The following is a 514,029-nucleotide window of genomic DNA, read 5'->3' on the forward strand; positions in this document are numbered from 1 at the left end:
AGTGCCTAATGTCAAATGCACAATATTTTCATAGCCTTCCCCCAATAATCCTCAGTTGGACAAATAGAAAATAATTTTAAAAATTACTTACTTATTTTTATGTCCGTGTAGAGTATTTTGCCTGTCTGGTGATATATTGTGTCCCCTAAAATATTGTGTACCCTAATAAAGCTTATCTGAGGATCAGAGGAAAAAGCCAGCCACTACATTAAACATAGAAGTCAGGCAATGGTAGCACATGCCTTTAATCCTGGCATTCAGGAGGTAGAGATCCATCTGGACCTCTGTGAGTTCAAGGCCATACTAGGGAACAGAGCCAGGCATGGTGACATACATCTTTAATCCCAGCACTAACCAAAGAGGTCTGGAGGTCTGTACAGACAGACAGGAAGTGATGTAGCTGGGTGGAGAGGAAGTGAGATGCAGAACAGAAAGGCATATAGATGTGTAAATATAGGAAGTAGGTCTCTTTGGCTGAAGATTTCCAAGTGGCAAGAACGTGGCTGGCTTCTTTCTGCTTTTCTGGTCTCTCAGTTTTTACCCCAATATCTGGCTCCAGGTTTTTTTTTTTATTAATAAGACCGTTTAGCAATTTGTCTTACATGCCTGAATGTATATATATGTACCATGTGTGTACCTGGTGCCTATATATGTCAGAAGAGGAGTTGAATCACCTGGGACAGGCACTACAGTTGGATGTGAGCTGCCATGTGGGTGCTAGGAATAGAACCTGGGTCCTCTGCAAGAGAAAGAAGTGCTCTTAATCAACTCTCCAGTTCAATTATGAAATATTTTTGCCTATGTAATTGCCATCTTAGTGAGCTGGTATCATGGGAACCAGAAAAGAGATCTCACTTTTTAGTGGACTCTACTGGTTCCATGACCATATCTCTGGAACTCGACCATCTCAGACTGTGTTTTTCACCACACCCTATTTTTCCCACAAGATTAATTCCCAATGGCCTATTGTAGGCAGAATGCTCAATAATATATGACCTATTGTGTAGATGAATTTCTAAACAGTCTTATTAAATAAGAAACACAGAGCCAAATACAGAGGTGCAAGCCATAGAGATCAGAGCAATAGCCGCCAACTAAACTTAGCTTACCACCTTGCCATAGCTTCCTGAGAGAGCTTCTTCCTGTCTAACCTGCACCCTTTTTGCCTTGCTGTTCTGCCTTCTCATTGGCTCTTAACCCAGCCACCTCACTTCCTCACACTGCCTGTCTATACAGACCTCCATGTCTCTATGGTTGGTACTGGGATTAAAGGCATGTGTCACCATGTTTGGCTGTGTCCTTGAACACACAGAGACTCTGCCTGCCATGTGATCAGATTAAGGACGTGTGCTACCACCGCCCGGCTTCTATTTATGGCTGACTATGACCTCTGATCTCTAGGCAAACTTTATTTATTAACATATAAATAAAACAGGGGGTGTGGCGACGCTTTAATCCAGCACTCGGAGCAACCAGCGATCTCTGTGATTCGAGCACCTGTCTCAACAGTTCCAGAAAGCGCAAAGTACACAGAAACCTGTCTCGAAAAACCAAAAAAAAAAAAAAAAAACAAAAAAAAAAAACAAAAAAAAAACATATAAATAAAACATCACATTTCATCATAAATAAAGAATCACCACACTATTGGATGCTTTCCTTTTTCTGAATTGCATTTCCTCTTTCCTACTCTTCTTATTAGTGTAAGTCCCTTGAGGTGCAAGAGTGGCCAGTGCTTAACCCCCAGACTACTCTAATGGCCATAATGCCATTTCCAGCCCCACAAGATGCAGATAGCCAAGCTCCACCCTACAGAAAAGAAAACCCAAGATCAGGCCATAGAACCCCATCAATCCCTGAGCTCAAAATCCCATCAATCCCTGAGCTTGTCCCAGGATTAGGATACAAACTCCCACCAATCTCTGAGTTGCTGCAAGATCAAGCCACAAAGTACCACCAAGCCCAGGCTACCCTGGAAATCCCTGCCCTAAGAAACACTATGAAAGCGTCCTGCTCAGTGCCCTGCTGCTTCTCATCCAAGCAGAGGCAGCCACCCTCTGTGTCTCTTCCAGTAATCTCTTGTGTGAGGTTTGTTGCACAGTGTGACTTTGTGGTATTTCTTGGCTCCCAACTGCCAAGATACCTTTCCTTTCAGAGCTGCACACTTACTTCAGCATCTCCCGAATACTCTACTGTAGCCGTAAGTTTCTCTGGTTCCACCCAGCCCTGCAGTCCCACAGCTGCTTATAAAATCATCATCATTCAGGGGCTTAATATTAATTGCAAATTATATGGCCTATGGCTCAGGCTTATTATTAGCTAGCTCCTATAGCTTAACTCAACCCATAATTATTAATCTATGTATCTCACATGTTCTGTGGCTTTACCTGTGTTCCATTACGTGTTGCTCCTTGGACGGTGGTTTGGCATCGACCCCCCCACCCACCCACTTTCTGCTTTCACTCTCCTTCTTGGATTTTCCCACCAGGCTCCATCCTGCCCTGCCATAGGCCAGTGCAGCTTTATTTATCAACCAATCAGAGCAACACATATTCACAGCACACTACTTTTGGGGGAAACTCAGGCTATCTATCAAAAATTGAATAGGAACATTGGAGTAGTTTCAGTTAACTCACTGGCTGAAAGTGTAAAGAAGCGTGGAGAGATGATTGGGAGTCCCAGAGTCCCAGACAGAGGAGGGAGATTTTCACACATAACACACATAAATTTGGCATGAAAAAAATGCATTAATTTTGGTTTTTGTTTGTAGTTTTTCAAATGTTTGCTTGTACCTACATTATCTCTTGGTAGGTGAAATGAAGATGAGTTTTGTAATGAAAACAGCATATACACAAGAAAGATTTGGGTTTCCAGTCCAACTTTTCCATTTTGGGTGTAATTGGGCCAGCTTAAAAACTCTTTTGAGCGTGTGGTGGCGCAGCTTAATCCAGCACTCGAGCCAGGCGATCTCTGTGAGTCGAGCCAGCTGGTACAGTGATTCAGAGGCGCAACTACACAGAAACCTGTCTCAAAAAAAAAAAAAAAAAAAAAACTCTTTTGAAGCTCAGTTCATTTGTCTGTAAATTCTGGGCAAAATGCTGATTAGATCAGGTCATTCAATGAAAAAATTTTAAGCACTTATATGTACTGTTTATGTACTAGTCCTCTGGGAATAGAGTCCTGATTTGTTGTGTTTTCTCCCCTTTTGACAGTCACAGCAGAGATCTGGGATCTGGAATCAGACACCTACTTTCACTAAGTCTGTGACTGTACTAAATCTCATTGTTTTATTTTCACTGTAAGAGGGGGACCTTTATGTGAGAATTCATATCTATGATCAAGGTTAAGCACATAATAACACAGTTATAACTATACAGAAATGTTCAAGAGGCAGGTAAAATATAAGAAGATTACAGTGGTTAATACTGAGCACTTTATGACATGTCAGATGCTACTTAAAACATTTTAAGTGTATAAGCTTATTTAGGTCACCTAAGAAATCTTAGATGTAGTCACTTTGCTATTCTCCTCATCTTTATTTTATGAGTAAAGAGTACAGAAAGGCCAGATAACTTGACAAAGGTCGCAGGGTTGATATATGGAGCCAGGATTTGAACCTAGGTGGTATGAATGAAGAATCCATGGTCTTAACATTACGATTTGCCTTTTCAAGGCATGGTCCATGTTGGAGCTTGTTAGAAATGCAGAGGCTCTGGTAGGCCTACTCTAGACCTACTGAGTCAGAATCTGCATTTCAGTAAACTGTCTAAGGTAATCACTTTCACATTACAGTTAGAAATTTGAAGAGTAAGGGCTTCAATATAGCTATTTTCTAAGGACCCAGAAGGCCTAGATCAAAAAGAATTCAGTAAAATAACACACACACACACACACACACACACACACACACACACACACACACTCACACACACACACCAACTGTGATCAGGAACAGAGCTTGTATACTTGTGTAGGCTCTAGATGCCCCCCCCATCATAGCTACCCCAACAGACTGCATGGGCCTTAACTTGTTCTGCATTTGTCATTGGCCACTGGGTATTATTGCTGACAGCCATGCTCCTTCTCACCTTGCTAGCTCAGGAAGGAATTTGCATAGGCATAATTGTTTTGTTTTCTTCCTTTCTTTGTTGTCATGGTTACTCAATTCATTTGCATCTTCAAGCTCCTTTCATATTAACCTGAAAGCCATGCACAGCATCTCCTTCAAGGAGAAAAAAAAATCATGCATGAAGGGTGAGGGAGAATTCTAATTCCTGAGTGTCAGAGTGATGGTTTTTAGATGAAGGCCCCTCTAAAGTAGAAATGATTTTTAAGACTCAGCCTGAAGTCACAATTCATCAGGAGGCCTCCTCCTCAGATCCTGGGGTGGAGCTGTGCATCTTGAGTATGTGCATGTCTCAGTGGTAGCAAATGTGTTCTGAGGCAGAAAGCAAGTCATTATTGTAATGTGACTCAGTGCAGAGAGTGTAGGGAAAAAATACATTCCTCCAAGGCAATTCCATTCTTCCAACAGATCCTGGGGAAAAAGTTTACTCATTAAATCTTCGTCTCTGATGATGTAAGTCATAAAAGAAATGCAACCTCTTCACTCATTTTTCAATTACCTACCTCATTTGCATATGACTTTGTGCGTTCTTGTTCTAGTCATCTATAGTCATGAACCACTCAAGAACAGAAGGCTCCAAACGTCATTTTATTGGTCATGATTCACAATGGATGAATGAATTTAGCTGGATGATCCTCTTGTTTATGATGTCAGCTGGGGCAACAGTTACTTGCATGGCTGAGCACACTAGACTAAGCAAGATGACATGGCCACATGGCTAGTGATTGATGGTAGAAACCTTGAGTGAGAAGTTGACCAGAACTTTTGGATTCTCTATCCATGTGGTCCCTCTGCATGACTTTGCTCTCTCACAGCATGATGACTGAGTTTCAAAAGGGAACATTGCCAGCAAAGACAATGTATCAGTTAAAAGAAAGAAGTGATCCAAGTGAGAAAATACAGACTCGTCACCACTTGAGGAACCTACACAGAAATCAGAACCAATAGAATACATATGTGATGTTGAAGGGACTTACTCCCATGGGTTACCTACATTTAGATGAAATAGGGAAACCAGTATCTGCTCTAAGAAGCCGGAAGCCTCTGGAGAAAGTTGACCAATGTTGCAGCCCTAGTCCACATTAAAGGCCTGAAAGTTTTCTGGAGAGTCGTTGATGTGAGTGCAGGTTCAAAGGCTGAAGAAGCTGGGGCTTGAGATCCACGTTTGATGGCAGCAGAAAAATATGCACTTGCTCAAGGGGAATGAACTTGCCTTTTGCAGATGTTTTGTTCATTCCCACCCCCATTGTACTGGTCGGTCACTGCCCACTTTTAGGGTGGGTCTTTCCTCCACCTCCTAGTTCATTGATACAAATGCCAGTGTCTTTGGAAATACCCTCACAGACATGCCTGAAGATGTACTTTGCCATTTTTCAAGATGTTTCTCAGTATACTTAAGTCCACGACCAAGATTAATCCTAAGACCCCTTTGCTGGCCTTTTTTTTTTTGTCCACCTTTTCTCAAATCCTTTTCTACTTACACCATTTGAAATTTTTATTCAGCCATTAACAAAATTCTTTCTAGTCTAAATGTATTCTTGGAAGTGTTCCTTTTCATCTTATTTGGGTGTGCACGAACCCTGGTTTCTCCAGAGGACACAGCTTTGGCCGTTACTTTCTGAGGTGCTGGCTACTTTTGTTCCTTTGCTCCTCATGTCCCTTGACTGGTGAGAGGGTGCCTTTACTGCTATGCATCTCTAATTTCTAATCCCACTCTTTCTTTCGCCTATGAATACCACATGTCTGCCCAACCTTAAATCATGGCCCGTTAGACTCTGACACTCACCTCCACCTCTGCTAATGATGTCACTCTCCCGCCTTTCTCTAAGGTTGTAGGTCTCCTTCACAGTCACTGTAATACTGCTCCTGTCAGGATTCTTGGGGATTTCCATACAATGCCTCCAGTAGTTTTATCTACACCTCATCTGCCTCCTCCCACAGCCACACTCTGGAATTATTCCCAGACTCGTTACTTCTTTCAAAATCTCTGTTCATCTGAGACATCAAACCCAAGTTCTTGTTTTGGCTTTGTGAAAAGGAGAGCAGTGGGATGATGAACTTTCGGGGATACTTTTAATGCTTTCTGCATTAATAACAGGATGCTTTTAGCCAGTTCATTGAAGAGCTGCTTAAAAGGGACGGCAAGCTTCCTACCAGCTACTAAATGTACTGAGGTGTAGCATAGTGTGGTGCACAATACAGAGGAGTCATGCTGCCTTTAGAGCCCAAAGGGCTCACTTGGAGATTTCTTTATATGTTAGTCATTGTGGTTCATGGGGAAGTTCACATGGTTTCTTTGACCATTACTTTACTTGTATAAAACAAATGAAGCCGCTCAGCTGAGTCTGTCTCATTGGATTTATTTTCATTTTTGAATTTTATTTCATTTTTTATTGGGTTTGCATACCAAGCAACAGGATTCATGATAATATTTCCATACACATGTGTTGTTATTACAGGATTCTTTGAGAATTAAATGAGATAACACATGGGATGTTTATCTTCAAACTGTAAGATGCCAGATTTTGATCGGAACAGTGTCATAAGAAATACAATTTTAGCAAAACTTTGGCTAATTTTAGAAGAAATGCAGGTAGATTTGAAAGTTTGTCAGAAAGGACTGGCTGGCTGTAAGAGGCTGTTTCGTGCTGATGCATGTTCACGCCTGTTCCTAGTGTCCACTTCTGCTACTTTGGCTTCTATGACTAAAAGGATTTTCAGAGCTTTCAAAAGCTGTAATAGAAATACAAAGGGTTATCACATACCATAGTATGCTGAGGTGCTATTGGGGAAAATAAATACAGTTTTAACCTCGTGGTGATTTTAGCTGGTTTAGGCTAGTAGTCAATGCATGACTGTAAAAAGAGTTGAGAATAAGACATAGTCTGGGAGGGCCTGTACTAGGTAGCTTTGACTTGATTAGTCTATAGAGAAGACCAGCCTAAGGAGCTGGGAGCAGAAGGAAGGTGACCACCAATTGGATAGGGAAGAGAGATGTATACATTTCTCACTGCTGCTGTAACAATTATAACAATTTTAATTGCTTAAAATCACATGGGTTTATGATCTTATAGTCCTTAAGGTCAGAAATTCTCAATCATGGTGTTGACAGTGCTATATTCCTTTTGGAAGGTCTGTGGAAGAATCCACTTCTTTGATTTTTGCAGCTTCTGGAAACCATATTTTAGTCATAGTTCCTTTTTTCCCTTTCAGAATCAGCAACATACTATTTTGAAATCTCTCTGATCTCTCATCTCTGATGACATCATCATACATTTCTCTCTGACTCTGACTGTTCTGTCTCTATCTCTTATAAAGATGAATGTGATTATAGTAATTCTACTGGACAATCTAGAATATCCTCATCTCAATGTAATCAAATCCACCAACATTTCTTTTTGCCATATACAATAATGTATTATGGATGTAAGAGTGATCAGGCTGTGACATCTGTCACTGGTTGATCACCAGGGTTGATTTGGCTGATCTGGTGGGCTACACAGATGTCCCCTTCCTCCCTCACCATTCCATGAAGCTTTGTGTTCAGTTGAAGAGGACAAACTTTCCCAAATAGAGGAGGACCAGTCTTCAGTCGAGGGCACATGAGTAGATGTGCTTCTCTGCTAGGGCCTCCAAACAAGCTCTCAAAATAATGTATTATGGTGAATACCTTTGATGTGAGGCTGTTATTCTGTCTACCACAAAAATAAAGAACATTTTAGGTGACAGTACATGTGCTGGGACTGGAGAGATGACTCAGTTGTTAAGATGATTACTGTTGTGTCAGAGGACCCTAGTTTGGTTCCCAGCACCTACGCTGGGCAGCTCACACCTATCTGTAACTCCAGCTCCAGAGGATTTGACTTCTAGTCTCTGGTCTCCATGGGTACCTTGGGCAAACACAAGTCAAACCATTGTATAGACACACACATATATACTCATAAATAAAAATCAATATTTCTAAAAGACCAATATATGCTAAATCCATGGGATTCAATAGAACATCTCAAAATGAAAAGAGTCAAAGTAGGTCCGTGTGGTATGGGCCCAGAATTAGAGGATGGAACATAAATGGGCTGGCACTAGATCATAAGGATCTTTCAGGATGTGTCAAATAACTCTTCATTGGTTCCCGAAGCCATGGAAAAACATCTGTAGGGTTTAAAGAGGCAGTTTGCTATGTTCATACTTATACCCAAGGAGATAATTTTGTTATTGGGTGTGGAGAATGGACCAAAGTAACTAGGAATTGAGGTGAACAATTGTAGCATGAATCTTAAAAGTTCTTATTAATAAAAACAAACCTGAAGCCAGGTATTGGGGTGAATGCATGTATGCACTGGTGCAAATACCTGTATACACATGTGCATACATATGACACACACGTATACACAAAATTAAAAAACAAATAATTAAAATTAAAAGAGAGAGTAGTTGGTAACCACTCTAACAGACTTAACACTATTATCCTGGTGGGCATATCTTGTCTGGCTAGTGGATATTGTATGTAGGATACAGAGCTGAGTAAAACCATTAATGACAATTCTCCGCCAGACAATTCTCCTTATAGTCCAGACAGTAAGAGCTAGCCAGAAGGGAGAAAGCACCTAGCCAAATTCCAGCTTGATTTCTCTATGTCTTTTAAATAGAGTGTATGGTATATTTACTCCTTCAGCAATAGGGTATGTATTGGTTTTTTAAAATAGGGTTTCTCTGTGTAGCCATGGTTATCCTGGAACTCACTCTCTAGACCAGGCTGGTCTTGAACATGGAGATCCACCTGCCTCTGCTTCACAAGTGGTGGGATTAAAGGTATGTGCCACCACAGCCTGGCTGGATATTTATTTTTAAAATGATTTTTTAAGGGACTGGAAAGATGGCTCAGTGGTCATGAGTACTGGCTGCTCTTCCAGAGGACCTGGGTTCAATTCCCAGATCCCATATAGTGGCTCACAAGTGTCTGTGACTCCATTTTCAGGGACCTGAAACCCTCTTCTAGCCTCTGTGGGCACCAGGCTCCCATGTGATGCACAGACATACATGTAGTCAAAAATACTCATACACGTAAAATAAAAAATTTAAGATTTAAAAAAATTTCAAACTTAAAAAAATTCATTTTTAAATCTTGAATGGACAATGGGACATGGTCTGGAGATGTAGCTTAGTTGGTAGAATGCTCACTTAATATGCACAAGGCCCTGGTTTGATTTCTAGTATCTCAAACAAACAAAAATCCTAGCTAATTCATATATATAATATACATATATAATATAGAAATTTAAAGATATAAAAGAATAAACAGCAAAGGTTCCATTTCCCATTCAACTTTCCAGGTCTTTATTTCCTATCTCAGATGACAACTACTGCTATTCATATAGCCTTCTAGAGATTTTCCATATATACTCAACCAATGTATATACTTTTTTCATCAATAGTAAAATAATTTACATAGTGTTGGGTATCATAACTGCACAGAGTTATATGCACTCAGGCACTCAGGCATGCAAATATATCTTTATATACATGCAAAATATGTATGTACACATATAATAAGAAGAGTGTTCTGAGATCATATACATATATTTTTAATGGGGACATGTAATTATATTTCTTTCTGCATATATTTTAAGGCAGAATTGTATGCCCAGGCTAGCCCTGAACTTGTGATCCTCCAGTCTTAGCCTCCCAAGTGCTAGGATTACAGGCATGTCTAAGATCTGTTTTTTAATGATTGCCTAGCATTCCATAGTAGGATCATGGTGTAAGTTGGGAAGCTGTTCTAGAATGTAGATGGTTTCTACTCCATTGCTATTACAAACAAAGCTTCAATAAGCAGTCCTGTCCACATTTTCTCTTGCATGTTCAAGCATATCTATTCGTCCAATTTGAATTTCATTTCTTTTTGTCTCCTCTTTTATGTTGCACTGTCAATAATAAGATTGGTGTAACTTTGGGAGTAAGGTAAAGGAACAGAACATCAGAACAAAATTTCAAGTATACAATTAACCCAGAAGGAAAGTAGAAAGAATGGTCAAAGGTGGAAAGTTAAATATCACATCATTTGACTTATTAGATCCCAGATTCCTCATCTAAAATCTGCTACAATTAGATGGGATCTCAGGTGTTCTTTTGTGGATCCCCTCTCTGTGTTTTACATATGAGTGGATTAGAATCCTGAGATGCCTGTGAGAAGCAGAACTCAGATTGAACATATTTATCTGGGGGTTGAAGAGATGGATCAGCAATTAGGATAACTTACTGCTCTGGTAGGGGACCCTGGTTCAGGTCCCAGCACCCACATCAGGTGGCTTGCAATTAGCTATAACTCTAGTTCTAAGAAATCTGATACCCTCTTCTGGCCTCCACATGTGCACATGCATATATGTGGTACATGAACACCCATACAGACACAGATATACATGCACATAATAAAAACAATTTTTTCAAACAAAAAGAAAATCTTCATCTTTTAAGTTCCAATTCTATGCTTTTTCCAATACACACACACACACACACACACACACACACACACACACACACACACACACAATGTTTTTCCTAACCCTAATATTTTTAAGAAAATTTATTTAAAATCCAAACTGGTGGTACTTGGCTCTGCCTTCCAAATTGGTGGCATAATTCAGAGCAATAAAGAAACTGAATTTGTGTTCTATCTCTATTAGAGGGGTTGTGGAGTGAGGGAAAGGCAGAGGTGGACATTTCTAACGCTCAGCCAAGGGAGTATTTGGCCCATTCTTCAACAAAACATAGACTAATAATATGTGGGGGTGGCTGCTCTCTTAGGCAGAGATGCACATGGCTAAAAGACATTGTATAATATTGTGACAGGAATAGGATTTTCAGCAGAACTCTGAGACAACCAACTGAATAATCAGGATGCTTTAGAACAGCATAGTTAAAAACCACGGGGACAGATCGAGTGGTGTGCCTCAGCTGGCAGAGTGCTTGCTTAGCACACACGAGGCTCTGGTTCAATCCCCGAGCACTGTGCTAACTGGCTGTGGTGTACACATGTAACGTCACTACATGGGAGGCATAGGCAAGAAGATTAGAGGCAAGAAGATTTAAGGCCATTCCTGGTTACAGAGCACGTTTGAAGCCAACCTGAGGTACATGAGGGCCTGTCTCTAAAGACAAAAATGAAGGAGTGTACTGTGTATTTTATAAAGATAAAATGGCTGAGATTCACATTTAGGCCTTGCTGTGGCATAAATGCAAAGCTTAGGTGAAGTCAGCTTCATATACGCATATACAAATGTCTTCAGGGAATAGAGATTTTAGGCTTATGGAGAGAGAGAGAGCAGGAGTGAGGTGAATGAGCAAAAGGGCAAGAATGAGAGTGTGTTCGAGAGTAGAGCAGCTATTCAAGAACAACCATGGGAGAAAAGATAATATAAAAGATACTAACACTTGTGACACCAAAAGCTTGAAGTCAGAGTTGATCGGGATGAAAGGAGGACTTGCTGATACCACAGCTTACGAATTTGACTAGTCTAGCTAGCCAGTTTGTCCTGGTGATTCCTTGTATTTGCTTCCTGAGTGTCAGAATAAAAAAAAAACAAAAAACAAACAAACAAACAAACAAACAAAAAAAACGAAACAACAAGCTGCTATACCCATTCAGCTTTTATTCAAATATTAGGGATTTCAAAATCAGGTCCTCACGCTCAAGTACTTTACCCACGGAGCTCTCACTTTAGATCTTCTTCTTCTTCTTCTTCTTCTTCTTCTTCTTCTTCTTCTTCTTCTTCTTCTCCTTCTTCTTCTATCATCATCATCGTCATCGTCATCGTCATCATCAGGATTTAATGTAGTTCAGGCAGGCCTTAAACTTGCTATGTGATTGAGGCTGTCCTGGAATTCCTGATTTTCCCAATAAGTAGTGTGTGCTACCATGCCCAGACTGTTTGATATTTTGAGACAGTGTCTTATGCAGTCCAAGCTGGCCTAAAAGTTGCCTACGAACTTGGGCAATGTCTTTTTTATTATATAAAACAATTTTTAAATTTAAATATATTTTGATCATATTCTTCCCCTCCCCCAAGTCCTTCCAGACCCTCCTTACTCTCTACCGTACCCAACTTCAAATCCTTTCTCAAAAAAAAAAACAAACCAGAAACCCAATGCAACAACAAAAACCCCCAAAATCAAGAAAACAAAATAAAACACTCCCTCAAAAAGAATAAAATAAAACAAATAAAAGCACACATACAAAAATACCTATGGAATCCATTATATGTTGGTCAACTGTTCCTAAACATGAGGCCTTCCTTGGAGAGGTTGATATACCCAATGTTACTACAGTGGAGAAAACTGATTTTTCCCTCTTCCAGGAGGTATAAATGACAGTTCAATTGTTAACCTTTACCCTAGTGGCTAGATTTCCATTCATTCATTCATTCATTCATTCATTCATTCATTCATTTTAAAATATAAGAAAATAAAATAAAAACTATCACATTGAAGTTGGACAAGGTAAACCAACAAAAGGAAAAGAGCCGCAAGAGAAGTTACAAGAATCAGAGACCCACTCATTCAGACTTAGGAATTCCATACAAACACTAAATTGGAAGCCATGACCTGGTGCAGACCTGTGCAGGCCCTGTGCTTGCTGCTTCAGTCTCTGTGAGTTGATACGCCCTTGCTCATGTTGATTTAGAGGGCCTTGTTCTCCTGATGTCCTCCATCCCCCCTGGCTCTTACACCTTTTCCACCTCCTCTTCTTCAGGGTTCCCTGAGCAGTGAGGGGAGGGATTTAATGCAGACATCCCATTAGCTCAGAGTGTTCCAAGGTCTCTGATGCTTTGTACAATGTCTGGCTGTGGGTCTCTATATTTGTTCCCATCTGCTGCAGGAAGAAACTTCTCTGATGATAGCTGAACAAGGACTTGAATTAATGGTACTCTTCATGCCTCTGCCTCTTCAGTGCTGAGATTACAGGTCTATACCACCATGCCTGGATTACCTTAATTTAGTCTTAGGAACCTTGCCATGAAGTGGAAAGCTGCTGATCTTTTTAAAAATCCAATTAATTTTAAAAAGAAAATGTATAATGCAGTCTGTCCATATCTAAGATTTTCAAACTGCTTTCACAGATCAGAAAATATATCAAGTCAATAGTGAGGATAATTTTCTTTAAGACTCATGGAAAGCAAATGCATGCAGTTCATTTTGTTCATAGAATGCAATATCACAAAGAAAAATAGTACTGGTAGGGATAGTAAAGGAGAAGGCAAAGGGGTCATTTTTCAGAAGGCAAATTCTTTGGCTTACATTATTTGCAATTTTTTTCAGCTTGGGGGAGGAGGGATTTGTGGCTATTTTGTATTCTAACTATACTTAAATAGCCTAGAAATCACTTTCAGGGTAAGAAGAAAGATGGATATGAGAGTGCTTTGGAACAAGTGAAGTTGTATTCAGTGCATAAAGGCTAAAGGAATTCAAATGGTAACCTTCTACCCCCTCACTTGGCTCTATATGCGGAGCAGAACATTTGGGGCTCATTCAGACATGATATTCAATTCAGATTTGTTCCATATGACATGCTCTCACTAGTAAATGAATGTTGAGTGCATTTGGTGAAGCTGTTTTACTTCTTGCAGAATATTGTTTGTTGTGTTTGGGGAGTGAGAAAGACAATAGATTAGAAGAGGGAGTTCATTCATAGTTGATACAGCTTCTCCAGTGTATTTATGACAAAAAGTCACTAACTGAAGAGTTGTTACACGATGTATCTATGTACCCGGAAAGGGAGGACTGAGTGAACTTGATTGGTTTTTCATTAATTACGGTCACCCATTGAGAGTAGGCACATTGCCAACTGAGGTCAAATGAGTCTATTCTCGTAGAGAAGAGTGGGTGGTGGTGGTGGTGGTGGCTATTGTGCAGGCTACTACACATGTCTGCCATGAGGGATCTGTTCTCTTCCAAATTTCTTGGAAAAAATTCAAATATTTAACCAGGGGGGCATTAATAGGATGTACGTAATTTTACTCACAGAATTAATAAGTCATTGTGGTTCCTATAAATACTGTAGTGAAAGTAATTGATGGTTATCTGCTGATGCAAAAATTCTTCAGTATCTGAGAGACAGGCAACCCTCCACATCACAGAAAATGTAACAGTTGCATTGAAATTAAAGATACATTCACATAATTGTCCCCTTTAGTTATCCAAAGTGGCATGCTTCATTTTGCTCTCCAGCCTTGCAAAGACCATCTCTCAATGCCATCCATCATTAGTATGAGACAACTCTAGTCACTTTTTAGACAGTTCAACTTAGTACCTTTTCCCCTTGGACTTACTTACAATGGTACTGAGCTGTTGATTCATTGGTCCTTTGTCAGGCACTGATTGCATGTTAAGTACTTTACTTAGTTTTGTGGAAAAAAATACCTGAGTCAAACTAGAAAGGACATTTCCCTCAAGGAGCTCACAGTCTAACATGTAATAAGACATACCTAACAGTTCTGATACAATGTAGAATCTGTATCATGAAAATGGGACAGATGGCTATTTCAGGAAAATATGTAATACTATCTATAAAATGTCTGTTTCCTTTAAGCTAGCAACATAAGATACCTATTCTAAGGATCCTTGAGTCTCTAGAAAATCCACATATTGATTTTAGGTGAATTCCCTTAAAGTATATGCAAAACTGTGTTTATATTCAATTGCTTTATTCCTAGAAGAGCATCCTTAAATTTTTGTGATTCTTAAATAAAAACATTGTTTAATTCACTACAATACTCCCACTTCTGAAAATGTATCTTTTTTGGAAATCTATAAGAAAATGATCAGACATGTAGACACAGATTTATTAGGAATGTTTATTATAGCATTATGAGCAAAAGTATAAACTAGAAAGAACTCAAATATCAAACAACTGAGAATTAGTTAATTGTAGCACATCTACGCAATGGGATTTATACTCCTATTGAAATGAGACATCAAAAAGTTAATGACATGAAAATATGTTCATGATAAATGTGTAGTACAATTGTATCCATGGTTTGTACTCAATTATAACATCATTGAAAAGTCCAAGGGGATAGCACAAGAAAATGTTGACAATGATTATCTTGGTGTATTGTGGGATTCAGAATGATTTTATTTCTTTAATCTTTTCTATACTTCTCAACATTTCTTCAATGAGTATGGATCATTTCAAAATTGGGCAAATGTTAATGTTGTATGAGAACTAGTAGAAATAACAGGACAACATGCAGTGATATATTAATTTAAATTTTTATTTGATTTGATTTGATAGAGTTTCATATTTCTCAGGCTGGTTTAAAACTCCTTGTGTAGTTTATGATGACCTTGAACTTCTGGTCCTCCTGCTTCTCCCTTCTGAGTGCTGTCATAGCTGTCCACCACCATGCCTGGTTCATGCAGTACTGGAAATCAAGCCCAGGGCTTCATGCATGTTAGGTAAACACTCTTCCAACCTAGCTACATCCCTAGGTTCGTAAGGTTCATTTGAAAACAATTAGAATGGTCTCTTAGAGGAGGTGGCTTTTTAGCATAACTTCAAATCATAGCCAAAGCCTTGACCTGAAGGGGACTAAGAGAAGGTAATTGTTGAAGATGTTCAGAGTTCAAGGGGAATGTTTCATGTTGAAACTGCTGTGGGATTACTCTTCCCAGAAGTCTTGATACAGAGAGGTCTGGGCCTCTTTCAAGGAAACAGCAGTATAGCAGTGTAGGCCAACTCCCAAAGCCTCTTGGGAACTCGTGGGTTGTGGCCTGTGCTGTCCAGTGACCTTCTCTTTTCTGTGATAGGGAGTTCAACATGGGGTTACACTGGATAAATTATGCAAGGATGGAGTAATCAAAACTTAGACAGATGGACTTTCAGGGGAAGGGATTAGCCAAAAATTCAGAGAGCAGGATTATAAGACTTAAGAGAGAAGGATGAGAAAGCAATAAATAAATAAATAAGCCCATTATATATTGCTTTGTGACTTACGTTGTTTGGCAGCCAGATGTCTTAGTGTGAAACTGTAGCTCTTAATCCCTTACATATCTAGAGGAAAGCAAAAGCTAGTAACAGATTGATTAATGCCATATGGTGTAAGATTACACTGCATAATGTTTATTAGAACTTTTTACTATTCTGCATTAGCTTTAATGAGACAGTAATTTTTAAGGAACTAATTATGCATTTTGACCCATTAATTCATTTGGGAAATAATGCTTAAGAAATTCACTTAAAAAGAGAAAAAGTAGCTAGTTATACAAACTATTTTTATAACAGAAAAAATGGTGGAAATCAACTTGTATGAGAAGTGATATACTTAAATACATCAAAAGAAGTAGTATTACCATGAAAAGTGTTCATTTATAGACTTGATAGTTTACATGGATAAAACAATTTATGTTAGGAGAAAAAGCAAAAACTATTGATTTTTGTATTTCATTGAAGATTTATTTGTACAATACTGGGTCAGTCTAAAGAATAGTGGGTAGTATAACATTAAGAGAACTTGGGAGTGGGGGTATTTGAGCTGAGCAGTTTTATTTTGGAAACAAGTGTTCAACACCATTTCTTTATATGATGTCCTTACAACTGTAGGCTAGAAACCAAAGAGCTGTATTTCCCAGAAGCCCTTGCCAGTCAGCTTCCAGGACAGAGTATGCCAGTGAGAGGCTCCTCTTAAGACTTGGAAGGGAGAAGAGAAGCTGAAACCATTATAATAGCAATGAGAGGGGAGTTGACTTCCTCAGACAGTAGATGTGAAAATTTTCACCCCTCTATACTTAGCTACTTGCATGCCACCTATTTAAGTGCTGCAGACCATTAGTGGAAAGCTAGGCAGAGCTTCCCTTGACCTCCATTTCTTAGGCCTCTAATGGCATTGTAAGCATTTCATTCTCTGAATTAGAATATTTTTCTCTTTCTACCTAGAGTAATTTCTAAGTTTCTAGCCAAACTGTGAGTGTTATAATATCTTCACCATCACTATATTTGCTTTCCATTATAAACTGATTAAGCTGGTGAAACATAATTCAACTATTTTGTGTCCATGTAGGTTAAATATATTCAAAAACATATGTCATTACAGTACTCTTACCTAGAAAAATTATGCAATGCTTTACAAGCTGTCACCAATTGTCTTCACAATCTCTAGCATATACTCCTTACATAAAATGATTCCTGGAGTAGACATAGTTCTAAATACCAATTTAACTTGAAAATATGTGTTATAGGGGACTACAAGGGTCAGCTTACAAAAAGCATGAAAACACTCTATCACATGAGTAAGTCAAAACTGTAATTTTGTAAATTACATTGTTTTGGACAGAAAGAGCCAGACTCTGTACTAGCAGGCCTAGTTACTAAAAGAACATAGTATATATGTCCACATAATTTGTAAGTGCATATACTTATACTGAAGGCACATACATGTGTGGTTTTTGTTCCTGCATCAATATGGAAATGTAACTGAAAAGTATCATTCAAACAACTTGAATCACTTCATACCTCTGCTTTGTTTCCTCCAAATTGTTTCATTTTATTGGAGGAAAATCATGAGCTATGGGGTCCGATGGCAGTCAGGGTCTTTCCATGGGACCTTCGCTTACAAATACCTTTTCTCTATGCATAGCTCTTTGCAATGTCACTTTGCAACATTCCTCATCAAGTTATGGAATCTCTTTCATGACTTCTTTGAAACTGGGCTTGACCATGTGACTTGTTTTAACCAATGGAGTTTAAATAAAAACATGGGAGTGGAAATTTGAGAAGTGCTTTTTTTACTGGCCTCACTCCTTTTTAATGTTTTGGTAGCCTTGAAAAGCCTTCTACCTTAATAACCTTGAACCTACCTAAGGTGACATGTGATCCAATTACCCACATTTCCCCAAACACTGTCCAACGTCATGTGACAGCTAGCACCAAAGCATGTCATCAAAGGCAACCCAGACTAACTAAACTTTTCCATCGGGCTGTACTTATACATACAATTCTAGGCAAGACCACCAGAAGAGCCACCCAGCTCTTCCCAGACCATTCTGCTGACCCATACAATCATAGACTATTAAGTGGTTATTGTTGTAAGTCACTGAGCTTTACAGTGGTAAGAAATAGACTGGGTATAGAGCTATGAGCCTGGGCCAGAAATGGAGACTATGTTCTCTGCCTTTCAATTAAAAAAAAGAAACCCCGAAAATGATGGTGAAGGTAGTTAATTACAATATATAGTCTGTGACTCAGAGGAATGCAAACAAGAAAAGCAATGTTGAAGACTCCTTTTCTTTCCTTACTAATTAGAAAATTCTGTCAAATGAGTAGCTCATCACCCAATTACCATCAAAACTCAATGAAGTGAAAATGATTTTGATTTACTGAGAAATTTAAGAAAATTGGAATGGACTAGAGTCTGAATTCTCTCTTCCTCAAGACTGCCACAGCTTTGTCAACAGGTCTCGCCTTGGACTTCCAGAGCTTGTTGCTTGCTTCTAAACATTCTTCTCAAGGTTATCCATCAGGTTTTCTTCAAGTTTAGCCATTGTTGGCTTCATGTTCTGTTCATTAAACTGTGAGGGGATTTTGATTGTTTGTTTGTGTGTATGTGGCAGTGGCAAATTAAGCTACAGACAACATAGAAAAGAAATAAACTATGTGAGCATATCTACCTGCTACCAGCAATCTGCCCCTCATTTTCCTATGGCTTTTCTACTAGCTCATCATTTTTAAAAAGTATTTTTTTTAATTAATTTTTAGAGTTAGTATACAAAATGATGAATTTCATTATTCTTTTTGACCTGGACCTGATTCAGCCCTGCCTTTTCACGTGGTTATCAATGCAAGATCTACGGTCAAGGCTGATATTCACATTCCATTGTTTGTCTTTTTTTTTTCCCTACCCGTATATTTTCATGGTCTTCTAGAAGGCAGGAGATTAAGGTTTAGTCTAAGTTCTGTAGAGCTATTTAGTACTGGTTCAACCCTGAAGCAGTGGAGATACTTTTACACAGTGAGAGTTGGCCCAGAGACACGTTTCAAAGCAGACCACTCCTTCATTGTGACCTCTAAATAATTAGACTTCAAAATATTTTCCTTCTCACCTCCCACTCCATTGAGTACAGTTAACCTAAAATTAAATTTGTTCTTGGAGGGATGGGTTAAGGGAGGAGTTAAGTGGAGACAGGCACTGGGTGAATTTATTCCAAGGTACTCGTTTCTTTTAAGGATTACCCTTACAAAGAAAGTTAGCAATAAGGTAAAGGGCTAGAGACAATGTTGGGAGTGATATTGAACAGAGATAAAATGGGGACATTTTATATTGCTTTGTGACATTGCTCATAATATCTTGCTTGGAATTCTGACACAGGTCTTGTGTGAGTAATCAATTCTTACTATGCATATATTTTTTATTATGGAAGCTGTGGTTCCTTAAAATTAGGAAACCCAGATTTTTTTTTCTTTTTCTGAACCTTCCATATTGCTTACTACCACATAAATTAGACAGCAAGCTGTGTCATGACAAGTAATATACCATCTTTCTTACTGTAATCTCTCTAGTGCCTTGGAGAGTATCTGGCACATGGTAAGTACTCAATAAATAGTGAATGAATGAGTGAATAAATGGGGCATCAGATACCTTATAACAGCCGTTGAATGAAAGAGCGAGCTGATGAATAAATGCATGAGAGGAGATACAGTCTTGAAATCTGGTGCTAGTCTGCTTGGAGAGCCTATAGTTATACATGTGATTGGAGTGCAGTTCATAGGAAGAAAGGCTCCAGGAGGCATGCCTGTGTTTGCATCTTTCATTTATAAATGTAGAAGAATTTGGCTGCCTTGATTTTCACTGCTCACCGAGTCTTATTCACCTGGTTATTAAAAATCGCTTCATGTATTTTCAATTCATTTCAGTCATTTGTTCAACTTTTCTGCTTTTGGGTTTCATTTCCCAGTAATGGGGTTCACTGTCTCTCAGCTCAATGTGACACTACCCAGAAGACCTTGGAATGGTTTCCATGGTTACATCTTCTGGAATTCTCCCTTTGGAAATCTTGTGTTTTTTCCTTACCTTTAACTTCTATCTCAGATATTTAAATATATACCTTAGGGTTCTTGAGAGAGAGAGAGAGAGAGAGAGAGAGAGAGAGAGAGAGAGAGAGAGAGAGAGAGAGAGAATGCTTGTGTGTGAGCGTGCGCGTGTGCGCGCGCGCATGTGTGTGTGTGTGTGTGTGTGTGTGTGTGTGTGTGTGTGTGTTAGCATTCCCCAGAAACACTTCAAACCACAGAGAAGAGAAATCAAGGACTTCATATTCCTTTTCTTCTGATATGTGCAGAGTGGGAACAGATGATGTGATACTGAAACCCTCTGAGGGAGAATAAGATTCAGAGACACCCCCTCCTAACCCCACCAGCAGTCTCCCCAGATTGCCAAAGCTGCTTTCCCTACTCCAGGTATATTCATATCACAAAACTAGGCATTGAGACCAATATCAAAGCCTTTCCTTTATTCATATTTTATTTTTATTGAATTCTCATGCTAACCTTACTGATACATCTTGTCTAGAAGCCTCTTAAGTATGTGAGTAGCAGAGAAGGAAATCAGAAAAGCGTACAGCTAATGAACATTGGAAGGTGAAAATGGCATTGTTTTTAGAATAACTTCAAAACTGAACTGACCCTTGAGTTATATGACTTTCTGAGATCTTCCACTTGTTACTATTCTTACTTATTACCTAATGTCTACCAACACTGAGAAAATTCCCAAGAATTGAGAATTAACTCTCAGACTCATGTCAGGTACCTCTGGGGTACACCCAGAGCTCCCAATGAACTCAAAGTATATTTATAAGTCATGCACTCAGTAATAAAAAAATGTTCCTGGGGAGCATCTGTTCCTTTGTAACCCCACCCTACCTCTGTACCCAGGCTTTTCTCTGCATCTCATTTCTCTCCATGAACTCCCTGGTTCTTTCTCTAACAAGTTTTTAGCAAAGTCTTTTCCCAGCTTCTAAAAGTCTCAATAACAAAATTAAAAGAAAGCATGCTCAATTGGTTCCCCATGGAGTTCGGTGTACTGGGCTGTTCTTTAGATCCAGTCCACTAGAGGTGTGCTTGACTCCCCAAAATACTTGGACAGACCATGTCACTGGACTACATAAAATTGCAGAGATTCCCTTAAATCTTCTTTGTGGAGTTTCCTATTTTTAAAAATTGTGATCAGTCCTCATTTAAGGCCTGGCCTGATAGCATAAGCCCATTCCTAGACCACTTGTGAGCCCTCAGAGAGGCAGCAGCAGTGGTGGGGTTACCATCCAGCTCTATGTTGGTAATTACAGTGTAGTCCCTACAAGTGTAGAGGCTTTAGAACTCATGGGTCGTGTCCTTCCTTTTTCCTTCTTAGCTAAGTTTTCTTGGGCAAGGTACTTAGCCTCTCTTTATTTTTGTTTCATCTCCATAAGTTGAAGGTGATTGTAGTAATCATGCTGGGCTGTTATGAGTACAAAATTAATCATGAGAAATGCTTAGAATAGTGTGTGATAGGATCTCCAAATATTGACTAATATTACCAACATCAACGCTTCTTCTCTTACTGGGACAAGTACTAGTACAATTTTCGAGTAACCCACATATTACAGGCTCTCAGCTTATCCTTACCTTGTATACACACAACTAAAGTGGGACACCAGTGTCCGGGGTATTAAGAAAAGGAACATTGTGCATGTGGGAATCTGAAAATGAACAATGATATGTTTCCTTTTTGTTCTTTGTGTTCAAGTCTGTAATTATCACCTTGCTTTTGTTTTGCATTCTTTGATTCCCTTTTTCCTTTGGGACTCAACTCTTAGTGTTCTCTGAAATTCTTTTTTTTTTTTTTTTTAATTTTAAACTGTTTGGTCTATGGCTTCAGCTTCTTGCTAGCTAGCTCTTTCATCTCAGATTAACTCATTCCTATTAATCTATATGTTGCCACATGGCCATGGTGTTACCGGTCTGCTGGCATCTTATTGCTCCTTGGGCAGCGGGCTGGTGTATCTCTTGACTCCGCCCTTCTTCTCTCTGTATCTCTGCTTGGACCTCCCACCTGGCTGTAAGCTTTCTTGTCATAGGCCAAAACAGCTTTATTTATTAGCCAATGGGAACAGCACACATTCACAGCATACAGAAAGACATCCCATAGCACTTTCCCTTTTCTGTCTAAACAAAAAGGAAGGTTTTAACCTTAACATAGTAAAATTATATATAACAAAACACTTATCAAGCAAGAATTACAGTTACAGTGTCCAGTCTATTTGTATTTGGCAAGATTAGAAAACATTCTATTATTTATCCTATTTTTCTGAATCTAAAGTTTTTATCTAATTTATCTTTTATCATGAGTAGGGAAACTATAATTATAACTATCTAGTCTTCAACTCTATCAAAGACCCCAGAAGGTTATAATATTACCTAAGTAAACAGGAAGTGCATTGTAAGCAACTTGCAAAATTCTAGAATGACAGACATCTGGCTACCTGGACAGTCACCCAAAGTGCTGCTGCAACATTGGGGCATCCATCTTAAGCCTGCAGGCCTAGAGTCTCTGGCAGACTTTTTTGTGAAGCAGGAAATTTGAAGGATTGTCTCGCCCATTGGCAAAGTTTATCAGTCACTTTCCCTGTGTTCTGCCGAATGTCTAGCAGTCTCCTCTGTGAAGCAGAAATCTGAAGGACCATCTCACCTTGCAAATTTCAGTGGTCATCTTCCTATGGGTCCTAGCAATAGTGGAAAGGGTGCCTGAACTGGCTTACCCCAGTAATCAGGTCAGTGAATACCCTGACTGTCATCATAGAGCCTTCATCCAGTAACTGATGGAAGCAGATGCAGAGATCCAAAGCCAAGCACCAGGCCGAGCTCCAGGAGTCCAGTCGGAGAGAGAGAAGAGGGATTCTACGAGCAAGGGACATCAAGATCATGATGGGAAACCTACAGAGACAATCAAACCAAGCTAGTGGGAACTCATGAACTGTGGACCAACAGCTGTGGAGCCTCCATCGGACTGGACTAGGCCCTCTGCATAAATGAGACAGATGTGTAGCTTGATCTGCTTAAGGGGCCCCCTGGCAGTAGGATCAGGATCCATTCCTGGTGCATGAGCTGGCTTTTTGGAGCCCACTACCTATGGTGGGACACCTTGCACAGCCTTGAGGCAGGGGGAGGGGCTTGGACCTGCCTCAATTGTTCTCTTAAATTCTTAAAGCTCGGCTTTTTATCAAATTACACTAGGCATGGGAAAAAGTAAGGCTCTGAGTAACTCTTTAAACTTTCTTTAGCTTCTATTTCGCAGGCCCTCCCACCTTTGGAGGGATAGGTGATGGCTATAAGGAGGAATCTTGTACATTTTATCTTTGGGGGCCAACTAGAGCAGGGCCAGGGTAGCCTTAGTGTATGTATTCTTTTTCCATTTCCATTTTCCACTCTCATCCTCTTATCTTGGTTTGCTGATCTCCATCACAGGTTCCCACAGAGTTTCCCTATGGTCCAGAGCTATATGGCTAGGCTCCAGTATTATAGCTGCTCCGCTGTCCCAAGTACATTTAGCCATAGCTGACACTGGGTCTTGAGAACATCCATTCTCTTTCCCTCGGTTAATGTTCATTGCACAACAAAACATTCAAAAACCCAGTGGCTTAAAACACGCTACTTCCTTTGCTTTCAGTTTGGGATGGGCTCAGCTGGGTGGTTCTACATTGTTTCAGCTGCACCCATTCATGAGCCCATAGTCTGCTGCCACCTAGATGATGTAACTGCTGCCACAGATTGACTGGCCATAGGCTGCAATAGTGGAGGCAATTGGATGATTTGCTTCTTACCATTCACCAGGCTAACCAGGCATCTTCATGTGGGGGCAGTGGCAGGCACTTCAGGAGCGGTAATTATGAGGAAAGCCACAGATATATTTATGTCTTTATCTTGTTACAAGTATTATTTGTTCCTTTGATTAGAGCAAACTATACGACCATGTTCAGAGCCCATAGAGGAGGAGGAGGCAATGCAGGGATGTGTAAAGAGAGGCGTGAACAAAACAAATAAACTAAAAACACCTGAAGGCTGCTAAACATAGGACACCAGAAACGACCTCTGACATCCCCTTTATGTGTTTTTCCTCATAGAGCCAAAGGCATATCTGGTGTGACATTTCAGAATTCACAAACTAGATATGAACATTAGTTCCTCTAGAGCTTAATTCTGATATATCTGTCTATATATGTGCGCTAGGTCATGAAACTAGAAAGGGGACCGTGAGAAGGGATTTGAAGGTGGGAGAAGAGGATAATAGAATACACGTGACATGAAAGGACAAGGCGACTGTTAGGGAAGGGAGGAAGCAGACCAACTGGGAAGGTAGGAGGGATGATGGGGGAAGGGAGGGGCTGATGAACAAGAACAAACTTTGCATGAAGATGCCATAATGAAACCAATTACTTCATATGATAATTTTTTAAAAGCGTAAAAAAAGATATGTTAGCCTTCTGTAAGGTTGCTTTAAGAAAATTCAGGCTCTAAAAACAACTACGTTAGCGGTGTCTCTTCGTTTTCTTTTTACATTTTATTTGTTTACTTGGTGTATGTATGTGGGTGGGGGTGTGTGCCACGGCCTGTGTGTGGAAGTTGGGTCTCTCTTTCCACCATATGGGTCCCTGGGATCAAACTCGGGTCATTAGGCTTGGCTGCAGGTGCCTCCACCTATCCGGCCATCTCATCACCCTGAGTGGTGGCTCTTCACTTCAGTTTTGGAGATGTCCCAAATTCCTTCCAGAATCTAATGGGAAATTGAGAGACTTTTTGTCAGAGAAATTCACATTTGTACTCAGCTGCAGTATGTTGCTTAAACCTGCATGAGATTCACAGATTACTTAAAGACACTCAATAAGTGACACTTTCATCAGAGGTAGAATAGAAGCTTCTATAAAAGAATTCCTTTGAACCCAAATGTGGTTGCCATAGGCTTGCTCATTTAAAGGGAATCATGTTTGAAGTGACATATAAACTACCACTTCTTCAGCCTTATCCAAAACACGTCCAAAAACATATAGTTTGGCTTGCTTGCTCTTCAACATAGGAAAACTTGGGTGTCCACCCAGCTTTCCTGTATTTCATTAATCAGAGGCCAGATGGGCTCATTTAGGTGTGCCTCTGTATCTCTTTAGGCTGTTTGCTACAGAGTCATACACATCATGATGTGAACACCAGAAAATGTGGCCAAAGCCAGTGAAAATGTGAGTGATTAAGAACACTTGTGTGCAGCCTACCAGTGCAGTCAAAGCATTCTTTCAGCTGTTTAAACATACTCAGCTCCAAAGTCGACAGGCTTTGTTATATCATTTAAGGATGATTTTGGTTGTGAATCACAGAAGATCCTGTTAAAATGGGCTTTAAGTTGGGCCCATGGTGGTACATGAGGGTAATTCCAATGCTTAGGAAGCTGAGCAGGAGGATCACAAGATTAAGACCATCCTGTGCTATATAGCAAAACCATAAATATAAAATAAAATAAATATAAAAAAGGGACTAGAGAGATTGCTCGTTGGTTACGAGGGTCCCAGCAGCCACGTCAGGTGGCCCACTACCCCCTGTAACTTCAGCTCCAGGAGATTGAATATTTATGACCTCTGTGGACACCTGCATTCGTGTGCATATATATATATATATATACATATATATATATATATATAAAATTAAAAATAACAAAATAAAATTTTAAACATTTTAAAAGAAAGAAAAAGAAATATAAAATAAGAAGGCTGCTGAGGAAGTTATCACACGGGCCTGGTGACCTGAGTTTAACCCTGGGAGCCCACAGAGTGGAAGGAGAGACCCAGGGGTTGTCCTTTGCTCTCTACAGATATACCATGGTATGCTAATGCCCACAGGCACTCCATAAATGCACACACCAATAATCCTTTTAAAATAGGCACATAATAAAGTGATATTAAACAATTAGGTTGGATGGCTTGAGGATGGAGTGGCTCAGCACTATAGTGGGTGTCATTCTATAGTTCTCATTTTCTCCTGCGTTTCCTTCAAGCTTCTGATACAATTATCAGAGTTTGGAATGTTATTTGTAGACGACAATATCTAGCGGCAGAAAGAAAAAGCCCCTTTTTCATGAGATCTTCCCAGAGATCTCCACTGGACATGCATTTCTTAAATTCCATCGGCCGGAGTTGTCTAACCTGATGAGATGTAAACTCGGCCTCTGCATCCTCATTCAGTTTAAACACAAAGCACACTCCTCTTCATTCTGGAGAGAGATTGAGTCTCCTTAGAAGGGCCTGCCTTTTCCTCGAGGGGTTAAAAAAATTCAGTGTGGAGACAACTTCAGTGTGCATGTAGCCAAAAGGAGGGGAACTGGCCGGGCAATCCACAGTGTCTGTTGCAGAGTTCTTCAATCTTAGACTCATTTGGAGCGGTTAACTTGACCTTTGGTGAAGCAAAAGAGAAGCAAAGCTTTTGCAAACATAAGCCATGGGAGGATTGGCTTCTGAAGTATCACAAAGGCTGACTTCTCAACATCTGACAGTGGAGTTGATGGTCAACACAAATAGAAAAGTGAAGAACAATGGCTCAAAGGGGAGGGAGCTGAGCAAAAGACAGTGTGCCAGAGAGGAACAGTGTAGGCTGTGGGTGAAGGTGAACATGGTGTCAGAGGAGCAGGGCCAAGGCAAGAGAACTGATTAAGAACATGGATGTAGTGGGTAGCTGTTCCAGCTTTGACCTGGAAGTATTACCCCCATTGAGGCTTCTGGCAACTGTCATGCCTACAAGGCGGGGCCAAGAGACCAAGACTGGAGCCCTAAAGACCTGAGATCCAGATGTGCCAGCACTCTTGGTTCCTGGATCCCAGTTACATAGGAGAATGGTGAGTGCCTCACTCACTGTACTAAGCAACATGACAGAGAGAGACATTGAAGTGCTGTGATATGGGGAAGGCAAGAGAGTGGGTCCAACTTACTGAGCCACTCTGTGCACAGCACAGATCAGAAGTGTGCTGCCCTGATTGATGTCATGGTCCTTTTACAATAATTTGGTGTATATGCACCTGGAATTGTTGGTAACTTGTGTGCCTATGGACTCATTCCTGACACCTCCCACCTACATGGTGTGTAATGATAGAAGAATTAAGATCCTTCTGGGGTGGCCCTCAATTAAGGATGCTTAAGATATGGTACATACATACTCCAATTCTTGCTAGGTGTGGTAGTGCATGCCTATAATCCCAGCTCTCAGTAGGATCAGGCAGGAGGATCATGGGTTTGATACCAGCCTGGGCTACAGAGTAGGACTGCCTCAAAAATAAAACAAAAACAAGAAAACCCCAAAGCAAATAAAAACATTAGAAGTTTCAGTTCTTAACTTTTGTTTGGGCTAATTCCACATTAGGAGTTTAACTCTGTTCCCAGGGTTTTTCCTGCAGGATCAACGCAGTTACTCATCACAGTAGCCAACTGAACAACATCTGACCTTTGTTGTTTCCCACCAGTCTTCTCTGCAGCTCCTAAATAAACTAGCTGAACACAAAGCCTGTTCTCTTGGTGTGTTCTGTGCACATTATTTTATTCTACCACCTAGTATATTAGGGACCTAGTACAGGTAGGTCCCTAATATACTACGTATTGAGAGATTCAACTCATGGATAAAATAACAGAGTAGGCAAATTGCTATGGTTGTGCTATGTTGAGGGTGTCCTCCAATGGTTGATGTGGTAGAAGCTTGGCCTTCCTTGTGACAGTGTTGAGTGGTGGTGGAACCTTAAGTGACATGTAATGGGACATGGTTAGGTCATTGGGATTGCTACCCACTGCGATTAGCATAATTTTTGTGGTACCATAGTGACTCCTCATGGGAGTAGGTAGCTTTCAAAATACAACACTGGCTCTTTCCCAGTCTTTTGGTCTTGTCACATGATCTTATCGCACATGCACTCTAATTATGATGCCATCTACTATGACATAAGAAGTAGGGCCATGTTGTTTAGATTTTTTTCAACCTTCAAAACTATCAGTTAGATAAATCCATTTTAAAGTAAGTTACTTAGTTTCAGGTATTTTGTTAGAGCAATGTGTGGTGATATTGTGTTCCCCAAAATATTGTGTACCCTAATAAACTTACCTGGGGTGAGAGAACAGAACAGGGACTAGACAGACATAGAGGCCAGAAAATGGTGTCACTCACACCTTTAATCCTAGCCTTCTGGAGGCAGAGAACCATCCGGTCTTCTGTGAGTTTAAAGGCACAGTGGAAACATCCAGGCATGGTGACTCACGCCTTTAATCCCAGGAAGTGATGGCAGAAAGCAGAAAGCTATATAAGGTGTGAGCTAATAGAGCTGGTTAAGCTTTTAGGCTTCTGAGCAACAGTTCAGCTGAGATTCATTTGGATGAGGACTCAGAGGTTTCCAGTCTGAGGAAACAGGACCAGCTGAGGAATTGGTTAGGTTATGTGGCTGTGGCTTTTTCTACTTCTCTGATCTTCCAGCATTCACCCCAGTACCTAGCTCCAGGTTTGTTTTTGTTAATAAGACTCTTTAAGGTTTATGCTACAGCAATAGACAAAAGACTATAATTCATAGGTCAAGTGACCCTCTCAAGTTCATTCAACTGGTAAGTAGAAGAGCTCAAATCAAAATCTGGGTCTGTCTGGTAAAAGCCTATGCTGTCCCTCTAATAACACTTTGCATCTTGGTGATATTGAACAAGAACACTAATACAAGGACTGGAGGGCCTAAACAAAGCCAAGATCCAGACAACTGCTATAGCACCTGTCCACAACTTATCTGGAGCATCATCTGATTTACCACAGGTGGCCATCACTTTTGATTTACTTCATCTCACCATGCCCACAAGCAGATACATTGTACCAGTTTCTTGAGCTTTGGCAGATAATGGGTGGAAACTCTACAACAACCAGATGACTCTGAACTCAAATTCAATTTGAACCAGAACTGCTATGAGAACTAGAGTCTAGCCACTGTCTAGGATGCTCTCTATGTGGATGAACTTCTTGGGCAAGAACTGAGCAAGTGATCTCTTTTGTACATGGCTAAGCTACTGAGATAGCAGGATGGATGTCTTGGGAGATGGATTTTGGAGTTAAATATAGCAAGAGCAGAAACTTACTCTGGCACTGCATTTGATGTTGTCCTTCTCAGGACCTTTCTTTATCTACATGACTAGGAAAACAGGATCTCTGTTTCCCTACTGAGGGTATCTTCTCACACCACTGGAGCCTGCACAACATGACTGGATACAAATCCTTGTGTGAGTTAGCAGCCCCTGGGGAACCCTCTGCAATTCGGGAATGGGAATCCGTTGATTAAAGACTGCAGCGTCTCCATTCACCAAGAGAATGAATGCGAAGCCTATCACACATGGTATTCTCAAAGGATCCGGAGCCCAACTGGGCCTTGGTTGCCCAGAGATGTACAACACTGATTGACACACTCATTTACTGGCTATTGCCTCATCCTTATGTCATTATTACCTAGTTGCTTAATTTCCTTAAGACTTTGAAATTCAAATCATACCTTCAGCATACACTTGGCAGGAGGGTTAAAAGAACTCCTGTGTATAGAGTGGTCTGCAGCTAATGAGCCTTCACATGAGAATATGGTGGTTACTGCATCAAGCCTTTGTTTTTGGCCTTTAAACTTCATCCTGCAGTCCCAGTTCTTCCACTAGGTGGCAGAGTATCAACATTCATCATTCGTGGAAGGCATGTCTCCTAGAGGAAAGAAAAAAACGTAAGTTAGAGACCCTAAGGGACTATGGTCAGTGTGACACGAGAAGGGCAAGTCTATGATTAAAACCTAACCCAAATAAAGAAAGTGGTGCCCTGAAATTTCAGCCTCAGTCAGATCGGTGTCTGATTTGAGGCTTTGAAAGGTAGAGATTGTTGGATGAATTCCCAAAGCAACACAGGGACCTATATGGGAGAAGCAGGAGTCTGTCTGTTTGCAAGAAGTTAGCGGGCACCATTTTTCCCATGCTGGGGCTAATACTAAGTCATAGGAGACGACTAGAGGGCAGAGGAATGGCAAAGTGCCAGGGAAAATCTAAACAAACGTCTAAACAAAGTAGAATTTGATAAGAGCCAGTGCGATCTGGCAGGCAGCTTTGGACCAAAAAAGAAAAAAAAAAATCTTCCAGGATTGTTTAGTATTTCTTTTGCTAAGATGTTTGTGTCATTGGACAAACAATACCAGCTAAGTATTTATCAACTTCATGTTTAAAAGATGAGAATGATGGGGATATTTAGCCACCGCTTCTATCCTTAACTACTGGAGCATTTGCCTGGGGGCATTAACCCCATAACACATATGGAAGTGAGGGGCAGATGTCTCAGGTAGAAAGCTTTTGGCATGTTTGAGAAACTTTTGCACTTTTGCAGATGAGCTCAGGTAGGCAGATGGGGCCATTCACAATGGATGCTACAGCAGTGCTTCTGAAACTTTAGGCTATATACACAGCCCGTGGATCTGGTTAAAATGCAGATCCTCTTTGTTATCTAAGTCTCCAATGGAAATTGAGGTTGAGAATTTTGAATGAGTGCTTAGATGAGGTGACTGCTACTGATCCTTGGACCACTTTTTAAGAAGTAGGAGCCATGCTACTCTTTGTATCAGTTCTGCTATAGTTTCTGTCATCCCACACCATTATCAACCCTAAACAACACCAGAGGCACCGTGAGTCTCTGAACTTCAGTGTTCTCTTCTCTGGTCCTTGATGTTTTTATCTCCAAAATGAGGGGCTTGTGTTAGATTAGCTGCTACTATATGGAGAGAATGTAGGAGGGACCTTAAAAAAGATGTATTTTGTCTTTTATTATGTGTATGTGTGTGCACGCATGTGTGTGGAGGTACCCACAGAGGCCAGAAGAGCATGCCAGGTCCCTCAAAGCTGGAGTTACAGGTGGCTGTGAACCTCTTGATGTGGTTATGGGAACAGAGCAATGGTCCTCTAAAAGGGCAATACGTGCTCTTAACTGCTGAGCTATGTCTCCAGCCTCTGTGAACAGATTTTTTAAAAATGGTGTTTAATGTTTATAAAATACTGAGAGTTAAATAAATTTACCATACTATCAAGCTCTATCACTCCTTAACATATGCCCAAAGGACTTGCCATCCTTCTTCACAGATACTTGCTCAGCCATGTTCATTATTGCTCTGTTCATAAAAACTAGGAAATGGAAACAAACTACATGTCCTCCACTGGTGAATGGGTGGCGAAAATGTGGTACATTTACACTATGGAATACTATTCAGCTGTAAGGAAAAAGGAAATCAAAACTTTACAGACAAATGGATGGAACTAGGAATGATGATATTCAGTAGGATAACCCAGATCAGAGAGACAAATGTTGCATGTTCTCTCTTATTAGAGGTTCCTAGCTTCAAATCTTTAGATGTGAGTACACAACCTGTAGTAATACAGAAACTGGGGAAGTAAAATGGGGCCATTGCCAGGGTACTGGGGAGCAATTGAGAGGGAAATGGCAGGGTACAAGTAAAATTCTCAGGGAAATGGGAAAGGGGGGACTCCTTAGAGAGGGGGAAGAAGGTAAATACAGAAGAAGGGGAGAGGAGGGTAAAGGGGACTAGCAGGGTACCAGGCATCTGATAGAGGAAATGGGAAAGGGGGTGCTCCTTCAGGAAGGGAGAAGGGGGGAAATACAGGAGAAGGAGGGAAGTGAGTAAATAACAATAAGAATGTCTGGAAAAGCCACAAGGAATCATACTATTAACTATTTACATAAAAACACCACAGTCCATGTAATTCAGTGTATAAATATACATATATAATTTTAAAGAACTTTTTCCATAAGAGTTATTGGTGCTTCCTCCAAGAGCCAAAGACCATCTAAAATAATCCAATACCAGATATGATTTGTTGTTGCTCAGGGTTGTACAAAAGACTCTCCAAGCATACAGACTATTACTGTTGCCCTTGGTTACCTCCCCAGAGGCGGAAGGTAAATCTCTATCGCTAAAGACAGCATGCACTTCAGAAACAGGATCCAGAGAGCTCTGAGCTGGAACTGATTTGAATCCTTCATGCCAGAGGGCTAGTTCAAGCTTCCAAAGGATGGAGGCAACCAATCATTCTACCCAGCTATGATACTATGAACCATATCAATGACCAACAAGATAACTCTAAGATTGTCGGTAGTGGTATGCAATCCTTGGTGTTAACCAACAGTTGTTATTCCAACAAGAGGAATACCATGCCTCCTACTGGAAACCTAGCTAGCTTCTAGGTGCTAGTGAAACCAGGGGCATTGGTTGTTCAGTGCCAAAGGGTCAGCCCTGAAAACATGCATACAAGGTACATCATATGGACTCAACATTTAGGATAAATATACATGTGTATGAGTGTGTGAAAATACACATAAGTATACAGTAACAATAAGTAAAAAAAAAAAGAGGCTGTGAATTTTAAGGAGAGTGGGGAGGGCCATATGGGAGGGTGTGGAGAGAGAAAAAGAAAGGGAGAGATGTGGCAATTAAACTATAATCTCAAAAATAAATAAAAAGAAATAAAACCACAAAAATATAAAGTGTGAACAAATCTTCTGAGTTGGCCAAGATTCAAAGTAAGCTACTCTAAGTGCTAAAAGAGTCACATCTCCTAGGAGTGGGAGATAGTATTATAGTTTCCAGAGGGGTGGCCTAGATATGCCTGTGTGTGTGTGTGTGTGTGTGTGTGTGTGTGTGTGTGTGTGTGTGTATGTGTGTGTGTTACTTGAATGTATGTGGTGTGTGGGTGTGTATACACATGTACATGTATGCAGATGTTCTTCCTATGCCTGCATGTCTGGATGCCAGGGATTGAATTTGAGTATTTTTCTCTGTTGTCCTTTACCTTATTTATTCACTGAATTTGAAGCTCCTAGTTTTGACTACATTGGTTCTCCAGGGAGCCCCCAGGGTCTGCCTGTCTCTGTTCTTCAGCACTGGGATAAAATGCACATACCACTATTATTATAATTATTATATTATATTTATTATTATAATTGTTGTTTTGTGGATGTTGAAGGTCTGAACTCAGGTTCCCAGGCTTGCATTCCCTGGGGAACCATCTCCTAAGCCCCGTACCTGGCTTTTACATGGGTGCTGAAGGTCTGAACTCAGGTGCCCAGGCTTATACAGCAAGTACCTTACTCATTGAGCTATCTCCTCATCCCAAGATGGTCATTTTTATGTAGAGGAACATGCTGGTCCTAAAAGGAAAATGTGTGTGTTTGACGATTTGTAAGACCTTGTCCAGATCTGCTGTTTTCCCACTGCATTTTACATGGATCTATTATTATATTTCTATATCAGAATGTCCATATGCTTGTCTTTCCTCCTGATCTAAGAGCTTCTTTATAAAGGTAGGAATTCATCTTTGACTCTATTACTGCAGTACCTGACAAACAGTAGATGCTTAGTGACTCCTTGAATGTATAATAAGCTTGGGCATTTTTTTTTTTTGCAGCTTTAAAAATATTGTGACACCATGAGGTTGAGTTACATGCTAGCTGTTTTGTTTTATGTTTATTAATAATAACTATTCTAAACATGCTGGCTCTTTGGAAAGACTCTTTTAAGGTTTTATATTTCTTATATGGTACACGCATCTTGGACGTTTTATTGTAACATAATTCTAACCACATACAACTCTAAGTCCAGTATTTAATAAGAGATGCTCCTGAGCAGATACCATTTCCTCATGTTCCATCGACAGTTGTTTGGCAAAGGAAATGGTTGAAAGTGGTGCTTTTGTATAAGAAACATCTGCCTGGGTTTGCTATGGAAAGAGAGTCTGTGGAGTACACTTGGATGGGCTCTGCCTGATTGAGCTTGCCAGGGAGAGGCAGAGGCACCACTAATTACATGTCTCACATTATAGGTTGGAAATAGATACACAGAGAAAATGCTCTGGCCCACAAAGTCCCCAAATGTCATGAAAGCAATGTAGATGTAAGTTCATTTTCAAAACCCCAGTGTTGCTGTGCAGATCCAGCGATGCAATTGAATTGTCCCCCCTCTTTTTCTCCACATGGTACCTAAAACACAAAACCACACACAGATGGAGTATCTGTAAGTCTACTTGCAAATTCATAAAAAAAAGGCCAGTGGGAAAATATATAAAAATGATCATGTTAACACTTAGATTTTATTGGAAATATTAATTAGTAATCTCCTTGGGCTTGGGTTGCCTTGTAACAGGTCACCACCATTGCTTGACTATATACAAATTAGATTGCATTTAGTTAAAAAATATGCTTTTCCAGGTACATGTCACTCACAGAGACTTTCCTAAAAGACGAGGAAGAGGTAGACTCAGTGGGGATAGTGATAGGCCCAGATGTACAAGATCAAAGAGGAGCCTGCTCTGGGGTTCAGAAGATGAATTCTATAATTCATTATTCCGTATTACAGGAAGGGAAGGTCAGCTTAGCAGCACTCCATTAAGATGAAAAGCTAGGAGAATTCTGGCAGGCTCAAGAAATAGCAGCAGTGGGGATTCGGGTGTCCAACAGCTACACGGAGGTGACAGAAACACTTGGACTACGTTTTCAGCCTCCCTTGCAGCTTGGAATGGTCACATGACTGAGTTCTAGCTAACAGAATATGAACAGAAGTGAAATAATCTGTTTCTAGGTCTGGCCCCCAAGTGTCACCTATCCATGCATAGTTTTCCATATTTCCTCATATTCTAGACTGATACAAACACACAGCAAGAGTGGCCTTGGGAGCTGTGTGTTAAGGACAGCACAGCCAAGATGGAAGAAGACTGTGTCACTGACTGACATCACCGAGGAGAGCCCTTGGAAGATTAGGATTTCACATGACCAAGCATAAACCTTCATTGTTTAAAGGTAAGAAGATATCAGGGTTAATCTGTCATAGAGGCTTTCATTGGTTAACTATATGGTCATTGGCTGTGTTAATTGAGGGATTGTGGGAAGAAAAGGATTGTGTTCTTTTTCTGATTTGGGTACTAGCTTGTAGAAAGGGGTTGTCAAACTGGAACATGAACAAATATGCAAGGTAAGAGTGATAAAGCAGTGAGAAGCAATTCATGGGGAGAAGCTATAAGTTGAGGGAGCTTAGCCTACAGAGGGGAAAATCGGGGGTTGAAAGAAAAACATATAACTGTCTTGAAAACATGTATTTTAGTTTCTTTTCCTGCTTCTGTTTTAAAATACCTTGACAGAAGCAAATGAGAGGCTCACAGTTCTTAGTGGGGAAGTCAAGGCAGCAGGAGACTGAAACAGCTGGCTACATCACATCCAGAAGCAGGAAGCAGAGAACTATGAATGCATGCTGCTGCCCAGTTCCCATTCTCTGTTTGTGTAGTCCAGGATCTCAGCCAGGAAATAGTGCCGCCCACAGTAGACAAGTCTTCAAATCTCAGTGAATCAAGAAAATCCCTCACAGTTATGTCCACAGGATAATCTCTTGGTTATTTTAGACACTATCTAGTATCTATACAATACTATTCATCACAGTATGTTACAAGGAATAAAGTTTAGGTTTATGCTGTAGCACTCAAGAAAACAGACCTAGGCAGAAGATTTAGCCTTGAGATGAAGGAAAACTTGTTTTGTCTATCCCAAGATGGCCTTGAAATCACTATGTAGCTGAGGATGACTTCAAACTTCTGATCCTCCTGCTTCCTCTTCCCTAGTGCTGTGGTTACAGGTGTGTGCTACCACAGCAGCTTATGTGGTGCTGGAGAAGGCTTTGTGAATTCCGGGCAAGTGCTCTACTAACTTAGCTCCACCCCAGCCCAAGGAAACTTCCATAATAACTAGCACTTCCTAAAAATAGAAGGGGCCTTCTTAATATCTTCTCCATCTTCAGTGGATGCTGTTGAATGACCAGTCAGCATTCATTTTCCCTTCTCCTCTGACTATAGGATCTCAAATTAACTGATATTTCACCCTCATATGATTATGGGAAGGAAAAGCCCATGCTCAGCTCCAGAGTTGGGTACTGGTGACTCTGAACCCTTTAGCACATGGAATTGAAGGAGGTACAGCTAAGTTCATTTAACTTAAAACCCTGGCTTCATTATAAGTGTCTGGGAATACCTTTTGTAGTGAGCATATGCTAGCTTTTGGCTGGTACACAGTTGACCTGCTCCCATTTCTGTTTGTAAGAAGTCTCCCATAGCAGAGACAGCTTATTGTTCACTGAATATTCAGGTTCTTTCTTGCAGATTACAGGAGTATTGATGGAAGCAGCTGCCTTCTGGGAATTACATTTTCCTTCTTACAAATAGCAGGGTCTGTACAGGTTTGTTACTGTCCATGGCATGGGAACATTCACGCCATATGTCATGTCTGGATCAAGGAACTTACATAACATTCATCTTCTAGCTGGATGCAAAGGATTGCAATGCCCAAAGAAAGGGTGGAGCTACAACATGGGAGAAGTTTGGGATGCAAATTATGTTGAGGAAGGCTGGCCATCAACCAGGAATGCCTGGCCTGAACAGTTGTGTGACTGAAAAGCACACTTTTATTGTGTTTACTTCATTAAACCCTGGACTTGTTTGTTATTGCAGGTAGCACTGCACTAATACAAATCATTATGAATAATCTTGGGAGGAAGGCAATAGCCATCTTTGTTGCCTGGTAATAGTCTTCCAGAAGGGTCAAGATCCCTACTGCTATCTACTTCTGGGTACAGCCAAGATTTATTTTATTTTATGTTATTTACTTAGCACACTAAATAATAGGTTTATCATACCATCTTCAACATAATATATCATTATGTTTTGTTCATATTTGCTCCCACAACTGCCCTTCCCCTTGTTGGTCTCCTCCTTCCTCCCAAATAGAACCCGATTCTACTTTCATATCATGTATATCCCCTTATCATCTCTTGTCCACTGGAGACTTTCATCTCACAGCCTCCTTTCTGCTTTCATGTCTTACATAGATACACACATATCCACACATCTATACACGTTTATACATAGACTTCGCATCTGAAAGGTGGTACAGCCATGGTTAGGATAGCAGCCAGACGGCTATGGTGGGATGCTGGATCTTAAATGAGGGCTGCAAAGACAGGGAAAGTTCCAAATGAAGCGGAGAGTCGTGCTAACAGGAATGTGGGCAAATACGTGCTAAAGCCTGGCTGTGCTTTCTGTTGCTTCGTGAACACCTGGGTCCTGCTGATGTCCAAGTCTTGTTTGCCAGCTTCTGTTAAATTCTCTTAGCCTCTGATAGCTTGCTCATTCATTCTCCCTTTGCCTATGACAATCAGCACTATCCTCCTCTTACCTACAATCCTCTGGTGGCGTTTTAATGTTGTTCACAAAAGAGATTCTTCTCCAACTCATTTTGTTTAATAAGTAGACTTTCCCGTATGCACTTCTGTATTTATCTTTGATTCTGTCCTATTATCTTAGCTTTATGATATAACAGCATTTGAGGTGGGAACCACTCAATTTCCTCTTCTTATTGACTTCTTATCCAGATAATCAACAATCTATTTATCTATCTATCTATCTATCTATCTATCTATCTATCTATCTATCTATCTATTCCTTGTGTTGTTGGTTTGCACTCTCTCTCTCTTTCTTTCTCTCTTTCCTGGTTGTCAGCAGTTATTTTCATCTTGTTTTTTACTTACTAATTGTCCTGAGGCATGTATTTTGTGTCATTTACACTTGCTAACTGTTTCTATTATTTCTTTGTGCTATCTAATTGTCAATCTGTAACATTTTATGATTTGAGAAGAGCATGGGACCCATTGTCTCAGAGTCCAACTTTTGTTACAAAGATATGTAACCTTGGATTGATTATTTAATTTTCCTCAAGCATAGTTTTTGCAAAGTGATTAGAATAAAAAAAAAGACCATGAAAATCTGAGGGTCAATTCCAATGGGCAGCAGCTAACTAAAGAGCCACATGGCTGAGCACTCCCTGACACTTACTCTTACTCTCTGCACTTCGTCCCTTGTTGGTTTCTGCATCTATCACTGTTCACTGCACAAAGACGCTCTTCTGAAGAGGTCTTAGCGCTGTATTTATCAAAGGAGATATCTCTATCTCTATCTATCTATCTATCTATCTATCTATCTATCTATCTATCTATCTACATATATATAAATTTGAGGAGCAGTTTGGTATTTGATCCATTCAGCAGAATAGTAGTAGTAGGCTCAGCCCTGGGGCCTGTGAGCTCCCCAACCACAGATTCTTCACCATATTTACAGTGTCCCAGGTATGCGTTTCCTCTTGTGGAGTGGCCCTTAAAGACAATCAGAAAGTGTTTTTTTGCCCCCCAAACATCTGTGGCTCTAACGCACCCATGGACATAGCTTTTCATGCTGGTCATTATTGTAGTTCACAGGGTTCATAGCTGAGCAAAACTGTTGATAGCTGTTTTGCTCAGCAGCCGAAATAGTACCTTCTGGCACTATGGTAGCTGACCAACAGGTAGGAAGCTTCCTGATCAGTTCCAACTTGTTTTATCTACGTCCTGTGACCAAAGTGTGTGGTGTCTTCTTCATCAATAGGATGGTAATGGTGGGCAGCCAAGAGCAATGGCAAAAGTCTATATTGTTTTAGGATTTTTCTGGGATACCTCTGACCAATAACTCAAAGGCAGGTGTTCCACACCTGGTATTGAACTTTTTATTTGGCAACCTATAGCCTTTGAAAGGAACATTATCTCCTATATAGGGTAACTCCAATTAAACTCATCTATCTATTTATCATTTATAAAATAGCAGGTTTCCATATGGCATTTTCAAATATCCTTGGTGTCATTTATCTCTTTTTCCCACACCCCCTCTGCCCTATCCTCCCACCCTTTTCCTCACCTAAACCTCTCTTTCATTGGTCCCATTCATATCATCTGTATCGTTCTATCCCCCTCCCTTAAGATCTTTCTTCTTCCTGCCAATGGACCCTTTCTAGTCTCTTGGATTCTACAGCTATTCCAAGTTAAACATATACATCTATGTCACTACCCCACAAGGCCCGGGGAGCATTGCAGAAGAGGTTAGGGAGGTCCCTAAGAACCGTAGGTTAAGGATGACTGGAGTCAGTGTTTTCTGGATACAATAAGATGGTGGAAATCATGAACTCGCAAGAGCTGCACAAGACCCACACAAGATCAAGCTAATCAACATTCTAGCATAGAGTAGGGAGGGGCTTAGGAGCCCTCACTCCTGAGGAGCTACTGACAGTTGATGGCTTCTGGGGGAGGGGAGGTCAGTTTTCTTTCGTGGTGTGGCCCTTGGTAGGTCTACTATACTCTAGTGGATGGCCTTTAACCTGAGTTTATTGGAAGCACAAATCAGACTTGGTGCGTTATTTAATTTTTATTTTTAAAAAGAGTACATGAAGTTGGGAGGGAGTGGGGAGGAGGGGATGAATTTGGGGGAGTTGGTGTCAATAGGAGAAAAATACATCGCATGAAATTTCCAAATAAGTAATTAAAATTATGTATTAAAATGCATGGCATCTCCTGGAAATTGAGCTGGGAGAGCACAGTCTTCCATCAGCTAATGAGACTATACAGTTCTTTTCTCCTTTTCTCTCTGGCTTTATACCTACAACAACCACCAAAAAGACGCATTCTTACTATGTAGATCCCAGGCTGACCTTGAACCTGTGGCAATCTTCCTGCCTCTGCCTCCCAAGTGCCACCAGGTCCAGCCAAATGGCTTTATGCTTTCCGTTTATCTTTAGATACCACCCTTGAATGAATCCTAACAGAACAACGCACTGCTTCAGCGTCTTACTCAACTGTCACATACTGTGTACACAAGACATTGGAGATGCCACAGTGGCCTTTTACATGACTCAGCTTAATTTCGAGAGAAGAATTCTACACTGCCTCTTATTAGCGTTTGTATTTTGCTCTGCGCTGCTTTAGGAACTCAATTCCACCTCTCAAGGTCTGTCCTGGGGGCTAGATTTGACAGCCTCCAATACTGGGTCTCAGTTTTCTTGTCTGTAAAATGGGGTGTTGTGGTTGATATATTGTGCACCCCAATAATCTTACCTGGGGGTCAGAGAACAGAGCAGCCACTATATTAAACATAGAGGTCAGGCAGTGGTAGCACACACGCCTTTAATCCTCTCACTTGGGAGGCAGAGATCTGTCTGGATCTCTGTGAGTTCAAGGCCACACTAGGAACAGAGCCAGGTGTAGTGGCCCACACCTTTAATCCCAGCACTTGAAATCTCATGTCTTTGCTTGGGAAAGACACATACCTTTAATCCCAGGAAGTGATGGCAGGAAGCAGAAAGGTATATAAGGCCTGAGGACCAGGAACTAGAGACTTTTAGGCTTTTTTAAGCTTTTAGGCTTTTGAGCAGCAGTTCAGTTGAGATCCATTTGGATGAGGACTTGGCTTCCAGTTTGAGGAAACAAGATCAGCTGAGAAGTTAGCAAGTTGAGGTTGGATGTGGCTTGTTCTGTTTCTCTGATCATTCAGCATTTACCCCAATACCTGGCTCTGGGTTTGTTTTTATTAATAAGACCTTTTAAGATTCTTGCTACAAGGTGTCTCAACTGACTCCCCCAGAGTCCCCTTTCCAGTCCCAGCATGCCATAATGCCCCCAAATGACTTTGTGACTTTTGAGTGTCTGCTTAGAATCCTGATGGAGTTAGATTCATCTCCTCTGCCTTCTGTTTTAACTAATAAGTCCTCTATGGTGACTTTTGGTATATTGGGTAAATGGTTTAGACAACTTGGCCACACACAGGACCTCCTTCATGAGTTCCCAGGAGGCTAGGATTCTTTGTCATCACAGTCTAGACCATTTTTGTCTTCTCAAAGCTCTTTCTCTTCAGCTTCCTCGAGTATAGTTTTTGCCTTTTCCCTTTTCTTCCCCACCATAGAAGAACACGCCCATCTGGAGTTCTTTTGCAGAAAGCCTTCTCAGGCTCCCTCTGTCGGGGTGGAGCCTGTTGTCATAGTAACCTTCCATTAGAGGCTCGGAGGTCAGCACTGAAGCCAGCCAAATCCACTCACATGGGTGGCCACAGAAGGTCAGGACAGAGTATCTCTCTAAACCTGGCAATTTGTTATAATAGGAAACAAAATATTTTGTTGTTCTCATTTCTTGTCATAATGATCCCTTTTTGTCTTATGGGTCACTCTAAGGAGTAAAGAGAGAACTAAGGACAACTTAGTTCAATTTGCTAGTCTTTTCTAATATTTTTACAGATAGTTCCGTTTATCTTAGGCCATCTCTTGACTCTGAAAATATTATCTTCTCTTCTAAGACATGTTGTTTGAGTCCTTGAACTTGAGCCAAGAGGGAAATAAGGCAAGGAACACAAGCTTAAATAGATAATAATATTGAAATAACAATCATTGGATATTCTTTGATGACAATAAATAAATATTCAGAGCAGTATTCTCTCCCAGCATATATGGTGTGTGTGTACCTACACATCCTCTCCTTATCTGACTTTTTAAATAGTTAAATGAAAGTTGAAGAAAAATGGTAATGTTTTCTAAAGAATTTAGAAAATTCTAGACTAAGTTTGATTTTTTTATTACTCCACAGAAGTCCAAGGCCAAGTAGAGAAGCAGTAGGTTAAGGACAATGTGGTATCATGAGGAAGGAGGTCACTATTGAATGCCTGAGCTGGGCCAATTCTTTTCAAGTGGAGCCTACAATAATTGAAAATAAGAAGGCTTACAATGAGGGAATTCCAGGCCTTTAGGTACTACCAGGAAACATTAACAGCAGCTGCCCCTTCCTCATACAGGCAAACATTATCTGAGGCTTGGGAATAAAAGCTGTATTGCCAGCTGAGACAAAGAAAGAAGGATATACACACACAAGAAACAGTCTGGGCTGTCAGGCTGTATTTGTGTCTGCCTGAGCTGCTCTGAAAAGATCCTCTTCTCTTGAATCACTCCTACCCCAGACAATAATGGGATGGAGTGGCAGCACTCTCTGTTCTGAGCAACAGATCACAGATGTGGGACCAGAAACCTTCATCTTCATTGTTACTGATAGCTAGAGCGCCACCTCTGTGCCTTGTCTTGATGGCCTCAGCTTCCTTTGTTACTAGGTGATTATGATGAGGAGTCTGGCCATCCCTTGGTAGATGGAGATGGTCCAAGACAATAAGTCACTGCTGAAACCTCATCCCACATTCCTTTCATGCAAGATTTCTTTCTACTCTTTTTAAGGCTTGCCTACATCAAGGCCAAGGGCAGCTTTCCAAAACAAGTAAAATTATCTGTTATAGTCTCTTTCAAACCCTCTAATGATGTCCCAATATAACACAAGTCTTAAAAGGTCTTATTAATAAAAACAAGCCCAGATACAGGTATTGGGGGTGAATGCTGAATGATCAGAGAAACAGAACAAGCCACATCCAACCACTATCCCAATAATGTCATTATGATATACAGGTACTAAACCATCTGTCTCACATCCCTTTACTTCTTCAACTTCATCAATGATCACTTTTGCCCTCTTTACTTTCTTCTAGACATACTAGTTCCATTGCTTGAGCACATCATTTCTAGTCACATCTCAATGCTTCTGCACATGTTGATCCCTCTGCCTGGAATAATCATTTATTAGTTACCCATATTACCTCTTGCATTATGCTACCTCCTTCATATCTTTTTACAGATTCAATCTTCCTAATGAAAGCTTTCCTGACCAAGTTATTTCAAATTGCAACTAATTATTGTTGCCTGACATGGTAGACATACACCTGTAATCTCAACCTTCAGGAAGCTAAGACAGAGAGGTTGTGAATTTGAGAACTCCTTGGGCTACATTATGAGTTCCAGACTACTCTAGGCTATAGATAATGAGACTGTCCCCCAAAATCACTCACTCACTCACTCACTCACTCACTCACTCACTCACTCACTCATTCACTCATTCACTCCTCTGTGTTTGTTAGCTACAATAGAACCTGGGTGCATAACAACCCCCCCTAAAGTAACAAACAATACTCATTAATTTTTAGATGTATGAGTTTATTTGAGACTTTATTGACCTGTGGTGAGCTCAACTTGAGTTTAGCTGCTATTTAGGCTGGGATCTGGGGACAAGTCTGTTCAATGAGAGTTTGTATGGAGGCCCATGATGAAGGGCAGTAGTTATTGAGAGCATATTCTAGTGGGTATCATCAGCACACAAGAGAAAAGCCAAGGCATAGCTGCAATTTAAAGTCTTTACTACCATCACATTGTTTGTCAAAGGAAACTGTGGGGAGCAGAGGAAGCCTTAACTGAGTAAAGTCCTGAGCGAATGTGTGTTGTTGACATGGCAATGACCATGTCAAAGACACTATAACCTTAGACCCACAGGAAAATGGCAAAGCCGTCTCTCCTGGTCCAAGTCCAAATGTTGATAATATCTGCAGAAAATGTCCACTATAGCTTTCTTCTCTCACCCCTGATGTATTTATGGCCTGAAGACTGATCCCTTACAGAGACTCCTCTTATGAGGTGATGTTTTGTTTTTGCTCTAACAAATAAAGCTTGCCTGGAGAACAGAGTGCAGAGCCAGCCACTAGTTAGCCATAGAGGCCAGGCAGTGGTGGCACACACTTTTAATCCCAGCACTTGGAATCTCATGCCTTTGATCCTAGTACTTGGGAGGTACACACCTTTAATCCCAGCACTTGGGATGAGGAAACAGGAAATGATATAGCTGGGCTGAGAGAGGAATATAAGGTGTACAGCCCCTTTTTGGCTGAGAAGTTGATGAGGTAAGAGGTGGCTGTGGCTTTCTCCTTTGTCTCTCTGATCTTTCAGTATTTTCCCTGACATCTGGCTCTGGGTTTCATTATTAAGACCAATTAAGATTCATGCTACACTCTTACTAAGATTAGCTTAAACCTATATCCTTTTTTAGCTGTATAGTATAACTCCTGCCTCCTTGTTTAGCTATATGCAGTAACCTTGCCTCTCTGTTCAACTATATATAATAAAGACAGTGAGCTTCTGAGGTTTTTCCATCAGAGAGCGCTGTCCACCTAATCACAGCTTCTCTATGTCTGCATTTTTGTCTTTTTTTCATCCCCTTACTGCTCAGTCAGGTCCAATCCCTGGAACCATGTTGAATGTGGAAGTCAAATAATAATGAGGAGACTGGAGAGATGGTTCAGTCTGCAAAGTGTTTGCTGGGCACGTGTGAGGTCCTGAGCTTGATGTAAAATTTCTAGGTATGGAGGTGTGTACTTGTAATTGCAAGAATATGGAGTCAGAGACAGGTATGTTGCCTGTGTATGCTGGCCAACCATCCAGTTTAACCCACTTGACAAGTTCCAGATCAATGAAAGGCCTTGTCTCAAAGAAAAAAGGTAAATGGCTCGATTAATTACTTTTCTACTGTTTTGATAAGTCACCACAACTAAGGCAACACACAGAAGAAGGTTTATTTGGGCGTATGATTCCAGAGGGTTAGAATCCTTGAGGTAGAGAGAAAGCAGCATGTGGCTGGCATGGCAGATGGGACAGAGGCTGGGGGCTCACATCTTACTGTAAGTACAAAGGAGAGAGAGAGAGAGAGAGAGAGAGAGAGAGAGAGAGAGAGAGAGAGAGAGAGAGAGAGAATTCAAAATAGTGTGAGTCTTTAAACTCTCAAAGTTCATCTCCTCTAACAAAGCCACACTTCTTAAGCCTTCCAAAACAGTGAATGTCTCCAACTGGCAATCAAGTATTTAAATTCCGAAGAGTATGGGGGATATCTCATTCAAACTACCACAATGGCTTCTAAAGAATGATATCTGAGGTTGACCTCTGGCTTACACACACACACACACACACACACACACACACACACACACACACACACACACACACGAGACAGGGAATGAAATTTTGCCCATACTGGAAGGGGAGAGCCAAAATAGTTGCTGAACAGTCAACTAAACAATTACACATGCAGACATTGATGCACACATACATATCCTACCCATTTGCCTGTTTTCCTCCCATTTTTGCCTTTCTCCTGAGGGTTTATCACCACCCTAAACAGTGACATATTTTACTTGCTTATTTTACTTACTGTCTGTCTTATTAGTTAAAGTATAGTTTTGCTAAGAACATGGAGTTGAGCACTCATTGAAGGAAGTTCAGAAATAGGTTTTATGACTTGATGATAAGACCCTGTTGTTTTATATCTAGTATCCACTTATGAGTGAGTACATACCATGTTTGTCCTTCTGGGATACTAGATATAAAGCAAAGAACAATCAGACTGCAACCCACAGAACCAGGGAGGCTATATAGCAGGGGGGACCCTAGGATGACTGTGGCTTATAATAAGTTTTGGTTTTACTCAATTACTGGGCAAGTCTCAATGAAACATTTCACTATTAGGATAAGAATTTATACTGTATCATGCTGATAATAGAAAAATAAATAAATAAAAAAGAAAAAACATTTTTAACTGTTGATATAAAAACATGACTCTTGTTCCAAAGTGGAGAAAAAGACCCTATTGTTGAAGACCCTAAATACTTCACTTATAGGATATGGAGAAATGAATCTGATACCAACCTGGAAGCTTCATTTTTACTGGCTGGCTTTCACAGTACTGAGAGTAGCCATGCACTGTGCCGCAGGAGAAAAGTAATCATCAACCTTATCCACCTGAACTCTGCAAGCTATAATAATGACTGGCTTGCCAAGCTATACTCACTGGTATAACAATGGCATGAATGTTATAGGAGTTACCAACCACTTTCTGATTGGATTTAAAGCCTGGTACTGTTAGCTGGGCCCCAAAGTGAAGGCTATCTAGGTCATAAGTCCCAAGGAAGACTCTAATACTATTGTTTTTCTAAATGGATATAGTGATAAGCTGCCCCCTAGGTTCTTAAGTTTATACTCACAGGTTAGTGCATCTCTCAACCTTCATCAGAGAAGCTTTTTTTTGGTCAGTGGATGACTATTAATACAAAGACTCACAGCTGGTTAACATTTAGAGAATAAGAGACTGTGGAGTTCTCAACTCTAAATGGTATATCTATATCACAAACCACTCTTCCTTCCCTTTACGAGGCATGGGGCTAATCATAAAAGGCAGAAAGAAGATTTAAAAAGCCAGTGGTAATAGATGCCTAGAGTGAAACTGTTTTCTGGCCATTACTAGGCTGACGCCATAATGGCTGTGAATATGTGTACAAGACCTGCAGAAGATCAAACCAGACAAAAATCCAAGCATTGGTGGTGGTGGTGGTGGGGTAGTCATGAATTCCTACTCCTAGCTATGGAACTATTGGCAATTTATGGCTGCTGGGAGAGGGAGAATGAGTCTTCTTCAGAGATGTGGCTCCTAAGAGGCCACCTATTCTCCAATAGATGGGCCTAAATGCATTTACATGCTGGCAGCACTAAGTGGATCCAGTGAGTTTTAAAAAAAGAGCTCATGAAGATGGGAATGAAAAATAGTGGGGGTGGGATAGAAGAGAAATTTGAGGAGAGGGACTAGGAAGTGGATTTGTTCAAAATATGTTATATGCATGTGTCAGAATCTCAGACAATACAAAATGGGTTCTAGGATCTTGGAACATTATGAATAGGTGTATGATTTCTGATCTACAACATTACCACTGCTCCAACCATCATCAACATTGCTACCATATTATCATTTCCATCTCCACCACCACTACCATTTATCATCATCATTGTTGTCATCACCATCACCACTACCACTGTCACCATTATCAACATCAATACCACTACATTACCACCAGTATCACCCCAGTCACTACCTGCTGTGGATATTGCTCTATATAAATAAAACACTGATGGCCAGTGACCAGGCAGGAAGTAGGTTGCCAGGCAGGAAGTAGGTGGGACAAGGAGAGAGGAGAATTCTGGGAAGCGGAAGGCTGAGGGGAGAGACACTGCAGCCACCGCCAGGACAAGCAGCATGTAAAGACTCTGATAAGCCACCAGCCACGTGGCAAGGTATAGATTTATAAAAATGGGTTAATTTAAGATATAAGAACAGTTAGCAAGAAGCCTGCCACGGCCATACAGTTTATAAGTGATATAAGCATCTGAGTGATTATTTTATAAGTGGATTGTGGGACTGCGGGGCTTGGGGAACCTGGAGAGAAGCCCTCCAGCAACAACTACCATCACCATCTACACAATTATCGATATGTTTCTAGCATCACCAATACTACCAGTGCTATCTTTAAAATGTCCACCTCCACCATATCATCATTACCATGACCATTGCCACCCCATGTCTATCACGGTCACCCTCATCACTCCCACTTCCATTACCACAACCATCACTATTACTGCTGTCTCCACTAGATAGTCACACTTGACAGCAGAACCAATTCCATATAGCTCTCAACAAACTAATTGCACAGGAAGCAGAAGAAAGGAAACTTCTGTCTTAGTAGACTAACTGCAATGTAAAAACATCAGTCCAATATTTCACTTAAGCTCCCTAGAGCAAATCTACAACAATTATGTAAGCAACATGTACTATAGCTTCAGAAATTCAACCCACCCTTTTGGAGGTCTGCAGAGATTGTGAGACATCCAAATTCCACCTTCTCAGTGGCACTGGAATAGCCTCCTCCTCTTTTATTCTTTATCCTTTTGGAAGGAAAAGTAAAGTTGTTTACTTAGTCATTTCTTCACCACTGAAGGTCCATTTCTTGTTGAATAATAGCGGACCATGTTCTTGATCTTTTTCCATCTTGAAACAAAAGCTATTCCTGAATTGCTGCTGCTTCTCCAGTTCTTTGTAAACACTGGCTGACAAAAACATGTGGGTGCGCTTTCAAATAGCCACTCCACATCAATTCTTTGCATGTACAGAAAGGCAATATCGTCTTTCTTTTAGCTATACTTTGTGTGTGTGTGTGTGTGTGTGTGTGTGTGTGTGTGTGTGTGTGTGTGTGGAGAGGTAAGAATCTTTATTCTTTAAGGCCAAATTGCACCTTCATTTTGTCTGGCCTCTGACTCATTTCACATTTGATGAAGCTTTTACTTCACTTGCTTATTTTTTTCTGAAGGCATTAAATAAATTACTTTGAAGCATGTAAGTATTCCAAATATTCTACTAAAAGATCTTCCTCAAAATAGTATATCATAGGTCTAGGAAAGGTGTGTTGGGGATAGTGAAAAAAAATGGAGGTTTTATTTAATTCTTAAAAGCAAGTTTTCTTTGAAGGGAAGAAATTGCCACTGTTTGGCTTTGGTCCCAAACCTACTGTTATGATAACACATAGGGAGTGCAGTTTAGACTGTACACTCGATGACAACACATCTGATTTTGAGTCTATCAAACACAAAGAAAAACCTGTCTCACTGGGGAGGGGTGGTGGAAAGGAATGTTAGGGCTTCCTGAAAAGCTTTCTTTTTTGTGGGCATGAGAGAATGTCCCACAGGCAGATGGAGAAGGAGATGAAAAGGCCTATCCTGTAAGGAAGCTAATGATGCCCAGAAAATTATGTGACTGAAGTCTGGTGTCTACTCTGGACATCCTGACGCACAAAAGAACTACACAAAAATTGGAAAAATTATTATAATATTTTAAGGAAGTGTAAGATTTTGTTGTTGGGATCTGATCATATTTAGCCTGGGGTACATATGGCTGCTGGTCTGTGGGTTGGACACACTAGCATGCTTGTTCATCCCTGGTTAACTGGAAGACTCTAGTTGTACTCCACTGAAGGACAGCACAGGCCGCTTCAGAGGAGTGCAGAAGCCACCAGTGGCTGAAAGCAGCTTAGCATGCGAAGCTATTCTGTGAGGTTCTACAAGATCTCTGCTGAACCCAGGGGACGTCTGTCTAGGACAATTTCTCAGCAAGGAGATTTGAACTTGGAATGGATGCCATATGCTCAGTTGTTGAAAGGCTTTGGACATGGGCACTTCCTGTGGAGGGATTCAGTTTCAACAAAATGGTGTTCAGTTTACAGTTTCTTTGGACCCAAAGTGAGAATTTTTGTCAGCCTGAGTTGTAACAAGATCTGAATGGGGGTACATAGACATTTGGAGAGGTGTGGGAAGGAGGGAACACAACAATAGAAACGTCCTGTGAGTGAGACTGTGCCCCGCCCCCTTATCCTGTGACCTTCATTAGTGAGACATCAAATCTGCAATGGATCTGGGCTCTGGCAGATATTGATGTTTTATGGGTCAGGTCTGAGAAGGGCACAGATGAAATGAAGGTCAGAGAGTGCTGCCCACAAGGGTACCCACAAAGCAGACTCTGGTAGAGAAATTCTTGAGCAGAGACAATTAGGGGTGCTCTTAGGACCAACACCTGTGAAAGAAGATAAAGAAGTAGATTAGGTGGGGGAAGGATTTGAGCTTCAGTGCAGTGGCAACAAAGGCCTTTGTTGTTCCGATTGAGGGATTGAGGATTCTGGAGCAGCAAGCAGTCATTATTCCTGGATGCCTCAGGGAAAAAGCGTGGGCTTTGGGAGGCAGAGCTCTTCTGCTATCAGGAAGATGCTCAGCTGCCAACATTCTAGGCAGCTGAAGGAAGGAATGCTTCCGTCCTGATGGGAGGGGCAGAGTGCCATGTTACAGCATTCTTCCAGGGGTGTTCAGCTATTGATTTTAGGACATGATATTTTCATCTACAAATGCATTGGTCCACATCTATAGGTATCCTAGGATGCATTTGGCCTATGGATTGCAGGTTGAAAATGCCCTGTTGAGCCTGAAGGAAAGACAAGTAATTTTCTATAGAAGACAGCCATTGATGGATGACATACTGATATATTCCTTTGTAATATCAATTCTAGCCAATTCAAAAAAGTTGAATGCTTACTTAGTGTCTTGGCACTGGAGATACACAGATAAATAAGACAAGAGAAACCTATGGTCTTGTAGAAAGACAGATACTTCAGGAACCAACATGATTATAGGAGCAACAAACAGGTGAAATGGGATTTAGGAGGGCCTGCCAGCTAAATGTGTAATATTCCCAGTTTTATGCGACATTAATGTACTGATTGTCACAGAATAAATGCCTTATAAAATCCCATTTACTGAAATACCTCCCTTAAAGCCATTTATTATGGAGAAGAGATATTCTCTCTCATTTCAAAGGTTTTCTCTTGAGTGGCAATGTAATTGTTTATAATATCACATGATTAAATGTACTTCTGGGACTAAAGAGATGCCTCCGCAGTTAAGAACATTTGTTGTTCTTGCAAAGGCTTTGAGCTCAGTTCCCAGCACCCATATGGCAGCTCACAACCCTCTATAACTCCAGTTCCAGGAGATCCAGTGCCCCCTGGCTTCCACAGGCATTGCATGCGTGTGGTGCACATACATACATATATACAGGCAGGCAAAACATTCATGCATTATAAATTTTTAAAAGTATACTTAGATTTCCTTTTGCATAAATAGATATTGATTGCTATATGAAAAATGGGAGGAAAGAGGGGAGTTGGAAGATAATAGGGAAGGAATGAAATTGAAACCTATGATAGCCACTTCTATGGAGATGGGACTATGATTTACCTTTTTTGATGACTTATCCAGAGATTGTCACCCTAGTACTGATTATATCTCTTCCCCAACCCCACAGACCTCTGTACCAAACAGCTTTCCTTACTTTAACTGGCATTCTCTTACTAAAATACCTTCTCTGCAGCTGGTTCAATGAAGCTTCCTGATAACCATGGCTATGGTTGTTGTATGGTTTGAATATGTCTCCCAAAAGCTCATGTGCTGGAAATTTGGTCCCCAGTGTGACAATGTGCCAAGAGGTGAGAGGATGCTTATGAGGTAGAGTTTAGTCATTTGGGGCTGTTGCTTTTGGAAGGGATTAATATAGTTCTCTTGGAGCCCTAGTTAGTTAGCATCTCATTCACATACCACGATGCTATAAATGCTTGATTGTGGCTAAAGCTGCCCTGATTTTATTTATGCATGACCAATTTAGAAAGTAATTTGGGAGGAAACAAATTGTTTTCTAGACTCAAGTAATTTATCATTGTAAAGAATTTGAGAACTCAACCTCCAACAGCATCTTCTTCTTTTTCAATAAAGATAAAGCTAAACTTTCTCCCCTTAGTGGAAAAAGTTACTCATAACCCAAACCATGCCTACTTCTTCCTTGTCCTGTATGCCTCTATCTTGCCTCCTTCCTCCTCCAGCATTGTGCACTGCCTTCTGAGGAACTTACAGCCTCATCTCTTCCCCTCTATCCTGGTCCATGCCTCCAGGCCCTTACTTGTGCTATTGCATCTGCCCAGAATGCAATTCTCAGAATGCCATTCAAATTTTATACCATTTCCTCTAGGAAGCCTTGTCCCGTGTTTCTGTCCAAGTCAGAACATCTTTTGGGTTCTTGCAGTACCCAGGTGCACTATAATCATGGGCTCATTGTATCATGTTATAACCGTGGATATATTTGTTCATCTCATCTGCTCAATATGACTAGGCCAAGGAGTCTGTCTTCATCTGATTATTTGTCTCTGTAGGTACAAACAGAGCTTGGTAAGTACACAGAAGTCCATCGAGCCTTGGCTTAAATTCTTCAAATAGTCTTGACTGTCTTAAAGGCAGCCTATTTCATTTTCTCAGTTTTCAAATGTTCTTTCTTCTGGCGGGGCTGGTTTATGCCTTTGTATAATTTCTGCCCACTTGTCCTTGTTCTGTCCCCAGGAAAGAAGTCTATTAGAAGAGAGCAGCGGTCTGCTCGTGGAGTCAGCCTTCGACAAAGGATGCAGCTGTCACTGGTGGCTCATCTTGATACAATTCTGTGCTGTTTTTTTTGGAGCTGGGTATGGAATATTCTTTTCTCTAAATATTTGGAATAGGAACAGTGAGGTGGCGGCGAGAAAGCAAGAACAGCCGGAGCATCCCCTGAAGTGTCTCAGTCTGGTTGGCTGTTGTGTTCTGCTCCCGCAATCTGTTTACCTGAAAACATTCTGCTACCATGATGCAAGCAAGCTAGTCATAGTCAGCACATTTGTTATATGGTGATGCCAGTTAACCTTTTCACGCGTGCTCAGTGGGTTGAGCTGCATCCTCTGGTGTCTGTGCTGGGTGCTCCACAGGACTCACTTGCTGCTGTGGCACTATTCACCAACCCTAGCCATAGACTTGACTTCCATCTGCCCAGGAATTCCGGCACCATTTCTACAGAGTTCTCTGGGAGTGTTACTCTTTACTACAGACTGGAGTTTCTAAAAAAACAAAAAATGAGAATTTCCCAGAGAGTTAGTTGAAAACAACAACAACAACAACAACAACATAGTTTTGGACTTCTATACCTGATTGTCCAGATTAGAACCTTCGAGGATCAGGCCTCCAATCAATTTATTTAGTTTTGTTATGTTTTTTTAAAATGAGATGCTTTAAAATAGCAGGCACAGTAGTGGGTTTCCATATAACATTTTCATAAATTTGTGCCACTATTATTTGTTCTTATTCATCCTTCTCTCACTTCCTTCCTCTGTTTCCCTCCTCCTCTCGCTCTGCTCCCCTTCCATCCCTCAAATAGTCTACCTTCTGCCTTCAAACTACATGGTGTGCATTTCAAATGTCCTCTATGGATAATTCTTATAGAAGATAAAATGAAGGGGCCTAGTTTTTGGCAAGATATCACCAAATATACCATTATCAAGCTGTTCTGGATATTCGTTTGCATCGAAATACACACTAGCCTCTATCAATATCTATCTCTGCCCTTGGTTTTCACCCTTAGTTTTAAATGGGGCTAATTCGTCCAATTTCTTCGTGCTGGTTAAGGTAAAGCCAACTACCATGCCAGAGACATCATTAAATGTCAGTGACTTACCACAAGTGAAGTTTGCTATTAGGTTACAGAAAGCTCTAAGCGACTGCATTTGGTGAGTGGCTCTCTTCCATGTGATGATTCAGGAACTCAGGCCTTTCCACATTAGAGACATCTTTTCTAGATCCTCTACATCCAAGAAAGAGGAAGTGAGACAGAATATCAATACCGAACCCCTGTGGCATATAAGTGACACTTTCCACTCACATTTTGTTGGCTATTTACATGGCCTATCAAAATGCAAGAGCACATGTGTGTGACTCATTATATTATTTAAAGCCAACACAAAAGTGGGTGATTTCAAACAATTGCCATTTGTTTAGCTCATAGTTCTATGGGGCAGAATTTGGAGGCTAGGATCAGCTAGGCAGTTATATTACTCTAAGTCAGGTTTATCTGAACTCAGATGGCCTCATTCTTGCTATGTGGTCAACTGCCACATTGCTGTGAGTACAAGGTGTAAGATAGCCTGAGCTGAGAATACATGTCTTTTTCTTTTTAATCTGTGCCTTTCTCCTCAACAGATCAAGACAGGTTTGTTTGCATGGCAGCCAAGCAGGTTCCCAAGAGCAATAGAAGCACCAAATTCTGTTGAGACCTAGATCAAGAGTTCATAAAGTAGCTATGATCACATAGGTGACCAGTATACAGAAACAAGGATGAAGTAGAGTGAATAAATAGAAGATGCAAAGAGAGTCCAGTGGTGGTAGCATGTACCTTTAATCCTAGCGCTCGGGAGGCAGAGGCAGGAGGATCTCTGTGAGTTCAAGGTCAGTCTGGTCTACAGAGTGAGATCTAAGACCGTCAGAGCTGTTACATGGAGAAACCTGTCTCAAAAACCCAAAACAAAAAAGAAGACACAAAGAGTTATGACATTTTTACAAGCAACCTCAGAAAGGAAAATGCTCCCCCTCTCTCCCTTCCCCGTTTCTCTAGCTCCTTTATTCTCTTACTCTCTCCTTTTCCCTTTCTCTCCTTTCTCCTCCCCTCCTTTCCTTTCCTCTCCCCTGCCCCAGGGTCTTGTGTATGCTAAGCAAATACTCTATCATTAAGCCACATCCCTCCTGGCCTGTAACACTCTTAACAGACACTTAGTATCATAGCAAATCCCCAACAGATTTATCTGTTGTGATACATTATAATTTGTTGAATACTTGTTATGTAGCAGACTCTGTACTAGGCAATTTTACATATATCATCTTATTTAACCACCACAACTCACCTACTAGGCAGACAAAGGAAGCAGAGTCAAGGAGATGAGGAAAACTACTCAACACCATTTAACTAGTAAGCTATGGTGTCAAGGTAAGACGTTGGCTAAGGTGGAGCTGCCTAAGGAGAAAGGAAAACCCCAAATTGTTTCTAGGACTGTATTAAGCATTTGGGAAAGTCTGAGAAATGATTTGGAAAGTGATTCTAGCTTTCTGACCTGAAAGATGAGGGTGAAGCCTGGAACTAGTTTTGGTGGATGACCCTCAAGTTGGCACAGACCATCTCAAAGACAAAGCAATCATGACCACAGTAACCCAGCTGTTTGCTTCCCACCCACTTCACAGGGGATGGAGGAATTCCTGGTTTTGATCAAAGAGTCCTTGTCAGTGTTAGAGGATCTTGGGTAAGAGGAAGGAGGTAGAAGGGAAGTGAGCAGATGACAGAAACATCCAGCCTCGCAGTAGAAAATACCAGAGCAGAAAAGGCTTTTGAAATCTCCTAGCCAGATATTTCCAGCCTTTCTTAGGAATGAGGTCCCAGATAAGATAGCACTTTACCCAGCTAACAGATAAGGCTTGTCAAGCATGCAGCTCAACAAACATTTCCAGCAGTCGTACTGGCTCTTAGCAGTCTGTGGCCCCCAGGTTGGAAGCACTAGCCTAACACAGAAGAGGAGACAGATTTAATTTTGAAAGGGAACTCTATTAATTTAACAGCAGTGGACGTGCTGAAAGCCCTGTGCCGATATAGATTCTCAGGACGTGACTAGATGTTACAGCAAAGATAGCTGTGAGTGATGATTGACAGTGTCCACTGGTCCGGACAAACTTCTTTCTTTTTGAATTTTTTCGGGCCTCTGAGTTGAGTTTCTGCATACATGTATGCAGCTCCACCACCTATAACCCATGAAACTTGTGGTTCATACAAAACCTCTGTTCCAAGGGTCCAAGAGAAAGGGGGAAGAGAGAGAAAGGGGAGGCAAGAGTACATGGTAGTGAATATATTCACCATACAACATATATTTGTATGAAAATGTCCTTATGTAGCATAATGAATATACATGAGGAAAATTAAATAATAATATTTTAAATGTCATTATGTGAGTGTATGAAATTGTCAGAAGAATAAGATTCATTAATTGAGAGAAAAATGGTGTTCACTAGACTCAGTCTTCATTCCATCTATCTTCTGACGAGGTTAAGGTTAGACTTCCCAGAGCTTTAGAGCATGTTTGCTAAGTGCCTGCTAGCTCTGATCCAGTCACATGTTTTTAAGAGGTTGTGAAAGATGACATGCGTTTCTCCCAGCTCCACACTTAGTTAATGGCAGGAACGGGTCTCCATCCCTGAGCTCCCGATAATGCGTTTTCCATGACACTAACCCAGTTATGGAAATTTATTTTACCATTTAAACCCAGGCATGATACACGCTTCAGTTTTCTTTCCACATTTGCTCCTGCTTTTTTTTCTTCTTCTGAAAATCTGCTTCTGTGTTTGCCAGACACAGTTTGGTTTCCTTCTTTAAGACATCAAAATTAAACAAAGCTTATTTTTGGATTTTCCTGGCAAATTTAATTAGCTACTGAGATAAGCATCTCAATTTTGCTCTCTCTGTATGTCCACTCACCTATTATCATCGAACAACTGTGCCCAAGCATCAGACTTGGAAATTCACTGTTGAAGTAAAGCCTGGGGCAATTCAAAACCAGGTAAAAGCCTTCCTTTCTTATTTTTTCCTTCTTCAACCTCTAAGGCCACTCAGTCCTTTTTTGTTTTTTCCATTCATTTTATTTACATATATAGATTATACAAAATAGTAGGTTTCATTTTATATTTCATTCATGTATTTAATGTACATGGTCCTTTTCTATTTTAATGTTTTTCAGGAATCTGAGATTTATTAAGCATTGCTTACTCATATAAACAACCCAGACCTTCAATTCATGAACCTTGCGACTCCTATAAACACTGTTTACTGGAGTTGGAGTGGACTTGGGCTCCACCCGATTTGTCCTCTGAGGGGGGCTAAGGTTCAGAGGCAGAGTTAGAATATTTCAGGGTTTACAGAACTGGAAAGCAATTTTCCAGAATCCAATATGCAAAATGGTCAATTTGCTGAATGGCAACCGCACAGCACGATCTTGCTTTTGTGAATTCTTTTGTTCAGTTGATGGGTTTTCATTTTGCCTTCATTTTTAAGGAATATTGAATTTGCCTTTGCCCTAGTTTCTTGTCACTACAGTTGAATCTGGGGAGAATAAAGAACATGAAAAGATTATATAAATATGAATAACTTTTATTAACAATGTGTCTATTATAATATAACAAAATGATGTGTGTATATTCAGAACGTAGTTTTGAATAGGACTACATTAATGAAGGATACTAAGAAAGGGCATATGCTAAAACTCCATTCCTCTTATGAGTCAAGAGTATGAAAATATTTGGCTTACAACTCTCCATTTCTTTCACTTTCCTTCCAACCTAGCAGCAGTTCTTCTTTATCATATTTCAAATCCTTCAAACCATCAAAGCCTTTCCCATCTCATTTGCTCTTCTGTATGCCCTCCTGTCTCTACACTGGCCTTTCTGTAGTAGTTCCTCTGGTATTGCTGGCAGGAAGAACTCCAGAAAGGACAGACTTACTCTGTTTCACACCTCTAGAAGGTTTCAGTTCACAGCTGATGGGAAAACAGGCAGTGAAGCTCAGTCTGTGGTGGTGGGAGCATGCAGTAGAGGCTTTTTATGTGGTGGTGGACCAAGAAGCCAACAGTGAGGCTGAAAACAGGGGCCAAGCTAGAACTTCTAAAGGTCCATCCCTTGTGACCAATTTCTGCCAGCTAGGCCTTATGCCTGAAAGGTTCTAAAGCTTTCCAAAATGTCACTGCCCACTGAGGAACAAGTATTTAAAATGTGAGCTTCAAACATCCAAATCGTAGTAGTCTCCCTAGCATTTTTTAAATTTTATTTTTTTTGTAATTTTTTTCCATTCAACATATTGATCATATTCTTCCTCCTGCCCCCACTCCTCCAAGATTCTTCCCACCTCCATATCCACCCAAATTCATGTTATTTCTTCCTCTCTCTAAAAACAAAACAAAACAAAAATTGAAAACCAAAACAAATTATCTTAAAAAAGAAAATTCAACAAGACAAAAAATGCTAAAACAAAAAGTGCACTAAAACACCATGGAGTCCATTTTGTTGTATTGGTTAACTGCTCTTGGTCCTGGGGCCTTCTTCAGAGTGTGGTTGATATACCCAATGAGACTCTGTTGGAGAAAATGAAATTTCCCTTTCCTAGCAATTATCAGTTGCAAATAGCTTCTTGGCTAGGGGTGGAACTTTTGTCTACTTGTCAGTGTTCAGATTTTGTCTAACTTGAACCTGTGCAGGTCTTGTGTGTGCTGTCACAGTCTCTATGAGTTCATATGTTCGTCAGTTCTGTTGTGTCTGGAACATGCTGTTTCCTAGGAGATCTCTGTCACCTTTGGCTCCTACAACCTTTCTGCCTCCTTTTCTGCCGAGATCCCTGAGCACTGAGGGAAAGGGTTTGATAAAGATATCTCACTTAGGGATGAGTACTCCAGAGTCTCTCACTCTCTGTACATTGTCCAGTTGTGGGTCTCTCTGTTAATTACCAGCTACTACAAGAGGAAGCTTCTCTGATGAGGGCCGACTGATGTTCTGAACTATGAGTAGAGCAATATGTCTTCAGGAGTCACTTTATTGCTAAGTTTCTTTAGCAGAAAACAGTAGGTTCAGCCCCTAGGGCCCGTGACCTAGCTAGTCTCAGGTTTTGGGCCATTTTAGCAGTGTCAGGTATAGGTTCTGTCTCATGGAGTGAGTCTTAAATCCAATAAAAAATGGTTGGTTACTCCCTTAATATTATACCACTATTATACCAATATATCTTGCAGGTGGTCACTGTTGTATGTCTCATGGTTTGTAGCTGCATGATACTGATAATGACTTTTCTCCTACAGTAGAATGCATAGTCCCTTCCAGTACTGTAAATGCTAGTCAGTAGGGATAAAGCTTGTAGTTGAGCACCAGCTTGATTTCTCCATGTTTGGTGACCTGAGTATATGGTATCTCAAACAATAGGATTTTACTGTCATGCTGTGAAGGGTAATCAATGACATTGGTGATAGCCTATAATGTTTAGAGGGGGTGTCTAGAGGACTCTTTTCATGAACTATTCAAAAATATGTAACCCATTCCTGGTACTTGGAATTTTATTTGGTAGCATATGATTTCCGATTGGGGTATTGTCTCCTTCATGGTAACTCCATTTAAACTCCTTTTAAACACATATATATTTCAGGAAGCTTCTACACGAGTAGGTTTCCATATGGGTTTTCAAAAGGCCTTTAGTGTTAGTTTTCTCTCCCCATATTCCCTCCTCTATTTTGTTCTCCCATCTTCCAACCCTTTAATTCTCCTTTTCTAATTTCTCTTTTAGCCCTTTATAACATATTCTATATTCCCTTTCTTGGAAGATCCCCTCCTCATCCAATTCTTTACTAGCTACTTAACATCTGTGACTATTCTGAATGAAACATGCATATGGAAAGCTAACATCTACCTATAAGACAAAGTTTATCTTTCTGGGTCTGGGTTTCCTCATTTAGGATGATTGTTTCTATCTCCATCCATTTACCTGCAAATTACATAATTTCACTTTTCTTAGCAACTGAATAATATTCCAATATGTAGATACATTACATTTTCATTATCAATTCATCAGTTGATAGACTGTGGTGATATTTTGTGTATGTTCTAACAAAGCTTGCCTGAAGATCAGAGGGCAAAGCCAGCCACTAGTTAGCCACAGAGCCTGAGTAGTGGTGGCACAGACCTTTAACACCGGCACTTGGGAACTCATGTCTTTGCTCCTAGTACTTGGGAGGCACACACACCTTTAATCCCAGCACTGGGGAGGTTGAGACAGGAAGTGATATGACTGGGAGGAGAAAGGAATATAAGGAGGGAGGAGACAGGAGATTTGCCCCCCCCTTCAGGCTGAGGATTTTGTAGAAGTAAGAACTAGTGGTTGGTTGCTCTGTTTCTCTGATCTTTCAGCTTTCACTTTGATATCTGACTCTCAGTTTTTATTAATAAGATCAATTAGGATCATGCAACAATAGACATCTAGTCTCTTTCCAGTTTCTGGCTATTATAAATAAAATAGCAATGAAAAGAATGAGCAAGTATCTCTGTTGTAAGATTTAGAGTCTTTTGAGTACATGCTCAAGAGTGGTACAGATAGATCTTGTGGTTCATCAATATTAAGCTTTTTGAGACAATTCCTCACTATTTTCCATAGTGGCTACACCAGTTTGCACTCTCACTAGCAACGAATAAGTGTTCCCATTTTCCCAAACCCCCCCACCCCCAGCACCTGCTGTCATTTGTTTTATTACTCATATGTAGATGTAACCAACCGTCTTATTAAATAAGAAAAACAGAACCAATGTAAAGAAGAAAGCCAAGAGGTCAGAGCTCAGAGCTAAAACCTTACTCTTCCTCCTGCAGTGGTCCTACCTCTCCAAAAGAGAGCTACTTCCTGTGTGTTTGTCTTGATATAGTCTTTCTGTTCTGCCTTCTCATTGGTTGTAAACCCAAATACGTGACTGCTTTGTTACTGCCTGTAAGTACAGCCCTCCAGGTCATAAAGGCATGTGTCTCCAATGCTGGCTGTCTCCCTGAACACACAGAGACTTACCTAGCTCTGTCTACCAAGTGCTGGGATTAAAGGCGTGCGCCACCACTGCCACGCTCTTGCTATGGCTCTAATAGCTCTGACCCCAGGGCAACTTTATTTATTAACATACAATTAAAATCATATTTCAGTACAAATAAAATACCACCATACTCATAGGCACTCTGACTGATTTAAGATAAAATCTTATTAACACACAGAAATTAGTAACCTTCCTATATACAGGTAACAAACATATGAGAATGAAATCAGGGAAACAGTACCTTTCACGATAATCTAGAAAATACCATGGAGTAAATCTAATCAAGCAAGCAAAAATTTTGTATAATAAAAACTTTAAGACCTTGAAGAAAGAAAATTAAGAAAACACTAGAAGGTAGAAAGATCTCCCATGTTCATGGGTCAGTAGGATTAATATTGTGAAAATTCCCATCTCACCAAGAGCAATTTACAGATCCAGTGAAATCCCTATCAAAAATTACAACACAATTCTTCACAGACCTTGAAAGAACAACTTTCAACTTCATATGGAAACACACACACACACACACACACACACACACACACACACACACACACACACACACCAAAACAAAAATGAAAAATCTCAGGATGGCTAGGACAATCCTGAATAATAGAAGAACTGCTAGAGGTATCACTATCCCAGATTTCACATAGTACTACAGAGCTAGAGTAATAAAAACAGCACTGTATTGGCATAAAAACAGACACATTGATCAATGGAATCTAATTGAAGACTCAGACATAAGTCCATACACCCATGGACACCTGATTTTTGAGAAAGAAGCCAAAAATACAGACAACATCTTTAACGAATGGTGCTAGTCAAACTGGATGGCTGCTTGTAGAAGAATGCAAATAGTTCCATATTCACCACCTTGCACAAAACTCAAGTCTAAATGGATGAAGAATCTAAGCATAAGATCTGACAGCCTGAATCTGGTAGATGCGACAGCAAGGGATAGGCTTGAACTCTTTGGCACAGGAAAGGATTTTCTACACAGGATCCTAATAGCACAGATATTAAGAACAACAATTAATAAATAGGATCAAAAAGCTTTGTAAATCAAAGGACACCATCATTTGAGCAAAAAGACAGCCTATAGAATGGGGAAAAAAGCCTTTGCCAATTATACATCTGACAGAGGTTTAGTATCTGGAATATATAAAGAACCAAAAACAAAATAACAAAAATAAAAAACAAAAACAAAAAAATAAAAACCCTGAATATCAAGAACATAAGTAACTCAATTAAAATGGGGTACAGAACTAAGCAGGGACTTTTTTAACAATGAAATACAAATGGCTGAGAAACTCTTTTAAAATGTCCAACACCCTTAGCCATTAGAAAAACACAAATGAAAATTCTTGTCTCTCCCATCTGCTGCCTGAGGGAGCCACATAGCTCAGGAATGAGCCTAGACCTCTCATAGTCTGTGTCACAGGACATTCACATCTACAAATATGGCAGAAAAATGTTGATGGGGACAGAAGAAAGCCTTTGATGTAGTAATCAGGGATGAAATGAAGGACAAGAATGAGATGAAGGTGAGAGACAAGAGACAGGAATGAGACCTGGAGACATCTGCTCTCTGTACAAAGGAATGAGAGCATCAAGTTTAATGTGTTTATTTTTCTTACAATAGTAGTAGTAGTGGATTATTTCTTCAAATTATTGTATTTTACGTATGTATTTGTTGAAGATATAATTTACATGTGGTAAGATACAAAGGTCTTCAATGAACTCATTTATGGGATAAATTGTATACTCGTGTAACCATTTTGTAACCATCATACAAATCAAGATATGGAGAATATCAATCACCCCTAAAATAGTTCCTTGGAGACCCCTCTGAAGTCAACTCTCACCTTCTTTGAGGCAATCATTGGTATGGTTTCTTATCATAATATATCAGACTCAGATGTCCTAGAATTTCATGAAAATGAAAACATAAAACATGTACTCTTACTTCTTTACCCTCAGAATAGTTTTCTAGATAATCTATGTTGTTGAGTATGTCGGTAGTTCATTTCATTTTATTGTTGTATTGTGTTCCATTATATAACTATAGCATACTTTATAAGTTCTCATCAAGTTAGACGTTTGTGTCATTTCCTGCTTTTGTCTATTCTGGAGAAAGCCACTTTGAACGTTGACGTATATATCTTCCTCTGGGTGTTTGTTTTCATTTCTATCCAGTATGTACCTAGGAATGAAACTGTGGAGCTTCGACTCTGGCTTATTCAGTCACCCAGCCTTCTGCCTGACTGCCTTCCTGCTGGGTCTAGGGTATTGAGATCCAGAAGGAATTGTGTAGATGGTTCTCATGTATTTTCCTGAAAGTTTCAGAACAGGAAGTGGGAAGAGGTTCTGGAAAGAACATGGGACACCAAGCTGGGCATCCATGAGTGAAAGAACAGGGTGTTGTCTTGTTTTTCCTTTAATAATTCTGAAGCAGATAATTTTATGATTTTTTTCCCATTTGTTATTTTCCAAGATTCTTTTCAGATGTTCTGTGTCTGTCTTGTGGGTTCATAATAGACACATCTTAGAGTAAATTATCTACATTTCTCCTGGCTTCAAAAACATTAAAATAGTTGTTATTTCAGTTTTTCTGCCTCTTAATGAGCGTGCTAAGGATGTTTTGTTTTGGTGACCTGAATGGTAGATAGCGATAACATAAGAAGGAGGAGGAGATTGCAGGAATTGTGTGTGTGTGTGTGTGTGTGTGTGTGTGTGTGTGTGTGTGAGAGAGAGAGAGAGAGAGAGAGAGAGAGAGAGAGAGAGAGACAGACAGAAGAGACAGACAAACAGACATATAGACAGAGACAGATAGAGAGAGAAACAGAGAGACACACAGAGAGAAGAGAGACAAAAAGACAGAGAAGAGGAGAGAAGAGCAGAGGGGGAAGGAGGGAGGGTGAGGAGAGGAGAAAACAAGAAAAGTAATGTAAAATGAGGATGACAATTGCCACAGGGAGTAAACTTGGGAGAGAGCACAGATGCTTTGAAGCAGCATCACTGAGTCCTGTGTCATGTTAACAGTTCTGTTCCCTGTCACCAAGGAATTACAGGAAAAACACCCATCAGGCCACAGCAATTTCAGGGCTGAACATATAAACTATACTGATTTCAAAACCATAGGAGATTTTCCCAAAGCAACCCTGAAACATTTAGGTTGAATGGATGAATGAATTAATGAAAGCATTAGACAGGGTAAATAACAACAACAACAACAACAACAACAACAACAAGTTGCTGTAACAAAGACATCTAATGGTACAGTTCACTATGGAAGGAGGATATTTCTTTTTCAGGAATATGGCCCAGCTCTGCTCCATAATTAATCAGAAACCCAAGGTCCTTCTGTTGTGTGGCTCTGTCCTCCTCTAGGTGGGTTGCTGTGGGTTTTACATGGTATGAAGGAGAATGATGCTATGGATGAAGCATGCCTTAAATACTGGTTCTGGCAGTGGCCTAACCATATCCCTTTGCATTCCATTGGTTAGAATTCAACCATCTGACCAAGCCTCTTCGCGAAGAGGACTATGAAATGAAGTTTAGTTGTCTTCCCAGGAAGAAAGGGAGAGCAGATCACAATGAGTGAGTAGTTGTATTTGCCCTGATGAGGAAAGTTTCAAATCACCAGGGAGGCTGCTAGTGGACCAGTCTGTTCATATTTTGAGGGTCACACAATGTTCTTCAGATGTCCTGGGCTTTGCTTCCCCTTTGACTTGTCCTAGTTCTTGCCTGTATATGTATTCTCATACTGTGATTTGATTGGATTTGGGCACGAGGATTATTTACTACTCTTGAACTCTTGCCTGAAGTCATGAGAGGCAAGGGCTGAATTTGTTTCAGCAGCAGGGTACAGCAGGAGGGGAGTGAGTTGAGGGATGTTGTTTCTTCCCCCCATGTATTCACCTCCCAGTGGGGAGCTGACATTGAAGCCTCTAGTCTCTGTCCCTTCCTGCAAAATTCTCCCTAACCAGATGTGCCCTTTCCCACTCACCACTATTATCCAACATTTTCCCCTCCTCTCTTCCTTCACAGATCCCAGTAGTGTTGACTGGCTATGGCAGTATGTAATTGAATGCAGGGCTTTTCCCCTCCATTGTGATTAGTTAAACTTCATTCCATATGTAGTTGAATCATCTTTAAGAAGATGAAGCTAACGTCTCCAGGCTACAAATTCTTCCAGAGGTGCTGAACAGCATGTGCTTGGGTGTCCTTTCTCCACTCTGCATTTACTCTCCACTCTTTCATGAAGTTGACACTGCCATTTTCTTTACTTCAAGACTATCATCAGTCTGTGAGCTAAGTTTATGCTGTCCATAGGTCCCTTGAAATGGCATCCTGTATTTGGCTTGTAACCAGATTCTGGGACTATCTCCATGGTAATCATAGCCAATTAGGGCAAGAAAGAATTTTTTTCCCTTCAAGAGAAAGAGCTAGAGTTTAATGAATCTCAGGGCAAAATTATTCATCTCAAAATAAATGATATTCTCTAGATGCTAGAACAGCTGTTGAACAGAACATATTCTCTGGCAAGTGAGAGGAGAGTGACAACCTGCAGATCTCAAATAAGAAGCAAATTAAAATACAAAACCAAACAGGTGGGGCAGATTTTATGAATGACAGATCCCACACACTTATGCATCTAGTGACATAGCAGATGTTTCTCTATGCCTTGAGTCTAGGCTGGTCATGTGACCTGCTTTGGTCAAAGAGATATTAGTGATTATGAAGAAAGCAGAGGCTTTCTCTCTTGTGGCTCCTGGGTCCCTGAGACCTAAACTAGCCTTCTAGATGGTAGCACATGAATAACTGCTCTCATTAACTTAGCTAATAGCTTGACAACGCTAGATGCATGAGTGAGGCCTTCCTAGGTCTCCCAGCCTCTGGATAACTCATGAGCTGTCTGTAGACAAATGAGAAATAAACCACACTAAAAAAGCTACATGAAAAGACTTGAGGTTATGATCTAAGTATGAGGTAGTTTTGTTTTAAGTTGCTATGTTTTGAAGTGATTTGTTATGTGGCCCAAACTAAAAGAATTGAGCAGCTAGTGTGAGTGTGTGGTATAGTTTTCTTATGTAAATGTGCCTCTCACATCTTTTCTCATATCCATTAAAAAATGTTCCCAATATGCCCTGAAATCAGAGTTCTTAGGTGAGTTCTTTATGTGAATACACTGTAAGAACGCTATGTACCAATATAAACATAAGCACATAAAAACATAGAAAAGGTAAGTGACTCTGTCTCCTCTTCCCTATACTATTTTTCTCCTGCTCCAAGTCCATGAACTGTAATCCCAGCCAGTCAGAGATTTGGCTGACCTGAAGGAAGGTAGTACCTAGAACATTCCACAGCACACAATTCCTTGGGAACATTACCTCTCTTTGGCAGCTCCAGTATGAGGGATAAAGCATGCATGAGTCCCTTCCTCATTCCAAATGCAGGGAAAAGGATCAATACTGGTATTTTCTTACTTCTTATCATGACATTTACCTTTTCATAGTTATTTTATTTTTTCCCCAGAATGGAATTTATGTACTGGGCTAGTACAATCTTCTCCACTGAACTTCAATACCCTACAAGGACTGGCTGTTGATGGCTTTCTTAAGACAAGTTCCCTATGATATATCAGATGTGTCTATTGATTCATGAAGTCACAGAGGTGGCATTTCAGGGCAGGGATAGTGGGACTAGCAGGAGGGAGGTTCCTTTGGTCAGATAAAGCTCACATGGGAATCTGCCTTCAATATTAGTTCGCCGTATCTGATAGGTATATATGGCCTGACTATTTCTTGGCTGCTGTCAAATATGGAGACTTATGTTTTAGGAAAATAACAAATCTAGTTCTTTTGAATAAAAAAAAGGGGAGCCCAGCAACAGAAATCCTTCCTGTTCCCATTTTCTACATCCCACTTCCTTGTTCTCATTGTTATGTATTTTAGCTGTGAAAATCAGTCTATTATTTCTTTAAAACAGCTTTATAGAGACATTATTGGTACACTGCAATCTACATATGGCAAAAGTCACCTGTTGAATGTATATAATGCTACTCGGTAATTCTATAGAACTGTGCAAGCCTCACTACAAACTAGTTTTAGGGTATCCAATGATACCTGTTCCCCCTTTCAATCAGTCCTTATTCCAAGTATCAGTCCAGGGCAAGCACAAATCTATTTCTTTCCTCTATATATTTGGCTGTTCAAGACAGTTCATATAAATGGAATCATGCAATGTAAATTAAAGGTTGCAGCAAAGATCTTGGCTGGGGCTCCAATCATTGCAAGACTTTAACTGGCCTGAAGAACCTGCTTCCAGAATGATACACTAACTTGGCTGACAGTTCAGTGCTAGCCTGATGCCAGGGGACCTCAGTTCCTGACCACATAGCTCTATCCTAAGACCCCTTGAGTGTGCTTACAACATGGCAATAGAACGGGTGACCTCAAAGTGACCAAGGTAAAAGGAACACTACTCTTTCTGTTCGAGCCTTCAAAAAGTTACCCACTGCTATTTCTATCTTCTGCTGGTTGTGAAGGTTAGTCCTTTTCAAGATGGGAGAGAACTGTCCAAGGGTCAGAATATCAGGAGGCATGCATGACCAAATCAGCTTGGAACACATGGGTACCAAATCTTTCAGCTTTTATCCCTCGGTAGCTAAGGTGCCCTGTGTGGCTTGAGCGAGCTTCACGAGCAGCAGAAGAAAGCCTTAGGTGGAGGGATTTACCCTTGCTGGAGATGAGAATCAGCCAATCTCCTGGGAATTTACCATTGTAACTGTTGGTGAATCCTGAAGCAGGCCTCAGGACTTTGAGATGGAGCATCCCCAGCATTTGCCATGTGCTCCAAGGCTGTCATTAACGAGACAGCTTTTCAGGCTGTTCAGACAGGATGATAATGAAAAAGAAATAATCTGTGACAGCAGCATGCATACAGGTGGAACAAAATGATAGATTGCTGACCAAGTAGTTATGCTTTGGGAAAGCCTTCTGGTGACATCTGTACCAGGCTGAGGTTTAGGCTTTAGAAGGCCGTCATTCTTGAAGAAGGAGCACCCAGAACACCAAAGGTAGCCTGCTCCTCATATCGCTGGAGTATAGAATCACAAGTCAGCCTGGGCAGAGGTCCAGATACATTCCTGAAACATGGGAAGGGAGCTGGAATCAACGACAGGATTCAAGATTTAGAGCCTCAGTGTGGTAAGGCTCTCCTCAAGGTAACCCCGAAGAGGAGGAAATGATGACAGGTCAATGGTGGCAGCACTGCCTAGCACTGGATTTAAAGAACTGACTTCAATGGGCTCAATCACTCCTGTGACCTAGTTATGCTACCCTACAAAAGAGCAAAAACAGGAGAAGAAGGGTGGGCAAGAAGAACAGGGTGACTGAGGAGGAGAGGAAACAGGTCTTTGCTGAGGAGCTGAAACTGGAGGGCCCATACGTCCTGGATGGCCCATGGCAATAGTGATTTAACCTGTTGTTCTAGAATAGTTATTTTTTTAACTCTCAAAATTATCCAGATTTGGGTAGGAAACTATATGTTCATCCTTCCTACAGCATCCTGTACTGACCCCAGTCAACTTTTCCTTATAGCCAATTGCAAGTGTTTAATGTCAGTCTTGTCTGCTCAGCTGTAATTTGTGGGAGAACAGGAACCACATCTACCTTTACCCCACTCTATCTGAAGTACTGGCACTTGTGATGGGTTCCATACAGATTTTATTACTGAATGAATGGTGACTGAATTGATGAATAAATACACTCACTGTTTTAAAAAGGTGTGGCAGGATCTAAATGAATGGAATGGAAGGAAGAAGGAAGTCATTGGGGCTAAAATTCCAAGGGAGGGGGTCATTGGAAGCATGTTTTATTTATTTACTTTAGTGTTATTTTTAACATTTATTCTTCAACAGCTTCATACACACACACACACACACACACACACACACAGAGTGCATCATAGTCATATTACCCCATACTACTTCCTCTTATCCTGTTTTTCATTCTTCTGGCCCTCTTCTTCTTACAGATTCCAAGGAGGCAGGTTTTGAAGCCCCAGGTCAATCAATGCTCTATTCAAACCTGCTCCTTCATGGAGTACCAACTGGCTCTGGGGCCATATGGTACTTGCTCAGAAGCAGAGCTGCTGCTGGTGAAAAGTTCAAGGTTGTCAGATGAACAGTGAAGCTCCAAGTGTGAAGCAACAGGCATTGCATCTCTGCTCTCTGGGCATCTGCCCTGTCTGCCAGTGATTTCAGAAGGAAGCCAGAAAACTGTTGTTAGCAGTGGCATGGTGACCATTATTGTGCATTTTCTGTATTGTTTCCTTTTTAGTGAGAGAGAATCAAGCATTTTTTGCTGTCAAACGAGGGCTATTTATGATCCACTCACTCACATTTGCTGAGAGCCACTGGGGCTGCCACATGATTCTAAGCATAAACCGTAGCCCATCTTAATCTAGCCAAAAACATGGAGATCATATATGGAAAACCAAGGTGGGAAAGGCAAAAATAAAAGCTGCAGCCAAAGTTCTGCTGAAACTGCTAAAGAGTGGCTAGTTTAGGAGGGAACGCCAGCACCTCCAGCAGTTTGATTTATCATCCCTAACTTGTCCAAAGACACACACACACACACACACACACACACACACACACACACACACAAAACCGAAACAAACAAACAAACAAAAAACTGTCTCCACTTGGGTCTTAAATTCCCCAATAAAAGTCACTATTCTTAACTTTCTTGTGGCTTTTAGAACTGAGTGAGGCCACTTCCTAAGGAAAGAGACATTGCATCATAGTGCCTGGCTGCTCTTTCTTGTTTTGCCAGAAAGCTGTTGTTGTTCCTTTATTTGTTGTTATGCCTTTTTTTCATCTGAGATGGGATCACTGTTCTGCCGTTATTTTTCATCTGAGATGGGATCACTGTGATGCCCATATCAACATAAGATGAATGGCCTGCACACTGTTATGATAACATTTATTGTTTACATTCTCTTGTCCCAGACCTTTCCAAACATAACTCCAAAGCATATCCATCTAAAAAGTCTTCAGGAAAGTACGAAACTTCTCAGAAGACTGGCTGAGATTTACCTAACACCCATTAGACTATGTGCCATAGAGCAGACTGAGGCAATGGATGAGTAGTAGCATTATATTCGAAAGGTGGAGGATGAGTATACAGTATACTGTATACAGGAGTATATATTCACAGGAAGGTGGGGCAGAACACAGGTGAAGTGACAGACCAGGGGACTGTAAACTAGGGCACAAGGCCCCAATCAGCCTGGCATGACTCTGTAATAAATTTCATTGGTACGTAGTTATTAATGTTAACTCACCTATGTATTTTGTTTGTTTTGAGATGTGGTCTCACTCTGTATCTTAGGATGTCCTGGAACTCACTATATAACCCAGGCTGGCTTGGAACTCATGGTGATCCTCCTGTTTCAGCCTACCAAGTGCTGGGTTAATAGGTATGGACCTCTATGCCTGGCTTTCCTTTGTGTATTTTCTATGACTGTTTCCCTGTTACAACAGTACAGTGTCAGAGGTTTTATGATCCCCATGCTGGTTAGTTTTCCTGTCAACTGGACACAAACTAAGGCCACCTGGGAAGGGGGTACCTCATTGAGAAAATGCCTCCATAAAATTGGCCTATAGGCAAGTGTGTGGAAGTCTGTGAAACACTGTCTTGATTAATGGTTGATATGGAAGTGCCCAGCCTGCTGTGGGCAGTGCCACTCCTGGGCTAGTGGTCTTGGACTGTAGAAGAAAACAGGCTGAGCAAGCCATGAGGGGTGGGCAGGGAAGCCACGCCCTCCATTGTCTGCTTTCAGCTCCCAGCTCCAGGTTGCTGCCCTCCTGGACTTCCTGCCCTGACTTCCCTGCATGATCGTTTGTTTATAAGCTGTAATCTGAAATAAACCTTTTCCTCCCCTCAAGTTGTTTTTGGTCCTGGTGTCTTTATCACAGCAATAGAAAGCTAACAAAATCAGTCCCCAAACACTAAAATATTTACGAATACCTAAAAGGTTTGCCAAATCCTGCCATAGGCCATGGTAGAAGTGGGAATGATTTTTTTCTGTACTGCAATCAGTTTTTAGAGAGTGTGATTTTGAACAGAAGGTATGGGCCATTTGGTAGGAGAGAGGGAGCAAGCTCATGTGGAGAGAAAATAGCTTTTCTCACCTTGCAGCACACTCAGTTTCAGATCCAGAGGCTGAGGCTCTTCTGGATGGGAGCTGCTTGAATAGACTGGCTAGCTCTGCCTTTCTATCTGTATGCATACCCACTTACTTACAACTGAACTCACTTCTTCTCTCTTCCAGCCCTGCCTAACTTCCCAGATCAGACAAAATTGGGTGGGATGTTCAGGGAGGTATAGCTGTGGGTTCACCTCTTCTTACAAACCCCTGTTGGGACTTAAAACATGGCCTTTGTAAGAAATGCATTTTTTTTTTTTTTTTTTTTTTTCGAGACAGGTTTCTCTGTGTAGCTTTGCGCCTTTCTGGATTCGCTTGGAGACCAGCTGCTCGAACTCACAGAGATCCGCTGGCTCTGCCTCCCGAGTGCTGGGATTAAAGGCGTGCGCCACCACCGCCCGGCCAAGAAATGCATTTTTAAAGCACAAACTCCCTAAAATGAAGAAAATCACCCACAGCTGAATCAAGCTACACAACACCAGTGTGCGATTTCTTTTTCCTCGTCCTCGTCCTCCTCCTCCTCCTCCTCCTCTCCCCCCCCCCCCCTCTTTCCCGCACAGGAAAGGAAATTTTTTGGTGCCCGTCACATGACTGGCACTAAGGACACATAATAGTAGAAGCTTGAGCTCTACCTCAAAGATGGAGAGCAGTGGCTAAATCGTTACTTTGGGGGCTGAGAAGTGCAGTGGTAGTTGTCTACAGGGATACAGGGAAAGCACGGAAGAGGGGCAGGTCTTTTCCCCAGGTTTCTTATATTTCAAGGTGAGCCATAGTGAGTATCTGAGGGTCAGCCAGGTAAGAAGTGACATTATAGGCACAGGGGGGAAATACTGATGTTTCTCAGGTTCTAGTAAGGTGCTTGATAATTTTAGTAGCATTATCTTATGTAAACATTAAAGCACCTCTAGGAGGTGTGGAGGAGGAGGGGTGCCGGGGGCAAAGTCTGTGGGCATGAATGGCACCATTTTGACTTTATATGAAATTTGAAACTGATATAGACCCCTCCTCCTGGTTATAAGATTTATGTTTTTCCCCCCTCTTGGAGGATATGGACCAATCATGGTGTATTGGTTGCCCTTACTTAGATGACATCCCGTTATGAAGGTTGCCAATCATTCATTAAGTCAGTTACCACTTTGCCGGTGGGACTGGGTTATGTATATAGAGTGGCAAGGAAAGTGGTAATGCAGCATTTCTCCACAGTTGCCATTTTCAACTTTTAGTTGTGGGTAGTGGGTCCAGGTCTCATTCAATGACCAGCGAGTGCTACAGGCTTGCTAGGGCGGGTAACTCACCGTGGCCTGAAGGGACCAGGAGATGCTTTCTGGAACAGGGACATCTCCAATATCTCTAGTCATGGCTGGGTGTACAGAGAGCATGAACACCAGGAAAGGCTAGAGTCCTACTGAAAACAAAACAAAACAGAAGGTACTTTAGCCTCTAAATTCCACCGGGAGGAAGGAGTGTGTAAAACTTAAAGGGCGAGGATGCTTTTCACTTTCCCTTTCTCTAGAATGCATACAAAGCCACCCACCGAGTTAGTGAGCTGTACCATGAAATATGGTATGGCCATAAATGAAATCACAAAAGAATTGCTTCCCAAGGCTTCACCTTGAAACCTTACCTCCTACACGGTGAGCATGCTGTTTATTACCGTTGCTGCTGGGAAAGGGAGCTGCGGGTGTAATACAGAGAAGACAGCATCTAAGGAGTAGAAAATGATAAAATTTATGGTGGGAATAAAACCCAGCTAAATTGCCTCTTGTTAAATGTGGGTGTTGGGTCCATTGTTAGAAAAGTTCACTCCAGGAAAGCACAATGGTCTCTCTGGACAATTCATTCACTGCTTTGTACCTTCATTTCTGTCTTTGTAGGATGATAGCATGTTAAGTGGTCTGTTAAGAAAAAAATCAGTGAAAGGGACAAAGTTTCCTTCTTCCTTAGGTTCCTTGGTTTAGTTGTCCTTTTGCATGGTTATTCAGGAGTTCTTCACTTGGGCAACCTCCACGGTGGTAGTGATGATACTTAGGACTTCACCACAAGGGCGCTGTAACCCTCATTTGCTTCTGATGACTATCCAGTAGTACTCTGTGAGGGGCTTCTTGTGGCTGGAGGCATAGTGACAAAGAAGAGAGATCTGCTCTTTTCCTTGGAGAAGTCTATCTCAGCTTGACCTCTGGATCTTCGTACTGTGCTATGTTAATCACACCAAAACCTTGAGGCTCCTAAGATAACCTATGCTCTGTCTATTTGGGGTGGGGGAGAGTAAAGTTTAGGTTTTTACATAACCAGAAACTTTAAGATTCTCTCCTGACCTCTTGTCACCTACTTCTGCCACTGACGCAAGTAACAAAAAGAACTGGACCAGCATTGTCCTTTAGAACTATCTGTGACAATAGAGATGCTCTATACTTTCATTATCCAACATAGTCAATAGCCATAGAGGGCTATTGAGCACCTGAAATGTGTCCAGTTGAAACTGAGATATCTACAAGTAGAAAATATGCACTGAATTTCAAAGCTATAGCAATCTCCAAACAGTGTAAAATACCTGAGCAATAGCCTTTAGGTTGATTGCACATTAAAAGTGTAACAATTTAGACATCTTGACTTGCTAAATATACCTTTAGAATAAATGCCACTTGCTTTATTTTACTTTTTGTATATGCTATTTAAAAAGTTACAATAATACACACAGTATGCCTTATAGTTCCATTTGACAGTCCTGTTTTAAACCTGGTTTTTCTCAACTGGAAGATGAGGCCAAGAGGCAAGAGACTGGTAAAGACATACTCATTTAAAAATGCTACAGTTTCTCCCCATTGTGAGTTGATTATCCGGCAGTATAAACTCTAGACTCTAGGACTCTAGTTAGGGCTAATGTAGCAGGTGCTATCAGTACTTCCCATTGCCCTTCAGAATTTATCATTCTACGACACGCTGGAGGCATTCTACTTTAAGAGCCTATAGCACTTCCCTTTCCAGTTGGGCCAGTATTTAGGACTGGTGTGGCAGCAATCCCTCCAGGAGCAGCACTCAGCTATTTTGGGTAGGAGTTGGAGTGTAAATACCCTCATTCCTTTCTTCATGTTCTATACAGTTCCTCAGAATTCCCAAGCAGGGTCAAGCTTTTGCCACCAACAGTAGTCAAAGAATAGTACTGTTATTGGCTTTTTTTCTCTATTGTATCTCATCTCCCCATCCCCTCACAAGTGCTTTCTAAACAGACAAGCACACTCTTCTCTCAGTGTCTGCATCTGGATGTGTGTGGCCTCCTCTAGTGACTAGTATAAACTGACTATGTTTCAGAGAATTGTCCTAGGAATGTTTGAATGGCTTCTGTTCTCATCTGGAGCCTGCAATATTAACCATCATGTAGATGCTTGATAGTGTTGGACATGTACTGTCTCACAAAGCTGCACATTTAACCACTTGGCGCTCTCTCCTTGCCCTCCAAAACACACCATGTCACATGAATTGGCCCTCTCAGCTATATTTTGGTATGCATTAATGTTTCTATTTTAATACTAGTGTCCAATCTCAATTTCCATCCGGATGGACTTCTGGTTTCATTTTCTGCTAATTGCAAAAAGATGCCCTAAGACATTTCAGGCATGATGAGTCCTGGGTAGGTGTAAATTGTTTGCTGTTGTTGAAGACACTCTGGGAGGGAACTTTCTAGAGTCTGACAGGATATTGTTCCAGATGTCAGAAACCCAGCGCCAAAAAATAAAAATAAACTCCAGTTACTAAATTGACCATGGTCTGGAATTTCACATAAAGAGAAAAGCCTCAGGCAGAAGCAAATGTGTGAAATATTTGGAAGTAGCCCAGAGATTCAGCATATATATATATATATATATGATTTAGCAACATTCTATAAGGTAGAAGATGGATGTTGATAATTGACACAAGCATTTTCTAGTGTTATATGAGGGATGAGAGTTGTAGAGAGAAATGAAGGTTTTGAAGAATTCCTTTATCCACGCTCTATTTATTCTCTAAGTAAGAGTAAGAAAAATTGAAACCCATAGGGGTGAAATGAGGAGTCCACAGACACAAAGACAATGAGCTGAATGTAAAACCAACTACTCTTCAATCAGGTATACTTGTAAACTACTCATGCAACTAGCCACAATTTTTTCCCACAAGCATGAAGTATCACCCCTAGTATTTTCATTCATAAGGTCCATGTATCAACCTTCACTCTTAGGCCCATCACCAAAGAGAGTCAAGACAAACAAGGAAACTGTGTGCAGATACCCTCAGAGATGATTCTTTGCTTTGCTAGATGATGGGAACCCACATTTGGTAGCTACTGCAAGGGGCTTACCCGGGGATGAGCTCAAGGGCTGGCATGCAATATACAACACACTAAAAATTAAGTCAATGCGCTGAAGCAACATGAGAAACACAAGAGTGATTTTGGACTTTGTGCTAGATCCCAGAGGTATAAATCAGTTCCGGCCTTGGGCTCTGCCCCAAAGTTGTTTCTAACTGAAATAGTAGAGGTAGAGCAGACAATAGACTATTTCAAAGAATGTAAAAATGATTATCAACTTTCACCAAATATTTAGGAGAGACATAGCACATATTTTGCACCACACTACACCCTTAGAATTCTCTAATAATTCCATTAATGTGAATTGTATCTCATGTAACACCATACATTCTTCAGAGTTAGAGGCCGTATTTTCACTTATTCATTTATTCATATACTTATTCTGCACATTTACTGAATGTCTATCATGAGTCACTAGATACAGAAGGGGTGCTAAGTGAAATACAAGGTAAGATAAAAGCTGCTTCAAACTCTTTAGTGGATCCCATTCTCATTCACAGTAGAAGACGAGTCCTTATAACCATTAGAAAGAACTGTTATGATTGCAAAATCCTTCACTTCTATGTTCTAGTATAAGGCTGCTACATCAAATGACTAGTTTCATTCAGTTCATTTAAACTAGCTAGTTTCCTCATGTATTAATTCATTGAACAGACATTTTTGATTATTGCATTTCCATCAGGAGCTTTGCTGCCCACTGTAGTATAGGTAGAAAATGATGTTGACCGGTTGTCATGAACCATATTGTCTATAAGGAGATGTTCCAGCATTGTATAGGTTGGCATATATCTTAATAAAAACACATTGTGAAAAGTCCTCTGAAGAAAAAAATAATACATTGGGAAATGAAGAATAGGAAAATCTAATTTATATTGAGGGTGAGAGATGAGAGAAGACATCTGTACAGGAATTAAACTTTACATTGAGGCCTTAAAGAGGGAGGTTAGTTAACTAGAGGAGGAGAGGGAGGAGTCTTCAGGCAAATAGAACAGACCTACAGCAAGGTTCTGCAGCTGGTACCCTATCCTTGAGGTTTGGACGTAGCTTGAATCAGGCATACTTGTAAACTACTCATGCAAGCAGCCAAAGCAGTCATATGGAAAGGGGGGCTTAAAATATATGGAAGGTCTCTCAAGGTATAAAAAGGACCTCTGGAAGAAGTTATATAGAATAAGCACATGAAAGTGTTTTCCCTAGAGACAGACTGTCCCCAACACATCATTGTCACCACCATGAACACCACCATCACTATTCATCATCACCATCACTGCCATCTTCAACAAACATACAGACTCGATGGAAAAAAGCAGGTGAGACTGACTCTTGTTTCTATTGATGAAGAAATGTGAACATTTATTTTCTTTCTTGAGTTCTCTAGGATTTTGCCACAGAAATAGATGACCCCTGTTGTATATACACTAAACTTAGAGCTATAAGGCTTTCCTGCTTTTTGGCTGAAGCTGTGATTTTTCTCATTTATATGGCTATTCTCTAATTGCCTTGCTTTCTTTCCACAAGTTTTGTGCAAAAGTTCCACAAACTATGACACACCATAAAATATTTTAAAAATTTAAAGGTATATTTTTATTTTTTTTTAGATCAGGAAAGACCAACTATATTACCTAGGCATCCCTACTAGCTGACTTCAGATTGGACAGGAAGGCTTCAGAAGGTGATCAGCAGGTAGGAAGAGAAATACATGAGGCTGTTTCTTCACTGGTCCCTCCCTATTTTAGCACTCTATCTCTGGAAAGAGCTGGGTGATTCCATGATCATAGATTCTGATAGATGGCTCATCTTCCATTGCCAAACCTTTCTTTGGGATCCATTGGCACTATTCCCACCACCCCCATATCCTTCAGCACAGGGTTGCAATAGTTTCCAATCAGTCTCTTGGTGCCATAACATTCCTTGATGGTTCCCTTAATCTGTTCACAAAATCCTTTTAACTAGAGCCTCTTCATTTGAACCTTTTAGGCTAAGTTATATTTCTGTTAGACTATTGATTCATATGGGCAAACCAATAGCAACTGCAATAATGCAGCAACTTTTTTGAGTGTTCACAATGGGTCAATTACTATGCCAATCCCTTTCAGAGCTTTGATTTGATTAAAACATATTTTTCAATGAAGGTGCAAAATTACAACTTCCATACTACAAAGGTCAACATGAACGCATACATGTTGACAGACTCCTTCCTTGATCAAGCTTTAGACAGGTTTTGCTGAGCATGATTTTGGTGAGATCCTGTCTTCAACCCACTGAACCAAACTTTAGAAGACTCCTGTAAAGTCAGTTTAGTGAAGGCTTCCTCACCCCTTATACCTGATAAGATAATTCTCCATATCTGATCAGATTCCTTACCTTCCACACTGATAACGGATCATTCTGGCCTCCAGGTGGTAAAGTCCTGTTACCTCTCAGCATCTCTGAGTCATTTTCTAATCACTGTGCTCACTGACTATAAGTCATCAGCTATCCTCAGTATGTTTGAAATTGAGCCTGCTCTCTCTCACCGTGATTATAGTATTGTCACTTCTCACAACACTCCTGGCTAATATCTTCTTGGCATTTTAATGATTTTCAGAATCATTTTTCTTGTGCAATTATGTTCCCTGTAGTTTGGACAGGATTATATTCATCATTAGATCCCTTAGACATCACATCAGGACTCTTAAGTGAACACCTTAAGCCTTTTTCTTCACTCCTGACTGATTAGGATCCATTGGTAAATCTGACTCTTCAGCCAGTGCTCTGGGTGACAGTGTGTTAAAGCTTGGCAAGGACACATTTTGATTCTCAAGATTCTAAATATAAGGTCAAGGCTACCTCAGATTTCTTCATTTGAAAGGAACTTCTTAACTGGAAGTTTTCCCTGACTTTTTGTGTCTGGTGGAGATTCATTCCCTGATTCATGGACTGCAGGTTTCTCTTTCCAGATGTTTTTTCAAGTGGAGATGTGTTTCCTAATTCTTGATCTGGAAAATTTTTGTTGTGTATGGTGTGTGTGTGTGTGTGTGTGTGTGTGTGTGTGTGTGTGTGTGTCCCCTTTTGATCTCTTTGTTGAATCCTGTGTCTTCCACAGGAATTTCTCAATGGACTGCATTTCTTCTTCAAAGGTCACTACTGACTATGTGCTCCACCTCTGTGGGACTAACTCTGTACACTTGTTGACATATTACTAAAGATAATTTGGAGCTACAAGATTTCCCCAATCTAGCTCTTCTAAGGCCTCTCCCATTCTAGAACCTCTACTTCTCCTTCTTCCTTTTAAAACCTTTGACCTTTAATTCAGTTTCCTTGAGTCTTTTGATATGGCTCCCTTCCAGTGCTTATCTCTTCTATGCCTCTATTCAGCTCCTGTCAGACATTTCCTTTCCCATTCCAGCCCCTCAACTTCTTGTTATCATTGAGCTTTTCGCCTCTTGCCCCATAAGGAAATTGGTGCTCTCAAAGGACTCTGAGCCTCCCAATGGTAACTATTTGAGGCTAAAAAGGGAAACGAGCTAATTGAAGACAGAGTAGACACTTTATCCACCCAAAGTATGCTGAAACAGCTAGATAGCTGCTTGATATTTATAAAAGTTCCTTCAAAATTTAGACCACAACCTCTACAATATTACATATAAGGACAAAAGAAAATCTGAAAAATATCTTTGTGCAAATATTGGCTAAAAGTGTTAGGCTTCATATGCAGCAGATAGCCTAAACATTTTCCATCTGCCACAAACAAAATGCAGATAAAAGTATAAAGTGAAGTGGAGACAAGAGCCAACTATTTGATGCAAGCCAGAGAGTTTGAATTTGAACGTTTACCTGACACATGCAGTTTTTTGATGTACTTGAATAAAATTTAATAATAAAGATAAATGGAGACTATATACAAGAGAAAAAGAATAAAAAATTCCTAAGGTGGAAAGAGGAAAGTATAAGATGAAAACCAAATGGATAAAGAAAATGTTGTAGAAGGAGAATGATGTAAACCTGATGGAGAAATAGGAAGTCCTAGCATTTATTCCCTAACAGAAACATTGAATGAACAGTTATCTACAGAATAAGGTACTTTTATGAGATGTCCAGGATCAACAGTTTATAGATTTCAGTACCCTAGTGGAACACAAAATCAAGAATTGCCACAATGAAAGGGTAGATAATTTTATTTTACCTATAGAACCCCTCCTCCAAGATGGCCAAGAACAAAAAACCCAATTTTTGGCCTATGATTTTTTCCCCATAGAGCAAAGAGAATGAAATAAGCATCCGTCTTCCTCAGTCTATGAGGGTGATTACCAAATGGCCCATTTCTCTCTCTCTTTTTAATTCTAAAAGATTTTTATTTTTGTGCATTGGTGTTTTGCCATAGGTGTTGGATCCTCTGGAAGTAGAGTTATAGACAGTTGTGAGCTGCCTCATGGGTGTTGGGACTTGAACCTGGGTCCTCTGGAAGAACAGTCAGTGCTTTTAACTGCTGAGCCTTCTCTCCAGCTCTCTCTCTCTCTCTTTCTTCATATATACAAGTCAGGAATTTAATTGATTAGATTGCCTGGAGGCAAAATTAGAACAAAACGAAAGGTAAGATATTCATAACAACTGCCATGGGGATCTCAACAACCAATCTGCATACTTTACTGGCCAGCTCACGAGCTTGCAGATGAAGAAGAAGGGAAAGAAAAAGAAAGCAAAGGGAAGGCATAGGAAATGTATTTTTTTTAAAAAAATAATGGACAAAAGCTTTCCAAATCTGGAGACGTGGAACATCAGATTTATGAAACCCAAACAATCAACAATATTGAACTTTAAAACTTTTACACTATACACTACACATTCTGGTTAAATTGTTAAAGGACAAAGGCAAAGAGTGAGCTTTTAAACCAGTAAGAGGGAAAAAAAGGTCACTTTAGAAGTGATTCTCTATGTGGTGGTTTGAATGACAATGTCCCCCAGAGGCTCATAGATTTGAATGCTTGATCATCAGGATGTGACACAACTTGAGAGAGATTGGGAGGTGTGGCCTTGTTGGAGGAAATATGTCACTGGAGGTGGGCTTTGGGATTTCAAAAGCCTAAGCCAGGTCCAGTATCTCTCTCTTTCTGCTGCCTGCAGATCCAGATGTAGACTTCTCAGCTCCTTCTCCAGGCACCAGTCTGCCTGCATGCCGCCATGCTTCCCAACATAATGATGATAGACTAAACCTCTGAAACTGTGAACAAGCCCCAATTAAATGCCCCCCCTTTTTTTTTTATAAAAAAGAGTTGTCATGGCCATGGTGTCACTTCACTGCAATATAAAACTGACTAAGACACTCCATATGACTGTTGTCCTAGTTAGTTTTAACTGTTAACATGTCCTGGAGTCATCTAAGAGGAAATACTTGATTTATGAATTGTCTAGATCAGATTTGCCTATGGGCATGTCTGTGGGGAGCTGTCTTAGTTGTTAATTGATACAGGAGGGCCCAGTCTACTCTGAGCAGCATCATTCCTTGGGCAAGTGGCCCTGGGATGTTTAAGAAAGATAGCTAAAAATGAGCCAGAGTAAACCAGCCAGTAGAGTTTCTTTGTTTCTGTCTCAAGATTCTGCTTGAGTTACTGCCCTGACTTACCTCAGTGATGGACTATGACCTGGACATGTAAGTTAACCCTTTCCTCCTCTAAGTTACTTTTGGTCATGGTGTTTGTCATAGTGACAGAATGAAACTGTAACAACTATCATCAGAATTTTCAACAGAAACCTTTTAGACCAGCAGAAATGGACATTATATAATCAAAATGTCGAAAGTAGACAACTGATTATGGTACTCCAAGAAAAACTAGCCCACAAAAAAGAGATGAAGAGAAATGCTATCAAAAGTGATGAAAACTTGTCACTAATACATCTGTCTTACATTTTTTTTTTTTTTGGTTTTTTGAGACAGGGTTTCTCTGTGTAGCTTTGTGCCTTTCCTGGAACTCAATTGGTAGTCCAGGCTGGCCTCGAACTCACAAAGATCTGCCTGGCTCTGCCTCCCAAGTGCTGGAATTAAAGGCATGCGCCGCCGCCACCGCCACCACCACCCTGCCTGTCTTATTATAAGTAATCCATTTAAGTGTGTGTGTGTGTGTGTGTGTGTGTGTGTGTGTGAGAGAGAGAGAGAGAGAGACAGAGACAGAGAGAGACAGAGACAGAGACAGAGAGACAGAGAGAGACAGAGACAGAGAGACAGAGAGAGAGACAGAGAGAGACAGAGACAGAAACAGAGAGACAGAGAGAGAGGAGACTATGTTGAGTCTTATTTGGTTTATACTTAAGAGAAATATGAGTCATTTTGCTGTTTAAAACTTTAGGTTTTCCATAATCATGTTACTTTAAACAGTGATATTTGAATTCTTTAGTGTTGCTTATAGTAAACAGATATTATTTTGTTGTGACCTAGGATACTATTTAGTCAAGTAGTATAAATAACCTTATGGCATTTCTAACAATACTCTTCTTGCAAATAAAAGCAAGTGAAAGACCTGTATGATAAGAACTTTAAGTCGCTGAAGAAAGAAATTGAAGATCAGAAAATAGAAAGATCTCCCATGCTCATGGATAGGTAGGGTTAACATAGTAGAAATGGCAGTCTTACCAAAAGCAATCTACAGATTCAGTGCAATCCCCATCAAAATCCCAACACAATTCTTCACAGACTTGGAAAGAACAATATTCAACTTCATAGGAAAAACAAAAAAACCCAGGATAGCCAAAAGAAACCTGTACAATAAACAACCTCTGGAGGCATCACCATTCCTGACTTCAAGCTCTACTATAGAGCTATAGTAATAGCTATATTAACAGCTTGGTACTGGCATAAAAACCAACATGTGGATCAATGGAATCGAATTGAAGACCCTGACATTAATCTGCACATGTATGAACACCTGATTTTTGCCAAATAAATTACAAATAAAATTTCATGATCTCAAATTGAGTTTAAAATTTTCTATAATGCCATGTCAAATGATTTTTTTCTTAGATTTGTGAAAAACTTAAAATATAGTCATGGTTACTTGATATATTGAATTAAATGAAAATCATCAGTTAAGAAAATAATGCCCAATATTCCATAGATTGTATATAAACTTTGTAGAAATTTGTCACCATTTTGACCATCCCTGATCTGTCCTGGTATAATGTTATCAGTTGTGATTCTTGGGTGTTTTTTTTCTTTTTCATCTGTTTTCTTTTTGTCTTTTACTATACTTTCTACCCTAGTATTTTCAAAATTACTATAATTTGATTATTTTTCTTTGAAGCAGGATTCTTTGTATCCCAGGCTTGCCTTTAATTTAGAGTGTAGCAGAGGGTGACCTTGAACTCTTGATCCCTGTACCTGCACTGCTGAGATTACAGGAAAGTACCACCATGTCCAATTCATGAGGCACTGGAAATGTAATCCAGAGCTTTGTGCATGCCAGAGAAGCAGTATGCCAACTGAGCTATATACCCAACCCATGTAAGATCTTTTCATGTTTTTTTTTTTCAGTGTTAAGGTTAGAACCCAGGGCAAGTGCCCTGTCACTGAGTTAATTACACCTCAACCTGGTACTTACTTTTTAAATATATGCCACAGAATCAACTTTCCTTGGCAAATAAACTGCCAGGAAACCTTTAATCACTGATAGTTTAATTACTTTGTAATTCATAGGTTTTGTCTTATTCTTTTTCATCTCTAAAGCATCTGCAATCAGCTATAAGCTTTAGCTCTTCCTCTTTAACAAAAAGCAATTATTTTCAGAGACCTATGGAAATGACGTATGACAGGTATATTAGTGCACAGAGTTCTGGGGTCACTGTTTAAATGACTTTGAGACTATTCACTAGACTAAGGAGTTCCAGAACTCTACTAGAGAGGCTGCGTGGTTCATAAAACTAACCCCAGGTCAAGTAGAATAAGAATGAACTATATGAGACTAAATGAACTGACGAAGAGTGCTTATAATCTTTATGAACTCTGTTTAGAATCTTGCTGGTTTGCTAATGTCCTATTTTCTAAATGTAAGGAATGCCTATTTTTTTCTTAAGATACCTATAACCCATATTTTATTATAATATGGTTTTGTAAATTAAAATTAGACATTTCTGTTTTCTGCCTTGATGCTCCAGAATTTGGAAATTCTTATTAAGTATTCTCATCCCCAAGGCAATATAATTATCTTCATGAATGCAATAAGAAGTGTCCTTATAACAAAACACAATTCAAAAATTAGTTATACTCTCAAGGCTTTTAGTGGAATGTCATATTTGAGAATGTTGTATAAAATCAAATGTGAACAGTCAGCTTGAAGGAGCAAAGACTGACTTTATGGAACTAATACTTCCTATGTCTTTTAGAAAAAGCCAGCCAGGTACCTTGAGCACAGTTCCTGTACTTACATATAAGAAAGTCCACTTTCATCCTGGATGATGCGGGAACATTAATACGTTTTAGGTGCCATAGAAGCGAGGAATTGGCTCAAATTGATAGGCAATATCAGTGGAACATGAGGATAAATGCTCAGCTTGTCTTTCAGCCTCAATGGATGTTTGGAATATCACCAGAGATACTCTGAAAAATTTCAGAAAAGCAGCCTTTTAGAAGACCATGCATCCATTCTCATTCCTTCTGCTCTTATATAAACAAGAAGTCCAAATGTAAAGGACTCACTTGGAACAAAAGTAATCTTATTTGGTTATCAAAAAATATGGAGGCTAATGGCAGAAATTTTGTATCGAAGAGAAACTATAGCACACTGTGCCCACTTAGTCAAACTCTCAATTTTTCTAATTTCCTCTGATCATCTTGTTGCAATTCTCCAGTTTAATATTTCTATTTTTTCTTCCAGTGTCTCAAATGGCAGCACTAAGAATTAAAATCTTACTGTTTGCCTCCTTACTGGGACTCCAGATTGTCTGTAGCTGACCTCCCCCATCCCTACTCTGGGATCTAAAGAAACTGACCAAGGGGTGACCCACCTACCTGGAACTGATGCTGCGAGGGCTGTTGAGGATTCTTTGTGTTCAAACATGTAGACAACTTCTCAACTAGCTGCCCTGCTAACAAAGTTAACAGATGGGTCAACTGCTTAACAAAAGGCAAGCAAGTGAGAAATGGCCCCGGATGCTTCAACAGAAGAAGACAAAAATGTTTGTCCTGATCAAGCTTTAGACGTGCTCCTTTGAGCACTTTTTGACTAAGCCTCATTCTTGGGCCTTGTCAGCCTGCCTACCCCAATTTGAGCAAGGACCTTGCCAAGTTAGTTTACCTAGAATTCCCTCTTCCTTGACATCTGATCAGCCTGACTTGCCTTCAGGAGAAACAAACAAACAAACAAAAAACAAAACAAAACAAAACAACAACAAAACCCTGATAAGTATTTTTAGTGAGAATTGAGTAATTTTCCAGTCACTCTACTCACTGGTTATAAAGCCGTAGCTGTCTTGATTTGTTTGGAAGCAATGATATTCCTGAACTGTCTTTACCATTTTCTTAACATGGTTAAAAATTTAACTCATTCATGAAGGATGATATAACCAGTTGGAGTGAGAATCCAAAGAGCAGGCATATTTATAGCTCAGAACTGTTGAGATAAGTATGAAAACAGAAGCAAAAACAGCCTGCTTTTACAGGGTAGGAAAGGGAAGTCACTGGGCAGAATTTCCATGTCTTCATTATTAACCGTATTTATGTACAAATCCACTTGCAAAATAGTTCAATGGCAATGAAAAGCTGAAGCCATATAATCCAGAGACGTGTGCTCCCAATTGCAACTGAAGGGTAAAATGCTATTCATTGCCTGATTTTCTAAAGAAGGTTTTATTGGGACACATTCACTTATATATTGTCTGTGTCTATTTTCCTTGTGTTAAGTTGGACAACACTGAACATATAGGTCATGGAACACAAAAGTTTCCTGTCTGATCCTTCACACAAATGGTTTCCTAACCCTCATGCTCTAGGCAGTACATAGCTTTCTACTGAAGAACATGTTTTCCTGCTACTAATGAGGACTATACTGCTATTAGGCAGCCCCACTTTACAAGGAAAAGAACTACGATCAGTGAGTGGCGGAACCGAGACTCTACCACAGGTCAATCTGATCAGGATGCAGTTTAGTGAGTTCCTCCTAGCAACAACAACAACAACAACAACGAAGCAAAAACAAAATTCTGGGGCTACAGCACACACTGAGCATGGCAACTCAAAATGTTCTCATCTTTAAAGAAGACAGTGTCATAGTTCAGTAGATGACATGTGGGTTCATGCATGCAGGTTGGGGGTTAGGAAAGACAATTGCTCTGATAACTCAGGAGGCCAATTTTACTTGCATTGCTTGGTCTAAAACTACCTTTATAAAAGGAAATGAGTTAAATTATAGTACATTTGTACAAGACGGACATTAGTTGTACATCATCTGACAAGGAACCCAGGCAGAAACAGAAAATGATTCCAATTTTGTAGCACTTTTCTTTTGAATATTTGCTCTTTAGTACCTGTTCAGTAATTAAGTGCAAGCTAACTTCAGTTGCTGATTTCTTAAATAGTGAGCTCTTCCCTTCTCCACATTAATTACATTTTCTTTTATATTAAGGCAATTTAAAGACAAGTCTCTGAAAGGAATTATGTAAGCTAATAGGCACTAAAAAGCTCCTTCCTGCTGGGCGGTGGTGGCACACGCCTTTAATCCCAGCACTCCGGAGGCAGAGGCAGGCGGATCTATGTGAGTTCCAGGCCAGCCTGGTCTACAGAGCGAGATCCAGGACAAGCACCAAAACTACACAGAGAAACCCTGTCTCAAAAAAACCAATCCAATCAATCCAATCCAAACCAAACCAAACCAAACCAAACCAAACCAAACCAAACCAAACCAAACCAAGCAAGCAAGCAAGCAAACAAACAAACAAAAAACCCCAAACACCCCCTTTCTTCAGTCAGTATTTGAAATTTCTAAATAAAACCTCTTTCTTCCTCTTTCCTCATTTTTTAAAATGGAAAAGTGCAATGAAACACTCCAATGATAAGTGAATTTCTTCAATCAAGCCCAGGCCAGCCATTTAAGCAGCCAGATTTGGAAATCATATCTTTAGTATCAGGTTGCATGGGAAATCTGTCAAATCTTTTTTTGAACATGTTCATAAATAATAGCTCCCTGAGTATCACTAATAGTCACAAGGCACAGTGGGTGAATTTCAATGGCTGAACTGCTGCATAGAAAATGAATGGACCGTTAATAGACTCACTCTTGAATAATAGCTAAATTATTAAACTGTAGTGTGGGGGGTGTCACTTCCTTAGTGTGGCAAATTAGATTTGAAGGTGCCAGTGCGAATGTCTCAGGAATATTACATTGCACAGCCATTTGTAGGGATTTTAAACCTTTCTATAGCCTCCTCTCCTTTAAAAAGCTCATGTTTATGTCTGTTTTCACGGGCTTTCATTAGCAGAGGGTGTAGCAGAGGGTATCGGTTTTCTGTCATAGTCCCTCAGCATCCGCTTCTGTGCCAAAAAGCTCTTTAGTGCAAACACCTGCCATGCTTTGCTAGTGGAACTTCCATAACCCTAGGAGCACCTAGCCCTGTCTGTAATCAACCCCAGAGTGCTAAAATACTAATCCCCGCAGAAGCCACCCTCATTGAATAATGGATGTGAATTGGCAAATAAATATTCTGTTTCTCCTCTCTTTGATTGGGGTAGCTGTGAGTGGAGAAACTAGGCTATGGGCAAACAAAGAGCTCCAGGACTTCCCAGCAGGACTGGTCTCCAGTTGTCTTCAGTGTTTGATAATGTTTCAGGTGTTGGCTGCCTGCCCTTCCTGTCTCTGTCTCTCCTTCTCTATTGGTATTTCCTGGAATCATCTCCCCATTCCCATCCAAATCCTTCTCTTGGATTCTGCTTCTAGGTCAACTCACATCAAGACAGAAGGAGACTATAAGGACTTTTCACTAATCATTCAGCAAAGGAAACACTCTTTTTCATAGACTGACCTTGCTGCCTTGTTCAGTTTGGGATGCTGCAACAGAGTACTGTAACTGGAGATGTAAACAATGAATGTTTATTTCTCACAGTCTTGGAGCCTAGAAGGTCCAAGATTAAGGTCTGAGTAATGGGTGTGGGTACAGTTTAGTAGTAGGGTGCATGCTTAGCATGCATGAGGGTCTGCATTTAATCCCTGGCATTTTTTTTAAAGTGCTGGCATATTGGGTGGGGAGAAGGGTTTGTTTGTTTTTGGTTCATGAATATTCTACTTTCATGAGTTCTCACACGGTAAAAAAAGAATGAGGGAGTTATGTGGGGCACCCATCCACATCTGTCTATACATAACCTAATGTGTTATCCAGCTAACTTTCTTAATACTGTCATCCTGGAAGTTAACATTACAATATGAGTTTTAGGTGACACAAACATATTCTATATCTCTTGCTCCTATGTGAAGGATCCATGTTACATTGAGAAAGCCACAGATTTTTCAGGTTAAATTTAGGTTAAATCTTGTTTTTGTTATAGACTGACCTATAGTAAGGCCTTGTGGGGCCTTACTCAAGTTATATTGCCTCAGCAAGCCTCACTTTCTCCAATTACAGAATAGAGATATCATTTCCCCCTTCAGAATTGTTAGGATAAGAATTAACTGCATAATATATGTCAACAGTTTAATATGTAGTAATGACCCAATAAATAGCAGATCCTTGACCTCCAGGAAGTTATCCTTGGTCAGTACCAGTAGAGTGTAATGTTTTTGTCCTTCCAGCATTTCTCCTGGAAGAATGAAGCAGACAGATACCCAGGGCATCATCACATGGCTGCAAACACAACAGTAAAGACAACAGTGAAGAAAACCTTGTCTAGCTAAAAGATTTCCCAAGCACCTTTAACTTATTAAGAATAAGCTCGAACATTGCCGAGCTAAACTTAGTTGTATTGTTAGTCTACTTTTATGGTTCTATAACAAACAAAAAAAAATTCACAAGTCCAAACTCCCAAAATAAAACAGGGAGAAGTGTGGAGCTCAGCACTAACAGCTGAATGAAGGGAAGAATGAAAATAATTTGAAAATCACGAGTGGATGATAAAGTGTATAGAGACTGAAATTCACAGACTATTTAAAACCTGGAATTTCTGACTGTTTAGAACCTACAGATGGATCCAGGGTGGTGGACAGTCAAAAGGAATCCTGGATAATCTAATTTTTGTCATTGCTCCCCATGCTACTTGTCTCTGAGAAAAGCTTACCAGACACAGAGCCAAACTCAGGCCAACGGCAGATCCTAGCTAGGACTGTAGCCTGCCTCTCAGTAGTTCTTTTCACTGGGTTTGCAATTTTCTTCTGCACTCTGATATCTAGTGGACCTTGCTGATTTGGGCACCCTGCTGGCAAATTATGCAACCAATTAAAATGAGTGGAATGATGAGCTCACTGGTAGGCTTAAAGGATGCGTGCAAACCTGCTAATTAGCCTTTCATGTCTGGGGTCTGGGTGCGATGCCATGGGTCTAGGTGTCGCTATGTATTGACACATGGAGCAGTTTGGTCAACTGAGGCCATAGGATAGCATGATCTACTTGAATTGCATGAGACTTTCCAGGGAAGGGGTGGCTAATCTTGGTTGTCAAACTTGACACACTTGGGAAGATGAAAACTCAATTAAGGAATTGCTTCCATCAAACTGGTTTCTGAGCATAGCTGTAGGGTGCTTTCTTGATTGCTAATTGATGTAAGAGGGCCACCCCCTTTGTGGGCAGTGCCATCCCAGGTCAGGTGGGTTTGGGTGGCCTAAGAAAGGTAGCTGACTGTGAGTCTGGGAACAAGCCAGTAAGCAGCATTTCTCCTTGGTTTCTGCTTCAAGCTCCTGTCTTGATTTTCCTGCCTTGGTTTCCCTTGGTGATGAACTATAACCTGTAAGCTGAAATAAGCCCTTTCCTCCCCAAGTTTCTTTTAGTCATGGTGTTTATCACAGCAACAGAAAGCAAATTAAGACAGGATCCCTTCAGGTCATCGATGGGACACATGGATAAGGGTGTGAGAAAAAAGCTTGCAAAGTTGCTTCTTGTGTCTGTCTTGATCATTTTCAGTGATAACTGGAGAACTGAATAACCTTTGAGTTGGAAAACCTCCAGAATTTCCACAGGTCTACTTGACATTCTACATTTTATCTTGTGAAATGCCAACCCTGTGACAAATTTCCTGGAGTTGGATAGTCCCTGCTACTGTGCTGGAACCCTTCTGTGTTCCCATCACATTTCCTTGGGATTGCAGGCACAATTCCCAATAACAGAGTCACATTGACTAGCAGGGACCACCTGGTTGGGGGTGATCAGGGTCATCAGTGGTACTGATGTCAGTTTACTAATAATTACAGCAGGGTCATTCAAGATGAAATTAGTGGGTCTACCAAAGTGGTGATTCTCTCAGTACAATTACCTTCTGAGATACTGATACATGCACTACTCTTCTTGTAGCTTCTTTTTTCCCTTTTATTTTTCTCTCATATATTACATCCCAACTGCACTTTCCCCTGCCTCCCCTTCCCCAGCCTCCTCCTCACCTCCCCTCTCCCCCAGATCCACTCTCCAACTCCTCTCAGAAAAGAGTAGGCCTTCCAGGGACATCAACCAAACACAGCATAACAAGCTAAAATAAGACCAGGCACATACCATCACACCAAGGCTGGAAGAGGCAACCCAGTAAGAGGAAAAGGGTCCCAAGATCAGGCAAAAGAGTCAGAGACAGCACCCCCTCCACTCTCACTGTTAGGAGTCCCACAAGAACACCAAGCTACTCAGCCATAACATATATGCAGAGGACCTAGCTCAGACTCCTACAGTCTCCCTGATCTCTGTGAGTTCCCATGAGTCCCACTCAGTTGATTCTGTAGGCTGTGTTCTCTTGATGTCCCTGTCCTCTCTGGTTCCTCCGATTCTTCCTCTCCCTTCTCCACAGGACTCCTAATGTTTGGCTGTGGGAGTCTGCATTTGCTCCCATCAGTTGCTGGATGAAGCCTTCTTGGTCTCTTTGATTCTGCTAGGCTCTGGTCCCAGAACACTCTGCAAGCAGGACACACTGTAGATTGAAGGTTTTGTGGCTGGGTTGGTGTCACAATGCCTCCACTTGAGGCTTTGCCTGGTTACAGAAGATGGCCGGTTCAGGTTCCATGTCCCCTATTACTAGGAGTCTTTGCTAGGGTTACTCTTATAGCTTCCATTGCACTAGGTTTCCACCTCACCCCCCAAATGCCCCCAATTCCAGGCATTTTTCCTAGTATTTTATCCCTCCCTGCCCTGCAACCTGATCCCTTCAGTTCCCAACCCCACTTGACCCTAGTCCACCCTCGAAATCTATTTTATTACTCCTTCCCAGGGAGATTCTTGCATTCCCCCCTGAGCCCTCCTTGTTACCTAGCCTCTCTGAGTCTATGGATTGTAGCATGATTATCTTTTACTTAACAGCTAATATCCACATATAAGTGAGTATATACCATGTTGTCTTTCTGGGTCTGGGTTATCTCATTCAGGATGATGTTTTCTAGTTCCATCCATTTGCCTGCAAATTTCACAATGTCATTATTTTTTAACAGCTGAGTAATACTCCATTGTGTAAATGTACCATATTTCTTTATCTATTCTTTGGTTGAGGGGCATCTAGACTGTTTCCAGTATGAATTAATGTGGCTTCTTAACTGACTCCCCTTTCTGGTGACACTACCAACTTCCTTTCCACATATAGACACTGGATGGTAGCTGAGTCCCTCAACATCTCCCTGCTGGAATGTGGCATTCATCCCTGCTCTCACCTCCCACCTGTCCTCTTCCTACCCACTATTCCATGTCTCCTCGGTTGTTATGAGCTTTCGGTTTGGGTTGGGATCAGTGCTGGTGTCTAAAGACTTGACCACCCAAAGCCCAGCTTCCCAGAACACCACTGAACATGGTTGCCCAGGATACAGAATGAAAAGAATCAACTGATACATTTGATTACACTTGAAAGAGGAACCTGGGTTATTAAAATAGGGAGAAAAGAAAGCCATAGAGAGAAAGAAGACATTTCCAACAACTCTCACAACAAAGGGCATTTATGTAGAAAATATGAAAAACTCCTATAAATTAAGAAAAAATAAAAAGTCAGTAGAAAAATGAGCAAATGATTTGAATATGAATCATACATATAAGGGTACACAAATGACTGATAAATATACAATAATAAAACATGCTCAACATCATCACTAATAAAAAGTACAAGTTAAAGATCTATGATGTTCACTGAACATATTAACAAAAATTAAAAATCAGAGATTATCAATTATCACCAAGTACATGGATCAACTGAATCTCATACAATACTGATAGGAATATTATCTGGTCCTATTGTAGGGAAACAATCTGATATTATGGGTCAAAGGTACAGATACATCCAATGCTCCACAAGACACAGTATAAGATTCTATCTGTACATTTTTGTTTGTTTTTTAAAAGGGACAAAACCAGTATTACAATTTGAATATGAAATGTCACCTAGGCTCATTTTGTTAAATATCTGTTTCCCAGCTGGTGACACTGTTTTGAGAGGTCATGTGACTTTTAGGAGGTTGGGTCTTTCCAGAACATGGGTTACTGGGAGCAAGTATTGTGGGTATAGTGTGGCCTGGGTTCTAGTTGACTGTGCTCTGTTTCATGGTCAGCTAAGGTGTAAGTAAGCAGTTTTATGCTTCCATTAACACAGCCATAAGTCACTGTGAAATCTGTTGTGCCTTCCTCACCATAATGAACTGTACCCTCTTGAACAGTGAGCCAAAATAAAGCCTTCTTCCATTAAGTTGTTTCAAGTATTTTATCACAGTGATGATATAAATAACTAATACATCCCTAAATCTATAGCTTATGCATGTATTCTTACGTGAAAAAAACCCCACGAGTAATTATTTCAATAAAATCAAGGTCACAGTTAACTATAGGGAGGAGAGAGCCAATTGTGATGGATAATCATGTACAATCCTTCATGTTTGTACTTTGCTTTTCTGTGTGTGTGTGTGTGTGTGTGTGTGTGTGTGTGTGTGTGTGTGTGCAGGCTCGCATGCACTATATTGGACTATAATCAAGTTCAAAGATTTCGCAAAGTCTTTTCCTAGAAACACTTATTACTGAAATTTTACTATGCATTACTTGCAATAAAAGGATTCTATGGTCAAACACATTCTGGAATCAGTAGAATAAATGGAGGTAAAGTGTCTTAAATATGGCAGCAAGAGAAATATTGTGAAATTCCACGAGAGGACAAAAGTAGACAGTGATTTGTGTGACATCAAATAGAATATACCCTTAGGACAAGTAGATGGAAAATATCATAAAGCAAGTAGCATTTTCATGAGTTTGTTGATTTGGTCTAAACAAAGACTTCAGAATCTTTATGGAAAATGTAAAATGAAAAGTAGCAAATGAAGCTCTAAGTAATGTTGAGCTGGAGGCCCATACTATTCTTAAAAATTGTCATCATTTCAAGTGTCTATGCAATTGGCTCCAATAATTGAGGAGAGAGGAACCAGCCCCCCACCCATACTCATGGAGAATAAGGCCACATGTTAAGGTTGACCTTTCTGGCTAAGCTTTGCTCTAGCTTTTTTAAGGACCGTGGTGATAACATCATATGGATAGGTGGGTCCCATATTTACTCACTTTCTATTTGATATCAGCCCCATTGTTTATAAACAAAATTATCCTGATTGGATCCAAGATTTGCCTTGATGCTGCTGTTACAATATTTCCTTCATGGGGACACTATTTTGATTAGCTGTTGTGTAACAACTCACCTAAATCTAGTGGCTTAAAAGAAGCAGCATGATTCTGTGGTCTGGCAATCGAGGCTGCCAGATATTGGAGAAATTATTTTGGCCACTCCACGTAGTTAAAAGGATATTTATTTAATGGTGTAACTCACAAATTAAGTAATGGGTAGGTCGCAGGGTCTGGGGAAGGTGTAACTCAGTCCAGCGGTGTTCTCCGGAGCTCTGCACAGTCAATCTCCACCAGTCAGCGTCCCGGCACCAAGAGAGCGCCCAGAGAGAGCGCTAGCCCATCCAGCTCTCGGGTCCCAGGCGCCTCCCCTCGCCCCGCCTCGTAGGCGTGACAGTTGCCAGAGTCTCAATGGGGGTTGGAACTTCCAGAACCAAGCTGGAATGGCTACCCACTACAGGACTCAGCTAGATGAGTCTTGGTCTCTGCTGGGACCACTAGGATATTACCTGAAGCAGCCAGGAGAGTCCCTGCCCTGGATCTCTCTCATTATCCACCAGGCAGATCTAGATAAGCTTTTTCACGTGACAGCTTATATTGAAAGTCCCAAGCATAGCAGGATGGGGGTAGATTCAGTGTGCAAATATTTCCCAAAGTGTTACCTACACCACACTTGTTATTGCTCTATTGGCAAAATTAAATCATATGGCTAAGACTAGAGTTCATCTAGATGGACACTATGCAAATTCATCGATACAGGGAGACTTGAATAAAACTGGTGGCCATGACTCCTACAGTCTGCCAAAGGTGCTTCTGACATCATAACCATTCATTATTGAAACTTTCTCTAAAACTAAGCTGACTTATGGTGCCTGGGAGACCAGTCAAAGTCCCTGCCAAGTTGAATTAAAAAAAATCTGTTTGTCAGTCTTTTAAATGAATGGTATGAATAGGAATAGCTGATTGAAATAGAGGTCTAGTATGAGTTCAAAGACATAAGGAAATATAAACAATTTCTCTCAAAGAGAGTGCAGAAGATGGTTAGTCAAGGAGCTCTTTATTTATAATGTAAAAAAAAAAGCCAGAAGGATTCTCGTAGACACGGATTGTTAGATTTCATTTGTTTCGGAAATACAGATGTTATGACCTATCCCCTAGTTTCATTTCTTCCCTTAGCAAAAATCTGCTCCCTGTTTTGTTTGGTTTTGTTTTTTCAACATGACTCTGCCCTGTTTACAGTTTAACTTGCTGCAGACTTCAAATTATTACCCAGGACTGGACATATTAACTCTGTCTGTTGGGAGAGAAGCCTGTTATGCTGGGTAATTATGACCATGGGAGGTAGTCATGAAAAGGCAGAACAGGCCCAGGCCTGCTTTCTATTGTCCTCAGGCGTTGACAGTCAATGGCTGTGGCTATGCTGCCTTGGAAGGGAACTCAAGCGTATTCAGGGGTGATTTCTCTCAGGGAACTGTAAGGATCCTGCACTGACTCCTGACGCCATGGCCAGTCTTGAGTCTATTGACTCCCTAGGGCACTATCTTGTGCTAAGTTTTGCTGTAGCAGACACAAGAAAGGGTTTCCACCAACAATTTACCATGGCAAGTATTTTATTTCTTTCCTTTGTCATTGGCCATAGATAATTTAGAACTTGATGAGGTCACAGTTTCTAAACTTTTCAAAAAGGAAGATAGAGAGTAGCCATCCTCAGTAAGTTCTTGACAAGAGTAGTCTCATTTAATCTTTACACTAAAGCTGGGTGTTGTAGCACTTGAAAAGCTGGGGCAGGAGAATTGCTTTGATTTCGAGGCCAATCTGGGCTATATAGTGAGTCTCTATTTAAATCCGAACAAACAAAACCTTCCTAAGAAACTTCTTAATCTCTATTTGACACAGGACAAACGAGGGGCACCAGAAACTCTACTTACTCAAGGAGTCATGACTTATGAATGGTGATAGAAGGATTTCAATCAAGGTCTAATCTAATTCTAAAATTTTGATTTTACCTTCTGAACTCACATTATTTCTGTTGAGAGGTTTGGGGGTCTAACTAAACAACATCATCGTCATCACCAACTACACACTTTTGTTAGGCATGACTATAGTGTATACAGGATTGTGATGTAAACATGCTCTAAAAATGTCTCTTGCACAATAGAATGTGGGACAATGAATATTATAAATAGCCCTCTAGTTGGCGGTCTTGGTGGAGAGGGAAGGCATACATTATAAATCCCTTGTTAATTGACAAACCTGCTTTTAGTTAGATGATTAACACCTCCTAGTCTCTTTAACAAATGTTTGTAAGAAACAGGAAAAGAGACCACGGAAGTTCTATTTCACATGGGAGGGAGTTCTTCCCTATCACATCCATGCCAGTATTTTGTTGTGCAGGGCAATTGTGTGAAGTTGAGAGACTCAAGACAGACCAAAGAGCACCCTGGATATCCTAGAGTTGTAACTTTTAGGTACCAGATCATTGAGAAATGCTCTTTCACAGTTACATGTGGGAATCAACTGCAGATCTGCCTAGAACTAGATGTGTGACATTTCACAAGTAACTTTAAACTCTCCAGACTTCATTTTCCTCAAGCAGAAAAATTGAACTAACAGTACCAGTATTGTCTGCAGTTGACTCACCATAAGGACTGAGATAATGTGTAAAATTTGGAGTGCCTGGTGCTTGTAGATACTCCCTAAACCAAATACAAACAAAGGGATTGATTCTTCATTGTCTAGATTATAAGCGCCCACTTCCTGATTAATATAAGAGGAAGTGGGAGTTTGGTCTTGAGGATTAGAGATGCCCAACCAGTAAAATCTATGCAAATATTTAAAAAACCTGAAAACCCCTGAATCTGAAGCACTTCTGGTTCCAAATACTTTGGAGATCTAAAGTATTCTTACCATATAATGTCTCACTAGCCAAGTTGGTTACATGGCTAATCATCGGTAAAAAGGGGCCAAGACATTTCACCTTTGGAAGGGAGGACTATCAAGGTCAAATTTGGAAGATGTGGGCAATAGGAAAAACCTGAAGCCATTTTTTCCTACTCACTATAGGGGAATACTCTTAAAAACTACTTATATTTGTGTCCATTTATTTCATATGCAAATACATTAAAAACTTTACATTCTAACAAAAGAAATCACACAACTTTTTCCACTAAGAAAACTTTGGGAAACATTAGAATGAAAACAAAAGTCTAGGAACATTAGAACAATTCCATTGACAAATTTAACCAGTGTGTGGTACTAAGGATTGAATTTCAGGCCCTGCGAGTGCCAGGCAGGCACTCTGCCAGTGAGCTACATTCCCAGCCCTAACCAATGTCTCTTGTATGACTATCTCAGTTGTTGCCAATTTTGCAACATACTCCTCTATATGCCTCAATACATACAATTCTGTACATGTTCCTCATCAGTTCCCTGCTGTACAGATTTCAACCTCTGACATTTTTTCCAGTCTATCGAAAGATTATATTGCATAGACGATACTCAAAATATTTGTTCTGAGAACTGAGCAATTCCTCTCCAGTTGCAGGGTTGCAAAGAGGTTCAGGTCTCAGGGGAGGATGCTCTGCAGCTTGAATAGTAAGTAGTTGGAGATTAACAGTTATTTACCTTTACAACCACAAGTAATGTGCAGGAATATATTTCCCATTGGCTTCTCTATAAATATGGCTTAGCTTTCTTTTTTGTCTTTGTCAACATGGCCTGTAATGACACCATCCTTTTATTTTGCAGTTTCCTGATCCTCAGTGAGGCACTTTTCCATCTTTCATCACCATATTTTTTCTAGTACTTTCTAGTACTGGAGATTGACCCTAAGGCCTTTGGTATGCTAAGCAAAAGTTCTATTTGTTTGTACTTTCAAATTTTGAGTCAAGGTCTTGTTAAGTTGCCCAGGCTGGCCTTGAACTCAATTTGTAGATCAGACAGGCCTTGACCTTGCAATTTTCCTGCCTCAGTCTCTCGAGTAGCTGGGATTATAGGCCTGTGCTGGTATAGCTGACTCATCACCATTTATATTGGGTTGTTATTACCTTTAAGTATTTCCTGCTTCTACCTTCTATTTTTTCTGTGATTGTAATCTTTTAATTAAAAAGCTAATATCTATTAGTGTCTTACATTATGCCTAAGTCCTTATTTGCCATTTCCTACTATAATATTCTCTATGAGTATATAAAGTTATTATTATTTCCACTTTAGAGGTGACGGAAACAGGCACAGTGTTTGATAATATGTCCATCAAAATATTTCCCCTTTTAGCATATATTCATTTAATTATGTCATTTTCATGTATATATGTTATACACTTTGCTTATATTTGCTCCCAACCACCCTTTTCTTTTCCCTATCTCCCACTGTTCCCCTTCCTCTTTCAGGAGCACTCCTTCTACCTTCATGTCATATGTGTGATATATGACACATGACATATGAGAGTAACTATGTGGAACTTGTTTTTGTGAGACTCACATTTCACTTAGCATGATGGTTTCCAGTTCCACCCATTTTCCTGCAGATGACCCAATTTTGTTCTTGTTTATGACCGAATAAAATTCCATTCTGTGAGGCTGGAGAGATGGCTCAGAGCACTTGCTACACAATTAGAGAACCAACTTTGGGATCCCAGCACCCACGAACTGGTCATTGCACACACACCTGCATTTCCTAGCTCTATGGAGCCAGAGACAGGAGGATTGATGGGGCTTGCTGGAGCTTGCCGCATTCCAGCCTAACCAAGAAAGCACAAGCCCCAAGTTCATGTGCAGAGATGGTACCTCAAAGGAATAGACCAAGAGTGACAGAAAAGAACATCTGATGCTTGCTTCTGGATGGCACATATACATGACAAGCACCCCTGCACGCACACACTAACAAGTGAATCTTAAAAAGAAAACCCTCCATTGTGCATATACCAAACTTTATCCAGTCGTTTGCTGATTGGCATGTAGGCTGAGTCCATCACAGCTATTGTGAAGAATGCCACAATAAACATGGATATGCAGTTATCTCTGGAATATACCACCAGGAGCTTGTTTGTAAGTGCTGGGGCCAAGAGTCCAACTGGGTCAGTGAGGTTTGCTAGCTCATCATTCTATTCTCCTGCTTCTCAATACTTAGAATATTTTTGAAATGTAGATATTCATCCTTTTCCATACGTGTTATTCATTCTAGTTTTAACTTCCTCATGACCCTTCTTCCTTACAGGAACTTGAAATTTTTATAGATCTACTTTAAATGTGGATTTTAAGCTCAGTATATGAAATTTAGAAGACAATTTAACATAATCAAAAGCTTGAGCTTTTTCCTGAATGGATTCTGTCTTCAATCTTATTCTAAGATATTCCTTATATAAAGCATATAGGATAGTCACATATTTTCTTTGAAGATAGTGAATTTAAAAATTATCTGAAATAACAAAATACTTGGCTTTAGGTCTAACATATTCTGAATCAGAGTCTCTACAGTGAGGACTATATGGTATGTTTTTAAAAAGATTCTCAAACTCCCAAACTTGGGGGGCTGGTACATACACACATTTCACCTCTTATTGTTTCCAGGACACATGGCAGTGTATTGTAGAGTAATAAATTAAGAATATACTACAAAAAATCCAGATGGATTAAAAACTTAACTTTTAGAAGATTTCGAAAGAGAATATTTGTGTTAGTCGAGATTCTCTAGAAAAATAGAACTGGTTGTGGGGAGAAAGAGGAGGGGAGAAGAGAGAGAGAGAGAGAGAGAGAGAGAGAGAGAGAGAGAGAGAGAGAGAGAGAGAGAGAGAGGAGTTTATTTTAAGGAATTGGCAAAATGGCTCCTACAGTTGTGCGGGCTGGCAACTGTGAAATCCTCAGATCCTTGAGACAGACTGGAAATTCTGGCAAGAGCTGATATTGCAGTCTTGAGTAGGAAGGCCGTCTAGAGGCAAAACTGATTCCTTTTTGAGGAATCAGCCTTTTTCCTTTTAAAGCCTTTAACTGTTCGTATGTGACCTAGTCCCATTATGGAGAATAATCATCACTAATGCAGCTTTCCTAGCATACACAAAGTCCTGAATTGGAACCCCAGTCCTGAGAAAGTCTATGATATGAACATTAATCATAGCCCCGAAATACCTCTACAGCAACATCTAGAGCAGTGGTCCTCACCCTTCCTAATGCTGAGACCCTTTAATACAGTTCCTCATGCTGTGCTGACCCCCAACCATAAAACTGTTTTTGTTACTACTTCATAGCTGTAAGTTTGCTACTGCTATGAATCATATGTACATATCTGTGTTTTTGGTAGTTCAAGGTGACCCCTGTGAAAGGGTCATTTGATCTCCCAAAGGGTTGAGAACCGCTGATCTAGCCTCAGGTATGATCACACAACTGAAAGCCATAGGCCAGACAAGTTTACCCATGAAATTAACATCTGAAATATCCTTTGACCCTGGAAGGATTTGTTAAACAGGAACACACACGCACACACACACTAAAGAAGTTGGTACACAATCTGAGCAAGAAACAAGTGCATGTTTTCTTAACATGTATTGTTTTCCTTATCTGAATTGTTCCTGGGTACATCAGAATCCATATTGGACAGTATGTTCCATAGGAAGCATCAAATCTTATTTCCTTGCCAGAGACTTATCTTCTCTCTTTAATTTTGGTGATTCATGTTAAACACTAGGAAACATAGTACAAAACATAAAAGAGACAAATGTATTTTAATTTGGGTCTTCCTAAATCTAGATATTAGCTGTGGTACACCAATATCCTAAGCTAAAATGCCAAACAAGGATGGATTTATTGTTATACTAATTTATTTATTTATTTATTTTAATTTTATAATTTGAATTAATTTTACATATCGGCCACAGATTCCCCTGTCCTCCCTCCTCCTGTCCCCCCTCCCCCAGCCCACACCCCATTCCTATCTCCTCCAGGGCAAAGCCTCTCCCCGAGGACTGAGATCGACCTGGTAGATTCAGTCCAGGCAGGTCCAGTCCCCTCCTCCCAGGCTGAGCCAAGTGTCCCTGCATAAGCCCCAGGTTCCAAACAGCCAGCACATGCACTGAGGACAGGTCCCGGTCCCACTGCCTGGATGCCTCCCAAACAGATCAAGCCAATCAACTGTCTCACCTATCCAGAGGGCCTGATCCAGTTGGGGGATCAGAACTATGGTTCATAGTTCATGTGTTTCCATTCGTTTGGCTATTTGTCTCTGTGCTTTTTCCAACCTTTGGTCTCAACAATTTGCTCATACAAACCCTCCTCTTTCTCGCCAATTGGACTCCTGGAGCTCCACCCAGGGTTGTTGTACTAATTTAAAACAAGCCTGATTTAGTTTTAAAAGTGCAACCTCCAAACATAACTTGCCAGACATGATATGGGATGCATTATGCGTCTAACGAAAAAGCAAAACTCTACTCAGTATAGCAGACTTGAAAATGATCTTGCTATTGATAGCTCTTCCCAATGGCTTGATATCTTGGACTCGAATACCTTCAGGTTTTGGAGGTTGCTGAGGACTGAACACAAGGAGTTTCGTAGGTTTTTTTTTTTTTTTTTTTTTTTTTTTTTGGTTTTTCGAGACAGGGTTTCTCTGTGTAGCTTTGCGCCTTTCCTGGAACTCACTTGGTAGCCCAGGCTGGCCTCGAACTCACAGAGATCCGCCTGGCTCTGCCTCCCGAGTGCTGGGATTAAAGGCGTGCGCCACCACCGCCCGGCATCGTAGGTTTTTTATGTAATAAAGCAATGAGGTCATGAAATAGCCCTTTAATCAATGTGTGTGTCTGTGTACGTGAGTGCAATGTATGTGCACATGTGTGTGTGAGTACAATATATGCATGTGTGTCTGTGTATGTGTGTGCAATGCATGCTTGTGTGTGTGCTCACAAATGTGTGCGCCTGTGCACATGCGTAGAGGCCAGAGGACAATATAGGGTATCCTGCTCTATCATTTTTACTTTATTCCCTTGAGTTGTGGTCTCTCACTGGACCTGGAGCTAGGCTGGCTGTCGACAAGGCCCAGAAGTCTCCTGCCTCTTTCAGTGCCGGAGCTGCAGGCATGAGAGACCATGCCTGGCTTTTCTAGTGGTTGCTGGGGGTTTGAATTCAGATCCTTATGCTTGCATAACAAGCAGTTTTACCCACCGAGCCATCTCATCTCTGGTGAGTTGTTTTTTAAAGATTTTGAAGAGCCTAGTTCCATCTTCAGTGTTTTGTTTTAGTTTGCTGAGCCAGGGGCTCGTGTAGCCAAGCCTGTCCTTGCACTCTTCATCTTTCTGCAGAAGCTTCCAAGTGTTAGGATTACAGGCACGACCTGCCATGCCTGGCTCGGCCCCAGGGCCATCTTTAAAACGTCCCTGTAGTCAAGAATGTGATAAAGGAATCCTGTGATTAACAGAGTCCTTATCAGAAATTGTGCTAAATTGAGAACAACTTGGAGTTTGCTGTTACCTTTATTTCTTCATCTGGCACAAACCCCTCAAAACATAGGGCACATGCAGAAAATGTGTGCTGAATCTAAAAGCATCCCTTTCTATCCTTTCACATTTTGAATGCCTCATACTATACCAATGATTTAAATATTTGGGCAGAACCCATTAAGAACACACCCATTGGACAGATAAAACTATTTTTGTGAATTTAAGGTAAAATTGATCTGTTCTGTTAGTCTCAAAGTATTTTAAAATGTTTAATTGCAAAAACATTTCCACCCACTGGTTCCTTTAAAAACAAACATGAAAATGATATTAATCTCCTCTCTCCCAGTGTATTATAGGATTTATTTATTTTTATTTAAAGAAATGCTTGTTTCGAGTTAGATTTTCCCAGTAATGGACTCTGAGATAAGAATTAAAAACAAAAAGACCAGTAAAGGAATGAATGTGGAAACAAAAGAATTCCAGAATGGGGAGACTGTAAACAAAGTTCTGAACTGGGTAACCTGATCTGCATCATGCTTTGGGCGTAGTCAGGGTCCTTGTTAGTGGGAAAGGAGATGGACTATTGATAGATATCGCTCCACTCCTATGGTAATCAGTAGATAGAGACCTCTTGCACAGCAGGTTTCCAGGTGCTCTGGCTCTCCTTGTGCAGGCAAGGTATGCTCAACCAGCCCCAGGACTGTCCGCTAGTAAAGAGAGGCAGGTGTGTGCTGTGACCAGAGTAGTGGGAAAGAGATGTGGAGGAAGAAGGTAAAGGCCTCAGGCAATCTGTACAAATGGCAGCACCAGTGTATCTGCTCCACAATGGTTAAGTTGTCAAAGTCCTCTTCATAGAAAGGAGCAAGTTCAGATAGGAGGTACTATGGAGGTTATGTAAGACAACACAGCTGGCCACATTTTCTTTAATGTCCCTGTCCCTTGGTTGAGTTAATAGCAAAGGGGTCACAGAGGACTTTGGTTTGAGGTTGGGTAACCTTGTAATTCTTTGTTCATGAGGACAGTTATACTACTGATCCTCAATGGCTTGAATGTGGTGGATAAGGATCAGGTATGGAAAAAAACCATGGGAAATCAATCCTAGAGGGGTCCTAGGCCAATGGGCTCAAACCAGGATTTATTGAGACGGAGAAGAAATGAAAGAACAAAATCAGGAACTTCAATGGCCATTATTATAACGAAATTATAAAGTAATATTGGACAACATACCCACTGATACAGTGTGTGAATCATTTGAACGACTGTAGAACATATTCTGGGCACTGCCCACATCCCATGTATTCAGTAGTCACGTCAGGCTAATGACTGTCATATTCTGTAGGACAACACTACACATTACAGACGCTCTGGGAGCTCTGCTCAGTAGACCAAGGACTGAGATGCAATGGCCTTCACTTCTAATTCAAAACTCTTTTTTTCCTCTGTCTAGTCAACTTACAACAAGTTCCATTTTACCACTGGGATTTCCCTGAAACTCTCAGAGCACTGGTTAAAAGCACAAGAGTACATATTTTAAACTGTTAGCAGCTACTTTTCATAAATAACTTCTGACTCCTTCAACCTAACTGGAGTTTGGGGAAGTTAAATGTTAATTCAGAATTAGGAAACGTGGATCTTCAGATGTTCTATTATGGTAATCAGAGTCATCTTCACTTTTTTTCATTACTGTTTTTCATTAACTATTTTTGTCTACCATTTAATCTTTATAAAGAAACAGAACACAATATGATTTTAATAAGCAGGAAGCAAGATACTACATAGTAACAGAAAACAATGAACAACATCCAGCTTTCTTACCCTCTCCACCATGACCATTTTTACATAGCTGGCCACAGGATACTGTTGCTGGGACAAATTCTTACCAGACCGAGTAAAACCAAGTGGAATTTGGGTGTGGCACTCCCAACATCTTGAGATCTGCTGCTGCTTTAGTTGGCATGTAGCAACAATTTTAAATTGTGAAAGTTCACTATTGTGAGTTGAATTACAGATTATCATCATTTGGATATTCAAAGACCTTGAAACGTGGATTGAAGGGCAAATTGATGGATGATTTCAGGAAACATTGGCAGGGAGGGATGGAAAAGAAAGAGGAAAGGATATGCAGTCAATACAGAGTTGAGTAGCATGTTTGTAAGTGGGGACTCTGCATTCTTGTGACCCAAATTATCCTATGGAAAGGCAAGAGAGCTGGAGCACTTACCCATCATCTTCCCACAGTCATCATCTGAAGGATGCTGGAGATGGTTCAGAAGCCCCCTGGGCCTACTGAATCCATAAGCAGAGAAAGCACACAAAAGCATATTTAGACAATTAGGCCAGGATGGAGGGAAATGGCAAATGATGACATCGGTGGGGCTGTTATAGTCTGCTACATCCATTTATTTTTACTTCTAGGCAGTCAATTAGACATACGTCTCTTAAAGTGTGGCCCATCTATGTCCCAGTAGGACTGATCTACTGGCTCAGAGGAGATAGTGAGTCACTGCCAAATGGAAAAACAAAAAACCTCTTTAATAGGCAACTTGACCTCTGGTCAGAACATCCCAAATAGTTGAGAGTGGGGAAGGAACTTTTGGTATTAAATGCCTCTGTATTGAAAGGTTGGTGAAACAACATTCTGGCTTTGGCACAAAGAAGACATGGAACAATTTATTTTAAGCACTCATCAGAGGGTGCATGGGCTGCTTGCACATTCTGGAATTTTTTTTAATTGAGAATTACCAAATGCTTTCTGCTTAGACTGATGAAGCCAAGCTGGGGCATCTGTGGGTTTAGAATATACAGTTGCATATGTGCCACTGTTTATCTGTTTGCAAAACATGCCATATGTTGACAGACTGACATATGTTGAGTTATGCAGAAGATCACAGAGAAAGATGAGCTGGAGTATAAGAAAGGAAGACAGAAGGAAAGGGTTAGACAGAAAAGAAACTCTTGTGACTTTGGCTGGATGCTGAACTACTTGAGCATTCGGTCTATCTTACTCATCTTTAATCCCCAGTGCCTGGAGTTGCACTGGGCACATATAGATGTTTGGTATGTCCTGAGGTTGAAAAGAGCACACACAAGGTGCCTAGAATCTTGTCTCCTACACGCATGCATATGGTACTAGCAGACTGAATTCATGCTGAGGAGGGGGTGTTTAAAGCTAGGAAGACTCTCCGTGTTTTTTGGATTACTCTCTGTGACAGGTTGGGGCCAATTCTTGTCATTACATAGAAAGAAGCTAAGAGGAACTGAGGAGGAGGTCAGAATGCAGTCAGACCAGGTAGGATCACAGGCACAGATCTTGAGCTGCCTGAGGCTTCCAGAAGATGATCTGGCCTGTTCCACATGCATATTGAAGTCTACACGTTGAGTCTTACAAAACTAGCAAGCAAGAGATATTCTGACTTTTATTGAGGGTGAATAGAATCTGTAGGCTTGGGGGATGGGTATATTTGTAATGCTGTTTTCTAATTTTTGTTTTGTTGTCATTTACTTTTAAAAATATTTATTTTTATTTTTAAATTATGTGTAGATGTGTGTGTATGTGCAGGTATGCACATGCTTAAAAAGGTGCCTTTGGAGGCCAGAAGCATCAAATGCCCTGGAACTGGAGTCAAAAGTGATTATAAGCTATCTGATATGGTTACTGGGAACTGAATCCAGGCTTCTGGAAGATCAGCAAGTGCTCTCAATCACCGAGTCGTCTTTTTAGCACTGCTATTTACATTTTTTAGACAGGATCTCTCTATGTAGCTCAGGTTGACCTAGGGCTATCAATGCCCCAACTTCAGCCTCCCAAATTTCAGGATTATAATCACATGCAATCATGTTTTGCTTCTGACTCATCTGCCTTTATGTAAATCTTTGTGCTGGTCAAGTTTCCTTCCTTCCTTCCTTCCTTCCTTCCTTCCTTCCTTCCTTCCTTCCTTCCTTCCTTCCTTCCTTCCTTCCTTCCTTTCTTCCTTTCTTTTCCTTCCTTCTTTCCTTCCTTCCTTCCTTTCTTTCTTTTCCTTCCTTCCTTCCTTCCTTCCTTCCTTCCTTCCTTCCTTCCTTCCTTCCTTCCTTCCTTCCTTTCTTTCTTTCTTTTTTGTCAACATGGCACAAGCTGGAGTTATGTCAGACAAAGAAGCCTAAGTTGAATATTTGCCTCCATCTGGTTGGCCTGTGTGCAGAGTAAGAGGGCATTTTCTTAATTGATTTATGTCATAGGGCCCAGCCCACTGTGGGTGGGGCCATCCCTGGGCTGGTGGTCCTGGGTTGTAATAAGAAAGCAGGGTGAGCAAGCCATGGTGAGCAAGTCAGTAAGTAGCACTCCTCCATGGTCTATGCTTCAGTTCCTGCCTCCAGGTTCCTACTTGAAATTCCTTCCTGACTCCCCTCAATGATAGACTGGGACCTGGGGTGTGTAAGTCAAATAAGCCCTTTCTCCCATGTTGCTTTTGGTCATAGTGTTTCATCACAGCATTAGAGAGCTTCGTTAATTTCCTTAACACAGTTTTATAGATTTTCTAGTGGAGATCTTAGACATACTTTGTTATGAATTCCTGGGTAATTAGTATTTTCTGATACTATTACAAATTGTGTCATTAAAAACAATTTCATTATCTATTTGTTGTTAGTATATACAAACACAGTTGATTTTTCTTATTTTGTATTTTTCCTACTGGCAACATATTCTGAAAGTGGTCTGATGTAGCTCAGGTTGGCATCCAACTCCCTGTTAGCTGAGGTGGATCTTGACCTTTGGATTCCTCTGCCTCCACCTCCCAAGTGCTGGGATTACAGGCACTCTTTAGTATGCTGAACTTATTTTGGGATTTTATTTTTTTACATACAATAACATAATCTGTAAATAGTCTACTTTCCTCACAGTTTCCTCTCATTTAAAAGCTTTCTGCTCTTCTTGGATTACACATTAGTCAATATCTCCAGAACAACATTGAGCAGAAAATATTCTAACAAGCACATGACTTAGTCATTTTTTTTAAATTGTAACATCATTATTGTTATTATTATTGTTGTTATTATTTTGTGTGTGTGTGTGTGTGTGTGTGTGTGTGTGTGTGTGTGTGATATGTGTGTGAGATGATTTCAGGTTTGAAAGGCAAACACTTTTATCTGTCAACATATCTCCCCCACCCACATGTCTTCTTTGTTAATACTGGAGGGAATCTTTTCAAGGTGACAGGTATATGAGTACTCATTGGTGTAATTTCTATAGTTTGTGTATGCTTGAAAATTCCCATAATGGCAAAAAAAGTTAGGTTACAGTAAAGCTTTCAACACTTCATCATTACAGATGTTGTTTGGGGAGATACTTTTTATTGGATTAAGAAAGTTTTCATCTCCTTTTAATTTGCTAAAAGTCTCAAATTGTCGGTAGAAGCTGTACAAATAAAGCTCTTATCTCTATGTATTGAAATGCTAAAAATCTTAACTCATGACTGCTAATTGTGCAAATAAATTCCTCACCTGCATCGATGGAAATGAGCACATCGTTTTCCCCCTTTAATCTGTTATTTAGCAAATTAATCAATCTGTTTGCTAATAATAAACCAGCCTTGCGTTCCTAGGATAGACAATGTCAACTTTGCCATGCAGTGCCAGGGTTTGTTCAGTAACATTACATTAAGCCCCCCCCCTTTAATCCCTCCATCCTTTTTTCTTTCAGTTTTGTTGTCTAGAATCAGATCGCAAGTTGGACTTTGACTCCTTTTTTCTGTACTCTGGAAAAGTTCAAGAGTAAAAGCAATTTGTTTTGTAATTGTTTGATCATAGTAATTAGAGAATACATCCAAATGTAGGGTTCTTAAAATTTTATTTCAAACATTATTATAAAGAGATTGAAAATTTAAAAAAAAAAATCACATACTGAAATTAGCCAGACCCAAGGATTGTACCACTCAAAGAAGTTCTCTACTTTTTTATTGGATGGTTTTCACTCTCTATAGAGATTGTCTGTTTCACTTAAATTTTCTTTTTTAAGCAATGTAAAGGTATTTATAGTATCAGTTTTTTTTAAAAAAAATCTATTTCATGTCTACATTCTTTTTCAGTTTTGACTTAGAAAACAGACAAACAAATAACCGTATATTTATGCATGTGTGTCTCTATGTGGCTTTGTGCACTTGAGTGAAGGTGCCCATGGAGGCCAGAAGAGGCTGTCAAGTTCCCTGGATCTGATGTCATGGACAGTTGTGAGCTGCTATGTGTGGGTTGGGAAGCAAACTTGAGTTCTCTGCAAGCATAGCTTTGTGTACTCTTATCATACTTTCCTGCCCCTTAGTCCTGACTCAGGTAATTTGGGCTGTCTCTGATTTTTCAGAATTAGTTTAATGAAAATTTATCAGTTTTCTTCATCCTTTATTAGTTCTCTGGAATGTATATTTGTTTTCTATTTCAATATTTTTCTTTACTGGGTTTCTTCTATTTTCATTGAGTTTATCCCTCTTCTAACATATTACAAGGACTATTTCACTAATAACTACTAGGATTTTTAGGACCAAAAATATACACTAAATCCTGGCACGTGCCTATAATCTCAGCACTCAGGAGGCTGAGGCAGGCAGATCTCTCTGAGTTCAAGGCTAGCCTGGTCTACAAAACAAGTTCTAGGACAGCCAGGGCTACACAGAGAAACCTTGACTCAAAAAACAACAACAACAACAACAACAAACCAAAAAACAACAAAAAATTTACTCAGCGCTCTAAAACCCCTCTAAGCACTGTTTCCTGTATCCTTCATAATTTGATAAGCTGTATTTTCCCTATATAGTTAAAAAAGCTTCTGCCATTAGCTGAGAATACTTATGTCATCTCAAACTATAACACTATAGACTATTTACAAAATAAAAATTGAGAAAGAGACTCATTACCCTAGTGATGAAACATCATAACAATGGGTTAGATCGACCATGTGTCTCCTTGTGAGAGACAGTGAGAAGCTTACGATGTTCACTATGTAGTTTTCTCACAGAAAGGTTTAACCTAAATCCCACAATGAGGAAACAGTCAGACATGGGGTCCTTTACAAGAAAATTAGCCTGGATTCTCCAAAAAATCTTATGATTTTTTTTTTGAACTGATGAACTATTTAAAGAGCCTTTTAACTTTCAGTTATAAGATACTTTTAATAATCATGTTGCTATTGACTTTACATTATTTTTCCTTTAATTAGAAAACACAATTTTCAAGACTTGGATCTTCTCAAATTTGCTGAGTTGTTTTTGTAACCCAGTATATTAGCTTTTTTGGAATTATTTCTTTTAATTTTTTAGATTATAATTGCATAATTACCTGCATGTATAGTATCAGTTTTTGTACTGGCAAATAAAAGTGTATTGTGGGAGTGTTAGAAACAATAATGTCATATTTGTTAGCTGTTTTGGCAAATTCTTTTATATTGTTATTGATTTTTCTTGTCTAGTAGTTTTATCAATCATTAGGAGAGTGAAATAATCTCCCACTATGATAATTGAAATTATCAGTTTATTCTTGCAATGATGTTAATTTTTCTTAATGTAATGCTATTTGCACATCAGTTTAAAGTTGTTATGTCATCCTGGTGAATTTCAACATTACTATTATAGAGATATTTTCATTTGAGGTCTGATACAAACGCAGTGTCTATAGATTTTGCTTAGATTTGGGCAGCATATATCTTAATTTAATTTCAGTTGCCTGGTATTCTTATGTTTTCAGTGTGTTTCTTGTAAACAGACTTTATGTGGGTTTTGTTTTTTATTGGTGTATATTAATTTACAGTCTAGTGGATTTGTTATGATATTTTCACATATGAGTGTAAAGTTCTTTGGGTGTATTTATTTGTCTAATACCCACAAGTGCCATCTCTTCCCCTTCCTACTGGTCCATTTCTTCTTTACTCATACTCATTTTACTTTCATACCTGTTTTCTCCTAGGATATAAATACACTCATTAACTGTCTTTCTGAATCTTTCTTAGTTTGCTTAACATGATGATTTCATTTTCCTGCAGATGAAATTATTTCATTGTTCTTAGTGGCTGTATTGTACATATATGTCACATTTTCATACACATTTATCTATTGGTGGGTATACAGGCTGATTTTAAAACTTTAACTTTTTTGCATGACTTGGCTACTGTGAATAGCACTGTGATAAACACCATCATTTTGATTTATGTATATTTTAGGAAGGGTATAGATGAATCACATGACAGTTCTATTTTTTGTTTTTTAAAGGAACTTCTATACTGATTTTCATAGTGCATTTCCATGATGACTAAGTAAATTTAACAGTTATTTTCATGTATTTTTTTGGCCATCTGTGTTTCTTCATTCAAAAAATGTTAAGTTCATTTGTCTATGTATTGATCATCTCTCCTTAACTTATTCTGAATAATTTCTTGTAATCTTATTTCCCACCTACCAATTCTCTCTTCAACTGCTGATAAAACAATCAACTGCATGTTTAATATTGATTATTTAATTATTCAGTTCCAGAATTTTACTTTTTTTTCTGTTCAATTTGCCATATTCTACAGTTGTGTCTTGCTTTTACAACCTTCAGTACAACAAACAGTAATTTTACAATTTTCCCTAACAGTTCTACATCTATTGTCTATTTGTGACTTTTTCCTATTGCCTGCTGTGTAAGTATCCTTAGCTGTACTATCTTGCTTCCTCGTGTCCCTGGTTATATCTGATTGTATGCAATGACTATACTTAGGAAATGATTTGAATTCATTGTGTGTTACTGGGTATCGGGCTGCTTTCTTCTGGAGAAGGTTTGCTGTTGCATTTTCTGGGCTCCATAGATGAGTACACTCTAGGACCACTTTTATCCAAGGTCAATGCTTAGGATTTTCAGTGCTCTCAGATGATGAAGAAACCAAGTTGGAGACCTGCGAAGGGCTCCTTTACATCCTCCATAGCATTCCTAACAGCACAACCACCAAAAGCGTAGGGAAAAAGAGTGCTGCTTTATCTCTGGGCCCCCACATCTAGCCTTTTACTTCCTAGCCTCATGAATCTGCTAAAAGTGCATCTTGGGTGCATACTCCCAAATCAGGACTATTTGACAGGACAAAAGCTACTGTCAGAGTGCTTTGAGCTTTTTAAATTGCTTTGATAAACTTCTAAGGTGTCTGTTTTATTCTAGATCTCAACCTGACAACTACTGCCCAGTTTATAGCTCCTTGGTAATTTTTAAGACGTTTCATCTGTTTTGTGAAGGTTAGCAATCTATCTCTGCTCTAAAGCCCATATCTTATGAACTGAACTGTGTCTTCCTCAGCTTCATGTACTGAAGCTCTAACTCCCTCATGTGATTATATTCAGAGATAGGTCTGTAAAAATTAATTGAAATTAAATGAGGTCATAAGGGTGGGACCATAATTCAATGTAAGGGGAAGATGTACATGCACAGACAAAAAGCCATCCAAGGATACAGTAGAGAAACATCTAGCTACAAGTCAAAAGGAGGATCCTCATTAAGTCTTTAATTCTTTCATGTTTATTTATTTTGTATGTGTCTGTGTACACATGCGAGTGAGCACAGATGTGCCAAAGCACACCTGTGGAAATCAGAGAACAACTTGTGGCAATTAATTCTTTCCATACATCATGTAGGTTTGGTGGATGGAACTCGTGTTGTTGGGATTTAAGGCAAGTATTTTTATCCACTGGGCCATCTTACCAGGCCAAAAGAATCCAAAATTACTAACATTTTTGATCTTGGGCTTTAGTCTCCAGAACTGTTAAAAATATATTTATGTTTTTCAAGCTATCTATTCTGTGTTATGGCAGGTCTGATTCAGCAACCGTCTATACTAAATTCTCTGTTGCTGGGGCTGAGACTGTACCGACTTACTTCTATTTTTCAAGCTGTCTACCTGTGAGGGTCTACCAATAGGGACCACTAGAAGTGATTAGAAAACAGGAGAAGGAAGGATGCTCTCCTTTTGGTTCCTGGGAACATCATACCCACGGCTGCCCGCTGTGGCAGTTCTTTCCCATAGCTCTTGAAATCTGATTTTTAGACCAACTCCCCCCTACAGTCCCCATCCTCTTCCCAACCAAACACAGGCATCACTGATGCTGCTTCCTGAGAAGTTTGGACTCCAGCTCAATGGGACCCTTCTCTAAGCTCCTAAGTTTTAATTATTTCAGCCTGTTTTCTTTGTTCTCTAGCCCATTACCCTTTAGCAGGTGCTACTATCAATACATTAGAACTCTCTCTCTCTTTTTACCCTTTTAATTACCTTATTAACAATCTTATACCTAGTTAATAATTCTTCACATTAATTATCTTATCTAAGTTGACGACTTTTGTTTCCTGACTGGATTTCAACTGACTCACATTTCATTCCATTTTTTAAAAATCTGTCTTCTGTGTGAGTGTTGGTCTAAATTACTATTTTCCTGTTACCAAAATTGGAAGCTCCCCAAAATGTTTTTATTGTTATGCAAACAATGGATTTGAGAATCCATTGCATTAGGCTAAAGCTAAACTTGCAGTATTTGCTTTTGCTCCAAGATTAATCATGAGGAGGTCTTCTTTCTTTAATGTATCATAATCCTATTTCTTGAGTGGGGGATGGGATGTTTCCATTCTGTCAAGGGAAACATATACTTCTGGTTTCACAGGAGGGTGTGCCCCTTCCAAACTAGATGAGAAAAAAGGTAGGTTAGTCTGGAGTTGGAAGGTTCCTGAAGGATATCTAATATAATGGCTTAAGCCTAGACATCATTAGCACTGGCGTCTGACTCTGCTACCTAATTAGGGATTTTTACTGAGGTTATAGATGGCTCATGAAAATTCTGCCAACTCACAGTGAAATCTACAGAGAGGGTCTTGGTCATTGTCTAGTCCAATGTTCATTATTTCTAAGTGAAGAAAAATGAATTCTGGGGTCATGTGGCCTAATTAATAGAAACTAGGAGTAGGACACAGAGTCCCTGACCCGACTGCAGTTCTCCCTCCATCCCAGGTTTTCCTTTCTTACACAAGCAAGCATGTGTCCACCCACCTCAAGCCTGTTTTCTGCTTTGTCTCCGCATGTCAACCCTTCCAGTCCCTTGCTTCCTTCATCCTCAACATCTATTTTGTTCCAGCTAAGGGCCACCATCTACTCTTACCTGAGCACACTCACCCGGTTTCCCCTGGCCCTCTGTCTCCACTATTTCTTCTATCCTAGATTCTCCTCCCCCAAATTATCCAAATGCCCTTCATCCTCAGGATAAACTGGTGGCACTGTTGCCATGCCACCTTTCCCAGGACACAAACGTGGAAATTATCCCTCCAGCTTCTGTGGTTCTGTGGCGTTCTGTACTTCTATTAGAACACCCATCAGTTATACCTTATGGCATAGAGGTTCATGCTCGTCTAATATTATTCCATTTGCATTGAAGGATTAGTGTATTCTTCATCCTCCTCAGTGCATATTATAGAAATTTCAACACAACAATAATAATGATTAGAGACTATTGAGTGTTTACTGTATGTTCAACTCAATTTTAAAGTTTTACAGGGGTTGGCTCATTTATTTCTCTCAATAGCTTTATGAAGGACATATCACTATTATTACTGTTTTATATATGAGAAATCCAGTTTGTTGCTAAAGAGAGACATAAAGGTAATAGATTTAGATGGGAGGAGAGGTGGGGAGGATCTCAGAGAAGTTGGGAAGGGAAAACCATAATCAGAATTTATCACAAGAAAAAAACTATTTTCTATAAAAAAAATAAAAGAAGCTTGTCTAAGGTGATAGTTGAGGGACCATCCAAAAGGCTCTGATGTCCCTGTTGTCAAAGTTTCACTTCTTATCCATTACAGGACACTTCCTTCTAAGGACCATCCAGGGACTTGAACTTCTTACACGGTTGTTTAACATGAAAAGGCCAGTTTTTAGTTAAATAGCAGTTAAAGATTTGAATTTGTGAAACCAGCTGGTCTCTCAGAAAGGAAGCAAAAAGAGAAACACCAGATAAAAGGTTGAACACTCAGATATTTCTCAGTAAAAATTTAAATGAGCTTTATCGAATTATTAAACCTTTTGATCTCTCTTTTTAGAGAGTATACATTTTCTCCCCCAAAGATGCTTGTTTAATTTAACAATTATTAACAAATTAGCAAAGATGCTTGTTTAACTTTATAAATTTTCTCCTCCCAAAGTGACCTGTGGCATATGGGACTTTTGAAATCCACAGAAAGAAGAGAAAACCAGGAGTCATTATCAGTTGGCTGAAATATTGTGAGAACACTTGTAGGTTACTCAGGGCTGGGATCACCCAGGAGGCTGCCATTTTGGGTCAGTATGGACTTCTGATGCTTTGGAATTATTCCCACAAAGAGAAGAACATCGCTAGCCATGGGGATATTGATTCTGTAGGATCCTAAAGATTAAGATAGGGTGCCATTTCCATCCTGAATCCTCAAGACATTAGATACTTGGGGAGATTTTTGAGTGTAAGGCTACATAACAAATCACTCCTCAGAACAGCGCCTTCTGAAACATTTGGCCTGAAGAAAAGAAACCTGAGGAGTTAGGTCACAGTTGGCCAGAGGTACTATTGTATTTTACTTGGAGCAATGACAAATACGTGATGGATAGCAGCAAGGTCAGACATAGCTTCCCGTGTGCCCTATAGTACTGTGCCTAAGAAAGCTATGGCCTCAAACAGCCACCAGACAATCCATTCAGCCTACCTTTTACTAATGAGGTGACATTAGTTACATCACCTAGACTCTGTAAGTTATGTTTTCCTCCTGTGTCAACTGGGGATAATGACACTCTTCTGAAAAGATTATTATGATGGCTTAATAGCATACTACAGCTTCCCAAACTTGAGTCATTCACATTATCACCATAGCACTCAGGATAATTCTGAGGAAAGCTTAGAAAAGGGGTCTGTTGCACAAGTGTGGGCAGGGTTCAAGAAAGCCAGCTAAGGGAAATCACAGGACCCAGGTCTAGCAGCGTTCAGCAACTGCTATCATGTTATGCCTGAAGGAAGTAAGGGGAGGAAGCACGTACATAACCAGGGTACAGTTTAGCAAAGGATTTGAGTCTGTGGCCACCAGACAGCCTGCAAAGCACTGCTAGAGAAGATGCAGCAGACCGAAGAAGTGCCCCGGCACTACTCTTCTCCTACCCTCTGCTTCCTGTTGGGGCTCCTCAATGGCTGAGAAGATCCAGAAGCAAGGGGGTCTATGATGTGCTCCAAGTGGTCAGTGTCTTTCTCTACAGTGAGGAAGGATGAAGGGTTGAGTGGGTGTGTGAGGAGGAGCCAGCAAAACCTCTTGAACACACCACTGATTAGTGTTGGCCAACTTACCCCTTAAAACAAAACTTTTTTATTAGCCAAATAAATTTACTTTCAAAAGGAGACTTTGCTTATGAGTGAGAAGTAGGGAGGGTCTATGTATATTTGACTCTCTCCCTCCCTTCCTCTGTGTGTTTGTGTGTGTGTGTGTGTGTGTGTGTGTGTGTGTGTGTGTGTGTGTTTATAGGTCAGAAGTCAATCACAAGTGTCATTCCTCAAGAGATATCCATCTTTTTTAATTTTTGAAATTCTTTAAATATATATATATCTATATCTATATATATCTTATTATTTTTTATTATGTATGCCCACAGAGGCTAGAGAAATCAGATCCCCCTAGAGCTGGAGTTACAGGCTGTTGTGACGTTGTGAGTCATCTGACATGAGTGTTGAGAACTGAACTCAGGTCCTCTGCAAGAGCAGTACAACCTCTTAACCTCTGAGCTATTTCTTCAGTTCCATGGTTTTTTTTTTTTTTTTTTTTTTTTTTTTTTTTTTTTTTTTTTAGAAACAGGCTCTCTTACTGGCCTACAGCTCATTTATCAAGTATGCAAGCCTGGTTGGCCAGTGAGTCACAGAGATCTGTCTGTCTCTGATTCTTGAGCACTGGAATTTGAAGCTTATACAAATAATCATGCTCGGCTTTCTGTATGGTGGGTACTGGCTATTGAACTCAAAGTCCTCATGTTCAAGGACCAGCATGACAAGTACTTTACCAACTGGGACATCCCCTGAGCCCCTCAAAAAGGACTTCTTAAACCTCATCCTCAGTGGTGGCATCCATGAAATCAGATTGACTATGCTAGCATTTCCTTTATACTACATAGTAGAATTAATATGAATGTAGAACATATGCTCATAGTGAATACTCAATAAAAGGGTCTTTTCTGGTGTGGGAAGTTTCAGATGAATGTGCAGTGGAATATATTATGTACATCCAAGGGTAGATTTTAAATATATACGCCAATGTCATAAACATGATCTTTTCTTCATGTGTTTTTAAACTAGGCATTTCTAACTTATGAGAAAGATTATATAAACAAATACATTTTTTGTAACTGGTCCATTTTAATGAATCTGATTATTTGGCCCATTGATTTTTCATTAGATTCTTTTGGTTTCTCTGGGCACACAAGCAAATCATCTGGGAATGTTGATGAGGTTTTCTTCATGTTGCTGTTTCACATCTTAGAGTGGGAAGAACCTAAAGACCAATGATGAACAACAACAGTGACATTAGGAATCTTTCTGTCCTCTACTTTGTTTTAATGGAAGCACTTCTAGCTTTTTGTTGTTGTCATTTTATTTTGTAAAACAATGATTTACTGATTTTTTTAGTGTATGTGTGAGTGCCTGTGTTTATGTGATCAGAGGAGGGCAATGAGTTCCCTGGAACTGGAGTTACAGATAGTTGTGAGCTGCCATGTGGCTACAGGAATCAAGTCAAGATCTCTGCAAGAGCAGCCAGTGCACTTAACTGCTGAGCCATCTCTCCAGCCCTGGTTTACTTTAAAAAATATATCATTAAAAATTAAACACATTGTTGGTTGTTGGTTTATGGGAGATATTCTTTATCTTAGCAAAGAGTTATTATCAGAATGGGCATTAAGTCTTGTCAAATGCCTTTTAAGAATCTATTGAAGCCTCACATTCCTGAAATAAATATGGCTCAATTATGATGAATGATTCTTTCAGCATAGTTTTCTTTTAGAGGAGTGACATATTGGTTGAGGAAAAGGAGAAGGTGTATGACGGAAAGTCATGCTCAGGATTTTGAGGGACTAGAAAAGTACATAAAGTCAAAGTACATGTGGTTTAATCTGAAGAAAAGCAAACAAAAAAGAGCCTGTCAGTGGAAAAGTATGTTGTACATACAATTCTGTCTCAAGTACCTCTACTTACAGGTTCTTAATTAAAACAGAAACATCTTTCAAATGGTCTATAGACTGCTGTGCCTGTTTTTTGACCCCAGAGGAACAGAGGGACTCAAGGGTGGAACACTCTGCTCTTGCCTCCTCCTGTGTTCTTTGGGAACAGAATTCCAGGTAAGGATTAGTTCTGGCCTTGCGTATCTTTTCACTTTTCTGAGAGTTGGTCTAGCATCAGACTTATCATTTTTGTCTCCACTTGGAGCAGAGTAAGTTTAGCCTAGTATGAGCAAGAGCAGCTGACTAAGCAAGTGACAAAGCCAAAGATAACCCCAAAGATAGCATCAAAGAATTGTTTGTGGTCCTGAGAGCATGGAGAAGGCATACGCATGAATGGGATGTGCGCTGTGTCTGTGATCTCCATAAATCTGGGCCACTTTCTTGTCTACCTCGGCTCAGGCCACATTCATAAGAAACACCATCTCAGTCAATTGAAAAACTGTTCCATCAGTCTGGGAGGAGGGGACTGGACCTGCCTGGACTGAGTCTACCAGGTCTATCTCAGTCCTTGGGGGAGGCTTTGCCCTGGAGAAGGTGGGAATGGGGGGTGGCTGGGGGAAGGGAGGGGGCAGGAGGGGGGAGAACAAGGGAATCCGTGGTTGATATGTAGAACTGAATGGTATTGTAAAATAAAATAAAAGGAAAAAAAAGGAAAAACTGTTCAAATTTTCAGTGTACTTTCCACAACCTTTAAAGAAGGCATGCCATTCATATTGTCCAGACATCTTTCTCTTCATTTTTTCTCAACAGTTCTCCCTCTCTCCAATCAGTCTAGGTTGATCTTTGCCTCATTTCACCTTCTATATCCATTCTTTTCTCTTTCTTGATGCAGCTGGCTCACTATCCTTCCAACTGCAGAAGAATCAAGGGGTTTGTATTTCCCCCTCTCACACATTTCCCAGATCTACACAATGAGGCTCAAGAAAGATCAGGAAGAGGACAATATTGTTGGTAGCTAGATTTTTAATTTAATATTGTTTTGTTTGCCTATGACAAATGCAGAGAAAAAGAAAAAAAAAACCCAAACTTCTGTATGCATCCAGGACTTTAACTTCGTCTCTGGTACATGTTTCACCATGTTCCTCTCCACCTCCACTGGCCATTACAGAACAGCCAATAAACAACAAAAAGAGGTCAAAAGGAGAGAGACTCAGGTAGTCCAGGAGCTGGAAAAGAAATTCTGTATGTAATGGAGTGTTGGGCCTTTTGACAAAATTATGGTCACAAGAAGTGCCTTTTTTTTCTACTTGGCCTGGTTCCCTTGAAGATGGAGCTTCCCCTAAAAGTATTATTAAGGTCTCAAGGAAAAGGTACAGGAAGAATAAAGCATGTAAAGCTGTCTTTCTGCCTCTTAAATCTTGAGGGATTTCAAGGGCTGGGATACATCAAGGAGGAGGAGGAGAGTCCTGCCTGCCATGGGCAGTTACTGCCATGGCCCTTAACCTCTGCCCATACCCCCAGTCTCTGAAGCCCAGAAGCCCCCATCCAGTAAAGTGATGAGTTTATTTTTGAAGACCAGGCATGCTCCAAAGGAATAATGACTGCTCTTTTTCTCCACCCTGTGCCAATCAGTGACTCATCAACCATTTTCTAAATGACTATGTTTTTATTCCCCTGTTTCCTTCACAGTACAATATTAGAGAAGATTAAATGCGGTCCTCTGCTACCTCCCTCTGCTTGTCTGCATCTTGTTTTAGAGATGGTAATGACCTCAAAATAGAAGTGTTTCATTGAATACTGATTGTTTTGTGAGGGTGAAATGCACACACACACACACACACACACACACACACACACACACACACACACACACACCTCTGTGTTAGGGAAACATCTATAGGAATTTCAAGGGGAGGATGGATAAAAAGAAAAGAACATAGAACCTTGAACTAAGAAAAATATGGTACCTCAACTGGACCCCATCATCTCCCATCACCCCTGGAGTTTTAGGACTAAGACCCTTTATTAAAGACCCTCCTGATACTTTGCATAGTCACTTTCTAATGCATGCTGTTATTTTATTGCCAAATTACTCGATTTCCTTTATAAGTGCTTTTAGTTTTCCCCACTTCTATGCCTGGCACCTTTTCCTACCCACTCCTTACAATAGCATTCCTCATTCCCTGTGGTCCTCTTGGAAACCCCAAGGAAAAACTCTTTCTTTACGAGTTTCACTCTTCCAACTGCTCCTTGACATAGTTGTTTCCTGAATCAAGCTTGCCTTTTGCCTCAAGGACAAAGAGAGAGTTGGGATGGAGAACTCCTAGCCATTTCTAGGACAACAGTAACACTGCACCTATCCTGTGGCTATTGAGTCTATGTTCACAATAATTCCACCCAATACCAGTCTTCAGCTTGTTCCTATCAGACTGTTTCAGGGCCCCTCTGCTTGTCTGTCTCTATCTTTCTTTACCCTATCTTGTGACCTAGAAGCTCCATCTTTGTTGGTTATAGCACCAGGACTACCTATCCAGAAACTTCCAATTGGGCTTCAATCTTAGGAGGAGTTGGAGGGTGGAAAGTGAGGGCTGGGCGGACACTGAGGTCCAGGGGCTTACTTGCTCAACTCCCTTTCCAGTTTGATTCTGTCCTTCATCCCAAAGTCATGGGTTCTTTCCAGGAAGCCTGATTTCCTATCTATTTCCCCCAACACTCTCTTTTTTTTCCTTTGCATATGGGGTGGTGATACCTCTCTCCTGCATTTGCCCTGTCCTGCATTGTCTCCATTGTTAACACTGTGTAATCACTTTCTTTTAAACATCTATCTATCTATCTATCTATCTATCTATCTATCTATCTATCTATCTATCTATCCATCCATCATATCCATCCATCCATCCATCCACCCATCCATCTATTGTGTGTGTGTGTGTGTGTGTGTGTGTGTGTGTGTGTGTGTGTGTGTGTGTGTATGTAGATTAGAGGATAACTTTGCAAAAGTCTGTTTTTTTCCTTCCATTATGTATATTCTAGGGATTGAACTTGGGTCATTAGACTTGGCAGCAAGCACCCTTACCCATCTCCTGGGCCCTGAGAGTAATTATTCTCTTGATTAAAAAGAGACTCTTCAAATCATCCTTATTTAAATATGTCATCAGATTCCAGTTCAGATCCTAACTGGCCCCGTCTTCTCTATCTTACCCTCACCCACTGGCTCTACCTGTTTTTGTTTTTTTCCTCTTACCTTCTGCACATCTTCTGGCCCCTCAAGCCTGTAAGATGATGCACGATGAGCCTTCCAGAGCACCTGGTGAGCATTTGGGAATTAACAGCAAAGGGATCATCACAGTGGCATGAAATGAGCTTCAGACTTATGGCCTAAGTGTCATCCTTGAACTTCAGCTGAGTAGCACATACTTACTTGAGAGAAAGGATAAGGACTGATTTGGAGTTAGAGTAGTAACTGGCCCAGGCCCTCCACGTCCCATGTATAAGTCCTGAGCCTTCATGACTTCTTTGCAAACCATCCCCAGATCATCTAAGGCCACAGTCATCTCAACAGCAGCAGAATCTCAATAATCACAACAATCATAATTATAATCATCATAATGGCTATCAATTACTGAGTGCCAACTCTGAACCAGGCACTGCGCCTAGCGTTTTCCTTCATTAAACCAAATGGAAGTTTCCATCCCATTCTTAATAGTTGCCACTCCACAATAGTAGAGAAAGGACATATCAAATCCCAATTCATTCCCAAGTTGTCACCAACATGACTCCACTTCTGTGTCATGTGTTACTTCCCACTTCACAGAGAGAACCATGGCCTTCATTGTGTGTGGAGGTCTGGACCGCCTGGAAGGCCTTCTCATCAATAAATTGCTGTGCTCTCCTCAAGGATCTGTGTGAGACTGGGCAGTGATTTGGGGAAGTGATGCAGTGTCACAGCTGTCACTTTCAGCCACAACATATCCAGACAACATTGAAGGCTTGGGGTACATCAGAGGGAAAACAGAGACAAAAACAAAAACAACCTCACGTATTGAAGGGAAAGATATGAAACGTCTGGAAGACTTGAATTCAGCTGCTGTGGGCATTCTTAGTCTGTCCTGGTTGCTCTTATTTTTCAAGTTGGCTTCTCTCTATGGAAACCCTGCCTTGGTCAACTTTCTGTCCTCTCCCACCGCCACCACCCCCATCCCCGCTATGGGACCATCATTCACTTGGGGTTATTCTCAGTCCAGGAAATACCCTTCTTTCCCCTAGCAGAAGCAAGGATGATCTAGTGACTAGAGCAACTCTACACTTTCTCCTGGATGCGATTCTGTCAACTCTCCCTAAAGACCTACATTCTACAAGGGGGCAGATGCCTATCTCCAGCATGCCCAGTCATACTGGGGGAAACTCCCTCACTTCTCTCTCTCCCTATCTGTCTGTCTGTCTGTCTGTCTATCTCCTCCTAAGGATACAAAAAAAAAAGCCTATATCTAGAAGACAGACAATAGAGCCTTTCATCCCTAAGGGCTGTGATACTTTGCAAGACCTTGCTTCCTCAGTCCTGCTACACCTCATGGCATGATCACAGTATAGTTGTTTTTTTTGTTTTGTTTTGTTGTTTTGTTTTGTTTTTTCCCCTTCCAGGTTGCTTGGCCTAGGGCCTAGAGAAATATACTTTTTAGTGACCTATACAAAGCCATAGTTAGGTATAGAAGTGGCACTTAAAAGTGGCTTTGCCAGGGTTCTTTCTCTGTCCAATTTCTGCCTGGGAGGGATGGTTTTATTTCTTTTGTTCTATATACCTTAACTCCAGGCTTTCACTCTTTGTGGGGCTGAAATTCTTTCCCCACATTCTTCGCCCTACCAGACAAGCCATCAATCTTAATAAATGTGAGGGACTGACCCACAAATAACATTTGTTAGCATATCCTGGTGATGCTATCACCTTCTGTATTCCTAGGACCTGTTCCTTCCTTCTCTGCCACTTGCGCTATTGCCTCCATATTGGCTGTCAGTCCATTCCATCACCCTTCCTAGCCACTATCCACCATTGCTATTTACTCTTCCATTACTTCTAAGCGATCATGCTTCCTTCAACAACACTGCAAGCTTCAGGAAGGCAGGAATTTTGTCTGTCTGATTCACTGCTGTATCCCTTACACACAGCACACTGCTCAAAGGGTGGTGGGCTCTCAGTGAATATTTTCTGTAAGAATGATTCAATGGTTGAACCTAACTCACATATGTTGGAGGCTGGAGATAAGGTCTCTAATACTGTCTTGCATATGGCAAAGCTATCATGTCATACTACTTGCATAAATGAGTATTTCTTTTTTAAAATTTATTTTGCATACCAACCACAATTTCTCCTCCCTCCTCTCCTTCCCGTTTCCTGTCCCACCTCCCTTCTACCCCCCAAAACGAGTATTTCTTTTGCTCAAGGCCGTGCAGCTAATTAGTGTCCATATTTAAGTCTGCTTGCTTCAGTTGATTCTGTATCCTTTAAGTCCAGGCCGCATCCTAGACCAATTAAAGTAGAACTTGGTAAGTAGGAGTGAGAGAGGATAACAATGTTTTTTTAAGTTCTCTATGATTCTGATATGTAACCAAGATTGAGAACCACATTAAATCATAAAGTAGGGTCAAGGTAACAACACACTCCTCTCATACTACATCTAATGACAAAAAACATTTGACAAGAATTAAAGACATTTCTTAGAGAATGGAATATTAAGTCTTACATGTTTGGAAGCAGCAATGAGTGAAAAAGAACATGCCATGGGTCAGGACTACACTACTGTAAGAACTAGCATGTGTTAATCTCCAAAAGTGAACTCTCAAGTCAAAGAAATTGTTTTACAAGGTGACTGTAGGCATTACAATAAAATAAATAATGGAAATATATTTGAGGCTAGTTACTAAGAGGCTGTTGCCCAATAATCTGCTTAGACCTCAGGAAAGTGACTCCAGGGATTTAGGAAGGATTCTTTGCATCATTTAAAATAGGCAAAATTCTAGCTGTGTTTATGAAAGGAGATTTTTTGGGGGGACAATGAAGGATAAAAAGCCTTAGGAGTCCTTTTTCTCTTAAAAAAAACCTGGCATGGCAGAGAGCAGCTGTACTTGGTTGGTGGTTCATTTCATGATAGAATCACCAAGTTCTTTGGTCAGGGCCCGGTTTTGGAACTGCTGGTTGTAAAGCTGGGGAATATGAAAGAGAAGTAAGAAACTAAACAGTGGCTGGCTTGTCCAGGGGGTGCTTTAAGTAAGTGAAATCTCAGAAAGAAAATGCTAAAACGCTCTGCTTAGGGTTCCCAATCTTGAGTCTCAGGCCCCGCCCTTTGGATAGTACTCTAAACACAGGGTGCTAATTTCATGCAATTAGAACTTTTTACAGTGATAACTTCTTAAATACAATGTAGAGTTTCTTAGGCCATGAGGAAACACCAAAGTAAACTGCAACCTAGTACTCCAGAATTGGATTTTCTTTAGTCCATTTGCATGCTATACAATAGCTAGATTGTGGTATTACAATGTAAAATATTTAGGTGATATCAATGAATGCAGCACTTTACTGAGGTATTAATCTTTATGTGGTCATACTTCTGTTTACAAAGAAAGGTCCAGCTGGACTTTGCAGAGGTATGAAAATGTATGGGTTAATCTGCCAATCATGTCTAGGCTTTGATCTCTTGGTTGGTTAGCATATATGGAAGAAGACCAGGGAGGAAGAAGGTTTCTACTGGTTTCAGAGCTTCACTAAAATGGAATACTATGTTTTACAGGACAGGAACAAATCCAAGTTATTGTGAAGCTGCTGCAGTTGGTCCAAAAGAAGACAAATTAGGTAGCTTTTCTTAACATGCTGTTCTCTCTGGCTACCTTCATTTTATACATTGCTTTGCTCTTGTAGTGGAGACATAATCTGCAGTATGAACTTCATGCATTTTAACATTAAAAACAAAGGAAATTAGAAGGGTTTAGCTTGGATTAATATTCAATAGCATTAATTAGAAACAAATACTTCTGGAACTCAATGTTATTTAGGTTGATGCCTTCCTTCTACGGTTTTGAAAATTGAAATATTCAGGTGTTGAGTTTGGAGACAGATCATTGTACACAATTTTTGAATTAGAAAATCTAGAAATACAGCTTGGAGTTTTTATAGTCAAGAGACTTGTATGGTTTGTTTATTTCACACCTGCTTTAGATTTCTTTTCTACTACTGTAATGAAATATCTGAGGCTGGGTACTTTATAAAGAAAAGTTGTTTATTGACTTCTTTAGCAGTACTTGAGATTGAATCTAAGGCCTTGCTAGGAAAGTGCTCTGTCAGTGAACTTACACCTCAAGCCATATCTTACTTTTAAAAATTGTCAGACAGAGTGTCACTAAGTTCCTCAGCCTGACCTTGAACTCTCTTTGAAGTAAGATTGGATTGGCCTTGAAGTGATGATCCTTCTGTCTCAGCTTTCTGAGTAGCTTGAACTACAGGCCTGTAGCACTAGGCTTGGTGAGAAGAAAGTTCATTTAATGCACAGTTTTCAAGTCTGAAAGTCCATGATCAATGGTTGCATTGATTTAGCCTTTAGGAAGAGCTTATACCAGATGACATAGTGGTGGGAATACACACAAAAAGGAGACATGGTGTGGTGAGAGATAGGAAGCCAGAAAGTAAAGGGTTGCCAATAATGACCTCCCATTAGGACCCACCTCTTAAAGAGCCCACTCTCTTAATATTGCCACACCTAGCACCAAGCTTACATGAACATTTGAGGGGCATTCTCAAATCATACCCAAACCATAACAACCCTTTCTCATAGTTTCACTTGGTTATATCCAGTTCTTTTTGCTTAGAAAAAAATGAAGTGTAACAAGCCTTAGGAGAGAGGAACTGTGGGACACTAACACAGCCTTTGAAGAGAGGAGTGGGGAAGAGTGGGACAATGCTTGCTTTGAAATACTTAAGACCTGTTACCTAACTGCCTACTAATGTAATGAAAGATGATGTTCTTCAGGCATGCTACAAATTCAATGTTATAAAGATCCATGTATCTCAACATTTCCATTTTCTAGTCACTTGAACCTTTTGAACAGTAGTATGTGCCTTGAATGTAATACATATAATAATGTAATATATACTATATATGTAAACAGATATGTTATATGTGTTATATATATGTTATATGTATATATAAAGGTTATATATATATATATATATACTTTTGTATGGTGAATGATAAAAGACTCATTTTAAATGAATACCACTTAATTTTAGATTATCAAGTGATTAAAACTTACACTGTGAGTTACATCATAATGTAATTTTTACTATTATTCACCTTGAATAGTCAAATTTTTCTGCTTTTGTGTTGAACAAGTGATCAATTTATTTACTATAAGTTGTTTATGTAATAAAAAGTCAACTATGTTGTCCAATTCAATTTAAATTTATATGTTGCTTTCTATATAATTCTGTGACTGAACATACATCAAAATACTACAAAAAATTAAATATATGTTTAAAATCAGAGTAAATAAATACTGTTTTCATGACATGATCTTAATTTATTTTGTTTTAAAATACATAATATAATTTGGGGCTTTAAGAAATGATACACCCAGTGACACTCCATTGAAGAAAACTGATTTACCCTTTGGCAGCAGGTATCAGTTGCAAACAACTTCTTGGTTATGAGTGGGACCTGGTGTCCATTTCTCCCTCTCAGTGCTGGGACTTCATCTGACTGGAACCTATGTAGGCTCTATGCATGCTGCCACAGTCTCTGTGGGTTCATCAGTACTGCTTTCTTTTGCTTTGACATTTTTTTTGTCTTGCTGTGTTTTTGTTTGTTTTGAGTTTTGTTGTTTTGTTTTTATTTTTTGTTTTGTTTTTTGGAGAGAAAGAGAGAAAGGGAGAGAGAGATGGCATGATGTTGGGTGGGTAGAGAGGTGGGGAAGATCTGAAAGAATGAGTTGGAGGAGGGAAAATATGATTAAAATATACTGTATGAAAAATATTTTAAATAAAAACAAATGGCAATAGTAGAAGAAAAATTTGGTGCTATGTAGCTGGAGCAATCTCCAGTCCTGCCTAGGCCGGTAGCCACTCAGATTCAAATAAATACACAGACACTTATATTATTTAAACTGTTTTGGCCTAATGGCTCAGGATTCATGCTATCCACATCTTATATCTTAAATTAACCCATTTTTATAAATCTATACCTTGCGACGTGGCTCGTGGCTTACCGGCATCTTCACATGCTGCTTGTCATGGTGGTGGCTGGCAGTGTCTCCCCACCTCAGCCTTCTGCTTCCCAGACTTCTGTCTCTTTGTCCCGCCTATATTTCCTGTCTGGCTACTGGCCAATCAGCATTTTATTTATCAATCAATCAGAGCAACACATTCACAGCATCCCCAGCAGTGCTATTGTTTGTGAGTCTAATAAATCATAGCATGAATAGTCTTTGCTAGCAATAAATGCAAATACAAAATAGACAAAATCATGATGACACTTTCTAAATTTTACATTGTTCTTGAGGTACCAAAGGCATCCTGATATGTACCTATGATCCAGTGGAAATTATCATTATTATTCTTATTTTTGTGTTTTGCCTTAATTTTTAGTTCAATATTAAAAGTCTTTCCATATCTTTCCTTAACCAGTAGGTAATTTAGGATCAAGCAAAGTGCTTTAGGACTAGTAATTAGAACTATTAGGGCATTATAGTTGTCAGAAACAACATACCTGCTGTGATAGTTGGAATATAATTGACCCACATAAGCTCATAGGGAGTGGCACTATTAGGAGGTATGGCCTTGTTGAAGTAGATATGGCCTTATTGGGGGAAGTGTGTCACTGTAGGAGTGGGCTTTGAGGTCTTAGATGCTCAAGCTACACCTAGTTCAGTTCACTCCCTGTTGCCTGCAGATCAAGAAGTAGGACTCTCAGCTCCTTCTCCAGCACCATGTCTACCTGCATGTTGCCATGTCCCACCGTGATGATAAGGGGCTAAATATCTGAAACTGTAAGCTACCCCTATTAAATGTTTTCCTTTATAAGAGTTTCCATGTTCATGGTGTCTCTTCACAACAATAGAAACCCAAATTAAGACACCTGCATTTATTAATAGTTGAGTGCAATTTCTGTTAACCTGAGCAAGGAAGCTTTCTGATGGTTTGTTCAAATGAGGAAATGTAAGTTATTCTTTATTCAAAATGAAAAGTGGAGGTGGATACTGTCTTGGGTGAAGCTCTGGCTAGTAGAACCTGATGTGGGGAATTTGGGGGTGAGCTAGCAAAGATTTAGTGAGGGATTATTGCTCTCAAAGCAATCAATGAGATGGGAAAGAAGCAAGTGTGGAAGGTAAAGGAGCTGAGTAAAGGTATGGATTTGGGAGACAAGCCTCAGCTGAATGCCACAGGGTGCTGCTGAGTTTGTTCTGCATTGTGCCATGGAGTAGTGGGCCGTATGCTGCCTTTCTGTGGATATAATCTTCTGGTGGCTCCTGTGACATTTAGGAAATTCTTTGGAACAAGAAACAACTGTGAACAGTCAACATCCACAGCAGCAAGGCTGGGTGCTCTGGCCAGGTCAAGGAAACCTGGAAGGGAGGTCAGTGTCAATCTGCTCCAGACAAAATTCCACTTTATGACCTTGAGTATTAGAAACACATATGCATGTAAAACTATTTGTTACTGAACAAACAATTCTTTAACCATTGCTCCTTAACTGGAAGAGCAGCTTTACAAGGATAAATCATTGCTGAATTTAGTTCACAAATGATTCCTTCATTCCTAGAACAGTTGTGAACACATAGTAGAGAGGGTTTTTTTTTTTTTGGTTATTATTCTTATTTGTTTGGATTTATGGAACTGGGGTTTGAACCTGGGGCCTTGTGCATGCAAAGCAAGCAATCTACCACTGAACTACACTCCCAACTGTAGTAGGTATTTGTTAAATAACATCCGTGGAACAAATGAACTAGACAAAGCCAAAATCCTTGCCTCCCAAATTTCCCATCACTGCATTTTAGGAATCAATATTCCTATCACTCAGAGCCTCATCAGAATGCATGAATAGTCACTGACCTAAAGGGAAGGTTATATTTTTTTGCACCCAGGTGCACATACCCCACCCCCAAATCGAAAAGTAACTTTTAAAGATTTTTTTTTTTTTGAGACAGGGTTTCTCTGTGTAGCTTTGCGCCTTTCCTGGAACTCACTTGGTAGCCCAGGCTGGCCTCGAACTCACAGAGATCCGCCTGCCTCTGCCTCCCAAGTGCTGGGATTAAAGGCGTGCGCCACCACCGCCCGGCTAAAGAATTTTTTTAAAAGAGAGAAAGTTATTTTCTACACTATACAAGAAATCTAGAGAGAGAGGGAGCCCTGGAAACAGGCAGATAACTGCTTCACAATTTCTATCTCAGATGCCATCTCCTGGCTGTCACCCTCCTGTGTGGTCACAGACTGGCCTCTCCACCTCAGTCTGGAGTCTGTTCTCCAAGGTCAAAGAAGAGTGAAGCAATGGAAGGAACAATGCTTGTGTTTGGAAAGCAAAATTATGTCCAGAGGTCTCTAGCAAATTTTCATGCAGATCTCAGTGTCCAGAATTGTGTCATCTGCATGGAGAAGAGGGTGGCTGGTGCCACTGCCACCTGTAACAAACTTGGGATTCTACTGGGAAGAAATATGAAGGTGGTGTAGATAGGCATTTGTCACTGTTGAAAATGACATGAGACCCTATAGGTGTTGAACAATAAAATAAGTATTTCTTCTTTCAACAGTAAGGAAAAGTTAAGAGAAAAATTGAAAACTATTGTTTAAAACTCATCCATTTTTTTTTGCTTTCAGAGAGGTAGTATTCTCCCCAATGTCAACGGGAAGAAAATACTTTTCAGCACAGTTCAAACGAGATCAGGATGAGGTTGTAATGGAGGTACTTGCTCACCATTTCTTTCCTTTTTTCAATAGAATTTCTGGATGATTGTTTCTTTTCATCCTGGCTGGCTGGTATTTCATCTGTGTGCTGGAAAGGGCACCAGGTGGTCAGTTTTCACTTCTTTCCCTCTTCAGTACAAACTGCAGGCTCCTGCAATGTTTCTGTGGGCGCCACCATTACTACAGAAGACTCCTCGGTGCTGCCCTGCCTCATAGAGAGACTTGTGTTTCTTTATGGAGAAGTTTTCATTATTTCCAGATTCTTATTGAGCCCATCATGTGACCATTGAGACAGGAAGAGAAATAAAATGACTGCATTTTGTTCTGGGCTGTTATTCCTGGATCTTTACAGTTGAGGTGGAGAAAGAAAACACCTCAACAAAAATAATTTAAGAGGCATGGCTGATTGGTTGTCTCACATCTGATCCTAGGAGTCCTGTAGTTCCTGCATAAATATGAAAGGGGCCACATAAATTTCAGTGACATTTTTAGTTAAAAACCTCCTGCTGATAGAATCACCTTTCCCATCAAGAGTGATCTTGGTGTACAATTGAAAGCCTGGCCCTTATGGTAAAGTGCCTCTTTGCCAAGAGTTCTGCATTTCCATTTACAGCCTTCTTTCTCTGAGTGGTTGCTCATGCTGGCTTTGAAATGATGTGTTGACCTTTTTGTGGTTTTTTTTTGTCCTCCTTTCATCAAATTGGCTGTACATTTTGGTTCTATTCACACCAACTCAAATATCCTGACCCCAAAAAAGGTTTATCTAATACCAGTGATATCAGTTTTCAAGGACAAGACATCATTCTCTCTCTCTCTCTCTCTCTCTCTCTCTCTCTCTCTCTCTCTCTCTCTCTCTCTCTCTCTCTCTCTCTCTCCCCACCCCCCCCACAGGGAGTTGCCAGAAGATAACTTTCTAGAATAGATTCTCTGTTTCTACTATGTTGGTCCTGGAGAGGAAACTCAGATTGTCGGGCTTGGCAACCGGTACCTTTACCAGCTGGGCTATTTGGACACTGCAAGTAGATTTTTGAATCACATTAATGAACAGGGTTTCGTCCTTTCCCCCTAAGGACTGAGACTCCTTCATTGTTGCTGATTGACTAGATATTCTTTTGTTGTTGTTTTTTGGTTTATTAGAACCCATTGAATGGAATATCATATAATATACCAGAGACTTTCCCATGGTGATGTTAACTTGTTATACACCCACATAACATACTTTATCCTCTGGTTTTCTTATTAGATTTACTAACAGTCCATTGTTGTACCATTAACAGTTAATGGTCCAGGAAGAAGAACATGTTATTATACAACTCTTGGCAAAACCAGCCCTGGTGTAGAAAAGTCATTAAGCTTCAGGAAGTTTTAGCTTTCTTGCACCCTATATCTTATCCTTAATGCAAGCTTTCTATTCTTCTCAGACATCCTGATGTTTTAAAAGAAATAGAAGGAGTAAAAAAGGGGGGCAGGGGGATCAGAAAGACATACAAATCAAGCAGAGTCATTTCCAGTGCCTGCAGTTACATCAGTGATTAATCAAACTAATGGGGAGTTCTAATTCGGTGCTTTGCTACCCTGAAGCCCTGTAATTGCGGTGTCTCTGAATCCAAAGGAAACACGTTGTGCTTTGCGTGCCCAGGCACATAGCTTTTAAATCTTCATAACTCTGTAATTACTACAATGCTTTCCTTCAAATCTGGCTCAATTTCACTTCCTTAATGAGCACCACAATCTTGATAAAGTTTGAAGTTTGCTGCCTCTGCTGTTCACAAGAACTCCATCCCAGACTGATAGTGTGAGTGGCAGATTTTACTCTTTCAAGTTCCCCTCCAAAAGAGCTGATTGATTTCAGGACCACCATAGTCACAAGCACTTCTTCTGGGTTAAGGCCAGAGCTGACTGTTTTCATCAGAGAAGGGTGCTTGCAGAACAAGTTTTAAACAGTTAAAAGGGAGGGGCACAGGAGGCTTATGAACCCCTGGAGAATGGTTGTTTAGTTTTATTAGTGCCATGTGCCCTAGAGACTGTGGTTCATCTTACCCAATTGAAGACTTTCCTTATAGCAAACGTATTAAAAAAAACCTCCTACTTCCTCTTTATAAACTCAGCCCTCCAAAGACTCAAACTTACAAGCCAGCTTTCAAAATACAGCAACCGATTTTCCCACATTCTTTCTCTACTGCCTGGTTTTCAGTTTTTTTTTTTTTTTTTTTTTTTTTTTTTTTTTTTAAAGACATGTTGGAATGCCATTTAATAATTCTGTCAGAAGTGAATCTTCTCATGCAGCTGCTTGGAGGTTCCCATTTTGCCACGTGGTGATTCTTGGGCCCTGATTTGGTCTTCAGGTACCTAAGTTGTAAGAACCACACTGAAGTGCAGGCTGCTTTTAGAATCTCTGTTCCAGTCTGTATCCCAGACAATGCTAATTGCTCTGGGATTCTGGATACTACTTAATTTCTATCTCTATTATAGCTTGTCTGGCTTGGCCCTACAATTCTTTGTTTACATGTCTGCCTACACCACCAGACTGTACCTTTTCAAGCAATGTTTGTGCTTTCTTTCCTTTTATATCCCTAGCACCTCGCAGAGGTTCTCAACCACAATGAGTGTTTGCACCCAGTCAATGGAAGCAACCAGCAAATGTCTGTTAGACAAGCGGAAGACTGAATATGTGAATGAAACGCCATTGTTGCTCACTATCACCATCTGCTTTACCTCCGTCAGTCTGTCTGAATTATGTATTCACAGTTCTGACTCAATCCAGACTTGGCATGTTTAAAATTATATTCAGTTGTAAAATGTAAGGCTGAGGTTTTTGAAGAGAAGCGCTTCTAACACTGGAAACGATGAGTAATCAATGGCTCTCTACATAGGAAGAATGTTCGGATTGACAGTCTTCGGCATTTGGGGGAACCATTTAATGTCATTCACTTTTTCTTCTGGCAATGTTCTCCTGTTAGTAAAATGCTGACAGAAACTCCTATATTTCAAATTTGATAGACTAAACGAAGCTCTTTGAGGAAGAAAAGCACCAATTAAAACAAAGGAAACTTCCAATGGCAGTATATTGTCTTTATCTCCCTTTCAAATTATGCTCATGATTATATATATATATATATATATATATAATATACATATATATGTATGTAGGTTTACTTATCTTTATGGGGACTTAATATCTTGATGTATTAATGAATACATTTCTTCCTGGTGATTAATGATTAACAGTATAAAAAGTCAAATTCAAGGTTGTTGAATTAGAAAAAGAACTCTATGAAGGCTCTGGGCATAATGTTTATGCTATAAAGCACACACCTATGGAAGCATACAGGCTTCCTCAGTCAAGATGGCTTATAACTCGAGCTTTCTGGCTTTCTTCTACCACCCAGTAAAGCTAAGGGTGGTAAGGACTTAGTAAATCCCAGAATCAACAGCTGACATTTAATGTGGGAAAATCTCTTAGAGTGCCTGCCAGTGGTGCCCCCTGGTACAGGGAGGAGAGAAGTGAGGACCATCTTCCACATGCCTTATGCCCACTTCTGTGTATGAGCTCTTTCCATATGCTTAGAGACTCTTCTTCAGTTTTTATTTCCTCTTATGGTGTCTTTTGTACTGTAAGTTTATTTGTACTTGTAGTGTAAGTAGAGGTTAACTATGAACTCTGAGAACTTTGCTGCTTCAATGTGAGCCACATGACTCTCTAATAATTTTCCCAGAATGGGTTTTTCTCCTTCCCTAAACACTGCCAGCATCACATTTATGTACAAACCCTGTTCTTTTGCTTCCAAATTGTGATATACTTACATAAATGGAATATATATATATATATATATATCCTATACATGAAACAGTTTGGGTAACATAGCTTGGAATGGAATGCTTATAATTTTTCTCAATAAAGTTAATGGAATTTTAAAAAATTACACAGCTTTTTACTTAGTGGCATGGCTTTTAGGGGTGAGTTACAGTGATTACATTAGGGATAGGCACAGTTGGGTGGAGGAAGGGAGACTTCAGTCACTACAATTAAATGATTATGCTAACATGCTGCACACATGAAAGGAAATACTTTTCACCAATACTAATGCTGATGCATCATAGATGGTGGGTTATTGAATCGGGAAATTTTGGCGAAGGAGCTTTGGGGATCTCTGCTTTGGTGCTTGCTCTTGGTGCTTTGTAAAATCTGACTTCCCATTGGGCTGGAGAAGGCCAAGTGAAGCTGTGGGGCATGGTCACGCAGACAGGAGATTTCATTTCGTTTACAAAGGCACAGTGTTTCTATTGATCACACATTGGAGGAAATTGTGCTAGCTTTTGATCTATGTGACTGACAGCCTGGGATTGGGCATTTTAAAATGCTTTTTCCCCCTTTTCATTTTGGTGATAATGCCTAGGAAAGGGAATATGTGCACTTGGTGTGTGTGTGTGTGTGTGTGTGTGTGTGTGTGTGTGAGAGAGAGAGAGAGAGAGAGAGAGAGAGAGAGAGAGACAGAGAGAGAGAGACAGAGAGAGACAGAGAGAGACAGAGAGAGACAGAGAGAGAGAAATTGAGATCAGGCAAGAATATAACTAGGCATAACACTCTAAGTTCACATAGCAACCTTAACTTTGATATTTTTAAAAACAACTTTTAAACTTTATTTATTGTATTTATGTGTGCACTCACTATGGTGAGTGTGTAGAGGTCAGAGGACAACTCTGTAGAGTAAGTTCTTGCCTTTTATCATGTGGGAATCAAATTCATATCTTTAGGTTTGGTGGTATCTTTATTCAGGGAACCATTTTACCAGCCCCAGCAGCCTTGGTTGTTAGAGGAAACATTTTTGTGGGAAAGCTCAGAGTAAATGCAATCCAAGATCTGCATAATGTACAACCTGGGTGGAGGGTGTTGAAAACTCAGTCATTGACTATTCCCCATTGAGATTACATGTGGTGGCTACCTTTTACATTTTAAAAATATTTTTATTCCTTAAAACAGGAACCAGAAACCAAACACACACACACACACACACTCACACACTCACACACTCACACACTCTCACACTCTCTTGTTAATACCACCACCACCATTCTTGTTACCAAATCATTTGTGTGGACCTTACAGACATTATGACCCTTTATCTCCTTTACTCGTGTGTGTGTGTGTGTGTGTGTGTGTGTGTGTGTGTGTGTGTGTGTGTGTGTTGGGGGGCAGAGGCATGAACACAGGAAGGGCTTGAGGTGCAAAGGGAAAGGTTGGGACTAAGATGCTTTCTTGAAGTTGCCTTCTAGTAGATTACAGGATTTTTAGGTAGTGTTACTAAAGTCTAGAAATTGCACTGTTTTCTAAAGATGTGTTTATTCTCAACAGCTAATAGAGAAATGACAGTGCATCAATACGTAATATCAATGAGCAAGATCACTTGTATTGGTTTTATCTTTGGTGACATTGAAAAAAACTATCTTGGAAAAGTCATTGAGAATCAAGGAGATAAAAAAACAGCACCAAAGTCTTTTATTTTTCAGCTAAATGGCATTGTCAGCATGAGAAGGAGTCCAGGAGAGTAAAAAAACCTCTCCCCTTTTGTACAGTTGAATGGGGCTTTGATTCATTTCATGATCTTGAATCTGTGCTAGTCACTTTAGGTAGATACTCAGATAGCTAGCCCGTTGCTCAGCCTGGATACCCACTGCCATCTTCCTTCTCCTCTACCTTACCCCCACCCCCTTAAGGTCACCATGACTGGTCCATGAAAGGAACCCACCAATACTCTCAGCCCCCATTCAGGAGTGAAACTCACATAGTGCTCATTCACTGTACATGCAGGTGGGTGGCTCCACGGGCTCCCGTGGATGAGGTTAAGAGGATAGTTCTAGGTGTGGGGAACTACCTAATGGCACGGACAGACACCTGCCATCAGGCTTGGTAAGTGGATGCCTCATACACTCTTCTACTCTTCTTCATTCTTCAGCGTCAGGCTACATTCTAAATTGGCCAGCTCTCTGTATTTGTGATGTAAAAAACATATGCTGAAAAATAGCTCAAAAACCTCTCTTTTTTTTCTTTTTTCGAGACAGGGTTTCTCTGTGTAGCTTTGCACCTTTCCTGGATCTTGCTCTGTAGACCAGGCTGGCCTCGAACTCACAGAGATCTGCCTGGCTCTGCCTCCCAAGTGCTGGGATTAAAGGCGTGTGCCACCACCGCCCGGCCCTTCTCTTTCTTTTATTTTCTATCAGGAAACAAAAGCAAATTTAAAGTAAAGCTGTAAGAACGACACAGCAAACTGCAATCTGCCCTTTGCTTGGACTCACTGTTTTGGTCATTATTTCCCTCTTTGTTTATCATACTAATTCCATTATTGCTGACACCACCACCACCTCCATCTCCACCACCACCTTCATCTCCACCACCACCTCCATCTCCACCACCACCTCCATCTCCACCACCACCTCCATCTCCACCACCACCTCCATCTCCACCACCACCTCCATCTCCACCACCACCTTCATCTCCACCACCACCTCCATCTCCACCACCACCTCCACCACCATTCTTGTTACCAAATCATTTATGTGGACCTTACAGACATTATGACCCTTTACCTCCAAAACCCCAGCTTGGATCTTCTTTTATGAACAGGGATATTCCTCCACCAAAATTATTATTATTGTTGTTGTTATTATTGTTGTTGTTGTTGTTATTATTATTATTACTACTAGTAGTAGTAGTAATAGTAGTAGTAGTAGTAGTAACGGTAGTATAAGACAGTCTCTGTCAAAGCCTTTGTGACCAAAGCATAGGCTGATTCCAGGTGCTGAGTGTTATGCCCTGGAGGGACTCCCTGTCAAGGAATGGAGCACAGAGGCACAGCACAGCAGGCAGGTCTAGAGGACTTTAATGATGCATGAAACATATTTTTTTCCACGTTCTCTTTAGACACATGGAATGAGGACAGCATTCTCAAGATCTGGCTTGTGGCCTTAAATTTTATTTGTTTGTTTGTGTGTGTGTTTATTCCACAGTATACATTGTGGAGAGATGAAAGCTTGTATTTTTTTTTTAACAGTTCTCAAACTCTTTTTAGGTTTTCGGTTGCCACCATCTAGCCTGCACACTACTGCAATTGAAAATGTATGCCTTTTAAGAAATTATACCTTTTAGTTAACCGAAGGGAAAACTTTCTATTCTTCTGTGAATCATCATCTTTCCCATGAGGAACTTAAAAAACCCTGTGTTGGATTAACACAGTAGGGTGACAAAGAGGTAATCCGATTCATTTCACTTAATGTGCAATGAATTTTGCAAGAGACTTTCTTGGGGGGGGGTGCTCACTGATAATTTGGGTCTCATTCATGATGTTCCTGTAGAAGAAGGCTCCCAGAGCCGACCAAAACAGGATGCCAGAGAAATGGTATAAACAGCACTCTGGCCACTCTGGCCACGTGGGAATGCACCCATGCTGCGTCACCCTCCCCAGCTGCCTCTGTTAACACAGCGCCTGAGGCACTTTAAGGAGCAGCTCTGTTTTCCCCTCGAAGAACCAAAAGACTTGACAGAGCTGGAATTCTACGGAGCGACTTGCTCCAACACGAATCCCACAGCATCCCCAATACTTTCCTCCCTCTGAGCTGGCTACTAGCACCCCCACTCTTAACTTGAGGACTCCCCACCCCCACGGTTCTGAGAGTCTCAATTCTAACCTCTGAGACTTGTGTGAGAAAGTGTCTGGGCTCAGGAACGCACCAGGCGCGGTCCGGCCACCAGTGACTCCCAGCGGTCGCACAGGGCGCTGCGCCCCACTCCGCCCCGGCCTCCCCTGCCCGGCGTCCGCCCTGCCGCCCCCGCGCGGCCTCCTGAGCCAGGGCTGGAGGCGGATTCCTCTGTCCGGGTTTTCAGAGCGCCTTTCCGAAATCTCCTCCCCGCCCAGAAAGGGAGAGAGATCCCAGGCGCAATCGCTCCCCGGAGCGGCCGAGGGGCGCGCGGGGAGAGGCCTGCGCCGGGGTACTTTCAAACTGAGGCGCGCGCACACACTCACACCCACCCACCCATCCACACACGCGGACACACATACATACACACGCTCACACACACTCACAGACACACACACACATACACACATACACACGCCCATTTATATAGGCGGCAGCAGTGGCCAGGGCGGCGGCAACGGGCTCAGGAACGATGGAGCTGAGCCAGCTGACCCCGGTAGGAAGCAAGTGAGGAGGATCCAAGCACACCCCGAGATTTCTCTGCTCAGCGCTTGTCATCTTTCCTAGACAGCCGTGCACCGGGACCAGGACAGGTCGGACTAAGCTGTGAAGGAGAGGGTGGGGAAGAGGAGGAGGCCAGGTGAGCAGAGGAGCCCTCAGCGTATCTGGACGGCCCGGATCGCTCCTTGCCGGACTCCTGCCCTCTCCTTGCTCAGGTGGGCGCGTCAGGTCCCTAGCTCACAAGGGACGCTCGGAGGAGAACGGAAAGTCGCGGCTTGGCTGTGCGGGATGCCTTTCGCCAAGCGGATCGTGGAACCGCAGTGGCTTTGCCGGCAGCGGCGCCCGGCTCCTGGCCCAGATGAGGACACGAGTGGAGGCAGCGTGGAGCCGCCGCCCCTGCAGCCGCCTGGCCGGCGGGAAGAGGCCGAAGCACCGGGGCCAGAGGAGCCTCCCCGTGTGCCCCCTGCGCCTCTCCCACTACCACCACCTCTGCCGTCTTTGCCGGCGCCGGCCGAGCAGGTTCAGCAGCCACCGGGCGAGGCGCACGAGGCCGGGGAGGAGAGCGTGGCGGGGGTCCCGGAGGCGGAATCGGCCACCGGCGAGGCGTCCTCGGCTGCGGCCGAGGCTGTGCTGCTCATGTTAGATCTGTGCGCGGTCAGCAACGCTGCGCTGGCCAGAGTCCTCCGGCAGCTCTCAGACCTGGCCCGGCACGCGTGCAGCCTCTTCCAGGAGCTCGAGAGCGACATCCAGCTTACTCACCGCCGCGTCTGGGCACTTCAGGGCAAGCTCGGCAGCGTGCAGCGCGTCCTCAGCACGTTGGACCCCAAGCAGGAGGCAGTGCGTGAGTACCAGCACCATCTATCCTCCAGGGTACTAGGCTCCAACGCCGCACCCTCTTGCGGTCCCCACTCGCCGCAATCCCAGCCCCGAGGCACCGCGCCTGCTGCAACTTGCACCTCACTCTTGCTTTTCCTCCCCTCTGAGATCCACCCAAGTCCTCCCGGGTTGAGTAGCTAGGGTGGCCCTTGACCAATGCAGGGATGCAGGCATGGAGAGCAGAAAGTTAAATGGACGGCCTCTCAACTCATAGACATCCCTGGCGTTGAGAACCGGCAGGAAGGGAGCGTTTAGGGGGCAGACAAGAGGTAGAGAGGGTCTGTCATTTACCATTGGGACATATGCCTTTCATGTCCTTGGGAAGAGGGAGGGGTGCAACTCTCTTAGCTTCCAGGAGCCAGCCACCGGGTTACACCATTGGGGGCTTCAGAGTACTGGGTGTCCTTTTAAATGTCTATGGGAGACAAGGTGATTTGTCACACTTGGCTGTGACCTCAGTGCCCGGGACTCGTGCCTTTGGAAGGTGTGTGACCTAATCCAGCATCACTGGCTGCCTGCCTAGAATGAACTCCAAGGTGCTCTACTGAGAACCCTGGGATCAGCAAAGGCCTTAGTGAGGGACTGGAAGGGAAGAATGCCTGAGAGTGATAAAGGGATCTCCGAGCGTCTTTTCTGCCCTGGGTAACCTAGGGCCCTTAATGAATGCCTCTTTGGATTATCTGTCCTCTGAGCATCCCTCAGGCTCTTCTTCCTCTGCCTTAGTTCCTTGTCACACAAAGGTATGAACCGGTCCAGCCAGGCAGGCTACAATGAGGGTGAGGAAGGAGATCTAGAAGATGCCCTGGGCATCTTGACTGCACATTGACTTCACTCTTGAAACACCGTAGTCTCTGTTAACTATTCTTTTAAGGGGCATTCAGGCCTCCCCCACTGGTGCATGGTCTCCCAAATCTGGCAGCAACAGAATCATTTAGAAAACGAACCAGGCTGTGGACCAGAGTGCTGGACTGGCAAGCGGGTCCTTTACTTCCTAGTTCAGCTGAGATGCTCCAGGGGAAGGTGATGTCAGCGGTTCTGACTTACGTAAGAAGCCTTTTCTGTTGCTGCAGTGGCTGCTCCGGTGTGAGGTGGTCACTGAGTGCACCAGGCAGAGGAGCTTCAACAACATGCTTCCCAGGAGGACTTCGCTGCACCTCTGTTGGGCAGCCCAGCCCAGCCTCTTGGCTGGGTCTGCTGGCCTAGGCATTCCTTTTCCTCACCCCTTCCTCCCTGGAAGAACCCTTTGAACCCCGCCCCAGGAATTCACTGCTTTTCTGCAATAACAATAATAATAAGCGTAATGAATAAATGATGTGCCTGATCAGTTTTCGCAGCTATAAAAGACCTGGAGTTGGGTTAATGACTAGTTGTTTAAAAGGGCAATTCCGGGGATGAGTTCTGGAAAGAATTAGGATTGCCTTAGGCCAAGTCGTATTTTACTTTTGGGACTGGAAATGAGCGCTTTAATCCTGCCTCCTTTTTTACCCCAAACCACCCAGCAGGGACAGGCCCTTCACTTTCAACAGCACTGATATTTGGGTAGTGCGGTTGGGGTGGGGGGAGCGGTGACTTCACTTCAAAAGAACTGGAGGGAAGTTCTGCAGACAGTTGAATGGTGCATACGTTTTTCATGTGCACGTGCGACACCAACATACCTCTTCTTAAACAAAATCCACACTGCCAAAGTAGAATATATTATCCTCACTATCCTTTCTATTAGGGGCACCAGGTAGGCAGTTATGGGTCTAGAATCTCATAGCCCCTTCAAGTCATTTTCACTATCAGAGTGTAAACGAATGGAAAATGGAGTTAGGGGGATCATTCGTGTATTGATGCAGTTGAGGAATATAGAGTCGATTCATGTATATTTATATATGAATAAAGATGGGGCCCAGGGAAAGTCTTAAAATCGATCAAGTCAAATCCTTTCTTCTAAAATATTTTATTGATTGTTATTGCGTGTGTGTACATGATGTGGGGGGGTGGAGCGGGACATACGGAGGTCAGAGGGCTCCTTTGTGGACTTAGTTCTTTCCTTCCACTATGCACATTCCAGGGACAGAACGCTTGTCACCCAGGCTGGCTTGGTGATGCTTTTACCCGCTGAGCGTCTCACTGGCCTGCCTCTTCAATTTTTTTTTTTTCTAAAATGGTATCTCAACACTTGGTATCCTGATTTCTCTCTCCTCTCATCCATTTAAATGGAGGATGGCACTGTTCTATTCATAACCTCTCAGAGTAAAGGCACAGTATTTTGCATCTTAACTTGACTTTTCCAGACATCAGAGCCGGAGACGAGGATTTCCATTCAGGAAGTTTGAGAGGGAGTCCCAGGAAGCATGTGGAGGGAGTGGAGAAGTGAAACAGGGCCGGTAGAAGCTGAAACATGTCATGAGGAGGTTGTTACTGCAGAGGCTTTGGATTCAACCTGGCTGGGGACCCTAGGCTGCCATAGTGCTTCACTTGGGGGAGGGGAGGCTGAAGAGGCTCAAATGTTTCAGTACCGAGTCTCCCTGGGTAGGTGGAAAGTAGCACCTGAGCAAGAATTACCTGGCTTCTAGGGCCAGCCCCATGTCCGATTCCAGCATGTGCCTGGGGGGAGAGAGCTATGAAAAGCCTGTGGTGGACACATGCTTGTCTGCAGGGATTCTCTTGGGAGGGCAGAAGGGCTGATCAGAACACCAGTGATATCAACTACATTTGCATCCCCCTTTAAGGTTGCTCCAGCCTGGGGGTATTTCAAAGAGAAAAGAAGACTTCCTCCCCTTGGCTGTCTGTGCCTCTATACCCCCATTTCATTTTCCTCCCCAGATCGCTATGCCTCACACACTCTTCTTGCTGCTCTGTCCTCAGGGCTGCTTCCTGTTGCCCTGACTCATGGTAGGGAACTTTTTGGTGAATGGCCTGATCTGATATACACTTCCGTGGAGTCACTTTTGAGGCAAGTTTGGGCTGGTAAGGCAGTTATTATCTAGTCAACTAGTATGGGGGACTAGAATTAAGGGGGAAGTGGTCAGATTCTGAACTAACTCATTTTGGAAATACAGTTGATAGGATTTACAGAGTAGATTAGGAACAGGTTATGAGGAAAGTAATTGAGATGTCAGACTCATAGTTTCCTTTGCTTAAATAATTCATAGAAGGTGATGACATTTACAGAAATGCAGAAGGCGACTGGGAGCATGGACATTTTATTCTGAAGGAAATGCAGTCTGTAGTTTTCTATTTGAGCCCTGTTAAGTTTGAGGTGTCTGATGAGTGTTGAGAGTGATGAGTTAGATGTGGGAGTTGAAAGCATAAGAGAAAGCCCAAGCTGGAGATGAAGATGTGACACAGAAAGACGAAGAAGGCATGTGAAGCCCTGGAGCTAGGGACAACAGAGACAATAAAGGAGAGTGGTACTTGCAGAAGGGTACGATTGTTAGGCATGCTTGAACTTCATAGAAAGTAGGAAGCTGCTGCTGGAGCCCGGAGAAGCCCAACTTTGAGTTTCACAGGAGAAGAGAAAGAATGAAAAAGAACATTCAGAAGTCTAGGAGAGTTGGACGCAGTGGTTCACACCAGTGAATTGTAGCTCTTGGGAATCAAAGGCAGGGCATCTTGGGTTTAAGGCTATTTTGGACTACACACAGAGAGATCCTGCTCCATAAAACAAACAAAACATCACTAAATGCTACGTGTAAGTCAGTGGTAGAGCACATATTTAGCATGTACAAAGCCCTGGGTGTGACGACAGTACTAAGGGGTAAAAATCTAGAATGAAAATCGGGACAGTGTAATACAGTGGAAGCAGGAGGGAGGGAGGGGGTGGAGGCACAGATTATGTGCTTAGCATGTGTATAAGAGAGTGGGGTAGAGAAAGAACAGGATGGGTGGAAGAGGAAATGGATGTCTCTTGTGAAGAGTTTTCTTGGAAGGGAAGTAGAGAACTGGATCAGAGGTTGCATGAACATACAGTATGGAAGGAAAACTTCTTCAAAGGTATCAGCATGTTGCGCATGCTTGGCTTCTAAAAAGAGGAGGAAATTGGCACTGGGAAAAAGATCTGGACAATTACGGAGTCCTTGAGAAACAAGATGTGGGAAGATGAAAATACATTTGGAGGGAACGTGACAAATCTAGGCAGAAAGGCAGGTGAGCTGGGGGACTGACAGAGGTAGAGGTGGAGGTGGAGCCGGGTGTTTCCCCTTGCCATGAAAAAAAAATGACATCTATTTTCTCCATGAAGTAAGTGGTGAGATCATCAACTGAGAGGGTGTTGGCAACATGGGGAGAGAAGGCAAGGTGTGAATAAGCTGTCTCAGGGGGAGCATGGATGCAGTAAGGAAGTGTAGTGGGATTATCTGGCTGCATGGAGAGCCTTCTGAGATTTATGGTCATAAACTTGAAGCAAGGCCAGCTTTTCAGTCACTAACACCTGAGGCTTTGGAATTACTTCATGGGACTCAATGCCAAACTGTGCAGCCTTAGACGGTTCATGTTGTTGGCCTTTTGGATACCGCTAATTACATTTAGTTACTGAATTTTTAAGTAAAATTTGCATTAAGCCCAACATTCCTTTTTTTTTAAGCATGCAGATGCTATGTGTTCTTTTTGTGCATTTTCACAAAAACAGATAACTCAAGGAAAAGCTACTCAGACCAAGAGACCAAACACTGTTGTGCCCTCTGCCAGTTGCTATCCATCTCCCTAGGGGGAGGCACTCCCCTGACTTCCTCTTCCAGCAACTAGATTTATATGAAGCTCTTGGACTTTATGTAAGCGCCTGCTCCTTCTTAGTGCCATTCATTCAGCAGTACACTGGCAAGGGCCTTCCAAGTTGTGCATGCATAATAGATTGCTCATTGTCAGTGCTGGGTGAAATTGTGGTTATCGGCCATAATTTGCTGATCCATTCTCCTGATGAGAGACATTTGTTTCTATTTTAACATTACAGTCATGAATATTTTTTTGCTATATGCTTTTTGCATTTTTAGTTCTTGAAACAAGGGACCATATATCCTAGGCTGGCCTGGAACTCTGTATGTAGCTAAGGACCTGGAACTTCTGAACCTTCTCCTGCCCTACCTCTGGAGTGCTGGGATTAAAGCTACCATACCTGGCTTCATGCAGTGCTGATAACCTACCCCAGGGCTTTAGTTCATGCTAGGCAAGCACTCTACCAACTGAGCTATCTCCAACTCCCCTCTAGGTCTTTTGGTGAGCATATTTGTATCACACTAGCCTGTATGCATCTAAAAGAGGAATTACTGGTTCAAAGGGAATAGGTACGTTTGGCATAAATATAAGACACCTGACAGTTTTCTGGCTGGTTGTATTGTTTTATGCTCCCAGGAGTTCCAGTTGCTCTGCATCTTCACCAGGACTGGTATCTGTTAAGTAACAGCTACTCTGGCAATAAATGTAATAAAACCTCATAGTAGTTCTAAGCTGCATTTTGGATAGCGTTTGAAGTTAACCTTCATTTTGTGTTTGCAAATCCAATTTGGATATCCTTTTTTTTTTTTTCCTGAATGACCAGTTCAAGGCTTTTACTCCCCCCACCCTTTTCCCCCCTTTACTACCCTTTAAATAAAGTTTTTGGTCCATTTTTATTGTCTTTTCTGAGTATTTTTTTTTATTTTGAGACTGTGAGTCAGTTGCCATCTCTAGATACTGCAAAACATTATCTTCCAGTGGTTTGCATTTTGACGTCTTTAGTATTATAATTTGGTGAACAGACATTTATGTTTTTATGTTGTCCAGTTTATCAGTTTTTTCCTTTGTAATAAGCTTTTTGTTTCTCTTCTGTTTGTTTTTAAACAATTCTTCATCAGTCCTTGGACCATGAAGAGATCTCATTAGTTTTACAGTATATTTTGCCTTTGCCGTTTAGATCTGTTATTTATATGCTATGGATTTTTTGTTTGTTTGTTTGTTTTCTTTTTTTTTTTGAGATAGAGTCTTTCTTTGTAGGTAATCCTTGCTGTCCTGGAACTTACTATGTAGACTATGCTGGCTTTGAACTCACAGAGATCAGCCTGCTTCTACCTCCTGGGTGCTGGGATTGAAGTTATGGGCTACCACATCTGACTTGGCATGGATTTTTATAAATGGTGTGAGGTAGAAGATTATTTTCTCCACACGGGTGCACAGTTGTCCCACTGCCAGGTATTGCAAAGGTGTCGTCTCCCCGTTTTCCTGCAGTGATACCTCTGTCACTCCTCAAGTGGATGGGTTTTATTGTCACTGGTATTATTTTAAAGGTAACATTTCTTTGCATGTGTGCATGCGTGCCTTAGAGTACCTGTGGAGCTCAGAGGACAGCTTGCAGTCACCTTCTTTCCCCATGGGAGACCCTGGGGTGAAGCTCAGGCCATCATCAGGCATGGCAGCAAGCACCTTCCCCTTCTAGCCATCTCTAGCTCTCATGTCGTTTTTTAGCTGACACTTCTGACTTTCGTTACTGGTCAGCCTCTGCACTACTCTGCACTAAGTACACTGTATGCATTGTCTTATGTAACCTTCACACCTCTCCTGCTGAATATGTCTTACTGCACGGTCTGCCGGAGACTTTTGGTTTGGTTTGGCAAGTGGAACAGGTTCTTCCTTGCATATAGGGAAAGCCAGAGGTGCCACCGAGTTAATGGCCCTGAGGCAGCACTAAGAAGTGTAGCTCCCTTGCTCTTTGAAAGGGAGACGGCTCCAGCAGGTTCCATACTACTCACCAGTAGAACTGAGCAATAGTTGCCTGTGGTTATGATGCATCTGGTGACATAGCCTGTATTTGTTGTTCTTTTTCCCACTCTCACTTTACCTTCAATTGAAACTATTTGGACTTCGTCTGCCTCTCAGGAAGCCCGAACCAGGATGATCTGCTGGATCTTTTTTTCCTTTGTAATGCTAGAGGTTGAACTCGTGGCCTCACCCATGCCCAATATGTTGGATCTTTAAATGATGAGGACAAACTCTGGGACAAGTGATGCCTTTTGGCCTTTTTCTTGAAGGATTTTATACTGGATTATAGATTAGATACAACTGCCAGAATGTTCTGCAATGGGTCTGGAAGGAGCTTCTATTACCAGCGACTGTAGCCACAGTTGGAAGCTATTGGGATGGGAGTCCTGCAGTAGTGTGGCAGTGAAAAGGCACAGGGAAGAAACTCAAGTTTATGTTGACAAAGCACATCCCAAAGGTTCCTCAGTCAGTCAGCCTCTGAATGTGCTGGTTATTGCCCTGTGGGAGGGGCCTCTGACAGTTCTAGGAGATCTAGGCCCCCTACTTAAGAAGTATGGTTTCAGCTATAGAGTAGATATGGAAACTGCTAAATTATGAAAGAGCTGGGGAAGTTAATATATTTGGGGGATGAATCATTTGGGTTGGTATGGTAGCACTAATTATGCTTTTGGAAGATAATGTTTTTCTCCTCATTCTGTCTGTCCTACCTACTGCTCATAACAATTCTCTTTAGCCTGCCTAATGTGTCTTCTTGGATGTTTTCATTGCTGTGGTTAAGTTTCTTTTCTTCTGGCTTTGCCAAGTGAGTTTCTCTGAGGCAATATGAACTGCTCCATTCAAAGTTGCCTTTAAACCTGTCACAGAATGATCGAGAAGAAAGCAGTTTCTCAAAGGTTAATAATTCATGGCTATAATTTCCTAATAACCAACCAATAACAATACAACAGCACACTTTTTCCCAGATTTTTTCCAGTTGTACTGGGTTTGACATTCCTATGTTTGTTTTTGAGATAAGGTCTCACTATGTAGCTCTGGCTGTCCTGGAACTCAGTTTGTAGACCAGGCTGGGCTTGAATTCACAGAGATTTGCCTGCCTCTGCCTCCCAAGTGCTTGGATTAAAGGTGTACATCACCGTGTCTGGCTGACATTTTTTTTTTTTGAGATAGGGTTTTATGTAGCTTAGGCTGGTTTCAAACTCCCTATGAATCAGAGGAGAATAATCTTGAACTCTGAATCCTCTCAACTATGCCTCTGCAGTGCCAATGTGACAAGTATGTGTGACCATCAATCTGGACCCTGGGCTCAGCTTTTAAATCAAAGTTACTGAACTCCTTTGTTTAGGAAACATTTGGGATTCTACTGGGCTGATACTCAGGTGGAGAAAATGACAATGTTTTTGTCCCAGTGTGTGTGCAGGCCTTTTCTGCATGTGCCATTACAAAAGCGATACATTCACACAGGCTCTCTAAAATGTCTTCAACCTTAGAGCTTTTAATTTACCTTTAACCACTGGTGACATATGAAGTGTCTCCTATTGTCTCACATTATTCCATGAGCCTTGAGGACTGACCCTTAGAGTTAGTGAGAATTTTCAACAGAGTTAAAATTTTCTCTTGATACTTCTCCCTAATTTCCTTTTACTCTATGTTTTCATTAGGCTTTCTATTGCTGAGTTGAAATAGAAATGACCAAAAAGCAAGTTGGGGAGAAAAGAGTTTATTAGGCTTACACTTCAGCATTGCTGTTCATCACTGAAGGAAGACAGGACAGGAACTCAAACAGGGCAGGAACCTGGAGGCAGGAGCTGATGCAGAGGCCATGGAGGGGAACTACTTACTGGCTTGCTTCGCATGTCTTGCTCACCCTGCTTTCTTACAGAACCCAGGACCACCAGCCCAAGGATGCCACCACAAACCATGGACTGGGCCCTCTCCCCAAAATAACTAATTAGGAAAATGTCTTACAGCCAGATCTTATGGAGGCATTTTCTCAATTGAGGTTTGCTCCTTTCAGAGAACTCTAGTTTGTGTGTCAAGTTGAGATAAGACCAGCCAGCACATTCCATTAAAAAATCATGGGACAAGGATGGAAAGAGAGCTCAGTGGGTAGAGTGTTTATTATGCAAGCCTGAGTATTTGAAGTCAATCTCCAGAACCCATGTAAAAAGCTGGATGTGGTGGCACATGCTTATAAGCTTAGTGTTGGGAAGCAGAGACAGGAGAACCCCAAGGCTTTATGGCCAGCCGGCCTAGCTTACTACATGAGTTTCAGTCCTATGAGAAAAATTGTCTCAGAGGAACACAATAGGTGGATGGCTCTTAAGGAACCCTGTCAGAGCTTGACCTCTGACCTCCACACACATGCTTACACTTGTGCACACACACAAACACACACACATGCACAGTATAACAAGGATGTGACTGGCACAAAGCAACAATTACAAAATTTCTTGAATATGATTTTATATCTTAATAATAAACCAAAATGAAATTAATGAAGTTGACATGGGTTTTGAATGTAAGAACTTCATTCTAGATTTGAAATTTGTTGGAACAACATTTCAAATAGCACTCCAACTGGACTATAAACCCAGAGGGCAGAGACCCTGTGTAGCTCATCTTTATGAATGACTAAGACAGATATGGGCAATTTCTGTTTCTTGTGTAATGTCCACCTCTCAGCCATTAATGGGTATGAGAAGATTTAAGTTTGCTAAGAAAATTATCTGTGGATATAGGCATCCATATTCTGAAAACTTAATTTTTAAGTGTTTAAGGTCCTCAAAATGACATAAGCTAAGCATAAACATAACTTGCCAGATATGGTGTGGTACGTGCCTGTAACCCAGCCTTCAGGAAACCAAGCCCCCCCCTCTCATGCACACACATACAAAGTTAATGTTAATTTAATAAGAGTCATGGAATTTGGGGGTCTTAAATTTGGACAAAAATCTTAGTAACTCATAGAAATCCACTTCCCATCCAGAGATGTCCCAATGGTAGTCCCTGTGAGACCCCTGGCATTAGAGAGCAGCCAACCCTATCTTGATTTGACTGCTGGATGGTTCTCATGCTCATAAGGTCCTTATCTAGACTGGCATCACATCTTTTTGTAATCCTAGTCTTTTGTCCTACTTCTGGCACTGAAGCTGTGTAGCATCTACTTTGAATCTCTCTTCCAGTCTCTTGAAGTAGTTGTGGGTTGATTTCTATGGTTTCTCCTAAATCTGTCTTCTTCATTCCAGGCTAGATAATTTCAGTTTCTTAGATTCCCCCAGTGAAGTTTTTAGTTCCCCTTTCCCTGGTTGCCATCTGCCACAGGCATAGAATGTGACGAGACCTCTCTCTTCTGTTACTATGAGTAATTAGGACTAAGGTGGCCTTTGTTTTAACCATCACACCATGCTGTTGATTAACTATTGCCATTATGCTCCAGTAAATTCCCTTCTTTAAAGTGGTAGATTTTAAACTTAAGATTTCCTTGATTCTGTGTATAGTTGATATTTTGAACTTAAATTTTGTGCGACTCTTCCATTGTCTTTGTTAATTGAATCTTGCTTGCTTTGCTCTTTCATTTCCAATCAGTGGTGATGGTTTAATATCTTGATCCAATGTGTCAGCTACTGCCCCCAGCATTTTGTTCTTTGCAGACACTATAAACATGATATATAAACTATGACATCACTCACATCTCTGATAAAATTATTGTTCGGATGGACTCAAGAAAGACCAGAGCTCACTGGCAGACAATACTAGCAACATCCTTCTAAGTTGACATCTATTAATCAACATTCCTTGGGTGTCATTGTTGCCGAAGCCACAAATGTACCACCCCCACTTTCCATCCTAACCACATTTCTCCACCTTGCCCACAAGATCTATCATTATGAGCGACTGTCAAATGGTTTTCTGAAATCAAGATACCATATGTTTGTAGCATTCCTTTGATCTCCTGGTCTACTAGTCCTATTCCAAAGGGACATAAGGTTAATATGGCTCAAACTGGACCTATTAATAGCGATAATGGGAGCCATTTTTCTTTTTTGGTGTATAATAGGTAGAAAGTTTATGTTGACAAACCAGCTCTGTCATTCTGGCTATGGAATGACAGCATTGTAGGATTGCAAAGGGACTCTTTGGGACCTACAGCCCATTTCTCACACTCAAGAGTGCCTTGTTTGTGACAAGCAGGGAATTAAAGTTTTTGTCTCTTCCTTTCTTTTAGGGTACTCAATGATGACCTTATGTCCCTATTCTTTGTTCTCTAAGAAAATATTGAGAATTCAGGACCTTTGGAGCTTTCTTAATCTTGCTTTGAGGAAGGTTGGGGACTGTCTGCCAGGAATGTGGAAACATTTGTGGTGGGGAGTATGGATTCTGAAGTTGGACTGTGTGGGTTCCATTACCATCTCCACCCTTTCAACATTGTAGGACTTTTGGCAGCATGTTGCATATTTCCTTTTCTTCATTTGCTATGGAGTGGAAATAACAGTACTGACTGATCATGTTATTGACAGAAGTTAAGTGGGTATTGAGAACTGTGCCTGGCACATCAGCTCTTTTATTGACACTATACTGTATCAGATAGAATAGAAGGTATATATTGTTCTTTCCAAGTAGGTGAAAGCCTCTGCCTGAATCTGTGAAATTCAAGGTCAGAAGAAGGATGTGGCTAGCTGATCAAACAATTCTGATTCTCAGTGTGGCCAGACATCAATTAAGGTTGCTTTTCTTAATGGCCACTTTTTGTTACTTGTAAAAGCATACAAAAAAAGAGTGATTATCTTATCATACAGGTTCATTCATTTATTATATATCAGACATTATTGTAGACACTTATGTTTGATAAGCAAACAAAAAGCAACTATAAGCCTGTGTTCCAAAGGAGAGAGATAAACCCAAACAACAAACAGCATATAGAAGGGATTCCAAAGCCTTTTAGGGAGGGCAATCAACTGTGTGGGGCTAGGATGGTTATGTTTAGTTGGGTTATTCTGGTGGGCCTCACTGAAGAAGCTGCATCTGAGCAAATATTGGAAGGAGGTAAGGTTGTTAATTATGCACATCGGTGGAGGAAGATTCTGTTGGTAGAGAAAAACCATAGCTTGTACAAAGGCCCTGAGGTAAACACATGTCGTGCATAATTCAGTGATGACAAGGAGGCAAAGAGGTCATGGTGGTGTAATGAGGTAATTCCACGGAGTTTATCTGGTAATCAAAGGTTTTTTTTGGGTTAATTCACAACAAGCATAAGGGAGTTGGTCGCTGGGTCCAGGAGGGGTGAGGCATGGTCCAGTGCAGTTCTCTGGAGAACTCTGCCTTAATCCTCAACACCAGCATCCAGCATCCAAGACCATGAGGTAGCCAATAGAGTGAGCACGTATGCATCTCAGATCTTAAGGGGTTCCCCCTTGGCCACACCCTGGGGGGGCAGGTACCTAGCAGTTACTTGCTGCCTACTAGGGGCTGTGCTTCAGGAATAAAGCACAGACAACCACCTCTACAGTGGTGGGTGTAGAAGTTATATGTAGACAAATTTCTAAATGGTCTTATTAATAGAAAACACCGAGCCAGCTATAGGGGGTGAAAACCTGAGAGATCAGAAAAATAGGGAAAGCCACAACTAACTTCACCTCACCAACTCCACGGCTTCCAAAGACAAGATACTTCCTGTCTACCCATGCCTATATAATATGCCTTGCTGTTCTGCCATCTGATTTGCTCTCTCTGTCCAGTTATATCACTTCCTCTTCCTGCCCAGCTCTGTCACTTCCTGTCTGTCTGTACAGACCTCCATAGTTAACTAGTGTTGGAATTTAAGGCATGTGCCACTATGCCTGGCTCTGTTCCCAGTGTGGCCTTGAACTCACAGAGATCCAGACAGATCCCTGCCTGCCAAGTGATAGGATTAAAGGCGTGTGCTAACATTGCATGACTTTTGTGTTTACTTATAATGGCTGGCTTTTTCCTCTGATCTCCAGGCAAGCTTTATTTATTAAAGCACAAATAAAATATCACCACAGAGATGAGGAGGGGAGTGAGGGGAGAGGAGACCAGCATGGCAAGATGGAGATAGATAGTAGAGAGTCTGGCAGGCCATTGCCATGGCAGATAGAGTTTTGCTCTGAGTCTAGTGGCAATCCTTCAAGGATTTCCAGACAGGAGTAAGGTGACTAACTTAGAGTTGAAGGGAATCCTGTTGAAGGGTTATTGTGTGGAGAGACCTGTCAGGGACAGGGGGACCAGGAGCAGGGACAACAAATGGATGAGTGATGCAGCAAGTAAGAGCCGGGAGTGCTTTGGTAGAAGCATTGAGAAGTGATCGGATGCACCATCGAGCCGGCGACAGTTCGCCTTCATGAGTAGGGCTGGGCAATTCAACCCACACAGAAGGGCAAACCTAGACAAGGAAAGGAAGAGCCCCTTCTCCTCGTCCCCTTAAATGATGTTTTCAACATCAATAGAGTTCTGTTTCTCCTTTTCCTGCTCCTTTTTACCAGCTATTAATAAATCTACTCGTGTAATGTGCATCACCACTAGACATATACCATTCTCCTCACTCTAGATTGTTAATATTCCTTTGAAAATATTAAAATTGTGCTAGAAAAGCAGAGTTTGAACTTGGGTGGCCTAGTACATCCTTCTAACTGGGGCTGCCGTGGGAATATGACCACAAAAGAAAATGACTCCATAGAATCTTCTGCGAGCTCAAGAAGGTTCAGACTTCTGAGATAGACAGCAGCAGAGCCTTTCCTTCCTTTTGGTCGGAGACTATTTTATGATAGCTTGCTGCTGGCTTTTATGGAGAAGCGGGGGCCTGCTTAGACAAGGGTAAGAATCTGGCTTCAGGGGCCTGAGGAATAACTTAGAACCAGGATCTTTTTAAAGATAAAGCTAAAAACATTTCAGAAGACATTAAAAAGATATCTTGCCTTTGACACAATTTTCTAAGCTGCAAAAACTACTGGTTTGTAATTGCACTTTAAGCTTACTTATTCTAGTGCTCCAAGTTCTTACGGAGGGCGAGAAAAGGTGTTAGAATCAGATTTCCGATGACTCTGTCTAAGCACATTTGGATTTGTGAAACTAAATCCTAATTCTGGAGTTCAGCTACTCTTGTGTGGTTGTTCCTACCAGATATCTAAGAGAGAAGCACTACTAACTATGAGAGCAGATGACAACCACTGAGACATACTGTTCACGAGAATACAGTATCAATATTTACGTTTCTCTTCAGCCTGCATGTGAACTCCATTCCTCAAGCCTGTATTTATATTTTACTAAGGCAACTAAAGCTGTATTTCCCCTTTTAATTTGGCACCAGAATTCTGCCTCTTCAGCCCGCCCCTTTGCAAGATGGCACGTGTTTATTGAGCATTTGAGTCTGGAGATTAACTGAGAGGAGGAAGTACAGCGGGAATAAATGGTACAGAAAACCTCTGAGAAGTCAAGGGACTTTCTGTTTTACCAACATGAGAAAATAGGTCTTGAAGTTTGCAACAGTGGGTTTGTATGTTGAGGGAGGAAGGTGGCAGGCAAACTCGGAAGGGATTTGGGAAAAGGGAACTTGGAGTGTTTTCAAAGAGTACCATGTGAGGTACATACCTTTGGTGTGAGAGCAGAGAAATGCTGGAGCTCTATCAGGTTTCAGATGTCACCTGGTGCTCATCTGGCAAAATTTTAGCTTTTGATAATTAGAACTAATGAAGAAATAAATTGCATAAGTTTGCCTCTTGTATGGCTTTGATTTAAGCCTTTGTTTTATGTCCTGTAACAACTAGATCTTTAGCTGCTCAGTGTGGCAGGGGGTAAAGAGAAATAGGGTTCACTGACAGACATACTTTGGGAGAAACGATGAGAGAAGCAGGCTCTTCAGATTACTGATGTGTAAATGTAAGTTTGAAGCCCTGTAGGTTTTCTTAATCTAGTAAGGCAGTGCTTTTAATAGATGTTTAAGATGAATGGAAAATTGAAAACCAAACCAAAAATCTACACAAAGTACCTTTATCTCCTTTTCAACCTGGGCTTTTTTTCTTTTCAAGTTCTCCCCCCCCCCGTGTGTGTGTGTGTGTGTGTGTGTGTGTGTGTGTGTGTGTGTGTGTCCGTCCGTCCGTCCGTCCGTCCTGATAAGCCTCAGTGAATCAAGCATTACAACCTGTGAAGCGCAGGTTCAAGATTGGTTGGTTCTCAGGAGCTGGGCAGTTTGCTTGTTGCTCCAGCCAAGTATTCAGATTTGAAGCCCAGCACAATTGCCCATAGCTCCAGAGGATCTAACACCTTCTTTTGACTTCTATGGACTCTGCATGCACATGTTGTTCATGCATACATCCAGGAGCGAGTGTGTGCACACATGCACATACACATAAAATTCCATATCTATAGGTTCCCCAAGGGACTGGGATTTTTCTCAAGACTGCATGCTTTCCTATCCCGGGTTGTCTTTGATTCTTGTGATACCACCACTTACCAGCTGTATGATCTTGGACATAGTCTGTGTGTTTCAAGCTCCTAATTGGTAAAATAGGAACAGTTGTACTATTGATCTCCTAGTGTTGTGAAAATTTAGTGAATTGACCCAATGGTAGTGCTAGCAGTTGTGATATACAATGCTATACACACAAAGGGTTAATGTGTTTATGCTATTGGTGGCATGATTATTATGGCTTTATTATTATTATTATTATCCAGGGACTTGGGAAAAGGAAGTAGGCATAAAAATTGATAAAACCCAGCTCCTGTGTCTCCTCAGATAGTGTACCTATTCCAGTTCTGATCATCTGGATATGTGGAGAAAATGAGGACAGAGACTGTTATCCCATTTTCTGGCTTGACTAGTGTAACTCATGTCTTGCCTCGCTTGTGGCAGTTGCAAGAACAATTCATCTGGCTGCCATGATGCACTCATTTTCAGAGAGTGTGTTTCTGCTGATGGCCACAAGGAGGTCAGGTGTGGATGTGTAGCATCGTGGATACAGTAAAGGGTGCAGCTATCCAAACTTTCTGTCTGAATCTTCTCTTACAATGACCTGTCTTTTGTTCTTTGTAATTCAATTTCAGGCACAAGAGATTGTAGGGAGGGCAGAGTATAGATCTGGTATGTTAGGGAAAGGCTAAATGTTCATTTTTTTCTATTTTCTTCTTGGGTACACAATAGGTGTGGTCATGTAACAGATCCAATAAAATGTGAGAAACCCCACTGCTTCACCTCTGGAAGGATCACATAAAAGCCCATAAGCAATATCTTGACTTCCAACATTGCTTTGTCCTGTTCTAGAAGCATATGGTATGCTATTTTTCTATTTGAATTTCCCCCCTCATGATTATATTTGATAATCCATTTCTATTGTTGCACATTTATTATCTTCACTATATTTCATTATGTGAATATTACCCAACTTATTTGCCCATTCACAGGAGACTCAGCAGAGAATGCTGAGGCCTTAAGATATGCTGTGTCTAACACTTAGAAAAACCTTGGTCTCTGAACCACTTAGTGAAGAGCTGTCTGCAGTGATTAGATTTGGGGTGAGAGAGAAGTAAACTTTCATTGCAGGATTTAAGAGATATTTGCCACAATAGTTCCCTGACCCTGACTGACACCAAGATATTGTGGATCAGTTTCCCTGAAAAGGCACAGATGACAAAATTGTAGCAATGTATTTGGTGGTTTTCCCCCTTGAATAAAAGAAGCACTAAACTGTTCGGAATTTTTTTTTTCCTGACAGACATAAAGAGAGCTTACATGTGACAAGAAGCTATGTGACAGCTTTCCCTGAGCAAGCAAATGGAAATAAAAATCTTTATGCAGAGTTCCTGTTTCTAGAGAAATGTTGCTAGAGAATTCTTTCAGTTGCAAGCAAAACCAAGAAACGCTCCTTCTATTTTGCTCCCTGTCTCTTTCTCTTCCTTCTTCCCTCCCCCTCTCTCCCTCACTCTCCCTATATAAACAATAAACATACCTACAAAAATGTACACAAATTATGAGCGTAGGGTTCAGTGAGTTTTTGCAAACTGATTGTACCTCTGAAACTATCATCTCGAAGAAGAAAGGGCACATTTGCAGCTCTCTAGAAATCTTGCCAATTTTCCCTTTCAGTCGTGGGTAGCCATTATCCTGACTTGCAATGGAAATCATTGCTTTGACCTATTTTGGAATCATGTAGTGTGCTATTTTCACATCTGGATTTCCCCCTCATGATTATATTTGATGATCCATTTATATTGTTGTATGTAGTCACAGTCCATTTATTATCTTCACTATATTCCTTTATGTGACTATTATATGATTATTTGCTCATCTACCTCTTGGATATTTTCTATCTTGGACTATTTGAAATAAGGATGGTGTGACCATATTCTCATATTTTGATGAATGTACATGCACATTTTTTTGTTGGGTTAAAAACTTCCTGACATGAATTTTACAAAAATTTCTCCCTGTCTCAGATATTTCAAGGCTGTGATGATGACTGTGTCTCTCCACTTTTTGATCTAGGTCAAACAAAAACCTTCATCTGGTTTTCTGTAATAGAAAAGATTATCACTGATCTTTAGTGGCAAAATTTGGTTGTCTAAAATGGAGGAAACCTGGTTGACTTGAAAGGCCCTTCCCTTTCTTTCTAGACCCTTTGATTCACGAATAGGGGCTTCTAGCACACTGCCTACAGACTTCGACACTGGAATCTTTATGACACTGTTTAGCTCATCTGTGAGAAGGAGAATCTCCTGGATTTTCAGATTATTGCCCTTCCTTGGGGAGGGAGTGGAGGAAGCAGAGTGATGGGCTCTGTGATCATTGGGCTGGATTCGGATCAGAAACCGCCTTCTCTAAAGCCCTGAGGACCAAGTCCGTCAAGGTTTGATGTAAAATCCAGGAGAATAGTACATCTTCTCAGAAGGACACGAGGCAAAGTAGGATGGTTGTGGCGGTGGGATGTGGCTTGCATCCGCCAACAGAGTGTTTATTCCTTTGGCTCTGCCCTCAGGACCTCGGGTACCTTCTCCAAAGGTAGCAATACCAGCTAGCTGTGGTTTTGTGAGTCTCAAGGAATTACTAAAACTCTCCACAGGACATTTTTTCAGCCTCCCAATATAGGTTGAGCGCTCAGACGCCTTTCCTGAGGTTCTGGGCTCACTGAGTGATATAGCATTCCCACTCCCACAAACCCTGGTCCCACAGGCTCACTCACTGTTTGCTTTAAAATGACCTGGATTAAAACACTGAAGTGTGAGGTGTTCTAGTCTGCACTTTCCCCTTCAAGCATATCAGCAATATCTGAAACATTTGGGGGCCAAAGCACGCCCAAGGTTGCCTTGTATTTTGATTGACTGTTTAGTTCACTTTGGGTGGGAGAGGAGCCTTCACAGTTGAGTCTGAAAATAATGGTTGTGAGAAGCCCCCTGGGACCTTGTTGCTGAGTGACACATAGCCAGGCCTTTGCAAGTGGGCTTTTGTGATAAACTTGAACATGGTGTTAAACTTAACTGAGTGCTTCATTCCTTTGCCCAACTAAGGATAGGTGAGCTGTTTTTTCTGTGAGGGAACTGATTTGGACCATTAACCCAAAGTTTCTTCAAGTGTGGAGGTGTCTATGTAATTGGCTTTTGCCTTTTGGAAACTGCTGGGGCCTAGTGAGAGAAGCTGTGAAGTCAGACGCTAGACAGGGGTTGCTTTCTTCACTTGCCAGGTGTGAGATGCGGAAGAGCTTTGCGCAGAGTTGGAGACCTTTGGAAATCTAGATATACTCTGGGGACCTGGACAACTCTTTCTTAATCCCCTGCTTCTCTCAGGTTGTCTAAGCAAAACTGAGACTATGATTTGCACTTCATTCTTCAACCCCCCCCCCCCGCCCCCCGACTTTCCCCTATAGTCAATGCTATCTCCAGTTTTTTTGAAGATCACTAAATTTTTGCCTTGGATGGATGAGTGTTATCAAGGGAATTCTTCTAAACACATTCAGAAAGATAAATTCACACCCACACACCCGCACCCCCCCCCACGCACAGCCTAATAACAAATACTAGATGGCCGCTTTCTGCTAGTGCAAGCTCATATTATGTAACAAACCTCTCAAAAATCTGAGAAGCAAATACAATGTTATTTTAATAGATAAGGAAATGGAAGTTCTACTAAATGGCTTTCAAAACATGCTGTTGAAAAGTGCCCAATTCAAATGTGGCTCTGTGTCTTCCACTTGTGTACCCCACCTACTCACCCAGCCTCTGTACATCTCTGCAAAGCACTCTTCTTCCCATATGTCCAATGGATGGCCACTGAAAATGGCATTCCACTTCCTGAATTATGATAGGGGAAGCACTACCAAGCACAAACCAACAAAACCCCTAGCCTTCAATCAAACAAGAGGACAATATACAGGTTTGACTTTGCATGCTAGAATGTCTTTAAAAAAAAAAAAAAAAGACCCTTGAGTCATATGCAAGTGAGTATACAAGACTGTGTGATAGGTTAAGACACAGCTGGAGGAAGTGGTGACGGCTATGTGCTATGTGTCTGGCTGTCACTAGTGAGCTTTGTCGTTTCCCAAAAAATCCTAATTGTTTAATTGCTAAATGCTTAAAGTAAGTCATTTCCTATAGCAGGAATCGATCTATCTCTCCCGCTCCCTCATCAATCTATCTCAGGGTCTTTGCTGTCTAAACCCAAGAGATTCACCTCATGGATACACCGATTTCTTTTTAAGCTCTGTGTTCATCTTTCTGCATTTCACAATTTCGTTTGAAGGTTGGTATAAATGAACTTTGGGAGACCTCAATTCAGAAACAAATTACAACAAATTACTCTTTTAGAAAAAATTTCAGCTAGTCAAGATATAAAAAATTACATTGGTGAGGTTTATCGTGGGAATGATGATGGAGTTCCCATAGAGTAATCTTCATACATTACTCATGGACATACAAATTAGAAATTTTTTTTCTAGTAAATAGACTTCATAAAAATTATATGCCCAGGTTTTAACTTTAGAACTTAAACTAAGAAAATAATTAGAAAAGTAAAAGAAAAGAAATTATTGGTACCTCAGTGTTGCTTATAAGAAATATTAGAAATATACTTAATTACCAGCAAAAGAAAATTGAATGAACAAGCAATATTATTACAGACAACACTTATATACACTGACACAGTGAAATCATCTACCAGCACTAAAATGATGATATAAATAGATATACACAGCTATTCAGCAGCTTGGAATAATTTTATAATACATTCCAAATTAAAAAAAAAAAAGACTTGTTACAAGATTGGCATGATAGCTTGCACTTGTAATCAGCAGTCAGAAGGTTGAGGTGAGGCAGGAGGGTCATAAGTTCCAGACCAGCTTGGACTACAAAGGGAGATCCCATGGCAAAGAAACAAAACAAAACAAAAAGATTTGCCATGAAATCATCTACAAATTATTTTATGGCTATCAATAGATTCATCATAAAAGATTAACCCTAAAGGGAGGCCTTAGGACAACTGAATGGCACAGTGTTTACCAGATTTTATTTGTTAGTCCTTGGGGTGTGATCTGGCAGTGGAAGTAGGACCAGGAGTGAAAAGTGAGAGACAAGTTGAGCAGATGGTTCTAGTTTCCTTTAAAACTTCTGAAGATTTCTTTGTCATCTATTTCCTGTATTGAGATTCCTTATAAGTTATCATCCAAGGAAACAGTTTGACTACTTAATGAGATTTACAAAGTACTGGGCCAGTGTACCATCTTTTCTTGTTTTTCTTCTTTATGAGGTCCTAGAAGACAAAGTAACTAGCCCAAAGTTGTAAAATTGGTAGATAAACAACCTGGGAGTAAAATATGTTCTTACTTAAGTGGGCATCTCCTTCATGTCAGTTAGCTTTTGTTGTATTACAAATAACTACAAACCCCAGTGGCTTAAAACAACTAGCATTTATTTAGCCTATAACTCTATGAGTTGTAAGTTTGGGCTGGACTCAGATTGGCTCACTCATGTCTGTAAGTAGTTGCTGATGACTGGCAAGTTACCCTGGCACTGACCAATCTGAAGTGGTCTTACATATAAGCAGTGATTGGGTATTGACTAGGACAGTGGTTCTCAACCTTCCTAATGCTGTGACGCTTTAATACAGTTCCTCATGTTGTGGTGACCCCCCACCATAAAATTATTTTTGTTGCTACTTCATAACATGTAATGCTATGAATCATTATATAAATATCTGATATGCAGGATATCTGATATGTGACCCCTGAAAAAGGGTCATTTGACCTCCCCTAAAGAGGTTGTGACACACAGGTTGAGAACCACTGGGATAGGGTAAATGGATAACAGAATTTAGAATCTCTCTCCATTGCAATATTCCAATAGAACATGGAATCATGTAAAGCCTTGAGGCTCAAGCTTGGCACTGCTTATAGAAATCACATGACCAATTCACAGTCAGTGGATGAAGAAATAAGTGGCTTCTTGATTAGAAAATATCAGGATAAAGAAGGGAGAGTTGTCCTTTTTTTATCTACAAGAATATTGACTTATTAATGTAGCTTTTTTTTCTTAATTTTGTTACAGGAAAAATATATGTTTTAAACTGTTTCTTAATTCCAGAACCCTCTCCTCCTCAGGAGATGATTATCGTGATTTTTTTGTACACCATGAGGGCTCTTGCCTCCTTGAGGTTTCAACTTGTTTGTGTTTGAAATAGATGATACTTACGGTTTGTGGTAAAGGCCACTGCACCTTAAGAACATTTCAGGAGAGGGGGAGAGGATAATCAGGGGTGTGGATACGAGCAAAGGACATAATATGCATGTGTACCTATGTTGCACGAAAACCTATTATTTTGTATTCTAATTAAAAAGGGAATATTCTTGCTTTTACTTCCATAGGCGTTCCATTAACAGCTCTTTCCTGGAAAAAGTCCCTTCAGCTGTTAATCACCCTGATACAGCTTCCTACCTTTCAGGGATAAATTTATCCCCAACATTTCCATAAACACTTGTATGTATCAGGTATTTGTCTAGACAGTAAATATATAAATAAGTCTAAAATAGGCACCTATCTTTAGGCAAGTCATGGTCTGGAAGGGAAGGAAGAAAGGTATATATAGATTACTACAGTGAAATATGGTAGGAATGGTGACTGGAAACTGAACTTTTTTCAATGATAAGTACTTCTTTGGAATAAGGAGGTATGGATGCACGATTACCCAAATGGCTCAGAAAAAAAGTTAGACAAAAATCCATACTCTTTTATGACAAAAACACATAACAAGCCTGGTAATTGACATCAATAAGAAGCTCACAGATGGCATCCTACTTCAGAGAGAAAGCGTGAATCCTTTCTCTCTAAGATGAACAACAAGATAGACTGCCCATTCTTGTCATTTCTATTCAGGATTGTACTAGAGAGTTTAGCTAGAGCAATTAGGCAACAAAAAGAAATAATGACATCTAGATTGGAATCATAGAAGTAAATGTATTTTTATTCACATATGACATTTTTTTTATATTGAAAATCCAAAGGAAGCCACAATAAAATTGTTAAGCTAACAAATGATTCAGTTGAGCTTTTAGGAAACAAGATCAATATAAAGAGCACAAGTTATAATGCACAGGAACAATCAGGCAAAGAAATTAAGGAAACAATTTTACTCATAGTAGCTTCAAAAAGCATAAGATACCAATAAGTTTAACAAAAGAAATATAAAATTATACAAAATGTATAGATAACTGGAAAGAAATTCCTATGCCTGGTTTGGAAGACTATATTAGTAATAGGTAGTACCCCAATTAATACACAGAATTAATACAATTCATAACTATATCTGTTTTGCACCAACTGACAAAAATTGAAAAACTGATCTTAAAAATAACCAACACAGTCTTGCAAGAAAAAATGTTGGAAAACTTATAATTATCACTTTCAAAATGTATTATAAAGTTACACTAACCAAGACAGTATATGAGCCATACAGATCAATTGAACAGACCTGAGAGTCAAAAGGCAAATCCTTACATTTATGACCTAGTTTGTACAAGGGTTCCTAACCAGTTCAGTGGGGGGATCCACAACCCTTTGAGCACATGTGGTAAGGGAGTATCTATACACAAAAGAATGAAGTTGATTCTCCATTGCACCACACCAAAAATTAACTTTAAATTTGACATACATTAAAATTTAAGGCAATTATGAAAGTTGCAGGCTAGCCTGAGCTATAGTGTGAGACCTTAACTTAAAAACAAACAAACAATGCCTTTAATCCCAGTATTTAGGTGGCAGAGGAAGGTGGATCTCGGTGAGTTCAAGGCCAGTCTGGTCTACATAGTGAGTTCAGGTCCAGCCAGGGCTACACACAGTGAGACTGTCTCAAAACAAAAACAAAAACAAGAACAAACTCAAACTGCCACCCCCAAAAGCAAAACATTTCACACAAACAAAAATTCAAACTCTTATTAGAAAACAGGAATAAATCCTGTGATCTTATGATAGGCAATATTTTCTTAGGCATGACACTGAAAGCAGAATGGACAAAGGAAAATTAAATAGAACTGCATCAAAATTCATATCGTTGTCTTTCAAAGGACACTATCCAAAAAGTGGGGTGAGGGAGGTGGCCCAACATTTCTGAGAAGACTGCAGTTCTCAGCACTCAGTTTGATGCCTCAACCACCTGTAACTTCAGCTCCGGGGAATCTGGTGCCTTCTGGCTTCTGCAGGTACCCATGCAGACGCATATAGGGTGAGGGTGCATACGTATACACACATCAATAAAAACACAATATTAAGAAAATGAGAAGTGAGCCTACAAAGTAAAGGAGTTATGTTCAAGTAACCTATCAGTAGACACTTTGTATTAGTTTCCTGGAGCTAGCATGACCAGTTTCCATAGACTAAGTAGCTTAACATGCTAAAGATGCCAAAAGTTGATATTCTAACAGTTCAAGAATCTAGATGTCAACCAACAGAAGCCAGGGGAGAGATGGGGAAGCAGTTCTCGCTAGAACTTTCAGAGGGGCCATGGTCCTGTTAAAATCACATTTTGAACTTCTAGCTTCTTGAACTGTTAGAATATCAACTTTTAGCATCAACAAGGATTTCAAAAATGGGTATACTCTTCTACCTGAATTAAGGGAGAGTGAGAGACATGAGACCAATGTTGAAGATTTGGAATTCTCATTCAAAAGGATGGAAGAGAGAGCTATGTTAATCACGTTAGGTGAGTTGCTGTAACAAACAGACCCCTCCTCCTTTCCAGGGGCAGAACACAGTAAAAATGTATTTCCTTCATATAGTTACCTGATCTGGATCAACTCGTCCTCCTCACTGTGTTTCCTCCAAATGGTGACTCAAGGTCCCAGGTTCTTCTCATCTTTTAGGTCCTTGTATCTTCTTCATTCTGTTTCTGGACGGATGGGGAAAAGGAGTAGAAGACTGAGCTTGGAAGAGTGTCATTATACTGGCCTAGAGGTGACTCACTGTACTTTCAGTCACACTCTATTGGCCAGAACTCAGTCACACAACCACATCTAGCTTCAAGGGAAATCGGCACATGCAATTGGCTTCTATGTCTAGGAGGAAAGGAGAATCAAGCCCGATGAACCAGCTAGTCTGTTACAAGGGCTGACCAAGCACAAGGAGAAGAATTGCAGACTGCAAGCCCAGTTTAAGGGATTATGTATTTGTGGTCAATCTAAGAGCAGGACTGGGTTGTTTTCTTCCATTGTTCTTGGTGAAACATTCCCAGGTTGGAAGTACTGCAACGAGGCACATTCCTGCTGGTGAGTGTAGCCTAGTAACTCCTGTGGGATGGAAATAAAGATCAGGGCTAAGTGTAACACATTAGCTTCTTGCCTGCAGAATGATAAACACAGCCCTCCTGTCCACATTGGCATTCGAAGGGGAGCGAGTGGTGCATGTGGGAAATAAACTGCTATTTCTCTTTACTTGGACACGGATTGAATACAAATAAGTAACTGTTCCCCCTTTAAATAGAAATCTGCCCCAGGCCCTTTGTGATGTTTTGCGCCTTTGCTTACTCTCTCCAAGCATCCTTCACTCCTGGCCACATCTGTTCATCTGTGGCCAGGGGGACAAGTTCTGTTCAGGAACCAGATAGCCTGGTAGATCACTCAGAAAGAAGCTTCGCTTCTCTCCCTCACTTACCTTTTCTTAGGTTTTCAGGGCTGCCTTGACAGGTGTGGCTGCTTTGTGACATTTCTGTAGTGGTGTGCCTGCCCTTCCAGACAACGGCTGCTTGTCTTTCTGACAGTCTGTTGGTTTGTGTCTGACTGCTAATGTCATAGTAAAACTCACCTTGCTGGCTTGTTCTGATTTTTAGAGGCACTTGTCTCTTGCTATAATGCTGGATGTTTAATGAGCTTTGTTTATGGAGAGTGTGTGATGAATAGTGGAGCCTCTTCCTTTGTATCATAATTTCCCGCGGGCATGCCGACAGGCTCTTGTTGAGACCTCAAAGGATAGGCTGGAAAGGGGACAGAAAATATAAATGAAGAAGAAAGGAGCACTGGGGCCAGGGAGAACAAATTATGTTGAGAGTGAGAGTGAGCCTTCAGCAGAGACAGCCAGCAATCCAAGTAACAGTTCACCACGGCAGGAAAAGGTGGATCAGATCCGATTGGTGTTAGGAGCCTAGGATCTAAGGCATTACCTTGGTGTCTAGAAGTGATTCTCACTGGGCGATTCTGTTTGCCTCATCTTGCTATCCTCTAATCTACTCCTTTCACTCCAGTAGACTGAATCTTGGAAGGCCCAGTTTCTCATTTTTATTCTTCTGTGGAGTCCTATTACTCTCCTGATAACATCTAAACCAACTGGTTTTCAAGAGCCTGGTCCTAGCCTTTCTGGGACCTTCTGCCTAGACTCCCTGTGCTGGGCCCTGCTCTAAGAGTGCTCTGGTTCTGCTCCTATGCCAATCTTGTTAGTTCTTGCTCCAGCTTCCTCCACTTCTGTCCTTGATGCTCTCTTCTCTCAGTGTTCCTGATTCACCTCTTTATGATGCCCGTTGCCCACAGCTTGCTTTCTCTCTCTTCCTCCTTCTTCCTCTCCATAGCCATTACCTCACAGTACTGTTGGGACCATGTCTTAACCCCTATTGTGTGCCCAATTGCGGGATCAGGGTATGATTATTTCTATAATAAAGAACCACTAACATGTCAGTGGATCAATATAATAGACATTTTCTTTCTTTCCCACACGAGAATTCAGTGAATTATTCAGTGGAAAATCTTTCACATAGTTATTTTAGAATGTAGATCCTTTTCATTATGTGCTTTTCCCATCTACCAGACATGTTTTCTTTTTCCAGGGCTGCATTTGAAATGCATGTGGAGTAGGGGAGAAAGAAGACTCATATAGGCTAGTTTTGGATGAGCTATGCCTAGAAGTTGAGTAGTTAGTTTCCATTTGTAATCCATTGGCCTGAACTCAATTGTTTGACAACATATAATTACAGAGGATGCTGGGAAGTCTCATTCAGCAGCAAGCAGGCTTGATGGGCAAGTGGCTAATTTCTTTACACTAATACTTACCTGGCACAAGGTAGGACTGAGTAAACATTTGTTAAATAGGTGACCATTGCATTTTAGGCTCCATCTTGATTCTAAGATAAATCAGCTTAATCACAAGGGATATGTGATTACAGATCTTAGAGAAAAAGTTCGGCGCACTCCAAGAACCTGGGGACCATGTAACCATTACAGATAGTGGTTGAAGGAAGAGCAGGGAAGTCCTGCCTTCCAGGACTGTGATAGCCAGATGATGAGTGCTTCCTATCAGGGTCTCTGGGAAAAGAGAGTTATGCAGATACATATCCTTCTTTCCTGTGGATAGAGCAGATGTAACAGAGAAGAGGGGGTGGGAGTTACTGATCGGATTCTATAGAATGAGATGGTGTCAGCATTTCTTCACACATTGTTTCCAGGTTGTGCATGCACCTTGCTGCTTGTCACTCTCCTGCCCCAGAGGGAACAGGTGTGTGTAGTGCCCATGACATGGGCACTCCATTTCACAGTCAGAGCATCCTTGAGGTCATTGTGTCTCCATTTGAACTACCCCCACCCCCACCCCCACCCCCACCCCGTCAATCCCAAGCTTCTTCCTCAAGCCATTCCCTGTAGGTGGTAGAAAACTCTTTTACCACGTGGGTAGGCAGAAGCAAGAGAGCCACACAAGTGAGAGCTACCACTGACAAGCAATTTAGTTTGAATGTCTCCAAGGACTCGAGTTCTGGATGAGCCATGGCATAATAACACCTTACCTGTGGGTGGCTCTTTAGAGTTTTCAGAAGCACTTTCCCACACCTTATCTCAGTTCGTTCTCATAAGAAGATGGTGAGGTAAGAGAGCCAGGCTTATTATGTCAGCTTTACAGATGAGCAAACCAAGGCTCAAAGCAGCTCAGATGACGATCCTCCTCTTGCCAGTTTCACTCCTCGCCCCTGGAATCAGAAAATCGTTCCCAAAGCACTCCCTCTTAGTTTAGGATCGGTAAGACTGGAGACTATGTCTCTTGAGTGACCTTGTCTTTTAGTGCTGGCCATTTCTTTTCCCAGCTAAACAAGTGGGTCTGTAAGACGTTACCACAAAATCCTTCCCAGTGTTTATGTCTCTGCACACTGTGGTTCTGTGTCTTCCCAGTGTCCCTTCTGAGTGTTGGTGGAGAAAACTAAAGACAGCTAAAATGTTCCCCAAGTTGTAGTATGCTACATGCCAGTTAATTATAGTAGTGTCTAGGTGGGGTTATACCATAGGACTCTTTTTCATTAAAACCAAGCAAAACAAAAAAACCACAGGGCTAGGACTTGCTAACAGCCGTCTGCCTGTGCGCTCACTGTTGCTACTGAGCACTATTGTTGCCTTCTCAGGAATCCTGTACACTTTGTCCAGACCTCAGTCAGATAGAGAGCCAATGCTACCTTACCTCCCTACCTACTTGAAGAACAGCTATAGTTCCTCAGTCTATCGTGGTCTGATTGTGAGAAGCTAAACATTGACTGGGATATGATGGGAGGAGCATGCAGCAAGGGCCAAGGAGAGACAGGATTTCCAGCATCAAACTCTACCGAGACAAAGAAAGAAGCATTGTAGAGCAAAGATGCCTGATCCTTCCTCGCCATCTCCCTCTTAGCAGCTCAGCTATCCGAGGAAACCTGTATCTGCTGGCATCATCTCCCATCCATTGTTTCTGTAGCAGCAGAGCATGACAGACACCTAGTAGTATCTGTGTTTGTATCTGTCTCAGCAAATCCTTTTCTGTGTTAAAAGATTAATACAGAAAACCCAGAGGTATGGGGAGAATGTGCTATTTCCTCTTTGGGTGTCAGAGTGTTGTTTGGTTCACACTGGTTTTTGTTTTCCTTTTTTTTTTCTCTCTCTCTCTCCTCTTATCCCTATAAACTGCATTATAGGGCCTTTGTCTAACTTCACGCTTTCCCTAATCATTACAAAAGGCCCAGACAATTTGGATAGAATCTGTGCTAGTTAGTGTTTTAGAGAAGATAATCCAGTTTTTCTTCAACAGAGCTGTTGTGATCTTTTCTGCTTTGGCTTGAAGTTCTTTGAGTGAGGTTGACATGAAGAAACAATACTTGCCTATAAAATTATGGGAAAGGCTCTGAAAAGCATGCTCTTGGTGAAGCATATTGATGTTTCTCTTGGACAGACTATTTTCTCGATGCTCAGGTAAAAATTCAAAGCTGCTTCTGTTTCTATTCATGAGAGCTAAATAGAATATGAATTCCAGCAGTGTGCTAGGCAATGACCATTTGCTTTGAGCTGAATATTGAAATGTGATCCTATAACTTTTTATATAAACCAAAGACATTTATGTAGAGGAGCTGCAGGTATTGCACTTATTGGATTCTGTTTAAATGCACACTTGCTGCCTACAAATTTCCATATTTGTCAGACTCCTCTCAAGGCCTTCCAGGGTAAGTTAGCCAGACTGAGAGTAGCTTGGAGGAGTGGGGATGAGAAGATGACTACAATCTGAATCCAATAGTGCTGTCATGTGCCAGAGAGACATGGAATATTTATCACCCCCACCTAACTCTGGTTACTGATTCTGCCCATGATTGAGTAGCATATTCATCTCTATGAAGAAGGATCAGGGGATCAAGGAAAATGTAATGCCTAGTCCAACTCTCAGCACTCTGCTTAATGGCATGGTGGGTGCTCAGCAAATGTGGTGGTAGTGACACAGTGTGTTTGCTTAACATATTCTATGAAGGCATACATTTGTGGGCTCACAGGACCCGTACATCCCTTGGCTTTGTGTCCCCAACCTCATACTCTGTGCCTGTTATACAGTGCATATTCATTGAGCTCTCACAGAACAACTGCTCATGAGTCAAAGGTTATTCAAATCCCTTGCTCTAAGCCGTCCTCGCTTCTCCCTTAGTTTGAGTCCTTTTTTTTCTCTTAATGTCTTAGTTGTGAGAGAAGTTTCTTTAGAATAATCGTCACCCCACCTTCTTTTATGCTCCTCTGACTAACTCCAGCTGGCTAGGCAGTTTAGGCTACCATAATGAAATACCATGGATTGGGTGGCTTAAAGACCAGACATTGATTTCTCAGTGTTCTGGAGACTAGGAAGTGGTTTCCGGTCAAAGACGTTTGTTTGTTTTTTAGATGATTGTATTAATCATCCATCCTCACATGGAAGAGATACGGAGTAAGGTAGTATGCAGGAAGGTCTTCTGATATGTCTTCTTCTAAGCACAGTAATCCAATCTGATCAGGGTTCCACCTTCATGACCTCATTTCAACTTAATTGCTTTCTTAGGGGCTCCATCTCCAAATATAGCCACAGTGGGGGTGAAGGAGTCACCATTTGAAGTTTTGGGAAATGTTTATTCAGTTCCCAGAACAGTGTATCTGTTGCCTACCATACCATCTCCTGTTTCCCAAGCAAGGGAAAGGTAAGCACAGTACCACATGTGAGTGAAAAGTCGTCAAGGAGTCAGGGGATAAGTGAAAAATCGCAATGAAACAAAACTCAATGAAAAATTTGTGGTTGATCAAACTGTGACCTTGTCCTTTCCTTCCATTATTAGTTTTATTAAGATGATTATGTGATTATGTGGACATTCTCTTGAGTGTGTCTATTACAGAATAGTGCTCATGTTTTGAAGTAAGGGTAGAAACAATACCAGAAGGTGGAATAGGAAAGCAAGACTAATGTGGCTTTTGCTGTGGTAAAAATATTCCCACGATTCAGTGGTTTCATACTACAAATGTTCATTTCTCCCCTGTGCTGCATGTCTAAGGGCTGGTTGTATTTCTTCTGAAATACACACTGCTTGTAGCTCCATTTTGACATACGGGAAACCGTAAAGCAGAACGTGGTAAATAGCATGCTGGTTCTTGAAGCTTTTACCTGTCACATATCACTAGGGCCATGTAACATTTTTTCTGCTCATCCTTCATGGGCTAAAGCAATTCACATGGCCACACCTAGCTTCAAAGCGGTAGGTGATGTAATCCAACTCAACAGCACTGATTATTATTATAATGGGGTGATAATGAGATCTAGGCAAACATGGACAGGACTTGAGCAAAAGTTGTGGCACCAATGAGTTTTATTTACTTAATGCTTTTCAAAATGTTGCTTGCGAAACAGCTGGAACATCCAGGTTGTATTATGTAGTTGAACAATTCTGCTCCTAAAGTAAGCTTCAGAGCAAAGCCATTTTCAATTGAGCTTCTTGGGTTTGCTTTTCAGGTGTCCACACAGTACAAGTAACAATAGCCTCAATGAAACAATTAAAAGCTTTCCAAATGGCTTATCTCAGATCCTCCAAGAAATGAAACCCCCTAAACATGCCTCAACATTTTACAAATGGCTGTGTCTGAGGGTGGTCTCCCTGTAATGATAAAGGTTTCTCCCCATCCTTTCTGAAAGTGATACTAGTGTAATGTTAGCAACAGTATCACTGGCAGGGCTGAACGGCTGAATCTGGTGGGATTATATCTGAGCTACATAAACACAGATTGAATTAAGCATGGTGAGTTGATGATGGGGCACATAGAAGGAGTCAGGACCTTACGTTGAGATAATAACTACTTCATTATCTTCCCAGATAAAGGCCGTGAAGGCTTTTAGCAACATCATGGAAAGGAGACTAGCCTGACCTTTCTGCCAGCAGCTCTTGGCTCCCTTTTTAAAACAGATTCTGGAACAAAGTAAGCAAAGAAATATGTGGCCCTCTTGACATAGTTCCTTCCCTGCCCCAGCTTTCCTGACACATAGGCCATTACTTCCAGTGCTTTGGGAAAGGCGGCTTTCAGTTAAATTACTTGTGATGAAATTTTCCTGAGACTCACAAGTATAGATGTTAACAGCATGTCTCCCCCACTTTACACACTCTTCTACCTTTCTTGTTCTTAAATTTTGCTCTTGTGTAGAAAGGCAGAAATGCTGCCATTTAGTCAAAGGAAATTCCTGCTTCTTGGGCTGCATTTAAACTTTTCCCAGGACATGGTGATTTTAGCTAAGTACCACAAAACTGTTATCCCAAAGCCAAAGTTTCAAATGAGATTTCATGGGAATGTTTTTTCCCATATTCATTTTTTTTTTGTTCTCATTTAAATATGGCAACTAGTTCCCTCATGGTTTGGCAAAACTGGAGCAATGTATTTTCTTTCTACTACATTAAAAATCTTGTCAATAAAATGAAGAGTAGTTATGTGGATTTCTTATATGGCTATCATTTTTATTTGTGAGGAAATGCATTGGACACTAGATCATAATGAGGCCTCCCGGCTCCAATAAATTACATTTGCTCTAGGTTGACTAGCCAGGAATGAGGTCATGTACCCTTGATCCAAATCATGAATGTGACAGCCCACATCTACATACAATATAGGACAATCACTGCCACCCTACAGCATTTCATCATCATCTGTGTCGCCTGCAGGGCATGGGTTTTGGCAGAAAATGACGGTAATGATATGTATTATGTTCACTCCTTAGCCTCAAACAGTAAAAGGCCTTAGACTGGATTTTTTTTTTAAAAGAAAGCAATTTCATCTCACATAGGGATAATTAGCAAGTTCTGTATGAGAAATGAAATCAGAATCATTGAACTTAGAAATACAGCAGGAGGATGAAATGTTTCTTGAAATATATGCTGTAATATGGTAATATAGAAAACCCGATGACCGTATTCTATAACATTTACCTCTTCCTGGCGCCCTAACCCTGCATTTGGATTTGCCCTGAATGCTCTTTGAAGTGCAGTTTTCTTTCTCTACGTGAGAAATGAGACCAAGCAATTGTTTTGGAAACAGGAGAAGGTAATTTGTAACAGGTAAATGGTTGCTATACTTAGGACGGATGTTTTCCACGGTGGTATTGGGATTATAGACAGCTTCATACTTTTGGAATAGGAGAATTCAGTTAGATGTTCAGCTGCCCCTCATTGTTACTCATGTCCCTGTAGTTTACAGTGACACAGACCCTAAATGATAGGAAATGTAATTATAATGTGAAGTGTACCTGTTTATATAAAATAATGAGAAAAATATTGTGCATATATGAAACTTAAAATATGGGTAACATTGTGTGGCTCTATTTCTTTTTTATTTTATTTTTAAAATAGTTTTACTTTTATTTACATACCAACTACTGTTCCCTCTCCCTCCCCTTCTTTTGCTTCCCCTTCCTCACCCCATCCCACCCCCATCCCTCCTCATAGGGGGTAAGGCCTCCCTTGGGTATTCAACACAGGCTGATGTACTAAGTTGAGGCAGGATCAAGCCCCTTCCCCCCTCCATCAAAGCTGAGCAAGGCATCCCACCATAGGGAATGGGCCTAAAAAGCCAGTTCATGTACCCAGGATAAGTCCTGGTCATATTGCCAGGGGACCCACAAACAGATCAAGGTGTGGCATTTCAATGGCATTTTAATACGGAATTACTTGTTTTTATATGCATATATTAAAATAATATGTTATATTAAAAACAAAGTTCAAAAATGTTTTCAGAGAAACTATGATCCAAAACAAAGGTAGCAATTATACTGTCTCCAAGTTCCTTTTATCTGAATTCATCATGTTTATGATATTTAACAATAGTTTTCAATAGTTTAGGGAAAGTTTAGAACTCGTTGAGTCAAATCTCAAAAGTACATTTATATTGACTTATGTGTTAGTTAGATGATGTCCATTATCTCAATCAGAAAATGGCAACCTTTTTTTTTTTCTGTAAAGACCCAGATAGTAAAAGTTTTTAGGCTTTGCAAATTATGTATTCTCTGTCATCCCTATTCAGATCTGTCATTGCTTAGGAAAGCAGCCATGGACAATGCATAGATAAGTTAGTTTGGCCATGTCCTAGTACAATTTTATTTATACAAACAGGTAGTGAGCTAGTTTGTCTTATGAGATGAAGTTTGTCAACCTACAGCCTGATTAGAACCAAATTTACATATGACAGCTGCTTGAACCTCTATGCATAGAGAGATTTAGCACATGCACAGATGAACACATACGCTTGTATGCACATGCTCAAATGTAAGAACTGAGTGTTTATATGTCATTTTCAGATCATTCTGGAAAAATCCCTGCATATGTATATAATTTTGTCCTACAGCAATGAGTATGCTCTATTTTCTAAACAAATATTTTATGTTTCAGATTGCTGCTACCTTGCCCAACTAAAGTTTCTGCAGTGTTAGCATTGCTGTCTTTTCTCCTCTCAAGTTTATTGCATCATGATCATATATATACGGCTTACTTAATTAACACTCTTTCATGGTGATGATGCTCATCACATGGACCTTTTTTTTTAATGTGGGCTGTGCAAGTCGCTTTTGTTATGAATCATCCTCTCTTCATGTCACCTGACAATTTTAAACTAAGCATTAATTGAAATGAAACCACGGGCTTTGTCAGATTGATTGATCTTTTTTGACTCTATGCTTTCCTTTCTTCCCAGAAGAGAAACTGTCAGTGTTTGCCCAGAAATGGGAGAGACTCGTTGCTTTGAAAAGCGGATTTATGGGATGATAGATCTGGCATGTGCTATCTGTTCACCTGTTTGTCCTGAGGGGAGCTATCACCTGGTTAATCCCTTTACGCTGGAAAGGTGGACTAACAGACAGTTTCAAAACTTGGACCAACCAAAACTGATAAGCGCAGGGGAAAGTTTACACTTACATGTTGGGTGTATGATAAACTAGTGTCTTGAGGCACTTCCTTGTAAGAGAAAGGGATCAGACAAAAGTTATAGATTTTTATAGCTGGGCTCTGACTGACATTTGGGACACTGTCTTACTGTAGCTGTGCCTTGGGACTCTCAAAATCAGTAGAACTCAGGTTTCTATATTTTCAAAGAAGTAACAGATCAGAATTTGACTTAAAAGTTTAATAGTCAAATATCTAAATCACAGCAGGCCATATGAGTTTAGAAAGTCAAATGGAAAAAAATGAGGAAAATTGTTTACATTTCATTTTTAGAAAATGATTATTTTTAAAATGTTTTTTATTAGTGTACTTATTTCTTTGTATGCACCCTGTCTTAGTTAGGGTTTCTATTGCTGTGATGAAACATCATGACCAAAAAGCAAGTTCAGGAAGAAAGTGTTTATTTGGCTTACATTTCCACAGCACTGTTCATCATTGAAGGAAGTCAGGTCAGGAACACAAGCAGGGCAGGATCCTGGAGGCAGGAGCTGATGCAGAGATCATGGAGGGGTGCTGCTTATTGACTTGAGTTCCCTGGCTTACTCAGCCTGCTTTCTTATAAGAACCCAGGACTACCAGCCCAGGGATGGCACCAACCACCATGGGCGTAGCCCACCTTCATTGACCACTAATTGAGAAGATGCCTTACAGCTGGATCTCATGGAGGTATTTTGTTAACTGAGGCTCTTTCCTCTCAGATAACTCTAGCTTGTGTCAAGTTGACACAAAACCAGCCAGGACATGCCCCATATTCTAACCGCAGGCACAGAGAGAGACAGAGCTAATGACAACACACCTTGACCTGAGCTTCTGATTCTGTGCAGTTCACTGATGAGGATAAATGGCTTCAGGCAGTGTTGGGAAGAGAATTTCTCTCTTATTGCCTTCTGTGCAGTTGGTTAACACACAACCACCCCCATTCTCCTCTGTTTCTTTGTGAAATGATTGAATTCCCAGTGAGAGGCTGCATGGAGCAAAGGTATGCCCCATCTGAGAGGGGATAACACCAATGACTCTCCATGGCTCCAGGTCGGTTTTGTATTCATAAAGCCCTTTAGGTTATACCTTTGAGAATGGGAGCCTGATATTCCAATCCTCAACAGCTATAAACTTTCCTGTGAAATTTGCACTCAAAGTTTTTATTTCAGAATATTTTTTTCCTCTCAGGGAAATCACTAGGTGATGAGTTTTTCATAATGCTTCTTCTTAGCTGGGAGCTGTTTTCTCTATGAGACTACTAGCAGTTTGCTCATTGACAGTAGCAAAAAAAAAAGACACATCTAAGCAGCTTTCATGAACAGTCTCCCTCCATGGACTTCGAAGATAGGTCACCGGATGATGGGAACCTTCACAGTTCTAGAGAATTTAGGTTTTTTTTTTATTATATTTTTATGTATCTGCTCTGAAAGTGATGAGGACGGTGAATTCCTTTCAGGGAAAAGCAATGGGATCAGAGAGAGCCATTTACTCCAGTACACACACAGAGGCACGGGAGAGAGATTAGGGACCTTAATAGCAAGGGTCTCATCCATTAGTCTTTGGAGCTACCCTCCCTCACAACTCCAGGAATAGGGAACAAAAAGACAAGAGGCAAAATGGTGAACCATCAGCACCCTATTGCCCTTGGCAATGCTGTGGAGGTAGGGCATGATGAGATTGGATCTACTTTGCTTTGTCCTGCCCTGGGGAGATTATGAGACATCATATAGAGTTGGAGACCTCTTTGGAAATGACCAAACAAGATGTTGTTCACAGCACTGCACCCAAGAAAAAGTAAATATTCTCTGTTAAGGCACTAGGAGTCTACTGGCTTCCTCCAGAACCTTCTGAACATGTTGCCCGAGGCATGTTATAGCCCAGATAACATGGCTGCAGGTATTATCCTCTCAATACATCAATTCACCAGGGTCAAAATTAGCCAAAAATAAAACTGAGAAATGAATCAACCCCGGACTCCATTTTCCTTTGCTTTCTCAGCCTCCATGGTATCAGAGGGTCAGTTGCAGCCATTTGCTTCTGATTGAATGCCTTGATTTCGCTAGTCTCTTCTCTTCCCTCCCTAGATTCCTTACCCCTCTCTCCTCTGCCCTACTCTCCCCACAGCTTTGCTAAGAAAGAGCCAGCCTTGAATTCGAGCATAATTGCTCAGCAGGGGGGACTTCCTTGAAAAAAGAAGCCTCAAAGTTTGGGGCTGTAACAGTGGAAATCTGTTTGAACCCTTGAACTTCCTTTATTGTTGAAATGACCACCTACAGAAACATGCGAGTGAAAGTAGCAGAAACACAGTGGTCCCTTTTATAGGAAAAACAGTAGCTGGAATTATTTCACTTGTGCAGGAATTCTATAATAGGGAGGCATTTCTGAAGGGAGAGTAAGGAACAAACATTCCACAAGTTGGAGATGTTGGGGTGATGATCAGGATATTGTAATAATCAGTTTTTCTGGACTTAGGAACAGAGTCTTCATTCTTTTTTCTTTTTCCCACCACAAGCACAAAGGCTGATAAGTATAGCATTTCTGCCTTTTGTTGCCATTCTCATGAGCTTGCTCTCCGCACAAGAGGGTTCCAGGCACATAAGCAACGATAGAAAGAAGGATTTTTGCCTCTTATGAAGTAAAGTTGGCATGTAACAACTGTTCTGCATTTTCTAACCAAAAAATTCCTTGAACTTTTTCTTCAGTTCACTCAGGCACTGGGCTGTCTTCCATTTATGGATGTCTCTCAGGGTGCCAGGAGGTCTCATGCTTGGGTGTGCAGACATACTCTGATAAACTGGGAAGCTGTTTCTTTCAGTCTGCTTGTGTCCCGGTCACTCATCACCCTTTCCCTCACATTATCTTAAACCAGAAATTGGATTTCTGGTTTCTATATGCTGTTTCTATATTTAAGAAACACCCAACCACCATGTTTAAAAGCTAAAACCCAAACTCCTAGACTGGGTGCGAGCCTGGGCCACATAGTGAGTTCAAGGTCCACCTGAGATGTATAGCTAGACCTTGTCTCAACACACACACACACACACACACACACACACACACACACACACACACACACACACTCCTTAGCAAGGCACAGGTTTATAGGTAGCCTCATTTCTCTAGCTCATCTTTTCATACTTCTCCACTCCCCTCGACCTTAGCCCATGCATGAACACATCTCTGAACCTGATGTTTATTTTGCCCAATTTCGAATGTTGTTTCTGCAGCTTCCAATGACTTTTCTACTATTGTTTTTTACAAACAGCTTCTACACAGATATTAAAGCCCTAGCCCATTGTGACTCTTTCTGTGAAGCCTTCTCAGTCTGTCATCTGCCCACTCATATGTTTGCTACCAAAATATTTCATATTTACATTATTCCTCTTCTTGGTAGTTATAGCATAGGACTTTAATCAATTATTGCATGTCTGTTGCAATCCACTGCAAACCTATGAAGGAAAGGCCATGTATTTTTCTGTTTTGGATTCTCAGGGCACAGAACAGTGCCTGGCATCTAGTGGACAGTCAATATTTTCTGAATGGATGGGCCCATCCAAAAATGTAGAATATTGTGTGTATGTGTGTGTGTGTGTGTGTGTGTGTGTGTGTGTGAGAGAGAGAGAGAGAGAGAGAGAGAGAGAGAGAGAGACAGAGAGACAGAGACTCTTCAATAGAATGGCTCCAGTGATCTACATCTTTCAACTAGTTCCCACTTCCTAATGACCCATTTAGCTATGCAGTCACAGATGAAGTTAGAGGTCCCACAAACCAGTCATTTCTTAATAGTGACAAAGCTGGAGGTGAAGCCCTCAATATGTGATCACTTTTGGGGGGGACATTTCATATCCAAATCAAAACAGAGTCTACCTGAATTTAGGAACACAGAATACTCATACACAGAAACTCCAAGTATCAAAAACATGCAAATGAACATTTGAAATATGTATGAGCTATTACATCTAAGGAGTCAGCAAATGTTTTCTATAGACAGCCAGACTGTAAATATTTTAGGCTTTGAGGGACATGTAATTTAGGTTAAAACTACTCAAGAGTACCGTTATAGAGTCAACGCAATGATAGACAATAGGCAATTTATAAGAACATAAAACTTTCAAAACATGTTTATCGATAATAATGTCTTTGCCAGTTATGGTAGCGCACGCCTTTAATCCCAGCTCTTGGGAGGCAGAGGCAGGTGGATCTCTGTGAGTTCAAGGCCAGCCTGAGCTACAATAGTGAGTTACAAGCTAGCTACAGCTACATATTGAGATCCTGTCTCAAAAAAGAAAGAAAGAAAGAAAGAAAGAAAGAAAGAAAGAAAGAAAGAAGAAGTGTTTTCATACAATATACTTTGATCATGTTTTTCCCCTCTTCCAACTTCTCTCAGGTCTTCCCCACCTTCCTACCCAGCCAACACTATGTTCTTTGTTTCTCTCTCTTTAAAAAAAATAACCAAACCAACCAACCAAAACACGAAACATCCCCAAAAAAGAAAAATTAAAATAAACAAACAAAAGACTGATAAGAAAAGAAATGCCCAAATCAAGCAATATGAGACAAAAAATCTACAAAAATACCATTGAGTTCCTTTTGTGTTGGCCAATTACTCCTGGGTATGGGGCCTGCCCTGAAGTGTGGTTAATATACCCAGTGAGACTCCATTGGAGAAAACTGATTTTTTTCCTTTGCCAGCTGGTATCAATTACATACAGCTCCTCAGTTAGGGGAGGGAGCCCATGCCCACTTCCTCTTTACAGTGCTGGGATCCTGTGAGGCTTGAACCTGTATAGGCCCTGTGCTTGCTGCCACAGACTTTGTGAGTTCATACGTATGTCAGTCCTATTGTATCTAAAAGACACTGTTTCCTTGGAGTCATTGGTCACCTGTGGGAGAGCATAAAACTTTTAAATAGTGACATTCAACCATTTTAGTTCAAAATCTTTTTTTTTTTCCGTTTTGAAATTACATACACAAAGTGAAGAGATATGGGCACGACCACAGGAACAAATGCAATAAGATTGGGAAGTCATATTGGAAACATTTGCTTTCACATCAACCACAGATATTTATGTTGAAACTCTTTGAGCTGCCTAAGATGAAATAAAACTGCAAAACAAAAATCCACATTTTTAGCACTAAATTCACTAACTTATCATCTTCATGGTGCATTTTGTCAACTTCAGTGAATAAACTAATTAGACTAGAATTATTGTTCTTTTTTTGACATTCTGTTTATCAGACCAGTCATAATTGGGCATATTTGTAGAAGCTACAGTGTGGTCAAGCTATTTGCATATCCGACGACAGACTATTCTGTGAAACCATTCTAGTGATTTACATTGAGACGAGGAATAATAGACCGTGGATTTTGTGCATCAATCTCACACCTTTGGTTAATTTTGCAATTTTCCATTTTGTCAACAATAGCTTCTATTTGCAGCCATTTGCAAAGGTCTCATTTTAAGTCATGTAGGTCAGAGTTGTATTTGTCACTGGAAAGCATATTTATAAAATCACTTTGAAAAGTGCTAAATCCTACGAAAGCAACAGCTTTGCTTTTCTTGTTTGCTATAGAGCTGCTCACATCACCTCCTAAGCACAGTGTTTGGAATGTTGCATCCTGTCCTTGCCCATTAAAAACTCCTACTAACAAAAATAAACCACAGGCAATCAGTGCAAAAAGAAAACAGAAACAGTGAGCTGAATTTTAAATGTATGTGTGAATGCCTCAGTATTACCAGAGAGCATCATTTTCATGCCCTAAGAGAAGTCATGCATTCTCTGACTGATAGAGTCTTTTTGTTATTGCTCATTAAACAATTGAAAATGGTTTGCCATCTATATATGACTTCAGCATCTCATTTCTGGGCAGTTTCCTTCTTGTTCCTAGAAGAAAATTTACTGCCATGGTTTTTCCAATGAGGCCTTCCTGGATCCTGATCCTCAGAACTCTTAGGCTCAATCTGTTAAGATGGTGTGGCTTCCTTCTCTTTACTCTATGCTGCCTTCAGTCCAGGGGTAAGGAGACCATTCATTTCTTCAATTTCTCTCAGGTTCAGGCTGACACTAATCTCTACGTGGCATTGGAATCTACTAACTTTTCATGACAGTCTAGCCAAGCTTCTCTCTAGTGCATTTCCTCAAGGCATACTTCATGATGATGATCCTTCAGTCCATCTGACTTTGAAGAGAAGGAAAGAGGAGAAATGGAAACAGACATATATATCTTAGTATAAAGATTAAATAGGGAAAGCTAAGAATAAGAGAAGGGAAGATGAGGAGGAAGAAGATGAAGTAGAGGAGGAGGAATAGGGAAATGGAAGAGCAAATTGAGGAGACACTTGTCAGACTGAAGGCTGAGACCTCTTTTCTACAACCAAGGCTCTCAGAGCAGAGACATCTCCCAGTTCTTGTATATGTATTTGTAGATAAGACCAAAATTAAATGGGTTTATTCTGCTGTAACTATTTGCATAATTGCAGTTTTATTATAGCATCTTTATGGTTTGGTATTTATTATTTCCTTTGGTTAAATGTGTCTTGAACCAGCAAGCTTTGCAATAGACTTTGGTAAACAAATTTTCCCACTTCTTAGTGTGGTGTCTGGAAACCTAAAAGGTTCTTCTTGTGGACAGATCATTTCTTTAAAATCTTCAGTGGATTGTCATCAGAATCAGGGACTCTCAACTATTACTATCCTTGGCATTAGAATTCTTTATTGAAATTTGTTTTCAAACGCACCTTCTAAACTTAGTTATAAACTTTCATGATGTGGTATGTTTCTCAGAATACTAAAATGTAATGTTTGGGGGCAACTGTTATTGTTGGTTCAAAGCAAAAATGAAAATGTATGCAAATGCACACACGGAAAACATGAAAAAGAAAGTAACTGTTGTTTCTAATGGTGGGGAAAATGTGGGTGGTATTTTCTGTGGTATGCTTATATTTACATAATGTTTCAAGAAGCTTGTACATGAGAGAAAGGGATAGTATATCTAGATTTAGAATAAAAAAGGTCTGAAGTTCTAAGAAAGTGAGAAACTGTTACTTCTGCCCATAAACCACCCACCTCAGGATTCTGCTGCCAGCCAACTGTATCGTTCTACTCATAAATACTTTTGAATTAATTAATTTTATGACTCTTCCAAAATATTTGTAGATGTTGGGAGCAAATTCATTAAATTTGTGAGCCACCGTGCCTGGATTATATCTTTATTTTTAAAGTTAGCATTGGAAGTATTACAGTAAGTATTAACTATTTAGTGAAAATAATTTGAGAAAAATTACTTCCCCCAAACAATTCATTTGCTAGTACAATGCTCATTCTATATCCCCGTACTAATCCTTGAACTTAGGTACACATCCATTCATCCACTCATCTACTCAACTATCTACCTATCCATATCCATCCATTTGCTCAACTATCTACCTCTCTATATCCATCTACTCAACTATCTACCCATATCCATCCACACATCCACTCATTCACCTATTCATCTGTCCATCCATTCATGTATGAGATCACATATCCATTCATTCATCTGTAAACCTATCTATTCATCTGTCTGTCAATCAGTCCATTCATTCATTCATCATCCATACATCAATCCATTACTTAGGCATTCCTCTATGTTTCCATCCATTCATCTACTTAAACCACCTATTATTCACCAGACAGATGGTGAAGGCATATGATAGTCTTAGACTCATCTGAGTATTATGAAGCTGTGAAAATAGTTGATGTTTTCTTGAAGCTCAAGATCTAAGTAGAGAGACATAGACTACATAGAGTACATAGAATCTTTAAAACTATTTTAGACTTCCAGATAGAAACACATTCTTGACCCTCCTTAGTAGTGTAATCATAGTGAATATGTATTGGTATATTTAAATAGTTACTCTTAATGGCAATGCAAATTTCTCCTTTGGCAATAAAATATCCTCTTTCTGAATTCTTCTAAATTAAATTAGTTATATTATATGCTTTTAAAACAGAAGTAAGAAATATATAGGTAGGTTTTATATAAAGTTAAGGGGCTACTGGAATGTGGGAATTCAGTTGGGGCATATAGGTGAGAATTTACTGGTTTTTAGAAATACTTGCTATTTTGTTATCAGTAGCAGGAAACAAATGACTTTTGTTTCTTGAGAGAGAAAGGGCAGGTGGCAGGTGTGGTTTCTTAACTATGAAGTGCAATTATTTATATTTTTAAAATAGTATTAGTTCTGTTACAAGCTGCTGTAGACAGCTACATCAAAGTAACCTCTCTCTCTCTCTCTCTCCTCCCCCCCCCCCCCCCCCGTGTGTGTGTGTGTGTGTGTGTGTGTGTGTGTGTGTGTGTGTGTTTTTGCACGCGCATGCTTGTTTATGGGCTCGCCTGAATTGTAGAGTCAGACCTGATCTCCCAGGCCTAAATTTAATTTCATTGTATGAATGAGAAATAAGTTAGTGTGTTCTTTCTGGCTGAGTGAGTAATTTTTTCCCTTGCCTTGTTTACTAACTATCAAGTCTGTATTTGCATTTTAATTAAGAAAGAAGACAACTGTTAGAAATGAAATTTGTATGAAAGCTGTGACTATTTGCTGTTTGAAAGAGTGATATTAACGTAAGCCTACCTGCTGAAAATTATATTTTTAAACTTTTATACTGTGACTTGTTGTTTTCTTTCAAGTTTTTTAAAGAAGATATATTTATTTTTATTTTTATGTGGGGGAATGTTTGTCTGCATGTATGTCTGTGTACCATGTGCATGCCTGGTGCCTGTGGAGGCCAGAAGAAAGCATCAGCTCCTCTGGAACTGGAGTTACAAGCAGTTGTGAACTGCTGTGTAGGTGCTGGAAACCAAACCTGGGTCCTCTGTAAGAGCAGCAAGTACTTTTCACTGCTAAGCCATTTCTCCCAACCCTGTATGTATTTTTTTCTTGTTGAAAAATAATATATAACTAATACACATTAATATGAAAGTATTTAAGTGTAGTGCTTTATAAGCTCATATGTGTATACCCACCTGCCTAATTACTAATAAGCTCCAGATACAGAACACTGGCAATGTTTCAGAACGTTACTCACTCCCTTCCACAGTCAGCACGCATATGGTGCCTGTGCCTTCTGCAATAGTAACTACTGCTTTGCCCTCTGTTGTAGATTCCCTTGGCCTAATTTGGAAGGCCAGGTGAATGTAAATCACACTATATGTATTTTTTATCTTAAATTTCTTGCTTGTGTGATTCACCAATGTTTTCCTCTTTTTTAACTTACATATAAATTTATATTATGCATGTTAATTAAGTACTATGTAATGTTCAATACATGTATTCATCTACTCATATATTTACCATTTCTTTGTGGTGGAAGCTTTTGAAAGCCTTTCTTCTAGCATATAAGTGTTGCCTGCAGTCATAATAATGTATGATAATGGTTTATCTGACCATAACTCCGTGGTTCTTGCATATGACTCTAACTCAGCTCCCACTGATGAATCTTTTCCAGTACTTCTCTCTCACCCACCAAAATGGGACCTGTAGCATAACAACCACCACTTTACTTTCAACTTCTTAGATTAACTTTTTCTGATTCCATAAATGACATCAACATTACTGAGCATTTTAGAATGGTGGTGTGTTTTATGCAGTGACAGAGTTTGACTACTTTCCTGGGGTATTATCTTAACCACAATGAAAATTAACTAAGGAGTTCTATTTCTTTCCATTTGTGTCTAGTTGTTTGTCTCTGTCTCCCATGATTTAATGGGCATCCATGCTAATAAATCAAGTTAACAGCATTTTTTACTTCTATGTGCACAGCAACACTGGAGAAAAAAGATATATAAGACAGTCTCAACCAATAAATATCTAACAATTTACTTACAATAAATAAATCTTAGGCTCTTATTCATAATCTTGTCTGACAAAATTATCGGGGTTTTACTTAAATTCTAAGAAAATGAATAGCCTACCCCGGTTGCTCTTAGTGAAGTTTGTCTACTTCTTTGTTTTGTATTGGCAACAGGAATTGGTTGAGCCAGTTAATAACTCTATCCGTCAATGTAAAAATTTTCATTCAAAACCCATCGAATATGTTCAGCATGGGCCTCATCTCAATGGTTTTTTTCTAAGCCAGGGCTTCTCACTCTCAGCACTACTGATCTCCCAGACTGGATCATGACTTCCTTGTTGTGGGGGCTGTTGTGTGCACTGCGGGACATTTAGCAGCATCTCCTGATCCACTTGCGAGGTACCAATAGCAAACTCACGACCCTTCCCTCAGTTCTGACAAAAATGCCTCGAGGTGTCCTTTGAAGGGCCAAATAATCTCCAGCTAAGAATCATCGTTCTAAACACACTGCTGCTTCCTACATTACAGTTTACAAACCTTTGGCGGCAACTTCCTGTGCACACTTCGTAGAAGGACTCTACAGGATACTTTGAAGGAGTGAGGAAAATGTGATCCAAATTCTCATTTCTTCTATACTTGGATTCATAAAACACACAGACTTCACTTCTAGGGGTGGATAGTAGCATGAAGATAAAAACACTAAGGTAGAAATTGGTAAGGGCTGATGGTTGTTGCTGACAAAACAAACTGAGTCAAACTTAACAATTCTAGCCAGAGACACAGACCTTTGTCTTGGTTACTCGGAAGACTGAAGCAGGAGGACCCTTTGGATCCACCAGCCTTAGTAACATGGTGAGGCCTCATCTTAACAATAAAAATGAAAATAAAATGTCCAAGTTTTGAAGACTGTCTAGCTGTTTGAACCTTCAAGTGATTTTTCAATCTATTGAAAATTCAAGAACTGAGACCACCAGAGTTTGGAATTATGCCTTGAGTAACAGGCCTGGATACACATAAAATCCATATGCTGCATTTAATTATGAGATTTTCATCAGGACTCCAACTGGCATTTGCAGCTGGGGTTTGATTAGAGAAGATTCTGCCCCCAGAATATGAAAAAAACTTTCAGTAATGAAAGCACAGTGCTCATGGCTCTTCATTGATTTGTTTAGGATCTGCCTTGGTTCCATGAAAGATCGAAGGTGGATTCCCATCACATTATGTACTATCTTCAGCACTGATTTAAAATATCAGCCAGAGTGGAGATGTGGAGGGAGCCACAAGCAGAAGAGTGCTCTAAAGAACTCTTGAGAAGTCATGTCCTCTTCCTCCTCCACCTGTGCGTCCAAAAGAGCCTCCCCAGCCAGGCAGTCCAGTGAACTCATGAGTTAATTAAAGACTTGGAAGCGTTAGCATGAGAGCCTTGTCTGTCTTGCCTCTGGCCCCCTGTCTACTTGGCTGCCTCCTGGTTAGGAGCTCTTGGCAGATCCCAAGTTGGGGAGGAGATACCTTGGCAGGCTTGTGTGGGAATCGTAGACACAGAGAAGCATCCCATCCCAGTTTCTGGTAACTCTGTCTGTCACTGGGTTTAATGCTTGTGTTCAAAACAGTCCATTTCTCTGTCTGTAAAATGGAGATAATCCTTCCTCACCTTGTAGTGCTGTTGGGAGGATTAATTAGCTAATATTCCCAAGTGCTTTGAAGATGAAAAGGCTTGTGGACGTGCTAAATAGTATTAAGGAAGGCAGTGGGTGCCTGCTGAACGGGCTCTTATTTTCCTCTTCCTCTGCCAGCAGTGGTACCACTCTTCACTTGAAAGTGTGTGTCATGGAGCAAAGTGCCGGCCTGGTGGGCAGGACAACATCCTGATCAGTAGAAAACAAAGATAGTGCCGCTTCATTTTATGCCTTAGCAGTAATTTAGTTTATCAGTTGGCAGGACTTCTGAAGGTCTTTGGTTCACAGTGTTTTAATCACCAAGTTCTGGTGATTGTCTAAGGTGAGCTTCATCTACTTTGAGGGAAGGAAGTGGGGTTAGGAGCAATCAAGTCAGATGGTCTTCAATCGAAAATGGTGGTGGTGGTGGTTGGTGGTGGTGGTGGTGGTGTGTGTGGTGTGTGGTGTGTGTGGTGTGTGTGTGTGTGTGTGTGTGTGTGTGTGTGTGTGTGTGTGTGTTGTGAGAGAGAGAGAGAGAGAGAGAGAGAGAGAGAGAGAGAGAGAGAGAGAGAGAGAGAGAGAGAGAGAGAGATACCAGACAGATTATAAGCAGACCCAATTTAAAGAGATACTAAGCAAACAAACTTGGGTATTATTCCACTGGCCTGTCCACCTCTCTTTTTGAGACAGATTTTTCATTAGCCTGGAACTTACCAGCTAAGCTAGATTGGCTTGTTAGTGAGCCCCAGAGAACTGCCCGTCTCTCCCTCTACAATGCTAGGATTATAAGCAGACAACACCATATCTGGCTTTTTATTTTTTCTAATGTGGGTTCTGGGAATTGAACTCTAGTCCTTTCATTTTCAAGGGAGAGACTTTGACAATAGAGCTGTCCATGTTTTTCATGACAAGCTTTTTTTGCTTCTCAGATATTCAGTTCATCCTTTGCTGCCCCAACACTGTGTAGTAGGGTGGCGCTCTCAGTAAGAGGCTGGGCGCAGGGCTGGGTTGAGAAGTGTGTCTACCACTCTTGACCCACTGACATTTTAGGTAATCTTGTAATCTTCTTAGGTTCTTTTCAAGCATGTTGTTGTTTGTAAAAAAAAAAAAAAAAAAAAAAACTCCCTTGACCTTGAAGGAATAATAGTATCGGGTGTACTTAATAATTTGTTGGTAGGCTTGTAATTTTTGAAATTATTTCTAATTCTCTTGTCTAAACTTTTAATAAAAATTTAGTGGGAAATAGAGTTTTATTATGACATTTCGGTACATTATGTATCATTCTATGATTATGTTCAGGTTTAACCCCGCTCTTCTTCCCCATCCCTCCTTTCTCCCTCTGGATGGCTTCCTTCCTTCCTTGAGTCTCCCTTCTGTTTTAGTGTCACATGTATATGTATAGTTAAGTCTCCATTCCACATATGAGAGAAAATAAGTGCTAATGGTTTTCTGTGTCTGGCTTCTTTTACTTAACAAGATGCTCTCCCATTCCATCCATTTTGAGAAGTTTCTCTAGTGATTGATTTTCAAAATCTTGCACTAGAGAATGAATGTGCCAAACTATATTTTGCTAAATTAGGTCACTTTAGGGGGATCTTACTCAAACTTTCTATTTTTGAAAGTCTTAAAGTAAATCCTTATATAAAACAATGTATTTTCTATAATCTTATGGAAAGTTATGGCTGTTGATTTTATCAAGTGCATATGTGAGGTAGAGGTGAAGCTAAATCCAAATAGATGATACAGCAGGAACTTCCTTCAAGTGATCCTCTGGGAAAGGACTGCATTTGTAACATTTTTGTGGAGTTTATTAGAGGGACAGGAAACCATAGAGAAAGCTGAGAGACTAGTATTTGTAGGTCTTCCTCTTTAAATTGGGTCTGCTTTATGATCTGTCTGGGATTCATTCTTCTCAATTTCTGAAACACAGTTCTCTGGATTCCTTTTTCTCCAAAGGCCTCTTGGCAACTTTCCGAGGAATGGCAGAGTTCATTCTGATCGATGTCCAGTGAGTGTAGCTCAACTGTGATGGAGCGCAACCTGTCAAAATCACAGAGAAATGTCTGTTACATATTCCAGCTGTTCTTTAAACACGCTCCCCAAGAGCTAGCTCCATTTGTTAGCTGTCAGGACAATGCAGAAGAATTGCTCCAGACCCTTGGATGTCATCAGCCACCTTTGTTTATACACCAATTTTTTCTCCATCAGCCAATCAATGTTTAGTGAAAAGAAAGAGCAAGTTAAGAACCTTTCCTAGTGAGTTGTTGCCCCCATTTTGGGAGCTCGTTTCAGCTAAAGAAAATTGAGGAGTTTGGAGTGCATTGCTTGGTTGCCCTAAGCATTAATAGAAGGTGTGAATTCTACCTCTCAATATTCCTGCTTGTGATCAATTAGGAAGGACTCTGCTCTGAGATCCAGGGAAGATGGACATCAGACCAACTGATTGTTTCCAAATTTGGTTCTCTTTGGATCTCATGGACACAGAAACTGAGAATACGTATGATTTGGTGAGTGAAGATGTGTGCAGCTAGAATTTCCCTTACAAACTTGGATGGTTTATGAGTGAGGTGGGAAGCTAGTTTATCCTCCAATCTGAGAGATTTCAACTTCTCAGAAATTCTAGTGGTTTTCTTGAGCTAGTTTCCATCAGCTTATAGGAGCTGCTTGTGTATATCTCATTTCAATGCAAGTTCAGTGACATCAGGTTAGTAAGTTTGAAATCTGCCATCACAGTATTTACACCATGGAAATGGGCAAATGCTACAGTTGGGCTTCCAACCACCTGATCTGGTTGTTAAACACCTACCAGTTTGTATAGAGAACTCTTCTCTCCTGACACCACTATACTCACTTAGGGAGGCTATTTAACTTAAAGGAAAGAAAGCCGCTTCACATTGCTTGCATTGTGAGCTCGTGTAGTACACAGGCAGACTGCTTCTTGTTCTCCCTCCTACTGAACTCAGCCCAAGAGAGCATTGTGAGGTAGACTGGCTGGCAGGGTGATGATACTTCTCTGTTTGCTGCTCAGCTATATGACAGGTCATTTTACCTCTCCAGCAGTCAGCTTCCTCTTCACTATAATAAAAGTAATTTGGATCATTAGGTAATTGCTAAGTTTCCTTCTAGCTCTGACATTTCTGCAATTTGATGAGTGCTTAGCTGCAGGGAAATATCATGCATCTCAAAAACTTGGGACCCTTCAAAGTGTCCAAGCATATCCGTTACAGTGACCAGCTCAGCTCTCTCAATTTCCTTTCTAAATTTTGGGCTCTTAGTAATTCTGCCTCTCTCTGGGCTTGTACCTCCAACATAGATGAGTGGGGCATCTCCAAGTGGCAAGCATAATTAATTAGTTCCTTTCATCTGGAGGTGTCAACACACTTAAAAGGCAGCAATCAGTATACATCAGGGTTGTTCTCCAAGGAAGGCTACCTGAGTGAGCATGTTTTACAAGCAGCCTATCATAGTAATCGGCTGAGGATCCAGAAATATTGACTTAGGGATTTATCTCTTGACCAGAAAAAGAAACTACCTCTTGGTCTTAAAGGAGCTTCAGCTTTGAGACGAATCTGCTGTATTTTCTGAATCCCAGGTTGCTTGGCATGCTCTGCTTTGCTAACCCTACTGACATAGCTTTGTGTATTTTTCATCTGTTGGAAGTAGAAACTAACCTAAATACATTTTTGTTAGTTCCAAAGATCTAGTGATGTCTAAGTAAAGTTTTCTCTTTAAATTTCTGTGACAGGTGGATGGTGTGGTTTCTATAAAAGTGGAGAGTTTGTACTTAGGGTTTGGAGTAGACTCCATGGAATGTAGAAGGAACTAAACCCACCTTTATGAAGGGAAGAGGGTGCTGATAGGGAGTGGGACTAATTATAGAGGTGAGCAAATTTCCAGTGTTATTTACAGTCTTGCTAAGATACATAGGCCCATATTTTAGCACCTGCAGACATATGGGTCCATGGGACCCCCCACAGGCCAAACTGTGCACATTCACATGTGGCAACTCATGTAAATTGTTATTCTGATTGTGTTTATGAGGCCATTTAACTCTTGAATCAAGAGCCCAAGCACTTTACTTTTTTTTTTTTTCTTCAGGGTTGGTTACCCATCCCTGCCAGCCATCTGGGCTGTTTTCATTCAGTGGCTGCAGCTAAGAGGTTTGGGCTATTAATGTCTGCCACCAAAAGCCAAAAGCACAAGTTATGTGAATGACTAGAAAAGAAGTCAATTATTCTGAAATTCAGTTTCAACGTGAAAATATACTTCTGTCTTGCACAAACAACAGACATGGGCTGGAAACCTCTTGGCTTCAGACTGTTGATAGGGGCTTCCCTCACTTTTTTTTGGAATATTCATAAAAATACTTTTAAATTAAGTACTTCCTTAAGCCCTTTACATTTGATGTCTGCATTTTAAATATTTTTAAAATTGTATTTATTTTATTTTATGTGTGTCAGTGTTTTGTCTGTTTGTATGCATGTGTACCACATGCATGCATGCTTGGTGTCCACAGAGGCTAGAAGAGGGTAGATTCTCCTGGGAGCCTAGAAGAGGGTAGATTCTCCTGAGAGTGGGGTTATATGGTTGTGAGCTACCATGTTTGTGGGTGCTAGAAATTGAATCTTGTTCTTCTGGTAGAACAGCCAGTGCACTTAACTGCTGAGCCATCTCTACAGCCCCTTTATATCTGAATTTTTAAGCCACAAGTTTAATTCATTACAGACATTTATTTTTGAGCACACTGTATATTGTCCTTAGTCAAAGTATGACATATGGACCAGCAGCATCACCATACCCCCGGGAGCTTGTTAAAATTGCGGAGTCTTGGGTCCCTCTCAGTCCACACTAAATCAATCATAATCAGTATTTTAATAAGCCCCCAGGTGATTTATGTGTACCTTAAAGCCCAAGGAGCACTAATGTATATCATATATATGTGCTTTGTGTCTATTTCCATTAAACTCTATCAATTTATGAAACAATTACTAAGGAGCAGTATGGTATGTGACCTAAGTGAAGAAGCCGTTTCTTATTGTCTAGCTATCAACCAAAAGAGACTTGCATTTAGTCAGTATAAAGAGCCAACTTTCTTTGTTAATTCAAAGGAATGTGTTAATGTCTACACCTGGCCAATCTCCTTTCTGCTTCTTAGTCTAGGAGTGGTAGGTAGCTGGTCAAACAAATACATGGATGGGGCACAAAGCTGGACTATGAATTTGTTGCCTTAATGAAATATAACATGATAGACTCCAATATTATTTCTTCTTCTTCTTCTTCTTCTTCTTCTTCTTCTTCTTCTTCTTCTTCTTCTTCTTCTTCTTCTTCTTCTTCTTCTTCTTCTTTTTCTTCTTCTTCTTCTCCTCCTCCTCCTTCTTTTTCTTTTCTTCTTCTTTTTCTTCTTCCTCTTCCTCTATCTCTTCTTTCTCTTCCTCCTCCTCCTCCTCTTCTTCTTTTAGTTTTTTTTTTTTGAGACAGGGTTTCTCTGTGTAGCTTTGGTGCCTGTCCTGGAACTCACTTTGTAGACCAGGCTGGCCTCGAACTCACAGAGATCCACCTGGCTCTGCCTCCCGAGTACTGAGATTAAAGGCATGTGCCACCACTGCCCAGCCAACATTTCTTCTTGAAGTGTTCTTTGCTTTACCATTGAGATTCTTGGAACTGATGGTATCTCGAATGGTCCCAAAATTTTTGCTCATTAGGAAAGAACACATTGGTAAGAATAAGATTAGTTGAGTAATTTTCTTTTGTTTGTGAATGGAGAGTACAAAGAAGCGAACACGAAGCCAGCAGCTCATCTCCCCTCTTTCCAAGATGGAAGCAGTATAAATAGAAACTTAATCCTCTAAAGTGACTTATATGCCCACACAGTGCTAGAACGTCTTTGGGGACCCCAGTGATAGATGAGCCACAGTTTAAGAATGCTGAGAGAATAGTTAATGCCATTTGGGGACTTGGTTTAAGTCTTTTTTTTTTAATCTCCCTTGTGCCTTTAGAATGTGTGTGTGTGTGTGTGTGTGTGTGTGTGTGTGTGTATGTGTGATGTAAAAAAAGACTTTATCCCCCTCATTCATTATAACCAAAATTTCTGCATGTTTTCTTATCTACTCTTTAATTCTAACTTTAATTGAATTTATCAAATATTTATTTAACACCTACAATGCATCAGGTCCTGAACCAGACATTGGGTATATAGAGGTGACCATTGTAGACACAGGAGAGTAGATACTATTATTAAGATGCACCTGTTTGTAGACTGCTATAGAGATTTTCAAGAGAAAGTATGGCAGACAACTCCCAATGTTATCATTGTTATCTTCCCCATATTAGAAAGAAAGTTTCTATAGAAAAGCCAATGAAATCTGCTAAAGATGCATCTGCTTGTATGTATTCTCTCTCTCTCTCTCTCTCTCTCTCTCTCTCTCTCTCTCTCTGTGTGTGTGTGTGTGTGTGTGTGTGTGTACACATCTTACATATCAAACCATTGCAGACCTGTAGTGTTATCCAAGTGCTATAATGTTTATTTCCCTTTGATTGGGTTTGTGATAACATCAAGTATTTCTGCAGGAAACTCTAAGGCATGTGGAGATTTTTGCCAAGAATCAAACTCTAGCAAGACTTTCAGAAAGGTTGGATAAGGGGAAATTTACTGGTTTTGAAGCCATTCTTACAAATTCATTCTGGATCTCTCTCTCTCTCTCTCTCTCTCTCTCTCTCTCTCTCTCTCTCTCTCTCTCTCCCTCCCTCCCTCCCTCCTCCCCTTCCCTCCCTTCCTCTCACCCTCTCTTTCTTTCTTTCTTTTTGTTCAAGCCACATGAACATAGAATTTTTATTGCCCACTAATCATGTATCCTGACACAGAGGAGAGGAATAAGCAAAGACTTGATGGAAGAGAAATCAGAGCTATTGGAACTCCATAGCCATCCTGCACTGGGGAACAAGCCCAAAATACATGTTAGGAAAGGGCAAGAGCAATTCTGTTGTCCTCTTTGCACTGTGGCCCAGGCTTTTTTGATTGTTGATGCTGATCCTGAGGTTAGGCTATTGCCGAGTTACTACTACCCAAGTAAGTGTCTAGTGGGCTTTCCTGTTTCCTGCCTGAGGTGGTCTTTCAAGGGCTTGTTGTGAGAAATGTTCTTCAGGTGGCATTAGAGATCTCATCATTGCTGTTTGAAGGACCTTGGTGTCAGTTCCTCTCCATTCCCATCACTGCAGCTTGATTTCTATCACTTTTGTCTTCTCCTTCCCTCTCCCCTGATTTGCATAACTTGACTGAAGGAATTCAAGGCTATGAGGATGGGGATTTAGATACCGTCAGGTTCCTAGAGGACTTTGCTGTTCTTACTAAGTCCATCTATCTGTCTCTCTCACTCCACTTATTTTATTTTATTTTTTAAAATATAAGGTCACACTCTGTAGCCCAGGCTGGCCTGGAAATCACTATGTAACTTAGGTTGACCTTGAGCTTATAATGCTCCTCCTGCCTCACCCTCCCCAGTGCTAGTATTATAGGCATAAACCATTATGCTTAGCTAAATTTACTAATTTTTAATTGCGTTATCATTTCAAACTTCCAATAAAGTCCCAGGAATAATATAGTTCTTTCGCGGCACTGGCATTGCCCTTTATAACACTGGAAAATATTTTAGGGGTCAGGTCTCATTTTATATAATTCTCTTTCTTTTGAGTATGCATAATGCTTTCTCATGATTGTATATATATTATGTACATTTCCTTTTCCTTCTCTTCCACTTGTCTACTGAGTGTGAAACATTTATTGAGTTAAGAGTTTACCTCTTAACCGTTGAAATATGACAGCTCTATTGAGACACAGATCACCCACTTAAAGTGTACAGTTCAGTGGCTTTTAATGTATTCACAGAGGTGTGCAGCCATCAGTGTGATCAACTCTATAAAATTTTCAGTAGCCCCTCCCCAAAGAACTCTCATGCTCATTGCCAGTCATTCCTCATTTCTTCCTTTCTCCAAAGGCTCTGGCATGGAACCCACTGATAGTTTCAATCTACTTATCTAATCTGGACATTTTATATAAATGAGATCACATGAGGTGTGATTTTTTTTTTGTACCTGAATTATTTCCCTTCCTGTTATTTTACCGGTTCATCCATGTTATAACATGTATGAAGACATTATGAGAATAGTAGGCTAATACTCTTCTGCAGGAATAGGTTCTATTTCATTCACCCACTCAGACAACTGAGCATTTTGTATTTATTTTCTCTTTTGACTGTTTTGAATAACAGTGCCATGAATATTTTATGCAAATTTTGGAATTTATAGACCTCTAGTTTGCTGTTGTCCTTTGAATCCTGAAAGTAGAATGGGCAGGAGGGGTAAGTTCCAATGGGGGTGACGTTGGTGTAGCTCAGCAGTGTCATTTTTATAGATGCATTAAGTTCATCTTCTGTAGCTCCTGTGGCCTTGTTTCCCAGACTAGTGGCCCTCCTGGATCTGGCAGAACCAGAATTTTTAATCTTTGCCCTCTCTTAAGGGATTACTATGAAATATGACCTCCTAGAAGACTTGGGGGACTATCAGCTCTGTATCTGTGGGGAACACAAACCAGCTGTTCAGTTTGGTTAGCAGCTGGCTCATCTGGAACTCCTTCTTATAGGTTTTCCCTCTCCAAACAAAGGCCCAAGTTATAGCCTCATGGTTGCCAGCCCCCCCTTTAATTGGGTCCTTCATTTTATAGCCTGTTATTTGCCTGGTGTCTGGCTGTGATTGGAAAGCCATGTTTTTTTTTTTCCCCCAAAACTCAACAATTTAGTAAAATGTTTTATAGAATACAACAATTCATCTGTCCCATGAATAATAAGAAGTAAGTGTGTGTGTGTGTGTGTGTGTGTGTGTGTGTGTGTGTGTGTGTGTGTGTGTGATGTCATGGAAAGGCATGGCATGCTGAGAGGAGATTGCCTTTAAAATACAACTCTGAGTTGACCAGGCTGAGAAAAAAGTCTCTATTTTCCAAATGGAACCTCTTCTTTTCATGGCTTTTAAGTACAAAAAAGAACAAAGGCTCTTGAAGTATAACATTGTTAAATGGCCCTTTGATGGATTTCTGTGATACCAACAGTACCACCTGAGAACCTCATCACTTATGTTCTAGGGCACACAGAACAATTTTCTTCTGCTTTGTCATATCAACCTGAACTTGGCATGGAGAATGCCTGTCTTGACTTATAGCGTAAGCAATATTAGGCTGCTCCAAGTTTGGTTTCAGCATTTTTGTTCTGCCCCCCAGCCTCTTAGGAGGTCATCTTTAACATCATGGCAAAACCTGGGTTTGAAGTTCTTTCCCCCTTGAATTAAAGCCCATTTCTGATTTTAAGGTATCATGAATAAAGATCAGGGACAGAAGCTAGTCTACCCAGTTATAATTACGGCTCTGTGGGACCATGGATAAGTAACTTAACCTCTCAGAGTTAGCTTTCCCATCTGTAAAATGGGAATAAGAATAGTACCAGCTGTGTGTGTGTGTGTGTGTGTGTGTGTGTGATTGTTGGGAGGACTCAGTAGGTAGGCAGATGTAATACATTGCAAAGGCTCTTTGTCAGTGCCTTGCAGTTTTGTTATTACTATCCTACAATCCATTCACCCATGGCTACTGGTCCAACTCAGATACTACCTCCTCCAGGAAGTTGTGCTTGTCTGTCTGTCTTGCCCACTACTGTGTGCACAGTACTAAACATAGTACTGTGGATACTGAGGAAATATTTGTTGAATGAGTAAGCAAAGGAGTGTCTTTTCCCACTTAGGAGCAATCCACCATTCCTCTATGCTTTTACATCACTTCCTTCATGGCATTTCCCACATTTAACCTTCATTGGAATAAATTACTCTTTAAACACAATTCTCTTATCCAGATGGTCAGTCTTTGGAGGGTAGCACCTGGACCAATTGTTTTGTATTTCCTGTGAAACCTAGCAGGGAGGGTAATAAGTATTTGGTAAATAATTAATCCCCTTTGGAAACTATGGTCTTACACCATTAAATTACTGTTATTTTTGCCAGACATAAACACAGAGGCATATGCATGCTACATTGCTTACTTTCTTTCTCTTCCAAAGGAAGTGATAAAGGTAAACTTGAGGAAGTAGGCAACAGTGGGAGCCATAGTCTAGTAATAAATAAACATGTGAGTTCAGTTCAAAGAACAGGTTAATGTTAAAATTTTATTGGAGTTCAGCAATTTCTGAAAATATATAGACTTCATTCTGTTTAATACTCCTTCAAATATAGTTAATGCTTTATTAAATAAAAAAAATAAAAATACTCCCTCCCTCTTAGTGCTGTCTGGAAAGTCATGGGTTACTTGAATTGGGTTCTGGCCTTGTTTGTAAGCAGCCACTGATTCAGTCACTGGTTTGGCTAATGGGTGGGAATGCCATGCCTTGACAGTCTGGTGAGGAGCTGGGACTTGTCTTTTGTTGAGCATGGCTGGTCAGAGTGAATGGGGAGTCACTTAGGTTGTAGCCCAGCATTGAGAACAAGATTAGTCCAAAGTACAGGTTGAGCTCTTTGCTCAAAAGAAAGATGTCAGGTTAAAAGGAGATGGAGGCAAAGAGGTACCCAACAAGATCCCCTTACTTCTTCTACAATTAGGTAACACTTGACTTAGGTGGGAAGTAGAGATGTGAATGATATTGCAACTATTCATACATAGTCTGGGGGAAAAGCCACATGCCTCAAATTAGAACTACAGAGTATATCTGGGTGACTAAAGATCATTTTGCTTTTTGAATTTATGGATTACATTTGAATTTATGGATTACATATGATCTGAAGTTTTAGTAAATTGGTACAATTTATAAAATATAAATTCCAATGGTAAGCTAAATGATGTCACATCCACAGACATTAAATCCATGAATGTTTATTTCTCATTTACATCACTGTCCAATATAGACTGGCAAACTAGGGGTAGATTCTCTACTGTGAATGTTCATTCAAGGCTCCAGACTCCCTCTATCTTGTTGCTCTGCCCTCTCTCTGGGCCTTGGAGTCTTTACTAGACCTTGAATCTAGCCAGTAGTTAAAGAATGTGAGCAAGTTGAATGTAGAGAATGTGAAGGCAAGTTTTTGTGGGCCAGGATGGGAACTGGTATTCATTGCTTCTAAGTACATTCTACACTGCCAACCTCAGCACATAAGGCTGCTCAGTGTCATAAGGAGGCTGGGAAATGAATCTGTTAGTGTACCCAAAGGGTAGGCAGCTGGTTTGGTGGAAAAATAGTCAATCTCTGCCACATCAAAAACAAACTGGAAACTTTCCCACTAAGTTGCCATAAGGAAGAGTAGGGTATTTTACTATCATTTGAAAAATGCTTGCCTAACTACTATCAATATGGACCAGGAAATCACCAACACTGAAAATAAACCAATAGTTTTGTATTGAGCATCTACTCTAAGTCAGGTATGGGGTGGGAATGGAGATCACTATGACAAACACACATAGTCCCAGAGTAGTCCTTGCCTGTTTGGAACCAATATCTATGAGAAGTCAGGGAATTGAATGAACAAATTCCCTATGCTGCAAGGACCTTATGAAGGTAAGGTGCCATGAAAGCTTATAACAGAAGATTAGGCTAGTCTGGAAGCACAAGAAGCTTCTAGAATGATTTGGCATTTGTGCTGAGACTCCCAGAGGAAACTTATAGAGTTAAAGGGAAGCAGAGCAATGGGTGCCAGACACTAGGACTAGCTCAGTGGTTCTCAGCCTTGACTCTACTTTGGAGCAGCCTGGGGTCAACTTGGCCAGTTATAATCTGGGTGGGGTGGGGAACAGTAGAGCAGACCCAGGCATTGGTTTTGCCTTAATTTTCACAGAAGCATCCCTAGTGATTCTGATGTGCATCCAGGTCAAATGTCATTAGATTGGTAGATTCAAACCCAGACCAAGGGATGGAGAGTGTCTACCTGGGGTGCATGAAAGACTGAAGGCCTCATAAAAGGATTGGTACCCGGGGGGTCCCACAGAGAGATAGAGAGGGCAGAAGGTGGATATGTTTAGCTAGGCTTCCTAAACGTTATTGCTTCTGTGTGTGTAGAGAAGACTCATTTCTCTCTAGAGATCTTAGCCTGGTGGAGGTTCCCTAACAATGAGACTCCTCCCACAGGGCCTAATTGTCCTCTGTACCTATGTGTGATGATTTGGGGGAGACATAGATAAGAGCAAGGCTGGGGACCTGTAAAAACCAGTCTCTTCCTCTGACATTCTAAGCAGAGAAGGACCAAAGTTCAGGCCCTGCTTGAAGTCAACTAGATTCAAATTTACTACAAAGAGTGACCCCTCTTCCTGTGTACTCCATAGGTAGCAAACCTGAAAGGTCCAGTGTGGGAGTACAAGTAGAGATGGACTTCGAAGTCTAGGTGGAAGGACTTGTGTATCTGCACTTTTATAGCTAAATAGTTCTTCCAAACGCACACTTTATGAGATGCTACACAGAAAAACCCAAGAAAAATGGACCTCCGGGACAGATGGAAGCTAGAGATCAGGTAAGAAAAGCAAAGGCTTAAGATTCCCACCATCGTCACTCCTGCTGCATGCCTTTTAACCCCATGTAAACATTGTGGGGTTTCTTGACCTTCTAAATTGGCCTTTAAGCTTCAAAACAAAACAAAACAAAATTTAGAAGGAAATTCCTTGTCTTCCTGTCTGTTTCACCTCCGTTCCAGAGGGGTGGTCTGGAAGGAGGTAATAAATGGGAAACCCCTTTTTGGAATCCATTAATTACCAGTCTGAGGAGAGCTGTGTCTAAACTTTGCTTTCTAGCTGCTGTAAGCAGTTTCTCAGAGTTGGACAAAGATTTTCCAGGATCAAAGTCAATAGGGCCATCGCAGTTATTTGTTAAGAGAAGGCAGCAAATGTTTGGAGACCCCAAAGAACTATCCTGGCTAGACCACCTCTCAGGATGCTGGCTTAGTTCCGGTTCTGATCCCCAGTCCTTCTGAGGAGGCTAAGGCTTCATTTGCTCCCCTCCCAGACACTTTCAACTGTGAACTGTTTGCTGTCTGACTCATACCTTGTTCTCTTGGAAATGTGTATTCTCTCCCACTTGACATTACACAAGGAGCCTTGCAGATATAAAGAAGGCAGGCTTTGGAGGGTAGTGAGCGCCTAAACCAGTGGTTCTCAACCTGTGGGTCATGACCCCTTTGGTAAAATTCTATCTCCAAAAATATTTACATTACAATTCATAACAGTAGCAAAATGACAGTTATGATGTTTAGCTAGAGTTTTCCTGCCTTGCCCACAGTCAGGACAAATCTTTGTCACCCACCAGTCCCACAGCCGCTCAGGACCCAACCAAGTAAACACAGAGACTTATATTGCTTACAAACTGTATGGCCGTGGCAGGCTTCTTGCTATCTGTTCTTATAGCTTAAATTAATCCATTTCCACAAATCTATACCTTGCCATGTGGCTCGTGGCTTACTGGCATCTTTTCATGCTGCTTGTCCTGGCGGCGGCTGGCAGTGACTCCTTCTGCCTTCCTGTTCTTTCTTTTCTCCTTTCTGTTAGTCCAGTCTATACTTCCTGCCTAGCCACGGCCAATTAGGTTTTATTTATTGACCAATCAGAGCAACTTGACATACAGACCATCCCCCAGCACAGCCAAGTGCAGACCATCTCAGACACCTGCACTCAGGCCCGTGATCCTAATCATCCTCTATGCAGACCTGCTGGGTAAAGCCATGAGGGACCCAAGAACAGGTTCCCACAGGACATACAGAACATCCCACAGCAATGATGTAACAATGAAAATAATTTTATGTTTGGGGGTCACCACAACATGAGGAATTGTATTAAAGGGTCATAGCATTGGGAAGGTTGAAATCCACTGTCCTAAACCTTTGACCTGGTCCCTCCTCCGTGCTGGACCCTATGCTCAGTTCATACTACTTGTCATCTCAACTCATCCTTGCAAATGCTCTTTCGGCAGATGGGGGAACACGATTCAGAGAATTAGGCAACTTCTCCAGGTCAGCCATTCAGAAGGGCATAATTCCTCATCTTTGTGGAACACTTTCTGCATTCTAAGCATCGGACACAAAGATCTTCTCAAATCCTCATCACATCCTAATGACAGTAGGCACCCATTACCATCTCAGTCTAGCATATGGGGAAACTGAGACACAGGCAAGGTGGCGATGTTTCTCAAGTTATCGCTTAAGCAGTTACCTCACCTTTCAACACTTCATAGCTTTCCATCTCCTGAATGCCAGTGACCAGTGAGCTGGCTACTTTTTCTTGTGTCATGTATGCCCCTCCTTCCCTCCTTTCCATCTTTCTTTCCTTCCACCAGTAGTTATGGAAGATGGCACCATGAAAACTTGAGACAAGAATATGCGGCACTGGGAGAATAACATGGTCACAATGATAATGGCACAATTAGGTGCCAAAGTGAGTGGTACTAAGGTCAGTCAAGGAGGAAATGGATGAGGCTTGAAGAGAGTGCTATAGATTTCATCAATGACTTTCAGTTCACTGAATCCAGTGGGTCTCAAACTTGAAATATGTTTCATAACCACCCAGAGTTAGATGAACTCTTCTTGCCTAGCATGCTCCAAGATTGTCAGTTCAATTTCCAGCACTGAGATAAAACAAAAATCACCCAGAGAACTGTTTCCAGCACAGATTTCTTCACTCTGCACCCCAGACTTTCTGATCCAGTGGGTCTGAAATGAGATCTGAGACTCTATATTACTAATAAGCTCCCACTGGAGAGGTTTCAGGGGCCAAACCTCAACCATCACTGACCTAAGCAATAGATAAGATTTTTTTCTTTCTTTTTTCTATTTAAGAAAAAAATTTTTTTGAGAGACTTTGCTTCTGTTCTTTTTTTATTTTTTAAATTTATTTATTAAATTTAATTTTACATATCAGCCATGGATTCCCTTGTTCTCCCCCCTCCCACCTCCCCACCCCCCTACCCCCCACCCCGCCTTCCCCCCAGCCCACCCCCATTCCCATCTCCTCCAGGGCAAACAATCCCCGAGGATTGAGTTCAACAGCCGTTAAAGGCTAGGCTCACAACCAAAAATATAAGAAAAAAAATTTAATTCATTTTACATACCAACCACAGATCCACCTCTCATCCTGCTTCTCCCAAGCCTTCCTCCACCCGGGACCCATCCCCTATATCCTCCTCTGAAAGGGCAAGGCCTTTTGGGGAGTCAGCATAGTCTGGTACATTTAGTTGAGGCAAGATCAAGCCCCTCCCCCCCACAATCAGGGCTGAGCAAGGTGTCCCGCCATAGGTAATAGGTCCCAAAAAGCCAGCTCATTCGGGGGGGGGGGGAGTTAGATCCTGGTCCCACTGTCAGAGCTGTGGAGCCTGCATAGGCCCAGACTAGGCCCTCTGCATATGGGAGACAATAGATAAGATTTTTAAGAGTACAAAGAACAAAGGGAAACGAGTGTGATCTGTGTATTCATCAGGCCAGGTTAAGGGCACTTAACAGACAAACGCTAATGTTTTGGTGGCTCAGCACAATACATTTCTTCCCTGCTCACAATACAGTTCATTGTCAGTTGATAAGAGAGTGCTCTGCTTCCTACAGTCTAGTCCCTTCTAGAGCCTTGGGTCCTTCCACTTTGTAGCTCTTCCACTCCCTAGGACCTTACATTCCTCCACTGGGGACATATTAATCTGGCAGTAGATAAGGGACAAGAGTCTGTGCTGTTTTTATAACTTAGGTTTAATGGAGAAAGATAATTTCTGTACACTTACCATTGGTCAGAACCTTCTTATATAGATGTGTTTAGCTGCAAAGGAATCTGGGAAATGTGTTCCAGCCATATGCTTGCGGAGAAAAGGAAACCGAGTGAATTATGTCTCAGGCATTAACACAGCCCATTTGAAGATCCACCTGGAATATGGTTTGATTGAATAAGAATGTTCCTGTTGAGAGAATAAATGTTTCATGTGCTCCCAAGAAAATCTTCTGTATATTCTTCAGATCATCAATTAATGTCATTATAGCATAGCTGTAGCGTGGGGGGGGGGAAATCACCAGATTAAGGCTCAGACATTCTTTATTCAAAAGCAGAATGTTGGCTATAATGTTATAACTCCCCAGTACCTTTTTTTTTCTGTGTAAATATTGGGTAAAGTTACAGAAAAAAAATACTAGTCAAGTGATAAGCACATGACAATAGTCATTTCTGTGTTCTCTGCACACATATGGTCAGACAAAACCAAGCTGCTTTGGAAGAATGAGCCTCTGTATATAGATGGCAATGGGGTTCAGTTTTCAAAGGAAGAGAACACAACTTTTCTTTCAATGGTTCTGGGGTATCATTGCTTCAGACTAACCATAGGAAACTAGATCAAGCCAGCAAGGCTCTGTCCAGGAGGGACATGGGACTCAGACCACTAGATCCAGTAAGACTTTGGTTTGTGGCATCACACTGCCTTCAATCAACATACTTCCCCAGCTAGGCAACCTTCACATATGTGTTGTCTTGGTCTTCATATGTGTAAAATGAAGATAATCATATGATTTGTGTCACTGGGTATTATGACAATGGGATTAGAAAGTCAAGGGCAGTTTGCGAGATCTCTAGTCATATGTGGCATCCTCTTAGTGTTAAGATTTGATAACGCATGGATGGGAAAGTTTTAAGGATATGAAATTATTTTATTTGGTTTCAGGATGGCCACCCTGGGCCTGTGAGAACTCTGACCTCTCCCACAGTCCTATTGTCCATTATTGATTCTGGGGCCCCAAACTGTTGACAGGCAGGATAATAGACTGAGGGAGGAGATGGCAAAGAGTTCTCTGAATTCTCTTTCAAGGCCTTTCCTCCATGTTTGACTGGGGAGCCACCAATGAGTGAACCCAGCCGTAGAGGTGAAAGTCTCCCTAGCTCCATCATGTCAATAACAGTGTCCCAACCTATCCTTGTACAAATCCCCTTCGGTCTACCTTGTTGCTTGTTTGCCTCATATCTGGGCCCCTTAAAAGCCTTTCCTTCTCCCTCATTCGAATGACGTAATTGTGAGTGATTGAAACCACATTTTTATATGTGTCAAAATCAGTTCACCCCTTAGAAAGAAATCATAATATAAACTGGATCATATATCCTAAGAAGATGCCACCAGCTAATTCATTTGTTAGACTGTTCAGCTACGTAGGATTAAGTGAGTGTTTACGCTTAAGCAGTTACATGTGGGTCTCATTAATGCACATACTCTGGTATGGCTTGGGCCTAATATCTTGTCAAATAAGGGAGCTCATAGAAATCCCCTAAAAACCACCAAACTGCAGGGAGCCATTACTTCCCCAGTGAAATCAGCCTCTCTAGTGGTTAATGGGATGGGGTTGGAGAGCTGGCTGGTTTTCTATGACTTGACATTCCCAGAACTTGGTGTCATGTACTTCCATTGACATCTCTCTAAATCAGGGGAGGGAAAAAACAGGGCCTTCACACCTGCTTTAGTATAAAGGGGGCACAGATTCGGAATCCCATTGTGTCTAAGTGGGCATAAGGAGCTAGAAAAAAATCATATATTTTGTAAGATCTCTGCCCGTTACCAAAATGCACATTAAGTTTCTTGAAGCCTCAGGTTCTGGTCTAAGCAGGTCAAGGGTCAAGAGCACTAGCAGACCCCATCCTAGCCCTACTGTTTTTAAATCTATTTGTTTGTTTGTTTGTTTGTTTGTTTTTTTGAGACAGGGTTTCTCTGTGCAGCTTTGGAGTCTTTGCTGAAACTCACTCTGTAGCCCAGGCTGGCCTTGAACTCACAGATCCGCCTACCTCTGCCTCTCAAGTGCTAGGATTAAAGGCATGCACCACTACCGCCAGGCTGCAAATCTATTTTTATTTTTATGTGCAATTTATGCATGTTAAAGTTTATCAAATGGGCCAGGCAGTGGTGGTACATACCTTTAATCTCAGCACTTAGGAGGCAGAGGCAGGCTGATCTCTAAATTCTGGGCCACCCTGGTCTACAGAGCTAGTTCAAGGACAGCCAGGGCTACATAGTGAGATCCTGCTCTGAAAAAAAAAATGTTTATCAAGTGCTGGCCTAAACCATTTGTTCTCAACATTGGCAGCACATTGGATAAAGCTGCGAGTTTGGGTCTTGCTTTGTGTTTAGTGCTGGGGATTGAACTCGGGGCTTTTCACATGCTAAATTTATGCTCTACCCCTAAATTACACTTCTAGTCTCCAATATGAAGGGATTAAAAATGCTGTCTGCCCTCCCATTCCTAAATATTTAGAAAGAAATGGTATAAAGAATGCTTCGGTATCACGCCAGGCTTTTTAATAGCTCCCAAGTTGATTGTAATATGCAGCCAGTGTGGGGAAGCACTACTGTAGTTATTACCTCAGTTTCCCCAGTTTTAGTAAACATTGCAATGCTGTAAGTGATTGTGAGGATTTGAAGAAGCAGCTCTCAGAAACACCGGCATTCAGATGTTCCTCCTCATTGACCTTCCCTGTATTTCTTCCTGCTCTTCTTGACTTCCTAGTTTCCAATGCCCATTGGGGTGGGAATGGGGTCTGTGGTGCTGAGAAGGGTTTGGGGGTGCTTATGCACTGTTTGTGCAGAGAACTTCCTTGCTGGCTGTCCTCGTGTTTTTGTAACATTACAGCCAAGAGCATCATGTGGGCCCCATTTAATACTGTTAATTATTTTGAGGGGTACTGCCTGCCAGTAGGAGCCTATGTATGGGGAAGAATGAGTTCCTGGAAAATGCTTCCTTCCTGGGAAATGCTTCCTTTGTCTTGTGCTGACATTCAGGCTTGTTTTGTGTCTATGAAATTTCAGCTGTGTGTCATTGGCAGAGCCCCAAGGGCACATTAAAGGTTTCCCTTGGCCATGATGATTATCTTTTATAACGGGAAGTAAAGTGTTTTGAGACAGGACCCCTAGGCCAGACAGCCCACATGAGATGGCAGAGACTCATTTCTCACATTTCTTTCCCACTAAGTACAGTTAGAAACTCTGGAAATAGCACAGAAGGCAAAATAATGCTGAGTGTCTACTTACCCCCAAGACTGACTACAGCCAGATCTTCTGGCATCATAGTGTTATTTTGTCTTCTTTTATGTATGTATGTATGTATATATATATATATATATATATATATGTATATACACACACACGTATATATACACAAATACACACACACACACGTGTGTGTGTGTGTGTGTGTGTGTGTGTGTATACATGCTTGGATGCATTCTTGCCTTGGTGCCAGTGTGTAGGTCACAGAACAACTTGTGTATTCTCTCTTTATACCCCTTGTACTCTCAGGGATCCAACTCAGGTAGTTAGGCTTGGTGGCAAGTGCTGAGCCGTCTCACTGGCCCAAAGCGGGGGGAGTGATTTTTGTCATCAACTCACCTATAAGTGGCATTGCTTTCTCTTGTCTGCCAGCCAAAAGTCAAACCATATTGGCTAAGCATTGGGGCCAAAGGATTCTGAAAGCATATCTTTTACTTTTCTTAATTGGTTGAATTCTTTTTGTTGTTGTTGTTTTGCCAAAGGGGTTTGAATGGTATCCAAGTTCCTGATCCTAACCTTTGATTTTATTGTCTTCATAACAAAATGCTCTTAGAACTGGATCACTTGGCTCTGTCTTTGCTTAGCACTTCCCAGTTCATGTGCACATGTACATCACACACACACATGGTACTGGCCAGAACCTCAGAGGTCTTTTAAGTTCACCACTGTTTCATTCCTATGTCCATGCCACCACTGTTGAACTGAGTTTGAAGAACAGAGTTTGAATTACTTCCTTCTGAGCCTCTAGTGTAAAGAGCATTGCATTTCCATCCTATAGTAACCTCCTGGGTGAGGTGGTAGAGAAAAATAGGTCAGAGGATATTTTTAATCATACTAAGATCCACTTTAGTGGGAATATTTCCTACTCATAATCATAGCATCTTTGAACTTTTTCATTGTTGTCCAGAAAAATAATCTTTAGAGTTGTCAGACACATTTCTTTTAGAGGCAAGGATCCCTTGAAACTTCCCAATGCCATGTCTGCATTTGTCTCCAGTCTTATCTGACAGCAATGTCATGGAATTCCAGAGATGGACAGAATTTCTAAGCTGACATTCTGGATGACTTGATTTTATACCCGGTGTTTCCTCTCATGGGGTAGTGACTAACTGAATTCCCTTTCTTCTTTCATGAAGACTCACTATGGATTGGGGCACATGAGTCAAATCTTCCAGTAGTATTTTATGGCCATATTGTGAATTTCAGTTTGCACACTATCATCTCAGAATAAGTGAATCCAGAATGCACTTGTGTGTGTGTATGTGTGTGTGTGTGTGTGTGTGTGTGTGTGTGTGTGTGCATGACATTTGTGTTCTCCAGACTTATTTATGGCAAATGTGTTTCTTATGAATGAGGTTCCCCGGTTTACACTTCCTTTACTTTGATCTTTTCCACTGGTTTTTAACAAGCAGGAGCTTTCTAGGAGGTTTTAGAGAGTTGTTTCTACCTATATCCCAAGAAGAGGGGAGCCAAAGGCACATATGTGTTTGTATGCATATTTGTATAAAAGTACCCTTGTGTGTAGTATGAGTACATCTACATACAAGATGATATGCATGTATGTACATTTATGTTTGTATAGAGTTTGCATATGTACAGTGTGCATTGTTGGTCTATGTTGTATGCTTCAGATAATTCTGAAAGCCCTAAGGATGTTTTCTAGACAGTAGTAATGATAATGATAGTAGGAACAGTAACGATAAAAAGGCTAATTTTAAGAGGTAGTGTGTTTCAGATATTTTTCTAAGAATTAATCCTTATAATGCCTAATGAAGCAGGTATTTGGACTTCTTCTTGGTCCCTACAAGTGTGCCCTAAAGAAGTGTCAGTGCACTTTTCCTTAGAAAGGTCTTTTCTTATTACATACAAAGAGTTATTGGCCAGGGGCTGGGGAAATTTCTTAGTATGTGAAGTGCTTGCTGTATAAGCGTGAAGACCTGAGTTTGAGTGCCTAGCACTCATAGAAACACTGAGCACAGTGGTGTGCATCTATAACCCCCACTAGCCTCATTTTGCAAATGGAGATTCTGAGACAAAGAAATTGTCTAAAGTTACTGAACCACGGAGTGGCAGAGATGGCTGTCCATATCTCTTAACTTGCATTGAAAGGGCATAATCTACAAGAGATAAGACCCCATTTTGCATGAGATAAAGCTGACTCTTGATATGATGCAGGTCATTCCCCACTGGTGGTGGGCCGATAGAGTACTTCCAGAGGAGAACAACATGTGGATTTAGATAATTGGGAACCTTGGGCAATAGTGCTCATGCATTATATCAGAGGAGCCGTGTGGCATGATGGTATCTTTGGAGACCTATCATCTTCTCTAGGGCTTCTTTTCTGCTATCTATTGTTTTTGTATTAAGCTACACACACACACACACACACACACACACACACACACACACACAACACACACACACACACACACACACAGAGACGGTATGTGAAAGATCTAGTATCCTTTATCATTTCCCATCTCTTCTTTTTATTTCCTGTGTCTCTGTTATAACATGCTTAAAATCATGTCTGAGGATTCGAGAAAGAAAAAGAGGTGTATCTGTTACATGAAGTACAAAATCACCCAAACTCGTCTTTGGCCATACAGGTCAGAAAAATAGTTATCTTAACATAGGGTAGTCTTATGAGAGCTCCCAAGGAGTCTCTGGGATCACTAATCCCATAGTATATTACAGAGTTTGAGCTAATGGTATCACCCTGAATGTAGACATATGTGAAAATTCCTTTAGCTATATACTTCATATTTACACTTTATTGTGTGGAGATAACATCTCAATACAAAATAATAGAAAATGGAATCATCTAAATTGCCCTATAGCAATATTGTAGAAGCTGTCCCAGGGATACCAGGGGAGAGGAATAGAAACACTCAAGTTAGATTTAAAAGAAAACTCAATTGGGAATTTAGAGATCTAGATAGCTTTTAATCGCTAAGAATCAGATGTTACTTCTAGGAAGATATAATGGCTTATATTGGGTGAACATTAATTTTATCACTCTTAATTTCTTCTGTAGTTTCATGATTTGTATTTTGGCCTCTAATACCCCTGAGCATTTATGTGTTTGCTTTGCCTTCATTTGATTCTGGCTGTGTCTTTTAAAACTATTGCCGCTGCTGCTGCTGCTGCCTTTCCCAAGTTCAGAAAGATTTACAAATGTTTGAACTGAGAAACAAAGACAGAAAATGGGGGACATGGTCTGGTTTGTTGCAAACACTTTTTCCTGCCAAGCTGCGGGGAAGGTATTTGGGCCAGCTTTGCTTTCCTAATTGGAACCATAGCTCCTTGGATTGCCTTTGGATTGTGAACTTCAGGGTTTACCACCCTGCAAGAGCCATTTCACACGGGGACATGGTGTAGCAGGATTCGTACTTTCTCTAAGGAAGAATAGCAGAGCTCCATAATCAGTTTGGATAACATTGAAAGGGCGGTAGCAAACCTCTAATCTTCTATAACTTTCATGCTTTCTGCTACTCTCTGACCATCCCCTGCCAGCTGTGTCTGGCAGTGATTGACAGTTGACTGTGTATCTGATGCCGCTTGAAGCATTTTGCATGCATTAGTTCATTCAATCCTTACTAACTCTGAAAGCTGGCATTGCTATTGCCATCTATAGACAAATTATCTGGCACAGGGAGAGAGAAGTCAGTGGGCCAGCATCAAAAAGCTGATTCCAGAGTCTGAGCTCTTATCTTTCCACTATCTAAATAAAATTGATTTTTCCAGTGAGGTGATTGTCTAAAGTTCCTGATCCAATTCCTATTTTCTATCACCACTACCTTCACCTTGCTGGGAATGTACAATAAAAACATTCTTTTTGTTAGTTTTTGAGATGGGTTGTCTAATGTAGCCCAGGATGTTCTTAAATTCTATATAGCTAAGGCTAGTCTTGAACCTGCTATATAGCCTTGAACTTCTGATATTCTTGTTCCTGCCTTCTGAGTGCTAGGAAGGTAAGTGTGTTCCACAATGCATGATTTATGCAGTGCTGGGAACCAGTGCATACTTGGAGAAGAGTACATGCTAGGCAAATATACAGTCAACTGAGCTACACCCCCAGACCCTAAAACACTCTTGTATATGCGTAGCAAAAATCCATACCTTTAATGGATGTCTGTTATATAATCAGTTACAATGCTGGGTCCCTTCACACAGTTACTACATTCAATCTTTGGAATTCTCTGTGGAATTCATATTGTTACCCTCATTTTATAGACAGTAAAATTGAGGCCTGACTTAGCAACTTGTCTAGGTTTCTATAATCAATAAGAGATGGGGCTAGTATTTGGGTATAGGTCATCTAACTCTAGCTCTACAGCACACTTCACATGATCTGTCTCATATAACATGCATCTCATCCTTTGTTGTGTTTGAGTGTTCTGCTTCTCATGTTAGCTAAATCCTCAGGAGAAGACACTATGACCCATAGTAGTTCACAGTAAATATTCAATGAACTGAATGGCTTTTTAACCATTGTTGTATGAAAAGCTTTAATTTAATCATTTCCTATGAGGTTTTGTATCTGCTTCATTATTTTCCCTTTAACAGCTATGACTAGATCGTTAAACTGCATCATTAAATTGCTATTTTATGTCCCATGGCTTCTTGTAGAAATTTCACTCCTTGATTGATTCAACAAATATTTGTTAAGTATATATTATGGGACATTTACTATGACAAGCCCTCGGAAAAGAGAGCAGAGCAGGACAAAGCCTGCAGAGCAGAGGCCATGTGTTCAAGAAACTTACCGTTTAACTTGAGAGAAAGCCACACACACAGATGATTCCTGGGACTGTGGTTCCTGTGTTCTGAGAAATGGGTGAAAAGGATTGTGGCGGACACTTTCCCCGACTTTCCTCACTCTTACAGGAGAGTAAAAAAGCTTCCCCAAAGCAGAGGAAGGAAATGAGGAACTTCTAGTTCCAAATTAGTGAAAAGAATAATATGATCTCCTCCATAGCCTGAACTTCATTCACAAAATTTTCCTATGGTACCAGGTACTGGGAACTTCATAGAGAAGAAAAGTGGAGGCTCCATAGTGATGAGAACTGGAGACTTTGTGCAGACAGGAAGTCGAGGCTCCAAGAAGAAAAGAAGTGGAGGTATTTTGAGAATAAGAAGTAAAAGTTTTGTGAGGAAGAAATGCAGTCTTGAAAAAATTGGAGACTTTGTGGAGAGAAGTGTCAATCTGAGGGCATCCTAGGAACCCCATAATAGAGCCTATGGTCTTTAGTGCATTATTGGTGCTTTCTAGTCCAGCATTAGTTTTTTGCTCATATGAGCCTGAGTTAAAGTTTGGGTTTTCACCTGTATTTTCTTTCAGCTTTGATTTCTACCTGGAACTGCCTTCTTCTTGCAATGTACCCCATTTTGCATTCTCCAAGAAAGCATTATTGTCAAGCTGCACCATTGGCTGCTTACTTAGGCTACGTTTGAATCCAAAATTCATCCTTGCTACAATAAACTATCACACAACAAGAAACAGGAACATATGGTCCTAAAACCTGACTCCAAAACCTCACCCTCCTGCACCTACATCTTTCTGGGATGTAGTAGCTATTTTACCCAGGGATGTGGTATGGTAGGCCTGATCACTGGCTTAGAAAATTACTTGAATGTCTAGAGAAATAAAGTAAAGGATAATAATGTAATGGATAAAAGTGAGAAAATTGGGGAATTACATAAGTCTGTCTCTTCAAATGCCTCTGGATAGATCCCTACATACCTTGATTTGGGATTGTTTTGCTGTGTTTTGTCATGCTTATAGTGTCATGCTCTAGAACATCATCTTTCCCTCACTGTCAGCAGTTCAAAATATTGCTTCAGTATTTAGGAGTTATTTGTCTTCCCTCCCCAGCAAAAGTTGGCTGTTAGCAAATACTCTCATTGACATCAATAGCTAACCTCATCCCTCTTCAATCCACTCTGTGCTTGCTAGTTTTTATGGCCGCTCACCATAAGCTAGAGTTGGGTGGGAAGAGGGAACATCAATGGAGAAAATGCACCACCAGACTGACCTGTTGGCAAGCCCATAGTGCGTTTTCTTAAATTAGTGATTGATGTAGGTTGACCCAGCTCACAGTGAATGGTGCCACTCCTGGGTTGGTGGTCCTTGGTGCTATAAAAAAGCAAGATGAGCAAACCATTAGGAGCAAGCTGTAAGCAGCACCCCTCCATGGCCTCTGTATCAGCTCCTGCCTCCAGGTTCCTGTCGAGTTTGAGTTCCTACCCTGACTTCCTTGAATGATGGACTATAAGCTGTAAGATGAAATAAATCCTATTCTTTCCAAGCTGTTTTTTTTTTTTATCATGGTCTTTATCATAGCAATGAAAACCACAACTAAGACACACTTGTGTGACCCTCTCTGGTATAAGGGTTGATCTTAACCGAAAATGTACTAGCCACTCACTCAAAGAATCTGTGATCAGGATTCATGAAAATATAGTATCTTTAATTTCACCAAACTTGAACTGACATTTACTATTTCCTTCAATTGCAAATAAAGACACAAATTTGTATAATATTATAGTTCCTGGGAAATCTTAAAATATGCCCATTACTGCTTCAAAACTATGGTGGTATAAGACTCACTACTAGACCTTACTATGTAAAGTATTTATAAACAAGTATATTTATTACTCTATTAAAAATTTGCTCTTTAGTATTTGGATAACTGTATTTTGATATAATCAGTTTACTTTATAATCCTATATTTTTTATGCATTTCAAAGAATGATTCTTGGAAAGGATCCATAGGCTTCATACTTCTAAATGGATCACCACACAGAAAATGTCATTAATCCCCACTCAAAGACATTATCCTGATACACTGCTTATCATAGTGGCTGCTGTACACTCCAGGTTCACCAATTCATTGGCAATTCTACGCTGTACATTAGTCTAAAATAGGAAAGGCATGCAGCTGAAATTGTACAGTGCTCCTGGGGTGGGTAAATCAGGTGATTTGTAGTCAAAGGACAAAGCTAGCCAAGGAGTAGACGAGCAGCTTAAAGAAGGGGTTAGGAGGCCTTTAATTAAAGCCACCCTGTTCTGCACATCCCCTGGTCTGTGTAGGAATGTGCTCCACAGAGTACAGATCTTCTTGTCTGGTATTAGTGAGCCACATGTGTTTTACATTATGGAATAATATGAGACCTTAGTTTGATGACTCTCGCTCTCCTTGCTTAAAAGGAAGTAGAACGGGCAATTTTTATGTAGAAGCTAAAGTCTGAGTGAGTCCTGTTGATTTATAGGGCATTTGATATCACTGGAGTGTATTTATGCTGAGTTAGCCAGACTTTCCCCACTGGACATTCAAGTAAAGAACGCTTCTGGGTAGATGGGATGAAGGAATCAATTTAGGGCAAAAGTGGTCACAGAGGCTATGGACTGGAGTAATTTGAGAAGCCCTCATGGATATCATTTTGTTAGGGTCCCCAGCCCCTGCCAGTTCCAGATGGACATTCATGAGGCTCTCTCAGTACCTATAATCAGGACTACTGACTCCTCCCTATTATAATCACAAGTGACTCATCACCTAGTCTCCTGGTTTGGAGTTTACCAACAGTTTAGCAGATGAAAGTTGGCTTGAAGGCTGTTGAGTCAAGCACACACATTTGGAGTAAGGAGATTCTGGTTCTAACTTGTACTGTTCTAATGGCAGCTGGGTGATCTTGGATGGACCATATGGCTTCTAAGCACCTCACTTTCATCATCTCATATAAATCTGATGTTAGGTCTCCTGTTTAGAGTTCTCATGAACATGAACAAGTGTCGAAACACTTGGAGATGAGCAAAAGTTTATGAAGGCAATAAGAAAATGTCCTAAGGTACCCATGGGTTCCATCACTTGAGCTTCATGGTAATTTCAGCTTGGTATCTTTCGATTGGGTGCTCATAAAAGAGAAGAATTGGATGGGTTGAAGTTGTTTCCATGTCTGGAATAATGATAGTGATTATCTGCCAAGGTGCAAGGGAAAGACTTCAATTTTGTGTTTGCTTAGAAGAGGCTCCATGTCAGTTTACATCCACCCTAAGCTCCAGGCACAGAGATGAGGCTTCCTTTTATTCATGGGTCTAATTTATCCACCTCACTGTATCTTTTGGGCAATGGGAAGAACATTGATAAAAGGAAGAGCAAAACAGAATTCCCCTCTTTGAGTCATCTCTCTACTATTTCAGTCAGGGGCTGGCTTCCCCAGTGTATTAGCTATTTTTCTCTTTGGTGTGGCAAAAATACCTAACAAAGGCAACTGAGGGAAGAGATGGTTTATTTTGGCTCACAGTTTGAGGTTACAGTCCTTTGTGGTGGGGAAACCATTGTGGCAGGAGCATGAAGCAGCTGGTCACATTGTAGTCAGGAAGCAAAAAAAGATGAATGTGGTGCCACCCACATTCAGGGTAGGTATTCTCATCTCAGTCACACCCTGTTGAAAATGCCCTCATGTGCACACCCAGAGTTGTGCTCCTGTGATGATTCTAACACTAGTCAAGTTGACAATGAAGAGTAACCCTATCACGCAGCTACTGTGAGCTAGGATCCCAAAGCTTTAGAAGGCTGAACTCTAGTTTCTTAGGTAGAAAAGCCTTGGGATACTGAAGTTGGAAAAGGAATTTCTAAAGATTAGTTGCCAGAGCAATAGCTCTTCTTCTTCCCAAACCTACCATCACAATCACTTCCACTACATACTTCTTTCCCAGCTCATCCTGGATAAGAGAGTGTCAGTTAGACAACTGGCATTTAGATAATTCAAAATGGCTTGTCCTAAGGCACAGCTGCTCAAATGGTACAAGTGGCAATGGAGTAGGCCTGCTTGAGCCTAAAGCTCATTCCCACAGCCAGTATGCCATATGTGATAGCCTTACTATTTGACAAATGTGTGATAAGCGCATTAGCAAATGAGTAAATAAAAAAAAAAAGATGCCACGGTGTGACAGAACAGGATTAGAGGCTACAGTACTAGATTTTCTGAGGTATGATTTATTCTTCTATTGTCTTTCACTGCCCTTTCCAAATCACTGAAAGCACTGTTGCTGTGTTTTATTAGGTCTGGACTTGGAATCAGGCTGCTTCGCTTGCTGTGGCGTTGGAGCCCTTGCCTAAGTGCTGCCATGTTTCTACAAAGGGCTTCTTTGTTTGCTTACTTTTTGACCTTTTGAGACAGTCTGTCTATGTAACCCTGGTTGACCCAGATCTCTCCATGTAGAACAAGCTGACCTTGAACTCACAGTGATCTTTATGGTTCTGCCTCCCATGGGCGGGGATTATACACTTGTACCACAAACCCAGCATAATCCAAGGGTTCTTATATCACAGAATATGAAGTCATGTTCAGCTAGTAGGTAGGATAGATGAAACTGAGCTCTTCACAGAATTTCTGGGAGATGTTTAGCTGCAAATAGTGACGTACCTCCTGAGAGGTAAGAGTGTAGAGCTTACAGAGAGGACATGAGGTACATTTTGTTACCTCTCATCTCAGCCAGCCAAAGACTAGGACTTTTGTAGTTTTGAGTTGTGCAGGCTGAGGATGTCTCAGTTTGTATATAGAATGTGGGCTGTGACCTTGGGAAGATCTGTTAACATTAAAATGAAGTCCATGCGTGTACCCATGGGGGTTTGGACTATTGTTGTATAGAGATGTTCCCACACTGAGAAGTTTGGACCTGCGTAGATAAACAAAGATGGCAAATAACTCTTCAAACCTGGAATCTTAAATGAGACACGACACAAAGGAAGGAGAGCCGAGCTCCTTCGGTGCTCCTCGCCTCCATATTGAGGGTTTGTTGACTGAAACAAGAAGTGAATGCCCCAGAGAAGAGAAGCAGTTGCAGCTGGCAGAAGCAACCTGCTATTGAAACTGATAATGCCATTTTAATTAGGCTAAGGCATGAATGAGAGCTCCATTAAGACCTTCTTCTTGGCGCTCTGGGTCACTGGGCGAGAGAATGTGCTCCTTTCATGTGCTTTGCCAAAGCCCACCAGCTGCTACCTTGCAGGAGGGTTACATCTGAGTCACTGGTTTCCAAAAGGGTGACAAGTAGGCTGTGTGTGGCTGAATGAGAGAGGCCTGTCTTTCCTTGGTTTTGCCAGCTTTGGCCTGGACGACAGCCATCACAGCAATGGCCTTGATTTGTAAACGGGTTGAAAGTTTCAAGAAGTTATTATGGGAGCAGACTGGAGGAGAAAGGGAAAACCAAATAGTGTGAGGAAGAAAGCGAGATGACCAGGCTGGGCCTGTAGAGGCCCAAGAGGCCAGTTTTCCTGATCTCCTTTTCCAGCCTGATACTTTATAAGCTGATGTATCTCATGCCTGGAGTCAGTTGTTGATGAAGACAGCGGTGATGATGATAACGACATAAAAAGAATGAAAGCTTCTGATCCATTTTTTTTTTTTCAGAAAATGTGCTGGTGGAAGTGTATCACAGAGGTGAGTTCACTTAATTTTCTCTCTAATATGGGCCCTTCTAATATGGGCCCTTCTATTAGCCTCAGGTCAGAGGGGAAAAAAAGTAGCACAGAGGAGTACCTTATTCTAACACCTCTAACAAGTCAGTGAGCTAGAATTCAGAACTCAAAACTGGGGCATTCAAGACAATGAATCTCAGGCAAGTTACCCAGTGAGCTTTGAGAGACCATCCTGCATAGAGAAGCCTCAGACTCTCTTCTCTTTCTGAGGGCAGGAGCCACACACATCACATTCATTACAGGATCGGGCACAAATCCATTTCAGGCCTGCTATGATCTTTGTGTTCTTTTAGTATTTGTTGACTCATTGAGGAATTCTGTTGTCTTGAGACACAGTCTCGTGTAAACTAGGCTAGCCTTGAACTCACTACTTAGTCAAGGTTAGCTTTGAACTCATGATCCTTCTGCCTCTACCATTTGAGACCTGAGATCCTGGGATTATAGATGTGTGCCACCACACCCAGCTAGCTCACTGAGTTTTGAAGAGGCAATTAAATGTATGACCAAGGTGTGAACATTGTTGTGTATGATTTAATAAACAAATGCTTACACTTGTATTCATTCATTCATTCATTCATTCATTCAGTGAATGAGCACCTACTATATGAAGCACTGGCCTAGGTGTTAAAAAATTTTTTTTAATGAGTGTGATGTGGATTTTGCCCATTTAGAATACATACTTGATGAAACATGATTACAGAAATAAATGTGTACTCATATCCACACAGATCACTTGAGCATATCCTCCCAGTTCCTCTCCTTACTGTCTGGGTATCTTGTAAGGCTAGGACTTAACACATTTCACATGGTTTCATAGTGGTGTTCTGTGTGTTTGTGTAGGTCTAATAATTGATTATCAGCCACCTGAGGCTAGCTCCATCAGGAATTTGCATTTTAGTGTTTGTCCAGGTGACCCCCAGGCACGTTTAAATTTGAAAAGCACTGCTAAGATATAGAACCTAGGTTCTGTCATGTGTGAGTGCTCAACAAATAATCTTTGAATGATTGCATACATAAATTACTGACACTGAATGGGGGAAGTAGGCTGCTTTTACTAGGTCTGGGCAGGACTCCAGATTTTCATTTTGCCAAGTCTGAGGAGACTGTGAGGAGGTGGAGTCATGTTTCTTTCCCTCTCAAAAAAATAAAAAGATAATAAAAAAAAAAGAATGTAAAGAAAAAAGAAATTCGTTGGATGCATTTAAATGGCTGGAAAGATAGACTCCATCAGCATTAATGTGGGAAATGGTGAGCAACCAAGCACATGACCTGATGGGAACTGGATGAATGAGCCAGATCTTAATGAAGGCCAGGAGATAAAACAGGGCGGGGTGATGAGTTCACAGAAGGTCTGAGAACTCCTTGCAGATGGCTTGGGGCAAGATGTGAAAGCCACAAGTTTACAAGACTGTATGCTTGAGATGCTGGTTCCAGGGACATCTTGCAAATTAAATTCTCCCTCCCTCTTTCTGCAATCATAAGTGGTACAGCCTTGCTATCAATCTCTTTCAAACTAATTGTTTTTCTTTCCCATCTTCCTTTCCTTTCTCTTCCTTTAACTTTCTTCCTTCTCCAGTGTTTCCCTTCTTTCTTCCCTAAGAAGTATTGTCCAGACTTTGATGAGAGCTGGAGCTACCCTGTGGCAGGACATTTGTCAAGGGCAAGGGTGTGGGGGCCTTTATGAGTAATCAGCAGCTGTTTTGGAGTCGTGGTTTTAAGGAATCTCCCTCTCTCAATAGTGTGATCATCTCCTCCTCTGAACATCCCCTTCTCCTCCCTCCCCCCAAAAAAACTTGCACAAGAGCAGTTGGCTCCATATAATAAAATACAGATTGGCATCATGAGCTACATAAACAAGAGGCATTTAATAGACTGCGGAGAGTTCTGGCAGTGAGAGGAACAGTAGCAGCCAAGGAGACACATATGGCCGGCTTAGCAGCATCCTGGACTCATAGGAAGAGGATCCCTGCTTTTAATCCCTGGGTTAGGAGAGGAGATGGGGTGAAAGAGGGGTTAGAAATGAGGGTGGCTCAGCATCCCGAGAATGCTGCTATGCCCAGATTTTCCAAGTACAATGCTTAGATATTTTTAATGAGCATTTACATGGTACTGATTCTGGGCTAGACACCATTCTCTAAGCCCGTCACGTATTTCAAAAGTTTTATTAAGGTGCAGTAATTTGTGTACCATGATGTGTATCTGATGCAAGCAAACATTCAATGATTTTCAAAGTAAGTTTCCGAAGCTGTTCTACCATCATTGCACTGACTGGGAAATGTTTTTCACCTCACATCCACTTACAATTAATCTCCAGTCCTACTCCAACCCCAGGCAATCATCCATATCCTTTTTGTCTCTCGGAGTGTGCCCCTTTTGAATAGCTCATATGAGTGGCAAAGAATATGTGCGTGTTCTTTTATGAGTGGCTTCTTTCACTGAGCACACTGTTTCTGCTGTTTTTTCTTATTGCCAACTTGTGTTCCAATCCATGGGCCTAGGTGAGCTACATTTCTTGTACCAGTTCACACTCACAGCCCATGAGGAAGCTGCTCCCATGATTGTGAGCTATAGAAGAAGCTGAGACACAATTCATAGTTTGAGAGGTATTGATTTAAACCTAGGGAGTATGACCTGAGAGCCTGTGTTCTCAGAGCTCGTGCTCTGCTGCCTCCCCATGAGCATAAAATATGTATTCACTCCCACTTGGATTTCTTTCATGGAAGGGCCACTGCGTTTCTATAGAAGGTATGATGACTTAATTTGTGCAATCTGATAATGTTCTCTCTCTCTCTCTCTCTCTCTCTCTCTCTCTCTCTCTCTCTCTCTCTCTCTCTCTCTCTCTCTCTCTGTGTCTGTGTGTGTGTGTGTGTGTGTGTGTGTGTTTTCATGTGTGCAAATGAAGGCACATGTACCATGGCATTCGTGTGGAGGTCAGAAGACAGTCTTGGGTGTCAGTCCTTGACTTCTGCTTTGTTTGAGACAGTCTCATTGTTTGTTCCTGGATACACCAGACTTGATAGTCTGTGAACTTCCAGAGATTCTCCTTTTTTCTGACTCCCATCCTGATGCAGGCGTGCTGGGCTTATAGATATATACTACTGCATCTGGCTTTCTGTGGGTGTTGGAGAGCTGAACTCAGGCCATCATGCTTGCACCGTTACCCCAGCTCCGGATAGTGTTCCCATCAATGTTTACATGCTAAACACTTAGGTAGGCACTGAGAGCGATTGAGACAAGTTCTTACCTTCAAGGAATGTAGTGTTTTGTTTGGTAGAGAAGATTCATATGCATATGATACTGTGGATGTGTTAAGGCCACATAAGATCATAATAACCCAATACCTAAACACACAATACTGGTATCAAAACTCAAACGGATGATGTCAGTGAGAAAAGCTGAGGAGAACTTTTCACGGGAGGTAGCTCTGAGGTAGTTCTAGCCTCTTGTCCTAATCAACCCCAAATTCTGAGTGGAAGCTTGTAATTATTTCATGATTCCCTCTTTATTATTCTCTCCCCGCCCCCCGCGCCCCCGCACTCTGTCTGTTTCTCTCTTGACTGTCTGTGTGTGATCACATATGCACACACACAGTGGCGCATGTGTGGAGGTCAGAGGACAGCATTCCGAAGTTGATTCTCTCTTTCCACCATGGCTTCTGGGGAGTGCAGTCAGGGTATCAGGCTTGAGAGGCAACTGCTCTTACTCAGAGAGCCACCTTGATAGCTCTCTCTTCTGGAATGTCCCCTCCACCCACAGACTTGTCTCCGTAGTCTGTTCCAACTTTCAGATTCCATCTGTTTGTGTATAATTATACCAAGAAGCTTTGCCTGTGAAGCTGTTTTCAATACAAATTGCCTAAGGAAGGATTGCTCTCTTTGGAAACTTGTCCAGGGCAAGAGAGAGAGGGAGAGGGGGGAAGAGAAGAAAGGAAGAGAAGAGAAAGGTGAGAGGTGAGGTGAGGAGAGGTGAGGAGAAGAGAGGGGTTAATTTTAAATATCTCACAACATCCATCTCCTGGCCACATATGCCTGACAGATCTGTTCAGAAGTAAAAGTGGTACCAGGAACTACAAAGACTTCAGAAAACTTGTTTCAGTTAGTGTGTTCTATATAATAAGCTACCCCCAAACTCAGTGGCTTAAAACAATAACCAATGAGTTGAATCATAATTCTGTAAGTCATCTGGGCAGTTCTTCTTTGGATTGGTTCATTAGTTCAGCAACTTTCTGTTGGGCTCATATATCTGTGGTCAGCAGAGAATTTGGCTTGTGCCTGGATGGATCATGTACTGACTGTTGGTAAACATTTTTGTCAGGTTAGGGCTATTGGCTTATGTGTCGCAGTTTTCTTCCATAGGGCCTCTTAGCCTCTAACAGGATAGCTTGGGCACACCCACAAGGTAGACATGTTCCCAAGAACAGCAATACAAGACAATTCCAGTTTCTAAGCATTTTTCCATACCTTGGCCTTTGTCATGTTTACTGTTTATCCAACAAATTACATGACTAGTTCAGATTCAAGGAATGGAGAAATAGATTCTACCTCTTGATGGTAGATCTGTAATAATGTGTTCAAGGATGTGAATACAGGGAAAGAACAGATCTGTGGTCATTTAATCATCATCCACAAAGTCAGAACATACCATAATAAAAAGGTCAGCCAACATGTACCATATGCTTACAATGCTCATGTATGGCTCTAAGTTCTACATGTGTGTTCCCTATAATAACACTGAGACCTGAGTAATATTTTCCTTATTTTCAATGGAATGGCCTGAGTCTCTGAGAAATTCATCCAACTAGCAAAGTCATATAGCTAGTAGATGTGGAGTTGAGGGAGCTTGGGCTTCTCATCCAGGCAGTCTGGTTCCAGAGCCTGGGAGCTTCTGAGTACTGTGCTTTCCCATCCGTTATGAGCTTCATGAAACTTGCTCGATATGCTACTATGTGGATAACAGCTAATATGAACTAATGTCAACCGAAGACTTAGGAATTACCTGGCTGGCACGGCTCCAAACACTTGACTGTATTGTGGCATTTCATTTTCACCATAGTCCGTTCCATTAAAGACCTACTTTTTATCTCAGGTTTACAGATGAGGAATCAAGTTATATTGCAAGGTTTCACAGCTAGTACATGAGTAAGCACTTGTGTAACTCATAGCATCCTTTAATTTATTTAGACTTTGTTCCAGTCTCAATTTATAGGCGTGAGGGCAGGAACTCTTGGATCTTTCCAGAACATAAATAAAGAACATGAATAAACATAAATAAAGAAGAAAAAGTGCTAGGTGTGTTTGTTCATGCCAGAAGTCACGGCCTTTGGAAGGCTGAGGCAAGAGGATCACCATGAGGTAAGAACAACTTGGGCTGCTGCACTGTGCCGACTCCAGGGAGCATGAATCACATGGACTATCCAATACAAATAGCATACTGGAGTTTGCAATTCAGTAGCTTTACAATGCTCCTATGTTTGCCCCTTACTCATTTGGTTCTTAACATTATATAGAATATATAGATTGGTGTAACAAAAAAGACTGGTGGAGACAAAATGTTTGACAACAGCTTATAAAGCCATCATCACTGGATAATGAACATTTAGAACAACTGAGAGTAAGAGGATTGGGGGATGTTGGCCTAGGGACACGTAACCTGTAAAAAGCTCCAGAATTCCCAAGTAAGTTATTATTTTAATACTTGGTACAATGGTTGCTTTTTAATTACATTTATTTTTCATTTATTCATTTGTTGTGTGTGTAGATATGCATGCACACAGATGTGGAGGTCAGCTAACTTGTAGGAATTGTCTCTCTCCTTCCACCACGTGGATGCTGGGGATCGAACTCAGGGTATCAGACTTGGTAGCAAGTACCTTTACTCACTGAGCCATCTTATTTGCCCTCGATAGTTGTTTTTCAGAGAGGAAAGAAATTTGATAATGTAATTAGAAATATTACTATAGATGATGAGGTCACTGATATTTCTTAGGTGGCTCACACTAGAGAAATGTGTAATAGATGAAAGGCCAGATAAATAAGATGCTATTGAAACAGACACTCCAGGGTTGCAATGAACTTTTGAGGCCCCTGACTGTTCAGAGTTTTGCCTCTTGGTTTCCTGAAGAGATAATGTAGTTCCAAATAAAGAAAACTGAAGGCTCTCAAGACTCAAGGTGATGGCCAAGTGACCACATAAAACTTGTAAATGAGCAATTTTATAAAGCTGCCTTTTGACCTAAGAGAGTGGTTAGTACACAAAACGGGTGATTTATGCCTGACATTTAGGGTGGTTTAGGAGAGGAGCCTGTGTAGGCCATGAGAAGACACAGCCAGTAAGCCTGTGCTGGAATGATCTGCTCTAAGAAGAGTCCCATCTCCATAACCTTCCTTGCATGACTGAGTGAGGGTGAAGGCTCCCATTTCTGAAGCACTGCTGCACTCAGGTAAAAGAAGGAAAGGGAAGATGATGAGAAGAGATGATTCTGTTGACTTTAGGGTTGATGCCAGCAGCCGCATGCAAAGAATACCTAGGCAGATGCCAGTTAAGTAGGTCACTGGACAAGTTGTGCCCAGCTTGATGTGGTGCCCAGATGATGTTGAACCATCGTCTGGCCTGTCTCTTCCCATTGCCATTCTTTATGAGAAATCATGGAAAAACACTGGTGCACCATATCTCGGGCTCCCACGCAGGGCATGGTATGCTTTGAGATGAGAACAAGCCAGGTCATGGTAGCAGTGTTCTGTGGCAAGTGCTACAGATGGGGAGCGCCAGCAGCAAGGAAACGCCAAAGTCTCTGGCACTCCAGCTAGCAATACATGAACACTTGTATTATGTCTGCAAAATGCCTTAAATTCCTGGGAGAGAAGATGTAGAAAAGAAGATGAGAACTCTCAGGCAGACTGAGCTAGGAGGTCAGTGATGCATATTCCCTGCATTTTCCCTGGGGCACAGAGAGCTGTTGAGGGGTCAAAGGAGACCCCTGTTTCAGCTGAATGACTCCACTTTCATTGACTCCAATGTCAATGACGGCACAGGCGTTGAATGACTCCACTTGTGGACTGTAGTGCTCTGAGGTTGCCGAACTTGACTAGAACTTAGAAACCTTTGGATGGTTTGGGAGAGAGTATGGTTGGTACCGTGGGGTAAACAAATGATGTGTTCGGTTGCTTGGCTCTTAAAAGTCTTCGTAAATGCTCCCAAGCAACAAATATGGAAGGAATAAAAAGGCACACTTTGGAGGCCTCCATTGCAAATTTCATTTCTATGTGTCATATGTGGTCAAGACTGGAGCAGACTGCATAAAGGGAAAGGCCCCTCACTTTGTGCCCTAGGAGCAGGGCTCAGATGGGGGTGAGGTGTTTTTTTTTTTTAGCACTTGCAATGGTACTTGTGGAGAGGAAGAAAACATGAAGTTGCACTTGACTAATTTTTCAGATTGCTGGGGTAGTAGATGAAGGGGCAGGAGATTGCATGCACCTCAGCAGAAGCTGCTCTGCTGGGAAAAAAAAAAAACAAATTACCCATGCTCCAATGGAAGCCAGCGTCGAGGAGGGTGTTTTCTTTCTCTGGGAACAGACTGTTTTGTTTTTGTTTTCTATGTTTTTACGTTTTTATGTGCAGCAACTGCTGTTTGCCTTGTCTAATTTTTAAAGCATCAGATCCATCACTGTGTGAGTCTCCTCTATTGCGTGTAACACTCAACATGCCAGGGCTGCTTTGTATGGGTTTCCTGAGGGAGTTTCAACCTTGTGGTGTGCTTCCCTGGCAGCACTCTCCTGGCCCTCAGGAAATCGACATTCTGCAGGTCTGTTCTCTCCTCCATGGACTGCCCTCATTATCTGACTACATTTGAATGTCTAGCATATGGTGATTAGCTCCAACACTGGGTGTTTAAGCTTGCCCTGCAGAATGATGTACATCCACGTGCATGTGCCTCCCTCCAAATGCAAACAGAGCACAGATGTGGTTATTGTGCGGGTAATCATGTATTTGCTATGAAACTAAATAAAGTTTTACCCTCCTGTCCTAGCAGGCATCATATTCACCTCATTGACCTGGGGGAAAAGGAGAGAGAGACAAGAGAAAGAGGAGAGGGGAGAATGATGGGAGGGAGGGGAGACAGACAGAGATGGAGGGAGGGAGAGAGAGAAGAGGGGGGGCTAGCATGGGGTAGGCAGAAGGGAGAAACTAGGGAGAGGGAGATAGCGATGCCATATGGAAGTGGTTGGAAAACAGATGGGAGAAGTCTGGAAAAATCCAATTTGTTGTTCTCAGGTGTTTTAAGGAATGTCTCCATATGAGGGTGTTAGAAAGGATTTTGGTGCACAAAGTACTAATGAGATGATGATACAAGGCAACTTCCAAGGTAGCACTAGTCTATAAGTAAGCTTTGAATAATGAAATTACATTAGTATCTGATCAGTTGATGGAAAAGCTAGATCTCTGTGTATCAGGCAGAGCTTGAGTGGAAGGAGTTGGCCAGAGTTGGGGCAGTCAAGTACCTCTTAGTGGAAAGAAAAAGTCTGAAAATAATCTTACTGTAATCTTGTCAACAAGGAAATGGAGAAGAGTAACAGAAAGTTCCTTGCTCAAGGGTTGACAAGCCCAGTTGCATCATAGAGCAACAGGCATTGCCAGGAGATCATAACCTACTATCAGATCCCTAACTTCTCTCTTTTTTGTTGTTACCTCAAGATCTTGTGTATTTGTTTGATTTTTTTGTTTTGTTTTAATTTTTGAGACAGGGTTGCTGTGGGATAATGCTTTTGTACACTGGTTTAATAAAACACTGATTGGCCAGTAGCCAGGCAGGAAGTATAGGTGGGATAAGCACACAAGGAGAATTCTGGGAAGAGGAAGACAGAAAGAAACTGTTCTTGCCTGGATTGATTGACAAAATGTTGTATCGACTGGACATGCAAGACCCATGGGGAAATGACCACTAAATTTGCCAAAACAAGGCAAGATGGTCCTTCAGGTTCCTGCTTCACAGAGGAGACTGCAAATTATTCTAAAGGACACAGGAAAAAGCAACTAAAAATCTCTGGGCCTGTAGGCTGAACATCGATACCCCAACATTATGGAGGAACTTTGGATGACTGTCCATGCAGGCAGCTGTCTCTGTCATTCTAGATTTTTGGAAGTTGCTTACAATGCTCTTTCTGTTTACTTAGGTAATATTATATACTTCTGAGGTCTTTGATGTAGTTGAAAGACTAGATAGTTATAATTTTCCTTGGTTATGATAAAAGATAAATTAGATATGAAACTTTAGACTCACAAATATAGTATAGAGAGAATATTTTCTTTAATTTTACAAGATACAAATAGACTGGATATTGTAACTGTAATTCTTGCTTGATAACTGTTTTATTATATGTAATTTTACTATGTTAAAGTTAAAATTTTCCTTTTTATTTAAACAGAAAAGGGGAAATGCTATGGGATAATGCTTTTGTACACTGGTTTATAAAACTCTGATTGGCCAGTAGCCAGGCAGGAAGCATAGGTGGGATAAGCAGACAAGAATAATTCTGGGAAGATGAAGGCAGAGTCAGAAGATGCCAGCCTGCCATCCAGGGAGCAGTATGTAATGGCACACAGGTAAAGCGACATATAGATTAACAGAAATGGGCTGAGTTTAAATGTAAGAACTAGTCAGTGGTAGACCTGAGCTAATGGCCGAGCAGTTTAATTAATATAAACCTCTGTGTGTTTACCTGGGTCTGAGTGGCTGTGGAGTGGGTGGGACACGGGAAAACTTTCAGCTACACAGGGTCTCACACTGCTCTTTTGGCTAGCTTGAAATTCACTATGTAGACCAGGTTGGCCTCTGACTCAGAGATCTGCCTGCCTCTGTCTCCCAACTCCAGTGCTAGGATTAAAGGCATAGGCCACCACTCCCAGCTTCAAAGTGAGATCTTTCTACAGTACAGAAACAGACCTTCCTGCCCTGGCCAACACACACATCCAACTTTTATTTTATTGGCTCCATCTTCAGAGGTGACAGAACCTGTTTCATGTGTCTGATCTTATGATAAGAAAATCTGTATGTCATTTCCCCCAGATTCCTTTCATGGGTGTCTCTTGAAAATCAGCTCTGTGCTTAGGCATATGATCCAGATGTCCTTGTGAGGCTCCCGTTAATGTACTGTGGCCAGTGGTTCCCCCAAGGAGAAATGGATTTTTTTTCTGCCAACTGTAGTGTTCAGCTGCGTATCACAGAATATTAGCACTTAGAAGGCCCTTTGAGGGCTTCAAGTCCCTGGTTCTCAGATGCAGCAAGGAGAATGGTCCTGCATCTTCATCCGGACTCCTACTTCAATGCTTTCTGCTTACCATTTGTTTTCCTAATTTATCTTGTCTTCCATGTTACCTTTGTGTTCCTAAACAGTGAAGAGGACTGCACTGGAATGGCATTTTCTTTCCTTTAGATCACAAAAGAAGATAGGGAATGCAGTTTTTGCTGTGTGCTTCTCCAAACCGCTGCCGCTTCTTTTCACATCAAGGAACCAGCTTTTCTCTTGGTCTCCTTTCAAGCTAAACAACTTAACTTCCTGTGATTTCAGGGTTGCTGTGTTCCTTATTATCTTAGGACTTTTTATTGTGGATAGGGAGCCATGGCTGGGTGTCATCAGCCTTTATAGGGCTCAGAATTGGATTTTTAATAGCAGTTTAGTTTTCTATTCTTCCAAATTATAATCTCATCAGTTATAATTGAACATGTTTTAGAGCCTAAATTTTCTCACTTAAAGATATTTCCCTAGATATAAGTTTCTGAAACTAAATTAATTACCATTTCACTATTTTTTAAATCAGCCTCTACCCAATAATAGAATAGCCTAGGAAGAAAATAAAGGGAAGAATAAGTCAAATGAGTATTTTTTTTTTTCTTAGTCAGAAAGGATCAGAAATTCAGATTTGTGATATATAGGTGAAACTGGGGGAAAACACTGAAAAAAGGAAATATTTTATAATTGGTAAGAGCCAAAGTTGTGACTTGATTAATGTGCTATTTAAAAATGTAGTCAATTCAAAGCATGTACAATATACTTACTGACTCTTTGTGGAAAAGAACCAATTTGTGGATTTGAACACATTAATACATTAGTGTGTTGATTTAGATCCCTTCCCACACCCCCTGGCACCCTGGAAATTTGGAAATGGTCTATTTCTGCTTAAGTTAGGAACGCTTTGAAGTATGTATACTCAGTGATCTCCCGTAGTAGAGAAAGGAACCAAAGCCGTGGGCTCTGTAGGTACAATGTGGAGTTATACTCTTCTTGCCTGCCATACCCGCTGCTGGTTTTCTCCAAAAGGCTGTTTGCTAGTGTTTTCAAAAACAAGACAAGGTATGAGCTCCTCATATCTTTCAAAATAAAAATCCCCCTGCTGTCAGTAACAGCTGCTTTCAAGCCTTTCTTTTGCAGCTTCAGGTGTCTCTAGCAGGTTCAGCCAAAGATGTGGTGACCTGAAAGAAGGGAGTTCCCTCAGAAGGAAGGGTCTTCTCTTTCCACCCAGTCTCAGCTGGTACCTGGAATGAGGTGGAAAAGAGTAACATCGTCACTGTGTGGCACATGCTTTCAGAAACCTCTCAAATCAAGGATTACTACCCAAAGACCCTGTCACTGTCATAGCCCTGTCTTACCAAGAAGTCTTTTACAGTGCACTTTAAAAATACGAGCTTAATGGCTAGAGAGATGGCTCAGCCACTAAAGGCTCAACTCACAACCCAAAATGCATGCCTAACATCTATGCAAAAAGTGCACCAAAATGAGCAGGACAACTTGGTGAGTTTTGATAAGCTCGGGACAAAATAAGCAACAGCACATTGCCAGCAAGCTTCCCTGGATCCTTTCCTACCTCTGTTTACCTCCAGCATATCAAAAAGGTCATCCTCTTAACTTTTAAGCCTCTAGATTCATTTTCTTGAGTTTGAACCCATCACATGGCATCATAACAAGTGCCCTTTTGTATCCGGATACCTTTGTTCAAAATTCTGTTTGCGAAGGTCATTATTGTAGTCACCCACCCCATCATTTTCTTATGTTCCGCTGTGTCGCTAGGCCACAGTGTCTACTGTTCTTGGGTATTTGGAAATTTTCTAGTTTGGGGCGACTATAATATTAATAGTGCTTCCGTGGACATTAGTTTTCTAGGCAAACATTGTACCAAATGAGCTACACCTCCAGTCTTCTGTGGACTTTCTTGTGCATGGCTTTTGTAGAAGTATGGGTACTTGGCATTTCTCTTGGGGATATATGCACGTAACTCCGAGAGAGGGCGTTTTGGATCACTTGAGAGGGGCTGAGTGAAGATTTGTTAGTATTGGGATTTTAGGAGTGGAGATGTCACAGAATATACATCTGGCAGATGTTTTTCCACTTCTGTCTCTCCATGTTCTAGGCATTCTGGCATCTTCATTGAAGTGAGGGAGGAACTTGGGTGGAATCTCTTCTTTCAACCAGAAATGCAGCCCTTTCATCTAGTCTCTTGGCAGTGTTGGAATCACACCCAGGAGCTTGTATTAAGAATGAGTTCTGTGGGTTTTGAAAAAGAATTTGCAACCAGATGATCCGAAGTTTCATGTGTTCACTTGAGAGATGGAAAAGCAGGCTAGGGTGTAGCACTTGGGAGAGAGCTGATGAGCAGAAAAGGAACTGGCATTTTATGAGTGTTATTTCACTGAGTCCTCACATCAGCTCAAGAGATAGCATCTTCTTACTCCTGTGCTCCAGCTGGGGAAACTGAGAAGCAATGCAGTTAAGTGACATTCCTTAGGACACACGTCTAAAGATGCAGAGCAGAATCCAAGCAGTCTGCCTCAGGGCTTCCCATTCACTGTTTCCTCCTTAATTATCCAAGCCAGAACACCTGGATTCCACATACTGCTCATTTCACAATCTTTCTCAGATTGCCAAGGATCAAATAAGCTAATGTTGCGGCAGTGGTTTACCTTTTGGGGCCCAAGTTTTTGATTCTCTGGTAAAGTCCAAGAAGTCAAAATGTAATACAGAGACAGCCTCTCTTGTACTTTCATTTCAGAGCAGAATTTGGCTGTTCATAATTCCCCTTCCATGTGCACAATCTTATGTGATTGCTACTAGAAACCCGTAAGGTATGCACTGGGGTTGAGACTCAATGGTAGAGTGTATGTCTATCACTTACAAGGCTCTGGGTTCAATTCCCCAGTACTGCATGAACCTGGCAGGGTAGTGCATACCTGTAATCCAACACTCAGGGGGCAGAAGCACGAAGATCAGGAGCTTGAGGTTATTCTCAGATACATAGAGAATTTGAGGCTAGCTTTGGATAAATGAGACCCTATCACAAAATAAACAGGAAGAAGGAAAGAGAGGGGGAAGAGAGAGGAAGGAAAGAAAGACGTGCGAAATAAATTCTTATTTTGCCATTTTCCTTGATCAGATCCCTACCTTCCTAGGTACCCAGATACCACTGACGTCCTCAGTATGCCACAGGACCTTTGCACTTTCTGGCATATCCTTTCCTCTATGACTTGCCTTGATTCTATAACAGCTTCTAGTTATTCACTCTGGCTGGAATGCCCTCTCTCCCTCTCAAGGTTTACTTTCTCACTTCTGTCAGCACTCTGCTTAAAGTCAACTAATAAAAGAGACCTTTTTTGACATTTCAATATGAAACAATGTCTCCATCATGTTTCACTTCCTGACCTGATTCTCTTGGCTCCAGGGCCCTCCGGTTGCATGGTTAGTGATGTATTTATTTGCTGTGCTTGTTGCTTAGGAGTTGACAATTTCAGGTGGTCTGGGTCCGGGGTTGGATCATTGTACAGCCCCAACCCATCAGTTAGTGTTTAGTAATGAAAATAGTTCTTACAATTCAAGAAGTTAATACCCAAGGAGGATGCTGAAACCCAAATTGAATGGCTGAAACTGAGGCACTGTATCTCTTTACATTTTCAGTAGGGTTTAGTTTTGTTCTCTCTCTCTCTCTCTCTCTCTCTCTCTCTCTCTCTCTCTCTCTCTCTCTCCCTCTTCTGGGTTGAATTTTGGTTTGGTTGGTTGAGCATTTTCATTTCCTGCCTTTCTTCTTGTTCAGCTCTATTTATTTACTTTGGTTTGCATGTGTCTATTCGTTCTATGCATTGGAGACTGTGTGCAGAGACCATAGCCAACCACAGCTCTGATGAGGCCAGCCGACGAGGTTAGACCTTAGAGTCTCTATGTCTGGGAGTGGGGATGTCTGCGGATTGGACCTCTCTTCATCAAGCCATCTCATTTATTTTGGTTCTTTTTTGTGGTACTTGGAATTGAACCCAGGGCCACATGCATGCTTGTCAAGTGCTCTGCTACTGAACTATATCTTCAGCTAAGTTTTTCCCATTTTGAATAAGCCAATAGGCTAGAAAAGGGCAACAAACGCTCTTTTAATTAGCATTATCCTTAGTTAGCATACAAAGCAATGGGCTTCATTGTGAAAGCTCTATTTTCCTAATCCTGCATACTCATCATTGTCCTTTGTTCTCATTTGCTCCTCCCACTGCCCTCCTCATCTATCCCCTTCCCTTCTCTTGCTGGTCATTTTCCTTCCCCTAATTAGCTCCTCCTTCTACTTTCTTGTCACATACATTCCTTTACCTTCATTTGCTTTCCCTAGTCATCCCTTTAGACCTCTTCCTCTCTCTCATGGTCCCTCCTCCACTTCCTTGTCCTGCATAATCTAGAGTCTACATATGACAGAAGACATTCCATAATTGTCATTCTGGGCCTGGCTTATTTCGCTTGACATAATCTCTAGTTTCATCCATTTGCCTACGAAAGTCATAATTTCATTTTTTATGGCCGAAGAAAATTCCATAGTGTATATATGTACTATGTTTTCCTTTATCCATTCATTTCTTGGTGGCATTGTCTTTGATCCATATAAAATCAGTTTTGTGCAGAGTGAGGGGTATGTCGAAGAGACTTATTTTTTTCCAATATTTGTTTCTGAAACCTTTGTGGTATCAGATTGTGGCTATAGCTGTGTGGGCTTATTTCTGGGTCCTCTATTCTATTGGTCTCTGTGCCTATTGTTGTGCTGGTTGCATGATGTTTTTGTTACTATGGCTCTATAGTATAATTTGGGATCAAATATTTTGAATGCCTCCATTGCTTTCTTCTTAGGATTGCTTTGACTATTCAAGGTCACTCATGATTCCATAGGAATTTTGGGATTTTTTTTTCTAGCACTGTAAAGAGTGCCATTGGAATTTTGGTGGGGTTTCATTGAATCTGCAGATGGCTTTTTGTAGTATAGCCATTTCCACCATACTCATTCTACCAACCCAGGAGCATGGGAGACCTTTCTACCTTGTGGTGTCTTCTTCAGTTTCCTTGTTTAGAGAGCCTTGCACTCACCGAGGTTTATTACAGGGGCTTTTGCCCTTTTTCTTTTGAGATTGCGAGGGCTTAAATCCCTTGCCCTCCAGATTTCTCTTTTAGCAAGCTTATTATTAGTAAGCAGAAAAGCTATTGATTTTAGTATTATAGATTTGTATCCTGATAATTTGTTTAAGGTGTGTACTGGGTCTAAGAACATTCTGGTGTAGTCCTTGGGGGTCTTTTAAGTATAGGATCATGTCATCAGCAAATTAGGATAATTTGACTTCTTTTCACGTTTGTGTCCCTTTATTTCTTTTATGCTCTAGTTAAGACTTTGAATACTGTATTGAATAAAAACATAGAATGTGGATACCCTTAAGTTTTAAAAATAAGGATTTTTGCAATGCAATTATTTAAAACAAAGCTATTTTAAAATAATATTTCAACTGCTAAAGGTTGGTTTCTACCTTATGACTGTGATTGCCATTATTGTACCATTTGTTAATTCTCCCATAACAAATGTCATCTCTTGTTCATAATTTCACTTATATGATTTTTTGCTATAATTAAAGCCATGGGGAGATGAGGGTTACTACCATGAAGACATCCGATCACATTTTGTGGCTCTCAGTGAAACCTCTATTAACATTTAGACAGTGAGGCCAAGAGCATGGTTCAGTGCTTGAGTGCTTGCTTAGTATGTGTAAGAGCCTGGGTTTGATATTCAGAAACACACACACACACACACACACACACACACACACACACACACACACAGGACAGAAAACCCATCTCCATAATTAGGGAATTACTGGAATCAGAATCAAACTGTGAGAAGGTTCATTGCTGAGGGGTGCATATCACACAGTTGCATATCTAAAACAGTGTGAACTAAGTCTAACGTGAACAAGGAGAATCCCTGTGTGTGGACCTTAGGGATGGGTATGTATGTTTGGGGGCCCATAGGGAGGGCATTGCTGGGAGCTCAATATCTAGCTGAAGCATTTAACCTCTGGGGTGAAATCTTAGTTCAGAGAACACTGAGAGGTTTCACATCAAAATGTCATCTGATGAACCCTGCTGTATAAAATGGCAGACAAGTGGTCATAAATCTGTTTGGTGATTCTTGTGTCTCACTCTGGCTCTGGTTTGCAATATGATAGGCTTGATTTCCTAGGGAGTCTCCCAACACCATGTCCACTTGTATAAAGATGAAGAAGACATTTAGTTAGTATGTGAAATATGATCAGGGTAAACAGAAAGAATTTGGCATGCTGAGAGATCATCTCTGATCTTAGAGAAAGTTAAAGGCTGGACGTAAAGAGAAAGTAAAGGAGAGAAAGAGTTGGAGAGAAAGAAGATAGTGAAAGAGAGATGGAAACTTATATGAGTGACTTAGGATTATTTCAAACATGATCTATAGTGTCCTCTTAAATATGAAAATTTCACTCCAACCCAAATGTTTTAGGCTTCCACCTTTGAAGTCCATTTTGAGAAATGAACTGAATGTTCATATTCCTTTTAGCTTGATCTCCCTGTGATTGTAAATAACAGGTGCAAGACAGAGATGTTTCCCACGTACCTTGGTATGTCAAAGGTCAGGAGTTAGCCTCATGTGTTGTCATCCAACCCTGAGCACAGAAAGTGGTCCCTGTAGATTCTGTGTTCAGATGCGTTTCCCTCCATCATCTAGCTCATCATAGACCTGGGTAGAGTGCTTTGGAGTGAGTCTAGCAGGAATCAGTCTGGATCTCTGGACCGAAAAGACACTGATACACTGGAGTGTTATAGGCACCATGTGCAGGGAGGGCAGTTAGCACTGCTGATTGTTTCCATGTCTGATAGCAAAAGCATAGTTCCTTTCAGCCAGTGAAATTCCAACTCTAAACCACAGTGGCAGGAGGAAAAGGGTCCATCCTACTTTTTCCAAGATGCCAGAGCAACAGCAACCATGCATTTAAGCACAAGTTTGAGTTGGGTACATTATGTACAAGTTTGAATAAGGAAGAGTCACATTTTCCAATGATATGCAGAAAGTGAAAAAGTTTGAACATAAATACACATGATTTATTTACCACATAATATTAAGACTGTTGAGCCGAGCCAGGAAACATGGGTGTGCCAGTAAACTCTTGACAGATACCAGAAGAAAAATGAGAATCCAGCTTATTAAGTGGTGGGAAAGAATAAATGGTGGGATTATGGAATTCTTTCTAAAGACCCCATATAGAAATAAGCAGAGTGTTCTTGAGCTGTGGCCCATTTATAGTGCAGGTTTTTTTCTTTCACTTATATGAGCTTGCCAAATCTTCGAGAGCCAGGATGCTTCCTCCCATAGGAAGAACAAATGGGTTGTTTTGCCTCAACTGAATAACCAGTTTATGGTCAACTTATAATATTCAGTTGTCAAGAACTCTAAGGCTATGCTGTCCAATGTAGCAATCCCTAGCCACAATTCTATGTGGCTGTGATTGAGGATCTGCATTTAAAATTTTACTCTATCTTAATTAACTTCAAATTTAAACAGTAATGCTTGATTTGATTAGTAGAAAAAATTTTATATCTTTGGAACAATGTCAATATGTGAACCTAGTTTTGTTTTCAGTTGTCCATTTCTTAAGGTCTGAGTACAGATTGAGTATTTCTGATGGAAATTTCCTATCCACATTTGAGAGGAACTGAAACTGTAAGAACACATGTGATTTCAAATGCAAAGTAAAAAGGAGAATGTGAAACATCTCAATAGCAATTGTGTGCATTGATTACATATTTCTTTAATTTTATTTTATTTAATTAACATTTTTCTCATTTATTTTACATACTGACCACAGTTTCCCCTCCCTCCTGTTCCACTCCCATTTACCCCCCTCCCCATCCACTCCTCCTCTGTCTTCATTCAGAAAGGGGCAGGCCTACCATGGGCTTGAACAAAGCATGGCACATAAAGTTGAGGTTGGAAAAGGATATTTTAGACAAATCAAATACATCATTTCATTTCCCCTGTTTCCCCTTTTTCCTTTTAAAAACATGGCTACTGAAAAAAATAAGATCCAAACATGGTTTGCATTTTATTTCAGTAGAGGAGTAATTTGGCTCTGCATTTGGTAGCTAAGGCTCACTTTGCAAGTGAGGATTGAAACGAACGTGGATGTAAGAAACATGGTGAGACCCCCTAGTCTCACAAAGATGGAAAGCTCTTCCTGTTTTTCCCTGCTGGTCTAAGAATCCAGTCACCAGCAGATGCACATAATGCACATTTCTGAGTGCCCAGAAAGGTAGGGACCACTTTCTATTTCTGTTTAGTTTAGTTACAAGCTGTTGAAGCCTTAGGTCAATGAAAAATCTAGTTGGGAAATGAGTTCCCGACAGTGTGCTTTCCTGCATACCTGTCTGTCTTAGGTTGAGATCCAGGGATACAGTCTGATATGAGGATCTTTAGACAAGACAATTACTTGGAGAGTTCTTGTAGGAGCTACAGTTGCAAGGAAGAGGGTGGAAGCAGGGCTGCATATGCAGATGAGCTGAAGAACCATGCAGTTCAACAGAGACATCAGTTCTGGAATTGAGCTGGCCCCTTACAGTTGTTCCAAATTAAGGCAAGATTCTCTTGGCTTTTGTATCTTCCAATTGACTAGTCTATGGGTGTAGGTTGTCCCTAGATAATCTAGAAAGTAGAACCTTGAGTGAGATAACTTCCTTCCACACAAGGCAATTCCCAGAGCCAGAAACAGCTGTGAGCCCTTACAAGCCTACAGTCCCAGCAGCTGGAGGTGGGGGTACCTCATTACAGAATGGCATGGAAAATGTTATTGGTGACACACTACAGCATCTACCATGGCCGTGTGACAAACTTTTCCTGGGGTGATGCACTTCTACTTATCACAGATAGAGAACTCACGACAGACCTAAGTATAGACATCACCAAAATCCAATTTGGTGAACCAATGAGTTTTATTGGGGTTACTTACAGGAGCAGAAATGACTCAAAGACAGATGCATCACCAAAACCCACCCCAGTATGGGTGACAGTTCACAAAACTGGAAACCTGGAACACACGGCAAAGCCTGCAGGCAATTTAACAGGATGGAGAGTGTCCTTTCCAGGTGCCTCAGTTGGTCTAAACCTCTTCCAGGTAGCTCAGCTGGTTTCTTCTTCTTCCAGGCAGCTGGTCTGGTCTCAGAGTCATCTTTGCAGCTTTTCTCCTCTGAGAGTTTTCTTGGCAATTCAGCAAGTCAGAGGGGGATGCTCAGCTTTAATTGCTTACTCTGGTAGGGAGTGGCCTAGTGAATCTGCTCAGTTTCAGGAATTCCTGAAGCTATTTTGAGATTTTTACCTTCCTATTGAAAATGCTTCCCTGAAAGATGGAATGTTTTAATCTTGGAGGAAACTGTTATATAACCTGCCATATCAATCTTGCTATAATAACCATTTAGCTGAACCCAGAGATGTAAAACCTTCGGAGGATTTCATTCTAGATGTAGGGGACTAAGAAGACATCTGTGCCCACCAATGAGGAACAGGGTGCATATCTCCTTATGATCCTCAATTCATGCCCTAGAAATAGTCATAATTTCTAAAACAGAGAATAAGTAAGAGAATTGCGGGTGATGGTGGTAGATATGGACAGAGGGGGAATAAAAGGGGTAACTCAATAGGATCCAATCATTAATAAATTTCTCTGTGTCATATCAGAGAGCTATCTAATTTTTCTCTTCTCTTCTCTCTCTCTCTCTCTCTCTCTCTCTCTCTCTCTCTCTCTCTCTCTCTCTCTCTCCAAGGCTGTCTTCTTAGACTGACTTTTCATACATGCACACAACAAGTCAAAGAAGAGAGCAGGCCTTGGCCTCCAGTTTCTTCAAGGTTGATCTGCTACTAGCTGCTACAGAGCTTTGTAGCCACCAAGTCTCTGAAAACTTGATTGTAATTCTTCTCGGTGTGCCTTCCTGCCCATCCAGCTGGCTGTTTTATTTCCTATTTTCTATTTGCTCTTTTAAACAGTGTTCTTTTGGTATTATCTCTGCCCAAGAATCTCCCCTGCCTGCTTGCAAACAATGATTAAGAAGAGATGCACAATAACCTATGATCATTGGATAGGACCACATTCCCAGAAGCCTCTTCTACTTCTCCTGCCAGTTATCTGCAATTTAACAGCTGTGCCTATTGCCCATGTACGTGCTCATACAGGGATGCACACGCTCCATTACTCACACATCTCTAAAACTACATCAGTGCAAACAAGGTTAAAGCTGCCCCAGTCTACTTCATTTCCCTTCCTGCCCCCACCCTATAGTCCTTTCCTATCTCCAGCCACCTCACTCTTTGTGGCCTCTGAGAGAAAAACCTCATTATTTCTGATTTAGGGGCTCCTAATGCCCTCCCCTACTACATGTCATGCCCGTTGCCAGCTTGTTACAGCATCACAAGAGAATTTGGAGCTCTGATTTATCAGCCAGAGGGAATGGCTCTCTAGAGGAATGGGGGTTGGGGAAAATAGAGACCAAGAAAGGGAGTAAAAGGAGGGAGGGATTATCAAGAAAGGATTGTAGTTTTCAGAGCTGTGAGCCTCGGGATGCTCGGATTAGTTGGGTCTAGCCACATGATGAATACAGCGTATTTTTATCAGCTGTCTAAGAAAACGGCAGAGCCAAAAACATGCCACTGGAGCTTGGGGGTAGCTACAGAGGAAAGCTGCAGTGGGCTTGTTAAACCCACCCTCCTCCTTTCCTCCTGGAGTGTGGTAAACGGTCAGATCATGGTCAGGAAGCTTACAATTGAACAGCTTTCACAGATACATCTTTGTTGTATTCATCGGTCCAAGGGCAAGAATTAGGTACCCTGTGCTTCACTTAACATGTGGCTTTGGCAAATAGTAGGGGCTCAGACAATGCTTGCTAATGTGTGATGAAAACAACAGCGAGGTTTCACAGCTCTCTTGGATTTGGTTCTCGCAGAAACAGACCCTGACAAAACGATCAAACTGTAGATAGTTTATGGGAGGGGTTTATACAAGAGCCGCTAGTAGATGCTGAGGATGTGCTGTAGGGAAGAGGGGCAGACAGCTAAGGGGGGTTTCTAAACTTAATCTTACAGAAGGATAATCTCAGCTGGAGGCCAGGGACTGCGGGGTTTATACACAGCTTCCAAATAGACATTGGTAGGTTGTGCTCCTAGGAATGGTGGTGTTCTGGCATTTTCAGCTGACTTTATACATGGGCCACATTTGCCTTCCACAGTCCTAGTTAGGGCCAAATAACCCTCAGGCTCAGAGGCACAATCACCAGCCAATGACAGTCTACTGGAACTCACTTGCTAAGTTTGAGGGCAACACATGGGCTACTGAGAGGATCTCTTATTTTTATATTATTTATTTTTGTGTGTTTATAGTTTTTAATTATGTTTTTATTTGGGTGTGTGTGCATATGCTTGCAGGTGCCCAAGGAGGCCAGAAGGGGGTTCAGCACCCCATGTGGGTGCTGGGAACTGAGCTCCAGTCCTCCTGTACTCTTAACCATTGAGCCCTGATAGGGTTTCCTATGGTAATAAAATTTCTTGTACTCATTTATTTGTTGAACAGATAGTTTTCCATCTGCTTCTATGTTCCTGGGATTGTCCTAATGCAGCAATGAACAAAACCTGCCAATCTCTGCTCTCAGAGAACTTCCAGTCTAGTGGAAACCATTATGAAATAAGTATATCATACAGCTTGTCGGTAATACCATAATCAAACAAAGATGGAGGAGAAGGCTTGCTGAAGGATACTTATTGGTGTGACCAATCAAGGAAGGCCATGTTGACAAGTAGATATCTGTGTCAAAAGCTGAAAAGGAATGTGCTCACATAGATACCTGAAACAGAGATTTTTAATCAGAAGAAACGTTACACACACAAAGGCCCCATAGCCACACTATGTGCCACCATATTCAAGAAAGAGCAGAGACTGGTGTGAATAGAGCACACTGACTGAGGTATGAACTCTAGGAGGTGAGCTCAGAGAAATCCCAGGGTGGGAACAGCAGTGTAGGTCATACAGGACTGTGTGGGTGATTCACAGGCCTTTGCATTTTATTAATGAGATGAAAGGAGGGCTTTTACCAAAAAATGACCTGGGTCATCTTGCAATGTTGAGAACATTCTAAGGTCTGGCAGAGGTGAGTAAAAGCCTGCAGACCTGTTGAAGCATATCTTCCAGGTGTTTCCATTTTTACTCCATAATAAAAATAAATAAATATGAGCAGGACCAGATCTATACCAGGCCTATGTGTGGCATGCTTGTGACACTGGTTCTGCTGTATTCTGTTGGGCTGAAACAAATGGTACAGCAAGCACAGATTTGAGGGAAGGGGAAACATAGCCTTGATGGGATGAGCTCAGAAGTCACTTCGTTGAAGGGGTATGGATACGGAGAGAAAAATGAGTGCAGCCATTGTTGAGAAGTCTTCCATGACAAATGGCCTCATATTGAACTTCTAGCATCCTTATTCTTATGATATATGTGGGGCACCTTTTTCTATGGTGTACAGTGAAATAGAGTCCAAGAAGATGTACCATGCCCGCTTCAGACCACAACCACCTTCCGTACCAGTGAGTATGTGTGTGCAAATATTCCCAACTCACAGTAGACTCCTGTGCAGTTCAGATTTTCCCCTGAAGTGCTTCTGATGGCATAGGAAAGAAAAAGAATATTGTGATAGTTTCGGGGCACAACTTTTCAAGTACAGAATTATTTTGAAGTCTTAGCTTTAAAATGAAGGATAATTTTGCATGTTTTATACTATGTACATTGTACTACGGAATACAATGAACGGTCTGGAAATCCGAGCCCATGATCTCCTGAGCACATGGATGCTGTGCCAGCATGAATCCTTGGGGCCATGGGTGACAGGTGCAGATAGTGGAGTACTTTACCAGCAAGGTAGCTTGAAGATGAAACTTAACATTCTTCCTATTTTTAGTGCAGCCTGAGAATGAGAGCATCTCATCAAACACCTACTCAGTGATATGAACGACCTCTTGGACCCAGTGGGTCATAATCCTCTCACTGTACTACCAACCTATTTGTTTTGAAAGAAAATTCTCCCTGAGAAAGCTCTTCAAGTGCATCTAATGAATACAGCGGTGTCTGTAACGGACTGTGGCATTTGCTTTAATAAGCAGTGGGGGAGATTTAGTGATCAGGGCACTGACATTTGAGGAGGGAAAGACAAACTTTACTGCTCCTGACATGACTGTCATCTTCCCCTCTTGATTCTGGCCTTGCAGCCATGGAAACTTTGAGATATGCTGGATTCTCTTGGCTTTGGAAGTAATAAACTTTCTTTTTTCAGCACATAGGCCCAGATTACTTTTCTCCTTTAGAGATCTGATGTTGGAAACGTTTCTACTGAGATGTTTTTCATTGTATTTGATTTTTCTTTCTTGTGTGCATGGTGCTCATGTTGTTTACATGTTCGTGTGTGGACATGTGTGTTTATGTTTAAGTGTGGCACACATGCATAGCCTGTTCCTCACTGGAATTTGTTTCATCTTGTTTTGAGGAAAAATACATGGATAAACAAAAGATTTTAAAAGGTCAGTTTTTGAAAACTCACTCCATACATACATATATTCCTGCCGCTATATCTGGCTTCATATCTTAGCGTAACTTCCACCCACATCAAGATTAGGACATTGCCAAAACCATCATAGCAGACTGAATCTTGGCCCAGTGGCTTCAAAGTTTCTGTGCTCTAGGAATTGGAGACTGTTTCATCATCCACAAAATGAGAATGAAAATGCCCACCTTGAAGAATTATTTTTAGTAGCAGAGATGACATATTGTGCATTCAATGTAACTGAAGCTTCATATCATTCAGTGTGGTATATTGTCACAATATAATGTATATATCAACCCAAAATGATTGAATATACTGTATATGTCTCAAAATGTAAATGGGAATCTGATTTTTTTAGATTTATTTATTTATGTGTATGACTTTTTTGCCAACATGTATATGTGCCAGTTGTTTACCTGGTACTTTCAGAAGTCAGAAGAGGACACTGGGTCCCCTAGAACGGGAGTTAATGGATCGTTGTGAACCACTATGTGGATGCTGGGAATTGAACTCAGGTCCTCTGTAAGACCAACAAATATTCTAAACTGCTGAGTCATCTGTCTAGCCTGGGGATCTAATTTTGAACCTATAACAGTTCTCAAAAACAAAACAAAATAACTGGCCCCTTTACATCTTTCCAGAATACATGAGTGCCTCAGACAGTCCTTTCTTATACTTGCTTTGAATTCTTCTCAATTATTTCAGTTTTCCTGATCCTGCATTTTTCTCACTTCTATTCTTTCCCACTTAGAAGGAAAGAGACTATAATTTTTTTATGTCATTTATATTTTTACCTACTATCTGTCCTGTAAGGTGCCTATTGTGTGCACTACTAGCAAAACAATAAAAACTGTTGGTGGTCTACTTATCTAGGACTCTATTAAGAGTTCCATGAGAGGTGAGTATCAATCACTGAGATTGACTCTGGGAGCAGGGATATGTTAAAAGTTTTGAGATTTCTTTTGTTCACTGAATTTCAATTTATATGCATTTGTTAATTTATTGATACCCTTTGACTGTTTTGAAAGAATTGACAGGAAATTATACAAGTAGGATGAAGCAAACAAATAATAAACATAGTCAAAAGTGAATAAAACAAAGTCGAAAAAATACAGCCCCTAGGCTGATGTTCATCTCAAAGGTATTGGGACAACTGAATGAAACTGGCTGGCTTGTCATTTGGAGGACTAAAGCTTAAGAAGTATATGATAATGCTCATTCAGGAATGGAGTGCTCTAGAGATATGTAGTCAAATGAGCCTTGAGCCTTCCTGGTGAGGCTTTAGTGACTCTGGTGACTGATCTTTTTCTGCTCCATTTCTGCATCTGCTATTCTAGTAGCTGGCTGCAAACATCAGGAAGCTCAGCTCCCAAGATTTTGCTCCTCAGCTGGCTCCCAAATACCCTTACTGTCACATTACTCATCCTGGATGCCTAGAAAGGTTTTAAAATTTTGAGGACTACTGAAAGAAGAGGTCTTTTCATAGTGCATTTGGGTGGTGGGTTCAGGTCTGTGCTTTATTGAGTAGCTCATTTACAAGCGTTGGTTGTGAACATGTCTACCACTCATTGAAGATCAGTTGCACTCACTGATGATCAGTTTGTAGGTGATGTGAGACCACCGTTGATAGAAGTATTTTTACCACATAAATCAGCAAGCACAACAAGTTGGGGCCCTTTTTCCTCAATGGAATATCAGTGGCAAAACATCTACTAGCATACTACTGGTACTGAGTGTGTGAATGTGTCAAGCAAAAATAGATACCACCATTCAGTAGTGCTTATGGGCATAAATACAAGGCACACTGTGGAGACACACGTGTGTGTAAAACTGTAAAACTGCAGAAGAGTTCCATATATACATATATATGAATTTGGGAACCTCAGTGAGTCTGCCTGTACTTCAGGCTCGGAAATGCAAAGGTTGAGCATTGTGATGAATGCTCTTGGTTTGTTTGGAAAGCATACAAAGGAAAGAAGTTGCCTTTTTCTGTTAAAGACAGATGTAGAGAGCCTGATAATCACATGTAAGAACAGGTCTCTGCAGCATTCGCGGCAAGGCAGCTTAGAATATGGCTGAAATGACCATGATTTATCCATTCTTTGAGAGGCAGAGGTGATGACAAGGGACTAGAAGGGTTGTCTATGCAGTTGATGCTGGTATCATAGTACTTCAGTTGAGCATTCTTTGGTTCCTAATTGTCAAATCAACCATTTCTTTCATCTCTTCAGAGTCAATATACTTAGGCTGATACTATAGCTTGAATTTGTCCAGGCTCAAAAGTTGCCACTGCTCTCCAATACTGTCTTAACTATACCTAATCATTGAACAAGCCCCCTAGTTTTACAGCTTATTTATTTAGTGTTTATTTAGGTATTTTTTGAGACAAGGTTCTGTTATATGTCTCAGTCTGACTTCTTGACTCAGCCTTTCAAGTTCTACAACTACAGGTATGAGCCACAGTGTCAAGTGTTGGGCTGAACCCTGAACATCCATCATTCCTAGCCTTCACCACAGCCCATAGATATAGAGTCATTATCCCCAATTTTTAGATGGGAAGTCAATGGTTCGGACTTAATTAGTCCAACATCATAGCAGTGGAGTTCTGGATCTAAGCCAGAGCTTTGTGACACAGGACATTCGATTCTCTTTCCCACTGCATATTCTTGAACTGCATTTTCCCTTAAAGGATGCTGACTTGAAGGATGCTCAGGGACTTTTATGAACCTTAGCAACAATGCTGCTACCTGGACCTCCGATAATCTTCCAAAGCCAAGAGAAGGTTCCATTTTCTTCTGAAAGCCTGGTTTAGGAGAGTATCAAATAGTGTTTTTGTTTGCTTGCTTGTTTTTCAAGACAGAGTTTCTCTGTGTAGTTTTGGTGCCTGTCCTGGATCTTGCTCTGTAGCCCAGGCTGGCCTCGAAGTCACAGAGATCCGCCTGGCTCTGCCTCCTGAGTGCTGGATTAAAGGCATGTGCCACCATTGCCTGGCTTAAATAGCTTTAAAAATACAAGCTCTTGAGCTACATGTAGTGATGTACACCACTAGCATCAATACTCAGGAGGCCAAAGCAGGAAGATTAGTAGTTCAAAGTCACCCTCAGATTTATAATGAATTTGAGGCCACCCTGGGATAAGTGAGACCCTGCTTTAAAAAAAAGCTATTGAACTTCCAGGGTCACATTTTGGGAACTCCCTTGATTCTCTTGCAGATAGTAGGAGCCCTTATTCCTTTGGTGTGTCAGAGACAACACACACAGGCTTGTAAGAGCCGAATATGTGTATTTCTTTGCTTATTTATAGCTTGAAATCATCTATTGTAGGACATTTGACATCATGAAATCTCTAAACATTACTTAAATTTTGTCAATTTTATTTAAAGAGCCAATTGCTACACATTTACCCTAACACATGGTCCTTTGTCCCTCACACATGCCCAGTCTTCACTCCTGCAAAGGAAAGGATTTGAATAAGCACCTCACAGTTGGAACCAGGTTGCTTGGTAACCCAGCTTTGCCTTACGTGTTGACTGTCTCACTCCTGGGTACTAACGCTGTTGTAAAATATAGATATAAACTGCCTTATAGTTCAGATCTGGTGAGGCCAACAGATTAAGAGACAGTTTCATTGAAAAGGTATTTTGTTATTCAGAGATCCTAAGACGAGACAAGCAAGGCAAAAGCTATGAGGGAGCACCACAGAGAAGTACCAGGATGATGAAAAGGACAGGGGGAGATGGGGGATAAGAACTTTGATTGTGGTTTCCTGATGAGGTAGAGTGAGCAGCCTTAGACTGGCTTAGTGTCGAGGTTCTGCCTGATCTAGGGCATAGCATAGCAGACATCCTCAGTCTAGTATCTGGCTCTTGGTGGTAAGGGGTGTGGAGGTGAGAGTGGGCTGGAATGTAGAAGCTCCATAAAGGAGATACTTGCCGTATTTATTGATTCTGGACTGGTTCATAGCATATGGAAGGCATGCTGCTAGACCAGTTTGCTGTCTCTTGGAATTAACTAGTCCTGGGAAGGGTATAGAGGATTTCAAGATGTCAAAGCACTGGACACCATTAAGACAGAAGCTAATACTGTTATAAAGAGTGAGAAAGAGGAGGGGATTGGGAGGATTGGCCAGATGGCTTACTGGATAAAAGTGCTTACCACAAAAGCTTTAGGATCTGAGCTTGAATTGTGAGGAACCCACTGTAGAAGGAGAGACCTGACTCCCTAAAGTTGTCCTCTAATCCCCATACATGTAACACATATGCTTCATACATATCACATACACTAATAATAACAAATCAAATAGAAATTAAAAGGAAGGAGGAGGAGAAGGGGATGATGATCGGAGTGTTATGTATGAATGTTTCCCATGGAGACCTGAAAAAATGGCTACTTGTCCCAGTCAGGGTACCATCAACAGACCACAATAATAATTCCACCCAAGTCTAGCTTGATAAACCAATGCAATTATTGGAGTTGCCTTATAAAAGCATGAGTGGGGAGTTACTTAACAGGGGTAAGAGTGACTTCCAAACAGGCACATCACACAAATTTTTTACTGTAGCACAGACGATGACATTCCCCATAGTCATAGATGGGCCCCCATTTCAGATAACCTTCCACCCTCTCTAGACTAGTCTAGCTCCTCCTGAGACCATGAAGCTGGACAGAATTACACACAGCTGGAAGGAGATGCAGAAAGGAGTCTCTGAAACGTGAGTGGTGACCTGTCCCTTCTATGAGGAAATGGCCATAGGCCTGATCTTAAGGGTCTCTTGTTGGTGATCTCAGCTTTTCTGCTTAAGATGATAATGGCTGCTGTGTTTGGAGGACAGTGGTCCACAGCAGTACTTTCCTCATCAGTGATATGAGGTGCTCTCCCCATTCCCTGGCTGCATTGTAGCTGTAACTGTGTATCTCACATCACACATACAAGTAGCCACAGACTAAGAAGCACAGCAGAAAGTCAAAGTTGAGATTTAGGAACAACTCAAAGCTTGAGACAGCTCTGTGGTGATAGATCCATAGAGAGCCAGGTCACTGTGCAGCACCCGAGCCAACCCTATGTGCTTTCAATCAAACTTCAGGGGACACATATTTCATACTTTCAGAAACTAGCTGAACACTTAGAAGAAATAAACCCTCACCAGTATTTTTATGTCACCACTGTGTCATATAAAAGAAAAGAAATGTCTTCTAAGGACTTGGGCACATTTTCTACTTGAGGTCCATTATTTCAGATCTCACAGCGGAGACTAAATGAAATAATCTTCAGATTAAACCCTTTCGTTGTCTTTAGAGCTGAGGTTGAGGTCAGGGAGGGCAGTGGAGGTAAAACGGCTTCTGAGATTTCTGAGATGTGCTCCGATGCTAAAATATGCTGCCCCGGAGTTTTGCTGGTTGGCCAAGGTTAGATAATAGACTCTTATATGACCCACATAGAAGAGACGATAAAACAGATAAAATAGTAGCCTGGCCCTTGATCCCTGTTCCTGCCAACTTCTAAACAGCATCAATTACCAAAGAGGTTTCCAGATGGACTGCTTTTCAGTTTTCCAGGGCCCCAGAAAGGGAGTCTTCTGCTAAAGACCAGGACTGCTTTAGCCAGGAGGGGCTACCTACCTTTTCAGTCCTAAGTGAACGCTGAGTTGTAGCCAGGAAAAAGATGGCAGCACTTTGGATTCTGAACACAGTGGCAATGCAGAGGCTGTAGAGCCTTCTGTGGGCCTGAAAGGATCCTGGACACTGACAATGTTCCTGCTGCACAGACACATGCCTACTTAAAGACTTTGATTGATTCTGGTGGTGATAATGGCATGCAAGCCTTCCTTCCCTGGCCAGGATTAATGCATCACAGGCCATGACTCAACCTTTTAAGAATCAGCTCATTGGGCAGCAGAATAAGTTCACCGCAGGAATTGAATACAGATGCTTCAGAAAAACATGTTGTTCCCTGCACCTAGTGTGGTGTTTGCATCCAGTGGATGCCCAGTAAGTGAAGACTATGGAGTGGATGACCATGTGCTTGTAATGTCATGAAATGACAACTCATCTTCCTTGTTCCTTGGTTTAATAAAAAAAATTGTCTGAAACCATAATGAAGAATATTTTAAAATTAAACATCAGTCCCTGAAGTGTAAAAACTACAGCTTATTGATAGCAAATAACTGCCAGTTAGGCATGGCTTCATAACAAATACTCCCCAACTCAGTGGCATACATCCACTATTATGCTTTGAGTTTTGCGGGTCAGCACCTTGTCTCTGCTTTGAGCCATAGATGTTCTTGCCAGCTCATCTAGACTGGGCTTGGCTCCCATCTTTGGGGTTACATGTAGTCTGCTCTGTATGGGTCAGTGGCCTCTCTAGAATGTATTCTACTCCTTGCAATGGTAGAAGCCCAAGAAGACAAGCCTGGTAACAAGCACCTTCTAAGATTTGGCTCACATGAGACATTTGGCCCACCATCTCGCCAACTTCACAGTGCTCCGAAGCCATTCAGCATGTATCTTGCTATCTGAAGAATTGGAAGAGTGTTTTGGAGAAAAAGCAATGGGATCAGATGAGCTGAGTGGGAATTCTAGCTCTGAAGCCTCTTGAGTGTCCCTGTGCAAGCTCTGTGATTTTGTGCCTCAGTTTTCTTATCTGTAAAATGAAGCCCAGGCCTGGGAAGCAGCTCAGTAGAGAGAGTGCTTGGCTAGCATTCATGAGGTCCCGGGTTGGAGCCTCAGCATCACATCAAGCAGCTGTGCCATTTCATTTTCCTAGAAGCCTAGGTAGAATCAGCCCTGCATTCTCCACTTATTGTATGTGTAGATACTGAGGCTCAGAGAGGTTAAGAGAACTTCCAGAGTCACCCAGCTGAGAAGTGGTTGAACCAGTCTGAAGTCCTGGGCCTTGCTCCCAGTATTAATTAAAGGAGGAGATAACTCAGAAATTTCCAAGTTGGTTTCCCCCACTCTGCTTTCTTTACAATTCTGCCTCTAGGCTTTGAGAGGAAGGATTCTAATTTAGGGCTCCAGCCATCCAGGGCAGTTTTTACTTCACTTATTTGTTGTTTTCTGGCTAGACAGATCTATCTCTTGGTTCCTGGGTACTGGATTGATGCCATCATCAGAGAACTGCATTTGTGTTCTCACGATCTCTGAGTCCCTAGTTTCTCATGAAATGGCATGTCCCTGAGTGTCCCCTTCCCTCCCAACACACTGCCCGCCCAGGCTTTCTTTCTCTGCTGAGGGCTGGAACAATCTTGGCTGTCCCATGGTGTTTGGTTACAGGCTCAGAAGGGTGAGGCCAGCTCAGAAGCTGTAATTTTAGCCCTCGCTGAAAGGCAAGAGGAAGTGAATTGGGCACTTTAGGACATGTTAACAGGTGTCCCTCAGCCACAAGGCTGTCTCTTGAACCTTGGAAGAAAGCATGGCCTCAGGACGTTTGGACTGTAGACAGACATCAAAGCTTTACCTAGAAATCCTGATTATAGTAGTGCTTGGGCACAAGAAAGCCTCAAGAAGACCCCAAGCCACCAGTTTGGGGAGCTTCAGAAAACCGGAAGTTCTCAATTCCCCAATAATGTGCAAATCTACAGCTCTGACCTTAACCTTGTTCTTGCTTCCTGCTGCCTACCAAGTCGGGGCGGGAGGGGGGCAATAGAAACTGCTGTCCTTGCAACCTGTTTGAAAAAAATCTCCAAGCCAGCAAAAATTCAGCTCCTGTATGTCTCTCCTCACCTGTCTTCTGCCAGCACCCCACCTGCCAGCCTCCACCCTTCCCCAGTCCCAGCTCTCTGTCAGCATCTCCTGACCACACAACTGTCATTCAAGAGTTTCTGCTACAGGTAGAGATTCCTGTAGATAGAGCCCAAATGATCCAGAAAGGACAGACTGAACAGAATGTTACATTTTATTTGGTCTACATTTTATTTGGTCTAAGAAATTTCTTAACATTTCTTACCCATTTCACGACGTCTCTTTTACGCTAGAATCAGGGCTTAGCTCCAAGATTCTGCCAACTTCCAAATGATTGCCTCTTCTGCCCTCCACCAGTCTGAGGACTTCAATCAGAATGACACTTGGGCCTGAGGACTGAAAAGATGTACAGTTTTGAAGTGGAAAGGGACAGATGATTTTCTGTCACTTTAGGCAGGGAAGCCCCTGTCTCTCATGGAGTGCATGGGGTCATGGTGCCAGGTGAAAGAACTGTGCTATCAGTCTATGTCTTGAAACCCAGGTAAGAGTTTAGGAGTTAGAATTTACATTCCTAACCTTTTCCCTGCTCTGAGCCTTGCTGGGGCAGCCTGGTGAAATCTAACCTCTGTCCATGTAGGGCTGAAAACATACACAATGCAACATAGGCCATCGCAAAGGGCCTACACTTGGGAAAAGATGACTTGGGCACAGGGGAAAGTATGTGCTTCAAAATAACCCACTAATCACCACTAAGACCTAGTTGAAGAGTTAAAGTTGTGATATTTCCCCAAACCTGTGACAGCTTTGGGTAGGAGATGAAAATATCTGTGGTTATGTTGGTGACAGAGGAACAGGTTCTGCTAGTCATGACTGTGGTTTATTGCCAAGGTTCCTAATGGGAGGACATGCAACATTGTGTTTAAAGGCGAGCAGATATAAAATTTGAAGTTCCTTCCAAGTTCTCAGAGCACCTAAATTCCAGGTTAAGCATCCCTGATCTAGAAACGAGCCAAATGTCTTATATGTTCTTTGAAGGCAGGTGTTCTGTTCCACCCATTTCCATACTTGATGGTTTTTTTATTTTTTATATCATGTGTGTCTGTGTATGGGTATGAGTATATAAATGGAGGTGCCCGCAGAGGCCAGCAGAGGCTGGCAGAGCTCTTGGAGCTGAAGTTACAGGTGGTTGTGAGCCACCGGACGTGGATACTGGGACTCGAATTTTGATACTCTCCAAGAGCAGAACATCCTTTTAAACAGCTGAGCCATCTCTCCAGCCCCCAATAATTTTGTTTACCCTAAAAAAAGTCAAACAAGGAATAATGTGAGCAGGCAAGTTGATATACCTTCCCAAGTTGTTCACTAGCTAGCTTCAACTCTTAATGACTTGCAGCCCCTCTTGTTTTACCATATCCTCACTAACTTCCTCTCTTATAGCATTTTTAAAGATACATTTTTATTTTTTAATTATATGTATGTATGATACGTATAGGTGGACGTATATGAACATGAGTACAGGTACCCTCAGAGGCTAAGAGCTTTCCATCTTTCCAGAGCTGGAGATACAGGTAGTTGTTAGCCATCTGATGTGGGTGCTGGCAACCAAACTGGATTTAAATATTGAACCATCTTTACCATTTCCACCTGCAGTATTTGGGGGCAACTTTATACATAGCTGGTGGGTCATTCCACTTCATGAATTGCTGCTAACTTGCTTCAGACCTGCCGTTGGAAGTGCTCAGTTTCACTTGTGTGATAGGTCAGTGTTGTCGGGGAACAGATTATGATCAGAGTCCCCTCCCCATCCCGCCACTGTCTGTCCCATCCTTCCCAGCATGTGTGTGATTTTCCACCATTTATTCATTTCTGTACTTCTGTCTTTCCCCTGTGTTGTGAAGTTCCTTGTCCACCGCGGCATTTCCAGCCCAGAAGACACTTTGAAAACTCAGTGCATTTCAACTGAGGGAATGACTAGCCAGGGAGGCCTTTGGAGCAGAGCACTGGCATCTCCTGGAGGTTTGTTAGAAATACAATTTCAGGTTCCGCCCTGGACCTACTGCAGCAGAACATGCATTTAACAGAATTTTCAGGCAATTTTCTAGGTATATCAATCACAGTTTCGGGAGAACTGATTGGGTAACTTAACTTGGATAGGGGACAAATACTAAATTGCAAGAGCTTCCCAATGATCTCAAAGACCTCACCAATCAGGAGGGCAGGGCGTGTCAGAGAAGCACAGACACTGGTGAGCTGGGTGCCTTAGATTTGGAGTATGGTTTGCTCATTTATTGCTTATGTGAGTCTCTGCATCCTCATCGGAAAAATGAGGTGAATGAGAGCTCTGCGAGAGTCCCAGTGAGGCCAGGAACATGAGAGTGGGGCAGAACATGAGGACAGGAAAGCCTGGAAAACCTTCCAAAATTAGCATGTGAAAAAACCAAGTCAGCAGAGAGAAAGGTTGGAAACCCTTCTTCCCCCTACCCGCTACAGGCACAAGCCTAGGGCTGCTGTAGGTGCAGAGGTACTCCAGAGTATCTGAAGGTGGCCAATGGCTCAATAATGCCACAAGGTATAGCTCCAGAATGGTCACTTCAGCTGTTAATGATATGGCACTTAAAGTTATATGTAGAACTATATGTAATAGAGCATGCATGAAAAAGCCTGTGCTGTGCACCCCCAAACTCTAAGCTATGTGACACAACCTGTTTGTACAGCTTCACTGTTAGAGCTATTGGACTCTTTTTTCTCCAGTTTGCTTGCCCATCCTAGAAGTATATTCTCCCTCCGTGCGTGCGTGCGTGCGTGTGGTGACTATATGTATATGTGCCAGTACACATGCCTGTATGTACCCATGAGGGGGCCCAAGAATTATGACAGGTATATTATTCAATCATTTTCCATCTTACTCCCTTGAGACAAAGTCTGCTTCTGAACTAAACTTAGAGCTTGTCATTTTAGCTATGCTGGATAGCTAGTGAGTGAGGTTCTAGGATCTACCTGGCTCTGCTCCACTCAGCACTGTGGTCACAGATACACACATCCACACTGAGATTTCTATATGGGTACTGGGTATCTGAACTCAGATCCTTAAGTTTATGTTGCAACCGAGCCCATGTCTCAGGCCCCAGTACCTCTGCTCCTATCTTCTTGCTTCAGCATCCTTGCCTCTTGTCTAGAGTACCCCCTTTCTCACTAGGAACACAGATTCTGTCTGCTAAGATCTTTCCCCGAGTAACGCAACCAGTATTAGCAATCACAAAGCAGTTCATTTCCCAAGAAACTGGGATCCTTGCTTGTGAAATAAAAGATTTGCCCCTCATATAGGTGTCAGAAGCCTAATGAGGGAAAAGTTTACAATCAAACTTTTTGCATGAGCATGCCACTGAGGAAGTAGCATCACAGTCTCTGAAATCACTTACCTTTTTGGGCTCTGGGTCTTGGGTCCTGAAGATTATGTGTTGTATGATAAAGCTTGCCTTATTTGTCAGAACACAAACAATATATCATACAACAATTATGTCCATTTTTTGTTGTGGTTATGGATCAAGAAATTCAAGCCAGTTCAGCTCAATTCTTAATTCTTAGGTTACATTTTCTGTAGCACGAATCTTAAAAGTTCTTATTAATAAAATCAAACCTGGTGCCAGGTATTGGGGTAAATGCTGGAAGATCAGAGAAGCAGAACAAGCCACAGGTTCCTCACTTTGCCAGTTCCTCAGCTGATCCTGTTTCCTCAGACTGGAAGCCTGAGTCCTCATCCAGAATGAATCTCAGCTGAACTGTGCTGCTCAAAAGCCTAAAAGCTTAACCAGCCAAATGGTTCTAGTTCCTGGTCTTCACGCCTTATATACTTTTCTGCTATGTGCCATCACTCCCTGGGATTAAAGGCTCACTTCTTGGGATTAAAGGCGTGTGTCACCATACCTGGATGTTTCCAATGTGGCCTTGAACTCGCAGAGATCCAGAGGGATTTCTACCTCTAGAATGCTAGGATTAAAGGCGTGAGTGCCACCATTTTCTATCCTCTGTATCTAGTGGCTGTTCTGCTCTCTGACCCCAGATAAGTTTATTAGGGTGCATAATATTTTGGGGAACACAATACCACCACAATTTTCTTATTCAAAACGGATAGAATTCTACACAACTGATTGGGTCAGGAAAGTAGAACTTAAGATTCTCGAAAACAAACAAACAAACACAGGAAATATTGGTAGCCCTGGTGAATGTTCCTCATCCCTGACACTTCCAAGCATTTTGATCTTCCCTACACATCCATTACATGGCACTCTATGTTTACCTGGGGCTTGTTCCAACAGAATTTAGCAACTCTATCTTCATCTACCTGTGTATGTACATGGTAAACGTTATATAAAAGGAAGGGATATATTCACTTTAAAATATATCATAAAATGCCCTTTAGAGATAAGTGAATAGGAAGAGCAAACATTTTATATTTATAAAATGAATCATTTTATTTAAAAAGTTATCCATGGAGCCAAAACTTAATGATGATAATGGGGCTGATGGTACTGTAGCAGTTGCTGAGATTTATTCAGCGTTTTGTGAATTTGTGGGTACTTTCACATACATAAATTCATCAAAATTTCTCAGCAATCTGATAAAAATCAGTAATTCCATCTTAAAACTGAGAAAACGGAGGTTTAGAAAAGTTATGGAGGCAGTATTAGGAGAAAGATATGATCTAGGTCTTCTGACTCAAAACCAAATGTTTATTGTCATGCAGCAGCCAAAACTAATATATAAGCCATTTGTAAACCCAGTGGCACATGGTTGTCTCAAAGTATCTGTACAATTCAGCATCTAACTAAGAAAACGGAAACATCCAAGGTATCTCTCACAGAAAGGAGCTCAACCAGAGAATTATTTACACAGCGGATGCATGAGCTGAGAAGCCAGAGAATGATGTGGGGAAATAGTTTGGTGATGGTAAGAAACTGCTCCCACTTTTAAGCTGGAGGGATGGAGGAAAGGAAGAGTCTTACTGTAACCTGACAGCTAGAGATACTCGGCAAAGGATGTGATAGCGGTGAGCCAGCCTGGTGGGAAGTGGAACCCTGGAGGAAACATGGCCATAGGCTGAGAGAAGGGATGAGATAGCTAAAGTCTACTCCCCTCTTTCACCTCACTCTCCTCTTAGCGCCTTCTATCAGCTGATCCTAGTGGAAGCTAGTGAACATAAGATATGCAGCCTGCAGGTGGGAGAGAGGCAAAGCAAGGTAAGGAATGGATTTGGAAGCAATGACCCAGGACTGAGCAAGTATCCTTTACTTCTACATGGGACTACACTACTAGAACTAGGTTTCTATCCTCAAAAGTTTCTCTTTGAGGAATACCTAGTTATGACACCCCTGCCTCATTAAGCCCCCCCTCTCTCCCAAGCAAGTTGGTGACTAATCCAGTTTTAAGGGCAAAAAGGAGCAGCTTGAAAGTTTGCAAAAGTGAAGAAGCAACATTCAGATTTGCCCCGTTACACATTTGAGCCCCAAACAGAAACTTCAGTTGCTTGGGGAACAGAGAGACCAAAGTTCCAGTGACTCAACAAAAGACAGTGTCAATGAATATCTTGGCAAGCCGGTGTCAGAAAGTGCAGCCAAAGGCTTTGCCAGAACTGGTTGGGCAATAAGCTGATGGACCCGAAGGCCTGGCATACAGCACCTGTTCTTCTTCTGGATATTAGTTAATCAGCATCAATTCAAGCCAAAGTCCAGTCGGTAGCTTTGTGAACCCCTCTCCCTATTTGCAGGATTATTATCTTTTATTTCTTTTCAAGGATCGCATCTTCTATATATATTTCCCTCTTAAAGATAAATTTATTCGTATGACTTTTTTTTCTGTTTTTTCCCAGCCTTTGTGTAGATAATTGGGGCCATCTGATGTTCTCATACTAAAGTAAGGAAAGGCTGGCATACAAAAAATCATTTCTGTGCTTCATAGCACAGTTTTGCAGACTCGTACCAGTGTAAAAGGACACTCGTGGTCATTTGGGTTCATGATTTGGAAGAGATAAAAGGGAAACTCTACACCTCATTCAGGGCCGGGCACACAATGGGATGGCAAAGAAAGAGATGCTCACTGAGTGGATGGGAACATGAAAATTGTACAGTACCTTGTTCATTTCTCCTGACAGGTGCTTTTTTGTTTTAAACACACATGGCAGCGTTGGATAACAAACAGCCAATGCCTTGGAGTTTTTCTGGGAGCTTAATAAAGCCTAAACAGTAAAAAGGTCTTCGAGGTTGTGTTCGGTTTCTTTGAGTGCTTCCTACCTCCACTCTGTACTGAGCTAATGATGACTCAGGGCCTTATGCCCACACAGAGGCATTTTATCTGCTTGAGCACTTTAATGTTTTGTAGCTTTAAGTGTTTATTGTATAAGCCTTCTAACAGAAGACATCATAAAAGCCACATACCCACCATGCAATTCTGTCAAAGTTAACATTTCTCCAATGCTTGCTTTATGTCTGTTTAAAGAAATGAAATGTTACAGTTAGAATCAAAAGCCCCTATGTTTCCTATATAATCTGGTTATGCTCTGTTTCCCCAAGGTTAACTATCATTCTGTTTTTTGTATTTATCAGTCTTCACCTCAATATGTCTTAGTATCATTACTGCGTGTATTAAAAATTGATGTTGGCATGTTTTAAAACTTTGCATAAATCATATACTACTGTAACTCACTTTGTGTCTTAAAGATATTGATACACATGGCTCTACTGCATTCATCTTTAACTGCCCCGAGGAATGCTGTTAAAAGAACACAGTACAATTTATTTATGCACTCTCCGATTCATGGGTATTTAGGTTACTCTGGATCTTTTGCTCCTGCAAACAATGCTGCCACAAACAATTATGTCAAGTGCCTTTATGGCACATGGGGGAAAGGTCTCTAAGGCAGTAGATCTCAATCTCTTCTACACATCAGAATTGCCTTGAGGCCTTTCAAAGCTCTTACTGCTAGGCTGCCTCCAGCCCAATTAAATAGGCTTCAATGGGGGTTGGGACCCAGGCACTTGTATTTTTAATAGCTCCACGGATAATTTCAATGTGCAGTCATATTTGATAACCATTGTTTCAGGACATTAGAACTAGAAAGGAAGTTTCTGGGTTACAAGGCTTATGGCTCTTCGGCTTTGTAGGTCTTGTTGAATTATTGTCCAAAGTGCTGTTTCTTGTGGGCACTTAACCAGCGGGTATAAGATGTCCTGTTCCTGGGGCACCATCTTTTCATAGATCTTTATTGATTTTTTTTCCTAGAGGGACCACAAAGGAGGCAGAGAGATAGCCCTTTGATGGCCTCCCACGCATGCTTCCATCTGATTCATCCCCTGAGAAAATCTTGCTTCTCCCCAAGGTGGTAGAGTTGTAGGAACTGTTCTCACAAAGTGTAGTTCAAAGCTTGGGGCCACCCAATACCACACTATTTTGCAACTCAGTATTTTGCAGTCATGAGATCCTTGCCACACACTCTACTTAGTATCATCTAATGTGGCATGATTCAATGTTTATCTGTGAAGTGTAGCTTTGGAGGTACCAAAAGACAAAAGCCGTGTTGCTGTGATGTGGCTATACTTTTCTCTGAACCACAGGTCCAATGTGATGGTCTCCTGAGCAGCCAAAAAACAAGATGTTCAGCCAAAGCCAGACCTCCGTGATAGATCAGCATGACTGTGGAGAAACATCAGTGATCCCCGCCTTAACTTGCTCGAACTACCACTGTGTAGAAGCATCTTTTAGCTGTGATAGCCACTTTCTTTGGACATTCTGGGTGGTTAAGTGAGACTTACTAGCCTACTCTCACACTTCATGCTCATACTAGCATTCTTTCCCCATATTTGCATAGATTTAGAAGATTTTCTGGATTAAAAAATCGGTAAGGTAATAATTGTTGTCCACTTTGGATTTAACAACTTTATGTGGAACATAGTAAACCCCTTTCAAAGCATGTATGTAAAAAAATACCATGCCAGTAAGGTTAAAAAAAATTGGACAATATTTACACAGTTACTTGGCACAGAGCTCCTGGAAATGGTACTATCCAAATCTGTCCTAACACTGGCTACAGTTTCTTAAGGGAGTACCCTTCTGTGACTTAAATATTGATGAGATGGTTCCAGGTCCCATGGCTGACTATGACATTTCAGATATCTACTAATGAGTTGACACCTTTTAAATAGCTTATCTCGGCATACTGGACTAGGAGAATCCTGGGGACTCAGGGATCCATTTACCTCCTCCTTCCTGAATTGCTTGCTGATGCAGGCTTGCCTGCCATCTCCAAATTTAACATCAAGTTTAGAAGGAGCTGGGCTTCATGTGAATGGTGCATTCTAAGCATGATTAGAGTGCAGTGGAAGGACTGTGTTTAACACTGCATCGTTCTTTTGACTACAAGCTGACTATATTTAATCATGGAATTGAGTCTATAATTTCTACCATGTCTGGAAAGCACATTGACTTTATATTGAAATCATTCTTTAAAAATCATTATTATTTGTGTGTATGTGTGTGTGCTCATGCACATGTGTGCATGATGAATATTTATAGACACATGTCCCACAGCAAATATGTGGAGGTCAGAGGAAAACTTCGTGGAGTCAGTTTTCTCCCTTCTCCTTTATGTGGGTTCCAGGGACTGAACCTGTGCTGCCAAGCTTGCATGGAGAGTTCTTTTGCCCAGCAATGAGCCATTTCTCTGGCCTGATGTTGAGAAAAATTCTAAAGCCCTTCTGTGAACTGATAACCTGGAAAAGGGGCTCAGTGGAATTTATTTACTAGTAGGTGGGAAAGAGAGGCCAGCGCCTTTCCCAGTCTGGTCTTTCAGAGATGATTCACAAGCTGAGGCTCTGAGGCATGGAAAGCAAACAGCAGACATACGAACATTGGATGCAATTACTTCCTTTAAGCCACAATAAACCGGGGCACTCAGTTGACTGAACTGTATGTTTACTAGGTTGAGGTCAGGTTTTGTTTGGGAAGCATTCCTTGATTCTGATTGCATCTTATTATGTGTTTGACATCTAGAGCCTGCAGAGCAGGAGGAAAGAATTCATAAAACTGTCCCAACTCTGACACTGCTGTTGCTTGCTCTAGTGCCCTTCCACGTTTCCTCCTGAGGTGTCTGGTGAGAAAGTCCACATTGAAGATGCAGCAGCAGTAGTAATAAACACGACCGCAGTGCCTTTATGTGGCAAGAAAGGAGTCCTAAAGCTTTTCTCAGTGCCTCCTTGGGACTTTGTCTCGGCAAATATTGTAAACTCCTCCCTCAGCCTTCAGCAGGGAATCACAAAGGTTGGAGGCAGTGTACACGGGGATAGGCCTGTGGGGCTTGTGTATTTGGCAGACTGGGGCTTGAATGTTGGCTCTACCACTTAGCGGTTGGGAGAGCTTCTTTAGTGGGCACTGCTAATTGTATCTCTTAAAGTGGAGATACTATTACCTGCCCTGAAGGATTATTTGGAAAATTGCATGAAATAGCGAGATAAAATGGAATGTTGTGTTATAAATAACCATTACATGGAAGCCGTTGTCACTTTCAAAGAAGCTTTGGTTGCATGCCTGGCTCATGGAGATTCAGAAGTATACAAAAGCTAGTAGCCCTCCTTGGGAACAAGCAAAGTAAGGGAAAGGTGCCATTTGGTGGAGCTCATTTCCCCAGAACACAGCCAAGGGAGCAAAAGGGACATCCAGATGTGTGGACTGGGAAAAGCAGGTCTTGAATGTCCCAAGACAATTGTAATTTCAGATATCTCATCTTACTGAGCAACCAAATATACAGGTTTGGGGTTTGTAAAATGTAACCCCGGTCCTTATGAGAAACTGCAGCTCTGGAGTGACCTGCTTGGGAATATTGGGAGTCTTTGGCACACCTTCAAAGAAAGCAATTTCCCTGTGGAGCTGCTCCTGGTATTTACGACACCACTTTCAACTGTTTGGTGGTGAGTTCATTGAACTCGCTTCATTCTTTTGGGGTTTTTCTTAACTGTCGTGTTCAATATCACACACCAACCTTTTAAACACCTTTTAAAATTGAGTCATGTGTCAACTTGAAGGGGGAAGGAAGCCCATTCATAGCTTAGTGTCCCTTGTTCTTCTCCCTACACTAGTTAATGTTCTCCTCACCAAATATTTTAGCAGTTGGGTTGCACGGCTTGGAGGAGGCGAGTTCCTGAGGAAGGTGGAATGAATTTCATTGAGCCTGCATAGGTCTGCCCTTTGCCACTGGGGAGGGAGAGTGGAGAGCAGAGGACTGCTGACTGCCTGTCAACCTTCTCTCTGACTGCCCCTCCTTCCCTGTCCCTTCTCTGTCTGGAACCTTCTCTATGCTCCAGTTAGCAAATGTGCATTTTAGCAGTCAGACTGAAACTCACGTGCCAGCACTAGACTGATGACATCTGTGTCTAAGAAGTCAGAGCTTTCTACCTGTCCAATGTACCTGCTTGACAGCAAATTAAAAGGGGCCTCCCGTCCACTTCTATGTACCAACTTATCCACTGACCTTCCGGAAACACATCCCATTTACCTTTGTGCCCCAAGACACCTCATGGTTGACTCTTCCCTCTCTATTCCTATGGATTCTAAAGTCATAGCATCTGCCCCCCTGCAGCTTCTAACTGTGCTTGTGAACAACATCTTTTCAAAAACAAATGACCTAATCTTTCTAGAACCTTAATGATGTAAAGGGGGAAAAATCAATGTATTTCTTGCCTTCGTAGCTCATATATTTAAAAAATGGTCACAGCACTGCATGTGTTTCTGGAGGGGAAAGTGTCATTTAAATTCTTGGGATTTGCTCCCACAATGATAGGCCTATTAACCTCCCATTAATATTGGCTTTTTAAAGGTAGCCAAGCCATTAGGCCTTTGGTTTCATTTGTTAAATCACTGTTTTATTGGAGTGAAAATGTTGTATAAGAATGGTGATGTTGAGCCTGGCAGTGGGGGTGCATATCCTTAATTCCAGCACTTCAGAGGCAGAGGCAGGAGCAGGAGGATTTCTGTGAGTTCAAGGCCAGCCTGTTGTTCTACAGGGTGAGTTCCAGGACAACCAGGGCTACACAGAGAAACCCTGTCTTGAAAAACCAACATATAAGCAAAGAAACAAGCATGGTGATGTTGGAGGGAGGGTGTTGTAGTTTAGAACCTTGTTTGTAGTCACAGTGCCATTATTTTGCTTCAAGTGTTACATGGTAGGCACTATTCTGCATGTCTCATAGTCTCAGGAAGTAGAGACAGCTATTTTTAAAATTTACATTTACATATTTATTGACTATATATGGGAGTGGGGGTGAGTGTGTGTGTGTGTGACAGTACATATGTGCAGGTCAGAAGACAACTTGTAGAAATTGGCTCTCTTCTTCCATCTTGTCGGTTCCAGGGGTCAAACTAGGATTGTCAGGCTTAGTGGCAAACATCTTTACCTGCTGAGCCACTTAACAGCTTAGTAGAGATGAATGCCGTCTTCCTTTTACAGCTGAGGAAATAGAGACCTAGAAAGGTCTAGAGACTTGCCAAAGAGTGTGCAGAATGGTAAGATATAATCCCAGACATTCTGGCTCCAGAGTTCTAACATGGATCTCTGACTGTTCCCTCTCTCTTTAAAAATTATCTTAGACTCCACTTCCCTCTTTGTACAATGAAGGGCTTGAAATGTAAAATATTTCAATTCATTCCACTCTACACATGATGGGGAGCAGTGGTAATTTCAGGGTTGCCAATTTAGCTATAGCGCCAGAATTTGGTCATTTCCCCCAAAATCTCTGTGTTGAAGTAGTTCTCTCAGGTCCTCTGTTTTGTGGTGTGGTTTCTAATTCAATGCCCATTCTTTGGTCTCAACATAGAAAAATAGTGAATAAGCTGGCTTCCCAAAGCACATTCTGAGACCCATTAATCCAGCACCATGCTTTATTTTTTAAATTAACTTTTAAAATGAACTTAAAATGTCATTAGTTTCTTTATGGAATTTTCATATATGCCTTAGTTTTGTTGGTGCTACTGTCAGCCCCAGCACCCTGCCTACCTCCTGCTGCTCCCCTGCCTCCTCTCAATTGCTCCCTTTCTCCTTTCCTGTCATGTGTGTTCTATTACCCTCTTCTCCCCTTAAGATCTCATTTGCTTTCTCATGAGTCATTTTCTTATTGCATGACCTGCATTCACCCCCATATGTTTGCAAATACATAAAAATGAAAATCTAGGGGCTGGAGAGATGGCTCAGAGGTTAAGGGCACCAACTGCTCTTCCAGAGGTCCTGAGTTCAATTCCCAGCACCCACATGGTGGCTCACAACCATCTGTAATGAGATCTGGCGCCCTCTTCTGTATAGATAATAAATAAATAAACAAATAATTCTTTAAAAAAATGAAAATCTAGGATCTGCATATGAGAGAAAACACGAGATATTTGTCTTTTCAAGTCTAGATCACCTTGCTTAATATAATAACTTCCATTTCTCATCCATTCTTCTGTATGTGTCATGATTTTATTTTTCTTTGTGACTAAATAAAATTTCATTGTGTGTATGCACATTTTCTTTATCCACTCATCGGTTGAAGTATACCTAGGTTGGCTCCATTTCTATCCATCACTCTTTAAAGGCAGGGGTCTAAAAGCATGGGAGGCATGTACTTAATGCTGCATACTGAACATATTAAAGGGACCTAGATGCTCTACAGTTGGGAAAGCCACTCAGTGTTGGCATTCAAATGCCTGCAATCCTTGGGCTACCATGGAATCAACTCTTTAGGTAACGTTTTATTAACACCCCATAGAGTTTAGGGTCTAGAATTTAGGTTCTTAAAGACACAAGAGACAACTGGCTAACAACATTTTAATGGTATCTACAGCTTTGAATCTGCATAGATTTGAAAGTTTTGTTCTTTTGTGCTGGTCCCCATCCGTATGTATAGAGCTGTATAAATACTAGGAACAGGAGGGTTCATCTGTAAGAAATACTGTGTATCTACTACACTTTGAACTCTTTTGCAAAGAATGTTTGCATTTCCAAAAGCCATTTTTTATAAACATATTCAGTCCACTACAGACTGTACAGGAAGAGGGGTGACACTGACCTTTCATGGATCTCTTTCCTCACAGCCCAGTGGCAATGAAAGCATGTGGTTGTATTTTCCATTCTTCTAATACAGTTCTTACAGCATGATTTTGTCACCTTTATTCATGGGAGTTTCTGTATGTCTTTCCATTGCTTTCCCATTCCTATTTTCTGCTTTCTTCCTCTATTTTTCATGATCCCATAGAAAACAAGGTTGGGGGTGGTTATCAAGCCAACAGAACAATGTTTTGTTGGGCCAACTCATGTAGCATGGCAGTGTTTCCACTTGCTGATTTTACAAAGGGCTCCCTTACTCCATTTGCTAGTTGTTACTTTTTTATAGTGTATAATTCAACATAAATACATGTGCTTGGTTAAAAATAAAGCCTCCAGCTCAAAAGAAAGGACTACAATGAAGTGAAATGTGAAAGCCTCCCTTCTCTGATTTCCAGTCTTCTCTCCAAAGATAAACACTGATAACAAGTTCATCTTGTATAATTTCAGCACGGTTTGATTCAATTATCTCTGTGTGTTTGTGTGAATATTTCTCCCTCTGCCTCAGACTACACACAATGTTCATTTTCTTGCTATTTACTTGATTTGATAACAAGCTTCAAAAACATTTGCAGTTCCAAATGAGCTACCCTTTCTTTTTATCAGACACATAATGTTTAAAATGATACAATGTATTGAAGTCATTCATAACAGGCACACATTTTTCCATTTTCTGCTACCAACATTGTTACCTTGTATATTCTTTTACCCATAATTTGTTCCTATTTCCAAGGATATTTGTGGAGAAAAATGCCATCCAGTAGAGTTGCTAGTTCAAACAGCCCCCCTGTGTTTTCTAGATGGAAAGAAGCACACAGATTATCCTGTGGTTAGGCTGTCCCATTTGTGTCTCTATCCCATTTGGTTATGAGAGCCTTCTTTCTTCCAACTTGCAATGATGTCTAGACATTACCATACTTTTAAGTTTTGCTCCTCTGAAATATAGGTTACACAGGGCATAGCTACTGATAGCTACTGATTTGAAATGACAGCTATAATTTTCATCGTGATTTACTTTGCAGAGCATAGATTTCATTCTCTTGTTTAATCTGCATGACAAACAGTGGCATTAGAGAATCAGTGTTCTTTACATGAGGAAACTAAAACCCAGAGAGGGAGAATGACTTGCCTAAGCCAAGCTAAGGGGACAAAGAGTGACTACCAGAATTTCTGGCTCAAAATGTAATTGTTTTCTCTAAATTGTACAACTGAGAGTAAAGTGTGTGTGTGTGTGTGTGTGTGTGTGTGTGTGTGTGTGTGTGTGTGTGTTGCATAGGAATATGTTTGAATGTAGAATCCTTTTTCTTCCAAACAGTCTCCTATAATACTCCCCTCACTTGCAGGGGCACACATTCAAGTCTCAGGTACTTTCTTCTATGTTATTCATTTTAATTCTCACACCCAACATTATTATTCTTCATCTAACTCAGAGCAAAATCATTGTGTTGTGGATCCCACTGGAATACAACTGGAGAATATGTAAATAAGAGGTCAGTGTAAAACTTAAGTTGTATTCAAGTAAGAACTTTACCATCCTGTATGTCCAAACACTCAGGAGGAGGGCTTCCTCTCCCATCTCTTATTCTCACAAACATATTGACCAATGTCACACACATCACTTAAATTCAGATATGCTTTGGCTGGTAGCACAGGAGAAATCTGAAGGGCTTCTGAATCTTTACTGTTTTCTCCTTGTGATTGTCGGTAATTCCTTGGAAGTAAGAGTAAGTATAGAGCTTTCTGTATTTCTAGCTATTGACAAATGGTGGATTGGTACCCGACATCTACTCTTACTTTCTTCTAGCACACCTTTCTGTTCTCTAGAGGCTGGAAAGCTAGAAAAACTATATCTCCAAAGCAGCTAGACCCTAGTTGAAAATTAGAGTTTGTCAAATAAGCATAGCTGTGTTTTCTTGAATCTGCTGTTGGGAATTTTCAGATTCATTGATTTCTATTTCAAAGAGCATACCTTCCCGTGGTTATACTTAAGGTTGGGGAAAAATGCTTGTTGGATTAGATGAACAATTTTATGATGCTGGAGTATACTTTAAAGTGTCTACTTTTAAGATTTCTTGTGCTCTTTTATAATTGTTTTTCTCCAGCCTGTATATGTATTTTAAAAATCCCATTTGCCAATTTTATTAGTTTCTTTGCTAAAATAAACCCTAGAATAGCTAAGTTCCCACCCTTTCTATTGTCAAAAGGTGAGATCTTCAGGTGCCATATTTTCTGGGCTTTGTAAGTGGATACTTAGTTCATGGGTCATTTGTGAGTAAGTAAGAGACCATATTGCTGCTATTTTGACACGTGGAGTATTTATGTGATGAGGTCTTTCCTATTGTGACTTGTGTGCTCCTGTGAACTTATCTGTCATGATTTTTCAGCCATCACTTGTGCTAGATTTTTTTTTTTGAATTGGAAGGGTACAAATACCTAAAACCACACCTCACCAGAGTGACGAAGATCAAAGATTTTTAAAAAATGAGGAATGGCAATACATCCCAGGTGTGTTTTTAAATCACAGAAAATTTTGCCTCTGGGGATTCTCTATATCTCTTGTTAAAAAGGATTTTCCCTTTTAGACTATAAAACATAGTAACAGTTTTTTTTTTCTTTTTTAGTTATATATGGGCTTCTAGTAGAGCCCTGACCTGTTCTCACTATGGTTTTCACAGAGATTCTGCTCACTTTCATTATTGTCACATTACCCAAGATATAGAAAAACAACAACAACAAGAACTTAGAGATTTGGTGCAGTTTATTACATCATGGGAAACGATGTGTTCCTTTGTCTTAGAGTACAAGTTAGAGCAGCCCTTTTCGCTAGGAGTCAAGAAAGACATCCGGAATCAATCTACCTCATCTCTCCAAGTGTGAAGTTGGTGTTTCACACCCTTACTCTGAAAAACAGAGGCAAGAATGATAAAGTTTAGCATTTACTGAGTATTTACTCTGTGCAGTCTATAGTGCTGTTTTGTACATTTATCTTTTTTATACCTCGTAGTGAGTGTGGTGTTGGTATTGGTATCATTTTAAAATAGTATTTTAAACTTGCAAACCCAAATCGAACACTTTGTTGGCATATGTTCATTGCACATAGTACTGGGTTTCATGAGGACATCCCCTACACGTGCTGTGATCATGTTCTAGTCATGTCCATTACCCTTCCCTTTCTCCTTCCTCTTCCATTAGCTTCCTTAGTTCCCTCTAGAGTGAAAGAGTTTAAAATGAACAAATCAATGACATAGAGTACATTTACAATAGTGTTCAGCTAGCACCTCTAATTCCAGAACATTACACCCCCCCAAAAAAAAACCCTATACCCTTTAAATGGTCACTCATATTCCCAACTCATTTTGCAACACCAACTTGCTTTTTCTGTATGTATTTGCCTGTTTTAGATATGATACGGAAATTGAATCATACAATGTTAATCCCATTTGGTTTTATTCACCTAGCATATTTTTAAGGTTCATCCATATATGATAGTACTTTTGTCCCTTTTGACTAAGGGACTGGCTGGATAAGATTCCAATACAAGGCTGGAGAGAGACTCAGCAGTTAAGAGTACTTGCTACTCTTGCAGAAGACTGGAGTTTGCTTCTCAGCACTCATATGAGGTGGCTCACAACTGCCTGTAACTCTAGATTCAGGGAATTTGAATAAGCACCTGCACACACATGAACACACACACACACACACATAAAATAAAATATATCTTAAAAACAATTCCAGCGTATGGGTATACCATTTTCTCTTTAAATACTCACTGAAGTAACTTGGGGCTTCCTTTGACTGTTGTGAAGGGTATTACATTTAACTAACATGTATATATGTATCTGCCAGTTTCCATTTCTTCTGGACATATGTAAGAAAACTTCGTATGTGGAAACTTGCATGGCTGAGGTTAAGTCTAAGAGATGGGCATGGGATTTAAACTGAGTCTGTATGTAACTAATACATGATGTGGCTTCCTATATCCACACAACAATGCTTCTCTGGACTTCGTCTTGGGAAACTAGTTTATAACGAACTGTCTTTAGCTTGTGTCCCATGGCCACGACAGGATTCAGGTAGAATTCCTTTAATCATTTAACTACACTCTAGCAAATGGTGTCACCAGGATGCAGTCTTGCTTAATCCTTATTTTTAGGCTATAGTTAGAATTGATTTGATTCACTGTAGAATATTATTTTTACAAAAGATTTTTCTACAGTTTTCTGATTTTGGGGTTTTTTTGAGGTTATAATTACAACTTTTCTTCCCTTTCCTCTTTCAAAACCCTCCCATATATCCCTCTTCACTCTCCTTCAAATTCATATATATATATGTGTGTGTGTGTGTGTGTGTGTGTGTATACACATACATACATACATACATACATACATACATACATACATATATGTTTTCATACTTGCATGTATGTTTTTTGGGGATGGTTATTTGGCATTAGACAACCAATTGGCGAACTCTTCCCTTGGAAACACCTCTCCTGCTCCTAGATTTCCTCAGTTGCCTTAGTTCTTTTACACAAAGTTTTTGTTTGACCTTCTTCACAGCCATCTGAGGTTGGAGGGGTTAGCTTTAGAACTTGAATATCCAGAATTAAAGAAAAGTAGGACTCAGGTAAAGGAACTTTCTCAAGTCCCCCAGCTTAAAGATCCATGAACCCAGGTTGTCGATGATCTTTCCATGCTATCATGCTGTGTTTCCAATAAATAAAGAAAAGTACTTAGAAAACAGTTGCACACAAGCTGCCTCCTTTAAAGCAAAGGCCTGTGTAATATAGGAACGTGAGTTTAACACAACCTTTCCATAATTATAATTGTAGAAATAACAGTAACAGTAGTAGCTGACAATGTCAGTATTTCTGTATAATTCAGCACACAATGACATTTCATCAACATTTCTAAATCAGCAGACTTTAGTACCTAGATTAAGCATTATGAAAGTTCTCAAAAACTGTTGGATGGACTCCTTGACCTCTGAGCCTTCCTCAATGTTTGTCTCAGTGATTGTTCACCCTTGGTTACAGGTTCTTGACTATATTTAGGAACTGTTACTTCTTTCTCTTTTTAGATATGTCTCCCTAATTTCTCACCATCCTGAGTAATAGGAACCATCTATTGTTTTTAGTTGAGGATGCTGAAACTCAGAGGCACTAGACGTCATCAGCAGAAGCAGATTCAGAATTCTGAATGCCTTTCTAGAATTTACCAATCTCCTTTTCTTTCCCTTAGAGGGCAGATGCCACCACATTTCCCTCTGAGTATTGCCCAGCCTCCTGATCTGAGTCTCATTACTCAGCCCTGGTTTTCTGGTCTACAGATACCTGCCCCTTTCTTGGTGGAATATTTGTTCAGAGATGATTATTTGCTCATATGGAGGTGGTTTCAATATGAATTGCCATTGATGAACGATGGAAAAAACATCGCTTTCCCAGATGGCTGGGCCAAACCCCTGTTGAAGGTTAGCACTGTTTCTATAGCAGCAGCTGAGGTGGTACTTAAGTAGTGAGATTATAAATTGAGTGCTGAAGCTGTTTAGATTTTCCCAGAGGAGCCTGAATGGCTGGGCTCTCCATTTCCTTTTTTTGCCACGAGAGATGATTCTGTCTTCTGATTCAGATATTGCTGCATGTAAAAATCAACCCCAGCCTCATCTCCCTGACATTTTATTTTTGGACTTTTGATGCAGCCACAAGGCTTTAATGGCTCAATTAACTGAATATATGAGGTTTGTTTAGTTGTCGACTTTAAAGCAACATTCTCCACTAAGTTATTTCATTCTCTTTTGTAGATAAGAGGTTTATTTCATTGACTGGGCTTAGGAATAGGCCATTATTTGAGGTCGAGGAAAAATAAGAAATTGAGGCTACTGCACTTAAGAAAGCCAACCTGCTGTCAATAGGACGGCTGTCTGCAGAATTCCAGTTGTGGTTAGCCATGGGTAGTGAGGTGGGTTGCCTCGGTTTTAAACTCTAAAGATTAAGTGCACAGCAATTTCCTGAAGCTGAGTTATCTCTAGGGGAAGAGAAGCTATGCTGGGGCCTTAAGTAACCTGACTTATGGATGGGCTGTATGTGGCCTTGGATGAGAGGCCTTCATTCCTGGCTTCTTGATCTCTCCGTAAGCCACTTAGGTTGAAGATTAAGCAGCGACAAATGACCACAGCTTGGCCACTGCCTCTTCTTTTTCTGAGAGTGGGTACACTTGCAGGGTAGAGCTCAGGTAAGGCCTGAGCTTCTGCCACAGCGATTTCTAGTTATTCTGCTCCTGGGGATCAGTATAGGAACTTTCCCCAAGGCCAGTCAGAATCTTGCAGAACTGGCAGATTGTGCATTTGACAAAGCTTTCCAAGCTTGTGGGATGAGATGGTCTCCTGTGGAGGATGACAGTAGGGTGCATCCACAGAGTTCTTTCTCAGGCTCTTCCCCTGCTCAGTTTGAATCAGCAGATGTGGAATGTGTGCCAAGAATTTTTATTGAAGCAAACCTTGGTGATTCCTATTACTAGGCAAGCTTGGGAAGCGTTGGTTTACAGTAAGAGGCTTTGCAATGAGCATCCCTCCCACACTCTTCTCTTACTGCAATATTTTTCCCTTTTGCCTCCGTGGCAGATGCTTGTAGGGAGATGGCTCAGAGCTCCCAGACCTACCACTTTCGTATATTCCAGTAAGATTCCCAGCTATCAATAACTGTATCTCCTTGCTTTCCTGTAGATTTGTTGCTCAGAAATTAACACTCTCAGAAGCAGCCTGCAACTGGGGCCCAAGAGGCCCTGCTGTGTAGATACCCCAGATGTGCTGCCTCTCTGGAGGGATAAATCTCAGCCACGTCTTGCACTATTGTTCAGAACTTCTTGGTGATATTAAACACCCACCACCCACAACAAGGATACACTTGGCATTGTACTCCATGTTGGCTACTTTCCTTCACTGTCTCATTTCTTTATTTCCCTCCCATCTCACCAGCATTTCTTAACCTCTCAATGAACTACAGTCAGCTTTGCTATAGCATGACAAATGAGTTTGCAGAAAATCACCTTGCTATGCAAAAAGTGTGCAATAAAAACCACAGGGCTTATGGGACAAATGGGATTAGGGGCACAATTTCTTGAAACTTAGTAAGACATAAAAAAGATGGGAGTCTAATAAAATGGTAGTACAAATTTACATGTGTTATAAAGCTATATTATACAAGTAGCACAACAAACATGATACTTTGCCTAGAAAAAGCTCCGAAGGTAGCTTGTTCCTGAAAGAAAGCATTGAAGAGACATAGCTTGAGACTGTCCATGCATGGGTGAGAGGAGGGTCATCAGAAACTAGGTAGAACATTGTAACCCCAGATATAGATACTTGTGGCTCGTAAGGTAGACTGAGGTAGCTGATAGGTGTTGAAGTGTGTGTGTGTGTGCCTGCGTTTTACAAACGAGGCTTGGATTAGCAAGGTGCCACTTTTCTTCATTCACCTAGCATTTCTTGCAGACAAAAGTGTACCAAAGCAAATATGAAATTTGTGTGATGACCAAATCATTTCCTAATTTATCAGTCACAATGGAACAAATTTGCATTTTCAAAATTGACAGTACAGCAGAACTGTTAGTACTTTCTCTAGCTTCCTTGTTAAAGGATTTTCTTCTAAACCTTAACTGGGAAGTCAAACAGTGGTAGCTTGATAGAGGTTTCAGTTCTTACTGGAACTTTCTCCTGGTGAACAAAGCTAACATACAGAACGAAAGCTGCTTCATACCCACGTGAATTCAGCAGGGACCATGATTGGCTGCAGGAAGTAACATTTTTAGCTAAAATGTCCCTGCAGGATGCCTGGTGGTGGTGGCGGCACACGCCTTTACTCCCAGTACTCGGGAAGCAGAGGCAGAGGGATCTCTGAGTTTGAGGCCAGCCTGGTCTACAGAGGGAGTTCCAGAAGCCAGGGCTACACAGAGAAACACTGTCTCCAAACACCAAAAACTACCACCAACAAAAAGTCCCTGCAAAAGTCTTTACACCCCTCAGCCCCCTCACTCATTACCCATGCATTCTCTTACAACTGAACTCATTTGAGTATTGTGAATGTGAATCCATCCACCAAGTTTCTAGAATCTTAGCTGCCTATTTGTAATTTCTTGCAATTGGATTGCAACCTAAAATCAAATGTCAGATTATTACAAACTGAAACAGAGTTCTCTAAAGGCTCAGCACCTTCATTAGAAGGGGGGAAATGAACACAGAACTTTGGTAGATTATTATTCATTTGTATTCAATGCTTCCCAGGAGGTAAAAGTACAGCCGGGGCTCAGGTCATTCTTAATTTCCCATGGTAGATTGCAGATGGATTCTTTCCTGTTCTACAGCTTCTTTGGTTTTAGTACCTGTTTTCTCCCATGTGCAACTCTGCACACTTAAGCACCTTATACACAAACATGGCTCATTTGTTAGCTGGTTCCGCTTTGATTTCAAGTTTCTGTTTTCTACTGCCTTGATTTTGACCTGGGTGTGCCTGCAGGTCCCAAGATCCCTGTTTTTCAGAATGTGGACTCCAGACCACCCACATCAGAATCCCCTCAGGGAGTTTGCTATAAACATTGCTGCTTGGGCTCCACCCCATACTTCCTGAACCAAACATTGTGAGAGTGAGATTCAGGGAGCTACCTCTTCTACGAGCAACCAGGTGATGCTTATGTGTATTCAGTGGAGATACTCATTCAAACCAGTAGGCCTCAGGTGTGGATAGTTAGGCCTGTCTCTGGGGGCATTTGACAATGTCTGGAGACATTTTGGGTGATCACACCTGGTGTTACTGGCATCTAATGATAAGAGGGCAGTGATAGCACTAAACATCCTACAGTGCATAGGACAGCCCTGATTGTCCGTAGTGCTGAAGAGGAGAAAACTGAGTTCAATCTGAATTCAATCTGAAGGGATTTCTGTTGGGTCTGCTGGGTTACAGAGCTGTGCTTTCTCATTATCTTCCTTGCTAACTCCACATCTGGCTGGCTTAAAGGCGACAAAATTCTTAGACTACACACACACACACACACACACACACGCACGCACGCACGCACGCACGCACGCACGCGCGCACACACACACACACACACACACACACGGGTCCCACTGTCAGCTTCACAAAAGTGGAATAAGGGTGGCTAGGACAATAGCCAATTCTCTGAAGGATGCTTTTGCTAGCATCCCTAAGTTGAACTGTAAATCAGGTCCACACAAGTCATCCTGATGATTAAAGGCCCTGGCAGAGTTAAATCAAGTCACACAAATTTAGAGATGCAGAAATGAGTTCTCTGTTTGTGTGCATTAATTATTTGTCAAACATCCTCAGTTTTTATTACCTAACTGGCATGTACACAATACAGTGAAAGCTAGCCTCACTCATCACCCAGGACAGGGCTTCAACTGGTATTTCCATGCCTCATTTCTTACTGACCCATGCTTACTATAATATCTGAAGAGATCTTCTAAATCATGAAAGATGGGTTAGAGTGTTTAGTATCACTTCAAGCTTGGGAGCATTCCACTGTGCCATGAATCTTTGAAAACTACTAATTCATACATAGCGTAAGTGGTGATTCAGTTTCCAGTTCTGAAAATGCTCTGAGTCTATATTATATCACAAGGAATACGTATCTTCATTATAAGTATTATTCAATGATAACTTCTGACCACATAATGCACAAAGAAAGATCTTTTGAATCCTAACTGGAGATACTTTAAAAATTCACATGTATTTTAGAATATGTTTCTGTGTATGTTATAGCTTTAATGCTGAACCTCTTTGATCTGTAGCCTGTTGAAGTTTGGAAAACCCTCTTAGACCTTTTAAAATGATTGAAATATGATCAATGTTTTAATACATAATAGCTATTGTAGATGTGCTGTCTGATACTGCTCTAAGCATTCTATCCTTTTTTTGTTCAATGAATCCTCACAGAAACCCATTGGGATAGGGTTAACTTTTAGGTGAGGTTGGATTCCATGCACACAGAATGTAGATGGCCATTGTACCTCTGGACTCAGATAGTCTGGGTTCTTATCAGGCCAGCAAGATGACTCTATGTGTAAAGACACTTGCTTCCAAGGCTGACTATCCGATTTCCACCACTGGACCCTCCGGGTGGAAGGAGAAAACCTACTCTTGTCCTCTAACTACCATGTGGCCTCCTCTGCTCCCCCAAATAAACAAATAAAATGGAAAAAAGTATTATTATGCCTCAGTTTTTTAAAGGTAGTCAACAATTTTCACTTCTAACTTGAATCATGTCAAATAAAGATGAAGATAATTTCCTTAGAAGGGTTAAGATGTAACTAAGTGGTGGAGTGCTTGCCTAGCACACACAAAGAACTAGGTTCAATCAATATGGTAATTTTCTTAGGCTACTATTATCCAGTAGAAACAGAATATGAGTTGTGTATGTATTTTTCAACTTTGAAGGAAAGAGAAACAGGTGAAATAGTTTTACTAGTATTTTTGATAACTCAAGTAAATAGAATATCTAAAACATTATAATTTCCATAGATAAAATTAATTTAGTATTACATTTTGTTAACCCAACATATCCAAAATATAATTTTTACGTGAGATCATTCTAAAACTGTATTGAGCTGTTTTGCATTTTTGTTTTGTACCTTCGAAATCTAATGTGTATCTTTTGGTATCTAAGCTTTTCAGAATAGGGTTTCTCTATGTAGTCCTGGCTATACTGAAGCTTGCTCTGTAGACCAGGCTGGCCTCAAACTCAAGAGATCTGCTTGCTTCTGCCTCTTGATTGCTGGCATTTCAAGGTGTGTACCACCATGCCTGGCTGAACTCTAATGTGTATCTTACACATACACAACATTGCAATTCAGCTTAGCCATATCTCAAGATCTGTATGTGGCCACCATATTGAGACTTGGTGAAAACTCTCAGGCATTGAGAACTGAGTCTGGATGAAGACTGAAAGGGAAAAATGGTGTTTTTCAATCCTTCTTAACAGATACCAGAGAGAAGCCTTAAGTGGTTCTCCACATTTTGACAAAGCTACGCCTATCTAGATGTGGGCTTCTGGAAATGGACACAAACATTATATCATTTGCATTTACATCTGTATCAGTTACTTTTCTTGTTGCTGTGACAACATAACTTAAAAAAGCAACTTTAGGAAAAAAGATTTGTTTGTTTGTTTGCTTGTTTATTTTGTCTTACTGCTTGTGGATAGTCTATCATGGCAATAAGACTGTGAAGTCACTGGTCACCTTGAGCCACAGTCAGAAATCAAAAAGAGATGAATGCACACTTTCTTCTTTACTTCCTTCTCTTTCACTTTTAATTCAGTTCAGACTCAAGGGGTGATTTGGTTTACACACACACACACACACACACACACACGCACGCACGCACGCACGCACGCACGCGCGCACACACACACACACACACACACACACACACACGCAGGGGAGGGGGAGGGAAAGAGTCTTTCTGTAAATGTACTTGTTTCATTTGATTGGGAATGTGAAATGGGTGCACAGGAAGGGAGAGATGTTTGATTTGTGTCTATGAGAAACCTTCCTATGTCTGGCTATGGCACAACTGCCCTCACTACCATAGTGTGGTTTGAATGGAATACATATACCATAAACTAGTATAACTCAACAGTGGGAATATGTAAACCTGTAGTTCCGAGAACAAACAAGTTGCAAGCTCAGAACTCCACCAAAAATCCACTGCCTGTCTAATAATGGTACTAAGTACTATGAAGCATATGGGCTCAACCTAGAAAAGTAATGGTATGCTTGTCTAGTGGAAGACACCAGTCCCTAATTGCTGAATGATTGTACAGGGAAGCAGCCCTTGAACACTCATATGGACCAACAGGAATGCTAGCTATGGAATGCCCATCTTTCTGTTCATTAAGTTCATGGGGGAAAGTGGCTTGTCTAGAAAAACACATGATCATTGAGAAGCAACTTACTAGAGGGAGAAGATAATGACTGAAAAGGATTTGAGTCCCAACCTCTACCAATGCTTAATAGTGTGGGTCTCATCACTCTGGGTCTTTGAGTTATAAAAAGGAAGTAGGACTAGATTTCAAGCCAGGATGACCAGTAGAATCACTAGGGGTTGTTTTTGAGTTTTTAAGATGCTGATGTCCAGGCCCAATCAAATTGAAAAAATTTCTAGGGTAGGCCCAAGTTGAGACCACATGACTATATGTTCTGTAATTTGTCTCTAAATCTTCAAAGATTTAGAATCCAGCATCATTGCAAATCTAGGGGGTAGGGGAAGATGGAGAGTTCTCTGTTTCCAAACACTGGGAAACAGTGTCAGTTGAGGTATGTCTCTTCTATTCCTTTTGCAATGATCTGGGCCCTAGATTCAGCATTGAAAGTACAAACAAGATGCTACATGCTTCAAAAATCTTCATTTATCCCGAGCTACGGTTGTTAGGTGAATGTCAAAGATGGTGTTGTAAATGAACAGTTCCTTATTTGGTGGAGAATTAGAGGACCAGAGAGAGAGAAATGGACCATTTAGGTATCTAATTTCAAATGCCATTTGCTTATAATGCACTTGTAAAAGAAAAAGGAAAACCCATTAATTTTAATTTAATTTCAATTACTTAGGCCCTTCTTAGACTCAGAAAGGATTTAAAGTATAAAGTCAAGGAAACTAATATTGTGTGTCTCCAGCACTGTCTTCTGAGAACTCAATTGAAAATGGAATGTTCTGGTATGTCACACCCATAGACTCTAGAGTGCAGATCAAATAAAAATATTTGTATCACTTAGGGCAGACTTGATAACAAATGAATCTCAAATCTCAGTAATGTTACAACAGTACAAAAAGTATAATTGACAGTTTGCTTCTTGCTCATAAAAAGTGTCTTTCATAGGTCTATCCTTAGTCATTTTCGATCTATGGCTGAGGCTGGTGAGACCTGACTCTGCTTAGAACACAACAGTCTGAGTGGTAGCGGGGAAGAAGAGGAATTGATGAATCATGCACTTGACCTTCATGCTTATTTGCAGAAATAGACTTAGTTGCCCAAAGCAAGCGGTGAGGCTAAGACAACATTGGATTGAACACAGCAGAGATGGGCATGTGCCAGCCTTCTGCTGCAACAAGGCTGGGGATAATAATGCAATGCAGCCTCACATAAAAACCCTACAAAAATACAATCGACTCTAGCACAACGGATGCTGCAATAAAGAGTCACGAAGTCAATCTTCCTAACAATGTGGCTACATGGTTATCACACAGTTGTCATGACCGGCCCCACCCCGTCTGACCTCTTCAGTTGTGTTCTGAAGTTCACTTTCACTGTGAACACACTGAGCAAGAGTTCTTGGTGGAATGTTGTAAAGGTATCTCCTATTTGCCTGGCCTCAGTTGTACTTTGACCTTTCCAGGTCCTCCCACCTGCTGAAAGATGCTTGTTTGCTCTCCTGATGGATGTACTTATGACTTCAACCAAGAACTAGGAGGGATCGACTTCTTCATCTTATAAAGAGGCAATGAGGAGGAGGAGTTGAGAATTCCGGCTCTTCAGTTTGTCTGGACACAGAGTCCCTTGAGGAGCTTTAACACATACTCCTGTCTCGGTGCTATCCCCATGCTGGAAGTTCTGATTTAGTCGGGCTTGGGTGTAGCTAGGGGTTAGCTGGTCCTAATGCAGACTGAGAACCCCTGTTAAAAGCAGCAGCTTCCAAACCAACTGAGATGTGTGTTTAGAACTTGGCTTTTTGAGGCCAGTGCAGTGGTACACACTTCTTATCCCAGCCCCTGGGAGCGAGGATAGGAGAATCAGGAGTTTAAAGCCAGTCTTGGCTATATAAGAAATTTGTAATCATTCTAGACTACATGAGAAGTATGTCGAGGTCTCCAGGCTGTCTCTTCAAATAAAATTCAAGAGAAAGAGGAGCAACAACAACTACTACTATTGCTGCTGCTACTACTACATTACTACTACTTCTACTATTGCTACTACTGCTATTACTACTGCTTCTACTATTACTACTGCTTCTACTATTACTACTACTACTGGCTGGGGAGCTGGCTCAGTCAGTAAAGTGTTTCCCTCACCAGCAGGAGAACCTGAGATACATTCTCAGAATCCATGTAAAGATGTCATGCAGAGACAGACAGATGGACTTCCCGCAGCTCTCTAGTCAGCCAGCTTAGAGTACTTGATGAGTTCTGGACTAGTGAGAGACCTTCTCTAAAAAATAGAGAGATGTGGAAAGGGAGAGGGAGAGGAAGGGAGGTGGGGGCGGGGGAGAAGGAGACATCAGTCCCAGAAGAATGACAGTTGAGATTTTCCTCTGACTTTTACTTGGCACATGCCCAAACATGTATGCCTCTGCCTTGTGTATACACACACACACACACACACACACACAGAGAGAGAGAGAGAGAGAGAGAGAGAGAGAGAGAGAGAGAGAGAGAGAGAGAGAGCGCTTGACTTCTCTATTTCTCAGGTATGTTACTTTTGCCTCAGTCACTCTGTCTCCTCCGTTGCTTAGTTTTTCCACTTTTGTTGTGATGGTTACAGGAGGGTGGATAAAGCACCAAGAACTGTACCTTGGTCCCAGTAAGTGCTCAGTAAGTGGAAGGATTTTCATTATTGTTATAGTTGCTGGGCTGTGGCTTCTTGGGCTGCAGCGATGCTGCCTGGAAAGACATACTGCTCTATTAGGTTGGCTGGTAAAAAAAAAAAAAAAAATGGCCGTAAAAGCCATACTATGCTATTAGACATGATTGCATTTAGCAATGGTCTGGGGTATGGGAATAAAAGATGCTCTTTGCTTTCCCTGACTTCTCAAGGACTCACAGCAGGAAACCCTTCTAGTCCCCCTGAGCCCCCACTGCTCACTCTTCTGTATCTAGCACCGAGGGATTGCTTTGGGGAAGGATTTTATTATGCGCTCCCTGCAACAAACAACAGAAAAGAGAAAGGTAGGAAGCAAACAACAAGCAATGATTTCAAAATGTGTCTTTTTAATATGAATGAGCAGGCTGTTTGGAAGCAAAACGACAGAGTTTGCCTGTCTTCCCAGCTGGATTGAGACCAAGAAACATTTGCACATGCACCTCCACCCCCACCCAGGCATGTGCCTGAGTATGTGTAGCTTTCATTTTGATGTAAAACAAAACATAGCTTATAAAATGCCAGGAGGGGGTAGGGTGACTACCATCTTGAAGAAAGCTCTAACCTTTTCTTCTACTTATTAATCATGTTCCTTTGTGGTTGAGGATAACTCACTGGGACCCCTTTTCCTACAGGGACTTCTTTTAGGGAACGAGTGCATGATCACTGGGGCATCTTCCATCATCCTCACTCATTTCCTTTCAAAGAAGCACGCAGGGCTGTTATAGGCTTTTAAGGCTCATTTGCCAAGTACTTTGCCTCTTCATCTCTCAAACCTGAGATACGACTTTCCCCACCTCCATCCCCTTTTCTGTTATGGAGTTTTTAATGATTTAATGAGAAAAATGTCAAAACTTACATTTCTACTTCCCAGGTCTTTGCATATGACAGCCATTAGTGTTAGTTCCGTTTGACATTTGTGAATTTATGGGAAACCTCATCTTTGCCCACATTTAAAACTTGGCTGCACCCAATGAATCCACCCTAGGGAACAATTTTGCAAGAGTCCCCAAAGGATGAGGCCAGATGACCAACCGAATGCCATTTGTGTGCATTCCACTTTCCGTGGGATTTGGATGAGAAAAGTATTTACTCGTTTCTGTTTTCTTTCTTCACAAACATGCAAAGCAGGGATGTCTCTGAGTGATGAAGATAATGAGAGTGCACACAGTGATAGTCCTGCCGACTGCCAGGAAAGCAGACTCTGCAGGGATTTGGGGCTGGTTCTCAGGATAGCATGGATTGTTCACATTCTGTTTCGACAGAGAGGAAAATTGCTGTAGCTGATACATTTCTCCCCTTTTAGGAATTGCTTCTAGAAGTGTGGCCCTCCCTTTGGGCAACATGCTTATTGTCACATTAAGAGGAGTTTCGGAGAAGAGGCAGAGAGGGTGGATGGGATGAAATTAGCAATTTGTAAATGAAATTTTCCTGAAAAACAACTGCAAAGTAAAAAGCACGTTGCCATCTATCGTAAATATTCCCATCATGAATGGACAAGCAGTTCCAGTCCTAACCCCTTTTACTTAATGAGAAATATGATTGCAAGCCTGTCTTGGTGGTAAACACCTGTAATCCCAGTACTAGGAAGATGGAGGCAGGAGAATTAGGAGTTCGGGGCCATCCTAGGCTATATTACAAGTTCTGGGTCGACCTGGGATAGATGAGACCCTGTCTCAAAATGAACAAAAGAAAACAATAACACAGAAGAAAACACGTTTTCAAAATAAGGAGACTGGAAGTAGGGGTGCTTTGACTTCTTTTTACTGAGGTACATAACTTGCTTCATGCTCTTCATGTGCCTTGCGTTTTAGAGCCTGCTTTCTCAATGTGGAGGCTAGGAGCATTGACATCCTCAGGGGTCTCCTTAGATACAGGGACTTTTATTGCAGTCCCAGAGAGACTGAATCAGAGAATGCATTTCCCCCAGAATACAGGGTAGCTGGATTGGGGAAGCATTGCTTGTAGGAAGCTTATGAAGCTGCAGGCATTTCCCTTGTCCAGGTGACTCCTTGTAACCTGGACTGGGCACGTACTGGGGCCCAATTTGGCCTTCTACAAGGAGCACAAAGCTAAGGGCTGGCTATGTAATGAAATCTCACATTCATGGTCGAAACTGAAGTGCTGAACTCCAGAAAGTCTTGTTTAAGGGACAATAGAGACCAGGACAAAGACTCACCTCTTCCCGGCATAGGCAAGCCCAGGATTGTCCTAAGCCAGGCCTGAATGCAAGTCCAGTCCCTGTACCTGGTAGCTGCCCATGTCACATCACTAAGTCACATTCTCAGAAAGAGCTGAGGACTCTTTTTGTCACCTGAAAGATTTAAACCAGACTCTCTCCTTTCTCTATTTTTGCCATTGAGAAAATCTCTAGGATATTCCACTTTGGTACCCTGCCCACTGGAGGGTGAATAGGATTAAAATAGTGTATACATTTCTCAAAGAATTAGTAAAAATATTTTTAAAAACCTCTGTATTTTATTTTATTTAATCATATATATAATATGGAGAGAGAGAGAGAGAGAGAGAGAGAGAGAGAGAGAGAGAGAGAGAGAGAGAGAGAGAGGAGAGAGAGAGAGAGAGAGAGAGAGAGAGAGAGAGAGAGAGAGAGAGAGAGAGAGAGAGAGAGACTCATTATAGTTCTGGCTGTCCTGGAACTCAATATGTAGACCAGGCCTGAACTCATAGAGATCTACCTCCTTCTACTTTCCAGTGCCCCCATGCCTGGCTTAATTATACTTTTAGTATTTTAATAAAAGGTCTCATGTATCCCATACTGGCTTCAAATTTGCTATGTATGGAAACATGACCTTGGACTTCCAATACTCCTAAATTCACCTTTGGAGCCATGGGATTATATACATGCACCACCATGCCTAGTTTATGTGGTAGCAAGGATTGAACTGAGGGCTTTGTGCATGCTAGGCAAATAACTCCAACAACTGAGCTACATCCAGCTTTATCAAGTGATATTGAAAGTGTCAAGACACATTCACACTTGAAAATACATTTTATACTGTCCTAAATTTATCTCATTACATTACATTGATTTCTTTTTAATTCAAAATAACAATCCCCTAATTCTTGTTCTGCAAATATTTATTTCATATGGTTTGTGATATATTTCCAGAAGTGTTTATTTGGGAAAGATGGTATTTTGTTGACTATATTTTCTAACTATATTCATCTATTCACTTGTTCATCTATTTTGCAAAACAAAATATATTTTTGTTAGTGTTTCACTTTAATTATTAAATGGCCTAAAGCCAGGTTGCCATAGCTAAAGCAAGGTGGAAAATAATAACCTTGACAAATCAGAGGTTGGCTCCAATTCTCTGGATAATTCCTCATCTCTGCATTTTGGTTTGGCAGAGGAAGTAACATGCACACTCAGTCCATAACTGGGTTTTATCAAGGTCAGGACACCTCCGTCTCTGCTCCCCTGAGGGCCGCTCAGTGAAGCTCAGGATTGGAGGACAGTGGCATATAGGTCCTGGGTCACAACATGACTGGCTTACAGGTCCACTGAGAGATGGAGCCCGCTGTTTTCTGTGGCACTTTAAGGTCGTTCCTTTTGATCCTTGCCTTTGTACGGCTTCTATGTCACATTTAGAGTCACCCCTGCCAAATCCCTTCAGTGTTATGGATGGAACCCAGGGCCTCCTGCATGCTAGGTGAACGCTCTTCCACTGAGCCATGCCCCGCAGCCCAAGCTATCATATTTATGTGTAAATTCTGGCCTCACAGAATACCGTTGTTAAGAGCCACCCACTTATCACAGTAGGTAGACAGGTGAACAGTGAAGCCTGACTTGACTATAGTATGGCCTTGGTGGGTAGACAGGGGCTTGGCCTAGTGGGTACCAAAGCCTCTGAAAGAAACCTGTTTTCAAGGTGAGGCTATGTCAGGCTGACAGTTTCTCTCCGCACCAGCTCAGACACATTTGCTCAGATAGTAGTTGGAAGCCTCAGAGAAACAGCCTGCAGCCAGCCCTCTGTGGTCCAGGTTTCTGGCTCTGCAGCTGCCTGGGTGTGGCAGCTCTTCTGTAGTTGCCGGTGCTGCCATTTGCAAAACCCGGACTGGATTTCCGACTAAGACCTGGCTTAGAGCAAAGCTGGGCTTGTCTCCAGCAGGGAACCTTTGTGTGGGACTGACAATGTTAACTTCTGAAGTTAGTGACTGGCCTATGAAGAGCCATCCCGTGACATTGTCCTCAAATCTTAAGGTCCTTTTCTCAAAGTAATTCTTTCAAACTTATCCAAGAATCCATTTAGGGAATTATGGACCAGTCATGCAGTTCTGAGCCTATCAAGCATACTCTACTCATGGTAGTAGAGTCTGGAGCTCTGAGAGAACAGGGCACACTGGACAGGAAACTACGTGGAGTTCTGCCAGGCCCTAAAATTTGTGCCCTAGCTGTTGCCCAGCTTTCAAGAGAACCATGACTGGGTAGACACAGCAACAAGTGAAGGACTTAGCAATAGGTGCCACTTGAGAGACAGAGATCCAGTTTCCCAGCCAGGGAAATCCTGGATATCCTTCCAGGGTCCACCCCAGAAGTTGATGTCTGCAGCTTTCCAGACAGACAGAACCCATAGAGTAAGATTGCTGACCTCCAATAAGCAGATGAGAAAGTCAAAGCTAGGAAGAGCTGAAAACCCCCTCCCAAGGCCCTTGAGACAGAACTGGTAATAGGGCCAGTGTCTCTACATTAGTGGTTCTCATCCTGTGGGTTACAACTCCTTTGGGTTTGAACAACCCTTTCACAAGAGGTCACCTAAGACTATCAGAAAACACATATTTCCAATTCATAGCAGTAGCAAAATGACAGTTATGAAGTAGCAACAAAAATAATGTTATGGTTGGGGGTCACCACAACATGAACTGTATTAAAGGGTGGCAGCATTAAGAAGATTGGGAACCACTGCACTAGATATTCTGATCTCTAGCTATCTCTACATAAAAGGCAGAAAACAGCTGAGAAAGGGAGGCACCCATCATCTCCAGGGCTCAACTTATACCTGTGACCCCCCTAGCTTATCTATTGTCTGTTGGTTCCTCAGGTCCCCCCATACCTCAGCGAAAGCTCAGGCGTATTTTTCTCTCCAGTGTACAAACCATGGCCTCCAACCACCACAGTGGGACAATCACAGGAAGAAAAGCCACAAAACTGAATTGTTGTCCTGTGTCCCAAAGTGGTTTCAGTTCTCTGACTTTTAAGATGTGCACCGTTCCCTAGCCAGGCATGGTGGCTCACAGCTTTAATTCCAGCACCCTTTTCCCTTCCCCACTCTCTCCACACAGTTTTTCACACACATGTGTTCACAATGTATTCTTATATATGTGTATATATGTATGTACTAGTCTATGACATCAAACTTCCTTTACCCTTTACATAGCCACATGTAGCTATTAAATGTAGAAAATGTATTATTGGCTTAATTTGTTTCTCTGATCCATAGCCCATACTCTAGTTGTGTCCCAATAATGCCCTTACTAACAAGTTTTGCACAATTCACAACCTAGTTCTGGATCCCACATTACCTTTAGTTTTCCTGTCTATTTTGTCTCTTTTAATCCAGAGCAGAGAGCAAGCCTTTGTCTCCTAGGATTGCCATATTTGAAGAATACTGGCCTTAATTTTTATTTCTCTCATGTGTCTGTATGCTTTCCTTCATGTCTCTGAATTTTTTGACTGAAACACCATGTAAATAATGCAACTTGCACCTCAACAGAAACCATATCGGCAGGCACATGTGTCTGCTTGTCCACCTTAGAGAGGTCAAGTTGGAGCACTTAGTTGACATATTATCTATGTATCATTTATCCCATCTATAACCAAAAATATTATTTGTTGGAGGATATTTCAACATTATGTAAATATGTGATTCCTCATCAAATTCTCTCCACCTAGTTTGAACATTCATTAATGATTCTGGTCTGAGCAATGATTTGTTTTAATGACTTCATCTTTATCCCTTCTGTATTTGATAATTCAAGATAATCTTTGCCGGGGTTAGTAGGTGAGCTCATGGGGTAAAGGGGTCTTGATTTCATTCTTGAATCCTGATTGCTACTCTTTGGAAGCAGTCCTGGTTTGTTGGGTGGGGGATGTATCCTTGGACACAAGCAAATCCTTCTGGAGACCCATTTTGTTTACCAGATGACTTTTGACCAACCTTTTAAATGCTCTGCAGCAACGGAGGAATTTAGGTTGTGCATGTAATAATTTACTTTTGTGGCATCTTCTGGAGAATTGCACCTGGACCTTTTACACAGTGTTGCTCAACAGAAACTTGCTCATAATGATAATGATAATAATCAGACCTTCCTACCACCTAAGCCTGGATCCAAGGAAGGGGAGGAAGTTAGAGAGATGGAAGAGACTCTGAGAAGGATGGTCGGACTAAAGGGAACAACTAACTATGGGAAGCAGCCAAGTCAAGTAAAACATGAATTTCCAGGAATGTTCCAAAATGCTTGTGTGGGAGTTCTTTTTGGAAGGTTGAAATAGTAAATTGGTTGGAACTTTTTTTTAAAAAAATGATTTAAATTCAAAATGAAATCCATGAAATTCAAAACTATGAGAAGGCGAGATAGTTGAGTGGGTAAATGCTCTTTCCCTGCAAGCCTGATGACCCAAGTTCTGTCTTCTAGGACTCCGAGGTAGAAGGAGAGAACTGACTCCTGAACATTGTCACCTGACCTCTACAAGCACACCATGGCATGCATACACCACACACACACACACACACACACACACAGAGAGAGAGAGAGAGAGAGAGAGAGAGAGAGAGAGAGAGAGAGATTTGAAAGAAAGTAAAAATGGATCCATAACAATTTTCTAGCTTGTTCAGTCTTGTCTATTATAAATATTTACCGCCATTTGTTTCTTCTGGAAAGGGTTTTCTTTGGGGGAGTTTCTGAGTATTGTTTCAAATTCCTTACAGCCCACAGTAGGAACAAAGGAGTGATGGGGAATGTTTGGGAGATTTCTCAGCTGTTAGGAATTATCCTTTCCTGGTTGATAAGGTTCTCAGTAAGGTAACTGTTTTGACCATAGCTGTTTTTAGCAAAAACAGCAAGTGGGTGTGAAAGAAAAAACAGCCCATTTCCCCCATGAAGCCTGCAAATGGACAAATGGCAGTTGTTCTGTGATGGGTGAGTTAGAGCAATGCATCTCTAACTTCCTGGGATGTGCATGTGTCTATAACACAGAAGAGCACAGAGAAAGAGAGATGAACTACATGGTTAAATACGTTTCAGGAACTGCACACTGTAACTCTTAGAGAATTGAAAGACGTGAAAAACAAAAAGCATAACTTATACTCTAAATGTCACACATTTTCTGATAAACAAACTAGCCCAAAACAGAGGTTGAAAGCAACACACATGTATCTAGTCTCTGATTGAACTGGGTGGCTGATTCAGTCTGAGCAAGGCCAAGCCCCTCTTGGCTGGGCTTGCTCATAGATCTAGAGCCAGCCATCAGGACTGTCAGGGACTAACTGATCTAGACTGTGTGTTGCTCCTGGAGACATCTTCTTATTTTCCAGCAGGCTAGTCTGACCTACTTCGTGTGGTGGTCACACAATTCCAAGCACGTGAGAAGGGTTCAAGGCAGACACCCAGGGTTAAAATTCTGGCAGGCTTCTGGCTGCAATGTGGTGGTCAAAGCAAGTCATAGGAACAAACCCAAATTTAATGACTTAGGGAATAAACTCTGTTTGACGGAGGGCCTGCACGGTCTTATTTTGAAGGATAGTGATACCAAGAAGGGAATTTTGATTGGGACCATTTTTATAACTCAGCATAGAGACTAATTCAAGATGGGCAGTGGTGGCGAATGCCTTTAGTCCCAGCACTTATAAGGCAGAGGTAGGTGAATCTCTATGAGTTCAAGACCAGCCTGGTCTACAGAGCAAGTTCCAGGAGAGCCAGGGTTACACAGAGAAACCCTGTCTTGAAAAACAAAACAAAACAAATAAACAAACAAAGAGACTAATTCAATATTTATCTGGCTATTACCTTTACCTACGTTTTGGGTATGAAAGAATATGTAGAGGAGAAGAAAATTGGCACAGATAATTCATAATTGCCGAAGTTATAACAAGAGTCCAGCCTGGATTCGGTAAAGTATTTTGGGCTGGCATGCACCAGGAAGTTGACAGTGTTGTTCTTATCACATGTGAGTATGCCACCTGAGGCCTCCAACCTCACTTAGAAGTAAAGCTGAGGATGAAATTGTCAGGAAAATGAAGAAAGCTCACAGAAAACAGCTCTCAAAGGAAAGGTTTTTCCACAAGCTATCCTCAACAAAACCCATTCAGAGTGCAGTGATCAGCCATTTTCTTCTTGGGAGTCAAAGGTTGGAAGATGTGTCCAAGTTTGCCTTCTCTGACCAGTTCACCCAGTTGGGCTTGTTTCTGAGGTTAGATCAGAGCTCGGTGGGTTATTGCTAAAGGTGGAGTCTGTAATAAAGAGGGTACCGAGGTGTGAAGATTGTTATTTTCTCAAGACTTCTTTGTTTATTTACTTACGCTTTATTAAGTGCATCAGAGTCTCAGAGGAGGTCCTGCTGCATCTTTTGTTGTGTGATGAAAACAGCCCTTAACTTTCCTGTGGCTGACTGGGTCCTCAACAAGGAATGAAGAGAGGTCCCTGCCAGCGTCTCAAGGTCAGCCTCTTCAAGGCACCTTGAGGGAGCTGGCCAGTACCAAGTGCCCTTCAGAACTGTGCCAACCCCGCTGGCTGGAAACTTTCTCAGCTTCTTTCTGTCTATATTTCTGTGTCTCCTTTCACTTCATGTTGTCATCTGTGTGACTTCTCTTTCCCTTTTTGTGCAAAATCCCTCTGGGGCCAGGATCAATAAATCCCAGGTTGCTTGTATGTAGATTCTAGAATAAGAATTCTCTGAGGATTAAAAACAGAGGAGAGAGACAGCGACAGAGACACAGAGAGGGAGCTCCCTTCTGCTTTAATCACTTGAGATAGGAAGTTTTGTTAGTCTTTAAGTTTAAGGGAAAGAGCATTCAGGCTTGGCATTTTTTTTCTCCCCCTGCGTTGAATTCTTAAAGTCAGTTTGATAAGATATCTGAGAAACCACAAGGCGCTCCCTTTTTAATAGGCTTCACTGCCCCTTTGGCCTGCTTATAAATTCCCTGAGTCTTTCTAAGGGACCCATAATCACCAGAAGTTCTTACTCTGGACTACTCCACCCACTGGGCTTATCTGCAAGCTGAGTTTATGTGGCTTGTGGGAGCTGGTGTGACATGTTCCTCCTCTCTGAGCCTCTGCTCTTGGGTCTCTCCAGTTCTTCCTTTCTTTCTCTTCCACTTTCACTCTCAGCCCCGATTAACTAACTGGAGCTTAGAGCCTTGTTCTGTTTCCTCTTGTTTCTGGTGCCTTTGTCTATGGCGGGTGTGGGGTGAGAAGGAGTGATTCTGCTTCCACCTGCAGGGGACATCTGATAATGTCTGGAGATAGTTTTGATTGACACCATTGGAGGTAGAGGCCATCTAGGACAGAGAAGCCAGGGATGTTGCTAAACATCCTACAATGTCCAGGACAGTCCTAAATGTGACCAGCCAGTGCTACAGTGGCAAGCCCTTGGACTCAAACTGCCTTCTGGTGGGGTGTTCCCACTTCTCACATGCCCCCCCCTTCATCTACCCTGGAGGAGAAGACTGTTCTATCTAACCCTGCCTTTAAGCAACCAAACCCAGAGAAGGGGGGAGTTTTTCTGACTGTAGCCAGCAGTTTCTTGGCCCTGCCCAGCCCCACAGTCCCTCAGCTGTTTATAAAATAATCATTCAGAGGTTTATATTAATTGCAAACTGTATGGCCTATGGCTTCAGCTTCTTGCTAGCTAGCTCTTTCATCTTAAATTAACCCATTCCTATTAATCTATATGTTGTCACATGGCTGTGGTATTACCGGTCTGCTGACATCTTGTTGCTCCTTTGGCGGCAGCTGGTGTCTCTCTCCCGACTCTACCCTTCTTCATCTTGTCTTCAGTTTGAATGTACCACCTAACATTATCCTGCCCTGCCATAGGCCAGTGCAGCTTTATTTATTATCCAATGGGAGCCACACATATTCACAGCATACAGAAAGACATCTCACAGCATCTGACCCTCAAATACATAAGTACATATGGATAACTGGGTCATGTCCACATGAGAAATAGTCACAGACCTCCCTAGTCTGATTTGCTTTTGGTGACAGCCATTCTGGGCTTACTCATGGGGGAACATCCTGGTAGCTAATGACTCTTCTCTAAGAAACCAACTATCTCTGAGAATGTTGACTCTCTGGCATAGATTTTGATTATGTGGCTTCTAGATAGGACTGCTGGGTTCAAAAAAAAAAAAAAAGGAAAAAATTAAAACATGCCCTCTTGAGAAGTAAACCCCTATAAATACATATTCCTCTAGGAATGCGTCTTCTTTTAGATAGTTATAAATAAGTAGTCTCCGTAGAGTGTTCCAGCTTTGCCATTTTCTACTATTGTTCTTATAAGCAAAATTCTCTGTCATCACCACCAGACTGATAAATAAGTAATGTCTAGGGAAGGGTGTCTGCTTGCTTTCTATGTACCTGGGAAGTACCAAGCCTGAGACTCAGAGCTGCAGGAATGTCACTGGCAAGACGCCCATTTTAAGGCATCTCCTTGAGGTCTTGTCAGCCTTTCTCGGGATCGTTTGACTCAACACTAGCACTGTCTGTTGAGTTCCTATTGTGTGCCTGCCATTGTTGTAGGTGTTAGAGAAGTGGCAGGGAGTACAGCATACAGAGGCCCTGTCCTGGAATGGACACGCCAGTCTGGGAGCCAGACAATGCAAAATAAAGCATGAAAGATGTAGGAAAGATAAGAGAAGAACCGGTGCTTGGAAGATAAACAATACAAAGTCATAAAAAGGTTGTAAATAAGGCCTTTCTAAGTGACATTTTCACAGAGACCAAATGAGATAGAGAAACCAGTCCTGTGAGGCTGTCTGGGAGAGGAGAGCATTCCAGGCATACAGAAGAGCAAGGGCAAAGGTCCTGAGACAAAAAGTACTTGGTGAGTTATAGAAGCAGCAAGAAGGATGAAGAACAGTAAGCTGGGGCAAGCTGCAGAGGGTGGAAGAAAAGTGAGCAGCTGGGGGGACCCATCACATCATGGCAGGAATTTAGGTGTTGACTGTAAGACTGACCTGAGAAGGCCAGGAAGAAGACAAATGTGTGCCATGCATCTCTACAGGACCACTCTGGAACCACGGAAAGACTGTCGGAAGTGAGGCCTGATGCAGGGAGTCAGATAGATCGTCTACAGCCCATGAGGGTGATGCTGCTGGCTTGGACTTGCCCACCCTCCCAACCTTCCAGTCTATTTCCAATGCAATCCCTAGGTGATGGCTCCTTCCAGGTAAAGGAAGTGAGAGAGGTAGAGTACTCCTTTACTATCTGGCCGGTTGTCTTCCGTTCCACCCATCTGCAAAATGTCATCATGGGTAGAATGAAGACAAAATCTTAAGAAGTACCCCAGATGTGGGAAGGGTGTTCTGAAGCTGGAAGAACAAGAACCTCAGCAATGTCTGTGTCCTCCGAGGAAGGGCTAGGGTTGATGAAGGCCCTGAAAGGGCTCCTGTCTCACTCCCTCTCTTCCTCTCTCTGCTTCTTCACCCATCCCTTCAACTTCACACCACTGCTTCATTCCTTGCCACTTCCATAGTGACAACTTTGCTACCCAGCATGTGGCCTCACCTAACCCCTGATCAGCTATCCATCTTAACTTCCTTTCCTCCCTCTCCCTTCCCTCCCTCTCTTCCTCCATCCATCCATGCTTCCTTCCCTCCCTTTCTCCCAAAGCACATCAGCAGTGTGAAGGGAGCACAGCTTGATTTTTCTGAAGTCCATCAGTTACTGTGGGCTATTTGTCAGAAAGGGTGCTATGTAAGCTGAAATGCTGCTCCAATTTTCACATTGGCCCTTCCTGCTGCTTGTTGAGTTATTTAATTAGAAGCCGTCGTATTTTCTAGGGAAAACACTTTGAACAGCAGGCCTGATTTATCTGAGAACAGATGCCTTTATTATGTGTCAAAGAGCTAAAAAAAAAAAAACCTTGCTAGTAAGATGTCAGTGTGTGCACATGTATATGAAACAGAGGAGAGCACATGCGTGTACACAAAGAGTGATCAAACGCAAAACTCAGAGGGCTTGGGAAACAAGGAGGTGGCAGATGTGGCAGATGATTTGGTTCCTGCTCAGGAGCGTGGGTACGCTTCAGTTGGCCCCAGTTTGGCTCACATCGCAATGCCTTTAGTGTCACTGAAACTGGCAGAGAGAGCTGACATGTTGTTTTTCTAGGGAAAAACTGCTCTCCCTCCACACTCACAGTACAGACAACAGCATAAACTAGGAACGAGACTGAGGCGCCCAGAGTCCACAGAGAATTATTTATTCAACTCTTGCCATTTTGCACAGTTTTCAAAACATCAAAACAAAACCAAACAAACAAACAAAAAAAAAAGCCAGGGAAATCAGTTTTCCATAGCTCTTAAAAAGTATGAAGGGACATTCAGGGTTCAGTTGATCCCTGGAGAGAGATTTGAAGTTTCGTTCTTCGGAGGCTTCCCGTTTGGGAGGACAGCGTGGAGTTCCTTGGCAGGGATGGAGACCGAAGCCTGCCGCAGCCTGTTCTCTTTCATTGGCCGTTTGCTTTTCACTTTGCTGCCTGTGTTGATCTGTCTTTCACTTCACTTTGACTGTTTGCATGGGCGTGTCGCTGCCTGGTGTTGGGCTCTTCTGTGGCAGCCAAGGGGACTTCTTTTCCCCTTTCTCTGTCTGGGGGCCACAGAGAGCAAAAAAATTGAGATGCTTCACTTGCAGTGACTCTCCACTCAATCTCCCAGGCTTCCTCTGGATGGGCCTAATTATTTTATTGACAGACCAGCCCGCACATAACTGTAAGGCATGCTTCAGCCAACATAGGTAGTGCTGTCTAGATTTGTCTCTTCCTGTTTCTCCAGGCAGCTCTTCCGGTGGGAAGGAGTTTACTTTTTAGCTACTAACTAGGTTTCCAAGCTCTGCCAAAGAAGATACCTATGCCAAGTTTTAACATGGAAAAATTCTTAAGGAGCATGCCGTATCTCAGGTGGTTAGAGAAATGATTTTTGGTCTTTTGTCAAGCACCACTTGACCTCATTTGCCACTGGTGAGCAGAGCACTAGGACCTTTATTTCTCAGAATGAACCAGGTAGAGGGCTAAAACCCCTGCTTCCTCAATGCATAGTCTTTAGGCTGGAGTGCTGCTCCCCAGGGAGCACATTGGAAATGCAGGATCAGGGCTGAACCAGAACTTGGCTTTGCTGTTTGGCATGACCCGCAGGTTATTCATACACACCCTGGTGCTTCCAACCCCCACCCCCCCCACCCCGATCGGGCATGGCCATGAGTCTCAAACTTGACAGTACATCAGGGAGACCTGTTGGAAGAGCTGGTGAAAACCGACTGCTGGGCTCTACTGTCAATGTTTCCAGGTGCCTGAGTATTGCGGATGGGCCTAAGGCTCTGCCTTGCTGGCAAGTCCTTCTGCCGCGCTGGTGCTGTGTGGGTCAGTTGCACGATGAAAATAACTGCTTTAGAAGATCCCTGTTCCTGCTCACAGTCCTCACTTCCTTTCTCCATGTAAAGCTTCCATACCAACCAAGCTCCCTTCACCCCCTGGCGCCCATACTCATTGTTTACGACTCTTCCCTTTGGGGAGGCCCGTTAGTTCCCCTTCCCTAAGAATTTTCCCCCACTTACCTCATGGTGATTTCACACTCATACTTCCCTTCCTTGACATTTCCATTTTGTTCAGCTCTGCTCCTGGTATTCCCTGGTAGAGTCCAAGACCTCCCCTCCGTCTCTCTCCCCTCCATACCCACACCTAACCTATTAGGTCTCAGGTATCCCTCAACCTTCTTCTTTCCTCTACCCTGACCACGATCTCTGAGGCCCAAGCCTCCATCTTTTCCCTAGGTATCCTCAAAGTGGCTTCCTTATGACCTCTCTTGGCTTTATTGTTTTTATTATTATTGCTTTGGGTGTTGTGTGTACATTATGTGTGGGTGTGGATGTGCATGTACCATGGTGCATGTACGGAGGGAAGCCAAACAGAAGATAACTTTGTGGCCTAGGCTTTCCTCCCCACCTCCACATAGTTTCTAAGGATTACTGGGCTTATAAGGCATAGGCCTTTCTTTCTCTGCTGAGCTTGATGAAACCAGTGGAATTCCTTGAAGTTCTGTGTCGTGATGCACAAACCAGCAAGACCCAGGCAGGGAAGGTTTGGAGAACTAAAGGTCTCTTAAAATATGAAGCCAGGCAATGACTCCCTTCTAAAGCTTTAGCAACTTCTTTCACATGGTATCTTAAATATGTAAGACTTTGAGTCCAAGTATCTTGATAATTGGTAGCATGAACTGGCCTGGGAGGCCAGGAAGGCTGCTTTGCTCTGGGTTTAATTAGGACAAGAGGAAGGCAACCATTTCTATGTAAACGATTCAATCCACTGACCCACACATCTGCCTTGAAAATATGGCAGGCAGCAGATCTGAGCCCAGGGAAGCAGAGTTGCATGATGCAGCACCTGTCCTTGAAGGGAGGAGAGGTGGGGGGCCTGTGGAAGACCCCCAGAGATTTAATAGCAGAATTCAGCAGCAGTGCAGACAATGGCACCAAAAATGTGCTCTGAGTTCAACAGAAACCTCCTTTCATTTGTGTATTTTGAAGCCCTCCATCTTTTCAAAGATAGTGAGTTTTGAACTTGCGACAGCACCCTGAGACATCCGCTACAAAACATCTTTAAAGCAAGAGTGAAACCCTGGATCGTCAGTAAAATTCCAGCATTTTAGTAGAAGAGCTCAGGCCAGGGAATGAGGTGGGGCTGGGAGTCTGAAGAAAACAAATTGCTAACCTGAGTTCAAATCCTAGCTCTGCTACTCACTAATGGGCAATTTAGGCCCTGTTCATAAGTTCCTTGAGCCTCTGTTTCTTCACCCATGAAATGATCACAATAACATTCACCTAGATTGCATGAGGAAGAATAAAGTAAATGGCATACAGTGCACTCCACATGGTGCCTTTAATGGAGAAATACTGGATTTATTGTTATGATGTATATTGAGCCTGCAGAGCGGTACCTACCAAAGATATACATGCAATTTTCTATAGCAAACAACAATGATTATTTAAAAAAAGGTTTATGAAGTTTCTGTCAGGTTACTCATATCCAGAAGCAGGGTGCAGTGGTTATCATCAGAGACACGGGAAGGTCAAAGCTCTTTGGAAACTGAAGGTCATTCATTTCAGTTTAATGCAGAATCTTCTCCGGTGTGTACAGTCCTCCATATAATTTTCAGCAATTACATTTTTTTTTAAAGAAAGCTTGCAGTTATTTAAAAGCATGGGCTTAAAAATTCTTTTAAAGCAACCAGGGAGCCCTCACTTTCTAGTACTGAGCACATGGTACAGACTTACTGCTTGGTGGTCACAGATACCATCTTGGGTCTGGTGAACAGGGTTTGCATCCTGGTGCAACCCCTTGGGAGCTATGACTTTCAGCAGGCCCTGTGGCTTTTCCAGTCACCATACTGGGACCTATACTATAGTGCCCTTGCTGAAGGCTGTTTCAAAGAATACATGACATAAATACAAAATGCCTGATAGCATAGACAATACAACATTGGTTTCTTTTTTCTTTTTCTCTTTCCACGAACTTGCATTTTTCTCTGAGCAAAAGTCTTTTCAGCACTTAACAGAGTTAATTACAAAACCAATTAAGAGTCTGTGAGTTATATTTTACAGTTTCCTCCCTTTGATGGTAAGTTCTTTCACCTACTGAGGGACATGGAGACCTTTTTAGAATGTATGGTCTAAAAGTCGTGTGTGTGTGTGTGTGTGTGTGTGTGTGTGTGTGTGTGTGTGTATGTGTGTCTACTTTATGTTGATACACTTTTTCCCAGAGTGCATAATAATGCCTTAGCAGCTAATGGGGCTTTGGAAGGAATTCATAGAATTGGACCATCAGTTGACTTCCTGAGCCAAAATTGTTTTTATGACAGAACATGAAAGTATGCCTCCCCATGAGAGTTTCTAGCCAATAAGGCCAGGATGCCTAGTGGTTCTTGAGATACTGACTTTGGGGAGGTCACGCTGTCTTTGTTCCCACCACAGACTATGGCTGTTGTTCACCCTGCACCTCAGTCTCCAAAGTGGAGACCTTGGTGACCTTGGTAGATTGTTGAAGTGCTGCATTAGAGAAGGACTGGATCTTCTGAAGCAGCAATCACTTCAAAGAGAAAAATACAAAGCCCAGATACCGTGCTAGCAGCCCCATAACTGGCAACTCTCCAGGGCCTGTGGCTTCGTGAGAGACTATTGGCCAAAGCTGCTTTGGAGGCCCAGAACTCAGTTGTATAAACTGTTTCTAAACATAAAGGCAACTGTTTAGAAATTTTTTTCCAACAATTTCCACAGCTCCAGTTTTTTGATTCATGAACTAAATAATGAACTAGACTGCTGTTCACTTTGGGGTTTTGCAGCTTGAGCAGAAACAAAGCCGGGGGTGCCTACCTATCTTGTCTTGGCCTCTTAGTATGTACATAGACTACATAGACAGTGCATCCCACTTCAAGCAGCCACAATGTTCTGCCTGAAGGCATTATCTTAGTCTGCAAGCAGAGCTGGCTAGAAGCATCTGAAAGTTAATGTTCTTAGGAGCAGTTCTTACTCTGTGAAGGACCTTAGCTCCCTCAGTCCTCAGGTGGAATGACCCTAGCTTGTGTTATTGTCTTGTAGGATTTTGCAACAGGATTGAACCTCAGTTGGCCATGATGGAAAGCTGTTTGGTAATCTATACTTTCTGGCTCCCTCTCCTGCCTCACTTCTCCACTGCATCCTGGAATCATAGAGCAAACATAATGTACTAGTTGTATTGGATCTTCATACCAGGACTGGCTTTGAAGGAAATACATCCTAAGACAACATTTCAGTGTCCCTTAAAACAAAACAAAACAACAATAATGTGATTCACAGAAGTACAATATAAAAGCTGAGTTAACATTGTCTCTGATCTTGGACAATTCAGTTAATTTCTTGTGGTCTCCCTTTTTCTTTAAAAATAGGGCCCACAGGCTCCTTCAAGTAGAATATTATGAATGCTATGGATGGGACAGTGATTCAATACATGAAATAAAATGAACATTCTGGACCATCTGGCACTTCTATCTATACCCACTAAAACCAGTTGAAGATGCCCTGCCCTCATAATGGTAACAACTAGAAAAATCTCCTCCATAGCTGTAAATATATTCAGGAGGCAACCCTCCTTGATTGATAATTGCTAACACATTGCTTGTGAAGTCCATTCTAATCTTGACATTTCAAATTTTATTTATTGATCAAGAGCTTCAGATGTGGAGCAACACTTACTTAGTTTTAGGGACCCTGTTGAGTGGTGACTCTTGATTGTATAATGTTAGAAACCACCACTGACTGGTTTCTTTTTCTAAAACATTAAACAAACTTCGTTCTTCTACTTTACTTGGTCAAGTTTTCCCTTTATCCTTTTGACAGGGCTCCTTTGCATTTAATGATGAAGTTTATAAGTTTGCATTCAGACAGATGTGTGCTTTGAAAGTATTTGTTCTTTCCTAGAGCAAGTTCATCCCTTGGTAATAATGTCTCTGGTTATCTTCCCTATGTCAGCATAGTGCATAAAGTGAAAGAAAAGGTTCTGGAAGATTCGCTTTGTCCTAAGAAGACTTGGATTTATGATTTATTTCTGAGCCTTTTATGATTCTGATAATGGGGTGAATTGGGGCAACCGCCATTTTCCCTTTGTTTCTTATAGAAAGGTTAGAAGAGCTTGATAATTTGCTCCTTTTTCTTGGAAAAAGAAAAGAAACCTGGAAGTCTGTTTCCACGGGGAAGGTTTGCCTCACTTACGTCACACACCTAATGGCTGTCTAGCAAGTAGCCAGCTTCCTGTTAATGTGTGCCGCATTAACGAAACCAACACACTCACTGCATAAAACGTTTCAGAACGTTTCTTTGCAAATTATTTTTCTTGTTATTCCCAAAAGGTACTTGGAAATCATGTTTCCTTGGTGTGCACTGAGCTTACTTTTTCCAGGAAGGAAAGTTTAAGTGAATTCTGCACCTGATTTGCCAGAAGGTGATCAAATAAGGGAGGTGACCTGAAATATGAGTCATAAACTTCTTGAGATGGTGGTGAAGACTTGCCAGGTGCAAAGTGAAGAGAGACTTTTGTCATGTCCAAGCAAGACCCACAACAGGAAGAAATGGGATGCGTTTGTCTCTTCTTCGAGCATGCTTGTGGCACAGACTTTGAAGTGGAGTTACCAGTAGACATGTTGCCTCTCCTGTTTGAGCTTTGGAACCTGAAAAACTGACTAGCTTAGCTCCATCAGATGCACCATAAGGAGATGGGACCTTTATCTTTACATTTAATTCTATGCATGAAGAAGAGTAAGATGGCTGTGATTACAGATTTAAACTAGGGCAAGTCTACAGCTAGAGGAAGATAGGATCTCTTTGCATGAAGAGAAAAAAGTGAATTCAAAATAATACAGCTGAAGAATACCCAGTAATGTCTCTACTGGTTCTCCAGGCAGAAAAAAAAAAAAGGAGTCTTGCCTGGTGCTGCTCTTGATGGAATTCACTTAGTAAAAACCAGACCCTTTGAAGCTTAATTTCTTCCACAGGACTCAGATGAACTTCAAGAAAGAAAGGCGCCAGGACCTCAGAAATGGAGGTAGTTTCAGCCACTCTGCTGAGCCAACTGAGTCTGGTGTGGTGGTGACTGGGGATGTGTTGTGTAGGAGAGTTCAACAAAGGCCAGCAAAAGCAAAGGGTTTAAAAGAGGCGGCTAGAGGACTGCCCTGCTCAGCTTCCTGACCTGCCAGGCTGACGTCAGAGGGCTTATTCAGATTTGAGAGCCTTTGTTTGGGGGGATTGGAGTGATTCCTCAGAAACAATGCCTGACTAGGGGCTGTGGGCACTCAGCGCCTGAATTGAATTTGGGCAGTTGCTGAGCAGATGGGGATCAGGGGGAAGAACAAAAGGGAAGCTGTTCCCAGCACATCCACAGGAAGGGAAAATTGCCGAGCCAGCTGCAGTCAGGAGAGCTTCCTGCTCAGCCTGGCTCCAGAGGCCACTGCAAGAAGACTGGCCCTGTAGAAGACCAACGGTCCCTGAGCTGTCTGGGGGCTTAGCCCATTTCACAGAGAGGAGAGAAAAGCAGAGCTGGAGGCAGATTAAGATCATGAACTTTTCCCTGAGCTTTGATTTCAGGAGATCTGTGTTATTTCCTCGTTTGTAGGCCGCTAAAGCTTCCCTGGCCCATCTAGTCCGATACCCTCTTTTCAAGGTGTCGAAACTGAACTCCCTAAAAGTGAAATGCTCAGTGTCTGAGAAGGCCTTCAGCAGAAAGCAAGGGAGGCAGGGAGTGCTTCCTTGCTGTTGTTAGGAGATGATCCCAGGAAGCAGCAGTCAAAGATTGGAGAGGTAACCCAGAAAACTGACTTAGTGTGTTAATGAGTTAAGTTCCCAGCAGGGGAACCTGGGGCTCAGTCCTGCTGACGACCCTGGACAGCTGGGTAGAACACACTTCGCAATTTCTTTCCCAGGGAGTGAGGAAGTTGAGTGTTCATTCACAATCTGTCTCTTGCTGGTTGAGGGTCGCTTCTAGAAATGTGAAGTTTGCAGCCCTTCTGGGCCCCAGTAGGCCAGAAAAAAATCACCTCAGGCAGAGGCTCACAGGTGCCCGGGGCAGGAAGTCAAGGGCATGTGCAGAGTAGGAAAGGACTTTGCCAGAGGGATTTCCATTTAAATTCAGCCCTCTCCATTAGCAGAGAGGTTGATGGTCCGGAGACCAGGCAAGTATTTCTCCGGGTGCTCAACAACATGTAGATAGGTTAAACTCCCTTTCTTGGCTCTAAAGCAAGGGTGCATGCTCCTCTCCTTCCTGGGAGCACACAAGATATCCAAATTACATGTACACCGACCTTCCCTTTACCTTGTTTATCCTGTCTAGCTACTGCCCTTCTCTGTCAGCCAAGATTTACACCTCCACAGTTTATCCAAGTAAAAGCCAGCACCCAAAAGCAGCTTTCTGGGGGCCTGGGGTCTACAATTGGGCACATGCCCTCTAACCAGAGCCCCTCTTGTCATGCAAGTGCTAGCTCCTGTCCTTCTCACTGCGACCCATCTTCACAGCATACCATTCTCAAGGTCGCGCTGGAAGACCTCTGCCCTTCTTGTTCCAGCCACCTGGAATGCTTCTGTAGATAATCAAAGGGCTTGGTCCTTCTAGTCTTTAGGTGTCGTCCACCCCTATCTTAAATTGTTGGTCAACCAGACCCTCTGACACTCCATTTAAAACATCACAAATCCCACAAATTCTCAGTCTTCTTTCCCTGTCTGGTGATCCTCTGGAATCCCAAATGACCCGAGGCACATCGTGTCAATGATTTATTTAGTTTTATGCTACATATCTGCTTGTCTGCTTGGCTTCTCTAGAACATAAGCTTCATGAGGGTAGGAGCCTGTATCTCTTTCATTCACTGCTATATCCCCAGTGCCTACACCTGTGGCTGGCATATGCTAGACACTCTATAAAATCGTTGAATGAACAAATTCATTAACTAATTAATGGAGATTGTCAGAATTTAGATGATGTTTCTTTTTCCTCCCTTCTCTGGTTCTTGGCACAGCCCCTGGAAGATTAGTGAGAACTTTCTGCTAAAAGTTAAATATCCCAGGAAGGTTTCTCCTTATTCTGTAGGTAGTCCAGAGGCTTTAGATGCCAGCAGACTGCCATTAGAAGCTCAACCATATCCAACTCTCCTGTCCTTCAGGGCACATGGAATATCACAACCCTTAGTCCTCTTCAAAGAGGCGCAGCCCCAAGAGTATTTCTAATGGATATTCAGTATAGAACAGCGAGCGAGTCTTTCATTTGTTCATCTGAGCAGCCTCAGCCAACACTCAAGCTATGTGTAGATCTTAGAGCCTTTGCTAGCCTGGGTCTCTGATGATCATGTGATCTAGAGTACCCTACCCTAACTTTGCTTCGATCGTGCTTTGGACACGTGATAAGCTTCTGATTTAAGGATTATTTGTTACTGCAGCATAGCTGCCTACCCTAACTAATATGATTAAGAACTAGAGATTTTGCTATGCCTAACCCCTCCCTTGAGCCCGTTGTTCTCTCATTCATTAACAATATTCTTTTTATCATAGGGCATATGTTCAATGTAGGGACACACACACACACACACACACACACACATACACACATGCTCATATGTACATGATTATTCCCACTTTAACTTATGACTTCCACAGTAGTCTTATGGAAGAGTTGCTCAGAACTCAATCTCTCTCATAGATGTAATACCTCTGCCAGGTAGACGCAAAGTGCTGCTGCCATGGTTGGATAGGGAAGCAAATTCTGCAACAAAGGCTATCAAGGGGTGCTTGGGAAGTTCAGGCCTTCTGAACTTGAGTCTTTCTGAATGAGGAAATTTAGCACTGGGAAAAGGAAGATGTGATTGTGGGAGACAATGGAAGAAAAGCTGAACATGTGGGGTCAGGAGGTTTAGGTGTGAACTCTTGAGTCTAAACAGCAGGTGTTTCGGTACTTAAGAAGGTGACTGGGCAGGCTGAGGGAGAAGAAAGCCCAATCAGACCAACTTTGCCAGGCACTTGATTTCAGGCAGAGGGAAATGGCAATGTTGAAATGTGTTTCCTCGCTCTCGGCTTTCTGAAGAGCTTTGGAAAATTAATGTCATTTCTCTGAACCTGGTTGGGCATTTCCCACAAAGCCACAGATAATGATCATCACCCCTGTTGTAAGAGCTTACACTGATTGATGCTGACTTTGTGCCCCTAGGATTCAGATAACCTTCTCTACACTGCTGCGTGTGAGATGGAGACTGCTATTATTCCTACTTCACAGATGAGGGAATGGAGGCATGGAGATGTTGAATGACTTACATGGAGTCAAGTGGCAGCACTGGGCTTCAAATACAGACAGTTGGACTTCAGAACTAGATGTGAAAATAACAAGTTCCTTGAAGATTTTCTAGAAGTATAAGATGATTCAGTGGACACATGGCTCCTGCTTCCTTCCGAAGGAAGGTTAATTGTACCTTCTCCATTCTCCAGAGATATACTGTAAAGATGCCCAGTTTAGTGGGTTGGTGGGAATAGGGGTAGTGGTTACTGTCCATCACACAGTGCAGTGTTCATGGCTAGAGATGTTGATAATGGGAATGCTGGCTCAAGTCACAGGTAGCATTTATTGCAAATTAATAGAATATAAGGTAAGGGCTATGTGGCAAAGAAAGTAAATGGTTTACCCAGAACGTTTAGAATTCTTTTATTATCTCTCCCCTACTGTATCTTTTTGGACAGTCAGTAACCAGAGCCTGAAGCTGATCTTTTCAGAGCTGTCTTTGTGCTATAGGACTTTCTTTGCTCATGTGCTGGAAGAGCACAAAAGAGCTGAATTTGCATGTATGTGAATGAATCATCTCTTTTTCTCTTCCTCTCTCTCTCCCCCTCCCTCCCTCTCCCCCTCTGCTTTTGTCCTTCCCTCCCTCCATCTTTCTGTCCACTTCCTCTCCTTAGTATAAAGATTCATGAGTAGAAGAGCCCACTCCCTCACTTCAAATTGAGGCAACAATGAGCTTGTCACCCACACTATAGAGTTCGCCTTAGAACCCAACCTTGCCTAGCTTTTCCTACTCTCTCTTCTACATGGATATCTTTTTCATAACTATCTTCACAAAATAGTAAGGGTTGCAAGACCTCTACCCAGTAGCTTCTAATCCCAATTTCATTTGGAAAGGCTAAGAAGAGGAAACATTGCAAAGCAAATATGTAGGGGCACTTAAAACCTTGAAAAAGTTCTGGCAAAGAGGACTTGGTCTTCTTTGCTGCGCCAGTCATGGTCTGAGATTCTTGATGTCTGTTATGAAGTTGAGCCTTCTGCAAGTTGCCTGTACCACAACTTCTGCTCATATTGCTCTTTGAAGCATCCTGCAGAAAGCCTGCCAGGATTCTATGTACGTGCATGCCTGATCCTAGGTCATAAGAAGTAGTTTTAACATTTTGGTTATTCCTCAGACCTACTGTGGCAAAGAAGCCCACTAGCATAGACTGGTAACCCTGCCAGATTGTGGTGCTCACTCCTTCCTGGCAATGACAAAGCAGGGACAAGGAGAGTTCCAAGCATGCTACTGTGGCTGTGCCAACTCGTTCCACTGCAGTGGTGGCCTGAGGATATTTGAACCTGCCTGTGTATCATTACTAGTAGTGCCTAAGATGCCGAGGGGAGTTGGCTCAATCCTTATAGTTTCCTTCCTCCAAGCAGTTGTGGTTTGCTGGGTCTGCTTCAGAAGTATTCATTATTCACATGCCTGAATGTAGAGAGCTGCTATATAGAGAGGCATGTGGGTGTGGGTAGGACATGCATATATTTTGCTTCAAACCTATGTTCAAGGTCAGGTCTCACCATTTCCAGCTTAGGTGAAGTCGGGTAAGTGCTGTAATTCTTCTAAACTTCAGTTTCTTTGCTATGGAATATATCACAATTGTGTGATGTCAATGAACAGCGGAGAGATGAATATAAGCATTGTTTCTAGCATGTAGTAAATATCCAATTAATGTTAGATGTTCTTGTACAGTGTCTTGAATGGCATCATCATGTGTGCTTGGACACTCTGAGCAAGTGATATAAGCCAGTGTTATTCAAACTTAGATGTATATAACAATTATCAGGAGAGCTGGTCAGACCAATTTTCTGAGTTTTACCCTCAGCCTTTCTGATTCAGAAGGTCTAGCTTTCTTCTTTTGAGGCAGGGTCTCAATATGTAGCCTTAGCTGGCTGGGAACTCACTATGTAGGCCAGGCAGGCCTTGAATTCACAGAGATCTGCCTGCCTCTGCCGAGGATTACAGCATCTCTGGTCTGCCCCACCATACATTTCTAATGAGCACCCTAATGTTGTTGATCCATGGCTCCCTCTTTTGGTAGTAGTGCTATAAGCTATAGGATGACAATGTCTTTCTGCAGAAGCTCTTCTGATGTGTTGGAGGGATGAGTACAACACACTTCATTTTAGCTGGTGTCACAAGCTCCATGTAGTCATGTGATTTACCTGCCTGCAACTCCAATTCCATTCATTTTAGAATGAATGCTCAATAGCTGTCTAAACATTGATAAGACAAGAAGGTAGAAGCTATTGCCTAGAAATACAGACATGCTGCAGACATGCACAGGGCTTGAAGGTTGATGACACTGAACACTCCTTAGAAGTCAGAGCATATTCTAGACACAGAGAAGTGTAGGTTGCCCTGTTCCAGGAAGCAGCTGGAGCTGATGGAAGAGAACTGTGCGTACTCTCTGCTTCTCTTCCATAGAAGAGAACTCGTGCAGAGAAGAAAATGGGTGCTTCAGAAAGAGTCCTGAGGCAGTTCTTGATATTTTCGTGGTTATCAGACATGAAAACAAACGTGGTTGCTATCAAAATAAGGGGCTTTATTGTTTTCTGGGTCCCTTCAATTTCCCCCTCCACTTTCATACGTCAGTGTCTTCTTTCAGAGTTCCAGATTTCACTCTCCTTTCTATGCTCCCTGCCCTGTTTTTCTTTTAACACCAGAGGCTCCTTTACCCAAAATTTCATAGACTCTGGGAATTCCTGGGTTTGGGTCTCCTTGAGTGTATATGCAAGGATAAAATGTAAGTTGTTCAAGTTGTAAGGCTAGGAAGGAACAGACACAGGATTCATATATAATATTTGGGAATCATTTTTCAACCATGTTCTCAAGCATGTGAAAAATTTAAACAAACAAAAGTTCTGAAGGGAAATGGACGAACATTTTTATTTATTTATCTGACTGGTATTATATTGCAAACATGGATATTTCATTCTGCCAAGCATGGTGGTAAACACCTACAATCCCAGCAGTTGGAAGTCAGAGGCAAGTGGATCTCTGTGAAGCTGGCCTGGTCTACATAGTGAGTTCCAAGACATCCAGAGATATGTAGAGAGACCCTGTCTCAAAAAGCAAAAGACAAAACAAACAAAAAAAGCATGGATATTTTATTCTGTTCGAATTACATTCCTAATAACTGTATGTCAGTCAAGTGCTTGTCTGGCAAGCATGTGGACCCAACCGTGCTTTAGGAAATCCCAAGTGTTGTGACCTACATTTGTAATCTTAGTTCTCATGAGGCAGAGACAGGAAGATTCCCAATACTGGCCTACTTGGAGAGTTGTGGGCCAATGAGAGACTCTACCTCAGAAAAACCAAAAACCAGAAAAACAAGTCAACTTGGCCTTAGGAGTGACATTTGAGGTTGTCCTTGGCACTAGCACATACATGAATATACATCTACACTAATGTACACACAAATATGTGCACTCACACAAAACACTTTGTTGATCACAAAAATCACTTAGCTCAGGATCTTTCCTCCAAGTACAATGTCTAAAGTCATCTGAGGCAGATGATTTTTCATCGTTTGTTTTTCTGTGACTTGTTCCATGAGCACAAACTCTGCATGAGCTTGTCAATTTGGTTAATCATTATTGTATATTTACTTGCAAGAGACCCCCTAATGTGGCTTATTCCACTGTCTGGACCAAATGACTCCTTGTGGTTCTCAGTAGTCATGTGTTCTCAGTAGTCAGAGACTTGCTGTTAGGGCCAGGAGGCTTGTCCTTTGAACTATTTCCCTAGTTATGTGCTGATCATCCACATTCCTGCTTAGCCACCTCCATGACCCAAAGACTACCTTGGGAATCTGATTGGGTGGACTAGAGATAGAATTCTTGTCCTTGGCCTCTTGGTTGATTAGTGGTACCTAACTTCTAAAGCAAATAATCCCTAAATCTCAGCAGAGTAGGCATTATTTGTTTGCTCAGCTAATAGTTCTGTTTCAACATTTTGTATTTCACCTTTTGGCAGGAAGTCCTCTGCCTAGTTATTCAGAAACCAAGTCCCTTTACATTGTGGTTCTTCCAGAATATTACATTTGATCTTCTAAATCTACCTACCCTACAGAGGAGTGCTGTACTTGGTAAAGGTCTCATGGGTAGGCCTGGAGGTTTCACACACCACAGTGAAACATTTCATTGACTAGAATGCAATTGCATGGTGAAATGTATCTGCAAAACAGACTGGAAAATTTATCTAACTATGTTTTGAGACAGAAAAGGAAAGAGTTCCTGCCTGAGAAACTTATAGCTATCCCTGCCACAGGTTCATTCATTCACTTACTGCATATTTTTTATAGAGTATCTTTTAGACATTGTTTGTGTCCTATTTGCTATGGGCAAGAAGCATTTGTCTTTTCTCTAGGTCAAAACAATATTTGAAAGGGCCTTACTCTAAGACTAAGTAGAAATTCATTCATAACCCTTGAGAGTGTTATTAGCAGTCTCTGTATTGGGTATTTTCTGGTTCTTAGTAGCTGTGCTGAATAGTTCTATGTCAACTTGACACAGCTAAAGTCATCAGAGAGGTTGGACCCTCAATTGAGAAAATTCCATCATAAGATGGAACTGTAGGCAAGCCTGTAGAGAATTTTCTTAATTAGTGATTGATGGGGGAGGGCTGAGCCCATTGGGGGTGGTGCCACCCCTGGGCTAGTGGTCCTGGGTTCTATAAGAAAGCAGGTTGAGCAGGCCATGAGGAACAAGCCAGGGAGCAGCATCCCTCCATGGCCTCTGCATCAGCTCCTACCTCCACGTTCCTGCCCTGCATGAGTTCCTGTCCTGACTTCCTTCAATGATGAACTATGATATGAAAGTGTAAGCCAAGTAAACCCTTCCCTCCCAAGCTTGCTATTTTGGTCATGGTGTTTCATTGCAGCAATAGAAACCCTAGCTAACACAGTATCTTATTCAAAGAATTGAAGAAGCACGTACAAATAGCAAAGAAACAAAGAATTTCATTCAAAAGTACGGTGAGAGTACAGAGCAGATAATCTGGAAGGGAGCAGTAGAGCCAAGTAAAAATTGCTGGGGTTTCTTTGTGTGGGTCCAGAAAAAGGAGGAGGAGTTGGTTGCTAGAGATGGAGTGTGGGTGGTTTTCTGCTTTGATTGATAGGCTTGGGTCATGTAAGCCTTGCTTTACTGCACTTGTCATTTCCCATAATGCCTCTGATTTTAATTATATGCATGCTCTATCAAGCATCGGCGTGGGATGGTAAACAGGCAATTTTTCCTAAAAGTTCACTTAGAGGACACAGTTTGCCTTTACTTCCATGAACCCAAAACTAGTCCAGCCTGGATTGGCTACCTGCCTCTAGCTCCAGGATGTTCTTCAAGATGTGTTTAGCTACAAAAGAGTAAGGGTTGGCTGATGGGAAATAAGTTGGAGTGACCAATGGCTTTGTTTGAAGAGGGGCGTGTGTGCAGCTGCTAGTGAGGGTCTTACTTTACTGAACGCTTTGCTGGGAAAATGATGTGTATATAATTCAAAGCAAATGGGGTCCAGAGTTAAGTTCTTCCTATGCTTGCCTGACTCAGGGAGAGCGAACAAGCCATCATTGTTCCTCCAAATGCCATAGTTCCTGTACCAGTCAACATTCAGCCAGGAGAAGAGCAATATGCCAAGCATTTCCAGAGTATTTCAGTGAAGGCACAGGTTCAGCAGATAGGAGAAGACTGAAAAGACAGTAACAGAAAAGAGACAGGAATTGCAGAAGGAGGTGACCACCATGAAGACTGGGGGAGCGTGCGGTTCTGAAGCATTAGGAGTTTGGCTATAATAAGCCATAGAGCTGCAACCTCTCTCGGAAGGAAGAGCGGGGGAGGGGGATAAAATCGAGGCCCACCTGGCACTGCTGCAGTGACGGGCTCTTACGAAGGGGATTCTCAGAAGAACAGGAAGAAGAAAGGCACAAGCTGCCTCCTTCCTCCATCGTGCTGGTCTCACTCCACCTTCATCTACTGGCAAAGATGGCCAGGGTGTCACTGGCAAAGCCGAAATGAGGTGTATATAGAGTTCAGGCTCCGGCAGTACAGAGTAGAGTGCAGAAACGGTCAGTTTGGAAGAACATTTGATGTAAGTTCACACAACTTATGTTTTGGCTAATTGGTACAGCCACATTGAAGTCCCAAGGCAAGGAGTTGGTCAGAGACCTCTGAGTAAGATATGGTCATTGGTTAGCTGGGTGGTGGTGGCACATGCCTTTAAACCCAGCACTCAGGAGGTAGAGGCAAACGGATCTCTGTGAGTTCGAGGCCAGCCTGGGCTACAGAGTGAGTCCCAGGAAAGGCCCCAAAACTAAACAGAGAAACCCTGTCTCAAAACAAACAAACAAACAAACAAACAAAAAGAATATGGTCATTGGTCCACTGAGCATATCTTGGATGCCCAGGCATATGCTTGGTATATTGGGAGGAGAGCTGTGAATAAGGTAGTTCTTCTCTACAAGGGGTTCACACAATTCATGTGCACACACAACATACAGGTATGTACATGAACATGGATGACAAAAGGAATAGAGACACATAGAATAGCTAGCTCCTGTGTGTAAGGGCAGGGAACTGTTTCCTTCTAGATGGAAATGAGTTTAGCTCTTACTGGAGAAAATAAAAGGAGGAGACATTGGCATTTAGCAAGTCCTTGACCTAGCATGGTGATCATTGATTGTTCTGCTATCTGGATTTGCTCTGCCTGCAAGCAGCCTTCTCAATTGGGAGCAAATCAAGGATAGATTCACCTTGACTGGAAAAGAATGAGAAAAGTATAAAATAAATGAGAGCTGTCCATGTCCATTGGTTTCTTGGAGACTCTTGACTTTCTCCCCTATGGCTTGTGGGGGAGATCTGTTCTTTTTATCTGTACACTTTAGGAATTTTGCTACAGGGCACCTAACTCTGAACTTTTTCTAACATTGGAAAGTGGTGATTTTCTGATTGGAGAGGAAAGACTCTGAAGTATGAACTTAATTGTTTTGTTTTTCTCTTGGCGTGGCAAATTTTACAGAAGCATGTCCTTACAAGACATTAACTGAGCACCTACTGTGTGCTATTCCCAAGCAACAGGACCGACTCCATGGATTTGAATCAGTGGGCCACTCTGATGCAAGAGCTTATGAGTCATTCTGGCACCCTCATTTTCACACAGTGAGCATCATGTTGCAGGGGAAACCTGTGACTAGTTATATGCCTGAGGGAAGCTACAGAACCTCTATGAGTCTCTGTTTTCTCATCTGTAAAATGGAGAGTCAGACTCCATTAGGTTAGCAATCTAGTAAGTACTTCTAGTGGGCTCTCTTTGTCCCAAGATTTGCATGTTTCTAAGCTAGCACAATGGTTGTCTTTTTAACTTAGCTTCCTGGTCAGTCCTGGTTTTGTATACACTTATGGTGGAGTTATGTCCCAGGAAATCCATGGTAAGTTTCAAATGTCCTAAATGTAAAATGCATTTGGTGCAACTAACGTACCCAACAGCCTAGACTGACAAACAGTTACTGCCTACTGGTTGTTTCCCCTTGTGATCACGTGGCTCACTATGACTTATCCAGGCTCCTGAGAAAATGTTGTGCCACATACCATTAGCCTGGGAAAAGATCCGAATTCACAATTCAAAGGGCAGTTTCTATTGAATGCATCTTGCTTTCCCACCATCATAAAGCTGAAAACTTAAGTCAAAGCATTGTCAAGGACTGCCTGTACTTCGATTTGTCTCACTTACATAACCAAGTATAATTTAATGTCGTCTACTTTCTTTAGGCTTTTTAATCTGAGTCGAGGGAAATGAGGTCAAGTGTTAAAGGTAGTGGCTGTGGGAATGTGATGGAGGTGTATCCGTTATCTTTTGTTGGAATTTAATGGCTTACAGCCACATATAATTATCCTTTGTCGTAATCCTGTTGGTCAGTTGGGCAGACCATCTGGTCTGATTCAAATCAGCCAGGGTGAAAGGTCTAGATGGCTTCACTCCTGTGCCTGGGGGGTCTCAGCTTGAGCAGCTGTGTTGTCTGCACCCTCTTCTCCTGAGGCCTCTCATTGTCCAGGAGGCTAGCCTGGGCTTGTTCATGTGGAGGTGGGAGGTCCCCAGCAGCATAAAAGATGAAGCAGAGAAGAACCGATGCTTCTTATCTCTGCTTGAGTTAAACTTACTTTCGCCCCACGTAAACTACAGGGTGAAAAAGGTGGCAGTCTCTGTTCTGATCACCATCAAGGGTCATGTGGGAAACCTCCACAGCCAAAGATAGCTCACCAAGAAAAAAATGTATTTAACCAGTTTTACGTGTGTGGCCTTAAGAATGAAGAGCCAGAGAGAGAGGAGAAGGGGGAACTAACCTATTTTCATATTTGAGTTCAACGAAGCAGAGAAAGCCATGTAGAACGACGACTGGGCAGAAAGAGGATGAACTGATAAAAACAGACTGAGGGAGAAAACCCAGCAGGCCTGTCTGTTCAGATTCTTCCCGCCTCTGTGTGCACTATTCTTTCCTCCTGGGGACAGAATGGGATCCTTTCTCCAATGGACAGGGTCTTATGACCCACTATGATTCAAGGAAATGCAGATAATTTCTTAATGGCTGGCTCCAAGGCAGAAAGGAGATTAGAGTAATATTTTTAAGCTTTACGGTTTGCTTTGGGGAAAGGGGTTCTGATTTCTATGGACTGCCTTGGGGAAGAGAAATTCTCGGTTCTATTATTCACCTCAGGCAAGAAAGAGGAAAGAGAGATGGATGGGAAGGTCACAGAGAAACTTTGTTTTTATTTCTGAGGCCTTTACTTGGGGTATCATTTTCCAAGCTCCAGAAGACCAAAGAAAGTTGCAAAGTTCAGCCAGAATCAGCATAGATGGGGATGACCCAAAGTGACATCGCCAGAACTTGTTTACTTGTAGAGTAGCTGGAGGGAGGTCAATGGTGAGGCCCTGGGAGGTAGAGGCTGTTGAGAGGAATGGTGAGGCCACTAAGAACCAGGAAATAGGAAGGAAGACCAGATATTTTTTTTAATCAATATCTTGTCCCTTTGTGGATTTGGGTGCTGAGATGTCACACCTTGTTGCCATCTAACAGATGGCTTGCAGTCACTTAACTCATTTTTCAGAACCCCATCCATTGACAGGTCTGCAAATCCCTAGAGGAGACAGAGGCTGGGGTGAGGGTGGACTGACTAATAGCATGATAGAAACGTAAGAGTTCTTGATGTGGAGACAATCAGAGAAAAGATGAGCATCCTGAAGGAGGTGGAAATGAGAGACACACATGGATGAACATTCACCCCATGCACATGGATCTTACATACACCTATGCTTGTAGGTACATGTATGTATGCAATGGCAATGTATCCCCACGTACGCATGTTTGCATCCACTCATGCTGGCACACACACTCATACAGGCACATGCTTGCACACCACGCATGTGTATGACCTTCCAAACAACCTCAGCGGGACTCCAGAAGCCTGTCCCAAGGGCTGTGAATTACAGAATGAAAACCAGGTTGGACACAGAGAAAGAGGAGAGGACTGGTTGCAGGCTTTGGGCAGAATGCTTCCCTTGGTCCATCTAAGGTGACTCAAGATGCCACTGTGCTCTGTTCTACGTGATTCCTAAAGTACAATTTCATACATCATATTTGTTCCTTTAAAAAAAAAACAATGTCGACACATGTCTCTTTAAATTAAATTTTCCATCTCTATGGATGTATTTGGGGGAACAAGTTTTCCTGTTAAAAACAGATTTGAGTGAAGAGTAGAGAGGCTGGAAAAAGGGAGAGGAGATCTATTTTTAAAAATTGTAAGATGAGCAGGCCTCTCATTAAAAGAAATAAAATAGAAAGGAAAGGCTGTACATTAGCATCAGAAAAGCAGCCCATTTCAGCAAGGGCTGGGGCCTGCCACATTAGAGGCCAGTTCCTGCAGTGGCTGTGAATTAATAGGCTCTTTTGGATAATGTGGACGCGAACAAGCGCTGCCCTTGCCTTGCTGGTTGGGGGAGGGAGGGAATTTTTCCTGTAGGTTCTGTTTTGGTCCTGGCCACCCATTGTTACCAGCTCTCTCTATCCCTGGCACTGGGCTTTAGCAGAAATGTGGGCCTCCTCCTACTGAATGAGAAAGAAAGCCAGGCTGGCAGCCCCTCCCCACAGCTCAGCTTTCCTCTTGTTTATGTTTAGAGGTTTTCAGTTGATGGCAGTGGCAGCTTCCATCCCAACTCTCAGTGGCGTTAGAGGCAGCTTTGTACAGCGGTGAGTGTGAGAATGTGTAGGGCAGAAAAGAGGAGGGGCAAGGGGGGCAGCTGCTGCCCTGTCCTTAACAGACATTGCAGGCATTGCTTCTTACTCTCCAAGAAGAAGCTGGGGTGGTTTTTCTCTGAGGTGAAAGGACAGCTTATGGTAGCTCCCAGAAAACAGCTAGGGGATGGGAAGGCCAGAGAATAGGAGGAGGAATAGAGAAAGCCCTTACAAGTCTTAACCCCTGACCTCTGCAAAAGAACGTTTGTTTGAATGCAGCCACATGTTTGGTCTGGAGGAGGAGACTTGAACAGGATCCCTGGGTCAGAAAGGGATGCCCTTCTGAGAACCACAAAAGATTAGGCAGGGAGACTGAATCCATTATTTCTAATGGGGAACTCAAGTTCAAATGCAGGTTATTTGCACTGCTAACTAACCGTAGTGAAGACTATTAATTTTCTTCCTTTTCATTTCTTCTTTCCTTCCTTCCTTATTTGTTTGTTTCTTTCTTTTTTTTTTCTTGAAAAGGTCTCATGTAGCCCAGGCTGTGAATCCTGTAAGCTACAATAACAACTGGCCTGGTAAATACGCCCACTGGTATAGTAGTGGCATGATAAGAATGTATGGGAGTAACCAATTACTTTTTGATTGGATTTAAATAAAGTCTGCTCCACAAGACTGAACTCATGCCTAGTACCATTAACTGAGCCTCAAACCCATGACTGGCCAAGTCACAGGCTCCAGGAGAGAGCCTAGTACTATTATTCTGCTAAATGGATGTAGTATTAAACTATTCCATAAGTTCTTATCTTTATATCCATCGATTAGTGCATCTCCCAGCCATCATCAGAGAAATTTCTTTCTGCAGTAGATAGTGTTTAATATCAAAACCCATAACTGATCAACATGCAGAGACCAAGAGACTGGAGTGCCCATCTCTAAATGGGATCTCTGTACTTCACCTTGTCATTCTAAGTCTCAGTGGATGACTACTTCAAAACAGTGTTGGCTGGACAACAGCACTGTGACACACATAACTAGTATGTGCAAGGTCAAGCACAAAATCCCAGCATGGATAGGGGATGGATAGCCCCATCCCTTGCTGAGAAGCTATTGGCAATGATGGCTACTGGAGGAGGGGAGATAAGTTTCCTTCGGGGATATTCTGAAAGACTACCCATGCTCTAGTAGATGGTCCTCTACACACGTCCATACTGATAGCATTAAGCAGACTTAGTGGGTTTAGAAAAAAAAAAAACACATGAAGTTGGGAGGGGAAAGTGATGGGGGAATAGAGAAAGAAGAGGGAGGGAGGGAGTGGGAAATGGATTTGATCAAAACACATTATATGCATGTTTGAAATTCTCAAACAATAAAAGATGTTTAAAAAAGAAAAATAATTAAAAAGGCACGGGTGCTGAGTTCTTGATACTCTAAATATCCAAAGTCATGTGATTGTGTACACCTCCCCCCCACACACCCCTGTCACAGGACAGCCTGAGATTATTCTTGACCACGTACTTAGCCCTTCCTTTTTGAACATTTTAAACCCTCACAGGCCTTTCAGAGACACATCTCGAGGAAACAAATATGGTGTTGTTTGGGTACTGATCCAAACTGCAGAGTTAAAGATGAGGCCAGCAGATGTGTGTCTCAGGTTGCACCATGACAAACAGGCAAGATATGGTGGCAAGCATATAGATTTTGCTACCACTTCAGCTGTCAAGCAGCCTTTGGACACTGAGTTCTGGGTCTCGTGTCCTGCTGGCCTGGGCCTGAGTCACATAGGTGCAGATGGAGGTAATCTGGCCAGGTGCCCACAGGGCCTCATTTCTTTTCCAGACACACTTTGAATATGTGGTTCTTAGAGAAATCACTCAAGCTGCCACCAGCTGTCCACTTTAACTGCCTTTTCCTGGTTTCCCTGCTTCCACTGTAACCCTTTTCTGCTCTATTCCACATACAACGGGTGGGAAAGTACTTTGAAAAGAGGCCAATTCATGTCCTTCTTCTGCTCAAAGCAATCCAAAGGTCACCTCTCTTACTCTGGTAAAAGGCAAAGTCCTGGTCTTGGAGTAGCCCATAAGGCCCTATGTGACCTGGCCCCCACAACCTCTCATCCCATTCTTTCTGCTCCAGTGACAGCATCCATCCACTGGCACCAAGTGCAGCTGCCTGTTTTCACTCACACCTTTCCTCTGCTTGCTAACGCTCCCACTAGGTAGACACGTTGCTCTCTCTCCATCGCCTTCCACCTCACTGTGTTCTTGAACACCGCCATCTAAAGTGGCCACCCGGTAGGCTCTGGGAACACTCCTCCTGTGCTTTCTCCACCACATTTGTCCCCATCTACCCTCTCTGTTTTGTTTCTGTGTGTGTCCCAGGAGCTTCTTTAATGGAGCTTCTTTAAGGGCACATACACTTCTTGTTCTGCATCAGTGTACCTAGAGGGACTAGAACAACCAGCCATTGGCACACAGTAGGAGCTCAATAGTTATTCATGAAAAGAACACACCGGCCCTGACTGTAGAATGCTTTTCGGTGTGATGCCCAAACTGCCATTCAAATCCTCGTGCCTCAACTTATCTAAAAGAAGCTACACCCTTTCTCTGCTTTGATGAAAAGAAGGAGTGGATGAATGTTTCTGGAGACTGCCTCTTCCCTCAACATCTCAATGTCAATTCTTATACCTAATCTACTGTTCCTTCGTGTACACACAGCTTAAGACAAAGAGAATAAACTATTTCCATGGCATGTGATATTTCTTGTCTAGTAATGCCTGTATTTACAGCTTCACCATGGCGGAGTTCAGGCTGAAACCACCTATCCCATAACAGTAATACACAGGAGCAAATCCCCAATGGAGTGGGGTGGCTCCTTGGGATAGTTATTTCTCTTTCATGCTGCTCCCTTGCTTTTGTTGCTTCTCCACTCTCTGAGGTTCCCTGCAGCTATAGGAGAAGGGGACTCCCAGGATCACTGAAGTCCATCCATGCAGGATGCTCCAATCAGTTGCTAGCCCAATTCATAGAACGGTTTTCGTTATAGTATTTGGCCACTATTTATAGATTATTTGCTATGTGCTATGTTTTATATGTATCTTTAAGTTTTATAAGAATCCTGTCGGGTTAGTATTGTTATTTCTCTGTGAAGAGGAGAAACTGAGACCCAGAGAGGTCACATAAACTGAACCAGGGCCAAAGGCAGCAATAGAACTAGGTATTATCAAGGTCAGTCTCCATCAATCATGTACCATACTATTGTCATGGATGCTGTGCCTGGAAATGCAGGTTTTGTATTGCACACATCCAAACATGTCATGAATGATGCCTCTGAGCTGCACGGCTGCCCATAGCCACTCTGGCCATCTGCTGGGAATAGTATTTTCCTTAGGGAGAGCAATTGTCTCAGTTAGGGATGAATTTCACTACAGAGAATAGATAATCTGAACTCCAGGTGGGGAAATTAAATGAAATGAGGTTGAGTTTCCTTTTAAGACAGACAAAAGGAAGTCTGAAAGTGGGTGGCTGCGGGGACTGGTTCAGCTCAATAATGCTGAGTTTTGTGTGTCAGAAACTCTCTTGGCCTTTCCTCATAGCTGCAAGGTGGCTGCCACAGCTCAAAACATTATACCTGTATTTGAGGGGAAAAAAAAAAGGTGGAAAGGGAACAATTCATCATATCCACATCCTTTTTTTTTTTCAATTGAAAAAGCCAAATTTGCTAGAACTTTGTCATGACCTTTGAGATGTTACATTCTTTAAAGTTTTAAAATGGAAGATGCCAAGGCATAGAGTGTGGGAAGAGAGCTCTGGGTCCGGAGTGTCTGCAGAAATACTACTATTGCTGACTACCTAGCCAGGCACATTAACAGGCTCTTTTTTACAGAGATATGGTATTCAAACAAGATCTGAGCCAGCTCTCACCAAATAAGAGCACGGCCAGCCACTCCCCTCCTGGTGGGAGGTGTAGAAAGTGAGCAAGGAGATAGTTAAAAGCCCCTGTGGGCTTTTGGTCCAGGTGGCTCTGAAGCATCATTCCTGGCTTTAATGATATATTAACGAAGCAGATTAACTCTTCTCTCATATCTTTCTTCCATCCCTTCATGTTGCTTTCTTCTTTGTGCCAAGAAAATAGAAGAGAAAATGCCCAAATCCCACACAGGAAGCACTTGCCCTGCGTAGCATTGATGACTCAGAGCTGTGTTTTAGCCCTGCCAGCCCGAAGCAGGAAAGAGCTGGAGCGATCAGATTTATTAGTGAAAACAACAATAATGAGAAGACACTCTTTTCCTAACCTGTAATCTGCTCCCAGACTGCCTATCCCCAGCCTCCCAGGTTCCTTTTATCCTTCTTCCCATTCCTGGACCGCCCACATGGCTGTCCTGAAAGCCTTGTTTGCAGGGGCTGAGACAATTGATTCCTTAGGCCTCATGTTCCAGTAACAAATGCTTGCTATGAGCTCCCTGGAGTGGAAAAGAAAAGAGAGCCTGGTCACTTGAGCCTGGGTGGCTGGAAGCCATGTGACAAACAGCAAAGAGCAGCAGCCTGAAATTGCTGTAGGCTCCCTACAGACAAGGAGTAAGAAGTTCAAGAGCAGCTGGAGCAAGTACTACATTGAGAACTTCCACTTAGTCCTTCAGTTTGGTTATTTTGATTGTGAGTCAGGTCGCTCTCGTGTGTTTGGGGAAACGCTCATAAAGAGCTAGGACCTCTCAGCAACTCTCTGCAGCCCAGTGTACCCACATTGTTTCCCTTAACCACTGTACTTCCGTGTGAGAGATATTTTGTATTTGGAGAAATGGTCAACCCTAGAAACCTCGCTATAGATTTTTCTGGGCTGCTTTAGACTTTTCCACAGTCCTTAAGGAGAGCTGTGAGCTTTTCAGCATATAATGTCTCATCTCCATCTTTTGTTATTGAGTTTTTCCAGTGCCTTTCCACAGAGCCCCTTTAAGGGATCTACATAGGCACAGATGACCTGGGGTGTAGGTGATGACAAGGAGAAGACAGGGTTGAGGATGACAGGCTGAATGGAAAATGATGTTAGGACCATCTACCTTGAGCAGAAAAAAAATCAAAGCAGTGCCTTCCAGTCTTATCTCTGGACTATGAAAACTCTCTGGGCCAGTCATAGTTGAGGCAATCCCTTCCACAGCTTGAGATCTGTGGCTTTCAACAAAACCATGTAGAGACTAAGGAACTACAGCATGGTTGACCCGACAAAACCATTCTTGCAGAAGCCACTGCTCGCCAACCCCATATATGTCCAGATGCACAGCTGTATGAACCTAATGGTTTCCTTAGGTTTGTAGTCAAGAATTTGAAACGCAACTGGAAGATGCATGTTTGTATTTGTGGTACTGTAATAAATGTCTTTTTTTCCTGAGGGACAGTGGTTATGTTGACAACTGCATTGATTCTCTCTCTCTCTCATAAGTTTCTTCCTCTTACGGCCTTTTTTTTTTTTTTGCATTGATGCTTCATAGGGCTAAAAGATTACTGTGAAGGAACTTGTGGAGATTTAAGAATGGATGACAATTTTTCAAACTTTGGTTTAGATATGTATCACATTCCATAGGACATCTGTCCCCTAAATAGACCACCTTGATGCTCAGAGTTCCAAGACTGTGGATGTATGTATGTATGTATATATGTAGCCAATCACCTAAATGAAGCAGGACTTCTCCCACTGGAGCATGCATAGAATCATGTGGAAAGCTCGGCAGTATCTAGGTTGCTTCATGCTATCCCTAGAAATGTAAGTTCAACAGGTTTGGTGTGGGGCCCATTAATTGGCATTTCTGATGAGTAAGTACAAGTGATGGTGTCACTGCTGGTCTGGGGAAACACACTTTGAGTAGCAGCGGGCCAGAAGAGGTACCAAATACTATTATTTTAGCAGATTGAACACATCCAGAAAAGAGGAAATCAAGGTGATTCATAGTTTCCCTTTTGAACCTAGCTCCTAACATCTACTCTTTCAATCCTTGTTTATGGGGACTGTGAAGATACCATCTTGGACTGTGAAGCAAGAATCCTAGGTGCTAAAGGATTAGCTTGGCTTACCCCCCACTCTCTCCTTTCACCCACACCCCAGGAGATGCAGAGGGCTTGGGAAGTCCTTGCTAGCATTGCAGTAGCAGGCAGTTTGCATCTGGAGTTACACCCTTCAAAGGTCTCTGGAGGAGCAGGAACAAACTGGAGGAGAAAATTACATTTGAAATAATTTATTTTCACATGCAGGGGAGAAATCACATTTGGTCTAGATTCATGTAAAGAAAACAGAGATTAGATTTTTAAAAATGTGTTGCTGGCAAGAGAGAAGAGCAGACGAATTTGGAGAAAATACACATTCTGTTGAACCTGGCCTCCAATCCCAGACTTGCAGTTAAAGGGGTTTGGAGTTAACCCATGGAGAAGAATCAAGTCTGGGTTTTATTTTTAATTTTGCCTTGCTTTTGAAAATACTTCCTAGATTTAGACTGTGTGTGTGGGGGGAAGGGGGTGACAGAAACATCTGGACTGCAGGAAAGGCTATTCCTAGAATTTTGAGGGTTTTCTGTCTAATCTATAGCAGGATGGTTGAGGAGTCTTATCTAAGGCCAGACATTTTCTCTTGGGATTTAAGGCCAAAGCAGCCCATGGAAGGAAATGAGGAGAGGCTGGAGCAAGAAGTCTCCATGTGGAAGGCAGGCCAGATCACCCACTTGGGAGATGCTGTCTCTACTTCATTGTCTAAGGAGAGTAGGATGCAAACAAGTATCCAATTGGTGTAAAAGCAAATGTTCCTCTTATAGAAACTTGAAGGGAGAAAAGCAAAGAACAGCCTTCTTTTTTGTGTGCCCCAGCTACAACTCCTCAAGATGGTAGGCAGAGTCACTCTGAAGACCCTAAGTATACATAGGCACTTATGTGCACACACACACACACACACACACACACACACACACACACACACACACACCACACACCACACATACACACACACCCCGCATCGTGCCTTTCCAAGGCACTAGCTTGGCTTGGCAGGGCTGCTGGATTGTGTTTGGAGAGCTGCCCACTGCCTGGTGATTACTTTTAGAAAATAAAAAAAAAAAAAAAAAAAAAAAAAAAAAAAACTGATCCAGCCTGGTACATGGGCAAATTTCTAATAATTAAGAGTCACTGAAGCAGTTCAGGGAAGATACTCTTTCTCTGGGAACAGAAAGCATGATGTTAATCTCCCCAAATAGGGCAATAAAAATAGCGGAAGGTCTTAAAGGGTTGCAAGAGGGAAGATTAAGGAATTGGGACACATTTGTCTCATCTTGGAAGATGATGTGAGAGATCTCAATGTGTAGCTAGACTGGATGAACTCCTAGTCTGGATGAACCAGAGTATGGAGTTTCTGCCTTCTGCTTTTTTTCCCTGATACATGATTTTAGCCTTCACAGGTACACATGTATGTGTAGCATAACCCTACATACCATCTAGAGGTGAAAGATTCAGTGGGGACAGGGATAGTCATTTTTAGCTTGGGTCCCTCAGAAGCAAACCCCAGTGCAAGCAGTTAGTGCAGTGAAAGCAATACTCATAGGTAGAGTAGAGCATGGAGCTAGAAAAGGTAACGAAACCAAGAAAAGGCCAGTACACCAACAACCACTGTGAGAAACTAACTGAAGCTGAATGTCAAGGGCAGACTCCTGAACATGGTGGAGACAGAGTGCTCAGAGACCTAGCTGAGGTGGGCGAGTGCTGAGGTATTTACACTCCAACTCTCAAGAGCTGTTGGTTGACAGCGGCTCCCGGAGAGTTCTAATTCTATGACATGGTTAGCCAAACCTGTAGGCAGAGTGGACCGCCTCAGTTATGGGGGAAAGCCAGACATAAAGATGCAGCTGGTGACCTTCGGAAGGAATGTGTGGTGAATTGAGGCTGTGAGAGGCAAAAGGACTGTCAGTAGGGAGGATGACCATGGTGGATGCTGGAAACAAAAAGGCGTGTGTATGTGTATAGATTGCTGGAACAGGGCATTTTTCTATTGTTATAGTCTCTAAATATTCGAACCTGTTAATAAAGCCAAATGGGATATTTAAAATAATGACTAATATTTTGTGAATAGTTTTACAAAAACCGTAAGATAGAGATATGAGGCCCATGGTATACACATTTATCAAACTTAATCATGTTATACATATACAAATCTGCTTATTTTACTTATTTACTTATTTCACACTTAAAATTTAGAAGAAGCACGTATGATTTTAGTAGTTTTCAGTAGAATCCCGCATTCTTATATATTTGAAATATACTTGGCTGAATCCCTGAAATTCTATCTCATTCATGGACCAACAATTGAAACATTTCTTGTAGACTTTTTAGACAAAACAAGTTGACATAGGGCGCTGGCAAGTCAAGCCATTGTAGTCTGGGTAGTGACTTCCCAGCAAGAAAGCAAGCTCTCTCACCTTCTAGGTCATAGTTTGCTTGTGCTATTACTAGTTTCTCCTTGTGACTGTGGCATGGGTTTTGTTTTCTAAGAAAAATGACTAGGGATTTCAAGTCTGAGACCATAAGATAGGTACCTGCAATGCAGAAGGAACTTAGAGAAAACTTTTGCTCTCATGGCTTCTTTGGTCAAACTAGCTAGGTTCACCTAACATAGCTGACTAGGGAAAGGAGGATAAGGCAGTACCACAAAGTAGATGTTAGGCCAGGATTGACCTTAATGCTTGGCATATGGTGAATGTTTGCTGAATGTGGGATGGGCTGAGCAGGTTTCCTTCAGTGTGCTGATATCTCTGCTAAGAACAGAGAAGGGTAGAGATGGGGAAAGCAATGGTGTCCAACCAAGAGGACACCATTGGGGCCTTTTATCCTTTCCTGAAGGACCAAGGTCTAGAGTTGATGAACTGGATCTTTGCAGCAGAAAGGCTTTTGAATGACTCTTGAATAATTGTCTTGACACTGCTGGAGAGGGTGCCAGAGGTTGAGGAAGATGAAAGACATTGAAAACAAAAAGGGTTGATGTCACTTCAGTCCTATTCAAATTTGGGAGGGACCTTTATATCATAAACACAAAGCCACATAGAGCCAATCAGTCACACAGAAATTTTTTCTCATTCTCTGGGGTTGGTGTATGATGAGAGAAAGGGCTGTGTGGTTTCTATGGGGGCAAGTGTGTATTATGGGATGGGGAAGGAAGAAGAAGAGGGAATCTATGCAAGTGGGGCTGGTGGTATGTAGGTGTGAGTCAGATTTTTCACTTTAGTGGTATGCTTAATCTATAAACCTTGGCATGGGCATATGTTCTCCCAAGAGGTTATGTTCTTCTAGACTCAGTGTGTTTTTATACTCTGACTTATGTATATTACCCAATACTATCTGGCCATTTAGATGCATGTTCATACACATTCATCTAAAATTTAAATAATCAGAAAACTCAGAGATGTCCTATCACAGATACATAATGAGTAGAATTTTGTAGGCTGACAGAGGTGTTAAAAGCAATAACACCATTTCCTACTTAAGTTGACACAAAGAAGGCTTGGACATAGAATGACCTCTCGTCTACCTAGACCTATTTTCAGAATCTTTGCATTCATGACACTTAGGGCCATGCACTTTGGGAATGTACTGTACAGTAGAGGATGTTTAGTAGTATGTAACTTCATCTTATTTATTGTCTTACTAGATGCCAGTCATGTCTTCCTCCAAATGTGATAACCAAAAACTTTTTCAGACATTGTCAAGTACCCAGAGGAGGAACAGTCACTTTGGATCAGGAACTATTGGCTCAGAGAGAGTACTGTTGGTTCCAGAATCCTTCACTCGCTGTACCACCCTGTGCCATTTGAAGGTTTCAAATAAAAGCTCTTCTGTGGCTTCAGAACTTAATACAAACATTTAAATGTGTGTGGTATGTATGGTAGAACTGGCAATGATCAAGCAGCACACTTGTCTTCCTGGGACCCTCCTTCCTCTGGCAGCTGTAAATCAGAAGTTGCTTTTTCAGCATGTGTCACATTAGAATCTGCGAAATTACTTTTCTTTTTAGCCCAAATTGCTGAATATCAGCAATTTCGTAGGCTTAACCTAAACACACAGACTTTAAGGGATATATCCTGTACACCTTCCAACACCCTCCCCCCCAGATTCTTGAATGTGGAAATGTTTATTTAGGCTCATAAGTCTTCTCAGCCACAGTTCTAAGGCAAAACCAATGTTTTCCATACAGAGCCTTGTGCCTCAAGCTAACCCAATTGCAAAATTCCCCTCAAGATTTCTTTCTCATCCCTGTGGCAAATTAAATGCAGCCATGAATTCTTCACAGTAACTCTCATTAAGAGATGGAATGTATTTCTCGGCCGCATTGGATCAGGGCTAAACTTTTGACTTCTTTTGAGCATCAAAAGGTGACAGATAGGGGTTCTGTTCAAATTCCACAGCCTGAATCTTTAAGAGGCCTTGCAATGTCTTCTTTATCTCCCTTGCATGCTCTCCAGATACTGCTTTGGAAGGAAGCTCATAAAGTTTACTGACCAATGAGTGACTGTGTAGAAGAGAGCCCAAGCACCCTCATCACAGCCAGCACCACCAACTAAAACTCAAGCAGGGTAATCTTAGATCTTCAAGTCTGCTGAGCCTGTATATAGTCAGTCAAATGAGTGATCCAGGCAAAACTAACAGAGGAGCCACCCAGCAAATTCACATAACCCTGAGAAATGATGTTATCATTGTTTAAAAGCCTCTGCATTTGAAGACGGTTTGGTATCAGTGGTAGATAGTGATGCACATTCTGGCAGCTTTCCAGGTTTCATGTATTTACTATGGTGCAACTTCAAGTGAAGAAGAGTGAAGCCACACGCCCTTGGACTACTAGACTGTGGGTGAGCCTCTCTCATTAGCTGACCCTCGTGTCTTTAAACCAGCCTTGAAGTGTGCACTAGTAAGTCACATTCTTCAGGAAAACTGATGATTTACACATTTGGAGGCCATAAAGAAATGAAAACAGCTTAGGAGTAAAAGCTACAAAGGTCAGGGTGGCTGTATTGTACATTATCATTATCTATAGAGCAAGCCACGTGTGGTGGGTACCTCCTGTGTTCTCCTCATGGATATACACACGTGCATCCATTTCACACTCAAGTCAACCATGACGTAATTCCTAGGCATCATTACCCTACCTTTCCTACAGTCACAGTGTGGAAGGGAGTAGTCCAAGCCAAGAATATCCTTACAAATGGTGAGCATTCATTGACTTTTCTACCTTACAGAGTTCACTGACCATTTCTTCTGATCTACAACAGATGCCCCAGGATTCCCTTTTTTGGGGTGAGGGCATGGAATTTGAACTGTAGCTCATAGTCCCACAATTATTTGTGAGTTGTTTCTTTTATGTTCTACATACCAGCTTTCACTGGACTTTACCTACCTAGAAGAGAATTCTTGTCTGTTTCTTTGTTCATGACAGCCCCAGCATAAAGTTCCAGGTTTACTTTCTCAGTAACTCTGTTGTAGAATGAATTACTGGGTGAATGAATGAACTATGGAAGCAGAGAGCTAAAACAGACCTTAAAAACTCTTTATCTTCCATCTTCTGCCCTGCTTGATGATTGACGACACTGAGATTCTAAATGTATATTACCATTTTTTTTTTTACTCATGGAATTTTTCCCTTTGAAAAGCCACATGTCATACCTCACTATTTGATTTGTCATAGCTTGTGATTATGGGAGAGGAAATATCAAGGATGGTTCTCCCTTCTTAGTGTCTTTGGAATATGCCATCAACACTCTGGACACTGCGCTGGCCTCATGTTATTGAGAGAAGGCGTCTTCCCACTCTGTGATGATGATTGACACTGTGGGGCCTCTATACCAACATGGGTATTGAATGGGTACCAAATCTATCTCTGAGTTTCATCATCATTATTATTATTAATCTGCCTACCAAACTCAGCCCTTTTCTGTGCTCCAGAATGTAAAAGCAAAATGTCCTTTTCCCATATAAAGCTAATAATAGTTCTCATCTTGATTCTACTTAACACTGAACTGAAGATTTGGCCTCTAGGGTGAGGCTCATAGTTAATTCATTTATTTTAAAAAATAATTACAGAACTGTAAATGATTCATCTCAGTCAGGGCTCCAAGTGGCCTGCTACTGTGTTTCTCAGTAACCAGCTGTGGGCCGGGGGCTTGAAAGCATGAGGATGTGACAAATGCATTGGAAGCCTTGGGCGGAAGGTGAAGCTAGGCTGGAATCACTCTCCAGCCACTGTGGTTAGGAGTAGTTCGGCCCACTCCCTGCCAGCCGCTCACTTCATTTTGGGGGATGACCTAAATGAAAACGACAGTTGGTTTCCTTCCCACTCAGCCCAGCCCCCTGTGAAGACACACAGGCTGCATCCCTGGTAGACTGCACTGGGGTTACGTGCTGTCTCATTCACTCAAGAATGATCTATGGCATGGAAGGAAAAAATAAATAAACAAGCAGTGTCGAGCCCTGCTCTTTGTCTAGAAGGAAAATGGATGGCTTCCAGGGGCTTTTACCTCCCCTACACATTGCCCATGCCTCCCAGTCCTGGATAAAAACAGCCAGAAGTGAAGAAAAGAAGCTGTTTTATTGGGGGGGGAGAGGGTAGAAGGAGGGAAAAGGAGGGAGATAGGGAGATGTAAAGAATGCAAGAAATAAACAGGGAGAAAAAAAGAGAAGAAAGTGCCGGGAGGCAGTAAGAAGCAAGGAGAAAAAGCTGGCGATAGCAAAATGAGAGAGCCAGAGAAAATGTGAGGGACTAGAGGAAAAAGAAGGTGGGGCAGTAATGCGAACAAAGCTATGCAGACTGTCCACCCCTTGGCGAATTTCCCTTCCTTCTTTCCAAACACAGGGCTACCCACTCCTCCCTCAGCACCCCCCCCCAACTTCGCAGTCTGTGGTGGTTGCTCCAGTGCAGGTCCCTGGTAACTGGTCCTCAGAGTCAGTCAGGTAAGCTTGCGATGGGATGTGCTTATGACCAACAAAGAGACCAGTTCTTACCTTCGTTCACTGTTTTGTGTCAGCGCATATGAAAACCACGGACTAGCTGTGGTTGGGCATGCTGGTGAGAACTGTACAATGGCTCAGTGCTATCACCCCCAGAGTGGCGTCTAGGTGAGCTATCCCACATAGGAAGCAACCCCAGAGAGGCCTTTCATCTTCCATGAGACCTGGATGGAAGGTTTAAATGAGTGTGTGACAAAGAAACCATATGGTTTGCTATATGTATTACCACAGTTGAAGGTAAAAACTAAGTGATAGCCAGCGTATGCAACATTGTAAACTATCACAAAATATTAGTTGCTATCATCTGATGGAACAATAATAGCCTACAGTTGTTTGTTTTTGTTAGCACTGTTGGCGTGCAAGTCTAAGCAAATCCTAAACAACTTCAAGAGTTAGGTTCTATTTTCGTCCACCATTCACAGCTGGGAGAACTGAGGCATAGAATGGCACCGTACCTAGGACCCAGACAAATGATTTGAAAGTCTGTTTTAACATGGTGTCCAGCTTTTAGAGAGTGATCATGGAGCCAGGCAGAGGTGGCAGGATGGGGGTGTGGGACATCACTAACTCCTCCTCCCAATCTCCAGTATCACCACTTCCTCTTGCCTGAACACTGCAAATTTCTCCTTCCTTTTATCCCTCTTTCTCCCTTTTATCCCTGTTGGTTACACTTCATTCTTCAGATAGTTGTGAAACTAATCTTTTACCTCATAGATAAGGCAAAGTCTTCACTTGTTTCTCACTGAATTAAGGATGAAATTCAGGGCCCTGAATAATCTGGAAAGGTCTTCCCACCAATCCAGTTTCATGCTGTGGCAACCCTTCCCCACCCCACCTCCACCCCCTCACCCCCACCCCCACAAGCTTCAGCTCAGCATTCCTCACAACAATGGCTCACCCCAGATTTTTTGGTTGTTGTTGTTATTGTTTGGGGTGTGTGTGTGTGTGTGTGTGTGTGTGTGTGTGTGTGTGTGTGGTGTGTGCTGTTTTTCGAGAAACAGTCTTTCTGTGTAACAGTCCTGGCATCCTTTGTAGACCAGGTTGACCTTGAACTCTACCTGCCTATCTACCTGCCTCTGCCTCCCAAGTGCTGGGATTAAAGGCGTGCCCCACCTTGGCCTGGCCTGTTTTTTGTTTTTGTTTTTGTTTTTTGTAAACACAATCTTTTCTTTCCTCACAGAATGCATGCATGTTGTTTCCTCTGCTCTTTTGTCCAGTTTTTCAGCCTCTGAACTATCTTCAGCCTTCTGAACTTAACATTGCCTTTGCATATTTGAATTCTCTCCCTCATTTTATTGTATTCTAGCCACTCTTTGTGAACTTGTCTTCTCAGCACTTGAGAAGCATTTTCAGTTCTTTGGCTGGACCATTTCTTTACTCCCTCCTCCCCCAAACTATAAACTCTGTGAGAACAATTACCTGATGTCTACACTATTGACTGTATTTCTAGCACGTGGTAGATGGGCAATAAGTATTTGTTGATACCAAAAAGGCTGTTGTATCTGGAACATCTGGGATGTGCATTTGGAAGCATGGCAAGATATTACTATAGGTAAGCTCATACTACTTTTCTCACTTCTCAAAGTTATTTTTTTGTTTGAGACAGGCTCTCACTATGTAGCTCTGGTGCTCCTGGAACTCACTATTTAGACTAGGCTGGCCTCAGATTCAGAGATCTGCCTGCCTCTGCCTCCTGAGTGCTGGAATTAAATGCGTGTGCCACTGCACCCAGCCCAAAGTCTTATTTGTACTTCATTGCCTGACATTTTGTGACTCAAGTAGGGTTCGTCCCATTCTAATGAACCTTCATTAGAATCTCAACACAATTCAGCATGGCTAAGATCCAGTGCATAAAAAAGAAGATGATGTCTATTACATTGGTTCTCTATGCTTTGTGGCAGGGCACAGAATGAAAAGTGGAAGGTGATTGGTTCAGTAGTTTTCTTGTTATCCACAGTATCCAGGGAATGCCATTCCTTAAATAGCACTTGAAAAAGCCTAGCATGTAATTCCTTCACTATCCTTAGCCACCTGAGAGAGTTGGCATAATCAATCAATGTATATGTTCACCTTTAAATAATTTGATATTATGGAATGTGAGTCAAGAAGGCAATACGGTGTGCATTTAAGAATTTGCCTGTGCACCATTGGAAGTTCATTTCTTCTTTATGTTACTCAGGATATTTTCTGACAGAGGTAAAGAGATGGCTGGGTTTTGGTCTCTTTACACCTTTCTCAGATTCCTTGAATTTTTCTCAGAAGGGGTGATATAAAGCAAACCTCATCTTTTCCTCATTCATTTCCTTTTGTCTCAGCCAGAGGATGATCTACAAGAAGATCTTCCCCTTGTTCAACAGCTTTCCCTTGATTAAATATCCCTTCTCCCATGGGCTACTTGTGTGGTTTAAATTACTTAAAAAACAAAACAAACAGTCAGAGTGATAGAATTAGTTTGAAAAGACAAAAGGTTACCAACAGTATTGCCCTGTGCAGCTGGGAAAGATGGGAAAAGCTCTGGTTCCAAACACCAAAGAAAAAAAGAAACGTGTCGCAAGTGCCATTAAGAAAACACATCTGCACACTGTCAGCGGGGAGGATAAACACATGATTATTTTTCCTTCCCTTTCACAAAGAGCAGTGATGGGGAGAGACAACTTCGTGGCCCTTGCCAGGTCTGTTCCATTGACAGCATCTTAAAGTTGAGGGATGGGCACTTGGCCAGCCTCAATGCGATCCTCAAATCTCTCATCAGATGCAATCTTCAAAGAAAACAAACAGTATATTCATTCTCAGCTCAGCTCACAGACAGGAGAACAAACAAGGAAAGAGAGTAAGTGCCTTAAATGTTATCTGGTGAGCCCAGTTCCTCAAGGTTCACTCTTTGGGCTTGACATCCTGCTTGACTTTTCCTCCTTCTTCCAATTCCTCAGGCAAAGAGGAGGACAAAGTGAACTGACATGTATCTTCCAGCTGTTTTGTGGAGCCAGGATTTCACCTCTTCCTCCCATATGCAAAATTCCTAGGGTTCATCAACTTCCTTGGTGTTTCAGTGAGTGACTTTATAAATTCTATACCCCACAATTAGCACTCACCAAAGATAAGTAGGAACCTGGGGAATTGCATGAATCCATTGAAATCCTTGTGGACCTAATTTGAGAAAAGGTTCAGATGCACAAGAAAATAAGGATGACCTTCTAAGGAGATGGCAGCCATTTGATACCTCCACACATATTCTGGAGGTTGCCAGTAAATGACTATTCAATCTCATATCATCTCCATTTTAATTAGACCAAATGTTCCTTACATTATTGTCTAAACCGGAGGACGAAATATGATGAACATATTAAACAAGATTGGGATTTGAACACCTATACACCCTAAGGCACCTGAAATTCACAATTTGATCTTTGGTAAATTAAATATTATCTCGAGCTCAATTTTTTTTCTTACTAGCAGAATGTGGCCCCCTAATTATTAACAATTTAGGAATCATCACGTTTGACTTTGGAAGATGTTCCTGGTTTAGTAGTTGACATGTTGAAAATTGGTTTTAGATTATAGTTAAAAATACAATAGTGGGGAAAGATGAAAACAGATTCAAGTAGAGCTTGAAGCCTACCTGATTTCCTCATCCTATCTCCCCCACTTCCTCCACTTCCTGCACTATTTCCTCATCTCCAGAAATGAGTAAGAGTAGGAGGTTAAAGTACAATCTTCCTAGGGACTCTCCTAGCACTACAGTTCTGCAATTTATCAGGGATTATACATACATGATAAAACTTTGGGCCATGTATTCATTCAACAACCTTTCTGTGCCAGCTAGGTGCTATTGTGCTAACCCACAAAAGCTATAATATGAAATATGTATGCTAACTAGCTAGTAGGCACTTTTTAAAATACTGTCAAAAGCTATACAAATCAATGGCTAGAATGACTTTCCTGAACAGGTCTGTGGTGAATGATTTATTTAATTATGCCAACATTCAATATCTCATGCTAAAGACTCGGCATTTTCTAGCTGTCAAAAAGGATCAGGAAAAGAATATGCACTCAATAACAATGAAGAATACTGTGGGATTTTCATTGCAGACACTAAGTCCCTGAAGGGTATATGCATTGTTAAATTTCCATGTGGGCAAAGGTAGAGCATGAAGGCATTTTTCATACCAAGTTTGGGTTAGTTAATAGTTAAGAAAGTAGGCTTGGAGCCCAAGTTGTCTGGGTTCAAAGCCAGTCTCTGCTAAGAACTGGTTAAATGACCTTGAGCAAGTCATTAACTCTGTCTTAGTTCCTGCCTCTGTAAAAATGGGACTGAAAGAATAATGGGTTATATAGGGTATATGGATTAAATGAGTTCCCACACATCAAAATATGCAGAGCATAAACAAGACAGTCTCATATATAGTAACAGTCAATAACAACCACAATGTTTTCTCACATACACCAGAAAATCCCCTGACACTGTGAAGCAATCAACAATGGTAAGTTCTTGGATCTGGCAGTCCAGAATATTTCTTAAGTAGATTGTATCTTCATGAAGAAAGAAAGAAAAAAGCTATTTACAGGTATTCCTGACATATAGAAAGGGTTCAGTAAGTGTTGGCTATGATTTTATGGAACTTCTCGGTTTCCTGCAACACTGGTGGTCTTATTTTAGGAGCAATTTTTGATGGAGGGATGGGACCCAAGGCTCTGCACAGCGTAGGTAGATGTTCTGCCATTGAGCCACATCCACAGGCTGTAACAGCTTTGTTATAACCCGGAGATGATGCTACTTTTCCCTACTCTATGTATCTATTTTTGTGCACTTGTGTGTACATGCATGTGCACATGGGCCAGTGGACATGATGTGTTTTAGAGGAAAAGCAAATAACTCACTCAGTACATTATCTCAGCAGAAAGTTCAGTTATAGGAAGCCAAATTCAGATATGTAAGCAGGGCACAATTCAAATTCCCTTTATAAACATTTATTGCCATTTCTAGGCAAGAAACATTTCCCTTAATCAGATTCTTTGGCTAAGCCTGGAAGGCTTGCATTTTAAAAGCAAGGAAAGACTGAAAAACTAACCCTTACTATATGATACCAGTTACAGTTACCTCCTTAGAAATGTATGTCATGTTTTAAACTTGAGTAGGTTGATGTTCTCCAAACATCACAAGGCCTCGTATTTCTCGAGTGCTTTATTTTAGGCTATTCACAATGAGTGAGAAAAAACTGAACTTTCTTGTAGGCATTTTCCCGTTGTGTTTTTTTTTTTTTCATTGACGCTGTTTTGATTTGAAAGGAGCCTTGCTTCTGTCTTTTTCAAACACTATAGGATTCTATTTTCAAGTCCTCCCTCTCTCTCCTTCTTCCTCTCCCACTCCTGCTCCCTCTCCCTCCTTCTCCCAGGGGAAACACTTCAATTGCTTTTATTGATGGAGAGAGAAAAAAAAATCTAAACACTAGGCAACCAGACTAATGAGAGACAGGCTGACGTGACAACTAACAAAGAACAAAACCAATTACCTCTGCTCACACAGGTGTAGAGGTCTAAAGGGAAACAGTGGAGATCCGTAGCAGGTACTCTCGGTGTCTCTGCCCCTATCCCTTTGACCTACCAAGAGGTCACCTGTAGGTCAGTGAGCAATCCGTTCTGCACCTCCAGCCTCTTGCCTCAAGCTCTGCAACCTTTGAATCTTTCTCTAGGTTTCAGGGGCATGCTCAGCATCCCCCCCCCAGCCCATAACCCTCAACCGAGGATGGAGATTTGGTGGAAGGCTCCCCTAGATCCCCCTCCCTTGGTGAGATGTGCTCTGCACACTCCCTCAGAGGGTATCCAGCAGCACTGAGCCCTGCCTATTGCCCGCAGAAATTGCTGTTATTTTCTACCCACTGTCTCACCTCCTCCCTTTTACTGGCTTTTCAAAGAAAAACCTCTTACATCCAAATTAGCCTTTCAGATTCTGCTATTTGGAAGGACCTCAAATAAGATAAACACCTCAAAAATATTTTCTGAATTTTAGTCATTATCTCTGCCTCTTCCTCATTCTCTATTGATGTCAGAAAACAGAAGGAAAAGATGTACGGCTATGATGAAAACCTTCAGTTGAGCATGTTTTATGCCATACCTTAATTTGACATGTACGGTCTTTTTTAGGTTCTTGGTGACAAGGTTTCTTCAGCTGCTAGCTTTCATTAGATAATTCAACAACAACAAGATTTTTTGAGGGAGAGACACAATTTTTCTGTGGAGCCTAGGCTTGTCTTGAACCCATGATCCTCTTGCCTTTTCCTAAATGGTGCTAGTGCAGGATTATAAACATGCATGAGCTAGCTGCGTTTTGTTGTTCTGTTCTGCTTTGTGATGGGTGTTCACTCTGCAGCCCAGCTTGACTTTGAATTCACAATCATACTGTCTCAGCCTCGAAAATGCTGGGTTTGCAGGCATGTGCTATCACTCCCACTCTCCCAAACACTTATTGAGCACCTAGGCACCAGGTACTATTCTAGGGGATGGAATTGTGTCAGTGAGCAAAGCAGACAAACCCCATGCCCTTGTGCTCATGACAGTCTAGTGGGAGCAGGCAGACAACAAACAACAAGTGTAATGAATATGTAAGTAGCTAGTGTGTCTGAAGTTGCTAAGTGCTGTGGACTGAGAAAACCCAGCTGAGCCGGAGAGCTTCATGGTGGGTGATGTGGGGAGCCAGCTGCCATTTTAGTTAGAGTTGTCTCTAGCCTTTTTGTAGAGGGCAGAGTGTGGATGCACTGCTCCTGCCAGTGAGCTCTACACACCCCCCTGCATTGCCCCAGTCGGTCTCCTGGGAGAAGCTATTGCTATTAATAGTCGCGGGGCAGGAAAGAAATGTCTGTCTTCTTTCCAGACAGAATTCTTTGTTCACATTGACTTCTTTACTCGTGACTGGAGCTTGGCTCACAGTGGACTTTGAGAAGTAAATGTTCAATGAACGAGGCACGCACGGCAGGACTACCTCTCTGTTAGAGATTCAGTTGAACTTTAATGGGCAACCTTGTAGCCAGGACCACTGGAGTGGGGAAAGCAGTGAGGAAATTGGAAGGCATGCCTAGTTCAAATTCCCCTGTAATTAAAAATGAGGCTAATCATTAGTTTCAAGGGCATAAGAAATTTGAGTTTCACCTTCTCTTGCCCCTTGGGGCCATACAGATGTGATACTGGAACAAAGGGCTGGTCCCTAGGGTGCAACAATGGATGAAGTTACCAGGGAGATAGGAAGCAAGGTACAGTTTTGATATTTAGACCCAGGCAGCATCTTCAGAGTATTTGAGGACACAGTTCAGGTTATCCTTGACAATGCCATTCCATGTACTGTTCCTGAGAAAGAAGGAAAGCATAGAAAGAGATCTGGGTCTAGTTAACTGTTGGTGAGGAAGGTAGGGGACTGATTATTGGAGAAGTAATTAAAGTCTGGCTTTAATTCCTAAAGGGTCCACAGGAGTTTTAGAGACAGAAAGAAAGACTCAGGGTGGGAGAGAGGGTCTTAAAGAGGCAATTGAAAAAATGGGGAGCTGCTTTGGAATGTTTTCTGGACACTGGGACCACCAACCATGAAATGAACTGTATAAAGATATATACAACTCAAATATACAAATGAATGTTACTGGAATTGGTGAATAATTCTAACATGTTGAAATGAGAGGCCCGTACATGGTTTGTCCTTTGCTCTGTGCTTTCTGTGGAATTGTTTAGGGAAACACAGGCTGATTCAAGCCTTGGGGATTGATAGATTAATTAGGAAGTTGGGATTTCTGCCTTCTAGGATTTCCTCTCATTTTCCCCTTGTGACTGATAAAGGCTGGACCCCCTGTGAATGCTGGGAATGAAACACTTTGTCAGGACAACAAGCAAATACATTTGACAGCTGCTTGATGTGGGACAGTCATTAAATTTTCAAGAATGTGGGCCTTCTATTCTTTAGTGGCATTAATCTCCCTTCCAAAAACCGACAAGGAAAGATTCCAGAACTGCAGAGTAAGGAAGCTGCATTTTTTTCACTGCTGGAAGTTGTCAAGGCCCCCGCCTTCATACTCCTTTTCTTGATGTGGCCACCAAGCTGGCTCGGGGAGGCTTGAACGTGTTAAGGTCAATAATTCAGTTGCTCTTTCAGGAGCTGTATTAAGACAATTGTTTTTAAACAACAAGCTTTCGTTTCTCATCCTCTTTCAGGCTAGGAAGTCCAAATCAAGATGGCAGCAGATCCAGTGTGTGGTGCAGTCTCACTTTCGGGCTTGTGGATGCTGGGCTCCTCCTGGTAGAGAGCAGGGAGGATCTAATAGGCTCTAATTTCACTCACTTCCCACCTTTGCCTCCTCCTTTTCTTCCGCTGCTTGCTCTTTAAGTCACTCACTACTTAAACCTACCATGAGGAGAATGAGTTAAAGAAATGAAACTACGCTCTGGGCAGTGGTGGCACACACCTTTAATCCCAGCACTCAGGAGACAGAGGCAGGCGGATCTCTGTGAGTTCGAGGCCAGCCTGGTCTATGTAGTGAGTTTCAGGACAGTCAAGATTATGTAGAGAAATCCTGTCTTAAAAAAAAAGAAAGAAAGAAAGAAAGAAAGAAAGAAAGAAAGAAAGAAAGAAAGAAAGAAAGAAAGACTCACATCACATCTGCCATTTCTTTGGCTGCTTGGGGCTGTTTCCAGGAGAACTATTTGGGACAAAGGGAAGTGGAGATGCTAGCTAAAAGGAGATTTCACAAAAGTCTGGACCTGTCCTTGTGTCTTATCTGTTAGGAGAGAGAAAACAATTGATACATTTCTATTTTGAGGAAAGCCAAAAATCTATAGGGAATGTAAACAAAACAGTGTGGTCATGTTCACTCTGGACTCTATCCAAGGCTGGTGGACTGTCCAGATGAGGGGTCGGGGAAAGGCTGATAGGAACTGGTCTTCTAGTGACTTGAAGAAGGGAGAGGCCTTTGACCATTTTCTTGTGTGCCAGGGCTGTTCAGGCGTGAATGACAACATATTCTTAGGCTCTACACAGAGGGCTACTGGGAACATTGTGCATTTTGCCTCGCAAGTCCAGATGGCTAAGTGTTCAGAGGCAAATCATGCCTCTGCAGTTTTTTGTGTGACCCAGGTCAAGTCACTTAGTTTCCATGTGCTTCAGTTTCTTTCTTAGTAAATGAAGATAATAAACCCAGGGTCATAAAAGTGTGTGCCTGTGGGGAGGCATGTGTGCCTGTACAAGGAAGGCTGTGTATGTGATAGCTGCCAGGTTAGGAGAGGCTATATAGCCAACCATGATTTGATCAAGAGCCTATGGATTTGGGGCCGTAATTGGCTCTCATTGGTATCACATGGCAATGCACTTATTGAGTAAGACCTGATTGTGCTAGGAAGAATCGCTTGAAAGGAAGGTGCTTGAAGAATATTTCACCAGGATGTTTCCACATGCCATTTCAAGTGCCATCTTTCAATGATATCTCTTAAAGAAACCATTAATCAGTAATAGACAACAAATATTTATTGGGTACCTTACTACACAATTCTAGGCTCTAGAGACAAGATTCAAATCAGATAAAATTCCTGGCCTCATAGATCTTATATTCTAGGAAGCAAGACAGCCGATGAGCAGTGGTGATAATTGCTATGGAAAAGAAGTCAATAGGTAATGCCTCCGAATCTATCTGTCCATTTATTTGACAGTTACTGATGGAGCTTGTGATGATGTAAAGAGCTTTCTGACCTCCAGATGTTTATACAAATCAATTCTTTCCACTTCCTGCCCAAACAAGGTGCCTCGTGCGCAAGGAATGATATGAGCTAGTTCATTTTGTGTTCCAAATCATACTGTACTGCCATGTCTGCTGGGGAGGGCCCCCATACCAACTATTTTTAGCAAGGACTTACAGAGATGAATTTTATGGTAGCTGATCTGATGCTTAGGGGAAGAATTTCTAGCAAATAAAGGACTCCTAAAGGAAATGAGGGACCCATGGTCCTCACATTACCCCACTTTGTCCCACCTTATTCCATTTCAAGCCACAAATCATTGTAGAATTTTCCTGAAGACTTTCTTTTGTTGCATTTGATTGAGGTTAATAGATCTCTAATGATGATTTTCTGCTATGTAATGAACTATAAATTGAATCATAATGAGTTTTCAGAACAATATTTATATAAAACTATTTAGGTGCTGGGTGTAGTAGTACATGCCTTTAATCTTAGCATTCTATGTATGTATGTGGTAACAAGAGGTCCCCATGCATGTGCATTCTCTCTCTCTCTCTCTCTCTCTCTCTCTCTCTCTCTCTCTCTCTCTCTCTCTCTCTCTCCCAACTCCCTCTCTCCCTCTCCCTTCCTTCCAACTCCCCCAACCCCTCACCCTGTTTTCCCCTCCCCTCTCTGTCTCTCCACCCCCACCAACCCTGCGGGTTGGAAGTTAACATTGCAGGAAAACCTGATAAAACAGATAATTTTTTCACTGAGACAGGCAGCACTGTGTCTCTGGAAGGGGGCAGGAAGCTTCCTTGGGGGGTCTGATGGGCACTGAGGAGGGGTGGAGCTGCTGACTTTTCTAGATTCTCTGATTGGAAAAATGAGGGACTCAAAGGAAGTCTATCCTTCCTGAGTAATTGCATCCTGACACCCTTGAACTTCCTCTGGGTTTCGACTTTCACCCCTCAGAGGCTCTGAGGAGGCAAGACAAAGGCTAGGCCATTCATCCCCTGGGGGAGGAGGAAGTAAATGTGCTGTGTGGGGCAGCTGCCCCAGCCCACAGACAGCTAGCTCTGCTCAGGGCCTGGGACTCTGGCTTCCTGGCCAGAGAAGCCAGGTATCTTGTTTCTCCTTTTCCTCTTGCCAGATGCTCCTGTGGGCCCCCCACTGGTCTTGGTTCCCCATCAGCTGCCACACAGCGTTCTGATTAGCAAAGGAGGTGGTACCAGGCGCAAATGTTTGGTTTGGCAGTCATTCGTGAATTTTATTCATCCACTCTGTCCCTGTAAGATGAACAAAATTTTTTAGACTAGAGGCCACTAGTGGGGAATTGGAGACGTTGATTCATCAAGAATCAGAAAAAATAACATTGGGAATACCGAGGGAAGGCTTAACCTGTGCTTCATTCGGAGGGTGGGGTTTTCACATACTTCCCACAAACAAGTCCCAGGCCCGAGGTCCTTGGGAGACTTCCTGCTGAAGCTTGGTTGCCTTGGCTTGAAGGTTTAAAGATGGGAAGATATACCTAAAAAATAATCTTGCATATTATCTGCAAATTTACTATTTATTTTGAATTTGGTATCAACTAGGCTTATTTGATAGCGTGTCTGTAATCTTTGTAACTATAAAAGTAGTACATTTATTTTACGCAGCTCTCACTTCCCTGAGATGGTTCTAGAGGGCAGGAACTTGTAAGTTCATTTTCTAAGTAGATGAGGGAGGCGACAATGGGGTGCTCCTGGGTCAGGAAGTGTGAGCATATCGCTCCATTTTATTTCTTTTTCTTTTATTTTTTATTTTTTTTTTTTTTGAGACAGGGTTTCTCTGTGTAGTTTTGGTGCCTGTCCTGGAACTGACTCTGTAGACCAGGCTGGCCTCGAACTCACAGAGATCTGCCTGGCTCTGCCTTCTGAGTGCTGGGATTAAAGGCGTGTACCACTGACACCTGGCTTATCTCTCCATTTTATGCCACAGACTCCCTTTTCTGAAGGCACTTCGTAAGAGCCATATAAGAGCCCAGCGGTGGTGGCGCACACCTTTAATCCCAGCACTTGGGAGGCAGAGGCAGGAAGATCTCTGTGAGTTCGAGGCCAGCCTGGTCTGCAGAACGAGATCCAGGACAGGCACAAAAGCTATACAGAGAAACCCTATCTAGAAAGACCACACACACACACACACACACACACACACACACACACACACACACAAAGAATGTCTATAAAGAGCACCAGAAGATAAACCACTGGCCTCATGATACTTAAAAGTCAAAAGAACCTGAAACACACATTCAAGAAGTGATTAGCCATCTATAGAGAAAGGATAAAATAAACAAATCCATCAACAGTATTCAATAATAAGATACCAGTGAAAGATGCACCTGGAGCTTACACTAAGTCAACAATATGATAGGACACTCAGTCAGGTGCTTTTTCAGATTCTCCAGTGTAGCCACAAGCCACCCACCCCCACACACACCCTGAACCATCTCTGAGTGAGCAAAAACTGATATTTAGGGGTCTTGGTTGACAGTGCTGCTAAATGCTGTCAGAAATCGGTGCCATTTTTAACCTGGGCCTACCAGGCCTCTTCAATGCTGCCTGCCTGTTCACAAGGCCTTGGGAAGGTGAATTGACCTGCACTACGTCAAGGACTTCTGGTGGAAATCCCAGTGGGAAGTGTGATGCCCCTGTTATGTGGCCAGGACACTAGGGTACCCCTGAAACCCTGTCTTAGCTATATGGTAGACTTTATGCCGCCTTCCTCTGTCTACCTTCTGAGTCCTGTGGAGCTGGCAGGAAGGAAAGGTATCAAAGGGTCTCTCTTTGGCTGGCTGTGTGGCTCAGTTGGTAGAATGCTTGCCTAGCATGCCTGAAACCCTGGGTTCAATCCCCAGCACTACATAAACACCACTGTAGTACACACCAGCAATTCCAGGAACTGGGAGGTAGAGGCAGGAGAATCGGAAGTTCAAGATTATTGGCTGTATAGTAAGTTCAAGACCATGGGATACACGAGATGCTAAATAAATAACTAAATAAATAGTTCTTTTCCTAGATAATCTGCCTGTAGTTACCTCCTAGGTCGCTAGTAGTTTCTGGGTGCAGACAAGGGGCCTAAATACTGTATTTTTCAATATCCTGAATATTACTGATTTCATAAGTTGAGGTTTCTAGAAGGTACAAGTATATTGACACATATTAACTTATTTATTGTTATGTGAAGCAACTAGCTTAGAGGTTGGAGGTATAGCTCAATGGCAGAGCGCGCATCTAGCATGTGCAAGGTCCTGCGTTCAACTTCCAACCCCACGACCATATGAAATTTCCAGCCCTGTAAACATATGTGTTTAAGAATATAGTTGTAAATATAGATGTCTACATAGATATTTAAGAATATAGTTGTTCAATAAAGATGACGTGCCCCTCATATGCTTCTTCAGCTTTAAAACAGGGGGAGGTGTCTAATTAATTGGACTTGAAAGAAAATGAACAGTGCCCTCGGTTCATCGTTGAACTGAGTATTCTAAACCCACATCATGAGTCACCCCACATCATGTGTCACCCTGCCCAGCACAGTGCATCCAGGGAGAGTTGCTGCCCTACAGCTAGGGCCAGGACTCCCAAGGACGCAGTCCAGCAAAGATCAGTTCTCTGTGCACACACTAGAAGGTGCTAGAAGCAAGTTGTGTACTCAGGGCCTTTCAGGCTGAAGCCAAGGGTCCACTAAATCTGCTTGGGAACTGATTTGTTAATTATTCGTTTCCTTTTGTGACATTTTTCAAGATAAACTTCCTTGAGCTTGTCTCCTAGAAAAACCTTTTAAAATGCTAATTGCGCGATTGTGCGAATAATGTAAAAATGAATCCTGTGGTGTGCTCAGCACTTGACTAATTAACAAGCGGTAAATGAATCCTTGCCTAGCGAGTTCTGTACCAGGCTGTGGGAATAGCTGGCAGAATGCTTCCTGGAGCCGCAGATGGAAAAGTTTGGTTTTAAATAAAATAAATAGGTGCCTTGCCTATAGGACGTGATCAATGAGAATTAAGAAGTATTTGGTCATAGCACTAGCTCACATCAAAATTGCAGACTTTTAGTGGACTCAGTTAAGCAGACATTGTTTGGAATCGTGAGTGACCCCATGACAGGCCTGAGGATACAGGAATACAAAGATAAATTCATACTAAAGGGTATTTTTGAAGATTTATTTATTTTTATTTTATGTGGATGAATGGTTTACCTGCATGCATGTTTGTGCACCATGTGCATACAGGCATCAGCAGAGGTCAAAAGAAGGTGTCAGATCTTTTGGAACTGGAGTCACTGGCACCTGACTGAGCCGCCATGTGGATACTAGGAATGAAACTCTGGTCCTCTTCAAGAGCAACAAGTGTTCTTAACGGCTAGAGCCATCTCTCCTGCCCAGGGGATAGTGTTGAAAGTTAATAATGACACAGAAGTTCATGACAGGTAATCAAAGTCAACAGTGGAGTTCCTTTTGACTACAAGGGCAGATGTCCTAGTCATGGTAGCTTAAATGGTAAATATAGCTAATTGTCTTACGGAATACCATGCCTGAAGGTAGAGAGTTCTAAGATCTATTCTTCCTGTTCTTTTGTGTTGTCATTCTTACCATGTTGGCTTTTTGTCCTTAGGCTTCTTGCCACATAATTGCAACACAGCTGCCTTGCTCCAAGCATCATGTTCTCAGATGGCAGAACTTAAAAGCAGTGAGCAAGGCAGGGACTGGGGGCAGTATGGTAGACGACCACAACTTCTCAGACATCATTCACCAAAGTAAGTCACACATAGATGCCAAGAGTGACTGTCATGCCTGGAAATCCAATCTATCTGGGCTACTGTTTTTTCCATCATCAACACCACTATGGAAAGGACTTAATTAAAAAATGTGTTATACAGTTAGATATCCCTGCCATATAGTATACATAATACAGGTGCATTCAGAAGATGGAGATTGTACATTAGTTCTTGAAAAATGATGGAACCTGATCTTTTAGCTACATCACTAAGTAGACAGGGGAGAAAATGCAAACAGGAAACCTAATATATCAGATTATCATCTTCTCTGTTTTCTTAGCCTTCCTCATCTTTTGGGTCAAGTCTCTGTATGTAGGGAATTGTTTGACTCTTTGGGGTTTCAAGGTTAACATAGTGTTAGAATGTGCTACATATCCTACCGATGGGGAAGAATAAGCATTAGTACCACCCAGCTGTGATTCCTCAGAGCTACAACAATCACTCAGACAATATATGCCCATTGGTGCAATGTTGGCACAGATGTTATGAAAGTAACCAACCATTTCCTGGTTGTATACTAGGGCTGCTCCATGAGATGAAACCCATACTTTTCGTTGTTAATGGGGCCATGAACCTGTGACTATATAGGTCATGGGCTCTAGGGGAGAACCTACTACTATTACTCTGTTAGGTGGACATAGTATTAAAATGACTCCTAATGACTTAGTGCTATACCCATAGTTCAGTGCATTCAGCTTTTATCAGAGAAGCTTCTCATTTCAGTTGGCTGAAATTAACAGAGACCCTTCTGATGTTCAATGTGCAGAGAATAAGAGACTAGGAAATACTCAGCCCTAAATGGGACATCTAAATCACATCTTCCTCTCCCCCAAGGTTCAGGAATCTTCTTAGAAGAGGAGGTGAAAAGATTGTAAGAGCCAGAGGTGATGGATGACTTCAAGGAAACTGTTTTCCAGTCACAACAGAAAAATGGACTTGTGTGCACACATATGTGTATCAAATAGACAAAATGATGTTTTAAAATTAACGATTCTCAACATGGGTATGCAGAAACTGGGACTCTCACAGGCTGTTAATGAGAATATAAACTGATACAATGTTCATTGGGAACAGTGTGACAATGTATTTTTTAAAAATATTAAAACCTTTTAATTCAGTAACTCAAAATCCAAGAATGTATGCTAGGTAGGTAATGGCTGATGCTTGTATAGAATATAATTAGTATAAAGTTATTTATCTTGATGCCATTTGGATAAAAAACTATTGGAATCAGCATAAATGGCCAGTAATAGACAATTTATTAAGTGAATTGGAGTCCATGCATTTTAATATGAAAAATGTTTGGAATATGTTCAATAATGTGGAAGAAATGGTTGTGGTATGACATTGTATAGTCTATAAAGCAATATGCACAGCATAGGTCTAGTTTTGTACAAAAATAAATATCATACTGAGAAAAGAGTCTGGGAAGTAAACTACCAAAATGTGACAGTTATTATCTCTGGGTACTAGAAAAACAGCTTTTATTTTCTTCTGTGCTGCTCTGAATTCTCCCAACTGTCTTGTGCTGCACATGTAATGACATGGAAAATGCTTATAAAATTAAGAGATAATATCAGGTGAGAAAAATTACCCAAACAGAATACAAATTGGCTTCAACTGTGTAAGAATACACATGCATCCCAAGAGGAACAAAAAGAGGCTGAAAGGAATTATTTCCAAATCTTTTTTTTATAAAACATTCTTTCTGCAGTGCTTGGGATGGAACTCAGCATATTATGCATGCCAGGCAAGTGCTCTACCACTGAGCCAATTCTTCAGCTCCTCCAAATCTTGTCAGTAATTTTCTCTGGATGGTGACATGATAGATTACTGTCATTTTCTTCTTTATACTACTGTGTAGTTTTCAACTTTGCTAGGACTAGCTTATATTATTTTGATGAGCACAAAAAGAAAATGACCATCAACTAAAACCCATAGAAAGAAATTTTCTTGAATATGTGGCACATGTGATCCCTGGCTCTCATAGACGTCAACAAAACATTAAGCCTGAGGACCTTAGCTTCTTGTGCCAGAGCTGGGCAATCATTTGACCTGTGTGGCTATTGATACTCATAGTTATCCCTTGCCTCCCCCAAACAGCAAGTCACACATTGTGAAAGGTAGATGGACACACACACAGTCAGGTTACTGTTAATGGGGCAGGGTAAATGAGTGAATGTCACCAGTGTAGATAAAACACAATGGAACCTGTGCTCCGGGTTGCAGGAGGGCAGACTCTCTTTTGTAAACTGCTGATCCAATGCTCCTCTGGTTGGATGCATGGAGCTCTCTGGTGGCCAAGAGGTGTCAACGCAGTAATTTCTGCACTTCCCAAACCAAATCCAAGATCCAGAAGCCAAACTAGCACATTCAAAGGCCACTACCTACTTGTAGATTAAATTTCAAGCCCTCATAACTGGTAGGTAAACATCTATCTCCATTATCCTTACAAGTATTTTGTATGAAGACAGAATCCTTCATTCTACCCTTTAAATTACACCTGACTCTGCTTAGTTTTGTAATAATGCTGTAATAAATTGCTTGGCATGAGCCAACTAACATGTGGCTCCCAATCACACATCTGCCCCATGAGTCCAAAGTGGGTGGAAGATGTCTTCAGTTATATGCCCAGCGAATCGTCATAGCATCACAGGATTAAAAACAAAAAGCAAAAAACCAAAAACCCTAGTAACAAGGAGACTGAGATCCATGGAAGCAAAACAGATTGCTGAAAGAAATGATCATTTGCTGAACCAACGGTGAAATACATTCCAGTCTTCAGAACTTAGGACATCAGGCCCCTCCATTTCCTCTCCATTTCCCTAAGGCCGTTTCTTTCGGGGATAGATGAAACCAAGTCAGAACCAAGTTTCAGACCTTTCAGACTTGGCCCTGGGTAATCTCCTATGTTTATATCATACTGTGACTTTAGCTCATCTAATGGGGTGGTCAGCCAGTATGTGTGTTGGGGGACCCGTGTACCACGTATTTGTAATAGTATGTAGCCACACAACTAGCTACACAGTGGTCTCTAACTTTTCTTTTAGATATGGTCCATACTCTCAACCAGATTGTAAATTCCTTGAAGATAATCTTGCATGACTTTTGAGGTTCAATATAATGTTACTTAGAGGTGTTGCAACCATAGGTCCAATTCAAATTAATTTTTTTTATCATCCATAAAGGCAAATAATATTTGCATTGCTTGGGGTCTTAGACTCAGAGCTTTGCTTATAGAATATTGTTCTACTTTTAACTTTTGGAGCACTGGCATTTAAAGAGGCCTGATGATTAGTGGAAACTTACCCTGTGGATACTCTAGAGTGTCCCATTTAGAGGTAATTAAGGGGAAGAAAAGAACTAAATTGCACTCCTAGCATTAAAGTCAGTGGTTTAGCTATATTTATTTTTGTTGGAACCAATGTACTTAGAAATCTATTCCCTCTGCCATGTCTCACCAGTCACAAAGGTAGTATATGGCACCAGACAACTTTGATAAATGTGGTTCTGAGGATAAGCTCTGAAATGCTCTCTAAAGCCAATTTGAATATTCTATCAAATTTATACATGTTGATAATAAGGTTTTAAAAGTCTTTACTTAGATTTATTTTTTATTTTCTGTATCAGAGTGTTTGCTTGAACATATGTATGTGTACCATATGTATACCAGGTGTCTAAGGAGGCCAGAAGAGGATATAGGATGCCCTGGAACTGTAGTTACAGATGTTTGTCAGCCACCTTATGGATGCTAGGAACCAAACCTGAGTCTTCTGCAGAAGCATCCAGTGCTCTTAACTGCTGACACATCCTTGCAGCCCTGATAGTGAGCTTTTAATAAGAAAAAATATGCAAGAAATAATTTAAAATGGCCCTTAGAAAGTACAATAGTCACATAAGAAGGACATTAACATTAAGTGACTTCTTTATCTTTTGCTTTCTTGTATTTCAGGGCTGAAATTACAAGTGTATATCATCACACCCAGCTAATTGACTTTTAAAAATGATTTATATTATTATTTATTCATGCATGTTATATGTATATGTGTGCACATGCATGTATACCTGGATGTCAAGAAGGCAAGGAGAGAGTTAGATCCCCTGAAACTGCAGTTACAGGCAGTTTTGAGTCACCTGATGTGTAGTGAAGCAAACTGTGGTCCTCTGCAAGAGCAGCAAGCATTCTTAAGTGCTGAGCCATCTCTCCAGGCCCCTAAATGATTTCTTAATATAGAACTGAGTCCCTGGCTCCCTGCTTTCTTGTGTATCTAGGTGCCCCCAGATTCCCAGTGGAAGATACATGCAGCTTCCATTAGCAGTGAGCTGTAAGCCTCTTACATGGAGACTGTCTAATTTGCTTCTGTATGTACAACCCATGGTTCACAAAAGAGACCAGAGTCTTGTTTTAGATGGATTCATGGTTGGACACACGGATGGAGGGAGGAAATAGTCTAAGGAAGAATTCATGTGTGTCTCTGTATGCTAAATAGCTTTCTTTTTCAGTTTCTATTTATATACTTATCTAGTTTTATTAGAAAAACCCACTAAAAAGAGTTGACTGTTTGTCAGTTAATGTACCACTGAGAACCTGTTGTGTACCAGGTAGGGTAACAATGGCAGCAAGTTTTCGTGCCGTTTAATCCTCACAACACCTCTATGAGGTAGGCTTATTTACCCATACCACTACACAGATGAAGACATCTGAGCTTAGACAGATGGAAGAACTAGCCCATGTTCAGACTTTCTGTGAGTCTATACTTTGTCTTGTGAACCAGGCAATGTGGAAACGCCCATAGCAAAACTGCTCACTCCAGTGTAGAAATGAGGAAATGGCTTACTACCTCAAAGACATTTCTAAGAGACAGATGGTTACTAGAAAGAAAAGAACCCAATGGAATAAAAGGGAGTTTGCTAGATGTTACAAAGGAGGGTGACAAGTTAAAGGAAGCCATGAAGCAACGAAGGGAGGAGGGAGATGCCTGGTGGTCTTGCACTCCTAAACTTTCTGTCTAGGTGGAATTTAGGCTGAAGAACAATGAAAAGGCGATTATCTAGCTGGCTGTGAGTAGTAAAGGGGTGAAAACTAGACATTCCTAGGGTGGGTTACTCTGTTTCTATCCTGTCTGGAGCACCTCCAGGATCAGGTTGCTCTATCTGCCCATAGGAACAATCTCTATCAGCAATCTCTCAGGCACCTTGGAGGCAGTGGAGGAAAACTGTAAATGGATTTTTCTTTTTGGGCCACTAGCTCACAAAAAATGACACAGAGAGTTGTTAATTATGAAAGCTCAGCCTTAGCTTAGGCTTGTTCATAACTAACTCTTATAGCTTAAATTAATCCATATTTTTAATCTATGTTCTTCTACACATTTGTTACCTTATCTCCATTATGCCCATCCTGGTTATTCTGTCTGGCTGGCAACTCTGCCTTTCTTCTTCCCAGCTTCCTTTCTGTCCAGAAATCCTGCCTACTTATTGGCCACTCAGCTTTTTATTATATCAATTAGAGTGACACATCTTCACAGTGTACACAAAGATTATTTCACATTTCCCCCTTTTGTCTAAATAAAAAGGAAAGGTTTTAACTCTAACATAGTAAAACTATATACAGTAAGAACAATTATCAGGTGAGAATTACATTTACAATGTCCAGTCCAGTCCATTTGCATTTGGCAAATTTCAAGAAAATATTCCATTATCTACCCTTTTTAGTCCAAAGTTTTGTACATAATTTACTTTCTATTATGACTAAGGGAAACTGTAACTATCTAGTCTTCAATGCTATCAGAGATCTGAGAAGGATGTAATATTACCTGAATAAACAGAAAGTGCAGAGCAAGCAACTTCCAAGACTATGAAATAACATAGACATCTGGTTGTCTAGACAGTCACCCCAGGGTTCCTCTGGAATGCTGAGGTTTTTATCTTCAGCCTATGCACCTCGAATATATGAGAGACTTTTCTGTGAAGCAGGAAATTTTTGAAGGACTGCCCCACCCTGTTTCAGCAAAGTTTGGCAGTCCATTTTTTGTGTTCTGCTTGTCTAGTTTGGACAGCATACTGGAAGCAGCCGAGGCAAGGGTTTTCTTGCCTAAGTGGCTAGTTTTTGCCACAAAGAAAGCAAATATCATATAGAGGTTCTTTGATGCACATTATCCTTTTTTGAAGTAGATTGGTGCTGCCAGGAGCAGAAGGTCTAACTGTCATGAAAAGCCTGGTGTTATTATAACATTTTAAATGGTATATTCTGTAGGTCTTTGAAGTGTTTGAAGATCAACTGTCTATCTAAAATATATCTTTATATGACCTTGAAAACATACATAACATGACTATACATTTGATTGTTATATATGACTACTAACCTGTATTTCTTTATTATTTTAAATAACTTTCAAGGACTAAAACTTTACATTACATTTTTAAACAAGCAGCATAAGTACAATATCTTAAACAAGAACAGAAAATATATATAGTATAGCAAAAATAACCTTAAATTTGTATCAATATACAAAAATCCCATATTTTTAAATCTTTGTTCTTCTACACGCTCATTACCTCATCTCCATTATGCCCATCCTGGTTATTCTGTGTCTGGCTGGCGACCCCGTCTTTCTTCTTTCCAGCTTCCTCTCTGCCCAGAAATCCTGCCTAGCTATTGGCCATTTACCTTTTTATTAAACAAATCAGAGTGACACGTCTTCACAGTGTACACAAAGATTATTCTACAATAGAGAACAAAGTCAAACCTGTACCACCTGCTTGTTCAGGGTCCAGAAAAGGAAGCAAAGCAGGAGCACAACTAGAGACATGGATTTTTTTGTATGCTTTATTGACAGCAAGCTCTCAGGAGAATGGGACAAAAGGGAAGCAGGCTGGGGCAAGGAGAAAGACCTAAGCAAGTTTGTAGTCTTAGCTAGAAACTAGTTTGGACATAATCTCATTGGAGCAGGAATTGCATCCCAGAGGCAGTTCCACAATGAAACAAGGGGACTAGCCTTTTCTGGCAGTCATTAGCTATGGGCTGCCCTTGAAGAAGGAGGTGTGATTTTTGGGTTAGGTGACTCTAATTGACAGGGTCAATTATCCAGATAAAGGTTCTGTGGTGCACTGACATTGGTAACTAATCCTCTTAGCTGCTGAAGAAAAGGATGCCAGCCCAGTTAAAGGATCTGGGTTGGGGCATCAACAGCATCCACTATACCCATCAAGCTGCCACATTGGTTCCTGGTAGCATGGGATGCATGCAAAACTTCTTCAGTACTTTTGACTCTCCTTGATATAAAACCTTGATAGGTAGTGATAGTTCACACAGAAGTTCATTCTTTGGCTCTAAAAGGGAAGGGTACCAGGCAGAACTCTTCCCATGAGTTGTCTCTATTTTCTGGCCCTTCTGGGGTACCCCCTATGCCAGTTGAAATTAAACATTTTTGATGAACTCTAGCCTAGGCTTTTACTTCAATGGCATTTAGCATACTTCGTTACCTTTAATATAGGACAGCCTCTCTCATGACATCTAGATTGTGTCTGTCCTCACTTTTTATTCCTCCTCTTAATTCAGATATTCCCTCCATATCCCTTCTAAGGTTCTGTCCAACCCTTCCCCCCCTCAGATCCTGTTAAAATTTAACTGGGGAGAAGGTTCAAGATTTCTTTGGGTAAAGAATAATGAAAAGGCCATTATCTAGATGGCTGTGAGTGCAGAGGGAATGAAAAGTGATTATGTGTCTAATATGAGACATTCCTAAGAGTACGCCTTTCCTGTATGGGGAAGACTAAAAGAAACCAATGGATGTAGGGTTTCTCCCTTGCCTTTAGACCTGAAGGATTTGTCATAGAATTGTGTTCAAATTATTCAATCCTTAAAAAAAGTGATTAACATTTAACTTCTTTAATGGACAATTACTCAACAGCCATGCCAGTGGGTAAATATTTATTCATCTATTCCAAAGAGTGAATGTCAACTTGAGTCAATGGTTATTTGTGTTCATTCTTTAACAACGGTAAAGTATTTATCAGCTCCAATTTCGAATCAAATAATAAGTAGATGGACACTTTTCAGATCCCTAAATTGGGCTTAAATTACAGATAATTTACTTACCTACTCCTTCCTTAAAAAGAAAAAAGCTACTATTTGTTGTATTCACTTCTCTCCATTTGAAACCTGGTAACCCAAACTCTCACAGAGTCGATAGTAACAAATATCTTAGTGTCTTAGCCTGTAGTCTTGTGTCAGACTCAATTTGCCATTATGCCACTATGGATGCAAGTCAGGGCAGTAGCAAAGCCATGATGCTGAGCGACTTGTCCTTTGTAATGTGCTTATAATTATTCTTCCTTAGAAAAGGAGAATAACTTCAGTGAACTTTCCTAGCCTGGAAAGAATTAGCAGTTTCCAATCTCATTTCTTGTTTGCTCACACTGAGTTCAAATGTCCCTGTCATGTCCATATGGATGCACAGAGTAAATGGTCTGAGAAATCATGGGACTATTGAGTACCACTTCCCAGACTTTCAGTTTACTTTCAAGAAGTAAATTGTAATCAACAGGCAGGAAACAAATTTAAACATTGAAACATGAACCAAGGTCAGAGGTTAAGGGCTGGGACTTGAAAGTTTAATGCTAATATTTCCAGGTGTGGCCTCTCCTGCAGAGGTCAAAAATGCCTGCATAGGGTCCTAGTGAGAGAGGGCCCAGGGTTGCCTTGGCTTGTAGAAATAAGTTGGAGAATTTAAACTAGACTGCTCAAGATCGGCTGCCTGACCTCTAAGTTCCACATGCTTCATACAAGTTAAGATTTATTTACTTATTTATTTGCTCCGGTCACATTCCGTGGGAGATGGAGAATGCAGGCCTTCAGGAACCCAGCCCCTTTCAGTTTTATGGCGAGGGCCTTGTGGTATCCCACTTGAACTACTGCATGTAGACAACAGATGAGGGAAAGAGAAGGGAGGAATGGGAGGCTTTATGGGCCCACACATACTCTGACTACAATGGTCAGATGGTCACCTATTGTGTGAGAGAGTCTGGGAGCAGTGTCATTTATGTGCCCTGGATAGAAAATGAGATGGTTGAGTGTAGAACTAGCCAGTCCCTGCCACATGTGACTTCAAGAACATGAGACTATTTCTCCAAGAAAAAGAAGACTAGAAAGGCAGGGGAGGCTGGTGGCAGGGGAGGGGGATGGAGGTGAAATGGATCTTCCCAGTGGCTGGAGAGAAAGAGAGGAAAGGAAGAGGGCAGGCCAGCACGGCTCAAAAGTTAGTGGAATGCTCCTGGAGCACTGCCACGTTAGGGATTCACTTGCACTCTGAATGAGAGAGCAAAGTTTTCTCATTTGGCTTTATTTTTTTTTCTGGGCAAAGGCTTTAGAGGGTGAGTGGAAGTTGCTAAAGCAAAAGACTAGGGAAGTCTTTTTTGACTGAGGAGCCAGGAAGAAGCAGAGTAGGTCAAGCTCACCACAGGCACCTGATTGTGGTGGCCTCTGGAGGTTGGCTGTGAACTGAGTACCTCCTCAGACTCCTCCTCATTCACTAAGAGTGTGCTGAAAATAACAAAGCCACCAGACAGACAGAGGATGACAGAATGTCCCCAGGCTGCTTTCTGGGAGGGGAGGACACTCCGGCTTAAATCTTCCTCTTCTATTGCCCCCCTTTTCTGCTTGTGAACACAATCATGTCTAACTCTTTTTGGAAGAGATCAGGGAAGGAAGGGAAGTTTCTGGCAGAGAACTAGAGAAAGGTGGGGTTGGGGGCCTGCCCCACCCAGCACGTAGCATCACAGGAGTCTGGCCTGGCCAGAATCCTGCTGGACCGTGCTATTCTGCCTCAGGGATTCTGACAGGCCCTCTGGGGCAGACTCTTTTGTGGCAATTTCTGGCAGTCCCAAATGTGGCTTGTTGTCAAGCCTCTGGACCAGTGCCCAGGAGCCTGTTGGAAGTCCAGACTCCACATCAAGAAGAGCAGAATTAACTGGCTAGTTGCCAAGGTAATAGTTTCCTTCCCAAGTAAGAATGCTACCTAGGAAATAAGTTTAGCTCCCTTACTTTCTTATCTCATCATCAGTCTCCTTAAGGGCAATGATTGTTAAAAGAGACTTTAGGTGGGCCATTTCCCTTCCAAAGAAAATGATTTTTTTCTTAACAAATATGTGTGTTACATATGCTCATACACTGTCTTTATAATATTCTGTGTTGAACAAACATTAGCTCATTCAATCCTCACAACAACCCTGTGACATAGGTACAGCTTTTATCCATACTTTAGAGATTAGGGCATAGAGGTGAGAAAGGTTTAGTGGTTTAAAGTAACAGAGGGCAACACAGTTTAGGACTAAAGCTGGGGTTTGAACCAAAGCAATCAGTCTATTTGCTTCAGTCTATTTGTTCAGCTGACTCTGTGTTCTTTTCCTAAAGAAAATTCGGATATTTATGTACTTTCCCTAAAGAAAGTGTGGGTTGATTTTTATAAGTTGGTATAAATATATATATAGAAAAATGCACAGATCCTAAATGCATGTAGTTTAATGGGTTTTCACAAGTTGAGCACTTGGGTACATGAAATTATGCTTCTGAGGAAACTAAGAACATCGTTACCCCCAGAAGAGCACCTTTACCTCCATATTTAAAGAAAAGTCCTTGTTCTGCCTTTCCCAGCATGGGTCAGTTTGAACTACTTAAAATTTTAAAAACAATTTTAAATTTTTAAACATTTTTATATAAATAGTACCATACAAAATGCCTTATTTTATGTCTGATTTCTTTCCTTCCATTTTATCCTTGTTTGGAGTAGAGTGAAAATTGATTGGATTTCTTTTTTTTTTTTTTCTTTTTGGAGCTGAGGATCAAACCTAGGGCCTTGCGCTTGCTAGGCAAGCGCTCTACCACTGAGCTAAATCCCCAACCCCGGATTTCATTATTGTATAGTATTTCATTTTGGATCATATCATAATTGGTTTATCAATTCTATTAGTGATAGATAATTTGCTAATTTTCTAGTTTAAGACTATACTAATGGAGCTGGTTTGTATGTATTTTGATGACTGCATATTTCAATTTGGTATATACTGTAGTGTATGCAGATGTTCATCTTTAGTTGATAATATGTGCAGTTTTCTAAAGTGGATGTAACAGTTAACAATCACACCTGTAGTGTCTGGGAATTCCAGTTGCTCCAAACTCTTGCTAACACTTGGAATTTTTCTCTTTATTTTCATTCATTCTAAAAAATAAGATTAAGTTTTTACAACAATTTTAGACTTACAGAACCATTGAGCAGATAGTACAGAGAGCTCCATGTACCCTACATTCAGTTTCTCTTATTATTAGCATCTTATGTTAGTATGGTATGTCTCTTACAACTCATAAGTCAATATTAATACATTATTATTCATATTTTTTATTTATTTTCTTTATTATTTTTATTATTATTCATAGTTTTAAACTTCAAAGATACTCATTAAGTGTAAATGTCTTCTACCTTTGTCAAGTGGAAAACTGTTAGGGAAGAGTTTCCCTCTCATTATTCAAATGGACCAAGGTGATTGATACTTCTAGCACAATTATTTGCTTTACCAAACTCAGAACCATTAGATGATGCAAGCAGATGGCTGCATGGCATAAAGCTTTATGATGATGATCATTGTGGATCAGAGAGTCTCCAAAGGTAAACCTTAGAAGAATATGGGGCTTCTGTTAAAATGTTAATGTTTGGATTCCATTCCTCACTAAAAATCAAACCTCTAGGGATACAGGCCATGAATGCACCATTTTGAAAGAGAAAAAAAGAAAGAGAAAAGAAAATCTTCAAGTAAATGCAATGTACCCCAAAACTGATAACCTGTGTTCTCTTAGAAATTAAAAAGCAAGATCAGTAAACAAGAAAGACCTATGACGTATTAAGTCCAGTTGGTATGGCATTTGGGGGAAGGGGTTGGCAGCTAATACAAACATACTCATTTAATTCTTTTTGTTTTTAAATGAGACCCATGCACTGCCTACTATGAGCTAACGAGGTTTCTTAGTTCCTGTTTTAATAATAAAAAGGATATGTACATACAGAGGAAGCCTGTCAAAACCATAGCTCTAAGCACTGTCAGGTTAGCTTTCCCATGACCTTGGGGGGAAAAGGGTTACACTGGAAATCTTAAATGATGCAGCTGGTCCTCAGTGAATGAGGAAGCAGAGACAGAGGGAGTTGGGGTCCTAGGCTCCTTTGAGAGCTGCAGAGGAATTCTAATGTTAGATGGGGTGTGGAGGACAGCAGGAAGAGATCAGTGAGTAAAATATTCCAATGGCAAATTCCAGAGAAGCAGCAGCCAGAGCTAAATGGGACAATAGACAATACACATTAATTTAAGACAATTTAGTGGCATGTTTGTTGAAATAACCCTTTGCTTTCTAAAAAAAGCATGGGGGTGCAGACCTCTGAATTCCTTCAGGAAACTACAAATTCCTGGGAGGGAATAATGGCAGCCCCAAATGGGACTTTAATAACAAAAGGCAATTATTTTTAGTAGTTTCCAGTAGACCTCAGCTGTCTGGTATTGTCAAGTTCTATTCATGGAGAGGGGTAGTTTAGAGAGAGACTTAATTCAATGGATGAGGAGGAGAACAGGGACTGATGGAAGGAAGGAAAGGGGATGGGGACGGAAAGAAGGGAGAAAGGAGACAGAGAAGGGGAGAGAAAGAGGACTGTGAGGAGGAAGTTACAAATTTTTTCACATTGGTACTATAAACTGGCATTAGGAAGGCAAGGTGCCAGTGCTATAATAATAAATGCCAAGATCAAATTTCCAGGAACAAATATAAAAGGACTCTAAAACAAGCAATTTGTCAAACTGTGTTCGGGGTACATACAGGCATAAAGAAATCAGGGAGAAAGTAGGTCACTGACAAATTCTCATGGAAACAGTTGGGAAGCCATTATGGGTGATAGTGTTAGAACTAATTAAAAAATGGTAAAGCCAATGAAAGTGGCACCAGAGGGGGATGGTGGCAACAGGTCACCAAAGAGAGGACAAGTATGGAATTAATATATTTTTTAACAGCTGTTTGTAAAACCCAAACATGTTGACTCAGCAGATCTCTAGATGAGTCCCTTGGTGAGGTAGATCACATTCTCAAAAGGCACAGGGAGGCAGCAAGGCTATCCAGTGGAATGATAACAGCAGACAATGAATATTGCTTTATCATCAAAGTACAGAAGTAAACAGCGAAGAAAAACTCTTGTAGATTCTGGGTATGGGAGAATTGTTTATGATGGGCAGCTTGCACATCTTATATCAAGATAAATGAACTGGATGATGGAAAGGAGCAGTTGTCCTACAAGATTTCATAATGACTGGATGAAGAAGAAGACCATTATGTCTGGAGCCCCCAAACCTGTTTCTCTGGTGTCTTAAGAAATTTTGCTTGAAATTTTACACAGATTGGCTTGGGGATGCTGGCAGTCTCAGAAAATAAATTCAAGTAGCTAAAGAACACAGTCCCCAAACAATGATGATTTATAGAAACATTTCAGTCAGGGAGGAAGCGAACTAGTAGTTATTTTTTAAGCATTTTCTCTTAGCTGCTGCTTCCTTTGATCTCACTGTCAGTATTCTGGGAAGTGCCCATGAGAGAGATCAGCCTCTTTTACATAAAAGGATATTTAAACTCAGAGGTGTTAAGTCACCCTCTAAAGTCACAAAGCTTATTTAAAAAAAAAAAAAACAGATCAAGCTCCCAACTACTGTTCTTTGACTTTGAGAGTGGCCTTCCACCATGTTCTCTTATAAATTGGACTTGAACATATAAATATGATGTATGAGTGCATGTTAGGAAGAAGAGAGGATCAGAACCAAAGGCCTCTGACATGAGGTCCCATGGAACTATTGGCTAGAACAGCAAGCAATTCCTCCTAAGTAGTGCAAGCCAGAGTTCCTAAAGAAAGCATCAGTGAGACTAGGAGTGAAGACTTTGCAGGCCTGTGAGTGTATGTGCATGAATGGGTAAACATGGAGTTGGGGGCGGGGCATAGAAGGGAAGGGAGAGAAAGGAGAGAGGAGAACAGAGGGTGTCAAATGGATGTGACTTTGAGGCATTCCTTAGCGGGATACTTAGATTGGTAAAGAGGTAAGGAAGGGATGTAGGACCAGACTTGCTTCCACGGGGGGGGGGGCCTCTAGTTTATGGTAGACCGTGCAGGTGCCTCCTATATTGTCTCAAAATGGGGTAGGACAGAGGTTCCTGAGGAAGAGAAGGGGGAGATTGCTCAACTGGAGATAGTCCATTATGCTCTTAAGAAAGTAGAGTGAGGCAAGTACCACTGAGACTGCAATGGAGAAAGGTGGTGGTTTGCTGCACATCTCAGTGGACACATATTTATGGTATATAGATTACCTTGTATGGCAGCCAGTATGGAATAGCTTAGCATGGATGCTAAAGTTTCCGACTGCTTTACTAAGGAAGTGAACTTTGACTTTTCTTTCTCTGAGAACAGTTTTTCAGAAAAGTTGAAGTTCAAGGACAACTAAATATCTATTTCATTTCTTTAAAATGGGGTCTCTTCCCCCTGTGTGGTGGGGGAAGTCTTAGAACATAGGGCTACTTGGAAACCACCCAGCTGCAGTTAACATGATAAATCTGTAAACCTTTGATTTTCCATTTTCATATACTTTTCCACACATGTTTGCATTTCTTCCCTTTGGAATTTACAAACAGTGATTTCAGGCTTGGGCCATTTAGATGAAGATAAACTGCTTTCCTTTTTCTGAAGAGTAAAAGTCGAGAAATCCACAGGCAAAGAGCCAGAGCAATCTGGACAAAACATACTGATTTCATTTGGGGACACTGAATTGATACTTGTAACCATACCAAACTTCTCTCCAAGATATCTCAAAGCCTGGAAAACCGCACAAAAGGAATTTACGTTCTTTTCTGTCTTTCCAGAGTCTACAGTTTCTCATCAACTCCTGCCAAATGGTTCACCATTTATTCACTCTCTCCCATTTCCATTACTAATGATTCAAACAAAGAACATGATAAAACCTAAATACTAGATGATGCTCCTGTGACTTCATGCCACAGCACACCAGCCTAATGTCACTCTTTCCCTGGCCCAAATCATTAAGCCTCTTTAGCCTTAACTCTGATTGGCACCCCAAACTAGAGGGACAAGAAGAGAAGAACCTGTATTTCAGTAAGCACCTGGCCATGGTCTCTGGCATATGCCGACCAAAAAATGTCAGCTTGATTCTCGATCTCTTAGAGTCATTGACTGGAAGGCTGTCCGCTGCTTGAGAATCTCAAATGTCATCTTATCTCTACTCCATATGGTTCTACTTCAGAAACTTAAGAATGTCACTAAAACATAGAATGAAATACTGTTACTATTATTTAATTTATGCGTGTGTGCGTGTGTTTGTGTATGTGATGTGTCTATGAATGTATGGGTGCATCTGCCAAGGTCAGAGAACAGCTTTGTGAAGCTGGATCTTTCCTTCTACCTTGACATTGTTTCTGGGGGTCAAATTCATGTCGACAAGCTTATAGTTTTGGTTGTGAGCCTAGCCTTTAACGGCTGAGCCATCTCTCCAGCCCTCATGTCGTCAAGCTTAGACAGCAAGTATGTTTACCTGCTGAGCCACCTCTCAGATTTGATTTGTAATAGCATTGTTAAAGTAGTCAGTAGTTCACAAAATGTTTACAAAGTATAAATAATATATTAATAAATATATCTGTAGACATGAGTTACTTCTGTCAAGTAGGAACTCAGCTAAAGAGTATATGATTTTAATAAAATGTTTCTTCAAGGGTGTGCATTCCTTAGGATATTATTAGGTCACATAGTACCCATATACACATTTCTATAGTCAAGAGTGTTGGAAAGGAAACTGGATGAGTTAAGACTTTTCAGGGTTTTTTATATCCTAAAGTATATAGAGACGTCTGTAAAAAGTGAGGAGTATCCTAAAGTTATTAGATCAGATCTCTGTATTGTCACATTTGGGACTTGGACTTCACACAGCAAAACTTCTTAAATTTTCCACTTCCACCCCTTTTACCTGATGAGTTTTTAATGCAACTTTGGATTGCATACAAAAGAGGTACAAAATTAATTTTTTAACGATAATAAATCATGGAGAATTTTATTTTAAAACCATTCTATGGTACACTTATCATTTTTATCATTTACTAGAAATGAAAATAAGTTTGCATATTAATGGATGGGCTTACTTATTTTTACATCAAGAATTAAATCTTGGCTGAATGGTTGATACTGTAGGATACAGAGCATCTTCAACATCTTTCAGAATTTACTAATATTTTGATTTTAAAATCAATCATCAATCCTGCCAATGCAGCTTTGCACAAATACATAGTGCAAAAATGGCACAAGTACATCTGGGACCATTTCAGAAATTGTTAGTAATTCTGTTCTAATCCCAAACTGAAATTCACTGAATGCTTTTTCTTCCTTCCTTCCTTCCTTCTTTCCTTCCTTCCTTCCTTCCTTCCTTCCTTTCTTTCTTTCATTCTTCCTTCCTTCCTTCCTTTCTTTTTTAAATGAAATTCAAGTCAGTAACTCAGACAGAAGAATTTTAAATCAAATATCCAAACAAAATACATTGCAAGATAGACCAATTTGATACTTCCATGAATGACAGCAGGAAAACACTGAAATTCTTTCCTGTCTGTAATTAAACCATTATGTTTCTATGAGAGCAAAAAACGTTGTATGCACAGTAAAAACACTCCAGTCCAAAACGTACGGTAGTCTCAAATCTCAGCCAAGGTGTTTCAGGTATAGTGTCCTATGGCGCTGTGTGGTATGATAGCATGTACACTGCCAAGTGCACATTATTGTAGATGCAGAACTGAGGTGACAGTGAAGCTGTGTGACATAGCAGGTGCCACCAGAAACACTAGTTGATGGTTGTGCACGCAGAAACCTTTCACTATTTCTAATTTTTTCATAGCCTTCTACGTTCAGTTACCCTGTATGGATGTGGGATCCACACTGTAAGTAGCTGGACCATAAAGCACATTTTGAGAGGTGCTGATTTCAAAAATAATTCTTCAAGAATGATTCTTTACCTGACAGGCCGGTCGTGGCTCTAGGAAGAAAGGCTTTCTGGGAAGGTTCAGTGAGGGGAACGAAAGGAGCCAATGTCAGAACATGATCCTGTATCTGAATAATGAAGGTTTTGAGTCCAGCAACTCCTGGGGTACTCTTTATAGTCGCTCCCTTCAGCATGTAGCATTAGTATTTGATACTTGATTGCTGAGTGAATGAATGAATGGATGAACAAATGCTTTCTCTAAGCTTTAGTGACCCAGTACCAGTTATCCTAATTATCCTTTGACTCGGGGTCTTTCAATAACATAAAAATACTTTTTCCTAATGATTTGGGGTCCTTCATAGTAGATAAACCACCAAATGTGTGAAGAAGTATCTGGTGTCCTTCAAGTGTGCCAGAATAAAATAATCCAGAACAAGGCAGTTTAGGGTGGGAGATGGCTGATAGCTTCCCAGATTGATATGAAAAGAGGTGAAAACATGTCTGGCTACATCCTGAGGTGGGTTTTCATCACAGCACATGGGATAGCCTATGCTCCTGTATTGTCACAAGAGGCCATCATATTCAGACTCATGTCTTGATATAGTGGTGTGTCACCCCTAAGCTGTGCCTCAAGTACTGTGTTATTAATGGCAGACATTTGGGAATGTTTTACTTCCAAATATAAATAAGAGCACATTTAAAGCTGCAACTAGCTTCACTTTGACTCCCAGTTTGATAGGCTTTCATAAGTGAGAGAGAAAACAGCTTGCTTGCCAAAAATCACACATGCTTGCACCATCAGACATATGTGTCTTATTGGAACAGAAATGATGAGGGGGCTGTAAGAAAAGCTAAGGGAGTGCAGCTTCTATTCAAATGCTAAGCCAGGAACTATCTGAGGTCAGTGAGTAGTGTAGTTAACTTACATTCCCTTCTCCTTTAGAGCTCAGGATGTTTTCCCCGGTGGTGGTGGGAATCATGATGCTTCCACACCATGGGTCAGCTCCCATAGGTCCTAAGTATGGGACCCCTAAAGACTCCTTTCTTGTGGTCTTTCTCTCACAGGAATAGCCAGTCCTATGCCCGAGTCTAAGCATCCATTACCAGGGAAACAGCATTCCACTTTGGAGTTTCATGGCTGCTCTCTGCCCTCAGGATTTAGATTGGGGTCGAGCTTCTCTGCATTCCAACCCATTCCCGTTAGCAGGAACTGACAAGCTTCTGTCTACGGAGAGTTTATCATTATGGGCAAAGGGTTAACACGGCCTTTTTCCCTTCTCTGTGGAAATCTGTCCTGTTGTTAACTTACCAGCTCTGTTGCCCTGGAAACGTGGTGAAGGTGGAATGTCAGCTGTGTTACCAGGCAATATTGCTTATAGTAAAAATGACCCAATTGTTAAATTGCTTCTGGTGCTGCAGGATTGTAAATGAATCTAAATACCTGGCAGGAAGCCATAGCTTTGGGCTTCCCTGACTGTGGAACTCTTGGTACACTTATCACCCTTATGGGGCCCCAGGAAACTACAGTTTACAAAATACACCATCCTGTGGGATCTGGGGATTCTAAGCCAAGATGCACCTTATACTTTCTCTACATCATTTTTGTTTGCTTCTGAGCTGCTACCTGGGGATCCAGAGATGAGCGCCTGGATGGATGTGGCCTCCTAGAAAGACCCTCTCAGAGGAGGATACATGCCCAAATCTGCCTTGCTGATCAGGATGGTTCCTGGCCACTTTACTTCTCAGTAGATGTGCACCAATGGTGGCCTATAGTGGCACGCGAGTTGCAGAGTTTTGCTGAATCCAAGGAGTCCCAGTAGACATAAGAGGATGGGTGTGGTCTCTGTACTCACTGGTGTTGACATGGAATGTGGTCTTCCTATCCTGCTTTCTAGCACATGCTGGTCTCATCCTTTAAACAACAGTTTGCAGGGAGTTGTTTCTCTGTCTTTGGAAGGGTCCATTCCCATTAGAAATGACTTGTTGATTTAGCATCTTCAAACAGGAGTGAGCAGTTGGAAAGGCTGCAAAGTATTCTCACTCCCAGGTTTGAAAAATGTTTTACATCTCCTATTTATGGGGTGGTTCATACTGCTTTAAAATCTCAAATAGCTGACTCTCACCAAAGCCTGCTACCATATATGTTTCAGATGACTGGAGCATGTTTTCAGTTTTCCACTTTATTAAGCATATTCAGTTCTGCTGCTATTGGTGCACTTATTGGTGGTAATCATATTGAGACTCCTTGTTTCACAGGCTGATCTTGGCAGGAGAGGATCAGAAGCTACTACTTGTGGAGTACTTTCTATGCACCCAAAACTGTATTAAGTACTCCGTGTGTATAAAGATATCAATAACCGTATAAGGTAGAAACTACTACTTATTATCCTCATACAAAACATGAGACAGCTGAGGCACACAGCAAGTCGTGACTTACCAAGGCCACACTGCTTGGCCATACACTTACATTCAGAGAGTCCCGTTTTGGAATTGGCGTGTGTAGCTGCTAGGATACCTTAGCCCTCTGGGTCTCACAATAAAAGCATGGCTCTGTCCATCTTTAGTGGCTGAAGTTGACCCAGGTGATATTCATTAATGTTTCTCAATTTCACCAAAGGAAACCAAACCAAAACCTTGAGTAGGTGAACAGTAGCTGCAGCTTTCAAATGGACATCGTTGGAATAAAATTTCTTCAAATCTGCAAGGCTGAGCTGCAAAACCATGTCTCTAGTCCTCCTTGCCATTGGTCCCTACGTTGAAAAACACATTTCCGGGTAGCTAAGCAAGACAGGAGATTGTTTCTCAAAAGGCAGGTAGGAGGCGAGAGAAAAGGCAGGGTGGAAGGGGTGGTGAAGGAAAGGGGGATATTGTAGCATCCCGCCCATCTATGTTTCTGGTTCTCAGCAACCTTGAAAGAGAACATTAAGATATCCCTTACTCTCAGGTCTGGCTTCCCAGAGACAGAGAGAGAGCCATAAATGAAAGCCTGCTTTGTGCGGCTATACTGTGACTGTGGAGACAATGGCTAAGGGTTTTTTTTAAGCGTGTGTGTGTTGTGTGTGTGTGTGTGTGTGTGTGTGTGTGTGTGTGTGTGTGTTGAAGCCCTTGTTGCTACAAAACAATCTCACAATTGCTTCAGTCTTTTCTAAACATAATTATGATAGTGACTTAAAAAACCCCTCTATCTGTACTCAGGGCAATTTCTTGGATCCTGAAGGATTTAACAAACAGCTTCCAAAGCCCCAGACCCTGGCTGACCTGATCTGCTTGAAACCTGAGCAATCTTTAGACTGAATCAGATATGGAACACCCCCCTTCACTGAAAGCCTGATTGTTGGGCTAAGGCCAAAGCTGAACTTTAGTTGGGACTTAGCAATACAGCCATTTATCTATTTGACTAGCCAATGCCTATGCCATACAACTGTCAAATATTTTGAATATCACTTCTGAATATTATGGCTGTGCCAAACCTCCAAGGTATGAACTTATTTCAGTGAGAAGGAGCATGCTCACCCCATCAGTGATTTTTTTTAAAAATAACAAATTGAGAAAGACACTTAAGGAGACTGGTATGCAAATAAATAACTACCTTGTGGTGAAACTCGCACCAAGATTAAAGTGGAAGTGTTTTTTTTAAGCGGTGAGAGGTCAGAAGAGGAAGACATTACTTTGACACTGGGATGCCAGGGAGGTTTGAAGGGAGAGTGACACTTGATCTGAGTCTTAATGGTCTTGAAGTAGGAGCTCACCAGGGCATGGAGTGGCGGGAACAAGTACCGCGTGCTTTAGAACACAGAATTTGAAGTGATGATAGCTCCTCTCCTCACCCTGACCTCACTCTGTTGGTGCCCTATTCTGAAGTATTTCCAGTTCCATTGTAGAATTTTTTTTTTAATTTTGCAGTGTAGAGAACAGAACTGTCCATGATAAGTGCCCACATTACCAATAGGTTGCACCACACCCAGGTAATTTCATTGGGTTTTGGAGCGAGTAATAATTTAGCTCATGTTAGTTGGTCTTTAATGGTTAGTATGGGGACTGGGAGAGCTTAGCCCTCAAAAACAATGCTTTGGTGACACCATCATCAAGACTACATTCTAGAATATCACGCAGGACAGTTTTTCTTCTGGCATCCAGATCTATCACCTTGTAACCAGATTTCTTGAAAATAGTTTCAACCAGAGATTTAGCTACAGACATTTTTGCTTGTTTCTATTGGATCAGATTCTACATCTATCAAACTGCTTCTCTCATGAATCCCTCACAAGATATAGCTAAAGCAATGTAACTTTGTCCCCCTTTTATTAAAGCCTTTCTTCCTCCTTGTCCAGGTAGAGATAATAGCTGCCTCTCTGAACGCTGTGAGGAGCCATTGTATACAGTGAATTTGGATACCTTCATGGGTCTGTGAGCTGCAAACTCCACTCCATGTAATCGCATAGATCTGTGGCCACTACTCATGTATGAACTTGGGTGAAGTCTGCTAAAGATTATAGCAGATATGCCCGGTTAAAATTTTTACTGGCTACTGCTTTCTTTCAGGATGGCTGGCAGGACCACAAATTAAGCTTAAGATGTATCCTGAAACCCTCTAGCCAGGCCCCACATTTGATCAGAATCAACCAATTCCTTTGAAAGTTCTCATGAAACAAATAGGCAGATAAAAGCAGAATGTGGAGTGGCTGAGGTGAAACAGACCCCTCCCTTGTTTGGGTTGGTTATTTGATCTCAGTCCATAGCCTGTCATTAGGAACATTGTCAGATTTAAGAACTAATTCCAGACCTCCGTTTATCTGGGCGAAAGCAGTGAATGAAATCATAGGTGAGGAGAAGAAAAAAAAAACAAAACAAAAAAACTACCCACTTCCCTGCAATTGTGCTTACCCTTCATTTTCTCTTGTTTTAAAGGCACCTTTTCCTATATTTATCCCAAGGCTATGCCAACAAATTCAAGCCTAGATGAGTGGATGAATGTGCTCCAACACAGCTGCAGGCTCTGAAAAACATAAACAACATTGAGAAGAATTATCAAAGGGAAAGAAAAGTTTTTTTCCCCCATAGAAACTTGCTTGTCCTGGCCACAATGGCAAATTCCTCAATCCCAGCGCTAGGGGAGCCGAGGCAGGAAGTTTTCAAGTTCCAAGCCGGTCTAGACTATATAATAGTCCCCATCCCCCACAAGCAAGCAAACAAACAAACACGAAATACTTGTTTGGCCTTTTATTGACATTGATTTATTGTGTGTATGATGTGTGACATGGTGCTGGTGTGGAGGTCAGGGATCATACAACTTGGAGAAATTAGCTCTTTCATTCCACAATGTGGACTCCAAGGATAAAGCTCAGGTCCTTTATATGGCAAGTTCTTTTACCCACTGAGATGTTTCAGGGCCCTGGATTTTTTTTCATAATAAAGTTGTCTTAGTAATGCTAGTTACATTTACATTCTCACCCACTGGGACTTTAGTTAAGACTATAGGGCAAAAATCATTAGACTTACAGTGTTTTCAGCCAACACCCACTTAAAGAGATGAGTGTCTGTCAACTCTTGGTTTTACTAGCAGAGAGCACTTCTTCCTTACTTTTGTTGTTTTTATTTTTTTTAGTTTTTTCCAGACAGGGTTTCTCTGTGTAGCCCTGTCCTGAAACTAGCTCTGTAGCCCAGGCTGGCCTCGAACCCACAGAGATACACCTGCCTCTTCCTTACCAGTGTTAGGATTAAAGGCGTGCACCACCACTGCCAGGCTATACTTTTTGTTTCTATTTGACTGTAAAAACTGTCTTGCAGCCTACAGTATGGGAGAAAATGTTTGCTAGCTACTCTTCCAACAGAGGATTACTATTCAGAATCTATAAAGAACTCAAAACATTTAACACCTAGAGAAAAAGCAATCCAATTAACAAATGGGCAATCTGTTCAGCTTTTTGCTATGGAAATCAGTGTGGAAGTTCCTTAAAAATCTAAGAGTGGGAATACCATATGATATAGCTATACTTCTCTTTATACTGGAGATCTGTAGATTATTCTGTTATTCATGATAGATAAGATTTAGAATCAGCCCAGATGTCTATAAACAGATGAAGATAATATGGTACACACATACAATGGCATTTTATTCAGCTCTAAAGGTAAACAAAATTATGTCATTTTCAGAAAAATTGATGGAACTGGAGAGCATTATGTTAATCAAAATAAGGCTGACTCCTAAAGGTAAGTATCACACGTTTATTCCTACATGTGGAACCTAAAGAGAAAGGGAATAGCAGACACAAAGTAGAATAAGGACTATTAGAGAAAAGAGAGCCTTAGGGAGAGACATGGACAAAATATGTCATATGCATATTGCAGTACTCACAATGACACTCATGGCTTTGTATAATCAATATGCTTTAATTACAAAAACTATATTTGGGACTGAAATTCTGGGCTTTGATTGCCTATCATCACACCCCACAGTAATGATGTAGTAATGATATTGAACAAAAAAAAAATGATGTTAAAGGCAAAGCAAGGACTCTCTGCCCCTGTCTAGTAACTCCCAAGCTTAAGGGTCAAGATCCAAATGAACATTTGTACTAAAAGCAATACTTCCCCCCTTTTTCAGTTGTGTTGTGTGTGTGTGTGTGTGTGTGTGTGTGTGTGTGTGTGTGTAGGAGACTGGTTTCATTTCCTCTAAACCTTCTGCTTGCTCTCATTGTTGTAGTATTTTGAACAAGAGCTCTTTTCTTCTGACTCTGCCCCAAATGAATGTAGCATAGTTTCAAGGTTTTGATTGCTCGCATCTGACTTCAACCCAGGTGGGTGTTTAGAACACACACCTCACCTCTGTTTTCATAAATGCCGTTCTCCTCCCCAGTACATCGCTTACACTCAGTTCCACTTAAGACTGTCTTTTAATTATCCTTTATTAACTATACCAGTGGGATATATACTGAAGAGAAGAGTTTAACATGAGGACTTGCACTTTGGGCTAGTCAGACCATTTTGACTGATGGGTCTCCTAAAGACAACATCAAGTGGTAGATAAAATATAAAGAAGCTACAGATATATCAGCTTCCCAAGAAGTAGAAAGAATGAGTGAGTCTGTGGTTACTCGGCTACTCATGCAGATTCTGTTTTGCCCAGTCTGCACTTTCTTTTGGAGGTGGGAACAAGAGCATAGTGTTTGGTCTGTTCTTGCAGTATTAAAAGAGCCACCTGGTATCACTTAGTACTGATTGGGTTGGGGAGGTGGTGGTAAAGTGCTGAGAGTCCTCCAAAAGAAGGTCTGCATTGTTGAGAAGTGATGCTGGGGAGAGAGAGAGAGAGGATGAGTGATAGCTATACGCAGTGGTCCTCCCTCTTCAGAGACATGGTGCTGTTGACAGAACAAATAATCACATGGAAAAGGCTTTGAAGCTCCCCACATGGTCAGCAGACAAGGGACCACAAGGCTTAGCCGTAAAGGCTGGAGTTTGTTCAGAGAGCAGAAGGGAGAACTAGCCTGTGCTTGAAGCCAAAACCAATCAGACCACAGAACTGCAGCCTGAGGGCTAGGGCTAGACAGAGATCTTGCTTTTGAAACTGAAGCTTGTGTTGCTTATGATGGTGGGGGGTGGGGATGGGATATTGCTGTATGTTCCACTTGTACAAGCAAACTCTCGCATAATCTTGACCTGGGGGGGAAACATTACACAATCCTTTCATCTCAGCAGGTTACTTTCCAAGGACACAGCTTTGACTTTCAGCTAGATATAGGTGTACTGTTGAGGTTCTAGCACCCACACTTAATATGTGCTTGTTCTATTTTCAACACTTTACATAATACCTGCCAACAATATACACTACGCTACCTCATGTTTGAATTAACTCAGGAAATCCACAAATGAAGATCCACCCTTCCCCTCCCTGCCAATTCCCCACCTTCATTGAGTAATAAAGGTTTTTGGTAACAGCCAGGCTTGGCAACAGGTAGATACATAGTGGGTATATGATCTATAGGTCTTCTAACCATCATGTGTTAAACCAGGCTTTGTTCCAAAGAGTTGCCAATGCTTTCTTTCTGATTTCACATCATGTTGAATCTGTTTTCCTTCCTATATTCCACACACATGCTCAATAATAACATGATTGCCTTCTGTCCCTCTTTTCTTACTGCTCTAATAGCCTAATATTCATTTACTATGTCTTTTATGTTTGCCCTTCTCCTCTCCATTTTCTCCATGTCACATGACAGACTTTCATCATTCCTGCTTAGAATGTTTTCATGGCCTTCATGAACCCGTTGCTCCCACTTCCATAACCACACTGATTCTGACTGGTTTACTTGGTGTGCCTGGTCCTTACCTCCTTTCCACTCCCTCCCTGCATGTTCTGTCTGCCCACTGACCTCTATTTCCATCATGGGCAGTGCACCTTCCTCAATCCCATTGGCAATGTCCCACCGGTATATCATGGTTCACCCTACTGCTACTGCATGGGAATCCCACCTGATGTCAACAGGCTGAGTTCTTCACTCTTCATCCTGTGCTCCTACAACATTTTATTGAGGGCCCCATTTCAGCACTTATTTCCATTTGTATGGAAGTGATGTACTAGGAACCACCAAACTATAAGTCCCTTTGAGCTCAGGGATGACCAAATTTGTTTCTGTGTCACACTGTGGCACCTAACAAGCATCCTGGCCCTAACAACCTAATGGATGAAGTAAGTAAGTGAAGGCAATCCCTAGGTTTGAGGTAAAGACAGGTGAGTATTCACTGCTGTAAGGACAGATAAGTGGATTCATTTGTCTAAGGTCCTTTAAAGGGCAAGGCAAATTGTGGTCACTATTGCTTCTGCCACAGTTCTTCTTCCTTTTTTTTTCTTTTTTAGTCCTGGCATGATCAGACACCAGATGGCCTGGGAACTGAACCCAGGTCCTCTGGAACATCAGTCAGTGCCCTTAACCATTAAGCCATCTCTCTCTTCTTCTGCCACAGTTCTTAGTTGGCTGGGTAATGCCACCCCTTCCAAGATCCTGGCCCTCGGTGGTTGGTAGCAATTTGTTACTTCAATAAGTTGAAAGGATCTGTCTATGTGTGCGATGTGGTGAGAACTTGAGTGTATAGATAGATAGTATGTGCCTGGGATTCTCATGTTATTCTTGGGTAGAGCTGTCCCATAGACACATTGTGAGATGCACATGATATTTTAAATTTTCTGGTGCTCAATTTATAAAAGTAAAGTTCTGGAGAGATGGCTCAGCTGTTAATTGCACTTGTTGTTTTTGCAGCGAACCCAAGTTTGGTTCCCAGTACCTGTTTGGTGACTAATAATCATCTCTAGCTCCAGGGGATCTGATATCCTTTTCTGGCATCTGTGGGTACCAGCCGCACACATGTGTACAGCTACACATGCAAGAAAAACACCTATACACATAAGATTTTTAAAAATGAGCTCAAAAATAAAAACTTCCCAATAACTAAATTCAATCTCAGCTTTTAAACTTAAAATTGGGGGGCACTGGAGAGATGGCTCAGTGGTTAACAGCACTTGCTGCTCTTCCAGAGGACCCGGGTTCAATTCCCAGCACCCACATGGCAGCTCACAACTGTCTGTAACTCCATTTCCAGGGGAATCTGACATCTTCACACCAATGCACATAAAATAAATTTTAAATAAACTGTTAAAAGTTTAAAAAATAAAATTAAAATTGAACTAATCACAATTCAATAAAATGTTAGAATTTCATTCTTCAGATATATTAGTCTTACTTTATTCAAATACTCAGTACGTAGTCCATTGTTGCTGTGGTGTCTGGTTGCACAGCCCCAGGATGCAAAGATTTCTAAGTATCATTTGGCAAGCTTGTTTCTCTGCCCTAACAACTTAATTTTGAAAGGCAAAAAAAAAAAAAAGGTGTGAAGAGAAGAGGATGCCCCTTAGCCAGCTGTCTTACATTCCCAGCCTCGCCACCAACTCCATGAAGCTGTGGCCTGCTACTGGCTTCCTGGGTGTTCCCTGAATGATAACAGAATTCTGTTGACAAAGCACTTTAAAGTCCTTGTTGGGCAGGGTGGCCTGTGAATTGGGGTCCCTGCCTGTCTTGCAGTTGCTCCTACAAACTGATGTTGATCTGCACTTTCTTCTGAAACCAAGAGATCTTCAGTCCTGTCTCACATCACATAAGTCAATTGTAGGCTTTGTCATCTGCAGCACCAGGGGGTACCCCGTTTTTAAATGCTCACAGCTTTGGTCAGATTAGAACTTATTTGAAGTTTCAGCACTTAACTACTTTTGAGTGATCAAATACACAGAAAACATCTTTCACAGCCTAGCAGCATAGTTTTTAAATAAAAAATAATTATATCTATCTCTATCTGTCTATGTATGTATGTATGTATGTATGTATGTATCTATCTATCTATCTATCTATCTATCTATCTCCTTTTCTTAAAGTTTCCCATCAAATGGTATCCCCAACCAATTTAAAGCTTAAAAAGTTTAGGCAAAATATATTCTGGAACAAATGAAAATGAAGTGTTTCATCTAGGCCAGGGTCTAGCCTTTGTGTCTCACGTGAGACCGTGAAGGCATTCACTGTTCCTTATTTATAATAGGAAACTTGAGTGAGTAATCAATTTCCCCATAATGCTGGGAGGGTGATGTTTGGCCCCATGGCTAGCTGGGATGTGAGATTGGAGGTCTAAAGGGAAACAGAAATGGCTCTAGAGCTGTAAGGGTTTGGAAACAGGTGCAGCCTCTCTCCTTCCCTCTGGGAAGCATGCTGTCCGCAGTTGGATGAGTGCTTCAGCAGCAGCTCACTGAGCTCTTGGATGAAAATGGCAAATTTCTCCCCAAATGAGCTGATTATCTGCTGCTGTTGGGTGCAAGGCATCCCTCAGCTATGGCGGGAATTACAGCTTCCATCTGTTCCCTAATGTGAAAAATGTGTGCAGGCCTCTGTGCTACCAAGCTACATGAACTTTAGACGTTCAGATCTGCTGACACATTTGGGTCGCAGCCCTCGGAATGGCTTTTGTTAATTATTTCATTACATATCCAAATAACCATCCTGAGGGTGGTCTGGATTTGTGATCTGTGACAGTGTGGTGCTGACATATTTCTGGCCCTTGGAACTCTCTGTTTTTTGGCTTTGTTTAGAGGTTGATGATATATAAGGACTCTGGATATTTAATCATTATTACTTTTGAAGTGAGCACAGTACCACCATTATGAAACATTCTTGGGCACGGTTACAGCCAAATCCACATCATTAATTCTTGGCTTCTTCCCAGAGTTTCCAGTAGTTCACCTTGCTCCATTATTTTGTTCAGACAAATCCAATAATACTGTGTGCTTATAGGGCAACTTTCATCAGAAAATTCCAAGGTTCTCTAAGAACTTTTATTTCTTTAAGTACAAATAAATATCTTGGGAGGGCCATGCATATTTAAGCATGTTTATTTGTGCAGAAATTTTTTCCCAGTGAATTAAAAAATGATGGCTGGATTTCTATGTATCCACTTTACAATATAGATGTGTAATGTGCTGCTTAATTTTTCTTGACATTATTTAGTAAATACTCTTTGAGTAAGTAAGTAGATAGAGTCATAAACGCTTCTGAGAATATGGCCAAGCATTAGTTTCTTCTACTAATTTTGTGTACTTGAATGTTTTCAGAGTTATGGCTGGTGCATTTGATGGAAAATTTGTTTGTATTAATTATTAACTGCTCCTGATTGTCACCTAGATGAGGAAGTGTTTTGATTAAGTAAGCAGGAATAATTTACCAATTGAAAAACCACAGTTATTTAAGACTTAGCTTATGATTTCATTGCAGTCAGGTCAGGTGGTCTGGTGGTTCCTTGTTTTACACATTACCACCAATCTATTTTCACTAAATTGACCAATTCTGGACTTTCTCACACTATTTCATGTACTTGTGGAATAGAAAACAGTGAATATTCACCTAACTCTGTTTTCTTTTCTTTATGGTTGCACAGACTACATTTCCCAGCCTCCTTTGCAGTTAGAAGACTTGTGGACTGAGTTATAAATGTGGACAGGAGAGTCCATTTTGAACTTCGGCATTAAAATCTTTCCTTCTAGCCCTCTATGTACCTTTTCTTTCCTTCACATCTAGAGGCAGTTAATTCTGAGGAATAGCTGGCCTGCCAGATTAAAGGAAACTAGCTGCCTGGATGACTCCATGTGATAAAGCACCTCAAATGCGTTGAGTGTAACCCAGAAAGAAGTTGATTTCTGTTGTCTGAAGCCAGTGAGATTTGGGAGTTGTCTGTTACACCAGTTAGCCTACCCTAACTAATATTCTTTTAGATATGGCAGAGAATCAGTACACATTCCCATACACATTCTACAAGTTTCAGGGGGGTACAGAGCACATTACTGGTGTTAAACAGTAGGTCGTCAAAATGTGTAACCAATGAGCCATGTGGTTCTTTGATCACCATGTCCAATTAAGCCACATGGTTATGTTATTTTCTGGTTTGAGTCAGCCTTTTATCTGGGGCAGATGCAACCATGAATAGTTCCATGTAGTAAAAACTGATCGTTTCAGTAAGTGACTTCCCTGGAGGAAGGAGGGAATATGCAAATATCCATGTGAGTTATTGAGGATTTCAGGCTACAGCTTCATTTTTTTCCCCCTCTCTGGGAAGCATTTCTTATTGTAGTCCATGTCTGGATTGTCTGCTTCCCATGCTTCTCATTTTGGGTTCTTGCCATCGTTCATATGCCTAAACTCACTTTCTACCTCACTAGCAGGTAATTTCTAGGTCTTGGTCCAGACTGGCTTCTCTTATAGACTATAGGTCTTAGATAACAAAGATTACTTTGGTTTGATTCATTGTTTTATCCCTAGCATTCCAGTCAGTGTCTGACATATATGCACATATACGTATTGTTGAATGAATATGAATGGTGTGAATGACAATGGTATTTTGATAGTCAAGAATGAGCAATAGGGTTTGCAGAGAAGGCTCAGTGGTTAAAAGCACTTTCTGCTCTTGCAGAGAAACTGAATTTGGTTTCTAGCACCTGCTTGCAAGCATCTGCAATTCCAGTTACAGAGGATCTGATGCCTTCTTTTGACATCCTTGGGTACTAGACATGCATATAATGCACATATGCAAGCAAAACACTCATACACATAAGTAAAATAGAATAAATATTTTTAAAAAAGAATGAGCAGTTATCTTAGAATCATTCAGGAGCCAATCCTTAGGCCACTTAAATGAAGCAGGCCACTTAAATGAAGCAGGCTGGATTTTAATTTCCTGCTAAAAATAAAAAACCTGAGGAGGTTCATTCACTTTAGCTTTATCAACAGCTAAAATACTAACCAGAGTTTAAAACAAAGACAGGATCCATTTTCAGGTTTTGATTTACTAGCTGCTGTGAGTTAGAGCTCAACTAATAAGTGACTCCAGTCATTTCATGAAAAAAATTGAGTGCAACAATATAAGTAGAAGTTAAAGCCAAATTGTCTTTGTTATGGCCCAGGATAGATCTTGATGCTTTATTTTGAATTGTATATTCAATTGTTCAGTGTTTATCAGGCCTCCTTTATGGTAGAATCTTGTTCCAGGTCCTGGGACATGGTGCTTGCATAAGGCATAAAATGTTCCTGTTCTCAAGAATATCACAACAAATAATAACAACAAATAAGTAAAAAGATATCTAATGGGCATAAAGTTCCAGGAAAAATTTTAGAGAGGTTAATGTGATGGAAATTGTCTGGTCCAGGAAGATTCCATGGTTATAAAAGTCTCTAGAGAAAGGGTATTCCTATAACATGACACCTGAAGCTTGAATGATAGGAAGTCACCGGTCACATGAAAATTGGAAAGAACATCCTGGATCCTTCAAAAATAACAGCTAAAGATGTATACGGTGGAGAGATGAGAGAAAGTGGTTTGTTAAGGAATGAGGAGATGAGTTAAGTGGTAAGAGCAGAGCGAGCATTGAGTGGAGGAGGAACAGGGAGGACTCAGGGAGGGGTGGTGGCAGCTCATGGAAAACCTTGTTTGGTTCTGTTTCTAGAGTCTAGATTTAAGCCTGAGAGTAGTGGAGAGCCATGAGGAAGAGTTTAAGAAGAGAAAATAAATGACCTAATGTGTGTTTTAGGGAGAGCACTTTGGTCTGAGGAGCAATTGCTCTGAGCCCCAAATGGAGGACTGAATAAAAAAGGGTTCATCCATAAAATGAGAGCCTGAACTGAAGAGTTCTTTAAGTTTTAGTATTTTCTGATTCTGAGTTGTCTCAGGATAAAATGACTGGCCCCTTGATGAATTGTTAGTAGGCTTTGTAAAGGAGTAACTTTTAATTTAATGATTTTTTCCAACAAAGCTCTATGTAGGGTAGGTGGGCTGCAGCTGTTCAACTTCAATGAAAGAAGACACTTGAATCTGTTGCTTTACCTTGGTTTCCAACCTTGACCGTGTAAAAGAACACATCTGAGTTCCTAGTGTAGGTGTGAAGTAGCACTATTTCAGAAGCTTCTTGCTACCAAAATTCCATTTCTTGAGGATAGGAAAGATTTCCACGTGGAAGACACAACTAGAGAACACACCTTGACTATCAAATTGTTGGCAGGCAGGTCCCAGTGTCCTATTAATCATCCCCAATGAGTGGCTCTCTAAATGCTAACATGTGTTTGTAAGGCCTTGTTGAGGGCAGGGGGTGTTACTGAGTGACTTAAGAGAAGAAATGGGCCTGTTAGTTATGGAGACAGTGATCCTGGAACAATGTTCCTTCCTTCAGAAGAGGCAGGTTCCAGACCTCTGAACAAATGTGTGTTCTGGAACTTTGAACAGATATCCTCTCACTCAAGGCTGCATATGTAAACAGGTCATTGTCCCAAGACAGCTTTCACCACTTTCCAGAGCAGAAATGAGATGATAATGTCTAGGCTGTTAGGTGAGCAATCCATAAGCAGAGCTGGATTGTGATTCCACTGCATAGTGAACAGGGCCCAGAATAAAGATCCAGGGCAGAGGAGGATGATGTAAATACCGAAAAGCAGCTGGCCAGGCATTTTGGACTTTGAACCCATGGATGATTTGAGAGGTCTAGCAGTACCATCAGAGGCAATGTCCACGTTGGACGACTCCATTGGAGTTCTACTGCCAGAGCAAAGTGGGAGTTTTTCAGTGGCCCATTTTATGGTCCCTGAAGCACTGTAGTTGTCCCTCCAGATGAGGAGGAGAGAATTAATATGAAGAAGAAATAGCCATTGCTTACCAATAGCCATGCTCTCTCCTCTCCCCCTCATTCCATGGCCTGCTTATATTTCTCAAACTCCTCTGGAGTGGAGTCTTGCTTGAAGGTGAAGCCCAAGTTCTTGGTTCTCCTTTCATGTGCACAGGTCTTTGTTGCATGTCGGGGAAGAGCTAGAACTGTGGTTCAACTAGAAGATGAAGCGAAGTTTTGATTAAGGTCGGGACTAGGATACTGAATCTTCTGAGTAGTATTCACAATTTCCCCAGAGACTGCTGTAAGGGACTGCATTCAGACATGAGTCTTGACTAACAGAAAACTAGAGGAATAAAAGTGGTAGGGAAGGCAAATAGTGACTTCCTGACTTGAAAAAACTGTCCCCAAGGGCATGCCAGTAAGATCATATTCATATTTCCTAGACATTGATACTCTCATCTCAAATACTTGCCTCTTTGTCTCCTGTCTTATTAGTAGGTCTTGAGGATTTCTCCCCAGAGCTTATGTGTTATATCTTGAATTTCCCAACATACAGAATTGGAAAAGTGGGGCTAGGAGGGAGGTGTTTGAATCGGGAGCAAGATCCCTCATGGACAAACTAATGCTTTTAATGCTTTTCTCATAGGGATGAGTTAGCTATTGCAAGAGCTTGGCCCCTCTCTTCCCTTCCACGTATGTTGACTTGTCTGTCTTCTGCTTACCATCAACCGAAGTAGTACAAGCTCCTCACCAGAAGCCAAACAAATGCCAATACCATTCATTTAGATTTCCTGGCATCCAGATCCGTATACCAAAATTACCATTTTCCTTATAGTCTTGAGCATTCTACGACAGCAAGACGAAGTGGGCTAAGACAGCCCTTAGAGGGCAGCATAGAGGCAGAAAACACAACCCGGCTTATCCTGGGTCTCCATGTTATTTGCTGCTCCTCTCCAGCTGCATGCTTGTTCATTACTGACACTGTGGTGGGCTGGTATCCCTGGCACAATAGCTCCACGTGTCACCTCTGCAAGGACACTTGAGTTACAGGTCTCAACACACAAGTGCCTTCAAAGCCAGGCAGGTAGCTGGCACAGCAATAAGAAGAAATGGTGGGGACCTGGAAGCTGTGTGCATTCTAAGTATCTGAAAGCATTGAAAGTCCATTTATAAATAAGTCATTGTGGGGTTGGGTTGAAGAGCCACTTGAAGAGCTGAGCTGAAGAGCACTTGGCTAGCATGTAACATGCACAAGGCCCTGGGTTCCATCTCCAGCACTGAAAAAGTCATTGTGCCATTTAAGCAAGACGACCCACACCAAAATGCCACCCCCAAGTAAAGTCTTTTGCTATTATTCATTTCTCATGAGGGTAGAGGAAAGGGCAGTAACCATAAGTCATGTCTAAAAATTCTGTTTTATCCTCTTCTGTGCCTAACACAGCCTGATTAACAAAAACAATAATTAGTATGTTTTTACGCTGAATGATTTCTTAACATACATACAGAAAACTGTTCAAATCACACAGCTTAGTGAATTATTACCTAAAGAATACATCCCAACACTGACCTGCCAAGTCAAGACCTAAAATATTATTGCCACCTTGGAGTCCTTCAAAGGCTCTTCTTCCTCACCAAAGGAAACTGCTATTTTTATTTTTAGCATCACAGATTAGGTTTATAAAAATGGAGTCATAAAACATGTCTTCTTTTTGTTTCTGGCTTCTTTTGCTCAATGTTGTATCTGGGAGATTTACCCCAGATGTTGTTGGGTATAACAGTGGATTATAGCATGGCATGAAAATGCCAGGATTTATGTATCTGTTCTACTGTTAATTAACATTTGGCTGCTTCTAATTTTAGACTGTAATGAATAGTCTTTCAGCATGAACAGGCGGAACAACAGAAAGACCTGGTGTCTGAGAGGAGAAGCGGTCAGTGTGCATGCAGCTGGCCCTGTAGTAGCATTTGGACACACAGGGAGAGTGAGGAGCTGTGGGAGGAGGCACCAACAGCAACTGCCACCCAGCTCTCTAGAACGAAAATCTTTACACTTTCAGAGCAGGACCCTGTGGCTTTTCAATGCTTAGAAGCCTGGTTAAGAAAACTTGTTCCTTTTTCTTATTTTCCTAGGACACTAGTGCCATGATCAATTTCTTCATAGACAAGTTAGGACAATCAAAAACAAGCTAGCTTGTGGGAAGTTTGGATCACTCTGAAGCCACACTTTACATTAGCAGGTTAAGTTTCAGTTTACTTTCAGACTTTCTCAGTTGATATTTTCACACACTTACCATAACTTGACATTGTTTTCTGATCTATCTATGAAATGTGGTGCTGCCTCCAGCCAGCCCTAGAATGGATGTCCCTGATTGGATGGACATGTCGGGAGCTTTATTGAGGTGATACCAAGAAGAACTTAAGACTAGGCTGCTGTCCCTGCGTGTCGTTTGCTAAATTCTCAGGGATGAACTCCATCCACACCGCTGACAGAAAGATAAGACAGTTTTTCTTGCTTTTTGTCTCCCTGCGTCCATTTAATGGTACACTTCCCCAAAGGGAAAGGAAAACAAGGGGATGAAGTTCCAAGCTAAAAAAAATACTCAGGGCAGAAACACAGTACTGAGTTTAGCATCTTGTAACTCAGAGGTAGCAAAAGTAATTTAACAAGTTTTAAAGGAGAAAGTCAGAGTAAGTCTGTAGAGCATTAAAGATTCCATTTTCTTTGTGAATCACATCATCTCCCAGTCAATCATTTCAAATAGAGGCAAATAAAAATGCTGCCCTGTTTATACTTTGGGGGAATCTTCCTTATATTCTCCATAAACAGCCTGGAATCCCACATTCATCTGTTAGATTCCTTTGCCACTAGTTCTGTAGCTGACCAATCATTTGTCATTGGGTGGACAAATGAGGGGAGAAAATGTTTTATTTCCTTCCAATATTCTGCCTTCTCCAAATTGACTGCTTAAGCTTTCAGCTGGCCTTATCACTCGCTTTCATCCATTCTCCTAGTGTTGGGTTTCAGTGAGAAGACTGCATGTGCATGCATGATGTCATTTCAAATAAATCGAAAAGAAACTGGAAAGTTTCTGGAATTTCCTTATCTGAAGAAGCCAAAATAAGTAAACTCAATTTGCATTCATCAGGAGCTCAGTGAAGGCTAGTACTATAGTGGCTGAAATAATTTCTTACTAAATGACATGTCAAGACTGAAGTTTTCTTGGGGATTTTAGTAAAGTGGATATCTTAACTTTTCTGTGTTTACCCTGTGATGCAACGTGTCAGAGGACCCATGACAATATGATGCCTAGGCCTCTAATGTCTTTCCATTAATATAGTCAACTCTTTTTTTTTTAAAGCTCCAATCTTTTTGTCTTTTATTTTTTAGATTTTGATATAATTACAATATTTCTTCCTTCCTTTTCCTTCCTCCAAAGCCTCTTACATACCCCTCCCTGCTCATCTTCAAATTTATGTCCTTTTTCGTTAATTGCTATTGCATGCATCTATCTATCTATCTATCTATCTATCTATCTATCTATCTATCTATCTATCTATCTATCTATCTATCTATCTATCTATCTATCTCTATATCTATCTATCTATCTATCTATCTATCTATCTTTCTATCTATATCCATCTATATGCCTATATCTATCTATCTCTATAAAACCGTTACTCAACTCTTACAGTCAGGAATTATATCCAAGACTTAGAGCAATGGGTTGAGGAAGTGACGCTTTCTCTTTAGCACTCATACTCAAAGTGTCAGTGCTATCTGAAAATGAACCAAAGGTAGACAGAGTAGTAGAATAATGAAGTGCCGGGGATACTACCTAATGTTATCTCTCTGTCCATGGTGGGCCTGATCTTAAGATGATTAAATTGTTCTTTCTCTTTCTGGGTAAAATATTTCTTTTCCTAAGAGCCTCATGAAATCAAATTGCTAGCTGGTTCTAGAACCCTAGAAAACCCCATAGTTTCTCTTTATACCAAAATCCTTTTCCATCCTCTATTCTACCATGCCAGGTGTGTTTTCCTAGCATCTGGACAGTTACATTAAAATGTGAACACCCTAGGAAGTTTTTAAACCATTGTCAGGTGACTTAAGCATGAGGGAAAAGTTAAAGGAAGGTGGGGTGGAATGAAGCTTCTGTATTGGTGAGACCAGAGATCAGAGAGAGAAAGGAAGAGGGACAGCCTGAAGGGCAGAAAGCGCCAAAAGAAGAACGTGAAAGCTCACTTGATCCCTCAACAGACATTTACTCCTCTCTAAATGTCTTAATTTGTATGAGTTTGTCTTTGGTCTCCTGTGTGGTCTAGATACTCTGTAATTGCTGTTGACAAACTGAAGCCCTGGCAGGTAAATGGCTCTAATACTGAGGGGTAACTACAAGCCAAAGAGAGTTCCTAGTCTTTCTAGAAGGGTTTATGTGAGCATCAGTGGAGATCAAGGTGAGGTGGCAGGAACAAAGGTTTTGTTTTCCACTTCACTTGTAATGGAAACTTCTTACTCAGGCTCATGGGAGTATAAAGGGTACGTGTAACAACTCATTTCAGTTGTACCTTTTCTTGTTGCTGTGACAGAGTACTTGACAGAAGCAACTTAAGAGATGAATAATTTATTTTGACTCACTGCCTAAGAGAATACAGTCCATCAAAATGGGGAAGGTATCCTGAGAAAGAGTTGGAGCTCTACCTGTGCTGGCATGAACTGTCAGTGTGGCTTGTTAACATGGTGCCAGCCAGGAAAAAAAAAGTGAGAGCACAGGCTAGAACCAAAGCTGAGCTCTAATCTTCAAGGCCCGCTCCACAGCCACCCACTTTCTACAGGTATGTTCCACCTCATAAAAGTTCCATAACCTCCCCAAACAATGGTACCAGCTGGAGACCAACTATTGAAACACATGAAGTTATTTGGGACACTTCACACTTAAATCATAACATCATATATGCAAATGCATGCATATACCTATGTATACATACACGCACAAACTCTACACATCAACGTTCTTCCTGAAACACTCAGCAAAACAAGCAACAGAACTCCAATTCTGGTCTTGCTTATTGTCTGTTGGCCTTAGATTGACATATGAGTGATGGGAGATGATGAATCTATGCTTTCTAGAACAGGAGAATTGTGTCTTTAATTTCTGTCATTGGGATAAGCCAGCATAGCAGTCAGGATTGCAGTTTCTGCCAGAGACACCTCCAATGTCTTTAGCAAATTATTTAGTTACTTGACATCTGTTTCTTGACCTGCAAAATGGAGCTAATAGTTATATCTACTGCATAGTTTTTCTGTGGGAATTGATTGATATAGCACATATAAAGTACTTTAGTCAACGTCTCATATACAATAGGTGCTCAATAAATATTTCCTAAATATTTTTACTGTATACCACAAGGAAGCTGCCATTGCTTGGTGGCTTTAGATTTGTGTAGAAAGTGAAAAATGTGACTTCTGTTCTTATGGTAAGCCTTGCAGGCTCATCTGCAGATATCTCTTAGTGTATGAAGAAAGAAGAAAAATAACAACTAAATGCCTTAAAACAAAACAAATGAGGAAATCTTGGGTGAGAGGCAGAGGGGGATTGACTTCTTGTGATGAAATAAAGGTGTTACTGCAGGACCATTCCTGGAGAAACTGTCAATTTGCATCTTGATTATTTTTATTTTCCTAGCTCTAGGCATTTCTTGAAAGTATGGAGCCTCCTTCTGGATTTGGATGAACCACAGAAGCAAAGCATATTGACTGTTTTTTTTTTTCCAGTACTTCACAGACTTTGCTCTCTCCTTAGCTTTCTATCTGTGTGTCTGCTCTGATACAAGAAAACAAAATGGCGGCACTTCCTTGGTGAGAGCAGAAACTAAGTACCTAGTTGTGTGGTTCTATAGGGACATAGAGTGCTACCTAAACTCCACTCAGCTAATCTGATGGAAACCAACTGGCAAACTTGGGAGCTGTGGTGTGCTTTTATCACATCTCATATTTTTCTACTATCGGAGGCTGAACCCAGGGCCTTGCACATGTTAGACACTCTACCACTGAACTACATGCCCAGCCCACTTTCTATCTCTTTACCATGTGGTATTGATGCTTTAATAGATATTGGAATCAGGCCTGGTGGAGGCTGGAGCAGCTGTGGGGCAAGGCAGCTCCAGGCTGTGGCTGGCTGGGTCTTTAATTTTGCACACATGTTCACATATCTATAGGAATCCAGCAGATGGGCATCAATCTACTGACAAGTAGCAGCAACTCTGAATAAATCACATTGATCTGGGCAGCAAGTTTGCCTCCAGGGATCAGAGACTTAGGCAAACAGGAAGAAAAGTCATTCACCTAACTTTTTCCCAGAATGCCAGGAAACTTAAAACAGGTCAGTGGTGAATACAAAATTAGCTTGTGGCTACTCTCCAAAAATCATTTGACCTGTTTTGGAATCGTCAAGAATAAGGCAAAGGAAGTTCAGTGGCCTACATCTAGATTTCTCAAGGGAGATGAGAGAGAGCACAGATTGTTGGACAGCTGCAATCCCCAAGTCACTGGTTATAGACCATATGAGTGGGTATGGCTGGAACTCAGGAGAAGGACTCTGGAAAACTGATTTGGGGCCAACTACTGGCACAACTTACCATGCAAACGATAACCCCAGCAGATGCATTGGCCATTTGACATGCCAGCTTGAGGTCCTGGTCACTGAAAGGGCTATATCCGATTCAGAACACCTGATGCCACACTTAAATTCTACACTCATTCTGTAAGAGGGGAATTTGGACCAAATAATAAGGAGAGGCTAAGATCCCAATGGAGTACAAAGCCACAAAATGCTACGTCTGGCTCCATCATAAACTAGATTGCCATTGGTAGCCATACTGTTGATGCTCGAACTACATCTCCTTTATTAGCAGGTGCACCTCTCTTTTAGCTGCTGTGAGTGCGAGCTCCTTCTTCTCTAGAGAAGTGCACTTAGTGAAGTGTACACACCACCAATCCTCTTGAATCCAGGGGAGACCAGAGCTCCTTATTTCACCTTCTCTGATACATGGAGTGTTCCAGCAAGTCCAGCTGAACTCTTCTCCATCTTTCTGTAGTGTTGTCATTGGTCTTTATTACCTATGTGCATGGGAATAGTGCTCCTTGCCCAGTGTCCACAGAAGGAAGCCTAGGAATCCTTAAGCATTATGCATTTTGGCTTCTGCAGGTGTTCCAGAAGATAACACACTACCCAGAGCTGAGCAGTGCTTATATCAGAACCTTGCATCAGATGTGCATACCTCTAGACTTGCTCCACTCTGTCATCTCATCCTTGCTTCCCCCTTGGCCCTTCTTTGAAGGTGAAAGGCAAGTCCACAGGATACAGGGCACTCTTTTTCCCTTGACATCTGGTTTGAGTCTGGGCAGCTAAATAACGTCTTTGCCATGAACAACAAAAGCTAATTCACTGTGGTTTTTAAACACCAAGTGCAAATATTTTTCCTTTTCAGCTTGGGGTCACTGGAAGGGAAAAAACAGGGCTGAGAGAGAGATTAACCTTTTAAAACCTATTATGACTTCCCAGAGAAAATAAAACAATGGCACATTTCCTTTCATTTGTGAGAGCCCTTTCAGGAGTGAGTGTTGTGCAAGGCAAGACTGGAGCTCTGCAGAAGAGTTTGGAATACCATTTTCACTCAGCTTTCCTTGCAGAAGCCCACCCTGATTGCTTCCAAGAGCCACAGGGCCACCTTCTCCACTTCATCTCTTGCTGAATTTTCCTCTCGCTTTTCTCTAGCCCTTGCCTTGCCTCCACTCATGGGTGGGATACAGTGTAATTAGCAGTATTTTAGGCAACAACTATGCCACCCACTGATGCCACTGATCGATACTGAGAAGGCTGAAGATCCCGTCTGGGTCACTTATACAAGGTGGAGGCCAGAGTTGCTGTTGATTTGGAGGTTTTTGTTTTAAATACTTTTTCTTTTGTTTTAAGATTATAGTATAGTTATAGCATTCCCCTCTTCCCTTCCTCCCCCTAAGCCCTCCCATATACTCCTCATTGCTCTCTTTCAAATTATGGCCTCTTTAAAGAAAAAAGATTAATTGTTGTCACATGACATATATGTCATATACTCACATATTCCTAATTATAGCCTGTTCAGTCTGTGCAATGTTACTTGTGTATGTTTTCAGAGCTGGATGTTTAGTCTTGGATAACCAATTGGGGTGCTTTTCCCTGGGAAAGACTTGTTGTTTTGAGATAGAGTCTCACCATGGAGTTCTGGCTGGCCAGAAATTTAGTGTGTAGACCAAGTTGTCTTCAAACTCACAGAAATACCCCTACCTCAGCTTCCACAGTGCCAAGATAACAAGTGTGCATCACCACATCAGGTCTGATTTGGGCTGTCTTGGTACATCCCAGAACCTTAGCAACGTTTAGATTCTTCCTGTGTACAAATAAGATGCAAACGCCTACCATGAAAGTGGTGGCCATGCAAAGTTCTGGTGATTTTCTGAGAAGGAAGCAGTCCATTCACCTTGCTAGTTGTTTTTCAGAAGCTCGGAACTGCTTCTTTCTTTTTTTTTTTTCTTTTTCTCTCATCTACTTCATCTTAGCTCATGGATTTACTTGCTGAGCTCGAGTGGGACGTGAAGCAGATGCCATGACAACATATAGCTTTTGGAGAAGGGCTGTGAAAGTCCCTGAACTCCCTTTCTGCCAAAAGAAAGCTTAAACATGGTCCAGGATTACGGATGTTTGTGAAGTGACTTCATGAGTCGTGTCTTGTGCTGTTTCTGTTATCTGTAGTCAGTCGTTGAGCATGTTGATACAGGTGGAGGGTGGTGGTGGTGGTGGTGGTGGTGGTGGTGTGTGTGTGTTGAGAGTAGGAGGGCTTCGGAAAATCATTTGCAACCTGCAAAGAGCAAATTCTAATCGTAACCACTCTCTTCGTCTCTTGGATAGGTGTGCAAATATTTGCCAACCTGTTGCTCGGCCCTCACACCAAGCAAAAATTTCACAGCCAAGCAAACCAGTGCCATCCTGATGAGAAAAAAATGGGAGGACTCTGGGGTAGCTGTGGAGTGGTGGGATGGAATGAATCCCTTCTTGGGACTGGGCAGGAAGCATAGGGTCTGGGCTCCTGTGGCTCCCTGGCTTTTAGTATTGTTCAGCTTCCTGTTTCTAGCAGTGTGCTAATGGTTTCCATAGCCACAGGGCACCTGGTAGAGCTTCTTAAATGGGTCAGGCCTGAGATTCTGCATTTCTAACAAGCTCCCAGGTGATGCTGATGCTAAGGATCCCTTAGTCAACTGCACTTGGAATTCCAAGACTGTAAAGAAGTACCACTGTATTGTGAGCTGTGCAGAGCTGGAAATGGAATAGCGCTAAGCCCCTCCTTTGGAGACAGGGTGTGTCTGAAGCTGTCCCAGTCCTGATTTGCCATTCAAGTGAACCCCAAAGGGATTAGCAGCTGGCCCAGCACTTGGGTGAGACCATCTCCCCCTCCAGGGGGGTGTCCCAGAGGCAGTGCAGGGGTTGTGTGAAAATCTGCCATCCTCCTTGCTGAAGGTTGCCCCCTCTCGCCCTCCCAACCCCCCTGCCCTGTATGCTGACTTAAACAGATCAGCTTTCAGTTCTCTGGCATTCCGAGAAGCTTTGCATAAAAGAAAAGGCTCTTCCTTAAGAAGCAGAGCGGGAATCCAAGCATGGCTCTTGCCTGCTGCATGCCCAAGAATGAAGGTATTTGGGGTTTGCAGCATTTCCTGGCAAGACAAAGAGGGAGGGGAGCTGGGGGAGGCCGGGCTCCTGGAGAGGGACTTGCCCTTCTGTCTGTAGCTGTTTCCTATTCTGGGTTGAAACAGCACTGTGTTTCCTGAAAAAAGTGAGCCCGTTCACAGGGACAGATGTGAGGAAGGAAAGCGCGTCTGGCCCTCATTCACAACTGACTTTGACATTTACAGTCAGGGGCTCCTAAGTTTCCGGTTCCTTGTGCTGTTCATGCTGCATGTCCTGAATTTTGTGCTCTTTCTGAGAAGATGGACTCTCCAAGACTGAGGGAGAGTTCAGTCTTTCTCTCAGCTGTTCTGTTCTACTTTGAAACGTTTTGAAGGAGGGAGCAGGGATAGTCTAATGAGGATTCTTCTAGGACAAGATCCTGGCTCAGGATTTTGGGGAAAGGGACTGCATCTTACTTGGAATCATCCTAGGCCTCCTCACCCATTCTCCTCCATCCCTGCCCTTCCACCACCACCCCATCCCATCCCTGACTTTGGGACTTCTGGGAATCCCTCAGGATCACATTCTCTCTCTGAGATTGAGTGAGGAGAGATTTATGTCCCTGCAACTCCTTAAGCAGCCTTGAACCGAGTTCAAGTTCCCTTCTCTTTCCTTTTCCCATCTTCAGTGGCTGTCTGTTAAGTGTTTTAAACCACGATGAGTGCTGCCCACTTCTTTTGTATTGTTCTTCACTTTCTTTCTTGTTTCATAAGACTGGCCACACTCAGAACCCTCTTTGGAAAGTTTCGAACTATTCTTAGTGTTCTTCCTGCATTGGAGTTAATGCTCTCATAACCACAGATCGTTAGTGCTGGCTCCTTATTTCGGTTTCTTCTGCAGACCCCGTAGGCCCCATTCAGGTTGTTCCATTGGAGGTAGGCAGTGTGAGAGCTGAAGCTGGTTGTTCTCTTTGCCTGAATGAAACCACTTTGCTGGACGTTTGCCACCACTGACTACCTCTGTGGAGACTGATGCAGGCCCATCCCTGAAAACTCCCATGAGTCTAACCAATAGTGCCGTGTGCAGCTCTCTACAGTGTGTGTATCACCTGCCACCTGAGAGCATTCCCTCTGACTTGTATTTGCAGGTGTGATGATGGGGAAGCTCTGGTTTTGTGCATCTTTATTACCAAAGTGGAGGGAGGAAGACAACTTCCGATGGGTGCTGCTGAGGCTGGGGCAATGTGTCCAATGTGTCTGGAATTCTGCAGCTTCCAGATTTTGTAGTGGATTTCCAAATCCCTAATATCATTCACATATATGGTAACTAATCATCATTCGTGGGCAGGCCACACTCCAGACTAATTAAATTGGGAGTTTCCAGGGGTGGGTCCAGGTATCAGTGTGTTTTCTTGTTAAAACTCCACAGGGGTATAGCAATGTGCAACTAGGGTAAAGAATCATTGACCTGGAAAAGAAATAAGGACTCTGCCATCACCCTGATTTTCAGTTTCCCTCCCCATTAAGAACCTGAGTTCATACATTTTGATGCAGATCAGCAGATGCAGAAGGAGTGCTCAATAGCCAGGTAGCATTTACTCATTGAGCCTAAAGGACTAAGGGACAGGAGGGAGTATGAAAGCAAGAATGCTCATCAAGGTACCTGCCAGAAGTTTCTCATTTAAAGCTGAGTAGAAAGACTGGCAGAAGAAGGTCCATCTGAATAGCTTGACCCAGCACACCCTTGAGATGCTGACAAGTGGGGGGGGGGATGCACATGTCAAAGAGGTGAAAGTGGCTGACAAGCCGGGGGGGCATGGGGACCCACCATAGGACTCCTAGGCAGAGGGCTCAATTTCTTGTGGCTGTCAGCATGCCATGACTGATTGTCTTTGAGCATTAGTCTCAGCAAGGACATGACACCTCAGCTGCCACTGGATGGCTCATCTGTAGAGAGACCAGACCCTTAAATCAAAGGTGCCTTCAACCTGAGACATGGTAGATATTACATTCAGCATAGGAAACAGCCGAAGGGAAAATGACTGCTTTTTGTATCAACCCAAATTTTATTATACCAGCTTTCATTATAAAAATGTTAGAGGTTTGGGGCGTGTGTTTATTACAGAAACAATGTAGTTACAGTGATCTTCAACATCTTTCAAACTGGAGTCTCAAAGGGAGTTTTATTTACTAGATTTAAAGCTGTGGAACAATTGTTTTGTATGATTGCCTTATAAGCACAGGGATAATTCAAGGAAAAACAACTCTCTGTTTTCTTTCCTCCTTAACCCCTGCTGAATTTCCCCAATCTGAAGAATGGCACAGCCACTTACCAATAATACCAGATCTTTGAGCTGACAGACTGCATTTGGGCGAGGCTTGAAAGGGCTAGAAATAGGGGTTTCAGGGAAAGTGGGGCATGCGACTCAAGTTCCAGCTCCTGTTGCTTCTGGCTTAGGAGAGTGTTTTAGTGATTTGGGCAGGTGTGTAATAACCACTTAAACACTCAAGCCAATGCACAAGGACTAAGACACTCATGCAAACCCATAGTCGGTTGTCAGGGGGCCCAGCAACTGCTGTCATTACCTGTACCGAAACACCTAGTCATTCATATTTTCCAGAAGCAAGGCTTTTAAATCAGTAGCCATGTCAGCTCGGGCCCTTTAGTTTATTCCTGAGAACTCTGCGCTCAGAGGTTGATTGCTACCATCTTGTGGCAAAGACCATTTTGTCAATTTTCTTCAGTGTTTCCGATTCTTAAGCTAATTGATCTGATTTTTGTGTTCTTTATTGGGATTTTTCAAATTTTTAAAAATGTTTCTTAAAGTGGATGCTTGGTTTTTAAGCAGTAAGCATGAAGTTGGGCGTTGTGGTGTACATCTGTAATGCTAGCCCTCAGGAGACTGAGGCAGAAGGATCATGAGTTCAAGGCCAGCATAGGCTATAAACCAAGTTCAGTGCCAGAGTGAGACACTGTCTATAAATAAATAAATAAATAAATAAATAAATAAATAAATAAATAAATACATATCAAAAACCATACATTTATCTTAGAGTGAAGCTTTGGCGATTTCCACTGGTTCTATCATGGTGCTTATTGTTGCTTTTATCATCTGTAGATTTTGCAGAGACTATGTGGCATAAAGGAAGCCTGGCTTTGGTATGTGACAGATCTGAGTCTGAATCCTTACCCTGCTATGTATTAGTTGCGGGGGGGGGGGGGGCGGGGAGGGGCAGGCAAGTTACAGGCCCACAGTTTCTTTAGTTCTCAAGTGACCATCTTAATACTCGCCTTGTGTCTCCTTAAAGGAGAATTAAGTGAAAGAATGCAGCTGAAGGACTTAACATGATGCACTTGTAGATGTTCAGCCCACAGTAGATACAGATAATAAGAATATTTAAAATAATGTACCGTTGGTACAAGCAAGAGCTTTATGTCTGGAAAGCTTTTCTCCATTTGTATGTCTTAGGCAGAGGGCCAGGACAGTGGGTGTCCTTTCTGGATCAACCCACTTAGCCTAATGTCCTCCAGAGGCACTGGCAGATGGGACATGAAAATACCAACAGTGTGCCTAGGGGAGGGAGCAAAGCCAAATGTTGCATTGAATTGAGCATGCCCAGATGAACAAGAAATCTCAGTACAAACATTCACCATTCAGAAATCACCCCTCCCCACCTGCTACTGCTACTTGATAAAATATTGGAGCTGCTAAGTCCCAGATTTTGCCTCTTTCTTAGCTCCATAATGAGTTGCATTCTATTCTGTAGCCTTTAGGGTGTACATTGTGGTCAGTGCCTCAAAGGAGGTGATCATTTGGGAAGCAAAACTTTATGGAATAGCAGCACCTCTTTCTGGGTATTGGGCTTGAATCTGGGCATCAGGTATGGCTAAGGGCCCTTGAAATCCAGGAAGATACTGACCCATTAGAGTTGAAAGGCCATACATAGTGTCCTGCAGTCCATCCTCAGGGTAGGGAGACCATCTTCCCATGTGAGGTGGCATGAGAAGCCAAGTGAAGCTGATGGAGGAGGGAACTTCTGAAATGACTCCATTAGGATAAATAGGTTATGGTATACAAAGTTTTGGGTGACTTTTAAGGTATGGTGAGTTGTTGGGTTTGACTTTTGCCTGTTTGCTTTTAGTTGTTCTTTGCCCTTTCTCTGCACTTGTGGGAGGTGGATTGTAGAAGACATATTAAGAATTAGGGCTAAAAAAAATAATAAATAGAAACAAGATTTAAAAAGGAATTTAAGGGGTAGGATAAGGCTCCAGGAAGCTAAAGACAGCACTCATCTTCTGGTTGTACCTTCTTTTGTACTATGCAGTTCTCTGTGCATAAAGATAAACTCAAGTGGAAGGATTTCCTGGCTGTTTTCAAGGCAGAATGTGCTCCTGTTCTCTGTAGCCCATTCAATGCCTCTGCATGCTCTGGCTCCCTCTCTCCTGGGTGCTCAGTGGCTATAGCAAGAGGGTCCACTCTTCTAAAGGATGCTGCTGATTTTGGTGGTCTTGCTAGTGAGCCTGACTCAATGATCTTATTGGGACCAGAGCCACAGGCTCCCCAAATGACAGGCATGAGAAGCAGAGGGAATTACTCTGAGTCAGATGCTGGTACTCCAGTAGCCAGATGCTGAAAGTTGGACTCCAAGCAGGGCAAAGTTACACATGTTGCCTCAGCTTTGGAGAACCTAGGCCTCCCCGGAATGTAATCTGCTCCTTTCTTACTTTCCTCCTACAACTAAGCAGGGAGGAGGTTTTGATTTATTCCTCAAAATGGAGTAGATCACTCCTCTCGCCATCTTGTCTCTGGGTTGTGTTTGCCAGGAATGGAATCTGACCATTACCAACTATGATACCCCCACCTCCTTATCTAAGTTTTTCTCTCTGGAAACCTTCAGCATTGAGTTAGAGTTGGATGACTAATTTTGAAATAGAGAAGTACTTGAAAATAGGCCAGGGGCACACATCAGTAGCCCCAAAGCCCTTAGCTTGAATAGCTGGAAAATTCTGCATCACTACTAATACTGCTTTTGTGGCTCCTCTTCTGAAAACCAAGGGTGATGACAGGGGCCATGACTTTCCAGTGCTTTCTATGCCTATCTCACAAAACAAGCAAAATGGCCACCAGGGAGAATCAGGATAATTGTGTACTGAGTGGTTATTTCCTTGGAAATATGTTGATTTTCAGTGTCTCTTGATTAGGCTTTTATTTTTCCTTTTTTGTACCTCCTCTCTGGGTTTTTAGTTGCTTCTTTTCTATTTTTTTTACACGAAAGACATCATGGGTAAGAAGAAGAGATTTTATTTTGAAGAACAATGATCACATTAACAAGGTGACAGCAGATAAGCTAAAAGTCACTCCATTTTCTGCCGGAGAAAAATGTTCTTTGCTGCCAAATTGCCTTCTGCCTCTCTTTGTCTATTCTACTTTTATAGGAGGGTGGCAGGCCCAGCCACTGATAGACTTGGAAGAAATATGTAGTAGATAGGCTACAGCCCTAATTCATGTAAGGAAGGAAGCTTTTGAGTTCAATGATAAAAATAAAACAAACAAACAAACAAACAAACAATAAAGCCACCCCCACCCCCACTGACTTCCTTTCCTGTGCTACAGCATTCTTGGAGCTCCAGCTCTCTATAGGAAGGACAATGACATTTTTCTTTTTTGCCCTTGTTCCAATATATCAAACAGAAAATACCTATGAAATCTTAAACTTGGTAAAGGGCAAAAAAAATTCAAATTCATTGCAATTTGATAGACATATAAGCCTAGATAATGTTCCATGGGTACAGAATTTGTCCTACATCGTCCCCTATATTTGCATGAAAGAATAACAGAACCAAATCGGTGCATGATTGGGTCTCCAGGAATATCCAACTATAAAATAAGGAGGAAAAATAAGGAGAAAAAACCCTCCAAATTTCAAATCAACTGGGGAAGAAAAAGGTAAATATGGAATAGAGGGGGTGAAAGAAACTTCCTGAAGGATGTAAGATTGTGTGTGTGTGTGTGTGTGTGTGTGTGTGTGTGTGTGTGTGAGAGAGAGAGAGAGAGAGAGAGAGAGAGAGAGAGAGAGAGAGAGAGAGAGAGAGAGAAGGACTTCGTTAAGTAGGAAAAAATCATCCTATGGTTATTACCTCTAAGCTTTGTTTTCTGCCAGATCTTACAGAATTGTGAAGATAGAGTGAAGTACTGAAAATAAAGCACAGCACCGTTCCCGGAACATAATAAGGATTGGGTGAATGGTCATGGTTGGGAATGGTTGGCTTTTGTAAAATTGGGAGGTGCCTTTGGAAGCATATGAGCAAAGCCTTTAGGATCCTTCATGGACAAATGATATTCTAATCATTATGGGTATTAAAGCTTTCTTTTTCTCTGACTTCCTTGCCTCTAATTTTATTCTATTCTTTTCTGAGGCTGGCTCTCATATTTTATAACTTGGCATACTTCAGTTATTAGCATACCTCTGGAAAAATGAAAGCAGACCTAACCACTTACAGAAGAGTTTTTTAATCCCATTAGATTTCTCAATGCCACATCTCTCGTACAGTGCCTTGCAGTTTCACTTGTGGATGGGTGCTTGGCTGAAGGGGCACTATCAAACCAATAGCTTGTGCTATCATTTCTCCTGGGTCTTTGTTTTCAACAACTTATTTCAATAACTTCAAAACATATTCACTCAGGTTATTATTTTTTCTTTTAGTCTGTGTATCCTCTAGTGGTTTTATTTAGGTCACAAAGGAGAAGTGTTTGGAGAAAGAAATGATGAAACTCATTTCTTTTAAAGTTTGTCAGCTAAGATGGGAGGCTGTGCTGGCTAGTTTTTATGTCAACTTGACACAAGCTAGGGATAGCTGGGAAGAAGGAAACTTCATTGAGAAAATGCCTCCATAGAAATGGCCTATAGGCGGGCCTGCAGGGCATTTTCCTAATTAGTGATTTACATGGGAGGGCCCAGCTCACTGTAGGTGGGGTGACCCCTGAGCTGATGGTCTTGGGTGCTATTATAAGAAAGCAGGCTGAATAAACCATGAGGGACAATCTAGTAAGCAACACTCCTCCACGCATCTGCACCAGTTCCTGCCTCCAGGTTCCTGCCTTGAGTTCTGCCCTGACTTCCCTGGATTATGGGCTACAAATTATAAGATGAAATAAACCTTTTCCCCTCCAAGTTGCTCTTGGTCATGGTGTTTTATCACAGCAATAGAAACTCTAATTAAGACAGAGGCTAAAAGTTTTGTTTTGTTTTTCACCGTAAGTGATTATGCACTGTAGTCCAGTGTTGTTTGTTGACATTGGGGGCTGAAAGATTTGTGGGCCCAATGGTTGGGGAAAACTAGGATGGTAGCGTTACAAGTCATTTAGTGGCCACTTTTTATGTGCTCAGCAGGATTATTCTAATTGCTGTTATAGGTGATTTTCATCACAGCCCTGTAATGCAGGTACAATTACTATTGTCATTTCATAGATCTGGAAAATGAAGTTTACAGTGTTTACATAATTCACTCAAGATTGTGGCTAAGATATGTGGCCAGAACATAGGACAACCCCAAAACTTTTGCTTTTCACACACTGCCAGTAGAGATCTGAAAATAACAGCCCCAAACTAAATGTGGACGCAGTGTCACACAATGCCTTGGGGGAAGTGAAAATATTCAACACAATTAAAGTTCAAAGATGTGCTGTGGTCTATGCTACAATCCCCATGAAGAGCATTTGAAGTAGAAAAGAGCTTAGATCCAATTTGTATGATTTAAAAACTGAGCAGAGAGATAGCCTCTACTAAATGTGAGACTGTGAGCTAGAAAGAGTTACCCCTTGGATAAAGACAGATCCAATGGTGTCCTGTGTATTGAGAAAAGAGAAGAGGTTAGGTAAGGCCTGTTATACTCTCCTTCAATTTCATTCATGACTCCAGAACTTTTTGCTAATAAACTTGACTGAATGCAACTGATATATTTGTTACTCAGCATTGTTTATCAATGACATACTGTTCAAATATTCATTTCCTAGGAGAAGGTTGTAAAGGTCTTGTGGGATCATAAAAGGTGATAGATTAACAAGGGCTGGAGGTTGTGGCAGGCCAAGAAGTTACCACGAAGAGTTTTCCACGCGGTTGCTTGGACAGGCTGGCAGGTCAGCATGAAGAGATGGTGTTTTCAGCGACATGAAAGAAGACAGCTTGTTCTCTAATTTTCTAACTTTAGTATTCTGGCGAAGATGCTGGGAGGGATTTTAATGTCTCTGGGCAACAAAAAGTAGATGGTATGATTGCAGCTATTCTTTCAGTTCTTGCAACTACAAACAAACAAAAAACCCCACCTGTCACCTCTCTGCAATCAGTCATCTTTATACCACCATCTGACTTCCCAAATTTCACAAGGGCCTCCTGTTTCTGGGGAGCCATGAAGCTGCCCTGGGCTAACAGCACACTTTGTCGGCTGGCTGGAGGAATTCTTAGTCTCAATATTTTTCCCCTTCATGTCCTTTTTTAAAAACTGCAGAATGATAAAGCACGCATCATGGAAGCTCTTTGCATCAGCTTGTATTTTTCAGCCATGTAAATTTGCTTGCAGTTCCTAAACACAGCATGCTCTCTCCAACACCTCCCTATCCTTGTGCTCTGTCTTCATCCCAGAATGCTTTAAGATATATTCCATCTGGCTGGCTCCTAGAAAGTAGCAAAGCAAGCTCAGGGCTTGAACTAAGAAAGGCTGCAAATGTTGCTGGACTCAGGCCTTTGAAGATTCAGGAAGTCTCTTGGTAAAATGCCTTCTTTGGGGGAAACATAGACTACCCATTTAATTGCTAAGGCAGAAAAATTGTTTGGGGCACAAATCAAAAGTCTTTTCTCTAATTTCTTTTTACACTCTTTATAAAACTATGCCAGAGTTAACTGAAAGGAACCCCCCCTCCTTTTCATTTTTTACCCCTTCCCAAAGAAGAAAAATGTACTAAATGAATTAATTCCTGCAGTATTGTAAATACCAAATGAAAACTGCCTTCAATGTACAGATGAAAATACCGCCTGTATAATTATTTCTGTGTTTGTTTAACTAGAGGGCATTTAGATAAAGACAAATGAAATCATTAAAAGTTCAAAGGCTCTCATATTTGGTAAGAAAAAAGCCCAGGCATCCACATGTTAAGACAGTTGAATAGTCAACTAATATATTATCCACCAGCATTTTCTTCAGAAGAAATAGCTTCTGCTGAAACTGATGGGAGCTCCAAATGCTGACCATTTTTCCTCTTAAATAAAGTTGGTAATTAACGTCATGATTAAGAACACAGACTTGGGAGCTGCGTTCACGGTGTTGAAATTCTAGCGTTCGGCTGAGGCTGGGAGCCACGGCTCGCGGTACTTGGTTGTAGCCATTATTTCTTCCTTTCGGAGATAATTCAATTTGGCCCTAATTTAGTTTATAATTATTCCTTCCTTCCGTTCAAGCATCTCCATCTGTAAGTTTCCAAAGTGTGTGGGAAGGGGAGGGTGGACACATTTCTTTCCCTCTCTCCCACCTGCGTTTCTGAGTCCCTTGTCTCTTTAAGAAGATAGCCATGACTATGGCTGCTGAATACAAAGCTGAAAAAAAGAAAGACAGAAAGAAAGAAAGAAAAAAGAAAGGAAGGAAGGAAGGAAGAAAGAAGGAAAGAAAGAAAGAAAGAAAGAAAGGAGGAAAAGAAAAGAATCAAAGCTGTAGTTTTTCTCGTTCCACAATCTGTAGTTCCCTGGATTATGCTTTGGCTTTTGTAGCCTTTAAATATATTACCTGTTCTCTTCCTTCTTTTCCCCAATTATTTCTCACGGGTGGCTCTGGCCCCTTCATCTTGCTGATTCCTTACCTCAAACTATGTAATTGAGCATAAGCCTGGCAAATACAGGAGCAGAGGAGAGAGGTCAATTTGCAGTACTGTGTCTGAACTGACACATTCGTGGGTCATAGTGAGATGAGGTGAAGGTTTTGAGGTTTGACAAAAGTTCTAGTCTTCAGAAAGATTTGTCTTTTGTTTTATAATGCATTTCTTTATCATTGCCCTGTGCAAAGCAATAATTTCAACATTAGTATCTGTTTGAAGCTATGACCAGGAGATTATTTTGGAAAAAATGTATCAGTTAGCGTTTTTCACATAACCTATCACTCCAATACTTTCAATGCATAGGGAATGAAAATGAGGATATGATTGCTCCTAGGTGTGGTTGAGGAGAAGGTTTTTATTGTAGATACCAGGAAAAGTACAGCCAGAGACGTTTGAGGAGAGAAAGAAAGCAGTGGATTAAGCATGGCTAGTAGACTGAACCAGGCCACAAGAGGAACAAGAGGTGGGGAGAGTGAGAAAGGAAGAGAAGAGAAGGGAGAGAGGGCTAAGGGGACCGAGAGAGGGCTAAGGGGACCAAGAGAGGGCCAAGGAGGCCAAGAGAGGGCCAAGAGGGCCAAGAGAGGGCCAAGGGGGCCAAGAGAGGGCCAAGAGGGCCAAGAGAGGGCCAAGGGGACCGAGAGAGAAGCCAAGAGAAGAACCAAGAGAGCACATGGCCAAAATGGCAGGGTTAAATAGGAAAGAGAAGCTGGGGGAAGGGAAGGGAAGCCTCTGGGCTGGAGGGGTTTAGGGTAGGGGGCAGGGTGAGAAATCTTGAGAGGAGCCACAGGTACTGAGTGAGTCTAGAGGCCAAGCAGACACTTTGGTATGTTAATAGGCACCACAGCTAGCCATTTGTTCTGAGTTTCTTTGTGACCTGACAGGTAGATTTTCTGCTTAGAGATAGCTTGGCTCAATTAAATTCTATAGTGCATGCCTATGCAACTGGAGTGGGTCAGCTAAGGTTTGTGACCCAGGGTGGACTCCTGCACTTGCCTGATGGCTAGCAGGCTGTGATCCAAGACGTGTGTGTGTGTGTGTGTGTGTGTGTGTGTGTGTGTGTGTGTGTGTCATGGGGTGGTGGTGCTGGGCCATACTTGTCTCATTATTCAGAAGGCTTGTCCTGACTCCATTGTAGAGATGCAGCAAGTATGGTTAGCAACTACAGTTAGCAGAAATTCTAAGGCTTCTGTGGTCTAGGGTCAGAATGTGTGCAACATAATTTCTGTTGCACGCTATTGGTCAAATGAAGTCAAAAGCCTGCTCAGAAATAGACTCCACCTGTTGATGGGAAGAACTAAAAAGTACTGTTTCCGAACTACCATAATAACCAAGTAACTTGTCTGCAAGTTTTCATACATGTAAATCAAAATAACTCCCAAGTTCTTCTGATAATAATGAATCTCCTGCTTGCATTCAAATAGGAAAGAAAGATGTGGACATTTCTCATGGCCATGACAATGGGCTACTGCCCATGAAATTTCTATGGGTCATAGCAGATGAAGAGCTATCCAAAAAGGTTGAGTAAAGGGGAAGAAAATGAACTTGGGAATCAAATAGAACTGAATTCACACTCTACATTGCCACCTTGTCTGGATGCCCTTGGGCAAGTTACTTAATCTCTCTGTGCATCAATTTCCTCAACCATGAAACAGGAATGATAATTAGTAAGGCATAGGGCTGTTGGGAAGACTAAATGAGATTATGGTGTAATATTCAGAACCTCGTGAAGAGTCATCTCATGTCAGTCATGCCATCCCTTGCTTTCCTTCCTTGTCCCTTACATTTGTGAAATCCATGTGCAGTGGGCATGGTAACTGTCTTTTGCTTAGTGAATCAAAGTGGCTTTGTCCCTTTCCCTGCCAGATACCAGCCTGTCTTACCCATGTGATACTTACATTTGAGAGATGACTTCGATAAAATATTTTTTTTTTTTGGTTTTTCGAGACAGGGTTTCTCTGTGTAGCTTTGCGCCTTTCCTGGGACTCACTTGGTAGCCCAGGCTGGCCTCGAACTCACAGAGATCCGCCTGGCTCTGCCTCCCGAGTGCTGGGATTAAAGGCGTGCGCCACCACCGCCCGGCAATAAAATATTTTTAACCTGGAATCTTGGCAGTGTTTGCAAACATAACTTACAGTTAACAACTACTAAAAAAAATCCTTAGATTTTGTGCTATAAATTATTTTATATTTTAAGTTGTGCTTAGCTTTTTCTGTGCTCTGAATAGATATACTGTGGGATATCTGGGGAACCCACTGGTATTAAAAAAAAAACAAAACTTTGAAATAATAGGAGTTGGGGGAAGCCTCTGTAATCACGTCCTTTCAGAAAGGGTGCATTGCATTTGCACTGGATAAGGTTTTTGAAAATAATCAGGAGTTCCAAGTAGCAAACTTAGTCTTTTGGGGCTAGAGGAAGCCAGGTTGGACAAAACCTCTGCCTAATACTTCTGCTCTGATGCAGTCCATAGGGTTCCATTTTGGCTAAATCATCATAATTTCCACCAAAGCAGCACAGAATGATAATGGTTTTATTTATTATTTTATATGCATTGCTAGTATATGCAAAGTTTTATAGCTTGCTATAAATCCAGAGGGATTATCACAGCTGTTACTTATTTTAACAGGTCACAATACAGTAGTTTATGCCAGATGGTTTGGAGAATTTGGAGAAAGAAAATCTATTCAGGCAGCCATATAGATACTAACTTAGGTATTTGTGCCCTGAAATTAATTTGAATTTGTTGTGATAAGGGCTGAGGATAAAGATCAGTGGTAGAGCACTTGACTAGCATGTGTGAGGCCCAGGGTTCAATCCCCTGCTCTGGAGAACAAAACAAAACATTTGTTGTTGTATAAAATTTGTATGAATAAACAACAGTTCTTTATGAATGAGTGACCCATTTTTATATTTTGGCAATCTCTTACAAGCAGGGGTGGGGCAGCAGCAGTTCTAATGATTGTGACTACAATAGATGAGAAGTAAAGTTTAGCCACATCCATATTGATGAAGGGGACATCCAATAGCTCCAGAGAAGTAAGCCTAGGAGGCAAATCTGAGTATCCATTTGTGGTCTTAGTACATTTTAGAGCCAAAGAGAATAAGGCTGGGAAGCAGCTCCAGGGAAACACAAAGAACAGGTGGATGTGCTGGGAAAGCAGCAGGGCTGGAATTGAGATCCCTGTGGTCACCAACAGGTCAGCTTGGGATAAAAAGTTCACCCAGATATGAACATGTTTCTGCCTTTACGGACACTGATAGTTATGTGTATAGTTGTGAATTATGAACGCTCAGCAGAAATGTGGAGAATAAATAAATACTGGCCATTGAAAACTACTTTGGAAGGTACTTTGGTCTCCAGGTTTCATAGAATAATAGACAGAATGAAAGACCTTGAGAAAACCTGGTAGATGATCTCTACCCTTCTTGGGTTTTTTAGGGGAAAAAGCAGAGGATCTTTAAATTGGATCATATTTTTTCTTTCAACAACAGCCTTACCCTGAAAATGAGACTGTCAAGGTATTTAGACTCCCTGAGTCTTCTCTGTTCTCCCTCTCCTTGGTCAGGCCTCACTGATTCCTCTTTAGATTTCCATTTCGTGCTGGGAGAAGACCACATTCTCACTGTTCACTATAATTCAGACTCCAGGTCTAACACATGGCTGAATTTTCTTGCTAAATCCTCCATAAATACGAACTAGATGAAATTATGTAGCATTTTACAATCCATTTTCCCAGCTCCAACAAAATAGGTGCCAACTAAGATCTGTTGGCATCAACGAAATACTCAATTAAGCAGAAATGGTGAGTTTTAAAAATGTATATTCCAGCATGTGGAGAGAGGTAGTATTTCAAAAATCAAGGAGTCCATGAATGTTAAGGGATAGAAGTAGAGCCTGTACTATGGAATTCCCCAACATAGCTGGTGGAAGAAATAAAGCTTTGAACGTGCATAGGCTGGACAATACAGAATTGCCTGTTTTTTCTCAGAGCTGCTGAGCTTCCAATGACTTTAGCTTTCTGGAACACAGCCCTAAGCCTTGAAGTAAGCGAAAGCTTACCGAGAAGGATGTTTTTCAAGGCTGTAAAGAGTTGTCAGTGAGCCCGTGCATTTCATCCTGAAGGCTCTTGCTCAGACGATTAGTTTTTTAGTGGACAGATGTCACCCAGCTATGGGTTCATTTTGGAGCCATGGAGATTGAAGCCAGAAAGTAGCTCCAGGTAAACGTAAGGAGGGGTATGTATGGTGGGGAGAGAGGTGAACTGGGCCCACTATGGATTTCAACTCTAGGGAAGGAACTAGAAAGGGGGTGAGAGGAATGACAGCTAAGAACTAAATATCAAAGAACACGAGCTTGGAAATCCAAAAAGTGTCTTAGAAATGTGTTACCATAGAGACCAATAATAAGCCTTCTTAATAAAGACCCTAAGTAATCAGCAAAGCATTAAATTGTGTTTTCTATTGTCTGATTAAAGAGATAGGAAAATGAATTACTCAAGGTAGGCAAATTCTGGAATAAAATCTCCAACATTTCGGTAGCTTATTTTTCACTTAGCTAAGTTTAATGCAGGTCATTGTCTAGTCATTTGAGTACCCATTTTGGGGCTCCACCATCTCCATGAAGCCTCTGTTCAGCCAGCAGAGAAAAATATAGTAGGGAATAGGTAGGAGTTTTATGGGTGGTGCCTGGAGACACACATCCAGTGTTCCATTGGTCAGTTCCTCTTCTGTTTCCAACCTCATGCTGGCAAAAGGACTATACCTTACCTAGGATTAACAATATCAGTGAAAAAGAAGAATTGTGTTTGAGCCACACTGTCAGTCAGAGATTCAAAAAGGACAGTCCATGGCTAAATCCCACCTACTCCCTGGTTTTTGTGAATAACACAAACATTTATTGGAACATATGCATTCTTTTTGGCTGTTTTTGAGCTACTACAACAGACTAGAGTGGTTATAGCAGAGACCATATGACTTGCAATGCCTAAAATACTTTCTGTCTGGCCCTTTTCAGATAGAACTTGCTGTAGATCTTCACTAGTCTAAGGGAGGACACATTTGCAATTCTTTCTCCTGAGACCTGGTATTCCAATAAAAATAAGCATGACACCCACGTGGACTTGGGTATAAACTAAGTCCTTAGAATGTTAGCTCCAAAGGGCATTGGTCCCTGCTCTGTCTCTTCTAGCAGTCAGTATAATACTTGACAGTACGTGCTTCCATTTGAACCATTGAGCCATAGAAAACTTCAGGTACCCTAACCACAGCACAGATCATGGGAACCCCAGGGGAAACATATACAGTAGGAGCACTGTATATGAAGACCTCAAACACAGGAAGGCTACCTTCACTGAGCTTTTGTTATATGTCAGGCACCAACACTGTGCTTTATAACTGTTGTTTTATTTACTCTCTTTGCATTCCTCTAAATTAGCTATTCTTACATTCATTTCACAAGTGAAGAAACCAAATAATGGAGAGGTTAAAGTATGTTGCCAAAGCTACACTTGCTAATGGATATAGAAGCTAGGATTCTTTCTGAGGATTTTTTTTTTTTTTTAAGAGCTAAAGAAAAAAAAGACTCTGGTATTTCTGAGTTCAAAGCTCATATTTGTTTTATTTACTCTGTAGGACTTGCTAAAACCCTGTTCAAATTTAAATAATCTGGTCATATTAATCCCATCACCACTATTAAGAACCACCTAAGTATTGGACATTTCAATATGAAGGGGCAAAGAACTGGCAATTTTCATCACCATTCGCAATTTTGCACTCCTCATTGTCAAGATTCCCCCTTGATGAAGCAGCCCTGAAAACCTAGAGCAAGTAGTTCATCTGCTTTAACTGTGTGATTAGTGACTTGGCCATCAGCTACCTGCAGTCTTGTCCAGGATTGCTGTGGAAGGTAGCCATTTTGTTCACCCTTACAGAAATTCTATTCTCAACACCTGGGAAGTTGGAACGCACACAGGACGGAGCCTTGCTCCTATTGAAGTTGGTCTGAGAGCTTGCTCTCATGAAGACAGATGGCCACTGAGCCTCACCCTCAGTGTGATGCAGCAAGTCTGGGTGGGGGCTTGTGGATATCATTTCTGATGCCCCCCATCGGTTGATTCTGCTGCTGTTGCTGGTCCTTCAAGTAGAAGGGCTAAAGAAAAAAAAAATCCGTGCCTCTCTTCTATCCATCCCAACCTTCCTATGACTAGCTTCTCCTCCAGACTATCCCAAAGCTTCCCAGATCTAGGGCTGCCCTCCTCATTAATATCTCTGCCACCTAAGGCATTGGCATTCTTGATCACACTGTGATCCTGCAACTCTGTCATTCCCTAGCTTCTGATGTGAGACCTGTCCCCATCCTGACTTCCTGCTTCTCCGACTCATCTCTCTCTTCCTCTCTAGTCACCTCTTCCATTGCCTACTCACCCTTTCAACTCTGGGGCTCATGGCTCACTGGGAAAGTGGCCGCACCTTCTCTTTCCCTTCTCTGTCTTGTCCTGGACACTGTCTTCCACGGGAACTCCTGCCAGATCCCCTGCCCTTGCTGGCTGCTGGAGGCCCTCCAAGCCTTTTGGCATGAGCAGGTTTGGAGGAGGGCTGCCAACACAGACGAACTTGGGTTCAATGTGATTCTTCATGTGACCACAATCATTAATTCACAGTAATGCCAATTAGGAAATACTCTTTGCTCAGTGCTCCTGCATACCCCGTGATTTCCTGTGACCTTGGTAAAATGAGTGCCTCACCACAACTGTGAATTATGCAGGAGTTAAAGGCCTTATGGACAGAACCTTGCTCATACACGCAAATCTGCCCAGGGCACCAACCTCCCTATTTACAAATAGACAACCCAGTCAGAAAATAGTCAAGTTTCCCCTAAATGAGTTTCAAAAGCCTCAAGACAAATGAGCAAAACCAGGCATTCCACAAGGCATCTTTGGATAATTTCATTCACTGGTTTCCTCCTTGCTATATATTAGATTGTATCTCATAAGCGTTGTTTTAAGTGGCCCTAAATGACTCTGCCTTCTGCACTGGCTTGTTATATATAGAACCTGCCTGCCTAAGGCATGGGCACACAGTGTCATGGTTTTTAATCCTGATTCACCCTCGGAGCTGGTCTAGTAAATCATCCTTCCCTGGAGATTAATACACGGCTGCAAAGGCATTGTCCTTGCAGTGTGTTTAAGCCAGGGAAGAGTGAGTTGTGTCTAGATGTGAGGCTTCAGAGTCCAGAGATGAATGGGGGGAGGGGATGCAATGTTACATTTTTTTCCTGCCCCTCTACCCCTGTTACATGCCAGCACATGCCATATCTGATCTTAGTCCTTTTGCTTTAGAAGGTGGGCTTGCCAGGGTTGGCCTCTCCAATTCCTCTGCTATGTCCAGAAGCTGGGGACAGGGATGTGAGAGGGGAGCCACGGGGGTGCGGTGCTGAGCAGCCGCGGTGGGTCCAGCCTGTTGGTGATGTGCAGAGTCTGCTGCCACTCTGGGTATGGGTAACACGCAGCCACAGCGGTCGCACTATCGCACAGGTACAAGAAATCCGGATCCGGGATCCTCCGCAACCCCTAGCTCGTGGAAGCGCACAGGCCGGCTCCCGCGCGCCGCCGAGTTTCGGGCTGGGGGCTGAGACCTGCAGATCACTGCGGCTGGCAGCAGGGGACAGATTCTTTCTAGCCAGGTTCTTTCTAGCCCAGTGGAGACCGGAGATGTTCGCGGAGCCGGGCGGCTGTCTGCGGAGCATTGGTGCAGCCTTGCCTGCTGCCCGGGAGGTTTGGCTGCCGCAGTCCTCCCCATTCACTGGGCTGTAAATCGAAGCTGTCTACGCGGGCTAGGCGCTGGATCCCAGCGTGGCCCCGGGGCTTCGTCCCGCCCAGGTCTCCCGGCACCTGATTTCCCAGTGGTCAATTAGGTGGCTCAGCCTGCAGCATTGAAGCAGTGGAGGGGCCAATGCCCCTGCTTTGATGGAGCGCGCCGTGCGCAGAGACCTCCCCAGTCGACTTCCTCATCAGAAGGCAGCATCCATTCATAATTCTCTCTCTGCCTGCGGACCGAGTTAGACTGGAACTGGGCATGGATTCCTGAGATCTCTCTTCTTGCATCTGAAGGAGAAACTAAGATAAAAGAAAAAAAAAAAGGAAGGGGGAATGCGGTCGTAACGCACCAAGGCGCTGGAAAGCCCCCCTTCCGCCCCCGAGAGGCCTCTCCTTTGCGGGGAGAGAGAGAAGAGGCAGATCCCCAGCCCAGCGCCCCAGCCAGCTGCTGCTTCGCTGCGGAGCCGGCACGCATGCCTACCTCACCTGACGGCCGCATTCCCGGGGAGCCGGCACGGGGCCCGGCGGCGCGCCCAGGGCGCACCGGCGGTAGGATTTCTGCACCTGGTGAAAGATGCGCGGGCGGCTTGCCCAGGGCTGAGCCGGAGCCTGAGCGGACGCCGGGGGAGGCTAGCCTCGGCGCGGCACCCCACCGCAACCCCCCGGGATGCTCCATGACTCGCAGCCCAGGCCACGCGGGTGTGTGTGAGAGGGGACCAGCTTGGGGGGAAGGGGTATGGGCAATTGACATAATTTTAAACTAATTTTTCGCACCTCTGGGTTGTGGATGAACTTGGGGGTGGAGGAGGCATGGACGGCAGGCAGCCCAGCCGCGCGCTAGCCTGAGAGGAAATCCCCGTGGCTGAGGTCTGAGAGAGCCTGATCCCCTTGGCAGAGCTGAGTGAGGGTGAGCGGGCGGTCAAGGTGGACCACACATAGCTTGGAGGGACAAATGAAACCCTGTTGGTTTTCGAGGGACATTTATTATTATTATTTTTTTTAAAAAGCATATTGCAGCTGCAGCTTTGAAGTTTGCCGCCGCCTCCCCACCCCCTACCCCCATCTCGGGTTTTGGGGCGGGGCGCCACTTTTCCAAGCTGCTGTCCAGACCCTTATCGGCTGGGTGGAGGGGTCTGCAAAGGCTGCAGTGTCTGATGTTGGGCTGCCTGAAGGGGACCTGGGGACTTGAGGGCACTGTGAGTGGAAGAGCGACCTGAGGCTTGGCCTTGGGGGAGGGTGCTCTAATCGCTGAGAGAACTCGGGGATCCCGCTTGGGGTTCTCTCCTGTTTCCCTGCTTTGCTACTTAATGTTGGGTGACATTTTGCCTGTGCAGGGGTTTCACTGTCATGGAGCTGTGACGCTGGAAGGCAGAGGAACTGTTAGGATGGGCTGGAGGAAAGAACTGAGAGAGCTGGAGCTTTTCAGTGTGTGGCAGTGTTAACCCCATCGATTCTGCTCCCTTGGCATACCTGTCCCAGGAGGTCACCATTCGTGGCCAGAAGTATGGCTGCCTGGCTGATTAGCCTTGCCGGCTGGTGAGCCAGAGCTGGACCAAGGCAGGAATGCGTTTGCAGTAAAAGAGCAGGGGAAGGCTAGGCAGACCTGGCCATTGTGGGAATAGTGTTCTGTCATAGCGTGATATGCTCTTGAGTTTGGAAGCTCTTGTTTTATGGGTTTTCTATTTTGCAGTTGTGTGCCCCTCGGTCACCAGTTTGTTTTTCGCAGCTGCATGTGAGCAAGGCAAAGATAACAACATCTAAAAATAGCCCTGCGGCTGGAGATGCAGCTTGTTTTGACCCCACCATTCCAGGGCTGGGGTCTCCCTTCCCATTCGCCTGGTGGGAGCCAAACTTGAACTGCCAGATATAACCTGAGCGTGGAGCGGCACAGGCTCCAGGCTCAGGTTAAGGCTGGGAGACTGGAGTGCTGGTCTGTGTGAAAGGGGCCGCAGCTCTGCCGAGCCTCATCCCTTCCTGTGGGAGACCCAGAGCAACTGGGCTGCAGGATTGGAGGATGGGAACCTGGAAAGGGATCTCTTCCCTGCCCCCATTCGTGGACATTTGGGCTTTACATTCCTCTGAGTTGCACCCAGCATTATACATGGGGCTTCCTACTCTGTGTTTCAGGAGCCAGCAGGCCACTCCCCCCACCTTAAAGGAGTTGGGCTTTGAATACAGGGGAACCAACGGGTCCAGGTAGCACTCAAATCATGCCAGCTTCATAGTGTAGCCAGGGTACCACTCCTTTCTTTCCTGGTGTGCCAGAGGTTCTCAGCCTTTCGGGGAGGGGGCTGTCTTCAGCTAATGGGGCAAGGACCATGTGGAATGGATTCAGAAAGGGGCTGAGGAATTTTCAGTAATGATGGCAGATAAGAGGAAGCCCAGGTCCTCTTCTAGGAGTCCTAGGTCTTGTGACCCTGTTGGGCCTCTTCCATTATTTATTTTCAAAAGCCTCCATTTCTCCCATAGTCACTTTTCTTTGGTGCAAGGGTGGCAAATCCCAGCTTTAAATAAAATGGGCTCTGTGTTCCTGATATGGTTGAATAATGAGAATTATTTTACAAGAATTCGCTGGTAATTGCTGAAAAATATAAATGGCCATTTATGTACAGCAAAGGAAACAAATTAAAAAGCAAAGGTGTGAATGTCCAGCACTGGCTCCAGGTTGGAGCCATAACCTCTCAGGCAATTTCTCTCTTTTCTTTCAAAGTGAATGTTGATTTTGAAACTTTGCCTTAATTTTCTGTAGGTCACAACTGTAATCCTTGGGAAATATTAAGATATCATTCTTGATCTAGAGGATTGGCCCAGACAACAGAACACCTGAGATATTCATCTTTCTGGTCTTCTCATAGTGTCTTGCAAACAACAACTGGTTCCTCTTAAAGCTCTCATGTTTAACTCCCTAAAGAAACACATAGGACAAATTACAACTAAATGCAGCCCAGTGGCCCAGGGTGTGGGCAGCCTCCTTTGGCCAGCTTAGACGAGTAGAGGATTAGATGTAGAGGGTTAAGAGACAGGGAGTTGGAATTCAGATTTCTCAAGTCTGTATCATTGGTTTGGCTCAACCTGTAACATAAAATATCAATGATCTCTTGGTCTTAGGTTGAAGGTCAGTTTCTTCTTGAAATCAGAACCTGAATTAGCAATTAACTAGGGGCCCATAAAGAGCATATCATTCAAGGAAAGCAACACATAAACCCTAAACCTTAGACGGATAACACAACATTCTTATATAAATGAAGTCTAATCAGCTTTGGGGTTTGCTGTGAGAAGCAGCCTAATCTTGTCCCCTCTTGTGGCTTTTCCATTCTCTGGAGACTTGGAGTCCCTGCTGGGTCCTCTGCCCAAGTCAGCAACAGAAGAAAATGAGATTGTGGAAGGTTGCCCTGGAAGGGGCACTCATCATCCAAGTCCATGGCCAGAACTCAATCACATGACCACATCTAACTGCCAGGGGCCTAGGAAGTATAGTCTGTGTGCAGTCTGTGCATGACTCATTTATTCTCTTGCATAAAAGAGACCCCTTGCCCCCTTCACCTCTGCTTTGGTGTTTTGAGTTTGACCAAATTCAGTTCAGAGTTCCATCTTAAAATTGATGATAATTCCACTCCCCCTTTCCACCTCAAAGAGATTTGTAAAGGTGTAGAAACAAAAGGCTCTCAGAGGAACTATCTGGTTCAGCATCTTTAGGCAAAGTCCCTGTCATTAGTCCCATTTTCTAGATAACTTTTCCTGCATCCTGTAGCTCGTTTAAAGCAGGGCTGTAGTAAGAACCTGGATCCACATTTCTTGGCTCATACTCTTCCTACCATGCCATATTGACCCTGCCCTCTTAAGAGAGCAATTATATAAGATATAGTTTCTGAAAGCTGGCATCCTTTCCTAGTGTGTAGTCACTAAAAGAGCTATTTATATGATTTAAAATCCGTGTACATTTCTTCCCAATTCCTACAGTACAATCATTTACAGTCAGGCAAAAAATAACCAGGCATTTATCTATGCTGTATACATATAATATTAGTTCATTCAATCTTCACAATAATCTTAGAAAGTAGGAAGTGTTATGATTTCCATTTATAGGGAAGCATTAAAGACCTAGTGACTTTCCAGAATTTTTTTTGGTTAATAAGTAACAGATGGGAAAATTGATTCTGAGCAGGATAGTTCTGACTTCTTTTACTATGTGTCCTCTCTGATCTGGTGGATTTCTTGTCCAGTCCTTTCTGGGGTATATAATTAGCATAGAACATGATACTCAAGATTTAACATTTTTAGTCTCATCTTTTAGTGAGTGACCTTGAAACTGGGTGGCAGAGAGTCATTTGTAAGTTTTCTGAACTGGGGCTCTGAGCCCCAAGTCTATGAAATTAACACAAAGTATTGAACTACTTAGTGAAGAAGCACAACCCCCAACCTCCAGCTCTAGCAGCCTAGTGTGGCTTGCCTTCCTTCCTTCCTTCCTTCCTTCCTTCCTTCCTTCCTTCCTTCCTTCCTTCCTTCCTTCCTCCCTCCTCCTCCCTCCCTCCCTCCCTCCCTTCCTTCTTTCCTTCCTTCCTCCCTCCATCCTTCCTCCCTCCCTTCCTCCCTTCCACTCTTGCTCCCCTCTCTCCTCCTCTCCTCCTTCCCCTCCCTCTCTTCCTTCCTTTCTTTTTTTCAACACTTTTGATCTAGTCATCATTGTGTATGCAGTTACTATTCTGAGAGAACCCAAAGTCTGTTTATTTGTGAGAAGTGTCCATTGAATGAGAAAAGAATATAGAGGCAGAAGCTGCTAGGCCTTCTGACTAAACACATGGCTAGTTTTCACAATGGAAAGAGACAAGTGCCACATCCAGGAGAAGGGATTAATTGAGGCCATAAATACTAGGGGCATGGAAACATTGCCACACAGGTGAAACCTCTGGATTTACAAATTCAAGGTTTTCCAAAGGTCTCAAGGAGAGTTTACTGTACATTGCAAAGTATATAAAATAAAATCCATTCACTCTACTCAGTGAAGCAAGACTATTATGCATGCTTGGTGCTTTCTCCATCCCCAAACTAATGAACCATTTATAGCCTAAAAGAGCATGGAAGCCTGAAGAAAGGAGCTGAAGTGTGACTTCTGCTCTCTTGCCTCCTCTCATGTCTCAAAGGTATCCATCTTCAAAGACATGACAGGGGCCTAGAGAGATGACTTGGGGATTGAGAGCACTTGCTGCTCATGTAGAGGACCTGGGTTCAGTTGCTAGCACCCAGATAGAGAGAGATTCAATCTACTGTAACTCCAGTTCCAGCATATCCAATGCTATCTCCTGGCTTTGCAGGTACTTGCACATATGGAGTGCACATGTATACACTCAGGCACATGCATGTATACATGAAATACATGATTTTTATTATTTAATTTTTTCATGGTTTATTTTGATCATATTATTTCCCCTTCCCCATCTCTTTCTAGGTCCTCCAACCTCCTTACCCATCCAACTTCATGTTTTTTATTTTCTCTCTCAAAAACAAAAAACAATATAATAAAAATGAAATTCAAAACAAACCCCAATAAGTACAAAGAAAGAAAAAGCACAAACAAAAACAATCATGGAGTCTGTTTTGTGTTGGGCATCTACTCCTGGGCATAGGCCCTGTCCTGGAGTGTGATTGATATATGCAGTGATACTTCATTGAAAAAAACTGATTTTCCTGGAAGGTATTGATTGCAAATAATTTCTTGGTTAGGGGTAGGGTTTTTTATATACTTTACCTTCTCTGTGCTGGGATTTTTTTTGTCTAGCTTGACCTTGTGCAGGTTTTGAGTTCGTGTATCAGCCATATTACGTCTGGAAGACACTATGTCCTTGGAGTCATCAACTGCTGTTGGCTCTCACAGTTTTTCCACCTCCTCTTTCACATAGATCCATGAGCCTTAGCAGGAAGGGGTTGATGAAGACATCCCACTTAAAAATGAGTAAAAGTTGTTCACTTTACACATTGTCCAGTTGTGGGTCTCTGTGTTAGTTCCCATATACGACAAGAAGAAGCTTCTCTGATGAAGGTGGAACAGTGCACTGATCTATGGAAATAGCAATATGTCATTAGGAGTCATTTTATTGCTCCATTCCTTTAGCAGAGTAGTAGTAGTATAGGCTTTTCTTTAGTCCCATGACCTATCTAGTCTCAGGTTCTTGACCACTTTAGCAGTGAAAGAGAGAAACAGTACCAACTCTCCAGCAAATGACCATTTTACAAATTTGGAAGTGTACCAATTGAATGAGAAGGTAGGGCTAGTTCTGATCTCCCAGAGAAAAATCACACACTGTGGGGGAGCTTAGCATGCACATTGGAAGCCCTTGCTGCCTCAGGGGATAGAGCTGCTTTCATGGTTCATTTCATGTGTGGTCCAGGTCAGGTTATTTTCCCCAGATTCCAGAGTCAGTATAGTCAATGGAGGTGCAAGGGCTACTTGGACACACTATCCAATTTCCCTCTCTTCAACAAGACTCAAGCACCTATACCCCAGGCACTCATTCATCAGACGTGAATGCAGGTAGCTGATGGGTCACACCTGAGTCCTTCTCTAAGAATTTCCTCCATTGAAGAAAGTCACTTCACCCAAGATCATGTCCTTTCCCAAATGTTGACTGGTCAGTACAAGTCTATAAAGGACTGATCACTTTATCTCAGTTTAGGACAACTCTGCAGAACCATCTCACTTCCAAACAGTTCCATGTTTCTTGGAACACTAGTCCAAGATTTTGTTATGACTTCTTTTTGTGTCCAGTCCCATTTCATCCAGTTTCTTTACAGTTGTTGATCCAGAGAGCATTTCCTAACAAGATTCCTCTACACTAATGTTTGTATCAAGGTAAGCTAAGCTACTTCCTGTTCAAGGTTGGGCCACTATGAGCATCTACAGAAAGCAAAATATGTGGCATAGCCCTTCACCAAATGCCTCCACATAGGAACAGATGACTGGAGCTTGACATCGTGAGAAGATGAGCAAAGGTTAAGTCTGGTACCTCAAGGATTTTTCTCCTGATTACTCTATGCCTCCCAACTTTCCCCCAAATTGTGTTGTTGTTGATGGTGGTGTTGAGTGTGTGTGTGTGTGTGTGTGTGTGTGTGTGTGTATGCGCACGCGCGTGCATACACACACACACACACACACACACACACACACACTTTAGGAATGGATGATTCATGGCATTGATTATATGGTTAACAATTGTGCCTAAGCACTCTCCCACCTGATTATTTCTTCCTTTGGGCATGGCACTGGCAATCAAAATTTATCTTTCAAATTAAGGCTATAATTATATTTTGATAAAGATCTACCAATTCAATGAGAATGAAATTTTGAGGGTTGCCAGGATACAGATGACTCTGGGTTATAGAGAAGGGTTTGCATGCAGAATACTAATAGGTGGTTCAGCACTCTTATCTAGACCTTTCCAATAGCATCTGATAATGCAGGCCCATCAAGTACTGTTTCTCTGTTATTATTCTAGGAGTATAAAAGTGATGAAAGATATGAGCAGGGGTTTATGAATGAAAAGGTGATTCATCAGATGTCTCTTGGTCTGCCTCACTCAAGTTAAGAAATACAGTAATAATTAAGTGGCATTACCTCAAAAATCTAGGAGACAAAAGCTTACTCTTCTTTTCTCGCTTCTTCTTTTGTTGTGAATAAAACATATATGACTCTGGGTTATTGATTTTTGTTGTAGTATTTGCTCTGCCCATGACCTTGGACTATAGGACGCGAAGGAGGTTGTGTTTCTTGCCATTGTACGTGACCTCTTAAAAGGAAGAGGAGAGAGGAGTCATGTGGTTCCTTCCTCCATTTATCTATCATCTATCTATCTATCTATCTATCTATCTATCTATCTATCTATCTATCTATTTTTTATCCTGCATGTTTGGACTCGGGATGACCTGGGAATTGAACCCAGTTCCTCTGGAACATCAGCCAGTGCTCTTAACTGCTGAGCCACCTCTCTCCTCATTTTTCATTTTTTCAGGTATTATTATGCTCCTTCTCAGGTCTTTGATGGAGTTGAAGACTGGATAGTTACAGTTATAATCTTCTCGTATCTTAGCTAGAACATATTAAGTACTAGAGTTAGAATCTTCAGGATATGACAGCTATTGGAGTAATCTCAGTAATTTGCCATTTACCTATGATCTGGACATTTCTGGACATTTAGCATGTTTTTCTTGTTTGGTGTTGTTCTTGTTGGTTGTAGTTACATTTTTGTTTATGTTATTACCCTTTGTTTTTTCTGGACAATACTTGATAATCATTCTTATTGTATATAGTTTGCATTAAGTCTAGAACCTTCTTATTTAGACTAAAAGGGGAAATGTAGTGGTATTTGCTGTGCCCATGACCTTGAGCTATACAGTCTCAAGGAGGCGGTGCTTCCTGCCATTGTACGTGACCTCTTAAGATTTTCATTGGGAATGGGGACCCATGTTTGCAATGAGGTTGACTCCCAGAAGATTAGAGACAGTGGAATTTTCGATGTTATATAATAATTTTCTTTTCCATTTTATTGTCTGATTATTATTCAACAAGTAATCTGTCTGATAATCAACAAATAATAGGGTCCTTAAGTTCTATCCGAGGGACCCAAGAAAGTTTAAAATGGATGACAATATGTGACAATAATAAATGATAATACAGTATTGAAGTTTTCAGCATAACATTATTAAGGGAGAAGAGGATAACATGATTTGAGTTATGCGCAAGTTCTCTATGCTGAATGAATTTGATATACACATCCGCACCCTTCTCCAAACAAAGAATAGTACATTTTTATGACTCTGAGTCTCAGTACTCCTTTCCAGTCAGTTTCTCACTGCCTTTGTCAACCCGTTATTGAGACTTTTGTCACATAGATTAGATTTTTCCATTCAAAGTTTCCTAAGTTGAATCGCTAGAATGATTTTTTAAAAAAATCTGGCATCTTTGATTCAGGATAGTAGTTTTGGAATTAACTGACATTGCAATACATAGCAGTAATTTGGTTTTTAGTTGCAAAAGCAATAATCCACTGTAAGAATATACCACAGTTTTGCTAGGTGTGGTGGCACGATCTTCAAATCCCAGCATCAGAGAAGCTAAAGCAAAATGATAAAGAGTTTGAGGCCAATCTTGACTGTGTAGAAAGTTCCAGGCCAGCATAGGCAACATGTAAAACCTTGTCTCAATGTCTCCCCCATCCACTGACCCCACAAAATATATGAATATCACAGTATTTATCCCTTTAAGTTGTTGTGTTTCAAGTTTGAGGCTATTAATAAAATGCATAAGGATGCTCTTGCATAAATCTTTTTTATTGATTTCTGATTTTTCTTGTGTCAATACCTAGGAGTGAAATCGCTTAGCTATAGAGCAAGTGCATGTTTTGATTTGTAAGGAATGGAAGGAAGAGTCCTCAAAGAATGGTTGTACATTTTATACTCACATCAGCAAAGTGTCAGCATTCTAGTTGTTCTGCATTGTCACCGACATTGGATGTGTTAAGATGCATTCTAGCACATATGTAATTTCATTGTGGTTTTACTGCATATTTATTTAATGACAAATAATACTGGAAATATTTTCATATACCATGTGCTTACTAGACAGTCATACATCTTGTCTTGTGAAGTGGATAGTTGTTTTTCCTCATCTTCAATTGTTTTTCTCTTTTACTGAAATTGCACTAGTTCTTTGTATATATTAAGTAAAAGTTCTATGCTAATATTTTAAATTACAAGAACTCCTAGTGTTTTGTGCTATACTTAATTTTTTAATGATACCAATCTCCCTACTCCCCATGCTGGGGATTAAGCCCATACTTTTTTTTTTGTTTTGAAATAGATTTTTTTCAGACAATATATTCTGATTATGTTTTTCCTTCTCCCAACTCTTCCCAGATCCTCCCTACTCCCTACCCATCCAAATACACACTCTTCCTCCTTCCCCCTTCTCATTAGAATACAAATAGACATCTAAAAATAATAAAATATAAACAAACAAACCAGAATAGGACAAAACAAATGAACAGAAGAAAAAGAGCCAAAGAAAAAGCACAAGGAATACCTACACACACACACACACACACACACACACACACTGGCGCACACAGAAATCACATAAAATCACAAAACTGGAAGCCATACTATATATGCAAAGTACCTGTAAGGTAAAGAAAAAAAGAGCGGGGGCATAATTAGCAAATGTTCTACTACTGTGCTACATCCTGAACCCTGATAATCTCTTAATGAGCAGAAAATTTTAATCTGACAAAATCCAATTTTATTTTATGGCTAGACCTTATCAGAAAAATCTGCTTCCTCTAAGTTCACAAAGATTTTCTCAGGCATTTTTCTTCTAGAAATTTTATGGTCCTAGCTTTTATGCTAGATCTATTGTCCTCTAATTCTTACATATGGAGTGAATGTGGGGAGGTTAAATTTTATTTTTCCTTATATCTCTGTTTAGTTTTTCTAATGACACTTGCTTAAAAAGGCCTTTTTCACTCCTATTAAATTGACTTACTACCATTTCCAAAATTCTCCTGTCTATGTTTTGTTCTGCATCTGGACTCTTGATGGATCTATATGTCTATCCCTTTCCAAAACCAGATTGTCTTAACATGTGAAGATTTATAGTAAGTCTTGAAATCACGTAGTATAGACCCTCCAAATTGATTTTCTTGCAAAATTATTTTAGCTATTCCATAACCTATGCATTTTCATATAACTTTTAGAGTCAGCTTGTCAACCTCTTTACACACACACACACACACACACACACACACACACACACACACACACACATATCCCTTGGTAGGTCAACTATGCTGCAGCATAGACTTTATACTCAAAAATATTTGGACAGTACAAATTGGACTTGAAGGTTTTTAAAAGACGACATAAAGTTGGGTGAATAAAAAGATGGAGGGATCTGGGAATAGTTGGGGAATGGTGAATATGAAATTCTCAAAGAATTAATTCTATTTAAAAAACCCATGCTGGAATTTTTGACTAACATTGTTCTGAGTTACTCATATCCATTGAATTTGGGATAAATGACCATGTATAACAGTGTCATTCTTTAAGTCTCTGAATATGGCATGTTCTTTATCATATAGTGTCTTCTTTAATTTGTCTTATCAATGATGGTAGATTTTAGTTCAGAAAACTTACACACTTTTTCTAAGATTTATCTCTATGTATTTGATTATTCTGATGTTACTATAATTTGTATTCTCTAAGTTTTTTCTTTCATTTCATTCTCTAAGTTTTCATTATACACACATGCACACACACATGTGAAGACACAAGCATGCACACACACACACACACACACACACACACATATATATATATATATATATATATATATATATATATATATATATCCTTTTTGTGTGTATATGGGAGACCAGGTCTAGAACTTGCTATATAGAACAGACTGGTCTTCAATTGGCAGTGATTCCCCTGCCTTTACTTCCCCAGAGCTGAGATTATAGGTATACATCACCACTTCGCCCAGCTATTTGATTTTTACGTATTGATCTTATATCCCATACAATGTGATACTTTTATGAATTCACTTTTTAATTGTAGCAATGCTTTGTAGATTCTGTAGGAATTTTTACTTACTTACAGTGTCTGAATTATAACAACCTCCTTTTCTACCCTAGCTTCATGTCTTTTTACACTGGTGTGAGTAGATGTCTTGAATTCTTCTCCAGCTTAGAAAAAAGCACTCATCATTTTACCATCAAGTATGATATGATATTAGCTGTAGTCTTTTTGGAGATGACCTTCATCAGGTTTTGATAATAGAGTTATTGAGGCTTTGTACATTATGTTGGAAAGCATTTGTTCCTCCTCTAGTCAATAAAAGAATTAATATTAGTTGATATTATTGCTTCCTTAAATATTTGGATACCATTCCCTAGTGGTGAAACTACCTGGACCTAGAATTTCCTTTACAGAAAGAGTTTTGATCAGTAATTCAATTCCTTTAGAAGATATAGGACTATTTATATTTTCTATTTCTCCTGCGTCCCTTGCTAAGTTCTTACAGGATTCTTCATAGAAGTTGTTGAGTGTATTAATGCTACAGATCAGTGTACACACAGACCAATGATATAACTTGAAGTGGAGCAATGTTAAGAAGAGACTTAGATAAATAAGAAGGCAGTCCTGGGAGAATGAATAGAGTGAGAAAAAGCCTTGCAAGTTTTTTCTCCTGCACAACTTGTTCTGATGGAAATGATTTAGAGTGATTGGCTGATTGAAAGGAGAAAGTAAACCTAATCCTTTTTTTTTTTTAAAAGCAATGGTGAAGTGTACTGGCAAACACTGCCTGAAAGAAATCTGAGAAAGAATGGTGTTAAGAAAGAATAGAATGTCAAGTTTTGAGTATTTATTTCTCTGTAGACAACATGGTCTTATGTACCTAGTATGTACTTCTGACACCTTGTTATTATTTTCTCTATTTTATATCCATCCTCTGACCAAGATTTCATGTTACTCCAGGGGAAGATCCCAACATTTATTTATACTGAAGTTCAGTGCTAAGCATGTACAAGACAGTTAATAGTTCATGAATGAATCATAGCTGAAAAGTTCAGTAAACAAATACATTAATGAATGAATGAGCAGAATGAGCAGGAAGAATGAAAAATGGCATGGGTTTAAGCTAGGCAACACTAGACTAGATAACATATATACAAATAAGAATGTTTCAATACAATAAAAATTGTTCCTTCCTCATTTAAAACTTGGTGTAGGCCTGGAATACTCAGACCCTAAACATAGAGGGAAAGAGAGGACCAAGGCTCCTAGGAGTTTTTGAATGGTCAAGCCCAGAAGTGGTGTACATCTCTGCTGTTCAAAGCCATTATTCAGCACAAAGTTCTGGCCCCAGCTGAAGCCACAAAACAAACCAACCCATGGGCATTTAGTAAGAGCTAAGGACAATTAGAAAGGGGTAAACTGATACTGCTCAGTCTGGGAGAAACCTCAGTTTTGAAGACATTAATGATCTTGCTGAGGACTGTGCCCCGCCTCCCATCTCCATTACGGACCACTTTGCCACTAGAGCTTGATCTCTCTGGCCTGCCTTTCAGGCCTTGCAATCCATCCTCCCCACCCTCCACCCCGCCCTCCCTAGGTTCAATTCTTGCTAATGAACTTTTAGAAGCCATCTTCTGCAGAAGAAACTGAGAGCAGAGCCGAGCGCTAATAGACTGTGCCAGCAGTTCCCTGCTAGCTCCAGCCAGAAGCACAAATGAAGAGACACAATGTGGGTCAGGGCAGGGAGTTTTGATGATGAACCTCCCAGGAATCAGCAAAGCAGCCCTGCTCTGGGAGGCATCTGCACTAAGCTCATGGCAACTGCTGAAAGACAGCTCCACAGTCCCTGTGATCTGGAGTCTCCTGTTCAGGATCAAAGTGGCTGCCTCTGCAGGGCCCACAGCTGCATGGTGAGGGCTCAGTGGCCTCAGAAAATGCTTCTGGGCATCTCATGTGTAGCCCAGGGTGTCAAAGCAAGCAAAGCAGCCAGGTTATAGGTACATTCTAGTTTTCAGAACAGGGTAAGGCTTAGAGATAATGAAGGCCAAGCTCGTGGGATAAAACTGGAAACATAGTGAGTTCTCAGAGGTGTCAGTGGTGATGGCCATGAAACTGGACAAAATGGTACCTCTCATCATTTTTAAGTTTGGGGAGAAAATACAGAAAGCCTACTGCTTTTCCCTTGGAGGCTACCTCCCCAAGCAGGGCCTTGGCTAGTGTCCTAGCTCCTTAGCATCTATTGGTGGTTAGGTTAGGGATTTCTTGCCTTTCAGCTTTAAAAACACAGTTAAGGCCAGGTGTGGTGGCACACACCTGCAACCCCAGTATTTATGAGACTAAGGCAGGAGGATAGAGAGTTTAGTGTTATCCCAGACCATGTAACAAGTTCAAGGCTGACGTGGGAACCTTAGTAAGACTATTTACCAACCCTTCCCCCAAAGAAACAAACAAAAAGCCACACCATCCTAAAGGTACAGTTAGATAAAGTGAAATCAAGAATCCAAATCAAATGGCAGAATTTTCAGAAAATTTGCCACAGGGGAAGTGAGAAGCAGATAAACTAGAGGAAGCAGTGAGGGGAAAAATTAAGGGAGATATTAGCACCATGAAGTGAGGGAGGAATACTTTTTCTAATGCATCTCCTAGCCTCTTCCTGCAGTATAGTTTTGCTGTTCTTCAAATACCCAAGCTTGATTCTACTTAGAGGCTCTGGCTTGTTGGCTCTCTTAGATTCAAATTCTCTTATCCCTCCTTTTCACCCAGCTCACCCCTTCGCTAGGTCAGACACATGCTCAAACATCACCTTACCACAGTACTTAGTTTGGGTTCCTCAGAAGTAGCCCCTATGACAATTATTCATATTTTAGGAATTTCCTCGAGAGATAAACCTAGGAAAGCCAAGTAAGTGACAGAGGAAGTAAGGCAAAAGGGAGGGGCATGCTATCCAGCAGTCACCAAGTGGGCAGCTGGCACTCAGGCCTACTAAGGATCCCAGGGGACGATGTAGCATGTGCTTCTGAGTTAGCCTAATTTCTGAGGACATTGACATCTGCTCAAGGAGTTCTTCCAGGGGCTAGAGATGACTAACACATTTAGTTTGCCCGGCCAAGCATTCTCCCATTGCCACAGCGGGGAAAATCACTTTGAGGTAGGACATTTCAGGAAATCACGGGAGAAGCCTTTGGAGTGTTGAAGTGAATGCTGAGGGGATGTCAGCACGATGCTGAGCATCTGCCATACCATCCTCTCCAAAACAGAAGCCCTGCCACCCTTGGTCCTCTCACCCCACTCTCTGCTCCTTCACAGAACTTCTACCACTTGGCATAACATCTGTATGTTTATTACCATCTGTCTCTTCTGCTCTACAGAAAGCTCCAGGGAGAGAGACCTCATACATCCTTCAGTGCCTTGGACAGGGTACTGGATGTTTGGTAATGATTACATAAATGAGTGGACTTCAGAGAAGCATAGGGGTTTGCTGACATCACTTTAATCCTGAGCATGGGTAACTGTAGGAGGAGAAGACATAAATAAGTTGCAGGGACAAAGATAAGTGTGGTACAATGAGAGGGCATGGCTGGTGCTTGAACATGAGTAGATAAAAAGAATCACAGGTCACTGCAGTTTCTTGGTCTAATTTTTCTGGGGACTCAGGGATTTCATTTTTGCTGTGGATATAATAGCTATTACTTTTGCTCCATATACCAAATGGAGACAGCAACAACACAGCGGGAGTGTCTTCACAGATTTGGAAATGTGATATATATCAAAGCCAAAGACTGTAAGGCAAGAAATGTGAAAAGGACCGAGAAAGGAAGGAGAGAAAGACAGGCATGAATAAAGTGCAGTTCGAGGAAGCAAGAAGCCATGGAAAGGCCTCCCAGACTCCAAGAATTGAATAGTCAACTGAAATATTCATTTCTGAGATGAGATTTTGGGGGCTTAAGTAGATGCATCTGACCCAAAGCTTTCCTTGTAGATCCCAAGGCACTATTGGTTCAGGCACTGAGCTGTGTGCTCCAGACTGCTGGTTTGGATTTACCCCACAAGGGAGGAAGTTCGGAATTTGCAGAAGTCCCAGAACAGGCTGCTTCTTTAGACTGCCTCAGTGGCTCCTACTTTCTACCCCTTTCCAAAAATCTCACCACAGAGGACCCTGGCATTTCTAGTTGGACTCCAGCCTGTAGCTGCCATGCATAGAGACCTGGGAGGACACACTGGTGAGGTGACATCATAGTGAGATGAGGGGCTTGGGAAAAATGGACACATCTGGGTGCCACTTGTTGTGGGTGACTTGTTCGGAACAGACCTTTCTCAGAATGGACAAAAGGTAAGACATGTTCTATTCACCAAATCTACTGGCTTGACAGTCTTTAAAAGAAAGCTTAAAAACAAAAAAATATGATAAAAATTCATTCTTAAATGCAATTTCCAATTTATATTACATCCCAGATGCCTTCTTGATAATATCCTTGCCTTTTCATGTAAACATTCTTGCCCTGATATTTAAATCCCTGAAAAACTGACAGGAGAGGCCCCCTAACAGCCCATTTAAGTGGGTCTGCCCATCTCTGTACAAGGCAAAATTGACATTTTAAGTTAAATTCAGGGGTAACATTGACAAATATTCAATTAGAGAGGTGGTTTATAGTTTCTGCAAATGTTGAAATAATGATCTGTATTTCTTACTGTGATGACCACATTAGCTAGCTGCTTTTGCAATGCAAAAAGGTTTGAAATTCTATCAAAAATACTTATTATTGCTTAGGTCAATATATTGTTAAAACAAGTAATATGACCCTACAGGTGTTCTGGACAATTGTATCATCTTAAAACTCTTATCTGAGTTGATATTACCTATTCCTTTGATTTGGTTTTCAGGTTGACATCGTATTTTAAACTTTAAAAAAATAACATTTATTTATCTACCTATTTATTTAGTATGTGGGTGCACATGCCACTACATGCATGTGGAGGTCAGAGGATAATTTCTGGCAATTGGTTCTTTCCTTCCTTCATGTGGGTCCTGAGGAGGGAACTGAGGGTCATCTATCTTGGTGTCAAGCATCTTTTCTTGCTTAGCCACGTTGCCCTTATTTCATTTTATTCCTTTATTTTTAACCTTTATTCCTATCACTACATGGATCCAAGCCTACAAAACAAATAAACAAACAAAAAAGTAATCTCCTCCTCTTCAAGACTAATTGTAATCCATTCCTTTTCCAATTCTGGTATTTGCCCATGTTGGTTTGGATTTGATGTCTTTGAGTCAGAGAAGCTCTGCAGAGAAAGTCGGTATCCAGAGCTAGAGGGTGTTGTGAAGGCACAAGTGGATGTGACTTGGGCAGCTTGCTCTGAGGGTTTTGGGTAAGCAGTTCAACATGGGCCACAGACACTTCCATGTTCCCAGGGACACCCGCTTTAGGACTTCTAGGCCTATGCATTGGCCCCTAAGTCCAGTTCAGCATTTTGACTGACTGGGTGCTTACAGCTTTCATTTGGTAGTTTGAGTGGCTGACTTGGAAAACCATGTGTTTAACAAAGAGTTACTTTTTCCTGTAGACTCCTAGAGACAATGTGGAGGTGGAGTTTGGAAAGCAAAAGTCAGCACTTAGCAGAGCAGCATCCACAAGGCAGAATCCAAGTTGATAATCTACAGAGTCCCAGAATGACTGGCTGGACTAATCTGCTACTGCCAGTATACAAAGGATCCCTTTCTCTTTGCATCTTCATCAACATTTATTGTCATTTGTTTTATTCACGACAGCTGTTTGGACTAGGGTGGAATGGAATCTCAGTTTAGTTTTGATTTGCATTTCCCTGATGGCTAAATAGGTTGAACATTTTTTCATGTACTTATTGACCATCTGTACATCTTTACCTGAAAGCTGTCTCTTCAGTTCATTTGCCCATTTATTGATTTATTAGTTCTTATGTTTTTAATTTTTTGAATTCTTCATATACTCTGGATATTAGTCCTCTATCAGATGACGGGCAGGCAATGATTTTCTTCCACTCTATAGGCTAAGTCTACTAGTTGTTTTCCTATGTCATGTAGAAGCTTGTGAATTTTATATTGTTATTATTGGAACATGAAATGTCCGCTATAGATCGTGTTTTTGAAAGCTTGATCTCAAGCTGATGGCACTATTTGGGGAGATGACGCCTAGCTGGAGGAAGTGGGCCACTGAGGGCATGTTAATGGGGGATAGATTGTGCTCTCATCTGTCTCTGCTCTGATTGCCAGCTGCCATGTGTTGAGCAAATCTTCTACCACATTGTCTACTCTGACTAACCATGCTGAGAAATAACAAAGTTAGTTCACTGTGGTCTGAAATCATGAGCCAAAAGAAAAATTTCTCCTTTTAAGTTCTTTTGTTTGCGAGTGTTGGTCACAGTGAGAATAAGTCAAACATAAATGCAATCTCATTTGTTTGTTTATTTATGTATATGTTTTGAGACAAGGTTTCACGTATCCCTGTGGTGATATTGTATTTCCCAAAATATTGTGCACCCTAATAAACTTATCTGGGGTCAGAGAACAGAACAGCCACTAGATATAGAGGCCAGAAAATGGTGGCACACACACCTTTAATCCTAGCATTCTGGAGGCAGAGATCCACACTGGAAACAGCCAGGCATGGTGACACACACCTTTAATCCCAGGAAATGATGGCAGGAAGCAGAAAGGTATATAAAGCATGAGAACCAGGAACTAGAGCCTGGTTAAGCTTTTAGCTTTTAGCAGCAGTTCAGCTGAGATCCACTCTGATGAGGACTCAGAGGCTTCTAGTCTGAGGAAACAGGATCAGCTAAGGAATTGGCGAAGTGAGGTGACTGTGGCTTGTTCTGCTTCTCTGCTCTTCCTGCATTCACCCCAATACCTGGCTCCTGGATTTGTTTTTATTAATAAGACCTTTTAAGATGTTACATATCTCAGAATGGCCTTACATTTGTTATGTGGCTGAGAATGATCTTGAACTTCTGATCCTCCTGTTTCTACTTCATAAGTTCTGATTTATGCCACATTGGGAATTGAACCTGAGACTTCATTATATGCTGAGACAGCACTCTACCAGCTAAGTTTCATTTGTCAATCCATGCTATTACTCTCAGCTTTTAGAATCCTGTTCAGAAAAGCATTGCTTATGTTGATACATTGAAAATGTCTTCCCCTAGTAATTTCCAAGCTTGAGATCTTACATTAGTGTCTCTTGCACATTTCATGTTGATTTGGTACAGGGTGAGAGATGCAGATCTAGTTTCAGTCTTCTATATCTTGAGATCCAGTTTTCCCAGCACCACTTGTTAAGAAGGTTGTCTTCTCTTAACTGGATGTTTTTGACACCTTTGCCAAGAGTCAGATGGGTTATAGGTAGAGGACTTTCTCAGTCCTGTATCCTATTTTACTGGTGTATGTTTCTGGTTTTGTGCCAATATGCTACTGTTTTATTACTCTGAAGCTGTAGTATAGTTTGAAATTGGGTATTTTTATTCATCTAGCATTTTTCTTTTTGCTCAGGACTTCTTTGGTTATTTGGGGTCTTGTGTAATTTCATGTGAATTCTAGTTCTATGAAAGATGCCATTTTGATGGAGACTGTGCTGGATCTGTCAATTATTTTTGTAGTATTACCAGTTTAACAATATTAATTTTGTGATTCATGAAAATGGAAAGTCTTTCCATCTTCTGGTGCCTTCAGTTTCTTTCTTTAGTTCTTTGCAGCTTTTTGTTATAGAGATGTTTTACCTCCTTGGGCGGGGTTATTTTCAGGTGTTTGACTATCATGAGACTATTGTGAGTGGGAATATTTCCTGATTTCGTTTTTAGTAGGTTCATTATTGGTATATGAAAATGTTGGGGGTTTGTGTGTTTCTTATGTATCTTGTTATTTTGCTGAATTTGTTTATCATGTATAAAGGTCTTTTGGTAGAAAGCCAAACTCAATATGTGGTTCATTTGTGTATTTACTAAATGGCATTCATCTCCCTCTAAGCAGAGTTGTAATTGCCCCCTCTATGCTTCTTATGACTCCTGGTCTACCCACAGTGAAATGTCCCTAGGACTCTTACCAACAGAGTCTTCTGAAATTTCATTTTAAGTCAGGTCAAGAAATTGTCCATATTCAAGTATGTTTTTGTTACTTGGGAATAGAAATTTCACGTAGTTCAACATAATGCCTTAGCATATGCTGATCTTTGCCAGCATCTGTCCTCCAGGCTGCTAATCCTACCTATCCACCAGTCCTCTCCCCACACTACAATTGTCCTTCATCTCTACACTCCTCCTGGAATCAGAAAGCATTTATTTTGAACCAGTGGGGAGCTCAGTGTCTCTTCAGTGTGAACACTTGATCCTACCTTGGATAATCATCTAATTTGCCTAATCTGACTACTAGGCTATGAACTCCTTGAGAGCACTGCTGGTGTCCTTTTCTTCTCAAAGTACTTCTGTAGTCCTTTGAACGTTATAATAGGTATAATGCTTTGTCTCCTAGACTTGAGTGTGGTTGATAATAGAATTGGTTTTCTGCTATAATTTATTTCTCTCCTCCCTTCATCGTGACCTCTCTCTCCAGCAAATCAGCCTAAGAAGAGAAATGTAATAAAAATACCTTGAACCTGAGGAGATATAGGGTATCACTTATTTATTTTGAAAGATTGCTGAGGTTTGAGGTCTTCATTTGCTTACTTAAGAACTATAAAGTTGAAACATATGAATTTGCCATATCCATATATTTTAACCTACAGAAATCTCAATTTCACATCATTCAAACCAGACTCTTAATATTTTGGCTCATGCATAGTTCTCATGGGTGAAGTTGTCTGATCCCCATGTGTCAGCCACTCACTGAGTCCATGGTAGTGCAGTTCCCATGGAGGCTCCATGTAGCTTCTGATGAGCCTGTGGCCTTTGGTAGATTCTGCAATAGTTTGGGGAGTTTTCATTAGAAGTTCTGGATTCAAAAAAGGCTGGTTCATTTCCTCTTTCCCTACAGGTGCCAATATATGTGTTTGATCTCTGGGATAAATGCCAAGACCTCCAGGCTTGAGTTTTCAAATTTCTGGAGATCAAAAGCTCTCCTCACCACCACAGAGGCTTCTCTGTACTGTTTCTCAACAAAGCCTGCCCAGCTCCTTTGAGGGCCAGTGTGCAGACTTCACAGGAGCTGAGAAAGGAAGTGCAGGAGCTCTTGGTTTCCTAAATAGCTAGCATGTAGAGGAGATGAGTAGGAAGGGCATAAGGCTGGGAGGTTTTTCTCAAGTGAATTATAAATTAAAAATTCAGGAACTTTTAATGGATGTTTGGTTATTTATGAACCAGATACACCTGGATGGGTAGCTGGGCGTCTCTCAAAGTTTTCCCCTTTATGTACCCTCCCCCAAATACACAAGACCTTAGCATTATTGTATTTAGCACTTTCAGTCATTTCATGTGACTTTCAAGCAGAGTATCTTTTACTGTATAATACTAATAGAAAACACCCCAAAGACAAAGGGGGGATCTAAAATTGAGCTCAGTTCTCTTACTGCAGTCAGTTTGCAGCTTTTGAAGTAAGTAATTATGACATTGTCATTAGGAATTGAGATTTTCAGCATAAGAGAAAAAGAGATGAAGTATAAAGTCAAGGAAGTTAAATTAAAAGCTACAATCTTACATTTCAATTGGAAATGGCAGTTTAAACTTGACTGACTTTCACCTTCTGAAACATGCATATTTTCCAGTTCTACTTATGAAGAAGCCTAGAATCAGTGGCAATACCATAATAGAGAATACCTGTGGTATACAAAAGGCTGTTCCATCTCAAAGAAGCCAGGACTAATTCCAGGTCTGGAGCAACAAATGTATAAGGTGAATCTGGGACACTTCTCTTGGTATTTCTGAAGACTTACCAAAACACAGACTAACTGAGTCACAAAAGAACCCATATTCTCTGACACTGAGTTGAACAGTGGACTCAGTATTCCCCACTCATCAGGCCATGGCATACCTATTACAAATATCTAAGTTTCTAGGATAGAACGCTCCTTTGAAAAGACTACCATTTGGCTTGGAAGCTCATCTAATCATAGGTTTTTTGTTGCCCCAACAAAAAGCATCAATTCTTTTCTATCTATCAAGATACTAATTGGCAAATAATAATTATTAAGTGAAGTGAAGGTGATATGTGAGGGGTCTTTTGTATTTAAATGTTTCTACCATCAATGATGATCTCTAAATTCTAAGAAACTAACCTCTACATAGTAGAAGAGATTTATTAGCATATATAAGTGAGAACCAATCATGTCCTAATTACCTTACTGCTTTACAGACTAACTAAACTGTCCAAGAGGGCATCTGTCCAAGAGGACCAAAGAGATTCTATGTACCATATTGGAAAACAGGACCATTTTCTTCTTGTGTACAGTGCTTCCTAAATAGGAAGATAATTTTCACACATTTTCCCCTATTTCAGCACTATTCCATTCCAGCCTATCCCATTCCATTATACTGACATTTTTAGCTCCTTAAAGGTATGGTTCATTTCCAAATGGCCTCTCTTGATGGTGCCTTGTGAAAAACAAATTATTTCCACTAGTACTGTTGAGCCTGAAATGGTACACGTGGACAAGAACAAATGAGAATCCTCACCTATTGTCTACAGTCTGTGGGTATGATAGCTCAAACTGTATGGTTTCTGTTTCTGATGTTTTAAAAAGGATATAGTTTCATTCTATCTGTCTATCTGTCTATCTATCTATCTATCTGTTCAACTATGCATTTATCTATTATCTATGTATGTATGTATATATTTATGTGTGTACCTATGTGTTAATGTATGTATGTGTGCATATCTATCTATCTATCTATCTATCTATCTATCTATCTATCTATCTATCTATCTACCTACCTACCTACCTACCTACCTACCTACCTATCTATCTATCTAATATGTACTTCTAAGATTCCTGTCTGCTCTCTACCTTGTGATTCGGGAGCTGAACCTTGGAGTCAATTGTGCTTTGACAGCCTCTGTGTTATTAAAGGAGAGCATTCTGCATGCAATAGACAATGAAATTTCCAGTCCAGTGCAAGGCATATTCACAGTCAATGAAGAATGGGGCCCAGATGAGGCTTTTTGAAAAGATGTTCATTGCAATATGTTTTATATATTGGAACCAATCTCATGGCCAGTGCTGAGAGCACAAATAAACTATGGTATGTTCATGTGGTAGAATATTATGTAGCTGTTAACAAATATTGTTTCTGAATGTGTGTGTGTGTGTGTGTGTGTGTGTGTGTGTGTGTGTGTGTGAAGACTTTGATATCACAAGAGGAATTTATTAAAAGACATATTGGAGGAAGCATATATGTTATTTTTCAATTATTAAAAGCAGACATGAAGAAAACTATTTGTAAACATGCTGGTGAGATAGCAGTGGCTGTGGGTGACATGATTTTAAATGTTTTCCTCCATGTTCTTTTAATATTTTCAACTTCCCATGAAGTATATATCTTACTGTTTTATTCCTGTGAAGAGAAATCATGACCAAGGCAATTCTTTTTGTTGTTGTTATTGTTTTTTTGAGACAGAGTTTTTCTGTGTGTATCCCTGGCTGTCCTGGAACTCTCTTTATAGACTAGGCTGGCTGTGAACTCGCAGAGATCTGCCTGCCTGTGTCTCCGGAATGCTGGGATTAAAGGCATGTGCCATCACCACCCAGCAGTAATTCTTATAAAAGAAAACATTTCATTGAGGGCTTGCTTACAGTTTCAAAGGGTTAGTTCCTTATCATCATGGCAGGGAGCCTGGCAGCAGGAATGGCACTGGAGCAGTAGCTGAGAGCCACATCTGATCTGTGGGGGGCGGGGAGAGGGAGGAAGAAAGACTGATTGGCTGGGCTTAGCATGGGGTTTTGAAACTTCAAAGCCCACCTACAATGCTGTATGTCCAACAAGGCCATATCTACTCCAACAAAACTCCACCTCCCAATCTTTCTAATCCTTTCAAGTAGTGACACTCCCTGGTGACGAAGCATTCAAATAGATGAGCCTATGGGTGCCACTCTCATTCAAACCACCACAGTATATGTTAGGGTTTCTAGTGGAACTGAAGGGTGTGGGGGTGTGTGAATTTTTTAATTTTCATTTTATTGAGTGAATATGTAAGAGAGAGAAATGGCTTTAGCTATTTACTTACTTTTTAATAGCTAAACAATAAATCCTTGAAACCAAAGGAGAGATGGATTGACAAAATGAATATAAGACCATAAATGCTCTGATGACAAGGACCCTATGATAGACATCTGTTATGACTTGGATCTGAAATGTCCCCACAGGCTCCTGTTCTGAATGCTTGTTCCCCAGTAATTTTTGAGGACTGGAACTTTTAGGAGCTGGAGTCTGACTAGAGGAAGTAGCACATTAGGGGTAGGTCTTTCAAGGCTATCACTTGGTCCCAGGTTCTAACAGTACTCTGCTTAATAGTCTCTGATGATATGAGGAGTATTTGTCACACTCCTGCTGCTGTGTCTTCTCTGTCATGTTGGGCTTGAATCTTTCTGGAACTGTGAGCAACAATAAGCTTTTCTTCCCTTAAATCACTGGTGTCAGGTATTTGGGGCACAGGGGCACAATGGTAACTAAAGCACCACTTCTGTGTCCCCGTTCCCTGGTTCTTGGCCCAGAGGCTTTACAAAAGTAGTGCTGAATATAAGTGGGTGGATATGAATGAATGTCTAGACACCTCAGGTTACTAGACATGCCAGTTTTTCCTCTTTGGAATCCTAGTTAGTACTGCATCTAAGCCAGTGCTCTCTCCAGGGAGTCTAAAACATCTTTAGGCCTTAGAATGTGAACTTAGTTGGCAAGATCATGCTCTTCCCAACTTACTCCCCCTCTTCATTCTTTTTTCTTTTTTCCCTTCTGGGAAACTCGCCTTTCTACCCATTTCTCCTAACCTCTTACTATAATGTAGCCTGTCCTCTAGATTCCCATGGTTGTGAATTCCTTCTTTGCATCTATCTAAATTTCATCCACTGTGATTTTGTAGATGAATAAAACCTATAGTTGGTGCAAAACCCCATTTGAACTCTTTGTGTCTATTTCATTTCACTGCCAAACTCTACAGGGAGTCATTAACAAGCAACAACAGCAATCACATGTATTTCCATTAAATGTTTACTTGGGACAGTGTGTGCCATTGCCAGGGATATGGAGCGATGTGGTTACAGAGCTACGGTACATGAATGTGGCTGAGTAGCTAAGGAAGTCTGTGAGGAGTATGAGAGAGAGGGAGACAATAGTGAATGGCTAGGAAGCAGAGGGCAGCCTGAGGTGGGAGGGTTAGTTTTGGAGATGAGCCTTACAGAATGGATAGAGACTAAGTGGCAAAAGCTTCTACATCCACAGAGAAATCGGGGTAACCAAACTAAGTACATCTGCTATCCTGGGCAATCCTCTTCTGGGTTGTTTGATATGAAAACAGGTTGCAGAAAGGGCAGAATACAAGAAAAGTGTTCAGATAGTTCCCACCCTGTGCACCCACATGTAGCCCAGATCTATATCCTCCAGAGTTTGTATTTTTTGTTGCTGTTCCAATGTTTCTCAGTAATGTCACCTCTCTATGGTTGTATGTATATACCCTAAGCTTCAACACAGCTCATGTTTCTGGTAAGTGCACAGGGCTATCTCTTCTAGCTACGATATTCTCATAGAGCTCTTGGCAAAGGAGCTCTTAGGATCTATAAGGCAACAGGGTACAAGTTTGGTTTCTGTGGCTGTTCATCACAAAATTTGCACCCTAGGTTGAAATGCTTCTGGAATCCTAAAATTAGAAGCTGATTTCAGCCAGGCGGCAGTGGCGCACACCTTTAATCTCAGTATTTGGGAGGTAGAGCCAGGTGGATCTCTGTGAGTTCGAGGCCAGCCTGGTCTACAGAGTGAGATACAGGACAGGCAACAAAACTACATGGAGAAACCCTGTCTCGAAAAAACAAAAAACAAACAAACAAACAAAAAGCTGATTTCATAGAAAAACAGGGCAGTAGAGCATTGTCTCTGAGGGACTAGATAAAAGTAGGTAACAAATAATGACTAAAAGTGGTGGACACAGAAGCCAGCCAGCAAAGTCCATGAACCCAGGATCAGGAGGCTTACACTTTATTATTATTATTATTATTATTATTATTATTATCATTGCCTCTGCCAAAATTCAAGTCTGTGAGTTTGGAGCATATCTTTGGCCTTGGGTTTCCTTATCAGCATTTGAGAGGAGTGACCTAAACCATGGTTTTTATAGTGTGTTGACTGCTGCTCAGAGTAAGATGTGTTTTTAGATCACGACCAAGCAAATTTGTGCATGCATGCCCAGCAGAAACAACAAACAATAGCTCCACAGAACAATACAGTACACTTGAGCATATTCTATTCTACTCTATTCTATGTCATTGTTTTCAAAAATGCTAGTCTTGACCTGCTGAATGGGTTTTGCAATCCACTAGTGGGTCATGCCCTGCAATTTGAAAAAAAAAAAATACAGACCACTGTAATTTCCGAGGTCCCTTCCAGAAGTAGAATACAATGATTCTGTTCCATGCTTACAGGAAGTTTCTGAAAACAGTAGCTGATCTGTGATAGATGCCAGTGTGCTTACATTGTGGCAGAAGTATATGGTGTAGAATAAAGCTGGCGAGTGACCTGAAGATGAGCAAGTGGATTATACACCCCTCCTAAGGGGCATGGCTTATACTGTACCTTTGAGAATGACTCTTGAGAGGATCTCCAAGTTATCACACCAAGTACTGCCCTAGTCAACAGCTATCAGAGATGGGGATGTCAGACCTGTCAGAGAGGTCACAAGCTCCTTGGTTGTGGGCATACTTCTGTTTCCAGTCTGTGAGACCCTCACAGTATAACCTGTGTTGGCATCATCTTCATTTATATTCCATCTACTAAGAATACAGAAGTTGGGGTATTTTTATTTTGTTTGAGTGTTTGTGTTATGTATGATGTGGAAGTGTGTGTGTGTGTGTGTGTGTGTGTGTGTGTGTGTGTACACTCCTATGTGTGAATGTGGTCATTCTCATGCCATGTTGTGCATTTGGAGGTCAGAGAACAACTTCAGGTGCTCAGCTTCCAACCTGTTTGAGACAAGGTCTCTCCATTGTTCTCTGCTGTGTAGGCCAGTCTTGAAGGAACACTGGGATGACAGACCTAGGCTACCACACCCGACTTTACGTGAGTTCTGTGGGTTTGAACTCAAGTTCTTAGACTCACAGGGAAGTGCTTTTACACATGAGACATCTCCTCAAGAAACACAGACATGTTTACACTTTCTTCTTTTAAACTTAGACCTTAGACTCTTTTGTGTTCCTATTATAGGAAAAGAAAATAATTTTTGATTAATCAGTGATTCATTTATTGGAGTCTCAGAACCACACTATGAGTGCTCTATGACCTGGAATATGGGATTAAAACCACATAGTTCCATGATTTGCTTTGGCTTTCCCTCCATCTTTTCATCACAGAGAGCCCAAATTTTCCCCATCAGCCCACTCTGCCATCACTTCAATACAGAATCTTTCAAAGTAGGTTTAGGCGGCTGGTAGAAAGCAAATATATCAGACAGAGCAGGACTGCACCCAGATATGGACACTTCCCAATCACTCATATGTAAAGATGGGGATCCAGAATGCTAGGGATGTTTCACTTGCATGAGGTCATGTGGTTGCAGAGCCACAACCACAATGTAGAGCCCTAGTGATCTTTCCAAAGGATATCTGGCATCAAAACAAGCAGCAGTAACAGTAATGACTAGTCTTTTTAAAAACTTATTTATTTTATGTGCATTGGTGTTATGTCATGGGTGTCTGGTCCCCTGGAACTGGAATTATAGACAGTTGTGAGCTGCCATGTGGATGCTGGGAATTGAACCCAGGTCCTCTGGAAGAGCAGTCAGTATTCTTAACCACTGAGCCATCTCTCCAGCCCCTGTAATGACCAGTCTTTCTGTTATGAAACTTCATATTGGTATAGAAGTTAAATTGTTCGTTCAGTGTTCTGTTCTGTAGAAGTGGGGATATTTTAAAGAGCTGGAACTTGTTAGGAAACCTCCACCCATCTTCCTGATGCCGAGAAAGAAGCCTATATTTGATAATCTGTCCAGAGTTAGGAGGAGGACTGAATTACTAAGGATATGCAGAAAAAAGCCCAATAGTACAGTTTCAAGAAACCTTCCTCTGGATTTGGGCTGGTTGGCAGGACTTTTGTAGTTCTTGCTGTGCCTCTATGCTGCCCTCCTCTCCTCCAAGTTGCCAAGCAGCATGGGCAAAGGGCGGGTTGCCAAAGAAAGGAGAACAGGTGGGAATGAACGGTCTCCCTTGGTGAACTCCCCTCCCTGTCTTCCCAGCACCTCGGAGGACTCTGGAGGCAGCTCCAGACTGACTACATTTCCATTTTGCTCACCAAGCTGTTGGCTGCTGTGGAACGGCTTCAGCTTAGCAGGGAAGTGGGAGGAATCCGACTGTGCATCTGCGACACCCACTATTTCAGATGCTTCCTAATACACGAATGTGTGATGCTCCTCACTGCTTTCTATCACAGGCTGTCAGAATGGATGGTCTGCGTAGGGATGTGTTTCTGGCTGGAAAGTTATTATGCGGTGGGGGTGGGGATGATCAGCAGAAGGGCAGGAAGGAAGGTTAGCAAAGGTATTTGTAGGTAAATGTTTCTTGTAGACACTCAAAGAATGTGTTTTTAAATTTTTCTTCTCTCCTTTGAAGGGGTAAAAATTCCATTTTTGAGTAACTTGGCACATTTTGTTGAATTTTTTTTTATTACACACAGAATTGAAACTTTAATTTCAGCTGTCTGCTACCCCGACCCTTCAATTATGAAGAGCCCGGGAGAAGGAAGAGAGAGAGAGAGAAGCTGGGATTAGCCCATGGGAGGGTATAATGTCTTTCTAGGACAGGAGGTTAAAGCATGAACTTTTCTTTTTTTATTTTACTACATGTTTTGTCTACATGTATGTCTGAGCACCATTTGCATATCTGGTCCCGCAAAAGCCAGAAGAGGGCATCAGATTCCCTAACATTGGAGTTATGGATAATTGTAAACTCCCATGATTGAGAGTGTTGGGAATCAGACCCTGTTCCTCTGGAAGAGCAGTCAGGGCTCTAACTGCTGAGCCATCTCCCCGACTCAAGAATAAGCATTTTATTCTTTGCCCATAGGTTATTCTTTAAGGTAGCAAGAAGCTCACAAGGCCATCCAGGAAAGCTGGAACCAAATCAGAATCAATTCTAGCAGGGCAGGGGATAATTGGGGCTTCAGAGACCTTGGGCAAGGTTATGTGTACTGCTGATCTTCACTCCTTCCCAATGGTTCCTAAAAGCAAACCTCCTAGACACAAGTCTAAGAGCCCTTCCCCCCTCCTCTTCTGGTATTTGAGAAAGGTTCTCATTTGATAGTCTAGAATCATCTGAAAGTTGTCATATATCCCATGCTAATCTCAGTCTCACAGCAATCTTTCTGCCTCAGCCTTCTGGGTGATGATATATATGACATTATATATATATATATATGAGAGACACACCAGATGAGAACTTGAAATCTTACATCTAAGTCGGGCCATTTCTGAGGACCAAGTGAATGACAGTATCCATACAATTGATACATCACTCTGAATGAAGATCTAGACAATCTCATTGTCTCTGAGGTGTGAGAGGGGAATGAACTCAGGTGAGTCTATAAAGACTCCACTGCCCCACAGACATGATGCTCTTTTAACAGTTTACTTTTGTGGTGTCTATATGTAGTGCTGGTTGTCTTTCTGGAATGTACTAAATCTCTCCCAACCTCCTCTAGTCACTTTCTAGAACATTATCTCAGTTCTTAGATACACCTAATTCTGTGAAAGACACAGAAGGTGGAAATATTGAGTCCTTTGCTAGATACTTTTAATATGGCAGATAACTCATTCTCCCTCTCTCTACCTAACTTCTGTATTGGTTTGAGAAAAAGAAGCATTTGTGAAGCCAGAGATGGTGTCCGACCCCAGATAGTCTACTTACAAGGTATATGACTGCAAATGTCCTTTTTCTGAACTTATCTATAAAATGAGTTAATACTTTCCTCTGTGAGTTGAGTGAAGGGGCCAGGGTATTATGAAGAGAATGCACCTGCCTTGCAATGAGGCACATGAAGAGCCTTGTTTTCTGTTGTAAAGGATAAAAATGAAGCATCTAATCCTACCTCCTTTGGCAGCAGTAACATAGAGGAGAAGATGACAAGATAAGGCAAGTAAGGGACTGACTTTAAGGAAGTAGATCCATTAATGGGGGAGAATATATTAGTTTCCTATTACTATGCTATTATTCCATAATAAGCTACTATAAACTTAGCAACTTGAAACAACATTGTTAAAGTAGACCTGGTGGGACAGATCTGTAATACCAGTGACCTAGGAGGTTGAGATGGGAAGATCACAAGTTTGAGACCAACCTAGGCAATGTAGTAAGACTCTGTCTCAAAATAAAAAAAGGCTGTGATACATCTCAGGACAGAGCATTTGCTTAGCAAGTATAAAGCCTAGTTCAATCTAGTACAAAAAAACCAGCAACCCTCCAATATCCTTGCAATATTTGAATCGAGATTTGATCTGTGTCCTTGCTCAGAGTTCCACTAGGCTAAAATCAGCATATAACTGTCTCATCTGAGCTAAGTTTCTTTCAAGCCTATAAGTTCTTGCCACAAATAAGCTTTTTGAGATATGGACTGTTCTCAGTATTAAGTGCCTCATTTTCCATCATCAGTTTCTCACATTGGCAATTGCTTCAAGACATAGTGAATGCCTCTGTTACTTCTCATCTCTTAAACCAAATATGAGACATGACCACTCAACAGAACATTTTCCCTGTGAAAACTCAAAGTCAAAAATATAAATTCTTTTGTAAAATACGTAGCGTAAGTCATAGTTCCCACACTCAAGAGATACATGGTTAATATGAATTCAAATATGAGGACATCCTGGACTCTATGATAAGGGCTTAGTGTATCAGAAAAATAGTAAGCCCAGCTTACTTCTCTTTTTTATTGCTGTGAGAATATATATTACAGAGGTAACTAAACTTGTTTTCATTCATGATTCAGTCATGATGAAATTGCTAGAAATGGAAGAAAATAGGGTATGGTAAATCTGAAGGTGGAGGCAGCTTTGTACTGGCAGTGGTATAGCAACATTATGAACAAATTAATTCAGTTTTAGTTTAACCATTACTTAGCAAAAGAAATTCCTTGGTGTATGTGTGTGCATATTCATATGTTGATGTGTACATGGGTGTACATATATGTGTATGTGCATTTGGAGGTCAATGTCAGGTTGCAGTTGGTTGTTTTACTCTTTGTCTCTTTTGGGGACCTGACACCCAGCTTCCAAATAAATACACACAGAGGCTTATTCTTACTTATGAATGCCCGGCCTTAGGTTGGCTTGTTTCTTGCCAGCTTTCCTTAACTTAAATTATCCCATCTATCTTTTGCCTCTGGGCTTTGACCTTTCCCTGTTTCTGTATATCTCTTCTTTCCTCTTATTCCATGTCTGGCTGTGTGGCTCTGTGGTTGGCCCATTCTTTTCTCTCTCCTTGATCTTTCTTCCCACAGTTCTCCTTCTTTTTATTCTCTCTGCCTGCCAGCCCCATCTATCATTTCTCCTGCTTTACTATTGGCCATTCATCTCTTTATTAGACCATCAAGTGTTTTAGACAGGCAAAGTAACACAGCTTTACAGAGTTAAACAAAGGCAATAAAAAAGAATGCAGCACATCTTTACATATTAAACAAATATCCCATAGCATAAACAAATGTAACATATCTTAAAATAATATTTCATAACATCATGTGTCAATCTCTATCATTTTCCAACTTATTTTGGGGGACAGTTTCTCCCTGAATCTGGAGCTCACTGATCTGGTTATATAGGCTGGCCAGCAAAGTCTGGGGATCCCACTGTCTCTGTTCCCTCAGTGCTGGGACTACAGGCACATATTGTTGTGCTGGCTTATTACATGCAAGCTAGGGATCTCAACTCAGATCCTCATGCTGGCTTTACCAACTGAGCCATTTTCCTCAAGCCTAGAAATGACTTTTTTTTTATTAGGAAAATGTGATGGCTTCATTGAGTGTTCCATTAGTGCCTCTTTCTGCCTCCAGTGGATGCACCACACACTTAATACTCCGTGACTAAAGGACATAGCTGAGCAGTGATAGATATCACTGTGGCAACAAGTAAGTGACATTATCACCTGCTAATGCATGGAACAAACCCATTCTAGCTTCTCAGAAGAGAAAGGATAGGGAAGTGTGGATCCTAAGGGCTGGAAAAGCAGCCATTATGCATGAGGGTTGGTTCCATTGAGGAACTAGGATGAGGGTGCCTACACTGGAATTCAGAAATTAATCTTTGCATTTGATCTGTTCTTAGTATCAGGCAGTTTAGCAGTCAAAAACCTCGGGACTGGCTTGTCTACTGACAATAGAAGGAATGAGTTTAGGGCACTAGCAAAGGAAGGTCATTAAAAATAACAATACTTCCTTTCAAATAATGTGAAATTTATATTTAGTAATGAGAAAATTGCTGAATTTCTTTTTTATTTTATGTTATGTAATATTTTTGGAAATTATATTTCCTTACTACAGAAAGGTGGGAACTGTATTTTTGGAGCTATGTAGGGCCTCCAGAATCTGATGTTTTTAGGTCATTCCTGGGAGATTATATCATAGAGCAGCAAGAAGTATGTGTCAGACAGCATTTTTCTTAATCTGTTGCTTTCAGGAAGAATCACGTCAACATTTTCATACAAAACTACAAAGCATATGCCTCAAGACGATAGGGATTTCTGTGTGTGATGCTCTGTCCAGGACTGTGCTTGACATTGCTAACTGTTGTATAATGTTCCTGGGTGGATAGGTATTTCCAGTGTCAGCATTCTCCTCTGTTCACCCATGTCACCCAATCCACCTCACTCCTCCAAGATCTCAAGACATCATCACAAAACATTTTGCATTCCTCAAACTTTCCTGATGATAAATCAACAACTTTAGAACACTCTTAATATGTGCAGGTTATCAACTCGGTGTTGGAAATACCCTGGTTCAAGGGCTCAGTGATCTTCAGGTTTTTTTTTTTTTTTCAAACACATCTGATGAGTCTTTTCCTCAAGCCAACACTAAGGCAGATAGCAGGACCAAAGAATGAAAAGCCATGGGCACTTGACCTTTTATTCTGAGAGGCTGCCAAGGTCTAGTCAACAGCACCGACAGTATGAGGAGGATTAAGTCTTCTGACCTATCTCCACTCACCTGGACCCATCCCCCAAATTATGACTCTAATCTCCCTGAAGAGACAAGCCTGATGGGAGGGGTACCCACACCTGCACACACACTTCTGGATTTGCCCATTGAGTTTCTTGTTCCTTTTTTATTCCACAATCACACTTTCTCTTCTGTCCCTTCTTCCATCTGTCAGCAGCATACGAGTTCACAGCTACCTTTGTTGAGTTTAGCAATGACCTCAGCCTGTTGAGCAGGAGTTGACCTCTACATCCAGAGACAGGATGATTTTCCAGCCAATCCTGTCACTGCACCAGAGTGTTCCTCCAAGGGTAACTGAATGAGACTTCTGTCTTCAGAGCTCCACCCACCATCCACTGGAGAGAAGCACCCTGATCTAGACTTGCCCCTCCCCTTCTATACCAAGGCTGCCCACACATTCTTTCAGGCCTGAAAGGATCAGCTTGTCCCTTTGTGAATCCTCCTGTTCTTGCCTACAGGCTTCAGTGACCCCTGACTGGTTCACTAAGCACCCACAGTTCCTAAGGAGAAAGTTGAGGCTATAGAATAGCTTGAGAAAGAAAAATGACCTCCTTTCATTCATGGTTCCATTGACCCTCTTCTTCCCTCCAAAAGAGTGTTGCCTCTACCCAGCGAAATAGTCTTCTGATTCAAATTCTTAAAGATTAAGCATCTAGGAAGAATAAAGAGACATATTTAGCCACATCTCTGTGGCTAAAGGTGAGAAAATATGATAGACTACTTATGGTCATCCTAGAACTATATTGTTAGATATGTTAGTCATATATGGCTATTTTAATTAATAGTAAAAGTTAAAAATTTAGTTCCTCACTCACTAGCTAATCCATTTTGAAGTGCTCAATAGCCACTGTGGTGTCCCATCTCTTAGTCCAAGGGCAAAGGGGATACTATATTGTATAGTGAAGCTATAGAGAATTTTCTCAGCATGGAATGTTGTATTAGATAATTTAGAGACATGATATACTCCTCTTGATTCTGCATGCATTTTAATACATCATTTGATGTGTGTTTGTTTCTATTTTTATAGTGCTAAGAATCAAACCCAGAGTCTCACATAAACTAGGCAAGTGTTCTGCCATTGAACTACATCCTTAGCCTCTGTTAGTGATTCTTGTAGTAATGAATACTTTATTCTAGACTAAAGAGTGCTATTAAATACTGTATGAGAAAAAACAAAAATAACTGCAGTTCATGGTGAGAGAGAGGAAATTTAATCATCAAAAGGCTGTATTTCCCCCAGTTTTCATTCTTGTATTCCCTTTCCACAACGTATTCATTTTCCTTTCTACATTTTCTATAGATTATCTTGTTCCAGGTTAGACTTCTCAAAGTGGAATGGTAGATCAGTCTTCTACAAGAGAAGGCTCAGAGTGGAACCTGTCTGGGGCCTAAGGATAAACAGTGAAGCAGAGTGTCTCCAAACCATGCACTGGGGAAATGAAACAAAGCAGGAAGGAGTCTGAGACTGAGAAAAGCAGGATGCTCCTGGGCCAGGAGTCTGGCTCTGGATCATGGGTCTGAAGGATGAAGCCAACTGTACCTGATCTTAGTAGTCTTGAGGTTACTAGGCCACCAAGTGCTTATGAGTTTCTCTGGGTGACTGTTTCTCAATCATAGTCCCCTAGTTCCCAGAAGGTTTTTCTATAAGTATGCATCCTCTACTCATAAGGAGTTCGTTTTGTCCTGGGCTGTAATGAAGGAGACAATAGTGAATTAAATGCTGTGTTTAGGAGAAAGAAAGTCTTCCTTGATTTCTCATATGAGTTGTAAGGACCATGTTATCTACAGATGCCCCTCCCCCCATACCCACTATCATACTTGTGCTTATGCTCAGGCTAACCTTTGGTGAAACCAGGGGAAAATGCCAATCAATGGAGTCAAGAGGTAGAGGGCAGGATCAGGAAACTGTAGCCAGAAGCCACAAGGGACAACATAAAATACAGACCAAAGTTTAGGTAGATAGCAGGAACAATATGCAGAAGTATCCCATGGTCTTCCATCTCTTGATCCTAGGACATAGTTGTCTCTGTATGTATTATCATCTTCAAAGTTTTTTCCAGCCTTGAGTTAGGTTTTTTGGTGGGATCAATCAATCTGGACTTCACCTCTACATGCCTTCCCATCTCCCTGTCACCCCCACCTCAGAGCCCACTAAATGCACAGTTAGAGCTCCTGATGCATAATGCCCTGTTTGATCTTTGTCTTGCAGCCGTCTCCAACTTGGACATTGAGAGTAAGTTGAGTGTATACTACCGTGCACCATGGCACCAACAGCGAAACATCTTCCTCCCAGCCACCAGGCCACCCTGTGTGGAGGAGCTGCACCGCCATGCCAGACAGAGTCTGCAAGCCCTGCGCAGAGGTAACTGATCCAGCCTGGGAGGTTTCTGGGACAATATGGGAAGGCTGTGCCATCTAGGGTTTTTCTGTCCCATCAGTCCTGTCACCTCCTTAGTTAAAGCAAGCACTTTGAAATGCTCCCATTTCTACCCTGCATGAAATCCATGCATAATATCAGTTACATGTATATGTGTATTGAAATTACCATTATGGCCTAAATATGATCACAATGAGAATTCAAAAGGGAAAAGTATTAATAACTGTATCTCATTACGCAAGTGCCAATTCACAATTGTATTAGATGACATAATGAAAGCAGTTAGATGTCTGTACCTCTCAAAAATAAATTTGAATTAAGTAAAGATAGAAGCCTTTCCAAACAAAAAGTGTGGAGAAATGAAGGAGCGCTGGAGGCAGGGGCAGGAGAAGAGCCATGAAAATTGGTATATTCAGCACCTATTAGATATGGGCAAAGTAAGACTTTGGCTTATAATGAAAAGGGAATTAGGTTTGACTCAGAAATAGGTTCCTGGCTTCTTTCTGTGGGAGATTTGGATAAAGTATTGAAATGTTGTGTAGGACATGGACCCTTTTCATTGACCATTCAGCACATTACACGATGGCTGCTATGCTTGGCTCCTGCCCAATCATCCTAACAATCATCGGAAGGCCCTCAAGTGCTCTTCTGTTTCTGTTGAGAATCTCGGAGCTGATCCAATGCCCTCATTCTATGGGGAGGTGCATGGAGACTTGAAATGTGTGAAATCTTGTTCAGAGTTGTGCAGGCTAGCTTCAGAGCCAATACCTCGCCCTGAACCTCTGATCCCCCAGCCAGAACTCTTTCCTACTTTGCCATATACTGTGTCTTGTGAAAATAGATATTCATATTTGCTTTTCTGTCACAGCATTGAGAGCACCAAAGACAGGCATATAACAGCCCAGGTAGAAAATGAACCTTTTCTTACTTCCCAGTGCCTTAAAACCTATGAGAAATGAGGACTCAAAATGCTCAGTATCCTTTAAAAGTCCCCCAAATGGATATCAGAAGATGGTATGCCCCATTTTCTGGCCTTTAGGTTTTTGTTATAGAGACAGATGCTGTCTACACATTCATGGTATTTGTTTCAATATCCCTACACTTATTTAAGGATTGCTAGTTTACAAAAACATTACAATACAAATAAAATATTTTAAAGCTTTTTTCAAGACACAGACAACCCTAATAAGTATTGTTTTCATCCGCATCTGTATGACTTCTGCCTTTTCTCCTTTTAATGAAACAACTGACCTACAACTGTCCCCAAAGTAGTTGTTCAAAAGTTTTTGTTCAAGTTATTAGTAGTGAGATGCTGTGATATTTATAATAGAGAAAGGATGCTTACTGTTCATTTCAACTTTATGTTTGGGTAAACAAAAGTCCTTTAATACATTTTTAGTGCAAGCCTCCTTCTGGAAATCTTCCTCTATACTATTCTATTCCTAGGCACATTTCCCATAATAACCTATGCATCCACCCAACATGCACACGTAACCATCTGTCATAACTGACCACTATGGTCCTGCCTGCCTTCCACTCTTAATCCACTAGCAACTCAAGGGTAAGGATGGTGTCTTATTAACTTATTCTAGTCAAAGCATGTAGCACAAGCCCAGCATATGGTAGGTCCTCAATGGATGTGTGGAAGGGAATGAAATTCTGCAGAAATCTGATTGGGCATTGAAAGCACCAGATGACTACTGAGGAATTTTAACATTCTCACTAAATGCTTTCTCAGATCCCATCATTAGAGAGCTTGAGTAACATTAGCCCTGTAGACATCATTCCTTTTTTTTATCATTTTATTATTATTAATCAGTCCTCCCTGATTAGATTTTTACAGATTTAACCAGATAACACTGAGCTGCTCATAAGCTGTCATATTTCACTGCTTCATCAGGTTTGGACTTAATGACAGAACTGAAGAACAGCAAGTACCAATATCAATTTTCTCTGCAGTTCCTCCTGGGGGATGAGAGATGGATATAAGGCCTTCTGGGGTTCAGATGGAAGACTATGGAGCCTGTTTTGCCCTAGTCAGACTGCCTTGTTTTGTGGTTGGCTCAATAGAAAATCTTGGGTGTAGTGGTTTTAATAGCACTGCAGAGAGCCATAAACAGGAATTATAGGCATCATAGAATTAAAAACATGCAGTGGTGTAGAATTAAAATTAGAAAGTGACTTTAAAAAATAAATAAATATAAAATAAAAACCCTGCCTAAGAAACAGTAATGTAACTGTGTATCCATCAGCATAATCCACCTCTGCCATCTGGTGGTGGGGACTAATATCAAACTTGCAGACAAGGGCCTGGCTCCCTAATGTGGCAGTGAGCTTCCCTGTGGGGAGTCTCTATTTGGACAGCTGGAATCGCCTTGCTATATGGGGAGACAGAGGATGATGACGCATGGGCAGGTAAGACTGGGCGGCTATAGATTTGTGCTCGTTTGGGAACTGAGATTAAACTTGAAATTGGATTCCTTATTATCATGCCCCTACCTTGAACAAACTGCACTGAAGACTAGGCAGTATTATGCTGGATGATAGGATTGAAAGCGCAATCAAGTGTGGTCTCTGCCTTCAAAGAATTCCTGATGTAGTGAGGAGGATGGAGAAGTAAGCAGTTAAGTTCAACCCAGTGCTATGGGGACTGAGCAGAAATGTACCTATCATGCTATGGAGCCTCGGGGAAGTGGCATCTAAATGGATTTCAAATTGTTTAGAATGCAATTATTGCTTTCTCTTTTTCTTAGCAATTCTTTAATGCTCAGTGCCAGTAATAACTTTAAGTTATGCCATCTTTTATGTTCATAAAACACACAGAAAGACTAATACGTGGCTATAAAGAGATAATTATATTTTATATTTCCTTTCCTTTCAAATTTCTGGCTGGTGTCTAAGTTTCTTTGGTCTAAAGGAGTAAGGATGAAAATTTGACTGCAGTTATAGGCTCTGGTGGACTGATATTGTCTCTACCTCACCAGTGGTGAGAAGTATCATTAGTGAGCCATTAATTTAGGCTGCCTACTCTTGGCCTGAGTAGAAGAGAAGATGTATTTAAGATAGTATGAGAGAGGAGTGGTTGAAAGGGATATTGAGTGGTTACCTCCCTTCTCACTCTGCTCCCCTCCCATTCTTCCTAACCAGTAACGCTGGAACTTAAGAATGTATAAGATTTCCTTGTGCTGTCTGTGAGAAAAAGCCCACTGTTCATTTGCAGAGAAAAATGAGGGTGACACTAGAGGTGGAAACTTTACAAAGAAAGGCATCTATCTCAAAATTTCTTCTTGATAAACATTGACTTTGGAGGCAGTGTAGCAAAGACCACCCATATGTTGGGCTTTTGAGGACCTTTCTCTGGTGGTGAATGGAAACCATTTTTTTTAAGAATCTCAAACAAAGGAAGAGTTTAGGGAATGAGGACCAAAGGCAGTCAACTCACTGGTGGAAATCAGAGAGCTTGAGAGAGCTCAATTCCTAGTTTCTGTAGCAAAATATTGAATAAAGCAAAGATGTGACCAACCTTATGGAGACCAGTTAAAACAAGTAAGATGTAGAGAAGCATGGATCATTAATTGTACCAACAACACAGCTCATCATAAATATAGAATAAAGTGTATGTTTTTTAATCAAAAACCTAGACTTCAGTAAAGCATTAAGTTGTCCAGTTCTTCAACAAGCATTTATGAAAGTCTATTTCACAGGTGCTGTAGGTCTTCTGATCAAAGGATGAATCTAGTTTTGTTTCTGAACTTGGCCTTGTGGCACAGACCAGTAAGTCGAGCAATTCAGAAAGCCAGGCAAGAGGACTACCAAGTTTAAAGGCCTGCCTGAACAGTTTAGTGAGACCTTGTCTCAAGAAAAGAAACTAAAAGGGCTAGGAATATAGCATAGTATTAGTACACTTGTCTAATCTGTGCAGCATATATCATATACCACCACCACCCCACACACATAACTGCTCCAGGGTCCACTTAAATATAGTTCAAAAGGCTGACAAATACCGAGATGCTGTTTTTAACAGTACAATCATACAAAGGGGGATGATACAGTCTTAGGAGAAAGGATATCTGACATCATCTGAAAGGGTCAGCTTAGTTTGCTTTGTGTCAGTCACAGGCAAAAAGAGGTAAATTATACCATATAAGTCATAGTGTTGTAACTGTTCAAAGAATCAGTTGCAGTAAAAATAATTATATTCAAATATTGAAAAACCTCAAATGTCTTACTCCAACAAGTGATGTGTATTTGTCCTTTACAAGGCCTGTAGGACAAGCCATACCAAGGTTAAAGACACAAGAACTATGTCTGTACCACTGATCACTGCACAGTGACCCTCTCTTCCTGAATCTGTTTCTACATCTGCAGATGAGGGGACAGCATTAATGCCCATTTGTGTGGGTTTGTTCAGATGAAAGTTTTAGCAAAGCATGTCTGGTACATATCAATAAACATTGGGAATTCTGAATAATATTGTACATGGGATGAATGATACTAATGTTAAATAATGCAAAGACAAAATGAAAAATGGGATACACAAATTTGTACCTCAATCATGATGAGGCCTCAAGAAACTTCAAGCTCTGGGGATGATTGTAAGCTGTATTTTTGGAGGTAGACAGCTTTTAGTATAAGCAAGAGATGTTCTAAGGTATACTAAATACTGGAAACCCAAATTGTATTTTGGAAATCTCTGAAATATTAATTAATTAATTTTTGTGATCCTGAGGATCCAGCTCAGGACCTTATCTCAGTGATTCTTATTAAGAAGTCATGACTACTTTACCCCCACCCCCTTCCACTCACAGATATTTCTTAGCTTTCCCACAAAGGCAGTTATATCCTGGAATAAGAAAAATGCTGTCTCTGGGATTGCCTTGCTTTCTCTGGGAGCACAAGATTGCAAAACCATCTGAATTTTTGTGGGTAGTAAGAAGAATAGGATGCAGATGGCTGCATTGGTGTGCTGGTTACACAGTTTTCTGGGGGAAAACATAAAAGATAAAATAAAATACCCAGTGCATAACGTTTGTCAATTTCTGTGCTATAAATACAGCCACCATAGCCTATTTCCAGGTATCTATCATTGAAAATTGGCTCATAACAATGTCCTGATTCCATGCAGCCCCTTCCTAGAAGTAGTGGCACCTAGGCCCAGAAGCTGTGGTAGGTCTGCGTCTTCTCTGCACTCTAATCCTCATGGCAGCAAGCCTTCCACCATTGTTCTCAACCTTTTTTTTCACTTGTGATATTTTGGAAGGAGGTGTGTTGAACCAATAAATAAGCTGTCTTGTACCAAGAGTATAAGATGGACCCATGGAGATGGCTGTATCAGCCCTCGTATCCACAAGTGAAGATTCAGTTAGGAACCATTCAAAAAAAAAATCTGATACGGCATGTAGATTAACTAGAATAATGAAAGCTCCCTTTTTGCAGCTCTTCGTTAACACTCAAGAGGGGAAGAACAATTGACAATATCAAGTATGTTTCATTATGTTTGTCTATTCTGCGCCCTCAGAACACCGGAGCCGAAGTGATCGACGGGAGCAAAGAGCTGCTGCTCCTCTCTCCATAGCTGCTCCACCACTGCCAGCCTACCCTCCAGCTCACAGCCAGAGGAGGCGTGAGGCCAAGGACCGCCACTTCCTAACGGTAAGCATGGTGGCTACTGGCTGGTCTGTATTTGCTCTTCTTGAGCATTGAGTTCCTCTCTGCTCAGTGACGGAAGCTGGGCTGGCTGAGAGGGCAGGTCATAGGCATATAGGAACTCCTTCCACTCCTTTTTGGAGTACACACACACACACACACACACACACACACACACACACACACACACTCACTTTTGCTAGTTACATAATGCAGTACACCAATAATAGTTAAGGACTCTGAAATCAGAAGACAATTTTACTTCCAATCCCAACTCTGCTTATATGTTCGAGTTTAGGATTGAGTTATTTCTTTTCTCTCAGTTTCTACCTTTGTAATAAGGGGATACTTTTTATTTAGCTTAATAGGGCTTGAAGATGTATAGAGCTTTGCACAGGGACCAACTGACACAGACTAAGTTATCTATAAATGTTAAGCACCATTGCTACTACCATTATTACTAGTCTGACTCCACGGGAGAAGCTGGAAAAGATCTTATGTGATGTAAAAAGTTCCCACTAGAATCAATCATAAGTTCCCACTTTCCCATCGGATGTAAGAGGCTACTTCCCTAGGGTAACCTATTACCTCACTGACATCATCACTGCGGGTAATTTCAGCCTAATCTGGGTGGATGTGGCTGTAGCTCAGGCCAAGCTCTCAAGCGTGGACCACAGATGATGAAGCTGAGCCTGAGTGGAAACACCTGCAAACTCAATTGGCAGCTGCTGCAAACACTTCATCTCACATGTGCCTTCCGGGCCCTCAGTGGGGATAAGTAAACATTTGCTTCTGTGTACAAGTCAGGAACCATGGTTTCATGACCAAGCCCTTCCAGATTGTCTTCAGGCTGCCAGCACTCGTATTCTCTTATTCGGGTTTGAGACCCGAAGTCTAAATAAGTTACAGCACTATGTGTACGAACTGAGGATTCTGTTTGAGATTAAATGCCTGACTCTAAAGCCTACACCAATATGGACTGGGTAATATGCAAAATTGTGCAAAATATCCAGGTTCCATGATGCCAAACATTCAAAGGGAAACATACTTCATCTAAATGAACTTGCATGTTATAACATATCCAGATAAGACCTTGAGTGAGACTAGATGATCTAAAGGTATTTTTCTTGTTTTCAGTTGATTACATACCGGGCCCAAGAATAAGAAACGGGGTTTATGATTCTCTGATTCATCAGACAGCATGCTTACACATGCTAGTGATTTGTCATTAAAGTCCCTACTCCACACAAGTTCTTATTAAGCTTAGCTCTACTTGCCAAAGCGTTTGCTTCTAATGAGGTATTTTCTGCATAAAATGCTAAAAATATTTTCTCATTCATTATAATATGTTTTGAGGCTCATTAAGTTGGTTTTCTTAGGGAGGAGGTGAGACAAAAATTTTGAGTGCTTACAGAGGTGACAAGAAAATATAATCCTTTTTATAATATGTATAATTTTTAATGACATCTAAATACCTAAATAAGATGCTAGGAAAAGACTTGAAGTAGTGACTAGCAATAAATGTGCTTCATCAACCCAATAGATAGCAATAAGAGGTTTCTAGATTATACATTGGTAAACCTCTGGAAGTTTGCCTATCTTGAATTTCTCAAATCTTGACATTTCCAAGTCACTTGGGGGAATTTTGTTTTCAATTGAGTTTGGGTCATTAGAAGATTTTTCCCATTCAAGTTATGCCTCACACACTTGGCTCTATGTATTCAGCTTAAAAGGCCATATGTTGCTTAAAGAGTAAAGGTTACAGGAATAAGGATAGGAACTTTGTAGACAAAACCCTGGATACACATTTTCTTAGAGAACTAGTATGTCTATATTTTATCACAGAGTAGCTCTCTTTTTTTAATCTATAAGACTTAGTTAAGCCATTTTCCTTCTTTTTAAAAAATATTCTTAAGTCCCTAGTATAGGTTTCCACTACTCTGTGGGACACTATAATATGTTCTGGTCAACACTGACATGGCCTTTAAAGCCAAACTGCCTGAACTTGAATACTAATTCTACCATATAAACCGTGCAGTTCTAGACCAGTATATCCTTTCAGTCATTGTCTTAGACATAAGAGTAAATAGTACCATATAGGTTTGGCACTAAAAGTTGAATGTGTTTGTGAATAGTGCTTAATTCATGGTAAGCACTGTGGTGATATTGTGTTCCCCAAAATATTGTACACCCTAATAAACTTATTAGGGTCAGAGAACAGAACAGCCACTGGATAGACATAGAGGCCAGAAAATGGTGGCATACACACCTTTAATTCTAGCATTCCAAACGCAGAGATCTGTCTGGATCTCTGTGACTTCAATGCCACACTGAAAACAGCCAGGCATGGTGACTCACGCCTTTAATCCCAGGAAGTGATGGCAAAAACAGAAAGATATATAAGGCGTGAGGACCAGGAACTAGTGGCTGGTTAAGCTTTTAGGCTTTTGAGCAACAGTTCAGCTGAGATTCATTCTGGATGAGGACTCAGAGGCTTCTAGTCTGAGAAAACAGGATCAGCTGAGGAATTGGCAAGGTGAGGTAGCTGTGGCCTGTTCTGCTTCTCTGATCTTCCAGCATTCACCCCAATACCATGCTCCAGGGTTATTTTCATTAATAAGACCTTTTAAGATTCATGTTACACAGCACTTCATAAATATTAGGCATGATGATGATGATGATGATGACGATAATGATGACGATAGTTTGTCATTCAGGTACTTGGTGAGTCTGTCATATAATGACAAGATTGTAAGTTTAAACCCCAACTGTCTAATTTTGTGGTTGGGTGATTTGGAAAAGGTTGTTGTATCTTTCTGAATCCTGGTTTCTTTCTGTTTTTTTTTTTTTTTTGTAATTAAATTCCAATTTCTTTGTCTGTAAGATAGGGCTAGTCATTTCAATTTTGTAAGTCATTAGGTATATTTCATGTGATACTATATAAATAAGATTAAATTATGTTTATACAAGTTCCTAGCACAGTGCCTAAAATATTTGAGCATCTGAATCTATATTCATAGTCACTCTTATCATTAAATGAAAGGCCTGTAATATATATAACCTTATAAAATTAGAGAAAATATAAATCATTACACCCTTTCCAGATGATAAGGAAAACTCTAATTATTCATGCACTTTCATCCAGCAATTCTACGCCTGGGAATTAACTCTAAGGTAATAGATCAGTCTATGTAAAGATTTATTCATTAATATGTTCATCAAATCACATTTTTAATAGGAAAATATAAATATATATATATTTCAAGTATCCAAAAAGGACCTTACTTAATAAATTTTGATATACATTATATCCTATCCTATAGGATGTAATGCAGTATCATAGTATTATATGAGACTATTTAATGACATAAAAAAGTATACTTTATCAGTGAGGATTTTTAAACAGCCTGTAAGATTTTTGTACAGAGTATCATCTCAAAGCATGTCTAGGAGCAAGTATCTGTAGATAAATGGCTGAAAAGCTATATAGCTATGGTCCCCAAACTGTGAACTAAGATGCCCTATGGCAGTGCCATGAACTTAAACAAAGGCCATGAAATATTAAAACATTTTCAAGGGACACAGTGTCTTCAGTCTAGTGACATCTAGAGTGGCTTAGAAGTAACTCCATGATTCCTACAAGTAAGAAGGGATGCTTGGTTTCTTATCAATTAATTTATCTGAAAGATTCCACAAGAGGAATTCATAGAAAAACTGGTTAAATTTAGCTTAAAGCCCACTATTAGGCGAGAATTTAAGGGGTGTCTCTAAATAACAGCACCCTCTGACATCAGCGTGACAAAGGAGGTGATTTCAGGGAAAGATTCACTAGTAGGATTATCTTTCCCAATCGGCTCTTGAATTCTGAAGTTCCACCATTAGCAACTGTGTATTTATTATTAAAGGAGACACCAACCTTGTCCATGAGTTCAACTTTAGGATATCAATTTTAATGAAGGGCAAAAGATTTATGTGATATGAAAAGAAAGCAGAATCGAGGAAATTAATTTTAGAACATCTATTTGAATTTGAGCTGCAGGACCAAAGCAACCCTCTCTAAACCCACATCCTCTCATAGCATCTCAACATTCTGATTGATCTACTATGGAAAATATAGCTTTTGACTGGTCAAAGACCCAAAGACTTGTTTGGACCTGGCTGGAAGCTAAATGTATGAAGTTTATGACAAAAAAAATATATTTTCAAGATGCATAAGAAAGAGAAACAGCCTAAGATAAATTCTTTATCCACATGAGCAGACTTTTGTCTGCATGTGTATTTGTTAAGTGACAGGATACTGACTATTTATTGTGGACAGGAGAGATAAGGAAAGAAGGGTAACACTGAGGTGTGTGTTTGTGTACTGAACAAAAGCTCAGTGACTGAAACTCAGTTATCTTCAGGTAGAACTCTTGAGGAATTTTCTCCTTGCCTAGGTTGTAGTCAAATTAGCACACCTTTAATCCCAGCACTCGGGAGGCAGAGGCAGGCGGATCTCTGTGAGTTCAAGGCCAGCCTGGTCTACAAAGCTAGTTCCAGGAAAGGTGCAAAGCTACACAGAGAAACGCTGTCTCAAAAAACAAAACAAAACAAAACAAAAAAAAACAGCAACAACAACAAAAAAAGAATAACAAATTGCAATCAGACTATGGGATATTTGTTAGAGCTGCAACAGGTAGCCTCTTCTCTACAAATGCAATCATGGATTGGCAATCTTGGTCAAAGCCATTCCAAAGAAATAAATTCAAGATAGCCCTTGCAGAAGTTTTTGGTAAGAAGCAGTATTTTTAAGTGTTCAAGTGCTGTTGATTGGAAAATGTCTTGTTTGAGGGAGTTGAATAGTGTGTGTGTGTGTGTGTGTGTGTGTGTGTGTGTGTGTGTGTGTGTACCTGTGTGTCAGTGTGTGTATCGAAATACACACTGAGTCTGTGCAGCTGAGGATAGAGGTGATATAGTGAGTCCCTATTTCCCAGTATTTCCTTCAAAATGGATATAGAATAGCAAGGTTGAAAAATGAAGCTACAACCACCAAAAACACACCATCAAAATTATTTGAGGTCAGAGAATGCCCCAAAGACCAAATTAGTATGAAGTAAAAAGAGAAAAATAAGCACCAAGTCTTCTTCTTGTCACAGGGGCATGGAGGGCAAATTTTAAAAATCAAAAACTGTGTGAAAGTAGGGAACTAGAGTGCACCTGGAGGTTGAATCCACCTCCAGAAAAGTTAAATCTATCCTATGCCTGAAAATACTTAAAAAATTTGTAGCTGAAGTTTTCTCCAGTCCTGCCTGGCCCACGGTGAGGACAAATCTCTCTCACCTACCAGTCCTGCAGCCACTTAGACCCAACCGAGTAAACACACAGAGACTTATATCGCTTATAAACTATATGGCCGCAGCAGGCTTCTTGTTATCTAGTTCTTTTTGTTTGTTTGTTTGGTTGGTTTGTTTTTCCAGAGCTGAGAACCGAACCCAGGGCCTTGCGCTTGCCAGGCAAGCACTTTACCACTGAGCTAAATCCCCAACCCCTTGCTATCTAGTTCTTATATCTAAAATTAACCAATATCTATTAGTCTATAAGTTGCCACGTGGCTCGCGGCTTACTGGTATCTTACATCTCACTTTTCATAGTGGCGGCTGGCAGTGTCTCTCTGACTCAGCTTCTATTTCCCAGAATTCTCCTCTCTCCTTGTCCCACCTATACTTTCTGCCTGGCTACTGGCCAATCAGTGTTTTATTTATTAACCAATCAGAGCAACACATTTAACATATAGAACATTGTTCAAGTAGACAAATCTATAGGAAATGGATTTTAAAATATGTGTACCATGCAGTAACAGTCATCCATTCATATATGAAGATTTAAGAGGAAAAAGGGTAGAAAGAAAGGCATATGCACTCTTTAGCAACTACAGATGAAGAAACCAAAATCAAACCTCAGATTAGAACGACATGTACAGCTGCCCTGCTGAGAGCAGAAACCAGTACACTAAAATATCTGGATTTGGGCATAGTGAAAAAAAGACGCTACCATTGAAGCAGGGATCTTGGGAAACACACTAATGTCACATAAACGAATAAAGTAGGTTAGCAAAACTATGTAAGTGATTAGAAATATTAGTGAAACAATGCAGGAGACCTGGATTTTATATCCAACTCACATCTTCTTCAACTACCAGGACTATAAAAGAGCAGTTTTCAACATAGAGAAGTTTAGAGAATTTGTACCCACAAGGAATATCATGGGACAAAGATTCTTCTTTGTGGGGAATCTACCAAAGGGCAAGCTTCATTCAACAAGGAAAAAGCCAAGAAAAGGTCAACAAAAGGATGGTTATTGTGCATCTTAACACATGTAAATATAGATCCAGAACTATAGTGTGGGGAAGATGAGGATGGTGAACTAATGTACAAAGGTTCAGCATGACAACAGAAATGATACAACTTAAACATGAGAAAATAGAGAGTAACTAAGAAAATGAAATGGCCATTGATTTTTGTCTAGGCAATGAGTAGGCCTTAAAAGATGACAGCAACCAAAAAACTAGTTGTTAAAGTTCAAATGATTGAAAAAGGACGAATACTGCAAAACAGTTTGTTAAAGCTGAAGAGCAAAGGCACATTTTTTAAGAGAAAGAAATGAACAAATATAACAAAATACACACAGTTACAAAATATATCAGAATTGTCACATCAACTAATGTGAGCTTAATTTGCACATTAAAAGAAGCCCTTTCAATTTGTTTTAATCAAGCAACATCAAACTACACGCTATATACATGAGGCACACCTAAAATAAAATGATCAAGAAGATTCCATAAAGGATGGAACAAAGATGAAACAAGTAAATAAAACAAGAAATCAGTAATGGCTTAAACTATAATACTCATGAATATTAATGTGACAAACAACACAGCTACATTTATGAAGCAAAAACTGTAGGGTATACAGATATAGATAGAAACATGATACCAATAGGTGAGTTTAATATATCACTTTCAGTACAAGACAGAGCAAGCAGACAAAAAAATAGATAGGAGACAGAAAACCTAAAAAAAACATTGTCAATAGACTTCAAGCCATGATAGTACATAATATTACCAAACATACCCATGGAACATAAAAATTGATTATGACTTATATTCAAAATGTCAATGTTCCCTAAAGCAAGAGTCTTCTAAACAATACTTCCTGATCACAGTGCAGCAAAGCTCCAGATTACTAACAGAGGCAAAGCACCAGAAAATCCTTTCCACCTGGACATTTTAAAACTTTCTGTGAAACATTTAGCAAAAGAAAGAATATGAAGTGATATTACACAATTTCCTAAAGATGATAATGAAGCTGTTATGCAAGATAATCTGGAAAATAAAATAAAACAATGATCAAGAAAAATAACAAAGTACCATATGGTTAAATAAGAGTAAATTCTGACACCCCCAAAACCAAAACTAAGCAAAAAGAAATAGAAGTAAGCAAATAATATGAAAGTACAAATTAATGAAGCAGAGAATAGAAAAACAGTAGGCCTAATTAATAAATAAAAATAATTTTTGTTTGAAAAAAATGACCAAGAAATAAAAATAAAAGTATAAAAAAATTATGCTAGCCATTTCATAAAATAAAAAGTGATCTAACCATTTTATTAAGCTCAGCACTATTGACATTTTGGACCAGATAATCCTTTCCTGTGTGGGCTTTGCTGTGTCTTGTTCTATGTGTTCCTACCCACTAGGTACCAATAGCACTCCATCAATGACTTAAGACATTATCATATTTTCACTGTGGTGACATAAACAACCCTGGTTGAGACCATTTAATTATATCAATCCCTCCAATCATACACATAAATAAACTCAAAATGGACTGGGGATCTAAACATTACAAAATGAAACTTTGTGTATGATAGAATAAAATACAGGTGATGTACTCTTTCACCTCAGTCTAGGCAAACCTTTAGTAACTTTGACTTTTATGGCCCAGACACCACAAACAGAATTAAGACATAACCAAAGAATGTGGAGAAAACATGCAGTATACAAAGGACTGATATCCCTAAGTGACATATGCCTCCTAAAAATGGAGGAAGAAAGAACAAAACTCTGAAAGAAAAAAAGAGAGATTTAAATGGGCAATTCAGAAAAAAGCATAAACATGTTCTTAAATCAAAACATTACTCAAACTCCTGGATACGCCCCACCCCCCAAAAGACAATACAGGCTACTACCATTGCTCTTGTTGACCGAACTTGATAATAAAACCCTATTGCTGAAGACACCACACACACTGGTCACAGGACATGGGGAAATCCAATTGGTACAGGCCAGGAAGCTTCCTCCCTACTGGGTAGTTCTCATAATACCCACTGGAGAGTGATTGTGCAGTGCTCAGTCACAAATAGGGCATCTAAACATACCACCTTTCCAAGACTCAAGGACCACCATGGTAGAGGAAATGGAAAACTTAGGGAGGGATCAGAACAAAGCAGTGTCTTCTGCAAATGACAGGACCACTGTATTTCTGAATTCACAGCAGCTGTAGTTGTCCACACAAGACCTACACAAGATCAAGCCAGTCACCATTCTAGCCTGCAATAGGAAGGGCTTCATAAGTCCCCACTCCTCACTGAGGAGCTCTGGATAGTTGATGACTTCTTGGGGACAGAGAGTCAGTTTTCGTTAAGAGTATGGCTCATGGTAAGTTAGCCATGCTCCAGTGGAGGGCCCACATCCAAAAAGACATGAACAACACAAATTAAAATTTTAAAAAGAGACACAAAGTTGAGGGGCAGGAAGGTGAAAATGGATCTGAGAGGAGTTGAGGGAAGGAGTTGAGGGTGAATATGATCAAAATACATTGTTTGAAATTCTCAAAGAATTAATAAACATTTATTTTAAAAATTTCTCAAACTCATACATAATCATAAATGCAGACAACATAGGGCAGCATGATATGTTGGTGAAACTAACGATTCTTCATGTTAGTAAGGTATATGAAATACATAAATGTCCATGCATTGGCATAAGAGTCAGTTTTGCAATTTTCAAAAACCTTCACACTGCCAAAAAGGCAATTAAAAATTATAGATAAAACAGAGTTAAGAACATAACACTCATAGACTTCTATCACACACATGAAATAGAAATCCACACTGTGTATGGGAGTAGGTGTGTGTGTGTGTGTGTGTGTGTGTGTGTGTGTGTGTGTGTGTGTGCATATTATACTAGGAAGTGAGCCCAGGCAAGCATTCTACCACTGAACTTTATCCCAACTCATTGTTTATTTTTCATTTTGAGACAGGGTCTTCCTAAATTGCTCATTCTGCCCTTTAACTCACTCTGTAGCCTAAGATGTTCTTGAACTTGAAATCCTCTTGCCTCAGCATCCTGAGTTGTTGTGATTAATCGGCCTACCCCACAAGCCTGACCAGGAACCATATTAAATAGTTGTGAAATACATAAATACTGCAATAAATGACACTCCATCTAGAAAAACAAAAACCTTGACGTTTTCTTGTGAAAATGAGCATCAGAAGCTTTGCAGTTTGTGAATTACTGGGGAAGGATAGAATGAGGCTGATATGAAATTAGAGGGAAGGCTGTAACAGTACATGTGAATAGGCTCCCACACCATAAAGTGAACGTGTTAGCTGGTGGATGTCTGAAATGTGTTTTGCATTCTTCTACAGCTCAGTTCAGCTAGGTGCAATCCCTGCATTCACTTAGAGTTTTTTCATGTATGAAATCATGCATAAGCAAACACAACATTTACATTATGTTCAAATCACGCTCCTAAGATACCAATTGCTTTGGAACTAATGCAAGTTTTCAAAATGAGCATAGCAGAACTGGCTGTAGAGGAAAGATAAATCAGAACAAATGAGGTTGGTTTAACTACAGGGGGTGGGTGAAGATAAGAATGAAGGAATAGAAAGGAGGCAGTGGGGCTGAGGAATGACATTTATTTGAGCATATTTTTTGTTGTTGTTTTTGTTTTTTCATACTTTGTAGTCTTAGAGCCCAGGCAATATTTCATGAATCCTCTACCCATAAATAAATAACATCAACTAGAATGTGAGGAGAACCCTAAGTGGAACGCAAACAGTAACAAATAAACCTAACTATATCACAAATGAATGATAAACCCACCCTAGAGGAGGGGAAAGAAAATACCTAACATTGATAACTATGGAAAATATTATTTGGGGTTGGCTTCATTTCATTACAATCAAACTAATTTATTTTTGGAGCTACAACTATAATTTTAAATGGATCAATCAAGCACAGCCAGGAAGTAAAATGTATTACTATATAACTAAAAGTGGGAAAGCAATAAACTTAGGAACATTGTGCACATTAAAGAGCCTCAGTTGATTAACACATTGCTATTAAACAATCCCTGTGTTTGATACAATTTCTAATCACCTCACCTATTCATAAAATCTGAATGATAATTCATAGTGAATTCCTCATGCATTTATACTTGTGTTACCCTGCCCAGTCCACATTTGCTATCCATTCTCCATTCTTTTGCAGTAGCATTCTCAGCCATCCCTCTCAGAACTGTGTATATATTTTCCATCATAAGCAAGGAAATAAGTAAGTAAACACTGAGTCAGAGAATGACAGCTGAAGGCAGATATATGAATGAAGAGACCATGCAGACAGATTTTTGGATGTCAATAACCCTATCCAGTGAGGTTTAAATTTAACTGACTTTGGCAAAGAATCTGCTTTGGCTTGCTCAAAGGCCTGCCATTCCAACTCTGGTTGTGCCATCAGTGCCGGACTCCATGTTTCTAAGGAATTAGCAGTGGTCTACATAAGGAGCAAGAAAGCCAGTGTAACTAGGTAACTAATGCTACAATACATTCGATGCTTTGGACTTCTGTTAGGAGCTGACCACAGGAAGCATAGTCATTTGCCAAGTATAAAAAATATTAAAGACTCTGAAAACCATCTTTAAATCTTGAACAGAGAAATTAAGCACCCACTAAGCAGCAATCTTTTTATTTAGAAATGTGAAGGGAAAAACATTCTAATGAATATAACACTGAGTCATAAATGATGCAACAGAGGGTTGAACTCAAGAGGCTTTGAAAGTCCCCAAGAAAATTGTCAGAGCAGCGATTTTGGTGATTATGGTGCCCCCAAACTAAGCTTATCTTCAGGCACATGGCTGCTTCCTGATAAATCAACAGTGCAATAATAAGGTATGCCACATAGAGGTGTGTGTGGAGACTCAAAGGCCTAATATAGAGGAACCTGGACAAGTCACTTGAACATTTGGCTCTATACCTCTCACTTGCCAAGCAGAGCATCTCCAAAACTCAGTCCTTTGATAACACAGAGGGAAGAGAACCAAAACACAATTACATTCTTCCCAGAGAAGTGTTGGTTTCTGAAAAGCTTCTGGAGGGACAATATCATAGAGACCTGTTCATGAGCTAAGGTAAATAAAATCTTCTATACTACAGAAGAATTTTTTTCAAGTTAGAAATATATTTAGCAGACATAGCTTGGGGTGCCACATAAAGATGATTTTAAAGGATTATAAAAATTAGAATAAATGACAAGGAAAGTGTAGATGGTAAAGAAAAAAAGAAAAATGAAGCTGAAGAGTTGATCACTACAGGGAAGGCAGCATGATTATAATATATATCTATTAAAGGACCTTAGCTGGTTGGGTCCTGGCAGAATTCCCTCTCCCATTTTCTCAGATCAGGTAGATATGTGACATTCATCAGTAGAACAGGTAAGATGCATTTTTAAATGAAGAGCCAGTAAATGGATACTGAAGAGAAAAAATACCAGGAGCATCCTTCTATTGTGCCCTATTTACACTAAAAGTGGCTTTGTGTTCACAGAACACATCTGGAGCTAACATGCAACAGCAATAGTATGAAGAGAAGGGGAATAATGGTTGGACAGGACAACTCTCATGTTCTGTTTCTTAAATACTACTCCCAAAGAACAATTTGGTTTTGATCTTTGGCCAAGAAATTACACTTGTTGTTCTTCTGGGAGACTCAAGTTCCTTTCCTAGCACACAGCATATTCAATGTCCACAACCACCTTTAACACCAGCTCCAAGGGATTCTGCACCCTCTCTGGCCTCACTTGGCACTGTGCTCACATGCACAAACTCATACATACATAAACACATAATTTAAAAATAAAAATAAAATATTAACAAAATAAATTAGATGTTCATATTCTGCTCTAGGCCCACTTTCTCCAAAACCCTAAGAAATTCTTTGGTTATGGCACTGTCTATCCAATCAGCCTTCTGGATGGTCCAATTTGCAATGATGCTCAGCATAAATGTAGTTGGTGTTTTTAAAATCTTTCTACTCTTAGGTCTTTGTGGGCCCTCTACCCAGCTCTCAAATAAATACACTAAGTTTTATTATTACTTATAAATGCCCGACCTTAGCTTGGCTTGTTTCTAGCCAGCTTTTCTTAAATTATATTGTCTATCTTCTACCTCTGGGCTTTTGCCTATCTCTATACCTTTCTTTACTTCTTACTCCATGACTTGCTGTGTAGCTGGGTGGCTGACCCCTGGAGTCCTCCTCTCCTTCTCCTTTCTCTTCTTGATCTTCTCTTCCCAGATTTCTCTTCCTATTTATTCTGTCTACCTGCCAGCCCCATCTATCCTTTCTTCTACCTAGATATTTATTAGACCAATCAGGTGTTTTAGAAAGGCACAGTAACACAGCTTCAGAGTTAAACAAATGCAACATAAAAGAATGCAATATATCTTTGCATCATGAAAAAATGTTCCACAGCATAAACAAATGAACACATCTTAAAATAATATTCCACAGCACAATATGTGTAACACCTGGAATAGCTCACTGTGGGATATTGTGGCATCTCTATCTAAATTATATAGTTGCAGTACAAAATGGAGATTGTTGATTACCCTGTTGAATGGTTCTGACCCATTCATATCTTTGCTCTTTGTACTATATCAGTGGTTCATAAATCAGTCAAAATTCTAATGAATCCAAAGAAGTTCACCTGGTCTTCTACAACTGGAAAGAAGACTCTGATCAGTGGATTAAGGTCAAGTTCTGGAATTTGCAGAACATCTTCCCAGCTAAGTGTCCTAGTCTCCTCTCTGTCTAGGCTGCTGATGACAAAACTGTAGGAGTAGACAGTGTGTCTGCAAATGTCTTTCTTGATCCCCACAAGTATTTACTCAATAGTAGCATGGAGGCCTGGGACTCCATCCCAACCCAAGAGTGTTTTCAAGAGCATCGCTGTCAGAAACAATAAATATTCCAGATAATGGTAGCCAGGTGTGTTACTGTTGGAGAAAAGAGGTACAAATAAGCTAAGTGGGAAGTCTAAAATGAACCCTGAGGTATAGGATTGGAATCTGAAGTGTCAGTATAAATATATACTTAAAGTCATGCACAGATACATATATGTAAACAGAAAGTAAATGTATGCATGTATGTATGAATATATAGACATATATTGCCTAGCTTATCTCAGAAACCTTTAGGATTAAAATCACTCTGGTAACATTGAGCATTATCTAATGACTAGATCTTGTCCCCAAATACCAATAGCTAATAAAAGGGCTCCTTGGAGAAAAGTTTTATCCAAGACTGGGTTAGGAAAATATAAGTCTGGATTATCTTGTAGTATCAGAAAGTGTGAGAGTGCTCAAAAAATAGTAAGGAAGCATGTAAAAGATAATAACAGACAATGTGAAGGAGTGTCACTGGCCAAATCTGGTACACTTTGAGCAGTAAAATAAGCAATGGTAGTAATGACTTATGACATAAAATAAGATAAACACTATGAGTCCTCTGTGTGTGTGTATGTTCATGTGTGTGTATGTGTGTATATGTGTATGTTCACCTATACAAGTATGTTCAGAAGCCAGAGATATATTCATAAATTGCTTCTCCAACTTAGTTTTTGAGCTAAAGTCTCTCGCTGCATGTGAAACTCACAGTTTTAGCTAAACTGATTGGCCAGTGAGTTCCTCTGGGATCTGCTTTCACTCCAGAACTGGAGTAACAGGCAAATACCACCATGGGAGGCTTTTTAATGTGAGTTCTGGGTATCCAAACTCAGGTCCTCATATTTTCATAGTAGGCAAAATTTGCCAACTAAGCCATATCCTCAGAACCCCTACTGATAGAAATGAATTAAATAGATAAATAAATTAACATATGAAGGATAGACACACTTTCTTACAAAAGAATTCTAATTAATGAATGTAGAGGCAATGTTGAAAAAAAGATTACCATTAACCAAGTACTGTGACAATAAATTTTGCAGGCAATAATCAACAATAGATTAAAGTTAGTTGGGTGAAAAACAGAATAACTGTGTAGTGGCAAATTTATCACCCACACTATAATTTTTATTATCAAGAAATAATAGCTTTAACTCAGGAACCTGATAAACACAAGCTTAACCAAGTGGTGAAAATTAACATGGCCGGTAATAGGGCACACCTTCATATGGCCTCCTGATAGGATATATTGAGAGTCCATTCATGTAGGACTCTTGCCAAACGAAGTCATCTTACTGAGCATGAGAAAACATCAGACAATTCTAAATCTAAATAAACTCTACAATGTAATTGATCAGTATTCTTCAAAAATGTCAAGGCCATGAAAGACAAAGACTAAAGAACTACTGAAATTGAAGGAGATTGAGGAAATTGGAGAACTAAGTGCAACATATGATCCTGGATTGTATCCGAAGTGAGAAAGGGAATATGAATGAGAAAACTGGCTGCATTAGTTAGGAATATTTAGAGCAGTAATTACCCATCCCAGCCAACTCACCTATTTGGCCATCTCAGAAATTAAATGGATCTTGGAGACATACTGTAAATTGCTGGTGACTGTTAATTGTACTTGCTATTCTTATGCAGTGTTTGTATTGAAGAAAATCATCATACTGCCTGGCGTGTAGATACAGCTACAGATGATAGCTGAAACCAACTGCCAGCCTAGGGTGAGAGACCATTGCCAGGATGATGTTACAAGAACAGTGTGTTTGAGGGAATAGGAAGTCCCTTCTTCCTCTTCTCGCCTTCTAGTCTCCTTCTAGTAGCCTATTGACAGAACCTAATGGGAAGCAGCTAACAAGACAGAAACGTTTGCAGAACCTCAGCATTCCAGAGCAGTATACAGGAAAATAGATTTGTAGCAAACAGACAATCAGACAATCGCTTGTTCAGCAGCACAAGAGCTGATAAAAGAAAGCCTTAACCAGTGAGCCTGGTTCACATTAAGTATTGTGAAAAAGAAAGAAAATGCCTTGTTGCAGAATTTAGTTTTGGGATTCTTTTAAAAATACTAGCCTGGCTGTGGAGCTGTCAATAAAATTATTTGTCTGTATACATCATTTTGCAGAATATTCTTGGGTTGAATTGCATGCTTGAGACTTTTCCACTATTCAAAATATAATCAGACAATGGAATAGTCTTCACAATAAAAAATTGAATTATTGATATACACAGCAACTTGGAAGGATCTCAAAGGTGTTATTCTGGGTGAAAGAACCTAGTATCCAAAGGTTACATACTCTATGATTTCATTCATATAACATTTTCAAAGTGACAAAACCCTAACGATGGAGAACAGATTAGTGACTGCTAGGGGTTAGTATTGGGGGCCGTTGTGACTATGAAGTGACAGCACAGAGGGGTTTGAGAAGGTCACAGAACAGATCTGGCCTCTGATCATGGTAGTGGCTCCATGAGTAGACACGTGATACTTGTCCACAGAAGAGTAGGCTGAGCAAAGGCGGGAGGTGCATGGCTGTGGTGAGGCCAAGGATGACCTTGTGTTTTGTCCCAACTGCTCTGAGTTCCCTGTGCAAAGCTTCAGTAGGAATGGAACCCAAATGGGGCAACATCTCCCCACTCCTGGCTCCTGCTGACTCCCCTAGCTGCTCCCTCTGGTTCGGGTGAAAGGGGCTGTGGTGTTTGTAGCAGTTCAAAGACTCTTTCTTCCTAGTGCTTCAAAGCAGGGCCTGCCTTTTCCTCACTTGTATCTTTTATTTGCTGTTAGCAACCTTTGAGGATTGATGGAGCTGAGTGACCCTTGGCAGGGGCTCCCCTCACTGGCAGAACTGGCCACGGGGAATGAATAAAATACTTACTGGCACCGATTTCTCAGTCATCATGGTCAGTGAGCCCTGTTTTGTGTTCTTGACAGTTCAGAGCAATGCCTGTGAGTAAATGACTTAGCTGAGCAGTAGGTACAAAGTGTTCTCCACCCTGGGTTCCCTGTAGACCTCTTTTCCATTCATGTGGGACTACTTTCCACAAATGCTTCCAAATATGATGTTGTTAAGCTTTCTGTGTTTAAAATATTTCATTAATAGCACACGATTAAACAAAGTGTTCCTGAACGTTAAAATACTTTTAGTATTCTATTACTCCAGAAATTTTTGTTCCATTTCAGCCCAGGCAAAATGCTTTATGGCTGAACAGTTGCTTTCAGAGAGCCGACCTTTGGGTTAAAACCCCGTCATTCCAACTTTCCTCACACCCCAAATGTCTACCAACAGAATGTAACTGAAAGTGAATGAGTGCATGGGGGTTTTGTGGCTGGTTTCTTTGGCTCCGTGTCCTTAATTTTTTCTTATTTTATTTTTTGAGGGTTAAATCCAGAGTATTATGCATATGCAACACAGGTGCTCTGTCACTGATAAGGCCCTAGCTTGTTTCACACACTCTCGAAAATTAATGTTGAATTATCAATAGTGTGTGCTTTCCTATCTTGTTCATTTTTGTGTATGCATGTGTATATAGGTACACATGGCACAGCATGCATGTGAACGTTAGAGGAAAACCTGCAGAAGTCATTTCTCTCCTTCTACCACCTGGGCACTGGGGACTGAACTGAGGTCATTGGGATTTGAACCATGTGCCTTTACCTGGTGAACCAACTCTTCAGCCCACATGTACTTTTTAGATTACTGTGTTGCATTACAGTTTTATGAATACAGTACTCCACAATCTGTTTATCATTCTGCAGGCATTTGTGTTAGTTGTTTCTAATTGTAGGGTATTATTTGGTTATTTGTTTTTTTACAAATATATCTGCTGTAAATATTTTTATGCAAGGCTTCTTGTGGATATACTCATTTTCTTCCTTCCATAGATCTAGCAAGGAATTAACAATGGACATATGTTTCACTTTATCAATACTACCAAACAGACTCTAAAATGATTGCACCATTTTAAACAACTCTTGTCGATTTAGAAGCATTTCAGTTGCATCACAACTTTGCCAACACTATATGTTACTATTCTTTTTCAGTTTAGCCCCTCTATTATACAAGTGACTTGTGGTTTACGTTCAAATTGCCCAGTAAATGGTGATATTGAACATATTTGTAAACACTTGTCCATCTTTTGTATGTTTTCTTTTGCCAAACATCCTTCAGGAGAATTGAGGAGGTGGTAACGTTCATCAGGGGAAAATAGTAAAGGCACGATTTGGAAAGGGAGATTTATCAATGACAAGAGAATGTTCCCCAGGTTTGAATAATTATACTTTTTTTTTTAGCACTTTTAATAGATATGAATGCATAAAGTAGCTAAAGAAAAACTTGGTAAGCATCTATCCTTGAACATCTCCCTTCCTGGCCTACAACCATTGTGTACCAATTTCTGCTTCAGTGACATTCCCTTGGATTTTTCATGGGGGAGTTCTTAGCACCTTAATAAGTATGTATTTGCTGGTGTGGTTTTCTTTGGGTCTTAAAGCTGGCTAGGAGTGGTGGAATGATTGGTTTGGACATTTGGGGTTCAGGGTGGTATGTTAGGTGGGGGTGATGTCTTTGAGGAAACTGAAGGTTGGGGGTGGGGCTCAGCCCTGCAAAAGGAGGGGATGTCCCCAAAGCCTCTTCCTCATTCTTTATTTTGCTTGCCATTGCTTATTCAGCTTTGGAGTGCAGGAGTTGAAGACATGGGGAGAAAGAAGCACAGGATGAATTTAAAAACGATATTATTAAACATGTTTGGAAAGACGATCACATTGCTAGCCAGTGGGAGACTTTGAGACAGTCTCAAGGGACAGACTGTGCTCTTTCATGGCGGCAGCAAGAGAATGACATGTGAAGAAGGCGTTGGCAAACTTCTTTAAGCCTCAGAGAGAGATCAAAGTGGTTCATATTTATGTACAATACATTCACACACACTCCTGCACAGAAGAGTCTGAGGCAGATGGGACTTCTCCATCTCACAGATGGGCCATAGTCTGTACATTAATGCACAGATTGGTCTAAGGACAAACAAGCTCCGTGGTAGAGTGATATTAAAAGTCCATGTCACCTCACTAGAAATCTGGTATGGACTGTAAAGGATATTTTCATTGTACGGTTTTACTCCTGTATTCAAATATATGGTAATACCTCATCTCCAGTAAATACTTCTCAGGTTTAAGATAGCATGATAGTTGTAAATCAGCTCTGAAATTCGACAGCTATAAATGCCATGTGGTATCAGTTAGATCACAAACCAAAGCCAATTTTTCAAAACATTTCCTGCTGGAATACTCACAACATTTTAACAGATGTCTTTTGGCAAGTTTGAAGCAAAATAATCCCCTATCAGCATATGAAATAAAACCCAACAGAAAGTAAAATATGGAGTAGAAGGATTTTTTTTTCCCTTTGGCCATTAAGAGACAGAATTGGGGAAATCTCGAACTCTTTAGAGAAACACTTGCTCAGAGCCACAGAAGTCAAGGCATGAACTTTTCTCTCTCACATACACCACAAAAAGATCGGGTTTTGAAAATAGTCTTTCAGTGTTCACTAGAGAAATTTCCTTGGCTACTTTTGAGTATAATATTTGTTATTTCTTGTTCTGAGCACAGATCACCCGTATAACTCTGGGTTTGGTTGAGGCAATCTTATGAAAAGCTAGGGGAAACGACTTGAAAATACAATGGGGCCCACAGAGACCAAAATGGAGGTGAGGCATCGAAGATGAATCTATTGTTAGGAACAAGATAGACATGATTGATCCTGGCTTTTTCAACAATGTAGTAATTTAGTCTGAGGTCTCGCAAAATCAATGGTAGGAGGGCCAAAATGAAAGCCTAGGAAAGGAGAAGGAAATGGATTTTTCATTTTTCTCCAGCACGTTTTGTGAAAATGCCCATAGTATAGACAAGTTAAAAGAATTATACAGTGAGCACACTGTACACGAGAGATAAACTATTTTTACTTTGAGTCTGACAGTTTGTTTACACTGGAACAGATTTTCACCTTCTTCTAGGAAATGCTCTGAAGTGAATAAGATGGTGGTCTCCTAACACTCTTCCCACACAGTTATTCTAAAGAAGCAACTGTTGTTCCCTGGCGCTGCTGCACTCAGTGATACTTCCCAAAGCAGGGATCCCTGTGGGTATTCTTCCATTACCTGTTGTTTTGCGTGCATCTTGCTGGTGCTGTCTTATTTTCCCCTGTGCTATATCGTCTTTAACTTTGTACTAAGAGCTCTACTGAAAATGATGTGTAGGTGGAAATAATTTGATGCCATTTCTTTAAGAGCAATTTTATTTAAGAGGAATTTTTGTTTCTTAGTATTGGGCACACTAAGGTGCTAGCAACACAACAAATATTTATAGGACATTATTCAGTCAGTGGTAATACAGTTATGAATAAATAATGGCTAGCATTTCTCTGAATGAGCAATGGGGTACATTTACATAAAGCCATTAAAGAATAATTTAGTTTATATAAATTTGATCAATGCCCAGCTTTTCTTCAACTTATCCATCAGTACCTATTAAGGAGTGGCATTCTGGTTCAAGTAGAGATGCCCTGAGGTAGCACTGGCTTGCAATTTGATTCCTTAGATAATTTAGAGAAAAATTCTATGAACATTGATCATATAAAAATGTAATCCAAAACACTCAGAATCATTTTGCTTTCATTGACCAACATCTGGGAGATAGGATAGTTTCAAACACAAGACTCAGACAGTTCATAATTCATGGCAGATATAAAGCCACAGCCCACTTAATATTACATGCAAAGATATGATAAATCTACAGGGAGCCTAATTAGGTTTAGGTGGAGGAACCAAAGAGCACCACCTCTCCATTCCAAAGCTCAGGGCTACCCAGTATCTGCATTTGCATGCTGTAGGTTGGGGCTGCTACCAAAATGATACAGAGATGCTTAGCTGAGGCTGAATCTGCTAGGGAGTATAATCCAAGGAGTTCCTTGATTTGATTATAGTAGCCCAAACCAGTGGTCTGCACTGTCTGGATTCAGTCAAGGCCACCCTTAGTCACTGCCAGGTTTTTACCTCATAATTGTTTAATACAAACAGATAAAAAGATAAAATCTACTCCTCATCTCTCATTCCTGAAAAAATACTCAGCAGGAGAGTAGACCTGGGGGATTTATGATGAACTACCAAAATTCATTTGCCAATATTAATTTCCTTCATGTTTTCTGAACTGCAGTCTCTTATGTATTTTTTTTTTTTTTGGAACATTTCATCATGAGCCTACCAAAACCTTGAATTGCTTTGAAGCAATTTCCTTTCCCATATCAATGTGACACTTTGAGGCTCCCTTTCACTTGCTTCTATCAATTGTTCCTCTATTTTACATATTCCAGTTTCTTATGTGAGACTTCTACATCACCTATGGCTGATTCTTAGGCTAGAACCAGAGTAAGTCCAAGTTCAGGTGTATCTAATACATCTCTCAAAATGCATTCCATCAGTGGAGGAGCCTTTGGCTCTTTAAACTCATTAGTGTTGAGATCTGGTCAAAACAAGCTGGGCAGGAGGAAATGGAATTTGTTCTACATAAAGATTAATGAACAACCCTACCAGTTACAATTTAGAAACTTAAATTAGAATTCGATCTTGAGTGCCTTTCACAATACATGCCTGCCATCAGATTGAGAATAACTAGGTTTAGTATCCACCCAGACCAATTCACTTATGGAACCAGAAGTTTCTGGTGGTTTCCTGCCTAGTTTTATGTACTTACTTTAGTAAGACAGAGGTTTCTATGGTATCTGCTTCCTCCTGAGATCTTGGACATGCCTCTAATTTTAGTTGGCTTTCTCATAACCGTTAAAACACATGGATCTCTAGGATCATTTCAGTGGGCAAGTATTTTGGTGAGTTCTTATGAGGGGGCACAACTACTATCATGAAAGACTGAGAGAAAAAGTTAAATACAGAAATTCACAATCTACTAGATGAACACAATGTGTGTGTGTGTGTTCAATGATAATTTGTATGACATTAAGACAAGCTATAAGGTAAGTACTATAATATGTGCATAACTGAATCTAAAGCTGGTATAGGTTAGATGCACAGATGTGTCCAGCTTTTGACATTGAAACATGGCATTGCTATCTACAAAGCTCTTACACAGATATACAAATCAAGTTACTGAAAATAATAGTAAATAAATCACAATGTTTTTGGTAACTTTAAATTTTTGTTTTGGGCTCCATTCATAGTTATTCTTGCCTGTGGGTTTTCTCACCTGGTAGAAGTTCAAGAGTTTCAGCCAGGCATGGTAGGGCATACCTGTAGTGCCTGCACCTGGAAAGCTTAGGCAGGATGACTGTGGGTTAGAGATCAACATGGACTGAATAGTGAGTCTCTCAAAACAAACAAATAAACAAGAAAAACTTCAATGTCTTTCTTAATAGATCCTGGAGAGAGACTTCTGATTATCAAATTATTTTCCAAGTAAGATTGGCAATATGATTTGTTTCATCCAATACAAAATAAAATATAGGGCCTTTCCCTCAGTTTAAGTATTGTGAGATGTTGGTAGCCCAGCATTAAACCATGTATGGGTATGGGTGTGAAGCACAAACTCTCATGAAACTAATGGTCTTTAAATATGCTTGATGAGAGAGAAGCAAATTGGAGCAGTCTAGGCAAGGTGATACATATAGGACATTTTTTCCCCGAACAAATCATGGTAAAATAAACTCATCCTAAGGAAAGAATATAATCTAGTCTTTCCCAACTTAGCAAGACTTAGATTGAAAAGATGGAGAAGTTACAGTAGGTAAAATACCTGCCTTGCAAACACAAGGACCTAAATTTAAAAGCTTGGTATGGTGGTACACACCAATAATCCCAGGGCTGGTGACTATCTGCTGGGAGAAACAAACAGGTCCATGAGACTCACTGGCCAGGCATCTTAGCTTATTTGGCACGCTCCAGGCCACTTAAAGACCCTCACACATGCAAAAACTACCAAGCCAACAAAAAACCCAAAATGGATAATTCCTGAGAAATGATGATACCTGAGGTTAGCCTCTGTCCTCCACATGTACATGTATATACTTGCATGTATACATACCAACACACATACAACACACACACACACACACACACACACACCTGCACACATACACAAACACAGGCATACACACAAAAGATGGGAAAATTATGATTTTCAAAGACATTTTCACAGTTACAAGGTAGACATAAAAATAACCATAGTTGTAAAAGTAGCTAGCACTAGCATATAAAGCATGCTAAGTGCCAAAATACTAAGAATACTACATATATTTTCCCATTTAATCCTCAGATTAGCCCTGGACAATAGATGCTGTTATTCACCTATCTTACTGCAGATGTTAAAGAATTGCACCTGATCATGTAGGGGGAAAGCCAGGTAGCCAGGATTTGAATTGAAGAACTCTAGATCCAGAAGTCTGTCCTCTTAGTCAGAATAGAATCATTTAGGAGAGAAGTTCTCCCAGAATGGTATTTGTTAGGATCGTTCTGTTGTGTACATTTTTAATTTTTTCTTTTGCATTTCATCTTCATAGTTTAACAGCACCCGCTCGCCCTCCCCCACTGAGTGTTGCCACATGGCCCCATGGAGTAGAAAGGTATTGGTTCTGAGAACATTGCTTTGCAGCCTTATCCTGCTCTTTTCAGACACTCTCCCTTTCTTCTCTCTTTTAACTTTATTGCAAACCTGTTTTCAACTAACCGTTTTTCTCTTAAGTCAACTTGAAGGATGGTATTTTCCTAACTTGAATTAACGACAGCCCTGTCGTTGGTTTTGTTCCCTATGAATGTCCCCCTTGGAGCTGCAATTTGCAGCTCTGCTGAGCACAGGCATCCTCTATTGCTGCTCCTGGATTTTGTAGTTTGGGGAAAAGAAATGACAGTTTTCCCTGTATTTATCAGAACTGTAAAAGTTCAGGGTCTCATTTTTTTTTAAAGGAGAACAAGACAAGAGGATCCTCTGGCAGCCAATTGTCCCTGTCACCATTAAATAAAAAGTACTTTTGGCTGCTGGTCAGAACCTGGAGTCAGGTCACTATCCTTTAGTCCTTTCAAGTCCATTGTTATTCAAGGAAGGAATCGCCAGCAAAATGAGGCCTCTGGTGGTGGGAGTTTGCTTTCCTGCTGGGCTCCCTTGCTCGGCTTTCCTGTGTTTTCTCTCTCTCTCTCTCTCTCTCTCTCTCTCTCTCTCTCTCTCTCTCTCTCTCTCTCTCTCTCTCTCTCCCTCCCTCCCTCCCTTCCTCCATCCCTCCTTCCCTCTCCCTTCCTCCCTCTCTGCATGCACCAAACTTTTTTTTTTTCCTTTTGAAAGTTACCTAGGAAACAAAGTCTTTTGTGCTCCAACTTTATTTGAGCTATTCGCTTCACTGGGAATCTGCACAAAAGCTGAAGAGAGAAAGAAGTTTGCAATATTTTACTAAACCGTTCATGGCGAACACAATTTTCCCAAGGGGGGGAAATCATATATCGTTGGGTGTGTTGGGGGGCTTTGCAGAAACTTCTGATAAGGTAAGTAAATACTGGGGTTTCCTTTAAACAAGGGGCTCTGGAGCCTATTCTTTAAGGAGACTTGAGGACAGTTCATTTGACAGCACATGCGATCCTGAGCCAATAGAACAGTTTCCAATGAGAACACTAGAGAGATGTTTTGTTTTGTTTTTAAATCCTAATTTTAGGACAGAGTATTATTAGAGCCTTACTGAAATAAGAGGAAATGAAATACTTATTTTATACAGTTACCTATCTTCCTTTGAACTGTATAAAGAAAGAAAACTAGGTTCAATGGTGGAAACTGGGTCTTTTACTACTCTGGTTTAGAAAGCCAACCCTGAAACCAAAAGTGGGATGGGGCCTTTTGAATAATCTGGGCCTGGAGCCCAAGCTTGAAATAAAAGTTAGACAGCATTAATATTTGCCAAAGGCTTAGATAGACAGTTTTCAAATGTCGTATAGAAAATCAAAGCCTCTAGCTTCCACAGCTGAAAGGAAAGTTTTGCACCACAAAGCTGGAAGAAAATAAACTAGAACTCTTCTACCCATCTAAATTGAAAGGAGAAACTCCCTTCAATCTTCCCCTCCAGAAACATAGTAGTCGAATACTGGGGCACATCTTTACTTTGGCTTTTCTACAGCCATCGAACGTCAGTTAGACTGACTTTTTAAAATGTCATTCCCCAAAGCTGTCTTCCTGCAGTGCAATTAAGTCCTGGAGTTTTGGTGGCCTCCTGAGTTAGACTGGCGGGTTGGTTATTCTCCAGGTGGTCTATTCCAGACTGTCTCATGTCTCCAGGTTTTCTTCAGGGTCTCTGAGAATTTTTATAAGCGTTTAGCTCATCTGCCACCCTTGATCATCATGGTCTAGAGCTCTCAAGATATTTGACAGGAATTCATAGTGACATAAACATACAGAAAGTAGATCTACCTTTCACTGGATTAGAGACGGACAGTTTTCAGTTTGAAGGAATAGGATTTCTGACTAATTTGTCTCTTAATTCTATTTCACCTGAAAAGTGTGTTTTATGGGCCCATTTTTTCCCTTCTGTATCTCTTCACTGTTGAAACAAAACTTCTAATTAGTTGTGCTTACTATTTTCTAGGGCTGTTTCCTTCCTACATGCTTATTTCTAGCCTTATTTTAAATGGCTGAACTATGAAATCCCTTATGCATATAAGGTATGAGAAGTAAAATCTGAATGTATTTTGTTTGCAGTCCCACTCTCCAGAGGATGAAGAAACAGATGTCATGTTAGGACAGAGGCCGAAAAATCCAATACACAATGTCCCCTCTACACTGGACAAGCAGACCAACTGGAGCAAAGCGCTACCTCTCCCGACTCCCGAGGAGAAGATGAAACAAGATGCCCAAGTGATTTCTTCTTGCATTATTCCCATCAATGTTACTGGTATCGTTTTCTTTTTTTCCTATGGGGCAGTTGGGTCTGAACATTCCATGTATTAAGTATGTTCATAAACGTGCTGTTAGCCTCTCTATCAGTTAAGAATATATACTTTTGTTGTGAGCAAGAAATCTTGTCAACATACAAGTCAGGGGATATTCAGTATGCTTTTGTCAGGTTTTGAACACCAATTTGCATATATTCTACTGGACTGCTTGTTATGTAAATGATGGACAGTTTCTTTAAAAAAAAAAAAACACCAAAAAGCTCGTTGGCAGTGATTAATCACATGATAATGGTGCGTGGCACCACAAGAAAGAAAACACCAAAACCCAGGTTTCTAAAACTGCAAGGAAGGTCCTGTCGACCAACTAGAGAATCTGTTTTCATGCTTCCCTGGAGGAAGGTAAGCTTTTTGACAAGACTACTTCAACTCCTGTATTGATTTTAGGGATTTTTGACCTGAAAATGTGTAGCTACAGAGATGAGGGGCAAATTATGTTTCAAAATCTGAGCAAGCCTGGCTTCCTTTCACTTTCTGCTATTGTATGTATTAAAGTTTGCATATTAGTCTAGATAGGATGAAGCCCAGCTGGACTTTTCTTCAAAGTCTATTATTAGCAAAATTCTGGAGCTAGAGCTGGGAATAATTTTAGTTGTAATCAGATGATGTTTTAGTTTTTAAAGGAATATCTAGGTTAGCATACAAAGTAATAGATTTAATGATGTGATTTTTATGCGTGTATGTGTGAGAGAGAGAGAAAGAGACAGACAGAGAGAGACAGAGACAGAAAAAGAGAAAAAGAGAGAATTATACTTTGTTCTCAACCATTCTCCTCCAAATTAAGTGATCTCCACATTGGTAGTTTTTAAACCCTCTTGTAGTTTCCTTTTACCTTATTTATGCAATGAAAATTTCAAAAACAGTCCCACTATGACTGGCTTTCATCTTTATCTCCCATAACTAAAGATCGCATGTACCCCTGAGAAGAATTTTGGACATTGCTATTATTAATTCCACTCAGATTTCTCTCACCCAGAGTGGGGAACAAATGGACTGGCTATCTGGGACAGATATTATTTTCCCTCCTGAATGAGAGGTACTCTAATGCATTGCCCAGTTGTGTCGTGAGCTGAGACTTAATTTTCCTGCTGACCTATTCAACTTATGGGATAAATTATTCTAAGATGTGCACTTGTCTGACCTCTATAATCTAAAGGAGATATGTTAGGGGAGTTCATCTGCCGAAATGGATCATTCTGGCACCCCTTTAAACTAATTTTCAGTCTGAGAACATCTGACTATTAGCAGCCCTGCTTCCTTTCTGGTACTGTAAGTAAAATCTTGTTTTCAAATGTAGTACTGTGATTATGGGCCATCATCTTGTGATTAGGAAAAAGAGAAGATTTTTCTCTCAGTTTTATTTCAGGAACTCTCAAGATGAAGGCCCAGATTAGATGATGATTTCAAGAGCTTCAATGAGAATAATGTTAATGATGTCCATATAATATGCAGTGTCTGTGAATCATGTATTCAATAATCATTAAGATTCAGATGAAGGATTTTAGTTTGTAATTGAAAGCAAGAAAGGAAAATACCTTTCATATGAATTCTCTGATAACATTGTAATCATTCATCTCATGACACAGATATTTCAAAGTGAGCCTAGAAACTGATGTCACTGTGATGCTATATAGATGACCCATGGTTTAACAGTTAGGACAATGATGAGGTGATCAAATCCCAAAGCACAGCATTCCATATTTCTTAGCCACAGCTTGCACTGAAAAATGCACAGTGCGTGATTGTGCCTGACAGAGTTTGAGTTCCTTACCTTCTTCCTCGTTGTTCTAATTTAGTAGAACCGCATATAGTGCTACTAATGTGATTACAGAGAAGAACCAATAAGCACCAGGTTTGGTCCCTGCATCCATAATAACAAACAATACTTTAAAGACTGGGAAGTCTATCTTAGAGTTGATTGGAACTCCTCCGTATGTTTATTTCCAAACCAAAAAGCACCCAGTTTAGTCACAAGAAGAAAGTAGAGTTAGATGATTATTGAAAAGATGAAAGCCCTAACCTGTTGTGCTGTTGTGTTTCCTCACAGCAGTGTGTGTGTGTGTGTGTGTGTGTGTGTGTGTGTGTGTGTGTGTGTAAATGCTTGGAGAAGTGACGAGGAGGAGGGAGAAAAACTCACAAAGACGCTTTTAATGAAGAAATGGGTCAGGATACATTAGGATCACATCTTGGGTACTGATCTACTATGCAAAGGTATCAGTTTCAGAGAGCCCAGAAATAGACCAGTAAATAATAGTGACTAAAGGTGTATAACCAGTTCAGTGTGGGAGAGCTTGGCTGATGTCCCTTTCTTTACTCTCTTTTCGTTTTCTTCTTTTGATTGTTGCTTTTGACTTTGCAAGCTGTTGTGGGAAGCTGCATTTAGAAGTAAACCTTTAAATAAGGGCTGAAGAAGTTCTCCCTTATATTTTGTTCACAGGCTTAATCCAAAGTCTTCCCTGACTTCCAATCAATAAATATCACTGTGTTGCAAGTAAATGAAAATTTGTCTGCTACTTTTAAGACTAATGAGACCTATTTGTGGGTTGCAGGAGTTGGTTTTGACAGAGAAGCTAGTATACGCTGTTCTCTTGTTCATTCACAATCAGTGCTACAGCGGAGACGAAAATTGAGGAGAAGGAAAACCATCTCGGGGATTCCCAGAAGAGTTCAACAAGAAATAGGTGTGTCATAAAAATGTTCACGGTTTCTGTCTAGTGAAGGTGAAAGGAGAGGAAATGGGTCCCCACTTTCAACTGCCTTCGACTAGAACATTCCTTATAAATGTTGAGTGTTCTCATGTGTAGTAGTTTTTAACTACTGTAGTAGTAGTTATTTTGCATTCAGAAAACATTTCAGCATTATTTTTTTAACTCTGTTCTTGAACATAAAGGCTTAACCTTATAGATTTAAGCATTCCTGGCAAAATATAATGTGCCTTGCCAATTCAAATGTTTCATTTTAAAATAGGAATATAAAAAAAGATTCATTGTGAGAGTTTTTTTTAAACTGTAGCTTCATTTGAAGATAAATATACTTTTATGTTTTAATTATTTTTCAAATAAATTTTAAATATATTCAAAAATGGAATCTTAAAAATCTTAAAAACCTTTGGGGACATTTAAAATTTTTCTATTTAATGTATTTATAATATTTCTACCAATTTCAAAATATTATGGTAGCAGCTCCATGTAAATAAGACTTTAATTTTTATAATGAAATAATTCTATTCCATTATGCTTGTATTTCAAAACACACATGAAAATAGTGGCCAGGACTCTACATTTTGTACTTCAGTTGTTTTTTGTTTTTTGATTATTTTTATCATTTTCTTTTATGAAAGCAGTCACTTGTTAAAGTAAATTAATGTGAAGAGAGATGATTCATAAAAAACAAAAAGCGTATCTTCTCTCAATAAGTATACATGTTGCATGTATGTATGTGTGTGTGTGTGTGTGTGTGTGTGTGTGTGTGTGTGTGTGTGTACATATACAAATATTCATGTAGATAGAAACAGACAAATCAGGGACAGAAAACATTTGAACTTTCTCCAAAATTTTAGATACTGGTTTTTTTTTTTTTCTGTAGGAGAAGGTTCTGATATGGTAGCACACAGATTTAGAAACACCCCTCAAAATGCCTGTTAGTCTGCCAATATGGAATACCTAACAGTGTTTTCCATGTGCCCTAGATTCTGATGAATCACCAGTGGCCAGGGAAAGGAATGTGATTGTGCACACAAACCCAGACCCCTCCAACACTGTCAATAGGAGGTCCGGAACCAGGGATTCTGAATGCCAAACTGAAGATATTCTGATTGCTGCCCCATCCAGAAGGAGAATCAGAGCTCAAAGGGGTCAGAGCATTGCAGCTTCCCTCTCTCATTCTGCTGGCAACATCTCTGCTCTGGCAGACAAAGGCGATACCATGTTTACTCCTGTAGTGAGCAGCCGCACAAGATCTCGGAGCCTCCCTCGGGAGGGAAATAGAGGTGGAGATGCTGAACCCAAAGTTGGTGCTAAGCCCTCAGCATATGAAGAAGGAGCGCCTTTCGTGGGTGACCATGAAAGAACCCCTAATGATTGTAGTGAAGCACCGAGCAGCCCAAGTGCAAAGGACCACCAGCCTGCTTTGGGCCTGGCCTGTTCTCAACACAAGTTAAGTGAGAGAGGGAGGTCGCGCCTGTCGCGAATGGCGGCCGACTCTGGAAGCTGTGACATCTCCTCCAACTCAGACACCTTTGGAAGCCCCATCCATTGCATTTCCACGGCTAGCGTCCTCCTTAGCAGCCACATGGACCAGAAAGATGACCACCAGTCGTCCAGTGGAAATTGGAGTGGGAGCAGCTCTACATGCCCATCTCAGACTTCAGAGACAATCCCTCCAGCAGCTTCTCCTCCCCTCACTGGCTCTTCGCACTGTGACTCCGAATTGTCACTGAACACTGCTCCTAATGCTAATGAAGACACCAGTGTCTTTGTGACAGAGCAGTACAATGACCACTTGGATAAAGTAAGAGGCCACCGGACAAACTCCTTCACCTCCACTGTTGCAGATCTGCTGGATGATGCCAACAACAGCAATACCAGTGACAGTGAGTGGAATTATCTGCACCACCATCATGATGCATCCTGCCGCCAAGATTTTAGTCCTGAGCGTCCAAAGGCAGATAGCCTGGGCTGCCCAAGCTTCACAAGCATGGGCACCTATGATAGCTTTCTGGAAAAATCTCCTTCAGACAAAGCAGATACTAGCTCTCATTTCTCAGTGGACACAGAAGGATACTATACCTCGATGCACTTTGACTGTGGTCTCAAAGGTAATAAGAGCTATGTCTGTCACTCTGCAGGCCTGGGCCCAGAGAACGGTCAGGGTGTAGGAGTTCCTCCTGGTCTTCCGGACTGTGCCTGGCAAGACTACATAGACCACAGGAGGCAGGGGAGACCAAGCATCTCTTTCAGGAAACCAAAGGCAAAGCCAACTCCACCTAAACGCAGCTCATCGTTGAGAAAGTCCGATGAAAATGCAGACATTTCTGAGAAGAAAGAACCAAAGATAAGCACTGGTCAGCATCTGCCTCACAGTTCCAGGGAAATGAAGCTGCCTCTTGATTTCTCCAACACGCCTTCTCGAGTGGAAAACACCAATCTGCCCGCAAAGCAGGACTCTTCCTGGATAAACCAGAGTGAACATGCTATTAAGGAACCTCAGTTGGATGCTACAGACATTTCACCATTCAAAGATGAAGGTGCTGAATCAACTCACTATGCAGACCTCTGGCTTCTAAATGACTTGAAAACAAATGATCCTTACAGATCCTTATCAAATTCAAGCACTGCTACGGGTACCACAGTTATTGAGTGCATCAAATCTCCAGAGAGCTCTGAATCCCAGACATCCCAGTCAGAATCAAGGGCAACCACCCCATCTCTTCCTTCTGTCGACAATGAGTTTAAACTGGCTTCACCAGAAAAGCTGGCTGGCTTAGCATCTCCATCAAGTGGCTACTCAAGCCAGTCGGAGACGCCAACCTCCTCTTTCCCTACGGCTTTCTTTTCAGGTCCATTGTCTCCTGGAGGTAGCAAAAGAAAACCTAAAGTCCCAGAAAGGAAATCCTCACTACAGCAACCGTCTTTAAAGGATGGAGCCCTATCATTGAGTAAAGATTTGGAACTTCCAATTATACCTCCTACTCATCTTGACCTAAGTGCTCTTCATAATGTTTTGAATAAACCATTCCACCACCGTCACCCATTGCATGTTTTTACTCATAAACAGAACACAGTAGGAGAGATACTGAGATCAAATCCTCCACCGTCTCTTGCAATTACACCAACAGTCCTGAAATCGGTCAACCTGAGGTCCATCAGTAAGTCTGAAGAAGTTAAGCAAACGGAGGGCAACAATACAGATCTCCCCTGCTTAGAAGAGAGTACTGTCACCGTGGCTTCTGTGGCTTCTTCATCTCCAGGTAAAACAAGGCCACACACAGCAAAGAAATCAATATCGCGCCAGTACTCTGCTGAAGACACCCTCCTGTCCTTTATAGATTCCTCTGCAGTTGAAATGGGGCCAGAGAAACATTTGGAAAAGAACCCCACTTTGGATGTGAAGAGTCACTGCGATCCAGAAACTGTAACCTCAGCTAGTAGCAATCATCCAGATTCAAATGTGATGAAAGACCAAATACGAATGGAAAGTGAGCTTATTCCAGAAAACATACCAAGTAAGAACTGTGGATTTTCAACAGGATTTCAGAGGGTGTCTGCTGCCCGCCCCAGTGACTTGGGTAGTAAAATGATGCAGTACGGAGCTAGTCCAGATGGAGCCCCACAACAAGGACAGAAGGCACCCTCTGGAGTAGGGGAAGAAGGTGTGAAACCAGAATCTGTGGATGGAATCACATTTCAAGCTAACTCACCAACTAGAATGACAGACATAAGCAGTCAACATAAGCATCGTATTGTGAGCCGCCACCATGACAAAGTGCCTGTGACTATCCGCCATGAGTCAGAGATGTCAACTATAAATTCATTCCCTGAAAAATGTTCTGAGCAGGAAAATATTGCTTCAGGTATTTCACCCAAAAGTGCCTCTGATAACAGCAGAGCAGAGGAGACCCAAGGAAGTATGGATGAGACTTCATTGAAAGGTCAGTTAATGATACCTTTGTTAGAGTGGAAATGTGTCCTATAGTGTTTCCTGTGTTCCCTATAGTTCTCTATAGCCCTGGGTGTTGGTTCCCCTCTGCCATTTCTTTTTGACTTATTAAAACAACTGAGAAGAAAGCTGTTGTTATTTAAGAACTAATATTTGGCAGATATCTTTCTCATTTCAAAAACCGTGGCAAGGTACCTTTTGCTTGTTTGATCCTGGAGTCAGGGAAACAGGGTAGTGAGATGTGTAGCTGCCTCTTAAAGATGTTTCTGTTCTCATTTTTAAGAATCATCACCAAGTGATGACTCCATCACTTCACCACTCAGTGAAGACTCTCAAGCTGAAGCTGAGGGTGTGTTTGTGTCTCCAAACAAACCTCGAACAACTGAGGATCTATTCGCTGTCATTCACAGGTGAGAGAGTGTGACCAATTTCTCAGAAACAAAAGGCACAGAAAAGGGTTTGCCTCCTGAAGGTCCTCTCATCGAATGTAAACGTGGGAAAGCATTTTGCACTTGTAATAATACAACGAAACCAAAAGCAAGCCAGGAAGAATTATCTTTCCAACTCAACTTCATAGACTTGTATGCATGTTTGAAAATGAGTCTAGACAGACAGACATAGAGTTCAATTAAGAGAGTTCAGTAATGATTTCCCGATGAAAGACATTTTGGAACAAATTTACATGTGAAAACAATTCATAGTTAGATAACTTGGAGTGGAAGCCCAAACTTAAGTGTAACCTCTCTTGTGCATATTATATTTTGCATTTATTTATCTCTGCGGTACTAGAGATCAAACCCAGGACCTTACACATGCTAGGAAAGCATTCTGCCACTAAGTTATACCCTTAACCCCTGGCTTTTAAATAAACAAAATATGCTCAAAGCTGTAATCTCACACTAGCTGATGCAAACATATGTTGATTTGCCAAAACAATCTGAGCCCATCTCAGCTTGGAACAACTGAAAACTGCTCTCTTTTATTGTTTCCTTTTAAAAATTACATGTCTTTCATGACACTGACTTTTATCTCTAAAATGAAAGGCCATATCCCATGAAGAGGGGATGTTCTCTGGGTTGCTTTCCCAGAACATGGTTCTGCCTTTGCTGCCCATGCACACTTTCTCTTCTGTTCCTTTATAACCTGTTAGCAATGGTCCGTATCTGCAACGACCCATTATAGCTGCTGACCAGAAGGGCAGAGCCAGAACTCATCCTTGAAAGCAAACTCATAGCCACTGAACCAAATGATAGATACTACCTGTGCTCTTTCCACAAACATGAGTCCCTTCCTCCATCTGGCCTTGGGGACCTAGATGGAATTCCCAAAGGATAGAACCTGGGGATTATCTTTCCTTTTTCACAGCCTTATGATTTTGGAAGAAATCTCTCTTGCTACCCCTTGGGCTTCTGTTTTAAAAGGATTTCTCTTTTCTGTTTGTGCTCTTCTTTTTCTTTAAAGAAAGAGCACTGCTCTTTAGAAACGACATTTTCCTAAGGGTTTCATTAGTAGTACCCTCTGTGTGTACCTTACCAGGCAATCTTCCCCAGAAACAGGGCAAGACTTGCCAGTTTATGTTCTTCCCCACAGTCTAAAGGCTGATTGTATTCCTCTAACCCTCAGACTTTATCTCCAAACTCAGCACAAATTATTAATTTGCTATGTAAGCTAATTTGCCCTCCGAGAACTATGTGGTGTTTCTGGAATAGTGGGCAGGACACATGTTGTAGAATCAGAAAGGCGTTGGGTTGGAGTCTGACAGTGTTGCCAGCATGGCCACACGCTCCTCAGGAATCTGGGAAGGCAAAGCTCACCTTCCCTTTACCACACAAGGTTTTCAACTGGTGAGAGATCATGCCATCAGAGTCAGGAATAACTGAGTTATGCTGAAGATTCATTGAGTTTATGCCCACTTAATTCAAAATAAGATCAATAGTTTCATGATGGAAATCGAGGTTAGGTAGAGTTAAGGAGTTTGGTAATCTTAGATTTGTATTTGTGTAGGATTTGACTGTTTATTTACATCCCAGTGACAAGAGTTATTTTGCTCTCTTGAGAGCTTAGATTATATAATATTTTAAGAGCTCCAGAGATTCTGAGTTTTCAATTCCTCACAAAGACTTGATGTACTGCTTGATATGCTGTTGATGTCCCTGAGTAGCTAAGGGTTGTCGTATTTGTATTCAGAAGCAGACTGATTTATTTTAAAAGTCACTTAACTCATTTTTCATGTGCAGTAGATTAAAATTAGTTTTAATTTGTAAAGTGTAGGCTAGTCTCCAGCACAGACCTCCATTGCTCGTCACCGAGGCCCATCAGGTATCAAGCTAAGGCTAGATGTATCCCACCGACGCCATTCTCCACTTGCTGCACTTATTATTTGGAAGCTGGTTGTTGGTGCGAGAATATTCTTCTGTATTGTATAGACAGGTTTAGTGAGGAAAAAGCAGCAGGCTTTCCCCACACTGTAAATAGAAGTCGACAGGATTTCCCCCCCTAAACTCTAGGAGGGGCAGTAATGAACCTTAACCTTCCTTAGTATTCTACCATATAGGATGCTCTTTAAATACAATAGATATGGGAATCAGATGGAACACTTCTTGGTTTATAAAATTGTGTGTGGACTAAGATTTTTACCCCATTTTCTCTTTTCTTAAAAGATCCAAGAGGAAAGTCCTTGGAAGAAAAGATTCTGGGGACATGGCTGTTAGAAGCAAGTCCAGAGTTCCCCTCGGCAGCAATAGCAGCGGCGCCAGCTCTGTCCCTTCAACCAGCAGCACTGTGACAGCTGGGACTAGCCAGAGGTCTCCTGGTCTCATCTACCGAAACGCCAAAAAGTCCAACACATCCAACGAAGAGTTTAAGCTCCTGCTTCTCAAGAAAGGCAGTCGCTCAGATTCTAGTTACCGCATGTCTGCCACGGAAATCCTGAAGAGCCCTATCCTGCCCAAGCCTCCTGGAGAGTTCACTTCCGAGTCCCCACAAAGCCCCGATGATGCCCACCAGGGCACACCTGGGGCTGAAGCACTGTCCCCTCTGTCACCGTGCTCTCCACGAGTCAATGCAGAAGGATTTTCCTCGAAAAGCTTCGCCACCTCAGCGTCAGCGCGGGTTGGACGTTCCCGGGCCCCGCCTGTGGCCAGCAGCAGCCGCTACAGTGTCCGCTGCCGCCTGTACAATACGCCGATGCAGGCCATCTCCGAGGGAGAGACTGAAAACTCGGACGGGAGCCCACATGATGACCGATCCTCCCAGAGCTCCACATAGTTTGCCTGGGCCAAGCTGACCTCAGATGTCTAACCCCTTACTAAGGAAAGGATTTTGTGACACCATAGAGGGGAGAAGTGGCAACAGGGCGGGGCGGGGCGGGGGCGGGGGGCGGTGTGGCATCATTGCTTGGCAATGAGCTTCTAAATATGTGTTGGAGAAACAGAAAGTGGTTGAGTCATTTTTATTAGTTTTCATGTTTTAGGTAGCAGTTCTGTCTGTCGTGGTTTTCTTTAGCATAGTTTGATTTACCCGATCTCATTCCTTGTGATAATAGAGAATACAAAAATATCTAACTTTCTTGAAACCTAGACAAGATTTTCCCAGAGCTGCCTATTCCGAAAATAAAGCCCTCACTGTCATACTTTAAGAAGATTAAATTACTCTGGAGGTTTGGTATTTTTTTACATTAAAATGAACTAAAGCAAAATTTAGATGAAAGAACTACACATATGTAAATACCATATTTTTGATAAAATGTGTAAATAGATTTATCAATGATGAGTGGACAAGTGGCCAATTATCTACCACACACCAACTGTTTATAGGACACACACAAATAAAGTATAATAACTGTATTCTGTGAATACCATTTTCATATCAGATACCATATTTAAATGTCCACCAACATGATTTCTGAGTGATAAACCTCAAATATGAATTTAAAACTGGTGAAATAATGGAAATATTGAGGTCATGTACTGAAATGTGATTAATTTAAAATAGTGAATTCAGACCTAATCATTGTTGTGACAAATTATAGCAGAAACAAGCTAATGTCAGTTTGTGGCTGTGATTTGCCATGTGGCAATTTGAACAGAATGAAAAGCATGCTTCTGATTTTTTTAACCAATGAGAGAAATCATCATTCTCAATGGAAAGACCCCCCCTCCCCCAATAGCATTAAACAGTGTCCTTTAGAATCTAATTTTTTCAATGGATTGCTTTAAGGAGAATGAGTAGAGAAACCAGTAGTCAATTTTAGGTCTTGTTTTATATAAGGCTACTGGGGACAAAGAGTCATACTCTAATGACTATACTCTTTAAGCTTCTTAATTAGCTCCAGGTTCTTAAACTAACAAATAAAACCTAAGCATGCCACAGAGCTATTGAATTCTCAGTAAGTACCTGCGATGAGTTTTCAGCGAAGCTTTCTCTCTGTGCTGATGAAATTCATGCTACCTAAAACTTAACAGAAATGACACTGTGAACAATGTAGTTGGGAAATAGGTATGTGTATATGCATTATTTATATTCACTCTTCAACTGGGCATGGGGAGCAGCTCTGGTTCACAATGCTACATACAACGAATTTTTGTCTGGTTTTACTAGATCTGCTTGATGGCAAAAGGGGAGGGTGGTGGGTGGGAAAGGAAATGTCAGGGAAAGTGCCCTGATAAAATGAAGGCAGGGAAACAAGCTGAATTACTTGAAATTACTTGAATTTTCTTGTCTTAAAACTGAAAAAAAAAAAAAGTATAGTAACAAGTTGAAATCTGCAAGTGGTTCTCACACCTCTGATTTTAACATGAACTGATACTGTGTTTGAAATCATATGTCAGAAATATAAGCACCTATGTACTTAGAATAGGTTTTGATGGAGCAGTAGAAATTAGAACTGAGAAGGGGTCTGATCTGTGAAAGACGAGAACGTGATGACAATGACAGAACACGCCAGGGTTACCAAGAGATTGATAGGCAGCTGGCCGTAGGCCTCTGCAAGTGGAATTGTAGAAAGGAAGATGGATGAAAGGATTAACTCATGCTAAATGAAGGAGAAAGTCTGGTCTAAGAAGACAATGTCTTTCAAGAGAAATTCATTATAATAATATTTACAGATTAAGAATTAAAGAATCTGTTGTTTGTGTTTTGTTTGTTTGGGGGGAGGGGGAGTCTGGCTTCTTCTATGATTTGTCTTTACTACCAAATTGTATTAGTTAAGTTCTTGTCATTGGTGTATGTAAAATGGGTGTTGGGGGTGGAGGGGTAGAGGAGGAGACTGAGAAACTGGGAGAGAGAATGAGAGAGAGCGAGAGAGCAAGTGTGTGCTGGGGATAGAAAAACTACCTGGTCAAGGGTTTGAACATATACAACGTGTTGTAATTTTATTAAAAGAAAAATGTTGGGGATTGAAAAAAGTGACCATCATTTATCATTGGAACATGTAACTCATTCAAAAACAAAAACAACAAACAACATACACATGCGCACAACCAGCATGGGTTGACATCATGTGGGGTCGGGCACAAATCTGTCTCATGCTTTGAGAAGTCCGCTCCACAAAATTTTAAAAATCCAAGTTTTTAGATAAATGTGATAAGGAACCATCATTTCCAGTCACAATAGGTGATCATTTGTAATTTTCATAAAAGCAGTTCGTTTGCAGTATGGCTTTTGTGGAGCTAGGGGGTTTTATAGTGTGAAGAAAGGTATGTGGGCTTTAAAAGTGATTCTAAACCTTGAATAGAAAAACACATAAATTGGCTTTAATAAAAATGTCACCTTTTATTATTGACATTAATTTAAGTAATCATACCATATATTTTTAAAAATACATGTTTGACTTGAATTGTGAGGCAATAAGGTACCGTTAAGGTGATGATCACAGAACCAACCCTTATAATATAGTTTTACTTATTTTGTTTACTCTAAAAATCTATAGCAGAGTTTCTCTATTTTGTATTTCATAGATTTAAAGAAATCCCAAATAAAGATGGATTTTAGATTCACTGTGGACAAAATATTAAATATGAAAGTTTTAAAAGCAAGTAAATCCTTAAAAAATCTGGAATAGTCTACACGGCTTTATAATACACTAAATAAGGCCAAGATGCAGGGCTGTCTTTAACATCACTGTCAGCTTGAAGCAGGGTACACACATTAGGTATTGTTTAAAAAAATAAAAACAAACAACAGCAACAACAACAAAATAAACCCAAAACAAATTGAAACTATTCTTCTGTTGTTTGCACTGATGCTATTTTCTTCTTCTTCTGTGTTTATCCAACATGTTTATGTTGTGTGGGGGAATTCTGTTTTACTTTCTTGCTTTCTGGTGATTCTGGTTTGATTTTTCCTTTTTCCTTTTTTTTTTTTTTTTTGTTTTGTTTTTGGCTAAGTAGAGGACATGGACTAGTTGTGGCAAACCAAACATCCCGTTTGCTCCTGCCAGTGAGCACATTCTCTGTAGTGGTGGTTGCTTAGAGGATGAGATAGTAACAAAGTTTGAACTCTGAAGGTTATGGTGTAACTATTTTGGTACTAGAACCAGTTCATGCTGGCCGAAAAGACAATGGTTTTTGGACTTGCATCCATTTTGTATTTTTGTAACATTTGTAAATATGAACTTTTTAAATTGTTGCAAAGATGGTTTCTTTTGTAAAATGTTTTCAACGTTTACATTCAATCCAAGCCTTTGTATATTTTACAGCTGTGCAACACTTTAAGTCTTGTATTTATTTTTAGTAAAAGCGGTGACAGTTTCATTGTGAACCCCTCTCAAAAATGTATCAGAACAGTTTGATTACCTAGAAAGTGTGTATAGAGACTGCAAATAAACGTGACTGCAATTAAAGAACTGGGTTTTTTCTTTATTGTTGTGTAACTATAGTTTGGAGGTTTCACAAGCAGGAAGTGTTTCATAGGCAACCAGATATAAAGGAGGGGTTTATTAGCAGGAAAGCATGGTATCAATAACAGATACTAATCTAGTTTCATTTTTAGTAGGGAACGATATATTTCCAATGCCCAAGCTCCTTGTGGCTCCTTTCTACACCAAGTTAAGATTTGTGACTTTAGCTGAGCGGTGGTGGCATACACTTTTAATCCCAGCACTCGGGAGGCAGAGGCAGGCAGATCTCTGTGAGTTCGAGGCCAGCCTGGGCTACAGAGTGAGTTCCAGGAAAGGTGCAAAGCTACACAGAGAAACCCTGTCTCAAAAAACCAAAAAAAAAAAAAAAAAAAAAAAAAAAAAAAAAAAAAGATTTGTGACTTTATTTTGAAACACTTGACTGCTTTGTTTCGGGGATTATTATAGCCATATATCCAAAAGCATTGATACATGTAAGATAAATTGCCACTAGTTAATGTCACATCAGCGTTATTATAAACTCCTGCCTCAAGCAAGCACTAAGTACTTAGGGTACACTAATGTGTGTACTTCCCAAGATATGCCCATTTTATACTGGAGAAAACTCAGCACGATTATGATTTAGCTTACACATTGCTTTAGAATAAGTAAATGTTGGTCATAATGTTTAAATAGAGCAACTATGATATTGGGATATGTTAATTGTTAGTTCTCCAGTCTGTGCTTATTGAAACTGGAAATAACTTTACTAGTGTTCCTTCCTAGGCTACCAAGAAAAGATCCATTGCTAAGACCCCCAGCCCCTCTCCCCATTCAAGTTTTAGCACTGAAGTGTACCCCTGGAGCCCAGTCATCATGGATATCTCTAGTGGATTACAGGAGGAGGAAAAGGGTATGTGATTATATGTTAATAGTAACATGCTTTAAATAACCAAACGAAAGTGCTTGCCACACATTAAGCTGGCCCTTTGAATCACTTTTGGGACTAGAAGTTGTACTAGTTAGCCCAGGTGCCAGTGTCTCCACAAAAACAAAACAAAACAAAACAAAACCCAAACAAACAAACAAACAAAAACCCTCTGCTTGAGAGGCTCTCTAGGCCTGTCTGTCCTTCTAATCGTCTCAGTAGACAGAAAGACCCTCTTCACTGGAAACCTTCCCTTTCTATGTCCTTTCTCCATCTGGTGTGAAAACTCCCATTCTAAATAGCTTTTAGATTATCCATGGGATTTACTGGCCAATGGTCAGATTATGTTTATGGGTGACTACTGATTGGTTATCACAATCGCCTGATCAGTCACACAAGCCATGAACACGCATTGTTTTACGGTCAGGCGTTTTACAATCCTGAGCTTTGCGACACAGAATGCGTCAGGATCACCTGATTTCCGGCACGTGGACAGTTAAAAAGCGTCAACAGATCTTAGCGGTCATTAAAGGCTGTCGGGCGTCTAGATGGACTCCTAGCGCCCTGCTGATAGATTTCTGGAAGCTTCCGGAAGCTAGTGTAGCCGATTCTTCATCAAAATACGTAAGTTATGGATATCTTAGCACCCCCTTTTAACTTTTTTGTCATGGGTGGATGGGTGTGAGTGTACTAATGTAGAAAACGGTCCTCTGAAGCATTTGGCCTAGTGGCGCCCTCTGGGGTGAGAAGATACGTTTGGCGGGGATGGCAAATCTCTACTTTGCAGCCTCAAATTTCAAAATCTCTGCACTCGGGTGATTCCAATAATGTTTTGGTCTCCAGGCCACCAGCACTTGTGATCTGTTAGTGGACTTGGTGGTTAGCCGCTCTTTAGTTTCTTGAGACAGGGTTTCTCTGTGTAGCTTTGGAGCCTGTCCTGGATCTCACTCTGTAGCCCAGGCTGGCCTCGAATTCACAGAGATCTGCCTGCCTCTGCCTCCCACATGCTAGGATTAAAGGTGTGTGCCACTACAACAACCTGGCTTGCCTCGACATTTTTATTGTAAATATGTTAGTGGGGAGGAAGAAAAAAAATGTAGAGAGGTGTTGAGGCCTTCCGGAGTATTTATCATTTGCTTTCCAGTGGGCAGATGTGCCATTTGGGAACAACTGTAAAATATCTGGATTCCTGTAAGGCCCGGTAGTTTTGGGATATGCTTCTGGGACTGGCTAAGTGCTCCTTAGATTTTTAAAAAGGGCTCTAATCTGTTAGGAATCATTTGTCTCCCTCCTCTCCTGCTTTTCTCCGTATTCAGTTTACCGTTGTAATTTGCCATGTATGTTGTTAAGGAGAGCGGAAGGTTGATTTCAACCCTTCAGTCAGTGTGATCTATATAAATGGGATATATTGATGGGATGCAGTTCTCCCAATCGGTCTGCTTTGGGGTTTTATAACATTGAAAGGCCTAGCTGCTGTAAGTTGTGTTCTGTGTTTTTAAGAAGTCTTAGAATCACAGTTTGTTTTCAGCCATGCTAGTCATTGTGATGTATTCCATATGGGATAAGTTGATAGCAACCTCAATTTGGTTGTGTGGGCATTTATAACTAAGAAATACCTCACTGCCTTGATTTGCTTTTTGTGTTTTAAAGAATTATCAGGAGAAAATGTACTTTTTAGTCATCCTAATAATTGTTAGCTATGCCTTATGGGATAAGTGAATAGCACATAAGTTATTTGGGGTATTTTATTACATGAAGCACATCAGTCTGGCTATTGTGATTCTCCTTGTGTTTCTTTAAGAAGGCTTAGGGTCAAACATAGATTTCAGCCATTCTAAAGCTATGCTTTATGTTCTTGTAGGTGACACTAGATTTGGCCTACTTTGGGATATTTTTTAACATAGGAAGATACAGCTATTGTGAATTGTATTTTATGTTTTTAGGAAGTTTTAGCACAATAGATAGCTTTCAGCCATCCTGGTTACCACAGGCTATGTCTATGGAGTAAGTTGATGGCAGGTGACTCGCCCAGTTTGGGTTGCTGGATTTGGCCTGCTTTGGGATTTTATAACATGGAAAGATAATAGCTATTGTGAATTGTATTGTGTGTTTTTAAGATGTTTTAGCATAAAAGGTAGTTTTCAGCCATCTTGGTCACTGTAAGCTATGCCTTATGGGATAATTTGATAGCAAGTGACTCTTCTAGTTTGGTTTGTTGGATTTGGTCTGCTTTGGGATTTTTTTTAAACATAGATATAACTGTTGTGGCTTATATTTTGTGTTTTTATTAAGTTTTAACTTAAAAATTAGTTTTCAGCCATCCTGGTCTCTGTAAGCTATGCATTATGTCAGGTGACTCTTCTAGTTTGGTTTGTTGGATTTGGCCTGCTTTGGGATTTTTTAAACATAGAAAGATATAGGTGTTGTGACTTATATTTTGTGTTTTTAATAAGTTTTAGTGTAAAAGTTAGTTTTCAGTCATCCTGGACACTGTAAGCCATATCTTATGGGATAAGTTGATGGCAGGTGACTCTCCCAGTTTAATTTGTTTGGCTCTTTTTATAACTGAGTCACTGAGTAGAACATACTTTTAAGCCATCCTACCCACTGTGATCCATGCCTTGTGGGACCAACTGGTGGCCTTTGACTGACCCTCCCCCCTTGGTCTATTTGGAGCTTTTATAACTTGAAATTTACCTATTGCCTGCTATGATTTGCCTTGTGGGTTCTTAAGAAGTTTTGTAGTAAAAAGTATTTTTTAGTGAACTCTGCCTTATGGGATAAGTTGATGGCAGGTGATGGTGTGGATTTCGTCTATTTGGGGGTTTTATTACTTAGGAAGATATTGTTGTGATTTGTTGTCTGTCTTTAAGAAGTCTTGGGTAAAAGGTAGACTTTAGCCATCCTAATTATTGTCAACTGTACTTAATGAGGTATGTTCATGCAGATTACTCTTCCAATTTGATCTTATTTGGAGTTTCACATCTTAGAAATTTCTGGCTGCTGTGATTTGGCTTTTGTGTCTATGAATTGTTATTGTAAAAGATTATTTTGAGCCATGTTTGTTAGTTGTTGTGAGCTATGGGATATGTTGTTAGCAGGTAACCCTCCTAATTTGGACTGTTTTGGGTTTTATGACTTGAATTGGAGTTATCCTGATGCTTTGATTTACCTTGTGTGTTTTTAAGAAGTCTTAGGGTCAAAGTCATTTGGTACTGATACTTGTTTTGCTCTGATTCATGATGATAGGTAGAACCAACATTTTATTATGTTGTTGAACAACTGGCTGACTTCAACACCCTCTTTAGTTGGGCTATTTAGAAAGTGAAGGATTTTGAAATGTCTAAGTGCTGTTTTCTAACTTTTTACCCATTGTTTCATTTTCTAGGAACTTTTCTTCTAGAAGGACTTGTACCAGTGCAAGACTATTTTAAACATTCATTGGAAGAGTAAAACTTTAGAAGTAATTTTATGGTATATTCACAAGATAGGTTGTTACAGTGATCATGGTGTTAGCTTGGAAAGACCTCCCACCATAGGCTACTTTGGCCCAATTTTGAGCTTTTTGAGTTGGGTCATATTCTGTGCTATCATTCATGTCTGCCTTCTTTCACTCAGGGTTGCGGCTGTGAGGTTCATCCTTCTGGCAGCAGCAGTAAGTAGTTTATTTTCATTGTGAGTTTTTCTTTGTATGGCTACAGCTACAGATTAATTATTCAAATGTCATGTCAATCTTCTAGTCAGGAAATCCTAAACAGTTAAAAATAAAATATGGTGGAAATTATAGGTCAAATTGAGTTACATTACAATTTGAATATTTTATACAGCATTGGTCTGCATTTTTCTAACTTGAAAGTTAACTCTCCCATCTTAATCTCCCTTTGAATTTTGTCCTTAGGGACTCTGGTCACTTGTCTCCCCGCAACAGATTGAAGGAAAACAGGAAAGGGATGAAATCCTGATCCTCTCCCTGCTGCTCTGTCTCAGGATGAATAAAATAAATTAACTTTTGCATAGGGTGTCCCTTCAGTAACTATGTGGCAGGAATTCATGTCAGACCTCTGATATAAGGTAGAGGATCATGTCATTGTAGACATGCCTGGTTCTAGTTCCATACTGAATGACACAGCTGTAATCCAGCCTTGAAAAGTCTAGAGTTCTCAGTTTATATTTCACATACATTTATTTAGGTTTAATGTTTAAGTCTAACTCAAAGCAATCATGATTTTGGAGCTGCAGTGGACCCTGGAGATATGAGCCTCAGAAGGGTTTACAGGGCAGGTGAGGAGGTGGGGTCTCTTTGGTCGCTCTACCCACATTGTAACAGCAGCCCAGCAGCAGCAGCACCACCACCAGCAGCAGCCCAGCAGCAGCACCACCACCAGCAGCAGCCCAGCAGCAGCAGCACCACCACCACCAGCAGCCCAGCAGCAGCAGCATCACACCGCACCAGCTGCCCAGCAGCAGCACCAGCAGCACCAGCAGCCCAGCACCACCACCAGCAGCCCAGACCAGCACCAGCACCAGCACCAGCAGCCCAGCACCAGCACCAGCAGCCCAGCACCACCACCAGCAGCAGCAGCAGCAGTAGCAGCAGCAGCAGCAGCAGCAATAGAGACACCAGAAGTGGAGACTGGAAGCGGCAGTGACAGCAGCAGTGTCAGAGGCAGCAGCAGAGACAGTAGTGGCCGAGGCAGTAGTGACAGTAGCATTGGTGTTGAGGGTGGCAGTGGAAGCTGCCATTAGATCAGAACAGATTGTTGGGGTAGTTTGGCAGCATTCTGTCTCCCTAAGCAAAAGCGCCTTTGAGCTTCTTTACAAAAGTGTTAGCAGTATATCCCCTTGTTTGGTGGCTTTTAGTGCTCACTTTTTAGACTTTCAGTTGTGAAGCAACTGTTCACAGATTGTGCTCGCTTTTAACTTCATTGTGAGCTCCTTCCTAGTCATGGATAATATAACTCTTCTATGCATAAAGATTTATTCTAGTGATGGTAATGTAGCTTAATGATAATGCACTTGCCTAGCATGGATAAGAGCCTAGGTTCCACCCTCAGCCCCATAAAGTCTCCCATGTTAAGTTGATTTAGATATTAGCTACATGAAGTAACATTTTCACGCATTTCTTTTCAGGAGGAGAAGGTTTGCCTCTTAGATGACTAAGCAGTTTCAGAAGTAAGCCTTCCAGCAAATCTAACAATAATAAACTCAACTCAGAGGAAGTAGAATTTCTCCTGTTGCACAGCAATGATGTCTGCCTTCAGAGAAATAGATGAGGTTTGTATTTTATATTGATCATTTCTGTTCTTTTCTTGTGCTATAGTTTTTGCTAAACTGAGTTAAATTAAATAAAGTGAAATGTATAGATAATAAGTGCAGTTTTGACAATGCTCTATAAAATTTCTACGAGAATTTGTGTATAAATTTAAGAACATACACTTAACATTTCTTCTGGATACTCTGAAACTGAATTGCAAACAAGTAGTCAATATAAAACTCAACTTTATGAGAATCTGACAAACAGCTTTTCAAATTGGTTTGCCTTTTAAAATTTTCTATTGTATTTTTGAGTTTCTTAATCTTTGAAATTGAAGAAATGTAAATTATTAAACTATATTTAATTTTTCATAGCAGTGAACACATTCATTTAGTCACATAAGGCCATGTATATTACTACCATTGAAGTAATCGAGGCAACTTTCAACTTCTGTCAACTGCTATGTTTTTCGTCAGTGGAGACAATGCTCACTGTCAATTACTGGGAGTCATTTTGGGGAAATGTGAAAACACAAACTACCATGTGAAGATAAACTACTATATTTTTGTAAGGAATGTTATATAACCCAATTGTGTGTTTTTTAGTAACCTAAGCAGTGGAAGGCTAATCACACACAGAGCTATCAAGTCTGTTTACTGTAAAATCTCCTCAACTCATTTCTTAGAATAATTAATTTGCATAAATGTAGCAGTTATTCATGATAACTTTTCTTATTTATACCCTGTCTTATTTCAACAACATTTTAAGGTGTTTTAGAAATTAATTTATTAAGAGTACGACATGCTTGCATGTTTCCTAATTCGACCACATGGTGGCACTGTTGGATTGTTCAGGAATCAAAACTGGTGCAATGCTCTGGTTTTTGTTGTTTTTGTCTGTTAGTTTGTTTGGGTTTTTTCCTCTGAAAGCAGTTTCAACACTGAAGACCTGTGTCCTGAAGCACAGGAGGTTTTAAACTTGCTGGAAAAGGGGGTTCTGGTGTAGCTGGACTAATGAGAGCACAATTCTGCAAGTGGACTTTTTCCTCTTGTTTCCTGAAACAAGGTCCTTGGCCTACCCAGGCTGTCCTTGAACTCATCCTCCACCTGCCTACACTTCCTGGCAAGGGATGGAGACAATTGCCAGTCAACTAAAGGATAGAGGAAAGACTTTATTACCAGAAGATTCTAGGTTTAGAATTCCAGTGAAAAGTTGTTCAGAATGTCCTAGTACATAAGAAGAAGGAACATGTAAAACGCTGAGTTCACTGACTAAAGAGATTCTCAGGATAGAGTATTACCATGCCTGACTCATATATACTTTTCTACACAGACATGACATTTAAAACAGGCAAAGGCCCTTTGAGAATACAATAGGTTTTCAAAACTTCTGAGAAGTGAAATTAAAGTCCTCGGCTTTTCTTTTTGTTACTTTATATTTCCTTTTAATTTGCTAAGAAATCTTTCTCCTACATGAATATGAGAATGTCTCCTTAGGATGGTAATTATAATATGCTTTATGAGTATGCATTTTTCAGTTATGTAAGTAATATTAAGCAACTAGATGTCCAGTATATCAATGCTTACCATTTTAATGAGCAAGGTTTAAATTCCAACTAGTTTATGGAGTTCTTCTAAACTGTCACTCAAGGTCATACTCTATCCTGAGAATCTCTTTAGTTAGTGAATTCTTAGCGTTTTACATGTTCCTTTTTCTTATGTACTAGGACATTCTGAACAACTTTTCACTGAAATTCTAAACCTAGAATCTTCTGGTAAAGACTTTCCTCTATCCTTTATTTGACTGGCAATTATTTCCATTCCTTGTAATGTGAATTTTTATTTCATCTCTGCTTTAAGACTTTTGATATATGGATGAAAGTTAAAAACAAATAGATAAGTATGAGGTATTATCACTATTTGATGTGACTCTTACTGTAATAAAGCATTAACTACTTGTGGTGTAAAAACTATTCTAGAAAGGAACTTACTCACCTGAAATTTGTGAAGTTGAAGACCCAAAAGCCACCGTGGATATCCTGAACTATTGTCAGGTATGACACGTCTCCTTTCAGTGTGTCTTTCTAGAATGTTAAATTGTAAACATTTCTTACTTCATATGAGGGGGAAGTGTGTAATTAACTGGAAATTTTGCCATATCAAATTACTTGTGATTATTCACCTCATTGTGATTATTTTGACAGTTTCTACTTAGAATAATATTTTCAGGTAAAAATTTGAAATACTAATATGTGCATTTTAGAACATTAAAAACATGATCAGATTTCTTCATGTCTTTTCCATCTATATTGCCCAATATTAATTTCCACTATAAAATTTTAAAGGGAAATTGGAAGATTTGGATGCAGTTTTTTTTTTATTTATTTATTTTACAATACTATTCAGTTCTACATAATAGCCACAGGTTCCCTTGTTCTCTCCCTTCCTGCCCCCCTCCCCTTCCCCCCAGCCCACTCCCCATTCCCATCTCCTCCATATCAAGGTCTCCCCCGAGGACTGGGATCAACCTGATAGACTCAGTCCAGGCAGGTTCCAGTCCCCTCCTCCCAGATTGAGCCAAGCGTCCCTGCATAAGTCCCAGGTTTCAAACAGCTAACTCATGCAACGAGCCCAGGACCTGGTACCACTGCCTAGATGCCTCCCAAACAGATCAAGCCAATCGACTGTCTCACCTATTCAGAGGGCCTGATCCAGTTGTGGGCCCCTCAGCCTTTGGTTCATAGTTCATGTGTTTCCATTCATTTGGTTATTTGTCCCTGTGCTTTATCCAACCTTGGTTTCAACAATTCTCACTCATATAAACCCTCCTCTTTTTCACTAATTAGACTCCCAGCGCTCCACCAGGGGCCTAGCCGTGGATGTCTGCATCCAGATTCCTCAGTCCTTGGATGGGGTTTATGGCACAACTATTAGGGTGTTTGGCTGCAGTTTTAATATGTGCCTAATTAATTACATATGAAGGTATCACAACTGAGATGAATGGGCAGCCTACTCATGTTTTACAAGGAATTTATCTTATATAATTTGGAAGGGAGATCATAAAAGTGAACTTTGGTGTGGGACTGATAGAAGTATGTGATTATTGTGGATTTTGTGAGCTGTATACTCCAGAGGCAATGGAGGTTCAAAGAAATGGCTCTTATCCCATTAGGTTTACAATAGACTGAACTACCACAGTTTGAAAAGTAAGATTTTGTGTGTCTTATCTTTTAGACTGACACTAGTGAGGACAGAAGCCATGCTGACAGGTCATGGTCTTAAGATTGTGCAGGAGTAGACGAGGCTGGGCAAGGCTGCTTGGCCTGCAGTGCCCAAATCTTGGCAACCCTGAAGCTTAGACCAGTAATTATGCAAGTTGAATGGGGTATGACATTGCAGATGAGCAGTGCTTAGGTTCTCCAGCTATGCCCCTCAGGGGCCCTTGAGAATCCTGTCACTTTGCTGAGCGTCCTGACATGCCCTCCTTACCTGTCTGTGTAAGAGATGATAATAGTAACAATAGGTAATCTTAGTACTCTGAAGGCACAAGTTCAAGGCCAGCCCGATCTATATAGTTAGTTTTAGGCCAGCCAGGGGCTACACAGTGAGACTCTGTCTCAAAAAATAAAAACACAGAAACAAAGGAGTCTCTTACTATTTGTAAGTATTTTTTTACTATCTTTTGGGGATTATAATATAATTAGAACATTTACCCCTTCCCTTTTCTCCTTCCAAACCTTCTCTTAAACCCCTCCTTGCTCTCTTTCAAATTCATGACATCTGTTTTCATCAATTGCTATTGCATGCAAATATATATACCTAAATATACCTAATATACACCCTGTTCAACCTGTATAGTGTTACTTGTATACATGTTTTCAGTGCGTCTGGCACTGTACAACCAAGTGGTGTGCTCTTTCCTGGGAAGATTGTTCTCACAGTATTTCTTAGTTGCCTGTAGTTCTTTGTGCAGAATTGAGCCCCTATGGGCTTTCCCCCATTCGCTTTGGCATGTTTATTGTTATCCTTCTTGTTCAGCTGATGTTAGGTAATCATGCAGGTGATACTTTATGGGTGAACCTTCTGGCATTACTAGGAGACATGGTATCACAGCAAACCCCCAATCCTTTGGCTCTGCCTCATTTTCCACAATGTTTCCTGAGCCTTAGGTACCGGAGTTGTTGTATAGATATATTCATTAGCACTGGACTCTCCCCAGAGCACATTTTGAGAACCTCTGCCCCAGGCTGCTTATCTCTTGCTCTGCTGAAATGGTCACTTTGTGTGCAGCTCTCAAGATAAGATGAGCATTTCTCTGGGACAGGGGTTTCCTTTTGTAGGTTTTGTTGTTGTTTGCTTGCTTGCTTTTCATGATTTTAAAGTTCATGGTCTCAGAACCTAGCAAAGCAGTTCTAACAGGAGGAAGGCATTTATCCTTGAATGAAGGAATGTTTATGGTATTTTATAAATATGTTCTCTGAAATTTCTGAGCATTTCTAGAATGTTATCGGTGGTGTTCCTCATTGGTACGGCATGTAAGGTGTACTCAATGACATTGTGAGAACATCACTAGATATTTAATTTTCAGACTAGTTTGGAGCCCTACATCACATATGTTTTAGTTGGTTCTGTATTCTCAGAGTGGGACATTCACTGTTGACAAGCTGTGGTGTAGAAGCTGACTCCTATTGTTAGTGGATCTGAATGCTTGTCTCCTAAGTTAGCACCCTCATGGATGGGAAGCAGTCGCAGCACACACAGGTGGGAGGTTGTCAGGAGCTGTGATGCATTCACCTTATGACACTAAAGATACTTCTATGTATGCATGAATCAGCTACTGCAGTGGCAGGTGGAGATTCAGTATCTCAACCAGTGTTCCGGGTGCCTTAAAATGAGGCCTCTAATAGAACATTTCCACAGTGCCTAGCAATTAACTCTTGGCTTTGTGCATTTTCACGTGCTACTTTTCTTTTGAAAGAGCATCTACTAATACCTTTTATTGTAACAGGTTATATATAAAACTGTTCAAAGGCTGGAAAAGAAGTTTGATGACCTGGATGAAAAAGTAACAAAAATATATCACTCTCGTGCTAGATCCTTCTGGCGTTATCCTGTAAGTGTACAAAAACATTATCACAACTTTGATAAGTATATTCTGTCTAAAGATACCAGTCGTTGCAAAGTGATGGAGAGCTAGTAAATGTGGGATCGAGGCTTATCTGTACTTCTTGGAGGAGCAGATGGGAACTACAACTCTTTTTGAAAGAATAATCAAGTTCAGAATTGATGAATGTAGAACAATGAGTATTTTGAAAATATACATTTTAAAATGTTCCTATAAAATATACATCAAATTAAATGTAGGTCAGAAGAGAACACTATTTTCTTAATGTTAAATAATGTTGCATAGAAACCTTAATGTCCTGACTATTCTTTATTTCTCTTTTTATTATGAAGCCTTTTAGAGCAGTATCCAGAAGATACAATTACCTGATGTCTAGAAGACATAAACTTCAGAAAGCGAGACGATTCATTAATGACAATTTGATCTCCCGTCCTCACAGTTACAGTCCAACTACAGTAGTCTTCGAAAGGAATGAAGATAGTGAGGATATGGAGAACAATCAGACCGTAGATTACCTCCAGGCTTTCCAGTACCCCAATTCTATTGACAACACAGAGACTTTCCAGTACGCTGATTATATTGACAATAATCAAGCTTTGCATTACTCTGATGATCTCTACAACACTCAGTCTTCGAAGTATGCCAATTCTATTGACAGCAGTATCCAGAACAATGAAGACAATGATGTTTTCCATTCTGAGGATTCACAGGAAGTGATTCTTGTCAGTTCTTCACCAGAGAGGGACTATGAAGAAACTCCACCAAGTCCTACATCTACTGGCCAAACCTACCAACAGTATTACAGATTTAAAAACAATCCTAGCTCCTCTTCAGTGCCCTACTACAGTGACTTTGAAAATACCAACGTGGACACCATCACTTCTACCACTTCAACAGTGAAGGAAGCAAGTACCCTCCCTCCAGGGGAGCTCATCCCCATCCAGAATCCTGAAATGAGGCGATTGGCCTTACTGGAGGCTCAGCGTTCACCTGTGATTGATCCTAACACTTTTGGTGAGTTCGCGATGGCACCAATGGTTAACATCCTCTAAGTAAGCTAATAGAAGCTTCTTGTTTCCTATTTTGATGGTTGATTTGTAGCTATATGTACAATAGTGGCTGTTTATTAAGCAGATATTATGGGTATGGCAGTGTGCTAATCAACTCACATGGATTGTCTCTGGTGGTCTCCATAACGACACCATTGTGATATTGAAATCTATTTTATTTACCTTTCCCCATAGTAAATACTCAAAATAATCATAAGGTGGTAAGAAAGAAGGGATGTACTTTTGGATAATTCACAAACAGAAAAAATGAAATTTCTATTGATTATCTTTGGTTAGGAAATAAGATCCTCCCAACAAATTACCTATCCACTTGCATTTGTCATCACACATTAACTGTAGGAAGTAAAACATTCTATTTAAGGTAACATTTGAACACAAAGAAGTTTCCACACAACTTAGTGAATAGCACAGCTAAAACCTGCTGAGATGTGAGCACTTACATGGTTTCATGTGTCATTTCTTTATTAAGCATATTCAACCAAAACATTTATTGCTATTCAATTAAACATGAAAGAATAATTGCATAAAATGTCAAAACCACTACTGATTAGATTCATCAGAAAATATTTTTTAAATGCAGATTAACATTTAAACCACAAGAGATGTGAATTTATAGAGTAAAGGTCAATCTAAAAATGCCAACATTGAATATAAGGGAGAGATTTGCTCCAAAGAACTTATTTTGTTACCCAAAATAATTGTGGTTATTGAAATTAGTTGATATACCTAAAAAATAAGCAATTATAAAGTGTAAACATGGGGGATTTCTACTGTGTTTAGTACAGTAAACCTAATTTAGAGAATGTGACATTTAAGAGAGGTTTTCAAGAAATTCACTGAATTCCTTAAAGTAAGAAAGAGTACTGAGTTAGCTCATTTTATCCCACTTTAATCCAACTACGACCTTTTCCTGTATTTGCTTGTAACCTAAGAGGCCTTGGATTGCTACAAGTGTTACATGAACATTGAAGCTTTAAGGTGCCTTCTAAAGTAAACTGTTTCTGTTCCTTGGGGGAAGTCCATTGACACACTTAATGCAGCGCTCCTCAGATCATCTTTCTTCAGGCTCTAATGATTCTACAGTTGGAATCTTGAGTCTTTAGTTCAGTACTTAAGAGAAGGTTCCAGGAGTGAGACCATTACTTTCTACCTAACATCTCTTCTTTCAGAATTATGATCAGGTTTTTTAACTTTTCCCCCATTCATTGTTAATTGCAGGTTCATCATCTGAATGTAATGATGCTGTTGTGAGACACCTTGGAAGCCCTGCAAACTGGTCTGTGAATGACGTGATAACATTTCTGAACCGTTTAGATCCTCCGTTGGCCGACCAGCTCTACCCCATCATCAGAGAACATGTAATGTATTTTTAAATCCAGTTTTCCTGCTAGCCTAATGCACTGAATGACCTCTGTGCACTTTCAGTTGGATACTGAGTCGCCAACTGAGTCAGCAGGGGAACCCTATCATCTGATTTATTTTTTGTTTGTGAAAAGTTTTTCTTGTCCATCCTTCTATGCTTAAATGGTAGGTTACTCGTCTCTTCTTTACATGGGTATCTAAACATCTAATACACTAAATAGCCTCAAGTTCGGTGGTTCATGATTATAAGTCTCAGGCAGACCTCTTTCCGTGCAAGGATAATTACACAAATCCCCCCATACTTGTGCCCCGTTCATAAGTAAGAGGAGTTTACCCACAGTGTATACCAGAGTAGCCCTCTTGTCGTGATATTCAGAAACTAGTTCCAGCTGGTCAGTTCTGTTTACCTTATGTGACTATTGACAACTGTGATGCTGATGACCATTTACAAAGCAACATCATGGTTAAATTTTACTTTTCCCTGGTATTTTCTTAACTTTTTCCTTTGGTGACTTAAAATTTTGATTCTAGAGGTCTTTTACTTTCTTGGCTTGGTTGATTCCTAGGTAAACCTTTAAAAAATATTGTGAACAAGTATTTTTTCTCTAATTCCTTTCTTGGCAAGGTTTTTTTTTTATAGTTATATAGGGAAGCTACTGCTTTTTTTTTTTAATGAGAATACAGGCTACTTTTATTCTGATTTGAGAATTTCCCTACAGATGTCCACTACTTTTGGTTCTTGGAAGACTCTTTCTGTCATTTCTTCCAAGATGATTTCTGAACCTTGGGTGGCAGGGCAGCAGCATGGAGGGGAAATCCCTGTATGCAGAAGAGTTGTGGGTCTCTGTATTGATCACCATGTCCTGGAAAAAAAAACTTTTATGTTGAGGGTCCAGAGATACACATCTATATTATAAAGATAAGAACTAAGGGGGCAGTTTATTGCTATGTTCATTTAGAAAAATAATCATAGTAAGTTCTCTCCTAGAGCCTTATGACCTATCCAGCCATAGGATTTTAGATGAATTCTGTCTATGTACCAGGCTTTAAATCCAAACAGCAAATGGTTAGCTAGTCCCATAACATTCATGCAAAACATACCTATAATCCCAACTACTTGGGAGGCTGAGTTAGGAGGATCACATGAGTCCAGAAGTTCTGGACTGTAGTGTGCTATGCCCATTGGATGCCCACACTAAGTTGGGCATCATTATGATGACCTTCTGGGAGCAGGGAATCACTTAAGGAAGGATGAACTGACACGGGAAGCTACCAATTTTATAGTCTATGACTACTGGAAGTTTAATCAGATCTCAACATTTTCTGCTGGTGTCTCTAGGCTCTTTCAAGTATAGGGTCATATGACTGAAAAATAGAGATAGTTTGACTTCTCCCTTCCTGTTCGTATTCCTTTTTTAGTTCTTTCTTTTATCTTGCTGTTATGAGCTGAATTTTAATAAGTTCTAGTTCCTTTCCTTTCTAATTTTACTTCCTATTATAGGAAATTCTGGATCTTCTTAGACAAGAATGTGTAATTGAATAAAGTTTTATTTTATGCTGGAACTTATAAAACAAATACTATGTTTTAGTAGCATAAGGTAATGGTAAATTAAGGCAATAAAGAATTTTTGTAAAGATGCCTTGTAACTATCAAGTAGTAGAGTATCTATACACCATTTTCAGTATAGAAAGAAAACCAATAATTAATCTTAACGTCTAATTGGATTCAGACAAGTAACTCAATTTCATATAAAGACAACGCTATTGAACACATTTAGAGTTTGCATTGATATTGATATATTCCTAGCCTCTATCAGAAAGTTAATAGCCATGAAATCTATTCTCTTATTCTTTTTACCTTTGTCATAGATAAACAGTATTTTTATTTATCACACGGTATTTAAAATTAGGTCGTTTGATATAGTGAACTTTATTAAGTTAAATTTGCTTTTTCTTAAAATTGATATGAATATATAAATTTCAAAATGATACATTGCAGTGCAATGGTATTTTTGATAGTTTTTATACAGGAGATACTTGAGAAGCTTTAGTTTTACACGTTCTTATATACAAAGAAACAGCTGCTTATCAAATATAACAATATTGTTAATTATTTTAAACTTTTTCTCTCTATAGGCTATCGATGGGAAGGCCCTGCTGCTGCTTGATTTTGATGTGATGGTGAAATATATGGGGATGAAGGTGGGAGTAGTCATGAAATTTAGCAGCTACATTCAAAAGCTTAAAGAAGGAGTAAAATGTGACGAGTAAACTTTTCGTTTGTAGAACTTCAAATGTTCTCATTAAATTCCTTCTTAATGCATACTTGACTCCCTGTGCTCATTAGTTTTGGTTCTGGAGAAGGTTCTCCTAAAATATAATTAGAATTGAGAAAAAATACATTATAGTCTGCTTGGAGTTACATTTAACATAATAGTATTAACATACACATATGTCTTCTTTAGATTTTTCATTTTATAGATTAAAATATGCTTCATGCAAAAAACCAAAAAACCACCTTTGACTTGGGTTTAACTTTATACATATTTTTAAAGCAACTAAATAAAGAGGAAATATAAGGAACTAATAACATATAGTTAAAGTGGTGAAAATTTTTCACAGAAGAGAAATTAAGGGAGAATATATCATTAACCTTATTGGATAGTTTATCTCTATAATACTGGAGTATACTAGCTTCCTATAGCCTCTTAATACAAGAGCAATTCCCAGTCTAGCCTTTTGGTTCATGGGATATTTCCAGCCCCTTATCTTTGTGTCTGCAGCCAAGAGACTTACTATGATTGCTGGGTCACCAGTGTGCTACAAAGACTGAGCTGATTTGCCTCATCCCATATCTTAGGAGACTATCATTTCAAGTCCTGAAGCAGGATCCCTGATTCTGGATTTGCTTCCTCTGTAGAATCTGGAAGAGCTAGAAGACATTCTTCAGGTAAAGGGGCAATTAAGATAAGCTGATAGGCAGCTGCAAAGGAAATTTTAGTTTTTGAGGAGTAAAGGTCATGGTGATATCCTATTTTTAAAGAAGATCTCTGCCTAGAAGGGAGGAAAGGGCAATCTGGAACTACCATGAAGGAGTGAGTCATCTGTCTGTGGCCCAGGTGTTCTTTCAGATGTGAGGTGATAGTCTTTTATCAGGTCTGTGTTTTCCTGTACTGACTTCCTGTACTGTACTTCCCCCTACTATCCTTTTTATTTGTAACTAGCCCCAATGGACTTTTAAAAACAGATACTTCTGCTCCAGTGTCTAATCAAAACTGAATTTGATGATCTCTTATTGACACAGTAATCAAGGGATCTTGGATGCCTAAGAAGGTAAACCTCAGGTCCTTCATTCTGATCCACTATCCATCTCCCTTGTGGTCAAGAGGGTTATTGCTTTCCTGGGTCTGCAGTGGCTCAGGCATTCATCCTTTCCGTGTCCCCTTTCCTTACAATAAGTACATTGATCTCTTTTCAGTGGGGACTTCTCCATCCTCCCCATTTTTGTTTGGGGGGGGGTGTTTCTAGCCTCTGGACAAACAGTAGGGAGCTTGGGGTTAGTTGACTGGAAATCAGTCATCATAACATTGGCCTGCAGCTCAGTCGGCAATCAAGGCAGCTTGTCTGCTTTTCAGTATGTCAGTTATTGAAGACTTTTGAGCCACTCCAATAAGCTGGGAGTTAGTCATTCGAGCAAAAGCCTCTAGCTTTTGGAGTTTTGTGGGGCTTATTGAATGACAGAAGGCAAATTTAGTGTCCTAGCATTTTCCAGAGCCAGTGAGTCTAAGGGGGTAAAGGAAATGCAGAAAGCTTTTTGTGTTATGGAGTTGGTGACCCCTGAGAAAAAGATCATAGACTCAATCCAGATTATAGTTAGTTAAATTTATCACAACCTCTAGCAGGACAATAATCTCTGAGCCAAACTTGAGACTACTGTGAGAAAGTGAGTGAGGGGCAATTTTAAGGGATGAAAGCACAAGAAGACCTTGAGTATCTGCACCAACCAAGAGCTGTTCTGCTCTGCCAAGGTTTGGTAGTCAAGGTGACCTCAAAATAGTTCTTGAATGTCTGCATAAGCAGACGACAGAAGCCAAAAAGCAGTTAGTCATAACATAACAAGTAGATAGCCACAGCTGTACAATTTTGGATTAGGGGGCAGTCACTGAGTCAAGGTTACTGGAACTTATCTTTTATGGACTGGATTCAGAGACAAAGAGCTAGTGGGTATTAGGATGGATGTCTAGCATAAAATGGATTTTTTAAAAGGCCATCTATATCATAATCACTCAAGAAATACCTTGAGACTCCTCTGGGCCCTGGAGAACCTCAGTAGTCTTAAACAAATTAGTAGGTTTTTTGAGCTGTGCCCAGAATTCCAGTCATAAGGTACTGATAAACTTTCCAGGGCCTGGGAACTGCAGAAGCAATTAGGGTCCCAATCAGAGCACTTCCATGGGAAAACTGCGTCAGCATCTGTACCAGTGGCTGAGGTAAAAAAAAAAAATGCCTTCTCTGCCTCAATATGTTCCCTTTCCTCTGAAGTAAATACAATCAGAAGGAGTTGCTTGCAGTCATCCCAGGGTGGACCATGGCTGTGGAGGACAGATTTCAGGAGGGCAGTAATGGGCTTTGGGCTTGTCAGAAAAGGGGAGGGTTGGGTTTTCCAGTTATACAGACATGTGAAGTGGAGAAAGGGACAGGGACTAAGAAAAGGTGGTGCCTTTTCCCTAAGTTCATGCCCCCACCTCCAGGAGAGAAAGGACCTCTAGCAAGGAAAAGACAAAGACTAGGATCTGACTCAAATCTGAAGTGTGGCAGACCCTCAAGCAGGATGCCAAAGTGGGGAAGTGCAGAAATGGGTCGGGGACTGGATGTCTCCATCAGGAGGCATTGTGATGGTTACAGAAGGAAAAGGGGAGGAAACAGGAGTTACAGATCCAGGAAGTGGGGAAGTAGGAATGGGGACAGAGGGAAGAATAGAGGAGCTTGAGGTTGGGGAAAGAGGGATGAATCTGGAGGAGATGGGCAAGATGTGTAAGAGTTATAGGGGTGGGGGAGAAAAACCAACAGAGGGCCCCAGGACAGGTAGCAGGATGCAGGTGACAGGGAACGTTTTAGAAACCAAAACAATAGGATAATCACTAAAGTGCAAACCTTAAGACAATTAGGTGGGTTTTGAATAAGTACCAACCATTAACCAATATAGATCAGGGTGCCCTGGGGATCCTGTGCTTTGAGCCAGACTGATTTCACAATGGCTGATTCTATGGACCAATAAATGGTCCACTTCATAGGAGGGCCAGTCAATCTCACAAAAAGCAAGCAGCTTTTCCTTCAAGAGTGAACCCTCATAGTCTCCCCAAATCCTTGGGAGCAATTCTTTCCCATAAATAGAGGGATGAGAGTTTGGATTTTGCAATTCCCATGTTAGAAGAGAATTTATGTGACTCAGTGAAGTAGACAATAAGACCAACCCAGAAGCACTAGCAACAAAGACAACAAACCCAAGTAAGACTTGTCAGAGGTCCTCTGTTTGGAAGCAAGTGAGAAGCCTCGTCAGAGGGGCAACTCCAGGAGCAGTTTAGTATCCCATCTAGGAGGGGAAAGAAAACAATTGGGGAGTGTGCAGACAAAAAGACAAAACAAACAATAGCATACAAAGGGTGCTACCAGGTGGCAGACTCTAGAGAAGCTTTCAGGAGAGTTCCCCCTAGCTGGTTCAGTCTACTTTTCATAGAAGAGGAATGGAATGTATGGTGCTCCCTTTGCTAGGAGGAAACAGTGTGAGCTCACCCGCCTGGGAGGGTATAGGTGTAAATGTCTAATCTGCAGGTATGGACAGTGTCCGAAGCCTTTACAGGAACTGCAAAGGCCCAAGAGACCCACATGTAGAGATAGAAGGGTCCACAGCCCCTTGTGTAGATGTGGTATTGCTCAGAGCCCCTTCCTCATGTGTGGGTGGTTCTAGGACACCTCCTGTATAGCTGGAAGTTCCCTGAGCCTTTTCCAAAGATGAGATACATTCTAGAAACCTAAAGGAAAGTAGAGTAGGGTCAAGGTCACATTGGTCAGATGTATTGGGTGTGAGGCCTCCTTCGGCTATTAAGGCAGAGCTGAGGCCCTGTGGATCACAGGTTTGCTGACCCAAGCCATGGTGATCTGAAGGTGATGTACTGAGCCCCCTTTGTGCTGAGAGCACCTGTTTCATTAGAGAAAGAACATATGGGCCCTCTTTGGCTAGAAGGTAATGATGTGAGCTTGTCTGCCTGGGAGGGCATAGGTGTGAATGACCATGGCCAGTGTCAAAGGCCCTTGCAGGAACTGTAAAGGTTCCAAGGACACTGGTGCAGATGAAGAAGGGGCTCCAGCCCCTGGGGTAAATGAGGTAGTGTCCAGAGGCCCTTGGGCCAGTTTGTCAGGACCTGGGGCTGACTATGTATATATATAGGACCCCGGAACCCCTTTGACAGATTTGGAAGGTGTCATGTCCTCTTGATGCCAGCTGTAGCCCTGAGGGGTCCTGCTCCCATGTGAAAGTACCTACAGCCTCAGGTGTGCATGATTCTTCTGACAGAGCCCCTTGAACAGATGGCAGGCCTCTATAAGGGCCTGGTGAGTTGGATGAGCTCCTAGCACCAACTGTGTAGATGTGCGGTGTCTGGTAGCCCCTGGAGAAGGAGGAGAAGGAGATTTTTTTTTTGGTTTTTTGAGACATGGTTTCTCTGTGTAGCTTTGTGCCTTTCCTGGATCTCGCTCTGTAGCCCAGGCTGGCCTTGAACTCACAAAGATCCTCCTGCCTCTTCCTCCGAGTACTGGGATTAAAGGCGTGTGCCACCACTGCCTGGCTATTTTTTTAAAATTTAACTTTTGTTGATTCTTTGCGGATTTTTACATCATGCATCCCAATCCCACCCATCTCCCCATCCTACCCCTGCAATTCACCTTCCACCCTTGCAACCTCCCCCCGAAACAAAACAAACTTTAAAAGAAAAACCAAAAACCAAAGAAAACTAACAAACAAAGCAAAAGAACAAACACAAAAGGAGAAGAATCTCATCGTCGTGGAAGCTGTGGTGTGACCCGGTGAGTCACACTGTTCACCCTTAGTCCTTCCAGCTTCACTCGCAAGTGTTCACTCGCAAGTGTTCACTGCCATGAGTCACTGGTCTGGCTCGAGGCTCCCCTCTGCTACACGGTTGACTTGAGGGGCTCTCACCGGGGCTCTTCTGGGATATCCCGTTGTCCTGTGTCCTGGGGATCCTGCAGATTTGGAACTGTAGGTTTGTCCCCTTCTCATGCTCCACAGTTCACAGATGGGGTGGATGTTGGGGTGGCCACCCCATAGGCCTGGTTCTGGGCCTGGGTGGTAGCTGGGTTGGTCAGCCTGCCAGCTCTCCCTCATCGTCACTACCTGGGCGAGCTCTCCAACACTGCCTCAGCCAGCCCGTCAATGCAGCCTGCAGCAAGGAGCAGGGCCAGTTCTGTTCTCAGGCCCCAGGTCTGCCGCACTCACACCATAAGGACCAGCTCTACTGCCTTGCCCAGGCAAAGTACAGGACCCCCTCTCTCCACTGCATGTAAGGGCCATATGGAGGCCATGTCCACTCTCATTTGTTCAAATCTGGCTCACCTGTGCCACCACCAAGAGGGTCAGCTCTAGTGTGCTGCCCAGGTGGGGTGCAGGGCCACCTCTCTATGTGCTCCAGTGAGGGACAGGCCTAATTCTCCCAGTCTTGTGACCCCCGGGGCCAACTCTCTCGCCCACCACAGGTAGCAAGGGGCAGAGGGGAGGCATCTTTCTTATCCATGCCACTACATGGCAGACAGGAGAGGGCAGGGTCATCTCTGCTGCTCTCAGGACCTCAGGGTCAGCTCCCCTGCGTTCCAACAACAGGTCAGCTCTAGTGTGCTGCCCAGGTGAGGTGCTCACCCCATGGTGAGGGCTGGGTCCATCTTTCCAGAGTGCAATGGCCAGCTCTCATGGAACAGTGTCCAGCAGGGCAGGGGGCAGGGCCAGCTATCCCAGGGCCAGTGAGGGGCGTGGGCAGCTCAGTATGGCACTTGGATTTCAACATGCATGGTTCCCATGACCACCCATGGCAACAAGGGCCATGGACATCAACACAGACCCCAGCTGCAACAGGACCAAAGGCCCAGACATGGCCCTCTGTAGCAGCTCAGGCCAGACATCACCATGGCCCTGGTGACAGCACAGCCCATTCAGATCAGTAAGGCCCTAACAGCAGCATGGCCCTTGGACATAAACAGGTGGCTGACCAGACCCCGAGCATCTGCATGCAGAGCCCTCGATGGTAACCGGAACCACAGACATCACCCCAGACATTGGCCACTGCAGCACAGCTCCCCCAGATCAGTATGGCCCTTGTAGTGGCACAGCCTTCAGAACCAACATGGTCTCAGGTGGCTGACCAGACCCTGGGCATCTGCTCAGCCTTGGTGGTAACAAGATCCACAGACATCAACCCAGACCTTGCCTGCTCTAGGGCCATGGACCCAGACATGGCCCTCAGCAGCATCTCTGGCTCAGGGGACACCACGGCCCTGGGTAACAGTGCAGGCCACTCAGCTTAGCATGGTCCTGGCAGTAACATGGCCCTTGGACTCCCACGTGGCCATAGGTTACTGCCTAGACCCCTGGCATCACTTGCACTGCCCAGGGTTTCCTGCCCCGGGGCAGCAAGAAGATAACAGTGATAGTTTTGGGCCATGCCATGGGGCTGCCAGGGGAGGGGGTGGCAGGAAGGGGAGTTGGGAGGGTTGAGGGACACAGCACTCAACCAAGTGCTGCCTGGGATTTCTAGCCCAGGGCCAGCTAGAGGGGAAGGATCTAAAGGCCTATATGGAGCCCTGGTACTTCTGAGGGCCCCTGGCAGAGAGGAGCTATGAGGTAACAGAGAATCCTGCCCAGGTGTGGAGGGCCTGATGTCCCCTGGTATATGTGAAGAAGTCTCATCTTCCCCCTGGGCTTGCAGTTTCAGAGGTTTAATCTATCATCATCATGGTGGAACATGGTGGCATGCAGGAATACATGGTGCTGAACAGGGAGCTGAGAGTCCTACATCTTGAATCTCAGGCAGCAGGAAGTGAACTGAGACACACTTCTTCTGACAAGGCCACACCTCCTAATAGTGCCACTCCCTATGAGATTATGGGGTCCAATTACGTTCAAATGACCACAAAATGAAGAAAATTGATTACATAAACCCCTGGGCCAAACTTGCCTGGTATACATTCAGTCACTCACACAGTTGGCTGGCCATTCTTTCAAACACAACTGAAACCAAATCTCTCATGAGAGGCAGAACTAGAAAACTGGATCCTCTGCTACTGGAGTTCTAACTTAGTGTGGAAAGATTTAGGAAAGCTCCTCATCAGGCAAATTCTCCATTCGGAAGAGGGATTCCCCATAAAAGTTTTACCCCTCTTATCTAGAAGCAGACTCTCCAGAAAGGGCATATCCTTCTTAGTTAGAAGGCTCCTCATGGGGCTTGTTGTCCTCAACCAGAACCAGAACTGAATTGACTATACAGACGTGCCCCTTAGGAGTATCAAAAGGACTCTATCTGTTTTGGTGCCCAGGAACCCTGGCAGTCATTCGGACCTTTCTGGACTCAGTGAGAGGACTGGGGCCCCAGACCATTTGTCAGGGTGTACCTCTGCTGAAATTTCTCCCTGGCTAGGAAAGGTCCAGAACAAGACTGAGTCCCATGACAAGGCATGGGGGAATCTTGCTGAGGCCCTCCAAATGAAATTATCTACTCAAGATAGTTACCGACAGCCATGCTAATTAAGCCAAGTAAGAGTATAAGAGACCTTCAATAATGGCCAGTCCAAGAGCAGGCTAATACATGTTGTTGTTATAGTATGGATCCCTCCCCCTCCAACCCCCTTCAATAATGGCCAATCTAAGAGCAGGCTAATACATATTGTTGCTATTGTACGGATCACGCCCCCCCCACCCCGGATTATTTATTCCTTGTGTTTTCTTGGGTATAGTTGACCTCCTCTGATTGAAGTATTTCTTCTAGCACCTTCTGTCGATATGAATTTGTAGATAGTGTTTACATTTCTTTTTTTAAAGATTTATTTATTTTATGTATGAGTGCTCTGTCTGCATGTACAACTTTTTGCCAGAAGAGGGCATCAGATCCCCTATAGATGGTTGTGAGCCACCATGTGGTTGCTGGGAATTGAACTCAGGACCTCTGGAAGAGCAGCCAGTGCTCTTAATCACTGGCCATCTCTACAACCTCCTGCATTTCTTTTTATTGTGGAATGTTTTTCTTTTTGTCTATTGTGATTAATGTTTTGCTAACATATACTAGTTTGGGCTGGCCTATTTGGTCTCTCAGAGTTTTCGAACATCTGTCCTAGCCCTTCTGGCTTTTAGCATTTCCACTGAGAAGTCAGATGTTGTTTTAGTGGATCTGTTTTGATCTTTTTCACTTATAGCTTTTAATATTCTTTCTTTGTTGTGTATATTTAGTGTTTTGATTATTATTATTATTATTATTATGTATTATGGGAAATTCCTTTTCTGGTCCTGTATACTTGGTGTTCTGTATGCTTCTTGTACCTTGATAAGCACCTCATTTAGGTTTGGGAAGTTTTCTTTTTGATTTTGTTGAAAATATTTTCTGAGCCTCTGACCTGGGTTGTAAGCCCCTCAAGGCCAGGATTCAGACCCTCCCTCTGAGGACCTCCAACTGCCAGGTTCCACCCATAGAAAACTCTTAACTGCCCTAATGGCTGGATCCTGTCCCCAACCTACAGAGTTAAAAACAAAAGTGGGGGGGGCATTCTGTGTTCTCATACATAGGTGATATTAAAGGAAACCTGTGTGTGGCTTGCTGCCCTCTTAGCTGCTGTCCCCACATTGGAATAGAGGCAGCCACTGGGCTGACAGCCATCTTTGCTAGTGTTGGAAAGGATGAACTTTGCCATGTGATCTCACTCTCATCTTGATTAAAAGTGACCACATGGTATAAGCCAACCAAGGAAAAACAACTCCTTCTACCTGTGATACCCAAACCAGATGATTCTTCCACTATTTTTAACCACACTAATGAGTCTCCCCCCTTTATCAGCCTCAACCCATCATCCCTCCCTCTCCAGCCTCTCTGGAATCCCTGTCTCTTTCCTCAGAAACAGGTTGCCCACCCAGTCATGGCTGAGGCACTCCCTGACTAGGACCCTGAATGGAATTACAATATCCCTAGGGACATCCCTGCTAGGAATCAATTTGTAACCTGCCTCCTGGCTGGTCTTCACAAGGCCACCCTTAAAGTGGTAATTCATGAAAAAATTCAAAAGGTCATCCAGGACAATTCCTAGACTGCCTCACAAAGGCTCTCTTACAATATGCCAATCTGGATCCTGAGACCTCAGATGGAAAACAACTTTATGACCTACTTTTTCTCCCAGTTTCCTGATATTAGGGCCAAACTTCAAAGTCTAAAGACCCCTGACTCTATAGGCTGAAGTCTTAGCAATGGCCTTTAAGGTGTACTATGGGAGAGATGAAATAACTGATGCTGGCTTAGGCCTCTTGATTGGCCATAGCAACTGCCCAGAATTCCTAGCCTCCCAAAGCCTCAGAACTTCAGGGTCCCTGTTTCAAATGGGGGCCCTGTTTCACTGGAATAGGCCTCTTTGAACCCTTGTAAACCACCCAAACCACATCCAAGGTGCCTATATACTCTGGCTGTAGTTGAACTCCTTAGATGCAAATAAAAAAGGTTAACTTTTGGGTCATCCACTACTGTCTTCTCTTTTCAACACCTGTCCCATCTCCTAACATACAAATGTCTCCAAACACTACCCTCTTGCAGAGTTCTCTCTCTTCAGGCAGCACTGGTAGAGGATGCTACAATTACTTTTCAGCCATGCCTACATCTCAACATTTCAAACTGACTCAAGTGGCTAATTTGACTCTTTTTTTGTTTGTTTGTTTGTTTGTTTGTTTTTCAAGACAGAGTTTCTCTGTATAGCTTTTGTGCCTGTCCTGGATCTCGCTCTGTAGCCCAGGCTGGCCTCGAACTCATAGAGATCCACGTGGCTCTGCCTCCCGAGTGCTGGGATTAAAGGCATGCGCCACCACCGCCCGGCTGATTTGACTCTCTTAAGCTGTGCATGGATCATTTGTTACTGATGGTTCCTGCCACCCACCATATTTGATTCCAAATTCTAGAGTCTACCTCTTCAGCCACTTCTTCCCTCTACCTGCTCTATCCACCTGTCTCTCCTCCCCTACTCAGTAAGTGTCCTCCTGGAGCCTGCTACACCCCAGGGGCCCCACCCTGTGGACAACTCTCTAGTTCCTAAGCTGTTTACTCCTCTCCCTCTATTGGAACACTTTCTGTTTCCTTTCCTCCTCTGCCCAGGAGATGCCTGCTAATTCCTACAGCTTCCTTAAACCCTCCTGGGCCTCTGTGATCTTGTCCCTCCAGTCCCTTAGCTCCCTCCCAGAAGTCTCGCAGCTTCTCTATGCCCTCCTGGGTTTGTCTCTTGCTTCTCAGCTCCCACTTGGAACTTAGAGAAATTCCCTCCATCAGAGTTCATTTTGCGGCCCTTCCTCCTTTCCTCCACAGACTCGGATTTTATCAAAGCCTCACTCTGTTACTACAAACAGCTTAGCCTCAGTACATTTCAATAGCCTAAATTTGAATGTTCACTTTTCAATGGTGGCATCTTCTGCCACTGCAAAACAAATGACCAGAAAATCTTCTATATCTAAACTTGCTCTTTCCTCTTCTAGTCTTCCTAACTATCGAGATCCCCACTTTTAACCAATATCCTGTCTTAATAGGGTCAGGAAATTGCTCTATATCAGGCTGTCAAAGGCTAGCTAATTCAGTTCCCTACAACTCCCTTATCCATCTCTCCTTCACCGGGGCTTAACCCCATGTCTGTTTTCTCTATTCTTGTATGTTAATTCCTGTCCTGAAAACAAAAATCATAAAAACAGAGTTTATAAGACTTAAGAAACAATGCTTGTTTAATAAGGTATTAGAGCGGCACCTCCATGTACTCATACAAGAATGTACCTCATACTGGCGACCAAATTTTGTAATATAAGAGTAACCTAGGTGGGATTCAGTTAAACAAGGCACAAAGCAGCCATGGAGAGAAACTGAAGCTTGGCACTATGCAACAAGACTGAAGTCCCTAAAGAGAGCCCAGGAGGGGCTATTGGTGAAAGTTCAGCCCAGCTGCAATGAGAGTCTAAGAAAGTGTGTAAAGGTCTGAGGATGTGAAACCTTAAGAAAGTTCTGAGAATCTAAAAAAGTATATAAGGGTCTGAGGACACGAAAGCTTAAGAAAGCTCTGAAGGTATAAGGAAGTGTTTTAAGGCATGTAAATGAACATTCTGGGGGTATGTTGAATATCACTTTGCTTGACTACCTTGGAGAATGCTGGTTGTGTTTCCCTCCTGGTTCAAATGCTCACCCACCACTTGTGGCCTCACCCATTGTCTTATTAGATTCTCTCACCTCACTGCTTGTTAATTTCTCTGAGCCAAATATCACTACCAACCCTTATCTTTCCTACAGGCTGTATTAACTTCTCAGAAACACACTTTGTGGGTGCCCTGGATTCTGCAGACTGTGTTAATACCTTAACCCTTAGTCCTACCACCCAGGCTCTGTCCAAACACTCAGTGCCTTGATTCTCTGCGGCACTCAAGCTTATCACTGCCTACCTGCTGAGTGGCTTGAGACTTGTGCCCTGCTGTTCCATTTTTCCAAAACTAGAGGTGGTACCTGGTGAAAAACTCCTCCTGATTCTCATCACAGTGTTTATAGAGGCATAGCATGACAAACGAGAGGTTCAGGCCATAGCTTCGCTAGCAGTTCTGGGTATAACTGCTGGAGTTACCACTGGGGCAGCAGGACTGACTCCTTCCCTAGCTATTTTCCATCACTGTTCATCCAAGTTCATCCACAATCTCCAATGGGTAGCTCAGACCATCCTCACACTCCAAGCCAAATAGACTCACTGGCAGCCGTAATGCTACAAAATCAGTGAGGAGATTTACTAACAGCAGAGAAAGGTGGTCTCTTTCTCTTCCTCAGGGAGGAATGTTGCTTCTATGTTAACCAATCGGGGATGGTAAATGACAAGATCCAACAACTCCAGGTGGATCTCCAAAAATGTAAGAAACATCTTGATGCCTCCAGCCAGTAGCTCACTGACAGTCCAATATGGAATTGGATCCTCCCCTTCTTAACCCCCTTGCTCCTCCTTTACTTAATCATACTAGTTGCACCCTGCCTTATAAACTTCTTGTCTAGATTTCTTCAGTAACAGATTCAAAAGATTTCTAACCAGATTTTAGTTGCTATTCCAAGATTACCAGCCCCTAGTTACAGAGCCAGAGGCCAGTGATTCCCAAGTATATCATGATAATAAAGTTCAGGTTCACCCAAAGGTCTTTGAAGCCCCAGTTCAACAGGAAGTAGTCTAATGAAAACATTGTCTCCCTTTTCTGTAACCTGATTGCTTATCAACATTAAACAAAAAAGAGGGGAATGTAAGCCCCTCAAGGCACACCAGTGTTCAGGCCCCTCTCCCTTGAGGACCTCCAGCTGCCAGGTTCCACCCACAGAACACTCTAACTGCCCTAATCCCTGGACCCTGCCCCTAACCTACAGAGTTAAAAAGCCCAAGCTCTGGACTTGAAATCCCACCAATCCCCACCCTGAAAAGCTCTGCCCCACTCTACTCCCAAGAAAAGCTATATAAACCCTGCTGTTTCTCGCCTAAGCAGAGGCAGCCATTATTTTTCTCTCCCAATAAATCTCTTGTGTGAGGTTTGTGTGTGTGTGTGTGTGTGTGTGTGTGTGTGTGTGTGTGTGTGTGTTATGTGTGTGTGTGTGTGTGTGTGTGTGTGTGTGTGTGTGTGACTTTATGGTATTCTTTGGCTTCCGGCTGCCAGTATACCTTTCCATTCTAGCTATAATGCTTACATGGGTTTCTTCTTCTTCCTCCTCTATTCCTATTATTTGTGTATTTTCTTGGATTTTGTTTATATTTAACATTTTCTTTGACTGAGGTTTTTCTACCTTATTTGCAATGTCTGAGGTCATTTCTTCCATGTCTTGTATTCTGTTGGTGAGACTTACCTCTAAGGTTTTTGTTTGATTTTGTAATTTTTTTCATTTCCAGTCTTATCACAGCTTGGGTGTTCTTTAATGATTTGATTTCTAATTTCATTGTTTCCTTCTACTACTATTTTATTGTGTTTTCAGATTTCATTGAGGGATTTATTCATATCTGTAGATGTAACCAACAATCTTATTACATAAGAAATACAGAAACAATGTAAAAGAGAAAGCGAGAGGTCAGAGCTCAGAGCTAAAAATCTCACCCTTCCTCCTGCGGTGTCCCAGCTTCCCAAAAGAGAGCTATATCCTGTCTGTTCGTCTTTTTATAGTATTTTGTTCTGCTTTCTCATTGGTTGTAAACCCAAACACGTGACTGCCTCGTCACTGTCTGAATGTACAGCCCCTAGTCTTAAAGGCATATGTCTCCAGTGCTGGCTGTATCCTGAACACACAGAGATCTATGATAAAGCATGCCCACCACGCCACACTCTGTCTATGCTCTAATAGCTCTGACCCCGGCAACTTTATTATAACATACAATCAAAATCACATTTCATTACAATTAGAATACCACCACATATATCCTTTTTTGGGTCTTTGAATATTCATCATAGCTATTTTGAAGTCTTTGTCTTGTGCCTTAGTTGTATTACATTTCTCAGGGTCTGTTTTAGTAGGGTTCCTGGGTTCTGGTGGAGACATTGTCTTGCCTGTTAATATTTGTGTTTTTGTGCTTATGTCAAGGCATCTGGAGTTTGAATGATTGAGGTGACTCTAGGTGTTGATATCTGGTCTTATTTTTGTTGCATGAGTGTTCCACTCTTTGGTTTCTTTTGCCCTTTCTAGATCTTATGGAAGCATGGTGTCTGTGGGTTGCCTGGTAGAGAGTGCATCTGCAGGTTGGTGGGTGGATGTGTGGAATAAAGAAAGGCTAGGACAGCCATGGTCCTCAAGGCCCTGGCTGGTGGGAAGATATCCATCGGCCTACCCTGTGCCTTACAGAGGTAAGATAAGAAAATATGTGGTAGAGAAATGGGAGAGAAAGAGAAGAGGAATGGTTTATGCACGATGGAAGGAGGCAGAAAAGAAGAAATGAAGACAGTGAGGTATGCACTGATGTTTGAGGCCTGCTTGCCACTTGGGGCCATGGTCAAAGCTGTGAGTAGTAGACTGATGGGGGAGGTCTGCTTGCTACCCAGGCCCACAATGATATCTGGGCTGGGTTGCTGCCAAGAGCCATGTCTGGATCTATGGTCAGTAGCCAGAGTCTGTATTCCTGTCCATGGCTTCTGTTGCCTTTGAGGACCATGCTGATTCCAGTGGTCTGGGCTGTCTCCTAGGGCCGTGTTTGTGTCCAGGGGACATGCTGCCACTGGGGCAGTGCTGATCTGGGTGGCCTTCACCACCACCTGGGGCCATGGTGACAACCAGACCCACACTGCTGCCAAGGACCATGTCTGGGTCCATGGTCCACCAACAACCAAGAAGTCTATGTTGATGTCCATGGTCCATGTTGCCACAAAAGTTCCACATGAAACCTAATGTCATGGCTGGAACCTGTGGCCTTGTTGGTGTCCAGGGGCCATGCTGCTGCCAGAGACATCCTGATCTGAGTGGCTGGGGCTACCACCTGTAGCTAGGATGTCATCCAGGCCCAGCTTCTGTCTGGGGACATGTCTGGGTCCATGGCCTAGTTGCAGCTGGGGTCTGGGTTGAAGTCTGTGGCCCAGGATGCCACTAGGGCCCACACAGAGGCCCGTAATCTGGACTGGAGCCTGCAACCTGGTTGGAGTTTGGGGGCCATGCCACAGCAGGGGCCATGCAGATCTGGGTGATCTATGCTGCCACCTGGGAACCATGGCATCATCTGGGCCCAGGCTGCTGCCGAGGGCCATGCCCATGGCCCTATAGCAGCCAGGGCCTGGATTGACATACGTGGCTCCTGTTGCCACTAAGGACAATGAGGATGCCCAGGGTCAGATCAGCCATCTGAGTTCATGTTGGTCTGAGGGTCAGGATGCATACAGATCTGAGTGGCCTACGTTGCTACTTAGTGCCATGGTGACATCCAGGCCAGAGCTGCAGCTAAGGGCCATGTCTGAGTCTGTGTCCCCACTGCAGCCAGGGTCTGTGTTGATATCCAGGGCTCCTATTCCCATTGAAGGCTGTGCAGATAGATACCTGAGAGAGGGGGCCATGTTGGTGTCTTTGGGCCATATTGCCATTGGGGCCTGAACTGATCTGAGTGGCCTGCGTTGCCACTTGGGGTAAGGGTGACATCAGACCCAGCTGCTGCCAAGGATCATGTCTGGGTCCATGGTCCTACCACAGCTGGGGTCTGTGCTGAAGTCCGAGTCCCATATTGCCACAAAAGGTCACCCAGAAACCCAGGGTTGGTGCTACAACCTGAGGCCTTGGTGGTGTATGGCACCATATGGCCACCAGAACCATCCTGACCTGAGATGCTTCCACCCAGAGCCAGGATGTCATCCAGGCCCAAACTGGTACCGAGGGCCATGTCTAGGTCTGTGGTCCAGCTGCAGCAGGGGTCTGTGTTGATGTCTGTGGCCCATGTCATTCCAGGGGGGTCTTAAGAACCATGTAAGATGAATCAGGGGGCAATGCTGAGCCAGCCCCACCCTTCACTGGCCCTGGGAAAGCTGGCCTTGCCTCTTGCTGGACACTACAGTGAGAGCTGGCTCTGACCCTCACAGGAGAGCTGGGCCCTGCACTTGGAAGAGATGGCCCTACCCCTCACCACAGGTGAGGTTGAACTGACCCTGAGGGCATGGACTGACCAGCTCAGCTAGCACCCAGGCCTAGAGCTGGGCCTTGGGTTGACCCACCTGTAGGAGCCCACAAGTGACTCAGTTTCCCAGTTTGAGTCTGAAGTCTATTCGGAGTCAATAGAGTTCAAGCTTGCTTGCTCCAGGCCTGTGAGAAAGTCCTGATTAGCCCACAGAGTCTCCTTGAAGGGCTGTGAGAAAGTCCCAATTAGCCCACAGTAAGGAACACACTGTCTAGCTAGATGCAGGCTGCTGATGCCAGCCGGGGGTACATCGAGACAGAAAAAGAAACTGCCTGCTCCTTGATGCAAGGCAGGATAGATAGAGGTTGAATGCCTGTGCTGTGCATTGTTCTACCTCTGTCCTTCAAGACTGTATATAAGCTGGCTGTGTAATAAACTCGGGGCTGTCCGGCATTGACCGGCAGACCTCTCGACTCTTTTCTGTCTTCTTCATTGTCTCTTCAATCCAATGCTAGAAAATGCCAGTGTCCCTCAGCTGCCTTATCCTATTTAAGTTAGTGTGTTCGTCTAATAACTTCAACGGCTCTTTCACCATTGGGGCCCAAAGCCACATCCTTGGTACACCTGTTGTCCCCTCTACCTTCAGATGGCCTCACTTACAACTGAGTAGCCACAATTTGTTATTTTGTACTTATGCCACCATGGACCCCAGGAAGGCATTGTCACTGCTGCCTCTTCCAGGAAGCCTGGCTGACTGGTTGCCAACATGTCAACCATGGAGATGGAAGGACCCTGATAGAGGATTCAGTGTCAATGAATGCTCAATGGGGTGAAATGGAGCTGTCTACTTAAATGTCCTGAAGCTTGAGCAGTTCATCACATTTACTTCTTGTCTGTTTGCACAGTTTCATTCGGGAAGTAGTTTGCAGTGAATTTTTCAGATTTCTACAAATTATCTTTTCTCTATCTTTGTCTGTCAGTCTATCTTCTGAACACAAATAGTCTGGAGAATTCTGAAATCTGAGCTCTCATACACTCTAAGAATATCTAGAATTTGCTTTCATCTGCTATCAAGATTCTCCCATTTTAAAGATATTTGCAATGATCTCTTCTCCCTAGTATTCACACTCTTGCCTAATTCCTTCCATTGGTGTGAGCTGAACTCATTGACTCCTTTTAAGGACCAAAGCGGTGAGATGGAAATTCTAGCATTAGGCTTCAAAGGCTGTAGATCTGTCTTGAACATTTTTTCAAATTGCTTTCTCTGGGAGAAGCCAGCTGCCATGTCATGTTGCAGTCCTTGAAATGCCACATGTAGGTTGTTGGTCAGCCTACAACACCTGGATTGTACTTGGAAGTGGATTTCTACTCTATCATCCACTGCGAAAATTCTGAGAGTCCCTGAGGTAGAATCATCTGGCTGAGTTGGAGTTAGATTCCTTAATTTAATTAATTCCTTAATTTACTATAGCTACATAGTAATGTATAACTAAAACAATGGGCTTTTGATTTTTTCTGCCATTTGTAAAGGAAAGATTACTGTGTGATTACTTTCTTTTCTCTAAACATTACTTCCAAATAATTTACCCTGATTATTTCTCTCACTGATAATAACCCACAAACTCTGGTGGACAGCTATATGTTGTTTGTGTGGGAAGGAAAATTCTTGACAACCGGGTTGTGTTTAAAGTTTTGGTCTCTTAAGTCTAAACTTTGGACATCTTGACCTAAAATTTCAGTGAGATTTGGAGGGTGTGAATGTACTTTCTTGAAAAGAAAATTATACAAACTTTCTTTTTGGTTCCTGAAATATTAGATGCGTATAACATGTTCTAGGAGTTATTTTTAATTCCCCTCTCTTAGGGAGTACCTCTGCTGTGTTTTCACCTGTCTTTCAAGGTTTGCCTATGACTGAATGAGGTCAATTCCAAGGAAAAACAGAATTGGGGACAGTTACATGTGTTAGCATTCAGGCATCTGTACTGGCCTGTCCTTAGGGTCCTGACAGGATACGTCCTCAGCTGCAGCCACTAAGAGTAGCCCCTGTGCCCTACATTCCCTTATAAAAGGCAGACTTTGCCCACCTCCTGTCTCTTTCTCTTCTGCTGCTCTCATCCCCAGGGACTGGTCTCTGCCCCCTTCTCTGCCCTTTCTCTTCTTCCTCTTCTTCTCTCCTCAGATCCTGTCTCTCCAATAAATCCTCCATGTGAGTTCTGTTGTGTGGTGTGACTTTCTGGGGTCCCTTGGCTCCGATCCGCCAAGGTCGTCTTCTGCCATTTTTTTGTTGTTGGTTTTTTGTTTTTCGACACAGAGTTTCTCTGTGTAGCTTTGTGTCTTTCCTGGAACTTGCTCTGTAGCCCAAACTGGCATTGGTACCCAGACTCTGGCAGGCTCTTCTGGGGGTCCCTCCTATCTACAGGTGGTCTGAGGAACACCAGGACCCTGGACCCAGTTACCCACAATAGGGTCACTTTCCAGCTCACCAATCGCTCAGCACCCCATCCATCAGCAGCAATTGCAGAAGTTTCCCCTTCAGTTGGTTTAAACATTTCCCTGAGTCCAAGGAAGTGACCATTGATTGTCCGGCACCTATCTGATACTCTTAGAGGCAGAGGTAACCCCAGCCACAGTCCTTAAGGCTGTGGCTGGCTTTCTTGACCTGACCCCATCCCACCCCCCTTGGAGCTGCAATCCTGCAATTTCGTTAGGCTCAACTGGGTTATTGTGCTCCCTGCTGACCCATTTTTCCTTATCTCCCCGGAGCTGCCCATAATCCCACAGATCCTCTAGACCCTTGTGGCTTATTCAACCCCATTCCTGACCCTTTCCTATGGATGAGACCTCTCTTAGAGCTTGGTTTTTGTCTATGCCTTCTGGCCTCTATGAGAGCCCTGGTACCAGGCACCAAGTCTCCTCTGGCTTAGCCAGAGGAGCCCTGTTGAGTTGGGTGACTACCCTTTGAATGGCTTGGTACTCCTTTGGTCCTCCCTGAGTCCTGGGGCCACCCACAACTACAGGCTGCAGTGACTTTTTTCTTTCCCTCTCTCGTCAATGGGAATGTGTCTTCTATACCCTCCCACTCCTTCAGATGCCTCTTAGAAAACCTCCAGTCTCTACACCTGGCACCCAACCTGAAGGGCCCTAAACTTACTCATCTTTGCAATCAAATTTGGCCCTAATAACCCTTAGATAATCAATCCAAATGGCTGCATAATGGCACCCTAGATTCCAATATCTTTTGGAACCTTTATGACTACTGTGAGCTATCAGGGAAATGGCAACAGATTCCCCTTTCCCTACACCCAAGATTTTTCTTTTCTTTGCTCCAAGTCCTCTCTCTGTTCCTTCTTCCTGTTCCTCTACTCAGCTCCTGCTAACTATGAAGCCTCTTAAGCTGCCTTTCCCCTTTCATTAACTGGACTCTCTCAAGCAGAGAAAAGAACTGGGGTTTTATACATCTAACCATGCTTCTTTTGTTAAAGAACTCCAATGTTCGTTTCTGCTGGAGTAGAAGCAGCCTGTCTCTGCTGCCAAAGCAGCTACATGTCACCAGGTCCCTTTTTACCACCAGCTATGTGACATGTGCACCCTTTAAAAGTGCCCACCAGGCAAAGCTCGCTCTCTCCGCCTCTTCTCTTGCCTCTTACTCCTCTCTTTGTCTCTAATTTCCTCTCTTGCCTCTTCTTTTCTCTCTTGCTTCTCTGCCTGCCTCTCTCAGGTCCCCACTCCAACACAGCCTTTCACTCTTCCATGCTCCCCCTCCCAATAAACCTCTTGTACTAACTCTGTTGCATGTGGCATGTTTGCTTAGTGGCATACCTTGGCAGGGCCAGCCAAAGGTACCCACTTCATGCTACAACCCTACCTGCCGGTTCTACCCTCAACAGATCTGCTCTCTTCCACCTGCAACAAATCTGCTTTCCCATTCACCGTCAGCTTTGCCTTCGATTCAACACCAACAATTGGGTCTCTGGTGGGGCCACCCGTCTCTGACCATTCCCCTGGATGTGAGACTGGCCTCAGTATTCTTTGGACCAGGCAGTCAGGGAACCAAGAAAGAATTCTCCACTTTCTTTCTTTTTCTTTGGTCCAAGACCTGCTTGTGTTTGTCTGCTTTCCCTCTCTAAATGTCAATGTCTTTTTGCTGCAACTTGCTGGTCAGATGGAGAAGCCAGCTTCCTCTTGCTCAGCACACACCAGTTTTTCCTTTCTTTTTATTTACTCAGTTCCTATTTAATGTGTGTGTGTGTGTGTGTGTGTGTGTGTGTGTGTGTGTGTGTGTGTATGCATGTGACTTGGATTTAACCCTATATATGTAAATATATGTAGATGTAACCAACCGTCTTATTAAATAAGAATCACAGAACCAATGTAAAAGAGAAAGCCGAGAGGTCAGAGCTCAGAGCTAAAATCTCACCCTTCCTCCTGCGAGCTCCCAGCTTCCTGAAAGAGAGCTATTTCCTGTCTGTCTGTCTTTTCATAGTCTTTTGTTCTGCCTTCTCATTGGTTGTAAACCCAAACACGTGACTGCCTCGTCACTGTCTGTATGTACAGCCCTCTAGGTCTTAAAGGCATTTGTCTCCAATGCTGGCTGTATCCCTGAACACACAGAGATCTATGGGATTAAAGGCATGCGCCACCACTGCCATACTCTGTCTATGGCTCTAATAGCTCTGACCCCCGGGGAACTTTATTTATTAACATACAATAAAAATCACATTTCAGTACAATTAGAATACCACCACATTTCCCCTTTTCTATTTTAATAAAAAGAAAAAAAGCAAAAAGTTATAACTAACATGAGAAAAACTATATATAAAAGTACAATAACTATATACAATATACCCAAGTAATAAATACCTAAACAGGTATTTGAGAAATCAGAGAAAATAATTCCATTATCTATCCTATTTTGGTAAATCCAAGATGTATCTAATGCACTTTCTATCCTAATTAATTTTCAACTATAACTAACTAATCTTCAACTATAACTAACTAATCTTCAACTCCCTCAGAGACACAAGAAGGAAATAATATTAGCTAACAAAAATAAAAACAGGAAGTGCATGCAAGCAACTTCCAAAAAATTTGTGAGTTGACAAGAACAGCCAGCTGCCTGGACAGTCACCTGAGGTTTCTCCGCAGTGTTAGGGCATCATCTTCAGCCTACAGGCTTAGCATATCTGACAGACTCATTTGTGAAGTAGGATGTACATAAGGTCAACAGTTCAACCTCACATTGGGTGAGCAGTCCATGTACCAGAAACACCTGAATTCCAATAGCGTCATGTCATGATTCAGGATTTTAAATTCTGGAAATTGTTGATGGTTTTTGAATTCAGCTGTCCATTCTTCTTGGCTGTGTATATATGGCTTCATCTCAACATCCCCTTCTTCTCCACATCCCTCTATTAAATGCCAGTCTACTATCGAGAGGTGTGAGCTTTCAGCTGCTGTTCCATTGCACAACAGAAGCCATCGGCCCTCTGCCTGTTAAGCTGCCTTTGAAGAAAAGGGCACTGTACCTTTTCCGGATTGCAAAAGCCACTTCAGGGATGGGGCCATATTGCCCTGGCCTCAGAAGATGCCTTTTGATAAAGTCATAACCACACTTGTTTTGGCAAGAATCAGTAGTCCTTTGTTTTGTGTTCTGTCTGTCCATTTTGTCCTGTTGATTCGAGGATACTTTGTTGTCTAGTGGCTAACTTTTGCCACAATGAAAGTTGACTCAATATGCAGTTTCTTCAATGCCCATATCTTCTCTGAAGTAGACTGGTACTGCCAGGAGCCGACATGTCTCAAAAAAGAAAAATTTTCTAAGTTATTAAAACATTTTAAATGCCATATTCTGTAGATCTCTGAAGAGTTTGAAGATGACCTGTCTAAAACATCTCTGCTCAATTTTTAAAACGTATCTGATATGACTACAAGTTCTATTGTAATGTCTAACTACTAACTTTCATTTCTTTATATCCTAATAGTTGGTAATAATAACATTCAAGGATCAGAAAATTGTATTACATTGTTAAATGAATGGTATGAATACAATTAGAAATATACATATAGCATTTTCTAACAATATCAGTTTCAAATTTGTATACAATATAAAAAAATCCAACCCAATGAAAAGTATTTAAAACTAGTAATTGTCTTTTTCTTTTCTTTCTTTCTTTCTTTCTTTCTTTCTTTCTTTCTTTCTTTCTTTCTTTCCTTTCTTTCTTTCTTTCTTTTCTTTCTTTTTAAACAAGAACCTTAAATCTAATCTCCTTTGCTTAGCCTTTTTCCTAACCCTTGACAACAACTTGTAACCAGCCCCCCTAAACAATGAAAATTATCCCAGACCCAAAACCCATTAAAAAGACCAAAAAAACCACCCGCCCCACACCATCTCTTTGGGAATGTGGGCGACATATTCTTAAAATTGCTTCCTGCTGGGTATGGGCGAAGTTTTCTTTATCCTGAAAGAAAAATTTTAGGTTAATTATCAAATTCTAGGAAAGGTAACTATATCCTTCATTATTCAGTCTGTGTATAATGCCAAAGTTCAGGGTTTATCTCAAGTCCTTATTCAAGTAGTCTTTGAGACTGGATCATCTCAGCTAGTCATCTCAAAATTGCTCTGAGCACCTTGTAGTTCAAAGTTGATCTGTAGATGATGTTTGTCAGTTTAGTGATATTATTATTGTCCACGTGGGGTCCCATCTTCTTTCTGGAGACTTCAGTTGATGTTAGGCCTGGCCGTGATTTCCTGCAGAAAACTGATAGGAGACTCAAACACAAAGACATATATATGCAGCTAATTGAAGCCTTTTTTCTAGAATTAATTAGTATTCTATATGACCATTCATATCTTAACAAAGTTTAAAATGTATATATATCTATATATGTTAATCTTGTAAATTTTGATATAAAATTCATATTTTAAGAAAAGTTTAAAGAATCAGAATAGAATCAAAGAGTTGACATTAGTAATAGAATAGTCCCTTAATTAATTTGGCTTTTGTCCTGTCCCAAAGCAGAAGATGGCTCTTTTATTCTGGCCTGATACAGGGAGTTTTGCATTTTCCTTTTAACAACATGCTTGAGTTTAAAGAAGGAGAGAGCCATTTTCCAACTCCAAAGTCAGCTTTAAATTTTAATTGAACTGGGACTATTAGAAGACCAATAGTGTTAAATCTTTAGAGAAAAGCAGAAACAAACATTTAGGAAGACATGAAATTTTTTAGATAATATATACCCATATGCCGTTTCACTCTGTTTCCTGGGATAGATGATTCGTCCCTTTTCTTCAGTTTTCTCATTTGTCCAGCGTTCTTCAGATTCCTTAACCATCATTCTCCTAAAAGACAAAAACAAAAAACTTTCCCCAAGACTAATTTTGGGGATGTTCCTTTTTGGCAAGTTATTATCTGATTAAATGAAAAGGCATGTGTTACTGATACAAGTTAGTTTAAATTGGATGCTCATGCTGGTTGATGAACTATCACCTTCTCTAAATAAGAGGTTTCTCTTGTTCAAATCAAACCTTTATCAATTTTGATGGTACCCACAGCTTGTCTTCTCCTGTAGAAACAAAAGCAAAACCTGGTACCCAATGTAATACATACCCTGGTTTCCATTCTGAGATCAGCACATCCTTAAAGTATATAGGCTGATTTAATTCTGTAGTTTTTTCTATTATCCAGTGTCTCTCTGCAGCTGTTGTTCCTTTCTCATTGGCATTGAGAAAATTCAAAGTTAATAGAGCATTATGCAGTCTATTTCTGGGGGGTTTTGTTACCCCTTTCTGTTTATTTAGCATATCCTTTAGAGTTCTGTTTGATCTTTCTATAACTGCTTGACCTGTAGGATTTTGTGGTATACCTGTAATACGCTTTATATTATAATAAGCAAAAAACTGTTTCATTTTAACAGAGACATATGATGGAGCATTGTCAGTTTTGATTTGTGCAGGTATACCCATGATGGCCATAACTTCTAGCAAATGAGTGATTACAGAATCAGCTTTTTCAGAACTCAAAGCAGTTGCCCATTGAAATCCTGAATACGTATCAATGGTGTGGTGTACATATTTCAATTTTCCAAATTCTGCAAAGTGAAACACGTCCATCTGCCAGATTTCATTTCTCTGAGTACCCTTTGGGTTACATCCTGCTGGTAATGGTGTTTGATTGTAGAAGGAACAAGTAGGACATTTCTTTACTATTTCTTTGGCTTGTTGCCAGGTTATGGAAAAATCCTTTTTGAAACCTTTATTATTGACATGATGTTTTTTATGAAATTCTGAGGCGTCCAGTACATTTCCTATCAATAATTTCTCAATCTCATCATTGCCTTGTGCTAGAGGGCCTGGCAGACCAGTATGGGATCGAATGTGAGTTATATATAAAGGATGATTCCTTTTCCTGATTGTATCTTGTAATTGAATAAATAGAGAAGTTAATTCTGAAGCATCAGGGATAAATTCTGCAGTCTCAATATGTAACACCACTCTTTCAGCATACTGAGAGTCAGTTACTATGTTGAGAGGTTCTGAAAAATCCATTAATACCAACAGAAAAGCATACAATTATGATTTTTGAACTGAATTATAAGGACTTTGAGCCACTTTACTTAAATTTTCTGATTTGTAACCTGCCTTTCCTTGTTTGTTGGCATCTGTATAAAATGTACAAACTCCAGATATGGGTTTTTGCTGTACAATTCGAGTCAAGACCCAATCAGCTCTCTTTATAAGATCAATTATATCGCTTTTGGGATATTTGCTGCTAATTTCTCCCAAAAAATTACTGCAAGCTCTTTGCCAAGGTTCATTTTCTGTCCATAATTTTTCAATGTCCTCCTTAGTTAAAGGTACGAAAATTTTGCTGGGTCTATTCCTGCTAATTGACGAAGTCTCAATTTTCCTTTCCAAATCAAGTCAGAGATTTTTTTCCACATAAGTTTTTAATTTTTTATTTGGTTTATTTGGTAAAAATATCCATTCCAATATAATATCTTCCCTCTGCATTAATATTCCAGTAGGAGAATGCCTAGAAGGTAAAATAACCAAAATGCAATCCATGTTTGGATCAATACGATCCACGTGCCCTTCATGCACTTTCTTTTCTACCAAGGCCAACTCTTTCTCAGCTTCAGGTGATAATTCTCTTGGACTATTTAAGTCCTGGTCACCTTCTAAGGTTTTGAACAAATTATTCAATTCATCATTTTTTACCCCAACAATAGTTCATAGATGAGAAATGTCTCCAAATAATCTTTGAAAGTCATTAAGTCTTTGAAAGTCTGTAGTCTATCTCTCCTAATTTGCACCTTTTGGGGTCTAATTATTTGTAGCTCTATTTTATATCCTAAATAATTAATAGAATCTTCTCTTTGTATCTTTTCAGGAGCAATTTGTAATCCCCAGCAAGACAAAATTTTCTTTACTTTTTCAAACATTCTTTCTAAAGTATCTGCATTTGAGTCAGCTAGTAAAATATCATCCATATAATGATAAATTATAGATTTAGGAAATTTTTTACGTATCACTTCCAATGGCTGTTGTACCAAATATTGGCACAGAGTTGGGCTATTCAACATTCCCTGTGGGAGGACCCTCCATTGAAATCTTTTAACCGGTTGAGAATTATTATAAGTAGGCACTGTAAAAGCAAATCTTTCTCTGTCTTTTTCTTGTAAGGGTATTGAAAAGAAACAGTCTTTTAAATCAATAACTATGAGAGGCCATCCTTTTGGTAACAGAGTAGGCAAAGGCATCCCAGATTGTAGAGAGCCCATTGGCTGAATTACTTTGATAATTGCTCTAAGGTCTGTTACCATTCTCCATTTACCTGATTTCTTTTTAATGACAAATACAGGAGAATTCCAAGGGCTGATTGATTCTTCAATATGCTGAGCATTTAACTGTTCTTCTACCAGCTCTTCTAAAGCCTGGAGTTTCTCTGTTGTTAAAGGCCACTGCTGGACCCATACAGGCTTGTCTGTTAACCATTTTAAAGGTAGAGCTGTTGGTGTCTTTGGAAGATCATCAGTTGTTGTGCCCTGTTCTTGTATAATATGGATGGCTGGTGACCACTCATTAGAACAATATCTTCTAATATTTCTCTCAGTAACATGTGCTAGTTTATGATTTGTTTCTGAGATTGGAGGGATGTTAATCTGAGTATTCCATTGTTGCAACAAGTCTCGACCCCACAGGTTCATAGTTATGTTAGCCACATATGGTTTTAATTTTCCTCTCTGTCCTTCTGGACCTATACATTCGAGCCATCTTGCACTCTGTTTCACTTGAGATAATGTCCCAATTCCTAACAGTTGAACATTTACCTCCTGAAGAGGCCAAGTTGGATGCCAAAATTCTGGTGCAATTATGGTAATGTCTGCACCTGTGTCTACCAGACCAGACAACAAAACACCATTTATTTTATTGTTAATTTTGGTCTTTGTTCATTAATAGAAGTTTGCCAAAAATTTTTCTTTATGTTTTCTCCTGAATTTTCTGTTCTCTCTGTTTCATCACCCTGACAAGCATGATTTATCCCAATAGTCATTTGGTTATTTAATTGCTCTGAGCAGGGATTTCCTCTATGGCTGCAGGAAAGGTTTGAACTGGATTTGCAATGGGGGCCTGCGTGAGGCCCCTCTGGGATTTTCCTGAAGATTGAGGCAAAGGATTACCCTGTCTGTCCTTTGTTGATCTACATTCATTGGTCCAGTGTTTTCCCTTACCACACCTTCTGCATACTCCAGAAGGAAGGGGCATTCTGTTGCCATTGTTCCTTGAAGAAACATTGTTTCTAGGAATGACCTGTTTACAGTCCCTTTTCAAATGCCCTTGCTTTCCACATCCAAAACATCTAACATTCCTCAAACCTATTGAAATTGCTTCTCCTACCCACATATCATCATGGTCATGAGCCTCAACATTAACTGTGTCTCTAATCCAATCTTCCAAAGGTGCAGATCTTGCCTTTAATGGCCTGATTATTCTTTTGCATGCTGCATTCGCATTCTCAAAGGCCAAAGATTCAATTATTGCCTTACTAGCTTCTGAATCCGAGACCATTCTCTTTACTGATGAAGCCAGTCCTTGTAAAAAATCTGTAAAAGATTATTTTGGGCCTTGCATAACCTTTGTAAATGACTCAAATTTTTTTCCTGGTTCCTCAACTCTGTCCCATGCATTCAAGGCTGCCGTTCGACATAAAATTAGGGTTTGGACGTCATATAAACATTGTGTTTATACTGAAGCATATTGGCCTTCTCCAATAAGCTAATCCTGGCAAACTTGTATTCCTTTATACCTACATTGTTTTTCTATGTTTTTAGCCTCATCCTTGAACCAAGTTAGAAATTGAAGTCTCTGGCTCAGTTCCAGAACAGCTTGTGCAAGGTCCCGCCAGTCCTGTGGTACAATCCTATTATATGTTGACCAAGAGTTTAACATTTGCTTTACATATGGGGAATGCATGCCATAAGATACTATTGCCTCCTTAAACATTTTTAAATCCAACATTTCAATTGGAGCCCAAATATTTTGTGTAGCCATTTGATCAGGCATCTGCGGTACAGTTACAGGATAAATTAAGGGTGACTGTGTGAAAAACAGGCTTTCTTTCTGTAACCTTATGATCCAAATTTGAAACAACTTCGCTGTTAATTTCTTCTGTCTGAATTTTTAAAGGTTTAACAAGTTCTTCTAAAGCTGTTATCCTGGCACTTAAATTGACTATGTTTTTAAACTGCAAAAGGAGGATAAGCATAGTGATAAACTGCATAATTCCAACAATACTAATCTTCTCATATAGTTGTTCCATTGTCAGACTGCCTAAAATTTCAAACAAAACCCATTTTTCTTCCAATGTACACATAAAACCAATTTTTTTTAATGTGGAAAAAAATTCTCTTTTAAATAGTTTCCTTTAAAATATCTGATATGTTATGAATTACCAAATCTGCGTAGAACAGTAGAAATCCGAGGGGATTTTCAAAACAGCCACTTAGTGTCCGAGGTGTAAATCCAGAGAGAGAGAGAGAGAGAGAGAGAGAGAGAGAGAGAGAGAGAGAGAGAGAGAGCACGCAAGAAAGCATAGCTGGCTAAAGCTTAAATCCAGCCACGTGTTCCCTCTTGAGCCGAGTCAAGGCTTGGCTCTGGCTTCCTTAAGCTCTGACCACATGCATTGGCTTTACAGGCAGTGTAGGCCTGAGTTGTTTGTAGCACTGGCTTTAATCAAGCAGGCTTTAAGCAAGCAGCTCACAGTTAGTCCGGCCTGAGGTCAAGCAGACCTAGGCCCGGGCTAGGAAGCCGGTCGCCCGCCTAG

The 514,029-nt window shown here is 41.2% G+C and overlaps 2 protein-coding genes across 4 annotated transcripts; both read left to right on the forward strand.

The window, feature by feature from the left end:
* Positions 1-136,119: 136,119 nt before the first annotated feature.
* Nhs (NHS actin remodeling regulator) lies at positions 136,120-470,097 on the forward strand. 3 transcript variants are annotated; one of them, XM_028887744.2, is made up of 9 exons: positions 136,120-136,719; positions 425,536-425,688; positions 431,222-431,355; positions 454,175-454,237; positions 456,349-456,541; positions 459,149-459,280; positions 460,288-463,248; positions 463,540-463,666; positions 465,917-470,097. In XM_028887744.2, the coding sequence occupies exons 1-9, from the start codon at positions 136,167-136,169 to the stop codon at positions 466,521-466,523; spliced, it is 4,923 nt and encodes a 1,640-aa protein (XP_028743577.1). In that variant the 5' UTR covers positions 136,120-136,166; the 3' UTR covers positions 466,524-470,097. The 3 variants fall into 3 exon arrangements, with proteins under 3 accessions (XP_028743577.1, XP_028743578.1, XP_037054643.1); XM_028887745.1 differs by lacking the exon at positions 454,175-454,237 and having other exon boundaries at positions 465,917-466,918; XM_037198748.1 differs by lacking the exons at positions 136,120-136,719; positions 425,536-425,688; positions 431,222-431,355; positions 454,175-454,237 and adding an exon at positions 454,944-455,147 and having other exon boundaries at positions 465,917-466,599.
* A 1,192-nt stretch (positions 470,098-471,289) lies between these two features.
* Scml1 (Scm polycomb group protein like 1) lies at positions 471,290-486,148 on the forward strand. Its single transcript, XM_028887779.2, has 8 exons — positions 471,290-471,643; positions 474,638-474,674; positions 476,150-476,293; positions 478,252-478,326; positions 481,281-481,385; positions 481,730-482,411; positions 483,686-483,825; positions 485,966-486,148. The coding sequence occupies exons 3-8, from the start codon at positions 476,264-476,266 to the stop codon at positions 486,098-486,100; spliced, it is 1,167 nt and encodes a 388-aa protein (XP_028743612.1). The 5' UTR covers positions 471,290-471,643; positions 474,638-474,674; positions 476,150-476,263; the 3' UTR covers positions 486,101-486,148.
* Positions 486,149-514,029: the final 27,881 nt, after the last annotated feature.

Source organism: Peromyscus leucopus, chromosome X (genome assembly GCF_004664715.2).
Source record: "Peromyscus leucopus breed LL Stock chromosome X, UCI_PerLeu_2.1, whole genome shotgun sequence".
In the NCBI taxonomy this organism is placed as follows: Eukaryota; Metazoa; Chordata; class Mammalia; order Rodentia; family Cricetidae; genus Peromyscus; species Peromyscus leucopus.

Excerpts from the sequence above, each read along its gene's own strand:
- Nhs (XM_028887744.2), top strand. The coding sequence starts at position 136,167 with ATGCCTTTCGCCAAGCGGATCGTGGAACCGCAGTGGCTTTGCCGGCAG. Across the intron at positions 431,356-454,174 it reads AGGACCGCCACTTCCTAACG|TTTAACAGCACCCGCTCGCC; the intron begins GTAAGCATGGTG and ends TCATCTTCATAG. Across the intron at positions 454,238-456,348 it reads TGGCCCCATGGAGTAGAAAG|TCCCACTCTCCAGAGGATGA; the intron begins GTATTGGTTCTG and ends TTTTGTTTGCAG.
- Scml1 (XM_028887779.2), top strand. The coding sequence starts at position 476,264 with ATGATGTCTGCCTTCAGAGAAATAGATGAG. Across the intron at positions 478,327-481,280 it reads ATATCCTGAACTATTGTCAG|GTTATATATAAAACTGTTCA; the intron begins GTATGACACGTC and ends TTATTGTAACAG. Across the intron at positions 481,386-481,729 it reads GATCCTTCTGGCGTTATCCT|CCTTTTAGAGCAGTATCCAG; the intron begins GTAAGTGTACAA and ends TTTATTATGAAG.